The sequence below is a fragment of the Apis mellifera genome, linkage group LG11 (assembly GCF_003254395.2).
Source record: "Apis mellifera strain DH4 linkage group LG11, Amel_HAv3.1, whole genome shotgun sequence".
Lineage (NCBI taxonomy): Eukaryota > Metazoa > Arthropoda > Insecta > Hymenoptera > Apidae > Apis > Apis mellifera.
In genome coordinates this window covers 14907964-15471329 of record NC_037648.1, presented here as the reverse complement: position 1 = coordinate 15471329, position 563366 = coordinate 14907964, and the positions used below count along the sequence as shown (strand labels likewise).

Sequence of the window (563366 nt, the reverse complement as noted above, 5' to 3'; positions counted from 1 at the left end):
TCATTTTTCGTAGCATACGGTCCAACCAAATTCTTCGGATCTTTAATAGCCGTCCAATTTTTATTTTTCACATTGTCGCATATCTATGAAAATGTAAACGTAAAAGGAAGAACATTCAGTTTAAACTTCGAACGTAAAAATAACATCGCAATTTACATAAAAGAATTTACGATAGTAATTTGCATTAAATACTTACTAAGTGTGTTATATAATCATTTATGTATAGTACATACTATATATAAAGTGATTTACTTATCAATCGATGAATTCATACCTCGTAATAAGCAAGCATGCCAGGTGATTTGGTAAAATCGCCTGTATATCCAGGTCCAGAAACTTTCACGTTAAAGCCTGGCTTTTCATTTCTCTGCGATTTCCTCAATAATGTGAAACTCTGTCCGTATGTTGGTACACCCATTACGAGCTTATTCGATGGCACACCTTGTTCTAGCCAATAAGTTATAGAAAAGTTCACGTTTGAGTATTTGGTTTGTTCATTTGGGTTATGATAAAGCGGCGCAACGTGGCCAGTTTTACTCTCTAAATTAGAATGATAATCGTAACTCATAACGTTCATCCAATCAACGTATTTGATTAATGCTGGAACATCATAAGCTATATCGATAACTTCTTTGCTAGCAGAAACTGCAGTAGAGAGGAGCAATCCTTTAGATTTCAAGGCTATGTTCAGTTCCTTAAGCAAAGCTGCAAAAGCTTCTCTGTCGCTCAATGGACCACGAGTACAATCAACCTGTAAAATTGAAAATTAAAACATTATATATAACATTATAAAAGTAAAATAACCGTAATTTTTAACAACAATAACAATTAAGTTAGAAACGATAAATGATAAATTTACTTATTATTAAAATATTTTATTTGTTACATTTTTGCATAATTATTTTTACCTCCCAACATACTGGATACTCCCAAAGAAGATCGAGGCCATCGAAACCATGATACAGAATGTAAAGAGAAACATAACGTGCAAATTTCAGTCGATCCACCGGATTGTGCGCCAATCTACTATATTTGTTGTTCTTCGATTCTTCCCAGCCTCCTAAACTAAGTAAAATCTTTATCCCGTTTCTATTTTTAATATCTACCATTTTATCAAAGAATTCCTTTTGGCTGGTACTCTGAGGAGTTTGTATGATTAGTCGTTCCGGATCCAACTTGATGGGGCCAAAAACGATATGGGTACATAAATTCGGGTCGATATCTTCGGGTAGAAATTGCCCTGCTCCGGATCGCTTTCTTCCCCACTTTGTTACGTAACAAATTACTTTCTTCTTGTCCGTTTCTGGAGCGAAGATTAATTGATTGGACTGGAAATTTAATTTAGATTTATAAAAAAGAAAGGAAGAGAAAGATTCGTAAAGATTAGAATAATTTCAACTGTTCACCTGACGTTGGGAATTTTTACACTTTGTGTTCTCAGGCCAGTCGCAACGGTTCTCGTTCCAGTAAAGACCAGGAGGACAAGAGTGTTCAGTGAGCTTTCCAAAATTGCACAGGAAGTATTTGGAACAATCCTTTTTGTGGGGGACGAATACACGACCACCGCAATCTTCTGGCGAAGTGCCTATTAATGGTGGTTCAGCTTCTATTTCGATAGTATCATCAGTGTCGTCGGTGCACGGATCTGAGGTCGTTGGTGGTAAATACGTTGGTCTTTGGGAAGTGGTAGCTTCCCAACTTGGTTGTTCACTAGTCGTTGATTCCATGCTGGTTTCACCGATATCGATTGTCATAAATTCTATTTTCAAGATTTATCTTCATTTTACTTTAATTTCTCTCATTTTTATTTAATAAATGAAATTTCAATTTTAAAAACCATTTACCATTCGTCACTGGACATAATGGGCCTTTGGGATAATTTCTTAGAACTCTGTTCATGGTTCTCAAAAGTGGACTAGGTTCACAGTTGCATCTATTTTTGAAATCGTCTAAATCAAGGGCCCATACCATGCCACCACCCAGATCAAGATCCTTTATAAACTCTGCCTTCAGTTTAATTTGTCTGGCATCGTCAAAACTAACCCATTGATCACCTTTAAACGCATACGGGCCTATACGACGTTTCTTGTCTTGGACGACGGTCCAACCTTTCTTCAAGGTTCTTTCGCAAATCTGTAATTGTCCAGAGATAAAAGATATGTCTATAAAAAAATCTACGACGGAAAGTTAGAAAAGAGAAAATGGAAAATACTTACTTCGTAATAGGAAAGGAAGCCTCTCGCTTTTGTTGCTTCTCCGGCTTCACCACCGCCATAAGTTGGCGCATTTAATCCCCTCTGTGTTCTCTCAGCTAAAGAAAAAGATTGACCGTACAAGGGTGCTCCCATAACAAGTTTTTTCGCCGGTGCACCTTTCTCAATCCAATAATGAATAGAGAAGTTCTGTAAAGTAAAAAAAAAAAAAATTATGTAAGAGTTACTCGTATCACATTCATTTATCATCGATAATTATAACATAAAGTACAACATACAGCGTTAAATGTCGGCTCCCAATCATTGGGTAAGTAATACAAAGGCGCTACATGACCGGTTTTTTTGTCCCATTGACCATGATAATCGTAAGTCATTACAGATATCCAATCCAAGTATTTTGCCAAGGTTGGCACGTCATAACCCGTGTCGATAACTCGTTTGCTGGGAGAAACGGCAGCAGATAATAACAATCCTTTTGGTTTAAATTTCTCACTCAACTCTCTCACTAAACTGGCAAACCCTTCCTTGTCCGATGCTGGACCCTTGTTGCAATCAACCTAAAATTTGTTCACTCGTCTTTAATTATCTTAGAAATGAGAAATTATAATAAATATATCATGTTATTTCACCTGCCAACAGACTGGATATTCCCAATCTAAATCCAACCCTTCGAATTGGTATTTTTCGATAAATTGGATCACGTTCTCTATGAATCTTTGTCTAGCCGATGGCGAATTCACCAGACGGCTGTACTTGTCACCTGCTGAATCATTCCATCCTCCGATAGCCATCAACACCTTTATACCCTTCGATTTTAACGCTGCTATTCTTTCGTAGAATTCTGAAAAAATTCTGAAGATATAGCGATCCATATAGATGAAAGGGAAACAAATCTTTAATAGTTACTGTTGTCTATGTCGGCCCATGGATCGTGCGATTTTATCCTTAACCGAGATCCATCGAGTACCGCGAAACCGTAGAGAACATGAGTACACAAATCAGTATCCACGTCTTCCGGTAAGAACTTCCCTCCTTCTTGACGATACCAGGCCCAATTCGTAAAATAACAAATTACTTTAAAACTACTTTCAAATTGCACCGGATCCGTCGAGGTCGACGATGGTATAGGCGTTTCAACAGTAGTGGGAGCTACCGTGAGTGTCATTGCATCTTGCTCTAAATCCTCCACTGTGATCGACGGTTTCTCAGCTGCAAAACAAGATATTTAATCGATAAAAAGTGAAAAATTACAAAACGAAGAAAAAAATATGAAAGGAAAGATTACGTTTCTCATCTTTATCCGGTGGATTAGCCAATACTTTTTGAATTGTATGCATTAAAGGATGCGGCCCCTCGCCGCAACGATCCCGGAAATCATCGAGATCCAACGCCCATACCATTCCACCACCAAGACCCATATTCCTGATATACTCGGCCTTCCTTCGAATCATCTCTGCGTCATCGAAACTGACCCATTGATTGCTTTTGTACGCATAAGGGCCCATTCTATGTTGCGAATCTTGAACGACGTTCCATCCACGATTCCGTATCCTATCGCAAATCTCGTAATAGGACAAGAATCCAGAGGCTCGAGTAAATTCTCCTGCCTGACCACCGCTGGCTGGTACGTTCAATCCTGTACCCGCGCTTGGATCGTTTATGGAGAACGATTGTCCGTACAGTGGCATTCCTGTTATCCAAATAAATCAATTAGATAACTGATTTGTGTTTTCAATAGAAAGAATATGTATATATGTATACCCATAACGATTTTTCTACGAGGAGCTCCTTTGGCGATCCAATAATTAATAGAATAGTTTGCATTGAAGTAATAATAATCATCGTTGGGATGGTAGTAGAGAGGCGCAACGTGGCCAGTTTTTTTATCCCATTGACCGTGGTAATCGTAAGTCATCACTGCGATCCAGTCCAAGTATTTGGCGAGGGCAGGAACGTTGTAACCTTTGTTAATCACTTGTTTGCTCGGTGAAACCGCGGAGCTTAGTAACAAGCCTCTGGGCCTTAGCTCGTTACTGAGCTCTTTCAGTAAATCCGCGAAACCTTCTTTGTCTGAAGATGGCCCTTTCCTGCAATCAACCTACGACAAGGGTACAATATATTATAATTGGTGCAATATTCTAGAGAAGAGAACTCAATGAGAGATTAATTTTTAGAATCTGAACATACTTGCCAGCAAACTGGGTATTCCCAATCTAAATCAAGTCCGTCGAAATCGTATTTCTCTATAAATTGGACTGCTTGCTCGATAAATTTCTTCCTGGCCGTGGGATTGTTCACCAAACGGCTATACTTATCTCCAGCTGAATCGTTCCAACCACCGAGAGCGAGGGATACCTTCAATCCTCGTTTCTTGTACGCGACTACACGCTCGTAAAATCCTGCTCGAGAAAAATATAAAATATTTATACTCTTTTAGAAATATTCTTTTAGGAAAAGAATCGTTTCTTACGGTTGTCGTAATCGGCCCAAGAATCGTGAGCTTTAATGATTAGATCCGAGTAGTCCAAAACTGCAAATCCATAGACGATATGAGTGCACAGAGTGTGATCAATGTTTTCAGGAACATAACGACCGACGCCTCTTCTGTACCAAGCCCAATTCGTGAAGTAACACACGATCTGAGTGAGAGATTATCATTAAAGAGATTTGGATTAATTCATTGAATGACGACAGTGATTACTTACTTTGTAATACCCGGACAACGGAGAAACTTTTTCAGGATGTATCACGGCCGATGACAAGGTGGTTGTTGCTTGCGTGGTCGTTGTCGCTTCCCAAGGTTTCTCAGTGCTCGATGGACGAATTGGTTTATTGCCTGAATCTTGCTCGTCTGTCGGCACAGAGTTGTCCTGACAATTGGCTCTGGACGGCCAGTCGCATATACGAGTCCTCTGATTAAAGTGGAGTCCAGGAGCGCAACGGAACACCTCATACCGACCCCATAAACATGCCTTGAAACTTTCGCAATCGCCTGGAACGCTGGAGTAGCTTTCAGGAGTGCATGGCTAAAAGAAAAAAGGAAAAAATGTAATCCTTTATAATTTCAACACGTGATGACAAAGTGATATGTTACCATGGACTTGATATCCGTTGCAGTCAACGGAGCTGTCTTCTTAGGTTTCTCGATGCAAGGATTCTTGAACGCCCAATCGCACATATTTTTTTCTTTATTCCAATTCAATCCTGGCCCGCATTGCTGAGAGATTAAATTACCATTCACGCAAATACTGAAGCTCGTGCAGGAATTTGGATAGGAGTAATACTGGCCGTGCACGCAATTTTTTTGAGGTCTCTCGTTCATCAAGATCGGTTTCTGAGTGGTAGAGGACGACCATACCGCCAACGTGGATGGTTTCTTTGCGGTGGTGGTGGTGGTTTTAACGGTGGTCGTCGTGGTCCACGATCCAGGTCTCTGGGTAACAGAACCTACTTTAAAGAACAAAATGTTGCGTTTAGGTTTATCATATCAAGTTTTACAATTACTTCTGTTTCTTCGTGTCTATATACCTATGCCAAACAATTGGGATGTCTTATGCACTTGCATCGAGGCAGAATCTATCAAGATTAAAATTAAAATTACGCGAATGACATGGAATGGTGTCATTCTCTTTTTTTTTTTCCTCAGCAAGGAAATAAACACGTAGAAATAGTGATACTGAGTGTCGCAGAGAATCGAATGATTTATAAAGGGGAGATGTTTGTCTGGAGGCGGTTGGTGGAAAAATATGCGCAGGAGTGAAGATGATTACTGCCACGCGCGAATAAACAGGTTTACGTTATTGCCAATGAACCGATACGTCTGTTAACGACAACTCCTGAAGAAATTACTATAGAATCGTTATTGAAAGCAGGAATTCAATTTTCCTGTGTAATATAATTACTCATTATTTGTACATTTCAGCATAAAAATTCAAAGTATTTGATGAACGTTATTTTTAAAAATGAAAATCAATTAATAATGAAGGAAGAATTTAGCATAATGTGTGTAATAAAAAAGATACTATTACATAATTATTATTACATAAAAAAAAAAATCCAACATCTACGTTTTTTTGTTCTTTAAATTAAAAAAATGTTTCTTCGATGAACAAATATACATGTATATATATATATATATATATATGTATATATAGATAAAGCAGTCTTACCAGTTTCCACTTGACATTTCGCTGCAGCTGGCCAATCGCAAATGCTTCGTCTTGCATCCCAATGCAATCCGGGCGCGCATTGTTCGCGTTGCAATTCGCCAAGCACGCATCTAAAGTAGTTTTTACAACTTTCAGGGTCTGGTACATATTCTCCTATCATACACGATGTTCCTGGCTTTGAAGAATCCGTTGGTTTTTCCACATTTTCCGTTACTTCCGTTAATTCCACTGTTGATGGCTGTCTTTAATTTTATGATAAAAGATATAAATTTAAATGAAAAACTTACAAGTTTTATTATAATGAATAACATATTTATTTAGATGAAATTAGAGATTTAATACTTGGTTGAAGTCCACGTGTTGGTGGATTGGGTCCAAGAGATTGTAGTGCTGCTAATAGTCGTTGTGTCTGGCTTTTTGCTTGGTTTCCAAGTCCAAGTGGGCCAGGTTGTGCTCGTATGCTGAGTGCTTGTGCTTGGCTTTTCAGTCCACGTTGGCCACATGGTTGGTTTAGTCATGGGTATGGTTGGCCGTGGAGTCTCTTCCACGGCATCACTATGAGTTGTCAACGTTGGAGGTTGAGGTGTAATTGGTTCTTCTGGTCGTTGGCATCCTTCAGAAAATTCCTTGTTTTTTAAACGGCCTATAATTGTAAATATAATTACACAGACGTATTACAACAGGTAATAATTGTTTAAATTTAAAGAAAATATATCTAATGATTCATTTACCTAGTGCACGATTTATACTCTTTAATAATGGGAACGATTCCGAACAGCAACGATTTAAGAAATCGTCCAAGTCTACAGTCCACAGTGTTGCACCTCCATAACCACTTTGTAAAATGTATTCACCCTTCGCGTAGACACTTTCCCGATCATCGTAGCCCACCCATTGGTCTCTGAGATAAGCACTTGGTCCTGAAAAATTTTTAAGATCAGTTTAAAATCATTTCATGGAAGAATAGAAGAGTGATTTTTCTTTTTTTATATTAGATTCATTCATTCATTTCACCTAAACCAGTTTTCCAACCCTTGTATTTGATTCTATCACAAATTTCATAATAAGCCAGCATCCCAGGTTGCTTTGTAAATTCTCCAGCAGTTCCAGGACCAGTTGTTGGATCACCAAGATTTGCCAGATTTTCACTGGACAATCGATAAGCCTGTCCATACAAAGGTATCCCTACCAGAAGCTTTGATTTTTCTGCTCCAAGATTGACTAAGTACTCCATTGTAGAATTCTAAAAAAAGAAAAAATTTTCAATAATTGTTTTATAAAATGTAATGTATTATTGAACTCACAATGTTGTAGTACGGATTAATATCGGCAGCGTTTCCAAACAAAGGTGACAAATGCCCCGTTTTTGACTCCCAAGCACCATGATAATCGTACGTCATTACAGATATAAAATCCGCTATTCTCGAGATTTCTCGCACTTCGTAGGCCCTATCGATCACCTCTTTGTAGCCAGAAAAGGCTACAGCAAGTGTTAACTTTGGCTCTTGTTGGTCGAACGCATTTTTCAATTCCTGGATCAATTTGGTGAAATTGGGTTTGTCGGTGTCCGGCCCTTTTTTACAATTGCTTTGCCAGCATTTCGGATAATTCCATTCAAAGGAGAGACCATCGAAGTTATGCTTTTTTAAGAAGTTTATCGTAGCTGAAACGAACTTGCGACGAATAACACCGCTACTAACTAGACGAGAATATTTATCACCAGTGCTATCCGTCCATCCTCCTATAGCTAATAATACTCTTGATCCTTTCAAATTTGTCACCCGTTCATACAAATCTGAAAATATTTATTTATTTTAATAAATAAGGTTTAATCCTAATAAAACAAGCAGAATAACATGTAATTTTATTTTGAGAATCTATTTTGATAATTTAGTAAAATTATTTACTGTATTCTATGTCAGCCCAGGGATCCAACGGTTGAATAAGCAACGTATCAGGATTCAATCCAGCAAACGCATAAATTATATCGGTACATAGACGAGAATTTAGACGTTCTGGAACAAATAATCCATCTCCTTTGCGATATAACGACCATGAAGTCACGTAGCAAACTACCCGGGGACTCTTTTCCGACGTGATCTCTAAATGTTGCAATTTTTGTGACTCTCTTATCTCAGTCTGATAACGATCCCCTTGAATTCGATTAAATTGATCAGATTTACAAACATTCGAATTCGCTTTTATGCAACGACCATTGTTCGAATTAAAATATTTTCCAGGTCCGCATTGGCCCCGATATCGTACTCCTGTACACACAATGATAATCAGTGTAAAAAATATTGTCCATTAAATTTTCTTTTTTTTTTTTTTTATAGAAAAATTTACAATCAGATTATTTACCATTGTGACAAGAATAAAATCCTGAACAATTCTGGGGATCGATAGAGAGTCCATCTCTGGAACATTTTCCCAGTTGTGTCTCGTCGTAAAAGCCAATCGATTCCGTTGCAGCGTTTAACATGGGCCACGAGTTTCCGCAAATACCCTAACAGCAACATTTATTATTATTAATTTTATGTTAAGAGCGAATGCGAGAAATTAGAGAAGAGAAAATAATTTATTAACTTGAAAATCATCCAAGTCGAGAGACCACAAAGAAACTCCACCAAGCTTCATCGACCTAATGTATGCTATTTTGATTTTCATCGTCAACGGATCCTCATAACCAATCCATTGATCTCCACGTTTTATGTACGGTCCTTCTTCGTCTCTACCGGCAGTCCACAATCCATCTTCCAGTTTCTCACATATCTGGATGCAATGAGAAATATAAATGAAAAGAAACAATCTATTTTCAGGTTAAAAATAAATAATATCGAACAATATTACCTCGTAATAAGACATCCTTCCGTTTTTCTGCTTGTCATATGTATTCTCGATTCCTGGTCCAATGATAGGCGCGCCAGCATCCGTATAGTTCTCGAATTTCAATGTATACCCTTGCCCAAACACAGATAAACCAAGAACGATCTTTGATCTGTGTTCTCTCGGCACACGATCGATCCATTTGTTGGTCACTCTAGCTACGTATTTCAGAGGAGCCGGATGAAGTGCCAACTTTTCCCTTCTGAAAGTTGGATTGTCCCTCCACGCTCTCAGAAGAAGCAGATCGGCCACAGAACTAATTTCTTGATCCACCGGATCTTCTGGTCTTTGAACCACCGCAAGTACGTATTCTTGATCAACGAAAAACTTTCTAATCGTCCTCAACAACAGTTTCAAATCGTTCGAATGATTCGCCGATCCTTCCCAATCGATTTCCACTCCGTCGAAGTCGTGCGTTTGGAGAAAGTTCACGATGGATTTGGCAAATTTTTCACAATAACTTTTGGTTAGGTCAGAGAACAATTTTCCCCGACTTGAAACCGAGATCGAGATCGAAACGAGCACTTGCAACGCTGGATCCCTCGATCGATGTCCCGTTACTGTTTTGTATCCACCTATATTTGAATTGAACGGAATAAATTAACGGGACTCGGATTTTTAACGTATCTTTCCCGCGAAATAATTAATGATTTACAACTTTACCCTTGATCTCGTCATATTCGCGATCTTTCGAGACGATAACCATCTTCTCTGGATCTAAGAAAATTTTATTCGTCATTTATATGTATTTATTAATACGAGCATATCGATTCGATTTAATAATCGAAAAACTAAATTACCTAAAGTGGCTGCGATGTATATCAAATGGCTGCATCGGTGGTGTGGTATGGATTGAGGAAACAAAGAAAATGGTTCTGCTCTGTGTACCGCACTAGAGTCGAAATGGCAAACCACTTTTGGATTAATGATTTGTTCCATTCTTGTTAACGTTGGTGGAGCTAATGGCTCGATCCAAATCGACTCGTGATCGACGTTCCCAAAGAAGGGAGCTTCACGATGTTCAACGGCATCTCTTAAAGGCACTCGATCGCTAAAGCAACATAAATCATCCTTCATTGATTATCCAACGAACAAAAAGACAATGAAGAAAACACCGAGTAGCTCCATGTACACTTTCGATTCGCAATCTCGACACGCAATCGTTGATAAATTAATCATGAAAGATGATTATCGATCACTTACGAATGAAATAATTCGATATCGAAGATTATGTTTATGAAATAAGATATGTATTATTTACGTCTGATAAATACTGACTCTCTGAAATTCTGCAAGAGTAGATCATCGACTTGAGAATCGATCTTATTTGAGGGCAACGCTTCGACCGAATCGCGCAAAGGAAACCTTCGAGACCCGTAATACTTGTGAGTAATGGCGGGATTTAACGACGGCGAATCGATCATTGGTGGACCTTCGACAGCATCGCGTTGAAACAATGGCACGTTGATGATTTCTACGTCTGTTTCTTCTACAGAATCCCATGGAGGTGGTTGTAATATATCGGGTATTGTCTTTCGATAAGGTGGTCCTGCAGCTACCGAAGTCACGAAGATTAAGGTTAGCCAGAGAATCATCGCTAGAAGAAGAAGAACATTTTTCGAAATTACATTGTGAAAACGTTGAATAGAAATAACATAAAATTTTTATAGATCTTTTAAAAGCTAGGAACATCGGTAAATCTAAAGATTATTGGCAATAAAACAAAAATAATAATAAGTGAATCTAATCCATCATAATTGAATGATAATGATTAACATCGTTAAGTGTGTCTGTGTGTCGTTTAATTTTATTTCTTCTCAATATTAATATAATAGTTAAGAAAAGTGATTTTTGCTTTTTCTCTGTGAAAAAATTATAAAAATATTCACGTATGAAGGAATACAAAGTTATTGATCGAATCGGACGTAATTAGCAAATAACGTACAATAATAGATTAAATACCGAGACAGTGTTTGACAATTAATCTGACAATTACAAATTATCGTAATTAAAAGTAGATATACGTTACACACGTGCATCTGAAAACCAGAATTGCTGGATGCATCATTTGTGTGATGTGCGTGCAAACCTGTCCTGCACTTAAGACACGCGTGTACGGATACCGGAAAAGAAAAATATACGAAGAATGAGATATGCTTCGCATTATAACGATTCTGACTGTTGCGAACTTTTTTCGAGTTCAATTGCACTGATGATTGATCATATATCTTGAAAAACAATCGTTAATCACTCACAACTAACGAACGCTTAATATTTTTGTTTTGTTTTTTATCTCTTTACCGGATTTTTAACAAGCTCGAGACAGAATGTTTTCTACGGATGCATAGAATGTATAGTATGGTACTCGTAAATACATAATATCTCGAGAGACCTTGAAAGTGTTGAACATTTAAAGTTAATAATAAGGTAGAATTATTGTCCAATTAAGTTTCTTATTAATATTGGTATTTGCATATTTTTAGTCGAAGCAGCTTGTTTGATCGTTGTGCGAATCTTTAATCATCATATAACGCGAAAACGAAATTGGACGCGAGCATTGCTTGCTGATTCACTCGAGGACAAAGACACGCGCCGCTACTTGAATCCTCATGATAACGTTTAGCCATTAAAAATGCTACTCTCGTAGCTGGAAGTGACCGCAAAGAGGACAATGTTTGCCAGTCAAGCCGTCAGGTACTGATCTTCCAAAACAACGTTAATGACAATCTGATATTGTATTTTTTTTTTTTTTTCATAGATTCCATACTTGTTAAATGTACATACGAAATTTTAAAGAAGTTTTCATCGAGTTTTATCTTGCAATCTTATTTAAACAAGATAAAGATTATAAAATATCGAGTGATTTTTCAAGTGGATCAATAATGAAAGAGATTAAAGAGTATCGAAACGTTTAACGATCATTTAATAAATTGTTGAACATTATTCATTGTTTTTATCTTATCATCGGAAAATATGTTTCGATAAATTTTTGTTACATGCATAAGATCTTGTTGAAAATCTAAGAATTTTTTTGAATTAAAATTAAAAAAAAAAATCTGTCATTCATTTTATGGTAGAAAAATATATATAAAATAAACAAATGGATAAAATGTGATATTCCACAAACAGTTGCAAATGATTATTAAAATTTAAGATTAAGGTAAAATAATAATACATTTTTACTTTTTTACTATCTATTGTATTCAATGAAAACTTGTTGTTCCATTCTCTCTTTTCGAATTATATTATAATTCTCGTTAAACACAATCATCTCCAGAACTAAAATAAACAACATTGAAGAAAATTCGTAACTTTCGTATCGCACGTATTCTTTCTCTCGTTAAACAAAGACAAAACTCTGTTGATGATTATCTATTAAATTTCTTTCAGCAACAAGAGAAAGAAAGGAATAAAAATTTGATGGAAGAATAAGTGAAAGAATGGCACGAACCTTGCGAAGAGGGAATACGTTCTCCAAAAAAAATGAGCCGATCGTTGTGTGGCGATCGAGGTGTGAATGGTGGTCGATTCCAGCGTACTGGCAGCGATTGATGATTGAAAAGCCGCGAGAGCCAGGCCCCTCGACTCTCCACCGCGCTAGGTCGTCCGCGATGAATTTTTCAAAGCATACCACCCGCCTCGTGGGGAGGGCTAACTTGCATGAATCTGGTATTCTGAACGCGGCTGGACGCCCATATATACCTACTCCATCGTCGCTCCAGGGACCCCTCGGCTCCCGCACCCTACGGGAGGAGGCCCTGTCTCCGACGTCCTTGACCACGAAGAAAACCATCATGTACGTACACCAATTCTCGACCTTACACGCCACGGCAACGACACACCGTTGTCGTGATTTTGCTTGTGTGCGTGTTGCTGCATCTCTGCTTGTATCTCTCTCCAACAGTTGTTCGCGCCTTCTAATCTCTCCGCATGCGTAAGTGAGTAAATAAATGCGAATTTATCTTTTCCCCGGTTAACGATTTCTTCTCCTCGTTTTAATCCTGATTCCATTAATAATTAGGGAACAATCTGGAAACGGCTGCTTTCATGGAACGCAATTCATTAAAATTGTTTATAACTTGAAAGATTGTTTATACCATTGGATTGGAAAGGAAGAAAATTGATCAACTTTGTGATCAATGAGAGTATATAACTTGATCCTCCAAGTTTTCTGGAAGCAAAAAGCGGTTTGAAAGGAATTTTAAAAAAAAGTTTGTCCCATCAAATTCAAATTTGAATATACATATATATATCTGTGCTTTTGTTATTTTACAATACTCGAACCGGTTGTCCAAAAATTCAAATCGTATAAATTTACGATTTACAACCGGTTCTGGTTTAATGTATGGACGAGATTTTTTTTAATTATGTCCATTATTACGACACATTATAACCATTTTAAAAACTATTCCAAATGATTGATGGACATCTCTCACGAAATCGTTCGAGGTATGAAAATATATTCTATCATCCTCAAATTGGCACGATTGATTACATTATCAATTTCAAGGGTAAGCGGAGACGATATCGTATCGTATTCGTCAAATATATATCCAATGCGAAAAGATGTTTAAGATGTACATATTTCATTTTGCTTCTAGGATAATACGTATGCCATTCTCGTCCCTCTCTTTGACATACCTTGGCTTCAATGATGCTGGAAACCTGTTGGTATAAATATTTCCGCTGAATGAAATCCGCAAATTTATTATACAATAGAGATCAAGAATATGAAGAGATGAAATTACCATGTGTCACGAAAAAAACATCTTTTTTTTTTTTTTACAATAAACATCGGTTCAAAAATGTACAATGCACCTCTCATCGAGGTTTTCTATTGTATCCTCGGAGTAAAGACAGGAGAACGACTTTTATCGTATTCCAGAGAGAAATCGAACAAAAAAAGATAAAACGAGAAAAGGAAAAAATAGAATTCGAAAATAAAGAATTTTTAAATTCTATTATATTTTTATCGTGGAACGAAACTGGAAGATAACTAATTAGGATTTCTTCTCGAAGAACTTGAATTCGAGAATTGATTGCAGCCCGAGGATCTCTGTAGCATCCTATAAAAAAATAAGGCAATTTAGTGTAAAAATGCCGATGATTCGCCTTGAACTTGCGACCGGTTATTTTATCGACCTGTTTTCTAACAGAGAGAGAGAGAGAGAGAGAGAAAGAGAGGAAAAAAAGAAAAAAGAAAGAAAGATTGGAGAAGAAGCCCAAACTAAAAAAAACTTTTACAAGTAACAAATTTTTAATACTGGAATCGCGATTAGAAGAAGGGAAAGAAAGATAAAAAAAGAAGAAGAAGAAGAAGAAAGACGGGATGGGACTGGTATTCAAATTTAGAAAAATGTCAATAGGTGTTTAATTGTTTCTCATTCCTCCGAATGAATCCAGCGTGAAAGATCCAGTTTGTGCTCGAGGGCCAACACAGATTATTGGCGTGGTAGTCTTTGAGGTTCATTGGCATCGGGAAGTCAAATGTGTTTCGATACAGGTTGTATGAGTTTTTCGTACCGTAGAACCTGTTAAAGCGTTTTAAACGGCTAAACGGAATGCATAATTAAATCATATAGCTATAACTCGTATATGACAGACTACTATACACAAATAGATTTATATGTGGAAAGGATATGTAACATCATTACCTGCGACATAATCGTGGAAAGAATGAATGAAACGAGTGGAAATGGAGAAGAGGAAAGTCTGGAGGATAAGCCAACGATAAATTTTACTTAATTTTATCACGAGCCTTGATCTAATAGAATGATATATCGTGTCGTCCACCAGAAAGAAAAAAAAAACTCATTAATGCATTTTTTTCTTTCCAAAATTAATATTTAAGCGACCGTTCAAAATTTTCCCATGGATGTGTATGACACGAGAAAGCTATTAACAGAAAGGTAATAGATAATTCGACAGGCATAAACGTTGATTCGTTTCGTTCGTGCCATGTTTCTATCAATCTCCTGTGATTTATACAATGTACCTTGAAAAGTCGGAGAATCCTTGGTAAATTTATGGGAATCGTGTCGGTTAAAAAATTACTGTAGATACTTACAAAAAGAAGAAATGTCAAACTGCTTTTAATTTTTAATGTCATCTATAGTGTTAGATATTACTATGATTTCGTTTCGACGAAAATAAATAGGAAAGAAAAAGATAAATTTTACAAATATAATGAAAAAAATTATTCGACTTAGTTTGAAAGAATCGTGAAGCGCGAAGATATATACATTCGATGTCAAAGAAACTAAACTGTAACATGATCGACACATGGCTTCGAAGGATCTTAAGAATCAAGGCCACGACACCAGTCTCGAGTCAGCTTTCTGGTTACTGGTTAGTGACCCACACCTATCCCAGAGTGCGAAGATTTCGATTATCGTGCATGGACTATTGGAACTCCCTTCCTCTCCTTCCTCTTTTCTTCTCTTTCACTTCTTTTTGCCCTCTCATACCTCTATTTCTATTTCTTCGCAACTACTCAATGCGAAGGATATCGAACCTATCTTTATCATCTTTACGTAGGTGTCTCATGAATAAATACAATCCCTTAATTATTAAAACTAATATAATAGGATTGCATTAATTTTGCGATTACGATAAATATATATACTTTTCTTGTTTAGGTTTTTTTTTCTTGTTTTCTATTTCATATATTAAAATATCATTGACTTACTTATTTTTAAACGTTCAAAGAGAATATCTTTCTTGAGATTTTTATTCTTCAGAGATTAGTGAAATTTTCTTTGTACTTTTCAATATTTCTTTATAAGAATTGAAAAAGAACACGTGAACGTCAATCAAGAGCAGAAAGCATTGCAAATAAAATTGAACAACTAAAAAACTTCAATATTTTTTTTGCAGCATAAATATATACATATGTTCCCTTATCGCATCATTAACTTGAAAGCACTTGGATCGTAAATGTAGATAATGACGTTTGATCATTCACTACGTACATTCGTGTTATAGTAAGCTCGAATGTATAAACAGTGATTATTAATTTCCTTTAGCCAAATCCTTACTTGATTTTAATAACTATTTTTAATTTTTTTGATATGTAAGACAATTTAAGAGAAGAATCAATACTATAATTGGATCATATTGATATTTTTGTTACTTCTATTATTTTATTTATAATTCTATAATTCTTATTTTCATCATCTGTATATATTTAATTTATTATATATTAAAAATAAAATCGATAAAAAAAATTAAATTATTTATATTCCATGAAATTTGAAAATAAATAATTGTTAAAAGAAAAAAAAGAAAAAGAACAAGGTTTCTAATTCGTAATCAACGTCTTTGAATTTGAAAAATAATAATTTTTAAAAATCTTCGATTCGTTGTTATATAAAGAAATGTCACGATAAAATAACATGTAGTTATTTTTAAAAAAAGAAAAGAATTTTCAAAAGTAATAAAAAATTCTCACTAGTAAAGTTTATATAATAATTTTAAAAGAACGAAAGAATTTCTTCGATATTTTCTCAAGGATATAACTGTCATTCACAGATTCATCTGTCACAATCACATTTCAACCCCCTACGAACATCATTCGTATAAAAGTTCGTAGCTTGAAACTCTCGGGGCACTTTCACAGAATACGGCTAACAGAAACAATACTTGTATTTGCAATTATAATACAGATAAAAACAGGTAACCGTATAAAATTATTTAAATTGAAAATTAAACTAAAAAAATTTAAAAAAAACACGTTTTTATTCATTCTTGTGCATGTTGATAATTTATTTTTGGAAATAAAGTATGATATCGAGAAAGTGTGTGATAATCTTAATTATGATGCTGGGGATCGCATACCAAACATTTGGAACAACTGAAGATTCTTACAGAAATCTGTTGGCGTTAAATTTTCCATACGACAGAGGAGTGGTAAGAAGATATGATGCACTTAATTTTGTTTTATTTTAATAAATAATCTTAATAATAATTTAATAAACTGTGTAAAATATATTTTTAGAATAACGATCTACAAAGGATTGCAAAACTATTGTTATTGCCACCATGTCTTTGTCATTCTAAACGTAATTCTGAACTCATAAACTCGCTTCTAGGTCTACCGAAAAATATGAACAATGCTGGAAAATAGAATTGTTAAAATTCTAAAAAATTGACAATGGAGAAATACGCTTTTATTATTTAATATATACATTTCAAAGAATCTTTAAGGCTTGTAATGTACCAAATTCAATAAACTAAATTATAAAGAATTATATTTTTTTTATATCTATGATCTTCTAATCACTCATTTTTTCTTAATTGTAATAAATATCGCAACTATTATATATAAAACAAGATAAAATATAAACTTTCAAAAAGAGTATTTCAGTCAACAGCTGTTTGAAAGGATAAAATTATTCAAAATTATTGTATATGTAATATTTTTTCCATGTGAAATTTATAGCGTTCTTTAATTGCATATACAATTATTTTCATTGGATAATTATGTACAAAGATAATTTTTTAGAAAAGCATTATTTTTCGTTTGATATAAAATTTGTCATGTATATTTAAAATTTTAAATGAAAACCACCACCGACAGGTGGTTGTCTACCGCCTTCCGTGAGACCCATGTGAAAACCAGAATTACTTAAATCAGCGTCGTCTCCATCTCTTAATTGTTTATATTCTTTTCCACCACTTGGTGGTTTTGGTGAAGCATTTGCTGTTTTTACACCAAGTTCCGACTTAGCAGGCCATGTAGGGAACATTTGCGGATCTATTGGTAACGGTGCTTCTGTAAAATATCCATGTTTTAAAGCATCTTCGGCTGAAATTCGTTGTTGAGGATCATACGTAAGAAACCTGGAAAAACATTTGTTTAAAATAAAAGAAGGAAAAAAGATAACAATAAGTAATAAAATGATTGTTATTTGAAGAAACATACTTATTTAATAGTTCAATGCCTAAATCTGATAATGATAAGCTAAAACGTTGTCTTAAATTGTTTACAGGATAATGAGCGAAAGGAATTTTTTGCACCATCGGCAATTTACTATATCCTGGCCATATCCGATCATTTGGTGTACCTAATTCTTTAAATATCCTGTTTAATTGATCAATTTCAGATTTACCCGGAAACAATGCTTCCATTCTTAATAATTCTGCGAAAATGCATCTAAAAAACATATAGTTTCAATAATAATTTTAACATATTAAAAAATAAAGATATAACTAATTTTGTAATCTCTTTTTTCTTACCCTACTGACCACATATCAATAGGAGTACTATATTCTTTTCCATTTAATAACAATTCAGGAGCTCTATACCAACGCGTTACAACAACCGGAGTATATTGTCTCAAAGGAGAACCGTATTCTCGTGCTAAACCAAAGTCACCAACCTTTAAAATACCTCGATGACTCAATAATAAATTAGATGTTTTCAAATCTCGATGAAGAATCCAGTTATCGTGCAAATGTGCTACTGCTCGTAATAATTGTTGCATAAGACATTTGACTTCTCCTATAAAAGAAACGTTTTTACTTCATATTTGTTGTTATTATAATTACTTTATTTACTAATATATTTTACCTGGTATAAAAACTTGTTTCTTTTGATTCATTGTTTCCATTAATGATTTCAAATCATGTTCCACATAATCCATCACAATAAATATTTTATCCATATTACTACCAACAACTATTTCTCGAACAGTAACAATATTTGGATGCTGAGCTTTTAATAAAGTATTTATTTCTCTAAGACTAGTAATTGGAAAACCTTCTTTTTCTTGCTCCATTTTCAATCGTTTTAAAGCAACGATTTCATCTGTACGCTTATCACGTGCTCTATATACTACACCGTATGTACCTTCTTCGATACGATTTAAACATTGAAATTCTTCCACACTTCTACATCCTATAACATTAAAAAATTTATTGTATAATAAAATTTCCATGTAGAATAAAAACTTCCAAAACAAAAATCAGTTATGTACCTTGAATTGCTGGTAAATATGGAGGTAATTCAGGCTCTTCTTCTTCTTTTTTTTCTTCTTCTTCTTCTGCATTCTTAGATGCACTATTTGAATCTACATGTCCAGGTGATTCTCCATCAGAATGATCAGATTTAGCCAATCGATCTACAGATAATGGACTTGGATTATTGTAATCTGAACCATCATTTGAATCAGCATTAGACCCTTTATTTGAATCATTTGATTCATCGTCATCATCGCTACTAGATTCAGATGAATCAGAAGAATGTCTATCAGAAGATCTCTCACGTATACTTCTTTGGCCATCAGATGAATGTCTAGATCTGTAAATGAATAATCATGAAATTTTAAGAGTGAAGAATCATGATATGAATTATAATTACATTAATATCAGAATATATAATCCTTACTCAATAGATTTAGAACGAACTTCATCCGAATGACCAGGACTTGGACTTTCATCTGATAATTCTACAATAGATGGATCTTGATTATTGTCTGGACTTAAAGGTCGTTTTTCACCTCTTTTCATTCGTCGAGCTTCTAATTCTAATCTAGAAACTTCTTTTCTTCTAGCCATCTCTCTATCAGCTTCTAGTAATCTTTCTTTTCTAAGTTCCTGTTCAGTCATTTCTTTTGGATCTTTTGGCGGTATTTGTATTTCATTGATTTCCATGTCATCTGGTTCTTCTGTAACAATTTCCATTGCTTCACGTAATTGTTTTTCTCTATGTTCCTTCTCACGTTCTGCTTTTTCTCTGTCTCTTTCACGAAGACGATCATGTTTATGTGATCTCTTATGACGTTTTTCACTTCTTTCGGGCCTTTCCATAAGCTCCGTTTCAGAATATTGCTCTTCCAAGACTCTTATATGTCTATGTTCCTCCATTCGAATTTCACGACGTTCTCTAATATCTTCAATAGTCCGAATATCGCGACGTTCTCGCATATCTTCCAAACGCATTTCTCTACGTTCACGTGAATCGCGTAATTCGCGAGAATCATCCAAACGCATCTCACGACGTGCTTCCACTTTGTAATCCCGAATATCTCGCGAATCTTCTCGTCTTTCCCTTCTTTTATCTAATAATCTATAAATTAAAAATTTGAACATAAAAAATAGCTTTATTTAACACAATTTTTGAAAATAAAAATATAAAATTTTTATATACCTTTCTCTTAGATCTTCCAAAACACGATCTCCTGTACTTCTTTCTTTTCTATCATGTCTAGACTCTCTATCTCTATGACTTTCCATTCTTTCTAATCTTTCAAGTCTCTCTCTTTCTCGTTTAGAACCCTCAGAACGTTCTGATCTTTCCAAAATATCCATGCCATGTCTACGATGTCTATGTTTATCTCTGTGTCTATCTTCTCCACGATCATGATGTCTAGATTTTCTTTCCTTTTCTTCTCTACGATCTCTTCTATCACTGTGTTTGTCTCTTCTTCTTGATGAATTAGATTTATGATGACGGACAACAGCTTGTGGTGGTTTTATATCTAAAGAATCTGCTGTATCTCCTCCATCTTCTTCTGAAAAACTTTAAGTATACTTTTTTCAAAACAACTAATCAAAATTATTTTCAAATAAAATCAAATTAAATCATAAATATATAAATTTTTCTTAATTTCATTAACATATAAAAAAAGTGTATTATAATATAACTTAAAAAAGAATCAATAATCGAAAATGTTATTATTATAACTAAATGATAATATATAAAATTATTATTATAATAATATATAAAATATTATTAAATATATATAAAATTTGATTTTTATTAACTTTAAATAAAAAATAAAAAGAAAAAGTAGTATATAAATATATATTGAAACAAAGTTATATTTTAATAGTTCGATAAATTGAGGTTAAAATTAACCATAATATTATTACATTACCTAAAATCATCCATGTCCTTCGAAGGGCTTTTCTTTATTTCTCCATCTTCACTCTGATTATCAATATCCATATCAAGTCTATTTTCTGACATATTATAAGTAAATGTATTCACTTTTCACCGATTGATTATCATTTATACAGTTAATCACAAAAGTATCAATCACATTTGACATTTATATTCTATAAAGAATACATATCGTTAAAAAAGAAAATAACTATCTTTGATAAATATTTATTATTATTTTTTTATTTTATATTGATTTAATATGTAATTTAAAAACAAAGAAAATACAAATATATATATATTTATATAATATATAATATATATATATATATATATATATATATATATATATACACATATATAGTGAAAAATTATATATGAAAATCCAGTGATATATTCAAACGATCGGATACTTTATATTTGATTGGAATTACGAATATAAAAGATTAAAACGTAAACATTTATTACGTTTACAAAAATAAATTTTAATAAGCAACATATTATTTTAATATTTACATCATTATGTAATTCTTTTTTAAATTTAAAAAAAATTTTTTTTAATTTTAATTTTTGTAAATTTCTTTTAATTCATAATCATATATTTTTCGATTTTAAATAAACAAATATTTCAATAATAAATTTATTACATCGCTTCGATTTTTAATTTTTTTCCATGAATATAAATCGTTAATAAATTTTAATATATTTAATAAGATGTATTCTTATTTTTTAAGATGTATTCTTATTTAGCCAATATACAGAAAATAATTTCCCTAAACGTATATCTTTTTAATTAATATATTATTATATTTTAAATTTCTTATTGAAATAAATTTTTTGTTATAGTTAGTAAAAAAAAGTCAAAAATTTTTTTTAAAATAATATTTAAATTTTAGAAAAATAATTTATATCATATAGTTGAAAATATTTTTGTACTTGAATATCTGCCCAAAAACGGCAATTATTCGTCATAAGTACGTGACAGAAAAAGTATGTTCTGTGAACAAATCCATTTTCTACAAGTTTGACAGATGATTAACTGTCAGTTTTCAGAAATATTTTAATAATTATTCTACAATGGAAGCAGTACCAAGGTTGCCGATGATATCTTTTCAATTAAAAGTTAGTCCAGAGCCTACTACATTTGGTCCAAAGTTAAAGCAGGTATAAATAATTATATTATAAATTATAATATATATTTTGATAATTACAAAATTAATATTTAATTTTTAATTTTATTATTTATTAATCTAAATTATTATTCTATATTTTCTTTATATAAACAAATGATTATTTATTAACTTATTTCAATTTGTCAATAAATCTAATTAAAATTATAAATATTTTTGTTTTAGTATATACGTGACTTTTACAATAAAGATCCAGCAACATTTACACATGAAATACATCAATTAGAAAGTTTACGTGCAGTGGCCATACGACCACCTATTGATGTAGCTGGTTGTTCATTATTGAAAAGATATTATTGCCAATTGCATTTTCTTCAAAGTAGATTTCCTATGGGAAAAGATGGTGCAGCAGCAATTACATTTACATGGTAAATTGCAATTAAATAATAATAATAATCATTAATGCTAATAATTTGAATATATTTAAATAGGAGGGATACATATGCAAACATGGTGTGTTCATTGGCTAATATTCGTTTTGAAATAATTTCAATTTTATACAATATTGGTGCAATGCATACACAACTGGGAGCACTTACAGAAAGAACATCAGCTGATGGGATGAAAATGGCTTGTGCTCATTTTCAATGTGCAGCTTGGGCCTTTGAGCATTTAAAAAATAGTTATCCACAGCCATCTGGAGTAGATTTAGCTCCAGAACTTATGACATTTATGCATCAGCTTTGCTTAGCTCAAGCTCAAGAATGTATATTAGAAAAAAGTATGCTTGATAATCGTAAACCCACAATTGTAGGTATGTATAAAAGAGATAAAAATTTCATAAATATATTACACATTTGTGGCTTTAATTGTCTACTCTTGTGTATCATTGTACAAGATATATCTATCATGCAGCAAAAGTCGCAAGACAAATAGTGGACTATTTTAATTTGGCATTAACTACACTTGAACAAGGCGGAAGTGAAGATGGTACTATATCAGATACAGTTGGTACTAAAATCTATAAGGTAAAATTTTAAATGATTTCTTATATTATAGAATATTATGAAAACATAAGTTTTCTTTTTTAGAGCTGGAAACATTATCTGAAATTTAAGAAAGCTTATCATTTAGCAGTTACATATTTATATCAAGGTTTAGCTGCTGAAGAGCAAAGAAAAATGGGAGAAAGAGTAGCATTTTATAATGCTGCATTAGCTTCTCTAAACGAAGCACAATTGATTTATTCAAATATTCCTGGAGAAAAAGTAACTATAGAAGAAGCATTAACATTTACTAATGATGTAATAGAAGGAAAACGTAAAGCAGCTAAAAATGAGAATGAATATATATATCATGAAGAAGTACCAGAAAAGGAAACACTACCTAGTGTAAAAGGAGCTCCTTTAGTTAAAGGAATATCTTTCAGCATTAATGATCCTGAAGTTTCAGGTCCTGATATATTTGCCAGGTAAATATATTTAGATTAATCAAACATAGATTATGAAAACTATTTTTTTGATTTTATTATTCATTAATATTTATTTCAGATTAATACCAATGAAAGTACATGAAGCAAGCTCCTTGTATTCTGAAGAAAAAGCAAAGATATTACGTTCTGTCGGTAGTAAAATTGAAGAGAAAGATCAGCAACTTAATACCTATCTAACATCTTTAAAATTAGAGCATATAAGTTTATGGGATCCCGATGCTCAGATGACAGAATGGGAACGTTTACCTCTTCCTGATGAATTGGTCGAAAGATGTGCAGCATTAAATGCAAAACAACATATTATTCAAGATTTAATTGATATAGTGGGAAAATTATCAAATACTAGTCAAGATGTTGAAAAAATATTGAAAGAAATTAAAAAACTTCTCCTCGATGAAGAACAAAAAGAAAAAGAATATCAAGATACAGTTGGAAAAAGACCTCCATCAATAGTGGCTACTGATTTAACCAGAGAAGCTAAGAAATATGAAGAAGCTCATAACAAAGCTTTAGAAAGCAATCATGCTCTTCATAAAGCAATAACGATGCATGTAAAAAATTTAAAAGTGCTTTCTCAACCACTTACCGATCTTATTGCCCATATTCCTTCACCAAGTGCATATCTTTCAGAACAAAATACTGAAAAATCACATAGCGCGATCGAATTAGAACGAATGCATACTAAAGAATTGAAACGCATTTTGAATAAAGTTGACGAAATGCGTAGACAAAGAAACGAATTGCATACAAAATTACGAGATTCAATTGCACAAGATGATTTAACACGCTTACTAGTTACTGCCACATCCGATTCTGGACCCTTGGATCGTTTATTTGCAGATCAACTTAGTAAACATCAAACTTTAGTAACTTTAATAGAACAAAATCTAACTGCACAAGATAATATTTTAGCAGCTTTAACGGATGCATATGCCCAAACTGCTAATATACGAAAAGGAGTTGAAGAAATATTAAAACGAAGAGAACATACTATTTCTTCTTTGATTACATCTTACGATGCTTACGAAGATTTATTAGCAAAATCTAGCAAAGGTCTTGAATTTTACAGGAAACTAGAAATAAATGTTTCAAAATTACTTCAAAGAGTGAAAAGCACTTGTAAAGTGCAAGAAGAAGAACGTGAACACATACTTGCACAAGATAATAATAAAAATTCTCAAGAAAAGATCGACACAATAACATCTACTATTTATGATCAAAGTCGAAATCGAACTGGCAGTGGACTTAAATTAAAGGATTACTTAAACAGCAGACCAGAAAATATTCAAAATCAATATTATGTATATAAAGAACAAAGTAAACCAGTTCAAATAGATACAACAAAATCATATTTGAATGATACATCAAATTTGAATAAAAATGCAATGCATTCTAGTGGAATGTCTGCATTGGATGCAATATCATCTATAAAATCTACGCAGCAATATTATTCTGCACCATATACAGATTATAAAAATTTATCTTATTCACATGAAACTTCAACATATAACGAAAATGCTACTTTAAATCAAAATTATGTGCAAATTAATAGTTCTGATATTGCAAGTACTTATCCACAAGTAATTGGAACAACAACAGATACTACAATGCAATATCCAATAAATTCTTTCGTATCAAATGGACAATTCTCTACAACTTTGGATAGTCATCATAAATATTCTGCAAATGCTCAATCACTTTATAATTTTTCTAATAATACATTGCAATATGAAAATTATCAGCCATACAATACTGTACAACAATATTCTTCTAATCTTGATAAAACTGGTAATGTTACTAAAACTGAAATACCATCCCAAACATCAACAACAACACAAATTTCTGTACCTTCATCTGTATCTCTACCGAATACAGTTAATAAAACAACTGATATACAAATGCAACTTTATACTACTATAGCTCAACAAGGACAACAATATATATCTGAGCCACAACAAAATGTTGTTTCTCAAGAATCTCTTTCTATAAAGGATCAGCATGTATTACCACCAGATAATACTCAAATACAAAATTATCTTCTTCCTTCAATTAATCAAAATGAAATTCCATGTACTCAAAGTTATACTGGTGCAATGTATTATAATTCATCTGAGTTGCATAATCAACAAGTCACAAGTCAACAAGTCACATCGAATCAAAATTTATCCGAAACGACCAATATTCCTCCTTCTAGCCATTATATGCCAACACAATATATAAACAAAAATATTCCTCAATCTATTCATTCTACTACTTCTTTCAATGCTCCAATAAATGATGTAGGTACTTTATATTCATCAACCTTACAAAATTCCAATATTGTCCAATATCCACAGCAGAGTGGTACAGAACAAAGTAAACAAATCTATATAGATCAAGGATATCAATATGGATCACAAACATCTACTACTGACACCAGTAATGCAACTTACCCCAATACTTATCATAATTTACAACATACTACATGTGTTTCGTATCCACAAACTATATTATCTACAGATATTTCTAATACATATACATACACGAATTGTTCTACTAATACAGAAATGATTCAAAGTCATACAAAATCTTCAACAAATATGCAAAATTACTCTCAAGCATATCAATATCCACAACAATCACATTACTCTGGATATGGTAGCTATTCTCATATTTATAATCAAGGATATAATTATATGCAAGGAAATCAAATGGCTGTTGCATTGACAGAATCTTATAAAGGTCAAATGGGATATACTTATAATTCCACTAGTCAATGTTATGAATACAATCCTAATAATATTCAAATTTCGCAATCTTCTGAATCAACATCACAAATGAGCACCGGCATTAACCTTTATCAACAACAAGAAAGTAATGCAAGATATACCAATGCTAGTAATAATTCCATGGTTAGTCAAACTCCATCTTCTCAATATTCAGAACAGAACTATCAATCTCAATGTTCAACTGATATTTATTATACCACACCATATGGTCTTCAAATGCAAAATCAAAGTAAATATGAAAAAATTATTTTTTTATACATCAATTTTATATATGTTTATTTAAATTTCATTTAATTTTTTTTAGCATCAACTAACAGAAATGAAAATTATACTAATTATAATCAAACATATATGCAAGCTGTTAACAATGGAACTAATACAACAACAAGTGCAAATCCTACTAAACCTGCTACAAAATCAGAACAATCTAATGTAGATTTACTTGCTGATCTTGATATTACTATAAATCATGCACCTTTAGTGCCAGAAGTACGTTCTGTTCAACCACAAAACGAAACTGAAATAAAAAATACTAATGATGATGATAAAGAAAAGATAAGTAATGATAATAAAGAAAAGATAAATGACGATGATAAAGATAAAATAAATGATAAAACAGAAAGCGAGAATTTACAAATTGTATGGGATACATGGTACAATGATGTGCAACCTAAAAAAGATCCTTTAGGGGATCCATTAGCATTACAAAAATTTATTAATGAAGTTGAAAAATATGAGAAATTTATAGATAGTTTACTTGTTAAAACATTAAGTGGAGCAACTAATCTTGATATAAAATGGAAAGAAGTCCAAGAATTCGAAGTAGGATTTAAATTATAAAATTTATGTAAATTCTTAATTAATAACGTAAAATAATATATTTGAATTTCAGGAAAGAGAAAGTGGAAAACAATCGTGCACAGTAGCATTAGCCCATTCTTCAGAAAATAGAATAATAGAATGTATCCCATATGATACAACAAGGGTACAAATATCATCAACAGATATTTCAAATTATATTAATGCTTCTCATATAATAGAAATTACACAATGGATACCAACTGCATTTATTATTACTCAATCGCCATTACCGGACAAATTAGAAATATTTTGGATGATGATATGGGAACAAGAAAGTGAAATAATTGCATGTTTAGTATCTGATACACAATTAAATGGAGAAATATATTGGCCTATAAACGAAGAAGATATTCTGAATTGTGGTAGCTTTACAATATCGTTAAAAAAGAGAGTAAATCATATATCCTATATTCAAAGAGTTATTTCTGTGCATAATATTAAGAAAAATTTAGAAAAAACTATCGTACACATGCAATTTCTCTCATGGCCTTCCAAGTAAATTTATATAATATTAAATTATATTAAAAAAATATATATACATAAATTTTTTTAACTTTTAGTGGTTTTCCTAGTAGTCCAGGTGCACTGCTTACTTTCTCAACGGATGTAATGACGGAACAAGCACTAAGACGTTGTACAAAACCAGTAGTGGTACATTGTTTAGATGGTGGTGCATTAAGTAGTTTATTCTTAGTAGCAGCAGCAACAGTATGTCATATACGCGCAGGTTGCGGAATAGTCAATGTACCTCTTGTATTCAAAGGTCTTCTAAAATGTCGTAAACAAATTGTAAATAAGGAATCCTTATTATTTGCATACCAATTAGTATTATACCATGCTCAAGATATTTTAATGAAACGTAAAGATTATTTTATTTAGATTAATTTAGATTAATACAATTTAAAATTAGTTGAAAATGAATTTTGTTTATTAAATATTAGGTGGTATTTTATCATCTACACGTTCAACATTTGAAAATTTCGAAGGTTTAAAAGGAAGTAAAGATAAAGCATCAAGAAAGATGCATCCTTCTGATGATTTTCTTCAAAGTCTTGGTATCACTCAACGATCAGATATTGAAGGTATAGAGCAATATTTTTTAAAAAAAATATAATGACACAGATTAATTTTTAGGTCGAGGTTCTACTGTTACTAGTACAATACATTCAAGTACATCATCAATTCAGGAAAAACCTAAAGAAGGAATAATCGATCCTTTAAGTCAGTTAGATCCTTTATGGTCTATTAGAAGATAAATAAATTTGCAACTGAAGTTTTATTATGCACCGGTCAATAAATTTATTATTTAAATGAATGTTTGCATTCCTATATTTCTTAAATTAAAAATATTGCTAAGAGTAAGATAATTATAATAATTGTATAAACATTATTGCAATTCATATTAGTTTATATTTCTGAAATAACTTCATATTTCATAATCTTTAAGTTTTAAAGGTTTTACAATCTGTAAAATATATTGAATAAAATGTATGTATAAAAAACGATTTTTATCTGTTTATATTTATTTTCATTTTCACCAAGAAATCACACATTTCATACACATCCACAAAATAAAGATTAATATTTTAGTTACAATTTTTAAGCAACACACGATACAAAACATGCGTTTCTAAAATATACTGATGGTAAATATTTTTAATATACATATATATGTATGTGTATATATATATATATATATATATATATACATATATACATATACATATATATGCATCATGTACCACAATCCGAATTCATAATCAATTTTAAATTATATAATACTTCAAATTTTATATCATTTTATTTCATTCAAATAAATTTCTTTTAATGCAAATTTGTTTTCTATCTAGATAATTAATATTGTATAAAATAAAATCTTTACTATTAATTCGAAATAATTAACAATTTATTTTTATATATGTAAGAAATAATTACGATTTTAATTTAAGAAAAAATTATCTTTGAACACAGGAATCATTTAATAATTTAATATTAAAAGTAAATTAGAAAAAAGGTTTTCTAAGAATATTCAAAAAACTATACTCTGAATATTCTTAAGTTATAAATATGAGTATATTTTTATAAATGTTATTGAAATAAATATGCTGTTTATGTTTTTTTAATTTGAGAGAGAGAGAGAGAGAGAGAGAGAGAGAGAGAGAGAGAGAGAGAGAGAATATAAAGATTATTCCCAAAATAAATTATTTTATAAATTGATATATCTATATTTACTAAAATAACATATAGTGAGGCCTGAGTATGTCTTTTATAAAAATTTTAATTATACTGATGATTAATGGAAATATGTAATTCTGTATTTAGTACCATGTTGATATCTTATAGACAATTATAAAAATTTATAAGCAAATAAAATTATGGAACTGTTTAGAGAAATGCAATATTATTTTTTTATTATTAATCTATATTTTTATTTTTAATATTTTTTTTTAGATTCCCCTGTTTCTCAAGTCTTTTACTTTATAAATCCGAACAAGCCAATGTTCTGTAGTGTAGGCTTCTTCTAACATGTTTAATTCAAAATCTTTATTACCAATTTCCATATTTCTAACTCTATCATAACCAGAAGGTTTTCCTGTTTAAATCATAAAATCATTGAAATTATATAAATGCTATACATTATATTTATATCAATAAATGCTTACCTCCTTCTGTATAAATTTGACCAAATCTGTAGTAACACATTTTATACATAAGACAATTGAGCAAAATTGGAGAACCTTCTTTATCAACACGAAACTCTCCTGCAGAGTTATAATAATCCCATTCTGTTATAGATTTTCCTTTTTCAGTGCTTCCGCCAATACGCACCATCCATAGGAACTTGTTAATATCTAAAATTATAATCTAACAGGTTCTTAAACAACTTTAAGTTATAGTTTTATTTACTTTATATATTAATTTTAATACCATCTGACGAATAGCCTGTAAGTCCTCCAAAAATAACAAGAACATAATTAACGTCTAACTCTCTCATTATTTCGTAAGCTTTTTCTTCAGAACTTGCCATTGCTTGACCAACTCTTGATATGTGAGTATTGTTCCATGTATTATTGTCTACTAAAATTGTACGATTTGCCATTGCTGTAATCTGATATCCATAATCCCACCAAGACATTACTTTAGCATTCTAAAATTTTAAAAAATATGGTTTTAAATATTGGAAATTATAAAAAAATTATTCAGAAAGCATTTTAAAAATTACTTCTGGCGTATTCATGCGTAACCAATAATATGCTTCTCTAAAATCATCAAAAATCATGCGACCACCATCTGGAGAACGTGCCGATAACACAATACTAGGCGAGCTATAGGCTTCTGCTGTAACCCATGTACAATGAATGGTATACGAAAAAAAGAGAATGCACATTACTGTTATGAAGAGTGTAGCAATCTGTTGATATAAAATGCGTTGATATAAAATTTCACAAAAAAAGATTAATGTTAAATAAAAATAATTAAAACAGTTACCTCACTTCTAAGTATGTAATTACTTTCAAATTTTTTTAACTTCTTATCACTAATTTTTCCTCTTTCTACTTGTTTCATATAAGTAACAAGTAAAGAAGATGCTCCAATTCCACTCAAAATACACATTACAGGAGCAAGTACTAACATTAGACGAACCATTACACCCTGCATTGTTCAAAATTGTTTTAATTATTTGAATTTATTTATAATATAAATTTCAAATGTAACATAAAAAAATTTTCACTTACAGCAAAGTATAGACTTGTGACTCCATATAAAATGAGAAAAATATTCGAATCTGTTAACTTTGAGAAACAGAAATATAATCCTAAAGGAAATAGAAATACTAAAATCTGGAGATCAAAATAAAAAGAACTCCATGATGTTGGCTGATGTTCAGAAACAGAAGCAATTATTGGTATGTGGTTTTTTGCATAGGATGGATCCAAAAGAGAATAAAAACGACCAGTCCATGGTGATATTTTTCCTTAAATAAAATTAAAAAATTAAAACATAATTATCGCAACATTAATATTAATATTTTTTTGATAGATAAAAAAAATGTATTAATATTATATGTACCTGTAATAGTTAAAATAACACCTAATAGAAACGATATGGTAACTACAGAAATAACAAGACCACGGAATAAAATTTCAAAATCATCTTGTGACATTTTACTACGTAAATAATCAACTAGAGCATGAATCTGACAAAGTCCAAATACTCCCAATGCCTACAAAATAATTAGTTTTAAATAAATTAGTTTTATTCATAAGATTTTATTTTTGATTAAAATTTTTATTTTTGTTTAAATTAAGTATATATATATACTTAATTAAGTATATTAAAATAGTATAGTAAAATTAAGTATATATACTTATATATACTATAAGTATATTACTAAATATATTATTATATATATACATATGTTTTTTACTTACAAGCATGTGTTCAGAACTCTGAACAGGTTGAAAACCAACAAAGGATATTTGCATAGATAAAATTGTTCCTAAACAATATAGAATGCTATATGCAATGTATATTCTATGAGAAAATCTGCCAGTCACCATTAAGGTTAATACATGTAAAGGAATTAAATTAATTAGGAATACATAGCCACCCCAAGAAGACACCATATAAAAATATGCAAGAGCAGCACAGGTTGCCCAACAAATTGCTCCAGTTTTAACTGCTTTGATCCACATATAATATGTAAATAACATACAAAAAATAGCTATGCCTTCATTATCATAAGATCCTGCCACTGATCGTGATATATAACCAGGAACAATTGCTATCATAGCTGCAGCAAACAATCCCGATGCAGAATCCTTAAAATCATATATATAAAATAATATTTATTCATTAAAAATACTAGAAATATATTTAATATATTTTTACCTTCAATTCTTTGGTAAGTAAATAAGTAATAATTGTGGTCAAGCTAGAAAATAATGGAGCAAGGAAGACACAAATAGTACGTATATCTAAGGTAATATTTAATAACCATGAAAGATGATATAATGCTGCTGATGTTATCATTAATCCTGGATATATTGTTCCTATCAAATAAATAATCAAGATTCAAATTAACAATATTGTCATCAAAAGAGATAATTAAAAATTAATATATATATATATATATATATATATACCTCCAATTATCCTTCCAAGAGGATACCAAACACGATCATCAAACCAATTATGAAAACTATAAAATCCATTTTCTGCTAAATACTTTGTTGTGCGATAATTAAAATATGGATCAAATTCATGAATAACACTCTCAAATCTTAAGACAGAGAATAATCTTGTTGCAAAAGCTATAAAAAAAAATTATATATTAATAAAATAGAATTATTTTAATTACAATAGAGAAAACTTACATAAAATTGCTGCAAGAGATAACACAGTTAACTTTAAAAGTGTTTCCTGCTTCTGTGCAGACATACGTAAACCTCTTGTTTTTATTAATGTGACCATTGTATTGATGAAATTATAGAATATTAATTTTTAAATAATGTATCACTTTTATTTCCCTTATCTATAGAAAAAAAATAAAAAACATTTATATTAATTTTAAATTTATTTTAATTAAAATGTAAATTATAATCATCTGATATGCGGAAAACAATTAAATACTTAAAAAAAAATTCATATCAAAACTCTCAATATATCACAAAATCGTATCAATAAAAGCTAACAAACTAACAAAAGACACATGGCGTTTGTAATTAAATAATAGGTTATAATATTGTAAAAATGAAAACAAAAAATGTCGTGTATTTAATTAAAAAACTAATTAACAAAATTATATAAATATTATATCAACGTAACATAACAATTACATGCTAAACAAATATAATACAAATTTAAATCATAGTTTTCCTAAGAACTGACCACGTACACAAAATTACCGGCCGGCGACATATGTATATTTTGTACTACATATTTAGTCATTCCGCATTATACATTTTTGTATTTTTATATATATTATGTAGACTGTGATATAAACTTACAAACTTACAAATTTTATAATATAAGAAAATTGATAAAATAATAATGTCATTTAAATGACTAACTCAGAAACATTGCAACTTGAAAGAAAAAAGCATAGATTAAATTTGATTACTAGTTATGCTATCTCCATTTACGATAAGAGAAAACAAAATATTTAGTTCATGTAAATACATTCATTCATCAAAAAAAAAAAGAATTAAAAAGATATTTTATTCAAATATAAAATATAATTAAATATAAAAGAATAGATAAATATTAAATATAAATTAATCTTTTCAATTAAAATACTAACTTAAATGCGCCCTCTTAAGTAACTATTTATATGCAGTAACAAATGCATGTACTTACTACATGCACTATCTTATATAGTTATTCAATGGTTTATAATTATCAATCCGTTGTTTCCGCCAAAAAGACTTATATTTGTATTATGTTGCACGATATTTCTTTCTTTTCATTATATTTATATAAGTATAATATTTTGTTTTGCCAAATTTTCAATTTTATAACGTCTTATTTATCATAAAAAAATGTCTGAAGGTAATTCTTAATTTATATGAATATGTATATTTACAATTTTTGTATTTTATAAATCCTAATATATTTCATATTTTATTCATTATTACATGTGCAATAATTTATATCATAATATCATATAATTATATAAAAATCATTCATTTTAATCAATAATTATATATTTTTTATTAATATATTTTTTATATCATTTATATATTATATATTTAAATAATTACATTAATCATTAATAAAAAAATTTATTTTGTATATTTTATAGAAAAAGGAACCACACAGGATATGTGGACATCTTATAAAGAATTACAGAATCTTGTAGAACGATACATTACTTCTTCTTCAACAACTCATGATCTTCATGAATTTACAGAAACTTTACGTAATCATAGACAAAATTTTTTAACACTTTTAGAAAATCCTGTAAGTAATTACATAAAACCAAATATTTATAATATTAAATATGAAATAATAAAAATAAAAATATTATATAAATTATTATATTATATGATTTAAGATATATTTTATTATAGCCTCCAAATAAGAACAGCAGAGAAGAAATAATAAAGGGAGCTACAGATGGTATTACACTTCCTGATTTAGGACATCAGTTATTATCAAAAGAATTGGTTGATGAAACTCTTATTATATCAGATATGTATAAACTTAATGAATTTATGGCATTAGATCTTTTATGCACTGCTCAGTTGCAAATGCCTTATCATCCTAGTTTACCCAGAGGATTAACAGCTATTTTATTATATTATGATGGGAAAAAAGCACTTACATCAACTTTAAGAATGCTTGTACAAGCAAGAATGGGACATAGTTGGAAAATTGATGCTTCACTTGCTCTTTTGAGACATATTACAGAATATATGAATAAATTACAAGATGATTTATTAGATAGAATTTTATCATTGTTAGAAAAAATGGATCCTATAAAGGAACAAGAACTATTGGAAAAAAATCGAGCCTTAGGTGGACCAAAACATCGATATATGGTTATGAAACTTTATAATGATTCTAGACAAGATTTGGCAGACATTTTATATTTGTGGTCTGCACAATCTTCATTACCAAATTCAATTTTATTTCGTTTATTATCTCTATTACAAACAAAACAAATTGGACCAGAAGCCTATGAAGAAGGTCCAGATAAGGTCACACTTGCTATTATAATGAGTGTGTTAAATGCAATCAATTTTAGTTCATTTTCTACTCGTGAGAATGGTGAAGGTATATTTTTTTATCAATTATAAATATAATTTTTATATTACAATTTCTGATTTAATATTTTTTTTTCAGAATTGATTAATTCTATGCCATTAATTTTGGAAAGAGGAGCACATGAAGAACTATATCAAAAATTAATAACACCTAATATCAATTGGGAGTGTGCTGGATTACGTGGGATTATACAATTTGCTTTTGCAGTTGCTCTTACAACAATAAAAACTGCAGCTAACATACAAATCTTGAATATTACTACAGAAGATGAGAGATTGTTGGAAGCAGCTTTAACAAATAAATGTTTTCATTTCATGGCGGAAATATTATTTAAAAACAAAAGCATATATTATGAAGAATTTTATCTTCGTTATTTTCATTCTCTTATTTCTGATTTTATATTGCTAATGCCTTTAAAAGTTAAAGATTTACGAAGTCGAGCGGATGAATCTATGCGTTTGATTCAGGCGTATCAACAAGAGGGTATTGAACCGCCTTTAAATTTAGATAATCATTTTGAATATTTGATGTTAACAATAGCAGAATTATATAAAGAAGATCCTTTAAAACTGAAGTTAGTTAATGACTATTGGTGTTATACCGATTCCACGCATACATCCGATTCTGCACATATTAAGCGTTCACTTTCTAGAGAAGTTGCTCTTTTTAAATTCGTACGTCTCGCAGGTGAAATATTACCAGCAGGATTATTTGTGCCATATCTTAAAATGATTGCATCTCTTGCATGTTCTCCAGAAGCAGCAAAGCAAGCATTTAGTTTTTTAAAGCCAAATGGTAAATATTAATTTTTTTCTATATTATTTGTTGTTTTTTTAATTAAAATAAAAAATATTAAAAACAAAAAAATATTTATAGGATCTTCTGGATCAACAACAATTTCTTGGGATCACTTTTTCAAATCTTTAAGCCTGTACTATGATAATCTTAGAACTGAATTGCCTCCCAGTCAAGATACTGTTTACCGTCAAAGAAGCCATCCCAAAGGCATTACACCTGAAGAAGTTAAAGGTCTTGAAGCAGTATTATTGGTTGTTCGAGTGATTGCGAAAAATGATATAGAAGATAGATTAAGAAGAGATATATATTATCATCCAGGATGGAAAGTAATACCATCTTTGATAGGTTTAGTCAGTTGTGGAATATCTATTCCATTGAAGAGTGTTTTAATAAGAACACTTGCTGCATTAGTAATGTCATCTGAAACTTCATTCACTGTATGGCAAAGTTTAGAAGCTGCACAAATAGTTCCAAATATACCAACAATAAGCAGCTATCAACCAAGAGGAGTTCAAACTGAATTAGAAGAAATTGAATCAAAAAAAGATGAATATCCATTAACGCGAGCAATGCTTGAACTTTTAGATGTTCTCACTAACTTTCCTATATTACGATTATCGGGAATGGGGCAACGTAATCCTGGTTTTGATCAATATTTGCGTTTTATAATTAATACTGTTTTTCTAAAATTTCATACACGATCATATAAAAATCCAGGAGAAAAATGGGAAGTTTCAGAAGCTTGTTTAAAAATATTTTTAAAGCTTATTAAACAATATGAGCCTGCTGTAGAAGACTTTACTGGATGTAAAGTAGAACTTCAAAGTGGAGAAGTTACAATGGTCAATTCTGGTTATTACATTATGACTCAATTACATTCCAAATCTGAATTACTTCATGTTATATTATATATTCTTGATAAAGGTTGTACTAATTTCGATACTTATGAACTCTTTCCTGGTAAAAAGAATCTTGAAAATAGCACTTTGTATTGTTTGGAAATATTAGAAAGAGGATTAAATACGCAACATAATTATATGGCTCAATCAGCTGCTGCAAAATCTATACATACAATTTTGACTGGATTATCAAGATTACTTTTAGAAGTGGATCCACAATCAAAAAGACCTGATTATATGATAAATATTGCTAAATATGTTTCGTACAGTTCTTGGCTTCCGCAACATGCATTTCACGCTGTCGGTATTATTTATGAAGTGACTAATGAACCAGGAGCAGATTCTGAGTTACTTTCTATGTTTACAGCTACTCCTGCTTTAACTACGAATATTCGACATGGTTTTGTGGAATGCTTGGATGCAGATGAAGATACTGAAAATGAAAAACAGTATACTGGTAGTTGCAAAAATCGGATTTTACTTTTAATGATGCAAAGCCTTAGAAGACCTACTCCAAATCTTTCTCACTATCTATTAGGTTTTGAAATCACTAAAGATATCAAAAAAACTGTTTTACAACAACCCGGTATTTTAGGATTTCCTCGTACATGTTTACATTCAATATTAGGAATTTTAGAGCAATCTCTTGAACGTGGTCGTGACAAAATAACAGAGGCTTGTTATTGTCTTCTTTATATGTTAGCTGAAAACAGCAAAACATTTGTTTCAGTTTTAAGATTTTTACGAACTAGTGCAAATCAAGACTTTATACAGAGACATCTTTCAAAATTACCATTTGAAGGATGGAACACAATAATAGAACTTGGTTGCATGTCATGGTTATTGAAAATAGCCGCAATTGAATTACGAGTTGCTGGTGGAAGTTCACAGAATTCTTTAATTCAACGATTGGTTGGAAACTTTGGTCAAGAAAAAGGACAAATTGTACCATCACAGAAACTTCTGATGGATCTTTTGCATTATATTGAATTTCAGTTTCAATTGGAGTCATCTTTATGTTTAGATTTCTTTGATCCATCACAAGTTGAAATGGTTTTTGCACGATGTAGTGTTCCCGTTACGTTAGTAGGAGGTCCTCGACTTATAGAAATTAAAAAATTATATTCCATTATCACTGAGGAATTAGCTGTTACTCAAAGTAGTGCAATTGCTACTCAACGTAATCCTATGCAAGATGAAGTACAGAAAATTTTAAAATACGCTTTAGAAAGAAACCAAACAAAATTATTATCTTATGCTACAGTAAAATTTCTAGAAGGTTGGTGCCAAACAACAGAAATATTATTTTGTGTTGCAACAAATCAACAACTTCCTACACCTCAAAAACAGAATTTATTGTTGAATCTATCCCATGATTTATTACAAAAGATGACATCTTGTGAAGCTTTAAGCGAGATTAAAACTTTAGTATCCGGAACAGTGCTGATGTTATTAGTACATTTGCGAAACAGTTTCATCACTCAAACAGATAGTGAATCATTTCCTTCATCGCCTTCAAATGCAACAATGATGAAAATTATTTTGAGTCATATTTTGCAATGGATTATAAACGCAGGAGCGTCTTCACAAAAAGTAATTACCCATTTATATGCGGTATTATTGAATTTTCTTTGCGTAGTCGGTTTAGAAAAATCAGAAAACACGAATATTATTGATTTAATGTACGTTAATCAATTAGATAGTTCAATGAATAGAGTAATGCCTATTCAGGAACGTTCTCATCGATATGCAACGATACAAGTGATAAACAGTTTTGGAAATAAATTGATGGATATTTTATGTCATAATTGCTCAGGTGGTCACGATGTATCTAAAATGTTGGCATTATCTTGCTTGGATAAGATATTAGAATTGGATTATGATAATGCTTGGATAATGTATTTAACCAGTAGAGGATATTTGAAACACATGATAGAAAGTCTTTTAGAATCTGATAAAATGTTACAAAATATGTTACATCCAGAACCTCAAACATTAAGACCATTATATTTATATGAAGCAAAGATGGCAACATTTTGCAGAATGGCCTCTACAAGATTAGGTGCTGAAAGTCTTTTGGAGAATAAAATTCTATCGTGTATGTCAAGTATGACAGCTTTCAATTACCATCCTGATGTTCCATTAGGTTTTTCAGTAAGAAATCCTCATTCCTTTACACCTTCTCCTGGTCAACGTTATCAGCAAATCCTTTTACCTGCTTTGTATCTTTGTGATGCTTTGCTTACCACTCTTGGAACAGAGAATCAATCATGTGCTATACAAGTTTGTGGTTTTCTACAGAGCCATCGAGGCATTATTGAAATGGTACTACGAGATGCTTATCAGGAACCGAATGCACTTATTTTGAAAGAAATGGCTTGTCTTACAGGAGTAATATCCCGATCTGCGAATATTGATATGTATAAATTAGTAGATGAAGAATTGGATAAAGCTGATTTTGAATTAGAAGACGTTAGTGGTATAAGAGAACTTCGTGCTCATCTATATCGATTACAAAGATTAATGTTGGCTCTATTGTATAAATTCCAATTACAGCCAGCTCCTAGCTGTTTAAATCACAAGAATGTAGAGGAAAACGAAAAACATATTTCTCGTGTACAAATAGTTGCAAATATTATGTTATATACACGAAATCAAATGCAGCATAATAGAATGGATCAAAAAATAAGAAACGTACTTTTTGAGCCTCATTTAACTCTAAAACCAAGAGGAAGAGAAGATAGAATAAAAGACACATCTGGAGGAGTACATTTAGGAACGATTGTCGATCAACTTGTGTCTGTCACGAATTTATTAGATACTGAATTACTTCAAATTGACACTCTTAAAAAACAATCGGAAAGCGTTGGAGAAATGATTATAGACAAATTAAAAGATTACATGTCCGAAGAAGAAGCGGAACTCGATGTTCAAAAGCAACGAGTTATAGTGAAACAACGATTGAATCATTGGGTAAAAGAAAAACATCAAATCATAAAATATTGTTTTCTAATAATAGAACATGCATTGTATATTCTTTGGAGTCACTTGGATTTTTATATGATACAAGTGATATCACGGCACAGTCGAATGCAAGGTAAATTTATATATTTATTATTTATTTATAATATAAATTTATTATTTATTTAATATATAATATATTATAATTAATAAATGATATGAAATATTAAAATTATCTTCTTTTTATTTTAGTATCTTCAGGAAGTATAGATGAAGATACAGTGACATGGAAAATATCTTCAGAAACTTTAATGGAATTAAAGCAAGGTCTTGTTTCTACATTTACAGATAGCTTTATTACACAATTAGTAAATATACATAATAAATATGCATTGATGGAACACAAAGATAAAGATTCCATTGAAAGCCCAGGTCTTCAATTTGTTGAAGCTCTTGTCAGAAGAATAAAAAGATTATTACAGTTCACATTTGTAGAATAATATTGTGTCTATGATTCAAATGTACAACATATTTTTTTACATACCAGTGTATTAACAAATAATTATCCAAACTCTCATAAACAGTATTTATTATAAAAAAAGTCTTCAATAAATAATTTCTGTATAGATACAATTTATTGAAAAAATATATTTCATCCTTTCATCAAATAATATTTTTCATTAAATAATATTTGAATATTTAAAATAATGTTAATGCATATCATTTTCATATATTTTGTTTTGTCTAACAATATGTATAATATAATTTTACATTATTACTGTTATTTTATTATGTTACATTTTATTACTATTTTATATAATTGCATTGTATATTAATAATAAATTAAATATCCAAATATTTATGATATATCTATTTTCTTTAAATTACAATTTTATATATTATAATGAATGAATAGAAATAGATTAAATATTTTTTAAGAAGTAATAACAGCTTCATCCCATGGTCCGTAAATGTTATCTTTATATTTTTGACATTTTACATACCAATAAGGACAAATAAAATGTAAAAATATTACAATTGCAATAAATACATAAGAAAGAATTTGTGTTACTATTAACAGAAAATATAATGTATTCAACGTTAAAAAAATTGAAATTATTATTTTATTATTTAATATATGTGTCAAAAATGGTAATAAAACAAAACATTGAACAGAAACAGTAAGAAGAGAAAAAGCATGTAATGGAGATGCCAATCTAGACGCTAACATTAAAGAACCAAAAATTGAAGATGTTATGGACAAAGAATCAGATAAAGAAATTTGTAAAGAACCATACTTACTAAATATTAAATGTACTATAAACATTAATATTGTCATAGCATAAATTGTATCTGTACTAATGGTTTCAGTTAAAGTTTTTAATACAGGCGATAAAATATATCCAAATGTAAGAAAAATCAATACAGTTCTAATATATTTTGTTAATTCAATCAAAATATTTGGTCTTTTGAAACAATATACAAAATAACCGAATATTGTAAATATTACACTAAATACAAATATGATATCAGGACTAGTCCACTGATTGTTTAACCAAATAAATATGATAACAAAAAGAATTACAATATTTAACTGTATACATACGCTGGCACCGAAAGTTATTGCTTCCAATAATGTCACATTATTTGGTTTTACATTTTTACGTAATTGTTTCAAAAACGAACTATCTGTATAATTATCTGCCAAACCATAATTTTCATACAAATTCTTGTGCCACTGTAATTGTATTGTCATAATGTAGTTGAATCTTTTTTTTTATCAAAATTTATCAAAATTTCAATTATATTTGTATTGATTGTTAAATATCAAATATAATATCAATCCGTGAATTGAGTATTATCAGTAAATAATAGTTAACATTTTTATGCATTCTCCTTACGTACGTATTTCGTATTATTGGATTTTTGCTTTTTATACAATATACTACAAAAGAAGCAATACAATTTCAATTAATTTTGAACTAATCATAATTTTGTAATTTGTTGAATGTCAAACCATACATCTTGATTAGAAGAGATTATTGAAAAGCACTACTAAAAAATTTTTTTGGAATCGTTAAATTGTAAAGCATATTTCTTCAAATATAGATTTATTTATTTGAATTAACCAATAAAAAAATAAAATTCATGATATAAAAGATATAAAATCATAATTATTAATTAGTTCTCTTTTCTATTATTATTTTTGACGAAATAACCAATAAATGTGTCGTTGTGAACTTTAATTTTCTAATAAAGAAATACGTGGTAAAAGTATGGTCAAAATTTAGAATAATTTGAATATATTCTAATGAAAATATTTCATTTGTTTTTTAAATCTATTCACACAAATTGAAACACATATTACATATTAAATATATCTTCTCACTTAATATATATATGTGTATATATATATATATATATATATATGTATATATATTTAAATAAATATATATTATCACTTATTTATTTATCTGTATATATATATATATATATATATATATATATATATATATATATATACAATAAGTAAATAAATTATTATTTTATATTATTATTTGTTTGCTACAATTTTTAATTTTTTTTATATAATACGTATTTTTATTATGTAATATTAATGTAATATTATGTATATTAATGAAAAATTATAAATAATTTTATCATTTTTAATCCTTATAGAGCTATGACTAATTTATGTTTTATTATTACAGAAAAAAATTTTTAAATTTTCATAGCTAAGACAATAAATAAAAATGCAAAAATTTAGACGAGCTCAAGCAGAAAATAAAATAGCAATTAACAAACATTTAGAAGCAAATGCCTACTTAGAATCATCTAGTGAGGATGAAAATGATAGAAATGAAGAAGATATGCAAAATGTAGTTGAAAAAGTTTTAGCTTCTTATCAAGGAAAAGAAGCAGATGCAGAAAAAATGTTATCATATTTAATTAATGTTTTCCAATCTGGTAATGCTGTTTGCTTAATATGTATTTCAACCGTAAAAAAAGCAGACCCGGTATGTTTCTTTATATGTATTAAATTATAATGTATATATAATATAAAATTCTTTAAATAACTTTCATGTCTTTTAATATATATTTTATTTAATTAATTTTAATGTTTTAGATTTGGAATTGTAACAAATGTTTTGCTTTTTTACATCTGTCTTGCATTTTGCATTGGATACAGGATAGTTTAAATGTTAAACGTGAGAAAGGCATTACATTGATATGGGCATGGTAAGAAATATCCTAAAAGATTTTATACATATGTATATATATGTATAAATAATAATATATTTATTTAATTATTGTTTACAATATATTTTAGTCCAAAGTGTCGTATGGAATATAAGCAAGATGATGTACCTCGTAATTATAAATGCTTTTGTGGGAAATCTATTGATCCACCATATCATCCATGGAATATTCCACATTCATGTGGAGAAACTTGTGGTAAATCCTTAAAACCAGAATGTGGTCACAAATGTGTTTTACTTTGTCATCCTGGACCATGTCCTCCATGTGCAAAAACAGTATCTATCAAATGCTATTGTGGTAAACAAATACCTCAACAACGACGATGTAATGCTAAAGAATGGAGCTGTGGCACTATATGCAATAAAAAATATAAATTATGTTCACATACTTGCAAGGAAATATGCCATTCAGGAGAATGCCCTCCTTGTTCAGAAGTATTATTATTGGAATGTCACTGTAAGATTAACAAAGAATTAAAACAATGTTATGAAAGTTCATGGATTTGTGATAAACCTTGTGGCAGACTTCTTTCTTGTAATGTTCATACATGCTTAGGTAAATGTCATTTAGTTAATGATTGTGGATCTTGTTTATTGGAGCAAAATAGAACATGTCCATGTGGAAAAAAACGTTATGCCATTTCATGTAAACAAGAACAATTACCTACATGTGGAGATACATGTGGAAAATTATTGAATTGTGGTTCACACTACTGTAATATGAGATGTCATACAGATCGATGTGGACAATGTTTAGAGGTAGTCACAAAATCATGTAGATGTGGCAATTATCAAAAAGAAATTGCATGTGGTAAAGAGTTTCATTGCAATAAGAAATGCATGCAAATGCGTTTGTGCGGTAGACATTTATGTAACAAAAAATGTTGCGATTGCTTGATTAAAAATACATATAATATTTGTGAAAAAATATGTGACAATACTTTAAACTGTCGCAAACATAAATGTGCCGCTCCTTGTCATAGCGGTCCTTGTTATCCGTGTGCACGAACTGATATTATTCAGTGTAAATGCGGATACAATAAAATAATAGTACCATGTGGTACAGTAAAAAAAATCAAACCTCCAGTTTGCAATAAATCATGTAAAATACCGCCAATTTGCCATCATCCAAAACGAGAAACTCATAAATGTCATCAAGGTCCTTGTCCACCTTGCAAAAAAATTTGCAATTTAGTATATAAACGATGTGGTCATCTTTGTGTTGCTATTTGTCATACAAAAGTATGGGTAAAAGTATATAAAAATGATACAAAGACACAACCAATTGGACCTTGGGACATACAAAAAGAAACTATGCAGCTAAAAACATTACCTTGTCCACCATGTGAAGTTTCAGTACCAATTACATGTTTAGGAGAACACGAGACACGTCCGTGGCCTTGTCATATGGCTAAGTCTACTTCTTGCGGAAGATTATGTGGAAAAATATTATTATGTATGAATCATACATGTGAATTAATTTGTCATAAAATATCATTTTCTAAAGAAGATATAAGTGGTACTCCATGCATGGAATGTGAAAAACCGTGTCTATTTCCACGACCACAAGGGTGCACGCATTTATGCCCAAAACCTTGTCATCCTGCACCATGTAGTCCCTGCAAGCAATTAGTTAAAATTTTATGTCATTGTGGTATAAGTACTTTATACCGCAGATGTTCAGAACTTACATCAGCTAAAGCAGAACAACGTAATGAATTGCTTAAATGTGGAAATCAATGTCCAAAAAATGTAATTAAATTAATTAAACTTATTAAAATTAATTAAATTAATAATTAAATTATTAATCTAAATAAGTTTTATGTTATTATTTTCTGCAATTAAATAATTATATTCTTTTTCAGTATTCTTGTGGACATCGATGTATAAATGATTGTCATCCAGGTCCATGTAAAAATGAAAAAAAATGTAATAAGAAAGTGAAATTATTTTGTGAATGCAAACGTATTAAGAAAGATTTTATTTGCTCATTGATACAAAAAGATGAAATTTGCATAAAATGTGACGATGTTTGTAACAAATTAAAAATAGAAAAACGTCAAGCTGAGGCTGCTTTATTAGAACAAAAACGACAAGCAGAAGAAATACGTAATCAACAAGAAATCGAAAAGTTTGAACGAAAATTTAAACCTCGTCGTAAAGGAAAGGATAAATTCGATAAAAGACAATTATTGAATGAAAATTGTAATAATTATAGAAAATATTGGATTTTAGCCATTTTAATATGTTTTATAAGTATTGCAATATTTTATGCAAGCATTCAAAAATTTTGAACAAAAATATTTATTAAATCTTATGTACAATATTTGTTATTTTAAAAAGAAAAAATCTAAAATTTTTGTTATATAATTATATTTTTATTTTTAATTTAATAAATTATTTGAATCTTTAATAATTTGTTATGAATATAATTTAATGTTAATATTTTATATATAAATGTACATCAACATATTATATATTTTTATGATTTTGTGCCATACAATTATAAAAATTTAAGAATTTTTACACGAATTCTATAAATTTTTATTTTAGTTATATAACAAAAGATATCTATTATAAAATAATAATAAATATTGAAAGTACTCCAATTTTATTTCACAGTTTTGAACACAAAATAAATTATTTTAAGTCATATATTATATTTATTATATTATATTTATATTATATTATATTATATTTTTATTTAATAAAAATTATCAAGATATTTAAATTTATTTATATTTACGATTTATATGATGATTTTTTTTTTCTTTCTTCATTGATGGCTAAATTTTATTCATAAAATATTTCAAAGAGTAGCTAAAAAGTGCCATCTATTAGAAAATTATTTCTTAATCAAACGTTTGAATCGCTTAACATTAGAGGTTATATTGAATGGATAAGTACTATAAAGTAATTTTATTTGTGTTTACATCAGTCAATTGATAAAAATATAATGGCAGTTCCATCAGTTTCATTATCAACGAGAAATAAAAAGCATTTTTTAGGTGTTCCAGCACCTTTAGGATATGTAGCTGGTGTTGGAAGAGGGTAATTTACAAAAACAATACTTTTTAGTTAACCTCCTTTAATAAAATAAACATTAATATATAATTATTGACACATTTTCTTTTAGAGCTACTGGATTTACAACTAGATCTGACATTGGTCCAGCTCGAGATGCTAACGATGTTTCGTAAGCATATTTTATTATATCTGATTTTTTATCAACACGAAAATGTCTTATATTAATTTTTATATTTCATTTATAGAGATGATAGACATGCTCCACCTACAAAAAGAACAAAAAAAAAGGAAGAAGAAGAAGAAGATGAAGAAGATTTAAATGATTCTAATTATGATGAATTTTCTGGATATGGAGGATCATTATTTAGTAAGGTAGAATATTCAACAAAAATTCTTTTGATCATATAACTTATTTTATTAAATAATTAAACATTTTGTAGGATCCATATGATAAAGATGATGAAGAAGCTGATGCTATTTATGAGGCAATTGATAAACGAATGGATGAAAAGCGTAAAGAGTACAGAGAAAAAAGACTCAGAGAAGAATTAGAAAGGTATCGTCAAGAACGTCCTAAAATTCAACAACAGTTTTCAGATTTAAAAAGAGAATTGGTAAATGTAAGCGAAGAAGAATGGAAAAATGTTCCAGAAGTTGGCGATGCTAGAAATCGAAAGCAACGAAATCCACGAGCAGAAAAATTTACACCATTACCGGATTCTGTTCTTGCACGAAATTTAGGTGGTGAAACGTCCACTAGTATAGATCCATCAAGTGGTTTAGCATCTATGATGCCTGGCGTAGCAACACCTGGAATGTTAACACCTACAGGAGATTTAGATTTAAGGAAAATTGGACAAGCAAGAAATACTTTAATGAATGTTAAATTGAACCAAGTTTCTGATTCTGTAGAAGGACAAACTGTTGTGGATCCTAAGGGTTATCTTACAGATTTGCAAAGTATGATACCAACATATGGTGGTGATATCAAGTAAATAAAATATAAAAATATTAAATATATCTTACTGCTAATTATAATTTAATGATAATTTAATTAACTTTATATTTATTCTTATTGAATTTCAGTGATATTAAAAAAGCCAGATTATTGCTGAAATCTGTAAGAGAAACGAATCCTAATCATCCTCCAGCATGGATTGCTTCTGCACGTTTAGAAGAAGTTACAGGAAAAGTGCAAGCTGCACGAAATTTGATAATGAAAGGCTGTGAAGTAAATCCTACATCAGAAGACTTATGGTTAGAAGCAGCAAGACTTCAACCACCAGATACAGCTAAAGCAGTAATTGCTCAATCTGTTCGACATATACCAACATCTGTTAGAATTTGGATAAAAGCAGCAGATTTAGAAACTGAAACAAAAGCAAAAAGAAGAGTATATCGTAAAGCATTAGAACATATTCCAAATTCAGTAAGATTATGGAAAGCTGCAGTAGAATTAGAAGAGCCAGAAGATGCGCGAATTTTACTTAGTCGAGCGGTCGAATGTTGTCCAACTAGTGTAGATTTATGGCTTGCGCTTGCTCGATTAGAAACCTATGATAATGCCAGAAAAGTACTTAATAAAGCAAGAGAAAATATTCCAACTGACAGACAAATTTGGACAACTGCTGCTAAATTGGAAGAAGCAAATGGGAATAAACATATGGTTGAAAAAATTATTGATCGTGCAATATCTTCTTTAAGTGCAAATGGTGTGGAAATTAATAGAGAACATTGGTTTAAAGAAGCTATGGAAGCTGAAAAGGCTGGAGCAGTACATACATGTCAAGTAATAGTTAAGGCAATTATTGGTTTTGGAGTAGAAGAAGAGGACAGAAAACATACTTGGATGGAAGATGCAGAAACTGTAAGACTATATTCCATTTATATTTAATGTTATACAATCAAAATATATATATTATTTACGTTCATTTTAGTGTGCTCAACAAGGTGCATTGGAATGTGCTAGAGCAGTGTATGCTTATGCATTGTCGACATTTCCAAGTAAAAAATCGATTTGGTTACGTGCTGCTTATTTTGAAAAAACATATGGAACACGAGAATCTTTAGAATCTTTGCTTCAAAGAGCAGTTGCTCATTGTCCAAAGAGTGAAGTACTTTGGCTTATGGGTGCAAAATCAAAATGGTTAGCTGTAAGTAATTCTCAAAAAAAAAAATTTTACGAAATTTTTTTTATAATTAATATAAAATTTTTTTTTAAGGGAGATGTTCCAGCAGCAAGAGGTATATTGTCACTTGCATTTCAAGCAAATCCAAATTCGGAGGAAATTTGGTTAGCAGCTGTAAAACTAGAATCAGAAAATTCTGAATATGAAAGAGCTCGACGATTGCTCGCAAAAGCACGAGCATCTGCACCAACTCCTAGAGTGATGATGAAAAGTGCAAAATTAGAATGGGCTCTGAATAATCTTGATGCAGCTCTATTACTTCTAAAAGAAGCATTAGAAGCATTTGATGATTTTCCAAAATTATGGCTAATGAAAGGACAAATCGAAGAACAACAAGGAAACTTGGATAAAGCTTTAGAAACATATAATCAAGCTGTAAATGTTCATCTCATGATTTTTATTAATTAATCTTTATTATTTTGATTATTTATTTTTATTTATTTATTTTATTTTTATAGATAAAAAAATGTCCGAATTCTATTCCATTGTGGCGTTTATTAGCACAATTAGAACATAGAAAAGGTCAAGTTACTAAAGCTAGATCAGTTTTGGAGAAGGCTCGCTTAAAAAATTCAAAGAATCCAGAACTTTGGTTAGAAGCTATCAGAAATGAATTAAAAATTGGTGGTGTTAGAGATATGGCAAATACGCTTATGGCAAAAGCACTTCAAGAATGTCCAACATCTGGTTTACTTTGGGCAGAAGCAATTTTTATGGAACCTCGTCCACAAAGAAAAACAAAAAGTGTAGATGCTTTGAAAAAATGCGAGCATGATCCTCATGTGCTTCTTGCAGTATCTAAGTAAGTAATTAACATAGAATATTTTTTTTATTTTATATATTAATAATTTTATTAATAATTATTTTAATAATTATTTGGTAGATTATTTTGGTGTGAACATAAAATTTCGAAATGTCGAGATTGGTTTAATCGAACAGTTAAAATAGATCCAGATTTAGGAGATGCTTGGGCATATTTCTATAAGTTTGAACTTTTAAATGGAACAGAAGAACAACAAGAAGATGTAAAAAAGAGATGTATTGCTGCAGAACCTCATCATGGTGAAAATTGGTGTAAAGTTTCCAAAAATATAGTAAATTGGTGTTTAAGTACTGATCAAATTTTAGTATTAGTTGCAAAAGATTTACCAATTCCAATATAATATTTTATTAATAATTTAAATTAATATTACATATAGATATTTTTTAAAAATTAGCTATAACTGAATAAATAATTTAAATATAACATTTTTTAAAATTAATTTTTAAAATTCACTTTTAATTTCTATTTTTATTTTATTTAAATATTTTGGCTTATAATTTTTTATAATATTATACATGCATATTTTTATAATAATTTAAGATATTTCAATTTCAAAGCCATTTCTTAAGCACATAAATTTTACGAAATAAGGAGAGTAAATAGTAGGAAAAGGATAAAGATGAAATAAAAATGTTAAAATCAACTTTATGTTCAGAGTATCGTAAATTGAACAAAGAAAGAATAAAAAATAGTGAGAGAAGAACAGAGATAAGATAAGAATTGATCATCAGTGTCATCTTTTAAGTACCAAAAACATCTGTTTAAAAAAAATGTAAGATAATATAATTAAGATAATTAAGAATCATCGCCATCTCTTGAGTATTTTTGGTATTTAATCTTAAGATATTTTTGATATTTAATCTTATTCAAGAGATAGCACTGATCATCAATTCTTAGCTTATTTCTGTTCTGCTTTTTCTATCCTTTCTCTTTATGTTTCATTTTTAGCACTCTAAAGATGGCGTTGATTTCAATATTTTTATTATATCCTTCTCCCTATTTGCATTCTTTGTGCATTTTTTTCTATAAATTCTAGATTTTTATATTATATTATGTCTTTATCATAATAATTATATATATATATATATACACATTTTAATTTCATTGTGCCACTATTAATATTACAATCTTATTCCGTGCCGAATCGATAATATTATAAATGATATTAAAATGGTATGTGATATATGGATTTAAGTATATTTTAGAAAAACAAAAAATACATTAAATAATATGATATGTTTATGTATCTTGTTTATGATTTTAGCATGTTTAGTGATTGATATTAGAAAATTAGTATTAGAAAATTTTTTAGCCGTAAACAAAATATGAAATTTTGTATTGCATCTCATTTATTGTAGATAATCAAATAATATGAATAATTAATAAGGAATATTTTTTTCCTGTTGATAGTATTAATATATTTAAATATCTATTGATTTATTAAATTTTTATTTACCAAATATTTCTATGAAAGTTAAGATTTTAAAATGTTCTTATTCCAATGAACATAACCTATGAAATTTATTATTTGTTTGTTTAGAAAATACATTTTATTATTGCAAATAATATATGAAATATAGTTGTTATATTAAATATAATAAAAGTTATATTTATTCTTAATTTAAATAAATAATTATTTTTTTATAAATTAAATAAATTTTAAATTATTTTTTTAATTCATTTCTTAAGAATTTATTGAAAAAATCGTAGATTATTATTTTAAATAAATATTCTAAATACATAATGAAATTTCAAGTTTCCAAATATATTTCACAGAAACAGTGAACGGGACTGCCATATGACGTGCAGCTGGAATAATTGTAAGATGAGTCATTCCAGCTCTTGTCAACCCCTAAAAGCCCTTCAATCTTGCTCCCTTTCAATTATATCAGATGTAGCATTTTTACAATACTTTTGCTGTAATAATAATTTTCATTTATTCAGCAATAAGTATCGATTGAAAAAAAATCTAATCTAATAACGGAATAAAAATACTGAAAGCAAATTTACGCTTGAAAAACATGAAACTTTTTCGTGCATCGAATGCGAAATCATACTCGTCGCCAAGGGTGAGTCAGCCACCCTCCCAATGACGGTCAAGGAGACCATTGGAGGAAGTGTTCGAAGGATGGAAGGAGGAATTTAACAGAAGGGGGAAGGGAAATGATGCTGTGCGATTGGCCAACATTCAGGGCCGGAATTTGTGGTGGGAGTTAAACAGTGTGAGCGTAGGATCGACAGAAGTAAGAGTGAAAGAGTAGTTCGCCGGTGTTACTTGGTGTTACGTGCTACGAAATCACTAACCGGTCAGTCAGTGTACTGCTTCCATCCTGCCCTTGAACACTTGGCTGGACGGTGTTAGCGTTTGCCTACCTTTCTAAGTGACAACTGACAGGTCAGTGCTCTTTACTGTCGATGCATTTTATTTATAGTCAGTTAAATTGCATGCGCTTTTAAATAAATAAAAATATACGGTGATATTTTAATAAGAAATCAAAGTAAACCGGCTTTCATTACCTCTCCAAGAAAGATATATTATTGTGTGTGTATACATGTTTTTTAATAAGATAAAAACTATTTGAAAACGACCGGTATTCACAAATTGCTTGTTATTTTTATTATTTTCGAAAGAAAAAAATTAGCAATATACATATATATATATACCTTCAAGAATATCGATCGTCTTCATTATTCTCCGATCAAAATGGAGGGGTGTGGTCAAATCTCTACGTGTTTTGTGTATATACAAATTTTGATATGAATTAATTTTTTAATATTTTTTTTTCTAATATATTTAATATATATATATATATATATATATATATATATATATATATATATATATATATTTTATATATTGTGACATTTTATATAAAATAATTATTACTTAAATACCTAATATCATTATTACTACCCTTTATATATCATTATATATTCTGTAGAATTATATTTTCGTATAATAATTATATTTTTATATATTTAGAATGATGATTAAGTTTCAGATAAATGAGTCATATTTAATTGTATATTTCAGAAACATAGTCTTATATTTATTGCTAAGTTTCTGTGAATCCTTATATTAAGATGATAGGATGGAGCAAGGGCGTGGTTTTGACAGATGCACTCCGCTGCGCATCAGGCACGCAAATGCGTTTCTGGTTGCCGATTGATGAGCACGCTACTGTCTCTTGTAATTACATTTATTGCATTTCATTAATTTTTATTTCGAAAATAGTTTTAACGAACAAATTATCAAAAAATTTAATTCAATTTTTCAAAATTTAATTGAAATAATTTAATATCACATATTTTAGTTTAATGAAATCTGAGTGATTGCCTTAATGGACTTATTAAAGTGCAATATGAACTCACATTCTGTTTTAATTAACATTTTTTTATGCGTGGTATCTTCATAAGAGAGAATCCAGTGGATATTTGCATCTTATCATGTCTCGGACAAGTTGACTCGTTTCAAGGCAAGCGAGCAGATATTTCGAATAAGTATTCCAGAAATTTTATTTATCGATTTGTCCCGCTAACGTTTTCATTCGTTGACATATTTCGTACATGCGATACTGGCTTATTCTTGAATATAGCGATCATAATAGTAGAAGATAACTTCTATCTTACTTGCAATTTATTATATTTAAAATAAATAAAAAAAATAAAGAATATAATAATGATAAATTATGTGATGTGATATGATATGATCTATATCTATATCATATATGATATGATATAAATCAATAATATAATAATAAAATATTTTCTTTGAATACAATTAACCATATAAAAATATATATTTTTGTTTTATTTTAATCATATATATTATTTTCAATTAATATTTTTCAAATTTTAATCCGAATATATATATATATATATATATCATATATATATATATTAACAAATGTTTAGGAATCAAAGGAAAAAGAACGAGGATCAAGGTGAATCCCACGCGATATATTAAAAAATTATCTTTTTACCATTGACCATGAAAACTGAGATCGTCGATACATTATATAGATAGTTGTGAAGAGTTCAGATACCCCACTCGTCGACCCCCGCATTGCCAATCGATGAAACCGTCTGCTTCCAGTCGACCGCTCCCCCGATGCAACCCTGCATGTCCAAACCGACATATACGCGTATCACAGACACGAGGGGGCGTGCGCACACCGCTATTTCATTCACGTTCCGGAAGAGAAATATCTTAAAATTTCTTTCAGCATTTTCAAGGTCTGCATTAAGACATAATCTTATATGTAATCTTATATATATAATTACTAAGAGAAATATTAAGACAATGCGAAAATAAATTTAATTTATAATTTTTTTTTCTTTTTTAATTATTTTGCTTTAATTATTTGTTTATTAGATAAAGATTTATCATTTACATAAAATTTCTGATAAATTTTTTAATATAATTATATTTATTCTTTATTTAGCAAATATGATATCCAAGATGTTACTGGACATGTATGTCACAATTTATAATCAATGAGATTAAATTAGAATTTTATAATATTTATTGATGATATATAGTTTCATATTTTTTTATGAAATCTTTAAGACTTACTATTGCAAAATCACCGTAATATTATATATATTTAATAATAGTAAAATATATAATTAAATTTATAAGAGTAAAATTTGTATGTACATATTCAATATTATTATATTGTAATATACAAAATTTATTTCGTACAACGAAAAAAAAAAAATTCTAACAAAACGAATTCTAAGTTGCGAATATAAAACGGGCCGCTTGGTAACACGCCCCTGAACATACGCGCCACCGCTCGATACGACACGCGCGCGTCCAGGGTTCGTTAGCCGTCACGGTTGCACGAAAGAAAGACGAGAAAGAGAAAGAGAGAAAAAGAGGGCGTTTATATCGCATTTGCTCGTAGCGCAGTCGCGACACGGAATCATTGTAACAAACGTATTTTTTAGCTACACTGCATGCTTTTACGTAGGTATAATATGGTATACGTAGGCAACTTAACGTGTATGCAGTTCATCATCACCGTTAACCAGTCGATGGAATAAGCACACTAGTTTGTTCAGAAGCGAACCGCTGCATACGCCATTGAGAGTCCTCCATTAAACGTGATTACCCAAGTTAATTGACAAGCCGCGCGAACTTGTTAGTTGTCAACCATAAGATCTTTACCAGGAACAGATGACAATGTCCGGCCAGAAACCCTTGGACGATCGACTGATCTTATCGATTCCACCGGATATGTTTACAGTCAATTGATTTCAAACACATAGGCGTTCGTTCAATAGATTTATGTGGAAGTTCTAAATTATATATTCGTTTCCTTTACAATTATTTGTAGCGCTCTTAATTGAAAATATATAAACGATCATTATAAATAGAATGAATAAATAATAATTAAAATTCAAATAATTAATATAAAAAAATTAAGCATTTTTTTTCGATATATAATTTTACAATTATATATTCAATCTCGTGATGAGCATGAATTGTCGAAGCGTGATGTACAAATATGTTCTGTAAACCGGCTAGCGCGTCGATGCGAACAACCTAGTTTCCTTATTAACTTGCAGACCTCTTTTCTCTTCGCGAGATCAAGTAGGATTTATCGTGATTTCTCTTCGAACACTTACGTATTGAGACCGTTTTTAGTTCTCCTTGTTATATTGTAATCCAATGAAATACATCATTGAGAACCATCATTGCTTTTCTGACTTTTGTGAAATCGACCGACTTTACGCTGTAATATGAAATTAATAAAATTATTCGCTTTGAAAATATATAAAGAGAAAGTATTAATTTTGATATTTCTATGAAATTTTGTCTTACTATAAATTTCTATTATATTATAAAATAATATTAAATATTTCTATTAGTCTTCAAATTTACAAATTGTACAATTGCATGTACAAATTAATTCGTATTTTTTTATACTTTTATTCCTGAATTTGTTAATTATAATCAACTGAAGCAATCTCTTGGTTTTGTTACCGTTATGGCTAACGCTTACTATTAATTTAGTGTGGGTATACTTGACAAGAATAGTGAGAGAAGAAATATTCAACAAGCGAATACGTAAAGGACACAAATGTGCTTCGCAGTTATGGATTCAGCCTCTTTCGAGCTTTCTCTATATACAGCCATGCGACTGGCTACCATATAAGGACCTATACACAGCCTTGTCGATGCTGACCCACCGTTGGAACGTATCTCTTGAAACGCTCTCTGAAACCATTGATATACGCTTATCTTTGCCTTCTTGAATCTTTCCTAATTTTTTTAATATTATTCCTTTTATTTTGTTATAATAATCATTGATATTCCCTAATTCTCTCTAAATTGTATAAGATTAAATATTTTTGAATAATTTTATTTGTAATATAATCAAAAAAATTTTAAAAAGAAATAATTTTTAAAAAAAAAGCAAATATTATTACTTATTTATCGAAATGTAGAAAATAAATTAATGTTAAATTTCGGAGACTAAAATTTCTTGGAAAAAATATGATAGTTTCAGATTTCAGTCATTTAAAAAAGTCTATCAATTGTGAATAATATTAATTTTTTTATCCTAATTTTAATAAAATAATTTTTTATCCTAATTTTAATAAAATAATATTAATATTTTTAAAAAATTATATAATAATATTAATATTTTTAAAAAATATTCTTTCTTACTTATACTATAATATTTATCTTTTAAAACTATTATTTATTATTTAAAAATAATAAATATAAATAATATAAATAGAAAATAAAATAAAATAAGAAAAAAAATGGAAACAAACATTCAATGAATCATTCAATTTCAGTATTCAGTTAGATCAATATTTTTTTATAACATTCCATATATTGAACAGTATAAATTTAGTAAATTGTGTAATTTTTCATATTCTAAATTTATTCAGGTAACGAGAATTTGAAGTGTCGATTATCAGTGCCTTAACTGGAAAACATAAAAGTACCGTGTGAGTGCTGGATTCAATATAATGAATCTTTCGAATTCCTTTCGAATGATCACTGACGAATTATTTTTCAACATGTATCAAAATATTTTATTAATATTATAAATTTGTTAAACTTAATGCTTCCAAAGATATATATATATGTATATATAATGCGAATATTTGATAAAATATTTTTACAAATTTTTGATATTTTTTTATATTTTACAAATTTTTGTATATCTAAAAATTTGATAAAATAAATATAACATGATAAAAAAATTTGATAAATTTTTATATCATAAAAAATATAATTTGTGAATATTTACAAGATTACAAGATAAAGATCCTGGTTCATAAAAATACCGCTATTTTAATAGAAAAATATACAGAAGCATGTGATCAGAAAGGAAATGAAAAGAAACGCCAACCGGAAATAACAAGCTTCTTCTTCCGCTTTATAATACATTAATTACTGTGGAGTGTAATATAAAATTATATAAATTAATATAAATTAAATAACAAATATATTACTTTTATCTATATTTTTTTTTGCTTTTATTTAATAATATTTTTATATTTAAATTGAGCATATTTAAATAAATACGACAAACTTGATCAATTAATTACGAATAATATTGAATTGTATTTTAAGATATTCAGCATAATTATAATCCAATCGTTTTTTTATTTATAAAAAAAGAAAATAAAAAAATACCTAAAATATTAGACGAACATTTGCATATCCTTATATATTCGCCAGAAATGATGCCGATGTTATTCATTCGCAATTTATTATATTTGCATCTATATTTTGTATTAAATAGATCTTTCGTTTTTCATCTTTTAAAATCTTTGATTTTATAATTTTTATGCTTTTTTTATGCAAAGAGTACATATTACAAAATAATTTTTAACATTTAAAATGAACAAGTCAAACAAGTTACACGTTTCATTTATCGATATATTCCGGCGTTTCTGTCAATATGCATTGAAAGCGTCTCTAAAAGCATTCGATATCGATATGTATACATGTCGATAGACATGTATACAAGTACATGTGTCACATTTGTGTACGAACTTCCTTCGTCTCGATGACAATTAACCAATGCATTCAACGACATTGGCAGATTTATGCTTTTTGTTATTTCTGATATGCATATCATCCGGTGTTCGATCATCATTGTTCAATTGAGAATAAAGAAAATAGGTTAAAAATCTGAGTACCGCGATTCGCAGCAATACCATTGTGAAATTGCATCTTTTTTGAATTCTTGTAAGTTGTATGAGTTTTAATTCGTTTCTGTCTTTTTTTTTTTTTTAATTTATAAGTTAAATATTTGATTAAAAAAGTATATATATAATATTTAAAAAATTCATAATTTTTAAATATCAAAAGTATTAGGAATAACTTGATTCTGTTTTGTTATGAATATAAATATTAGAGAAACTTTTTTCATTTGGACATAATAAACAAAGACATATCATTTCTACGGACAAAACTCGACAGTTCGTTTCAGATTGCGGTTCAAGTTGTTGATGTCAGTTTTATAATTGGAAATTCTTTTGGATATCGATAATCAAACGGAACTCTGCGGAAAGATAGCAAAGTATACATAAGAGATTATTATTTTTAAAAATAAATTGAGAATAAATAATGCTATTACAATTTTATAATTCCTTAAATATAATAGATTCATTTAAAATATTTTTAATAATTAATAATTAATCTATTAAGGTTATATTATGAATTGTATTCATTATATGTCATTTAATTAATTAGTGATATACAACGATTAATATTATTATTGTAAACATCAAAAATTGATTGTTTGTTTCAGATTGAAGAGTACAACAAATCATCATGTCGAGTCCGTCGTTGAAAGACCTGCCAAAAGTAGCCTTAGATTTGAAAAGCGAATTGGAAGGTTTCAATCATGGCTGTATGAAAAAAGCCTCAACTGCTGAAAAGAATGTTCTACCTTCTGCTGAAGGTATAATATAAATTTCATTACCTTTTCACTAAAATTTTTGTTGCATTATTATTTTAATGTTTTTATGATTTAATACCTATAATATTATAGACATACAGAGTTCTAATTTCTTGTAATTTGTTTCGACCGATTATAATGCATGTAATATTGTAACATATAGACGTACGACAAGAACGACAGCATTCTGAATTAATCCACGATGTGGAAACATTTAAACCAGATCAATTGAAACACGCCGATACGAAAGAGAAGATCATATTACCCAATGCCAAAGGTATCACTGTTTATTTGATTCCTAGGGGAATATTTCATTCTCAGGTTCTCTACTTCTTCCTTGGCCGGTAACAAAAGGAGGGTATTTTGTTGCTTTTGGTGCTTCGAGGTGACCGAAACATACGTGACCAAACCAAGCCTATTCACTTTCGCTTTCAGCTTAAAAGAAATTGTTTTGCATGTTCAATTATTTTGTCAGCAATTTCGTATTCTGTATTACGATAACACACAATGTTATTGTCTACTTAGTAATAAAAGTTTTTTTAGATATAATAATAACAACGCTTTATTGTTCCTTGCTAAGGAAACAATAAAAACGTGTTCTATTAGCATTAATAATTTGATTCTTCATAAGATTTCATATTGATTTATAATTTTAAATAAAATTAAATATTTATACTGTTTTTAAAATTATTATATACTATATCGTTGTGGTGAGATCGTTTAATGCACACTTGCTATAATTTCATTGGCTTCCATAATGACCTTAACTTTCATAGTTCTCTTATGTGTGTTTTATTTTCCGTTCTTTGACCTCCATTTACTTCTTGCAGATGTAGCTGCGGAGAAAACTCAACAAACGCTGATGTCAGGCATCGAGACATTCGACCCGAGTAGTTTGAAGCACACTGAAACTCAAGAAAAGAATTTGCTACCTGACATGGATGGTATAGTATCGTATTTCACAATTTTTTCTTATCTTTTATAATTTTTGAAAAATCGAATAAAGAAAAAATTTTAATATTAAAATAATAATCGTAAATTAAATTTATTTTTAAAGCAATCCAGCAGGAAAAAGGAAAGCAACAGCTGATCTCTGGTATTGAAAATTTCGATCCCGCGAAATTAAAACATGCAGAAACACTTGAGAAAAATCCCTTGCCTACCAAAGAAGGTAAGCTAAAATTTTAAACATATATTTTTTATATAATATATATATATATGTATGTATATAGTACATGTATATATATAGTGTATATACATATATAAATATATATATATACATGTATAAATATATAAATTTAAAATTATTAAAATAAAAAATAAATTTTATATCAAAATAATATTTTTTGTTATAGCAATTGATGCAGAAAAAATAGCTGCTTAAAGCAAGCATTTAAAATAAAATGAACGGAAAAGAAAGGGAGCGGCGACTCGTCATTTCTTCCATTTTCGATATTGTGACATTTTATAACAATTATTCATACATTGTCAACAAGAAATAAGGAGAATGCGAAATACTGTGTTAATGTAATCTTATGATTATACTTATACTACCGCCATGAGCGTCCCTTTCGGCGAGATGCACAAGTCGATTTTTACATAAAACTATTAACAGCAGAACGACGATGAAGATCCAAATCCAAATTTAAAAAAAAAAATTTGATAAACTTTTACAAGCTATCAATTTGATTCCTAACGTTACCAGCAATAAATAACTTTGGATTTGTATCAACATCTGTCTTTAATACTAACTCGCCAAAGGATGTACTTTTTATACTAAGAAAACTGCACGCAAGCAAACATTATTTTCGATAGCAACAAAATTGGTAGCATTGCATGCGTTACAGAATATCGCAATGGTACAGCGGTTGACTTTATATTTGTGTAAAAATCATATTTTATATAACAGGCTATTGTACTTTTTTAATATTTCGTACACATCGCATTGTCATTCCGATGAAAATTATGATGAATAAAAAAAAATAATTTGTAAGAAAGTCTATTGCTTAAACCTATTTTATTATATTTTATTATATGCATATTATATTGATTAAATTTATATATAAAAGAATATTTTGATGATACATATTTACTATACTTTATCCTACAAAATACGACTTTCGAACACTCGCGCGAAAATGTAAACAAAGGAAATGTCTATAATTGAAACTCTTAGTTGTGGTAGTCTTCTTGGGAGTCCTTTTCTGACGAAACTAATCCCAAAAGTACCAAATAACGGATCATGATTGGTTGATTAGTTCTTTTCGTCCAATAGTTTTGAAGAAATCGATTCTATTAGTAACTAATGAAGGAGGACCTGTTGCTAGTCCTTGGTAGCCATGCTAAAACTTTAACTGTAGAGTAACAGTTAAAAATTTTCTTGTAACTGATAACTTTCGATTGAAAGAATTCCATCACGCATTAATCATTTGTCTTCAAACAGGTACAATTATATTTACAATCAATTTTTTTTCTTTTATTTTCGAAGTAGGGATTTACGATTAACAATAAGGACAGAATATGTCCTTTTATGTTTTTCAAATATATGAAATTATTATTTTAAATCAATGAAAATTTTGAAAAATCTCGAATTATATTAATATATTACATTTATAATTAATGTATTGATATATTGATATATTTATCAAAAATACAAATGATTCGAATTTTTGACAAAAAAAAGAAAGATAGTTTCATTGTTCTCTTTAGTGGCAAAAAATGGAAATATCACCTAGAAAACCATCAAAACGTGCACAAGAACCTATTGACGAATGGTTACAGAATGAAGGATATTTTAGAAAACATGCACCTAGAGATCCAACTTGCTTATTCAGAGCAGTTAGTGAACAAGTTTATATGACACAATATTATCACATTAAAGTTAGAAAAGAATGTGTGGAATTTATGAGAAAAATGAAACATTTATTTATAGAGGTGAATATATTATATTTGATTAATCTTTAATTAATATTAATATAAAAGTTTTAAATTTTATATATATTTTTACAGAGTATAACAATTCCATTTGATGATTATCTGGAACAAATGACATGTTTTACTGAATGGGGAGGTATGATTGAGATTCAAGCTATGTCATTACTTTATAAGAGAGAATTTATTATATTTAATGGTCAAAAACAAATTAGTCGTACTGTTACTAATAATGGTTTCAAAGATGTGATATATTTATGCCATACTCCACAAAAACAATATGAAAGTATTTACACAAGAAACTTTGTTGCAAATGCTGCTTATTGTCAATGTAGGTGTTTTATAATATTATTAATATTTTTGTAAATAATATAAATAATATTCCAATAATATTTTAATAATTATTTATAGCTATTGTTTATCAAATATTATATAAAGATGTCTTTCAAATGGCTAATATAGAAGCTACTGTACATAAAATGTTACATGATAGAACAGCTTCATTTAGACATGATAAATTTTTTCTTAAAGGCAATCTGGAAATTAGAGAGTAAGTCAAATAATAATTATATTAATATTATTAATATATGATTCATAATGATACATAAGTGTAATTTTATCATGTTTAGTCAATTAACTGCAGAGATATATAACAAAGTTGGAAATGAAAATGCTAATGATGAAGTTGATGATGTACATGGTATAATAAAAAATATACCACCTTTTCCTTATAGAATTGCCAAAGCTCTTGATCCCAATATTTATCGTAATACAGATTTTGATATATGGCATGAAATTAGAAGGGGTAATAAAAATTTTTTATTAAAAATGAGAGATTAAAAATATTACATGATTAAGAAAAAATATATATTTTTCTATATACTCTAGAAGTGAAAAATGCAGGATGGACTAGGCACAATAGTCATGAACTTCAAATTGGTGGCAAATGTTTGGTACAAATAGACATTAATGAAGAAGATTTTGACAAAACCAATAATAATAACGTCTATGTGTCTTCTCTTGAAAAAGATTCTAATGATAATAATACAAATGTACTGGAAAAAAAAAGCAATAATCTAATATTTTATTATGGACACATTCAAGAAATGAGTAAAAATCAGGGACCTGTATTAGTTTTTATTGAAGAATTAGGAGAAAAAAGGATTGTACCTTATTCTGCTCTTAAACCATTACCACCTAAAAAAAATAAAATGGCTAATTGGTTACCAGTTTGTAAAAAGAATCTAGTTTTAGATTCAAGTTAGTTAAACTTAATAAAATTTATATATAATATTTTTTTCAAAATTTCATATTTTCTTGTTAAATATTTATTTTTTATTTTAATAGATCAAAAATGGAAAAAAACATGCAGTACAACGCCACGAAAAAGTAAAGAATCTAATATAAATATTTTATCAAATAATATTGATAAAAATGAAAGCAGTGATAATATTATTAATAATATTAATAAAAATAATTTTGATTGGGAAGAAGGATCATTGTAAGTATTTATTACTTAATTTTTTTAACTTTAATTTCTATACATTCTATAAATTTATATTTTGTTACAGAAAAATAGATCATCAAGAATATCAAGAATATGAAAATTATCCAATAGAAAAATGTCCTAATTATTCAATTAATGTAAGTTAATAAAATAATAACAAAATACACATTTAATTATTATATACATATATTATATATGTAAATCATTGCAAAATGTTTCCTTTCATAGAATTCTGTTGATGTGTTTTCTGCAAGAATGATTCATGATGATACTCAATCTTCTACAGTAGATAATAGAGGGCAAGAAAATAATAAAGAACATAAAGAAAAAAATTCATTTTCATATAAAAATTCTGAAAATACATTTTTAAGAAATTCAAAATCAAACAATGTAACAAATGATAATAATACAGGTTTTAACTCATATTCCAAACAAAGAATGCAAAAGGAAGTATATTATTCACCATATGCTGGTATGTAATTAATTAGTAGATAAAGTATCACTTCTATATTATAAATTATTTATATTTTTTCATTTTATATTAATAGATTCTACTCAAATGGATCATATGTTACGTTCTATTAATTGCTCTGTGGAAAAAAGTATAGACATAAATGGTAGTGATTTGCCATTATCAGGTAATAATTATTTTTTTTATCATATAACTTGATATGAAATTTATAAATAATATTATTTTTTGTATTCTTATAGATCCATTTACTTTGAGATTTTTTTATAATTTAGGATTAGAGGTAGGATTTTATACATTATTGTATATTAATTTTTGTTTATATTATATATTATTTATTTATTTTAAATTATTTGATAGTATTTCCGTGGTGGTGCTAATTGGAATTATTTAACAAATGGACAATCACCAGGTTTTGGTCAGTGGTATCAAGGTATATTATCACTTATATTATTAATTATGTTAATTTATAATTATACGTATATAATGTGTATTTATTATTATTTATTTATTTAAAAGAAATACCTCCGAATGAGGAAGAAATTACAAATATTACAAATGATATGATGCAAGCTTGTGCATTGACACAACAAAAAAAAGAGCATACCAATGATCGAAAAGAAATTAGTTTACAATCATTATGCCAAGAAAATGGAGATCAATATGTGAACGGTATAAAAAATATGCAGATTCAAAAAACTGAGACTACACCATGTCTATCTCGTGATAAAGTAAAAGAACAAGAATCTATGAATAAAGAATCTTCTCGTTTAAGTAGAAATGGAGGTCCACGATTTAAAAAAAATTCGGAGAGTAAGTAAACAAAATTTATGAATAATTTTTTTTTCTGCATAATTTTAATAAATACTCATTCTTTATATAGATCGACATCGATCTACTTCACATTTTTCCAATCAATATACAAACAATGGACCAAATTCTAAAATGCTTAAATCAGAAAGGGATATAAAAGAAGATAATATCAATATTCAACATTCACACTCTATACATCATCAAGTACACAATTCTGCAAATGCGTTAAATACTTATCAAGCATCTTATATGCAACAAAGCATGTATTCCGGATTACCGTACTATGCAAATGAGACAGAAGCATTTGCGAATCCTTATTATTCTTTGAATCCAGGTTTTGTCTCAATCCCGTGTTTACCACATTCCGATATACATGATAATAGTAATGCACAAACTTTTCCGCCGCATCTATGTCCTGGAATAGATTATTCTCAAGCTTATTCCGGTCTGTGCCCACCATACATATGTCCCTCTCCAAATCCATTTAATTTACCGCTGCAAAATTTACCGGAACACTGGTATGCAGTTGCTGGACAACCGCATTATATGCCATATGCACCTGTATTATCCGTAACTGCAGAAACAACTTGCAATGGAGTACAAAATATTAATCAGAATGCTTCATCTTAAAAATTATTTTGCAGTTAATATATATTAAACAATCAAATTTTCATCTAATAATATTCTTTCATATAGAATAATTCATCAAATTCTATGGAGATATACATGTAAGAATGTTCCTATTATTTCTGTATAACTTACTGTTAAATAGTTATACATTAACATAGAATTAAAAATGAAAATAACTCCTTAGTACAAAATCTAAAAAGATTATTATTAACTATGTTATCTATTCTTGTAATATCAAAAACCAACTCATAATTATATAGAGATATATTATATAAAAAAAACTTTACAGTAAACTTAACTTTATCTATTAAAAAATACCACATATATAATATTACAAATTAAAGTACAAAAATATTTGATTTAGGTTTTGTAATAATTAATACAATAAATGATAATAGTATAAATTATTTATCTTAAATATAAATACCTGTATAATTATATTCAATAGATTTTTCATTTGATATAGCTTTGTTACTATACATTGATTAAACAAATTACAAATAACAAATACTTTTTTAAAATTTTATATGGGTAATGTTTTCCATTACAGATTTAGTCGTTCATATTTCTGTACTTCGTTTGTTATAATATATATTTTTTTTTTTTTTTTGCTAATAAATAACTATGTTTAAATAAAAGGCAACATTTATTCTATATATTTTTATTCATATAAAATAAAGTAAGTATATTTTCACTTTTTCACTATTCAATTCGAATTAAATGCTTCTTTTTTACATTAGTGCCAATAGATAGATAGATAATGAACAAATGTCACTAGATAAAACTTTATATAATTGAAATACTTACTTTTATATTTAATATAAAAGAAATTTAATAAATATGTGTAATCGAATTAATATAAAAGATTTAGAATCTTTAATTTGTTTGAATATTGTTAATATTATTATTTATTTAAAATAATTATGTTTGGATCAGTCTTAAATATCCGCCATTGAACGGGCACAGTTCTAAACCGGTGAAGAAGGTGCGCGCTCGAGATCTTTCAATATACAAACACCGTGGTTCTGTTCGCTGTATTCCACGCCATGACTAAAATTTGTTGGAAGAGTAGGAGTGCAGGAGCTGTGACAGGTCAAACGGTGAATAGCGAAATTACTTAATGTTTACTCGATAAAAGGATTTCTTGTATCGAACAACATTGACAGATTTATCTTCGGTTCTTTATTTCTGTTTCGTGAATTATTGTTAGCGGCGAAGATTTGCTATTTTCGTAGGAACTGCAGAACTTAGAAGACAAGAGGAGAGCAAGCGCAGAAACTAAAAAGAATGGAGGTTGGTTATGATTAATTATTTCGAAATTAATACCCATATGATCGATAACACTGTATATTCTGGAAACGCGATATACATACCCTGTGTCATCTTACTCTTGAAAAAGGAAACATCTATTGTTGTTTCTAATATATTTGTTATTTTCATTTTAATTGGATAATAAATTGGATAATTAATTATAGAATACATGCATATTTCCCTCGCGTTTTATTTAGCATTATGCGTAACTATTTTTATTATCTTTAATTATATAAAATCCGTATAATTTAATTATATATTTATATTTGTTATAATATATAATATAGCACAATAAATAATTAGTATTAATTATATTAAAAGATTATTTAATCTCATGAAAATTAATAATATTTTATAATATTATATATATAATATACATATATATTTATATATATAATATTTTAACAATAAAATGAATAGTGTTTATTGTGCATATAATAAATATTATTCATATTTTGTTTCATATATAACATATTTTTATACTTTATATTTGTTTATAGGTGGATGAATGTTCAGCTGGTGGTGACAGTGGAGCTGAAGAAGATGAAGATGATGCATCTTCTCACGGATCCAGAAGCAATAGTAGTACTAGCAGTATCAGTGGAAGTAGTACTTCAACTGATAGTGGAGATGATAGTGGAGATGAGCATGGTACAAGTGGCACTGAAAGTCATAGTTCTGGTGAAGAAGATGAAGAAGAAAATGAAAATACAGAATATTCTGTTAAAGCAGAAAGTCCAGATACTCTGGTACTGTTTAAAATTTATTATATAAATTATTATTTTTTTATTAATAATATTTTTATTAACAAAGATTTCATTTTTAGAAATGGGAAACATGTATTGCTGCAAACACTAAGATAAAATTACCACAAGATCTTTGTGAGCATGCAGCTATTTTTAAAGAATTTCTGGATTATCCTTATATTTGGAGTGAATGCCTTAATGAAAGTCAAAAAGATACTTTATGCAACTTTTTACCAATTTTTCCAAAGGATTGTGATGTAGAAGCAGAAACCAAGAAAACTTTACGCATGTTATTCGAACATGAAAATCACAGGTTAAAAAATAAATAATTTTTAATAAATTTTCAGAAATTAAAAATTATTTTAATTCAATTTTTATATTTATTTAATTTAGATTTGGTGTGGCACCTCTAGATGCATTTCAAATTCATTTGTCTGCTGGTCATTATCGACCAGATATTAGAAGAATGTGTAGCTTAGTACATAAGGCACAGCAAAGAAGATTGTTATTTGAAGAACGTAAACGATCTTATGAATTGGCCAGTCAATTATTAAAATCCAGAGAAAGCTTGTTGTCTAACGCTTACAAGCAAGGTTTCTGTCAGCCGACGCAACGAACGATGTCAAAAATACAATGGAGGAAACCAAAACCTGCTATGGGTAAGTTAGGCTACTGCTGTGATTAATTGTAAAAAATTTTCTGGCTGTTTATACTTCCCCCACACTCCAGCCGTTTGGCAGAGAAGTATGTAGTAACTTCCGAGGGACAATACTAACAAGCAATGAACCGACAGTTGAAGAGAAAACGCAACTGCGCTATTTGGAGGAACTGAATGCACTGAGGACAGAGCTTGGAGCAAGCACAAAGTTAGCGACCGACACAACATCTGAGAACGAGGAGAACTATCCCCACTATCAAATGTCTGGAGCTAAGCAGAAGAAGAAGAAACGTTCTCTCATGGGAGCCCAAGGACTGTCCATTCGGGGTTTGCAAATAAATCACGAGGATGAAACTATTCGACCTGTTTTCTCTACGCTGCAACGAGCAGAATATCCTACGAATAGATCATTATTTATTCGTGAACAGACGGAGGAGATGTATCGCGAAATGCTACTTGAACATAAAAAGAGAAGAGCTCGGCGAGATGTATGTGAAGTAATTTTTGAATATGTGCGAATAAGAATTTGGATGTTATTAAAATGCTAATATTTATTATGTTTTTCTAGATACATCCAGAATTAAATACACAAGGTATTGCCCTTGCCGATTTAACTCAAAGAGCACAAATTGGACAGAAGCACAAATTATTAATTGGTCCTTCCATACGTATCACTCCAGCAAAGAAACGAATAAAATTGGAACAATCACCACTTTGTCCACCAGCACCAAGATTAACGAATTCTAATTCAATAAAACATGAAAGCGATAATAGTGATTATTCTCACACAACAGATGAAAACAGACATTCCAGTACGTTGGATATCGATCATAAGATGTTAACACCAATTAAATCAGAACCTATAGATGCATACGAGATGCATCAAATATCCAAGAAGAAATTAAGTCCTGCTACGCCAAAAGGTAGCAAATGTTCTATGATAACTACTCCAGAAATAAAAAAAGAAGTGGAAGATATGGAATATGATGACATAAAAACAGAACTTAGTACAGGAATGAATGATGATATTCCTCCAGAAACAGAAGAAGAAGAAGAAAATGATAAAAAGCTTGATTTAGATAGCATTGATATGATGCAACTTCCTATACAACTCGATGATGGAATTGATATATTGGACGATGTAAAATGCGAAGATGAAAGAGTTATATCAATACCAGATAAAGAAATCACGGTTCCGAGTAATGAAGAAACTATTGATATCAACAATGGAGCAGAATTGATGCAAGAAACACATGTTTGTTTTTTTTCACTATTAAGAGATGCATTCACCTCAAAAGGTGAATATAGAATGAGTACAGGAGAAATGAAGGAAGCTATTACACAGTGGCAAGGAAATCCTATTTCGCCATTAAACGATTGGTATTCTTTAGCATCCTCTTGGCCAGCACTAGTTCCATTAGCTTTGGGATTTCTAGCTGGTGAACTCACATATTCTCAAGAAATAGGTGATCGACAAGAAAGAGAGTCAGAACTTGTTCCTTACTTAGAAAATAAAGGAAATGGAGTCTATGCATGGATTGGTGCTGGACGAGACTCGGACTCTCGTCTATTGGACTTGTGTACGAAATTTTTAATGCATAAAGATTCATTAGGCCTATCAACTGCAACTAGCACTTGCTCTCTAGCAGTTGCAAAACAACAAAATCAAGTGCCTCTAACTAGTAGCAGCAATGTTAACAATAATTCTGGAAATGGAAATACAAATTCGAGCGCCAGAGATTCTAGTCCAGCGATAGAATCGATCAGTGTCGACAGTGGATCCATTAATACTGTTGCAGAATGGGAACCACCTCGTGCGCTATGGCCCACAGAATGGAAAGTTCGTCCATCTACGGTGGAAGAACGAGAAGAATTTAGGAGACAAGAGCGTATGCGTTACGCTGCACCTCATAAAGCATTTACGTACAGAATGCATGGTTACGCTTCTGTTGTAGGTCCAGTAAAAGGCATTTATCAACATAATGTTGGTATGTTCGATTATACAATTTTTTATTAAAATATATATCATGTATAAGAAATCACCATATATATATATATATATATCTATATATGTATATATTATTGAATTCTTGTAATAGCTTCTGGTTTAACCAAGGCTCGCGGACACTCATTATTAGTAGCAGACAGACCAAATTTTGTGACGATCTTAGCCTTAGTCAGAGATGCTACTGCAAGGCTTCCCAATGGTGAAGGAACTCGAGCTGATATTTGTCAGTTACTGAAAGATTCCCAATATATTCGAGAACAAACAGAGAGCGATGATAAAGAAGGATATTTACATTCTGTGGTATCTGGAGCTTTAGACAGATTGCATTATGAAACAGATCCCTGTGTACGGTATTATCCACGACGTAAAGAATGGCTATATCTTCATCGAGCACGTTCAGAATCAGAATTTGGTTTGTATTTATTAAAAAGATTGCTTATTTTTATATTTTATAATATATGTATTTTCTTTTTACAGAAATGTATCATCAACAATTGCAAGGCGTTGCAAAGAATAAGAAAAATGTTGGTAGCATGTCTCGAAATAAAGCTCTTCTACCAGTCATAAAACCTGCTAATGTTAACAAAGAACAATCTCCTAATAGTACTAAAGAAACGACACCTAAAAAAGAAAGAAAAACTGCAACTACTACCCAACCTGTTATTTCGAGGTAAATTTTAAATTTTGTTTTTTGAGAAAATCTTTAAATGATATTTCTATTTATTTTTTTTCTCTAGCAGGAAAGAACAAAAGAAAAGTGAAGAGAAAAATATCAATGATCATTGCGTTACTACGGAACAATCTGTTGTAGTGACGAATGTAACAACAACAATCAACACGCCTACAACTTCAGTAATTTCCATGTCAGGGACCACTGTTCCAATTACGTCTCTTCCAGCTTCTTCAACTTCTATTAATAGCATTACTGTAGAAAAAGATGTAATTAATGATGTGAAAGCTCAAATTACTACAAATACCCCAGCAAAAAAAGCAACCAATATTGGTGGAAAACCAGTCGCTGTTGTAAAAAGTAGTGCTCAGAGTTTGTTACAATCAAATCAACAACATTTTCCACATCATCAAATTCAAGTATCAACATCTGCTGGTCTACAGACTATTAGATTATCTGGACATTCTGTCTTACATTCTGCTCAATCTGTGGTAGCTAGCAGTGCTTCTAATGTGACGAATGTAACGACAAATTTAACTACCATATTACCTCCTGTTAAAGTTCAAAGTCAACAGCAATCACAACAATCACAACAACAACAACAACAACAAACAATAGTAACTAATCAAGCAGGAAAAAGCATTTTGCAAACTGCTAATATAAAACAACAATCTCCACAACAACATGTACTACCTGGAAAAACTTTGTTAGCTTCTCAAATAAAATTGGTTAGTCCAGGACAAATTAAGTCCCTTCTCACAGGTCATGGACTCCAAGGCCAAACAATATTTATTAAACAATCGCCATCTAGTAATCAGTCACAACAAATACAACAACAACAATTAAAGGTACAATTCGTTTGAATAATTCATCAACTTGTATTTTATTTTCATTTTCTTTTAATAGCAACAACAACAACAAATTCAACAGAGAGTTGTTACTAATCAGCAACAATCGATACAAACATCTGGTATGCAGCGCATAATTGCGCAGATAGGAGGAAAACCAATTGCAGTGCAAATTCAACAATCACCGCATCAACAGCAACAACAACAACAACAAAAGATATTAGCAAAGGTTTTAACTAGTTCTAATAGTGGTCAACTTATTTCAGTAGAAAATCTTCTTGCTCAGAAAGGATTGAAATTGGCGACTACAGCTAGTCATGCTAATCAACTTAATAGACAAGGAAAACAAGTCATACAAACTCAATATCAAGTATGTATTTTAAATCAAATTTTTATAATGTTCAATTCAAAAATGAAGTTTTATTCAAAATTTTCAATATGATTTTTGTAGGTAGTGTCACAAGCACAGACTTCTTCGGGTCAATCAAAAATCATAGCTAGTACACAACAACAACAACAATCACAACAAGCACAAACTGTACGAATGGTAACGGCTCAATTAGCTGGAAAGCCAATAGTTTTAGCAAGTGGCAACAAAAACGTAGGAGTTGGAGTTAGCAATAGCGGAAGTGTAGTTCTCGGAAAACAACAACCATCCCAACAACAGACACAGCAACAACCTATAATTTTACCGAGCCAATTACTCAATATTAAAACATTGCACGGTTTAAAAGTGATACCGACTCCAGCCGGATTAAAGACCACAGGCGCAGCGGTATATGCACGAGTTATTGCTCCAACCACTATAACTTCATCTCAATCACCAGGAAATCAACAGCAAACTATCCAAACACAACCTTCAAGAAATAATACTTACAGTACACCTTGACAGAATTAATGTCATTTTCTTTTTCATTTATCCTCATTCACAACTTATTTTAATCTCCTGTAGTTTAAAATTTTAAGGGAGGAACATACTATTTATGTGCATAGAAAAAAGGAAATGAAATGTAATAAAAGTTAGTGAAGCTCGTACATAGGATTACGTTTATGTTACATATTATATTATTTAGATTCGGCGAAATTAAAAAAAAAAAAAAAAAAAAAAAAAAAAAAAAATCGTCCAATTTATTCGACACGCTGACAGGGATCAAGGCACGGAGTTTACATCGAGATACTTAAAATGAGAACAGATGAAATTTTTTTATAAGTGTCGAATTATTTACAAATGCATGGTACGATTTTAAATACAAAAAAACACGTTTCTTCGTTCTCTTGTATCAAGAAGATTCTTGGCAGCGTTGCATGTAACGCATTAAATAAAACTTATTACATAATAGTATGTTATTTAAATTATTTTTTACAGATTCTCTTTGTGCATTATTTCTACATTGTAGGAAACTGTATACTTATGAAATACTTAGGTAGCAACAGCTACCACGTCTTTGGTCCGTTTTTTTATGAAAGGATATCGTTTTGAAGACATTGTGACAATGTATCAATTTATGTACAAAATTTTACGAAATACGTAGTAGTCATAGAAATACAATACAAATAAGGATGCAATTTACATTTATAAAATTAAGAATATACAATGTCTATTAATCCGATATCCTTTTTTGTTATAGCATTAACCTATGCTTCCCAAAAAGAAATTCATGGAACTATGTTTCTTCCGAATTTCGTATATCTTGAAATATGTCTATTAGATTGTTTACACCTATCAAGTATCCATCTTCGTGGTTTCCTACTTTCCATTCGGCATCATGATGAATTCTTGGTAAATGTTGAGGCAGAGGTAACGTTTTTGCAAAATCAATCATCCATATGCCGGCATTTTTGGTGTCATGAACAAACAACAAACTAGATCCGACGACCTCGTGTGAAGCAAAAAACGGCGATGCTTTCAGCGTGGCCCTAATCGCTTTTAAGCGTTGAATATATTTGGGTACTGCATGCGGATAGCCTTCGACAAAACGCCTTAACGCCTCCGTAACCTAATACGATTTTAAAATAAGGTTATATTCGATTTATATCCAATTTGATTTATTATGATGCTTAACGAACCTGTTCTCGAGTTCTCGTCGTTTTAAAATCTTTTGACGAGCCTCCGTGTGCAAGTTTAATACCCTCAACGCGGAAACCTAACGTTGCTGTGCTAGAGATCGTTTCACGCCAAACCATATATCTTGGTTTTGTTACTCCTTGCACACGACGTTCCTCAGCATTCGGTGCGGTTGGATCTACTTGTACCATTTTTTCATACATATCTTTTCGTAACTGCAACAACAACAAATCAAATGTTTAAAATAAAAATTAGATAATAATTGAAACATTATTTTATTTTATCAATTGAATTTTAATGACACATAATATCATTGATATTAAATATTTATTAGATAATAATTAGATAATAATTGAAACAATTTTATTTTCTCAATTGAATTTTAATGACACATAATATCATTGATATTAAATATTACCTTAGGTCTTTCCTTCGCTTTTGCAAGCTCTGATTCTAGATATGTCCTAACTCCAACTTTACAGTCCATTACACAAGGATGTTCAAAATCTCCAAGAAGATCCTGCAGTTGCAAGTAAGAGGATACTACGGTCCTTTTGATTACAGAATCGCTAGAACCATCTTTCTGATGAGTTTCTTCTGAATTTGTTTCTTCGACATTACCTTCTTCTACATCTTTCACATCTAAAACACCTTTAAATTCTGGAACGTACGGCCTTAATATATCGTTCATTAACAAACGAAAACAAGCTTCTTCCTGAGGGCAAAGTTTTTTTAAAATTGTCCCTGGAGTAGGTCCTGCTCTGAAATTTCCCTGATGACCTGCTAATTGCACCTAAAATTATATATCATTATATCAAATTATAAATGTTCTTTTATTTATATAGTTTGTTTAAAATTAATTGTTATATTATTATTTAAGATATAGTTATATTATATTACGTTATATTAAATTATAAAATATTATTTAAAAATTTTGAGAAATTTTTAATTGATTTTAAATAGTTTAAAATAAAAAATTATTAAAATTATATACCCATGGATATCGTTGTTTCTTATAGGTTTGGAAAAAGGGTGTCCAATGGACAATGTTTCTAAGTTTTCTCCATCCTGATGACTGAAAAAAATTTAAGAAAAAATTATCATTAAAATAAATTCTATTATCTTTTTCGTTATTGATATTATTATTAATAATTATTTACGGGAAATAATAATTTTAAGAAACTTTATTGCTTTATAAAAAAATATATTTAATTTATTTTCAAAGATCATTCTTTCCCGTTGTTACCTTCGGGATCTTTTTTTCGTTCGATTTATCCGTGTAATCCGAATCCCATTCAGAACTTAAATCATCACCACTACTGCCTTCTCCCCATTCCAAATTAATTTGAGGAACTTCCAACAACCTTAAATATTGTTGATATCCCGAACAATTTTCCAAACAAACTTCCTCTCCATTACTCTGATATTTAGAACATTTATCACACTTGAGGTTACTTTTATAACTGTCAATTCTATCGTTTCTTAATATCTTTACATCATCTAAACTCTTCTTTCTTCTCTTCTTTTCTTCAAACTTCAAGCAAACATTACTTTTCTCTTTATTCTCACATTCAAATAAATCATTCCGCAGTCTATCAACAATAAAATTCTCTTCTTTCTTATCATTTACTTCTTTAGAGTTATCAGATTCAATTTCTAATTGATTTAATTTTTCAGTATCCTGATTACAATGATGATTATTCTTGGATTTTTCTTTGTTGTGATCCTGGTGAGGTTGTGAAGTTAGTAACGATGGTGACGGGCTTCTAGAGGAAGATGGCGAGCGACGATCGACTATACTCGAGGAAAATCGCTTCGAATACCTTCTACTTCTCGACCTAATGATCTTCCTTTGACTCAACGATTTTCTGTCGCATTCATCCTTGTCCACACAATCTTCCAACGATTTTGTGCAAATCACTATTTTCGGTATCGTTATTCTGTCATAAGTCTTCTGCATCTTCGATTAATAATTAACATAAACTGAAAATCAATTATTTAATCCAAGATCTGGCGCGAGAAAGATAATTTTGAAAAAAATAAATTGAATGATTTTTACTCATTATTATTATTATAATGTTGAATGTAAGCAACATGTCCTCGTATCCCAAATTAAATGCTAATGAACCACGCATGAATAAAAATTCTCAGAAGCTTTCATTTTGAAGAAATAAAATTATTATCTTTCCTTTCTTTTCGAATTACTTCCAAATATTTATTATTAGAATTCTCTTTCAAAAATTCTCCAATTTGTAAAAATAAAATATTTTCAGAAGAATTCTTTTCCAGAAATTCTCTCAGGAAAAATATATGTATTGTTCTTTTTGAAAAATTTTCTTTCTTTCTTCTCAAGATTTCACTGACAAAAAATATAGCGTGCCTCCCGGTGATTATTACCAATAATCGTCGAAACACTTTCCCTCCTTTATTCCAACGAATGCGGCCACTATCATTATTCAAGAAGAAGAAGGAGTCGGCTCTCGTGTAATTGGTAAGCGGTTCGACACCGGTTAATTATCTTAATGACGAGCTGCGGCCGAATCGAGACACCTGGATCGACTGGTAGCCGTCCACCCACGTCGAGGCCTCTTCCTCGGGCCGAAGGAAGGCAAGCTTGGAAAGCGAACCGACGCGTGTGCCACTTCTTTTATTCCCTCGTCACGTGCTCCACCATTGTTACGAATAATTTCTCTCTAATATACTTGTTATATGTTGATCATCTTAAATCACTTTGACTTTTATTTGATATTTCTTACTTTTCTTTCTATATCGCAAATATATTTTTTATACCGATGAGAAAATAAAAGATCGATCTTTAAAACGATGGAAGAGTATTTTTTTTAATATTTCTTTCGTCACTTAATTTAATTAAATCACTATCTTTTGATTTTAAAAAATATATACACAGTTTTAAAATTTTCAAACCGCACTAGAGAAGGTCCACTTTCAATTTCATCGATTTAATCGAACGATCAACGAGGCAGAATTTTATAATGGAATAATAATTGTATCGCGGTATTCAAATCGTTGCAGAGATGAATCATCGCACAGTTACATTTTTTGGATTTCGATGCGTCTTCCGTGTAATCGTCGCCGTTGTTTACGTTCCACGATCGCTCGGATTACGTAATATCGCTTAAAAGCAAACGTGACGTTTTCCAGTCGCGATACATGCACACGTCCACTCGAGCGTTCCGCTTCGGATTCTTCGCGTAGTTTGCGTGCTTCTTGCGACCTCTGTCTTTGAAAAAATTATACATACAATTGCACGAATGGATCGATCAATTGAATATCTGAGAAAAATCAAATTTAATCTCTTTCCTCGAATTTAATTGGATATGTTAAATTTGTTCAAATTCAAATTTCTAAAATTTATATATTTTTCTTACTTTCGATCAAAAATCGAATCAGCTATTCGTGCTTTTAATTTTTTTTAAAGATAAATCGAAATAAGATAAATAATATTCGTCGTTCATTGGTTTTCTTGGTTAATTGCTCGAGGAACGTACATGGAATACACGTGCTTCACTTCTATCGGTCGTTCTTACGTAAGGGGAAACTTGAAAAATATTTCTCTAGATTATCCCAACGATAATTGTTTTATGCGGTGAATGTTATCGCGTGTTTACTTTAAGGGACTTCCGTTTGTGGTTTGTGGCACCGATAATTGTTACTATTTTCTCACGAATACATGACGCAACAATTCTTCGATAATTTCTTCTTGTTTTAAACATTTGAACAAATTCAATTTATTTCTTGCGATTTTTTTCATCCACAAATTTGCAGAGTAAGTATTTTAAAGTCGATTCTGAGCACGGAAGATGATTGTCGTTAGAAACTTTTTTCGGAAGAGTTTCACCACTTTTTCATAATTCAAACACTTCTTTCGACACGATAAATCACAATTATCTCAAATTTCCTTTTCCAACTCGTTTTCAGATCTCTTTCCACTTCCAACACGTACACAACCGACCAATTGTTATTTTACACTTGATCACTGAACGGAAGAAGATCGTCGTATGATATTATAGCCAAGACTGAATATTTAATGAAATCACGATCGAAATGACAAATTTCACTTCACTGACGTTTATAAATCCGTTACTTAGGCGGGTTAAGTAACTTTTTCCAAGGCACAAATTAAGGCACGGCGACGATTCGAGGATAACGCAGTCGACTCGACGACGATCGAAATGCGTCATCAACTAACCGACGCTTGCTAGCGTCATTAGCATAATTATCAGGAGTGGACAAAACGTTGGGGCGATTCAGAGGTCGGCGGGCCTCCACGGTTGACCGGAAGTCGATGTTCCTCGCGGTGTTTTGCATTTTAATGATATTTTTAATTTAAAATAACATGTGTATTCATAAATCATTGTAATATATATATATTCAAATTTATATAAATCATACGTGAAAAAGCTCGACTTGTGATAATTCTTATTTCATCATCCAGACTATAGAATTAATAATCCTTTTTGATTTTCTTTCAAAAAGTATCTTGTTATATTAGAGTTATAACAAATGAAAATATATGATTCTTATATCTTGCAGGAATTAAAATTTTCCAAGCATATAGAAAAAGGAAAAAAGAAAAAAAGAATAGGAAAAGATTATGTCGCGATAAAATTAATTGTTATTTCTCATCGGATTTTTCACGGATGCATTCTCCTCCTTCCGCCATTCCTCTCAATTCCTTTTCGTTTCTTCTTCGCTCTTTATCCTCGTACATCCACGTGCGTTACACGTATCACAATCGAGCGCAAATAATTTTGAAGAATGTTTCATTCAATTATTCAATTTCACGCGTTTAAAGATAAATTCGTGTATTTTTCGCGCATGTCTCTCGCACGATTGCACAACGATCGCGTAGAAATTGGGTCTCCGTGTTCGCGTGACATTTATGGAAATTTTTACGATATTCATATACGCGCTTTAATATGAAAGTTATGTGCGCCTCCACCTTCTTGTCTTCGATGTCCTCCGTTTCGTTTGAAACGCTTCGGTTCTCTCTTTTTTTTTTCCCCCAAGTCAAACGTCCAATAACAATATTTATCTTATTTAGAATCATGGCTTGACCGACGAAAGATATCTTGGACGAGATCTGGAATTTTTTGTACAAAAGTTAGTAAAGGAAACGAGAGGATAAAAGAAAGAGAAGTATTAGAATTTTAGAGAGAGAAATTAGGCGAGAAATTATGAAAATATTCTATATAGGGGAATATATAGTGTCTTACCTTTCTAGGGTATTTTTAGGTTATATTACTTAGGGTATTTTATCGTTAAAATTTTCAGGTGGAATGACTTGGAAAGGATCGGAGAGCAATAAAATTCAGGAAAAACTGGATCGAAGAAGAAATAAAGAAGCGAAGAAACGAAAGCGAGAAATCCTTGACCCAGATACTATCCGTTGAAAAAATATTCGATAACAGGGTCCAAGGCTTGTGCGTCGTGAAAATCACTTGGATTGGTAAAAAATGGACAATTAAATGGCAACGTGGCAATGTCTGGATAATAAATTTCATTTGCACGCTAAAAACGAAATTAAGATAACTTCGACCTGAATAAGAGACGTTATGAGAACCAGTTGCATACGAAAAAGTGAGTTAAGAAAAAAAAAAAAGTGGAAAAAAGAATTTCCGCTATTGACAAAAAAAAAAAAGAAAAAGAAAAAGAAAAAGAAAAAGATTGTAACATACCTATCCACGCCTTAAAAGTACTTTTGCGTCAGTAGCCGCCTGATTTACGTCACGAATACTATTCAACTCTCAAATTTTGCATTCGAAAGGTGAAGTATATCTTGAATTATAATACACCGAATGAGTTTTTATCGTACTTTGAACGAGGCAATATCGTTTTTCTAAATTTCTCGGTTTTACGGTTCGATATATATCGAAACTACGCTCGATATTTAAATATTAACACTCGTAAAATTATTCGTACTCGATTCGATCCTTTTTGCTCGGAGATGATACGATGTTCGGTTGAAACTTGAAAAAATTTTCCAATTTAATTCAATTCAGACGCGTGAAAACTCAAGAGTCGGCATTCCTCTTTTGAAGAAAACTAGAACGCAATCGAGAGGCGATCGAAGGTGGCCGATTAGGTAACGTATGAGATCGAAAAGGGAACGGCCGTTAATTGAGGCTGCACTACTATCTCGTTGGGACCATGCTCTGATGGAATTGCAAAAACTCGATGAACTTCGAAGAAAAAATAGCCGACTGACAGGGCTCCATAGGAGGGAGTTGGAAGAATTTAGATCTGTGCGTATATCGAGACGAACGAATCGATTGGCCAATCGATTCTCTAATCGATCATTCGACTGTCGACGGGACGAGTATTTAATTACCCGGTCGAATATTCCTAGGCATACGAAATGAAAAGTGAAAACGATATCGATCGATTTCGAAAGTGAACTTCTCGAAACTCGTGAATCGAAAAACCTACCTCGAGGCTTTTCGATACATTAAAATGGAAGACATATTAACGAATGATAAACGATCGAATAAATTTAAAATAATTAATACAGAATACAGATAGAATACAGATAGAATAATATAGATGGAAGTTTCTTTTTTTATCGATTTTGATCCATTGTCGATTAAATTCTCTCCGACATGATTAATAATTGTTAGATAACTTGTGCCTTCTGGTTAAGGTTATGATTGACAGGCTCCGACATGTTTCCACAGCAAAGAATAGACGATAATTAAAAAAAAACGTGCGGAATGGAGGCAAGCCTCGAGGAAAGAATTAATTGTGAGAAGATAAGTTGCGAGCAGAAATTGTGTTAACAGAAAGATATCTCGGTATTTTATTATTACAACACTCGATCAGAAATTGTTTCGCTGGAAAGTGTTTTCGATGAAAACCAACCCACACTTTTTTTCTTTTTTTTTTTTATTCTAAATTGTTCCTCAAGAAGAACTCGAGAAGGAATATTTCTTAGAAATGTAAAGCTAATTACCTTTTTTCTACCAACCACCGATGGATTCCGTTGATAGTCATCAACGATTCCCAGCAAACAGTCGTCGCATTTGCAATAAACATTTCCACTAGACGCCGAATCACTGGACAAAAACGAATTATAAGTACTCGCACTATTTTGACTGTCCATTGAATCCGTTCTTCTTAACAAAATGTTCCTTCTCTTCCCCCCAACTCGGCCATCCGATTCGTGAAGATCGTCGCTTTCATGAAGATTTTGCTTTTCAATTTTCGCCAGAAGGATCTGTTCCATCAAGTTTAACGTTGGCGGCGTCGATAACGTAGGCGACGCAGGCGTCGTCGAGCCGCCGCTTTTTAAATTCTCCACGTTGTTTTTCTTCTCTTGATCCATGTTGATCGAACGACTCATGCTCCTCGAACATAAGTTTTCCACGCTCTGATCTATTATTATTATTATTATTATTATTACTCAAGTTTATTCGAGATTCCAGAATAAAATTTTTTTAGATTTTTCTTTTCTTTTTCGCTGAATTATATAATTATATATATTTCTAAAAATCAGGAAAGGAAAATTGTCATGGATTATATGTTCCTTGATTCCTCTGGTTTAGACGTAAAAATTTCTTATTTTGATTTAATTGGATTAAAAAAATTCCTTAGATAATTTTCAATTTGGATTCGAATTTGGATTTTGAAATTCAAAGGCTCTCCAGATTCTTGAGAGCGCCTTCTTCTTCATCCTTCTCCGCCCGATTTGTAATCTTTTCTCATGAATTACCACTTCATTGTTAATTGAAGAAATAGACAAACTTTACACTAGAACACCAAGATAGTCACTCAGCCTCCAGACTATTAATCCACAGTATCCATTTAGTAAGATTTGTCCTTTCAAACAACGTTTTTCCCCATCACTTTTTATATTGATCGTCGATCCATGCCTCAACTTCTTTCTCCTTCTCCGTCATCTCGCTCTTTCGTTTCTTCCTTCGACCCACTTGCGGACTATTTTGTCAACTATTTTTCTTTCTATAAAAAAAAAAGTCCCCATGCCCTCTTCGAGTGCAAAGCCTTGGCGAATCTTCTTGATCCAGGCTTAGGGGAACGATTAGGGGAAAAAAAAATCACTAGACCGAGGATCAATTTCTGAACCCCTATTTCACGCTGTGCCACCACACCATGCACTGCCAAGAGTAAATTCTGCCATTCGAGGAGACGCGACCCAACCGATAATTCGATCCATCTTTTACATAACACCAATTAAAGGTAATTAAAATGAAACGGATAGATAGACGTTCTCGCTCCTCTCTAGGGGAAGGACGGATAATAACTTGGAGACTTTTTTTTCCTTTCGAACGACACTGACTCTAAAAAGATTCTGCACAAACTATATATCCTGAAAACGAACCAATTAGCAAACTCCATGAAATAATTACAGTTTTCGTTAATTGATTAATAATAATAATAATAAAAAGGAAAAAAAAAATAAATTTCATTCCTTTAATCATCCTCGTCCTGAATTGACTTTTCTAAATAATTCGAAATTTATTTTCTCGAAAGGAAAAGGAAAAGGAAGGTGGCGCGAGCGATCGTTCGGAGGCAGGCCCCGTTGCACAGTTTTCCTCCGAACTGACCTGAATTAACCGCTTCCTGTTACACCGTAGCCTCCACGATATAGTTAAGTTCTAAATTAAAGCATGAAACACCGACATTTAAATTGATGTAGCATCATCCAGGGCCGTTCATATTATTTCTTTCTTCTTTTAATAAATAAATACTTTATCGAACTTCATCGAAAAAATCGTTCGTCGAAACACAATATATTCTTCGATGGACAAAGTTGGAAGAAGAAGTGCATACTGGAAGGATTGTAAAATACATATATATATAATTTCTATTTAGATTTATGGTAAAGAGAGTATTTGAAATCTTTCTTCGATTTTGAAACGAATCTGTCTGACCGGAGACAAAGGGTGTTCAATTACGTTCTCGTAAGATATCGTTTTCTTGCATAATGAATCTATATTCGATTCACTGATTGACGTAATATATTTGCTTAGCTCCCTGACCGCAACTACCTTCTCTTGACTCGCTTCGAATGGCAACAATTCGATATTTCAACCAGCCTCGGAAGTTGTTATTGTTGTAAATTGTTTCGAATCACTTAAGAAACTGCTGTTCAAGAATTTTGATGGAGCGATACGTGCAAAATTAGAATTCGTGAAATCGATAAAGATCCTTGAACATAAAAAGAAAAAAAAATAAATATTAAATCTAAATTTTGATATTTAGAAATATACTTACGACGTAATGAGAAAAACTATTACAACAATATTGCTATCGAAGTAGCAATCAAGGCTGAAGTTAGTCTCGGTTAACTTCAATCGTTCTCTTTTCTTTTTTCTTCTTTTTATGTATTATAAATTATAACTGCATAATCTTAAATTATTATTACTCGATTAGTTTTCTATTACTCGATAAATTAAATTTTGAAGTTAAAATGATCTTCAACCGGTATCCATTAAATAAAAGAAATATCGTTAATCAATCCGATAAAAAGTATTATTTAGCATTTCGATGTGGAAACATCGATTTCCCGATCAAATTAATCGATAACTCGACGAAATGAATAATCGAAATGGCGATACGTGAAGATAGATGGGGAACAGCGTAGTGCGACTCCTTAATATTCTTCTCGAGTCGATATAAACTATCGAAGAGGAAACTAATCGAAATCGTGAACTGTCATCAAAGGAAGCTCGACGAACATTGCTTCGTGTATGCAAAATGATATTTCGTTCGAATATTCAAATGAAAATTTTCTATTATTCCACTTGTGATTGCGAGTTCCTTTTTTAATCTTGCGATAAAATCGATCAATCGCATTTATCGTTCTCTGGAAAAAATATCTGAAGTTTGTTCAACAAAAAAAGGAAAGATTGCATAATTATGCATTTCAATTTCTCAAAACGAAATATAACGTAGTAATAATAATAGATATGTTTAAAATCAAGTTTTAATAAAAATAGAAATATTATTCTTAGTTTAATCTCGTTAATAAAATTTTTAATACTTTTTAAATAAACAATTAAAAATTGCAAAGAGAAATCGCATATTTTTTTTATTATCTATTAATGATAAACAGAAAGTATAATAATTATAATATAATTTATTGAATCTATTAAAACAAAAGATACGAAATAAAATAAAAAAAAAAAGAAAAATAAGGAGAGAGGGGGGAGAAGGATCAAGATATCCAAATTTCAAATATAATTTTACTTTCCCTGATAAAAAGATCAGAGTAATCATTAGTAATCGATGTACAATTCCACGATCGAAGGTAAGGCGAAGTATCGCCTTTTTCGGGTCAGTCTCTGCGAGAAGCAGGCGAACATTTCGAAAGCGAGAGGCCGCAACAGAATTTTCAAGCGCCCGCGATATTATTTTCAGTCACGGCTGTCGATGTATTATTCATAATGCGTTTGACACAGTCTCTACAATACGCGGTTCCATCGAACGAATGTCCTGCGACCTTTTTCGCTATTTTTCGATACCTTTGTACGTATATACAATGTTAATAATAAAAAAAAAATATCAGAAGAATTTCACAATAATAATATATCATTTTTCTTCTGATAATAAAGTTTTTGAGATTTCAAAAAAAATTGATCAAAAATATTCGATTAATCATCGGGACATTTATCAATACGATAAGAATTAAACACGTTTGAAGAAAAAAATTGAAGAAGAATTCTTAAGAATTTTTAATTTCTTTAAAAATCGATCTTAATTACTTGTTATTTGAAAGAAAAAGTTCGATCGAATAATGATCTAAAAAAATTTAGAAAATATTGAATTGTTAATATTGAAATCACAAATGTTTGTTTTTTTTCTATCGTAAAGAATAATTAAAATGAAAACGAAAGTTGAAGTAAACACCTGTCTTTATCTATTTATCGATTTATCGATTTATGAATCTATATATATCCGTCTGGTGATTCTTAAATATCACTAAATTCTTCGAATTGTTTTTCCGAGTTACTTCAAAGAAAGTATATATATATATAAAAAAAAAAAGTAGTATTAGAATTGAATCAAGTATTTAATAACAATGAAGCAACTTTATCTTATCTTTTAGAATATTTAACAAAATTTAAGATATACGTTTATTTTAAAAATATTATTTTATCTCTTGTATACGATCACTCGAACTATTAAATATCATAAATCACTAAAAATGACAAAAAAATTTACAAATACCTTACGATAATTCTTACGAAATATCTCCTTAAGATTACAATCTCCTTCAAGATCAATTTTTAACAAGTTCACCAAATGTTTTTTGCACTTTACGTATCGGCGAAATCGATGATGTTTCCTCCTCACGTGTATCAACACGCGGGTATAATTATTACTGCACAAAATCTTCATTGCAAGCAAAGAAGAACACGTTGGGTCGCATAACTGCTTTTGCAGCGTAAATAAACGAGAAACTGACTGTTCACCGTTATGACTATCAAGATATCGCTGAATGTTTTATCACATAACAGTTTTCTGATAAATTTTTGTCTCATAAAATAAGAGTTTTGATTTTTATCCGATGACAACCTGATGAATCAAGTTTAGTATAAATAAGGTTAAGATTCACTAGGCGACATCTACGTGAAAAATCTACACAAATACACACGTTTTACCTCTTTTGCTTTCTCCCCCCTGAAAATTAATTGTTTCAGATTGTTATATAGTCCAGAATAAAAGATAACATCGCGAGAAATAATATAATTTTCGTTCGACGATTTTAAAAGAAAAACTTTTTGTTATATACAAAGAAGGAACAATTTGCTGTTCGCTTTGCTAGAAATTTCAAGTTTTATAGGGATTCTTTCTTGTAACAAAAAAGTCTTGCAGAAAAGAAAAATCTCTAGATTTTCTTCGATCTCATCGAAGACATCGAAAATAACGAATGCATTGGCAGAAAATGATCCTCCTTTCTTTTTCCTACTGGAATATATATTGAACCATGTAACACGTTAAAAATATCCAAAATATCTTCACTTGATTCCAATTATCTCATATGCACATACAATATACAAAGTTTATTTAAATCACAATTCACTTCCATCGAGTCGAACAACTGCTTCTCCACTTTCACTGGAATTATATTTTTTTTCTTCCGTAAATACACAGATATCTTCTTTTATCGATCACTTTCTGGATAAAATTGAATGATTCCCCCTATAATAATTAAAAATGAACGAGGCCACGACAATATCTCCGATTCATAGCAATTCAGCTTTGAATCCTGAAATCGTGCACCTCACATTTTGACAATGGCAATGAGCCATTTAATGTTCTATCCACCGTTGCTGACACTGGCCGACAGATCCCTTGGAAAGCAGTGCCACCGACTGACTAACCGCTATCACTGATTCCAACTGACTGATCCCTATTACCACGGCCAGTCGAATTACCACAGCTGACTGAAGAGATGTATTGGCTTACATTTTTACAAGTGAATACGACGACGAGAATAGAATATGATATTTATGAAAGTAAAAATTTCGTTTCGCTTTATCTTTTAAATTGGATTATTTCTCTATGCTTGTCGATGATCTGAGCAAGAAAAATTGAAATTGCATCAATGGAGGAGGATGAAAACTACTTAAAACTGTAAGTGTAAAATAAAAATTTAGAAAAAAAGTATATATTTGTAAAGAATTATAAAACAGTGTATAAAATTTATAAACGGTAATATTTGAATTGTTTTTTCCTTTCTACACAAGATAATGAATTATATCACTGATAGTATTTTTAAAATATTGATTTTTTTTAAAACATTAACTGAAGTGTTAATGAAAGGATTCTTGATAGAAAATTCATGAGATTATGATTGATTCAAACCAATCAAAAATTTAATTCAAAATAATCTTCAAGATATGAAGATAAATTTAATGAAATATTTAATTATTATAAATACAGGATTACTTTTTTTTAAAAGTCATTCAAAAATATATATTTAAAATTTTATAAACAAAAAAAACAATACCTATAAATGTTGCATTCCATTCTATGTTATATAGACATCGGCGGAATCCATACAATGAATTGATATACACAAAGTGAACGTATATACACGTGTATAACGAGTTTGTAAACAGGTTGATCCGTATGTTAAATGCCTGGGTTAATAAAGATAAGTATGCATGTTTGTATGTACACACAAAAGAAAAGATATGCATAACAGATTCCAATAGTTATATAAAAAATATTCCTCCGATTGTTACAGTCTTACGTGAATCAATCAATTCAATTAGAATTTGCAATCAAAAGATCGCTATAATGTAAGATTTTTAACAGTTATGTATATTTTCCCAAAAATAATAATTCGAAATCTTTATCTTCTTTTATATTAAAACAATTATTACTTTCTTAAGATAAATTTCAAAGCTACAAAAAGAAATAATTAAAAATAGAAAAATGAAACACTGTTCAAGAAACATAAAAGATAAATATAATAGATAAAACAAGTTTTTTTTCAGTTCATTAATATTTTATAAATAGGACACATTATTGAGATGAATTCTGTACCTTCTTGACGAATGAACAGTCTATTTGTTCGCAAAGTGGAGCGCAAGAAATATGACATTGCGCAAGATAAATTACGCGCTTGTTTGAGAGAAAACAATGTAACTTAACAGCGATATGACAAATTAAATATAGACTTTTTCTTTTGCTTTAACGTTGAAATATTAATATTTTTCAAATGGAAATACGTCAGAAAACATTCCTTTTGTATAAATTTTACTCATCGAATTTTCTCTCTTGCAATTTCTTTCTTAAAATAATAATTAAAATAGTCTTAGACTATCGACATTTAATTTAATAAATAAGTTTTTTTCAAAATAAATTATTGCGTAAAATAAAGAATTTGAATATAAATTTGTTTCTCGAAAATGATTGTTATGATCGTTCGTTTCTTAATTTTTTTATAAAAAGTTTACAACGAATAATAATATTTTTTTAATTCTAACACTTACTTTGGAAGATTTGACTGGTTGTAGTTCAACAACATCTGACTCATCTCCGCTAAGACTAGATGTAGTGGAACAATCTGAAATTTTTCGTATAGGTGGAATTTCCAAAAGATCAATTTTCGTCTTTTCTTGTAAATTTGAAGAACTTTCTGGTATATATTGTGTAAATTGTTGTGTATTGTGCTTGGAATAATAAGTTTCAGTGGAACCCAGGCAAGAATTTCTTCTATTTTCAGATTCATTGAAGTTTCTAAATAATATTTATGTTAATAAATTGTTAAACTCTAACACAAAAGGATAAAGGAATATAAAAATAAATACCTTATAACAGCATTCATAGAATCAAGGCACAAACAACAGGAGTCTGAATGTCTTCTACTACGACAGACTTGTAGGAACTGTGTATCCAAAGATTCACGGATTTCATCACAATCTAAGCAAGAGCAACTGCTTGCTTGGCTAGGAGTACTACTGATCCCTTCATATTTTTCAAGATCAAGATCATTTCTTTCTAGTTTTTCATCTAAATATGAATAATCAGAATAATCACTGACAACTACACTTGGTGTTCTCCAATATCTAAGTCTTCCATCATTATGATCTGATTCGTTTCCTTCTACCATATTTGAACCATCCCATCCTGGAAAAAGTTTTTCATAAATTTCAACTTATAATATATTCAATTTTTAAAAAATAATCTTTCTTCAATTTATAAATATAAAAATATATTTTGTATGAAAATTTTAGAAAATTCTCTTTAAAAATTCTTAGAATTTTAAATTTCATCTATAGAGATATTAGAAGTATATTAGTATTAAAAGAATTTATATATAGCAAAAAAAAAAAAATTTACATGTATTTCTATATTTTTGATAAAAGAATTTTAATTATATCCTTATTAAACAGGTCAATAAAACAAAAGATACGTAAGGCAAAAAAAAAAAGAAAAAGGACAATGATGTTGACATAGCATGCGTAATCAGGATTGTGTTTTCAACGAATTCTCCCCTCCTCTTTTAATGTACTAAAAAGAGCAACTAGTGGCATATCATCCTCCTCACCTTTTATTTGATCCTCGTCGCTCAACACAGCACTATCGGAACTATAGCATCTAGTAACACGTAGTTTGTGTCGTTTCTGTTGGTGCGTGGTCAGCGATATATCTTCGTCACTGGCCGCCGTCGAATCGAGACTCCAGCAACGGGCTATCGATCCTTTTCTTCGATCCGAATCCGTCTCAATACCTTCATCATTCGGCGGACTCTTACTTAAGGACCGCACTATCGGTATCCTAATTGTGTCAAATTCGTCGTACGTTTCGTTTTCCTCGACAGGATCAACGATATCCTCCTCAGCATTTTGTTCTTTCTTTGACTTCATCGTAATTTTGTTATTTCCAGCGTTTTTCTCATCGAATAATCGTTCTAAACCTTGCACTAAATCGCATAGTGATGAACCGGTGTTATTCTCAACCGCGTACTGATTCTCCACAATGCCGACGCGTCGTTTTCGTGTAATTTGCGTGTTCGAGGACAATGGGTCAATGGTTTGCTTCCGAGATGAGTCTTCTGTGATGATCGATACTTCTTTTCGCTTTTCACACAACTGTCTTTTTAACAGCTGTCTTAATTGTATCGCTCCAAATGCCAAGGAATGAACGTTATGTCGACCGTTTCGTCGAGAGGATATGCATTGTCCTCTCAACAACACTCGGTTGCGCGATATTCGATTTGAAATACGAGAGACACATCCCGCACTGATTCTGAACCAATCGCGGCTGCGGCGTTGATGATAGTAGAGGCCGCCATGTTCGATTCCACGAACCACGTGAGAGCTAGATGGAAGATGTAACTTGATCAACTGATCCGATTTGAATAATAGACCGCAATTCGACTTAAAAAAATTAATCTTCTGAACTAGTATCATTTTTTTCTTTGTTTCTTCTTTCATTTATAAACAAATTTTGAATATATAGAATCTCATTTTTATCATTATAGAATATATATACTAAATTCATAAACTTTGGAATATTTAGTTTTTCATTTAGCAAATTTTTCATTATATTCAATGTTGGTTTACAATCGATTTACGCTGATGACATCGTTTAATATAAATATTTGACTAAAATAAAAAAAAAATATAATTCGAAATTAAAAAATGTATAAATAATACGACTTGTTACAATTTTTTCATTTTTATAATAATTGCCTTTATAATATGTTTATGATTATAATATATTATAATCAATATGCTAATTGATTTGCACATATAAAAAATATTATTTGAATTATTATTATTATTAATTATATATTTATTATATTTTATATATTATATATTTATTTAATGACCTCATTTCATACATTGGAGACTATACATAAAAGTACAACAAACTACTTTTATACCTGTATTTTTCAAGCAATATAAATTTGTTTAATGTCATACCATCATAAACTCTTATCTAATCTCATAATTATACATTATATTTTTTTTATAAAATGATTTTATTTTGATATCTGTTGTTTATTTAGTTTTTCATTAATTTACAACAATAATAAACATAATAATTTAATATCTTTGATAATATAATATCAGATTATTAAATATTAATAATCTGATTATAATGAAATATTTTGTCAATAACATTTTTACAATGATATATTTATTTATGCACAAAAGTTATTTTTTAAAAAAAATAGATATCGCAGGAAGAATCAAAGAACAAATTAGGAAACAAAACAAAGGAACGTATATCCGGGTCGAAGAAATGTGAAGAGAAAGATGCACAGAAGACATGCCAGGGTTGCTTCTTGCTCTTTCGATTGACGTCACAAGTGCGTCATTGGAAGTAAAGAAACAAGAAAGTGCGATAATGATCACGATTGCATTGCAACAACCATCACGCATAGTGCTCGGTATCGTTTGATTCTTTCTCTTTCTCGACAATCGGTCCATTATCTCGTCAGTTCAAGTGCCCCTTGGCCACTTGAGCCTATCTGTGCTGCTACTGTGTTTCGTTCGACTCTGTGTTCATTCTACGAAGTAACCATGTACAGAATAATGAGCAGTGAATTTTTTTCTATCATTGTCTTCTTTTATCACCCACGTATTATTTTTTATAGATCAAGAATGACTGTTATTTACATATAATGATAAACGTTTACAAAAAAATAAGATTAAAATATAAAATCTGTAATATTTTTTTATTATTAAAAAAAATAAGATTTAACATGTGAGTAAAATTTTGAAGTCTGAAAAAGAATAGTAAAAAACAAAGAATAATTTCAATGTGTATTTTATATTTTTTTAATATAATTTATTATTATTGTAAAATAATATAAAATTATTATTGTAAAATAATAATCACCATTTAATCATAAATATTCATATTTTATATTTAATGAATGGCAATAATAGAATATTTATAAAAAGAAATGATAATAATAAAAAAAATATTTTTGATTTTTTATTTGCTTTTTTTAAAATAAAAAAACAATTTGTTAAAAAAATTCAGTGAAGAATATAGGATAATATTTTATTATTTTTATAAATCAAAGAAATCTAAAATATATTTTTGACAATTTTTTGCAAATTTGCAGAATTAATCCAAGGCTAACAATTCGTACCAATAAATAAACATATTATCATAATTTGTTCATATTAATTTTTCACAAATAATAGGATACAATTTGATAAATTTACAATCAAATTAAAAATGATTTTATAAGTACAGAATATCAAAAATTACTACATTCATTCATGCATAATCCATATTATTACATAGCATGCATACAATTTAAAATAAAAGATATATGTCATTATAAGTTTTTAATGTTATTATACAATTCTTACCTGTCCATTTTGATGTTATACTCTGCATTTTATTTGCGACTGATAACATAAAAATAATTAACAATTTTAATAAAAATTAGCGTAAAATTAATATAAAAATGCAACAGAAAATTTTTATGTATGAAAATCATTTTTCATAATTAATTTTGAACACATTTAGACCACAGAACAATCTAGCTTTTAAATTAAAATTTAAGTAAATCGATTGGATGTTATGAATGTTCATTGTTTTTGCTTCACGAATATTAATTTTTAATTGTAATAATTGAGAAAAGCTATATATGAAATAACTGTACGTCAATCGTAGCTGATGGCCGACTGAACTCAAGATTTGAACTTGACCACTCCGCGGTAACTACCTATATTTCAGTTCCTGTATAAAGAGAGGGGGATTTTATTGCATTAAAATCGGTCTCTAAAAGGGAAGCTTTTCACCTACAATTGACGCAAGAACCATTTTAACTATATTTTTTTTCTTTTTAATCTCTTTATTATGTCATTATATTTTTTCGAAATTGTTTTTATATTATTTCAGAGAAACCGAATTTCGGATTTTAATGACCATCATTAGAGAAAGATTTCTTTAACAAAATAATTTTTTAATTAGATGAGTTTATCATTAATTTCGTATAATAGGATATAATGGATATTAAAGATAAAAAAAATATAAGAAATAAATATGTAACATATAGATAATTATTTTTAATATCAATCATATAATATATGTATATATAATTTGTGGAATTTTTTAATCAGTTCACTTTATTTTTTTGTTCTATAAAATAATGGTTTTCTAAATAAATTTAAATAATATATTGTATTATATGATATTTATATATTTACAATTTTTTGTATTTTTATAATACTTCATAAAATTTAATATCTGGATTTTCAGTTGATTTTATAAATATTTGAGATTCTTTTTTATATTTTTTTGATTTGTAAGATTTTACCCATTTATCTAGTATTATTTCAGTTTTTAAATATTTGAAAGTAATTTCAATAGATGGCTTAGTAATTAGAATTGTTCCACTTTGAATGTTAGTTTTCAAAAACTTCCAAATTTTTGTATGTTCTAATTCTGAAACATAAAACTCAAATGGATTGTTCATAATGATTATATCACTCTTCTGTATTATATCAGGACACATCTCAATTCTTTTATTCACAATTTCAATACGATCATTCATATTATATTTATTTACTATATCACATTGTAATGAACAAAGTTCTTTATTCATTTCAACTCCAATGATTTTTTTGGCAGATGTAAATATGTGTGCCTATATAAAAAATAAGAATTTAAATAATTATAATATACTTACTTAATATATTTGTTTAATAACTAATTACTTATAATATACTTGTTTAATAAATATTTATTTCAACAAAAAAAAGAAAAAGAAATAATTACTCCATATAAAACAGCACCCAATCGAGATCCTATATCGAGTATAATTTTTTCTTTCAAACATGGTAAAATATGAAATATATACAACATATCAGATACTGACATGGAATGTGATATAATATCTAAAATCAAAATCATTTGATTTTAATCAAACAATAATTAAAAAAATATATATATGTATAATTAAAAAAAATAATTGATTTTTTCTTACTATATTGTTTTACATTAGTAGATCCACAGTCGGAACAATATAAATTATTCAATTCTCCCTTTTCTATAAGTTCATCTACTTCTTCATCATCATAAAGAAAAGCATCAATATGTTTTGTTGATTTATTATCACAGTCTGAATTCTGCAGAGTTATGGAACTTATGACATCTTTTGAAATATATAAAAAAATAAAAATATAAGTTTTATCTATTTTTAAAATAGCAGACCTCTCCAATTATTGGTGGTACAATGTGTTCTGATGGAAATATACCATCAAATGGTATTCTATTTTTGATATCAATAATAATTTTTTTTATTTCATTTAATTTTTTTTCCTGCAAACTACATTCTTTATGACAATTATCTAGAAAAAAATTTGGTTTGTATTCTCGTGTTTGTTATTCACTAATACCATGACTTATCATTGTATATATTGCATTAGTATGTTATATATACCATTTGAAACAGATTGAATCTTTATTTCTTGAGGTTTCCAATTATCAGCAATAAATGATAAAAATACTTGTTTATCGACCGTATTTAAGGAACGCATAATAGTTGTGAATATTTCTATAGCATTTTGAACAGACATGCTAGCATTCTTATCCATACAATACGTAAGTTGGTAAGTTGGATCTTAAAACAGTATAAAGATAAGAAAACTAATAACGTATTTACAGAATACTAATATATTCGTAGTATTTCCTTGGATTTTAGAGATTACACAAACACAAATTGATATAATAAAAATGTTGGTTATAAATAAGTTTGGTTATAAGTAATTGAAGTTTGTATTAAACGAAGTATTAAACAGAGCAATTGAATTTAGCGTTAGATGGAGATAAAGTGAGATAGATTTATACCATCATATAGATATCTCATTTTATGTCCATTTTCATCCGACGCAAACTTCACTAAATAAATCTTGATACTGATATTTTTTTTATTAACTTTTATTATTGTGATCTCTGAAATCAATCCCTCAAAGGTACTTTGTATAAATGAGTATTAATATATGTGGAATATCTTTGAATTGATTCTAAACAAATAAAAAAATCAATATACAAAAATATTGGTTGAATTTTATTAAGTAACAAAAATATATTTAATTTACATTAGATAAAGAGAATTTTAAATAAATACATGACGATATAATGAAGATAGAATGGAGACAGTCTCTTTTTCATCTCGCTTCATTTAATGCAAATTTGCTTATAATTTAAATAAATAAATCTTAATCGACAACTTTGTGTTTGTTTTTATCTTTACAATTAATCCGCCAAAGATATCTCACGAATATATTAATATTTTTTATATTTCGTTTTTTCATTTGTTTATTATCATGTGAAATTACTTGATAGATGTAAAATCTTGGTTAATACACACCTTTATTTTTATAATTATATATATCAGAATAACCAATCAGATTAATATTTTTTCCAATTGCCAAGTATATATAGTAATTTAATTGATTTTAATATCTTAATTAAAATAAATAAATTTTATAATGTTCTTGTATATTTGAATTTTACACTAGAAATAACTTACTAGAAATATCACTAAAATTCAAATTAAAATTAATTAATTCATGAATAATAAATGAAGTTTCTTTGACTTGAAATATGTAAAATAAATTCTATTTTTTATATTACAGAATATTTATTTAAAAAAAAAAAAGAAAAAAGAAAAAATTAAGTACAGAAAATGTTGATATGCATACATATATATGTATATATATATATAAATAATTAATCTTAATAGTAATTTCTAAAGGCAAGATGTAAGGCACAATATGCTTTTTTATAAAATTCGATTCTAGTATATACAAAAATTTGCTCTTATTTCCGCTTACAAAATCTTTTAACTTCACGAATTATTATGATTGTTCTTTTTAAAATAAAAAATTTAAATAAGTAACATTATACTAAAAAATATGTTATATAAAGTGTAAAAAATATTATATAAATATCTATTTACAAACTTTTACGATTCTCTTTTTTGATATCGAAATTTTTACTAATAGAAATTAATTTTTTTTTTTCATATAATTCTTAAACTTTTTGATTCATCGTAAAGCTTTATTACCGTCAGAAAATTAATATTGATTGCTAGAGAACTTACGATATCTAATTCGATGCTAGGAAAATACTGTTATTACAAGTTAAATCCTTGATATTATATAACAAAATACTGTTAGCAACGTATTATTTCTATTATTTTTAGCAGCAATTCATACGAGATTCGTTCTAACATAGAGAATGAATCTATTAAAATTATTATTTTATCAATTTCAACATCATGATGTAATGAATAAGTATAATACATATAATGCAATGTAACGATAATTTAAAAAAAAAAAAATTTGAATAAAATTTCATTCTATCGCAATTTAGCAAATCTAAAAATTTCAATAATATCAAATAATATTCTAAAGCATAATAAAATATAAAATATATAGCACAGCTGTCTTTTTTATCAGGCACAATCATTCGTCCTAAATTCAACGTAACTACTAATGGTATTTACAACATAAAATAATAAATGCTAATTAATTTAAATCAGGAAACAAACATAACTTATAAAAGCTGCCTGGATTAAAATTAATATAAAAATATGATAAATATCACGAAAATGAATATAATTCAATATAATTACGAAATTATGAATTTCCGGTGTACGTCTAATTAATTCCAAACTCACTAATTATCAGACTGTCAAATGGGTATATATATATATATATATATATATATATATATATATATATATATATATATATATATATAATAAGAAAGCGATAAAAATATAGAAATAAAAAAAAAAAACAAATCGAAAAAGATATTAGACAGGTACTTTGCAAATTTTAACCATTTCATGATCGATCACGAATTCCTTATTCTATCTTGAGCTTTAAAAAATCGCAATTTACCGTGCAATGGGAAAAATTGGATTCGTAGTGTACGATCGTTAGGCAAATACGTGTCTAACAATTTCGATCGAAATATTTGAGCATACCTATTATGACACCCTGTAAATGTCTTGAAATGGATTATTCATTGTAAATCTAACTGATGACTAAAGTTTCTTTAAAGTCTCACTAAAAAAAAATATCATTGCAGTATTAATGTTTGTACATCTTTGTCTTGATTCTTGTCACAACGGAAATATTGGTGTTCTTTATAAAAGTTTGATATATAACTTCTATATCCGAAAATATATATGGCCTGAGTATGAGGATTTTTCGAAACACATATAAAATGGTTGTTTGCAGAGAAGCTGTTCAGCAGTGATCCTCAGCAGCAAAGAGAGATCTCAGTCTATTGATCTTCACTGGTCAGTTCCAACAGTATCATTGTTATGGTTGTTGTTGCTGTTGTTTTGTCCGTTAAGAAACGAAGCCATTTCCATCTGCGACTGTTGTCCGGTCTGTTTAGAAACATTTCGCTTCTTTCAAATTTCACTCACAAAGAAGCATGGACATGTAGATAATATATAACGTACGTATGTGGTGTTCGGAAAATACAAAAGAAAAGCGGCTTCCAGAGAGAGTGCAGAGAATGTGCAAGTAGAATTTAAAGAACACGCGACCAATGGCTAAAGCTAGAAAAAACTAATCTTCTTAATATCGAGTAGTCTGAAAGCAGAAACACGTTAGTTGAATGTAGATATAGTCGCGTGCAAAAGGTAGGAAGAAAGAAAAAGACAAAAAATGCAAAAACTAACAAAGAAAATTTAAAAAAAGAAGAAAGAAAAAATTTATAGGAAGAATACAATGAAGCATAAAACAAAAAAAGATGCCATTTTTAAATAAAATGGCATATGTTTGTAGATCCATTACTCGATTCATTTCGAGTTTAATCATCTAAATAGCACTTAATCAGGCTTGATGATAATAATTGTCAAACAAATGCGCTATTCTCGATAATAACCTTGGGGAATATATAGATAGATATTGCGATTTAACATTTATGTCAATTTAACCATTATGTGGAAAAAATAGAAGCATGAACGAAAAGTTAAATATAAAATTTTTGATGAAAATAAAGCGTTTATATACATAGCCACTATATGAAGATATAAATTTCTATCGAAATTACCTCGTAAAAATATAAGTGTAAATTAAGAATTAAGTTTAGAAAAAATTATTATTTTTTTTAATTCTTAATCATTCTAGAATTTCATTTCAATTATTTTTTCAAAAATACTAAAAGCTAATAGAACACACATACGATGGTATAATCAACAATATAAATATTAATGAGATAAGAGTGGCTATATACGCTAAAATTGCAAAATTTTTATGCGTCTAATGTACTATTTTATTTGAATATAGAAACTGAATGACTGTAGACAAATCAGAAACTAGATTTAAAATGAGAAAGATATTTGATAAGAAATTTTCATTTCTTTTTTTAAATCTAGTTCCAAGTCATTCTTTTTCTTTGATAAAGCGGCAGTATTAATATTGCTACTTACAAATACCAACCTTAGGCTGTATTATATCTTCAGACGTATCAAGACCAGCAAGTGGATTTGAAGTTATATTTATTTTTGAATCGGTTACTCCACCATTCATTATTCTTCCATTTGTTATTGGTTTCCCTAAAATAAAAAATGAATATTCAATCTTTTATGTAGTTTATACTGTTTTTTGAGATATAATAATATTAAAATGTACCTTCACTTTGTGATGATTCTCGACTCTGTTTGTATTTTGTCCTTTTATATATTACTGCAACTGCAGTTAAACTACCTAGCAAGGTCGATCCTCCGAGAACTCCGCCAATTATGGCATACATATTCACATTTTTATCGTCTGCAGGTCTTACTCGACTATCTAATGTTAAATTACTACTATGATCATTTCGATTATTGTAATCATTATGTTCATTAACATTCAAAGATTTTTTTGTTTTTTGTCGAAGAATTTGAGAAAATTCTGAAGCAGCATCCACAGAAAAACTTTGCACTTTAAACTCGTATGTTGTATCTGGTTGCAAGTGAGAAATAGTTATATTGAAAGAATCTTTGCCCTCAACTGTAGTTTTTATGTAATCTCCAGCTGTAGTAGAGGCTCGATGATATACGTAAAAACCATCGATATTTGCCGATTTATCTGAATTTTGCCAAATGAGTAATACTTCATGCGGACCTAAAGCCTCAGTGTTCGTTAATAAAGGTATAGGCATTTTATTACTTTCGATTCCACCATCTTTGTTAAGATGAAAACGTACGGAATTTGGACTAAGTTTATTATCGTTATTTGAATAAACTGCAGCAATTCTAAATCGATAAGTATGATCAGGTTGTAAATCGGTTACTTCAAAAGCTCGTACATTATTCGGTATTTCTGAATTTGCAGTCATCCACTTGGCTTGTTTACCATTCATCTTTTGTCCAAGTTCCCGATATTGAACTTTAAAAAATTGAATCGGCAATCCTGTATTTTCAGGTACAGACCATCTAACCATTACGGATACATCTGAAAGTCTTGTGACATTTGGCTGATTCGGTGGTACTAATACCGCTAGAAATATATAAGACATGACATAAAAATGAAATAAATAATAATAATATATAGATAATAATGCATAAATGTATGTAACCAATTACCAGTGCCTTTATGTTTTCCTTCCTTACTTCTTCGTCTACCTCCTCCTCTAGTGTGTTTATGTTTTGAATTAGAAATTCCATAATCCTGTCTGATTTCTGTTGTTCCAATATGTTGTTTAGGATTTACTCTTAGCAAATTGCAACCAGAATGAGATCCATATTCGTTACTTGCGACACACTGGACAATACCAGCATGTTTTTTCTCAACTTCAGATATAAGAAGTGTGGAACCTTTGATTTCCACATTATCACTAGGTATCAAAGATTCTCCATTAATTAACCATTCAACTTTTGGTTGTGGTTCGCCAATCACTGCACAAGAAAGTTCTAATTCTCCACCTTCAGAGAATGTGGATGCTTTTGGCGGTTTAATTACTTTTGGAGCTTCCATGACTTTTAATATAATTACAGATTTAATAATATGTGCATTATTGCTACTCCACATACAATCATACTCTCCTCTATCTGATGGCTGAACATTAATTATCATTAAGCCTATCAAATTTTTTATAGAATTTGATGGTAATGGACTGCCTAATCTACTCCATGTAACAGAAGGTACTGGATAGCCAGCACCAAAACACTCTAATGTTATATTTTTGCCTCGTAAAACTTTGTATTCTGTTTGTGGTTGCTTAACAAAATATGGTGCTAAAAAACTAATGTTTTTATGTACATTTAAAATTGTTTTATAGTTACTTGAATATATTTGTGTAGTTATATAATTGCTAGCAGTGCAGTGATAAGATCCGCTATCTGATATTTTAGCATTCTCAATAATCATAGTTTTGCTACCAATTATATTAACATTTTGTATAAGATTATTGTTTTTATAAAACTGAACTATTGCTTCTGGTGCAGAATAAGGTACAGGACAAGTGATAGGTACAACATTTCCTGCTGGAACATTTATAATAACATCACTTTTATCAGAAAACTTGTGTAGTGTAGCTAATGTTAATCTTGCTGGATCAGAAGCTAAACCACTTGAACCTAGAAACATTAAATGTAGTTAGTTTATATATACTTTTAACTTATTGAAAATAAGATCTTAAGATAGAATATATAAAAATAAGATAGAAATAATCTTAAGAGATTAGATAAAATATAAAATATTACCATAAAAAGCTATACAACGATAATCTCCGGCTTTCGATTCATTATCAAATTTTACCACATGCCTAGATGTTTTGCCACCATTACTAATTGTGTGAAAAATTGGCAACCACTTATCCGAATTCAATGGTCTATGGCGCCAAGAAAAACGTTCTGCGCCAAGATTCAAATTACATTCAAAATTCACGTCATCGCCTATTGGTGCATCCAATGGTTGTGGATGTCTGATAAAAGACATGCCTAACTCCTGTCTTTGCCCTGTAAATGTTAATTGTAACATATTAATATATCTTTAATGTATTTATATGTAATATATTCAAAATAAGGAAAAAAACTTACCATATACAAGACTGGCTAAGACGTAAAATAAAATCGTAACAATGCCACATAGAAAGGGCACAGATCGCATCTTGACACATTCTATAAGCAAGAAAAACAGAAATTCATTGTATTAGTTATCGAATTCTTTTTCAATTCAGTTTTTTTTCTCTTTTAAAAAGAAAAAAAGAGAATTTTTAAAAATTCAAGGCAACAAGAAAGAAAGAGAAAGAGAGAACACTAAAATTAATGCCACTCAACTACGTTTAAGTTTAGAACGTGGCGAGTTCACGTGGAAATAGAACGCATTCATTCTAGTTTTGATCATGGCTCGTCATTTCGGCACAAATGCGCGCCTTCTATCCTCACTCTATCAAATGGGTCGCGCATTCCACTCTCAATAAAACACGATATAATATAATTTGCATTAGTTTTTAAAATATAATATAAAAACTTTTGTTAATAGTTTTATTAAATTTCCAAAGATTAATGAAAATTATTGATTATGAATTATGAAACCTGTAATTTTTTAAAAAATTCAAAGTAAAAGAAACAATTTTTCGATTTTTGTTTATTTATTAGTAATTATATTTAATATATAATTATATTTTCGATATTACACATAAATGATAATATTTGTATAATTATAGATATAATTGTATCTTGTGTATGCATAAAATAAATTTTCTTTTATATCTTCAAATTGAATGTGAAAAGAATTTTAAAAATGTGTAATGATGCATGATGACAAGTAAAGCGAACAAAGGTGTCACAATGACAATATGAAATTGACCATATACGGTGCTGAAAATCATCGTGCACCGTTTTCCACCCACGTGCGAACGGCTGCCGTCATAAATGACGATCAGAAAACCGTGCTAACACGTCGAAAGAACGGAAATTATTTGTTGGCTAACATATACACATTAAGTGTAGGTAGATCCATTCATGAATTACACCCTACCATACGCCTACATGACAGTTTAATGCATTGGTATTAATAGAGATTTTTTTTTTTGTTTCACAGATTTCTTAATGTTTGTTTAATAAGAAAATATTATCTAGTAAATATGACATGAGGATACAATAAAATCTCAAAAGTATTTTTAAAAAATTTAATTTCTGTGATATTTTTGTGAATTAGATCAATACTATTTTTAAAGCATTTTAAACATATTATAAAATAAATTAATTTTATGAATTTTAATTTTACAAATTTCATTTTACAAAAGTTTCCATTAGCTTTCATTATGAAGAAACGAATTTATTCGAGAAATCGTTCATAGGATTCGCGGTTAGAGAAGAAGGCATTATTTTTCATTGGGAGTCCAAATTGCAGAGACAAAAAAATATGCGTTCAATCCATTGACAAGATAGTTGAACATGTTTTATACACGGTAGAACTCTTAACTTCTGGTTAAATGGTAGCATAAATGCCGGTGGTATGTAACAGGTGAGAAGGGTTCCAAAGAGGCTGGTTTCCGACGTTGCCTCTCATAAAAATAAAGAACTCGAATTCCAAAGCAGTGGTTGTCAAGTTCTTATGCCCCACGCGCGCCACACGATTCTTCATATACCTAACCTTATAGACAAGTAAATGCTACCCAAATTACGCACACACAACACATATATAAATATACCATTATATAGTTAAAAAAGAATTACTTTTTTATTTCTACAACTTGATGTTGATCCAGAGAACCTCAATTCCTGAAATTCTTTTTTCTATCTTTGATTCTCCGACTGACTGAAACTTCCTATATAATTGGAAGAATTATAAGAAATATAAGAATTGAATTTCATTTTCATAATCTTACGTTTTCACTACTATTAATCAAAATACAAAAAATTTTAAATAATTAAATTCTTTTGCGCTTTAAAAAAATAAAGTGTTTTGTTTGCAGCGCATTTTTTGAAATTATAATTTACTTAAAATAAAAGATATGTTTTTCACTTTTCTTTTTCCCTTTCAATATTTTTTACATAAAATTATCGTAAAAAAATTTAAAAATTAAATGAAAATGATACAAATGATACAAATTTTATAAAAAATATATTTTAAAATAAAATAATTAATATAATAAAATAACATTTAAAAAAAGTTTATGTATATTTTTTAAGTTTTTTTTATCATTCATTTACTATATAAACTTACTATATAAACTAGTACAGATATATAATTTAATATTTTTAATATATAATAGTTTTGAAATTATATTATAAGATAGGGTTGAAATTCTAATTATTCTTTATACAAACTATGGTATCCTATTACACATAATAAACAGGAACGACAAGATAAAGTTCCATTTGATTAAATACATTTGACAAGTGTCCTTATATGCCGATGATCATCCTTTTCGTTGATTGTCGATTAATCACGTGAACTTTTATTCTTCACACATCATCATGTTTCATCTCGATACAAGATATATGACTAACTTTACTTTCCTGCTCAGCATAACGATAGCTTAGTAAAACGAGCAACGAATATTTAGCCGTATATGTGTCATACGCTATTTTAATCTACTTCCCATAACTAGTACTTATCCAAATATTAACACTTTATTTTTATACTTATATTATTCTCATTTTATATTTATTAATTAAATAATAATATTTGTAAAATATTTGTAAGTTTTCTCTCAATAACATTATTATTATACTGATGTACCCGGTTCACTTTAATGAGCTTCATCGGGAAGTTGACAATTCGACCGCATTACTACGCGTATCAAAATGCGTATAAGACTTTAATCAAAAAGTACGTAATGTGTATACTTTATTAGAACGCAGGCGCAATAAGTAGCGCGGTATTATCCGAACGAGTATTTTTTCAAGTGTCAATAATTCAAATAATTAGAATTATAACATAATCATTGTTATTATACATTTTAACAATTTATTATCCATCATATTCAAATTTCACCAAAAATATTGATGGCTCACCCCTTCCGGCAGATGATCTTTTACAACGATATTTCAAGAAAAGTTTTCAATGATAATTTTCATTGGATTTATATTTTTACTAAAAATCACGAAAATATGAAAAAAATATCGTGAGAAACAGAGAAATAAGAAAAAGACAAAGATCAATGACATGAAAGAAGAAAACAATATAATCATGCTTGGTATACTCACCCTTTTTCCTTCGATCCAGCCGTACGATCTATTTGTTCCAGATCTTTGACTTTCCCGTGAATCGATCACAATCTTTCTTATAGGATAGAAATAATAAATCTGTTAATAATTTTTAGCAAATTGTTTCATTTTTTCACAAGAATTGTTGTAAGTTTCAATAGGATCAATCTCTCATAGAACACGACGCTTGGCGTCCACCAGCACACTGGAATGCAGACCGACAGGTTTTGAACCGCGATAAAGTATAGTAACGACGTGTCTCAATCTAGGTACTCGTGAGCAGGTTGGCATCGCTATATTATCACGTGATTGAATTCTATTTAAAATGTTATAAACTATAAATTTAATTTAAAAAATTATATTTTGTAAAATTCTCAAATATTTAGTAAAACATAAAATTTTAATTTTACATCCATTTAAATCAATTTCACATTTATTCTAAAAGAAATGTTTCACTCTAGATTCAGATATCTTATGCGAAACATCATGCACCATATCAGCGCCATCTTTAAAATTTTAAACGCGCCAATTATGATTACATAAATAAATATTACACTTTTTTATCATCAAAAAAAGTATTGTTAAGTTAGACATAAATAATTTAAGAGTTTAAATATAGAAATATATATTAATATATTGTATTCAAAGTAACATTAATTAACAACAATTGATCTTTATGATATACTTTTTTTACACTTTTATGATCAATAATTTTGTATCTATATATATATATATATATATATATATATGTATATATCTATATATATATATATATAGATAGTACATATCATAATATATCTCGAAAAGGATGCACATTTAAATAATGAAATCTTTTCACATTTAATTTTTTCACATTTTTTTTTTCATTAATAAAGTTCTATTTCAGTTACAATCTAAAATATTAAATACTTTTCTCAATGTAATCTAAAATATTAAATATTTTACTCAATTATGTAAGCAAGGTCAAAAACTTAACAAACATTTTACAATGTATTCCATTTAAAATGAGTAATAATTATATTAATAATAATAATCATAATATAATTAATAATAGTAATAATAATAATATTACATATAATAATAATATTACATATTACGCCAACAAAAATTCATACAATATACAACTTGTAGATATACATATAAATAAACATCTATTCCTCAAAATAAATGATTTCTGCGTTTGGCACGATGTCATGTAATGGAGATAAATTAAACACCATATTAGAATTTGATTGTCCGTGGATAGTTGTAACGCAATGAAATATAATTTGCTTTTTATACTTAATATTTTTTTTCTTTTCTTTCTGGTGTTCAAGTTCTTAATGATATTTTTTTATTTATGCCAGCCGGTCTCATATAATAGGAAATAGGATTTAATGTTGTGTTAAATAATAATTTATATGCATTTAAAAATTACACAGACAAAATAATAGTTTCATTACAATATATGTTACAATAATACTTCATTAAAAAAATACTCTGTATGTTAACTATCTTGTACAATTAGTGTTAATTTATAATTTTTATACTTATTTCTCTCTATACAAACACGCGATATAACATTGATTTGTAGATGAATATTTTTTGTATGGACCAGCTGACTAACGAGTATTTTGTCCGATGTCAGGATTTACTGGTATATATTGCTTTATGTTGCACTTGCTAATCGATCACTCTAATTTGTAATGCATTGATTAGCTACTATTATTATAAATGGCATCCCACCCCCTAATTGATTAGAATAAACTACATGGAAGAACAGATCTTCAGTCATAGCAAACAAAAGCTAGACTAAAAATTTCAACAAATAGAGTGAAAACTGTGATATTACTTTCAATATATATATAATATTTATCATATATTGCTAATTTAAAGATGCCAGTTTTTCTATCTAAATCAGAATGTTTAGGTGTCAGCAAGAATGCCAATTAATAATATCAGAAAAGTGTTGCAAACACTTTCTCTTTCTTTCTCTTTCTCTCTCCCTCTAAACAATAAAACTTATAAAGCTCTAAAACTTCTGTTTCACCAAAATATAATTAACAACAATAACAACAACAAGGTGTGTTCACTTTTGCAATAATATCACAGACAATAGAAAACATAAAGTCTACAAAAAACTGGTCTTGCTCGTGCGTATACAAATTTCGAAAAAAAATGCCCGATACCGAACACAGGCATGTTTATTTCTCTAAAACATATTTAATATAATATATATGTATATTATAAATACGTATATGCTAAATATATAGAATAGTTTTACATTTACGTGAAATGTATATATTTCTCTCAAAAATTGAAATTTCTTAAATCGTGTATAAATATGGCATTCTTCCTTGCACCCTTTATTTTAAATTTTTTTCCTTTATAGCTATAATCATACGAAATATTTTGGCAGCGCGCCTTACTGATTTTTTTTTTTTTTTAAATTTATTGTATCTATTTTCTTTTTTTTGTTTTCTCTATTTTTTTCTTTACATTAATAATATCTCACAGTTTCATATGATTAGCATAAATTTTTCAAGTGCAGTAACTTTAACTGACTGAAATTATTAACATTATCACGTTAACTTCGAAAATAACTAAAGAATAAACAACATATAATAAGTTAAACTAAATTGCACCTTCATGAAAAGCGATAATAATAATAATTTTCACATTTGAGATATATCTGAGCCAGCAGCAATAACATATATTACAAATAACAATTTATCTTTAATCGCAATTGTGACGCTTAAATATTATTATAAACCTAATAACTGATATTATTTAATTTTTACATAATTGTATAACTAAAAATGTCTCTGATTTAAAAATTTTGTTATTTTTAATTCATTAAGTAAGTTTTTTCTGCAAGTATTTGATATACTCGAAACTTATTCGAAACTAAAATCATGCATTTTTCTTTTTTCTTTTTTAATGAAAGTTTTCTTATATGGCATGTAAATATGGAATTATTTAGGCTGCGCTACCATATTTTGTTTGTAGTGTCACGCAAAATACAATTAATAAATGGTTTAAGCTAATGAACTGTTTTTTTTCCTTTTTCTTCTTCTCCTTTTTTCTTTTTTAGCAATTATTAGGAAGAGCTTTTATCACGCGGGCTGTGCCCTGTAAAAATATACCTTCTCTCTATATAGAACTACGATATCAATGTACACAAGACCAGTTTATCAATATTTAATATCTTTCATCGCCATATACATTCATTACTTATCAGGTATTCACAATATTTCTTAATTATAATATAGTTATATTTTTTTATTTTTATTTTTTTATAAAAATAGGATGATACTCTTGCCATATACCTTTATACATTTCTTCCAATCAATATTTATCAATTTGACACGATATATATTGATGTTCTAACAAAATTTTTTGAACTGGTCTGTGCATACATTACAGGGACTATGTATATACAGCACTGTTTAAAATCATCTCAAAAGCAATAAAGAGAGTAGAAAAAGGCATGAAATGATAATATTTTTCAGTTCAAATCCATATTCACTATACCTCAATTTTTTTTAAGTTCTTTTTGTTTTAGTTTTTCGCAGCACATTTTTTGCACATATACAGCTGCGTATGACCAGATGTATTTTAAGTATGAATAAATGAGAATATGAACATGAACATATGTATGTGTATATGTATGTGCTTGAAAATGAATGAATGTTTTGTATAGATGCGCGACGCATATGTGTATATGTATATGTATGTGTATATATATATATATACATATATATATATTATATATATATGTATATATATATATACACACATATGTATATATGTATATATATAATTTTTTTTTAAATATATTATTAATTTCTCTATTGTAAGATATCAATTATATTTCTATACATATCTACAAGAAACCTAATATAGAACTCTATTATTATTAATTAAACTCTCTATGAATTAATATGTATAATTGTCACAACAGGTCTAAAAAATTTATCGTTATTATTTTAGTTTTAGTACGCAATAATATTTTTTTTCATTGACATTTCATGAACTACTTATAGTTAAATTCATGTCTTAATAACATGTAAAAGTAATTCTTTTTTTTCTTTAACACTATTTTTCTATTATTGCTTGTTACTTAGTGCTATTTATTTTGGCATACAGCAAGTTCTAAACCCTGAGCGACCGCCAATTTTTTATTTTCTTTTGCCATCCTTTTGTTACCAGCTTTATTGTTTTAAATAGAAATGCACCCGATAAAATTTTTTTTTTAAAATAATAAGATATTATTTTTTATCTTATATTTATAGATTTTTTTCTCAATAGAAGATTTAAGTCTCAAAAATCATATTAAACATTAGAATTTTGAAAGGTTCATGTTTCAAAAGAAAAGTAGGAAGTTTGCAATGCTACATATATATGACCAAAATATTTTTATATAATTTGCTTTAAATACCGTTTTCCTTCACTCCATTTTGGCCAATGCTTACGTCTTTTCTCAGACATATTCGAATAATCGTTCGAAGCTGAACGTTTTTTTAGTTTTGATGAACTCTCGGATTTTGATGTCGAATTAATACTTTGTATATGATGTGCCCTACTGTGGTTAAGTGGTGTAGTAACACCTGCTAAATTTAAAAGTGCATCTGCACCTTCTGCTATTTTCCGTTGTTCATCAAAATCGGTATTTGTTTCTTTCCTTGGATATTTACTTGAAAAATAAATATGTATCTTAATATTAAACGAGAAATATATTATAAATATATTATCTTAATATTAAATTAGCATTACCTATTAAAATTACCATAATATTCTTACCTTTCTTGTCTTACTGAGGTAATACAACTGTAAGTGTGATCTTCACTAGAACTCCTAGTAATTACAGGAACCAACATTTCTGATTCTGGTACTTTTCGCTTACGATCTGCCAAAAAATTTTAAATTATGAAATGTTAATTAAATATTTATTTAATGTTTATTTTTATTTTTCTATAATATTTTTCTATAAGATACTTTGCCTTTATTATGATTTAAAATAATAGGTCCATGTTTAAAAGAAAGCATAGCAGCTGCAGCTGCATCTACATCGCTATCTACTTCAGTATCTGTGTTGTCAATAATGTTGCTCGATGCCAGTCTTTTGGAAAGATATGGAAAAAGTGTAGGATCAGGTAGACGTGTACTGATATTCTTTTTTTGTGGTTTTTCGGGTGAAGACAAAGTTTGAACAGTTGGAGGAGGAAAAGGAGCACGAGATAACGCTTGTATCAGGTTTGGACGATATTGGGCATCTACCATCCACAGTGAACCTTTGCCCAAATTCTAAAAGGAAGGACGTTTTACTAAATTTTTATTTCTAGAAGGGAAAATGATTTTTTTATTAATATTATAATATACTTACTGGTGCTTTCTCTACTTTACGAAAGCACTTATTTAGGCTTAGATTATGTCTAACAGAATTTTTCCACCCAGTTGGAGCATTCCTAAAATATGGAAAGTGATCCAAAATCCAAGCATACACTTCCTTGACTGGTAGAGCTTTTACAGGGCTATCTTCAATAGCCATGAAAATTAAACAAGAAAATGAATATGGAGGTTTACTGTTTCTATGTAAATGAGGATCATATGGTATATGAGTTGGGTGTTTGTTGCGATTTGAGACTGGCAAATTATTGTTGTTTAAAGAAATCTTCGTCTGATTATTTTGTGAAATACTATAATGATTTTTTACTGATTCCTGAAATATTTGCATTGATTTTTGACCATTTTTACTTGAGACTTGATAGTTTTGATTATTACCATGTGATGTTGTATTATTTATCTTGCTATTGTTATCTCCTATAATAAAAAAAATTAAATTGACATTATAATGATCAAATTAAAATTAAAATATATATAATATATTTAATAATCACCTGGACAATAACCATCATCTAAACTTGATATAGAATTAGTATTTTCAGAATAGTCTGCCATATCATCACAAACATTATTATTTAAAACATTTTCATTTTTCATTTCTTTAGTAGGATTTGAAATATCTAAACCCTTTAATAGATTCTGTTGATGAAGCCAACTTAAAGAAGTCAGATCATCATCTGACTGGCTATTCTTTTCAATAGATTTTTCAGACATAGAAAGTTCATCAGTTGAATTTGTTTCAACAAAAACACTTGCATTTTCTTTTTCTTTCATTGTATATACTGTATCTCCAAAGTTGAAAACTTGTGTACTTAGTCCTATACCAGTTTCCACATCAGATGCATCTGGTCTATCTGGTGGCATATTGTGTGAAGTATCTTCTTTGTCACTGTAAAAAGAAATTAAGTTATATTTATATTTTAATTATTTTAATTAAATTTATTTTCAATTAATTAAATTATTTTATCATTTATATATCCTTGAATGATTTCTATAAATGGCATATACATATATAGGATGTTTCAGAACAAATGAAAAAAGAATGATTATATATAAAAATTATAATTAAATATTTTTCAATTCATTTTTATATATGAAATTAGTATCTATTCGTCTTTTATGACCTATTCTTGATATCTTGTATATTATATATAAATAATATAAATTTATAATATATATTTATATACTTATAATATAATTATATGAATTTTTTTATTTTTCGAAAATTTTTCACTTATAAAAAAATTCGAAAAGATATGAAAAAGAAAAGAAGTTTTATGAAGTAAGAAGAAATTAATAAGCTTCAATAATTTGAATGGCAAAATAGAAATAGTTTTCTCGTAATTTCAACAATATGTTCATATATATATATATATATATATATATATATATATATAAATAGTTTTCTGAATGCTTCAATTCGAATGCAAATCAAATTTCTTCAATATATTATTATATATCATTAATAGATAAAAAGAAAAGATAACATAATTTTTTTTATAGAGATTTATAGAATTTTTATTATAAAAATACACATTATTATAAAATTTAATGAATATATATTTATGAAAATATTAATCATATATAATTGTTTAAAGTAAATATAATTTTCGAAAAATAAAAACGAAAGGTATGTTATGTTTTTAAATAATCATGATATTATGAGTAAAAATATTAATAAAAATTGAGATATATGTAGAAATATAGACTTATTTTTAAAATGTAAAAAAGATTTATTTTAAATTTGTATTCTAATTTGTATTCTATTTCAGAAATCATATAGAAATACTATAATTACGGAAAGGATGCGTAGGTAGTAAAATTGAATTTTCGCGCATGTGACGCGCCTGTAGCCTCGAACCCAAAGTACCAACATCGTCATTTGTTTATCCACTAATAAGCGACAAAATGGCCGTACTATTAAGAACACATTGTAATCGAAAATAAACTTTGAAAGAATCAACAAATTCTACAACACTTCTCACACTATCATTCATATTAATTAATAGTTCTTTAATTATTTCATGCATATATCATTTTACAAAATTATTTATAAAAGAATATACATTTAAATCATTTTCAAAAAAATGGCGTCTACATAGCACACTTAATTCTGAACATGTTTTGCTCTTATTAATATAAGACTGAAAATGAAAATACTTTGAGAACATTTTGTAAAATTTGTATTTCTATTTCGCATATATTGCTATGAATATGACATTATCTATAGAAAATTTCTATCGATAAGTGCAATACAATAAACAGATTTTTCGTAGACGAATCGTTTTGAGAAATTATGCTCACATAATTTTTATATGACATACTTAAAAAGATTAAAGCAAATCCTAAATGCTTTGTCAATGAAACGATGAAGTGTGAAGTACTAGAAAAATTTAAGAACAAGCAAAACATGTCACTGCGTTACTTGTTGAATTCAAATATGGAGTTGATAATGATTACGAAACTGGAGCAAACATGAAAATGGCTACGGCATCGCTTGCACACGGTATCAACATTGCATTTCAGAAAAGATACAATATTCATGCGTTCAGAAATATGATAGTAAAATCATTATATCTATTACAACAACAAAATTTAAACGCACTGAGAAAGTTTTTCTACCAACCATATTTTATGTATTTTTACATACGCATCATCTTTTGAAATATTAAATTTTAACAAGATTGAGCTTTTTACACGCAATTTCATGAATTAATAATCACTTTGTTTAATATTCCTAAATATTTTTTCAATTTTCTAAAAATTCCACACAAAACTGAATTGGAATATTTAAGAAATGAAACAGCGTTTTGCGTCTTTCTGCTTTGTAACCTGGTGTTTGCTTATTGATGCGCGTTAAAATCTTATTGTTCGCGAGTGAATGCAAGAATTTAAATAATGTGAGATTTTTTAAAAACTCACGTATTGGCGTAGACAGACGGCAGTCTTCGTAGATTTTCTAAAGACGGGCATCTCAAGCACACTCTACACAACACCCAGCTGATTGAAACGCCATATTTTGACGTCATCACGTGGTTACCGAAACATCTTATCGCATCTCGAATATCGATTAATCGTATTAAATTAATCGCCCGGGAAAATATAATTTTTATTTTATTTAATTTTTAAAGCATTTGATATTTTAAATAGTATTTGTTTGATATTTCAAAATTAGGAATAGTAACGAAATAATCATTTCATTTAAATCTAGACAATTTATTCTTTTTTATTACAGTGCCTAATAGACAGCAATGTCTTTTTAAAATTATAAAAAACCGTAACGGATACTGGACACTATAATAAAAGGATAAATGCTTTCTGGAATTTAAAAGCAGTCACAGCCTAGTAAACCGCAATATTGACAACAATTCGATTCATTTTGTTCATGAAGACATATATATTGCTACAATATACTGTACCATATACTCTATTAGCATAATATTATAATTTTAGCAATGGCTTATTTCATAAAACATACATGATTTTCTTTTTAATATTAAATTACCGCCATATTCTACGATAACATATTTTATAAAAGACAGGTACACTCATGGCACAATTCATAGGAAAAAGTTTTTACAATACTGTATTAAAATATTCATTTTTTTCTTCTTTTTCTTATTCATTTGATGGCAAAGAATTTCAATCTTTTGAAGAAAAGTAAAAATTACACAAATGTTGTAATGTTCAAACAACAGGTACAAAATTTGAGAAAAAATATTTCTTAATTCGAGGTATCTAATTCTTCAATATATATTGTGCAAATGGATTAATATTGTAAGTAAATCAATACTCTAACTTTTTATCTAACATTTCTAAACAATTTTTATGCACGAGTCACAAACGCGAACTGGCTTATCCCATCCTCTATGTGGTACAGGTTTACGATGACGTGAACAATCTTGACATACTCCGCGTCCACAATCTCTACAATGATGTAAAGTAAGTGATGTAGAAAATTTTTGATAGCATATGCAACAATTAACAATCTCCGAGTCAGGAATCCAATAAGATGGTCGAACTGTATCCTTAATAAGCGCTAAATAAATTAAAAATATTAATATTAATATTAATATTTTGATATTATATTTTTTTGAAAAATCTATTTTCTTACATTTTGAATAATTTAAAACAGAACCAACTGCACTCAGAGTAGATACTACTTGTTCCGATACTTTTCTAGCGCTAACGTCTTCTGAAGATTCGGTAGATTCATCTTTATTATAACAAATATCACAAACTCGTACTGGAGTATGCCAATTTCTAGATGGAACGCATTTTGTTTTGGATGAGCACTGTTCACAAAAACCTTCACCACATGCTCGACAATGATGTTTTGTATCAGTTAGTCCAAAAAGCATTTTACACTTATGGCAGTGCTTTATTTCATTATTCGGTCTCCAATAAGATGGAGCTACTTGATCTGCAACCCATGCTGAAAGGACTTTAGTTGGTTGTAATGAAACATTGGTTACAGCTTCGGTAATATACGATACACCATCTATTACTCTTTGTGCTGCATTTTGAGTTGTCACTGTATGATTTCCCTAAAAGAAATTTTTATAATAATTTGTTTTTAATGAATAATTCGCTCCAAAGTAATTTACAAATATTTGTTACATACCATATTCCATACATGCGTAATTTCTGTACGAACAGCAAAATCTTCTGGATTTTTATTATTATACCAATAATGACGGCTTTTGTATATTTCTCCACAATGTGGACATTCTATCACATCACCTGACCATGCATATTTAACTAATCCATACCAACTATTATCATTCTGAGTTTGAACTCGTTTCATAACTTGTACTTCATTTCCATTACTATGACATTTTTTACATATATATATTACATTTTCATATTGATGCTGATATCGACACCTAATAAAATATATATCAATAATATTTCTATTTTTATATTAAATTAAATAAATACATTAAATAAATTAAATAAATTAAATTAAACAAATAATCCAATATAAAACTAACTTGGTATTGCTACTATGAGGTTTACCCTCTAAAAGATGTCCCATACTATTGCTGCATCTAGATCCACAACTGAGACATTTAACAGAACAAGTGAAATATTGATCAGGAAACAAAGTATTAGAAAAATTCTCCATCTCTCCAGAAAATTTTTCATTTAAAATTTTCAATGTATTATAAACTAAATATGGTTTTCTGGCAGATCGTATATTAGTATTATATAATTCTTTTTTAATAGCAGTCTGCAAAAGTTCATAATCAGTCGTGGAATTTGTTGTTTGTATACCGACGTATTTTATGGAACTAAATGCTTCCGTTTCGAGCTTCATTTGAGCGAATCGTGTTCTAAGAATATCTTCTGCATTTTCTATACCATCTACAACAAAAGAAAAATAATATATTCATTATAAAATAAACATATCAATTTGTGAATAAACTCTTATTTTGAAATTACTGTTAATCTGAGAATGTAGCAATATGTACTGTTGGTCAAAGGTTTGGTGTATCTAGTCTCATGTAATACTATAATGCTTGGTCCCAAGGCACTTATGGAGCCTAGATCTCCTTTCCTCTGTCCTACTGCTTGCAAGGCAGCTTGAAAATGATGACTATATGCTCTTGAAGCAGTACCAATAAATGTAAATAAATCTCTATTCAACTTTTCAGACTGTGTTCTATACACAACAATATCAGATACAGCAAGAACTTTAAGTAATAATCTTGTTCGTTCATTCTCATAAGAAGTAATACCTAAATATAGATTAAAAAAATTGATTATATATAAAATAAATTTTTATTATGTACTATATAAATGTAAATATTATATTACCTAATAAACCTTCTGTATCTAAACATATTACATTAAGAACTGGATCAAGTGCAGCCCAAACACCTAATGTGCATGAATTTTGATCATTTGAAGTCTCAAAAACTTCTTCTCCTTTAAAAAATGTTTGATTCAAGGTGTGACTTTTGCCATCACCGGTATTTCCAAAAATTGATACCACCTTTACTTCGAGATCTTTATCACTGCAATTTAATTTTTCCATGAACTGTTCTGCATTGCAAACTCTGAGGTATTCTTGTCCATCTATCAACAAGAAACTTTTAGGTTGACTGCACTGACATTTCACGTGCATTTCACTTTCATGTATTTCATTTCCATTTACGGAATCATGACTGGAATGATATATATCCTTGTTGCAGATACACATTGTGTCGAGACTCTTCATGATAGCTGGTCCAGTTGCCTCTAATTTACATTCTTTCCAAAATGCGCTCATGATGCAATGCAATGGTATTATTCTTAAAATATTAAAAATATTTTTTTATTTGTTATTCGTAAATATAAAATTGCTTAAAATTATTTATTATTTATTGATATTTAACGATATGTATAATAAATAAAATAACAAATTATACAATAACTGTTACAATATTACAAATGCAACATTAATAATTCAATATAGTTATATTTACTATATAATATCTCCTTAATAAAAAGAAAAAAGAATGTGTTCAATATCATTCAATATAATTGTATGGATAGTTAACTACGCAAATTGAAACCGATATGGCGACCTTACCTTTAAAAAATTCAATGGCCTACATTTAAATAATGTAACGGTATAATGATCATACTTTGAAGATATTCACTACTGATGAAAAATTTTGAATAATTCCGAACGTTAAAAATTGATCATCAATAACACCTCCATTACGAGCAACTGAATGCGTTGCGACTCAATACACGAATTGTAATAGACACCTTTTCGAAAAATCACTTGAACTGCAATTGAAAGTAACTTCAAGGCTAATGTTCTACGTTCTCTTTTCTACTCATAAATATATTTTAGTTTTTTCATTACTAGATTGTATAAATTGTGAAATATTAAATTATTTCATAACGTTATTAATTACTTTAAAATGATTCTTATGCAAACTTGCAACTATTCATAATTCATAATAAAAAATATTATTTTTATTTATTTTTCATTTTATATTTCTTTTATTAAATTCATAAAATTTACTGATAAGAATTATCAGATCTATGCAAAGCAAACGTAATTGAACTGTTACTTTTATAAAAGAGTGGGGATAGTTAATAATGGGAGACATTTTATAATTCTTGGTTACGAATTATGATCAAATATTCATTCTTGAAATTAACGTAATAAAATAAAATTCTTTAATTCATTTTATTGAATGTAAAAAAAATATACTTGCAATCTTATTAATAAATAATACATTATTTAATTTAATACATTTTTATTTTTTTATAAAAAAATATATATATTTTTTTTTTTCTATTGAAAAGACATAAAAATTAACAATGAATCTTAAATTAAAAAAAAATACATTTTATTATAATATTACTTCTTCATTTTTATTGAAATAAAAAAAATTGTTATTGAATTTTATATAATATATGAATTTTAAAAAAACACATATTAGATAATAATACAGCCGTTTAAGAAAGTATAAAGAAAATTACTTTAAAGAAAATTAATATAAAAATAAGAAATTTATATTTATTAAATAATTCATTATTGGATTGTATTTTATTGAAAATGAAACATTTGTTATATAATTTAAATAAATTTATATAAACTCATATTGACATCATATTACGTCAATGTGTACTGAAAATATTATTGATTTATATTAAATTACAATATATTCATTATAGTATTGTAAATATTGATATTGACTTTTAAAAAACTCATTATCAATACTGAACGAGATTTTGATATAATCGATTCCGAGCTCTCGATTATCGAATATGTACTGTTCAAAATATCGATACTGATTGATGAGGAAGTGCTGATAATACACCGCTAGCATACCGCTAAATCGTTGAGGTTGATTTTTCTGTTTTGGCGAATGAAATATTATTTTGTGTAATTAATGCGTCATTGCGATTTTGATCTCCTTGATAGAATGAATGTCAGTGAAACCTAAAGACTGCTATTGGCACATGTGCCATAATGTCATCGAAACATTTACCCGAGGAGTGTTTCAGGATACAATTTTCTATCTTATACGAAAGACAGTGACCCACCCTAAACAAAATTCAATTTCGTCACGCAAAATCAACAAATGATGGAAAATCATACGCAAAATAATGCAATCAACATGAATGGAAGTGGTATGTTCGACATAATAACATTTTGACAATTATTTTTATTTTTTTCCAATAACATTTTTACTTTTGATTAATTTTGAAAAATTTAAAAATATAAAACATATCTCTATTTTTTCAAATAATTTTAATTTTTTTATTGTTATTGCAATTATAATTTTGTTCTTTATGTAAAAATTTTATCAACAAAATGTTCGTTACAATTTAGAGGATCTACAAGAAAAAATAAATAGATTGGAGTTAGAAAATGTTAAAATGCGAGAAGAATTCAATGTTCAGAGAGCCAAGATGAAGGAATTATTTCTTCAAAAAGAAGGTAAAACTATTATTCATATTAGTAAGTATAACAGAAATAAATTATATAAGTATGGTATTTGTAGAAGAATTAAAAAGAAGATTACAAGATAATACAGGTTTACAAAAAGAAAATGCCAAATTAAAAAATGAATTAGATGAAGCAAAGAGTCAACTAGTTGTTGCAGATTTAAAAATTCAGAATGATATACTTATTGAAAAAAGAAAGGCACAAGAAGAAATAGCATCTTTGCAAAGGGTTATACATGAAACAATGGAGGAATCTTCTTGTTCTCGTAAGCAATTGGATACAGAACTGACTAAATTAAAAATGACTCTTTCCAAGTTACAAGAGGAAAATGCATTGTTAAAATCACAATTACCTCGAGATCCACCTTTAGATGGTCCACAAATATCACTCTCTACAGTAACAAAAACAATAGCTCGAAAAGTAGTTTCTCAATTAGGTGCAGATGCTTTATCTTTAGGTCCTGATAATCTTGAGGAAAGCATGAGGAAGGTAAAAAGATATGTACGTAAGCATAAAAATGTATGGTTTTTGAACTTTTCTGCAATGATTTTATAGAATAGCACTGCATTTCAGAAAAAGTTCATAAATCACTTGATATATTATTATAACAATATTTAAATTATTGTTTAATATTTTCATTTTCTCTTTCTCTTCTCTTTATATATATAGAGTTATATATAAAATTATATATAATGTTAAAAAATATTATTTTATAGGCACAGGAAGATGCTGAAGTTTTACGTTCGCTGGTAGTGCCACTTGAGGAAGAAATTAAAGCTTTAAAAGAGAAATTAAGAGCAACAGATGATGAATTACAAAAATGTAAAGAAACACAATTGCAAAAAAAACAACAAGAATCTGGTTCTTCTGAATCAACATGTGATATGTGTGCAAATTACGAAGCACAGTTAGTTAAGATGCAAGCAACTGCTAAAGATTTAGAAAAGCAACAGTTAGATTCTGAGCGGATGTTGCAAATGCAGAAAGAAGATTTAGCAAAAGAAGTGGAATTTCGAAAAGAAATGGAAGAAAAATGGAATGAAAAGAAAGAGGAGCTTAAAATCAAAGTAGCAGAGCTTACTGTTGCTTCTCAAACTTTGCAACAGACTCTAACTGAACTGAAAAGATCTTTTGAACAAGTTCAAAGAAATATGAAAGATGAACTTGTGGAATTAACATATGGTCGAGAAGAAGTACAAAAACATCTTATCGCGTAAGAAAATTTAAAATAATATTCTCACTCTTATTTCGTTGTTCTTTCCAATTTTCGACATAGATAAAATAATATTTTTTATCGTGACATTCCTGACAAAATTTTATTGAAAATCTAGTTGAATCTTTGCAGACTACAAAAGGAAAATGAAAATCTTGTTGGTAAACATAGCAAGCATTCCCAGCAACTGCAGAGTGAGAGTATCAATATGCCGAATAATGTTGAGGAACTGCATGTTAGTCTTTTGAAAATGCGAGAAGATTTGATTACTGCTAAGGTTGCTCAAGAAGTTGCACAAGAAAAAGAAGAAACATTGCGATATGAAGTGACTTTGCTCCATGAACAAATGGAACAGGAAAGTAGAGTTAAGGAACAAGAAATATTGGTATTAAAAAATGAAATTAGTGGATTAAGGTATTATTCATTTTATATATGTATTAGATTTTTATAATTATAATTTTTTAGTAATAATATTTTATAGAACGCAATTAGATAAATATGTACGAGATTATCGATCTCTAGCTGAAAGGGAAGAGAAATTGGAACGATTAGAAAAAGAATTAGATATTGTTTTAAAAGAAAATAAACAAGCTGAATTAAAAGTGGCTGAATTACGACAAAGAGTTACCAGTCTTCAACAAGAGCTAGATACTAGTGAAGCAGTTCAAAAAGATTTTGTTAGATTATCGCAGTCGTTACAGGTATAATAAATACTGAAAATATATAATATCAATTAATAAAACAAAATTTATTTATTCGTTAATTGTAGGTACAATTAGAAAGAATTAGACAAGCTGGTAGTGAAGTACGATGGCAGCATGAAGAAGATATAGAAGAATGTCCTACTTGTCATACTGCTTTTACAGTTACAAAGAAAAAGGTAATATCAATAAATAATATTAATAAATTTGTTAATATAAATGATTTATATCTATATATAATTTTTTCATTGATATTTGAAAAATTCTTTATATAGGTACATTGCCGTCATTGTGGCCATATATTTTGTCAATCTTGCCTTTCACATGTTGTGAAAAGTGGACCGAAACAAAGACCATCCAGAGTCTGTGATGTTTGCCATACATTATTGGTACAAGATACAGCACCATATTTTAGCCAAGAACCACCACATACACCTGATTAAATATTCTAAAAAAAATCAGTCCAACAAAATGTGCAATATCAATTTGGTAATATAATAAAAACTAATTAATAATAATAACGAATTATAATATCATGGATTATACTTAACATTATTTAACAATTAATTAAAAATTTAATGATTTTTAGAAAAAAATAGAGATGCTGTTAGTATGAGAGGAGAATAGATATGATTCCTATTACCTGACAACTGGAGTGATAAAGTAAATATTCTGTAAATAAATTATATACCACTTAATGTTTCTGTAATTTAAAAGATTAAAGCTTTTAAATGTATATATGAGTTTTATATATATATATATATGTATATATATATGTATATATATATATATATATATATACATACATATACGCATACACACATAAATTTGTAAATTTATCTATTATCTTGTTATTGATATAATTAAAATAAGTCTCGTATTGAATTCATTTCTTGAATGTTGCAAATCATTAATTTTATTTCTTTATATTAAAAAAGAAAAAAAATAGTATATATAACTAAAGATAGTAAATATATAATATTTCTATATTTATTTTAAAAGCATAAGTCTGTACATATTCCTGTCATATTATTTTTTAATTTATTATTCTGAAATCCAAAAATTTATCTAGATTTCTTATTTATTATAATATTTGTATAGGAACAAAATATTTAATAAAAAGTAACAGTACATCACATATCACATTTGATTTCACAAGATTTGTGAATAAAAAATACAATTAAAATTTATAAAAATAATTAGAATTTTTTTAATATTTTATAGATCAACTGAAATATATATAAATCTTACAATGATAAACATGTTTTAAATGCTGCTGATATTTGATCACGGTGCAAAAAATATTCAGCTCTAAACATTCTTGATTTTCCGCTAAAACTAGTTGTAAAAATAATTAATACATACAAAATGATGAGGTACAAAGAAGAAACATGAAGTTCATGTGACTATGTTTGAAAAATCTTAATGATACTGTCAAAAATATATGATTTACGATATCCTAGATCATATAATGTAACTCGTGATTTTATTTATACTTTGGCCCGAGTTACTCCAACAAAATTGGAATTAACTATGTCAATCGCCGAGACAATGATGATTAAAATATTAATATACAATTATATTACATAGAAAAAAATTTTTCGATTATTTCTTCGATTGGTTGTGGCCGTCTTTTAGGATCAATTGTTGGTTCTTTTGATTCCAAGTGTTTATCTCTTAACATTTTCCAATTATTTAATATTGTTGCATATTCTATAATTTTGTCATATTCATTCAATTTTGTATAAACATTTAAAAGTCCGTGATAATCATATTCTAGACCACTATAACTTTTACCGAATAATTTCAAACCTAGTACGAAAATTTAATTAAAACAATGACATATAAGTTTAAAAAAAATATTATATACATACTAATTCCAATACTCCTGTAATAAAGCCTTTCAGCATCTCTATATCGGTTCATGTGATAATTATACAACGAAGCTAAGTGTCCTATACTCAAACCAACTTCATGATCATCTGGTCCTAATAATTCCTCTTTAATATGTATAGCTTTTAGATGCATTGCTTCAGCTTCCTAAAATTATTGATGAAATATAATAATCATGTCCTAAATTTTTAACCAATATATTTACACGAAATATGTACCTTACATTTCCTCATGCTCTGATACACACGTCCTAAATTTCCATAATGTTTTGCTGTTTGTACATTTCTTTCACCAAATGCTTCTTTTGCTGATTGCAAAGCAGATAAATGAAGGCATTCAGCTTTAAATAGTAAATTTTGTTTCGATAATGGCGATGATGTACTATCTAACGCTATTTCTTCGAGAATTAATGCATTTATTCTTTTTGCACTTGCTAACAATAAATGATCTCCATGTAAAAGGTTTAGCATTATGTCTATTGCTTTCTCAATATGAACACTGTTCATTTAAAATGAAATAAAATTATATGATTTTAATAAATTTATAAAAATAATAAATTATAGAATAATTTACCTTGCTTCTGGAAATTCACCAGACCTATATTCATATACATAAAGAGCATAAGCTAAATCCTCATGTGCTAATGCAACGTGTAAATTCATTTTACCAAATATTTCCATTCTAATTGCTAATGCATTCTACAACAAATAAGAAATATAATAAGATTAATAATACATATAATTATAATACAACAAGTAATAATAAACAAACAAATAAATTAATTATTGTGAAAATTATAATAAAATAATAATCTTATTGATTTATATTACGAATGTACGAACCTTATAGAGATTTACACTGTTAATTATGTTATCAAAGTTTAACCAATAAAATCCATAATCTATAAGGACATTACTGTACACTGGATGATCAATACCAAATACTTCTTTAGCAAGATATACAGCTTGTCTGATTAATAGACCAGCTCTCTGAAATTCGCGTTTTAATACACAAGATTTTGCTGCCTGCCTTAAAACATCAACAGTAATGCGTGCAGACAACGTAGGTTTCAGCTGTTTTAATGCTTCTATACTCCATCTAAACAATTGTGAAATTAGTGAAATTGAAAAAAATGGCAAATTTTGTAGAAATAAGATATGGTGCATACCTATAAGCTTCGTCATATTCGCTTTTCATATAAAAAAGTATACTAAATTCAGTATAAATAGCAGCATAATTATAATCATTATACCCTGCCTTTTTCAATCTTTCTATTAATTCTACAGCAAGTTGATGAGTTTTTGCTGCTTGTAAAAATTCACAATATGCAGCTTGTACATGTAAAAGTCTAAATTTTTAAATGCTTATTATAAAATATAAATCTAAATATAAATCTTGAAAAACACACTAAATATAAATAAAATATATCTTACTTTCTGCAACATTCTAATGTTCTACACCAATTCTGAGGTATAGAATTATTTGCAAAACATAATTGTTTGCATGCTAATAACACCTGTTCACTTTTTGCGTACCAACCAGCATCACTGAAAAATCCACCAATTCTTAGACCTAAATTTATTAAATTTTCTTCAGCAGCTAGATTTTCACTAACATCAAGATAGCATAATGTATAAGTGATGCTTAATTCTTCTTCTACTCGTACTCCATGATCTATGAGACTCTGAAAAATCAAAAAAAAAAAAAAGTAAATGTATACAAAAAAATTTTATATATTTCTTATTTAAATTTTTAACAAATATGAATAATTACTTGAAAACTCTGTAACAAATGTACACGGCGGCTAGTAACTGTTAACATCTTAGAAAAAATCTCTAGATTGCTGAAGTCAATTCCCAATAAACATAATCTTTTTTCTTTATACAACTGTAAAAATGAAATATTATTTTATTTGTATTGCATTAGTATTATTGTATTGATTTATAATGTAAATTATATAATGATCACATTTTAAAAAATTTATTATATATTTAATTAGAAAGTATTATCTATCAAATTATAAATATTTAATTACATAAATTATAAAAATGTTGTTTCTTTAAGGTAATTAATAAAATTTAAAAAATAAAAAAACAAATAAATTGATTTTTACGCACTTGTCAAAATATAATTTCGGATAACTCATATACGAGATCATGTTCATCACGAAATAAATATACAAAATTTATAAAAAAAAATTGATTTTTTATTGTGAAAATTTATGCATAAGCAAAGTATTTTTTAAATTTAGCAAATCGTGTCACTATTTTATGAATCATTATGTTGCATTATAAATATATGCAAAATAAAAAAGTAAAATATAACAAATATAGGTTAAACATATGATATATATCATTTTATAATCCCGTTTTGTTGAATCATTTAAATTTATTTACTGTTATTTCATAAATTAAATCTAATTCTATATAATCTTATCAATGTACATAATGTCAAAATACATTTTTGGCAAATAAGTATAACTGTCACAATACAGTGTTATGATACTTTGAATGTTTTGATTGAACATGCGATATTATTCTATAAATATGCGAGATAAAAAATTAAATTCATAAAAATAAATCGTTCATTTTGCAATAATCTTGATAATAGAAAAAATTTTGATCAAATTAGAAAAAAAATACATTTATTACTGTGTAAAAAAACGTTCTAATCGACAACATAATTTGACATTTACCTGATAGTAAACATCGAACAATACATCATTCGGTAAATCGGGAAGATACTTCCTCAAATTTAGAAACTTGTTTGCTATCGCTAATACACTCAATTGGTAAAGAGTTTTTGGGGAAAACACCGGTGGATTACGTGTTTCGGCCATTTTCCTAGAGGCCTTCGATAATCACGAACGCGCACACAGCCGTAATAATTGCTGTCACGTCTTTGTGCGCATATGCTGCCGCGATGCTCCGCCATCCAACCACCAGCGACAACCCCCACTTAGAACGATGGTAAAATAATATATGTGTCTAGCGCAGCAGATATAAGCAAAATACTTTTTTCTTTTACATTTGTTGTTATAACAATTATACAAACAATAATTATACAAATGAGCTTGTTTGACAAAAATTATATTTTTGCAATAATTGTTATTGAATAATAAAATATTGAATTTAAAAACTAATGTATTTTCAAAATATATTAGCTCATACGAATTATAAGATCATATATCAAATCAATATTATAAGTCGATTTTTTATAATACTAAATATATATAGGATGATACCTGTTAATAGAAAAGGAACACGATGAATTTCAAAATTGAATTTTGAAAAACTGATTAAAGACATGGATTAAACATCTATATCGAAAAAGCGACAGTAGATATACATAGTTCAGAAAAAAGAGAGTCGATATTGTTGTGATCGTGAAAGAGGCTGATTAATGGCGCCAGCATTGGGCCATGTCTTCTTTGGCCCAGAATTCCTTTTCCGAAAATACGACCAGCGGAAAAAACGTCTAAGGTGATTTAATGTTATCGACATTTTTTACACGATATAAAGTGATTAAAAACAATAATCTGTGTACATAAGTGAAAGGAAATTGGTACGCATACTGCTACCAATTGTGAAAGTTTGAATGTCAAATTGTATGCTTTTGATCGCATTATAAATCGGATGTCCCGCATTGAACGATTGTGTCAATGTGGTGAACAAACGAATCTGAGTATCAATTGAATTTTTTACTTTGTTTTCTACAACTTTGTATATTTAGATCATATTTGCATACTGGGAAATATGTAATTATAACCTTGCATTATCAAACACTTATATGCCTATCTCATTATCGATAATTAGAGTTTTATTGCATTGATAACAATTACCTGCCAATAAAGTTGCTTTATGCACGTGTTATCACATATTTAAACATATTATTTCCAATACATGTCACTTATATATATATATATGTATATAATTTATATATATGTAATTTATTTTAAAAGTACATATATTTGTTATTTATTAAAGCATTACTTCCAAAATGTATATTTTTAAAGAGATATTATATTTCAAAAGAAAAAATATCGAAACTTTTGACATAGATAAAATGTGATATCAAATTTGAAACAATCTAATAATTCTAAAGAAAAATTCTAATTATTCGATATTATTGAAAAAAATCTTTATGAATTTTATATTATTTTACGTTTTTACTTTAGGGGTACGTTCGATGGTGCACAAAGTGCACAGGATGGAGGAGGAATGCTCTCAAGAGAATAAAAAAGTTGAGACAACGATGCAGACTACGGTCGCGGTAGCGAATACCTCATCAGATGACGTTTGTAACGCACGGGCACGTGTATCTTGCCAAGAAGAGTTTACATGTTCTTTGTATATCTCGCGTGCTGTCGGGCCGCAAGGTCAAGTGCAAGGAATACAAAGTGGCAAGTTGCTACTTATTTAATGAATTTTCCACTTTTATATGTGATTTCATATTATATATAATGTATATATATATATATATATATATATATACATTTGTAAAATGATTTTTTAATTGTTTCTTTTTTTTTCTTTTTTGAAGCGATAACTTTCTTTAATTAACACAATCGGTATTTGTTATTATATTGATAGGAAAATTTCTTCGTTGTTATATATATGAGAAATGCTTTTTTTCTCAACATAAGTTGTTTAAAACAATAGTTTCCCTACTTTTCCTTGATATTTTGAACTTGTTAGACTTGACGAATAAGTTATGCCAGGTGGCGAGCTGCTACGTTCTAATCTAGAAGAGGTAATCCGCGCATCCGACCCCTTAGCAGCCTGGCACGTGTCTGAAACACCTTGTGGTTTGATTGCGGCATTTACTTGCGAAGCTGATGCAGAAAAATTGTTGCAACGTGGCGATTTGGCACGTGTTTTCGAAGGACCTGTACAAGTATTTATTATCCTATCCATTCCAATTCCTTATTTGTAATTTATACATATATATATATTTTATATATATATATGTCGTAAAATATGTATAATAATTTAAATTTAAAACGTATAAAATAAATACGTGTTAAATACCATTTAATTTTATTAATAATTTACCTTGAAATTTTATTTGTTATTTAATTTTGTTATTATATTCTTTGTAAAATAAAAAACTCTCGAATTCAAAAGTAAATCAAATATTATCATTGCCCACATAATCGCTGCTTCACAACCGTAATCGCCGTTTCCCTTTCGCTTTCTCTTATGCAAGAAAATGAGATAACAAAACTTGCACAACACGAATCATTATGAATCTTAAACAAATCTTTAAAGAATTTGCTCATGAAGATTTTATTTATAAATATAAGATTATATTTATATTATTTTCTATTTTTATAATTGAATGAAATTTAATTTTTTTTTTAAATTAAATATTTAAATTTTCTTATTTCCTTCGAATTAGGTGGCTCGATTTTCAGCGAAAGATTCTCGTTATAGACAAGCGGTTCTTCTTCGCGATGTACCCTGGGCTATTCCTTTACAGGATATCAATTCTGCATTAATGAAACAGGGAATTGCAACAGGAAGCGTTGAACGTTGGCGACAATATATACGCGTTGAGGTAATAGTTCAAAATTAACAAAACAATGATAAGGAGGATGATATGAGAAAAAAAATTGTTGCTAAAAAAAAAAAAATTCATAATTTTAATCTCAGATATCGTATGATTTTATATTATACTGTTATAATTATCTACGAAATAATTATATCGATTTCGATATAATTTTCTTATATTCATATTTAATTTTACGATCTCAATAATTTTTCGTTATAAATATTTTTAACAAAGAGTTAAATTATTATTGAGATCGATGGTAATTATTACGTAAAATATTCTCTCATTCAGGTGTTAGATGCTGGACATTACGAACTCTTATTGCGTCAAGGACTGGACTTTTTCGGTGCAGCCCGATTCAGTGCCATCCCAGAGCGTTGGTGGCGCGGAGGAACCGGAAGTACTGGTGGACCGCTGCAGGCAGGGCCAGGAATAGTCAGCAACTTTCTCGAAACATCTAATTTTCAAACAGGGGACGGTGTTCTCCAGTGTTATCGTTGCCAGGGATTCTGGCATATGGCTGCCAACTGTAGACACTTGCCACGTTGCGTTCGATGTGGAGAACCACATAGTGTTGAGTTTTGTCCCAGACCTCGAAACAACCCTATTTGCTGTCATTGTTCCGGTCCTCATCATGCTGGTAAACATTTCTTTATATTTCTTAAATTGTATCTTCACGCGATCATTTTATTAGAAAAATATTTGAAATTATTTAATTATGCAAAACGTAGGATCATAAATAATTCGTAATATAATTCAATTTTACGAAGAAAATTTATTTGAAATTATTTTTAAAGTTAAAATTAATATTGAAAAGTACATAGATTAAGTTTGACAGATATTTATTTATTTTTTTTTCCTTATCGAGTCTTTTATTTTAATTTTTGACAATTTGTAGAGTAGATATTACGATATTTGTCATTAATAATTGTCTTTGGTAATATTTAAAAAAAACTACTCTACGATACACAAATTATTATTATTAAATTGATATAAGTTCGTTAATGTAATTATTTCGATTTTAAATATATTTGTATATTGCCATATTCCAGGCTACCGACAATGTCCGGTTCGACAACAACTTTCGAACGCTACGCCTATTAGTATCACACTAAGCACTACTCGGATTGGAAACCAATATCCCATGAATGCAGCCTCCAAGACGAACGCGTCCGCTCACGAGCAACAGCCCTTGAAGTCAAGCCAATCTTAACGAAATATTACTGAATGTCGACGTATCGACTGTCCATATATATATATATATATATATATATATATATATATATTGACTTCAAGATCTTGTAAATTGCTCGCGTTTACGATTGCTTATTGGTATATTTACGATCAGTTATACGGTCAGTTATATAAATTTTAAAAAACAAAGAAATTAATGGAGAAACGATGGAAAACAAAAACTATTTCTTTATTTTTTATATGTAATTTAAACGAGTTTTTATAAATTTTAATCGTTATATTATTATACTCGTTAAATAACTGAAATTAAAGATAATACATGTATATAAAAATAACAATTTAATTATTTTTAATATTCCGCAAAATCATGTAAATTTTTTAGATTATCAGAAACATAATGTAAAAATTAACCATATATGTACACACTAACCAGACGATTTTCTACTTTTCGTCCTACTTTCTTCGTCCTAGTCTTTCTGAATCTGGGTTCCCCCTCCTCCAAGTAAATTCGTGCATATTGTTGGACGATACTTTGTAACTGATAAAAGAATGAAAATGGAGGGGTCTGAGCAGGTATACTTGCGAATTCTCTAGATCGATAGATCACGGTAGAGAGACAACAGTCAATTCCCGCCAGATACTTGATGTTCCATCGGCGCAGTTTAAAGTTGTTTCTTCGAGGGAGAAATTCAGAAATTTGTCGAGTATTGTACGAATTTTGAATCGATCGAGACAATTGGCATTAACGTTCAATTTCTTAATGTTATTGTGTGCATTATAAATGTTTCGTTTGCAATCAACTGTTCGCAGCTAAATATTAAATCTTTATAGGTGAAAAATTCTAATAATAACGTATAAGAGTGTTGTTACTTTTTGTCAAGAGTATAATCAATATGTGAATCGAAGCACAAGAATGAAGAGAAAAGAAAAAACTCAGGTATCACTTTTTACATATATTGTATAAAATAATATAGCCAAACGAGTGTATAATATGTTATATGCTGTATTAATGTAAATACGAGTGATTATACATATTTAATTTTTTAATATTAGGAGTTTTGTTAAGATTTAATTAAATTGTATCAGAAGATATTTAATTTACAAAAAATTAAATTAAATTTTTGCTTTTATGTAAGAATTTACATAAAACGCTATATTTTGTTTGAATGTTATGTAACCTATATTTAAATATTCCATTATATTTATTCCTTTTTCTTGTAGTTTTTCTTCTTCAGTAAATATAATTTAACAATAAAATATTTCTATGAAATGATAAAAAATAATTATATAATATTGTATCTTTATATTTTATAAAAATTTTCAACTATTTTTACATTGGCTACGATTGAAAAAAATTGAAAAAAAATTCTTAAAAACGAATGTTTAAGTAAACGATTAAATTAAAATCTTAGAAACTTATTTTTTATTCAGAATTCAAAACGACAAGAATTGATTCCATTCGTAACAAAGGCTGTGATCAAATCGTCAATGCGATGCATGTTTCACTTGCATTAATTTAATTTCTGTTTCTTTAATCTATGAGTGATTTAATGATTTTCAGTATGATAAGCCCGAGAATGTGATTAATATGATCATATAAGCAAGATAATCGTAGTGCAGATTTAAATCATGAGTTCCACAGAATGGATATTATTCTTGATCGCGGTAATTATCTCTAACAGTATTCAGCAACCGCTCTTCTTCAAAAACACTTTCAAAGGATTGAATGGTATTTCGAAGGCCAATACGTTCGACAGAAACGAGATCAGAGCTGTTTATTATCATGATCAGACCGTGGCAATAGTTGATCTCGGCATTAATAACGAATTGCACAATTGCAACTTGATCGAAGTATAGTAAGTATTTTGGATTAGATTGAAATTAATATTTGTGCACAAATAAAAAAAATTCATCGGTATTTATAGCGAGCAAGACGAAGCCAATGAAGTTTTGAGGAATTTGTCATCCACAGTAATTCCTCAGCTGGTATCTTTCTCACAAATGACGAAACTTATACAACAATGCGAATTATTGGACAAGATGCAGCACGAAAGGTTGTCTACAACGACATCAAACAATGTAAATAAAGATAATCATGGAATGAGTAATGTCCTGTCTCTTCTATCAGGTATCTTACCAGGTTCGTGATTATTGCAGACATTCTTGTTATATTTGTAATTTATTTATATTTTGATGATAAATTTTGATGATATCATAGGTACAAAATGGTGTGGTGCCGGAGATATAGCCGAGAATTACCATGATTTGGGCCAAGAAGTTCAAATTGATAGGTCAATATATGTCAAAATAGATTTAAAATTACTAGAAAATTATGTTTAATTAAAGTACGGTTTTCAATATGTTTAATTTTTTCAGATGTTGTCGCAGTCATGATCTTTGTCCTGTAAAAATTCGAGCTCAACAAACACGATATAATCTTACAAATTATTCCGTATATACCAAGTATGAAAATATTATAAAAATATTACTTATCTTATTCTTAGAGAAATTGTTTGTGATTAATGGTAATGGAAATAAACTTTTTACCTTTCTAGGTCACACTGTGTATGTGATGAAGCGCTGTATCGTTGTTTAAAAGCCACGACACATCCGACAGCGCATATTATGGGTCGCATATACTTTAATATAATAAAAATACCTTGTATTGAGGATGTACCAGAGAAAAATACTTCTATAGAGTTAGAACGACAATTTATTCCTGTTAAGATGAATTATTGAAACAAATGCAAGATTGCTAAATATTATTAATAATTTAATATTTTTATACAATATGAAGTATAAAATCGGGAAGAAAGACTTATTATTTATAATTATTATCAATATTATATATATATGTAAATATTTATATTTTTATATCTTACACATAATCATTTAACTAATAGAGTTTGCATTTATTGATACTGTTGAATTGTATATAAGACTGTTTGCTTCAAAACTGGTTCAGAAATAACTTCTTGTATAATCTTTTTTATATCAACAGAATTATGATTATAAAGATTACCTAAAAATTGTTTTTACAAAATATTTAATTTTTTATTTAAATTTGTTATACCAAATAATTATTTTTATAACATTTTTATTATTATTACCTATTAGCCATAATGTTTCTTTCCTAATATGTACATACTGACATAAAAGCAATTTATTTAATAATGTTTTTAAATTTGACAATGAATATTTTGAATTTTCCAATAGAAACTTTGCCAATCGTCCAGATGTTTCTTGTACAATATTAGCTAATATTCTTATACATGCTGTGATCTATAATAAAAAAAGAATTTTAGTATTTTATATATAATATATAATAAGTTTAATATAAACATATTGAGATAAATACATACCTCTATTATTGATGTGATATTGTTTATGCTATTTTCATATAAATAATCAATTATCAAAGGGATTGCAGAATATAAATATATATGACACGATATTTCTGAAGATAATAATGCAAGCAACCAAATAAAATATGAATCTTCAAATGAAAAGTTTCTCTTTATAGTAGCATTCATAAGTTCAATAATATCTTCTTTTCTAAAAATATTCATACAATTAATGGAATATTTTAAAGTATATTTTAAAAATTAAATGAAAAAAATAAGAAAGTAGTCATTACAAGATGTATTGAAAACCAATATGTACATAATGCATAGCAGTATAAGCTACTGAAGATATAATTACATTATCACAATTGTACATCAAGGATATAATATATTTCAAACAATCTTGGGCATGAAGAATTTCAAATGCTTTATTACTTCCTGAAATTAAATTTCCTATTGTCCATATACATATTTCCTAATGAGAAAAAATATATTATTTCAACTTTATTCGTAACTATAATATAATCTTTAACTTTTTAACTTACCAATAAAGAATAATTTAAAGTATCTAATTTTGTAATAAGATATGGTCCAATGCTTTTCGTTAATGAAGTACATGCTTTAGCATTTCCAAGTGCTATATTACAAGAACAACTAATAGCACATAATTGTAAAACAGGATCATTACCAGAGAAATCACGTACCAGTGCAAATAAGATATTATCCACTTTTAAAAACGAATTAACATTTTCTTCACTCTAATGAAAAATAAAAAAAAATATTATAGCATTAATATAATATTTATTATTTAAAATGCATTTGAATTATTACCTGAATAAGGGCATTTTGAAGCTCTTTATACTCTTCAATAGATAATGCTTTTTTTTTAAGAGCTTTTGCTTTTTCAATTACAAACTCTGTTGTAAAAGATGAATTTGTTATAATATTTCCTAAAGCCACACGACTTTTATTCACTGTTTTCATACGATTTTCCTTTCTTTCTATATGAATCAATTCTCTCAATCCTTCCCTAATAACCTCTACAGCATTTTCTTTTATTGGTTCTTCTATTTCCATTTTTATTATTAAAATAATTATAAAAAATTATACAAAATTAAATTATATAAATTATTTTGTAAAAAAAAAATTTCAATGATATAGTTTTTGCACGATATTTACAAAACATTGGTAAACATTGCATTTAAATGGAACCAATCAGGAGATATTAATCAGCTGATTAAAACTGAAATAGATAAAAAATTAACAAAATATATGAATTAAATATATACATTTATTATTTTTTTCTTTATTGTTTAATATTATAATAGGAAAATATAATTTTTAGTTTTTTGAAATGTCTATAAATAAAAAAAAATAAAATTATAAATAAATAATATATATATATTATTATTATATTTTGATATATTATAATTATAATTATAATTAATTGGAAAATAATAACTTATCAAAGAATTTAATAATCATTCGAGACAAAATCATCATTGATCAGTTGATTATCTTCCTCTATTTCTTCATTTTCTTGAATTCGACAAATCGATAGGATATTATATACAGCATTTGGAAAAGTGGATGTTGGACCGAGAACGTGCAATCGTATATCACATTTTTCTAATGTATATTTCCATTTTAATTCAGTGCGTTGAGGAAGTATCATCTCCTAATAAAATTTATTAAAAAATAATTATGAATTAAAATTATTATAATTTAGAAAAAATTTTATACTTTAAAAAAAAAAAACATTAATAAACCTGAAATTCATTAACTGTGCAACCAAGAACACGTTCAGCTGCATCTCCGAATAATCGACAACCAATAAGATATCCTGTGCTGTCTCTTAAATTGACTTTTAGATTAAGGCTCATTATATTTAAAGGCACGCGAGTACCGTTGCCTGAAGGACATTCGAGATTCATACACGAGTCTCGATTATCAGGAATCATTTTCTTACATAAAGCACTAAAAAACACGAACTATAAACTAAAAAATATTGAGGGAAAAAAGGAAATGCACTAACCATCTTATAGATATTATTCCAGGATTTAAATTTTCCACGTTTATATCCATTACGTAAGCCTTTAAAATCGTGGCAAATTGAATTCTTTCTCCTTGTTTTGATTTTCTGTTCAACTTTTCCGAAATTTCTTGAATAGTCATAACACTCGTAATCGTATCCGCTAGAAAAATAAAAGATCAAATTATTATAATTTTTGAAATCAAAATATTGTTTCAAAGCGAATATAAAATTAAAAATATCTAAAGCAATATAAATCTCAATAAAAAAATGATTCTTTTTATATATTCTTACGATTCGGTGTCACAAAGTTTCCGGACATAATATCGTGTTCGTAAAATTGTACCGCGTTTCTTATAGTCGTGGTTTGCGATATATTTGGATTTTCGGTAATCATCGTTTTTCTAGCTAGAAATTCATAAACGAAGTTATAAAAAAAATTAAAATTACACGAAAACCTTTTCTTCAAATTTTTGAATTACAACCTGTAGATAAAACAGTTTTTTTTTTAAAATTGTCGTATGCGATACGAACATCCACAAGAAGAAGTACAGTGCGTTTAGGTTCCCATAAAGCTGCCTTTTCGATCCATTCATCTTCCCAAAGTATTAAAGACACTACTTCATCCGTGGATCCGTCCACTGCTTCAAAATTACGGAACTTTATGTCTCTGCCATCACGTGTTATCACATTTCGAATATCACTGATCTATTCAATACGAATTTTACATAAGTTTTGAGATAAAAAATGATATGAAAAGAAAAATTTCGAAATATCTAAAATATTTCAATTGAAAATATTTTTCGTAGTAAAGTTACGCGGATAGATTTTTAAAAAATATTTTTTTTATATTTATAAGACAATATTAATAAAAATAAATTCAAAACAAAATTTTTATCAATATCCTTAGGTGATTTTCGAATATAAAACATACAAAGGTAACAACCACCAAGATGTCGACATATTGATCGCGTAGCGCTTCTAAGTTCTCAAAAATGCTTTTCAAAGTTCGTAGTCCGTTCAGATTCTTAATCGGGAGCATCAGTAAAGGTTCATATTTTGCGCGTGTTGGTGCATCATGAATTTGTACTAACGCGTTGCCCTCGTTTACGGTCAAGCTGCATGCGCTGGACACCCACGGCATGAAAAGTTCATTCCTGTCTTCTGGACGACGCGCGATTACTTTTGGATTAATTACCTCCACTGTAAGTCAATTTAATTTAAATTTATATGTAATTTAATTTAATATGTGTACAAAGAGTGTATAAAAAAAATCAAAAAGTAAAAGAATAATTAGAAGTCATTAAATTAAAAGAAGGAAAAAGAAAATATGCAGCGCAAAGTAATTCAAGTTTAACGTAAATTTATATTCAAATTCAAATATTTTACACTCGAATTAAATTCAAACATTTAAATTCAAATTTTTGAATTTAAATTTTATTTGATAATTTAATTACATGTATTGTTATTTTTAATTTATTACAAACCTACGCTACCAATATGAAAATTGGAAAACAATTTTGTAACAAATTGTATGCTGCCCCATATAGTTACATTTATAGAATCCTCTATAGAATCACGTAACGTGAATGTCCATACACTTCGATCGCCATTGTTAACTGTAATTATTATAATATTTATATTATTATAATAGATATTTCATAAAAAACTTTGTCATTTTCATACAAAATTTTAATTCAAAGAAAAGAAAAAATAAAATTCATACATCTCGTTCGTGTAGCATCAATCGTTTTCATATTGAAACTATTTACAATTATACCAATTACAAGTGCATTTTGTGTACCAGGTTGTAAAGATTTTAATGCTTGTTTATACACTCCTGACATTTTCAATTCTATTTTAATTTAAACTATATCTATTTATAAACTATATTTATTTATAACTATATATATTTATCTATAATCTTTAAATTTATATTTTAATAAATTGAAATTCCACTTTGTTCTTAATACTTTGTTTCTGGAATAAATACAAAATAATTTTTACCGCCGTTGTTGCCAATATTTTAAAATTTAAAGTATTAATTTTTTGTATATTTAATTTTTTCAAATTATTTTCAATATAATTTTTATTTTGACTATTTTTTTTAATTATTAATATCAATAAAATATTTTATTATATTTTTTGATAAAATTATTATTAAATATAAAAATATAAGTAATTGTGATAGCAAATATTAAAACATTATTATGAATCAGGCTTAAATGTTTCTGTTCAAATGTTGGTAATTCTGTCACTGATGACACTTGATTCATTTTCATTGACTAGTGACGTCGGTTTATGGGAGGTGAATATTCGTGCGAAGTGTATAATTTAAGACATTTTTAAAAATATTACAAGTGTCAAGATTTCATATAACCATGGCTGATAACGAACAGAAGGCGATGCAATTGTTAGTGGAGGCTGAAAAAAAGTTAACATCTTCAAAGGGCTTCTTTGGTTCGCTATTTGGGTACGTTATGACATCGATTTACTTGAACTCGTCCACTACTAAATCAGCAATTTCAATATGTATTATTCATTTACTTTGATTTATAGTTAAAAAAAATGTAATATTTTTTTTCTTTGTTAAAATAATTCATTTTTTTATATCTTTTTTCTTATCGTTCAATAAATCATTCATTTCTACGCATTTTTACGTATATATCTGTATATGTAACAGTTTCTAGTAACGATATAGCATATCAAAAACTAAATTAAATCGAAAAACATAAAAATATATACTATCTTTTGACTAACTATTTTAATCATTTGACGTATTAATATTTTATATTTATTTTTTATTATATTTCTACTTTTAGATACAATAATTGTTACTTGATAATTTCTGTTTTTTTTCATATATCATTTATACATATATATATATATATATATATATATAATATAAGTTATTAATATAAATTTTAATTATTTATATATTTTTATTATTTATATTACTATTATATTTGCTTATAGAGGATCATCAAAGTTTGAAGAAGCTGTAGAATGTTATCAACGTGCTGCAAATATGTTCAAGATGGCAAAGAATTGGAGTTCTGCAGGAAGTGCATTTTATGAAGCAGCAGAGTTACATGCTAAAGCAGGCAATCGTCATGATGCAGCTACTAATTATGTAGATGCTGCTAATTGTTTTAAAAAATCTAATATAAATGGTATAGTGATAATGATATATATTTCTAAAAAGATAAAAAATATAAATAAAAATATAAATTTATCATTTTATATCTTTTCTAGAGGCAATCAGTTGTCTATTAAAGGCAATTGAAATTTACACTGATATGGGTCGATTCACAATGGCAGCCAAACATCATCAAAGTATAGCTGAGATGTATGAAAGTGAAGCTGTAGATCTTGAGAGAGCAGTTCATCATTATGAGCAAGCTGCTGATTATTTTCGTGGAGAAGAGAGCAATTCCTCTGCAAATAAATGTCTTTTGAAAGTTGCACAGTATGCTGCACAACTTGAAAATTATGAAAAAGCTATTCAAATTTACGAACAGGTAAGTTAAAGATTTCTAATATTATTTTAAATTGTTACTGAAAAAGAAAGGATTATGAAGTTCTGTTTTTTATAGGTTGCATCTGCATCTTTAGAAAGTTCTTTATTGAAATATAGTGCAAAGGAATATTTTTTCCGAGCGGCGCTATGCCATTTGTGTGTTGATGTATTAAATGCTCAACATGCAATTGAACGTTATCAAGAACAATATCCTGCATTCCAAGATTCTAGAGAATACAAATTGATAAAGGTATAAAATATAGATTGAAAAATAATAAATTTTTTTATTTAAATGTTATGAAATTTTTGTATATTTGAAAAAAATTCGAAATTATTTTTCGATTTGATTTCAATTAGAGATATTTCAATTTCAATTTCAGACATTAATAGAACATATCGAGGAACAACAACTCGAAGGTTTTACAGAAGCAGTAAAGGAATATGATTCAATTTCACGATTGGATCAGTGGTACACAACAGTATTATTACGTATTAAAAAGCAAGTTGATGATAATCCAGATCTGCGCTGATCGGTTGTTCCTATTTTGTGCTATTTCTTATCGATGATATTATTAATCCAATTCTATATGTATTCTTTTTTAAGTCATATCCTGCTTTCAGTGGAACTTGTAAAGTAGTTTCGTTTTTGTACCCAAATATATTTTTCATAACATCTCCTTGCTCTCTTGGCAACTATTACATTCATCATTTAAGTTATCATGGGTTTATAGAATATTGTCATTAAAAAATATAAAGAAAAAAGAGAGAAATGAACTTCAAATATTCTACGATCATTAGTAGTTAATTTAAAATGCCCATATACAAGGCATAAAATTAAATATAGAGATAAATAATATTTAAACTTTGTTGATATTCTCACATTTATAAATATATAAATAGCTTGCCAGAAGCTACAGCTTGTGCAGTTTCATTTTGCAGCATGCAATTGCAATTAATTATTCAATCAGAAATAATTTGTTTATTCATTAGTCAGTAGATGTATAATTTTATATATAATATTTTTAAAATTTGTTAATATTTATTAATAACTTGAAGTAATTATTAATAATAACAATATATATATATATGCAATATATAAGATTTTATAGTTACCGAAAAATAATTACAAATTATGTTATTATATAGATTAATACTTTTAATAACAGTATCATTCGATTCTATATCTATGTTTCACTTGGAATTGTTATAACAGAATAGATCGTCAGTTATCTTTACACTGCCAGAGTATCAGAATAACGAATATGGTATGCATATTATAATCTTCGGAAAATGATGTATTTTGTATATTATATTGAATTTTCTTGCTTTTCTTAAATTTTAATTTCTGTAAAATTGTATCTAAATTACAATTTAAAATTTTAATTATATTTTCTATATTTTATATTCATATTGTTGGAAACTGAAAATGACGGTGCATTTAATTGCAAATATCATAACATCTTATTTTTGTTTTATTAAAATTAATATTTATTTATATTCTTCCATTGTTGAAAATTAATTTTGTCATTGTATATTTGTACTTAGGCATAGAATTGAAATAATATGTATTAGTGATTAAAAATGCGATAAATATTGTAAAAAAAAAAACTTTATTTTAATTAATTTATTGTTATTTAACAAATTGGATATTGTGAATTTATTATAACATTTTATATTTAAAACAAATTGTATTGTTTGAATATACATTTACGAAATATATACATATATAAATATTCCATTGTTAAGTAGGGATAAGTAATAAAAATTTTTGCATGCACAGAAAAAATAATAAAGCGTGCATTTCATAAATATTTCATATATTCGAAAAAAAAAAAAAAATTTTTTTTGATGCACATAATTAACATTGCGTTATTTCCATTATGGAATAGTTTCGAATTGTAAAAAAAATTCAATAAAAAAGAGTTGCAGGTAGCGAAAAGTAATGTCTAGATTATATATTCTTCTATATCTTCTTTGAATATATATTACGAAACATATTAATATATGTACATATATGTTAATATATTATTTAATAATAATTATTTAATAAATGATCAATTTATTCATCAACGTACGCTCAGTACTTTTTTTTTTTTTAGGATTTGAGGATAAACAACATTTAGTTTCAAAATTGTATTTTACTTAATTGTAATTATTATTATACTGCGTATGATTTTTTCGAAATCCTGAAAACAAATATAACTTAAGTAATTTAAACATCGTCATTTAATAGGATTGAAAAAAAATGACTTTTAATGATGCGACTTTTAATGAATTTGACGTTGTGATGTGAAAGTGCGTATCATCAATCATTTTTAATATTATTTTTTTTTTTTTTTTATAAGAAATCACTTAAAATTTATTTTTTTATTTTATTTAATTTATTCAAGTAATGTAATGGAAAAAGTTAGTATGTATGTATGATATGGATACTCTGGATTTGTATTTCTTTATTAGAAAACGCAGAAATTTGTTTTTGTCATTTATACAAAGATTTATTTATATATACATTTACGTATCTTCGTATTTGCTTTCTGATGATGAAAATGAAACTATATTACGATAATAGAAACTCATATATTACTAATTTATTTTGTTTTTATATTATATGTAAAACAATGATTGCAGTGTCAATATTTAAGCAACAGCACTACGCAATAGATTTCTTAGTATATAGCAATTAATGTGCTTAAAAAAACTACACGCTTGTAATAAATGATAAGTCTATCATACCACGCAAAAGATATTTAAATCATTTTATAAAGTGCCGTAGTCGATATTTAAATATTATATCGAAACTCTCTAAATTATGGAATGTTAATAAAATAGATGATATAATAATGTTCTAGTTTATTTAAAAATTTCATAGGATTAATTGTATAAAACATGTATAACTTTCTTTCAATATAATATTTAAACAATACATAAAATGATACATAAAATATATATCCACATATTATATAATGGATAAATATTATAGTGTTTTCCTCGCATTGTACACATATATGATTGCATATTATGATAGAATTACTTTGTAAATAAAAATAATTGAATACAAAGTTTAGTGTCTATATCATGAATCATTGTATTTTTAGTTTATAAATTAAAATAAAATTGAAATTATTAATGTTTCTAAAAAAAATAAAATAAAATATTTTTCACAGTATTATAAAATCAATTTTAAATATAACAACCGCTAAAGTTTAATGTGTAATATGATTGGTTCATATAAAACTCATATTTTTAACAAATTGTGCACATTGTATTACTTAAAATATTAATTATTAATATAATAAAATTAAAATGCAATATAATATAAATCATATTGAAATAAAAATTAAAAAATCATGATTACTTTCCAAAGTTGTATTGAAAATTTCAACCAATACGTAACAAGCGCTATAGGAAAGTGGTCTTTCTCATTGGAAGAAAGTATTTTGATATGCACACACACACATACTTCTTGTCAAGAATGCGGTCAGTGAACTGCTGGTCTTAATATTTGAATATCGATTAAAAACAATTACATCCTCAAAATATCTAAAGTGAATGGATAAAAAATTAAATAAAGAAAACTATATAAATATCGTATCGTAATTATACTAACTTTTACATATTCCATTTCAATTATATTTTTTTCATTTTATACACAATTCTTATTTGAAAGGCAGTACTTCACGTACGGATGCTCGAAGATTGCTCGTTCTAATAGATGTGCTGTGAGCACTGCTTTCGATTACTCCGTTTTCTTTGCAAATCATTTTCTTAATTAATTTCAACTATACAACAAAGTACAGAAACAAAATTTTTTTGTTTCTGTTGTGAATAATTAAGCCCCGGATCATCGAAATAGCAAGAGAATCTTGCTTTTAAATACGTTTATCTTGGGACAGGTGAGCGACCTATTTTTTGCAAACTACTTTGTCTAAAAAAATAATTTTTTGCTCTCGCTTATTGTAAATTTCTTCGAAAATTTAATTTGACTATTTTGTATTGCTGTTTTTTGCTTACACACGCTTGATAATATAAATTAAACCAATAATATCGCGGGCAATCTTTGGCACCTCAGTCACCTATTTTATAGGTTGGGTTTATAATCTCGGCGAAGTGAAAGTACGTAATAATAGTCTATTAAAGAGAAAGGATTGAAGATTATACAGTCGAATGAAGATGCACGTTGTCAACGTTTTTTTACGGCGAACATAGCAACCAGAAATTTGTATGAACTTTATTTTCCATTACATTGGTACCATCTGTATTCACTTTAATTAAACGTATCTTGAAAAATTTATGACGAAACACCTTTAATTTTAGTATTTATATTTTTTCACAATTTACGAAATATTTTAACAAATGATTATTTCAATATAATCTTTCATATAATTTTTGTATATATATAAAATTTTTATATACATAAAAGTGCACAGATTTGTAATAATATAAATGTTATTACAGAATGGCACGTGGACAACAGAAAATTCAATCACAAGCCAAAGCAGCTGAGAAAGCTGCAAAAGTAAAAAAACAACAAGGACATAGTGCTAATGAGCAAAAAAAGGCTGCACAGAAAGCTTTAGTTCATGTGTGCATAGTTTGTAAGGTTAGTATGTTATTTATTTTTTATTGTAAATTTTAGAATTTCTAAAATTTAAAAAATAATGATCTGTTTATAGGCACAAATGCCAGATCCAAAGACGTATAAACAACATTTTGAGAATAAACATCCTAAGAATGATTTACCAGAAGATTTAAAAAATATATGAGAGTAACATGTTGCACAAGCATGCAGGTTGGGATGGAGAGAGCAACAAAAAAATTATTACAAATGACAAAGTGATATAGTTCAACATTCAACTATTAAATAGTCACAAACAAGAAAAATAAATTAAATCTTGTTAGTGTTTAAAATGAACTATCGCACAGTTAACAATTGAATTTTTGTGCACAGCTCCAAATTGTAATATTATTGATAATTCATTTGTAAAACAAAATTGTTCATTTTTTTCCAAAGATACTCAATAATGTTCATCTAATACATGATCACTAAATTTTCATTTGATTGAAACATGTATATTGTTAAAAAAATAAAGTTAATCAATTTAGCAGAATAATTTACAAATGTTCATGCATATTTTAATGTTATAGGCAGTAAAAAATATTTATTGTATTTTTCATGAGTAAAAAAAAAAAAGTGAAAGAAAAAATATATGCTTATACTATATCTTTTATTCAAAATTAGAATTAAAGAATTAAATGTAATAGAAAAGATTATTTGCAAGAAATAAGAAACTGCCATTTTTTTATAGTATTCTGCCAATTATTCTACTAATAAGAGTATTAAATGTGTAATATTATAACATATATGTAATTTTCTATATGAGTATTTGATCATTAAGTTTTCATTTATTTGTGCTTAATTAATATTAATTTTTAAGCAGATAATAACAATAATGATAAAATGAAAATTCACAAAATTAAATTTTACTATTTTTTATTAATATTAATATTTAATGCCATTCTCTGCAATATTTTTGCATATTTTTTGCTTTTTCATAGAGTGAATAATGATTATAATATGAATATTATGCAATGATTTTTTTTCATCTTGATTTATGTCCGATTTATATTATTATATATTATATATTTATATATTTTTATTATTATATATTATAAATGAAAAAAAAACATGTAGCAAAGTTCTACACAAACATCATATTTATCGTATTTAGAAGAAAATCTGTCTTGGTAATTTTCAAATATAATATACTTTTCTTAAAGTATCTTTTAAAAATTTTTATCAAAATCTTTATTGAAATTTTTTTATTGTTGTTTGATTAACTATTTTTAAATATTTTAACATATATGTTTGACATAGAAATAGCCTGTATGTGAATTATGTAATTTATTTTGAAAAAATAATTATAAAATTTTATACTATAAATTGTTATTTTGTTCAAATGATCTACAATTTTCCGTATTTATCAAAAGATTTTTAAACAATATTAGATTTCGTATCATTATTTTAAAAAATAATGAGTAATAAATATTCTAAAACATTCAATATTTTTCTTTTCTTAAAGAAGATCTCGCATTTTTATTTTTCTCGTATCTTTATTTTTAGTGATAGTATTTTTTGATAGAATGTTATAAAATTCATTTCTACTTTCTTTATTGTCGAATCAGACTTTTATCTTATTATTTAAATCTCTTTACTTTTGCTGAGCGAATTATGTACATATTAGGTTGCGAGATCATCATCTTAGAAATTAATGTAAAATAAATCCGAGAATGTAATAGCTATATTTTTTATATTAAATATTAAGATAACATTGTCATTTTGAAAGAAACAATGAAAGTGTCTTCAATTAACATGCCGTACTTGGTTTATAATTATTAGCTAAAACAAGTTATCAGTATAAACAAGAAAAACAATAGTAATAGTAATAGTAATAGGAAAAAGACAAAAATAAAATAAAAATTCGGGAATCTGCGCCATCTTTAGAGCCGTAGATTCAACTTAAATTTAAACAAAAAAAATAAGAAAAGGATAAACATAAAGTAAGAATTGATTAATAGCGCTATCTTGAATATTTTTCCTAAATCATTTAAGAGATGGTACTAATTTCTAATTTTTACTCTACTTTATCTTGCTTTTAAAGAAATGTCTCTAGCATTCGAGTGATGGCGTTAACAGTCAATTTTTATATTATATATTATATTATATTATATTATATTATATTATATTTATATTATATATCTCTGTTTTTCTCCCATTATTTTCTGTCCTTTCTTTTTGTGTTTCATTTGCGGCATTCTGAAGATGGCGCTGATTTTAATATTTTTATCCTATCTCTATCCTTCTTCTATTATTTGCTTTAAAGTAATATCTATATTTAAGTTTCATCTGACATCTATAACATTGATTTTCGAATTTTTATCATTTTTTTTTACTTTATTATATTTTTGATTATATTTATCTTGCAAAATTTATATGTTAAAAAAACTTCGATTTGATTTTAATTTTGTTTTTTTTTTGTTTAGTATATTAATTAAAAATTTTAATAAAATATATTTTATCTAATCATCTTATATCTCATCGTATCTGTGATAGTTTGAAGAATATTTTTTTTATTTATCGATAACTGAAAACATCAACAAAAATTTTATTTTTTCCTATTGTATAGCATTTTTTATCACATTTTGCTGTTTATGAATCTTTATCAATAATTTCAAGCAGAATTTCTAGTTGAGAAAGAAATTACATCATACTAAGTTCATGGAACTTGAAAATCTTATATATTGTATGGATCCATATTCATTTCTCAGTGTCATTCTGTTACAGTGTACGATCACATTGTCAATTATAAATTTCAATAGTTTCAATAGTTTCACGAGAATCAAAATTATTAAATAATTTTTTTATACTTAAAATTCTTTCGACAAGTATAATTTTTTTGTTTTTTACTTTCATCATCAAGAAACAACAGATTATAATTCAGAATATTCAAAAGGTAATATTTTATATCTATTAAAAATAGAATTATTTCTTTATATTTCATATTTTAAATATTTAAGTATATGTATATCATGGATTTTTTTTATTAGATCAAAGTAGAAGGTAAAGAAAATATTTAATAGTTATAATTATTAATATAAAAATATGATGAAAATAGTAATGGAAAATTTATTTTTGTATAAAATTTAATAAAAAATTAATTGACCAAAATTCTGTAAATATTTGGAATGAATAAAATTAAAAAAGAAGATTATAAAGAGTATAAATATTTTAATTATAATAAATAATAAATCTATATTAAAAAATATAATATACCTAACGTAATATCTTCAAATTATTTTATATTAAATTTAAATTGCGTTATAGTATATACTGACGCAATAGTTTTCCGATAATTTGTCACATTGTCGTAATAAATTGGTATGATGATATATCATAAATAATAGGAGACTATATAGTAATTCTATATTATATTATCTATATATATATATATATTAATTCTAAGTAAGAAGATATACATTAATTAGTTTATGTTATTTTTGTCATATCATTTTATAAATATATTTTTTTTTTTAATTAAAAACTTAATTGCTTATCATATATCGTCAAATCATCGTAATGTAATAAAATTTCGTATCATTATTATTTATCGTAATGTAATAAAACTTCGTATCATTATTAATTTTTTAGAAATTAATAAATAATTAATAGTTTAATAGATTACAACTAACATAAATATTAAACCGAAAATAATCTAAATAGATTTCATCATTTTTTGCTTTTTACAAAAACGAAAATAAAAAGAAAATTATAAACGTAAAAATAATGTTTCACGTTCGTTACAGAAACTAACAGGATAATGGATTCGATATTTCGTACGAGATCGCTCGGTACGGCAGCCGAGGGCGTTCGAGATCAGTATGCAGATGGTAGAGCTGCTAAGGTGTGGGAAGTGTTCATTGGCGACAAAAAGCAGAGAACTCAAAATTACAGAGACTTCTTAGTTGGTCTATTGAGAAATAAAGGATGCAAAAGGATTTTAGATGTGGCATGCGGGACTGGAGTAGACTCGGTGATGCTTCTTGAAGAAGGTTTCGAGGTAGTCAGTGTTGACGCTTCGGATAAAATGCTGAAATATGCTTTGAAAGCTAGATGGGAACGTCGAAAAGAGCAAGCGTTCGATAACTGGGGTAAATATTAAAACATATTGATGTTGATTTTGTTATGATTTTTACTATCATATTCATTTTATTTATCTGTGATAAATTATCAATTTTGTTAAAAATAAGTATTACGATAAAAGTAAATTAACCAAATCGTAATTATTTTCGATCGGCAATTTTTATCGACGATTAATAAGAAGATACAAAATTTTTATGATTAATTATTGTAATGTATTTTAGATAGATGTATTAATAGATAGATCATGATATATGTATAACTGAATATTTCATCATTATTGAAAAAAGTATATTTATATAAAAGAGATATAAATGAAAATGTTAATTTTTCTAAAATTTTTTCTTTTTATTTGTAGAAAATAATAATTATCACAATCAAAATCACGCAGTTAAATTCTAATGCATATTTTGTTTTATTTTCTTTTAATTTTTTCAGCGAGGATTATACTGAATTCTTTCTAACCTAACTTTTTTTCATTACTTCATTATTCAATACTTGGGAAGTGATAATAACATTTTTTTTTCATCGATTTCTTTTTTATTTTTTTATATTCTATAGTAATCGAAGAAGCAAATTGGTTGACTCTACCAAAAGACATTCATTATTTGTTAAGAGATGGATTTGACGCGGTAATCTGCTTGGGAAACAGTTTTGCTCACATGCCTGATACGTTTGGCGATCAACGAGAGCAGAGGTGATGACGATACTTTTATTTTATTTTGTTATTAATTAAAAAAGAATTGAATTTAATATGTTTTTATTAAATGATAAAACAGGCAAGCGTTGTTAAATTTTGAACGTTGTGTGAAACCTGGTGGTTTATTATTAATCGATCACAGAAATTATGATTTCATTATCGAGACTGGTAATATACCTTCAAAGTGTATATATTATAACGTGAGTATATTTTTCGAAAAGAATTCGTTGAAATGTTAAAATTTTCTTATTAAAGAAATAATATTATTTTTTATTTCAGAGTCAACATATGATAGATATTAAGGCGTCGGTATTATTCGTTTCTGGAAAACCTGCAATTGTGACTTTAGATTACATCATTACGATGAACGAAGGAGAAGAGGAAGATGAACAAAAGCAAATCAGTGAATTCAGATTGTCTTATTATCCTCATAAACTTAGCGTATTCACGGAGATATTGGACGAAGCATTTCATTATAGAGCCAAGCATACTATATACGGGGATTTTAAAAATTTGGAAGAAATAAAAAATGCTGGTTTCTATATACATGTGATGGAAAAGCCGATATAAGTTCATTTGAGAGAATCGTTTTAAAATTTGAAAACTTTGTAAAACTTTAATGCATCTTGATATAAATATTATATCTTCTTATTTATCTTTATATTTACTTTTATATCAATCTTAAATATCTTAATTCGATCTAGACTGATTTTCAAGATGTTTTTTTAATTTTTTTATTTTATACACTTTATTTTATTTTATCTTTCTCTTTTTTTTCTTCATTGTATACAATGTACATCGTAATAGTTGTAATAAAAAAAGATAATAAAAGGAAAAGTCAAAGGAAAAAATTATAATTGATTGACAAAAAAAACTCGTTCAAGTTTTAATCTTTTTTTTATTATAAGTTCGAAAGCAGCTTTCTTTTGAGTATTCTAGCCAGGCTTCGTTCGATGCTACAATTTGATCTCTCGACGATACAATTTTTCATCTTTTATTTTATATTTTTTTTCTTTTTTTTTTTATTTTTTGCTTCGGTGGTTTTTTTTTTTTTTTGAGCGGTCGTTGACGCCGATTCGTGAACCTCGACTCCTTGATCTATCGCTGTTTTACAATCCATTCGAACGTTCCATGCTTCGCAAAATAAAATTGGGAAGACTAGTGAACGTAAGATCGTGGGAGATTCGAAGTTTCAATTAGTCTTTATGGTTAATACTTAATTCTATTCGTTCGCGAAACAAAAAAATCCTTAGATATATTTAAATATAACCTCAAAGTTGACGTTTCGATTCGATCATTATTCATTGGACATCGTTCGAATATCATTCAATCATAAAATTTACCGTTTCTTTCTTTAAAAGTTATCGTTATCTACTACATGTATATATATATGAGAATCTATATATGAATTTTATGTTATTTACATATTTTATAGGGAAGAACCATATAGGATAATGTTATAGTTTGGAAAATGTTTCGAAGGTCGATAGAAAGTATCCTTTAAATAAGAATCTTGATCGAGAATCAATTATCGATTCAAGAAAATCGATATTTACACAATTTATTGGATTCGTCAATAGAAGATTTCGAGATTATTCCAGCGAGATACGATCGAATCGAAGAATCATTACAATCATAAGCCATTTTTTTCGAATGTTATTAGTTTTCAATTTTCATTCGATGTCTTCTCGAGGTTTTATCGATCGAAATTCAAGGAAATGTATCTCGTCGCGTGTTCGAGCGTCGACGATCGCTCGAATTGAAAACAACAACAAGAACGTGAACGCGGCGAGGAGCGTTCGTGTAGGACCATTCGTTTCGTCGCTCATTTCGTTTCTGGCTCGCGTCGAGATCGCACGATCGGATTTTCACGAGAGTTGGCAAACAGCTCGACTGCCATCGATTCTCTATCACCACGAAGATCGATCGTATCATATCGTATTTTTTTAACGATTATAAATTTAATAAATTAATCAACTGATATTTTAGTATTGTTTTAATAAGTAAAAAAATGGAATAAAAGAAAAATATAAAAATAAAATTTTTAACATTTTAATTGCGACGATCTGTCATTGTTTCTTACAAGACAATGGTAAACAAATTCGATATAAAAGAAACGAAGTTTTATTCCACAATGGTCAAGAAAGGTTATGTTCGTTATTTTAATTCGTGTTATTTAAAATTAAGATAAAATATAGAAATTCATTAATAAATTTTTTTTCAAAATGTAAGAACAAGTTTGATCGATTCTTTGTGGCGTTCGATCATCAAAGAGTAATTTCCGGAAATAACAAGGACAGAATTTACAAGGCCGAGGACTTGATTACAGTGCAACGAATTGCCCATATAGAAAAATGGACGAAGTGTTATAGCAAAAATGTTTTTTTACCCCCCTCATCTTTCTTTCTTTGTTTTAATAATAATCATTAATAATGATCATATTAATAATCATAATATATATATATATATATATATATATATATATATTTCTTTATTTCTTTGTTTTTCGCCGGATAGCTATTATTATTATATAGATACTCTCTTAATCATTTTCACAAAAAATTTCGATCACGGCTTCTTCGATCGTCGCTACGATCATAGTCGTCGTCGTAATTTTTCTTTCCTTTTCTCTTTTTCAACAAAAAGGATTTATATTCTCGTTTTCTTTCTTTTTAAATTTTAATGTTAGAAAAAAAGATTAAGAGATTAATTTCAGAGCAAAAATAGTTTCCGCTCGTTTCGTTTCTTTCGAAAAATCTATTTTACTCGTTTTTTCACGAAACGGAGGAGCGAAAGTTTCAACAAAGAAATAAAGACGCGGTAAACGTTACGAGTGCGTAAACGCGTCGTTGAAAGTCGACGACGACGACGACAACGACCCGTGTCGCGACGCCCTCTACTCGAGCACGGCGATAATCCGTTATTGCAAAGTAGCTGATATATAAAAAATCGTAATATCACATGTTTATCATATCTTCTTTTATCGCGTTGTCCGTTCTCGCAGCATCACATCCGACAATGACCCGCTTTGTCGGCTTTGTTTTGACACGACAAAATTTTTCTTTATCTTCGCCATTTTTTTTCGACTCTCCGTCGGTAAATCGATCAAGACGCTCGTGCATGCATTGAGGAGGCAAACACAGTTGTCGGAGAAAAGCGTTGTTAGAGACGCGGATCGATCCACGCTGATCCACCAACGACTTCAATACAGGCAAACCAATAAGTCGATTCGTCGTCCATCTCGATGATCATTATCGCAATTTCAACTTGATTTGGAATGTTTCTCTTACGGAAATAATACCGTTTTGGAAAATGGAATGTAAATCGGGGAATGTTAAATGAAATGGTTTTTCGAGAAGGTTGAATGTCGTCAGTCTTCGATATTTTCGATGCAACGGTTTATCGGATCTTTAGGCGATCGACTTATAGCCACCGATGAAGTCGTTCCACGAGGGACACGTGCGCGAGAAAAACAAGCCTCCGGTTGAACAGTTGAACGAGAGCAAGCAAATCTTTCCACGATTCCAATATTCGAATATTAACCGTTTTAGTGCCATATCTAATTAAAAATGCCAAAGAAATTTTTGTCGTGTTGATGCCATTTACCTTTGTCTCTAAAAAAAACTTATTTTCGTATTCCGATATTATTATGGATTCAAAAAGTATAATGATTATAATTTGAACTTTATTTAACACGAAGACAAATAAAAAATTAGTGTGATGTGTGCGAGCGACCTCCCCTACAGCGAGCTAAACAGCAACTGATTTCACGAGCGCTATGGCGCTCGTGGCACTTTTAGTATCAATGCGCGCGTGCGCGATGGCGCTCGTCGGCACTTAAACGGTTAAAATTTGAATTTCTGATTTTTTTTTTCTTTTTTTCTTTTTTTTTTTCTAGGAAAACAAAAAAATAAGATTCTCTTTTTCCAAGATCAATTGTCGCGAATACAACAATAAATATTATAACGAGTTATGGCTCGGAATCGCGGGTCGATCGACCGGACAAACAACGTTAAAAAGAAGCGAAAACGCATCGTACCCGACGATAATCTTTCGATCGACGCGCGTCACCTGTCGCAAACGTTTCAACAGCATGTTAAACTTTCACATTCGTTTTAAAGTGTATAGAAACTACGATAGAGCCAGCTATATCGTCACCGCCGCTAAAAATCTAATTAACAATGTCCTCTCTGTAACTGTTCGATAATTTTTTTTTTTTTGTTTTTTTTTTCTCTCACATATCTTTCTGCTCTCTTCTCGATAGCATCGTGAAATTAGAACTATTTCTGTATCTTTCTTGCACTCCTCTCTTCTCGTCTTCCCACTTTTTCACGTATACACAAATAATACACAGACACGCTCTTGCATTACGCTCTCTCTTTCATTTTTTTTCTTTTTTTCTTTTTTTTTTTTAGTCAGCCCTATTTAATATGTATAATATTTACACGCGATAGATATCCCTGTCAGCGCGTTTGCCCGTGTTCCCTTCGTTTTTTTTTTTTTTTTCTTCATTTATTTTCATCTCGAATCGTCGCATTTCGATCAATCGGTCTCGACGATCCGTAATTCCGTTTAATCCATATTCATCCCTCTATTCTAATCCATCGAATTTAAAGCGTGAGTGTGGATCGAATATTATTTATTTATTTATTTATTTAATAATAACGATTTTAAAAAGCGATTTTTTTTTTATTTGATTTAATCTGCAAAATTTATTTATTTATTTTTTTTTTTTTAGAAGTAAAGAAAAGAACGCGTTTCGCCTAAAAATCAGCCGTGTTTGCTTTGGATCGTCGAGATTCCGTTTCATGTTTAATGTACATGAGGGGAATCGCGGCTTGGATAAATAATATTATTAATAATATTAAAAGCTCTTCTCGCATCAGTTCTAGATATGTCGGCTTAAGCTAACGAAATATATATATATATATTTTTAATCAGAGGCTTATTCGATTAATCGCGATCTTTTTCTATTCATGAGATCAGTACTTTCCATCTTTGATTGTCCTTCATAAATTGTGTATTTTATTCGTAGTTCTTTCTCGAGGCGACAGAAATATAACATATATATTTATATATTTTATATCTGTGATCAAACTGCAAAATTTGATATCTATTATATATATATATATATATATATATATATATATATATATATATATTTTTAAATTTTGCAGTACGATTATGAAACGTTTTTTTACGTTTAAAAAAAAATATGCAATCTGTCCTTTTTGTCCTTCTATTTTTTTAAACCGCAGATAATAAAGAGATCATATATATTTTTGCGAAATAATAACACGTGAAAAAGCATATATCTCAATTTCAATGTGAAAAAAGTATCAGGTTTTGCCATGACCACGGATATAAACAGTTTTTTGTCGATCCGTTCGTCGATCTGTTGTGTACGCGTGTACGTGAAGGTGAATGTTTTGTTTACTCGACGTGGAACGCTGCGCCGAAAACCGAGAAAGAATTATACCGTCACGAAAAGAAACATAAATAGCATGCTAATTCTTTTTTTGTTTTTATTTTTTTTATTTTTATTTATTTTTTTTTTCTCTCTTTTTCTCGTTGCAAACGCGTTGACACGAATCACGCGTCATTGTTTTCTCATCCTTGCTTCTATATATATATTTTATATATATATATATATATATATATATATGTATGTACGAATATATATACACGTCGCGTAGTTACAAGATATATATATATACACCTAATATTGCTGTTTGGCTTTCGTGAATGCCATGTGAACGCGGGATTAGGTCATGTTCTGCAATGTAACAAATTGTACGGAATCTTTTTAAGTTTTCACAATGGTTTCAGACGCATCTTCACCGTCACAAAAAGCTGCATACTTCGAATTCGGTCAAAATGCGAGCAGAATTTTTTCTTTTAATATTTAATTATCGTGTATGTTTGTCGCACAAGAATGCAGCCATTCGAAGCGTGGCCGAATTGACTTTTAACAATTTATAATTGTTTATATCATCATCGCGTCTCGGAATTATTTCGAGAACCATTATCAAATGAAACGTCTTTGTTCTTTTGGATTTTATATTATTTATTTATTTCTTCTTTTTCCTTTTTTTTTTTTTTTAACGCGTCGAATGATAAAGCTGAGGCAACGAGGAGGAACAATAACGTTCAATAGGCTTAAAAAAATAAGGATGACTTTTTTTTTGTCTGGTAGCTTCTAGGCACCTACGAGAACTTTTTCCTTTTCTCTTTTTTTTTTTTTTTTTTTTTTCAATATACTTTGAATCCTTCCTCATTACATAGCTTTATCTTTGAATAACACGATATTTATATTTTCTTCAAGACGTTTAAGAGGATGATGGTCCACGAATCGTTTTACAAACGAGATACTCTTCTCAAAAGAGTAATGAGAATACTTTCTGACGGGAAACTTACAAAATGTGAGAGTGTGGACCATAGGAGTACTTTTAATATCAGTTTTTAAATAAATCTACTCAAAAAAAAAAAAAAAAAAAGAAAAATAAAATAAATCAATCTTTATATCTCTTATCGATTTTATTATTATTATATATTTATTATTTATATTTATATTTTATATTAATAATATAAAAAAGAAAAAAGTCAATGAAGTCAAGTATAAAAATAAAAATAATTTAATTTAAAATTTAATCAAGTTAAACTTAAGCAAGCACAGCCAGTATAAAATTAATAATAATTAATAAAAGTTCTCCCAAGGTTCACTGCAACGAATTTTCTCAAAAATTTACATACTCGTAACCGATTTTGGTCACGTATGCACACTCACATACATACATACACACGCGTTCATAAATACACACAAGCACACATACAGTTTACAATAAGACTGAACTATTGAAAAAAACTATCGATCAACGTTTACGCGCTCGCCAATTCCTTTTTTGCGAAGTTATCGAATGAAATAGACAAAAAAAAAAATAAAAAAAATTACGAAAAAAGGAAGAACATGATGTAGCGAAGCAATGATAAAACATATATTTTCATTTCGAGTCACGGTGTTGGACTATCTAAAAATTAAAAAATTAAAACGCGATAATTGCCTTGCGATTCCCTTTCCTCGATCGATTTTTCAAAATTTTTTTACATTTACTGCTTAACCGACAAAAAATTCAAAACGCTGAAATCGTTGTTCGTTAGAGAATTAGAACGTTTATCAAAAAATTATTTTTTTCAATAGAACGAATCGAAATCTGATCGAGAATTAATTTTTAGTTTTTACTTAACCTCATTTTCACTTTCTCCGTCGCCTCTCTGACGATGACACCTGTTATTTCCTTTCCAAATTATTTTTCCTTTATTTATCTATCTTCACACACTTTTTTCCTTTCGTTTGTTTTTTTTTAAATTTTATTTCTTGTTTTCTTTTGTTGTTGTTGTTGTTGTTGTTGTTGGTTGTTGTTAATGTTACTTAAAATCTATCGCGTTCAATCACGAATCTAGCTGAGATCCCCTAAAAGATGCGTGTAAACCTACGATTACAGTGTGTGTTAACGTTACATGTTACAACGTGAGTATTTTGAATGTTAGTTTTTCATCCTCTCGTTTATAACGTTTCGATGTCTCGAAGAAGCCGTCGCAAGCAGTATATAGTTCGATATACTTTTTTATGTTTTTCTTTTTTCTTTGATACTTTTTTTATTTTTTAATCGCTTGTTTTTGGCCATGCAAAAATATGCCAAGTTCTGTTATAGTTTAGCGGGACCGTTTCATCGGCACGAACGACTTTTTTTCCTACATTACCTTCTTCTTTACTCTCTTTTTTTTTCTTCTTATTTTTTCTCTTTTCTATTTCGATTAAACTTTCACTTTCTTCTCTCAGAGTCAGGCTCATTTTTCGCGTGTACCGACGAATGCTCGTTAAAGACCAGACGCGAAGCGAGTAGCGATAATGCAGCATGTTTTTAAAATGTACACGGTGAAATTTTACAGATAAATTATAACTTTACCGGTACACTCGTCTCATTTTGTTAAAAAGAGTTCGCTAAAATAGTCATTCTCCTTGTCTAATCACTTGTCTAAACTTTTCTCATTTTTTTTGAACAATCACAAATCCTCGATACTTATTTACTTCCCGATAACTCGCATTCTCTTTTCACATAAATAAACGCACGACTATCCCCTTCAAAATACATAACCTTCAAAATACGTATTCTTTACTTATTTCTCCATCGTTGCTCAAATCGGACAATCTCGATCCGTAACAAAACCCTGTCAAATTCGCACCTATTATAATTCCGTATAATTCTAATCTTTAAAATGAAAATATTCCATAAAACGGCAATTCCTTCCTGCGATTCTCGCTAGAAGAAGATCAGTCTCGAGACGACCACCGCCCGGAGCCTTAAGAACTTTCACAAGTACTCTCTGGGCCTGGGCGGAGGCCTTTTTCTGTCGGACCTTTCGCTTCTGTCTGTCGTCGCGGCGCTCTGTTCCCTATCGTCGGTGCACTCGAGCATCTGCGTCGTCTCTGTCGCTTCCGACGGACTGATCGGTTGACTGGCTAACGGCGCCAACGGTGCGGCCCCTTTGTTTCTCGACTTGCTTCTTCGTTTTCTCAATATCAAAGGTCCAAGAGGTGTGCCGTCGTCCCCTCTTGAAGTAGTCGCCTGAGCAAGTCTCTCCAACAATTCTTTGCTCACTTCCCTCGAGGAAGTCTTGTAATCACTGTCCTTCAACCTGTCCGACTGCGATTGATGATGATGATGATGATGATGATGGTGCTCCTGGGACTTGGACGACATTCTTTCGGTGGTTGTCCCCTGCTCCCTGTAAACTTCACCTCCGCTCGTCGAGGTGGACGTAGATACCTTCTGCTCCCCGATCACACTCCCACCCGACGTTTGAGTAGCTTGAGAGCCTTGTTGACAGCTGGAGCCACCTTGTGGCTGGCCGCCGGACTGATTCTGCGAGGAGCCACCGTTACCACCCGTCGAAAAATTGTTCGTGCTCTTTTGCTGCTGTGGGCTGGCCGCGGGCAACCTGCTCATCAACGTTTGCAGCATGTCCTCGATTTTTGCCAGCCTCTGGTTCACCCGTTGCACTTCCAGCTTCAGATCCACTTTCACCTCGAGAACAGCGGCTAGAATTTCGCGATCGTGGCTCGGCTGGGTGGTGATCAATCCATCGTCGTAACTTTCCAGTCGACGAAGCTGAAGCTGCTTCGAGTCCGCGACATTTTGTTGCTGTTGTTGTTGCAGCTGTTGGCTCTCTTTCCCCGCGCTTTCCCCGTCCCCCGTTTCCTCGATGGTGCCGCTCAACTTGCCGAACTTTGGAAACACTTTATTGCTACCTGCACTCGAGCTGGGACGGGCGTCTCTCGCGCTTAAAGAACGTTTGAACGTATCCACGCCAGTTCCCGTCTCGCTTCCAGAGTCCAGGCTGGAGCTTCCTGCAAAAATGGGTGGGTCGAGGCTCATTTTGTTCGTTGAATTCGATAAATTTATCTTTCGTTGGATAAAAAAATAGAAAAGAAACTTGATTTCGTTACCTAAAAGTCGTCCCCACTTTCCAGCCCGCCCCCCCTTCACCACAGTGTTGTCGTCCGCGATGGACACCTTTCTGCTATGCGAGGACTCGCCTTCTTTCCCCTCCTTTCCATCTTTTCCATCACCCTTCTCCACGTCGGCAGTGTGTCTCTCCCTGCGGAACCTGAATAGAAAAAAGTAGAGAGCGAGAACGCCCGTGTTTAGTCTCCTTCGACATGACACGTTTCCGTCTATTTACATTACTGGGGTTAAAAGGCCAGTTTCACTAGGCAATTAATTAAATAAAGGGAGGAATAATAAGAATACATGGTGTATACAAAAATTATATATGAGGTGGGAGAATAATAATATTGTACAAATATTCTTTTTTTTTTTTTTTTTTTTTAAAGTTTGGGATACCATAAAACTTTTGTGACCCACAATCATATTTGATGAGGCGAACGTGATCGTTATTTATTTTTATTTTCATTTCTTTTTTTTTTTTTTTTTGGAAGAGTATACAAAATATATATAAATTTATATGTACAAGTATTTATATATATTTTATACAAAGACATACACATGGTTTGTTGTTTTAGGGTCAAGCAATTATTAAGTTTTTTTTTTTCTTTGTTTTAACATAATGTTTTCAGTGAGTCAAATTCGTTCTACAGAGGCCAGAAATAGGGAGACAGCTCCAGCGGTGTTCACGAGCAACCTACTTTGATGTGCCTACGGGATTCGAAAAAAAATATTCTTAATGGTGATAAGATGCCGGTAAAACATACAGGAAAACCTGGCGACGTCGATGAACCAATTGTGGCCTGCAATTTTACAAAAAAAAAGAAAAAAGAAGAATATCGAAAAAAGAAAGAAAAATGAAAAGAGAGAAAAAATAGAATAGATAGAAAGAAAAACAGATAGAAGATAGAAAGAGAGTAGCAGAAAAGAAAAAGGAAAAGATATGCGCGAATCGTAACGAAGATACAGAAGACAAACGTGATCTCGTAATGATAACGGGAACAAAGTTTGTCGTGTTCGTTGACAAAAGTTTGACTTCTTACCGTGTAAGATATGACTGCCATTTTTATTCGAGGTACAAGGCTTTTGGGTAGTTTCTTCGATGAAAAGTCAGAGCACGTTATCGCGGTACTTTTCAAGTTGAACTGGCCGACTTAGAAACTCTGTTCGAATCATAATTACACTGTCTGTCCATTGGGAGCATCAAAGTTTAAATTATCGGTTATGCACTGTCGCATCCCGATGGGATACAACTTGAGAATAACAAATCAAAGTAAATAGGTAAGCAGTATCCGGCGTATATCCCTTTCATTGTTATATATATTGTTCCTGGTGAAATAAGATTGTTTCGGAATAATCGCGAATTAGAATAAGAAAAAATTTTGAATATCAAAATTTTGAAACACTTTCTCTATCGATGCACTCTCAGTTGAGAATCATTCGAGACTTCGGAACGAATCGGAAAAGTTCGGATCGGAAGATCGGAAGAATTCGGGTCGATCGGAAAAATTCGGGTAAGATCGGATCCGAACAATATCAAAGATGGCGAATGTATGGTGAAACGTAATTTGTGTCTTTTTAATTGTAAAATATTTTTGTAACGTTATCCCCAAATTTTAGACAGTTTCTTGAATGATCGTAATAATAAATTGTTAAATCAAAATTATCAATCATCTTTATTAATGAATATCAAGAAGGATAAGTATCAAATAACGCGTAATTCTGGTCGGCCCCAATCGTGGTTCATCGACGCAATTATTCGATGATACAGTTGTAATGATAACGAGCTGCCTGATCAACTGTGGGAATGCCATCCACTGATCGACTCGACTCGACTCGACCCGATTGAGTCGATAACGAAAGAGAAGGAACGGAAAAAATAAAAGAAACGGAACAATGTGGACCGCCTCGTATGTTCTAATCACTTCGTAAGTCTAAAATCGTATCAATCATTATTATATTAAAGTACTCTATGAGTCTATCATGCACGCAACATGCCGCGGCCGAGGCTTCTAAAAGAGGTTGATTAAAAAATAATGAATTCGAATTGTTAGAAATCGTTGGCAGTCTGGTAGTTTTTCAAGCAGCTACTTGGCATCGTTGTATATACGTATATATATACATATATGTAAATATATGTAGATATATACATATAAGAGTATAGGTGACAAAGAGAAATTTGAATCCTAGAGTGTGTACGTCACATGCATTCGGCGTTGCATAAAATCGTAAAAGAATCAGATGCTCGACGCACGATTGAGGACTTTCGTATTCCTTTCATCATATTTGTTTTTTTTAGACATAATTAATATATAATATTATAATAAATTCACTTATAAATATTTCTCTATATTATTTTTGTAAGCTTTAGGGAAACGTGTTATTTTATACAAGAGAAAATAAAACAACACGTTTGTTGTTCTCGAGTGAAGGGAACGGTTAAAAGATTGACAAAAGAAATACAGAGTCCTCGAGTTCGCTCTATACAAATCTTGGTTCCACTAAGAATATATTCGTACATATGTATATAGTATATATATATATTATATATATATATACATATTTATGGTGGGAGAAAGATGCGCATAACCCTCTAAAGCCGTATATCTTACAGCACTCTAGCATTCGTCAGAACTGCAGTGATCGTCAAAAATGACAAAGATTGTATATAATGGCACCGGGTGATGTGTACGTATCTGGAAACGATGCGACGTCCCTGGGCAAATCTGATTTTGAATTTTAATTTTTCATTACAGAAAATTAACGGACGATTAAATGTGATTATAAAAATATCGAAAGATTAAAGATTTCTTCTTCTCAATTTTTTTTAAAAATTTATTTTAACATTAAAAAAATTAATTAATAAAAGTATCTTAAAAACTAGTATTATATTTGAAGTAGAATAAAATAAAATAAAATATAACGAACAAATCAATTTATAAATTCGAATCGGTTTCCATTTTTTAATTACTAAAAATAAAATATTTGAGAATAAATGCCGAAAGGCAAACAGTCAAAATTCTAGAAAATCGAGATTAAATGGAAACATCGAAGAAAAATGGGAAAAAAGTGTATCTCGCGCGTGAATTCGATTTACCCAGGTTATTTCGTAGACGTGCTGAGTGAGAATACATATTAGTTTCTCTTTCAAGCGTGTGTACAGCGATTGCGCATCCGTAATACCCTTCGAAATCTTTTTCTCGAGAAATGCGTAACGGTTGCTCCCGGAGGAGACGCGCGAGTTGCAAGATCGGATATATACGACACGACTAGAAGAAGAACAAGAAATAGTAGTAGTAGTAGAGTAGTAGTAGTAATAGTAGAGTAATAATAGTAGTAGAGGAGGAAGAAGAAAAAAAAGAAGTAGAAGTAGAAGAATAAGAAGAAAAAAACTCGCGGGTCGCATTTTTTTCGTTCAATTCGATTTTATCCGAGATGCTTTTTGATTTTTGACACGGATACATTGAGAGTGGAATAAAAATTCAGCCACGGTCCATCGTTGTCTCCGAGCCACTCGTCTCGAAGTCGATCTAAAAAAAAACTACTATTCTCCTCGAGTCACGATAAAATCTCTCGGCAAAAAATATTCACGCTACCTCAACAATTACTCGTCCGTGTTATTATAAGCAATTTTAGGCCTGGTATACCTGGTATACAAAATCGACCCGTGTATATAATAAATATATACGTATATACGTAAATATACACATACTCTCTATACCACGGTATAGAATATACCATAATATCGATTCTAGTAATCGTAAATGAAAACGACATTTTCTACACAAATGTATATACAATGTATATACAAATATGATATATGTATATATTTATATACCTATCCAAGAGAAAAAAATCACAATTGAGAAAACAGTAATAAAAAATATAGTATATAACGGTATAATTATCAACGAATGGATTAATATAATCATAATGAGAGAAGAATAATTAATCGAATTAATTATAAATATATAGAGTAATAATATAATGAATAATAATAATAATAATAATATAAGAGTGTTGTATACGCGTAGAAAGTAGCAAAGATGGCAATAAAAAAGAATGAAGAAAGATAAATAAATACGTAAGAAATGAAATTGCCTAAAACTGGGCCAGGGCGGCAGGACGTTCACGGTGAGCTCCTCGTCAGAATCCTGGGACCGGCCATTCGCGGCCCTGCTCACGCCAACGATCTGGGCATCCCCGTCAGTCTTGAACCTTTACGGACAACAGGCCAGCCAAGCAACGATCAACAATCAACAACAATTTACCAGAGAACATACGATACGAAAATTTCTAATTTTACTTTTTTTTTTTTTTTCCTTATTTTCTTTCTTTCTTTTTTTTTTTTTTTCCTACGTGTCGTAAATAATTTCTCTCCTTCCTTTCTCTCCCCCTCTCTCTCGCACACTTTCACACACTTGTAACGTTACTCGTGAATTTAGTAACTTATAAATTAGTGCATGAATATTTGTTGTTGTTATATCGTTGTACGTATGTATTTCATTTATTTTTTTCCTTCTTTTTGTTTCATATATTTTTATTTATTTATTATTTTATTCTTTGTTCAATTCTTGTCGGTGAAAAAAAAAAATGCACACGTACAAAATTTATTTTACTCATTCGAGATCGTTCATACGAGCTCATTCTCACTCCTCTCGTTCGACATTCTTAGCGAAATTGTGATAAAAAATATATATATATATTCGCCTATTGAATTTGCGAATACAGACCAGATGTCCACTCTGCGCGGCTTTCCACGTGGTCACAAGTGGAAGAATCGAGACTATACGATTCGTTATTTATCATATTGCAGGATACATATTCGCTCGTAAATAAGTGTTTTTAAAATTTGCGCTTCATCTTGGTTTAAAAATTCAGTATAAGTTATATAAATAATAATCAAAGTTATTTTGATTTATTTACAACCGAATACGCATCCATATTATAATTAATTCTAAATTTTTTATCTCTCTCAATGTATCTTCATTCAATGAAAAAAGTCACGATATATTTTCATTATATATATATATATATGTAATAAAATTCGATATTTCTTTATAGGAAGAATAAAAAAATCATTGAGAGAGACGTTTCAAAGATATTTATTCCAGTTGGACGGGTAACAAATCTGTCCCTACCTCGAAAAAATTTTTCGCACCAGGTGATCCTGAGCTTGATCCAACTGTGGCTCGTTCTTTCTTCTCTCGGCAAGTTCCTTTTCCCGACGGACATCGGCCACTTTCCGAAAAATTAGCTGCACAAAACGATTCGATTCGATTTTACACGCCTTTTTACACATATTAATTATATTAATTATTTCATGCATTCTTTTGCATTTTCTTCGATATTTGTCAAATATGGAATTTCGTTGCGAAGTATAGTGCGCTTCGAATAATTAAGGCACGTCGCAGATTGAACGACAAAAAATTATTTGTGCTTTTGAGTCGTTCTTTTGTTATTAATAATCGTATTTAAATATCGTTGGAGCTTTTTTACATCCTTTATTATGAGGTGATTTATTCGATTGATCGTCAACTTAATAATCATCCTTATGCGTTTACATCATAGGTAAAACCATTAAGATAATTCTCAAATATATTTTCCAATACCATTAACGAAATATCCGGAAATAGAAGAAAACCTTCATTTGTTAATTCTATTAAGAAACGAAATGATTAGTAATTTCAACGTGTAACATAACTCTATGTTTTAATATTCTTTTAGTAGAATGTAGATAACTCGGGTAATTTAATCTTTTTGATAATTTAGTTTTCGATGCCGGAAAAGCATCGCTTCTCCACTATATTTCCTTTTTTCTGGATACAGAGTTGTAGGTTAAGGGTGGGAGATGGTTTTTGTTCGATGAGGTACGCATGCGCTTCCAGAGTAGTCGATAGGCGCTCTAGGAAACAGGAGGTTACTTGTATTCACGATTAACCTCAAAATATTTTATTTATCGTGTCGTATTTGAAAGTCGTGAATCATTTTTTGATTACTTCTGTTTCGATATTTCGTTTCAGATGGTTGATGAAGAATTCTAAAAAAAGTACGCAATATCGCGTACTTATACCAATGTGATTCGTGTCGAATCCAAATTTTCGTTGAGAAAATAGAGGTATATGGATTGCTGTGGAAAATATTTCTCACGTTTGAAAGGTGGATAATTTTTTTTTTTATTTCTTACAAATTAACAAATTATTCGATATAAGTTTATTGTAAAATCAATCGTCAAGTAGATCGATTTGTTAGTCATATGTTTATATAAAAATGCCTTTTAATAATTGATTTGTGATAATTTTATGAAACGAATTCGATAAAGATCTATCTATTTCAGATGGGTCATGGTTCAAGCCGTTCCGCTTCATCCGCAAATATTCTATCAGCGGACGAACTAACCTTGGTGGAGAATCTTTTCAAGTCTATGTCTAGAAGTTCAGGTTCCATAAAACGTGAAGATATATTTAAACATTGGTCCACCCATTTGGATGATACATTATTGCAATTTGTAGTAAAGTTTCTCTGTCATGAACCAGGGAAAAGAGTTTCTGCTATTAATGGAGAGAATTTTGGTAGACTCTATGTATTTGCTGTTCGTGGAAGTCCAGAAGAGAGAACTAACTTAATTTTTAATGGTTTCTCGGAAGAGGAACAGAAACATGAAATACCCACTATTACATTCCTTCAATATGTTCAAGCTACTATAAATTCCTACTTGAGATTACAAAAAAATTCTGGCAACTCACACTATTTAACATGGAGTAGCATTGGGTGTACAGTGAACACTAGAAGGATAGGAATGAGATCTAGAAGTTTATGTGAAGATCTAGTCAAATATGGAGATACTTTATCTATCGAACAAGTGGAGAATTGGTTTTCCACAGCAGCCACTTTCAAAACCATTCAATCGCATGTTTTTCAATGCCTTTTCCTCGTTTCTCAGAAGAAAGGAGACAAGAATACCAGTGGTAAAATAAACGATTTGAATCTTTTGCCAGGTTGCAAAGGTTTGGAAAATATACCACACTTTCCCAGTATTCTAGGATTGGGTGATGTTTTGTTTTTGAATCTGAGTTTGCCTCATGAACTTCGCAACGAATGGAGATTCCTATTTTCCAGTCAAGTACACGGGGAATCATTTTCTACTATGCTCGGAAGAATAACCATGCAAGGTTCCACCATTATAATACTTCAAGACATGGATGATCATGTATTTGGTGGTTTTGCTTCGAATAGTTGGACAACTGGGCCAAATTTTATAGGAAACGAATCTTCCTTTCTATTTAAACTTGAACCAGATATACTTACATTTTCTTCCACTGGTTACAATAATCATTATCAATATTTAAATCTTCATCAACAAACTATGCCTAATGGTTTGCTTATGGGAGGCCAATTGAATTATCCAGGCTTGTGGTTAGATTGCGAATACGGAACTGGAAAATCGAGCGTATCCTGTACAACTTTTCAGAATTATATTCAATTGAGTGGCAAGGAGGATTTTAAAATCAAGCATTGTGAAGTGTGGGGCGTAGGTCCTATTCCGGAAATAGAAGAAGAAGGACGCGAGTCGAAATCGATTTTGGACCAAGATTCTTCTTCGAAGGTCATATTGGAAATGTCTGGCCGCAAAATGTACAGCGAGGGATTAAGGGAGGAAAAAGAATAATTGTGATACCAGAGATTTATTTGAGACTTTACACACAGAATGAAAAAAAGAAAAAAAAAAGCATATCAGGCTATTTAAATTTCTATTAGCTTTTTAGAAACAAAAGGAAATCATTGTAACACAATATTTGTAACTCAATGATAAAATAGAAAAAAGAAAAAAAGATATCATAGCTTTCGTGAACGTTTTAACAGAGTAATAATAAAAAAAAAGCTTATTTTTTTTTCTGTTCGCTAACTAATTTTTTTCGAAGAATAAAATTCTAGATCTTTGTAACGGCCTGATTTCTAGTACTATTGTTATTTTTAATCGACTCTACGATACAGTGATATAATACCTAAAAAAGAGAAAAAAAAAAAAAAAATAAAAAAAGAAAAAGAGAAAAAAATATATCGAGTTGCTGTTTTTCGAATGCCTATTATCTAGTGCCTGGTGAATCATCAATCATTTTTAATTGGACCTCTTACAATACATTAAAGAAAGTTTATCAATGAGAAGAAATTTGTACAATACATATTTATTATATATACATAAGACTGTATATGTGTTATTCATATATGACTGATGGTGGTCACTGTTCACTCTATTGTCGGGAAAAAGAAACCAAAGAATTTACATTGCACTGTTCAGTATAATATTACAGAATAATTTCAATAAAGAATTGAAATCTTGAGATTTTTTGAATCTTATTAATTAATATTTTGTTATATGTCTATCATATTTTTTCCAATTATATTTTATCGAATTTTTTTAACATATTTCCTGCAATCCTACCTCGAGAAAGATCAAAAATAATAAAATAATGATATACGTAGTAATCCCTTTCCATATTCCTTAATTAAGTTTGACGATAATAATCTGTAGGAAACAAAGGAGAAATAAAAAAAGTAAGTACTTACCCGATGACTAAGATTGTAAGTGAGAACGAGATTCCTAGCGAACGAGTTGGCGAAGGCCTGGTAAAAATCCAACACCTCCAACAGTCGATCTCTCTTGATTGTGTGAAGATCGCAATAGGTCAGAGCTCGAACATTGGCAGCGCTCTGTCCCACGATCGAGTTTGTCCAGAAGCTGTCCCCGAACACGTCGCCCTTGCCGAGAATGGCGACCACTTCGTCGTCTTGGATTACCTCGAGGCTTCCAGTCACGATGAAACACAATGAATCGATCGACTCGCCTGTATGATACAATAGATCACCCGGTGCGCTATGGGACATCGTGAAATGCATCGCCAGGGCCCGAAGGCAACCGTCGGAGGCCAATCTAGAAATAATTAAGAAATTACGTACGATTATTTATAACGTAAAGATATTCAACTTTTCACTTTTAATTACGCTCATTAATTTAATGAAACAAACTAGGCTTGCCTGAACGCAGGATGCTCGTTGAACACCTTCCTGTTCAGGTGAACGCAAATGTCCGCCTTCATGTCTTTAGGGCAGTAGTTGAGTACCTTGTCAGTGTCTAGGCCCTTGGTCATCGCCCAAGTGCTCACCACATAATCCATCACGCGTTCGCTAAGAGCTTTCGGCACCTCGTGCAACTTCATGAATTCCCTCACGTTGTTCAACATATCGTGATATTTGGCCGTGGCGGATGTCATCTGTTGGATTATCGTAGTCACGTGACCAAAGATGGTGGCGTATAACAGAGCTGTGGACAGAGGTTCAAATCTGTTATAATTCACTAGAAAAAATTTATTGCGGATTCATTTTTTTTTTTTTTAATATTGAAGAGAGAAAAAAAAATGAAAAATTCACTAGAAAAAATTTATTGCGGATTCATTTTTTTTTTTTTTTTAATATTGAGGAGAGAAGAAAAAAATGAAAAATTCACTAGAAAAAATTTATTGTGGATCCATTTTTTTTTTTTTTTTTTAATATTGAGTAGAGAAAAAAAAAGAAAAAATACCATACCGGCAATGATCATCATGCAGATGGTAAAAATCTTCTCGTTGTCGGTTTCGGCGGCGACGTTACCGAATCCCACCGAAGTCATGCAAGTCATCGTGAAGTATAATGCGGTGACGTACATGGTTCTCCTGGACGGTCCCGCAACTAATTCAGGCGCGGTGCTGGTATTGGTCCACAGGTAACTGTACGGGGACTGGGTGACGTTCGCCAGCTTCCACAGCCAGGAATACTGGACTCCGTTATCGGCGTCTGACCTTCCTATCGAGTACCTTTAACGCAACGACGCTTCTTACATTCCTTGTGACATTCGACCTTTAGCCTCTACCAAGGTGATATTTGTGATACATTATTTGTGATTTTATAATTTTTCTTTTTCGTTTTTTATCGATACTATTATCAAGAATATTTTCTATCTATAATATAATCTAAGAATTATATTAAACATAATTGTGAATAACTTTTTCAATTTAATTTTTAACAAAGTTTTTTTACTCCACCTTGGTATGCTAACGGTAAATTGTTTACAATTTCTAAGACATACTATATAAATTCGACAAATGAAAGGCGGATCAAGGATTAATTCGGAGATGCGTGAGAGAAGCACGCATGCTTTTTCTATTCGCTAACTGTATAATATAACTGTGTTCACAAGCAGTTTCTTCATTTTCCATTCTCGTTTCGACCGTTGCCCCTTTTTCCAAATTGATTGTACTCTTTGTACTCTTGCTTTATATAATTTTTTTTTTTTTGATTGGCTACTTGAAACGAAAGCACAACTGGAAAGAAAGAAGGGCTACGCTCGAAGCTTCTCCTTTGGAGAAACGGTTTGCCAACAGAAGGTAATAGCGTTCGAGCAAAAGGCTCGCGTTACGTTTTCCAACATCGTCGATTCGATGAAGGGATCATTCGTTCAAGAGACATGGTTTCCCCTTTGCCGAGGAAACGAGCGGAATCATCATCATCATCATCATCGTTAAAAGATTTTTTTTTAACTCTTTTCTTCTTTTTTCTTCTTTTATCTTTCTCTTGCATTCGCTCCCTCTTTTTCTTTTTCTCTTTTAAAGACCAGGTAACATTAATTTGAAGCGCTACTTCGTTTATGCCGCTTCGAGCCGAAAAGAAGCGAAAATAATTAAGAAGCAAGGGTGAAGGAACTAGACAGCGGACTTGCGGCCTTCTCATCCTGTACTTTTCTCTCTCTCTCTCTTTCTTTTTTCAAGTACGTGAAACTGGTAGATCTTCTCCATATAACCTGAATAACGCGGAAGAAACAAAACAATAAAAAAAAAAAATTGGATTATCTCGAAGATTCGATGGTAAATTAAAATTTAAATTTGAATATATGTTTTTGAAAAAATTTCTAGAACCTACCTCTACCCATCACATTTTGTTGTGGAACAATTAAGAGAGAAATTTCAAAGAAGGAAAGTTATATTTCTTTTAATGTTAAAATTTATAGGAAACGATCCAACAACAGGCTATCCTAGAACTATTCTAGAAGCCATGGCAAACCAGTTCCTTTTGGGAATTTTCCTTTCAATACAATACATTTTCCTCTTCATCCAAGTTGGGATCATTCGACGAGCCGATCAAATTCGAAAATTCCCATTGGAACGAGAGTGCAATGCTATTTTGTGAAAGCGGCACGGCATATGTATCGTTTCTTGCACGTGTGTAACATGTTATGTCCTGTATGTGTTTTCTGGCTAAGACTGTGTTTTTACTGCTCGTGATCGGGTAACCAAGAAAGTTCTGTCGCTTTCTTTTATTATAGCTAGAAAAGAAACATATTAAATTTATTAAATATACATTATGATTTTCCAAAGAATAAAATCAAGAAACAATTGCATCAATATTGTGCAAATAATTATTTAGAATTAAGAAGATTTATGTTTTAATTAAAAAAGAAAAAAAAATGAAAATCTTATTGTTATAACTATTTCTTCATGTCTTTAAGGCTTTCTTCAAGGCTTTATTCAATCCTATTTTAAGAAAGCGACAAAATATTGTTAGTTACGTGAAAAATGTTGAAAATCAGGAAGGGGAAACGATAGTGAATGACGCCTAGGTAGATTTAGCCGTCAATCCTGCCGCAGCCGTGTTACCTTTTTGTGTGTGGGCAGGGTAAAATCACCTTAAAGTGACGTACCAGACACAGGCCAGCCAGTGAGCAACCAACATGTAGAAACAGAGCAGTAGAATGAGCATCGCGGCTCCATACTCCAGATACCGGTCTAGTTTTCGAACGACCCGACCAAGACGGAGCAGACGGACCACTTTCAACGCTGAAAACAGGCTTCCAATCCCGTCCTCGTCATGATCGAACGCGTTGAACACGTCGTACGGTAGGCAGCTCAACAGGTCGATGATGAACCATGATTTCAGGTAGTTCATTCTGATCACCTACGAATAATGATAACATTAGATACAAGAAAGTGTACATATCTAAGTTTTAAGTATTCTTAATCTATGATTAAATAATTTTCATTCTAATACATCTAATAAATATCTAACCATGATTTCAGGTAGTTCATTCTGATCACCTACGAATAATGATAACATTAGATACAAGAAAGTGTACATATCTAAGTTTTAAGTATTCTTAATCCATGATTAAATAATTTTCACTCTAATACATCATTAATAAATATCTGGATCATAATCAATCTGTGGATTGCAAAGCAATTTTTAAATTATTTGCCACAGAATTATTATTTGCATGGAAAATTTTCAAAGTATCTAAAATTTGTTGTCACCTGAGTGAATGAATAAATAATATCAAGTAATAAAGTATATATGTATATATCTGACTGATAAATATCTGGATCATAATCAATCTGTGGACTGCAAAGCAATTTTTAAATTATTTGCCACAGAATTATTATTTGCATGGAAAATTTTCAAAGTACTTAAAATTTTTTGTCACCTGAATGAAAGAATAAATAATATCAAGTAATAAAGTATATATCTGAGTAATAATTAACTTGTTAGGGATTCTCATCACCACAGAAATATTTATATGCAATTATTCATGTATAGAACATTTTCAAAACGAGATCAAAATTTATTTCTATATATATATATATATATATAATCACATGGGATAAAGTGGAAGTGACTTATGCTGGCCCTGAAAACACACTAGGTGAAAGTATGGGTAATTTTTAGGATGTTGGAGGTAATTGTAAGATGTACCTTAGGGTCAGACACCACCTCGCCACCAGGGCCAACGAACGTGGTGTGAAAGTTGAGGACAATGTCGATGAAGAATATGACGTCAACGATGCTGTCGACAACCAGCAGGGACACGTCCTCGCTGGTTTTATTTTTGAACGCGACGTTGTAGGGCACCATGATGGCCGTGTAAAAAGTCAAACATAAAATGATCCAGTCCCAAATCGCCTTGAACGCGCAGTAATGTAACAAAATGTGCGGCGGGGTCTTTGGCGCCTCTTGTCTGTACTGCGGCATCACGTCGCCGCTTAAGGACATCATCTGAAAGAGAATCAATTTTATCAATCTTATCCTTTTCCTACTTTCTTTTTTTTTTATTTATTTTATTTTATTTTATTTTATTTTACACGAATCTTACCCTTTTCCTACTTTTTTTTTTTTTCATTTATTTTATTTTATTTTACACGAATATTTTATTTTTTTTTTCTCTCTCTCCAGTGATTTGACCCCCATTTATTTTGATAAATATCTCAAATAGAGTCGAAATCGAATGATAAACGCAATACACGATGCGCATTTAAATATCAACGATTACAATAATCCAGCAATAGATTCGAACACGTGCAAATCCTCCGCGGATCTGTTAACATTTCGATGCAAATCTCCTCGGAACGAGGATGAATACCTCCACCTCCGCGTATAAATGCAAATGATCTTTGATTAAATATCAAAATCAAAAAATTTTTTTTCCAATTTGAACTGTATAATTAAAAAAAGAAAAATTTTTTAAATTTTGAATTAAAATCAACAAAGAAAGATTATTTATAGGTTATAAAAGAATATAAATATGTAATATCTTACATGAGCTAAGTGTGATTGCTTCGCGGTGGTTGGCAACGCTGAATCCTTGAGGGCGGGCAGATGGGAGCTGAATTGTGAGACAAGAACAGATCTCGACCTGGTGACCGATCTGGCGAGCTTGGCGAATTTGGAGAGGCCACCCTTGCTGTCGTCTGCCTCGATTGGCTGCTTCAGGGCAGTGATGTCCCGGAAGGTCAACAGGAACAGGACCACTAGGTCCCGTTCGTTCTTTATTGGCGCTATTTGTAGAAGCAGCCATAGTGGTGTTTCTGTATACCCGGAACAACAACAGAATGAAGAAAACTGTCATTGATCGGAGGAAATTACGATTCGATTGTTGTTTGATTCTAGATTCTATATATCGTTTCATCGACTAATCGATACATAGTCGATAAACTAAATAGCTATTTACACAGTAGATATTACGTTGTACACCTGCAGAAAGAATATAGAATTTATATCTGTTAAAACTAAATTTGAAAATAATTTTGTTTACGTTCTTTTTAAAATCTTTGAAATTTGTTTAGATTACATTTGACAAATTATAAAAAAATTATATAAATATTCTTACTGCAAGATAAGATGATTATTCACTCACCGTCATGCTATCAGCACTCAAAAGCAATTACTTAATTACTAACGAACAATATACACGATGCGAATGGATACGATTCACAAGCATATAATGATTTCTATACTACGTTTTTGGATATATCTTGGATATTCAAATAATTCTAACAATAAGTGATTGAAAATTGCACATGTATTTGACTTTGAAGTAATTTAAACGAAGCTTTAATGATTAAAATGCGTGTAAAAATATTATTTTTAATAAATTTATAAACTCATGCCACCATTCGAAGTGTAGGTGTGTCGAGTGCTGACATCTGATGTATTGTATTTGAAGCAGTGCTCGATTAGAGTGTACGTGAAATTTGATCGTGATGCAGTTCAAAGAATGAAATAAATAATAGAAAGAAAAGAAGAAAGATCAGTTGCATATAAATTCTGATAAATTCTGCTAATTCGTGCCTATTTTAATTATAAGTATATTAATGATAAAAAAATCTTATTTAATGATAAAAAGAAAAAGTATCGTTCATTCTAATGATAGGATACGAAAAGAGGATATTCGAAATCGGAAATTATCTTTATATTAAAGTGACACCTGATAATGAATAGTTTTAAAAGGACAAAGTGTGTACCTTGTTACAATTATGTTTTATCAACGATTGTATACCATCCAACTTTGAGTATGTCGTGTCCTGGTGGTTGAGTATTAACAATACACACGTAACGAGTCATCGAGGACGAGGAATACGTTCATTTATATTTTTTTCACCTGTAAATTAATTTTTGCGTAAAAATCATATAAATACGCGACTTCTCGTCTTCGATGCCCAAATTGTTTGTTTCGACTGCTACTTGGCATTTTCTGGCGATACTGTATACCGGCTAGAGCTAATTGGGCGTGAATTTAGTATGAATAGGTCGCCATCTGACGCGAAGAGTTTGTAAACCAACTTTAAACTCGATTTACTTCACGACGTTGCTCTATGGAATATGTAGAAAGGTACTTTGACCAAGAAGGTGGACAAAGAAGTGACGGAATAAAGAGGAATTTATTATGTTCGGGGATTAAATTGCACGTCAACGCATGTTTTTATCATTGGAAGGACGTCCAATGATAAATGTCCTTCGATCTACCGTACATTTTTATCAATTTTATCCCTCTTTCTGCTTCGTCATCTCTGCCGTCCCCGTTTTCTGCGTCCCTTAATCTTTCCTACTACATAAACTTTCTCACTTCTGATTTTTCGATATTTTCACATTTGTTCTATCCACTTTAAAATTTTCTAAAAATTTTTTTCTAACCTTTCGAAATATACGAATTCGTTTTTTTAACGAAACTGTAGATGGATTTTTTCATTTTAAAATTTATTTAATTACAATTTTCAGTTTTAAAATGTTGAATTAATTGGAAATGGACTACAAACCCTGAACGAGAGATGCGACCTTTGGTGTAAGAGAATAAAGATAAACGTGTAATTTGCCTACGGAAAAGTGTACGTACGACTGTGATTACGAGTGTCATCAATCGTGAGAAAGTATGTATATACTCGCGACCTTTTACATCGTCACCGTTAATTCACAACGTCCTCGCAATAAATTAGGACGAAACTCACGGTCAGCTTACTATGTACTTGCCTACGTGCCCGGTGAACATGGCTAGATCTATCGATGGAAAATAAACGGTATACCCATTATGATGTTATTTTATGATGTAATTTCACGACGATTTCGCTACGATCAAAACTGGAACGACCATAATAATTTTTTTTTTTTAACAAATATAATAAAAAAATTTTATTGCACAATCATTCTTTAGACCAGTGTCTCTCGACTCTTTTTCGAGTTTCAATCTTTTTTTCTGATATAATATTTCAAATAATTTTTTATATTATTTCTTTTCAATATATAAACTTTTTTCTCAAATTAGAGGTGAGAAAAAAAATCAACGTTGTTTTAGAATTAAAATTAATAATTCGAACTCGCCACCAACAAGTTGAGAAGCACTGGTCTATACCGAAATTTATCAAAATCTCTTCTTCTCGTAGGGAAACAAAAAGAAAGCGAAGATATGTAAATCTTCTCCAATATCCTTCAGAAGATTCTGGATGAGAAATAGTCGACGTGTGGTAGGAGACTGGTATTACTGGAAGACAGAGAAGCTAAGGAAAGAGGAATAGTAGTGGAAGATATATAGGATTCGCAGCCAAATCGTCGATGCTGTTACGTACGAAGCGCATCGTTCACCGAGCTGGCAAATGGACAACATCTGCAATGGACAGATACGTGTTGTGATACGTGTTGAATACGTGTTGTGTTTTTAGTACTTAGGAGTGAAATAGAGATAGAGAGAAAGATTTCAGGAAGGAATTAACTGAAATCAAGAGTAGGTGGGAGGTCGAATAGCGTCCTCTCATTATGGCCGCCCCTTGGTCCCGGGATCGTTCGACGATCCTTGTACGTGTGTCGTCTCTTGTTCACGCTAAAGATGGGTGTATAACAATCGTATACAGTATACCTCCAAATGTACATTAATATTTATAGATTTATATGAAGGGTATCGTGTTAGTTGTAGTACAAGAACGGGCAAGAATTTCTTGGTGATTTCTTTTTTCGTGAAAAAAGTAAGTCGAGAGGAAAGAATTAAATTTTTTTCATTTAAAGATTCGATTTCAAATATGAATTGAGTTTGAAAAATTTTCGAAATATATATGAAAAATATGGATAATTAGATACGAATAAATTATCGATATGATAAAAATTATTGAATATAATTTATCGATAAAAGCATAAACAAAAAATATAAAGATAAATTATTTTTGTTTAAAAATTTTTTAAACAAAAAAAAATTGAATTTGAATATTCGATCGATTATACAAACGATATCTAATTCGATTTTATTAAAAGCAAGAGCTTAAAATTTTATTCTACATTTTTTGCTTATTTTCACATATAGATGTATAATCTCTTATCGATAGTTCATTCGTATCTAGTCAATTTCACATATATTTTCAAACTAAATTCTCTTAAAAACGAAGCTTCAAATAAAAGAATTTTATTCTTTCTTTTTTCTACCCACTCTTTCATGAGGAATCACTCTTTCTCTTTGCCTGAATTGTGCTACAAATAACAAGATAACCTCTATATAAATATATGTACGTATATATATATATATATATACATATACATATATAATTATATATAATTATATATAAATGGTGTTTTGTATAGTTAGATTCGAGGGTGACTTACTGGTGGGTTTTTCGAGCACTCTTTTGCGAACCTGTGCTAGACATACCTCGTGGGGCACCTTTAAACAAAACGATCATTCGTTATTGGGCTCGGTTCGAGTCGATCAGATTCACTAGGATCGATATAGGGTCGCTAAGATCATCGCTTATGACGAAGGAAGGCGGACGAATCTTTTTGAGGTTATCGAATTTCGTTGCTCGTTACTGGTCGCTGTTGAGTCGGTTATTTATAACCGTCTGTTGATAAATATCGATCGGTAATTCTTATCGACTTAAATATTTAAGATTTTCGAAATTTTTTGAGATTATAGATACAGTAGTCTAGAATTTTGTTTGAAAAAATAAAAAATGGAAAAATAAAGTACTGTATATGAAGAAATTAGAAGCATCGTGACGATGAGGTGTCGAGCTGGCGCATGTGGAAACATCGTTTCGATTTCACGGGGTAACGACGTTCCATAAATTTTCTTATCGAGCACGTTAAAACGAATATACGTACACCTGGAATATGCAAATTATATGATATTTGATTTTCCTTGATAAAAATTTCATTTTTCTGCTGACACGCGTCGCATACAGATTCGAACGTTTTAAGCAATTTTCAAATTAAAACTTTTTAAAATTATTCGAGAGATAAACAATACGAACACGAATGCAATTAAATAATTTATTTAACATTTCGAGAAATAAGCTATTTAATTTCGATGAAAATATCTAGTTTTTTAATAGTTACTAGATACTTAGTTATTTAGTTACTTAATATTAAATTACTATAAAATAACTAGTTTTTATTCTGCTTTTGATTAATACTTACCTGCTTATATCTAAAGAAGAAATTTAACAAGTTTGACAATCTTTTATCTTAAAAGAAAAGAAAAAGCGAAAAAACGACTTTATACACGCGCCAACTCAACGCATAGAGAATAGACCTTGGTGAAATGAGCAAAAGACGCAAAAAGACTCACTGTTTCTGATTACTTGTATCAGTGATAGGCACTCGTGTACTAATAATAAGTACTCGTACTGACACACGAGGCGAGTCTGCGTGAATCAGGCGACACCAACAACACGTGAAAACACACGATAAAAACTCTGGAACCCGAGACGGTCCGCGTCTACACAACGACGAATGCGGACGGTTCGGTATCCGGTGGTCGACCAGCGTCGAGCATGCACAATGATACGTCATTTTCGTGCCTCGAGGCGTTTTGTCAGAGTCATCTCGCCGGCAATCGACGACTTCCGCCCGTCTACAACCGCTTTCATCCGCCATTGGAAAAATGGCATCGATGTTTCTTCGTCCATTTTTCTTTTGCATATACTATATGCAATATACGTATATGTGAATCGTGAATTTCTTAACCTTCAAATTGTATTTTGCGACATCAAAGGTATGTATTATAATATTTTCAAAATTGTCGAGTAAATAAAATATCATTAATGCTTTGAATTTTTATTTATTAAAACTTTTTTTTCTAGTGAAATTATTGAATAAATTTTAATTAAAAAAAAAATTAAACTGATGCATATATATGTCAGTGTACTTGAAGAGGTTAATATTGGGATGACAGTAAGGATTGAGAAAATTTTGAAAAAAATGTTTGTATTTAAACGTTGTATCACACTTATTGACAAATTAATCATTCGAAATTTCTTTATATTCCTTTTATCTTTCTACTTCTTGATACAAGTATGTACAGGTTATGTTGTTATTTTTAGTTCCAATCTATTCACCTGGGAGAACGAGAAATGTTAAGATCAATGATAAACGTGAAAAGAAAAATGTGAAAACGGAAAGATGGATTTCATTGGCATCGATTTTCGAGGTGGAAGTCGTCGATTCCAGGATGGAAAGAAGCCACCAACACCACACTTAAGCTTCTCCCATGCGACGGTAGGGGTAATCGGTACTTACTGTTCTTCTTGTACAGCAGGATCTCGAATTGATCGTGAATCTGGCCCTCGAGGCATTCCTCGATCCTGGCGATCGTCTCTTTGTCCGTCAACTCCCCGTACATGAATCCGCAGCGGCAGGACTTTTGCATAACCTAACGGCAAATTCGACACTTTTCATCCTGCGAATTCTCCGTTCCCCTCTTTCAGATTTTTATGAAATAATTCAGAGATCTAAAGGTACTTGGTACTAGCAACTTCTCGAAGATTTTGGATAAATTTTTGTGACAAGATATTATCCTCGGATCTCAATTAATTTTTTAACGTGTTATCGAGAATATCACAGTAAGTTAGGTTAGGTGAAGTCACATTAGTAATAAAAGTACTTGGTACTAGCAACTTCTCGAAGATTTTGGATAAATTTTTGTGACAAGATATTATCCTCAGATCTCAATTAATTTTTTAACGTGTTATCGAGAATATCACAATAAGTTAGGTTAGGTGAAGTCACATTAGTTGTAATATAAAATGAAACTTAGAAATCAGATAAATTTTTGTTTGAGCAATTAATTTAGGTTAATTATTACATTTTTAATTTCACTTTACATCAATCAAAATAAAATAAATTCAATTGGTATTTTAATCTGATCAATAATCTAACTTAAACTGTCTCGAAAAAACATTGGTAACTTTTTAACGAATATTAATAATCGAGTAAAAAATTTCAACAATCGACATTAAAAAAATCATCGAGATCAGGAAATGATATAAATAATTATCTTTTTTTTTTAAAAAAAAAGAAAAATAAAAATGAATCGATTTATAGAATAAAAAAAAAAACCTATCTATCCGGATAACATTTCGCTTCACATTTACCGATCTTTCTCTCGTGTTCTCGAATAATACAAACACGCGGGGAAAAAGAAATAGAAAAAGAAATTCAATTTCATCCGTGAATTAGCACCGTCATATCCATATGGGGAAAACAACATTGAAAAGCGTGTTATTGTTCGGTTGGTAAAACAGGAGTCGTACACGATAGTCCGTATTGGTTCGAAACGTAACCAAGTGGATTTAATTGCGGATAAAGAGGAACAAAAGGGTAGGAAAAAAAAATAATGGAAAATGGTTGAATTAGGGAAATCGACGACGAGTCTTTGCTAGATTCCAGACGTGCTGTGCTCCTCTATTTTTTTTCTTTTTTTTTTTTTCCTTTTTTCGTATGAAATTATAATTATATTATACATAGATTGAAATTGTGCAGATGGTGATTCACACCTGTGTGAATCGTTGGTTGGAAGTAAAACGATAAAGATTGAAAAGGTAAATGGTGGAGGGAGGAGAGCGTGGTCGTGGAGCGAAAAGAAGCTTAGGGGAGGGTGGAGCAGGGTATTTACCTCGGCACGATTATAGCCAGAGATTTTGCAAAAGCTTTCGTTGCAATAGACAATAGGGAAGTCGACGATCTGAGCGTTCGCCAGGAGAAAACTGCTGTCAGCTGTGAACAGATGAAAAAAATGAACGTTAATTTTCTAATATTAATATATTCAATCTAATATTGATATATTAAATACTCGATATCAATTTTTAAATTTTTGACATACAAATTGAAGAAAAATTCTCTCTTATCGTCAAATGATATAAAATATCTTTTGCACAATTTGAAATCGAATAAACTCAAAATTGATGCTCTCAAAAATTTATTTTAAAGAGTTATAAAAATATTTAAAAAAATAAATAAATTTGCATGCTGCATTTTAGAACTGATCAAAAAATGATCAAAAAATTCCAATTAATGCGGTAAATTCTTTGTAAAATAATATTCATTTATACTCGGTCGGTAATAAAGTCGCAATAACAACGATGATTTTCCGCATAACCGGTTTCCATATTCCGTGGAAATTCCAACCACTTCAGCCCTCTCGCACGGTCAGGTTTTCTCATCCACTTATTCGTTCGCGGCACACGTAACGCATTAACGAGCTTTATACCCTTATTCGTCGAGCCGAGGAAAAAAAAAAAAAGAAAGAAAAAAAATATCGTCATTGATCGAGTATCCCCGTATTGCTCGATCGACCTTCCATTTCGAATTCCTTCGGGATTTCTACGTATATTCTTCAATTTCGAGATTCGAATCTAAATCTCGAGCGACGTTTGGAAAGAAAAAAATTGGAAATTTTCATTTTTCCCCTAGACAATTTTTCGAAAGTGGAAGTATAGAGAATTTTCGCCTTTTCCCCTAGAACGAAAAGGATAAATTTCCGAGAATTTTTAAAGAAATTTCACTTTCTTTCTGGAGAATTTTTCAAAAATGGAATCTTTCCAAATTCCAATTCTCGATAACGAGATTTTCTCCTAGAAATTTGGATAAAAAATTTCCAATAGTGGAAAACATCATTCTGTTATTGAAATCTCGAGGATAATTTCATTTTTTTACAGGGACAGGAAAGAATTTTCCAAGAATCATTGAAATCATCGATTCTCGACAATATAGATTTTTTTTAGGGAAATTTTACTTTTCTCTAGAAACTCTGGCTAAATTTCCAAATAATGGAATATTCGTTCCATCGTCGAAACTAAATATTACAAAAAACTGTTCTTATCTAGGGAAATTCTCCTAGATAATTTTGACGAATCGACTTTGAAAAATCGTCAAAGCCAATAATTTTTCTAGGGAAATTTCTGAATATATTTCCAATACTGGAATATCGTTTTATATCGTCGAAGCTCAAGAGCGACAATTGGAAGGAAAGAAGAATAGGAAATTTTTATTTTTTCCCCGAAAAAGCTGGATAAATTTCCGAAAATAGAATATCGTTTGATCGTCCAGCTGTTTCTTTATTAAAACGGAACGGCTGGTGTTTTTCCATCTGTTTGTCGGTGTACACTCGCGAGCCAGGCCGACTGTGTTTTCCGTTACGTTTTCCTTTATTCTTCGCGTCATTGAACGCTCCACCCACGATTCGATTAAAAAAAAAAAAAAAATCGCTCTCTTTCGTGAACCGTGACCCGCATTTTCGATAATAATCCATCTTTAATACTCTTAATATCGATTTTTCTCTGTTATGACGATCCTTTCAAATTTCCGAACGTTCTCTTTCATCTTTTTTTTTTTTTCATCAATTTGAATTTTCTAAAAAAAAAAAAAGATGACAAATTTGACGATAAAAATACGATAAAATAGAATAAAAATTCATAAAACTGTTGTAGAAACGTCGATGCTTTAATTAAAGGAGAATACAGATGAAGATAAAAATCTAACCTAACCTGACTCAAGTGCGAGAAGAAAATTAAGAAAAATCTTCGTCGAAAATGAAGAAAGGTGAAAAAAGAATATTTATAAAAAAAAAACGACGAATATCTTTTCGAAAGAACATATGTATGAAGAAATTCGTTATTTAATTAAATATATAAAATTTATATAACGTACAAATATATATAAAGAATAAATATATACGAAGAATCTAACATAACCTAATCTAATTGAGAGAAAAACTCTTCTCTTTCCCTCGAATCTGGAAAAAAAAATAGAAACAAAGAGGAAACGATACGTGAAATCAAGTCAAATAAATAAAACGAGCAACGATCTTCACCAAGCCTAACTTAACCTAATTGAAAAAAAATCGAAAATTAAGAAATGAGGAGAAAGAAAGAAACGAGAGATTTCTTCAAACCGATATATAATCGAAGTCAAAAGAATAAAACAAAGCGAAACAATAATGAAAAAGAAGAAAATATCGTTGAGCAGGAATATATTCAAAAATTGTTGATCTGGATTTTTGCTAATGGACACGAACGAGAAGATAAGGAAAAGGTCGGTAATTTTGCCTCGTTTCGTGTAATCCCACGAGCCAAACCAACCGAATGGACAAGGGAATTATGAAATTTCCAACGTTCCTTTTTCATGCACGCGCATGCGCGTTGGGAATTCCCGAATTCCTATTTAACACCGGACCGCTCTTTTCACCGACTCCTCCTTAATTAAATTCGATAGTTTTTTTTTCGTCCGTCCTTCTCTTACCATACTCCTCGCAATTCCATTCCTATATTTCAAGGATATTTCAAATTATCACTTTTTTTTTTTATTACCACTTTTGTTGTTTATCGAATTGACGAGTCGACACCAAGATAAAAGGTAATTTTTTTTTTCAGGCGGAGATTTTTCTGCTGTCTTCCAATTATCCTTCGATTCTCGCCAATTCCAACTCTTGGAGTTCACCACTTGGATATTTCAAATTTTATTTATTATATTCGGGGATGTTTGTCGGATTAAGGAGAACGAAGATGAGGATGAGAAGGGAATTTCCGATTTTCTAATTATTATCCATGATTTTTGCGTGGAACGTTGGAATGTTTATTATTAATTCATAATAATAAACATGCTCGGATTCGCCATTGCTGGATTTTTTTAATATCAATAAAAATGAAAAGTGGACGTAATTTTCTGTATACGCAGAGATCAGGATTTTTTCTCATTACCTTGGCGGAGTGCAAAGTTTATTTTATTGCTGTCCGCGGAGGAATTCGCAATTTCGCTCGTGCATTCGTGGATTTTGAAACTACCATTTTTGGAGGATTTATTTATCGAATCATATAAGAAGGTGAAAAAAAGATGGACGATCTCCAATTTTGCCTTCGAAAATTTTAATTATCTTCAATTCTTGAAAATTTTCTTTCGAAGGCAAGAGAATGGAATTGCAATTCCAAAAAAACAAAAATCGAATAATTATCCCAATTATTTTCAATTTTTAAACAATTCCATCTTGACAAAATAGAAATTTTTCTTTCAAAGGCAAGAGAATGGAATTGCAATTCCAAGAAATAAAAATCGAATAATTATCCCAATTATTTTTAATTCTTCAACAATTTCATCTTGACAAAATAGAAAATTTTCTTTCGAAAGCAAGAAAATGGAATTGCAATTCCAAAAAACAAAAATCGAATAATTATCTCAATTATTTTCAATTCTTAAACAATTCCACCTTAACAAAATATAAAACTTTATTTCGAAGGCAAGAGAATGGAATTGCAATTCCAAAAAACAAAAATCGAATAATTTTTAATTCTTAAACAATTCCATCTTAACAAAATAGAAAACTTTATTTCGAAAGCAAGGGAATGAAATTCCAGGCAAATCCAAGGCAATTCCAAAAAACAAAATTGTCTTTAATTCTTAAACAACTCCATTTTAACAAAATTTTTTTTCGAAGCTAAGAGAATGGAATTGCAATTCCAAAAAACAAAAATCGAATAATTATCTCAATTATTTTTAATTTTTAAACAACTGTATCTTGATAAAATAGAAAATTTTCTTTCAGAGGCAAGAGAATGGAATTGCAATTCCAAAAAACAAAAATCGAATAATTATCCCAATTATTTTTAATTTTTAAACAACTGTATCTTAATAAAATAGAAAATTTTCTTTCAAAGGCAAGAGAATGGAATTGCAATTCCAAAAAACAAAAATCGAATAATTACAATTCCATTTCCCAACAGAGTGGGAAAAGATTGATTTTCAAACGGGAGTCGCAATTGCAATTGCGACAAGGAAAAACGATAAAAAATAAACTTAATCACTTACCGACTTATTACGCATTAAACGTCGAGCAGGAAATCTTGCACGGCCTTGGGATTTGTCTTTATTATTCCCCTAGAGCGAATCACGGATAATAACGATAACAGGTTCCTGTGCACGCAACGCGAACGAAACGAGCGTTCTGTGCCGCGTCCGTACCGACGCACTCCCCTGACCTGCCCCCTGAATACGGGTCAAGGCTACGTGCACCGACCCTATGCAACTTTCTAACCCGCCCGCCCGCCCACCGCCCTCCCGCCTTATCCTTTCGATCGTCCGGTTGAAAGTGCTCGTTCATCCACCGGCTGTTTCGTCGCGAAGATTCGAAGACTGGAGAAGAATGTCTCGTGAAATTTGAATCCTAACCTAGAAACGGAGGATTCGAACGAATTCGAGCGCGTATGTGGAGTATAATAAGGTTAGTTGAGGAGTGTAATTTGTCGATTGGAAAATTTCTTTGAAATCGATGTAATTTGTAAAGGATCAAATGAAACGATAGAGCGTAATATATTACGTAAAACAATTTGTTTTCGTCGTTGGAAAGTTTTCCAAGTTAACTTGAAAAAATTCGAATTTAAACGAATGGAACGAAGTATATTGTATCGTTGAGTATTTTATTAATGCAAAATTTCTTTGAGAGGATGAAATCGTCCAAATCGATTTCTAATTTAATCTGAAAATTCGAAATACATCGAAGAAAATGTTATACACGGAGCAATTTGCTTTCGTCGATGGAAAGTTTGTTTGAAATCCAAAGTTTCCTAACCTAACCTAATTTGAAAATTCGGATTCGAACGAAGTGTGTAGAGCATAATAACATTGACGATTCGCGAAATTTTAATTCGAACGAATTAGATGCAACGATTTTTCAGAATATTTAGAAAAAAAAAAACTAAAAGTTATTAGAAATTACTAATCAAGTTTTTACCTTTTCACCGTTCTCCTTTTCACGAGGCCAAAGTTTAATTAAATTTACTTCCATCTAACAACCCATCATACATTTAATATTCATAACCTATTAAATCTCTACAGATCAACATCCACTCGTTACTTCTACGACATTTTATACTCGACCAAAAATTTTGAACCGTTGCAAATGCACGCGATCTCAACGAAAAATATATAAAATAATTTTCTCAAAGAACTGATCGAGAAAGGATCACAACCACTTTTTTCTCTATCCTGTTTTACCATCTTTCCTCCGTCGATTTACCATACCGACCTTTCACAACAATTATACAATCTCTCTCTTTCTCTAATCCAATTCTGCCAAGACTATCCATCCAAAGAAACAAAATTATTCGAACAATTCCTCCTTTTTCTTCTCCTCCTTCTCCTCTCCATTTCTCTATCATTCATCATTCGACTATATGGAAACATATAGTCAGGTCTTATCTCTTTCCATCCAATCGGTGAAAGATTCACGATTGGAATGGGGGAAGGGAGGGGGGGAGAAGAGAAGGAGGAGGGTTTGGCAAATGGAACTCGTGGAAAATGGTGGTGGAGGAGGCTCGAGTTCCTGTTGCATAGGCTTGGTCAAGGGCGAGAACAAGCATAGAAACATTGGAGGATGCATCGTTTAGAGGCTTTTCGAGACGAAGAGGCCGCGATTCGAGAGGACACTCGATCGAAAGTGGCTGTTCGTCGTCTGCGCCCATCTCTTCCCTCATCCTACCACTCGTCAACCCTTCTCAGTGTCAGGTGTTTCGAAGAAGCTTGACTCTTGATCGACGTCTCGACGGAGGAAGATGAACGTGATGATTTATCCCCTCTCTTTCTCTCTCTCTCTCTCGAGATCAATGTCCATCAACCCTTTCGAGTTTACGTTAAAATTTTTGATAAATTTATCACAGGAACGAATTAGATTAAATTAATTGAAATTTTCTTTTACGTGTTAGATTCATAATTAAATAAAAGATCGATTTATTAAATTTATAAAATTTACCACGGATAACGAAAAATAAAGACGTTTGGACGGAATCTACATCGAAGAAACATTTCTTTTCGAATTTACATATCGTTCAATTTATGATCGACGCGCGAAGATAAATTTAAACATTTTTTTCCCCTCGCTTCTTTCATCATCCTACTTTTCATCGTCAATCGTATCCACGCCAAAAAACGATTGGATTGGATTACAGCTTTGAAAATGGATACAGATAGAATTACGTTGTTTACGTTAGGGAGAAGTAATGCTCGAGGTAATCTCCTCCGCTTAATTCGAGCAAAGCCGGTTATTTATCCAGTTTAAAAGGAATAGTAGTGGGGCCTCGTGGTTTGAAAAAGGGACTATAGGATATTTGGAATGGGCAAATTGGATCGGTGGATGGAAAAATTCCTCGAGGCATTATTTTCACGGCCCCTCGCTCGTCTCGTGATCCGACTCGAGTGTTTTTTAACGCGTTTATTAACCGAGGCAACCTATGGCAGCAAACCGGATTCGGCAAAGGTCGGTAACGGTCTCTTGAATATGGATGGACGAACCGACCGATGTAAGAGAACCGTTTCCATCTCTCCCCGTTCCGCGGGCGGGATTCCGCCGCTTCTAGCCTGGCAACGTCAACTTTTAAGTATTCTATTCCCGCCCCCCTCCTCCCTTCCTTTATCCATTATCTACGTTTCGAAAGGTAGCGGTTTATCGGTTGGTTGCGTCGTTCGTTGCGTGCGCGGAAAGTTAGCCGATCGAAAGAAGATTTTGTAAGCGGATTTTGCGTAATGGAATTTTCAGATTTTTGCGAAAGCAATTCTGTAAACAATTCCTCTTTAAGTGGATTATAATGGAATATTTTTTTTTTTTTTTAATATTTTTTTCGAAAAAGCGAAAATTGTCAAGTGGATAATTTTTCAATGGAATGGAATTTTTATAGCAAAATCAATTCCATACAATTCTTCTTAAATGAATCAAAATTTGATACTTTTACTAACAGCAATTCCACGTAATTCTTTTTAATCTTCTTAATTTCGCAATTTTGCATTTTTGAAAAGGCAATTCCATACGATTCTTCTCGATCGAATTTCGACGGAATCGAATTTTTACATTTGTGTAAAAGCAACTCCACACGATTATTCTTAAATGAATAAAAATTTGACATTTTTGCGAAACCAATTCCACACAATTTTTCTTGAATGGAATTTTCCATTGAATCTAATCTTGATTAATTTTTGTAAAGGCAATTCCACACAATTTCAATGGAATCGAATTTTCACATTTTTGTAAAAGCAATTCCACACAATTTTTCTTAAATGGAATTTTCCATTGTATCTAATCTTGATTAATTTTTAAAGGCAATTTCACACAATTTCAATGAAATCGAATTTTGCATTTTGCAAAAGCAATTTCACAAGTTTTCACAATTTTTTTTGAATGGAATTTTCCATTGAATCTAATCTTGATTAATTCTTGTAAATGCAATTACACGCAATTCCAATGAAATCGAATTTTTATATTTTCGTAAAAGCAATTCCACACAATTTTTCTTGAATGGAATTTTCCATTGAATTTAATCTTGACATTTTTGTAAAGGCAATTCCACACAATTTTTCTTGAATGGAATTTTCCATTGAATCTAATCTTGATTAATTCTTGTAAATGCAATTCCACGCAATTCCAATGAAATCGAATTTTTACATTTTCGTAAAAGCAATTCCGCACAATTTTTCTTGAATGGAATTTTCCATTGAATTTAATCTTGACATTTTTGTAAATGCAATTCCACACAATTTTTCTTGAATGGAATTTTCCATTGAATCTAATCTTGATTAATTTTTGTAAAGACAATTCCACACAATTTCAACGGAATCTAATTTTAACATTTTTGTAAAGGCAATTCCACACAATTTTTCTTAAATGGAATTTCCATTGAATCTAATCTTGATTAATTTTTGTAAACACAATTCCACGCAATTTCAATGAAATCGAGATTTTACATTTTCGTAAAAGCAATTCCATTCCACAATTCCACAATTTTTCTCGAATGGAATTTTCCATTGAATCTAATTTTGACATTTTTGTAAGTGCAATTCCACATAATTTCAATGGAATCGAATTTTTAAATTTTTATAAAAAGCAATTCCACATAATTCTTTTTAATTAAATTTCAATAGACTTGAATTTTGACACGTTTGTAAAAGCAATTCCACACAATTCTTCTTAAGTAAATTTCAATGGACTCGAATTTTTATATTTCTTCGAAAAAACAATTGTTAATTAGATTTGAAAAACACAAGGAAATATAGGTAATCAAAGGACAAGTAATTGAACAAAGATTTATTTAAAGAAAAAAAAAAATTCGTTTCATCACAGACGTTGTCTCATTCGAAAGGCGAAAGGAATTTCGCTGCTTGCGTAATTTCCCTTGAAAACTCTGCTCGATAACACATCTGTTGGTGGTGGAAAATCCTTGTCTCGCGGGCTATGTTTCACCATCATCGATCGCCGTGTTTCCACCACTTCGTTCTGTTATTCCCCGATAGGGCGACTCCGCCAAGATTTATCCGCTTCTTCGGGGGAATTTCCTCCTCGTGCAAGAGGATTACAACATGTTTCATAAGGGAAAAATATAATACCTCGGTCACGTCCTTGGATCAGTTCGAAAAGGATTTTTTTTCAGCAAGAGGAATCAAATAGCAATAATTATATAATTTTTCGAATACCATGTTGTTGGATTTTATTTTTTATTTCAAAAATTTATTCGATTTCTCGAGTTAAAAGAGTTTACTCTGAACGCGGTAACTGTTATGGAGAAATAAAAATGTTGAATGGGATTCTCTAAAAATTTAGTACTTTCGAGATAACTCAGAAAAAATTACAATTTTAAAAAATTTATCATTTATCAAATAAGAATTAACATAGTATCGAATATCGAAGAATATTTGTCAAGAGCGATTCCACGAACTTTTATACTTAAACTTTTATCCTTCGAGTTAAACGAGGGATCAGTAGAATAGCTGGCGAATCAACCGCACGCCAGTGGAAAGGGTCAACCTTTCATCAGCCATGCCGCACAGTAACGTAACCAGCTGAATTTTCTCCCCTCTATCGCGCGACATTCTTTCTTTATCGCTCGTGCCATCTTTCTGCGTTCCCTCGATAGCTTGGAATAATTTTTCGACAAAATTGAAAGTGTCTTACGTTTACTCGTTCGAATTAAAAGGGAAGAAATGTAAGAATTAATGCAAATATATAAATCGAGACGAATTTTCTGTTCTCGAACGACGATGGATAATGATCTGGCTCTTTTTGAGTTTCGTGGTAAAAAAAAAAAAGAAAAGAAAAAAATTGAACGAAGCGATAAAATGCGATAACATTATCGTATTTGATATATTTTCCACACAGACATCGTTGAGATATTAAGAGTACTTTAAAGGATGTTTAAAAATGGTATCACGATATTCGTGCACAATACGTATTGTACATTATTTCACGATATTTATCATGAAATATTTTATATTATACATCGTGTCGTAATTCATCCACAGAATAAATTACCCTCGTAAATTATTACTTTGCAAAGAGATTCTAGAATATTAAAGTTTTCACTTAAAATTATACATCGATCGATGGAACGTATCATAGGTTTATTAAAAACGTCACTTTCAACGATAAATGTTTATGCATTTACGGGAAAAAAATCTTTGGAATGTAAATTTTAATTGCAATTAAAATAGCCTATTGATAAATTTTCACCAAGGTGTGTGAACAAATTTTTCACAATTTTCCCAGCAAAGGAAAATTTAGTGTCGAACAAGGGCGAGAGGTGGGGAATAAGTTTTACTAGTGAACCAACTTGGTAATTGGTAATTAAGGGTGTTCGTTAGGGTTTCAACTTTGCCGCTCGAGGGAAATTAATATTTTTCGGCTTATTTCGTTTCGAAACTCTAGGTAATGTTTCCAAATGACTGGATGCGAGACAGGATACAAACTGTCGATTATAAATCATGGGGTATTAGGTATATTAGAATTTATTGCTTGTGGACTTTATTCAACTTTATTTATACTGGAGCAACATTTGGAATGTTGTATTTAAAAGTAAAATATCGTCGAGAATATTTTTTGCCTAATAGATTTTGCATTCAGAATAAAAATTACTAATTGAATTGATTAATTTTCAAAAATTTTCTTATAAGATAGAAAATACGCTTGATAATGAAGATTTTGGGGAATTATTCTTAAAAATTATTTTTCACAAGTAGATAGTGAAATTGAAAGTGAATATAACTTTCACTTGTCAAAAATACTTTCAAGACTCTCGAGAGTTTCTGAAATATATACTTAGATATTGCATTTAAGAAACTTAGTATCGCTTTCAACGTATCCACTTGCAAAAAATCTCGAAAGCAATTCTCAATTTTACCCTCAAACGTAAAGATGCAAAATAAAACATTTGATAATAAAACTCTTTGATTATTGTTCAAAATTATTTCTCGTGAAAATTATCAATCTGGACAATCTCAACGTGGCTTCCATTTGCCAAAAATATTCTCAAAAGCGATTTTCGAGAATTTTTCTCTCAAACGCACTTTTATCTTTAAATATGAAAACTTTATTATCTTCCAACACAGTATACAGCTTGCGAAAAATATTCTCAAAAATAACTGTCGAAAATTTCAAATTGTGAAATATATTCGCATTCCTAGACATTGCATTGCAAAATAAAATTATTTAATCACTTGTGAAAAAAAATACTATCACTTTATATTCGCATCCTTAATTAATTAAATTTCGTTTCTAATCTATTTTTCGTTGTCCTTCTCCTCGATTTACAAAACCATGAAGTAAAGTATAAGCGAGAACAAATTTTAACAATTGAGGTTAAGAATGAAATTACTTCAATAATTTATTCTCAAAGTATCGAAAAACCGCAAATTACAATGCGAAACAGCCAAATTATGCGAAAAGAAAATCAATTATAATAACTACGAATAAACGTTATTCCATTTTATGAGTACTTTATTTAATGACTAATTACTTAAAGTAAGTTTATTCGAAATTTTTAACTAGTTACTTTTTCAACTGCCAACTCTGGGCGAGAGATTGCGCGTGAAAGAGGAAAGATGTTCGGGACGGTTGGTAGCACTTGATTGGCCTCTAAGTAGAAAAGTCCATTAAACATAGAATCGTGCGTGCGTGTGCACGCGCCGATATTCACGAGATCGTGGAGCAAGCCTTTCGATCAACGAGGGATTCCAATCTTGAAACCAGGTAAAGTGAAACCTCTATCAACAAAATTTTCTAATCCTTTTACTTTAATTTGATTAAACGTTTATTCGTTCCTTCAATTTTCTCGTTTGTATCTTTCGAATTTTCCATAAATGCAATCTAGCAATCCAGCGATAATATAATATAGCGATACGATATAATAAAATTTTATCAAATATACTCGATATATATTGTTCAATGATTTGAATTTTACATTTGTAATAAATAAAATAAAACATTTTCTACAAATAAAGTGCGAAAGTCTCTTGTATAATAAACGTTTATTGACAATCTAACCTAACCTCTTTTTAGTATTTCGTTCTTTTTACTTTATAATAAATATATATTTTATTATTCGCCAAATTTTCGTAACAAATAAATATAACGACGTTTCAAAATTATTGCTTTCCAAATTTTTAAACGACGATTCATAAACTTAATTTTGTTTGATGAAAAATAAAACAAGAAGAAATTAAATCAAGTATATGTTAAAAAGATTATAGAAATAATTGTAATAAATGATCGTGATGAATTTTTGCAATTACAATCAAATCAATAAATGTAAATCGTGTAGAAATCGTTGTTTGTACCGATGACGCGCGAAACGGGTCTTAATCGCGTTTAGAATTGTGTGGAAAGTGGTTCAAGTACGGGGCCAATGCGGCGACATACTCTTCTCCCCGAAATAACGATTGCTCCTACACTGTTTACCTGAGAGACGAACTATCGATTACAAGCGGCGATAAATATAACGCGAACTAAAACCGGCCGACCTTCTTCCGTGGGCATAGTCAATGCTCGTTTTCAAGGTGCCGACTTTCCTCTACGTGGTCTATGTAATTGTTGGCGCGAGGAATGGCGAAAAGAGTCTTTTTCTGATCGAATTATTGTATTCTATTGATTCGAATGTAAAAATAGAAAATCTTTTAACTTTTCAAAACTTGGGAACCAGAAGTTTTAAAAAAAAAGAAATGAAACGCCTTCCTTTGATTGTCATTCGTGAAGTAATCGCATTCCATTGGTTTATCTATAAAAATAGAAAATTTTTAAATTTTACAATTATGAAAAATTTTCAAAGAAATTTAATTTCGAAAAAAAATGACATCATTTTGATCACCATTTGTGAAATAATCACTATCTATTAATATAGCTAGTGGCATAACGATAGATATTTTTAAAATTTTGCAAATTTAAATTTTCGACGAAATAAAAGACGAGACGTCTTTCTTTGATCGTTGTTCATAGAATAATGATCAATTGATTAAACATCAACAAAGAAAGAATATTCGAATAAAGAATTCTAGATGTAAACAAGAAGATTCAAAGCAGCCAATTCTGTTTACCCAATTTCCCTTGTTAAAACGAAGATGCAGATATGAATTATATAGAGTTGATCGAAGTTGATCGAAGCGAGCATAAACCGAGTTTCAGTCATCATCAGAAGCCCCCAGTATGATCCTCGAAAGAGGTTTAACCAACGCATAAATCAGCCTGTTGGAAAGACATGGATGCACGGTAGGTGCACGATCGTAAACCGATGTCCAATCTTATCGACCTTGTTTCTCGTTTATTAATCTGCAAGGAAATATTTGTCTTTCAATGTATATAACGAGCCTCAGAAGAATTAATAACCGACTTTATATAGAGAACAAGTAGACAAGCAGAAATTAAAATATACTCGGTAATAACAAGCTAGAGAGAAACACGATCGTTTTTACTCTCCGCAAAAATGAGAGAAAAAAAAATAGAATAACGGGATTAATTTTACACATACCTGAATATTTTTTGAAACTTTATATAGTTTTAACCGTTTTTTATTATCGAGCATTATCATCTTATTCTCCTAAAAAAAAAAAAATAAAAGAAAATGAAAAAGTGAGAAATACGTAACTTAACCTAACTTAACCTAAATATTCTTTTAACGTTTGAAACTTTATATTCTTTATTTATTTTAACTTGTAACCTTTTACTATTGAATTCTCAGAAGTGAAATTTATCGAATAAACATTCTATGATATTGTTCACATTAAATAAATATCTTTTATTGAACACTTATTGTAGTTGAAACGTTAAGAAATGTTTTCTTAAACGATCAGTGTACCGTAGGTAAAGAGACACGGCGTATTACGCACTAAAGGTTAGCTGGGCCAGCTGGATACTTAATCTTGATTGGCACGCAAATTCTAACCGCGATCAAAGCCAGGTCTGCTGGGTCAAGGTGCACTCTATGCAATTGCACGCATTGCTAGATGATCGTTAAATTATACTCGTATTTAAACAAGCTTAACTTCGACAAAAAACGTTTACAAATCGTATAACTCTCAAATTGTACAGAATCGAAAAATAGTATCTGCGATTAATCGAACAGAGTTTTATCTTTCGATTAATCGAAAAAGAGTAGATAAATTCACTTCTGTTAATTTTGTGTTTGTTCAATTATCACCTTATAAGTAAATGTTGAAAAAAGATACAAGAAAAATTTTTATCGAATTATTTTTAATTAATAATATCTATATAACTTACGTTTCTCTTTTTGCTTTGATAACGATATTTCCTCTTAGCTTCGGTTTAATTTACACCGGAATTATAGTAAGATCGATCAAAGTAATTGACACATTTATAGCTCCCAGAAGATATCTTTGCAATAATTAACGATCGACGAGAATTAACTGCTTCGAACGTAGATAGTGATAAATGAATTATTAGATATCTAATAATAAATTAATCGACAGAAGACAAATCTATCCGTGATAATAAATTAATTACTTAGAGTTAGAGAATTCGGTAACTATTTTACCGACAATTAGCCATTTATATATTTTGATTTTTCTTTCGTATCACCTTTTTTCACGGATTATCACAATTAATTGACAATCTGACCTTTGCCTTCGTGTAAGTAGTTGAAACGTGTAAGAGTTCCGTGGCTATCTCGATCGTTCGTTGGATAATCTTGATGGACAAAGGCTAGTTTTGCCAGACGATGCAGCTAAACACGACCACAGCAAGTTACATAACCTCTTTCACCTGTGTTCCTTCGTAATTCAAATTTCTAGGTAAGAAAAAAAATCGTATCGCGTAATTTCTGGGTCGAACGATGTTTCACGATATCCATATCAATCGGACAACAAAAAAATCCTCGCTTTGTTTCTCTCTAATCCGAGAATCCTCACTAGTGAAACAGTGATGACAGTTTCAACTGCCATTCTCAATTCGATGCTATATCGAGCATCTTTACCTCCGTCGATAACAACTTTTTAAAACTTCTCGCGTTTTCTCGTGTTCTTTCTCAATTTAATTTCTCAATTAATTTTCAATTTAATTAATCTTTTATTGCTTTTTCGATTTTAATTCTTTCGCTTTTTTTGAAACGAATACTATTTCGTTTTACTTAACATATTTTATGCATTTTTTGGAAGAACAAAAAAAGAAAAAAAAAATATAATTTCGATCTGTAGTTCGATCTGTAGTTCGATCTATAGTTATTAAGATTGTCACGAAAGCCAAACGAATTTCCAAAGGTGTCGTGAATTTGCAAAGATTGATACCGACTATTTATTAAACGACACGCAACATGATGAAAAAAAAAAACTTTTTTTTTTATTGTTATTTAAGACTGTTTAAGAAGAAGGATTTTATCGGTCAAAGCACGCACTATTGCGAAATATTCCGCGAACAAAAAGCGAAACTGCAACGATTACCGGCACGATTGGCCCCGGATATCGCGTGTCCTCGTGCCGCGACTCGTTTCGTTCAGGAACCTGGCCCAAGGCTGGTCTCTAGTTCCACCCTCGTACCACCCATCGCATATACTTTTATTTGGCTTATTTATTCAATAGAAACATAACGAAGCGTGAACGTGATGGAATAATAAACGTCGAAAGCATTTGAATAAATCTCTTATTTCTCTTTGATTGATTGATAGCATGCATGTGATGTAATCGATCTTATGAGTGAAAAATGATCTTTTGGAGATGGAAAGAATATTTTGATAATTTATTTTTCATATTCTTAAAAATTGCTCCGCTATGTTTCATATACATATAAATTTTCTTCAAAATCAATTTATATTTTTAGGTTAAGTGTAGGATCGACTTTTAATCAATTTGATATAATTGATCTACAAAAAAGATAAATAAAAGAGAAATGAAAATAGAATAAACGCAATATAAAAATCTTTATTATAAAGTTGGAATGAAAATATGTAGATATTTCATCATGAAAATTTTCGAAAGATGAAGTGTAATAAATTTTAATGGGAAACGATCAATTCGACTTTCAATTCGGACGAAACAAATTGTGTTTTTTTGTCTTTATCAAAAATTCCACTCTTTTGAAAATATTTTGAAATTTTTATTTAACGAAAATAAAAGAAAAAAAATATTCGTACAAAATCAATTATCGAACTAAAGAAATAAATACGATAAAAGAATACTGGAAAAAACACTATACTTTTCGTTATCAATCGAACAAACATATCAGAAAAGAAAAGAAAAACGACAACCGCGTCTCCGACATTCATTTCGATAACATTTCCGGCGTTTTCTGGTTCTACTTCGCCACTTCTTTCCTCTCTCGAGAATATAACCAAACCTAACCTATACATTTCGATTTTCCAATAAGATTTCGATGGAAGAATCAAATCGCTACCTTCTCTTTTTGTTTTTCTTTTGTTACTTTTGAAATTCAATTATTTTTACATATATTTACTTACTCTTTGTACAAGCATATTCGAAAAATCATTAATATAATGTTATAGCCTGCTATATTTTCTGTTATTTTATTTCCAACTTAACCTCATCAGAGGCACTATAAGACATCAAATACATACACTTTCAAAGCAATAAAATAAAATATTACTTCGAGTTTTTTATTTTTAGCATTAAAAAATTCTTTTACTTGGAAAAACTTTAATCTAAAAAAAATGTATATATATACACATATGTATCTACTGAGGAACTTCTGTCGATAAATATATATATATCTTATTATTATTTTTTAACAAAGTAATAAAATATTAATGAAAAATTCGAAAAGAAAAGGATGAAAAATTAGAAATTGTAAAAAAATTCTGCTCGATTCATACGACGTTCGCATTTTCCACGAAAACGCATCCAGTATGTACAGGCACGTAGCAGAGGCGGGGCCATTATTCGAGAGAATCGTCGGCCTCCTAATAACGGAGATACCGTCGTTGATTCGGTTATCTCGTTGTCATTCAACTGGATCGTTCCGTATTCCACCCTCGTCGTGGAATATCGGCAATTTTCAATGATCGCACCCGGCAAACGCACAATGCACGAAGAAACTCTATTAAATTTCACTGGGAAATGAGGCGTCACACCACTGTCTCGATTATCGGTTCCGTTTTTCGCCGATTACCTATTCCATTTCCAAATGTTTGCTTTAATTACCCGGAATCAGATCAATATTTTGATAGATATTTTTTTTCATTTTTTCCAAAAAGGGAGAGGTTAGAAACTGAAAAAAAGAAAAAAAATGAAAAATTTTTAATTTACTTTTTTATATAGACGTAAAATTTTGATTTTTATACAGTTTTATATTTTTGTAAAGATTATAAGGTATTGATTTAATAAGATAAATAAATTTGTGTTTATAAAAAATATACAGTCACATAGCAAGTTAAATATTCAAGTATTGTATTTTGAAAATGCATATTTGAACGTTTAATTATTTTTAAACGATAACGATTATATTCGACAGATTGAAAGTAAATTATAAATAATAAATTTTTCTTTCAAATTATCTTTTTAAAAAATTTATATTTTTATTGATGGAATAACACTCTGTATATTATTTTATTCCATGTATACATCAAACTAATATGAATTATCTTTTGCAAACAAACACTACTATTACAGCAATCAAAGTTATAGTTAAGTAAAATTAAATTAAGTTAAATTAAATTCTAGTAATTATAATTAAAGTTTGTTACCTAATTTTTGAAATATCCAATACATTTTTCACAAACACAAATTTGTTATATTACAAATTTTATTTTAAATAATATTATTTAATATTATATTATTATATTATGTATATTTTCATAAAACAATACATACATCTTCTTTATCTTTCATATTTTAATAATATTTTATACAATATTCTCAATTTATAATCTCATTTTATAGAAAATACCTTCAATATGTTGAGAATCAAAATCGAGAGAGTACTCATCCCTAAATAGTTAATATAATAAAAAATAATAAAGTTTAATCCAACAATATATGCAATATCATTGATAATATCAATAAAAAAATTCTTACTATAACCTCTTCAACCATGAAGATATTTACACTTTAAAGGTTAATTATTTAACAAAATTGAAAGATAACTTTTTCTGTTAATCAAATATTTTTTGGAAACACAACGAATAAAAAAAGAACACTGAAAAAATAATCGAAAGATTTATCCATAAAGCTATCGAAGAAAGCAGAAACGAAAGAAAAAGATGGAGGGGAATCGTGACGAAATTTAATTAGTCACCGATAGAGTGTGCGCGGAAGAATGCGCAGAAGTTTTCCTTCAGGTCGATTTTCAGATTTCATTCAATCACGAAAGAAAAAAAGAAATCCGTGTCACGACTTTCTGTTTTCTTTTTATTTTTCTTTTTTTTTCTTTTTCTTTTAAATCACTCACTTTTTATTCTCTCTCTCTCTCTCTCTCTCTCTCTCTCTCTCTCTCTCTCTCTCTCTTTCTCTCTCTCTCTGTCTTTCTCTTTCTTTGCCTCAGTCATTGCTTCGAGAAAGGAACAAGCGACAAGAAGGCTGTGGAAAACAATTGTGAAGAAATTAATTAGGAAACGTGAACGCGTGGCGACAATTAGTGCACACGATTTCTCTGTTAACGGACCGATTTTTCTGTATTGTTTCGTTCACTCTGTCCTGGTAACCTTATCGCGCTCAAAGAAATCACCGTGCTCAAAGGCCAATCGCCCACCACATATATAACGATTATATATATATATGTGTGTGTGTGTGTGTGTGTGTGTGAGTGTATAAATATATATCTGAATAAATGTGTTTTAGAAGTTAATTAATAAAACTTAATTGGAAATTTCTGAGATGATTTTTCCTTTGCAAAAATTTTAGAGCGGATAAAGATTAACTAATTAACAAATGTAATGTAACTTGACCTAACCTAACTTAATCTAAAACAATTAATTCGATGTTATTGATTGAAATTATAATTCAACATGGATAAAAAATTTTAAATATTTAATTATTTTTCGTGATAAGATAATCAGAAGATTTATGTAATATTTAACAATGTTACATAAAATTGATTAAGAATAATAATAACGAGAGACGAATATTCATTCACTTGTCGACCACCTACAAGTTTCATTCGATTTATATTGATTAGAAAATTGAAATTCTTACTTCTTACTGCTCAAAATAGACAAAAAAAAGTGTAACTACTAAAATAATCGTGATTATATTATCGCGATTTTCTGCACGAAAATCTAGACTCTTAAGATATCCAAGGATTTTCGGTGGCGCTAAATTTGAACACTTTTGGCTTTAAACGAAGAAAGATTACACGACTAAAACACTATTATTAAGTTACTTGCAATGGTAAGATTAAACGATATGAAAATTCACTTGCTTGTAATTGTATACATATATTATTTTTTCTATTTTTACTACTTTATCTTTATTATTATTATAGCGAAACCAATTCAAAATATTTTCATCTTCAACATTTTTATTCGACGTTTGCTGCATCTACAAATAAACCTCGAAGCCAAGAAGCTATGAAATCATCGTTTCTCCAAGTATCGGATAAAAAATCGAACGAGACAAATGGAACTCGCGTTTAGGTGATCAAGTGACAGAGGCGAACAGACGGCAAACATCCACTTCCGTTCTTCTTTCTCCTTTCATCCTCGCCACGATTCCCCGGGGCCAGAAATAGCGGCTTTGGGGAAAATTCGTGTCAAGCCGAGGGATGATCGCGTCCGCACCCCGACCACAAGCAATCATTTTCCACCCCCTCTTCCTTTTCAACCCCTGTTTTTTGTTAAGCCATCTCTTTTAAGGATCAAAAATAAAGTAGCGAAATTTTTTTTTTTTTTTTTTTAATTTTTTTGTACAATGTCAAAGAAACGTTATCCATTGTATCTACAGTACTATCTATAATATTTAAAGTGTTAATATTAATTTTATTAGAGTTTAAATTATTTGGAAATTAATATACTTTCTACGTTGTAAAGGAAAATTGAATTTCTTTTACCAATTTATATAATAAATACAATCATTCAATTATTTTGAGATAAAGATAGTCCCAATAATAGTCTTAATCTCTTGACAACATTTATAATACTATATAATATTTAATAATATAATACATTTTATTATATTATAGTAATATTTTATACTAATTATATTATTTAATATCAAGTGGATATTATTAAAATATTGAACAAGATTAATACAATTATTTATAAATTTATATTACTTTCTATAATGTAAAGGAAAATTGAATTTCATTAACCAATTTGATTTATACAAAATCATTTGATTTTTTTGAGATAATTATAAGCCCACTTAATATATATCAATACATGTATAATAAGATTAACATAATAATGCATATATAATAATGTTTGAGCATGATGGTAATAATAAAGACTAGAAATTTATGTTTAAGTTTTCAATTTCAAATGAAAAATTATCATTATCATCCATTACAGATTTTTATAAGATAAAATTAACATCAATACATTGATCTAATCGTCTTTATCTCATAACATTTTGTTTTTTAAGCGGTTTCCAATCCTTGTTACGGTGGATAAAAGTAATTTCGCGGGCATGAACGTTCCCTTTCGACTTTTAAATAACGTGACAAGCATTGGCGCCGCTTTGCATCGCGGACCACGATGAAATTGGAAAAGTTTCCTTCCGATTCTTCCCCTTCAAGTGAAGTTTTATCGAGAGCTCAAGTTGGGGGCAATTTTTTTTTTTTTTTATTTTTCGATAAAGAATTTAAAGAAGAAAGGCATTTATAAATAAGGAATATACTTTAAAATTGGAAGAAATTATTATTATATATATTGGACCCCTTTTCAGATTAATTTTAATCAAATTTATTTATTGAAAATATTAAAAAGAATAAAAGTGGAGATATAAATAATATCATTATAAAAGAATTTAGGGAGAATTAGAAGAATAAATAATGTAAGTAAAGAAGTTGAAGATAAAAATTGAAATGAACATGAATTTCAAACTGAACAATTCTGTTCAAAATGTTAAAAGAAATATAATAAATATAAATTCTATACATAAAAAAAGACACCACTCAAAATAGAAAATAAAAGGATTGAAATATTGAATTTTCAATTAAGATGAAGATGTAGCCAAAGGAATGAATGAACAATTCTCTCTCCACTTATGGAAGGAAACTTCACAAAAATTTTATCATCAATAGATTTCAATGCAAAATCCAATTCTTAAATTGAAACTTCTCATATCCCTCTCTCTCTCTCTCTCCTCCTCCTCCTCCTCTTCCTCTCCAAGCTCTCAATAATTCTATAAATGGGAAACGGTTGACCAACAACAAAAGCACTCTTAACTTAAATAATTACACGATCGATCTTGTCTTGTGGATTCTTGTTGTAGTGTGTGAGTAATGTAAGGTCGTGGAAAGAGGTAAAATACACAGATGATTTGAAGGGAAACAAAGGGAATGGGCTCTGGCAAGGGGGGTAGAGGGGATCAAGACTGTCGAAAAAAAATTGAATACAAAGTAATTAACCGTACTGAAAATAGGGATATATGTGTTCCAAGAAAGTGAGAAAGGGGGGGTGGGGCAGATTGGGAAGTGGGACGTTCTAAAAATGGAATGTCTAAAAATAGACAATACTTAAAAGTGGAATAATAAAAGTCGCTCGAGGGAGGGAGGGGTCCTCCTCTCCTCCTCTTCTTCCTTCTACTCCTCCTCCTTCCACGGTAACTGGAAGGAAATTGAGGACGGGTATATACAAGAGAGGAAGAGAAAAGAGTGAAAATTATCGCCCCTTCTTTCTCTTAAGATGGAGGAAGAAAGTGAGGTTATCTTAGAAATGGTCAACATATTGGTATGTGTGTTGTCAATTAGACAATAGTGAAAATTGGATGAAATTTTATGGATAATTTCTGTCAAGTAAAAGATAAAAATATATTTTTGCAATTCCCTAAAAAATATTTTAAAAAATATTTTGCATCCATTTAAAAGGCATTTTGCAACTTGCTGTAAAATCATGATTTAACAATATCTTGAAAATTAATTTGTAACTCTTTAAAAGATAGTTTAATCCTTTTAACAATACTCTTAAGAAATCATGCTCTTTGCAATCTTTTAAAAAATACTTTGCAAACTATTAAAAAATATTTTGCAATTTTCTAACAGATATTTTACAATTTTTTTAAAACACAGAACAAGAATTATTGAAATTACAAGAGAAGTTACAAAGACAGGACAAATTATTCGAGTAAATTTACAAAATTGTGCAATATATATTGGCAAGAGTAAAATTTAATTTAGTAGTATATATTTGATGGTACGTTTCGTTCCTCTTAATATGGTTGAATTTATTCAAAAGTGCCAGCTATCCATCGTTTAACCTATCTTAAATTTCGAGCCAGATTCTATTTTGCCGGAAACACACTAGCTTTATTGCCTCGAAAAGTTACCAAACATTGAGCAAAAGTTTCTAGATAGACCACTGTGTTATTTGTATAGAAAAAACTTTCGTGTAACTTGGCTAAAACCTTTTCCAGTTCTCATTATGCAATTAGTAATGAATATCCATGGATTATTCTTATTATTCTATTTTATTATTCTATTTTTTTTTCTTTTAATATTTTATAAAATATGCACTTGATTATAATCGTAATCGTAGCGTGGAAAACATGTATTATATTACCGATCGATGATAAAGTTGACATTCATTTTCAATCGGTAATATGAAAAAAGCTTTTATGCGATATTCTGCGTACAGTAAAAATTTTATAATGCTTTCACGTAACCAAGCTACTCATGTAATAGTATGATCCATCTAACTAGGATTTTTTGTTCGATTAATAAAACTATAAAAAGATTTTACGAAAAATTATCTCTAAAATGCACAATATCGAATATTAAAAATAATTTTGCAAACATAAATATAGTAATATTCTTTTTAGTAGTTAATTATTTATTTCAATGTACATTTTCAATCACATCATATAGTAAAAATATTCACATAAGTTATCATCCGAGCATCGTGTAAAATTTTATTTTCATATAAATAGACAGTTCCATTGTACATAGAGAATAGAGAAAGAGATATATAGAAATCGAAACAATTGTTCTCTCTTGTCGAGCATCAACGTCCAGTAATATTTTTTCCCCCCTTCCTTTTTAACTTTATAATTACAATTAGAAAGATACGAGGCTCGAGAATCGAAAATACAAAGAGGAAGCTTGGATTGAAACGAAGCTATCGACCTCTTCCACGTGCTCTAAATTAATTTACGTAAGGTGAAGGGAAAATATTACTTAACCTTGAAACGTCCTTGACACTCTCGCCCTCCAAATAAATAATTTTCTGGCACGCAATGCTCGCATTGGAGTATTCTCTCTCTCTCTCTCTTTCTCTCTCATTTTCTTACATCCATCTTAACAACGACTTTACCGGTTTTAAACGATATTTTTCGTTTTATTATTTGTAAATTTATCTTGTTACAAGTTTTACCAACGAAAAAAGGATCGTGGATTAAAAATTATCGATTTATACGTACGTTTACGATTGGACAAGGCTCCTATCTATTGCAATTTTACTATTTTAAGCTGCAAATTGAGGAAGGAAAGCGTCAGACACCTACACGCTAACCTTTACGCTTTCGAATCAGTGCCACATGAATTTCCAAGAAGATTTAGTCTATTGTTAATTTTTTTTAAAGCCTGACAAATTATTCTTATCGTTATTTTCCTTGGAGGGGAATATTTCGTGGAAAATGTCATTTCAAGTTTAAATACTAATTATAATTAATATAATATTCCTTATTGAATTATGACAAGAATTAATCGATGATTCCCGAGAGTGATTTCGAGTGAAAACGGAGAGAAACATTGGCCAATCACAGCGCGTGTAACGCGTCGCGTCGCGGCATTGGATAGGACGTAGGAGACAAGTCACCGTGCGCCGTGATTGGCCAGTGTTTTTCTTTAATAACTCGTCAACGAAAGCGAAACGAAAATTTTTCGCAAAGGAAAAAAAATCGCTTGAAATCACTTCAGGAATCATCGATTAATTATTGATCGATTTATATTATATTCAATCGTTTACAAGATAACGACAAGAATATATCGTAATAAGGAAATCAACGATATAGTATAGACCAATCACGTGACTCCCGGCGCGCTGCGATTGGCCAGTGTGTTTCCTTCAATAACTCGCTAACGAAGGCGAAACGAAAATTTTCGCAGAGAAAAAGTTTGCATGAAATCACGTCGGGAACAACCTTCTCAAGCCTTGTCTACTTCGCATGAAACACCTTGTACATAAAATCATCGAGGAGCAGGAGGAGGAGAAGAGAATAAGTACATGAAGGTAGTCGTTTGTCGGAGGAAGAATAATGTGTTCCATTCTCTCTGCACGGATAGCAGTTTGTCAGTGTCGTCCCGGCGCCTCGTTGCAAATAACATCCGGTCACGTTCCGCCTTTAAAAAAAAAAAAAAAGAGAGAGAAAATCTGTCGATGCAGCAAATCATCGCGGATCTCATCCATATATATATGAATATGTACAAATTCAAATTCTTCGAGAAAAAAAAATTAATTTATTTACCTCAGATCTTTGTATTATTCGACGATGATTATTATCATGGACTAAATTATAACTACTTTGCATCGGAAGGATAGAAGCGGCACGTTCTCCAGGGACACGTGGACGTTGGGGTTGTTACACGAATCAGACATCGTTTGTTAATTGATCTATTATGTAACGGCATTTCGCAACGCGTTTAATTGGAGAAATTGGTGGCGCAGAGGGCAAATCCGACCGGGGACCGGGCGTTAATTGGAAATTCGAGCGTGCTCGTAAATAATGTTAATAAATCGTTAATATACAACCAACCAAGACGATATCCAAGAGGGACAAACCCTTCCGTCCCAATTTCAATCTTCCAATTTTTTTTTTCAATTCCTCTTCTTATATCAACTCGAATAACTTGATAATTTTCAATTTTCGATTCCATTTTCTTTTTTCGAATCTTATCGCGAAGCAAAATTTTCAGTGAATTTTCATCAACCGATGTTGTTTAATTCGATCGAAAAATCTTGTTCAGGTTACTTGGCATGCTTTCACAATGGCCGACAAATAATTCGTTCCGTCCTAATATATAGGTTAATGATTTATCTTCCTCCTTTTCTTCTCCCCTTTTTACCTCGCTTCTTTTTTTCCTCCTTTCTTTCCCTTTTTCTAGTTTTTCTTTCTTTTTTTTCAATCTGGATCCCTTTCTCGCTTCTGTAAATTTCCTCCTTTTTTAAAAGACCTCTCAGTAGTTTGCATCGAAACTACTTGAGATACAGAGACATCTTCAGGATTCTTTCTCGACATGGCAACATTATCCCCTCTTTTCTTCGTGATCATCTCTGCTTTTAACTCTTTCTGCCTGTAAAATATTTTACCATTTGTTATCATTTGATCGTGTTTTTATTTATTTATTTTTTTTTTCTTAATATTTTGTCTTCTCTCTCTCTCTTTTTTTTAAATTAATACACAAGAAGAGAAGAATAATTTAATAATCGCGTTCCGATCGGAATATTAATTGTAATTTTCACTCTGCTACAGATTAACATCAATAATTTTCTCACCAGTTGTCCGACAGGCCGATAAACATTTGCCCTCGATCAGATTTCGGTATCGAGGCGACATCCAGTTGAGCGGCTGGCATCGACATCCACGTCCAGAGGTTAACAACCCACGAGTACTACGGATATCTACGTGGAATCGTGGATGGAAATTCGGTACACTCTTCGAAAATCGATGAAACCGAAACAGACTACATCGACGATATCATATTTCAATCTTTAATTTTGTCTCTTTAACGAATAAAGAAAGATTTGTGTAAGAGAATTTCACGAATGGACATTAAAAACACTGACTGACGCGACACTAGCGCCACGCTACGACGATTAAACTATTAGCAGTTAATATACTAAATTTATCTAGTTATATATTCTATTTCTCGAATATTGAATTACGGCAGAATTTTTATATTCGTTGCATCATTTATTACGATGAGAAAATACTTCGACATTTATCAAAAAAATTTAATATTTCTTGCCGATACTTTCGTACTTGTCTTCAACTTTCTTTTCTGGCGTTACAGTTTTCCAATAAAAATTAAATTTCCACTTGGAATTTTTATCGATTTAATACGAAGCTGAAAATCTTCCATTGATTATTCATTTCTTCCCTTTATTATTATTCTTTTATTTATTGAGAAAATTAATTCATCTCGAATCAAAGATATGGTATTATTCCATTGTATTATATTTTTTTTAAAAATACAAAGAAACTTTTTTAAAGAAACTTTTTCTCCTGAAAATCATTAATATACAAAAACCACATACGCAAAGATACAACAACTTTGATTAAAATATAGCGCGACGCGTAGGAACGCGGTAGAAAAAGTGAAGAAACTCGAGAAAACACGGGGAGAGATTCACGGGACACCGTGTGTCTCGGTTATTCATATTTTATTCGGTCTCGACCCGGTCGGGTCGTGGGCCGCTCTGGGTTCTCGGCACTCGGGGCGGTCGGTATATTTCTAAAAATAGTGGTGCATCGAATAACGAGCCGGCCGCGCGCCGCGAACAGTTGAAGTTTGCATTGTGAACGCGTACAGTCTTGTATACTGTACTGCTCTACTCCCATGTAACCGAAGATTTGACCCAATGACCCAACGGACGGAGCCGAAACTAGGCGGAAACGGCCGATCTCCTGTTTCGCCTGCCTCTCACTCTGTCTCTTGCGCATCCACTGGTGATCGCGCTTTCTCTCTCTCTCTCTCTCTCTTTTTCTCGCTTCTTTGCACTGTTTTACTCGCATCTTTCTTCCGTTCACCTTAGTAAGTACTTCGACCGTGTTCATTTTTCCGACAAACTGGTCAATAACCACCGTATAAATTTTGCTTAGTTCGCACGAAGCCTTGAACATCGATTATCAGGGTCGTATGTGATTGTTATAAAAGTTGGACAACTGCATAGAGGTTTATAGTAATCGTATGTGTCTGCTGTTCTCGTTTCGATAAAGTATGGTATAAAAAAAATTCTCGATATTGAAACGAAGAATCAATTCCGCTATTTATTGCAGGAAATGTTACGTGTTTAATTTATTGTTCCAATATCGAAATATTTCTTGACGCATTATGAAAAGGATAACGTTCTATTTACCGTTAAATTCTTTTCGAGTTCTATTGGGATTATGATTCAGTCATATTGGGATTAAAAATCTATTTCCCTATTCTCCAAGTTTCCAATTTATATCCCGATTTTCCGAGCAATTATACAGGGTTTATATATTCGTGGAATTCTCTAATCTTTAGAATTGGAATGTTCCACGAATATATTAACATATTTTGTATATTAAATATTTGTACGGTTAGATCCACTTTGATGCATATCGAGGTAACAAGGCTGGCTAAGCTTCGCCACTGTTGCCATTAATGTTACTATTGTTACCACTGCGTGCACCGTCTATTCAATCGACTGGTCTGTCCTTGCCTATAGATGTCATCGATTAAACCGTTAACAATTGCGACCGCGAAAAAAATACTCGTCTACCTACTTTGTATGGGATATTTCCGGTAATGAACGACGTTTCAAGGTTATTGACGAAGATCCTTCCGCCAGTGCCGTTCTTAAAGGGTGCAATAACTGCCCCCAAATTCGTATTATTCTTTTTCGTTCAAAATTGAATTTTGAATATAATCAAAAATGATAAAAATTTATTACTTTGTTTTTTAAATTTAATATTAAAAAAAAAAAGAATTCAATCTAATTCTGCATTCAATCACGAAACAAATTTTTCTTTTGTCTTTACAGTCAAATGAATTTTTAAACGATTTTTAAACGAGATACGAAAATATTTGTATTTTTCTATTTTTCTATATTGTTATAAAAATATCTTTGGAAAAAATAAACCAAGAATTGTGAAGATAGAAATTTCGTTCTTTAAAATCAGATTGATTATTTTTTTTACAATATTAAATTTAAAATTTTTGAAATCAATTTTTTTATTTATATAACGTTTATTAAAATGAAAGTTGGCCTTATCTTTAAAGCGAAAACGGCGAAATATCGTTAAACTATTTTTCAATCGAAAAATGGTTCGATCCGAGTCGATGGAATACGATCTTCACCACGCCTAGAAGAACTGGGAGGAACGAAAATTTACATTGATCGACGTGCGAACCGTGTATATATTGCGATCGATATCACGTGCCAGTATTATAAGAATGGTGAGTGGGTGTGTTGTGGAAGGTGCATTAAGAGAGCAGCATCAACTGACATTGATACTAACGTGATTGACAAGATATTATTAACGAGAAACGAAATGAAAAATAATCTATAATATGATCTTCTTAAATTATTGAAATACCGAATATTCAATTATCCTATTATTATTATTCCAAGATTATTAATTTCTTGTATTTTGAAAATTATTTAAAAATTAAGAAATTAAAAAACTATTGGAACAGTTCTATTTACGAATAGTTTAATTGTTCTACGTTGAGAATTTAATTTTTTTAAAAATTTATAAAAACAAGAAATTAGAAAATTACTAGGTTAAGTTAGGTTAGATTGTCGATGTTTAACAATGTCATTCTATTTGCAAAAATAATCCAATTCTTTTATATACAAGAATTCCTTATATTTTGAAAATTATTTAAAATAATGTTAAAAAGTTATTAGCTTTTATTATTATTTAGAATATCAAAATAAAAACAAAAATTATGGAGATGGAAGAAAAACTTTCGAACGATACTTTCAACAATTCTCAAAATATTAAGCTGGATCTATTTATCTTCATAATTAAATCGAAAAAAGGATGAAAAACTTTGAAACAATATTTCCTAGAATGCTAACCGCACGAACTTTCTGTTTCTCAAAAAAACAATCGAACAAAGAAGTGAATACACATCGTTCAGCGCGAAAATTTCTTTAATAAACAAAAGAAAGAAAAAAAGATAGGGAGAAAAAAGAACCTTGTGTTTTTATCGGCATGAAATTCGACGGGGGAAAACGAATAGTTTTTATCGAAAATCGACATTCTAACAAATAACCGTTGCGAGGAAACAGGACTCCGTTGCCCTTTACCGTTCTAACGAATTCAGTTTCTCCATCCGAGTTGAAAATGTAAATTCTCGACGGTTCTTCAATTTTTTCGTAACACGTATAAAGTATTCCTACGATTTCCACGAGCCCCAAAGGCCCAATATTATTGCCCCAATGTTCCAATCAATTTTTCACATAGCCGCGTATTCCTTTCTCTCTTTCTTCCGTCTTCTCGAATTATTAAGCGTTCCGTGATGCCAACAACTGTGCAAACACTCGCGCATGGACGGTGGCGCCTTGCAAGAGAAGGAGGAGGAAAAGATAAGTTACAGCGAGGTTTCAAGATACGGACGCATTCGTACTCGTGGTAATTTTCCGCTATTTTTGCACGAGCCTCTCCTCTTCTTTCACTTTCTTTTCCACTCTCTTTATTTCCGGTTTCACGCGTTTTAAATCATACGGATCTGGTGCAAGAATAAAAATGAGGGAAAAAATCTAGAATGTTTATGTGGATTGATTCTAGAGTTCAAAAAAGAAGAATTTTTTGGTTGAGATTTATTTATTGAGTTGCAACAAGCAATTTAAGTTTCAAATATTATAATGCCATAATATTTTTGTATAAATATTTGTATATATAGTTATAATTTAATATATATATATATAGAACATAACCGGTTAAGAGGTTAATCGTCAATTGGAAAAGAAATTGTCGACAGATTCCAAAAATACCTGCAAGTTTATCGAGCCGATAAAGCATTATATACCTCTATTGAAAATTTCCTGTATCCCTCACAAAGGGATGAAAAGACTGAATACGCGCGGCATCCGCCTTCGCGAAAGGTCACCGATGCTGCGTTTCGATCGTATCCCTGAAAAATTACTAACCGTCCTCCGCGCAAATTCTATATAACATCGTATAACGATCGTATCGTCAATTTCTGCGTTGCGTTCTTCGTAAGTACGATAATAAAGATAACACAATATCGTCACAATATTGAGTGTGCTAGAGAGAAAAATCACGATTCTTCTTATATTTTGATACAAGAATAATGTTATTGGAAATTTATAATGTCCGTGAGCCCGTTGCTCTTTTAAACCAGAGGAGACAAAAGAATTTCGAAAATCTCGCGTTCATACGAATTCTTTTGATAACGAATATACTTTATGCATTCTGTTTCGATTGATCATTGTAGAATAATCCTCGCACTAAAAAAATACACTTATAAACACTAATAAATAAAGATCCTGAAGTAAAGCTTTGAAAAAGAGAAAAGTGTTATCGAATAACTGTTTAATTTAAAAACATACGTTGGCGTGTGCGAGATATTCGGAATGAGTCGGAGAAATTCGGGTGAGGTCGGAAAAGATCGTACGAAGACGAACGAAATCGACCGAAACTGAACGAAGTGTATCTCGCATAAAAATGAATTTGATTTCATTTCGACAATAATCGAATATAATTGATTTTAATAGTTAGATTGTGAATTCTTGAATCAATCGCGTCTTACGTTTCGCATGATACGTGTATCTTACGTATCTTTCGTTTATTTAGAAGGAGAGTATTCGATAGTATTAATAAAGGAAGGAGAAATTAATATGTCTGATCGCTAGGGTGTCTTTACAATCGTTTAACGCAACTATGAAAGTTTGTTGGAGATTCTTGTCCTCCTCGACAGCTTATTAATTCATTCTCACTTTAACAAGCTCTCGCCACTTATTCGCTCCATTCTACACGTTAATCACGCCTCGATGATAATTAACACGAGCATCGAACGATCAATCTTTCAGGCATCTCTTCGTACGATGTATTCTTTTCTTGATAATCGAATCTTTTCAATAAGTGATTCGCAAATTTATACCATTTTTGCGAGAAAAAGTCACTTTTTATCAAAAATATCATAGAAATTAATTCGAATAAAAATTTATCGTTCAAAGGTATTGTTAAAAAATGAATTTTTTCCTAGGTTTCCTAACCAAACTTTTCTACAGCATAAAAGAAAACTATGCTCGCAAGTTTTCAAACAACAAATATCAATTTCAATTTATTTGGAGAAAATCTTTTAATCCCTTATTTTTCACCAAAATTGAACATCAATTAATTATCCCAAGTTTCTTTGGATCTTAAATTCTCACTTTTAGCAATTTTTTCATCGCGCAAATTTCAGGTTGAAACTAATAAAAAAGTTTTACGAGAGAATTCCAATGATCCGTAACGATAAATAACAAAGTTCCAACCATTTTATAAATATCGAATATTGGATCAAATTTAAAGTATAATTTCTGCGTGTCTAAAATTAAAAAAAAAAAGAGAGATAAATATATCCAGATCAAACACCTTTGCTAGTTGAATTCAGAAAATTTAGAAAATTGATAAAATGATTATAAAATTATACTTAAGATATAATTAGTTACGATATGAAAAGGAAAAATCGAAAAGATCGAAAAGATAGAAAGATTTCGAGAAAGAAAAGAGAATCTCAATCGCGTTTAATTCTGGTGTTGATAATTAACGTCGTACGAGAAATTTCCTTTCAACGATCGAACCGGATCGTTCTTCGATGAAATATCCGGGCAATTAATTGCTCTCGACTCATTCAGTAACCCTGATTCTCCTTCGATGCGGATTAACCCAGCCTACAATTTTTTTTTTTTTTTTTTATTAAATCTAATGATTCAAAAAAAACGAAGAAAGAAATCATATCACGAATCAATTATTTTTATTAATATTTAGCGAAGGAATTGATTTATTTGAAACAATCCAATTAACACTAATTAAAAGAACATATTCTTTATCGCTGTTTATAAATTAAATCAAAACGGATAAGTATTAAAAAAAAAAGTGCAAAATCTCCTCGTTTAAAGAATATAATTATAAAATCGTTTGTTCCAAGAAAAGTAAGAAGGAGAAATTAAAAAACGGAAAAGAGGGGGGGGAGAGGAACGGAAGAAACAAACGAAGAGTTGATATATAACTCGGTTTCTTTCTTAGTGCCCTCTTCTCTACCGTTTCTCGTCCGTTTAGCGACATTGTTGAAAGGTTAATGGCCAATTGCCTGAAGAAGTCGAGCATACCTGCCCCCCCCCCCTCCCCTTCCTTCCCTTATGAGAGTCGCACAACCGTTTTTCCACGAGGACGAAAAACACCGCGAGAGCAGGCTACGTGACTGTTGTGACTCTTGACGAACTCTCTCTCTCGCTCTTTCGCTCTCTCTCCCCTCCCTCCCTCCCTCCCTCTCTCTCTCTCTCTCTCGCTCTCGTCGCTAGTTAATTTATTCTCGGCACGTTTGAATTGGAGGACGTAACAACCTGTGTATAAGGACCGCGGAAAGAAGTGCGAACGAGAGGGAAAGTGGTTTACGCTCTTGCGCGAGATAAAGTACGCCGATACTCCCGATATACTCTACGGACGAAAAACATTCGTCCGTGTTGGATTTTTTAGATTTTTTCAGATTTCGGATTTTTTTTACGAGAAAATTTAAATTTTTATTTGAAGGATTTTTTTTCAAACTAAAAAATATTTATTTTTTAAAAGCATTGATTCGCGATGCTGGAAAGCGTATCGTAGATAGATAGTGGATTTTTACGAAAAGAAAAATTATCATAATTTTTATCGGATTTTTTTAAAAAATATTATCGAGAAGAAATTTATTATTATTGATCCAAAATATCTCTCGCGATCAGATTTTTCAAATCTGCTTTCAAAACATTTTTTAAAACTTTGAATTATGTAGGGGAAAAATAATGGAATTTCTTCTCGATTCTTTCTAATCTTTTCCTTCAAATGTAAATAAAATCGAACAAAATTGCATTATTATTATTGCACATGTTATTTTAACAAGTAAAATTAAAGATAAAAAATTACTTAAATTTATTTCATTTCAACCATTAAAAAATTATTTCTTACATGTATAAGATTTTTGATGAGAAATTTTTATGAACACGTGACCAAAAAAATAAATAAATATTTATGTTGCATTTAAATTTTTAATTTATACAATTTTAAATAATTTTTAGATGTATAAATAAATAATTCCACCTCGATTATACATGTCAACACCTCACCTAGAACAATCGAAAATTGAACGTGTTGATCTCAGAACGGATCGAATGCGTTGACAACATGATTTCGAGTTTCGACCCAGTCCCAGTGGAAAAACTGTGGAGAATAGGTCGAAAGTCGGGCTTATGCCCCCAGCTCTGAGGAATGTTCGAAACCCTGTCTTTCCAGAAGTTGAATCGGCCAAGATTTTCGTTAAAAGAAATTTTCCAAGCCTTGTTTGAAAATTTAATAATAATTGATTATAATATAATTTAATAATAATAATTTAATAATAATAATGATATATAATAATAATTTAATAATAAACATGTGCAATATAATAATAATGCAATTTTGTTTAATTTTATTTACATTTGAAGGAAAAGATTAGGAAGCGAATGGATAATATTTCGAAATTTAAATGAAATTTATATATAAAGAGAATTATAAGAAAAAAAAAGTTGTAATTAAAATAGAAATCGCGAAAGAATTCGCGAGTGAAAGGGTCGAGACAAATTTGGAACAAAATTGGAGGATCGAAGAATTCTATTGGATTAAGAAAACTAAGACTAAACTTTTATTTGGAGGAACGAGGTGTCACGTGTATCGACCTAATAAAGGTAACGAAATACCGAAAGTTCAAAGTTACATAGCGGTGGGGCCAGCTGGCAAAAATTCTCAGAGATATCGATACCATTACCATTTCCGTAAGCCAAAGTCGTATCGAAATGGGACACTCTTTGATACGAGCCTCTGGAGGTACGTGGCACGGCCCTTACGGCCGCCCGATATTCTCTATCTTTGTCCCAAGGTGGAACGTTTGTCACCGATTGCGAAGAAATATCGAGAAACGATAGTAAAAAATCCCGAGAATCCAAGCTTTTAAAAATGGTGGTGATCGAGTGATTTCCGGTTTCATATGCGGGAACGAAAACGCCCCCAGAGATTAATTATACGAAAACTTGACGGGTATTCTACATTTCGAGTGGATAGAATTCCGACGGGTTCTTGATGAGCAGAGACGAGAACGTTTCAAATCGATTTGAAAGTAAAAAATTCTAATATGTCAAAGTTCTTAAATTACTTAAGTTTAAAAAGTCGGTTCTACGTATCGAAATTAAAAGTAAATGTTTAAACGTATAAAAAAATATTACAAGTTAGTGCAAGTTGACATCAGAGCCTGTACGCAGGCAACCAGTTTAACCGAAGATACTTTCTTGATACGAAGACAAAGAGATTCCAAATAATTTGAAAATAAAAATTTTGATACATCGAAATTTTTATATTACATCAGCTACGACAATTTTTAAAAGTTAATTCTATCGAAATTAATTGAAATTAATGTGAAAATTAGATTATAAAAATATCGGGTGCGATTTATTGTAAATTGATGCTAGAAACGCCTGCACGTAGGCAACCTGGCCGGCTAGTTACCAACGAGTAGTTACGCCTGAAATAAAGTCGACGCCGCATCGAATTTTGAATGATTTCTATATTCGCGCTCATTTATGTGAAACCACGCGATTATTTCATCGAGACTTGTTCTTATGCGTATGTTGCTATAATTTAATTCAGGTTCCAGACACAGTGTTCATATCCATGGATCTTGAGAATCTGAGATATGCTATTGGTTAATGGGTCAATGCCGTGGGCATTTACACTTGGTTTAACCCTTTTGCAACGGCTTATTCATCCTCGGTGACCTTTGACCACCGCCGATGAACCGTGGTCCGACAATTTTTTCCTCGCTGTCGAGGAAACTCTCGATCCTTCGAAGAAAATACTTTCCGAATATATTTCATAGAAATGAAATTGCACGTCGATTATTTCATTAAAAATATGAAAGATTCGATTCCGATAGAATCTTTTTATTCTATTCCATTAATTTTTTCGCTTAGACTCGACGCATATGACTTTTCGATCGTATTGTTCGCTGTTGTGAAAAGAATCATATCGAGATTATATACAAAAGACTTAATTTAATTCTGAGTTTCACTCTGTCATTCTACATTTTTTGACACGTATCGTGATTATTAACTCAAGATAGTGATAAAAGTTCATAGATAAAGTGAAATAAATAACTTTACAACATTAATCTTCCAATCAAAAAAATTCTGCTTGTTTATAATTGACAATCGTTTGAGCAGTGTTGTCCGATTATTCTATTTCACTCTGTCTCGATGTGTCCATCGTCGATCTTTGTCACTTTCTTCGACCAATAACAACAGTACGTGACGGCAGGAGAGGGGGAATAGAACGCACAGTTTGCCTAGCCATCTTGCTACGAACGGACGGTACACGTTACATTTTCAATTCGAGGAAAAATATATGATCGCAAAAAAAAGTCGGTCGTGTGCACTTTAAGTTTGAAGGAAGGCCAATTAACGCTCGGTTACTTCACACGTGTACCGTGAATCCAAACAAACGCGATAAAAGGCACAGAAACAGATATCGTAAAATACACGTTTCTCATCCAATTATATTAATTAAATATCCCTCGACGAGATAGAAAAGCGAACAACAACGATACAACAATCGTTCCGTGAACGATATTTGCGAATAATTTGGAAAAATCGTTCCTCCTTATTTATTATCCATTTCATTAACGAGTATAATTATAATTATATTTATTCTCGTTGCGTATATTGATATTTATCGCGTTTGGAATTAAATAGAGTATCATCGTTGTAATAATTTGAAACTCCCAAATGTAAACGACGTTGTTTTCTTGTTTATTAAAATTCATCGTACTAGCCGCGCGTGACTGCTCGATTCCTATCATCATCGAATAAACATCGAATAATCGTTGTTTCATCAATTGTATAAATAAGGATGCAAAAGTCAATAGACAAGATGTAAGTAATCATTTTACACAGGCTTATAGTATGTCCACTTTTCGACTACGGCCTCCGCGTGTATCAAAAGGGTTAAACCGTGTAACGAAGCGGAATCTACCATGGTCATCGCGAGTAATCTCGTTATACGGAGGTAACTTTTATCTCTCCACACTTGCCGCAGTTACGTAAAGTTATTAGCTTGACCTATTTCCGCAACGAGGAGAAACAGAGAGAGAGAGAGAGAGAGAGGAAGGAGAGAAGTACGAAAGAGCACGCACTCTTCACGAGAAAATCCCATAAATTCTTATGCAAAACCTCGAATGAGAATCGATTCGTCTCCATTTTCCTCTTCTCTTTCGCTTTTCTCCCCGCTCTCTGTTTCCTCCCTCCTATCCGTGTTCGATGAATCGACGAAGAAGAAAAAGACTCGGTTATGACTCGGTGGAATGATCGATCGATCGGAAAAAGAAACCAAGCAAAAGTCTCGTGTAGCAGTTACTCACGTTGACTGCTGCTCCGTCGTATGATGTTCTCGAGGAATGTGTTTTGCGGGGCGACCAGGCCCCTGCGCCCCCCTGGCATCCTTTCTTCCTTGAATGATCCCGGATCCTGGTCGCTGCGGCTATCAGGATCTCGTCCAGCCTCTGGCTACGACGAACACGTGCTGTTTTCCTCGCCTCATGTCCAACAACGACAACCTTCTTTCATCGATCACTCCCCCCTCCCCCCTCCCCCTCCCTTCTATCCTTCTTTTTTTATCCGCACAAATGCACACGCGCGACAACGTGGGGATGCACACGATCACTAACTGAATGTCATGATCCGAGGATAGTTCACCATTGTGGTATCGGCCGTAATATCACTTGTCGGCAGCGGTTTCACATCCGCCTGGAACTGGTCCAAACGAGAACAACCACTGTGGCGTTCTGCCGTCTTCCCTTACCAAACACACTGTACGATATATATCAAACGTCAACCAATTGTCCCGCGCACATTCGCGTTAATCCTTGCCGAGTTAGTTCGCACGATCTATATGGCGCGTGAACCGGGACCTTCGAACTCGTCACTCCACAGTCCTTCCACGATACTCTCTAGCGCGATGTCCAGTGTTTTCTCTCTTTCTCTCTCTCTCTCTCTCTATATATATATATATATATACACACATATAATACACGAATTATCAGATCGGATATCGCGGAAAGAAGATACGAGAAGGGAAAAGGAAAGAAAGGAAGGAAGGAAGAAAGAGAAAAATAGAAGAAAGAAGAAATACAACGGGTGGTAGAACGCGAATTATCCAGGAACGAATCTCGGACGATTTGAGGATCCGCCTGGTTTTAACCTAGACGTCTCTATCGTCACCTGAACACGAACGGTCCTCCGTTGGTCCAACGACCAGCGTTCACACACCTCCCCCAGCTTGTCGCGTGCTCCAGCTCCGCGTCCTTCGTGGATGTGGCCAGTGATGAAGGATGGGAAGCTGGCGTTGGGCCTCGGTGAAAGATCTTCCTCGCGGGCGAAGAGGGGGGTACGGGTGGGGAGGTGGGGGAGGGCGATGATCCGGATTTATCGAGGCACCGACCACGACAACGATGGGCTCGCGGAAGTGTCCTCGGCTGGCGGACGCACGATCGATGACCCATCTAACCGCAGTCCTTCCAGGTGATCGCGCGCGCTATCACGGATACCCGACGGCAAGTAATTGGACGACTGCGCGCTACCTGCCACCTCGTTCTCCACATCCTCGGCGTCCTCCTCGGCGTCGGTGCAGCTCGTGCCCGCGGAGGAGGACATCCCTTAAACAGGGGAACGTAGTCGGATAAAAATTCTCGATCACATCTTCATCGTCCGATTTCACGATCGACGCGATCTTCCTTCGAGGGTAGCGGTGTCAACTTCGAGGATGATTCAAATTCGGAAAATTCGAATATCCAATGCGTGAAAATTTTTCTTCTGGGTAAAGATAATCTGCAATCAAAGAAAATAGACGATATTGTTATTTTGTTTAAAAAATATATATTATTGTTATTGGAAAAAGGTTAGAATTGCACTATTAAAAGAATTTTTTTTATCAATTGAAGGTATCGAATTATGAATTTGTAAAGTCGCGTTTACATGAAACGATATTGTTATTATATTTAAAAAAAATATATATGATTGTTATTGGAAAAAGGTTATAATTGCACTATTAAAAGAATTTTTCTTATTAATTGAAGATATCGTATTATGAATTTGTAAAGGCGCGTTTACACGAAACGATATTGTTATAAATAATAATATTGTTATTTTGTTTAAAAAAGAAATATTGTTATTTTGTTATTGGAAAAAGGTTATAATTGCACTATTAAAAAAATTTTTCTTACTAATTGAAGATATCGTATTATGAATTTGTAAAGTCGCATTTACACGAAACGATATTATTATAAATAATAATATTATTATTTTGTTTAAAAAAAAATACGATTGTTATTGAAAGAAGGTTAGAATTGCACTATTAAAAGAATTTTTCTTACTGATTGAAAATATTGTACTTTGAATTTGTAAAGTCGCGTTTACACGAAACGATATTGTTATATATAATAATATTGTTATTTTGTTTAAAAAAAAAATATTGTTATTTTATTATTGGAAAAAGGTTATAATTGCATTATTAAAAGATTAAACAATTTTTCTTGGAGATATCGTACTATAAATTTGTAAAGTCACGTTTACACGAAACGATATTGTTATAAATAATAATATTGTTATTTTGTTTAAAAAAAATACGATTGTTATTGAAAGAAGGTTAGAATTGCATTATTAAAAGATTAAACAATTTTTCTTGGAGATATTGTATTATGAATTTGTAAAGTCGCGTTTATACGAAATAATATTGTTATATAATAGATATTATATTTAAAAAAAAATACAATTGTTAATGGAAAAAGGTTAGAATTGCACTATTATACTATTAAAAGATTAAAGAATTTTTCTTGGAGATATCGTATAATATAAATTTGTAAAGTCACGTTTACACGAAACGATATTGTTATATATAATAGATATTACGTTTAAAAAAAAAATACGATTATTATTGGAAAAAGGTTAGAATTGCATTATTAAAAGATTAAACAATTTTTCTTGGAGATATTGTATTATGAATTTGTAAAGTCACGTTTACACGAAATGATATTGTTATATATAATAGATATTGTTACTATGTTTAAAAAAAAATACGATTGTTATTGGAAGAAGGTTAGAATTTTTCTTACCGATTGAAAATATCGTATTATGAATTTGTAAAGTCTTATTTACACGATATTGTTATTATGTTTGAAAAAAAATATAAGATTGTTAATGGAAGAAGGTTAGAATTGCACTATTAATTAAAACAATTTTTCTTACTGATTGAAGATATCGTATTATAAATTTGTAAAGTCGCGTTCACACGAAACAGCGATTTACGGGAAGGAGCAATGTAAAAATGCATCATGGTTGTTGTTTCTCAAGCTTTCAGAAAGACGAGAATAATTGGGTCGGAAGTATTTGATCGACGATAAAATTCTGTCCAGATACTGCACCATCGTGAAACGGTTTTAATGGTTGTCACACTCGAAACGAACGTAATAGGAAGGTTCTGTTTCCCTACTTTTTTTTTTATTCGATAATAAAATCCAACACGAAGAAAATGACACGTAACAAAGTGAATAAAAACTGTATAAAGTTTCAAATAACGAATTAATTTTATAAGTATCGATAATATTCAATGTGACGCCTTTGTTGAAAAAATCTCAAATTCCTAACCTATTTCTTTTCTATGACGATACGCAACATTTGGTAACAAAATGCAAGAAAAATATACATTTCCGATTGAAAAGACAAATAATAGGAATCGTATAATTCGATACTCTGGAAATTACACTCGAAAGCTCAACAAAAGATTGAAAACAATCATATTACAAATTTCTTTCAATCAACGTCTTTTTAATGATGTAACGTTTATTCACCGATCATTCTCGAAGCTAAAACGTTTTTCTAGTGCTCTCGAATCGATCGTACCTCTGAAATATTGAGGGTTTGTGGCCCACCATTTTCAGGTTAAAATGTTGAATCAGTTGAATTATTGAAAATTTTTGTTACGATACCTTCGAATTATCGAATTTTGTGCAGTGATGTGGCTTTCGTAAACGGTAATTACGTCGAATTGTTTCATGGCAATTGCTTTCCTTTATTTTCATACGTAAACAAATTTGCACAGCACGAACGTCACCTCGTCTTGCCCGCCATAATTAGTAATATTTGACAGACAGTGTGGCGCCACCGTCCGATTATCGATCAAGTATCGATAATTTAAACCATTGCCGACCGATATCGACTCTAGTAAGTTTGTTCTAACCTTAATGTGTAACACGCATAAAAAATTATTACAAAAAATTGTGTGATGTTAAAAGAAATGTGTATATAATTAAATTAGTACAATTACATTTAACGTTCTTTCGTTCTTTTCTTTTATTATTATTATATTAAAACGTTATCTCGAAATTTTTAACGATATTATATTTCAACTTGACAAACACCAAGGTTCGAGATTGAAATAAACGACAATAGTCTTACTACTTGTTATTGAAACGAGTGTTTCAAAGTGTTTCTTTTCTATCAAATGTCAATACAATCAAAGATTGAAAATAGAAAAGCAGGAGCAAGTGATTTTTCTCGAAAACGAACGTTTCTTTAATATTTCACGAACAATTGCAAGATATATCGAATGCAACTTGGCAAATTCGAGAGGAAGGATTTTTCAATCGTATCTCACGGAATGAAATTCGAACAGGCTCTCGCTCTCGGTCCACTCGAGGGAAAGATTACTTTTCCTCTTTTCGCGTCGCTGTCGCCATGCTAGATCCTTGCTCGGGTATCCTTTGTTCTTTCAATCCTGCTGTCATTCGGGATATCGATAGGACTCGTTTCGAAAATTGTTCCTATTAATATCTTTTCATACATTTCTCTTTCTATCCCTTTCGTTTCCAAAAATGATATATAACCTAACGTTAAAAAATCTTTTTTCTTCCAGTACTCGAGTCGAAATTAAGCTAATCCGCCATTAAATAAATAAATTGAGAACAGAGGGCATTCTATTCTCCATCGAATGACGAAAAAAAAAAGCAATAAAGGAGAAGACAAAGTGTCTCTAAGGTGACTCGACCGCCTAAAAGCAATTATTCTACACGTTTTTCAAGAATAGGTAGCCGTCCCCATGGGTTTTATCCGCGAGCAAAGAAAGCATCGAAGTAAAGAGAATCGATGATACCCTACCACAGAAGCAAGAAGTTGTGCGATCAGCCTGCAAGTAACCCGAGATAAGAATAAGGATCGTCCAGAGAATTGGTGAAACTATACGATTTTTCTCTCTCTCCCTACGATATACGGATTTCAAAGGAACGTTAATCCCCCTCCGTAAATTCATTCCTCCAAGATTCGGTCTCCTAATCTTTTTCTTAATTTTTATTCCATTTTTAGATCTTTTGAAGACGATCAATCTGATTCCTCGCCATGGATCTAAATTATCTGAAATCCAAATTATTCAAAGTGAAGGGAACGTTGAATGAACGAGGTATAATGTTAATTTTCGTATTTTTTTTAAAATTCTGAACGAAATTCTATCGTAAAAAGAATCTTTCGAAATTTTTCCCCTTCGAATAAACTTCTCTTGTTTGAATAATAATCAGTATTTAATTTACAGAAGATCAGAGGTATTTTCCGTCTGAGGGAATTATCAGAAATGAGACAATGGTTTCCCAATTTCCAGCAACAATTTTTTTAAAATTCTGGAGGAAATTCTATCTTAAGAAGGTAAAAAGAATCTTTCGAAATTTTTCTCCTTCGAATTTTTTCCCAATATGGATAATAATCGGTATTTAATTTACAGAAGATTAGAGCTATTTATTTTTTTAAAATTCTAAATGAAATTCTCTCATAAGAAGGTAAAAAGAATCTTTCAAAATTTTCTCTCTTCGAATAAACTTCCTTTGTATATAATAATAATCAGTATTTAATTTACAGAGATCAGAAGTATTTATTTTTTTAAAATTCTGGATGAAATTCTCTCATAAGAAGGTAAAAAGAATCTATCAAAATTTTTCCTCTTCAAATAAACTGTATAGATAATAATCGGTATTTAATTTACAGAAGATCAGACATATTTATTTTCTTAAAATTCTGGATGAAATTCTCTCATAAGAAGGTAAAAAGAATCAGAGGTATTTATTTTTCTAAAATTCTGGATGAAATTCTCTCATAAGAAGGTAAAAAGAATCTTTCAAAATTTTCCCCCTTCGAATAAACTTCTCTTGTTTGGATAATAATCAGTGTTTAATTTAGAAGATCAGAGGTATTTTTTGTCTGAGCGAACTATCAGAAGTGAGACAATAGTTTCCCATTTTCCAACAACGATTTTTTTAAAATTCTGGATGAAATTCTCTCATAAGAAGGTAAAAAGTATCTTTCAAAATTTTCTCCCTTCAAATAAACTTCCCTTATACATGATAATAATTAGTATTTAATTTACAGAAGATCAGAAGTATTTATTTTTTTAAAATTCTGAATGAAATTCTCTTATAAGAAGGTAAAAAGAATCTATCAAAATTTTTCCTCTTCAAATAAACTGTATAGATAATAATCGGTATTTAATTTGCAGAGATTGGAGGTATTTATTTTTTTAAAATTCTGGATGAAATTCTCTCATAAGAAGATAAAAAAAATCAGAGGTATTTATTTTTTTAAAATCCTGGACGAAATTCTCTCATAAGAAGGTAAAAAGAATCTTTCAAAATTTTCCCCCTTTGAATAAATTTCCCTTGTTTGGATAATAATCAGTGTTTAATTTACAGAAAATCAGAGGTATTTTTCATCTGAGCGAACTATCAGAAGTGCGACAATGATTTCCCATTTTCCAACAACAATTTTTTTAAAATTCTGGTTGAAATTTTCTCATAAGAAGGTAAAAAAAATCTTTCAAAATTTTTTTCCTTCGAATAAACTTCCCTTGTACATGATAATAATTGGTATTTAATTTACAGAAATCAGAAGTATTTATTTTTTTTAAATTCTGGACGAAATTCTATCATAAAAAGATAAAAAGAATTCCCCTGTATATGATAATAATTGGTATTTAATTTGCAGAAGATCAGAGGTATTTATTTTTTTAAAATTCTAAGAAGGTAAAAAGTATCTATCAAAATTTTTCCCCTTCGAATAAATTCTATGGATAATAATCGGTATTTTATTTACAGAAGATGGGAGGTATTTTTCGTCTGAGCGAACTATCAGAAGTGGAGACAACGATTTTCCATTTTGCAACAACGATCGGTGTTCTTCCTCGTATGTCGTCGCCGACACGGGGAGAACCGTACCGGAGGCGACACTTCCGGGAGATCAGCTCGTCGCTGGGAGGAATGGCTGTTCGAGGAGAAGGAAAAAAAGGGCAAAGACCGTGGCGGAGGAAAGAGGTGACCCGGATTTCTTTGCCTCTTTGCACCAGAGAGAAAACCGTATCTCAAGGTGGCCCATCATTTTCCGCGAGGGGAGCATTTTGGCACCGCGGTTGCCACCCTCCCCTCCCCTCCCCTCCTTTGTCCATTGCGAATGATCGATCGATCAGAAGTTTTATCACGATAAGAATGGTGGAAAGACGAAGGAGAATATTACTCTTATATACGCGATAATCGCACTTGGGATCACTTTCCGTCGCCCTACTTGTCGTCCATCACTTTGCAATGCAATATGGAAAAAACGGGGCTACCTATTCAGCTTAATTGAATTCACGCCCTACGAGTGTAACGAGGAGGAGCAATTAAAAGATGGATAAAGTGGCCCTTTGGCAGTGGCAAGCACTCTGAAAAAAATGTTCATTTTCCTCGAAGAGAAAATCATCCTCGTTACCCTTCGAGAGATGGACGAAAGAGTGGCCGTATTCTTCTAATAAAACGAATAGAAATCTCTTCCGACATCGATTTAAATATCTCCGCGTACGGAGGACCGTTTTCGAAACTTTCGATGGCCGACGGAGTTGGAAGAAGAAGAAGAAGATGAAGAAGAAGTCGGTGTTCCGTTTCAAAGGCGATCGATTGACCTTCCCACTTTCCTCCACGTTGGACTGCGTTTTCGGCTTTACCTTGCACCTGCGGGAAGGCAAAGGGCAAACGAGATTGACAGATTGATAAATAGCTCGGAGAAACAAGAGTGATATTAATGATTATATTAATACGTTCGGGAAGGAATAAAAACATATTTGAAATTTTAACTATGCTTAGAAATTAATAATATATATACATAGATCTTTTGAATAATCTACATCGATTTAAAGGGAAAAAGGGTTATTTGAATATTACTCGACACGAATCCACCATTTCATCGAAAACCATTTTTCAAAATTTCGTCCGTGTTGATTACATTTCATCTCGCTCGTGCGAGAAGACACGTTGCGTATGTTCGCTTGCGATTGAAAAGTTCGCATTACTCCATCGGTAAATTCGTAACGCAGGATGACGTGATTGACAGATTGATAAATAGCTCGGAGAAACAAGAGTGATATTAATGATTACATTAATACGTTCGGGAAGGAATAAAATTAACATATTTGAAATTTTAACTATGCCTAGAAATTAATAATATATATATATACATAGATCTTTTGAATAATCCACGTCGATTTAAAAGAAAAAAGGGTTATTTGAATATTACTCGACACGAATCCACCATTTCATCGAAAACCATTTTTCAAAATTTCGTCCGTGTTGATTACATTTCATCTCGCTCGTGCGAGAAGACACGTTGCGTATGTTCGATTGAAAAGTTCGCATTACTCCATCGGTAAATTCGTAACGCGGGATGACGTCATTGGTGAGCGCGCGCAAATGCCCCTGTTTCGCGATACGCAAACGTCCGTTTTCCGCGATCCGTGCCACGGGGGCACCGCCATCGTAAAGCCATTTCGGGGATCCCGCGACATAAATTATAAAATCGACCGACGCCAGATCGTCTGTGCAATGGCCGGCATGTAGGACGCCGCGGAAGAATATCCCCCTTCGTTTATTCTGACCGTTGCTTTTATATCTTTCAGCTCTCGATCATCGACTCGATCTCCGGACTCCATGGAATAATCGTCGAAAAAAATTTGTCGAAATGACTTGTTCCACGCATCTTTCTTTCCAAGATGGACGTCGAAAGTAGTAAGTAACAATATAATGTAAGTTTAAGAGAAATTTTTTGACTTTGTTTCGTTGCATTTTTTTTTTACATCGTGCAGGGAGTTAAAAAGCGTGTGAAAAATTGCAGGAAGAAGAGGATTGTGGAGGTTGAAAGAGAAGGATAAAGGAATGAATGAGGGAGGGTAGAGGTGCAACAGATCGGTGTTGTGTGAAATTCGGGCCACGAGGTTTATACAATGTGTACAGTGTGTGTACAATTTTCGATTTCCCACGGGAGGCCAGGCAAATTCATAACCCAATCTATCGGTAAGGAAGGGAGAGACGCCGATAAATTCGGTGACGCAATGCGATCTCCGCCTTTTATTTTTCTAATCCATACATTTATTAATATTCCATCCCATGATATCTAGTATATATAATTTATAGTATATATAAGTATATATCTATATATAAGTATATAGAGTATATATAATTTGCATTATATCTGAGTCTAATAATTAAAAACTCATTTCAGATACAACATTGGATGCAATGTACCTTGTAACTCGGATATCCACGATCAAACGAGGAGGAATATAAAACGACCACTGAAAAGGATATACACGAGGTGATATGTGTTCGCTTATGGTAGATGGAACTGTACATAGATGAAAAAAAAAGTCTATGGTATTGAAAATGCACGTATCACCAATCCGGCGAATTTGGCAGAAATCCAGAACTACCGAAAAGAAAGAAAGCCCGCGACACGGCCGATAATCATCGTAAACGTTGTCGAAATCGTTCCCTTTTGTTGACAAAACTTTGGACGAATCTCGAGTCCCGAAGTCAAGAATTGAATTAAATATTTTTTTTAACTGCTTTATTGTTGGAATAATTTGCAAAAAAGATTTTTTCCAAGATCAATTAATGGTAATTAATTTTCAGGTTTATGCAAATTTTTGATGGAAAGAAAAGGATCTATTTCGTATCGATCGAGTCAATGAGGAAACATAATGGAAATTGATGTGATTGTTCAAAGAGTTTTGGATAAATTTGGAAGATAGTAAGATGGGAAAAAATTTTGAAAATTCTAAGCTTGAAACGATATTTTGGAAATGACCTCGATGACTTGGAATGGAAAAGGAATTCTTGAAATTGACAAGAATTTCGGGCCTCCCTAATCTTCGATGACCCAAATATTTTCCCTTCTCAATGATGCAGAATTGCAGTGAGCGAGTCAGTCATCAGTGCTCTTTCATCTACGCTTGTTTCAAAAAAATTATGATAAAATAATGATTATCGAGGAACTAAAAAAATCTACAAGAAAAAGAACAAACTAGATAGAAGAGAGAGCAAAGTTTAAAGGAGAAACCTTTGTGAAATTTTCTTTGTCAAGTTTCTCAGAGAACTGTATGTAAAAGTCAGTGGGAAAAATTGTCACTATAATGTCTGATTTCTGTTTGGTTCTGTCCCGACCTGTCTACCTAACGTACGCTTTTTAACGTTGCCTCTCGAGGTTAGTCTCCACCGATTGATCCACGTTCTACTTCCACTTCTCTCTGTTTCAACTTTACTCGGTTGAATTGGAGTATTTGATCGAAAATGATGCTCTACGATTCTTACACATATCGATTGCGATTCTAGCACACCACATCTTCCCTGACCTTGTCCCCCAAGTTTCCACATCGTCGTTTTGTCGTTTGGCACAATCCACGTCTCTCTGTTCATCAATCAGTCGAACGTACTGGGGCGGTCCACTTCGCAGAATTCGAAACATACATACGTATGTAAATATTTTTCCATAAACTGTTCCATCTATCTAGCCATATCGTCCAATTCTCTGTTATTGTTATTATTCCAAATAACTGATATCGAGTGTTGTAAATCGTGTAAGAAAAATGAAGAAAATTGGACGGATCGCGAAAACGAAAGGGGAGAGAAAGAGAAAAAAAAGGAGAAAAGCAGAGTTCGATGGCGCACCACGCGACCGCAATGATGATCATTCCAAGAATAGGCATCACCGATATCGTACGTATCGAAGAATGAATGATATGATTGCGTATTCTGAATCGTTACCGATAAAGATTTAATATCCTATGAAACGTGGCCGATCTTCGTTATCTGTGATGGTTAAGCAGGGTGGTTCCGTCCATCGCGTTTCTGGATCGTATCGCCCCGAGGATCGATCGTGGTCGGGTGCACACGCGCTGACCGGTTGCGGTACGCGTTCGGGCAACGCGTCCCGGACACGTTTCGCCAACTCCGAACAGAGAGAATCGCGATTAACGAGACGGGCGATATCGAGGCGAATCTTCCATCGAGGATCGATTCTTGTTCCCAGGTTCTTGCAAAATTTTCCAAATTTTTACTTTTACTAGTCCCCGTTTCCAAGCTTGATCCTTCAAAGTAGCAAACGTCTACGTTCTAGTCTACACATGCCTGGATCGTCCTTATCTAATCGTGCGTACGTATGCGACGAGACTCGCGCGCGCGCCGATCAGCATATATACCCGCGCGCATAGGGTTTTCGAAACCCAGCCGTATAGTAGGCTGTCCGAATGGCAACTGAGACTCACCCTTTGTGGAGGCGCTGACTACCCCAACCCCGATACCGCTATCCCCTCCACACGTACTTTCTCCCACCACTCGCAGTATCCTTCTAATCCCCGTGGCGCGGCGCTCGCGCTCTTACATGATTTCGACTCGCGATTCCTTCAGATTTCCCTCTCTTCGCAGGGTTAGAAACGACAAGTTTTCTTTCTTCTTTCAGCTTCCCTTTATCGAAATGTCAATGTTTCAATCGGTTCAAGTTTTCTGTTTTTTAACAAGTAACAAGTAAAAAAAGTTGCACGAAGAAAATTTAATTTGCAAACAACGTGTAATAACCTTTTTGCACACCGAGATGTTTTTCGAAGAGTAAAAACATCTGATTGGGATAGCTTTAATCGATTAACAAGACAGAATTTTTCTTAGTTTCAATTATAGTGCGTCACTATCAAGAGTTTAAATGTTATTTCATCACGAGGATTTCATATTACAATGTAAAGGGGAAACTGATTTAAAACGTAAATTCTTAATCACGATGTTATAAATGTTTAAAGTTTGTCAAGGAAAATTAAACGAATTCAATAAAAAACATTTCATACGGAAAGGATTAAAAAAATACGTTAAGGATATACGTGACGAAGAAAATTGTCGTCGTATCACGTTTCGTGCCACGTGGATCACCGTTGACCCACATTTCTGTTCTACGTCGCGAAGAACATTTACTTCCATCAAACAAACAACGGAATGAAAACAATACGAAATTATACGATTGAATGTAAATCATAATATTACGATATTTTTGCACAAAATAAATTTCAAGATTATTAAATACTTGTTATTCTGTTACAGAATAGAGAATAGAGAATTCGAGTGAGAATTTCCAACATTTCTGAGTAAATTTGGATTCATTGGGTTTATTGGATTAATGGAGATACAATGCATGTACGTGCGTGTACGCGCGGCAAGAATTCGCGAGCGGAAAGGAGACAGGTTAGAGCCACAGGCGTCTCGTTATCCGCGAATTTCCGGCCGAGCTGTTTACAGCTTACAACCAACGATCCTATAATTACTTAAACAATGTACAATCACAAAGTTACTTGATTCAAAGTGTTAATTCCTCCAAACGTATTAACGAAGTTTCCTTTTATATTCTATCTTAAAAGCGCGAGAATTTTTTTAATTGAAATTTTTTTCTTTTTATTTTCTATTAAAATGACGAATAATTAATGAAGAAAATATTTATCATATAATATAGGAAGATGTGAATTAGAAATTTCAAGAAATTAATTAATTCTTCGAATCCTGGCTACCTGTGTTGCTTAAATTTCGAAGAGACTCTTTATAAAATACTTAAATTTAGTAAAATGAAATAGGAAGATAACTTCTGTATTAACTATATTATATAAATATTTTTTTTTTGAATTAGAGATTATAATACTGTGATTAATCAAAGAATATTTTTCATAGGAATAAAAATTACAAAAAATGAGCATGTTTCAATTACAAAAAAAAAAGAAAGAAAGAAACTTGAAAAGTGCAAAAAAATGAAAAAAGAATAAAGAGAAAAGAAGAGAGATAGAAGTTCGATCGAAGTTGTTGAAAAGAGGGCGCCACCTTACTGATCGCTTTATTTTCATTGGTTCTTGCGAAATATGCACTTGCTCTATCGCAATAGTGATCTACATTTATAAAACCTAGAATTAAAATAAAAAAATAAAACTAGATTAAAGAATAATTCGTGACAATTATTCGATTAATATATATACCATTTATTTGAAAGTTAATCTATTTGAAAGTGAAATAACAATTACTTTAAGGTAATCATACTTAATGCGATACATACTAGTGAGAAATAATTTCTAGAATCAAATCTGGAGAATTCTATTTTTAAACGAATTTATATTTTAATATTTTTCAGAATGATGAGATGATTTGATGATATTATATGAAAAAGAGTGTGATAGCTTCTGGATTCATATTCGCCTATAGAATATTTACACAAGCGCATGTGTACACTCTTTGATTCTCTAAGACACTAATTGCGAGCCACGTCTGGCTGGCTCTCGAGGCACTAAATTAATTAATGGCATACCAAATGACGAGTCGTGCGAAGATTCGCCCGGCGAGCCCTCATTGCCTGAAAAAAGCAAAATAATACGGCATACGATCGTGCCACGAATATCAATGCTTCTTTCGTTGTCATCAAGAAGCAGAGTCTCATGCTCGTTAACTATGTGTATCATCCTATCGTTTTTTAACTTCCCTCCCTCTTTTCCTTTTACTTTGCCTACTTTTTTCAATCTTTTTCAATTCTCTCTTTTACCATCATCAGAATAAATTATATGCGTTGCAATGTCGTAGCTCACAGGATGTATTTAATATATGTCTTTAATACTGTCATAATTGTATAAATAGTTTTAATAATACATGTCGTCTCCAAGAAATCTCTCCTATATTGAATCATAACTCGAAATAAGATACCACCATTATTCCTCTACATCATAAAAATATTCAAGAATAGTAACAATGAAATCAGCCAGCCAAGATATTTCGCTTAATCCCATATTTTCTTTCTCGTAAAAATTTTATGAAATAGCACCATTGTGATCCATAGTCCGCTCGAGGTAATCGAAAAAAAAACATTAACTTGCATTTATCCTTCTTTGTCAACAATTCAATTCACGTTTGATCGAGTGAATTCGCGAAGAAGTAAAAAAAAAACAGTTGTATGAAATTAATTACGCAATTTTTTGCCACTTATGTATGGATAAAATACTCTCGAAGATTCGATTGGCCGATGGCCAAATGTACTTTTATATACGCTTTACTACGCATCAGTAAAGTTAACGAAAAAGTTCACGATTGATTTATTATCGTTTAACATCGATACACGAAAACATTGATTTGTTCTAGTATTTTATTATAGCATTTTATCTTAGTTGATATATTGAAGAGAATATATTAAATAATAATGTTAAAATTAAATTAAAGTATATGTATTTAGGAACAATGAAAATTATAATAAAGTTGCAGCTTTGTGTATTTAAGAAAAAATATAGATAAATAAAAATTTGATAAAATTGTAATTAGATTATACATAAAGAGAAATTATATGTATTGAAATTAAAATTGTATATAAAAAGAACTTAGGATACAGATAAAAGATGTTGAAACAATAGTTTTTGATAAAAATTTTGTAAAAATGTTTTATATTAAAGATTTTTTAGATTTTACATACATTAATACGAAACGCAATGCGGAAGAATAAATAGTCACGCATGCATATGCACGCAAAACGGAAGCTCCTGCGCTGCGATATACGAGTAACCTTGATCCACTTTTTACTTCTAAATATGTATATTGCTGTTTCTTTCGATACGAAGAAGGCATGTAAGAACCTAATAGCAACTTTTATAACACATTCAGATATCATAATTTGAAATTGATAAATAATCTTTAGGCATAACTTCTGCCATATTTTCTTGAAATAATAATAAATTTTCAATATGAATGTATATAAATCAACAAAATTTTTATTATAACAAAATTTAATAATTATCCTTGAATAAACGATATTTTATTTACAAATTACATAAACACACTAAATTATCAAGCATTCTCAATCTTTGGTTTTCTTCTCTGGAGATTCATCTTCTTCTAAAAGTGCACTTGTTATACCTGCTTTCTTTAATTCAGCTATTAGCTCACCATTTCTGTGCATTTCTAAAAGTATGTCACATCCACCTACGAATTCTCCATTTATAAATACTTGAGGTATTGTGGGCCAGTTGGAAAAATCCTTAATACCTAAATAAAAATATAATAAATAGTCATTTATTAGAGAAATTTAATTAAATTATATTCAAAGTTTAGTTCTAAAAAATATAGTAACTTGCACTTTAAAGATTATTAACCTTGTCTGAGTTGTTCATCTTCAAGAACGTTATGAGCATCATACTTAACATTATGCATTCTCAATATTTGTACAACAGCATTGCTAAAGCCACATTTAGGGCTGTCTGGAACACCTTTCATGAACACAACAACTTTGTTTTTCTGTAAATCATAGTTGACATTCATTTATAATCATTCAACACTTTGTGGAATCACCAACATCATATGTGTTTCTGATAACAGCACTTTCGATATACCATTTCTAAGAATATTTATATTGTATAATTTAACACAGATAAATTAGAAAGATAATAAACGAATAAAAGATAAATAAATGATAAAGTTATAATGAATTTCATTTATTTAAAAGAAAAGTTATCAAAATATACATATATATGTACCTTAACGAGGTTAGCGATTTTATTAGAAGTCGTTGAAAAACTTCTAACAATAAAACTCCTGAAAGGAATCATTTCTTGCCTATAATTATTTAAAATTTAATAGTCAAAATTTTTAATTTTTTGAATTTTTTTATAAAAAAACACAACAGGTTACCCGGTCAACAGATTAATGGATTACGCCATATTAGTTTTCCCTTTCTCCTTATAAGAACTAGTATCACCCTCTATAGACAAATCGAAAAAACATATTAAAAAATAAGATAATTTTAATTAATAGAGATATTTATAATATTTAGCACCAATTATATAATTATCAATTTCATGTAATTGTAGAGTAATTTATAATATTGTTTTAAAGATAAGTTAGGTTGCTTTGTGATCAATGCGATTATTGCGTTCTTCTTAATAACTGTTCACATCCGCTAGATGTCATCATATCCTTAATTTTTTTCCCAGTTTTAATATTATATAAATTAAATTCTTATAAAAAAATTCGCATGCACATATGTATGTATATATAATTACCTTATTATGTAAATTGACAATATATTAAATTATATAAATCCTTAATCCTTTAAATAGAACATCAAAAATTATTTTATATTCGTAATAAATAATATTATAATTTAATTTAAACTAATTCTATAGTATTGATTAAATTTATTTAATATATTATTTTATTACAAAGTAAAATTAATTTTTTTTTCCTTAATATTTATGAAAGACGAAAAAAATCCAATGATAATTTTTGAAAATATTAACGTTTCAACGGTTTCATAAAAAAAAATATCATATAACCCCGTTTCACCATAGCCACTTCAAATTCGATCTACGTTCATGGCCTACTTCCGAGTCCACGCTTATAACACAAGGAATTCTGACTACGATACTTTTCAGATCATTAAATATTCTTCTCTCGGTAAATATTAAACGTCATCTCAATGAATCACGTACGGCTGAGTGACATTCAGAGCGATAACAAAGGAAAATGTTCATCGTATTAACTTCGAAGAATAAATTTCGTATATTATTTTCGAATATTTACGGTGAAAAGAATTGTGATGGTCAAACAAAATGATGATTTTATTCCATTTTATTGTAAAAAAATTTTTCATCAATTTTATTTTTCGATTTTTTCACATGATGCAATTACGTGAATATCCATAAATATTGAAAATTATCTTATCTCGTCGATATGTTATCGATACAATTGAAATTGCACCGAATAAATCTTTAAAAAAATATATATATAAATCTTTAGAAAACTATCGTCAAAAAAATTTGCGACGAAATTTAAAATTGTTTCTTTTCAAAACGGTCAAAGTGTCGTCATCTATTGCGACATAATAATGTCACAACGCAATATTCGTTCGTCGAGTCGTCAACCTTCAAACTTTCTCTTAGAATGACTTATTCATGTAAAAAATATCAATATTTTCAAAAATAATTTCCACAAAACATATGTTTTTTCAAATGAAGCAATGAAATTGAAAATTAAAAATAGTTCAATATTTTAATTCGCATTCTACGTTATTTCAAATCATAATGCATTATTTTTTTAAATCTATTTATAATATATATTTAATAAAATCAACGGTACTATTCAAATGCCTATTTATTTTTTATTTATCTTTATTAAATTCATATCATTTTTCATATTATTTATATTAATATCGTTCTATTTTTTATGTTGCACAATTGTTATTAAAAAATTATATGAAGCAATTTTTTCATTTGAATAACGTCATTTGTGTAACGTATGCAACTATATTTTTCCCGTGACGTAACGGTGAAAAATCGTTACAGGAAAAACTCGTTAACCGATAGCACGTCTGCAGCACGTGGTTGTCCTTTACAACAATGACGTCAGATCGAAATCATGGTCACCGTGGCTGATCGCCATGGAAACTGTGCCCTGAGCATACACCAACGTGAGAACGCCTACGAGGATTTTAAAGTTCGACGGGATAACGTATATACAGCTTCACGGATGAAGTCCTTGCGATAGGTCGGGGATGAAAGCGCAAAAATAGCAACAGGTAAAAATGTTAAAAAATATTCGTTTTCGAGTGAATCTCACGAAATCGCACGAAATTGTTTTCACCGTTAGTCGTGGGATTGAGTCACCGGGATTTAAACGTTTTGAAATACTTAACGGTTAATTTTGTTTATTTCATAAAAATTAAGAAAATTAAAGAAATACAATGAGTTTTCACAATTATCATCAAATATTAACACTGATTTAATCTTTTATGTGATTACATTATTTTGAAACATTACACATAATTATTTACAAATTAAATAAACAAAATTAAAAAAAAAAAAAGTAGAATTCTCATATTCATTTAATCTACAGAAACATAATTTTTCACTTAATATAATAGATATTTTTTTTTTTGCCATAACGCAAGACATAATAAATCTATTTATTGTTCATTTTCCAACAACTACTCGTTTATGTTTAAATCATATGAAATGAAATTCAAATAATTTTTATTTCCTTTTCCATTCAAAGCTCTTTTATTCTTGACACGATGTTCTTAACGAAGTGAGATAAAACCGGACTAAATGCGACATAATTGTGGAATTCAAAGCATACATGAATATATATTAAGAATAGCATATGTATAAACTGAATACGAATAGAAGGCTAAGCTTGATACACAAATTCATATACGTGTTCTACTCATCGGGTAAAGTAGAGTTATACAAAGAATATTACCGATTGCGCAATAATAATTATACGTACGATCGTATAACTTATTCTTTATTCATTACTTTTTTCTATGTAAGTATGTTTTAAAAAAAAAAGCAAAAGAAAATAAACAACATTTTGTTTAATAATAATATGATTATGAAATTCATATAAAAAAAGATTTATAAAAGTATAAGCGACAAAATAAAAAAGAACTATAGCTAAATTTTTGCATATATTCGAACTATATATACATATATATATATATATATATATGTATTCAGGGCCAGCAATTGTTATACTATTTCAACTTAGCTCGCTTTAAGGTAGCTATACCGTGACGAGGGGTTTCACTTTGCCGCAATGTTGGCAGCTACTACCAGTTAATGCATTTTCACTGGTAGAACGGTGACGCTAAATGATACGGTTTGCTGTTCACGAGAAACTCGAAACTATCCGTGACTCAAAGTAATATATCAAAACTATACATTATATCAAAACTGTAATTTCATTGGATTATTGAAAATAAGCTACGAACAAAGATTACATTTTTCTTCTATACATTTCGCAAAATAAGCAAAATGATTATTTTATTAATAAAAAACTTTTAAAAGTCATATAATTGCGATAAAAATTAGTAATCAGGGTCAACGATAAAGAAATGATTTCGGTAAACAAGCGAAACTCAGTGTTCATCAGCTTGACTCGATTATCCTCGCGTGGCGACTGGGATGGGGGAGGTTGTCGGCACTGGCGAGCATCTGCGACGGAGAACAAAACGCCAGAGCGAAAAGAAACGCGTTAGCCAGAACAACGAGGAGAAACGATTGGTGAACAAAGAACACGAATGTATTACGGCACGTGTGACGAAGAGAAAGAAACCTTACGCCGATTCCTCTCGAGGTCGGACATGGGAATGAAACAGAAAAAGATAGAGACTGGTCCGCCGACTATTCTGGTACATATGCAACAAATGCGATGCACGTCAACTAGAAATGAAAAAAATTATCATTCTCATGTATATGTGCAGTTTATATCGAATTTTCTATAAATGATAAAAACATTTGAGAGTATAGTAACAATTTATTTACAATATAAATATAATTATTCATATTATTTTTTTATACAAAATATATATATATATACATACATATATACATTTTTTTATTAATTTTTAATATAAACAATTTTTAAAGTCATACGATATTTGTACGAATCGAATGTTACGATTACAATGAAATCAATTTTATATCCATGTAAAACAATAAAAAATGAATAATAAAGCAATTGGAAAAAAGCAGAAATAATTACAAATAGAATTAGAGAAAACAATGCAGAATGGAAAAATAGAGCAACGACTCTTTCGGCTAAAAGAGAAAGAAACGTAATGGAATAATACGCAGAAAAAGGACGCACGAATCGCTTTGTAAAAGGAAAGAGATAAAGATATAGCACGAGTACGAGTAGTGAAGAGGGAAGTGAGAGTGGAAGGGAGAGAGTGCCACGCGACGTGCTAGGCGGTGAAAGAGAGAGAGGTGGTTGACGCAAAAGGAGTAGGGATAGTAATCGAGTGGCTTGGTGAGCGGTGGATGGTATCCTGCTTGAGGGGACGGTCGGTGAGGGAGGCGAGGACAAATGACGAGGCGCGCGAGCCATCAGGGCCGTATGCTAGAGAACACGCGACACGCGTTCCGGGAGCCATGGCTCGCGCGCGACCTTAACCCTTAAGTAGTATGATTAATAAAAATGAACGAATAGAAAAATGATTCTGAATTTAACAAATACATATATATAAATTTTAATATTTTTATTATAACTTTATGAGAATTTTTCTAAAAAGTTATTACAAATATCATTATAATTTTATGAGAGTTTACTTATATGTTATAATTTATATGAAATGATTTTAACATTTTAATGTTAGTTTAAATTGCTCATTGTATCCAATTGAAATTGCTTTTACACTCTACTGTGGCATAAAGCGGTTCACGAGGTATTCGTAATGAGATTTCATATCGTTCATAAGTCTACAGGTTATTCGCGTTGATTCATCACAAAACATTATAATTCAACTAAAATGTTTTTATCGAAGATATTGCTTTTCGTATGATTATTAATAGCCAAATTTTTATATCGTGATTTTTAGATTTTTAGATCTGTACGCGTTTGCACGGACATTATCGAATATATGTTACAAATATTCATTACAAATATTCACGCTACAAATATTCGAATATTGATAAATATTCGCTTTAAAAATAATTTAAACAATACAATAAATTCAAGCTGCAAATTGATAACTGCATTTAAAACATTAATGAAAAACGGTATCAACTGCTTAAATATTTATATCTCATTTCCTAAAAACCATAATATAAAAAGTAGCGGGTTAAAATCTGGAGACGTATAACTTTGCGTTTACTGGCCAGTTACCGGTAACCCGGGCTACCTAGAGAGTGGCGATGGAGCCTTCGTGAAAGACGAAGTGCAAGAATCGTAACGTTGAAGTGAGATAAAAGATCGGACTTGCTAATAGAGGGAGAGGATATAGGCAGAGAGCGAGACAAACGTTGAAATAAAACAGGAAAGAAGTTAGCGGCCAAGGGAGGAACTGAAATAGAGAGTAGAGGAGGATTCACAAGTGCCTCGTGGACTTCTCTTCTGTATTAACGGTCTGAGACTACAAAGTATGAGAGAGAAAGAAGAAACAGAAAAATGTATACGCTTACCGATCAGATCTATACACTTAAACCTGAAATAGTCCTTCGTTGTACTAACCTGTGCATCATTATTAATCCGAAACAAACGCGTTATTACATATTTTTGATTAATACATATTTATTTTATTTCTGATGTTTTAGATTTAATTTTAGATCTAAGATAGAAAAGTCGATTTATTATTGATTAAAATATAGTATATAAACCAATTTATACAATGTAATTTAACTAACGTAACTTTGATGAAATACGAATAGTAATTTTCTCGAAATTAAATCATGGCAGTAGTCATTTTTTTCGAAATTAAATAATTGCATAGAAGAATACGTTTTTTTTCAACTCATCTTTACTACTAGAATCACTTCGTTCCAGAATTTATATTACGATCTTTACCGCACTCCATATATGTATTCGGAGGAAAAAAGAGCGAAAGAGGGAGCGTACAAAGTGCGGCAAAGCGAGATAAGGACGGAGAAAGCAGAAATAGAGAGAAAGGGGTGCAGATAGTTGGCACGGGTCGGTGAGAGGAAGAGTGGGAGGGACAGACGTTCTACCGTTGCTTGGAACGAGCAAGCTTGGTTCGAAAACGTAGGGCGAGAGGGAGCCGAAGAGTGGGGAGATGGGGGTTTAACCGATGGGTAGTGGGGGGCCGACTAGTGGGTGGCAGCAGAGGACGGAGTGATAGGGGAAATCAGTCGCGGTTCGAGTACCGCCACGTATGCACGTGAGTGGGTGTGCTCGTCTCTTCGGTGAGCTTTTCTCTCTCACTACCCGCTTACAACGCACTATAATCATCCTTTCTATTCTTTTCTCCATTTCTTTATATACATTTCCGTGGAATAAATACAATAGCGTGTTTTCCGGAATTTTAAAGACTAAAAAACTCCCGGCTTGTTATCCACATTATTAAATCTTTCGAAAGCGCGAGGATTGAGAGACGCTTGCGCGTCGTTTCCTCCTCTATCGAAAACAGGAGATCACCGACACCAAGCCAATCAGAAACATCGATGTAAACAGAAAGTAGAGTTTTAAATAGAGTTCGTAACTTGCGAGATATTCACGATTAAGAAATACTATCTTATTCTTTTCTTCATTTCTCTCTCTCTCTCTCTCTCTCTCTCTCTCTCTCTCTCTCTCTCTCTCTCCGTCTATCTTTTTCTTTCGTCAAGTCTCTTTCCAACTTTTTTCCTCCCACTTCCAATCTCCTGTTTCTCTATCCATCTCTATTGCTCTTAGTTCCATGACGAAAGAACGTTCGAGATAATCTGAGCGAGCGTTTCTTCGAGGGGAAAGTCTTTGATATACCAGTTTTCTATTGTCGCTCGACAGAGTATTCCGTGTGGTCTCGACGTTTTCGATAATACAGACAATATTATTGTTGCTGCTTCCGTGACTGATCGGTACAATATTCGAATTCAATATTTCAAACTTTGGTAACGCAATTGGTTACCGTGAAGGGAAGTGAAGTGAAATACAGGATACTTTATCGGTGTTAACGAAGAGACTGGAAAAACTTAAAGGCTGAACGGAGGCAAAGGCAGGAGTTGGAACAGAAGGTTTTAGGATGCTCGACTTCGAACAACAGGCGAATCAGGCACAGGCCCTGGCTTCTCTCGACGAGGACTGGCACCTGCTCGAGGGTGAGCGCACGACCTTCGCAATTTTTCTTCTCGTCTCTCTGTCCTTTGCGTTTATATACATATGGATAGTATCGTCAATGCTAAACGTATACCTGGTAAAAACTTGTATTGAGATAGACATTTCGTCAACACTGGAGCGCGTTATTTGAGTATACATATACATTGCATATATATATTATTATTGAATCCGATGTTCAAAAATTAATCGAATTTAAAAAACGCAAGATAACGATTGGATCGATGATTTATCGATTCTACGGCGATGTTTATACTTTTTCCTAATTATTTTTGTCGCGAACAGTTGTTTCTAGGTCAAGTTTGATTTCTAAAACGCTCTTTGATACACATGTATGTATTTGTGTTAGTGTCACGTAACACATAATATTGTTTGTATTAATAATCGTATCGTATCGTATATAATAGAAAATGATTAAATTTTCAAACGATAATATTAAAGTAAATAATAATTTTGAATTTATCTCTCAAGAGATCACGTATCGGATCCAAATAATCTCGAATAACAGAGGATATTTTGTTAAAGAATGCATCGACCGAGTAAGGATAAAGCTTGACCTGTAACATGTCGTGACCACGCGTTACCGACGTTTGTTTTCTTGCGCCTGGTTTCACGTGTTTTTATGATCATTTGATCGCATCACCACTTTACCATCCGAGTCGAATGTATAAGAGTATTCGAGACCAGTTTCGTTAGTGTAGTTTTTATCGCATATACCACTTCTATCCTCGCATAACCTTTATTCGTAGCTCATGATAGAATGGCGTAGCGATCGTTAATATTATAGTCACATTTTTATCGGTCGACGTTGTTGATAACGAACATCTTGTAAATTGTCAGCCATTCGACAAACGCAATGTATTTACGTCATTGTAATTTTTCTACGTTTATAATTGTGACGAACACAAGAGACTTTGTTTCGAGTGATAGAATTTTTTTCGAAACTAAGGTTATAAAAAATTAAATGATTAAATACGGTCGTGTAGGGCGCAAGCCATGTGATATTTCGTCCTATAGAATTTGAACATCCTTTTTATCGAACAGCTGCTTTCCGGACCGGCCTCTCGACTTTCTTGTTCCTTTTACTGGCCGCACGAACGTCTGGCATCGCGTTCACGGGTTTCATTGTGATTTCTTAATACCCACCGAGGAAAAGTAACGGCGCAGACGTGAATTTCGTGTTACATCGACAAATATACCAGGTAACCAACTCGATATATATAAACTGTCCAATTTAACTCGTATTTTAACTTTTATATATATATAATATGCTTTGAACGATATTCCTGCAAGTGCATGTATATAAGTTTAAACGTATTAGACACGATATACATAATTAATACAGTGGAAGAAAGTTGAAAGGAAAGAAAAGTGAAAGGAGGGAGCGTGAGCGTATTACACGACACGATTTAATGTAATCTATTCGAAAATTATATCGTTCAGTGATAAACGAAAAACAATTATACAAATTGTTAAGAAAGAAGCGTTCGGATAAATAAATATGGACGAAAAACGAGGTATCGATTATCAAGCGAAATACGATCGAAATTCAAAGGTTTATCGCGTTTATCCCTATAAGAAATTAATCGCGTATTGCGCCGGGAAACTAGTTACAAATATTCCTGGTGCGCTTTGAACACATCGTACAGGATAGTCCGGTTAATTGACTTTTAAATTTGTTCCGGAAAATTGAGATTCGCAGTTACGTCGGCCTACGAAAACACACAGTGCGAAACTTTATTTAATATACATACGATACTTTTGTCTATTATTTTCGAAAACTTTTAATCTTTATTTTTAAAATTTTTTGAAAAAAGTATTATCGATTATAATTTAAATAACTAAAAATTTTATTATCGACGGATGATACAGATTTAAGCGAAAAAATTTTCAAAGTATAATTTTTTATTTCTTGTAAGTAAATCATCAATGCAAGGACGATCGAAGAATAAATTTGAACGGGGCAATTATTTATTTAGAATTCGTTTGTCGGTGTTGTCTCGCTGGTAATATTTTCAAAGCACTTGTCTATTATCCGGCGTACGGCACATCGACCGGCACGTATCGTTGTGCCACGAGAGAACCACGACTCGCACCTGTTTCACAGCGCATAAATGTTTGCGGGAGCAATATCGTGTTTGGCAATGCCAGCCTCACCTGGCCATTCTATTAGACGCGTATTTTTGCAACCAACGCTGCAAATCGTTGTCGACAAATTGTCACTGCTTTAAACTTTTAACATGCAATTTCAACGTATCGTGATGATTGCGTCCATTTATTTCGTATTTATTCCCGCGCAATATATATATATATATGACTATGTAGAATGAGTTACGGTAAAACGATATCTGTCTATGACGCTCATTGTTTTTAAACATTGAATACAATGACAGCGATTGAACGGTCGGTAAGAAAATGATTCTGGAACGTTTCTCGATCGAAATTTTTATTTCACACTTGTTCAACGTATAATTTCTTATAATTAAACGACAATTGCTTCGTTTTGAAAACGAAGTACAATCGACTTGTTCTTTCATTTTCTTCGAAATTAATTAATTTGTATATTTCGACCCAAATAATTTTTGTAATTTATTTATTTTTTACCAAGTTAAACGATTCGGTGGGGAAAATTTTAAGAATGGATAGATTCGTTGCGGTAATTTCGCGAGAGTGGAGGGGCAGCAACCTGTCGCCTGAATTTTCACGGTTGTATCTCGCCGGCGCGCGAGAGGAAACTCCATTTTCATGAATATCTAAAGGGGTCCCCTACAGCTAAAGCTTCTCATCAAGCAAAGGGATCGAGAAATTCGTCCCTACCATACACGCCTCTCCCCAACTATGCGAAACTTTTCTCCTGGATAATGCGCATGAATTCGGCACTTTTCTTTCCAAATTCATATTTCATATATTCAAATTTTTTTTTTTTGCAATATTTTTTGTAATTTTTACAATATTTGAATACTCGTCGAAAAATTAAATTTAACATAACGAATTTTTATTCGAACTATTTAAATTTGCAAATCGTTTAATTTTTTAGAATTTTTTGATAAACATTAACAAATGTGGCCAATTGTAAATAAATAAGAATGATTGGACGGGTCATCGATTCGCAAAGGCATTGGCCTAATTACCGGCTCAGGGACACGTTGCCATGTTCATCAAAGACCTTCGAGGGGGGGGGGGGAGTTCGTTCACTTTTCTTTCTTCTATTCGTGCATTGTTCACTTGAATCAAAAATATTTGGAACGAAAGTAAACAAATTAGGATCATTATAAAAGAGAAATTTAATTTAATTTTCTTTTTTCAATTTTAATCTTTTGAAAAAAACAATATTTCTTAATTTATAAAATTCTTGCTCAATTATATTTATCGTTCACTTTTCTTTCTTCTATTCGTGCATTGTTCACTTGAATCAAAAATATTTGGAACGAAAGTAAACAGTAAATTAGGATCGTTATAAAAGAGAAATTTAATTTAATTTTCTTTTTTCAATTTTAATCTTTTGAAAAAAACAATATTTCTTCAATATTCGCGAAAAGAAATGTTTCGATTAACGAGTTAATAATTTTTTCGAACATCGCGCTTCCAATAACAAAGGGACGAATCTTTCGGTCAGTTACTGTTTATACCATTGGCGGCGTTGAATTTTCATCGTGCGGCAAGATTTAAAATGCATCCGTTTCATCGATGAAACTACACTCGTCTGTCGACCAAAACGTTTTGATGAAAAAAATGCAAACGCATAGGGGAAGAGATGCAGAGAGAGCGAGAGCGAGAGCGAGAGCGAGAGAGAGCGAGAGAGAGAGAGAGAGCGCGCGCACGAGAAAGAGTTGCGAAGCAAGAGAAGCTGGAAAGTATAGTGGAAAGAGCGGATGGAGGAGAATAACGGATAGAAGAGGCGTCGAGAGAGAGAGAGAGAGAGAGAGAAAGCAGAGCCAGCTTCGACACGGCAGCACTGCGGCAGAAAACTGGTCCAGGTGCAAGCTCGATACTCCCGGAAGCGTGATTCGCGTTGAATATTCGCCAGCATAGAATTCCTTATCCTGCTGTAAAACCGCGCCATTCTGCTCCCCACGCAACGGTACTTTTCACATTTCGTCGCCTCTCCTTTACCACGCTTCTTTTCCTTCCTTAAACTTCACTTTTTATCGTTTTCAATATCGCCGTTTCGACTGCTATAATTTTACTTATTATTCCTAAGTTAATGTTATTTTATGATTATCAATCGAAAATATATAATAATATAAAGTTAAAATAAAATATCAAATGTGAAATCGAATCGTAAAAAGTTGTTTAGTTTAGTGTACGTGTACGCGTATATGGATAATAGTCGTTTGGAGATACGTACGGTGTTTTACCGAGGTCTGCCGAAGTTTCCCGAGGCCCTCCGAACGCTGACCTTTCCCAAGGCTCCGAATTCGGCGCGTTCGAATCTTTCGCCCGAGTCTTTCTCCTATGAGAATACGAAATGGACGCGTCCATATTAAGAATGTCGATGACATTGAAATCGATTTGCGTAAAAGCAAGCTCGCGCTCGTGTACCAATGGCCTTCGAGTTTGGACGTTTCTCTTTCTTAGAAAGATGTTCTTCTCTTGTGTTTGTTAAAAAATTACTTTCAAGAAAATTATTACACATTCGTATTATTATGTATTCACTGTGTATTCTATTTTTATCGCTCGACGTTATATCTTTCCATACAACGATTTAATTTCGCGTGAAAATCGTTTCATCGGTCGGGAATAAAACGGAGAATTTCCGATTTTAACGATTCAAGGTTGGATCCTTGACGATAGAGACGTCAATGAGAAAATATTTTTCAATTCGGATTCCTTGAAATTTTTTTGACGTCGATTATCGTTATTTCACGTTTTTAGTTCGCGCAGGTAGTTTCATTTTTATATCTCTTTCCTTCTTTTTTTCCATGAAATAGATAAGTCGAACGTTCGAGTTATCGGTCTTATTCGAAGCGAGCACGGTTTCAAATTGACGAGTGTTTACGTGTTGAACTCTCGCGAGACGCGTATCGATTGCGGCACGACGATCGTGAACGACCTCGCAATTTATTATTCGTAATTAATGGTAATCACGACCGATCGCGTTCGATTACGGACCGACTTGAATTACATCTTCTCATTCTCAAGTCATGTTTTATTTATCCTCTTATCGGTTAATATGCAACAAAATTTATATCGTGTAAGTTCAAATATATCGATATAGAATTAATCCAATTAATACAATAATTTGTAAATAATTTTATTATCGTTTCTTTAACAAACAGTCTCGTGTAATGGAATTAGATATTGTTGATGTAAAAAAAAAACAGAATTGGAAATGTCGCAAGGCACGGTGAAGGTCTCATCCTTCCATGACGCAATGGAAAGTGGAGACACAAGGCTGTTTCCATCGCGAGGAACACGCGCAATACACTTCTTCGAGCTTTATCATTATTCTATCGCCTTCGTAATTGTGAAACCATGGTAAATTATCAAACAAAGACCGTTTCAAATTCTTCCTGCCGAACATTCGTATTCATTCCTTTAACAAAGTACACGTAATTGGTTTTTCTTTTTTATATATATATATAATCTGGAAATTCAACATTTATTCGAAAGATGTGTAACGATGAAAATTTCGAATTATTATACAGAATAGAATTATAAAGATATCCCTTTTTTCCAAATTTCTATTTTAAAATCCGACTTGCACGTTTTTATATTACAATCTTGGAACAGGTTTTGTGTGCGTCGAGCATGCTACATAATCGATATCCTCGGCATGGCCAAATACCTTATAACACGGGTTATTGATTTCCAACTCCGCCTCACTGTGTACACGCGCATAACACCCGCATAATAAACGCTGTCCATCCTCTCGACGCGTTCTCGACTCGTTCTCCGCTCGTTCCCGACGTGTCGATCTAAGAAAGATAACCCGTCGCGCGCACCGACAGTTATCGCCTCGTTGACCTTGGGATCGCCGATCTACCGGAACCACGACTCTGCTTGCTTTGCCTAATCGTTACAACGATACGAACAATTTTTTAAAACGATTTTTTAATTTCAATTATTAATTTAATATTAATTATTAAATTTAATTTAATCGTGTAATAATTAAATAAAAATTTAATTATTCGGATATATTTTTTTAATTAAAATTTATTTATAATTTTTCAACGTCTTTAATAAAATTATTCGAATTGTTAAATTCATTTACTTTTTCGAAATATTTGAATTTCAAAATTTTCGAGTATAAAAAAAAAATTTATCCGAATTATCGATTTAAAAATTATAAATAAGAGACGATAATTTATATGAATTATGGCAGATATGTTTTGAATGGAGATGTGTTGAAAGTCGAATTTAACAATGTTATAATATCTTTTTATTTTTATACGGATAAATTAATCGATAAATAGAAATAGGATTATTTATCGAGTTAACAGTTTTATTTAAATCATGTGAAAAATCAATTAATCAATCAGAGATATAATTTTGAGAAAAAGCAAGAGAGGGAATATTGAGGTTATTGTATAATTTTTGTAATTATTATTTTACATATTTAACGATAAAAAAAATTTTTAATAGATATAAAATTTATTTATAATTTTTCAACGTCTTTAATAAAATTATTCGAATTGTAAAATTCATTTACTTTTTCGAAATATTTGAATTTCAAAATTTTCGAGTATAAAAAAAAAAATTTATCCGAATTATCGATTTAAAAATTATAAATAAGAGACGATAATTTATTTGAATTATGGCAGATATGTTTTGAATGGAGATGTGTTGAAAGTCGAATTTAACAATGTTATAATATCTTTTTATTTTTATACGGATAAATTAATCGATAAATAGAAATAGGATTATTTATCGAGTTAACAGTTTTATTTAAATCATATGAAAAATCAGTTAATCAATCAGAGATATAATTTTGAGAAAAAGCAAGAGAGGGAATATTGAGGTTATTGTATAATTTTTGTAATTATTGCATATTTACATATTTAACGATAAAAAAAATTTTTAATAGATATAAAATTTATTTATAATTTTTCAACGTCTTTAATAAAATTATTCGAATTGTTAAATTCATTTACTTTTTCGAAATATTTGAATTTCAAAATTTTCGAGTATAAAAAAAAAATTTATCCGAATTATCGATTTAAAAATTATAAATAAGAGACGATAATTTATTTGAATTATGGCAAATATGTTTTGAATGGAGATGTGTTGAAAGTCGAATTTTAACAATGTTATAATATCTTTTGCCTTTTTTATTTTTATACGGATAAATTAATCGATAAATAGAAATAGGATTATTTATCGAGTTAACAGTTTTATTTAAATCATATGAAAAATCAGTTAATCAATCAGAGATATAATTTTGAGAAAAAGCAAGAGAGAGAATATTGAGGTTATTGTATAATTTTTGCAATTATTATTTTACATATTTAACGATAAAAAAAATTTTCAATAGATATTTAAAGTTGTGAAATATAAAAATTTTTTCAATATTTATAATAGAAAAGAATAAACGAAAGGAAAGGAGACAGTTTCGTTATTTCGTGTCCTTCTCTCGGCTATGATCGATATAGGAAGCCATCTTAGAACGTAGCATAAACTTGTATATTAAATGTATTAACTGGGTATGGAGCTAATAAGACACGTAATTTTATCGACAGCGAGCGTTTTACGACATCAAAGCGAATCCATAATTACATTTACATTGGCAGGGCGTTTACATGCGTTCACGTGCGTGCTGTGCAACGTTTGTGTGCATCCCGCTTCTCCTGGCTAATCAATCGCAACGACCGATTGCCTACGCGAATCGCTTTGCTTTCATATATACGTATTCCAATTCTGGTTGAAATTTCTTAACTTTCTCTTTTTATTATATTTTTCAAGCAACAGTCGAATTTAGAAAAGAAAATTCGAGAATAGAAAAATTCTATCGATTTTTTCCTCGAAAATTTTGAAATTAATTTCGATCCGAAAACGTTAAAAGAACGATGTTTTTGTTTTCTTAGTGGTTGGGCGAGTCGATAAATCAGAAGGAAGGGAATAAGGAAAAAGTGCGATGGCCGATAATTCGCCAATGCCGCTGCATTAATTGGGCGTCAGGTACACGTAACGCTGCTAGCTCGGCCGCGTAATTATGTCGACGGTCGATCAACATCGTAAAACACCGAATTATTATTGGACCTAGGAAGAGCGCGTGTAATATCGATCGCTCAACATCATTCCACCACAATGACGATACGATATATCGCTCAGACCGCAACTTTCATTTGATTCTATTACACTTGGTAATACACCTTCTTTATATTTATATAATTGAAGAAAACAATATTGTATTTATAAATTCTCAAATTATCGAATAGATAAATTTATGCGTGTTGAATTTCTAGAAATCTTTTAAATAAAATTGATCAATTTTCTTTATAAAGATGTAGGTTTTATAAATTATTCTTTTGAATCGATATGAGGTAGAAAGTTTAACAGAAAGTTAGAGATATCCGACTGACGTGTAATGGACGAAATGCAATGGGTTAGCCCGTTTTCGAGAAGAAGGTTAATATGTAACGTAGTTACGCCACGATCTACCGATAAAGTCGATTGCGTAAAATACTTTGTCATCCCCATCCGCTAGAGGGTTCTCTTAGCAAATGTTCGCTTTAGGTATATTATCTACTTTCGATACGATGATTGAAATATTCGAATCGCGTATACAAATCTTTCATTGTTTGTCTGAAATTTTAAAATTTAACGAATAATAATATAACGTATATCGGTCTAATATTTGTAAAAGTTGTAGTTGGAACGCAATTGAAACGAAATTGGATGAAATCGAGTAACGATGCTTTCTATACGCGTGTACGAGTATATATGCTCACATATTATATTACCGTTCTAACCTTCTTTTACTCTTTCCTTCGCTTGATCCGTTTTCTTGCTTCCTACTCGTCCATCTTTTTCCATTTGTATCTCTGGAAAATTTCACTCGAAATGAGCCCATTTTTAGTGCCTTATTACTCATACGGAAAGAATCCATTTCGATCGGAATTTTTTTTATCGATCAAACGTTAAATTTAATGCAAATTTTTATAAATTTAAATATATAATTAGATTATCGTTATATCGAAAATGTCAACATTTTACGAAAGTTCGAAATATTCATTTCTTTTCAACTTTTACTTTTTGAAGTCGTTTAAAAGAGTCGAGAATGCTGGTTATCGCGAACTATGATCAGTTGAATCCATCAGTGAACAGTGTCGAGGAGATTTCAGCGTTGTTGGAGACTAAACAGAGCGGACTGATCGATCGGATTTACTACTGGCAGGAGGCGTCTTGAAATTCCGTCCTTTGCCTTGTAGTCCTTGCGAATGCCACAAATTGCTTTCAACGGTGTCACATAACATCTCGAATCATTTCGACCGTTGTTCCAAAACCGTCCAAAATATTAAAACCATTCCAATAATCGTACAATTAAGAAAAGCAAAAATTTTTTCGGAAATAGATATAAAAATAAATTAATTTTTCATTTGCTGATCATTTCACATTCGATGAAATGTATCGAGATTTTGAAATAAAATTTTATTACGGAAAATTTCCTCTTACGTTAGAAAAAATAAATAAATAAATAAATAAAATTACAGTAAAGTTACTTTGCGTGGTTCAGCTTCAAGTTTCGCGGATTAAAAATATTAAAAGCAGTACGAGCTTGCGGCCAGATAATTGCCAGACGTAACGAACGATGCGCACAATGCGAGGTGAAAAACAAACCAGCATCAACTCTGTATGTATGTATGTGTACGCGCGCGCACGCGCGCGCGCAAGCCGCCAGTAAAATTCTTTGACTCTCTCCCCTATGATGCTGTGTTTCGTTCTCCTTTTTGTCCTCGTCTTCTCTCCCCCTTTTGATCATCGCGGCAGCACCGCGGTCTTTTTAAGCAAAAGGAAACTACCTTGTTGAGAAATTAGAGAAAAGAACGCAGCTGTATTACGTTATCTCGAATTTTTTTTTTTATTTTATTTTTACATACATATTTTATTAACATTCGATTAAGAGTAGAAATCAAAATTGATAATAAATTCAGATACAGAATATAAGTGACGATGAGAACGAATTTAAAAGAATAAATACACTTTCTTAATTATATAATTAATTATCAGTCTCTTAAGAATATATACCAAACATTATATTTGACTAAGAATTATTCTTTTATTTGTGAACGTCAATTCCGTTATGAAAAAATAAAATTGGTTTTTCGAACAATCTTTGAAATTCTTCTAAAATTAGATACTTACAATATTTAAGAAGAATTCTTGTATTCTTGTTACGGGCAACATCTTTTTGTGCACGTAACACAAACGGATCTTTAATTTTCGTGGCGGAGTACGACAGATACCGTAACTGTGCGGCGAGACGGATCCCCCTCCGCGGTATCGATTGCGCCCTCGTGTGTCGTCGTAAAACTTCGGAGATGATCGCAGTCTCCATCGGTTGTGGGCCACCGGCAGGTGCGTAGGATGAGGTCAGGAGCCCGGTTTCGTTCGGATTCACGGACAAGGTCCGTGAAATGATGTCATTCTTATCTTCGAAACTGTATCATCTTTCGTTAATTATATCTTGTTTATTTATTTTATTTTGTTTTGCACATAATGCGAAGGTAAACTTTGAACGCAAAGAGATAAGAAAAAGATATTTTTATTTTTTTATTTTCTTGTCTTTCCACTTATCAAAATTGTTATCGTTGATTTGTTTTTATTACGAAAGATGTGTGAAAAAATACAGATAATCCATAAATAATTCGAGAATTTAAAATTTTAATAATTCATTGAATTTAATTTTTTTTTAAATAAAAATTACTATTTGAATCAATGATGTCTAAATGTGATCAAATAATCAAAGGATTTTTATAGAATTACGAAAACATGTTTATATGTTACTAGCAATTAATGTAATATATATATATCCAATTAAAAAATTGACTTTGAACCAATTGGTATTTATATGTGAAAAAAAATTTTTTAATTACTATTATTTATGTTTTTTTACAAGTTATAAACAAAGAATACATTATTATAAATTAAAAAGAAGAAAAAAAAAAGAAAAAGTTATTATAAATTTTAAATGTGTAAAAAAAACTATTATTTTCTAAATTAATTAAAAGAAAATTTAAAATTTCGGTTTATCCGATTGAAAAGTTGGAAATCGAGAGTGTTGTTACGATTTTCGGATATATAGATCAGACATATTGGTTATCGATCAGAAGACTCGGTTAAAAAAGATCTGTTCGCTATTATACAAAGGATACAAGAATTGACGCAAAGAGGATTTCCCGGAGCAAGGATTATTTAAATCCGGCCTGAAAGCTATTTCAATGGAGACACCGATATGCCGTGTTACCGCCACCCTTCACGTATTCTCATACCCTCGTTGACAACCACCGCGCCCACGCTCCTCTTAGAACAACAATCGAAAGAAGTCAAGGTCATCACCATTATTTCCCTTTTTTAACATTTTCTTGCCTTTATTCTAATCGATTCAAGTATTAGCAGAAATATTTTTCTATTTTGACTAATTATTACGTAAATTTTTTATTATCCGATTAAAAAAATTAAATTCAAAATTTGAAAAAATTATTTCGCAATGAAATGATTTTTTTACGTTTCTAAAATATTATTTACAAAATACAAAAATTATCATCCAAATCTAAAGATTTAATCGATACGATAGGTGGACGATAAAAAATTAAAACGTTGCTATGACGCGTACAAGTGTAAGCTCGGAAATGAGTGTGCTTAGTAGATCGGGGCCGCGTACTTCCGCTCTTCTCTGTGCGTGTCTACTATTTAACCTCGTTTGTTCCATATCTTCTGCCTTCTCCGTTCTCGTATTCCCTTCTTATTATTATTCGATCATCTACGTTTCAAATATCGAATTATCAAAAACACGAAAAAAGAAAACAAACTTTCGATTTTGCGCGCGTCGCATCGAGCCGCTTAGTTGAAAATGTCATGAGGTTAAGAAAGCTGCGCGCACGCAGTATTATGTTTATTATCTTCTTACTGGTCCCTTCCCATCTTAATCATACATAACCTACTTGTTTTATCGTATATTTTTTCCTCTTCTTTAATTTTAATTATCTAAATATAATAATAATAATAATAATAATAATAATCGTTTAAATTTTTCTATAATTTCTTCAACAAATTTCCTATAGTTAAGTATCGAGTATATATTTATTAAAGAGGTAGAAAAATGTTAGGATAGAAACGAGGCTGCTCGTAAAGAAGAAACGGCATGATTGGTTGCAGAGAAAAAGAAGTTTATTTTCCAGTTGGTTATGGCAGGTATCTATGTATTTGACCGTCGGTATCTAGCCGAATCTACAGTACATTCGATGTCGCTTTTAATTCGGTAAGAAAGTGGGTTTCTAGGTCAGAGAACCGCGATATACACAGCTGACGGGCACAGACAAACGGTTTCACACGACTCTTGGGGAAACGACTTTCTTTGGGCCAGTGCCGTATCGCGTCAACTTTGTCTCTAGATATTCATAACCGACCGATCTTTTCACACTAATATTTTTGCATTCGTGTATTTCAATTATAATTATCTATTTATTATTGAGATTGCAAGTACTCGTTATGATTTATTTTTTAATTAATCTCAAATTTATTTACAAATTGTAAATAATTATAATTATTTATATATATATATATATATATAAAATTATCGTTGTTCGAATTCGAGGAAGTTGATCGAGATATAATTAAGAAAGGTGTCGGATTCGATTGCGTTATAAAAGTCAACCAAGTCGAAGATGATCGGAATTTAATGGGATTGTATTACGTTACGGCTGTTTCGGAGAAACACACCAAGCAGTAGGGATATTTTTGCTGAGAGTGAAAGTCTGTAGGTTCGATGGGGCAACGTTAACTTTTACATTTTCTGTCATGGAATGTAAGTACACATTGATTGGTCGTCCTAACCTCTCTCGAGTTTGTTTAATTTTACATAAATTCAATGCAGGACTATATTCGGTTAAAGTTTATTAACTGTGAATCGTATATAATAAATAATATATAAAAAAGCTTGATGAGAAATGCAATTACAAATCTTTCCCTCATAAGTATTCTTTTTTTTTTTATCAACGATATAAAAATTTGTTTATTTGTTTATCAATGGATTTATACCCAATTGTTAATTTTGTTGAATCTTGATTGTCGATTGTGTATTTTTAATGTATATATGTACATATCGATACATTCATAATTTTCGATATATCGATTTTTAATACGCGACGTAATACGCGTCTTACATTAGATCCGTCACGCGCCGTTTTGTCGAACTCTTACGATCTGTCACGAAAATTGCCGAGTCACGAGACCTTGCGCCAAGCGATCAACTCGCTACTTCTAACCGATTAGTGTTTGAATATCTGTGAATTACGTAATACGAAATTAATTCTGGCGATTACGTTGTTCGGAATCGTTTTAAACAACTACCAAAATAAACTAACAAACATTTATTATAATAATTCTTAAATCGTTATTTTAAATCGAATCAATCCATAATTGTTTATCCGAAAATATATAGTAAAACGAGGTGCGCGATCAAAAAATATGAAGGAATCGGAAATGAGCGAGGTTGGAAAAGCAGTGGAGAAGTCTAACTGTACACATGCTGCAGCGTGAACGTAGAGGACAAAGTGGGGATTGTCAGGTAGGATAAGAATGTCGGGCAGTACACCGGTTGGGAAATGAATTGTGACGTGGCTTGGCATTGAGAAAGACACGCGTGTATACTTATACACGGACACCAGTGAGTCGAACTCGTCTATTGCGATCGCGTTGTCTAATTCCTCGTGCGACCTGATTTCTCAAATATAAGCAAAGTCGTTGAAAACGCGGTGTTCGTTCTCCCTTAAAGTGCTTCCGTTTCTTTTTATTATTTACATCATTGTATATTTTATTATATAAATTTATTAATATTTATAGGCTAGACTATCGACCTATCGTCATAATATCGTCGTATTAAAAACATCATAGATGTAAATATTAGAAGAATTGAAATACAAACGATATTAATTCAACAAGTTTTATCACAAATTATGATAAATTATTTGAATAATTCATAAAGCAATTAATTCAAGATAGGGAATTTTGAAAAGAGATAAAAGAAATATCATGGTCGAAAAGTTGGGAAAAAATTCATACGGACGATTTAAGAAAATAGAAAATAACGGAGAGGATTTTATCGATATTCCGCGGAAACATGGACGGTAATCGAGTTTTAATTACCGATTAGCCTTCGAGAGAGCAAGCTGCCGCATTGATGCCGCATTTTATTGTCTATCAACAACGTAAGTGGGTCGTGCGGCCTCCCTCGCCTCCCTCGAGAATTTTCCTGCTCTTATTTCTGCCGGTCACGGGATTCAGCATGTTTCTGTCGCGTAACTTCCATTCGTTTCTACGTTTAGGTCGCCCGGTGCGACATATTATATTTCGAATTCATCAATTTTCTTTTTAAAATGTATTTTAAACTTCATTTTTGAAACGTTATTTTCTTTTTTTTATTTTATTTTATTTTATACAGGCGAAATATATATATTAAATTAGGTTAGGTTAAGAGTGTTATTTCAAAATTTTTGTTTTTTCTTGTAGCAATAGATATTATAATAAAGATTATTGATTCATACACGAGGAATAAGAAGATTGTTTTCGACGTGATTCGAGAAATTTCTTCATGGAAAAGAATTAAACGGGACGATAATTTTCCATCAGAAATTAACCTAATCTCGAGTGTCATAAATCAAGATGGAAATTTTATCACGACATCCTCGTCTTAAATACTTTCACAAATTTTCTTACTTGTAAATAACAAATACCTCGCATTTATAATACATTTAAGGATTTATTTTTCTTGACACTTTAATAATAACGGAATACGTTTGATGATTAAATTTTATCATTATAATTTTTATTCGTTGTAGATTAAAAGTTCCTTCGGATGATTAAAAACCTTATCCAATCCACTCTTTGTTGTTGAAATGAAACGTCTTTAACGGAAATATTCAGCGTGGATATGATGGATGCTTTAATTTACGGTCTAAATTGGGCGCATTGACAAACTTCTCGTTTCTCTGTAAACGAACATCTCGTCGGTTTCCAGTTTCCTCTCGGTCCCGTCTAATCTTTCCAGAAATAAGTAGCCAGCTATTTTCGGTATTTGGAAAATTCGTAAAATATATTTTTCGATCATCCACGTGTACGTGTATATATATATACACTTTTTCGATATTGTTACTCGAGATTAAGCCTCTCTTTCGTTAATTTCGCTTTTAGACGAGCCACTGTTCGCATTAAATCGAGCATATTCATTTTCACTGCGAAGGGGCTCGTGGGTTTCGAGGGTCGTCGAAAGGGGCGTCTACTTATAATAGAAACCGAATGGACAATGATATTCCACTATTTTCGTCTCTTTATTTATTTACAAAAATTCCTCTCTCTCTCCTTCTTTTTTTTTCCACGTTCGTTTTATTTAAAAAAAAAAATTTCATCTTCCAAAATATAAATTCACGGATGATGGATTAAACGCACACACGCGTGGAATAGAAGGATTTAAGTCGGTTAAATTAGTCAGAGTTTTGACCAAGCACGTGTGAAGGAATTTTTGTATACAAACCTCTTTCTACAAAAAAAAAAAAAATCAATAAATTCATGATGCTATAATGGTCTTAACGTTTGTTCGCTATTTTTTTAAATTTTATTTCGTATTATTTATATGTATAAATTTTATAAATTATTTGTGAGAGAAGAAAAAAAAATTTGACGTATCAGCATTAAAAATTAATAAAAAAATTAAAATAAAAAAATTAAAAATTAATAATAAATTAAAATAAAAATAATTTGTAATAATAATAATAATAGGGTTGAGAAATAAAACGTATTCGCGTGATCAATCCTAAAGGGAGCCATTATCGAACGTAAGTAATTCTGCACCCTTCTATTGTAGGCCGACATTGAGATCGGCACACCCCGACTAGAGAAAAATCCGTACGCCGCTTAAAAGGGGTTGTCTTTGTGTCCCGACTGCGTAAGATCAAAAAGAGCCACTCTGAACGCACGATTTCGAATGGTCGCCATTGCCCCCACCCCGATAGAAACTCTGGACAAACAAATATTCATCTACTTTCCAATTTCAATTACGCTTCAATCGGTTGAATCGTCAAAAAGCGCTCAGTTATTCATATTCCGATCGATTATCTTTATTGAGTTAATAAAAAAATTTGACCTTTCGTTCGGACATATTCGTACATATTTTATTTTATTAAAATAATAAATAAAATTTTCTCGTAAGAATTGTTGTTGGAAAAATGGACGAAAATGGATTTAGAAACCGTTTAATAATTTTATTCAATTAATCTGACAGTTTGGCGTATGTAGATTGCAAGAATGTATCGTGTCTCGGCTGCGTTTTGCGACACGGGTGAGGCCCATCTGACTGCGTCACAACTTGCTTTACGTATGTCTTTCTGGCACGCGAACTGACAAACCAATCTCCCCACTCCGACTCGGATTTCATTTCAGTCGACTTTAGCGCTACAACGTACTCGTTACTAGTCGCACGTATTATGAATTTCTTTCTTATATAATGGTCTTGATAAAGATATTAAAAACATTTGATCAATTTTAATATTTAGAATTTTACGTTGAGAGAGTATAAGATAAATAATCTTCGTTCGTTTAAGCATTATTCTCGACTTCTTCTTCGATTTAACCGTACGGTTTTTATCTACACCAATAATTCTGCAAGTTAACGAATATGCGCATGCGCGAATAAATATGCCTGTGTGCGTGCGGCGCGACGAAGTTAGTCGAACAACTCCCGGGACGTGATTTGGTTAAAACAGATAGTAGAAAATTGAAGTGATCGCAATTGCAAGTCGACCTTAAAATGGAATTTGTACGAATACAGATGCAAATTGATGTTTTGTAATCTGTTCTGAAGAGAAAAATATTTTATTACGCTTACAGTATATATCTCTTATTCTGATTATTGTAGTAACAGTATTGTTTAATTATTTTCTGGAAATTATTCGATAAACGTTACTTCTCAGTTCGGATCAAATAAAAAAAATATAACTTAACTATTATTGTGTTCTTTAACTATTATTATAATTAATTACATATTTACACGTTTCGAGTAAACATGTAATATTTTTGTTTTTCGATGAAAAACAAAAATTTGAGAATCACTGTATCACGAATTAAAAATCACTTAGGCAGCAATAATCTTTTATAAAAAGAGAATCATCATGTACGTTTATGTTATACAGACAATGTTCGACAGAGCCATATGCCTATCGGGAGAATTAACTGTAGTTTTAACGTGGTTGTGGTTCGAAAGAAACGAGATGGTTGCATTCTCGATGAGGACGTCAACGACGACGTGGATTCGATGCAAAAGGGTATAAGTGTGTACGTGCACACACGCGTCTTTCTTTTACTCGGTGTACAAGAGGCGCCTGGGAAATAGGGAGTTCCAAAGATAGCAATTGTTTTCAAACCTTTCAAATATCCTTTCTATTTTTTATTTTTAACAAATCGATCGTAAAATTCATTTTTTTTTTTTTCATATGCATTCGAAATTAAATTATTATTAACGATAAGTATGCTTTATGAATGTAGTGAAAAATTTTATATATATATATATACATATTATAATATTATATATTTATTTTTTTGTTTATAAAATTTTTTTTTCAAATTCTTTACTTGTAAATAATTATAAAATTGAAACGAAAAGAAAATTTTTCATCGGTAAACTAAAAACGTATTAATAACTAAAAACGTAATTAAATTATTAACGATAAATATGCTTTATAAATGTAGTGAAAAATTTTATATATATATATATACATATTATAATATTATATATTTATCTTTTTGTTTATAAAATTTTTTTTTCAAATTCTTTATTTGTAAATAATTATAAAATTGAAACGAAAAGAAAATTTTTCATAAACTAGAAACATATAAATTTCATTTTCTACGAGGAAAATGATAGAAAGATTTCAAGGGCGAGAGACATTTTTGAGACACCCCGTGTGCAATAGTCGGAGGGGAGAAACCTCGGGTATGCACGTGGGAAAGAGAGACGGTCGGGAGAATGGAGAAGGAGATGCTATGGGTCGAATGGTACAGGAAGGAGGAATGGGTTCCGCACGAGCGAGACAAAAATGAAGCTAGGATTCTCCTTTCCTCTTCTATCCACAGTATCTTTCTCTATTACCGTCAGCGCGATTCTCTTTATTTATCTAACACGAGAAGCTAGCAGGAGAACATCGAGCAGAACAGTGACACGAAAGTTGAACGAAGATGGAAGACGCCACGAATAATATGTGGCACATTTTCGAGTTAAACGACCAGCATCATAGTTTTTACACTTCGAATTTTAATGATTGTTTTCTGCCTAAGAAAAAGTTTAGATAGAGAGATTTGTTTCACCATTTTCGAAAGAAATATATATATATATACATTCTATTATGATTAAAAAGTAATTTTCATGGAAAATTATAAACGGTAGAATTAAAATTTCACAAAGACTAGAAAAGATATTCGCAATTTAATACGAACTTTTTTTAACGATATATGCTGATAATGAGTTTCTTTATCAGTTCTACGAAGCAGTTTTCTACCGATTAACTTATTGCGAAGACATCGAAATACAATAATCAATATCAATAATTATTAACAATAAGATTAACAATTTATCAAATCAATATTATAAAGAATTAAAAATCACGCGATACAATTTCTTGATAATAATCACAAAAAAAATGTGTTTCATATACATTTTTCTTTCTAGAAACTTTTTTTACTATTGAGATTATCGATTGATATTTTAGTTTCAAGGCCAGCCAAGATAAAGCATTTTGAAGGGTCTCGTGGAAGCCTGAAAAGACTAACCTACCTACCTAATATATTTTCAAGCAAAGAATGCTATTATCTAGATCGGAAAGGAGAAAAGAAGAGCATTCTGAATAGTTCGAATTGTATTCGAAGTAGCGGAGGATAAGGAAACATACCTCGATTAGAAAAGCATTACGTTTTCTGAAAATATCATGTATTCTAAATTGTAACACTCATAAAAAATACGAAACAGAAACGCAAAAATATGACGCAAAATCCATTGAGAAAGCATATACCACTTTCATGTCTGTTCTGAAATCCTGTTCGGTACGTTTCTCAACGCACACTCTCTCGATGTCGTTTGTAGCGGTTATACGCGCGCGCATCAGTTTTAAACATGGCTACCTAAGTATGCACTAAGTGGCGGGATAAGGCAGACATACAACAGACGCGTATCGGGCCGATCGACTTTCAAGGTTTTCGAATAATCAAGTAAATGGAACAACTAATTTGGAAAAAATACATTTCAAAAAAATTAAATATGATAAAATTTAATCTTTTAAATATCAAAGATGTATATATAATCATAATTGTATTAAAGGCAATATTTTAATAATTTAATATCATAGAAAAAAAATAAAATTGATTCAGAAAAGATGAATAAATTTTCAACTCGAAAGAAATATCTTTGTTGCCTAGTTAAATGTTAAACTGATCACTTTCTTTAGAAAGTATGCTCGATGTATTTAAATTTTTATGTAACAATAAATTCTATATGTAAAAAAGAAAATAATTTCTAATGCAGTAATAATAATGACAATAATTTTTATTTTTATTTCAAGATGTTTAATAAATATATAATAACTGTCAATATATTACGATAATCGTATATCTCTGATTAACGTAAACGAATTTTTTCAATATATATGAATTTGATCACGGTAAGAAAGGACATGAGGCAAAGCAGAGACATCTTTGTCATAAATCAGTGAGAGGCCAAATACGTATAAATATATGGAAAGATGAACTAGACGAATGAGCGGGAAGTCTAAGTAAGTGAGAGATCCTTGAAATCGATGAGCGAGCAAGACGAGTAAATGAGTGAACAAATGAAAAAGTCTCAAGATCAAACAAGTGCGAGTAAGAAGGCGAGTGAAAGGAATCCCTATTGCTCAAGAGAGAGTAAGATGACGTTCAAGAAGAAGAAGAGAGACATTCGACTGAGTTAGCATAGCATAAAGAAAGAAGAGAGACGAGATATTCGAGCAAGAAACGAAAGAAAGAGCGAAAATAAGAGAGAGAGAAAAGGAATATAATAAGAGAGAAAGAAAAAAAGAGATAGAAGAAGAAGGAGATATACGTGTATAGGAAAGGAACGACCAGCTGTTTCCTCGTGTGACGTCACGCAGGCGCCTTGTGGCCGAGCAGGGAATGGAGACGGACAGGTGGACAATGCTTCTAACCCCTCTAGTCGTATCTGGATTCTGTTTTCCAATCTACTTGAATATTTTTTTCTTTTTTCGATGCTTTTGTTATCCATAATATCCGCAGAAAGAAACGCAGTCAATCGTTTAAACTTTCACGAGCTCGAACAAACATTATACGAAAGATTAAAATTCAAACCACAATTCATTCAACGTTCAACCTCATTTGCTTTCAAAATGTCGATCTCTTTATGTTTTAATATAAATACCAATTTTGTTAAAACCAATTGATTACATCGTGTTTTATCTTCGTTTTAACGATACGTTACATCAGATGCTCTGTAATATATCTATATAATGTACTGTGTAATATAAGTAAAGATACTACAAAATAGCGTGAAGAAAAGAAGTTTGAGGTAAATAATTAATCTTGCAAAAAAAAATCCTAATCGACCGAGGAAACATAAAATCATGATTCCAAGTTCTGAAGAGAAAACGTGTCGCAAGACCTAGTGTATTCGTCGTCCAATGACATCACACGATGTGCGCATGCGTATTCCTTCCAGCCGTGCACTCGCGCACGTGTCACGAGCACACTGACCACAATAATCGAGGAGGGAGAAAACAATCCTATTGTATATACATTTATATTTTTGTCGAGAAAGAATCGACCAAACTATTTTCAAATTAATCTCTCAACTGATATTTACACAATAATTACACAAATTCTATAATCTATAAACATGATAATTCTAATTATAATGATATAATCGTTATATAATTTTTGCTATATTAAATGCTACAAAATCTAAAAATTATTTTAATTTTAATTTTTATTTTTTAAGTATACAATTTCAACAATCATAAAATATCTCCATTTGAATATATTTCGTTCATATATTTCAATAGGCAACTATGTTTGATCATCATGCAGTTCGCAGATTGTCAAGCTCGAATGACTCTACAGATTGGATTTGAGGCGATTAATCACGAACATTATCTTATCGCGAGTTGAATGCTCCTATCAACGACGTGTTGCGAGCAATCTTTTGCTATGACAAGATTGTACAACATCGTACATAACTACAAACTTTTATTAATAATGCAGAAATATGTTACATTTTTACGTTAGATTCAACGTAAAATTGCAACAATGAATAAATATGATTAATAATAAAGATATTCCAAGTTGAAAATTTCCATTGATTTTTTTAAGATTTTTTATTTGTATAATTAATTTTTTTAGATTCTGAAAATTAATCATAATACGCTTAATATTTCGAAAATAAATAATTATAACAAATGATCATTGCGATAAAAAAAAAACGCTGCAAAATTATCAATTTGGATAATGCAAGGTCTCGCCATACTTGGTTTCGAATTCTCTAAGTAGACAGGTATGCGTATGATTAACAATGTCTCGGCAAACGATTGCGCGATTCGTGTCGTCCCATCCTTGTTTAACGCTTGCGCCGTGCTATAGAATTCTATCTTCGTCGCACTTCACTTCTCCCTTACAATTAGACGCCTAGAGGAGTACGAAGGAGGATTATTCACCCAACCACATTGTTTTCATTGTCCCGCGAGTTATGATGTCAGTCGATAAGATCGAAAACAGAAACAAGGAAAAGACGCGTCGATAAATGGACAAGCTTTTGAAATCGAGATTTAATGTATTTATAATTATTTAAGCGATTCTTTGTTCAATATCAATTGTTTATGTTAAATTCCACTTTATCTAAATTATACCTTCGATCATTGAAACGGATTGATTAAAAAATTTTTTTTTTATTATCATTATAAATAATTCTTGTAATTTTTATCAATTTTAACGATACTTTGTACTTTGATGAAAATGATGGATAGATTATGTTTTCATCAAGTACGAAATTTTGAAAAAAGTGTTGCCCGACGTCAAATATGTAGCTATTTAAACAACCGCTCTGCGGAATCTCGCGTTTAACCTATAATTAAATGCGCTATTTTTCGCCACACGCCGATTTCACTCCAGATGCGTTGTCGAGTGTTCACGTTTCTTCGAAAATTGCGCATTGAAAAGATGGTCGACGGTGGCGCTTGTGAATTTCTCTCGTAGCGTTTTCTAGATTCCGATTTGAATTTCATCGGAAAGCATTACATTCGAAAATAAACGAACGTTCCTCCGTAAATTGGATATGGCGAAACTAGAGTCGATGTTTGTTGGATGGATAGTATTCTTGTAGATTACAACGTGAAATATATATATATATTTGTAGAAATGGACAATTGTGAAGAAAAATACGATATTGTACTTGACAAAGTTATTATCATTTCGTTTAAAAATGAAATAGTTTATTTGTTAAAACGAATAGAATGTCGAAGAATAGCTAATGATGTACCGATAGATGGTAAGGACATTGCCAAGAAAGACGAAAATAATTCGTTCGTTGATGATACGAAATAATTTAATGGAATAGAATTCTTTTTTTTAATTCTTCTTTGAATTTTTATTGAATTTTATTCTTCGAAAAAGGAAAAAAAAATAAGAAACGCGAAAACACATTTATCGCAAACATTTGGAAAGCTCGACGAATGGATGTGGTCGTAATGGCGCTTATTGGTCGTAAAGGTTAAAATAGAAGTAGAAAATCTTGCTAATCCGCGTCGAGCAACATAAACAGAAGGTTAACAAATTTTGCGTGTAAATTAATGAAAGAAACACGGACGTTGCGGAAGCTTGCGAAGATAAGAAGATTCTGTAAATACTGTTATCATCGCCGTCGATCGTACCACCAACTACATTGTAGTCACGGGAAAAGGATACGAAAGTCATATTCGTGTACTCTAACTAATAGTTACGCTTGCCGCCGCCACGAGTGCTCGCTAATAAAAGAACAGGTTCATTTCTTTGACATACGCTGGGAAAATTGACTTTTGTCTCGATAATTTCCTTCGAATTGTACGTAGAAGTATAAATGAAATAATAGGATACGAGTTTACAACAAATCATGAGAAATTGAAAATTACATTCTTTTGTTATATTAATAATAAATATTAATAATAAATAGATTTATTAAAAATATAGATTAACACAGTTTAAAGTTTGAACAATCGTATAAAGTACGAAGTAAGGTTAGAATATCAATATGTCGAATATACATAGTGTTCGATGAGAGAGAACGCTTTCGAAGGTGACCAAACCTATCTAAAAATAACCAGCGCTGCTACTGAAAATAAAGACGAGAGTATACCACTCATTCGACAAACGATTGCTCTGCTTTGATGCATTGAACCGTATACCGTCATTTTTCGAACTACTGCAACACTTTGTATCTAATAGAAAATGTCGATTTATAATATAACACCACCGTGATGAAATATTTGTAACTTACGTTTCAATGCTTTCATAATATTAATCGATAATATTCGTGGAATCGAGGAAATCCGGCTCGTAATATTTATAACCATGCAAAGAAAAAACATATTTTAATATTTTAATGTTTAACGTTATAAACGATAAAATATATGAAAATATAATTTTTCTTAAATAATTGGAAAAAAATCTCTAATAATTATGATCCGTATAAATGATAAATGCGTTCCAATGAAGAAGTTAATCTCGATAGAATATGCATAAATGGTAGTGGTTGACCGATAATAAATCATGATCGTTGGCACACGTTCTTCGATATGTATTAATAACGCGCGATCAGTGGTAGCACACACATATATATATATATATATATACAGGTTTATTCGCAAGAAAGATGCAAACCGTTTCGATACTCAATATTATTCGCTTACATAATCGCAACTTTAATGATAGTTTGATGGCATCTATCATTTCGTTCAAAACAATGATCGCCTGATTGGCTAACTATGCAATTATGCTTTTGTAACAGCCTGTTTAAAAATTAACTTTCACTTCTTTCCGTCCATGCCGGACGAAACTAACCTCTCATCACAGAATCGAATATCTTATTGTTTTATTCTTAATCGATATATATATATTTTTTTTTAATCTTAATAAAGACCGAATGATATTTTATTTCTCACAATTGTTTTTTTTTCTCGTAAAATTGTTTTTATAATTTTTTAACAATTATATATTGCATATTCCATATTCGTAATTATAATCTCATTACATCTCGTTTCCATTTATAAATATCTTTGTCGAGAAAGAAAATGAAAAAAAAAAAATGTAAATGTTTCACACAATCACTGGAAATAAAGTTATCGTTTGTTAAAACTTACGAGTCTGCGCGAGAAGTGTATAGGTTAGCTTGTATAGTTTAGGAATGAAAGTTATACATTATCCGTTAGATCCCTAGAAAAGTTGATGGAGTTAGGAGATTGAGGGGAAATGCCGAGTGACGAAGAGAAGGGAGGGAGTAAGGAGAGAGAAGAGAAAAGAAAAGAAAAGAAAAGAAAAGTCGGAGTGGCGACACGAAGAACGGCTTTTTACTTGTGTACGACCATTTTCATTAGAGGACAACTGTGATATTTATATATCGTGTTATAAAATAAATAATCGCTTGTTATATATTTATATATTATTTATAATTAATAAAACTCTTTTGAAAAGTCACTTTGATGAATGTGTAAATAATACATTTTATATAAAATTTTTAACAAAGGAAAAAAATTATCATTTTTATTATCTCTTGAATTGAATCTAATCTTAAATTGAAACAAAGAAACGAAAAAAAAAAAATTAAATGAACATATGTACGTATCGCGATTCGTAAGATATTTTAAGACCTAATCTATCAAAAAATTTCGAGTTATCAGAATCGAATTTTTTTTTCACAAGTTATTTTCGATTATATGTATTTTTCAATCTTTACAACAATGCTTATTTATATAATTTTAAAAGTGAAATGATTAATTTCATGAATAACATCATGATAGAATATATTAAATTTAAAATAATATAATCTATCCATAATGAATAAAATCTCTAGAGATCCTCTATAATTTCAATTTCTAAAATCTTCAAAAGTTAATTCATGATAGATTTTCTATAAATTAAACACGTTCGCAGAAAATAAAACGATGCAATTCCGTTATCGTGATTCATAAATAATACGAACTCAATAGCATATCAAGCATGAGACCATCCATACTGATCGATCTTCTGGCATGGCGCGACTAACTGTGAAAAGCTGGCGGTGCCGACAGCGCCGCCTATCGTCGACGGCGGCGGCGTCGTTCTCGTTCTATCTTCGTTGGTTGTGTAGGTACTTACTTACATACTGCCTAGTAGTAGGTAGTGTCGTTTCCCGCGTGTAAACACACTGCGGTGTGTAGTCGTATCGTGTCCCCCTTCACAACCTCTTCCGATAACGAACGTGTTTTACGCGCCACACCAAAATAATCCGATTACCGGGGCCAAACTAGCCTTTAAAAGTCGCCTTCGAAACGAGAAAAGAGCGGGAAAAAGGGAGGTCCTTAACCTCTTTTGATTCGCTAGCTGTTTTACGCTCGATTCCGCGTCAAGTTTTAATGAACTCGTCCCAGTTGATTTCGCCCAATCAAATTTCGTCAATTTAGAAAAATAACCAATTTGATTTTAATTTTTTTCCTTTATTCATTTATTATTCTAATTCATATTTTGTCCTCTATCGAAAAATTAATGTGGAATGTTAAACATACAATTTTTACGTTTTTTTATATTTATGTTTCAATACGATTTTTGGGCTTGTTTAAACACAACAAGCGTAGAATCTGTGTTTTAATCGATACTTCCGCGGAATTCACGGTGACGCGATAGAGTTAATAAAATGTTTCAATTACTTATCGATTGTGTTCGCTGAAATTAACGAGTCACCGCTCGATATCGAATATTCGAAATTATTATCATTATGCTTTAAAAACCACGTTCTTTCTGATCCTTCGAATCTTTAATAGCTATAACATTAGTGAAAGTCAAACTAGAAAGGTAAGGGTCGCTTAACACAATTCGTTTTAAGATCGAACGTCTCCGATGGAAAGTAAAATTTTTTTCTTTTTTTTCCATTATATATATATATATATATATATTATATAATATATTAATTATTTAATGAATTGCTTTGTGAATGATCTTTAATTCTCTAAATTTCTTTGTTCTCTCGAAAATTCATTTACGTTAAAAATAAATTATTTATTCAATTATTATACATTTATTAATTTAAAAGAAATTCATAGAAACAAATGATTAATTTTTTAAAAAATCATCTGAATGTTTATAAGAGTGATAAATGTACGTGAAAAAACGACTAATATTTTCAAAATGTCAGTTTATCGATTTGGAAGAAGACGTACAATATATATATATATATACAGTCTCTCTTACTATGCTATGTACACTTCCACAAATCTTGTGTTCCTACGGAGTATAGCGAGATCAGATTTCGAATCCTCAGGATACGATACCTACAAGGTCTTTACTTGAAAGCTATAGTATAGTATGTGCATAGGTTCTACGAAATAAGTATTGATCACTTGTCATTTTTTTCAATTGATTCTTAATACTTAAATATTATTAAATTTATAATACTAAAAAAAAATATTAATTATTTAAAGGAAAAATCAGGTTTTTAGAAAAAGAAGGAATTTAAATGAATCGAAAATTTATGATTAGTAGTAAAATAAACTAGAGAGCTTGGAAAGTTCTCGAAAGGTCCGAACTTTGCATCAATAAAAGAGATTAATAACTGAGATAGAAAATAGGGATTAATATATAGAGAGGAATCGAGATTCTATTGAAAATCATTAATGCAATAATCTTTGATAGAAAATGCATTTAATTATTTTATATTTATACATTATTGTAAATAGTAATTTACCATGTATTATTAATATATTATATATTTCATTCATCAGCAAAAATTTTAAAATAATTTTAACTCTTTATATCCATTAAGCAAAACCATAAGTCAAGTTTCAATATGAACTCGAGAAAATTATTAATCTTATTTCAATAAAGGCTCCATAGAGAAATCACTCAATGTTAATCAGATTAGTTAAAAGGTTAATGATTTTTCAAAGATTCGATGAAAATTTGAAGGATTTATTGTTCAGAGAATAGATGATCTCTCTCTGCATTAATTTTTTTTCATTATTATTTAACTTTTGACCAATATAGAAATAATAATTCTCATTATAAAATATAAAATATATAATATATATATATATATATAACCTTAAAATCCATGGAGATCAATAAAAATATATAAGATCAAATAAATATGAAGGTGAATAAAAAGGTCATATCGACAAGTCAACATAAACGGTTAAGTTTCCGAGAAGAAACTAGGCATAGAGAATTTTGAAACACCATAAAAATCGATCGGTCGTCTCGTCCTCGGTTGAGCCGGCTGTTCACTGGTCTACAATGACGCGCTGAGAATGTGTAGGTGCTTATAACTACATGTCCATGTATTCGTCTCTGGCAACAGTGAAGAAAAAGACGGACGAATAAAAGCGGGACAAAGACGAAAGTAGAGAATCTATAAGCGAAGAATGGATGTGAACTGTAAAGAGAGCGAGAAAGATGGTACAGTCGGTGTTCAGAAACTGAATCGATGAATAAGAGAAAGGAAGAGATAGAAAAACAGAACGAGAAGAATGTCTGACGATGAAGTGAGCGAGACAAAAGAGTAAATATATTAATAATAATAATAAGAAAGAGAAGAAAATAAAGTAAACAAAAAAGTGAAATAATCTGATCATTTGATAAAAGAAAAATATTATTGTATATATAATATTATATTTGTATTACTAATTAAAATAACAAAAATATGTACTGTAGAAAAGAAGTATAGCAAGAAAGAAAATTAAATCTAATGAGAAAAATAAAAATTCCTTTAAGAGAAAAATCATAATTGGTGACAAAAGGACACTTATAGAAAAAGTACATAAAGTTAGAATGAAAATGAGGTAAAAAAATTACTATGTGACAATCCAACAAAGAAAAATGATAAATGAATTCAGAAGAAAAGATTTTTTTTTTCTGTTTGAAAAATAAGAGCAAAGAAAGAGAAAAATGACAAAGTTCGAGAGATGAAGTGGAGCAACGTGAACCACACGAACTCATCTTTCTTTCATTCTCCCTCAAATATCTATTTTAAAAACGAGCATTTAAAATATATTCGAATTTCATTTGAATCATTTGATCATTTTAACGATATATACATCACATTTGTTACAATTATCACAAATATTCGATTCTATAATAATTTCTATTTTAATATAATTTTTTGATAATAAGATATGATAAATTTAGAATTTTTTGGTTACATATTTTACGTTTTGATTTTTTATTAAATTTCAATTCTTTAACAAATTAAAATATAAGAAAAATGAATTTCAATTGTTTATTTATTTTTCTATTTTAATATAATTTTTTGATAATAAGATATGATAAATTTAGAATTTTTTGTTTATATATTTTACGTTTTGATTTTTTATTAAATTTCAATTCTTTAACAAATTAAAATATGAGAAAAATGAATTTCAATTGTTTGTTTATTTATTTATTAATTAACTAAATCCACGAAGAAATAATTCCGGTAGGAGTTCTTCAACTCATCTATCTGATTTCACACAAATTATTTGCCTTGAAGTGTCATCGATATTCCATATTTCCGGCGCGTCTTTCGAGCGAGAACGATATTCATGGACGAAGGTAGTTCACAAGAGAGCTGGTCGATCGGCAAGAATTAAAATATCGAGCGTCTCGAATAGAGAGAAGTGCTCGGCAGCAACGAGAGAGGAACGAAGATGAATAAACTAACAACGAGGATAGAAGAGTTGAGTAGTCCCTCGTCCCTCTTTAAAATATACCGAATCTTCTTTCTTTCGTTCGAGAAAAAAATTCCTATTTTTATTTTCGGATTTCAATAATTTGTGTTCAAACCATTTCGGTTAATTCTCTTGCGTAATATTATTGAATATCAATTTATCGACGATTTTTTTTTATATAATCCATTGTTTTGAATTATCTGTTATTCGATGTTTGCGATTATAACAATGAAAATTTAATGTATTGTAATTTAATGTATTAATTGTAATATAATATTTCAATAGATAGATAATTCAAAATATAGATTGGAAATTTAACTTTTATCATTTATTTCGTTCCATGAATTTTAATTTTTTTAACCGATCAACCTGTAATTCTAATTTAAACTTTTTACATTTACCGTTGCGTTTAATATTCGAAAGTTATTTAAGAAAGTTATTTTCAAAATTCTTATTCGTTATTCATATTATTCGATCTATTTCATTTGAAAAATTGAAGTTTGTTTTTCTAGGCATTATTTATTATTAAATATCTTCATAGATAATATAATGTAATATATCAAGTAGAAAAATTTTTCGTGGGATTCGAAAAACATTTATAAAAACATATGGTTAAAAAAGTTGCGTGAAATGAGTACGATCGCGCTATAGTGTGGTTTGTACACGTGCGCAAAAGGGAGGGGCGAATATGTGTGCATCGGGAGGAGTGGAAAAACGCGAATCAGGACTCGTTCGTAGCGAGGAGCTGTTGGGAGCGTTGTACTCCGGCTGTCTTATAATTGAACAAACACGAGCCATCAAAGATTTCCGAGATTGTTCTAGCTAAAAGGAGAAAAAGATCTCTATTTTTCAACTTTAGAACCGATTGTCTCCATTGGTGTATTAATAGTCGATTAATAATTTGTTTCTTTTCACTGCAAAATCCTCTGATTTTTGACAAATTTCTTTTTCACGAATAATCATAATATTCTCTTAAAAAAAAAATAAAACATATGATAACGCGTAACAATAAAATTGATTATTATTTCATTCTATTCGAAAATTTGAAGAAAAAAAAATAAGTGGAAACAAGAATTTCCATGAAGTTTGATTTTTATGTTTAGCTATACTTGGCCGTTAACCAATAAAAATTGCAGTGTACGAAAGATGACCGAGGAGTAAAGAAGGTCTATAGTAATGGCAGAACAACACTAATGGTCGAAAGAGAGAAAGAGCAATGGTGATAGAAAAGGATAGAAAGCATCGATGGGGCGGAGTAGGGGACAGGTGTCGAAGTGGAAGGGAGGAAACCGCATGAAGGGGAAAACGACTCGACTCGGAACTCATGTCGTAGCGGTACTCGTTTTCTCTTCGGCACCGCATATCTCGTTGCCACGAAATTGAATAACCGCATGACCAATGCACGAAGTTGCACTTGCTCAAGCTCGAATTTCTTGATCTCGAATTAAACACAATTTCAAAGAAGATGACTTGTTTTTTGAAAAATTCGAAAATCTGTATAGTTATCTACATCTGCATAGTTTTTTAAATTTGATCTATTTTCAAATTTTATTTCGTCGGAATTTGACAAATGCAATAAAATTTTGGTAATTTTAAAAAGTATATTTGTCAATATATTTTTTTTTGAATATTTTCTTTTTCTTTTTATTAAAAAAAGACTCTTTAATAAATTCGCATCACGTTACAATTATACACCTTCTTCAATACTCTTATCTGTCATTATTTCGTATACGAAACTCAAGGAAAAAGGCTTTCCCACTCAACCGGCTAGGCTGACTGGTTCGGTGCTTAGTCACGTGTTGCGCGATACGAATGCGCACTAGTCAAAACGTCGTTGACCGTTCAATGTAGCAGATCGAATCTATCCTCTTGACATGTAGATATTTCTTTGTATTATCATTATATTTTTATATTATCCGTGATCTTTTTACACTGTAATAAGGCAGAATTACAAATATTACTACGCAATAGATGATGACTACATCGTACAATAAATGAAATATCAAGGTTAGATTCAATGTATCGATATTTTAACTTATTATCAATAATATTCAGTATGATATGTATTTTATCAATATACTTTTGCATTCAAATAAAACAAATAATAATAGTGATTAATATAAATGATACTTAATAGAAATTTTCAAATGATTATTAGATGATTTATATAATGATAATTAAACTAACCTAAAAACACCATACTTCTTATGTCGTAAAAGTACAAAATCTATTCATAGATTTTAATTTGAATATCGATTAATAATTGTAGAATAATTCGACATGTTCTGCTCGTTGTTCCGTAATAATTGTTTCTGTACAGTAGTGCGTGTTGCATATCGTCTATAATCGTGTACAATTTGCATATGAGTGGGCGAGAGCGTACAACCAGAAACAGAAAATTGTAAACTCCGTAAATAACGAGTTTGTAAAACGTTTCGTCTTCGTCAGTCCATTACGTAATTAACAATCGATAATCTCCTTAGTTGCATATCACCTATTTCTACACGTGTGCTTTTTTTCACTTGAATTATGTAAGATGTTCGAATCAATGATACGATGTATACGATGCCGATAATATTAAATTTTTTTTTTCTTAATTCCTTTTCGTCTAATTTCCCAATGAGAAAAGTTTCACGAAAGAATTTTTTGAAAAATAAAAAAAACCAAAAGTAAACTCGAAACGATCAATTTTTCAGTGAAAGTAAGGGGCGTCTTATTTTCTCGAATGAAAAAAAGAAAAATAAGAGAAAAAGACATCCTACAGGAGTCGTCTTTTCTTCGTTGCTTTTACGTAACGGCCTCTTTAAAACCTGGCAAGAAAACACACACGGGGCATCTCCGACTCGCCGCAAAAGTGCTCTTAACCCTCTCGTTCTTTCCCCCTCCCCTCGCGCTGTTCTCTATCACCCCTCCTTTGCTGTTCTGTAGATGGTACCGGTTGATGGCAGTCGCCAAGTTCTTGCTGGATACTCTCATTAGATTACATCAAAGCCGAGAAAAGCGGGAAGATCTGAGTTCCATTATATTCGAATGTGCGCGTATATACATATATACATATATATATATATAGTGTAACCGAAAAAATAAATAAATAAATAAATAAAACACGGATTATTAAAATTGTTTACTTTTACCTGGTGAAAGGAAAGGAACGGTTAATGTGTGACAGAAAATAGAAAATAAATTCGAAACACTCGTCGTTACATTTTTCACTTTCAAAAATTAAATATAATAATATGCTTAATTTTATTATATCAAATTTTATCAATTACATTTTTGTAAATAAAAAATAAAATAATTTTTCAATATATTTATTTACTATTTTAATATTGTTTAAAAAAAATGTAATATCGTATGTAAACGTGTCGAAAATCGGACAATGAATGAACAAATCGAATTAATCGAAAATTCGCTGTTAAAAACTGATATAAGTATGGGTTAAACTTGGGCGAAACGACGTTGCCAAACAAAAGAGTAAAGGACAGGTTTAACATTTTGATACGTGAATAGAAAATTTTTTCCTGTTTGTATACGATACTACGATGGATGGCTGTGTGCACGCGCGCGCGCCACAATATTTCACGTGGACGTTCGTACAAAAGCGCACGGCGCATTATCATATCGCATTACGGTACTTACACGCGCATACATCTACTAAATTCCTCGTATGCCATCGGTATAATGTACTCTTCCTATCTACCATTAAATCAAACGCAAAGCACCTAACCAGTCGGACGGTTCATTTGGTTCAGCCCGCGTGCTCGTATTCAACGTGGAAATCACTTGCTTTCTTTCCGAATATTTCGACGAAAGGATAACTTTTCGATCGCAAGTAATTTCGAGAAATTCTTGAATTCTTGCGATTTAAATATAGATTCATCCCGTGCGATGTGAAAATTTGTTGATTCGAGATACACGTGTATATGAAAAATCATAAATTGAAACGTGAATCATTTCAAAATTCCCCTCTCGTTTATTTAACCAAACCTATACTCCACACCTTTTCAATAATCATCAAACGCGATAAATCTTCCATGAGAAAAAAAAATAGTATTTATTCCAGCATAGGTGTTCGGTGGCATCGAAGTTCATCGTAGGACAAATATTGCGATGTATATGTGCATATATAACTTGTATACCGAAGGATGTGTACGAGTTTAAGCAGAAGATACAAAGGGGACCAGAACGGCGAGGAGACGAGAAATCGTGGATGGGCGAGTGGTCGAGAGGGCAGAGGGGTGACGATGAGAGTGAGTAAGTTTGGTGGGGGAAAAAGGACTCGGAACTCGTGTCGTAGCGGTACGACGTTCGGTCGGGTATCTCCGCATCGCGAGCCACACGCTCGGCCGGTGTCGGCTCGCATACGCGCTCAGTCGTGCACTGGCCTCGCTTGCGAACTAACGTCGGGCGAGAGCTATTCGATACGTACAACACGAAATACGTTCACAGTGTTTTCTTCTTCTTTCATGCATACGTATGTGCGTAAGTGTGTGTACACAACCGGCAAAAGATATACATGTACATTTATATACGTGTATCGTATATAACACACGCAACTTTCCTTCCTATTTCGTCCGTCAATCGTCTCACGTAGAAAGGGTTAATGTGTCGTGTACGAGTATACCGAGTGCAATCATCAGTAGTGATCTATCGAAACGTTATGTTATGACTGACTATCTATATATACATATATACATATACATATATACTAATAGTGTAGTGACAGCAATGACGAAGGGACGCCAAGTCTAACGTGCTCCGATTAACTTCGTTCCGTTAGTCAGCCGAGTGTGTGGTAAAGTTGAGAGTGCCTGCGAGAGTAGGAAGGAAGAACAAAGAAGCGAGTCCTTTGCCAGTCGGTGGAAGTGAGTGAGGTTTGCGAAGACTGTCTCCTCTTGAAGTCTCTCTTCTCTGTCTCTTCACTCCTTTCTTTGTGGATCTCAGTGTTCCCTTCAGCTCTTTCTCTCGCTTTCTTCATCTCTACCATCGACATCGTGTGAACAGCAACGACAAGTTGGTTTCGTCTCGAGGTAAAGTGATTTTATATGACGTCACGAAAGCGATGTCAAGTTGAGCAACCTCCATCTACGCACGTCACCTATTTGTTCACGTACTCTCTATCCCCACCCTCGCTCCTTACCCCTCTACGAGACTTGTTTTTTTCCTCCCTTGTCGCGTCGAATATAGCGCGTGACGATCTTGTGATGAATAAGTACCGATATTATGCGCTTATGCTTATGACACAGCATCTATTATCAATGGCTAACGTAATCCGGGGATAAACGTTGGCACCTTGAATTTTTTTGTGTGGGTGTTACTCTTGAGGATTAATGAACTTTTTTCTTTCCATCTTTTAGTCGAGGAATAAAATTTGAAAATGGAACGATATATATATATATTTTGTTTGTAGTATTACGATATTAGTGGAACAAAATAACGAGAACGATGCAGGCTTAAGATTAAAATTGTATAATAAAAATATTTTTTTCATAAATATATATCGATACGAAAAATCTACAATATATCAATTATTTTATTAAAACAGATGTTTTTGATAAATTATTTATACACTATATATAAAAATATTAAGTAGATTGTATATATATAAATAGTAATTCGTTTTGTGAGTGAGATCAAGATATTATCCGATGTTTAATCTGTCTTCTATCTAGTATTGTAGCAACGGTTCAATATATTGTTACGGCATATCTAAATAGTCCATAGCCTTCGATTTATCACGTTCAGCGGCTGCTTAGGGAATGCCATTAAGTGGATTGCTTAGCCACTATCGATTTTGTATACTTTAGAGTCGTAACGTATGATGGAGCCAATCTGTGTATCTTATCCATTTTTTAACATACATTTATTTCCAACTAAAGTATTTATTAAATTAAATTATAATGGAAATTATTAATTCTAGAAAGAACTTTATTCCAAATTCTTTTAATAATATTTAATTTGAATGATGATAATATACTTGAACAAATAATAAAAAAAAAAAAAAAAAAATAAAAGAAAATAAAGAAATAAATAATTTCTTTTATTTAATGAAAATAAACTATACGAAGAAATGAACAATGACTCAATGATATTTTTTTAAATTTTTTTCACATATTCATGCAAGATTAAACATTTAATTTGGAAAGTATTAATAAAATTAAAAAAAATAGATTAAAATTGCTTTTATGCGATTCTTCTCACGTTACTGTGGTTTCAGTCTGACTTCGTTCCTTCTCTTTCTTTTAAACAACGTAACATATGCGCACAAATTTATGAACAGAAAACATATCGAGTTATTATCGCGAGAACCGCATTAACCTTCGATCGGTAACAGACTAACAGTATCATTTGAACTGTACAAATCTATTTCAGATTATAAAATTTTGTTATGTATAAATAAATTATACATTATCAATTCTATAAATAATAAAACGAAAGAATAAACGATAAAAATAATTTTATTTAAATATTTGTATTCTAATTTATCAATAATTGAATTTTATCTTATTTTTAATATCATTGGCCAATTATTACTAGCTTTTCTCACGAAAGCATATCAAAATCCTTAAGATCCCTTTATATCATATTCTTCTTACTGGTTCGCGCCTTGTCCTCTTACTTATACATGTATATTCAAGGACGATTCGGATATAACTGCCCACACGCTCTCTTTTAAAGAAAAAAAAAAATTATGCGATCAAAGAAACATAAAGTAATGTAATAAAAAATAGAGTTTTTGTAACAAATAAAATGTTATAAATGTTACATGTAGGTATTCTTTATACAATTTTTTTTTTGTTTCAATTAAATACATCAATTAATTAAAATTATCAATTAAATACAAAATTATAAATAAATAATTTCTTCCTTAATAGCAAATAATTGTTAAGAAAAATATTGAAAAATAGTAGAAAAATTAAAGTTTTGTAGCCTCTTGCCGCTGCTAATCTACATTATTCTACGTGTTATGTATCATCTGGTCGGTCATGCGTGTTCCCCCCCGACTTAAAATTCAACGACAGCATCGACGTAACTATTTACGACTCTACCAAGACGGTCCCTTGCGACATCCAATACTAACCTCAACACACATATCCTACCGTTTAGATAATGTATCGAACATTTACTGCATAGCCAAAGCATCATAATCACGGTGCCATAATATCTCTAAGATTCGATACCGCATATTATAAATATTTTCCAACGTCTAAAATTGAACTGTAGTCGAAATATTCGATCGAAAGTTGACCCGTACTACACGAGAATTCTTTCCTCGCTTTAAAAGCGCTTTTCGCAGAGGGCGCGAAAATCGCCCGTCGTAAGCCAATCATCGATTCAAAGACTCGTCGTGTATTCAATCGCGACGTATGATTGGTTAAGAAGAATTGAAGCACAAATTGTGACCAATAGGGGGATCCGTATATAAAAATCAGTTCTGTAACTTGCTAAATGCGTTGGTTATTGGATGAAATGTATCGCGGAGCGAGGCAGACGTTAACTCCGGTTTAAAATTCTACGGCAAGAGGCTCGTAACTATTTACGTCCTGGTCGAGAGCATATAGTTACTTTCATAGGGCTATGCGACGCATCTGTTTGACTAGGGAACACATGCAAACCTCGTTTCTCTTTCTGCGTGCGCATAGAAACGACGATCTAAACTCTAAAACAAAGGTATTATCGCGCATATCAGATCTGTGTTGAATTACAAAGTGACTTATGAAAGGGCATCTACTCGTGTAAGTAATAACTTGCAAAAGAACAATAACCGGATAATTAACGATACGAAAAATCTCATTTCGACATCGGTTTATTATATCTTAATAATTCCTTCATTCAGTGGTATATTTTTTTCCATAAATCGATGAAAATATTTTTCAAGATTGATGATGAAATATTATCTATTATAATTGTATATTTTTTTTTTTAATATTCGCTCGCGAATAGAAATAATGGGAAACAGATCGTATTTCTTTTGATCTGTTCTAACCAAAGATATTTTGCATCGAATCGAGGATGTTCAATAACGATTGCTTTACATTTATTTCGCGTATGATTAACGAGCAGCACCATTATAATAGTTTTTTCAACCAAGTCTCGAGCGCAACTCCTTTCATCTGCGTACCAATACTCTTCTCGAGTAAATAGTTATCGATTCCTTCCTCGATCGAAACTTACGCGCTTTATCAACGTAAGAGGGTGGCGTAGTTATATCATAGATCGTAGCGTTGATAAGAGAGTTATGTATAATGGCACAAAAATGCTCGCGATTTGAAGGCATTTTATCGCCTTGCGAAACAATAATAAGGTTAAATTTATCGAAATCGATAAAAGAATTTGCACGTTTATCAGATATTTGATTTTTTTCCCCGCGTTATCTCTCAATTTATCACAGTGGAGGAAAATTATCGAATTTAATTTAATTTAAAAAAAAAAGATTGCGTTATAAACATTTGTGTTATCGAAGGAGTAAAAATTGCCTGGAAAAAATCCATTGCGGCGTATTCTTTTGACTGTGAGATGCGAAGGAACGAAAACCCGTTAGAAATTGTTCGATGCTACTCTTGCATGTCGCGAACGGTCATACATGCCTGCCGTGACAGCTCTATGCGGCGGTGGTGGTGGTTGTTGGTGCGAGCACGCGCATGTGTGCGCGCGCAACGCGTGTGCACGAACGGCAAGCGTGCACGTCCGCCATAGGCCGTTTCTCGTCGTCGAGTTACAAAGGCTGAGTAGAGTAAGCGCGTCGAAAGAAGAACGGCGGCAGTGTGAAAGTAAAGAAAGTGGGCCGCTCCAAGTAGTGTTCAACCTAGTACTTACTTACCTACCTTCCTTTTTCTGCTGTCATGATTCTTTCTTCTGATCCAAGGATCGGTTAATCATTCAACGAATTATTAAAAATTATGAATTACAAATTTCTTATAAATACCGCTGTAATTAACTGGAAGGATTATTTTGTTTCGAAGTTACAACTTGATTTTAATCGAATTAATAAATTAATTTCGAGTTAAAACGGTATTTAACGGTAATATTTTTTTTTTTTTTTTATAAGAGGTTAGTTAGATGTTTCAACGGTCCAGTCGATAAGGTAAATTCATTTATTTTAAAGTGAAAGATTGGGAAAAAAAAATGATTCCGATGAAAAATTTAACGATAGAAGCTGATAAGCGTGACTCTCGATTTGTTTATCGTATTAAATTTAATCCAAAGTTCAGCAATGTGGACAAAATAAAACCCGTATTAATTTCTTAAGAGATTATCGATTGCCGATTGGGAGACTTGGTGCGGCGTGAGTCCGCGCATGATTCCATCGTGACGTTTGCTCACTTTTACTAATTCCTCGGTATTTGTAACATGGTGAAATACAAATTAATTATGTCATGTCAGAGATTCTAGAAAGTTGTCGCCAAGATGATTGTTATGATTCTGGACTGAATCCAATATCAACGTAGCTCAATTAATGTCACGCTAAAAATCTCATATACGAGATTGTGTTTGTGTTATTGATTTAATATAATAATAAACTTGAATAGAAATAATACGTGTTGTCAAAAAAATTATATCTGGTTAGAATCGTTTTAAAGAGTTATATATATGTATATCTTTAAATTTATTTCCGATAATTTTATGAATCGCTGTTTCTTTCATACGTCCGACTTATCGATAGAGTAAAATTTAAACGAAGTTTTCACGAGATCAGAAGTTCATTGGTCCGTCAAACGTTGAAGAGGTTAGAAAAAATTTTTTTACCGACAAGATAGTACGAAATGAAGAAATAGTTTCTTTTTTCTTCGAATAAATCGTTTTTCACGTTTTTATTCGTTTCTAAAAGGCAGTTTACGAATCGAGTAAAGAATTATCCGAAAAATAATAGAAATCATCACAATTGTGTCACGAAGTGAAATATATATATACGATTCCACGACTTTCACGAAAGATATTGATTTTGAAATAACATCTATAAATAATTATTAAAAATATTATTTATAAAATTTATAGTTATTTATCGATAAATTTCGAGCGATTATTTAAATAATAATTGTAATCGAGCGAAATAAGGAGAAAACAATGACCTGAAAAATATACCGCGCCTATTTGAAACGTTTTATTATCATTGTTTCCGACATTGTTATTCTTTCGAATAAAATCGTCAAGAAATGGATTAGTTGGCATAGTTCCATCATCGAACGGCTTCTCAGTAATAGTTGCGAAGAACATTTCATTCTTTGAATTTATGCTCTAAGATATACATACATGTATCTTTTTGACATTACTTTCAAAATTAAAAAAAAAAATTATAAATAGTTTAATAATTAACATAATTTATCAAAATAGAGAAAATATTTACTTCAAATAATATTTTAAATATAAAGTAAAATTATAATTAAAAGGAAAGGGTAAAATTCGGTGTTTTGAAAACATTTTTAACGATTAATCGATTTCTCGAATTTTCATCCGCGACTGTAAGTTCGAAAAGCAATATCGGTTAATTCGCAATCGAATTCACAGGAAATTACATTCGACGAAGGTATATATACGCGACAGGCCCTCGAAATGCAACAGATCAACCGTAACGATCATTTCAAGCTAACCGAGTTTTATCGAGTTTTAAATAATTTTGTTGAAATATTATTTCGAAGGCCTTTTCAAAATTTTTTTATTTCCTATTTATTTATTTATTCTTCTTACAAAGAATCCATGTATCCATATCAATTCGTTATATATTATCGAAAAAAAATATTTTATATTTTTGACGATCATTTTCCTTCTAATTGTGAAAATGTTCCTCGTATTCCATTTCCTTCTTATTTAAACACAATGCGTAATATAATACAATCCGTTCACTTACCATACATGTACAATCAAACAGCAACGAAATAGTGATAGATCGATACACACGATACGCGAGTTGATACAAAAGTAACGTGCTAAGAAAAAAAAAAGGCTTCTTTTGTTCCTTTTTTACCGACCGATTCGATTACTAAAGGCACGTTTCTATATATATATATATATATACACTGTATATACGCGTGATATTCTCTTTGAATTTTTATCGATTACGCATCGCGTTTTCTCATACCGTTCAACGATTTTTTACGTAAACAGTTGGCGATTCAGTCATGTTCACTTAAACACCAGTCGGTAATATAAATTCCCTTCTTGAATATATAACTGATAGTTCTGTTGGGAGAAATAAAAAAGAAACGTAAAGACGCTGTGTGTCTCTTCTCGTATCTTGATGGAACGTGCCGTAAACCCTGTTTTGTTTTCGTAAGCGCAGTTACCGAGCCTTATCCATGCAAACGGTCTGGCGATACACACTTAACCGCACGCATACTGAATTCGTTAGACTCGCACGTGCGCGTATTTAACACCCTATACTCAAGCATCTTTTTCAGACAACCAGACACACACACACACACGCATACACATACAAAACTTTTTCCCCCGAGAAAGTGCCTTTCGTTTTTAGACTCATTTAAAAATATCTATATTTTTCGACGGTTAAATATTTATGCATGCTCGATCAAATGAAATATTTTTTGACGATTTTAATAATTAAATAAATGTATAATATTTTAATACGATAAGTTTTAATAAAAATTTGTTGTTTAATTTTTAGTATCCACGAGAAATTTTTTTTTTTCTGAAAAATTATTATGAAAAAATTTATTATATATTTATTTGATATTTATCGATACATATTTAAAATGATTTATTTTAACGCGACAAAGATCAATGCAAATGTGAAATCGATATTGATTTATTATATTGTCAAAATGTCACTATGCGATCCGTTAATAAATACGTTGTTGGCAAACCAACGTGTTTTCCCATGATTCCGTCGTGTGCAATATAATACACGATGAGCTAACTGTTTTAAGAATATATATGTTTGCAAACACTATGCTAAAATTACAATTATTTTCAAGAACAAAACAAAACAATAATAAACAATGCAATATATATTGTAACAAACAATGCAAATTTTTTTTTATTAGTTTTTTTATTATATATTTTCGTAATAAGGATAAATACAACCTTGACAAGTCGATTTCCAAATGAGAACATTTAAACGCGATTTAAAACGGATCTATTTAACGATGAAAGCCATGCAACATCCAATGTGCATAGCGTACATGCGAAGAGAAACAAAGAGAGGATAACATTCCAGCGCGTAAAGAGAGGGATCCGTAGTAAATTTAGCGCACTGATCTCATTCTATGGTGAATACGTAGACGAAAATAGTGGAGCGGTGAATGTATTCTTAAGGTGCGTTTAGATTGGGCCGCATGTGCGCGTAATCAGTGGTCAATAGTCACGCATTGCGCAGTTCGATTCAATAAGATGTTGAATGTCATTTATATCATTTATCGATATAGCATCAAATTGAGTCACTTTCTTTTTTATAAATCATCTTTAATCTATACAATATATGTACAATGTATACAGATGAATATTAATTTAAATTGACAAAAAAATTTATCGATGAAAATACATCTGACTGAAATTCTTTTTTTTTTTTCGAAATGGATTTTTTATTTGTAATTGCGTTGATTTATGAAAAATGGTTAATAACCAATATAAACGCACCTGTAACGTACGTACAGACGAATAATAGAGGAATATACGTGTATATGCGCATCCGTTCGTTCACTTCTGGAATGAGTTTCGAGCCAAGAGAAGTACCGGATTTGCACACAAGTGGCGCTGCAAACGCAACGTTAATCGAAATTTCAGGAGAACGATGACTGCGTTTCACTCGTAGAATCTTGATTCTCAATTTTTTGTTGCTAACTTTCCGCAAGTTTCTCATAAAAATAGTTATTGTTACAAGTAATTTTTATATTAATTATAAAATATACTTTTATATTTCATTTATATATATATATATATATATTTTTTTTTTCCGACAACATGACATATAAATGCTATTATTATTAGTGACGTATCATTTACACGTATCAATTATTATATCACGTAATTACTTACGTCACGTTTATATAAATTTCGATACATTTCTTCAAAAAAATTATGTACATATATATTTATATCGTTAATATATTTTTGAAATATTTATTACTAGAATGAATTCTTTTTCCTGATCGTTTTAACATTCTGCATTTTCCTATTATTATAAAATTTGATTCGAAATATAATTTTTTTTCTTTTTCATCCCTAATTTATAATAACTTCGATTATGTTTGTTAATCATTTATTAATTTTTATTTTGATATTTCTTTTATTACGTATTGAATATTTTCAAAGAAAAATTAGAAAATATTATTTTTACGAAAACTGAATCGATTCATGACTGAAACGACATTCGTCGAGATCGAATATCTGTTAAGTGTTATTTATTTCTTCATGTTACAAGAATTATTGGAATATTTTAGAATGTCATTATATAAAATCCTGACAAAACGTATTAGATGAATTGTTAACGACGATGAACATGTAATGCTCAGAAAGCTCGATTCTTGAAATTAGAATAATCACGATTGAGTATATACCAGATGTGTATAGATATGTCTGACGCATACGCGAGTATAGGTTAGAAATAGAGAATGATCAAGAATAATCTTACAATGACAAATACTTTCTTCCTTTACAGTTTGATATTCTTTTATCAATGAATATAACATTGTGAAAAGTAAATATTATCGATATACGTAAAAAATTAATATTAATTAATTGTAAAACAGTCATTTTAATCAGCTTGAATATTTAATTATAATATAATATTCATTCAAAAATGTTTGAATAAAATTTTTTGGATTGACGCGATGTTCCAAAATACACTTGCACCTTTGAATGACACTGATTTAACACAGATTCCGAAAGTTTATAGATCCCACAAATGCACACAAGCTTTTCCTCCGGTGTTATCGCAACAAAAACACGGGCATGGCAACAAGGAGAGTGCTGCGTCTTCCACCAGCTGGTGGAACGCATGACGTCACGCGTCTACCTACACTGACGATGCTGTTGTCCTCACTCTCTATCGATACACACTAGACTCCATCCCCACCACCAGCAGTATCACGTCCCCCTCCATCGAGAGACTACCGGAATACTCACACATGCTACGATCAGTTGGCATATACGTATTCAGTGACGTATGTACGTGGCACGAAACACGTGTCAGGGCCGTAGTTCCTATTAGTATACCTCCTATGGGAGATTCATTGAATCTTCTTGCTACATTTATTGGCAATCACGATGTACGGAAAAAATAGTTACTTATTCATACTTACATGTGAACATAATATGAACATAAATTAATTCTAAATGACGACGTAATTATTTACATCTTTGGAAATATCTTATTTTTATAATTCAAAGCAAATGATGAAATTGTATATTCTATTTTTAGATCGGATAGAAGATTTGAAAGAAAATATCTTTTCTATATACTTGTATACTTTTGTATACTGTATATTTTGTATACTTTGGTACGAAGTATCGAAATATGAAATAAAAAAATTTGTATAAATACACGCTATTAACGAGATAGCCGAATATCGGCGACACGAGCCGATCCATCCCCACCACGACCGATCTCCGACTCGAGTCTACAAAAGTGGCAGCAATGGTAGGGATAACATCTGCTCTTAGCGTGATTGCCGTGTATTGATGTGGCTTTATGGCGCGCAGCAAGCTGTGGGCAACAAAGTAAGCTTACGGTCGTTAATGTTCCCTACTACGTGAAATTCGAGGCCGCTGGAATATTGCGCCGCGTACAACTCGGCGTGCTTCATCGCGTTCCAAGCAAAATTTATAAAGTTATGGTACAAGCCAGTTTCTACTGGCTTGAGAAATTCGAAAATTGTTCGGTCAAACTTAAAAACTGAATCGATGAAATATTAACGTATTACGCTATAACTTATTTATCCATTGCTGAAAAAATATATATATTTTTATTCTTTTACTCTCAACACTTTAAAACCAATATGAATGCTTAATTTTCTAATTGTTTCAAACCTATCAGAAGCAATCAGGCTCGTATCATGTTTGTAAGTTTTTTTTGAACAACATATGATATTTATATGCATGTAATACTTATTTATATAAGTGAAACAGAATTAACCTATGAGCTTAACGAGTTATGCCCACAGAACGATGATCCGTACTTGTGTTGTAATAGACACGTGTAATAATCATTATAATACTCTTTTATACATTACATAAGAGAAAATCTTTTATTGTACAAATCTCGGTAATCAATATTGTACAATCATTTGATGTTAATGAAAAAAAATTGTTATATAATTATTTCTTTCTTGATGTATTATTAATTTTCCATTCCAGTTGATTTTATTTAATTTAATTAATAACTAGGTATTATATTATTTGGAAAAAAAAAAGTATAAAATTGAAAAACGATAAATGACTCAATTATGCAAAATAATTAATAATCTACTGTTTATAATACTGTCTTGTTGTGATAATAATAAAAAAATTAGAATGATCAGAGTGAATTTAAGATATGACGTATTTTTACTCGTCAATTTATTTCCGTTCTCGGGTTCATCATCAAGTCTAGGGTGTGTTGTGTGAAATCAGTGAATCGGAGAAAGTGAAGGATGACATTCTTTTCGTATATATATTTTCTCGTTTTCGTGAAACACTGAGATCTTCGTGTTTCGTTCAATTCGTACGTAGATAAAAAATTCGGCAAAATTTTTCGTCGGATTTTTTGCCTATTGAATTTTTCAACCTGTTGCATCTGTGTATTCTTCCGTTTTGTTTTTTTAAACACCATTCAAATAATATTGCGCAACATGTTCTTGTAATATCGAAAGTGAAAGTAATTTCTTGTTGTGAATGTTATTTTTATAAAAATATAGTTAAAAAAAAATTATATATAATGTTTATTTAAAAATAAATTATTGAAAATTTTTTTTCTTTCTTGTATTAAATTAATATATATATTTCTTGAAATTTATAAGATCAGTATCGATAATTTAAAAAAAAAAAAATCAGAATAATTATTTAACTCAATAAACGTATCACTGGATACGGATTGGTTTTTTTGCTTAAGACTCGCATGTTTTATCTCGTGTCTCGTACAATACGTAATACTATAATGATATATTTCAACTCGTATTTGTTTTTCACATTTATTACTTGGATATAATTCTACCGTCATCGTGTGCATTATTTAACAGAGAGAATTTACGATAATTGAAAAAATTTTCCGAAATGTGAAAAATCAATTCGTAAAACATAACCTCAAATGAGTTTTTGATTAATTTATCATGTTACAAATTAAATTAATTAAGATTTTATAAAATTTTAAAGTAACGTTATTACGAGAAAAAAAATAGAAAAAAATAACTAGAAAAAAAATAACTAGAAAAAAGAACGGAAAACTTATGTATACTATACATGTATAACGGCTCGAGGGAACGGTACTATGTCCTTCATGGAAACGAGCCTTCCACGAGTCCGAGGCTCTATCAATGTAGATCTTAAAGAATCTTTTGTTCCTCGAGCGCATTATCTCAATATCATATCTTTGTTCCCAAAGAATATCATGACATTCATTTCCTTCCAGTATCCAATTACTTTCAGAATCAATAAAACAATTTAAAAAAAAATATTATTTCTATCTAATTGAATAATGAAATCAATGATATTTTTATTTCTGGTATTATCGGATCATAAGATTGTTTCTAACTTAGACGTGAAATCTAAAAGTTATGTTTTTTCTATCGCGTTATTTTACACTCAGATACGCACCAAAATGAAATATAACACTCAATTTAAATAAAGTATATTAATTCGGATGAAATTTAAAGCGACACTGTGTGTGGAAGATGTGTGTGTATGTGTGTGTATGATGATACTGCTGGATTCTTCGAAGAAAGAAACTCGTCTGTTTCATTATTCGAGTTGAGTAAAAGTACTTGCGTTGGCACAATTAACGAGCTCCATCAAGAATCCTTACTAGAGATTCGTGTGCGTGGGTATAAAGTACGTGTGTGTTTGTATATGCTCGCTACCTGTTCGCTATCTCCGATTACATGCTCACCGATGCATTCGAATAAAGACAAAACGAACAGTATTGAACAATATTTTTAATAATTTCGTATTAATATATATATAAAAAAAAATAATATTTAATTTTTAATATATATATAATATAAATATATTTTTTAATATTTCTAAATAAATAAAAATATTTTGTTTATAATTTTATGAAAAGAAAAAAAATGATAACTCGTTATCGAATGTTTTTGATTGCAAATAACATTGTATAGAGATATATAATATATGTAACATCTATACATAATGTTCGTCGATCGACGTATACGCATGCGTACATTATATGTAGTCACACGGCCAATCGTGACGTCACGCGACACCCGATAACACTTTTGTTGTCGTCGCTCTGTCGTCGTCGTCGTACATATGCTGCGTGACACTCAGTTCAGTTTCGGACACCGACTGAATCTCGTGTGAAATTTATATTCTATGTTGTCAATTATATTCTAATATTTTACAACGAAAATTTTATACGAAATAAAATTTTTTCGTAATATTCAAGTGATTGCAAATATTCTTGATATTTCGGTGTTGTTTTTTTTTTTTTTTAAATCATGTCACACGAAGGAATGTGGAAAGTGTACTAAGTTTAATACGCCTGACATTACAGTTTTGCATAGTTCGAAAGTGAGTTCCAACTATAGAGTTACAATATTATTAAACTGTATTGCTTTTCTTTTTGATACATTGAAAATATCGCTATTATGATTTAAAAGAAATTTTATGTGGAATTATTAGTTACTTGTTTATCAGTTTTATTATGAATATTCAAAATAATATGTAACTTATATAGCAATAAAATGAAATTTTGCATATGAAAATGATAAAAACTATCTATAACGAAATTTTGTTCCAATTTTAAATCTTTATTAGTATTATTCAATAGTATTTTACGTGTTAGCAATCCATAAATGTAAAAAAGCGTAAAATACGTATAAAATATATTTTTCTCTCGAATAAATTAATTAATTAAAGTTTAGAAGATTATTAAATGATTACAAACTAATTCTTACTTGATGTAATAAAATTACATCATATCTCGTAGGAGTGGAAAAATACTCGTCAAAGAAAATATATTTTGTAATTATTTTATTTACGGAAAAAAACAGATACACGTGTGCTCGTTTAAACTATGGTGACCCATTGCGAGGAAAAAAAATAAAGTGAACGATGATAATCTTAACAATTCACGCAAACGAGCCGTATCGTGTACACATCAATGATATTTATAATGATTAAATGATGAAGCATATGATATACACTCTCTGGTATTAGTATTCGCGTTTATTTATAAGCGTGTAAAAGTGTTGGGTGATTTCTTTTTAACCGCATTCCTTTCAAGGCCTCTGCAGGGAATAGATATATAGGCAGCAATAGTGTCTGACCCGACCGTCCCTATACACCGCTTTCTACTTTGAACGGTTCAATATGGAGGTTCCCTTCATACCTCTGCACTGTTTATATATACGTTGTATTTTTGTCCTTTATCTTTAAAACTTTATCTTCATCTTTAAAAACTTTGATAACAATAGGAAAAATTCTGTTACTAGAATCATCGGTTTCGATAATTCTTTTAAAGTTGTTATTGCTTCTATGAAAGAAGATAAAATAAAAGCAAATTGAATAGAATAAAAGATAGAGTCGAAGAAGTAATATATTGAGAGGGAGCAGTGATTCTCAAAACTCTTATAGTATATCAGTGTTTTAAAATGATGCGTTTAAATAGATCTAATTCCGGTCGAGGTCAAAGCTCCGTTTAATTGCCAAACACTAGTATCAGTGTGATACTAGTGAAAATTAAAGCATTAAAAATAGGTTACTTTTTAAAATGATTTTTATTATAATTGGAAATTAGAAATTAATCCTTAAAATTAATTTTTGAATATTTAATATGATTGAAATTTGTGAAACATTAGAAATTAATGAATTGAATTTTAATTGCATATATAGATTTTTACAAATTCATATTATATTTTGAAATAAACATATGTTAATTTAATCAACTTAATAATTAAGTCGTAATTAGAAAATTTTATCATTTCAATTTAATTTATCGATACTTGGATTGTTTTAAAAAAATTATATCGAAAAAAATACGATGCGCGAGAAAATGGAGAAGAATGTATACATACATGCAAGTAAATTTACAGGTAAGAGAAGGGAGAGGATGAGGCACACGAGTCAGCAACTTTATAACAGACTTTACAGGTTAGGTAACGTGTATCCATGGTGGTTTTTTTTCTTTACAGAGAAAGTTAGCTTAGGTGCACTTAGAGCGTAAAATCGTGTTTCTGTATACCATTAGTCTTCTTCATTTTCTATAAATACTTAATTAAATAATTTTGAAATAATTATTAAGTATTATTTATATTTGATTCTCTATTCATATTAGATATTATTAGAAATCGTCAAGCAATTCTTTTTACGATGAGGAATCGTGGAAAATATTTTTTTTAATTTTATAAAGCAATAAAAAAATTCAATCGATTTTTTTTATAAATGTTACTTTAATTATCGTTTAGTAACGAAATAATAAAATCATTATTGATTAATGTCACACGCAATACAAAATGTACACAATTTTTGAACGTGACGGAAATTCCTCTATCGACGATATAACGGTCATCTTATTAATCTTCACGAAAGTGTCAGAGGAGCCATCTATTGGTTGGTTGAACAAGTAATTTTCGGAATTATTTCTGTGAACGCGTATGATTCAAGTAGTCAGTCACGGAAGTTTCTTGAAAACGGATTCATCATTCTATTAAAAAGATTATTAAGTGGAAAATCACAAATATTTGTGAAAAAATACAGTATCGAGTAATTAATGAAATAAATACATCAGTATTAATTATTAAGTACATCTGTTTAAAAGTAAATTTTAATTATAAATTTCTTTTACATACAATATCTTTATGTATTATTTCAATGAATAAGGAAATTAAAATTAAAATTAAAATTATGTGTTTTTCATTAATGCAAAATTGATTTACAATTTTTTTTATATTTTGTTTTGATTATTTCAATTTTTAAAATAGAAAAGAATATTTACAAAATATTTTCTAAAAATATAAAAATACTTAAGTCATTATATTGAAATTTTTTTGAATCTTTATATTTTTACTCAAATGTTGAAAATTCATTCATATTGGAAATTTCAATTATTTGTGTTTAAAGAAATTCGTTATTTTGATATAAATAAAAAATAATATAACTCTATAAATAGTATATTACGCACTTTTAATCGCTTACGTATGCTTCAAGTTTATACGATCATTGACATCTTGTGAACTTTAATACAAATTCAATTTAAATTTAGATATAAAAAATAATTAAACAAATAGTTATTTCTGATATTCTTTTTATCAATAAAATATCATCAGAACACTCGATAACTAAGCTACGCTCTAAAGAAAACATGTGTTTATAAATCTACTAAATCTTTTTTTGCAATTATATATTGCATAAATATTAATTAGATAGAATCGAAGTTTCTTGTTTTTTTTTTTTTTTTTTTACAAATATTACAAAATATAACAATGATCACGAATAGTTTATTTGCTTTTAACTATTGAATGTAGTATATTAGTAATTTAAGTATAGTATATTAAAATATCATCGATGAGAAATTTGCAAAGCAAATTACATATTCGTGTCAAATAATTTTGCGATCGATATCATGATCCAATGACTACTTTTATTTCTTACTATAAATGTCGCTTCAATTACAAGTAATAGAATTACAAGGATATTGGTCTTGTTCTTTGTTGGATACATTATCACTTAGTGAACGCATTCTTATTCTCGTCAATTCCTATAGATTCGTGATTAATTATATTTCAAAGTCATCAAATAAAATTTTCATAATTTTTTTCAAATGAAAATATTTATTTCCAAACGTGAATCGAATTTGAATTAAAGTTCGCGTTATATAGTAAGAGAAAGAATTTTTAACCTTTCTTTTTATTTCATTCGTAACGGTTTTCACTTTCGATGCATTCAAAATACAAATGAGTTGAAAAAAATAACCAACAATTTAGAATGATACGTTCCTCGATAACACTTAATAAATTCGTTTAAATAAAACGAACAAAGTAAATCATAACCTCACAAATATGAAACTGTTTCTCTCCTTGAACTTTGTTTCTTGCTTAAGGATTTCTTGAATAGAAATTCGTTGTTGTGTTTCCTTCGTGATAAAAATAGATATATGTATACTCGATGGAATCAGATTACTACGTAAAAAGAGAAAAGAACACTAAAAGAATTTGGCCAATTATTGGTATGGAATATGCATTGTAAACATGTAAATACATATACATACTTGCGTACCGCTAGACCGCTTCTATGGTTTTCTTTTTTACCGTCACTCGGTAAACCGTTATGTCTGCATTTCCTTTCCTTGTCTATAGAACATTTAACATGATCTTTTTTCTAGATTTAAAAAAAAATTTATTTGCTATTTTTTGAATGTTTATTCGCATGCTTATTTCTTTAAAACGAAATATTTCATTTAATTTAATTTATTAAATATTTAATAATGAAAAATTTCAAAAATTAATAATTTTTTTCCTCTTCCCTTTGTTTCAGACGCTAAAATGAGATTGGAAGAAGATCTTGTGATTCGTAGGAGCAGACCAACGATGATTTCCGCGAAATACCGTGCGAGAGAAGAACGCCGTCGTCTGTTAAAGATTTCAGCCGGCAAGTTGAGGAGAATCGAAGACCCGGAGGCCAGCCTATGCAGATCGGTTCTTATAAATAATGCTGTCAGGCGACTGCAACGTGAGAACCGAGACGAAAAGACAAGAAATTACGGACTTCCGGTTGTCACATATCTAAATGACTCCACCAAAGAGAATAATGTTTCTAGCAATCTTATCGTCGGAATAACGGACGACGAAACGTCTTCAAGAAAAAGGTAAGGAAAAATATTTAAGAGAAAGTGTCATAATTTTTTAATCATCAGATTTAATTTTAACACGATCTTTGCTAAAATTGATTTAAATTACATATATTTTTTCGTACACAATCACATTTTTCGAGAATTGAATATTTATGAAAGGGTCGAAAAATGTCGACTCGTAATCAAACATCTGCGTTTTAGCAGAAGAAGAATGGCAGATCTCGTTCACTTCGTCTAGAGATTCGTTTTACATAATATAGGTTACGCAACTAGTGGCAAGTCGCATGTAAATTGCGTAATGTCTTCGAGAATAAAGTTGTCTATCCCGCATAATTTATTCATAATTTAATAAAATAATCCAAATAACGTCAACTTCATCAAAAATAAATATACACACACACACACACATATATATATATATATATATTATTTTCGTAGATTAAGCGATGATACGAGGAATGATGGAATCAGTCCTAAACGTCAAAGGCACGACGATCTCGATCTACAGGACGACGTATTTAGCGACTTCTATATTCTGCCTCCCACTCCTCGATTACTCTCTCACATTGACGAGATTCAGGAGCCTGAATCCCCCCATCACCATCACTTGGTGTATCCTGAGGATCGTTTAGGCTCCGTGGACGTCCGATCAGCAACGACGATTATTAGCACCAGCACCGCGAACACAACCACAAACAGTAACAGCACAAGCACGTCCACGAACAATTGTTGTAACTCCATCATGTTTTCTACCGAGTTAGATGGCGCCACCAGTCAGTTAACCAGCGTTATTAGATCCAGTGACGTAGGCATGATGGAGGCCTCGGACGTAGTCGATCCCGACAGAATCTGCGATTTTGCGAGATTCGCGGACTCCACAAAGACATTGGAGGAACGTTTAGTGGAATTACAATCGTTGGACGAACATTTTGATCTGGCAAAATTTGAAAGGAATAACAATCAGAGTTGCGGCAGGGCATTCCACGATATTCAAACTTTTCACAGTCTAGTACCTGGATTGGAAACCTAGAAGGGAGCCTTGTGCCTGGAGCACCCTCCTCTCGTCACGTCTGGTTCGATGAAGAAACAAAACCATGACCACAACGACAACGACGATGCGGATAAACGGCTTCGCGGCACACACGAGGAACCACGGCAAGGATGAACCTGGACTTGGAAGATGGACACTTTGTCTGGAATACAGCGCGTCCTATGTCACTTTGGCTTGATGGAATATAAGCATCGTCGACTCGATTGGACGACTTGTTCAGATGGATCTATTTAATATATATATAAATATATATATATATATATAGAAGAGATAAAAAGAACTTTCAACGCATGATCCATTAACTTTTTATCATTTATTTTCGTGATTGAATATTTTTGGTCGTTCAACCGTTTCAACGAATTCTTGATTCAGAACAGAATGAAGGGAGGAGGACGAGGATAAATAAGAGTTTTTTGAAATTATATATGATGCGTTTTCATCAACGATGCAGAAATCGATGAATGGTTATTTGACTAGATTTACAGAGTATTTTCCATGTGTACGTAACTAATAGATTGGTATCACAAAACCGTGTTCATATGAATATCGATACCAAAATGTTCTGATACGCATTATACATATACATATATATATATATATATAATTTGTATATACTCGAATATGTTTTTAAAAGCACATTAAGGATTATAATATAAGAGAATTTGTAGTAAACGTTTTTGGGGAAAAACAAAAAAAAAAAAACATTGCCAAACAATGAAAAGATGCTAAAAAATGAGACGCGTATGTCTTTTGTATATATAAAGAAAAAAAAAATGCCTTTAGAATAGTTGTAAATTGAAATCGAATGAATTTCACTTCATCGCACGATTTTTGCTACGATGGGCCTTCGATTTTTATTAGCAATATTATTTTTTTTTTTTTTGTAAATCTTTTTCGTGGTTTCCCTCGATAATTCCAGAGAAACAAGGGAAAAAACAGATTTTGGAATTTCGAAAATTGTGATTTTTTTTTTTTTTTTTTATAAATCACAAACAAATCACTGAATGTAATATGGTGGAAAATTGCAAAACGATTGATTATAAAAAAAAAAATGTATGTATCTATTTAAACTATTTCTTTCATCCATTTTGTGATCTTCTGTTCCGTGTGGTAAAATTAATTGTAAGTTTGTACGTTTGGCATCTTTTTATTATAATTTTTTTTTTTTAAATTAACATTTTTTTTTATTACTAATGAAAAAAAAATTCATTAGTTTACGTTGATTTGTAAAGATTCTAATTTTATTATGTTGAACACACGCGAGTGTACGATTTTTACATGTACATGATGCTCCTTTATGTATATAAATTTTATTTGACTTTTTTGTTTTCTTGGTAGGAAAATATTAAAAAAAAAAAAAAAAAAAAAAAAAAAAAAAAGAAATCGCAAATCAATCTCGAATATTAAACGTATTAATATTGTAGATAATGAAATTTATAACGGATGTTATAAGATACGTGAATGCTCTTGAGATTAATTTGCTGAATTTACCCATTTTTTTTTTTTTTTCGTTAATTATTTAAGGAATAATGCAGCTATTTTTTTTTTTTATATATATATATATATACATAAATCAATACAGTCCATGATATTTAAATTTTTTTGAATAAAAGTACTATATTTGTAAGTTGTTGATTTAAAAAATGAATAGCGTTAACTGTATCACAAAAGTGCTAAAAAAAAAAAAGAAATTGGACGATTAATATCACGCGCGTAATCATTTTTCTAAGTTTTTTATTTAAATCGACCACTTTTATACTTGTATACTTGGATATAAATTTAACGAATCATTCATAGAATCATCCATGTGGTTTTTTGTACGCAACAGACACATTTCGATCTCCTTTTAGAACGCTGCATAACGATTGGCGTTGTAATCTGGAGGGTGACCGCGAAATTACCTACTGTGTATATTACGTAATCAATGATCGAAGCATTGTAAATTTGTACCGATTTATAAACGCAAGCAAAAGAAAGGAAAAAAAAAATAGGACAAACGTGGAAATGGATACACAAAGAGAAATTAAATTGTACGTCTAAACGTCCGAGGATAACCTCTAGACGTATCGTAATTATCAAAACAAAGTTGAACTTGTTGATTCGTCGGTCAGCGCATCCATACATACACTGTATATAGCCACATATTAGTATCCTTAAATAAAAGCTATGTATAAAATTTCATACGTTGTTTAGGTTTTTAGTAATAGTTATTCAAAAATCAGTTACATTAATTATATAAATAAATTGCAAATAATATAATTTCTTGTATTCTTGGATTCTTTCCTTTCGCCTTCTCCTTTCTCAAACTCCGTCCACGGCGGTGATCGTGTAATAATAATTTGAAGGTTAGGTTAGTTTTTCGTAATATGAGGAAATTAATCACAATGACAGAGATAATGCGTTTCTTTTCTTTTTTCATATTTTTTTTTTTATTGAGAGTTGCGAATATATATACAAAGGATGGCGAACTAATAATAACTATTACATTAGAACCAAATAAACGAAGAGGTTATCATGATAGTATTAACGTGTGTTAATATTCGTTTAGATAACATAATGCTCGTAATGGTATGTGTATATTTCGAATTTTTAAAAGATGTCATATGCCAAAGCGTTATTTATTTATTCTTATCTTTCTTCTTTTCATATATATATATATATGCATATGTATATATATATATATATATATGTATATGTATAATTGCTTTACGCCACATCGACACGAGTTCGAGACTTTCAATTCTCGATAAAAAAAAAGAAGTTTCGAGATCGAAGATCGAATATAATATTATCGAAAATAAAAGATTTATCGATATCTATCACTTCAGAATTTTCTTCCAATTTTTCTTTCGTAAATGAATAATTAACGCATTACCGAGCAACAAACGAATCCTAATTATAGTTTCACAAATTACGAATCGAGAGTTATTTATCGTTTTTTCACGATAAATCGTAAGTATGAAAAGTATGAAAAATTTCTATTTCTCTACCGTCTTTTAAGAATCGCATCCGCATTTTCGTTATCTTGTAAATTTGTGCGTTTAAATTCGCGCCAAATCCGAGTCTATTCGGAATATAGGGCTAACATTTGAATTGGATGCGACGATTCGAGGCAGATATAAAATTGCGTAAAAATATTGTGAACACGTTTTACCACCCGTCGGTCATTACTTTCTTCGACGAGATAGATTCGCAATCGTGAAACACATCGTTTTCGTTCGAAATGATTTTGAAACGATCCAAATTTCTAAATTTTTTTTCTTTCTTTCTTTCTTCGTTTTCATTTTTCATCAATTATTATAATATTAATGGAATTATCAAATACATGTTTGAAAAGGAAAAGAAATAAAAATTTAATCGAACAGATCGAGTCGCATATTATAAAGATCGATATTGCGGATAACGACATTGTACGAAAGCGCAAGAGAACGACACACCGCATTAATAATAATAATAATAATTGGCGCTTTGAAAAAAAATCATTGAAATTCGATCTTTTAATTCGCAAGAAACATTTGCGAATGAAATCTAACGTATTTTTTCTTCTTCTTCTCGCTTTTCTTTTTTTTTTTCTTTTTTCTTTTTATTGCTTTTCTTCCCACTTTCATCGTTATATAATATATAACATCCACGATTTTTCATCTCATATAACAAAATATCTTTTCCCTAAATATAATTCGATCCAATCGATCGGCACATTTCATCTCGCTTCACAATCTCTACTCGCTTGCTATTCTCGTTTCGAAAAATATCTCATCACTGAGGAAACACGTCGAATGATTTTTTTTTTTCTTTCGTCGTAATTAATAATTTTTAAAGAGAATATAATAATATATTAACGATTAAATCGAATAATAAAGGATAATTATCATATTTACAAATTTGCCCATTTTTACGACGGTACCTCCTTTATTGCATCTCCCTTATACACAACATGCCAGAGACATGCGCAACCGCATCTACTGTCAGTAGAAATACTATTATATCTCGCCCGACATTAATCCTTGGGCATCGACATGCTTCGTATAAATGTTTCCTATCGTAAGAAATTCATTACTGGCTCTTCCGTGAAAATTTTAACGTTAGAATTGCGATTTATTTTTATACATATACATATATCTATATATATATATATATATAAAAATCTAAAATACTAAAAAAAAAAATCAGTTCGATCGTATTTTCTTTAACCTAAAAAAAAAAATCATTCGACATGATTTCGCACGATCCGATTCATCCCCTCCTACGACTACTCTGATAATTACACGATCTCATTTCATCATAAAAATAGAATTCTTAAAACTTAAACTCTCAGTTTACAACTCTCTCGCTTGCATTCTCTCCTTTTTCCTCTCTTACTCTCCCCCCCACTACCACTCTTTCGCGTATCCCACTTTCTCGCATTCCCTATTGCGTATCATCGTCGTGCTCTGTACATACCAAGTAGTAGTAGTAGTAGTAATAATATTAATATTAATAATAATAATAATAATCATTTGCTGAGAAGTATGCAGTTAGTGTTTGACAAATTTAAATTAATACAATATTCCGTCCGTCGATATATCGATCTTTTTTTTTTCCAATTTGGTCGGGTTCTTTTGGAGAGAGAAAAAAAAAAAAAAAAAATTATATGTATATATATATATATATATATATTACATTCGCTTAAATAATTCGTCATTTTCGCTAAAAACAACGTTGCAATGCGTCAACCAAGGTCGTTGCTATACGATAAATAATTTTTACAATTTAACAATTCGTATGTCGTTCAATATAATAATTATAGGGCGTACAAACGTGGACGATATAATAATAATAATAATAAATTGAAAAGGAATTGAAATATAATAATTTAAATGATCATGATACATCGCTTCGATAATACATTCATCGTATTGTAACAATCATTAAATCGGTAAAAATGGCGTAGCTGTGATATATATATAAAATTAAACATTCACGAAAACTCACTGAAAAAAAGAAAAGGGATATATATATTTCAAATCGGAGAGTGTAAATTGGATGTACACAGACTCTTACGATAAACCTTAATAATCCGTTAAGTATAATTATTATGTTTAAGAAAAGAGAGGGGGAAAAAAGTAATTGGATAAACGCAATTAAAAAAAAAGAAAAAAAAAATTGATGCATTCGAACGAAGGAAAGCTCTCTCTTGTCAAATTATCAAGTAAATATTCGCGTGCATAAAACATACGTAACAAAGAAGAGATGTAACAATTATTTTACATGTACAACAATTGTGCTCCTTCACCTCAATTGCATCAACGAGTAAATGAAATCAAAAAAAAGAAATTCATTAATGACAGACACAACTGTCCTATGAAAGACAATAAATAAAGGGACATTAGATTACATTAGATTATCGAATAAAATCACTATTCTATGAATTACAAGATTATCAACGTATCTGTTCCGCTTCTTAATAATTATTTTTCTTCTTCTTCTTCTTCGCTTTCGACACCATAAAATTACTTAACTTACGTAAGAACGAAAAGATAGAAAGAGAGAGAGAGAAAAGAAGAAAGAAAAGAAAAGTCTCTACCAATAGTCTCGTCCTGTAATAATCGGTTATATAAGATTTGAAAAATATAATTGTGACACGCACTGCACACAGCTCAGTAAATATTACTTATCTCGCAAATTTCTAAACGCCATCGTCCGTCGATAACAATAATTACATTTGATCATCGATATTTATCGATCGGTGATTTTTACCTCTTTAGTTCGATATACATATATTTATATTTATATTCATATTTATAATATATATATATAGATATATCAAAAATATCCTTAATAAAATAGAGCATTTTAATATGTATAACGTACCGTCAAGTACTTTTTTTTTTATATCATAATATATGTATATATATATAGCATACAGCGTATATATATATATATTTATTTATTTATTTATTTATTCGCATAACGTTTAGTATTATACGTATTTAACGTACATATAATACCCGACGCTACATATTCTTTCCTATCGCACGCGCCGTGCAACGTACGAACAACGCTGTATTCGTACGTGTGCAGAGTGCGCGTGCGCGCGTGTTTGTGTACATTTTTTGTTTTACGTGTCGCCACGTGAATTTTCTTCGAGATTAGATTACGCATACCTTGAGTTCTGGCCTCCTTCGTTATTTCGTGTAACGGTCAACGTCGCTTCAACCGTTTTCTCCCCCCCCCCCCATTTTTTCTCAGTAGATTGCTTTTATTATTTCCATGCCAATTGTACAATTATTCAATTATACATATTTAAAAGTATTTTTTTTTTTAAAAACAATTATATAAAATCATGTTGCAATTGCTACTTGTTGTTGTATCAAAATCTATTGAGGAATTAAGCTATAATATAATATATACTTTATTATTAGGAAATTATTATATATATATATTAAACTGTACGTCTAAAGATATATTATAATATATTACAAAGATTTTTTTTTTTTTTGTAAAATTAAGCAATTGTAATATACTATAATATATAATTTAAAAAGTGTTTCTAGATTCTTGATATCGTTCAATACTGACTTTTTATATCATAATTAATTATTAATAATAATAATAATATTATAAAATTTTTTGTCGGTTAACAATGATTCGATACACTGAAACGAATGAAGCCGACGACGACGACGACGACAGAACGCTCGAAAGACATTCGCTCATTCGCGTAATATATAGAAAAAGACTATCGATCCGTCGTTCACTCTCGATCTACAGTTAATTGTCCTCTAGTTCGACACAGCCAAAATTCGACAAATTTCACGTTATAAAATGGTTGTACATATTTTTGAACCGATTTCCATTTCTTCCATGCATGAACAATTTTGGTGAATGAATTAACTAGTGCACGAGTTATGCGATAATTAAAAAATATATAAAATAATAATATGAAATGAAATTATTTAAATAAGACACGAAAAAAATTTTAAGTATTTTATTGATCAGCAAACGATAATGGATAATGGAGAGAGAAAAAAAAAAAAAAATATTTTCTTCTAATTTTATATAGATATATTTAAAATTTAATAGAAATATTTGTCTTTCTTGTCGATATTAATCGATCGTAAAATGAGCTTCTGTTCAGTTGAAACTGCGTAATTTTTTAATCTTTTTCATCAAGGCAGAACGTTACTGTTCAAAAAAATAAATATTACTCTCTTCTTACTCTCAGTTCAATCTAAATTCGAATTTAATTTTTTTTTTTTTTTTTTCATAATTTTTTCCAATATTATCTTTTCAAGATATAACCTTGAAAAAAAAAAAAAAAAAAAAGAACGAGATGAATTGAACGCACGCGATTTGTACATTTGAAGGATGAAGATCTCCTCTTCCGTTTCGAATAATCGAACGAAATTTTAATCTTTTTTCACGTGGCGACTTTGCACAAAAAAAAAAAAAAAAAAAAAGGAAAAAAAAAAAAGAAGAGAAAAGAGAGAAAAAAGAAAAAAAAAAATGATGAAAAAAAAGAAAACGGATTCATTTTCTTTATTTCTCTCACTCTTTCAGACTTGCACTCGTTACATTCATATCAGCCTTTCCCTCTTCCTTTGTTTTTCATCAAAATAATTTCATCAAAACCTTAAACCATTTTCAAATAATCGTACTACACGATTAGTAAAGGAATTCACCACGACGAATAAATTCATCACATCAGATATATAATAGCAAATGAATAATCAATAAAGTAATAATTAATGATGATGATGATATAATAATAATTAATAATAATAATAATAATAATAATAATAATAATAATTAATAAAAATAATAATTGATTATGAACTAGAAATTATCAATTATGTACAATGCAATATAATAATATTATATTAAACATAATAAATAAGCTCAAGGCGTATAAGTTTACACTTACTTTATAGAAGTGTATATCTTTACCAATACACACAATAATGCTTAGTTTTATTTCACTTCACGATCGCCCCTGGTTAGTAAAAATTAATTACACGTCATCATTATACTTCTCTTCAGTGAGCAGACCAAAATATATATCTGTATATAAATATATATATATATATATTTATATATATATTTTTCTCTTTCCAAATATACAATTAAATCCCGTAGAGCGTATATTCTTTCTCGTTATTACTTACGGTAAAAAAAAAAAAAAAAAAAAAAAAAGAATCATGCTCCTATTTTTCTACCTCTCTTTTCCAATAAAATTCCACGGTATTTTATTTTTTGTAAGGTAAACAAAAATATATTCGATGCATGGGATAAATTGTAATGAAATCTAAACCAATATATATATAGCGCCACTTTGTCCGACATAAGCATATACACAATGACATCTCTCGACACGATTCGAACTGCTGTTTACTTCGGGATGTGCGGAAAAAGGAACGAACTACCGATTTAAAAATTATTCTTCGAAGAATTACTGGATCTTAAATTGCAGATCTCGAAGAACGTGAATGATAGATATGTCTCTAACGGTGAATTGTTTTTAATCTAAACAACAGCAAGGCAAACCGACAGTTTTTTGTTTTTTTTTTTTTTTTTTTTTCGTTTTATTTGTCGGGAATATATATTTTCGAACGCATCCCGTAAAAAAATTCGAGGAAGAATAGTGTATTCCTCCATCGAATAAATTTTTTTTTTTTCCGTTTTTGAATTAAAATATATAAACAAAGAGAAAAAAAAGGGGGTAAAATTGAAGCTAATTGATGTATAAATTTTCAATATACACACATGTATATATATATACATATACATATATATATATATATAAATATATACATATATATATGTATGTATACCCCCTTCTTTTTTTTTAACGCCCCTTTTTCATACGAATCCATTACTTATTTATCTTTTTTTTTATTTATTTTTGTTCATGTATGTATACCTATATATATGTATATATTTAACCGTATGTATAGTATCTGTTTCAAGTCCATCCATACTATATTTTGTCATTTTAAAAATCAATGACTTTGTCTGTATCATTTTTTCTTTCTTTCTTTCTTTCTTTCTTTCTTTCTTTTTTTTTTTTTTAGGCACTTTTCCTTGGAAACAGATTTTTACCATGTTTTGTCACATTTTTTTTTTTTATCGATACTTTGGTTGTTAGTGTACAACATAATTAATGATTGTTATTCAGTTCTTCATATTTTTGTTCCTGTTGTAACGTTTTTTAACAAAACATTCCCGTAATACACTATCACAACGTGTACGCATGCGCGCATGTGATTATCACGATACGTACGTTTATTTACCATACCATCGTAAAATCATTTTTTTTTTTTTTCTTTTGAGCAGTGCAAAAACATTCCGTTTGCACTTGTTTTTTTTTTTTTATATAAGGCAGATATTGTCGCTACTCAAAACGAGCGTTAATTAATTCTTCACATATCAAACATTTTCGATATGTTTCTCTATCCACCATGATTGGTATTAAAATATAAGTTCGATCAATAATTCTCTCCGGTTATTCGTTACGACATAACCTTATTGATAATTCTTTTTCTTTCACAAAACACCTTTTCCTTTTATCCATTTGGATTGGATAATGAATTTCACCCTTTTATACACTTTCGTAAGAAAGAATTAATCTATATATTGTTTACTTACTGTTCATCCTCTTATTTGTCCTTCTTGTCGTTTCATTTTTCGGCTGGTCTGGTGACCGTTTGCGGTATCACTGTCAATGACTTCGGAATTTTTGGCAATATTGGAATCTGATTGGACGTTTTAGTTGTCACCTGTATCGATTTCGGCAGATTTAGGTTATGCAACAGATTTTGCGTCGGACTATTCTCGTTTGCCAATGCACGCACGTCGCAAATCAACGGCTCGAAGTCGCTCCTGCTTTGTCTATTTAGCATCTCCTGTTGCATTCTTAGATGTTTTTGAAACTGCGTTTGCGCGGCGATTTGCGCTTTTTGGTACTGCGTGACTGATTTTAAATTTTGCGAGGAATTCGAGTTATTCATGCCTCCGTTTGAGTTGGTCAATTGTTTCTCCGTAATCATTTGCTGCTTTTGTTTTTTCAGATTTTGCAGTCGTTTAAAATCAGGTTCGCTTAATTGGAATACTTTACCACCGACGGTTGGTAATTTTTGACCGTCCTTTCGTTTCATATTACCGTTCGCGGTGGTGCTAGTAGAGGGAAGATTTAACCGTTGGAGGTTAGGCGGTGGTTTTTTAATTATAGACACTCCAGGATTTAATTTCAGTATCCGTGGAGGACTACTCTTTATTGATTGTGCAGTATTGCTGGACGATAATTGTTTGGGAGTGTTTATGGTTGGTAAAGGAGGTTTATCTCTTTCGAGCACGTAACCACCGCTCAATCGACGAGAATTGTGATACTCCGAGGCGATTGGCTCCATTATTGGTTCATCCATCTTTTCTGGACCTTCGTACGATATCAATCGATTCTGTACGGAAGTCGAGTAATTAATTGCATTCCGTGATGCATTTGGAGCTAAAATTAAATCACCGGATCTATAATATTTTTCTAAAAGTATCAAATGCCTGAGAAATGAGCTTTGATTTCCGTATGGTCTTTGCAATTCTTGCCAAAGGAGTTTCGTATCTCTATCGTATTGTATCATAGTAGCACATTTCTCCCAACCCTGGGGTGTTATTTCTCGCACATTTGTGAACTCTATATTGGCATGAAGATTCATTTCTTCTTCGCCGGGGAAAAGGGTGCGCACGCTAATGGAGGGGTTAGCACCAAGTCTCTGTACAACTGGAGTGATATCGTTATTCGTCCTTGGTCTCTTTGGCAATCTGGTTAACGTCACTTCTTTGTCCATCGCGAGAATTTCAACAACTTCGTTTGGATTATCACAAGATATCGTTGTATCTGACGTTGTATAGGGATTCGTGTCGAGTAGCTTACGCTTTTTCAATTTCTCCACGGTGTTCTCGATACCTAGGAACTGCACATCTGTCACGACATTTTCATCGCTCAAGTTCCCTTTCACGGTACGATTTTCGTTGTCCATCTCAGAATTAATTCCCTCGTTTTTACTCGATTCTGGGATAGACTTTTCAAAAGTGGAATTTATCGTACCATCTGGAGATTTAAACGTTGCAGTCTTGGTTTGAGTACTGCACTTGGCTTTCTTCCTTTTATCTTTGTCTTTGTCTTTCGACTGATTATTCTGAGACGAATCTTCGTCTTCATTTTCCAGAACTTCAATATCGTGATAATGTAGAATTCTAAATATATATGAAAAGAATAATAAATAAAGATATTAATATAAAAAAATATAAGCCTTGTAGCCTAAAGAAATTATACCTTTTTCGATAATTCTTGAAGAATGATTTATGATTCGTGTTCATGTTTTCCACGTCCTTGTATTTCAATTGCAATTGTGTAAAGTAACGGCATAATTTACAAACAAAAGTGCCGGCCGACAATAAAACAGGGATCCCCTGTTGTCCAAGCAATTGATTCAATTCGTCAGTTTCCGTATTTGCCAATTGATGAGTGTGATTTCTAGCTAATCGGCGTTTACACAATGCACAAGTCAAGAATCTTTCGATTTTCGAATAATGACTGACACAGAACGACATGGATGTATGTTGACTCGATTCCCAATCAATGTCCACCTAAAAATATTTTTATCGTTACATCAACTATTCAGGGAAAAATATTAAAAATACCATAATACAAGATCTTATGGTACAATATTGAAAAAAGTATTGAATTTTTAAATTCTTTTCTTTTCATTCTATATAATATGGTAAACTTACCTGTTTTTGTAAGCCAGCTTTTATCTTGAGCAACCATCGACGTTTGACATGATGTCGTGCAGCATCTCTGCAATCACGGGCTGAACACTTGGATACCATGAGTTGTCGGTGTTGTTTTTGCGGCTTCGTTTGCATATTTGTTGGACTTGTGTTCGCCTAATATATTAGGGAAATTTTAATAGCAATAAATAAAGAATTAATAAAATATTTATTATTCTAAGATAAGTATATAGTACTAAAAGTTTTTTCCAACCTTTCTGTCCACATGGCGGTAACAAGCATCGCATAAACAAGAATCCTTAGTTAAATGTCTTTCTATGTTTAAAATCTTTTTGCGCCTTTCATCAGATTTCATTTGAGCAAGATGCATTGGTGTATCTAAAGAACCGAATTTCCCAAAGCAATAACAACATACGTCCGCACACAAGCGTCCTGGATGAATGGAAAAAGAAGAGGATTTTTCTGGAATAACAAGAGACTGACGATCCTTTGGTGCTGCATCTTCATTATCTTCGTCTGTTGTAAGAAAACAATAAATTATCTGTAATTATTACAAAGTCTAAAAAAAAAAAAATAAGTAGATTTGATGTTTTAATAAATTTTAATGCTAACTCGATAAAATGAAGTAAAATTGAATTAAAAAATAAATTAGGAAGGTTAGAGGGTAAATGTAATTGATGTTCAAAGCAGTAGCATAAAATAACATGCTTGTTATGGAAAATTGTATAGTTATTACGAGTACAATTTGCGGGATTTTTTTAGGAAATTCAAAAATTAAATTACTGAATATTAAATGATACATTAGTGTCGCACTTTATCTTTGTAATTATTTTGATGCAATAATAATATAGAAAAATCGTTATTATTTAGCAATGAATATATATATATTTTTTAATTTATAAATATACTATAAGAGTTGCTATAATTAAATTATTACCTTTTTAAAACAAGAATTGAAAAATCATACATAAAAATAATTTGTACATAATTAGTAAAAATAATATTTAATATAATAAAGAAACTTTTCCCCTATTTTACATACTCAATACTTTTGATGATATTTGTCTCAAGAGAAATAAAAAAATAAATTATATTTGGAAAAGACAACAATTCTTAAAAGTACTATCCAAAATATATCTAGAAAAATTTTGCAAATCTGGCAATTAGTAAAGTACTACTATAATAGAATTGCAATTGATAGAAATTATAATATCACAGTAAATAAAGACCAATCCATTAAAAATAAATATCAAGCAATTCTTTTTATAATAATTTCTAAAATGATAGAATTTGTGTATGAACCAAATATATTTCAACAAAGCAGAAGGACAAGGAATGATTAAGAATGTAGTTATTCCCGCAACCAGGATTACCGCAAGAGTGTCTGTGGTTAGTAGAGAACTTTCGGTTCGCACCAGAGCTGCTATCTCCCCAACCACTGGTTCCTAACTGGAAAAAACAAAGAATGAAACGATAAATAAGTAATAGAATTTCACTATATCTAACGTACAGTTACAAATTATATCAATATATTCCATTTAAACTCACCTCCTTTTGAATAGTGTAGAAATTTTCTGGCGAGTCTCCTTCACCATCTCCGCGACCCTGTTTCAGTACCATTTTTAGCGGTGATCTCGATCGCCTTTTGTCCTTCTCCCTCTCTTTCTGGACACGAATCACGGTTTTTAAGGTTCCTGTGGACTGCCCTTTCTTCGCCTTTTGATGATTCAATCTCTCGGCAGCTTTTTCCAGGGATTCCAAACCAAGTAGTCTCAAAATTGACTCTTTCTTCGCCTTGTCCTCAGGCGTCTCCAAAATCTTTGGAGTAATATTGACACTGCTCGACGATTCCCCAGAAGTGGACGTCTCGTCAGAGTCTTTCTGCGACGTTTCCGGCGTTTTTATAGGCTTGCAATCGACGTCCAGCATGTCCATATTTTCCACCTCTTTAGTCACGTGGTTCTCAGACAAATTCCTCGACAATCTGTTCTCGCACGTTTTCCTACCATTTTCTTTCCCTATGATCAGATCATTCTCCGACTTACTTCTCACGTTATCCGCGGCTTTTTCGTGCTTCTCCAAGCTGTCTCTTCCACCCTCGGAGAAACCTCTGAAATTTGTCGCGCATTCCACCCCGTTTTCATATTTGTTTAAGAAAGACCGATTGTTCTCGTTAATCTTCGCTACCTCGTTGTCCAAAAGGGTCTCCTCCTTGTTCTGCTGATCGCATCTCCTTATCTCGCGTTTCGCTCGCTTGTTCTTCAACATATTCAACTGATCCTCTTTACGTTTCTTCGCCTCTCTGCTACGTTTGGTACGTGCCTGGGGCTCCACCAGATCACTTGGATCCATCTCACCGCTATTTTGAGCGTCATCCGTGTCCTCCGTCATCGATTCTTGAACTTTCTCCTCCGAATCCTCCTCCTCTTTGGAGTTTTGCGGTTTTTCCTCTTCTTCCGTCCTCGCTTTCGAAACGGTCTCCTTTTCCTTGCACGAACCCTGCCCCTTTTCAAACTTCCCCCTCGTTTTGTCACGCGTCCTTAATACTCGCTTCTTGGTATCTTGGTCTTTGACAGATTTTTGCTCTTCCACGGTATCCACGGACGTTTTCTTATCCTCTTTCGTTGTATCGCTTTCCAAATTGTTATAAATCTCGTTATCACATAATTGCATGGAGTCGTTATTGGCGTCATTCTCCTCGTTGAATTTATCTTCCTTTTCATTTTCGTTCGAGTCTTTTTTCAATTCTTCTTGAAGAGGATTGCAACCACTGTTGGGAACTGTAAGATTACATTTAGAATTAGAATCGAGATTGATTAATATTTCGCAATCATTTTTATCTTTTTTAACGATTTCCGACACGCTCTCTTCTCTTCTCTCAACTTCTTTGGCATTTTCCACCGTCTTCTCGCCCTCGTCCTTATTTTCCAACTCATCGCCTGCACTCGTCCCTCGATTCTCAGCACCATCCATCGCTAACTCAACGGACGACGATGAAGAAGTTTCTGCCGCAGTTTTGATCGTTGCAGATTCCTGATCGTTTTGCGACTCGTCTGCGCCGATTCGCAACTGGTGCGCAGACTCGTCCTCCGCCACCATCCTCTCCACCTCTTTCGAGATTCTCTCTAAAGTTTCCACGTCCTCGTTCGTCGTGGAAACCTTGGCCCCATCCTCGTTCGTCGCATCCACCTTTGCTGCGCCTTCCTCCGTCTCCTCCTGCTTCGACTCGGTTATCGCACCGTCAACTGGAAATTCAGAGGCAATTTTATTCTCCGTGGATTCGTTTTTAAACGACTCTTTGCTCTTTGACCCGGTCTCCTTGGATTTCTCACACCCCTGCGACGATTCCTCGCAATTCTCAGGCTTGTGAGCAGCCACCTGTTTGCCCGCCGCCTTCCCCAATTTTTTATTGTCATTGCTCTCGGGAGAAGAGACTTTATCCACCATCCTCGAGGATTTCCTAACAACTTTCTTCCCGTCGTCTAAGATTTTTATCTGATCTTCATCCGCGTCATCGACGTCGTTCATCCCCTCCTTCATCAGATTGGACGTCTCGTTCGATTCACCCTCCTCCTGTACGACAATTTTGCAATCCTCGTTTTCGATAATATTCACCACCTCTGAAACGTTGCTGTGAGTGTTGCTGTTCGCATCAGAGGTGTCAGATGGCTCGTTCTCCTGCACGTTTTGAGAATGAGTTTCGGCTAATTCAATATCACCCATGACTAGTTTCTCAATTTCTTTGGCAGTATCGGCCACTTTTGGTATTGAATTATCCGAATTGTCCGGCTTCATCTCATTCTTCGCGCCCGGGGCGGATTTGTTGTTGTCCTCGTCCCCCGTGTTTTCCTCCAGCCCTAATTTTTGAGACTCGGCGCTCAACGGTGCGATTATCTCTTCGATTTTCGGTATCTCGAAGTTGTTTTTCCCCAATCCAAGCCCCCCCTTCTCCGGGCCGAAGATCTTACTCTCGATGGATTTGGCGATCGTAAGCTTGATGTTTTCTATCATTTGATCTATCTGAGATTTCGGATTACCGTCCGATTTATCGGTAGCGTTGTAGAACGAGTTCACCGTCTTCTTCATGTCTATGTTTAAACTACTCCTTCTACCCTTGGACTTGTCGGACAGTTTTGCCAATATATTGTCCTTTCTAACTTGATCCAAATTGCTCATCTTTTTCAACTCTTCCTGCACCTCCATATTTTTAGGTATTATTCTGCTGTACTCGATTTTTATATTGTCATTTTTCACCTCCACCTCGCCACTCTTCGCCTTGGTCTTCGAGCGAAGCGTGGGCCCTAACTCGCTACCCTTGTCGCCGTTGTTGTTATTCTCCACTTCTGGACCAATTTGGGAACTGTCCTCGAAACTTTTCAACGTCTCTTTGCTCGTGCACATTTCATCTTTGATCGGTGTCACGATCGTTTGGGAATCATTGCCGCTGGATTCGGAGAAACTGGATTCGGAATCGATATTGTTATCAGCGATATTGTTGTCAGCGGACGAAACTTCCGAACCGATTGGATCGTCCGAATTCAATCGTCGACGCTTTTTAAGCTCTAAGTCACAGGAGATCACAGAATCGGATTGCCTCAGCTTGCCATTCCTCAAACTTCTTTGATTGATGATGTTTACGTTGGATCTTTTTCTCAAATGAATTGAGACACTCTGAATGGATTCCGTCTCAAAATTCTCCCCATCAGAAGTAATTTTAATCTCTTCGCTGTCTGGCTCTTTCTTAATCTCAATATCCGAAACTATATTCTCTTCCACCAACATCTTCTTGCTCCTTGTTAATTTCCCCTCTATTTTTTCTGCTATTCCCTGTTGATTGTCTATCTCTGTGTCGCTCAACATTGAAGCTATCACTTCGTCAATGGTAAGATCTATAGAACTTTTACTATCCAAAAGGGACTTGGAAACTCTTGTGTTACTACTACTCGTGTAATCCAAGTCTCTGGTGGCCTTCCTCCCTTTTGTATATTTGATGTCAACTTCTGTCTTTATCAAAGTATCTTTCTCTTTGATACTGTTTCTTTTGAATCCTGAAAATTTCGATTTCACACCTCTGGGCAAAGAAACTTCTAAACTCTCCAAACTTCTACCCTTCCTATTGAGTTTTGGACTGCTCTTCGTACTGCAACCTGCAACCGAATCTGAATCTCTATCTAAAATGTCCTCACTTTCCACTTCTCCGATATTTTTTAATATAAACTTGGTCTTTTTAGTCCTGAGATTGTTCTTGGCACTTCTATTACCTTCTGCTCCTATATTTTCACCTTCTGCTTCGTTTATCTGATGTTCCAAGCTTTTGTTGGACGATGCCTTGGTACTATTTTCTTCGGATAATTTGATTCTTTTAGTCCTCACACTTTTCTTGATGTCAGAAGGTATTCTACACAAATTTCTATTGGCCACTTTCCTCGTAACCTTCGATTTAATTAGATTTGCTTTTGCTACTTTCAACTTTTGCTTATGTTTCAGATTCCTAAGAACCTTTTTACGCGGTAGGCTTGCCTCTAATTTTGGAGGAAGTTGACTACCAGTTGCTACAGCCTCCAATATATCTCGTGCAAGTTGTTGCTGTTTCAGATTTGACAAGGACTTGCCCTTTCTACTTTTAATTTCATTTGATGGCAAGCTACAATCATTATTCGCCTTCTGTTTTGCTTTTGAAGGCACTAAGGGTTTCTTTTCCCTGGATGCCATCTCACTTCCACCCACATTGGGCTCCTGCAATTTCATTTATAACGTGAAATTGCAAGCTGTTTATTAAATTAAATGGTAATAATTATATTATTACCATTGTGGTAATATTCAAATTAATTTGTCAATTTTTAAATATAATTAATAAAATAATGTATTTTTTTTTAAAAAGTGAAATAAATTAAATTTATTCATTACGTATTATTTTCTGAAAGATTATAATATATTTATTTTTATATATATATATGTGTGTGTGTAGAAAAATATTAAAAAAACGTTTTAAATATCACATTAAGAGATAACTGACGTTTTTTCGAAAAATTTATATATATTGCGTAAAACCATTAAATTATAAATGAAGAAAATATACCTTTCCTCTTTTAAACGAGACAGGAACAAATTGACTGTATACCAAATGGAAAAACTACATAATTCGTCTTAGGTGTGAGTAGGTGAGCGGCCGGCCGGATAGTGGGGTTGATAGATGCGGCCCTGGCGGTCAGAAAAATTACGTGACAAACTTTGCATTTACACGGATACACGGAGCGCCTCTTTTCGGTCAAGGAATCACTTTGAAATATTTATTGCGATATCTCGGCAATCACATCTTCAATCGCGTAAAATTTAATCTCGAAGGAAAGATAGTGTCACACATTAACTTCCTAGGATGAAAATCAGGGCTTAAGCAAGCAAGAACCATCGAAAATCACGCAAGAAATCATCGCGAAAAAATCGCCACGAATAAACAAAAGGTCGGACTCGATTCGAGATTTTCAAAGTTTTCTATATACTTAGCTTAGGGTTATCGAAACAATTTATGATTTCAATACTCGATTCATCGATTGTACTTACCTCTGAGACAAAAAATCACCGCCAGAGAACGTAATTTTTGCGGGAAAACGCGGAAAACAATTCTGTGAAAAACACAGTCCCGTTGCAGGGTGTCTGTACGATGTCCCACTGTTTTGAGGCTACCGCCACCTGACGGTAGAACACACGACCTCTCCCAGGTCCATAGTCCGTTCGCACTAATTCATCGCGTTATTTTAACTAATTCAACCCCTGTCGCTTTACATAAACCGTTATCTATGATATGTTTACTTCAGGAGAAACTCCTACTTACTGACGAGACAGAAAATAGCTTGGGAAAGCCCGATTTTATTCCGATTATCTTCTAGCGAAATTTGGAACAACGCGGCACTTCGAAATCTCTCTATACAATATTTGCACTAACTAACCCCGCGTTATTTGTCGAATTTTACGTTATCAGCGTCACTTAATGACACGTTCGTCGATTGGGATCGTAAACGAGTGTAGTGAAGTTTCTTCTCAAAACGAAAAACGTTACAAATAGAGGCGCGTCACAAGGAAAAACTCGATCTGGCACGAGAACGAAAAGGAAGACGCGCCCGTGCGCACCAATGGCGGCCACCGACCCTTATTTACTGAAGTCAAAATGGCTGCCCTTCGGCGTTTCACACGTTCGGAACTTTCAAATATTATTCTTCGTTCTTGTGGCGAATATATTTCATTGAATAGAGATTTACCGATTATTACGCAGGTAATTTACATCGATATACTTTATTTTTCATAATCTTATAATGAGCGACAAAAAGTTCTCATATATTTCTATAATGATTAATTTTAAGATAAAGTAACGAAGGGCCATGCTAGGCGAGATCATTCCAAGTATTCGTGTTTTTAGTTTTTATTTAATTTTGGTTTTCCAAAAATTTATTTATGTTTTTTCATGTTAAATATTCGTGTATAAATGAACATATTTTTTGAATATATCAAATTTTTCATCAATTATTTCATCAATCGCTAGAAATACGTTAGATTAATAGATATACCAAAAAAAATTTTTAAATAATCGTTAAAATTGAAAGAATAGAAGTAAAATTAATATTCGTCGTAATATTCTAATGATAATTATGGGAAAAAATATAAATATATTTATTATAATTTTATATTTAAATTTTTTTGAAAAAAGAAAATATGGTAAAATTTATATTTATATTAATTTTATACGATAACCTACAAATATTTATATAACCCAAATAACAATAAATAAATAATTATAAATTATTAAAAAAATAATTTGACTTTCTTTAATAAATATTAGATATATATATTATATTTTAATTTTAATTCAAATTTTATTTTAAAAATTTGTATATTTTTAATATATTTTTATCTTATGTATAGAAAAGATGGGGAAAATACAAAGCTTCACCTCAATATACAGAATCTTCTAAATATACGGATTATGAAGTAACAAAAGATCCTCAAGAATGGGAATGTGTAGAACGTTTACTTAAACCGAAATCTATACCTATACCTTGCTTAGAAAATAAAGAATATCCATCTGGATGGAAACCACCAGTTTGTAAGTTATTTTATTCATCACGTTTATTCATCTATTATAATTTTAACATGTTGTGATTAATAAAATTTGTAATTTATTCAATATTATTTAATAGCCAAACCGCAAAAATATCCTTATTATATACAACGTACAAAAAACTATATGCAACCTGTCTATCTTGAAATTTTTCATCGAGGATTACGAAGAATAACTACTGTTCGTAAAATTCATGGAAATATCTGGATACTTGAAACTGAATTAAAGGAATATTTAGAAAAAAATGTAAAAAAACCAATTGGTGTTCGTACTAATGAACTATCTGGTCAAATTCAATTCAGAGGAGATTATGTAAATCTCATTAAAACATGGATGAATGAAAAAGGATTTTAGATAATGTAAAATCTTATAATGTAATGCTTTTTGTAAATATAAAGAGAATATTTTATTATTATAATTATTTATAATTAAAACTTGAAAATAAATAATGAAAATAATTATATTTTTGGATTTAAAATATTTGTTGTTTAATATACTCGTATAAAGTGTGTGAAATGTAGAAATTTATTACTAGTAATTGAAAAATTAACAACTTCATTTTTGTAAAAATATGCATTATATTTAAAACTATAGTTCACACAAATTAGTATATGGAAGATGAATTATAGTACGTGTAGCAGCATACTTAAGTGCTAAATGTATTTATAATTTTCTGTTTCTATCAAAAATCATGCTATATGCTTTTTTATTAAACAATAACAAATGAATAAGGTAACTTCTTAATTCTAATAAATTATTTTTGTTTGATATACATATTAAAACAATTTATAAATTAAATAATTTAACGCAACTATATCAAAGAAAAATTTCTATGAATATATATGCTAAAGTAAATATTATGTCATTCATATTTCATTAAAAATTAGCAATGTTCGTATGATGCTAAAATAAATCCAAATACTGGAAAACGTGCATTAAAACTAATTTTAGAATAATATTTTAAACGCGACATAAACTTAAACAATAAAAGCATCAAGTTAGACAGTAGAAACCTATGGGAAGGAACATTGTTCTTTTTTGAAAATCACCCTATTTCAGTACAGGATTCTAAGGGTTTGCATGTAAAATTTGATAATATTTTATCAGTTTTTTACGTTTATTTCATGTAAACGAAGTGTTCTGTTTAATAATAAGCATATGGCAAATTTTTACTTGAAAATTTTTCCCTGATTAAATTTACGTCCTTCTTTATCGGTCCCGGTCCAGCTAAAGTACTGTTGAACCAATTGTTTTGTTTCTTCTTTAGTTGGATCTAATTTAGTCCAACTGTACGATTCATAATCTACCTGCCAGTCTGGACATAACTGTTTAAAAAAAAAAAATACTATTGTTATATTAAATTATTAAAGTATAATAAATATTTAAAAAAAAAATATATATATATATATAAAACATAATAGACATTAAAAAGATTAAAAGCACTAACCGTGAAAGCAAGCTCTTGTCCTCGCCAAACCCAAATACCACTGATGCTACTGTCATTATCTGTACCAAACAGACAAGCACTGGCAAATGCACCTTTTCGCATCTTATCTAATCGTTGATACATTCCACTTATAAGATTGCAAGACATAAAAACCTATGAAAAATACATAAAAGATATGTAAATAACAAGAATTTATTATATTTGCATTCGAATATGATAGATATATAATGTTATATTATTCTTATTTAAAAACATTTTTATTTTACCTTTGTTAGTTCATTGTTATATTTATATTCTCCAAGCCAAATACTATAATGTTCCGGATCGAATTTTTGCCAAAAATAAGGTATGGACTTCACCTCATCTTCATTAGAATAAAATCTTTTAAAATCATCAAGATCGAAATTACCTTTAGGTAATGTATCAAAAGGATTTGTAGTTTTAGGTTCAGCAGCTAAAGCAGCATCTGCTGGATCTAAATCTTCAATGGTTTCCTTTTTAGATTCCTTTATTTCTTTTGATTCTTTTTTAGATTCCTTTTCTTTTTTCTCTTTCTTTGAAGACTATAAATGTTACACTTTATTATAATATCAAATAATGCTATTTTTATAAAATGAAAAATATAATACTCACTTTTCCTTGAGTTTCTGCAAATTTTTTTGGATCATATTCAAGAGTTTTCTCAGCCAATTTAAAGGCACCAATTACAGCCATTGACTCAGGTTGATAAATGACTGTTTGAAACCATCGATTTACATTTTGATATGGTTTACGTAAATTTGGTTCCAGAATATATTGATATAAATGAAGTAATGTCATGGCTACACTAATATCTGCTAATGTTAATCGTTCTCCAACCAAGTAAGTACGTGTAAGTAAATGAGAATTGAGGGCAGTCAATGCTTTTTTTACATCATCTTTAGCATGTTCTACATTCTATAATTTTAAATTATAAAATGACTTATTTTCGATTTCATAAACTATATGAAAACTTAAGAATTTACATTTGTATGCATATTATTTAATACATATGTAAAAATCATATGTAAAAATCATATGTATTCTAATAAATGTGCCAATATTTATATATCTCCTTGAGTTACAAAAATAATTAGAATGTTAAATTATTTTTGCCTTTTAAAGGAGAATTTATGAAAATAATTTTATTTGTACCTGTTTATTATATGGCATAATTCCAAGCAATGGGAATACCCATGCACAACTAGCTGGAAGAATTTCAGAATCTGCAAAACCAAACCATTGAATGATTTCTGCGCGTTCAAGATCAGTTTTGCCTTTTAATTGATCATTAGCCACTATAAAAAATATAAATTTTTGTTATACATTATATAATTTCAATTATTTAAATGTCATATAATTATGATTCTTACCATAATAAGCAATTGCATTGCTTTCTGTGATATATTTTCCATCACATGTTTCAAATGCTGGAACCTAAACATAAAAAACAATATATTATTTTAAACTTTTAAAAGATAATTAAAAGCAAAAAAAAAAAAAAAAAAAATAGAGAAAATAATACAATTATTTAAATGACATATAAAAAAAGAATATGAAAATTTATACTCTATTCTTTTCTCAATTTAATACAAATTATTTGTTTTCTCCATAAAAAATATACCAGCTGGTTCTTTGAAAAAGACGTATAAATGAAGAACGAAAATAAAAAAAATTAGAAATAATTTTACCTTGCCTAATGGAAATTTCTTTAAAAATGCTTCGGTTTTATTTGTCTCGCCGAAAACGAAATCATCTGCAATCTTAATTTGAGCACCGGAATACTGAGCTGCAATAAGCACTTTGTAAGCTCTGAAGTTTTCCGGATACGTGTAAAGTGTCTGAAATAAATCGAGACTCCATTAGTTGATTTCTACATTAAATTTCATTTCTGCTAATATTTATGTTTTTATTTATTTATCATAATGACGATGTTTAATAGTTCAAATTGAAAGAGAAAAACTTACTCCAGACGCCATTATATCCAGCTACGGGAAGAGGAAGTTGAAGGCCGGTAAAGATCGTTTTTCTCAAGTACATGAAATCCCTACACGTAATAGATATGTCCTTAAGACGTAGCCACAATGCATGCATTTTTTACTTTCATGAAATATCTTAAAATTTTTTAATAAAGTTCAAATTTTAACGATAGAATAAAAATATTAATAGTTTGATTTGATAATTATTAGAAATTTTTTTACAATAACTCTACAGTATAAAATATAAAATTAATGATCATAATCAAATGCAATAGATAAATATATTATTTCGATTGGCTAATCAATAAAAATTTATACTTTACATTAACAATTTTATATATATCGGATATTGCTTATTAAAATTTGCTTATTAAATATTTTCTCAAATGTTCTAACATTTTTATAAATATTAATAATTTATTACTGAATTTTTAATTATATAAAATAGCAATATATTATACATAAATTTATTATGTACATTTAATTTATAAAATTGGATTTTTGCTATTATATTTTATTTATAATTAAAAATTGTATGTAATTTGTTTTCATGTAATAATTATATTTTATGTTTCTTATAACTTTTATTTTTTCAAGATATTGTATATCTAATATACCTATATTATATGATCATAATTTAAAAATGGCAGCGTTGAAAGATGTTGTTCCAGTTTACAAAAATTTAAAAGAAGAATGGGCAGCGACACCATGCAATTTAAAAAAATGTGGTGAATTGCTCAATCAATTGAAGGTGATCTAGAAAATAAATTTTCATTTTTCTATTATTTAAAACATTTTTGACATTGTGAACGATTTATAACCTTATTTTTATAGTCTGTCAAAAATGGATTGTCATTGTATCAACTATATAATATATTAATTAATTAAACAATTACTTTTCGCAGGTTGGTCTTACACATTTGATGTTTCTTCCTACATCTAATAGCACAGCAAGTCAAAATGAATTGCTTATAGCTCGTAAATATTAATATATAATTTTTAAAGGAAAATTTTCTAAAACTTTATTATTATTATTATATATATAAACTTATAATTGCAGGTGATATTTTAGAAATTGGTGCACAATGGAGTATAGTAACTGAAGATATACCTTCTTTTGAACGTTATATGGCACAATTAAAATGTTATTATTTTGATTATAAATCAGGATTAATGGAATCTGCATATAAATATCATCTTCTTGGATTAAATCTTTTATTCTTATTATCTCAAAATCGTGTGGCTGAATTTCATACAGAATTAGAACTATTACCTTCTGATCAAATACAATCCAATGTTTATATTAGACATCCTCTAAGCTTAGAGCAATATTTAATGGAAGGTTCATACAATAAAATATTTTTGGCAAAAGGTAATGTACCAGCAGCGTCATATAATTTTTTCATTGATATTTTATTGAACACTGTTCGAGATGAAATTGGAGCATGTATGGAGAGTGCATATGATAAGATTTCTATTCAAGATGCTTCAAGAATGCTGAATTTAAATTCAGAGGAAGATATGAAAGTATTTGCAGTAAAAAAGAACTGGAATTTAGCAAAAGATGGTTATTTTTACTTTAATACAACAAGTGAAAAGAAAACTGAAGAACCAATTCCCAGTGCAGACTTGGCTACATTAGCAATTGATTATGCAAGAGAACTTGAAATGATTGTTTAACTATATGTATTTTTCTGTATTTTATAGATAAATAAAGTTTGTCATAAAATTATTATAAATATTTTATATCTTTCTTAAATTTTATATAAAATTTTCTTTCTTAAAACATAATATTATAAAAATAATATTATTTTCTTGATACAATTATATAATAATACTTATATTAATAGAAATAATGATCTTTCATTGAAATTAATATATATAAATTTTTCCTGAATATAATTGATATTCAAAAGTCTCAATAAAACATCATACAAATTCAAACCATAAAAATCTCAAAAAGAGTATAATTGAAACAATATTAAATGCAATACAATTACAATTATATAATAATTATTATACTTTCTACCCATTCAACTGTCATGAAGTTATTAATTTTTAAAAACTAGAGATAACAAGAACTGAAAAATTTCTAGTTTTTGAGATGTGTATGTCTTTAGAAACTTCAGATATATACTATAAAATATAAAATATAACATGAACACTTTTTTTTATTTCATAAAAAATAAAAAATTTCCTGAATAAAACGAACAAAATCGAGAAAAAACCACTAACAACTCTCAGAATATCTCTCTCATGCATTTCTGTATCATTTAAGCAAGTATCTGCTACACCTACTTTTATATTTTTAGGTTATATTCTTTGTAGTGTCAGAAAAAAAGAATCTGTTAAAATGCTACGAAACTATGAGGGTGTTCGATTTCTTTCGAATAAGCAAATGGTGATATTTGATATTGGTAGCGCATACACAAAGTATGTGTATTTATTTTTATAAAAAATTCTACTATCTTAATATATTGACATGTAATTTGAAAATAGATTTGGTTATGCGGGCGAGCCTACTCCACGTGGTATAATAAGAACAGAAATTAAATGTCCAGAAACTAAAGAACTTCGAAGAATTTATGATTACAAAAACACAGAAGATTTATATCAATTACTAGTCGAATTTCTTCATGCTTTATTTTTCAGGTACAAATCATATATTTTAGCATATATTTTATTTTATTTTGTATTAATATTATATCTTTTGATGCAGACATGTTGTGTTAAGTCCAAAGGATGCGAGAATTGTCGTTTTGGAATCTTTATTATCTCCTACACAATTTAGAAATACATTAGCTAAGGTATTATTTAGGCACTTTGAAATCGGATCCTTAATGTTATTACCTACGCATTTAGCAACTATTAGCACTTTGGGTATCAATTCAGCTTTAGTTTTGGATGTTGGTTATAAAGAAGCTACATTAATTCCAATTTTTGAGGGTGAACCAATTCTAAAAGCATGGCAAGCTCTTCCTTTAGGTGGTCAAGTTGTACATGAGTTAGTTAATTAATTTATAATACATATTTTATTAATTTCTATTAATATGATTTGTTTAGTAATTTTTACATTTTTATAATAGATATTTGATGAAATCTCTAAAAGAGTTGTATCCTAATGTAGATGTAACAGAAAAAATGGTAGAAGATATAAAAGTAAGAACATGTTTTGTTACCACATTGGAAAGATCTGTTAAATTAGGAACAAAAGAAGCTCCCAATCCTCCTCCATTTGTTAAATATCCTGGAGTTAAAAGTATTGATATTCCTGGTGAAGTTAGAGAAAAAGCATTTGAAGTATTATGGGAAAGAGATAATGATAATCTTAGTCTACCTACAATGATTTTAAATGCTATTATGCAGGTATATTTCTGATATATTTTTTAATGAAAAAAATTAGTTTTAAAAAATGTATTTTTATTACAGTGTCCAATAGATGTTAGACGAGTTTTGGCAGAAAATATACTCTTAATTGGTGGCACAACAATGACAAAAGGATTTGCAAGTCGTCTTAAATCTGAGCTTTTAAGTCTTGTAAGGAGTGATCTTTATTCTGAAAAATTAAAAATTCAAAAATTTATGTTTCACACTGCACCTAGCAAACCTAATTATACTGCATGGTTAGGTGGTGCTATCTTTGGAACTGTAGATTTACCATTAAGATGTTTGACAAAAGAAAATTATTTGAAATCTGATAGAGTTCCAGATTGGGTCAATTTGATAGATAATCAAAGGGATGAATTAATCATTTTGGAAACTTAAAATTGCCTAATAAATAAAACGAATTTTTTTTTTATAACAAAAAGAACATATATATATGATATATATAAAATGCAATTTTATTTATTTTCTATTTTTTATTTTTCATATTAATGTCTTAAAAATCTACGAATATTATTGTAATTTATAATATCAAATAAATAAGAATTTTAAAATTTAAAATGTTTATTATTCGTACAAATTGTATTACAGAATTTATGAAATTATGTCATACTATTTATAGAGTTGTGAGTAATGTTAGTTTTTCGTTAAGTTGAAGTTGCGTTTTTATTAATTGTGATAGTGCGACGACCATTAATAAATCTTTCACATTACTATTAAACATTTCATCAAACTGATCGCTTGACATTTTAGGCACTGAATGTACCATATCCAAAAGTGCACGACCAACCTAAAATAATATAATTCATAACAATTATATAAGAAAGAATTCTTTACTAATTTAAAATTAATTAAATACTTGATTGTCTGGTGGTTGTTTTCCAGTTAACACATCATCAACATATGCAAGTACTTGTTCCAACATAGAAGAAAGTTTAGCACTAGCTTCTGCTATTTGAGAAAGATCCATCATTGGTTCTATGCCTCCTCCTGTTTTTACACCAGTTATTTGAGCATGTGCTGGTAATTGAGTTTTGGAACAAAGTTGCAATCCAACAATTTCTGGTTCATAACATGTAATCTATAAAAAAAAAAAAATACTTACTCTACTTTTTATTAATAAATTTTATACTTTAAAGATATTTATATTATATTTATAATATATTATAAAATATTTATAAAATATAATATAATACGTACTTGTACTTTCACTGGTGTGAACATAGAACCTTGTTTTCCATTAGGTACTCCTAATGGAACACATACATAAGCTTTAATTCCCATTCTAGTAGTATTTGCTAATGTTGTATCAACAGTTAAATGAACCGGATTATTACATTCACGAACATAATATTCATGAATAACGGAAGAATGAGTAGTAACCTAGAATTATTTCAACATTTTTATTAAAAAATAAACTTAATAAAATTAAATTTTTTAAAATGTTAATTACTTCATTTCCGGTTGCCCACCATCCGACAATATTTTCTTGTGCGTTAACTCTATGATTCAATTCATATAAGTCAATTCCATATGTTAAATCAGCTTCTACCTGACTTTCAGATTCTTTGTGTGGAACACAAAAACAGTTTGTAACTTCAACCATTCCTTTTTCAGCAGTACCTATATATATTAATTTATAATAAACTTTCTTGTAAAGCAAAAAATCTTAAATACTGTCAAATTTTGTAATTTAATAACTTTACATTACAATAAATATCATACTTTTATATGCATGATAAACTTTAAATTACCTAATAATGTACCGATAACACGATGAGATTCCGCTTTTCGACGCTCATATGCATCGACAATTTGAAATAAAACTACGGGATGAACTTTTACAGTCAGGTTAAGCGCCATATCTTTTTCACTTTTAAGTATCGTACATGATAAAAGGAAGTTTTAATGTATATTGACCACGTTATTTTTTTAACTTAGAATAATATTCATATAGAGAGGAATACAATTGTTATTTTCTTATCCATTCAACTAATGATTTGGAGAATTATCTAGATAATAAATTACTATTTACTAAATCTATAGTAGATTTATATAATTAAAAAAGAAAATGAAGTTATATATATATAATTATATATTTTTAATTAAAATAAAATTTACTTTAAAATTAAAATAAAATATTTAAAATTTTTATTTTTATATTTTATAAATTATGAGAAATTATTTACAGAACACTAGTTAAAAAAAAATTATATATGATATGACATAAATAAGAACATACTTATAAATCAGTAAACGACATATTCATGATTGTGAAAATTATATGTATTAATTTGATAGGCGTAATTTCAATATAAGATGTTCTTGCTCTTATTCTTACTAGTCAAAGATAATAGGTGGTACAGTACTTCGTACTACATATAAGTGGAAGTCATTGCTTAGTGAAAAAAAAAAGGAAAAAAAGCACGTTACTCATAAAAATAATGTAAAATGTAATAATGAAGTACACAATGTGATTAAAATTTACGTAAATGGAATGCATTACTGTTATGTAGTACATACAATGACGTATAGACGTCAAAAGAATATAAAGTACTTATTTTTTTTTCATTGTTATCATGGGTTCCAGATTGAGGTAAATAAATTTTTTATCTTCAACTTTTTCTAATGAAAACCATTTTATGGATATTTTACCTGTGTTATTTTATTTTTTTTATATTTTCACTATATTTACTACACTATTCATTTCATGTAATACATAAATAAGTGAAAGTAACATCTGTCTAAAAGATATTTTTAAAATGTTTTTCAATTAAAATTCAATATATTTCAATTAAAAAATTGAATTAATATATTTTGTATTATAATTACAATTATAGCATATTGATATTTTTAGGGACAATGTACAACATCTTTTTGAATGTTTCTGTGAGATAGCTGCACCATTAGGAGAAAAACCACCTTGGATATTACAAAAATATCCAACTTCTTTTTTAGATGAAGAAATACTTAAATCTGTCCCTAAATTTGCATATCCATGTGAAATTGAAAAGTAAGTTTTGAAAATTATTTATTGATGTTAATATAATTAATTACAAAATTAAATATATTTATAATATAATGCAATATTATTATATTATTATATTTATTATAGTGTAATGGTGCAGCATTTTTCATTTGTGCTCACCAGTATAGATTCTAAATGGACCTTTGGATTTTGTAGACATGATCCTAAGACAGATACAGCTTTAGTAATTTTAAGTGCACTTCCATGGCATGAAATATTTTACAAGTTAGTTTATTCTATTCTATAATGTAACAAATTTAAAAAAATTTATATAAAAATGTATATATAAATTTATTTTTTACAAACAGATTTTTAAATAATATTGCAACTTTAATGAGTAATGGTACTGGAGAAGAACTATGGAAATTTCTTGAAACTGTATATAAAAGTCCAGTTCCCATTCCTGGTAGTTCTATCTCTATTCCTGTACCAAATTCTAAAGTGGTAAATAATTTAATAGATTTATTTTTTTTTATATGTTACATTTATTTTCTATTATTGTGTCATTATATCTTTTTTATTTTTATTAATATTTTACAGAATTTTGTTTGCCAAAGTCCAAAACAATTTCAATTACCAAGTATACCTGAAAATGTAAGTTGTAAAAAATTAATTTGAAAAAATAATTTGAATAAGAAACTGCATGTATAAAAATTTTATGATTTTAGAGAAATTTGACTGAATATTATAGTGCAGTTGATGCTCACAATATGATGATTATATTTGCTTCTATGTTGTACGAACGTCGAATTATTTTCACTTCAAAACGTCTTTCAAGATTGAGTGCTTGTGTTCAAGCATGCAATGCTTTAATTTATCCTATGATTTGGCAACATATATATATCCCAGTTTTACCATTATCTCTAATTGATTATTTATTGGCACCGATGCCGTTTTTAATTGGAGTACCTACTCCAACACTTCAGGTATTTAAATAATAATAAAAGAAATTAAATAATTTATAAAGAGAATTATTTTTCTTAATTTTTTTAATGTTCTTTATTATATTTTGTAGAGAGTACATAAAAGTGACTTAGGAGAAGTAGTTATATTAGATGCGGATGTTAATATTATAGACTCTCCATTTCAAGATTTGGAATCTTTACCTCAGGATGTAGTTCGTATTAAATTATGATTTTATTTGTGGAATAACAATGTTATTCTTGAGAATCAAAATATATCTTAAATAATAAAATAAAAAGTTTTTTCGTCCCAGGTGACAAACTTGAAAAAGGCATTACGTAATAGATCCGCTTTACTCGGAGACGGTGTATCAAGGGCATTTTTACGAGCGTTAGTGCAATTAACAGCTGGCTATAGAGATGCATTAACATTAGAACAAGGACAAAGCATTACTTTTAATCAGAATGCATTTGTAGAAAGTAGACCATCGTCGATGCAACCTTTTTTGCGAAAAATGTTGGAATTACAAATATTTCAACAAGTAAAAATGATTTTTTTTTAAATTATTAAAAATATTTTGATTAAAATTTTATAATATAAATTTATAGTAATTATAATAATTTCAGTTTATAGAAGAAAGACTGAATATGCTTAATTCAGGACTTGGTTTTTCTGATGAATTTGAAATGGAGGCTTGCAGTTATTCTGCTAAATCTGGTAGCAAATTTATGCAGCAATATCGAGAATGGACTTATACTATGCGAAAAGAAAGCTCTGCATTTTTCCGCAGTGTAAAAGACAAGGTATATTAATTTAATAATAAATTTTTCTTTTTAAATATTTCGGAAGTCGGTCAAATTAAAACACGTGAAATCAAATTATTTTTTGTGTTTTTGATTGCTTTCGATTCTAGGCCAATCCAGCTGTCAAATATGCAGTTAAATCAGTAAGTTTAGTATATAAATTAAATTAATTTTTCTAATTATATGTTATTAATTATACTAATCATAAATTTCTGTTTTTTCTTATATATATATATATATATATATATATATATTTATCTTATATGTTGCGTGTACATACATAAAAATAGCTGTTAATAAAATATATTAACAAAAGCAATGGAATGAGAATAATAATAATAACATTATTATATTATTTATCTATTAAATTAATTTTATTATTAAAATTATATAATTATTTCTTTTAAAAATCTAAATTTTTCATCTTTAATTTATAATTTTTATTATAAACTATATAAAAATTATATTTGCAGGTAAAAGATAAAGGAAAAGATATGAAAACGGTATATAAAGGATTAAAATGGAAAGGTATAATAAGCTTTTATAAACTTTTAAAAAATATATTAAATAAAAATTTAGTAAAATTCTTTCCTATTTTTAGGACGATCAAATAGAAGCGATACAAGTTTGAGATTCCATCAACCAAGATCAGCACCTAGTTCACCTACATCGGATCGAAGGCCTATCGATTTTTCATCACCTCCAAAATCTCCAAATGGTTTTACTGCTACTACTAGTTATAGAAAAGATCTTCGAATACGTAATAGTAATTTCACCGATTCAAGGTTTGTTTTCGTATCGATTTTTTTTGTAAAATTATTTTTTATTACTTATTATAAAATTTAGTTTATATTAATATAATTTTAAAATTGTAGCAGAAAACAATATTCACCATTAAGTCCTAGTTCACCAGAAGAATCTGATTTTCCACCAGAAAGAGTAAATATTGATTTGATGCAAGAACTCCGTCATGTAATATTTCCGAACACACCTCCTGTTGATAGAACAGTAAGTATATCTCTTATTTTCATTTGTTATATAACTTTATTTTTAATAAAGAGCTTATATAAATTTTAATAAAAAGATATTTTATGTCAAATATATCTAGCATCAGCAAAAAATATTTAATTAAAAAAAAATATTTGTTTAATTTAAATGTATTAAGAAGTATCGCTTATTGTGTATTAATGTGTATGTTTATATATATTCTGCATGATAATGATTTTGGATAAATGTATATTAAAATATGCATGTATTTATCTCTAGATATTTTAACACATATTTAAAATATAAAATAATATAATATATAGATATTATATATGTTAAAATGTTACATAAATACAAAAATTATTTGTCATAATTTAAAAATAATAATGTTGAAATATTATTTAAATATGCATGCAAAATAAAGAATATAATGTTAATTTCAAGTATATATATTTATGAAGAATTGTATTAAGCACTTTTTTATTCAACAAAGAATGTTTCATGCGTCACTTTCAGTTGAAACCAGTACGCAGTTTAGACAGCTTGAGACCTGCATGGAGTGGGCATATACGGCACGGCCCTCCACCTAGTACAATTATTACAAATCCAACTGTTTCTTCCATAAAAACTACGTCCTGTAGTTCATATTCCACTGTTGTTATTACTTCAGTTGATCAGTCAAATTCTTTGCTAAATATCAATGATATATCAAACTCTCAAATTAATGAGAATAATAAAATGTTTTCATTCAATACTTTGGTCTCGAAACCAAATAAATCAAAAGAAGAAAGTGAAGAATCATCGCTTTTATCTGTTTCGCAAAAATGCATTGATAACATTCAATCAAATAACTTTTCATCTGAAATTCTTAAAACTGAATTTACAAAATATGATGCTTCATTATATTCCCGAAAAATAAATATGAATCAATGTAAAAATAATTTTGAAAGATCAACTAAAAATTCTACATTTTATACTGATAATATTTTTCCAAATTATAATTCTGACTTCTATTTAAAAGAAAATGATCCTTTTGATACCAGTAAAGTGTTTATGCCTTCCTATTTGCAACCGGTCTTTCAAACTACAAATGCATCGTTATCTGTTAATTGTCACGTTCCATCCCATGCATACAATAATACATCTTGTTCTACATATTCAAAGGTAAACATCATCATTCATTATTTATTTTATGTATCTATATTTGCTTTTTCATGATCATCACAATCATTTTAACATATATTATTCATTTATTCTTTCTTGATTTAATATTTATGATTTATGATTTTTTCTTTTTTAATCTATTTTGAAATTTTTTTTAAGAAAAATATTTAATATTTATTTTTAACATATAATTTTTTTTATTTATAGGTTTCTCCTGAAGTGCCAGATTTAATTAGATTAGATTCGACAACAAGTACTGAAGATTTCGATCCACTACTTTCTAAATCATCTGAATTCACGAATTCCAAACAAATGACTCAATCATTGCATATACCTGAGATGGGAGAAGGACTTAGTAATCCGTTATATCCTTATTTTCAACCATTGCACAAAAATAATGATGAACAACAAAAATCTTCCGATAATGCCGGCGATATGGATTTATTGCAAGCGTATGGTTTGGATTTTAATAAATTTAGTATAAGTAACGGTGATTCACCGTCGAAAAATTCTACAGTATGCAACACATCCGAAAGCAGTATTAATATCGATAGTACATTCAGTTTAACACTGAATACACCTGCCATTAAATCACAAAATAATTGGACAAAATTTGAATAGGTAATAAATTCAATTATTATTCACATATCATAATTATATATGTATATAATGTTAATACTATTTTTTTTTGTTATTCATACATAAATGTATTATCGAATGCCTACAGGAACATAGTTATGAATAGAAGTTTACAGTAAAATGGTAAATGAATTGTAATATCGTAGCCATTAATAAAATGAAATAGAATGACTTGGCTTTGTAGCACAAATATAGTTAAAATATATCTTATACATTTGTATCGAGAATTGACAGAATAAGATTTGTAATATTTTCCAACTTAATTTTGTGTAATTTCTAAATTATTATTTCTTTAATTATAATTATAAATTTAATAATAAATGAAATGAAGTTTGTTTCAATCGATACATTTAATTAAAATGCAAAATATAGATATATATATATATATAAGAAAATATGCAAAATATATAAGAAAATTAATTATAAAAATATTATTACGTTTAGTATTATTACAATGAATTCTTAAAACATATACATATACATTATATACATTATATATGTATATTATAGAAAATATATTATTATATTACATATTACATGTAGTAATAGACAAAGTTATATAATTTATATTCTTAAATTAAATTTTTTTTGACATAATTATTTTCATCAGTAACTTGCATTTTTTCAGAATTAATTATTATCAATATATAAAAGAAATAATCGATCGAAACAAATTTAGTACGAAATTATTAATTCATTATTAGATTTTAAATATATTAAAATTAATAGTTGCGCATATTGGCAATGCTTTATAATAAATCAATATAAAAGATAATTCTTTCTTTTCTTTTGTAAAGTTATGTTTATCTATGTTTTCTATCTCATATATTTTATTTTATAAAATATTTATTTAAAAAATTGCTAATCGATCTTTTAAATCTGATCATCTAAATTTGCTTTCTATTTTTTTAAAATGAATCCTACCTATAATAGAAATTATTTTCCTGTAGAAATATTTATCAAAGGATAGAAATAATAAATAATAATGTCATGTGATAAAGTATAATTTAATAAATAAGAAATTAATATGGAAATGAAATTCTAAAATCTAAAAGAATTCAGTATTATATTGCTCGTAATACCGACAATGCATCAATGATTCGTTGCAATTCTCCTTCATTGTTTGTTAGCTTCTCCATGTTACTATTTTGTACATCCAAAGGTACTTTAACATTATAATCAGGAATTTCCATTGCTTGCTTAATTTTATGAATAACATCTATTAATTGCTCCTGTTTTTTGCTAAGTTTCTCTATCTCCTTCTTTGAGTCGATCAAACCCTTATGAATACATATCAAATTTTATAATTAAAAATAATAAAATTATTTTCCTAATTTATGTTAATAATAATTATTACTTTTAGCAATAGATGAACTTGAATTTTATCCGTCATAGTAATGATAGCACATCCTGTTGGTGGTTGCGTAGTTTTGAGCGTGGAGTAAGATAAAGTTTCTATCAATAATTGGTATTCTAAAAGCTTTTCTTTTAAGCTATTAGAATTACATACAAGGAACGCTTCAGTCTTGATTTTATTTGGTAAATTATATGTTGCACGCGTTGATCGAATATTTTTTATTACTTTATTGACGAAATCAACATCTTTTTCTATTTCTTCATTCCTCCAAGAATACTATAAAATGATCATATTAAATTTTGTTATATTATTTTTTATATTCTAGAAAGAAAATAGAAAGAAAATAATTAAAAAAAAATTTTTTTTAATACCTCTGTAACTTCTGGATATGGACTAACGCAAATACTAGGATAAAATTGTTTTTTATGAGGCAAACGTTGATAAAGTTCTTCTGTTATAAATGGCATAAAAGGACTCAACAATCTTAATCCTATATCTAGTGTTTTAAATAAAGTTTTCTTTGCTGCATATTTTCTTTCAACATCATCGCTTTGAAATACTGGTTTCAAATACTCCTAAATAAAAATATGATTAATCAATAATCGTATATGATGAATTATTTTATAAATAAATTATATATACAAACCAAATAAATATCGCATAAATCATATAGCCAAAGATTATAGCAAGCAGTAGTGGCGGTTGGAAAATCATATTGCGTCATTGCTTCATTACATGTCTTTATTGCATAACTTACGCGAGAAAGCATCCAAGAGTCTATATTCGACTCATAATGCAACTGATGATAGAAAAATCAACTAAATTATTTTTATTTTATATATTGATTTTTAAGATTAATTTATTAATAAATTATTAATAATTATTAGTAAATCAATATAATTTACCTGTTTTTTTCTATTATTGTGATCATGTATTTTACAACCACATTGAGATAATATTTTACCTTTCTCTGCATGAAACATAGATCTTTCTTGATTATTATAAGATGTCATATGTTTATACCAACGATGTAAATGAGGATAATTAGTAAAATCATTATCAAGTTTGATAAAGGCTTGATAAACTTTTGTATCAATTTGTGAAGGTTTATATCCATCTAAATAAGAATAATCTGCCAAATAATTATTTAATGCTTCTTGCACACATTTTTCTTTTAAAGTATTTTGATACCAATCATTATCACCTACTACAATATCATTTGCCTGAAAAAAAAAAAAAAAAAAAAAAAAATACAAATATTATAATAAAAAATTTCATAAAAATTTTAAATTTCTCTTTAGTTATTAATATTAAAAGGTTTTACCGATTGAATATCTTCATTATCAAAATTAGAATCTAAATACGTAAGAGCGAATTTCGTCGCATTCCATATTTTATTACAGAAAAATCGATATCCCTGTACGCGAAGAATGTCAAGATTAATATCGCGGCCTTGCATCGTATAAGCGCAAAGTGCAAATCTTAAAGCATCAGTTCCACATTCGGGAATCCCTTGTGGAAAATCACGTTTTTGTCCCTCAATAGCATATTTATATTCTTTTGGATCCAAATTTGAATTCATCAATTGTTTATGAAGATCCTAAATAAAAGTGATATATAAAATGACAACAAATGTTTTATTAAAATTTAAAAAATTATAGATAAAATACATACTTCTAATGATATTCCATTAATTACATCCATAGGATCTATAACATTTCCTAATGATTTACTCATTTTTCTTCCATGAGCATCTCGTACCATAGCATGTAAATAAACTTCTCTGTTTTAAAAGTTTAAAAGTTAAAGTTTAAAAGAATAAAAAAGTATATATATATTATAAATAATATATATATAAATAGGATATATATAGAATATATGAAAACATTTATGTATATAAATACATTAAATTTCAAAAAATCAAATATAAGAATAAAAATTTACATACTTAAATGGTAATTTTCCTATTAACTTTTGACCTAAAAAGACCATTCTTGCTACCCAGAAAAATAAAATATCATGTCCAGTTTCTAATAATGTACCAGGATAAAATGCTTCAAATTCCTCTGTCTAAAATATAATTATTTTATTTTAATATCAAATTATGTAAAATAATTAACATTATATAAAGTAAATTATTCGTATACATACTTTATCTGGCCATCCGAATATCGAAAATGGAAATAGACCCGAAGAAAACCATGTATCTAATACATCAGGATCTTGTTCAACAATAATATTATCTGCAGATATACCTAATTGTTTTGCAGCCTTTTTCTTAGCTTCATTTTCTGAATGTGCACTTACCCAATAATCATCATCTAGCTAACATGAATTTGTATAATAAAATACAAAAAAATTGTAATTTAATATTCTTTAAAATTACCTTAACTTTTATAGTTGGATTAATTATTTTAACATAATAAGCAGGAATACGATGACCCCACCATAATTGTCGAGATATACACCAATCTGTGATATTTTCCATCCAATGATACCAAATTTTCTTATATCGAGATGGAATAATTTTTAATTCACCGGATTTTACTGCATCCTTTGCTTTTGAGGCCATTTCGCTACATTTTATATACCTAAAAAAAAAATTTATTTTGTTATTAAATGCCAATAAAAATAAATATTATTACATGTATAAATATCAAATTACCATTGAGGTTTCATTAATGGTTCAACAACATCTTTAGATCGACTACATATCGGCACGACCATAGGATTTTCTTTAATTTCAATGAATAAATTTTTTGCAATTAATTCTTTTATTATAGCTGCTCGAACATGGAATCGTTTCATACCCTGAATAGATTATATTGAAAAAAATATCAATTTTTATTAAAACAAAACGTATGATTTTTATATGAAACTATATGTACCGTAAATTGTCCATAATCTCCAATAACATTTCCAGTGTCATCAAAAATAGTTATAAATGATAAATTATGTCTCTTTCCAACTTCGTAATCATTAGGATCATGAGCTGGTGTAATTTTTACAGCACCTAGATTGATTTTATGCCATATTACTATTTATATATATTATATTACTATTTTAAAAAATTTGTTATAAAAATATTAACCTGTTCCGAATTCCATTTCTACAAATTCATCAGCTATAATTGGTAACTTTCTATCACAAAATGGATGTTGTACATATCTTCCAATAAAATCAATATATCTACTATCTTTTGGGTGAACAGCAATAGCTGTATCTCCAAGCATTGTTTCAATGCGAGTAGTAGCAACTATTATTTTTTTTTCAAAATCTATCACTTCGTAAGCAAATAATACTAAAATTCCAAATTCTATTTTTTCTTGATATCCAGGAATTGAAAGCAATGTTCGACCAGTTAATTCAAGTTTATCAACCTGCATAAAACAGATAATTTGAAAAATAAATAATTAAGGTATTAATACTTAAAATTACTAACTTCTATATCAGAAATGGCACTTTTTAATGTGCAGGACCAATTGACTAATCTATTACTTCTATATATTATATTCTCATCATGCAATCTTATAAATGCTTCTGAAACAGCACGGCACAATTTTGGATCCATTGTAAAACAAGCTCGATCCCAATCAAATGATCCACCTAATTTTCTTAATTGCAGGTAAATTCTGTCTCCTTTTCTAAAATTAATAAATTATACACAAATGTGTATATTCAAATTATGCAAATCCATATTTAGACTTACTCTTCTTTCCATTTCCAAACTTTTTCTATAAAATTTTCTCTTCCTATATCATGGCGTGTCTTTTGTTCTTCTTTCCAAAGTTTTTTTTCAACTACTACTTGAGTAGCAATACCTGCATGATCACAACCTGGATTCCATAATGTTGTAAGTCCTTTCATTCGATTCCTAAAAAATTATAAAAATTTGTTGCATAAATTATTATATGTAAATTGTTAAATTGCAATTCAAAAACTAAACAAACTATATTACTTTTATGAATCATGTGCTTCTAAAATATATATTCAAGCATTGCTTTACCATCTTGTAATAGCATCTTCTACAGCATTAGTTAAAGCATGTCCAAGATGAAGAAATCCAGTTATATTAGGTGGTGGAATCACCATAATAAATTTTCCTTTAGGATTTGGCTCTAAAATATTCTTTTTCTATAATTAATAATAATTAAATATACATTTAATATATATTTAATATAAAAATTACAAAATAAGAAAATAAATATTTAAACTAATTTTTTTATGAAAGTATCTTTTAATTACATACTTTATATTCAGGTTTAAAAAAACCTTGTTTTTCCCACCATGCATACCATGCAGCTTCAACATATTTTGGACTATATGCATCAGGCATTGGACATGTAACATCTTTCTTATCTCCTTCAAGTGTATTTATTGTATATATAGCTAATTCTTTAGATTCTTTTTTCTTTTCTATTTTCTAATAGTAAAAATATTTAGTTTAAATGAAAGTTTTATTTGTAATAAATATGAATTGTTTAATTAATTAAAAAAATAAAAATATATGAAAAAAATTAGCAATAGAAAATAAAGAAAATCAAAGCATTCTAACGATCTTACCTCATTTTTTTCTTTAATTTTTGGAATTTTATCACTTTCTTTCTTTTCCTGTTTCTGTTTAAACTTTTCCAATTTTGCTTGTTTTTTTGCTTCTTTTTGTAACTGCTTTGCACTTTTCACTGGAACTTCTGTTTCTTTTTTAATTTCCTCAGCTTTCATATCAATCATTTTGTCAATATGTTATATTCTTTTTAAATATTCAATTAAATACATCAACATGACACACTTTCAAAAAGTATGATATTAACTACACGTTTTCCACATCATCTACTTATTATTATTGCATGATGCAATAAATATAAAGAAGAGATTTCTCTTATAGAAATTTATTGTATTTCTTTCAATAAACGTAAGATGGCATGAAAATAAAAATTAAATAGTAGTTTTAGATCTATATTCAGATACCCAATGGAATAAAAAAATTAAAATCCCTAAAATAATTATAGCATTCATTTTCTTATATCAGGTAGCCGTGGAAGTATTTAAAAATTTAAAATTCGTTTTCTAGATTTTAAATGCTATATATGTTTTGAATAATTTTAAATATAATTTGAAAATTTGTATGACAGTAGAAAAATAATTAGTGTAAATAAAATACCAATATTCATGCATGTTTGAATTCATTATTATAGAATCAAAAATATTAATTTAATTTCAAAAATTTTTTAAATATTATCTTATGAAATAGGTTAGAAATATTTGATTTATAATTGCTGTTTTTTGGTTCTAAATATAAATTTAACATTAGTCGTAAAATTGTTATATATAAAATTATTGCATTAAGAAATTATTTCATTTATAAAACTATTAATTTATATTTATTTAATTATATATTATATGTCATATATTGATAAAAATTTTGAAGTTTTTTGATCAAACTATCAGTATCTGTATTTAATTTTGGCTTTTATTGTTATGTTAAAATGTAATCATTTTACCGCTTTATATATAAAACATGTTATGATATTGTATATGTAAAAAAAAAACGATTTTTTATATAATTTAAAATATTATATATAAATCAATTTTTCATTCTTTTGATACAAAGTTTTAAATAAAAAAGAAATTACGATGGATCGAACGAATATAGGAAATACATTGGGAAGAAATTTAACATCTCCGCGGAAGCGTATGTCAATTATTCAATCTTTAAGAAAAAATAATTCGTAAGTTTCTTACAAATATTTCTAGTTTGGATTAAAATTATTTATAATGAATTTTTTATTTTTTATTTTTTTATTTTTAGAACAATAAGTGTATCTGGACGATCAAATCAGTCCGTACAAATAATATGTAAATCACCGAACCATGTAGTTGAGAGCTTTGGATCATCTTTACCTGTACTTGTTACAGAAGCTTTAACATTTGTAGATAGAAACATTGCAGTCAGTGTTAATATTTCAATAGATGGTTGGGCTTGGCTTGTATGTGGTCGAAGATTACTTGTATGGCAGTGTAAGACTACTATTCATGATTCAAAACAAAAAAGAACTTTTAAAAGTCAGTGTCGTGAATTATTATTACCCCAAAGTGATTTAGCTCATAAAGCAGAATGTGTAGCTGTATGGTTGCCTTCAGGCTATCAGGTATTAAAAACATTATTTATTTTTAAATTGAGCTTTAATTAAAATTTTTTAAATAATTAGGTACCTAGTTGTATGGCTGTTTCTCCTGAAGGTATTGTACGTTTTTGGGTTAGTGTTGCACATGAAGGATCTTCCGTAGAAACAAGTGCAGAACTTGCTGGACAAGAAGTTGATTGTCTTACTTACATTCCTGGTCATGGTTGTATTTTAGCTACAACCACATGTACAGTAGCATTGTTACAATCACAGTTTATTGGTGGTAAAAATAGTGTTACTTGTCAGGTTCTTAGAACAAGTCAAGGATGGCTAGGAGGTATAGGAAGAAGAATGACTTCTCTTATCTTTGGTGCTATACCTCAATCCCCAGTTACAGAAACAGTAAATTTCATGTGCAATATTTTTATTATAATTTTAATAATATAATGCAAAAATATGAAAGATTTAATTTTATTTCATAGAAATTAGTAAAAGTTACTTGCACAACTTTAGGAGATAGAGGATCAAGAGTTCTGATTTTAGCTGGTTCATCTTTGCAATATTGGTCTTTTCCTTATAATGAACAAGAGAAAATAGAGTTTGATGAAGATATTGGACATATTATTTCACAAACTTTCCAAAGAAAAATTTGGGTATGTAAAATATTATGTATATAAGAAATAAATGTTTTATTTATTTATTTATTTATTTTAATTAGGAATCAAGTGCATGTAATCCACAAAACATGGAAACCTGGCTGATTGATATGCAACCATGTAATGAAGGAATAGTCTTTTTAATGGCAGCTTATTGTGCTGATGCATCATCTTTTATTGAATTTGCATTAGGTAATGATTGAAAAAATAAAATTATTAAAAATAAAATTATTATATTTTTTATTATATATTATATATTATACAATAATTAAATATTGTAGGTTTGATACAATTATCTGGTACAACATTAGCAAATACATTTAAATGGTTTATACCAATTAAAATCGATCCTATTTCATATCATAATGATGCTGAATCAACTTTAGTTTCTTATCGCTTTATATTATGTGGTTGGGAAGCTATTATATATAATCAATATAAAGTACTTGTTGTGAATTGTAAGTTAGAGATTATTTGCTTTTAGTTATAATATTTTATAACTAAAATTCAATTATTCAAATTTTTAAATGAAAATATTTTAGGTACATCTGAAAATGAACAGGACAAAATAGATTTAGTGAGAGGTGGAGATGATAGCATTCTTGGTGGTGCATTGTGTTCAGGAACTCCAGTTTTATTTACTAAAAACTTTGGATTAGTTTCTATTATGCCATCAGATTTTATATCACAAGATTTTAATATGTTCGTTTTTATTTTATTTATTTATTCTTTTAAGAATAAATAATTTTATTAAAACTAAAATAAATTTTTTTAGGAGTTACACAGATAATACAAATGCTGATTATAATTATCGATCTAATTCGACACAAAATTTTACTAGTCTTATTAGTAATGAAGAAGTTCAAGATATGTTTTATAGTTCTGATAACTGTACGCAATTACGTGCTGCATTTCTTCTTAGTTTACGACAAAATAGAGTAAATCTGCTTTAAATTATATTATTTTATAAAATTATAATTGAAAAATATAATCATTAAAACAGTCTTTCTGTTATAGGCACAATGTGAAGAAATTTTATCACAACTTTTTCCTTTGCAAGAAGAACCAATAATGGATATAGATGCTAATCTTGATACGCTGATTTTAAAAGTTGCTAAAGATTTGATAGATGATTATCCAGCAAATGATCCACGTTGGTCAAATCATAGAGATTTATGTAATTAAATTTTTTATGTATATTAAATATAATGTATGTTATATAAATTTTAATAATCACATATTATTTCCAGCCATGACAATAAATGCAGTTACTTCAATGCAAATACTTAATCAATTAGAAGGAAAACAGAAAGCTATAGATTTATTTATAATATTTTTGAAAGAACATGATTTATGGAATAGAGTAAGTTATTTTATTATGAAATTATGATTGAATATATAAGTCAATGGTACTATTATATTATATTTTTCATTTAGTTTTGTGCTGTTACATATAGGGGAATAATTATATCTACACCATATGTTCTTGAAGAATATGCAGAAAAAATAATTGCAGCATTAACCATATATAATCTTCAAAATAAGTAAGTTTCTTTAAGTTATATTTTTATGAATTTTCTTTATGTTGAAAATTAATATAAATTATTTAAAGATATGCAGATATTATAGATACAATAATAGAACAAACTTTAAGTCCTGAATCATATGTATCTGATGAATTAACAGCTCGTGATATATTTTATCGCGAAGTTAGTACTGTGCATCGTTTTCTTCCTACTTTAGTGAATAATGCATCAGAGGTAACTCAATCTGAAAGACCTATTCAACAGGTAGCACATTATATCATGCAAGTAAATGCTATATTATTAGTAAGTACATAAATCCAATGCGATATTAATAATAAAATAAAAATATGAAATTATTAAATACACATTAATAATAGGGTGTACTACACGAAGTGATGAAATACCGACAACATAATGCTGAACGATTTCTTCCTACAAGATGTTCGTATGGTATAACTGAATATCTTCCTTGGACAGCAGCAATTGGAAGACATGGATTAAGAAATTGTCTTACTACAATGGTTAATATTTAGACATGTATTTATTATTATAATATTAGACATGTAATTATCTCTTTATTGCAAAAATTCTTAAAAAAAATCTTTGTCAATATAATTTATTATTTTAGTATAATTTAACTCTTAAGCATGGCATAACTGGAACCAATGATTCAACTGTAAGAAACGAATTGTACGAACAGTTAGTGAGTTATATAGATTTAATATTGGATGGTCGAAAATGTCATTTAGAAAGTGTTAAGGGTACAGAAAAATTTGAAATACTTTTGAAGCAATATGAAACAGATCGAATGAATTTAATTCAACCATTGAGTATGTATTCTTATTTAAATTAAACAAATATTTGAAAAAAAATATTTATAGCAAATAATTTTTATAGTAAAAGAAGAACAGTATGATAATGCTGCAATGTTAGCTGAAAAATATTGTGATTTTGCATCTCTCATACAAATATGTGAATTAACTAACAATAAAAGTCGATTGGATGGATATATAAAAAAATTTGCAGCTCAAGATTTTGTGGGATTTTTATTTTCATGGTAAATTTGTTTAGAAATTTGTTAATGATTTAGAAATGAAATATTCTTATTTTTATTCTTAATATAATAATCTTTGAATACAGGTATGTAAAAGATGGTCGACAGGGTCAATTAGTAGAAAAGTGTAGACGCGATGGTACAATTGAATTATCAGAAAAATTGGCTGAACATCCAACTTTATCATGGGTACAATCTGCTCTTATGGACGATTTACGTTTTGCTGCTAATACTCTTCATTCTTTAGCAATTCAAGAAAATGAATTAGTGACACGTAAAAAGGTACAAATACATATTTTATTTTTTAAGTTATTTAAATATTTTTATTTATGAATTCATTTTATTTACAGTCCATGCTTTCTTTAGCAAAATTGGCTCTTCTTGCTTCGGATGATTTAGAAGAAGAAATAAGAGATTGTGTGAAAAGAATTGATAATGAATTGGCATTGATAGCCCATCAGGAAGACTTACCAACTCAGTTACTTACGACGTATGGTTACGATGTAGAAAAATTACGAGTATTTACACCAACAGAATTAATTACGGTATTTTTTTTAATTAAAATTTATTTTTTTTTTTTATATTATATTTAACATCAAATATATAATTGATATAGTTATATACATCTGATGATAATATTGAGGCAAATGAATATGATTTTAAAAAAGCTCTTGATTTGCTAAAATATATGGAACAAGAAGATGAAAAAGTGTCTTTAAAATTACAAATTTGGGCACGAGCCGCTAAACGAGATCAATGGGATACTATAGGAAAAAATCCTGAACAACAAGTACAAGAAACTATATTTTTTAAATTAATGGATCTCGCACACTTTATGGGTAAATTATTAATCATTAAAAAAAATAATTTTTATTTTTTTTTTTAAAATATTGTTATTATTTTTTCTGTTTTATTTTTAATATAGGAGGTGAAGTAAATGAATTTCTTCCTCCAGTTGATATGCTTTTGGTAGAACCTGAATTAGGAAATCTTGCTGCATCAAGTAATTTTCAGTTCCTGATAAAATTCGTATATGAATATGCATATAGCAATTATTAATCTATTTGAATAATTGTAGGTAAGAATAAAATTTGTATTTTTTAAAATAATAAATAAGTTTATATATAATAGAAATTATATTTTTTTTAGTAAATTATGATATTAAATAATAAAAAATTTCATAAATAATTAGTAAAAGAAGTGAAAAATTAATTTTTTTATTTTATATAATAAAATTTACATAAGTATCTGAAATATAAATAAAATAAAAATATATAATGAGATCAATATTACATTCTGATCTGCAGAATTATTATAATCAATATTTTGTTGATTTATTCTTATGATGAATCTTATTTGATCCGGTGTTTTACAATCTATTTCTGAAATTTTTATTATTTGTATATTTATATTCATCATATTTAATATATTTTTTATATAATTAATATTTACCTGCACATTTATATAAAGAAGTTACATTTTGGATATGAAGATACAAATTAGGACATGCTGAAATACTGGTACATTTAAAGTGATCAGTTAATGTAATTTCTTTATAACCAGCTAATTCTATACATTGCAAATTTTTTTTGTCATTGGATTCAAATTTTATCCACATACAGACTTTCATTGTACCATAATTAAAAGTATGAATCTACAAAATTATAAAATTATTAGAGTATATATATATATATATATATATATATATAAACAAAAGCCATTGAATAATATATTTTTTAAATACAAACTTTAATTAAGATTTTTTTCATATTTTGTTTCCAATGTGAATGTATTCTATAAGTAATTGATTTCGAAGGACTTATATAATCTTCTATTTGGGGAATTTTTGAATTATTCAAACCTAAAGTTGTTGCAGGTCTTAGTGCTCGTGGAACTAAAAATTTACATATTTTATATAAATGTATGAATATATATTTATGATATTATATTAACTAGTTTAATAATAAAACATACTTTTTAACACATATTGAACAATAGCATCGATATTGGAATTTTTTATCATATAATCTTCATTTGATAAAATAAATGATTCAAATAAATTTTCATTATATCTCGATACATAATATACAAAATGAACATCTGTAAATTATGTTATAAAGAAAAAATTATCAAAATTTATTATTTTTAACATTTTTTATTTTAACATTTTATTTTAACAAATTTAATTATATAAAGTTCATATATTTACCTGGATGATTGTATTTTAATTGATGTAATAACGTTATTATAGATTCTTTTTCGTTATTAGATATATGTGCTAATGGAACCAATAATATAACTACTTGTCCAAGATTTCCAATTATATGATGCTTATGATTGTATTCCCAAGTATTATTTAGATAGGAAAATACTGTTTTTAAAACTTGCATATAATTAAATTGTGTAGACCCTAGAAGATATCATGTATGATTATGATCAGTTATATATAAATATTTTTATAAAATATTAAAACTTACACATAGCATTTGTAAAATTATTTAATGTTTGAAATGCAATTGATGGACTGTTTGTAACATTTAATAACCATTCTCCTGAAGTACCGTGTATTATTCCCATTTTTGATCCATACATTGATATATCTAAATCTTGTATTAAAATTCTAAACACAAAAAACTTTGAAAATAAAAATATAAAATATAAAATTATATTAATATACTTACGCAAGGAAATCTATTGTATATTGTATTGTCCATCCACCGTCAAATATGATTATCGCTTCTATTTGTGGTTGATTTATTTGATGACAAGATAATTCAGGAAATAAATGATTTTCTGCATAAGTATAAAATTTTTCAGTTGCAAAATCAACCATTTGTTGTAATGTTTCAGGAGAAATATACGCGATGCTTTTACGATAAGCTAATGTCTGAGCTATAGCATAAGTCTATTACAAATAATATTTATACATTAAAGTATTATATTTTTTCTCTAATTTCATTAATAATCGTGACAAACCTGCTCATTTAAAATAGTCTTTGGTACTGCATATTGGAAGGTTTGTATTCGATCGCAAGCTTTTACGTTTGTATTGAATACAACACCTTCATATGAATAATACATTTCTAAAATTTGACTGAGTCGAAGACTGTAAAAATCTTGAATCCAACTTTGTAAATAACTTGAAATTATCATTCCTGAAATAAATTATAAATAAGTGTTTTATTTAGAAAATAAAATAAAATATTATTAATTTACCATCAATGCCTCCTATTAATTCAGCTCGAGTTACATAAAAATTTTTATATGAATTTGTGAGATAATAAATAGTTGGACGTATGATATTTTGCCAGAATCCTGTTGCACCAAAAGTTATATTATTTCCTAAAGGTCCTTGATACACAATCATTTCTGCTAATTCGCCTAGATAAAAATTCTCTGTATATTATATTATTTGTACGTTAAATCTAATAAATTTACAATTATTAGTACAATAATATATCTTGCCTGCAATTGTTGTTAACCATATATTATCAATTTTCATAGATGATGACTTTAAAGCATTATACCACATAGAAGGTTTATGAATTATTTGACTTCTTGGAAGAATAAATTCAACTTCTTCTTTATTGTATTTTAAATTATATATATTTGTAGAATTCATTTTTAATAAATGAAAAGTATTATTAAATAATATTTTGTTGGGAGAATCATAATTATGTGCTGTATTTGAAGGTGCTTCCAAATTTGTAACCAATTGATTTACAGCAATGTTTTGATGTTGAAGAGATGCAGCAATTGCTCCTATAATTATTCCAGGGGCAATAGTACCACATGGTGTCAGAATCACTCCTTGTTGTCTTGGATAATTCCATGTATCAGTAAGCATTCTATCTATATAATAATTTTTTATTTTAATTGCTATAAATATCTGTTTTTTTTAATAATTACCTCTTAATTTTTTAGTTTGAGGAATTTGTTCATATAATTTATATTTATTTTCATTATCAAATAACAAAATTGAGCTTGAAATAGCCTGGTGAAGTATACAACGTTCTTCCTGTGAAAGTATATGAACTGGTAAAATTTCTGGTTTGCCTGGAATTAATTCTTCTATCAATTTGTGTTTAATACGTTGTATTCCAGTTCCACTGAATGGCAATATATTTTCCGTAGTTTGAATATTTTTATGATATTCAATACCATCAAATCTAAATCTATAAATTTTGTTTATTATGTTTCAGTCAAAATATTAGATATATCAATAATTATATATATATATATATATATATATATATATATATTGTATATACCTGTGTAATATTGATGAAGACATTATTCTCATATCTATTGTTGAATATGAATATTTTTCCATCTTCTGTATGATATCAATCAATATACGTAAATTTAATGGAATAGGAGGATTCAATGTGACATTATTTTTATAACATTCTCTAAGTGACTTGGGTATAGTTGTTTGTGTCCATATTAATTGTAATTCTATTACAAACAAAATGCTTAAAATAATATTATAATTTATAACTTATATTATATTAATATTATAGTTTATAATTTAATTTATCTTTTTATTAATTATATTTTATTAATTTTATTTTATTTTATTTATATCTGTTAAAATATTTTATAATTTGTAGGGACTTACCAAAATAAATTATTAATAATACAATTTTATTAAATATCATAATTATGTTAGAGATTTATTCTATATTATTGAAAATCTAACATTTACACCTTGTTATTCATATCTACTTAAAACTTTATGATTCATTGTCATATACAAATAAAAAAATGATTGTACTCTATTTAAACTTGATAAGATAATATCAATAAAAATATATAATTTTTTAAAAATAAAATTGCAAAGTTTATACATTTTTTAATTATCAAACTAATTATTATCAAATTAATTAACAACTACACAAATACTATCTTATAAATATTAATTTAATTTAGAAAAAAATAAGAATTTAGTTTTCTCTAATACAGATTTATTGACTTGTATAATAAAATGTATTGATATTTAATTTAAAAAAAGAGATTTTTATGATAAAAATAATGGGTAAATTTATTTAATGTATGTTTAATTAATTGTTTGATTTTTTTTATATTTTTGGAATTTTTAAAAAGATACTGTAATAAAATAAGGAGTTATTACTCATAACATATTATCTTATCTGTATGATAGGTTTTATTCTATCAAGATAGGTGTGGTGTTATACTTTACTAAACGAATTTGAAGGGATATCATATATACTGCATTAAAAAAAAGTAAAAAATTATTTGTGGTATGTATTTTTTTAAACATAATTTAGTTCTATTATAATTATTTTTTTAATTAAATATATATAACAGTTTGATGTAATATATTTTATATTATTTCATGTTAGTTACTATTAATTTTTTTTTATAATTAAATTATTAAAATTATTAAAAGTATTATAAAAAATTTATTAATTTTATATATTACATCTTTTTTAGTTGCAGTAAAATGGCAAAGTTTTTGTATCTTTTTATTTTTTTTACATTAAGTAAGTATTTTTTATGGCTGAATTATATTATAAAATTTAAATTAATTTAATATTTTAAATTTTTATTATTATTTGTTTCTAGCTGTATACGCACAAGAAAATGCACTTAGAAATCTTCCATCATCTCTTCGAGAGTGTTATGAAAATAAATATCTTTTGGAAAGAGATAATAGATTGCCACATACTTTAAATACATTTATTGCAATACTTCGTAAAATTGAAAATACAAAGGGTCTTAATATGGATCTAAGAACTCTGTCAATAGCAATTCTACATCGGTAATTTCATATTTTAAACAAATTATAATATTAAAAAAATAATTTCATTAATATTTCATTTATAGTTTTCGACAAGATGGTATTGCTCCAAATCCTTCGATTCCTATTCAAGATGGAATATCACCCTATGCACCGAATGCCCATCAATTTTTTCGTTTTGCTCAAACTCTACGTCTCATACCTGGAAATGCTATCAACTTTCCTAATAACAGTATTACAGATGTTGAAAGAGTATGTATACGATTTAGAATATTTTTCATATCTGCATATATATATATATTTCTATAACTAATATCATAATAATAAAATACTTAATACTATATAATAATACTATTTATATTGTAGTGTACACTGCATTTTATGTTATCAAGTAGCGTTGAAATCTATGAACGAGGAGACGAAACAAAAGTTTGTAGATTTGCAGATACTTATAGATATCCAAGAAATGTTAAAGACAAGCATAAGACGAAAACTGAAAATATTGTTAATGATGTAGAAACTTTATCATTTGATGAAATGTAAGTAAAAAAAAATTATATAATGTAATTGATATCAGAAATAATATAATTTTTATACAGAAAAAGTATGAAGCATAAAAATAAAGATGAACACACTATGGTTGATCCAAATTCAATTTATCAAGATCCACCACCCAATCATCCAGATAGTGCTCGATTATCAGCATCAGTTCTTAGTAAATGTCCTGTGGAAAATGGTGTTGTAAAAACTCTGTAAGTCTATGATTTCTTGAAGAATTATAAAATTAAATAATGAAAAAAAAAAAAATAATTAAAGGAAATAAATGAATTTTACTGTTTCATTAAAATAACTCTAATAATCTTCTTAGATGGGGTGCAACTTCTTTTGGATTAGTACTTGCTGGAATAGCTTCAGCTACAGAACCAGGATCAGTAAATCTTTATGATTTGGAATCAGATATTTTGCAAAAAAACAATTCATTTTCATTAAAACAATTGACTATAGAAAATAAATGGTTTGCGACGTTTGCTGGTAATATTAATTTTTTATAAGATATAAATCATTAATAAATTATTTTTTAAAATAATTATATGATATTTATTATTAAAATTGTAGGAGATTTAGCAGAAGTAGCTTTAAGACAAGGCCCTCTAAATGACAAAACAGTTAGTGTTGGAGTAACTGGCAATTGGAATTCTACTGCTTTGCCACGATGGTATTTTTTAAATTCTAATGATAAATATGAGATGACAACGGCAGAAATCAGAGGAGATTTAGATGGCTTAATTTTGGCCAATGAAATTTATAAATGGTACAATACAATACCTAATTTAAAACTTTCACAAATTTTTGATATGTATTATAGTTCATTGGGAGTTTTTGACTCTTCCATTAGAGCATGTAATAGAAGAAAACTATTTACATCTGTTGCACCACAAGAAAAATTGATTGCAGAGGTAAATTATTTTAACATTTAACATTTAACATTTATGATTATTTTTTTTTTTCAAAAGTATACCAATAGTGAAACTTAATAGATATTATAAAGATTTAAAGAAATTTAAAAATTATTTAATGAAATAAAAATTTTTTTAAATTATTGTTATTAATTTTTTCAGACATATAGTGCTGCTTTATTACTACAACCTGATTTAGCAAAAGCAACGCTCGACAATCTAATAATACAAAAGTTTTCAGAAAATGCGGTAAATGAATTAGAAAAATATGTGCGTAAGTATTGATAAAATTTTATATAAATGATTTAGAATTATTTATTGAATTAAATATCAAAAATTTATTTCATTTAATACTTTTATAGCTTTACAAATGAATAAGGATCTTTCATGCGTTGAAACAGATAAATTATATAAATTTAATCAAATATCCATTGATTTGACAATCATTTTGGATACAAATTGGGAATTTTCTGCAATAAAAGTTATTCTTGCATATTTATTAGAAAATGTAGACATAAATCAATTTAATTCAAACTTTACATTAATAAATGGTCATAATGGAATACCAATGATTAATAGCACTTATAACATTTTGGATTTTTATGCTTATAATTCATCGCATTATGAAAATAGTATGTGAATCTGAAATTAAGAATGAATTAATTATAATATATTTTTTTATAACTTACTTTTTATAAGTTATAAATAATTTTTTTTTTTAGTTACTCATGGTTTTGATCTACCTAAATCACTCATGAAATTAGAAATGTATCTGATGAATAAACTTAATACCGAACGTAGTCGTGGAGTTGGTGGTGCACGTTCTGATATTGTTTTAATTATTCCACGTACTTCTGATATATCTAAAACTGATAAAGAATATTGTTTGCAAATTATATCGCGAATGCGAGAACAAATTCCAGGTAAAAATTGTTTATAATTATACATAAATGTAATAGATACGTAATATTTTTAAACTAGATAAATTTATTTTTATAATTCATTATTAATATTTTCAGATACAATGATTTTTATTATGGCGTATGGATCCAAAGATCCATGGTTCGATTTAACTCTCAATCGTATGACAGATTTATTTTCTATTGGTATCGGAGATACAGAAGAAACTTTGAAACCAATAGTTGATATGGTTATTCCAAGAATAAATCAAGGTAAAATAAAATAAATTTTAATTTTATAATTTTTTTTAATATTTTTATTACTCGTAAAATATGTTATAGTTCCCAAACGCTTGATTAATACACAGTGTGGATCAGATTATATTTCATCTGGATTTTCAAATTCATATGATGATTATGTTAAACCAAATGGTATTAATTTTTATAAATTACATCCTAATTATTTTTATAACAGTAATAATATGACAAAAATAAAGGTAAATATTTTCATAAATATTATATATATATTATATATAATATTATATATTAATTATTATAATTATATGAAATATTATAATATTAATATATATTATTTTTAGATTAAAGGCATTGAATCAGATAGTTTAATTATATGTTCGTCACGAGAACCATTAGATATCAATACAACAAATGCATCACAATCATGTGTATCAATATTAAATGAAGAACATAGCATTACTGTTTCTTGTAGTGATGCTAATTTTATTCATGAATGTCCACCACTTTATATATCGATAGCTTCAAATGCTTCCAGTATTTCTTATAAATGTACTGGTAAGTAAAAATTATATTTTAATGTTTTATGAAATTCCATCATGATATTAATTCATTTCCAATGTATTAATAAATCATATTATATTTTTTATCAACATATTAATTAATAAAAATTATATAATTACTTAAAGTTATAATTATATAATTATAATAATTTATGAAATTGAAATTTTTTTCAGATTTTCAAGTTTGCAGAGTTCCCAATTTAATAAAATACACTATATCTTACGAAAACATGGTATGTATTAGTGGAGCAACTAAAATTGTATTTAATTCTTTTATTCTAATAATAATGTTATATTTTTTAAATATATGATTTAATTAACAAATTTTATAAATAAATTTAAAAATAAAATAATTATAATAGACAAAAAAAAATAAGCTTTAAGTCTCAATAAAAAGTTTTGTATCAAGTATTATATTTTTGAATAATGACTTTCTGTTTAATATGTATTTAAATATATATTCATTATTAATCAATTTAATTTTGTGTAATTTTGTGTATATTATAAAATTAAAAATAATTAACTATGTATACAATATTTTTATATAACAGAAATAATAATGAAATAACAATTTGTACATAACTTTTATAAATAATATATTATCAATTTATAATGCAGAGAATATACTATGCTTTAAATAAAAGGTTTACAAAGAATAACTGTATGATCTATTCCACAAGCAACTTTTTTTACTTGTGCTCCTACATTGACCTATAATAGAAATTATCATATTTTAATTATTATTTATTACTTTTTATTGGCAATATAATAATAAATTTACCTTCAAGGGGAAATATTGATCTTTACAATCTCCTAATCCTAAAGATCCAAATTTGTTACAACCCCACATATATAAATCACCAGTATTTGTTAAAGCTGCAAGATGGTTCATACCACAAAATATTTTTATCACCTAAAAAAAATATTATTTACACTCTATCTTTTTTAGTTATAAAATGGACTTACTTTTGTATTTTTTTGATATGCATTATTTCCAAAAAGTGTAGCTGGAATTAAAGTTGGTTGCACAATTTTTGTAATTTTAGGACCAAAACCAAGAATACCAAAACCCCACACATAAACATCACCTGTGTCTATTAAATACGTTATATTATACATATGTTAAATTATTGTAAACCATAATTATAAACACATAATTTTATAAATACTACTTACTGTTTAAAACCATACAAAAGCAACCACCACAAGCAATATCTACAATATGACCTAAATGTTTCAATTTATCTATTTCTGTGGCTATATTCACTTGTTGATTTCCATCTTCCACAAACAACTGTGCATATTCAGAATTACCCCAACCAAATACTTTTCCTTTATCTGTAATTATCACATATGATATCTATTTATTATATTATTTTTATATAAAATAAAGTTATGTAATTTATTATAGTATTAATACATGAATATTGCAGATACCGCTGAGTGCTAATACACAATCTGCAACACATGCAACTTTTATAATATGTTGTCCAGCCAAATCTCCTTTTACTAAACTTGGCCTATATTCGTTTCGATAATGTGCTAATCCAGTTTGTCCATCTGCACCCCAGCCAAAGGTATAAACTTCACCAGATTCTGTCAAGAGTATGCTATCATATAGCAATAAGGGAGAATTCTCAAATATTGTAATGAACTATATATCTAGTATTAAGAATTTCTATACCTGTGATCTTGGCCAGCTGTTATACTTTTAATCTTTTTTCCCTTAATGCTAGGTATGTGATGAATAACTGTACTTTTCTCGTAATTTTCATTCAATATTATAGGACGACCACATTGTCCATATGCATTATTTCCTAATGTAAATAAACCTTCATTTGTTAATACAAGTAAATGTGCTCTTCCAGCTGCTATATCTAGGACTTTAGTAGAAGAATCTTTAATTGGTAAATTAATAGGTCTTGGTTCAGTTATTAAACCATTGGGAAATTTTTTATCTTTTTCGTCAAAACCTAATAGCATATTAAGAATATTAAAATATATGTATTAAAAATATAAATAATTTATGAAAAATTAAATTTTAATATAACAAATTAATAATAAATTATTTCTAATTTAAAAATAATTTTTAATATAGTTCTTACCAAGTTGTGAATCTGTATTTATTCCACTTCCAAATAAAATATTTTTATCATTGGATCTCACAGCAAAAGCAGTAAAACCATAACCACAAGCAATATTTGTTACATCATGCCTTTCTCCAAAAGACAATCTTTTAGGTTTTGGAATATAAGAAATACCCTTTTCGTACACTGTTGATTTTAATGTACCAAGAGCACCATGATCGGCCATACCCCAAACATATACTCTATGATCTCTTTCATTACTTATTGGATACTGAAAAACTATATTAATATTATAAAAAAACTAAACAACATTTGTTCAATAATAAATATTTATTCAATATTTTAAAAAATTTAAACTCAATATGGATGAATTTTTTATATTTTTTCTTATAATTATTTTTTTACCTGGTAAAGTTTTTGAAATTGGTTTTTTGTTCTCGATTTTATTAAGTTTTATAATTTTACTCGATTTTTGTACTTTATTTTTCAAATTTATTTTTATTGTATTTAACATGATTATTATGATTTTGCATAAAAAATTCTACAGATTTGTTATAAACGTAAAAAATTTATGCTTTAAATAAATTTTATTGATTAATCAAATTATTAATTGTTTGATAAATTTTATAAGTTAGGAAGAAACGTAATTTCAATCATCTTTAGAATACAGATATACTATGAAACTCGTTAATAGCAGGCTCGATTTTCTCGTTTCTTTTAAACTTTCTTTTCGAGAAACTAAAGCTTTTATTTCATGTATAACGACTATATATCGATACTTAAACGCGGATAATATGAATAATGAGATTATGTCACATTTTGTTAAAATCGACATATTGTTACATTATAATTGCATATATTAATTTTATATCATAAAAAAAATAAAAAATTAAATAATATGAATAAAACTTAAATTTTCATTATGTTACATTTAAACTTCCTTTTTATGAAAATAATAAAATATTTGATAAATAAGAAAATATGTTTTAGATTTCGATAAAATTTTATTTTTTAATTTTTATAAATATATAAATTTTATTTTTTTAATTTTTATTAATAATATAATAATTATTTTAAAATATAAGAATGGACAAATAATACAGAATTATTTTTTAATTAACAAAAACTTTGTTCAATGTTTAAAGAATAAATTATAATAAGTATAGAAATATAGAAGTAATATATCCAATATAGAAATAAATAAGATTAGAACATTTCTACTGGCGTATTTACATGATAAGGGTCAAAGAAGAGTACTATGCTTATTTCTCGTGATGCACTTACATCGCGGATGAAAATAGATTTTTAGTAATGTAAAGTCACACAGATGTTCTAGATATAATTCGTGGTAATTCTACGAGTGAATTGGCAGCCATTTTTAAACTGCTTATTTAGTATAATAAAATAGAAAGGATATGAATAATGAAAAATTGGATCACAAGATAGTAATATGTAAACGCGTGAGATTAAATGTAACGTGATCGACTGTGAAGAAAGAAAAAGACAATTCCGCATTTGTCGAAGAGTGAATATTCGTTTCGAGTGGACGGTACTCGAGCGAATGCACTTCTTCCCCGTGAAATTGATGAAATGGTGAACTGTCAACACCTCTATAAGATGAGAATATGAATATAATTTGAATTACCATAAAGAATAAAAATCGGTCTGTTTGAAAGTTAATTGTGACAATTGTAATAGGGAGAAATAGTTCGAAGCCGAAAGGCCCCGGCTAAGAGCGATGTCGGTTTTAACATGCAAGAAAACAACGAATGCAAAGATCGTGGGTCTCGAATGCTAAGTTCCTATAATAATGGCAGATAATGTACACAGAAAATCCCATAAGCTATCGGATGGTAGTAGAAAAATATCGAATCCAGTGCATCGTACAACTACTGAGACGATTCGGTTAGGAGAGCCAGAGAAACTGTATCAGCCGGTTAGTTTGACTACTTCGAGCAACGTGACGGCCACTAACCAGTGTCGGAAAAAGACATCGTCTTTCCAGATTACAAGCGTTACTGTTGGTTCTCGTATGAGCAATGATGCCGGTGAAGATTCAAATGATGATCTTGATGAATCGCATACGGAGGACAATTCGGTCGAACATTCGCGTATCACCGACATTGACATTGAAACGCCTAGCTATTCAGAAGATACTTTCTCCAAAGAGGATGTATTTTTTAATACCAGTAATGCTGCCCTCAGCACTGCTCCGGTGATTCCTACAAGTTCTCAGTATGGTTTGGCAATTGTTCCCTCTGAAGGAAATAATGTCAGTAATTCGGTAAATGATAGCAATATCAATACCTTGGATATTACATCTGTTACCGACAACAACATTATCAATTTACTTTCAAGTAATGTTAAACAAGATGCAGATTTACGTGAAGTACATTCACATGGTAGAAATGAGAGATTTAAAGTTGTTAAGATTGAAAGTACTGAACCATTTAAAAGGGGCAGATGGACTTGCATGGATTATTTGGATCATACATCAGTCAATCAACCAACAGCAATCAGTACACCAAAAGTATCAGATCCAAATGAGGTATGCATATCATATGGAGTAACAGATAGTGGAATTGTTATACCTGATGCACCTAAACAATCAATTGTATCAGAAGATAAAGGTATGGGCATTGATACTAATGGACAAGTATCTGCACATGCAGATGTGCATACATCAATTGGTGTACCAAATAATTCTACATCAGTTTCAAGTGCTAATTATGCAGTAAGCAATTCAATTCCTCCCAATGCACAGCATAATCCAACGCAAGTTCAAACACAAACTAATGTTCAGGCACCTTCGCAAATTCCTCAATATTTTCAATCTTCAGCTCAACAATTGGCATCTCAACAACAACAGCAAAGTGGCCAGGGTTCCACATTACCTTCTAATCTACAACCAACTCATCCCAATAATTTGACTCAACCTCAAAGTATGCCCCAAGGTTCTATTCCTATTATAACACAAACTGGTAGTAGCAATGTAACATCTCAACAAAATATACCTCATTCAAAAGAAGATACATATGTGACAGTGAGCACACAAAATCAATCATTACCAGTCCAAAATGTTTGTCAACCTTCTGTGCAGCAAACACCTGTACCAACATCACAGGCACCTAATATTCTAGTTTCGCAACAACAACAACATGCTCCTCAACAACAGCAACAACAACATCCTCAAAATCAACAGCAACAACAACCACAGCAGCAGCAACAACCTCAACAATCAATACCTAATCCAAAAACAATGACTCAAATATCTGAGCCATTGACTGCCATACAAGGAATGCAGAGCATCCAAAATATTCATAAAGTTCCTCAAACAGGTGCACAACAAACATCATCAACTATTCATGCTCCTGGTGCACCAGTACAATCTCAAGTGATACCATCATCTCAAATACAACCAACAACTTCTGGTAGTAATACTCAAGTACAAATGGCACAAGTATCAGCTAGCTGCCAAAATGTTGTAGGTGGTATACAACAGGGAAATATAACATTTCATCAACCAGATCCGGAGCAGGATTCTATTTCAGGGATTGTAGCTGGATCCACTACCCAATCTGCTGATACTACTCTTTTAGAATCATTAACCGAAGTGACTCAAGGCAGTGATGAACATCATACCCTCGAAGATAATGAAAGGTACACTTTATTTAATATGTCTTAAATTATTGAAATCATACATATTCACAGATAGTTTTCATATATACCATCTTTAGTATTATTAACTAAAAGAGTATTTAATAGAAATTTCTCCTTTTAGAAACAGAAAACTAATTTTTAACAAGATTGTGAATTTAATTGCTACAGCATCTACATGTTTCAGCATCTTCATAAATAAATTTTCGCATGTAATTTTTATTGCAGTATGTCGGGGACTAGCGCTGTAGCAATTGATAATAAGATTGAGCAAGCCATGGTAAGCTATATATATTTTACTATAGGAATAATTATTCAATAATAGAAAATAATATTGAAATTAATAGAATATTTTCTTGTAGGATCTTGTTAAGAGTCATTTGATGTTTGCTGTACGAGAAGAAGTTGAAGTACTCAAGGAAAAAATAGCTGAGCTTATGGATCGTATAAATCAATTGGAAGCTGAAAATTCAATTCTGAAAGCACACGCGACTCCAGAAACATTGGCTCAATTGAACCAATCAACAGCAAAATTACCCCAAAACAATTCAGGAAGTGGTCAATAGGTAACCATTGTACATAAGTTTCTATTAATACTTTGTCAAGTACATAACGGATAATATAATTATTGTATATACCTTTACGATTTTTAGAAATTTATAAACAATGAGATTTATTATATTATACATATTAGCATTAGTAATCTTTTTTTTAAGTAAATTAAAGATAATAGATTATTTTTTACTATTTCAGTTTACTGTTTAGGAAATATATATATAAATAATAATTTAAATCTGTAAATTCAATTTTCTTTCAAAATGATAATCATTTTGGATATATATATATATTGTTACGATCTTAGACAGAAACAAGGACATATATTGAGTGCATGCCAAGATTAAGCAGCATAAGTAATGGAGTTGATATTGTTTTATGATAGATTCAAGATTTTGAACATGTTAAAAAAAAAGAAAGTATATAACAATATGAAATAGGCAGCTAGACATTCCTAGATTATTTTTCCTATTACCTTTGCATTTGGCCAATTTCATCCACCATAAATTTGATTTAAAAAAAGAAAATTCAATTTAAGAATTTAATGCTTGAAAGATATTTGTACTATTTTAAATTACTTGTGATTTTATGTTGATATTTTGTTATCATTTTCATTCATAAAAATAGTTTTTACATTCGCAAAACTATGTAATTTTCATTATTATTAAATATCAAATCTCTCATATTTTGTAATTTGTCGTGTTGTAGTCTGATTTTTAAAACGATATGTATTATATATAATCAACGACATGCTGAAATCCAGGGAAACAATTATTACTGGTATGCATTAAAAAAAAATCTACAACTTCCTGTCAACATTTTATGTTACATCTTAACATGCCTAATAAAAAATTTTTAATTGTATAATAATTTGTTAAAATTCCTAACAAAAAATGTATTGGTATGATACAATATATACAAACAAGTGGCAGAAATTTTAAAAACAATTATTTCTGATGATACGGGATTGCTATTAATCGATTTTCTTTTGTAATTTTTAAGAATGTTTTTATTCGATTACTATAATGACTAAAGATGACACTTTAATATAAAATCTTATTATGATGGAAACCACGTCTTTTTGTTCAATAAAAGAAATCAGAATTCATAATTACACCTTACAAATTTATAAATGTTATAAATTTTTTTAGGAAGGAAAAAAATAACAACATACAACTTCTTTTTCGTTTCTTATATCATTATCGATAATGTGACTTCTTTTTAGAGCTATTACGCACAAACATGGTCACATAGTATATATAATATACATAATGTATATATAATATCCATTATATTATATATATCTTATGTATACATATAATTATATATATATATATATTTATATATATAGAATCTATATATTCATACAAATCCGAAATTTTTTGTTTGAATAGCAAGTAGTAGTTTATGTCTTAATATGTGACGAGAACTGTACAATGGAAGATATAGTCGGGAAATACATGTATTTGCAGTTGGTAAATGATCATCTGCTGGTCGTAATGTCACACTCGGCATTGGTTGAAAACCATCTTCACTTGCCGGTAGTGCTGGAGATCCTGTCCAGAAATATACCTAAAAAAGAAATAAAGAATGCATCATTTCTAAAAAGTATAGCAATTTGTTTAAGAGAAAAATTTTTTTATTATTATAGACATCTAATTGTAACCTCTTACCAAGTCTTGTCGTTCTGAATGAGACATTTTTTCAACAATAGACCATAACCATCGTTTAAATTTAGCTAATCTATCGGCAGGTTCTCCTGATTCATCATTGAAGGAAGTATATGATATCAAAACAGAAACATTAATGTCACCGACTCCATTTAAGAGGAGTCTCAAATCTTCAGATGTTAAACCATCGAGTGCTCCTTCGGGTAGTACATCGAACACTCCCTCTCTCATGGCATGCAAAGCTTTGTCTTGTACCTTAATCATACGTACTTCCGCATATTTTCGAACATAATCATAGACATTATTTGCAGTTACTTCTATATCACGCCCATTAGAAATAAGTTCAATCGATCCGCCTCCTTCTTCGGGACATAAATCAATACTAAAATAATGAAATGCATATTATATATCATAGAAATCAAATATAAAATATTAAAGAGAATAAAGGATTTAAAGCAAAAACATGAATTTACCTGAATGTAAGATCAAGAGCAGAAAATAAACTGTTACTATCCTTAGTTTCGGAATCAATAACAAGTTGTCTTAGGCTTTCATAAATTACAGAATCAAAAAATGCAAGATCATGAAAACGAATTGGTCTTCCTAAAATATATTTGATCACGTGACGATTTAAAAATATTGGACATAACTCGTTTTGTAAAAGACATAATCCTATAAGTCTGAAAAATTTATTTAATTTCATTAATTAATGGTTTATAATTATTTTTATTATTAATATGATAACTTGATTAATTATTTCTGTACCAACCTGCCTACATTTCTGAATGCGTTCAATCGTTCATAACTGGCCTTTCCTTGTCGCGGAGTATAAAAACCTCTTTTTCCCGGAGAATAAAAAAGAGGAGCATTATCTTCAGTATCATCCAAGATACTATTCTCAATTTTTTTCTTATTAGCTCCGCAACGTGCAATCAAACTGAATACATCGAGATCCAACAACGCTTCTTTTGCCGATTCCTGACTATGACTACGTATTATTTCAAATGCTTCCTCTACTTTTTGCTGCAGAGCATCTTCTGAAGCTAGTAACATCAACAGCTGTGCAGGGGGCAGCTCTAACAGCATACCAGTTATTTTAGCAGCTAATGCGGGTTGCAATGCATAAACCTGTAAAAGGTAACAATAGTCTGGTAATATGTGGTAATTATTACTATTATTATTGTTGTTATTACTATTATTATTATTATTAAATACTTTTGAATATAGTCTGTCTCCAAATTGTAGTTGATGCATAGTCAAGTGATCATTATTTGGATGACTAACAGGTAATGGATGAGAATTGGAGGAGGAACTACCAGCTCCAGAATTACTGGTTCCTTCAACAGAACTGGATGGATGAAAAACACGAGCTTCAAATGATAATGTTCTACGTGTCTCTCGACATTTTCCAGAAGATCGAGGATTCTGTAATGAGATAGCTCCCATAAACAAAAAAAAAAACATTTTTTAATTTTTTTTCTTTTTTTATATGTATTATTATATTTACTTGTCGTCTTAAATCATGGTCACGATCTCTACTTTTTAGCTTTCGAAGAACATTATATTGTGTATATTTTGATCCCACTTGTGCAGCTTCCAGGTTAGGCAGTTTTTCATTTGCAAGCAATGCCTTTAAAAAAAAAAAATATATATATATATATATTTATATTTTTAAAATAAAAAACCAAAGTAATTTCTATTATGATACAACAAACCTCTGCAATTGCAGTATAAAAACTTCTAGTTACTCCAGTGCCTTCTCCAGGTTCATCCTTGAAAGTCACTTTAACACGATGCACTGCTAATGGCGGCGCATTAGTAGCACGCCTATTATATAAATTGTAATGTGTATTTAATTCTTTCATTGTTTGCACTAATAACTGTGTTCTGTCTCGTTCGACCTTGAACAAAAAATTTGTTTATATTATATATATATATATATATTGCAATATATTTCGTGTATTTAAAATATCAATTAATTACTTTTAACAAATTAATATCTCTTTGTTGTGCATTCCGAAGTTTTTCCATATCTCTTCGGAATTTCGCTTCTTTTACTTGAAAACCTCCTAATTCGGATACAACTGAACCAGCTTCTAATCCAACATCCTCCATGAAAACTCGTCCAAATAGATCAAGAGATAAACTCCAACGACCCAATAAAATATTATGAGATATATTGGTTCCAATAGATGAAACTGGGTTTGTTTCAACTGTTTCATGGGATATAGATGTTTCCTGATTCGAACCAGAAGTGTCCATCTCTTCTGTTGTATTTTCAATTGTTTCATTTGATGTAGACATCATTTCTGATGCACTAGTTTTATTTGAATTTGGTTCCTTTAAAATTAAAATAAAATATTATATTTTAATACATTAGTAAAGCTTATATATTTTTTTATAAGTTTGTAATAATTTATAATTCTTTTTTTATTGCAAATTATATATTAAAATTACATATATTTACCGAAACGGTTCCAGCTCTAACAATAACACTTCTATTTATTTTACATATATCCTTATTAGATTTGGTATTTCCTGCTTGATCGCTTTGATTATTGGTAGAAACTATAATTGGAGCTCGATCAATTTGCTCCGCGACAAGTGTGTGATTAAATGATTTTGCCTTTTCCTATAATATGGAAAATAAATCCACATATTTCATTTTTTTAACATAAATAATTGTATCTCATAAAAGATTTAGTGAACATGTAAAAATTATCATCATGAAAATAATAATATAAAAATAAAATTCTTTAAAACAATATAATAAAATTTAAATTAAAATAAAATTTGCTATTTCTTATGCGAAAATTTCAATACAAAAAAAAGGGAAAAAATGAATAAATTTAATTAATTTAATAAATAAATAAATTTAATTTAATTTTATATATATTACAATTTCCTAGGAAATATATATTATATATTATGTAAAGGAAATATTACCGTATGCTTAGCAGATGTTGAATCTCCAATTGTTACAGAATTACGTCTTGCATCTGATGACGCAAAAGCAGATCTTTGAATAATTTGGCTAAATGTTGGTGTAGGAGTGTTCTGATTATCAGCACCACGTGCAGATAGACTAAGTCTTGTTGGTAATCCTTCTAAAGGATTCTGATTAGGACCTGCGTTTGCTGTTGGTTGTCTTGGTATGCCGAAAAGATCTTCTCGCTTTGAATGGGGTTGCAATAAATGTGGTTGGTCAGCTAATGGTAAAGCTTCACTCATGACAGTGTCAAAAGGATCAAGAGGAGGGCAGCCAAGACATAAAGTAGAATCTGATCGTTGCAAAAAAGGATGCTTTCTTCCTTTTGGTGTACTGCTACTATTACTTCCTGGTCCGCAAATAGGAACTTGAAGTAAATCAGGATAATCGACAGAATCTGTCTCTAGAGCAGTAGGAACTGGAGAACTATATTCTTCTCCTTCATCATTATCATTTTCATCCTGTGATATATGATTATATTTTTGTAACTCGTATTAAATATATATTTTTAAGGAAAATATATTATTATGTAATACACACCTGATCGTTCCAACTTGAATAATTTGATGGTTCTTTTTGGCTTTCTCCTCGTGATGATATTGGTTCCGATAGTGAACGCATATAATATACTAATGCATCGAAAACATATGCTACATGGCGTAAAGCAGAAACATCTAATACCGGCAAACTGTCCCTATGTTCGGCATTGTGAGCACGCATTAAGGATAGGCAATAGGACAAAAATTCACGCCTCGCCAAATATACATCCCCACCTAAAGATATTAATGTTTAATCATTATTCTTATTCTTATTTATATAATATAAAAATATAATCGGAATGCATCCAAATGATTGCTGAAATATATAAATATATATTTATATAAATATAAAAATACTAGATGATACCTTCGCGTTCTCTACTGTTTCTTGAAGGTTCGCCAACGCCTGCAAAACCAACGGTGAGTCTTGTAGAAGCTTGTGGTGTGGAGATATTGGAGCTCGTAGCGATACCACTGCGTTGATTCCGACCTGTATTAGATTGTAATGTTAACGATAAAGCTGCTGTATTTAACAGTCCAGAAAAATTTCCTCCTGACAATGATGAAGCATTGTTCAATGGATGTTCTGGATGTGTAGGATCTGCACTACGTGTTAAAGATACTCCAAATCTCAATTGTGCTTCTGTGGCATCCATTACCGTGAGTAACCAATCCCATGTGGGTTTTAAATGTCCTTCAAGATACATCTACAATCATTTAAATCATTTTTATTCTATTCTATAAATTTATTTAATCTCAATTATTTTATTAAAATATTATAAAATGCGTGTCATACCTGTAAGTTGAGTGCATCTTGATAAGTTATTTCCATTAATCGTGGCAAAGAAGGTGCTAGCGTTTTATAATCTTGCATCATAACTAAAAGATCTGCTATCTGTCGAATAACAATTCCAAATGCACGTGCCAAACAAGTCGTACTAGTACCCATAATTATAGGTTCTTGTGCAGCTGCAACTGCAGATGTTGCAGTAGTACGTCTTAAAGATGCAGAATCAATAAAAACCAGATTACTGCCACCTGTTACCCGCAGTCCAGCTGTACGCATACTTGAATCGCGATTACGTATTGCCCATTGCATAGAAACAGGAGCAAGATTATTACGATGTAAATGACCAGATGAACCACTGTAATAAGATATAATGACTTTCATAAATATAGTTGAAAAAATTATTATATAAATAAAATTCTCTTAATATATGCTGCATATATACATATACATCTCGGTGATTAAAAAAAAGGAAAAAATTTTGGAAAAGAAAAAAATACCTTCGTCGTTCCAACTGATCATCTCCAATTTGAAAATCTTCGTTATCTTGTTCATCAGTTTCTCCTGCTTCACTTTCATCATCCTCTTGCTGACTTGACTCTCCAGATTCATCCTCCGGAAACAATAAAATGGATCCCATTCCACCATCAGATCCTGCTGTAGCACCAGTTTGTACACTGCGTTGAGCGGATGCTGCATCTTGATTGCTGTGATTATCATCAGAGTCTGATTCTGTTTCCGCTTCCGCCAACAGATCAAGTTCTGTATCGGATTCACCATCTCCCGCCTGTTCTTCACCTACACCTCCGCCATTACTATCAATCTCACCTAGTGGCTGACCAGCAACAGTTCCAGAAACTCCAGATTCTTCATGTTCGCTAATATCGCCATCCACATCCATAGGAACTTCTATTTACACATGAGTATTATTACATAATAAAAAATAATGAAAAAATATTTTTATAATAAAATAAAAATAAAATAAAAATAAAATTAAATTCAAAATTTGATTTTTTATAATCAAGATTTGATGAAATAATTTTAATTCAAAATAATGTCTTGAAAAAAATATTTACTTTATAATGAATATAATAAATCCTTCTGAACAAAAAATTATTTTCTAAATATTAAATGTTAATAGAAATTTTATAATAATTTTTTATATATTAAAAGCTCGATTTGTATTTTTCGTTTATGTTAGTTTATAGAACATACCTTCACCAGCTTCTGTCTCATCCATGGCAGAAACATCTCTGGCGATGGTTATATTATTGTTTCCCTGTTGTGTTTGTAAAGTTGCATCCAGAGTTTGAGAGCTGACACCACTATGAGGTATCAATGGTTCTATAGAAAATAATTCTTCAGAACCATTGATCACTTCCATTGCTGAACTAGTTAATGTAAATGGTGCCGTCGGACGAGCAACACCTAATCTTACAGGTGCTATTAGTGAATCGGCAGTCTCGCATAGTTCTTCGACAGCTAATTTAATTAATGCTTGGAAAACTTTACGACATTTCATTAGAGGTTGCAATGCTTGACTTGTACTAAAATATGTTTAAAAATATATAAAGTATATAAAAAATAAAAATTCTTTAATTTGAAATATTTATTTCATACCTTCTTCGTTTTGTTGTATTTGGAGCCATTTCTATTGTAAAAATCACAAATATTCGAGCTACAGATCGAACAAATCGACGTGCAACATTATTTGCTTCTTCTTGTCGTCCGGGTATTGTATCATTTTGTAATTCTCGTATTAAAGTCGTAAGAAGAGTATCGAGCATCTAAAAATAAGTTTTTGTTATATTATAAATTTTTTGTAATATATTTACTTGCAATGATGAGAGTATAAAATCTATATCTTTTTATACCTCTGCACTACATTTAAATAACAATGAATGAGTAAATTTATCAAGAAGAGCAGTGCCACTTTGACGACATAATTGTCCTTGATCTCCAAATAATTGTTCATTTCCATTCACAGAAACTCCTGACATAATCATGCATTGTACTGCTGGCCAATCATTCAATAATCTTTCTAAAGCTTTTCGATTAAAGCGAGGAGGTTCTAAATCATGATCTGGCATATCTGGTACATAAGTATCCAATCCTTTTTATGATTAAAACGTGATTATTTTCTTCTTTTTATGTAATTATTCTTCATATATTTAAATGATTAAAAAAATTAAATACCATCAGATGAAGGTCCTTTACGACTCGCAGATGTAGAACGTTGTCGTAATGCAGAACGATACTGTCGTTGCTCTATCAGTTGTCTTCCTACGGTCTGAACCAAGAATAATAAAATACTTTCTCCTCTACAAAAAGATTAAAGAGATAATTGATTAATTTCGATCTTTTATAATAATTCTATCGATTTATTACACATTTATGTACCGTGAATTTATTTTTGTAACTAGATCAGTATTCACTACGAGCCGACAAAGAAGTTCATAACGAGCACCTTGGTGACCCGCGATGAGTGCACGACATTTACATTTTTCCCAACAATCGCAATAAGCCGTAGGAGAAGTTATTTTTATTCTACAATCATGTCCCCTATGACAGACACGAGCACATTCTGTGCAACAACACAGAGATCCGATCAAACCACAAGTTTTACATTCAAAAATATCTTGATTGATGTGTTGAGTTCCAGTCCATGTAAAACTACAAGTATCATTGCAGCAAGTAACAAATAATGGTGATAAATCTGGATTAGCATCCGCAGGAAGTATCATAGCTGAACATTCCTTCTGATCTCTTCCAACTTTTTGAATAATGTCTAATAAAATGAGTGCTGCGTGATATGCTCGAACTGATACAGCAAGCATTAATGGCGTTTGGCCTTGGATATCTCTGTTAACACAAATATTTGAATATTTTTCTCGAAATTGCAAAAGTATATTATTTATTAATATTTTATGTGATTACTTTGCTGTGAGTAGCTCCTTCAGATGTGGTGCTAAAACACTACTTTCGCACATATATTTTAATATAAGTAATGCATTATTTCTTCTTTCAACAGAATCTATTATATAAGTATTATTTGATGTTACTCCAACACCTAAAATATATAAATATTTATTTAATATTAATGTTGTAAAAATTAAAAATAAGAAAAAATAAAAAGGTATTCAATACACTTTTACCTGATTTATTCATCATAGATATACTAGCAGTACCAATACTAAGCAAACTATCTTCTTCTCCTGATGTATTATCAAATGCTTCTGGTGGCCAACTTAAAGTTGGAATTGGTTCTTCAATAGGTGCAGATGGACCATCAACAGTGTTTGAAACTAATTCACGTTCTATACCTTATAAATAAATTAATAAATAAAGAATAAATAATCTATAATTTATGTAAATTACATATGTAAAAAATGTATTTAATACCTTGATCATTTTCTTTGTTTGAAGTTGGTGAACACATACTAATGCAAGCATGTAAAATATTACGATTACCATCACAACGTTCCATTAATATTGATTGAATTTGTGTTGTATTATTTTCTAAAAGATAATATATATATATATACATATATATTATATATATAATAATATATATCATATATTTTATACATATACCATATTTTTATAAAATCAAAGAATAACTATACTTATACTTACTGTGATCTTGTTCTAAATTGCAAAAAACCTGTTTAATACTTTCATAGTCGCACCTTAATATACGTGGCATTAACAGGAGATTATCAAACGCTAATGCAATAACTGCAACTTGATTTTTCATATTAGTTGAATTGGAACAAGTTGGTATAGGAATAGTCGAAGCACCAATACATTGAACTGGAACTAAATCCAACCAATTTGGATCACGGATAGCATCAGCGCAATCTTTTGCTAATGGATAGATTGTATTATTTCCATCTCTAAGTATCATAGAACACTCGATGTTCTAGTATAAAATTATATATAAATTATATTCTTATTATATTAAAAATAAGATATATTTTTATTTAATGAAAATTACATACTTCTCCTGAGCTTGTCAAGCTAATATTTTGTGGTTGTAAACCCAAGAATGACGATACATCCGATGGAATATAACAATCTTGTACATATCTCCCTGTACTTAAATTATATACAACATAACTTAATTTGTTTCCACTTTTCACTATTGCATGAATTCCTATAATTAATCGATTATTAATGATATTAATTATTCATTAACTATGATTTTTTTAAATTTTACCTTGCCCATCAGTAGCAATGCTTAAAATACTATCATGTGATCCTTCAACGATATTCACCCTTCTAGGAGTTCGTTGAAAACAATCTGGAGCTCTTGGATTCATAGATGATTTTATTACCTAAATTTATAATCATAATAAATTTTATACATAACTGTTCTTATCATGATTCGCTTTGATAAAATTTAATTTCAATATTTAATTTACCTGTATTTCATCTTTCCTTAACAATCTACAATCAGCTAACAATTTAATTAATTCTTCAGTTGTTAAATCTTTAAAATCTGATGTACTGAAATCTTTTTCTTTAATTTCTTTTTCTTTTGAATCTTTTGAAAAGAATTTTACAGCAACATAACAACCATCCACTTTTATAACTTTGCCTGCATATATAAAAGATATTAATTAATATAATATATAATATAAATTATATAACATTTTATTCATTTTTTAATGATTAAAATATACCAATAGGAACTGTTTTTACATCTTCTACAAAAACAACATCTTTTAACTGCCATTCTTCTTCATCTTTTCGTTCTGATTCTCCTTCATTTCGAGGTGCAACGCGTTTTTGTCTTTCTATAAAATTAATGAATATGTAAATTAATATATGTATATTATAAATTAAAGTAAATAATTTAAGTAATAAATTAAAATAAATAAAGAAGTGATATTACTATGACTTGTTGTGATACTACCAGTATCACTACATGTACTTGAAGCTGGTGAAGGTGGTGGAGGCATGTCAAGTCGATCAGCAGTTTCTTTATGATTTGTCTTATTAATATTACCATTGTTTCCATTTGTTTCCCGTTTTTCTGTATTAACACTAGATAAATGAGTTCCAGCCGGTAATATTTTAAATCTGTAAGTGCTATCCAAATTCCAAGCTGCTCCTAATAATTGTCCTACTTTTGGAATTCCATTAGCAATGGTAAATCCTTGAAAATACATCAATTTATAGAAAAATATATATATAAAGTATCATCTTTAATACTATATTTTTTTTAATTTTTAAAATTTTTTTTAATTATATTTTTAATTATATTAAAATTTAAATACAATATTGGATTTAAGATTTTTTTTAAATACAATATAATATTTAATAAATTACCTATTGCTCCAGGATGATATATAGGACTATTTTTCATACAAACATGTGCACCATAACTAATATCGTTTGATGATACTGTGGATGATCTATGTTTTCGTGATTTAGCCTTATATTTTTCCCATAATTTTTTACGTTGTGCAAAAGGTAATACACCCCTATATAATAAGATTACATTTAACAATTTTTTGAAATAAAAATAATTAAAAAGAATAATTTTTCATCTTACCACCAATATAATGCACCACTTTCGAGTTTAGCAACAGTATATAGAGCACATGTATGAAGAGATACAATTTTATCCAATGTAAATTCTGTGAAAGTTTGAGCAGGATGTTCAAGACGAGAAGCGACATGCCCTACAAGTTCATCAAGCCAAGTAGCTACTTTGCCAGATTCAGTACTAATGGAACATCGAATAGCTGTTGCAGATATATTAACTATTTTTTCAGTTGTTACCGCTAACCATGGAGCTTTTGGATGATGTATATTTGGATTCTATAATAAATGTTAATTTTATTTTTTATAATCATTGTTGATATAAAATATATCAAAATAAAATATTGAAATAAAATTTTTTTAATATATTATTTTAATAATCACCTCTGGATGTTTATATGGTTCAGATTCTGACCATTTCCACTGATACAATTGTCCTCCAGCAGAAACAGCAATTAATTCACTATAAAGTGAAGCAATTTGTATAAAACGAGGAGCAAGATCGCTACTGCGTTCATGCCACCATTCTAATTCTTCTGATATCCATAATGGACTCTGAGAAGCCAGTTCTTTCTTTTTATTATCTAAATAATTTTTTGAATATAAATTAAAATATTAACAATTAAAATACAAACTTATTGAAAAAAGAAAAAATTTTAATTTTACCAGAATCTTTATCCCAAGAATCCTTAAGTGCTGATTCCAGCCAACGTCTTGGACCACAATATTGACGATCTCTCCATTTACTAAAATTATCTCGATCTCGATCTCGTTCAGAAGTACGTTCACCTTCTCTATCATTACCTATTCTACGGGAAGAACTACCCCGACTAGAAAAATATAAAAATTAAAAATATTTTTTTCTTCTAAATAAAGCAATTAAAAAATCATTACTTTCTCATTCCTGTATATCCAAACATATCTTCAGGAAACATAGAATCTGCATCAATTATTACAGAATGTTCATTGCTAAATCCACCATCTAATAACGAAATTAGATCTTCTGGAACATAAGTATCTGCTGCATCTTCGGCATCGTCACCTTCTTCATCATCCCGTGACAGTAAATTATTTACTGCTAAATTTACATCTAAATTTGTACGCTATAAAAAATATATTAATAAAATTCCAATTAAATTTAAATTTTAATAATATAACGAAAAATACATCAATCAAACAAACCTGTAATTCTCTAATAATAAGATTACGACTTTTTCCTTGCAGTACCACTTGAGCCTGAGTAATAAGATCTTCCGGTACAAATGGAGCAGGTACAGATGCAATAGGACGCGAACTGCTACCACTTCCTCCGCCCATAATTACACCTGGAGGACCTATTCTGCCTCCACTGCTATTTCCTCCACTACTACTACCTCCACGAATTGCAGAACTACCACGCATAATTCTGGCACGTGATCTAGACATTCCTGCTCTATTTCCACTTCCACTACTTCCAGTACCGCCATTTGGTGCTGAATTAGAGTTATCAACATGGTTTTTATTTGTGCTAGAACAATAAAAAAATAAAGTATGAAATTGCATAATATAATAAATATTATTTGTAATAAATTAAAAATGACTCACTTTCTATTTGGCTCATTTTTGCTCAAATCCAATCTATCTGACAATACTGTAAATGCAATTCTGCAAATTTTATGATCTTCTGTAAGAAGGGCAATATGTGTTGGACCAACCACAATATGTTTTACTGGAACCTTCAATCCACTAAATGCTGGTAGTGTTACAAATCCATATCTGTTGATTTTTTCTGCCACTTCCTTCAATCTGAAAAAATTTAAAATACATAAAAAAATATTATTGAATTAATTATATATATATAATATATATATACATAGTTTAAAACATATATTTTGAATAAAATTAAATTTCAAATAGAATATCTTTCTTATTTTTTGCTTGAAAATTTTTTAATATACACATATATAAATAAGATAAAGAACATATTCATATAAATAATTTTTATATTGTAACATATGTATATTAAATATTATAACAAATATTTAAAAAATAAATTTTCTTCATTGGATTATATACATATATATATATATATATAATATATAGACATATATATACATTATATATATATATCTAAAATACTTATATAACAACATAAATAGAAATATATATATATATATATATATATATAAAATAAAATTTTTATAAATTTAGGTAAATGTTATCATTACTTAGATATAATTATATATCATTTAATTTCAGATATAAACATATCAAAGAAGATTGAAATATTTTATAATGAAAAATTAAAAATATTATATAAATAACAAATGAAAGGAATAAGAAAAGAAAAAAGGTATAAAATAAAATTACATAAAAATGATTCTTCAAATAATATATATATATATATATATATATCATACAATAAAAAAAAGATACAATATTAAAAATAGAATAAAATGATTTTTTAGAATCTGTACATATATATGTATATATATGTATATATATGATATATATGTAAATATATATATATGATATGTATATGTGTATATAATATATTTTCATGTACATTACTTTAGCATCTATACAGATATATACATATATATGTATATCGCGCGTGCACATACATCCATATATATATATATATATATATATCTATCTATATTATATATATATAGATAGATATACATACATACATGTATCATACATATTTCTTATACATACTATACATATGAATATATATAATCTTTTAGATTGAATACTGAAAAAGATGGTTAAATTAATATTTCCAATTTTTTGTATTTTTTATTTACAATGATTGGTACATATGTATCATTTAATAGAAATATAATGATGTGACAACAAAACTTTAACTTTTAAATGTTATATGTTATACCGCTAAATTATTAGTCATTGCAAAGGCTAGAAAGTTTTAGAATTTAGATTCGAAGAAAGAGCATAGAAAATATATGCTAATTGATATGAGCAAGCATATTTAGAAATGAACAATGAACGGATCTTTTCAATACGGAGAGAAGCAGACATACTAGAGATATATTAATGAAAAACCGATAACAGATATGTTTCCTTACCTATCATTTAACTGATCATCTGTTCCAGGTAACGGATGTACGACAAAGTGTATCGATGTCATTTTATTATAATACGTGAACGTATTTAAGACCAAAATGTCGTTTTAATAATTCTGTACACACAATTTCACCACACCATCGAAATGATATTCAGCCATGTTTCTGAAGAAACAACCAGTTACGTGTTCTTGAAGGCAAGCGAACCGAACTATATTATTACGTATTCATAAATGCATTAAAAAATCTCACTAATACAGATTCGGCAATACGCATAAATGATTAAAAAGTACGAATAAATCAAAATATTTCAAAAATGTGCATCCGTCTTTATGGAATTGCTACCGATAGTCCAGATGCTTCTATTACGTTACTGCATTGGTGATACAAAAGGCAGACATATACATATCATGGCGGCTCTCAATTAATAGCAACTAAATTATTGTATTATCATTATTAGATTTTTTAATATAAATAATTCGAAGAATTTTTCTCAATATTAAATATATTTATATTCATTTTCAATTAATGTAACATAAAAATATTTTAGTTTATATATTTATATATTTAGCGTTAATAATTAATATTTAGCTATATCTTTATATGCACTCGTAGTTTCATATTTTTTTCAGTTACATACAATATTTAATTAAATTGTATTTTAATAATTATATTTTTTTAATAATTATAAAATTATAAATATATTGCATATATATATATATATATATAAGTTCAATATCTTTAATATTTAAAAAAAAATGTTTATGTTAATACATATGTATAATATAAGGGAATAATATAAAGGAAAAAAGAAACTATAGAAAAGGAAATATAGAAAAATATACTTGTTACATAAATATATTTTAATTTTCTAATTTTTAATAAAAATATAAGTGAACTGTTGATATTATAAAGAAATTATATTAAAAAAATATTTTGTTAAACCGCACAAAAAAAATTTGAAATATTTTTAAATAATTTCATTAATATTCAATTAGACTCAATAAAATTTTATAATAAAATTTTTAAAAAATTTAATTATATATATTAAATGAATCAATTATGAATAAAGATATATTTTTGATTTAACATTTTTTGTGCAATTTCCATTTGATTACAAATATGAAAAGAAGACCAAATGAAAAAATTTTAATTTCTTTTTCAAAATCTTTTTTTTTAATTTTACACATTGAATTTATTTGTACAATATACTTATAATCATAATCTTATTGGTATTTGGAAAAAAAAACAAATATATTACATATTTTAAAAAATAATAAATGTACTAATAAATTATGCATTTTTATGCAATATGAACATGAAAATATATACAATCTTTGTTGATTTATAAAATGTTTACATTATTTTTTATATTATATAATCCGTGCAAAATAAATATTTGGTATTCGATATATATTTTGTTAGGCTCTATTCTTTAGCATTTTAATGTCAATGTCAATATTTTAAATATGTACAGAAATTAATTACTAAAATTTGCTTATTTTTTCGTACATTAATTCAAATGATATACTTATATATGATTATAAAATATGATTGTACAGTAATTTATATTGATAATTATCTTTTGATATATAAGGATAATTTTATAATCCTAAAAATAACAAATTTTTAATTTATATTTTAATTATATAAATAATATAATTGTATTATTTGAACATATTAGAAAAATATAATAATAAACTATCGTGTTTTAATAAGTATATCTACAATATAATTTACTTTTATATTTATATAATATTTATACTTATATAAATTTATATATAAATCAAAATTCAACATAAAATTTATAACATTTCCATAGCTTAAGCTACAGAACTAAATTTGTATATTTGAAAGTAATCATTTAAATCATAAGAATTAATATCCATCATTCAGGCTTCTCTTTCAATACATACTGCATTAGAAACCATAAAAAAAGAAAAGAAAGTGACAGTTCTTACTTATTTTTCAATCACATATTCACATCTATTTCTTTAAAATTTTCAATCAAATTCATACCTAAACTGTACACTATACAAACTGTTCAGTACTGGTTACACTAAGATCAAGTAAACGCCATGCAGCTTTTGGATTAAGTTCTGTAGGATCACGACACAATACCCAAATATAATTAACACGCATTACTTTTTCAGGATCTCCTTCAATAACATTCTTTTTAGCATCTCTCACACACATAATTTGTTGGCACTGAAAACTAATTATTAAAACTGGTCCTTGTTCCATTACTTTGCCCATTATTAAATCTACGTTGTTAATATCTGAAATTAAATGTTTTATTTACGTGAAATAATTATATGAAGTAAAATATTGATATAAAATATAAAATATACCTAAAATTTTATTATCTAACTGATATCCCAATTTTTCTACTTGTATTAATGGTTGTGCTATTAATTTATATGGAGCTTCATGACACCAATCTTTTAAAATTTCAAGATTTCCTCTAACCATAGCTTCTAGAATATTTGGAATAATATCCGTTTCACAATATTTTAAAAATTGTATTCTATCAAAGTTAGGATCTAGTTTACAAATTTCTGTTAGTGTTTCTGATAAATCTGTTTTTTGAAATAGTCCACCGACTATATCTGTAACTTTTTCTGTCAATAATCTGGAAGCACGAATTACAGGATTATCCGATTCTTCGTATTTGATTTTCCATTCTAATACTTTATTCACATATGGATTTTTATCCTTGAAAAAATATAATTATTATAAACATCAACAATTCTATAAATGTAATTTAAATTAAATGACATACCTTAAAATTCTGCCATGACTGATAAAATTTAGAATCTTTATGTAATTCAACACCTGTGGCCTCTGCATTTGGTTGAACAACTTTGCTATCTACTGATTCTATTACATCTTTTCTTTTTCTTAATTTTTTAGGTGGAACATATACTTTTCCTACAATATTGATTCAAATAAAAAATATATTACTGTATATTTATATATATACGTAAATTCTCTAATTATAATTACCATGCATTCCTTGATGATCTAATTCTTCTCGCACAGCTTCTACAGTTTGTGATATTGTTTGAAATGCACTTGTTTTGCCTAAAGCCTGACTTTTTTCAGATATTGTCTCTGCTGCTCCTTTTGCAGATTTTGATATTTCCTCACTTAACTGACCAGCTTTTTTACCTAATTCAGTTTTACTTGCTTCTTCAAGAACTTCTTGTACCTATACATCATTTTTTAATTAATATGTACAATATTTTTAAATTTTATTATTATAATAAAATACTTTTTTTCATTTGCACCTTTTCCTTTAAGGATTCTAATTTCTCTTTCAAAGCCTCTGATCCTTTAGTAGCTTCAGATTCAACTGCTTGAAATTTTTGTCTGGCAGATCTCAATGCTTCTGATTGTTCTAATTTCTCTGCTTCTTCTCTAAACTTTTTCAAAGATTCTTTCATCTCTTTATTTTTTTGCATTTCTTGTTTGATATTCTCAAGAAATTGAGAAAAAAAACTGGGTCTCCTTGCTGGATTTGAATAGAATCTGATCTAAAAAGATAGAATATAATTAATCAAATTAATAATTTTTTTTTAAAAACATTTTGAAAAGAAACTCACTGATAAACCTTGTATATTTGTGATTTGAGATAATTGTGATCGTAACAAAACATTGTAAATACATATTGTTGAGCCATCTCTGGGAAGTTTTTTTTTAGATCGAGTAGATCTTGATATACCTATAAGGCTGGCTCTACAGATAGAAAAGTTCTGAAACTAAAAACAAACAAATATTTTAATATTTTAAATATATGTAAGAAATAAATTTTTACATAAAAAAAAAAATATATTTTGTATGATAATTTTAAATATTTTAAATATTTTAAAAATATTCATTCAAAATAACAATATAAAAAAAAAATAACAAAATTGCATAATTATTATCATATAATAATTATCATTTTATATAAATTCTATTTTTTCATATGTAATTAATTAATTCATTATTATTTTTTTTACGAAGTTCGAAACATTGATCGTGATAGGTTAATTTTGAGAAATTGAAATTTTATGATGCAATTAGATGAAAAGTATGAAAGTTAGAAGTCGAAAGAACATAACCTATATGCGATAAAAAAATGCAATCAATTTATAAATAAAATATTTATGAACTCATATTAATATAGAAGAAAAAGAACATATAAATTTATTTCATGATTTCGTATAAATAAAATATAAAGGTTCAGTTAGCAATTATAATTATTTACCATTTTACGAACGATTTATCTGCAACATCAAAAATCTTCATAAAATATGTTGCGGCTAATAGGAAGGACATCTATCAACAAAAATTAAAACAAATCATAAACATATCTGTGATCTCTTCTTACTTGATAATCTTGGCAAGGTTGAGCGCCATTTCGTTTTATTATTATACATGAAATAAAAAATGATAGAAACACAAAATTTAATGGATCTATAATAAAGATTTTTGATTATACAATATTTGATGGAACTTTGTATTTCATATTTTGAAATATTGATTGCAAATAATCAAAGTGCTTGGTTTGCATTCTGTTGATTTTGAATTCGAGAATTACAAAAATTTCAATTTAATTACAAAAAAATAATAAAATCAATTTTATTGATTATATTTATTATTAAAACCAATAATTTTTTTGATACATTCTTTTATAAATATTGTAGTCTATGTATTAGATCATATTTATAGATATTAAAATTATCATTTGAAAGCATAAATAAATATACTGAACAATTATAGAAAAGCACAAGAAAAAAAATAGTAGCACAGATAGAGTAAAAATAGAGTTAAAATCAACATTATCTTCAAAAAACCGCAAATGAAATACAAAAAGGATAAAGATAAAATAAGAATTAACCATTAACGGTATCTTTCGAATACAAGACATTTCTTCAAAGATAATTAAATTAAAATAAGAAATCAGGATTAGCGCCATCTCTCCAATATTATTGAAAAAAATATGTTATATTTATATAAGATCTGGCGTTGCCGGTTAATTTTTACTTTATTTTTATTTTACTTTTTATTTTTATTATTATTTCATTCATTTTTATTATTATATATTAAATATTATATTTATTTCTATTTCATAGTATTGATAATGACATAAATATTTCAATGATATCTATTTGTACATTCCAAATAAAAATATATTAATTTATAATTTATGAAATAATATTATTTATTAGATTCAATAGATCTTTAAGATTTTTTAAGATTTACATTAATATTTTAATAATTAAAAATGTGTAATAATATAAATAAAGAATAAACATATTAAGTCCTTTTTTTTTATTAATTCAATTATAATTACAATATATATTTAAAATATTTATACATATTTTTATACATCCTTATTTACAAATGTATTTAAAATAAAAATATTAAATATACAAAATTCTTTAATAATTCATTAATTAACTTTTAATCCTGGTATTCTATATAAAAATTCTCCATCATCGTCATAATAACAATCTTTTATTCTATATGTCATACCTTGTTTATAAACATTTTGAGGAATTTTTATACGTTTAAAATATTCAACATTTGTTTCCATAAATGAATTTCGTTCTTTTATATATGTATCTAAACTTATGTCATTATTTAGTTTAGTTGCTACTTTAAATTCATCTGTCTTAATATTTAGAATACTATTTTTATCAGATAGAGTCTTTGTTGTACTAATATCTTTTTTTTCAATAATAGCATCTTTTTTAATATTGTTCATTACATTAAAACTTACATCTTCTGAATTTTTAGATTCTACATATTTTTTATAAATATTCATAAGTGCTATTTTTTCTTCATGAGATATTTCACTTGGATTATTTAATTTGTTTTTTATGAATTCTTCAAATAATAATGTTTTCTCTTTTGTATTATACTTTCTTGTCTCACATATATTCATAGAATCATTTGTTTCCTTGAATTTTATATCTTTTTTCTCTGTTACATTAAAATTCTTTTTATCTTTATTTATATTATTCTGTGATGAAATCAATAATTTATTTTCTATAATTGATTCTTTATCAGTAGAGTTTTTTATAATATTAGAAAAAAATGAACTTTTGGGTTTTGGAAGTTCTATTTTTGGAGGTATAAAATTCATTAAAGTTTCCTTATCACATAAGTGAATTTTTCTGTCTTTAAATTTCATTAAATGTTGTTTTAAGGTATCGTTTACTACTAATTTTCCAGTTTTTAATTGTTTCCAATTTTCTATAACCTTATTATCATATTGTAGAATTCTTTCTACTGATTTTGGTATCCATTTTATTTTTAAGATTTTTTTTATAGTTTCAGGTAAAGCTGGAAAACTTTCACTAAGTTTCTCAGGTGTCCATTCTTTAGGATTATTCTCATGTAGTTTTTTTATTTGATCCTTTTCGACATACGTAAGAAAATTTGGTTCTATTTCTTTAAAAACTTTACTTTTAACAATACGCCGTTTTAGTTGTTCTTGAATTCTCTTATCTTCTCTAAAAATTATATTAAAAATTTAAAAAATTGATAATTATAAAATAAAATTCAATGTTACTTTATATATACCTGATTTTATTTTTATAAGATGTATCTATTGTCATAAAATCAGAATCGTATATTTCACTGTCTTCTTGATCCATTTCTTCAAAATTATCGTCAAATTCCTTGTTCATTTTCGATATTTTTAATTTTTTATGTATACCAACAGATTCACATTTAGATTTAGTGACATACGTTCTTAATAGTTTAAATATCATTACTTTAATATTATTCATTTTAAATCTTAGCCTTTTTTTAATAATTTATTTAATTTAATAATTTAATTATTTATACAATAAATATATTTTTTAATTTAAGCCTAAATAACATTAACAATAAATTTATCCATGTTATGATAATTCAATATTGAAAAAAACTTTTTAAAGGAATATAAATCTGATTGGTTATTTCTAACAGAGCTACTATAATCATAAAATAGGAATGCTCGTTGGCTAAAATTAGAGCTAAAAAGCTTTAATTTATCAAATATATAATGTTGCATGATAATGAATTAATGAAATAATTAATTTTGTTGTCTTTGTATTGTCTTGCTTCTATTAATTTCCTTTCCAGTACCATTTTATATTTATATTTAAATTTATAGATAAAAAGATATATAAATAGATAAAAATATTAGTTATTCTAAATACAATTTGTATTTAGAAGAGTAAGATTTATAATTATATATAATATAAAATTTAAATAATCAAATATATTATTATATCTTTAAATCTTAAATATAAAAAAAATATTTCTTTATTTATTTTTTATAATTATAATGTAATTATAAATAATTATTATAAAATAATTGAATTTTATTGTAATATATAATATGTATATTTAGTAAAATGTAATTAAACTAAATATTTAAGTATTTGAAATATAATATTAATAATAATTTTAATTCCAATATAAGATTTTAGATAGCGCTGTGACTTATTATAAATCATGTTAGTTTCCGTTCCGCTTATATCATATATTATGGTAGAAACGAATCTGAAATGAGACAAAGTTGGTCGTTGATTATGGTTGTTGATCTGAGACGAACTAAATTATCTGAAAGCATCGTATATAAAGTTGAAAAATATTTTCAACTACAAGGTAAAATAATATTTTTTAAATTATCCTATATTTAAAATTTTTAATATTTTTTTATTTCATATTTAATTTTAAAACTTACTTATATGTATATAAAATTTACTCATGTTCATTTTTACATTTAAATAACACATGTAATAAATAATTTTTATTATTATTTTTGAATATTTTTATTGAAAGTTATTAAATTATTTAATTTATTTAGAAAAAATTTAAAACATTTTATTTAATAAGACTAAAGAAAAGATCGGAATATATATATTTTTTTTTATGTGAAATTATTATTTATAAATATATTTGATTATATTATTCATATTTTTGTATTAATAAATATTGATTTAAAAAAATTGTTTATTTAATACATAAAATCTTATAAATCAATTAAATTATTTTATTTCTAATATTAATTACAGAATGGATGTAGAACTTTTGTACTAATGAAAAGTAATAAATTTTTCCATCTTGTGATTAATTGAAAAAAAATATACATAAAAAAATGTATCTATACAACTTGACTCTTCAGCGTGCTACAGGTATTACCCATGCAGTGCATGGAAATTTTTCTGGTAGTAAAATGCAAGAGATTTTAGTTTCACGTGGCAAATCTTTAGAATTATTAAGACCAGATCCAAATACTGGTAAAGTTCATACTCTTTTAACTGTTGAAGTATTTGGAATCATAAGGTCTTTAATGGCCTTTAGATTAACTGGTGGTACAAAAGATTACATTGTTGTTGGATCAGATTCTGGACGCATTGTAATTTTAGAATATATTCCTGCTAAAAATGTTTTTGAGAAAGTACATCAAGAAACATTTGGAAAAAGTGGATGTAGACGCATTGTACCTGGGCAATATTTAGCTATAGATCCTAAAGGAAGAGCTGTAATGATAGGTATTTATGTGAAATGATTGAAATGATAAATTATACAAATAATTGTTTTTTATATCAAATGATTAGTATTGTCCGTGTTTCAACTGATTAACATTGATTATAATCATTTTTAATGATGATACATTTTATTTGTGAAAATATTTTTAATAATGTAATTCAGTTGTTATCTATAAAAAACTTTTTTAGGTGCCATTGAGAAACAAAAACTTGTTTATATTTTAAATAGAGATCCAGAAGCTCGTCTTACAATTTCTTCACCTTTGGAAGCACATAAAAGTAATACATTAGTTTATCATACTGTGGGAGTGGATGTAGGTTTTGAAAATCCTATGTTTGCTTGTTTAGAAATTGATTATGAGGTAATATATTAATTTTTTTAAAAGATATAGTAATATAAAATAATTTTTTAATAAGTTTAATAAACATAATTATTAAATATTAATTATCAATTAAATATTATCTTGATTGAAATATTTAATTCATATAACATTTTAGGAAGCTGATAGTGACCCTACAGGAGATGCAGCAGTAAAGACGCAACAAACTTTAACTTTATATGAACTTGATCTTGGTTTAAATCATGTTGTACGCAAATATAGTGAACCTTTGGAAGAACATGCAAATTTCCTTGTATCTGTCCCAGGAGGAAATGATGGACCAAGTGGTGTTCTTATTTGTTCTGAAAATTATCTAACATATAAAAATTTAGGAGATCAACATGATATTCGTTGCCCAATTCCAAGGAGACGTAATGATTTAGATGATCCTGAAAGGGGCATGATATTCGTATGTTCTGCTACTCATAAAACTAAAAGCATGTTTTTCTTTTTGGCTCAAACAGAACAAGGAGACATTTTTAAGATTACACTTGAAACAGATGAAGATATGGTGACTGAAATTAAATTAAAATATTTTGATACTGTACCTGTAGCAGCAAGCATGTGCGTTTTAAAAACAGGTTTTTTATTCGTAGCTTCGGAATTTGGTAATCAGTAAGTGTATTATTTGAAGAATTATATTTTCTAATTCAAACATACTTGTATATTTTTTTATATCTTTTTTTAGTTATCTCTATCAAATTGCACATTTAGGAGATGATGATGATGAACCAGAATTTAGTTCTGCCATGCCTCTTGAAGAAGGCGATACGTTCTTTTTTGCACCAAGACCGCTTAGAAATTTAGTACTAGTTGACGAAATGGATAGTTTATCACCTATAATGGCGTGTCAGGTGATTTTATACAAATAATAATATTACTTATATTAAATTAATGCACCTTCAAGTAAAAAATTAATACTTTATGTGTTTTTTTTTGTGAAAGGTGCAACAATAAAATATTCTTAGTCGCCTTTAATTTGTTTTTGCAAATTAAAGTTGAACCTAAGAATGACATATACAAAAGAAAAAAAAGTATAATATCTAGATACAAAATAAATATTATAAAAAAATAAATATATTCATTGTTGCATTTTATTATACTTTCAAGAACGCGAGATTTGAATGATAAAATTAATAATAGAAAATACAAAAATTTGGGAATATGTTACACATTTATTTGAAAATTTTTGTAATAAATAATACTTATATATATGAAGTTTGTTATTTTTATATAGGTAGCTGATTTAGCAAATGAAGATACTCCACAATTATATATAACTTGTGGTAGAGGACCACGATCTACTTTGCGAGTATTACGACATGGTTTAGAAGTATCTGAGATGGCTGTTAGTGAACTACCTGGTAATCCAAATGCAGTGTGGACTGTTAAAAGAAGAGTCGATGGTTAGTTTAGAAATATCTTCTGCAATAGTTGTTTGCATGTTTTTTTTTTTTCATTATATGCTTAAACAATAATGCAAATATGATATTTCTGGCTTAGTTTTATTTTTTGCAATGAAAATATCTATTCTTATTGTAATATTTATACTTTGCTTATTTTATCATCTACAACAAAATCAGTTCTTCGTAATTGTTATTTAAATTTAATTAAAATAAGTTGAGATATTAATTAAATAAAAATTGAATATTTTTAAATATAGATTAATATTAATACTTAAATATAGATTAATAACTTTTTAAATATTTTTCAATTAGAAATTAATAAAGTAAAGTAAAAATCTTGAATTCCACTTTGTGATTAGAAATGATTCAAAAAAATTAAATAAAAAATCTTTTAATTTCTATTACTTACGAGAAAGAAAATTATCCGAAGTTAATAATATTAATAATAAAATATATTGCCTATATCATTCATTTTACTTCATCTCATCATACATGCAATGTATTATAATTATAAATATTTATGTATCATTATCTCTTCTATTTTTATTATTAGTTATGAAATTATTGTATTTTATTTATAAATTTATTATTTTTGTTAATAATTTGTTAAATTGTGCTTAATTATATTATAAAATTAAATAGAGTTAAATTTTATCATAGATATTTATAATATATAGCATTTGCTACTATTTACAATTTCAGGTATCCGCAGAGAATTTTAAAATAGAATTTATCTATTCTTTGCGGATATAGATATTTCACTATGGTAATCTAAAATGAATGACATTAAAAAATTGTGGAGATATTTAGAATATGAAATAATTTTTGAATAATAAAAAAAATAAATAAATAAAAATTTAATAATAAAAATAATGACATGAATCTTTTTGTCTATTGTCCAAAAGAGGAAATTATTTTATTACTTATTCTATTTTAACTCTACAATTTTTCAATAAAAAAATAAAATGCAAAAGAGAATGAAGAAGTTGATTTTGTAAATGATACTAATAAATCTGGTGGCTTGATACACTCTTATCAAACACCAGTTCTCTCTTTCAGGCTACCAGCATGGTATTGGTTGAACTTCAGAACACAGAAAATGACAGAAAGGTAAGGACTGTCAAAATTGCCGGAGATTAAAGAAATTGAATTTACATCCAAAAACCATCTACTCTTTGCATGTAGGATGAGAAAAACAGCGTGTTCAACCGTTTATGAAGAGATGATTTCTATTATTTTATCGAATTTCGTTTTCAAATCTTTATTTTTCTTAGATATTCAGAGTGAGCTTTGTAATTTTGATTGCAGAGGAGTATGATGCTTACATCATAGTGTCCTTCGTGAATGCTACTCTTGTACTTAGTATTGGAGAAACTGTAGAAGAAGTGACTGATTCGGGATTTCTTGGTACTACGCCAACTCTAAGCTGTTCTGCTTTAGGTGAAGATGCTTTGGTACAGGTATGTAAAGATTATATAATCCTATTTTCGCACTACGGTATCTCCGATTCCTGGTCTACCACGAATCGGTCGCAATAAATAGTGCTAGATTATAGAGTTTCTTGCATCGTTGAATATTTAGATAATTTCTCTAAATATTTCTGGTAAATTGAACTCAACATATTCCTATTGTTAAAATATTTTTGTTCTTAATAAATTATTATTTATTAGTTTATTATTATAATTTTATTATATTTTATTCAGGTATATCCTGACGGAATACGTCATATTCGAGCAGATAAACGTGTAAATGAATGGAAAGCACCTGGTAAAAAGACTATAGTGAAATGTGCAGTGAATCAACGTCAAGTTGTAATTGCACTCACCGGGGGAGAATTGGTATACTTTGAAATGGATCCCGTATGTGTATTAATTTTTTAATTCATGTTTATTAATATTTTATTATTTTTGAATTATATTTTTTTTTTACAATGTTAGTTATTCTCAGAAAACGTAATACATAGAAATAATAAATCATTTTTCATTTTTTAATTAATGAAGTATTAATTGTTTGAACTAGATAAAAAGTGGAAAATTTCTAAATCCATTTAAATTTAATAATCTTTACTATTTTATATTTCTTAGACTGGGCAATTAAATGAATATACGGAACGAAAAAAAATGCCATCAGAAGTAATGTGTATGGCTCTTGGTAATGTAGCAATTGGTGAACAAAGATCATGGTTCTTAGCAGTTGGTCTTCAAGACAATACAGTAAGGATCATTTCTTTAGATCCTTCAGATTGTTTAGCACCTAGGAGTATGCAAGCTTTACCTGCAGCTGCGGAAAGTTTATGTATTGTTGAAATGGGTGCTAAAGATGCAAATAATTCCGAAGAATTATCACTTCAGCAATCCAGTCTTTATTTAAATATAGGTAAATAAAATTAAAAATAATATAATTTTTATTTTTATAATATTCTTCATGTCTTAAATGTGTTATTAGGTTTACAAAACGGTGTCTTATTAAGAACAGTACTAGATCCAATTTCGGGTGATCTCGCTGATACACGGACGCGATACTTGGGTTCCCGAGCAGTGAAATTATTTAGGATAAAAATGCAGGGAAATCAAGCTGTACTTGCAATGAGCAGCAGATCATGGTTGAGTTATTATTATCAGAATCGTTTTCATTTAACACCACTATCCTATGAAAGTTTAGAATTCGCATCAGGCTTTAGTTCTGAACAATGCCCCGAAGGAATTGTTGCTATTTCGACAAATACACTTAGAATTCTTGCCCTCGAAAAGTTAGGTGCGGTGTTCAATCAAATTAGTTTTCCATTGGAATATACTCCGAGAAAATTCGCAATTCACTCGGACTCTGCACACCTGATAATTATTGAAACGGAACACAATGCATATACAGAAGAAACAAAACAACAGAGAAGATTGCAAATGGCAGAAGAAATGCAAGAAGCTGCGGGAGCAGAAGAGGCTGTAGTAGCAAGAGAATTAGCGGAGGCTTTTTTATCCGAGGAACCTAATGAAGCTGTGTTTGGTGCACCAAGAGCTGGACCAGGCTTATGGGCATCGTTAATAAGGATAATCGCTCCCTCAACAGGACAAACATTTGAAGTTCATCGACTCGAGCAAAATTTAGCTGCTTTATGGTAAAAATATAAATAAACATTCAAGTTATATAAGTTATAAGATGATTATATTATTATTTTAGAAAAAAATTATTATTATTATTATTTTAAATGAATTTGTATTACAGTTTAAGTCTGGTAAAATTTGCCAATCAGGGTGATCAACTATTTCTGATAGTTGGTATTGCGAAAGAATTTCAATTGAATCCGAGAGTTAGCAGTGGTGGTTTTCTGTATACGTACAAGTAAGTATAATCTATAATTATGAACATGTTTTAATTAATATATTATAATAAATATGTTAAAATAAATTAATTAATATGTATAAAATATAAAAATAATTAATACAATAATTAAAATATAAAGATATAAAAAAAAATGAAAAAAATATTACAAAATTTTTATGATGAAAAAGAACACAATTACTGTAATACAATTTGATGAAAAAGTCCTGCAGTTCTGAAATATAAATTCAATGTAAAATATATATTTAAAAAGAAAAACAAATATTATAGTAAATATTTTTTTCAGAGTTAATAGCGAATGCACTAATCTCGAATTAGTGCACAAAACCACTTTGGACGAAGTACCTTTGGCTATATGTCCATATCAAGGAAGAGTATTAGTTGGTGTTGGTAGAATGTTGCGTTTATATGATATGGGCAAGAAAAAGTTGTTAAGAAAATGTGAAAATAAACATATTCCTAATGCTGTTGTATCTATCAATGCAATTGGACAAAGAATTTACGTGAGTGATGTACAAGAATCTGTGTATGCTGTCAGATATAAACGTCAAGAAAATCAACTTATAGTTTTCGCCGACGATACACACCCGAGATGGATAACTACAACGTGCGTGTTAGATTATGATACTGTAGCTACTGCTGATAAGTTTGGAAACATTGCTGTTGTAAGTAATATAATAATATTTACTTCAATAATTAATTAGATGAAATAAGAAATAAGATGATTTGAATAAATATTTAAAGTTTGTATTTAAATATTAATAATAAGTATTTAAATATTCTTTAATAGATACGTTTAGCAAGTGGAATTAATGATGACGTGGATGAAGATCCAACTGGAAATAAAGCATTATGGGATAGAGGTTTATTAAATGGTGCCAGTCAAAAAGCGGATACAGTTGCTTGTTTTCATGTTGGCGAAACAGTTATGTCTCTACAAAAGGCAACCCTTATTCCTGGTGGTTCTGAAAGTTTAGTGTATACGACGTTAAGTGGAACAGTTGGTGTTCTTGTTCCTTTTACAAGTCATGAAGATCATGATTTTTTCCAACATTTGGAAATGCATATGCGTTCGGAACATCCCCCACTTTGTGGAAGAGATCATTTATCATTTAGGTCATATTATTATCCTATAAAGAATGTTATAGATGGAGATCTTTGTGAACAATTTAATTCTATTGAACCTGCAAAACAAAAAAGTATATCGAGTGATCTGGAACGAACAGCTTCTGAAGTATCGAAAAAACTCGAGGATATTCGTACACGATATGCTTTCTAATTTTTTTCTTTTTATTATAATTTATTACCGAATTAGTAAGTGTTATATTTAACAAATTTCGCATTCCGTTTTTACGAATCCAACATGTTTTTCATAATGAAAATACGCGCACTGTTTAATCATTTGTAAAAGAAATTATATATACATTATTTTTAATAGGTAGAAAAAAAATTAATAAAAATTTTTATGCATAATGTGTAATAAATACGAATAATGTTTTATGTAACAGGTATGATAGAAAAATTTTAAAAAAAGCTTTACTTAAATTTAAAAAAAAAGTTTACTTATAGTAAACGAATAGATTTTTAAATTAAATTGAGTATGTAAATTTTTACTTTATATATTTTTTTGTTTCATTATAAAACAGTACAGTTGAAAGTTTTAATCTTTTTGATAGGATAAAATTATATATTCAACTATCTCTACAATTCGATATGTATATCAGATATGTGTGCTACAAGTTTTGACGAAACTATAAAATAATGATTGCAATGTTGAAAAATACATGTTTTTGCCAACAATATTTTATATTCTGAAAATATTATTCCTAAAAATTTTTTACATTCTTAACTTTTTCTTTTTTTTTTTTTTTTTTTTTTAATCTTAGTGAGTTTTAAATTTAGTGAGCAAAAAGACTAAACTGGATACTGATGTGTAACGAAGAAAAAAACGTAGAAAACATTTCACTGACCTACTTCAGTATTATATATAGCATTTACATAAATTTAAATATACTGTCTAAACTTAAATTATTCACGTTAGACTATCATTTTCTTATACATTTAAATTATTTAAATATAATTAAATATTTAGATTAAAATTAAATATTTTATGTAAATATGTGAAATTTTTTTTTTATTTACTTTAAAAATAAATTCAATATAAATCGTGTATTTATTTATAAATTTCAAAAAATAGAACAAAGTTCTTTCATTATTTTCAATTCCAAGGTTAAATGTATCTATGTATACTTTCTATGTATCACTATTTTTTTACGAGAAAACTGGGAGCTCATTTCTTTTTTCCACTATTATTTTTTCTTGCATACATTCCTTTTTTGACCTATAATTCGTCATCAATAGCGTTCAATGTTGTAGTTCGCATTTTTCTCGATAAGCTTTGAAGTGCGAAGTTAATCCGTGTGCCGAAGCGTATCGAGGGTAACGCAACGATATTATCCCCATTTAACCTTCAAACTAATAAGTAGGCTATAGGATATGAAGTTTCGTTTAAAAACATACCGTTTAAAAAAAGAGAAAATATATGCAAAATAAAAAAATTATGATATTTTCATGTATCATATTGATTCGATAAATAAAGAAAATTCAAATATTAAGATATAAGTTTTTTATTATATATATTTATTAATATATTGATCATTTATCATTTTTTATTTATATCCTTTTTTTTAAATTTTCAGATTTTCAAAATTTCCACATATCTCAAATATATAGTCAATGAAGTAGTAATATTTAAAACAATGGTTTTTATATCTTAGCTATTTTAGAAAAAATTTTCTAAAATAGATTCGAGATCATCATTAAACAAATATTTTTGCCATATATCCAGGTGCCAATATTAATAATTACGTCACTGCAGTATGTAGCGAGTTTTAGGGCGTCGAAACGGAGAGGAAAGGACCGAACGACGATCGATGCATTGAGGCGCCAGGCCCATGAGCTCAGCCCCGTTTCGTTTCATCACCCTCACCCCGGTATAGCTTGCAGCGAGGCTGCCCTCCGGGCTTTCCTCTACTGTGCAGTTGCGCATCAACCTTTTCACAGTGTAGATCTGCATTCGGTCACTGGACTTTTCGTTTGGTACAAACGTTGTTTCTTTTTTGCTCATTTTTTGTTTGTGACATATTATACAATTGTATATATTTTGAAAAAAGAATCATGTTACCGATTTTATTTTTTTATATGGAATTCTCGATTTCGTATATTATTTGTAGTGATATCAATTAATAGTGTCATAAATATGTCGGTTATCATTATCGTCGAGATTTGCAATTTCGACGTGCTTGAACCATTTTTCGAGCACACGATCCGTTAAGTATAAAACGATTCGGTGTCATCGATTCAGACTTACTATTGTGATGTTCGTTTCACTGACAGACGATTATGGTAAATAATTCACATATTATTACAAAGATTAGAAAAAAAGATTTTGAAAAGTACATCCTTTTTATATGTTGAAAAATTTAGCACTGATTCGAAATAAATCTATATTTTCTTTTTTTTTTTTTATTTAATAATTATAATTTTTTTACACGAATAAATTATTATTATAAGTGATTAATAGATTTTTATATTATTTTTATATCGTTTATATTAAATTTCTTTTATTTTTGCTTTATTAATTTTGCCGTAGATTTATTTAATTTTTGCAATGTGAAATGATTAGATATATTTTATTAAGTTACATCTTGTAGAATGATTGCTGCAGATAAATACGGAAACCAAATGAATATCAAAGATTTGAAATCTCTGAAACGTGAGATTTAGTACGATATATTTCAATGAATTTTTATACGATATATATATTTATCGTACAAGAAAAGAACAAAGAATTTATCTTCATTTGTTTAATATATATGTATTACAATTAATAAATATTTAAATTGAGATTATATAAAATCATAAAATTATAAAAATGACTATGCTAGAAATGAAAAACTTTCACCGCGCGCGTGCGTATGAAGTGTTTTTTATTGTGTAAATATACAAAGGATAAGAGGGATAACCAAGTACTATCTCGAGAATTGAAACGCATTGTTTGCCGGTACACTTTGGGCCTTTATGCAATGTGGTCCAAGTATTTGATTTAGCTTGTTCACCTACTTCGGTAAATGGCTCTTTTCCCCTTTTTACAAGACACTATCACGTGATAGAATTTCTCGTTAACATTTTACAAAGTAGGTTAAACGTTGATACGAAAAAATAGAAAATTAATAATTCATATAACTAATATTTAAAAAAAATAATAAAAAAACAATATATTTTAATTGTTTATTTCATACGTTCGTATTTGATTGATTGTAAAATAAATAATTTTAACAGAATGGGGAGGAGAAAAATTTCTTAAAATAGAAAGAAAAAAATTGCAAAAAATTAAAGTGCATTACAAATAAAAAAATAATTTCTTTTATATCATAAAAACCTATCAATCTTTGTTTACAGGAGATAGCTGATGCTGGTGGTGGTTATAAACGATTTCGTATAACTGCTCTAGTTCTGTATATATTTCTATTTGGATGGACAGACCGCGTGGCAGCTGGCGATTGCGGTCTGGCCGAATTAACTTGCCGGGATGGGCATTGTGTACCGATTGACGCGTATTGCAATGGACGAGATGATTGTGGAGATAATAGTGACGAGCCGGCAATGTGTACACCTTGTAACCGTACGTATCACGGACATGAAGGACGTACGTACAAATTGGATCTTCCGAGACCTGCCGAGGAACGTCTGCCATTCCTTTGTCATTTAACATTTACTGCTGCTGGTCAGGGATACGGTGAATTGGTACAACTTTTGTGGGATGCTTTCAGCGTAGGCCGAATAGATCCGAACACTGACAGTTTTATCACAAATTGCCCAGAAGGATCGTTGCAATTGGCAGAATTGGGTAGACATTTTACTGGCGGTTCTTGGTGCGGAGTGGGAGAAGGAAAAGCTTCTTACTATAGCGAAACCAGTACCGTCACGGCATCCATACGACTGTTTCATGCACCTTCTACTGTACCATTTGAGTTTCGTTTAAGATATAGATTTGTGTCACGAAATGAAGCTGTTGCTAGATTAGGCAAGCCCGAACTTCCAATCGAAAGAGGTTCTCCGGTGCCTGGTACTTACTGCTCTAGGAACTTTTATGAATGCCACTTGAAACAGTGTAGACTGCAAAGTCCAAATTATCCTGGGGAATATCCAAGAAATGCAAGCTGCTTGATAACCATAAGACAGAAAGAGGTGCCTACTTGTAAGCATGCTATGATTTCAGTGAGATCGACACCGACTGGCCCAGTCGGAATAACCACAGCTAATAATACTTTAAGCGTATGGCAAGATTGCCCTTTGGAAAAAGATCATCTTATCTTTCGTGATGGTGTCAGACCGGAAGATGCGATTTTATTAGTTTATTGCGGGGGACCTTTACCAAGGATCACTGCCAGAGGTCCAACAATGCAAGTGGAATTTCGAAGTTCCCCAATAGCCATCCCTCTTGGTGCTTCTGCTTTGAGACTTGAGCTAGAAATTCAAGTGATTTATGTTGACTCTGATGGGCTCGATTATGCGAAAGGCCCACAGGGTTGCCATTTTTTTGTAAATGGTACTAACAAAAGAAGCGGTATATTAAGAGCGCCACTTCATGCACTGCCACCAAATTCCAGTTGTACATGGAATATTAAAGGATCTGTCGGAGACAGAGTATGGATTTATTTTTCTTCATACTCGCAACGAGACTTAACAGGTAGTGTCGAGAACAATGCCAGTTCTCAATCTGATGTATCTTGTGCGATAAAATTAATATTCTGGGATGGTACTTCAACTACTGGACTTCCAATGGCTACTCTTTGCGACGATACGCCTAAGCTGTGTGCACACGCAGCTTTGAGAAATGTCACTAGAAGTACGAGACCGTGCACACAAGATGAAAGTTATATCACAGTTGCACCATCTTTAACGTTACGTATGGAAACATTGTTGGGTACTGCACTTCATACGGTTAACTTTAATGTAAGCTAATAATATTATAATCTTATTTTTTATCGAAATATTATTATTATTAAAATATTAAAATATCATGATATTGCACAGGCACAATACGAATTTATCTCTACCATTCAAGTTGGTGAACCGTGGGGAGATGGAGTTTGCAGTAGAGTTTGGAGAAAAGTTCGAAGCGGTGATGTGATATCCCCCCGTGACGTTCGTCTCTTTGGAAGAGGAGGATCTTCAAAATTGGATTGCAGATATCGTATAGAAGCTGGTGCCGATGAAAGGGTGCGATTGACTTTGCACAACGTCAGTTTAGGCGAATCCACCACATGTACAAGTGAACCAGATCCTCATACTGGCCGACCACGTTGTGTTCAGGAAATGGGTTCTAGAGAAGCTCGTTTAGTTTTATACGAAGCCCCGTGGCGAGATGTAAAGCTTCCAAGAGCTTGTTTATGTGATAATACATCGCATCTTCCGTTGACGCACATTTCTTCGAGCAGAGCTTTGGAGATCACGTTTTTGATTGATCAGCAAGCTCCGCATGAAGACTTCGAAACCCTCTTTTTTTACGCCAGCTTCGAACTTGTCCGATCACCCGAATGTCCGAGAAAGCAAAGGGTACGCGGAGAAGGTGATTATTATTACTATTATTAAATTTTTAATATTCTCACGAATCCTTACTATATAAGAAATCATTTTTACAGGCGGTGAATTACGATTCGTGACTCCACCATTATCGAGGCCAGATATTTATTGCGACGGATTACCATGGTTGGTAGAAGCGCGCGAGAATAGATCCCTTTTCGTTTTAACTTGGGGCTGGTTCCTTCCTCTGGAACCATCACCAGTATCTGAAATGAGCGAACAAACCAAATGCCCGACCACCAATAGAATTCTTCTTTATTCTGGTTGGCCACCGAAACTTTTAAAAGTAGTGTGCCCTGCAGAACCAGGCGCAAGAGAGTTTACAGTTCATGTTTTCTCCGAGGAATGGTTGGGAGGTACTGGGGAGGGTAAATGGCCAGGTCCGCCACGACCTCCTGCTTTTTTGCTCGACTTTGTTGCAAGAGAATCTGGTCAGGCTGCAGCCTCCTGGCTCGAGATTTCAAAAAGTAGAGCTGCACTGCGTAGGCAGTTACGATTACCTGAAAGAGGAATAGAGAATGAGACGATAACTCATGGTGACTGCCCTCATAAATGTCCTGAATTAAGCGCTTGCATCGCGGCAAGCCTTTGGTGCGATGGAAGAGCTCATTGTCCATCTGGACACGACGAGGCTAATTGTGGTAATGGTGCGAAATTGCTTGGACTACTCCCTTCAGAAATGTGGCTCGTATTAGCCGGTGTCGCTGGAATTATCGCTGCCTTTGCGTGCTTCTTTATTATACTGATTAGCAGGTATGATCATCATAAAAGATATTGTGTGTTACAAATTGATTATTATTGTTTTTTCTTTGTATAATATTTGTATATTTAATTTTACTGCAGGTCAAGAGCACGTACAAAAAGACTTCATTATAAGGGTACAAAAAAAAGCAATAGACCGAGACGAGCCCCAACAGAGGAAACATTACTTGGAGCAGCATCCTGACAACAACAACCCGGCTTCGTGGAATATATCCACGTGGACCGGGAAACAACCGTTTAGCAATATTTCTCTGCGCTTTACCGTCCAGTAACTTAACACTATCCCCAAGCATTAAATTCAAGTTCAAATATTTTTCTTTCAAGCATTTATCTTTATGCGTGTACATTGCGTTGTTTAATTTTTTTTATATATTTTAAAATCTTCCAGTTGTTTTTAATTATTACGATTGTTATACACTTGTTGATTTATTCGTTTTATATATGATTATACATATGTGACTGTGTATATTTTATCAGGATATAAATAATGCAATAGAGAGGGACACAAAACATAATCATACACTGTTTTTTTCAAAAACTTTTGAATAATATTACAAACATCATTTTGTTGTACAGGCAGTTAGAGTGATAGCAATATCAATGTTTTTATTCATGCAATATGAGTGTATGATAGAAAAAAGTGAATAATAATATTCATTATTGCAGAAACTGCATTATAAAAAAAACTCGATTTCCGAAGTATATGAAAAAGTATATCAAAGTATACTTACATATAACTCGTTACGTTATGACTATGTAAGTTTATTTAGTAACACGATGTTTTATAAACACAAGAGATAGTAAATGCAATTAATATAATATACAAGAATAAATCGATAATTTAAAAGATATCACACATATTGCTCAAAAGATATTGTAACTGCCAAAAAAAAAAAAATATTAAGTTAATTTTGATTAGCTGATATAATACATTTTAGTAGCAATAGAAAAAAAAAATAATAGAAGAAATATTCTGAATGCAGAAAAATAACTTTTTTATATTTTAATGTAGGAAAACAAGTGAAATTTTTAAAAAATACAAAATTGAAATTGATCATATATTTACTCATCTAACAATAATGCCAAAAATTGATTTTAACACGTTCAGTATCTATATTTCTCTTGAGATTTTTAAAGATATTTTTATGACTTTTGCTCTCAGATATTTAATTATATATTTTAAATAAATTATATTGGAAATAAAAAAAGAGTTGTAAAAGATAAAAATTGTTATTTAACTCGAAAGCTTATTAAATTTGCTGGAAAAGCTATCGATGTTAATAATATTAATATATTATTCATACTATTTTTCATTTGCTAAATACAAAAATACTACAAAAATACTATACTTAAGGGAACAATTGTAGATAAAGTTCCAGCGCACAAGAAATTGTGAAAAAAAGAAAGAAGATAAGAAGAAAAAAAAATTAGCTGAGATTTATAGTACAATATTATATAACAGTGTTATTCTAATTTGCTTATGTGATTAATTTTCAATTTTAATACGAGACTTAAAAATTAGTATTTATCTTTTCATTGTCTTATCTTTTATTTTGTATTTATATATATTTATAATTTATATATAATATTAATTAACTTATAATGATAGAAAAAACTAATAGAATATATTCTTATTAACCAAAAAAAAAAAAACAGATAACGAAGTAGGTAAAGTATAGAAGATACAAAAAAATTAGAAGATATTTCTGCAAATATATTCTAAAAAGATCATTCATAAAATCGCTGTTATACAATATTTAGTACTATAGTTTATAGATGCACTTACAAAAACATAGCTGTGACACAAAATGTTGGAAGATATTGATAATATAAGTTACGATTATAAAGCACTTGATAATGTTAAAATGTTGTTATTAAAATATAGTTGCTGTTATAATGAACAACTGATACATATTATTTGTACGAAGGAGAAAGAAACTTTCGCCTATAAGATTATTTCTAATTAGACGATTCGTATTCAAATATTGGATCATCGTATTGAATATTTTAAACGAAAATTTAATCTGATTTGCGAACAACAATTCAAAAAATAAATCAAACATAGTTTTTAATTTAATTAAGTATGAGATAGGTTATGATAAATGAATATTGAAAGAGTGAGAGTGAGTGAGTGTGAGAGAGAGAGAGAGAGAGAGAGAGAGAAAGAGAAAGAGTAAAATATAATTAAGTTTCACTGTAAGGACTGAAAGTAAGATATACGCTAGATACAGTCATTAAAAATAATGAAAAAGGAAAGAAAATAAAGTGTATGATAAGTGCTATTCGGAAATGAATATTAATGTATTATGTATTTAGCCTTTTAGAGGACGTACATACAAATTAGAAATGAAGTATCTAATATTTGAGATCTATCACATTTATCACATAATGAATTTCTTTCAAAATTAATTTTTTTCATTATTTAACAAATCAGGACATTTTTAAAGATAAAGTTCTTATAAATAGTTCACAATACTTCACAATAAAAAAAATATTTTTATTGTAAATCATACTTCCTATAAATCTAAGAAAGTATGATCTTAACAGATGAGGAATTTCGAAATTATGAAATAGATTCAGTATAAAAGATAAACTTCCGTGCTTATAATAATATTTGTATAAGAATGTATATACCATGGTCTGTTTAAAATATTTCCAATTCTAATATCTGATAATATTTCATTTTATTAAAATAAAGAAAAATAATAGAAAATAAAGAAATAATAGACTGTTTTCAAATATTTTCTTGTTTAATTAAAAAAAATAAATTATTCGATGATATATAATTACACGTTTCATATTTATATTGAAAATGTGTTATTGTATATGTATGTAAATTATAAACATAATTTATTAACATAACATATTTATTTTGTAAATTCTGTTTTTATTATTTCATATAAATAACTTCGATGAATTTTAATTTTATATAGGTTATGTTAATTTTATATTTGGATATTTGAATTGGATAAATTGATTTATACAGACCATGTAGCTCAATATAAGTAGCGAGTATTAGAAAAAACTTTTTTGGGAATTCGATAATAAATTGTTTTCCCTTTAAGCTATTCTAATCTAAATAAACAATTTAGAGTTTTGAGAGAAATACGTTTTATGAAGAGAGAAAGAAACTACTTGTTCTAGATTCTACTTTAGTAACGAATTTACTTAAAAAGAAAAAAAATTCAAATTAAATAAGACTTATATGCAGAATTAAATTTAAGACTTATATCCAGATTGTGTACGTATTCGTTTAAAACATATTTATAGAATAAAAAAAAAAAACACAAGTTGATCTATTATTAAGAGATCTACTCTTGAAAATAGAGTATAGAACTTACAATGCCTTTTACAATGTAAGAGTGACATGAGATCGTTCATAATCTCATTTAGAAATAAAAAGAGACATTATCAATATTACACTTTAATCACAGGAATAGATGCCAAAATATAACGTAGAAAAAATGATAACTTTATCAATCAATATATTCTAAAATTTTTTTTGTTTTTTTTTTTATTTTTCTCATTATTTTATTTATAGATTTTTTTTTTTTAGGAAAAACGTGTACAATTTCTTGCTACAAGTTTTATCATTTTTTCGAGAAATACATTAAAATAGAAGGAGATATAAAATAGCATTAAAATTTTTCTTCTTTATAAATTTATTTTATCATATTCATAAATTTATATTTTACGCAACCGAATTTTTCTTATTTTAAATTTTTTTGAATCATTAATTCTTTGATAATATAACAATTTATAAATAATTATATATATGACAAAATTAATGTGTTGACAAACAAATATTAGAAATATAGATTTGAAGGGGAAGATAGAATTTTTAATTTTTTTTCAAATACTCGTTTGTATTGATACTTTCAATTTTAATAAATGCAAAAAATTTATAACCGTTTTTTAAATTTTACTACTAATTTACCCTTAGATTATTAATCATAAAAATGTTAAACATAAAATTAATATTCTGTTTATTAGATTTTTGTAATTTTAAACCTAGTATTAAAGAGAGCTCTGCGCGATTATGTCATTTGTGACATTATCTTCTGCAGGGCATGTTTGTATAATGTCTAAACTTGTTCTTTTAGTTTTTTTCAGATACGCATTTTCTGCTTGATCACGAAGAGATTGCGCCATAAATACACCTGTATTGTTGACCATTTGCGAGAAAATTCCATTTGGATTATCTTGTAATAATTCGTATGGTGTACCGAATTCCTATTTCAATACAAAAAATTTATATAATATATATATATGTATACATTCATATTTTAGAAATGAATTTCTATTATAATATGCAATTTTAATTTTAATGCACTTTAAATTCTTATATATCGATGATTTAATCTCAATGATTTGATTAATTTCTCTAGTATTTTTAAAATATTTATAATGAATATAAAATTAAATCATACCGCTATTTTACCAGAATCCATTACTATAATTCTGTCACTGTCAATAATAGTATTTATCCGGTGAGCAATCGTAATAACAGTACAATTTACAAATTTCACTCTTATAGTTTTTTGAATTAGTTCATCCGTACTAAAAAAAAATCGTTTTTAAATATATATATTTTTAATAAATATGAAAATTAGAAAAAGTAATTCAAATTACTAATTGTCAATATTAGCTGTAGCTTCATCCAAAACTAATAATCGATTGTTCTTTAAAATTGCTCGAGCCAAGCATATCAATTGTTTTTGTCCAATACTCAAGTTATTCCCTCCGTGCATTAATGTTTGATCCAAATTAAGATCATTTAATTCAACTTCTCGAAGAGTATTCCATAACAGCACGTCATCAAAATTTTTAAACGGGTCCAAATTATAGCGCAATGTTTCAGAAAACAAAAATGGTTCCTGGGGAATAATAGATATTCGTGAGCGTAATTCGTGCAAGCCCAACGTTCTGGTATCTCTTCCATCAATTTTAATCTCTCCTTGTAAACATTCGTCGAATAATCGAAAAAGTGCTGATATTATGGATGATTTTCCTGCACCAGTTCTGCCTACGATGCCAACTTTCCAGCCTGCCTCTATTGTCACGTTTAGATTCTATGTAAAAAACGATAAAAATATTCTATAACGATAACTTTCTACAAAATAAACTTTTGCACAATTATTATTTTTGTTTCATTACTTTTAATACAGGAGCCTCGTTCTTGTCATATTTCATGTAAACATTTTTCAAAATCAATTGACCATTTTCCGGCCAATTTTTTGCAGGAGGATCGTTACTTGTCCACGAGGCTTCTTTTGGCAAATTGGTATATTGTACAATTCTTTCTACAGACGTCAATTGAGATATCGTTTCGCTCAACTGTTTCAATCCGTATTGCAAACAACCGATTATAATTAATGATTGAGATATGGCTATACCAACATTACCTCCAAGAGTATTATCTAGTATTATCAGAAACTACTATTTTAGATTGAAAAAAATGTGTATATGCATCAAGTATTATGTTTAAAAATAAAGGATACCTGTTTCTATTGAAACAAAGGAAAAACAGACACACGCGATAAATATACACGTGACGAAATCTATAAATAGGCCGAAAGCTACGGGAACAACTAATATGATGTACCATACACCGGTGTGCACATCTTGCAAATGATCGAATTGTTTTTGTAATAATTCTATAACGTTTGATCCACTGCTTCTAATAGTGGACAATCCATTTAATGTAGCATTCACGTGAGAAAATACTGGACTTTTTGCTGTAAGTTTAACCTTCTTAAAATTAATTTTTATCAATTATAAAAAAAAAAAAAAATCATTTCTTTTAAATCTTTTTCTTGCCACGGCATACTTGCCTACACCTTCAAGACGTTTAACACCATTGGCAGTTCGAAGATACGAGATCCTTACAAAATAAAAGAGAATAACAAGTATTGCTATTGGAATAACCATCCAATAATTCATTATCATTACGATAATAAGGATACCTATTATCACTAAAAATATTTGTATGCTTTCCAACATCACTCTTGGTAATACTTCATCCACGACACCCAAATCCTTGGAAAATCTATTTACAATTCTACCTATTTCGGAAATCGAATAAAGAAATCATTAATGATCAAGTATATAAAACTTGTGCGATGTAAAAAGATATTTTAAAAGAATGATATTTACCAGAAGCGTTATAATGAAAGAAATTCATCGTTGTTTGCAATATGTTGTGAAACATGGAATTGTGAAGATTTTTACTAGCGTTCGCGCAAACTTTGATGAAAAACATATTCCTTACAAATACTGTTACAATGCACATAATGATGCAAAATGTATATACATATATTGCGTCAATAGTAGTTATAAGTCCGTGTTTGTCCAAAGAGAATACATTCGATAAAAAGGTATCGTTCAATATATAAGAAGAATATTGATTTTTCGATAAACGACTATTATTCGCCAAAGCCATTCTTATAGATTCGATATTTGTCCAGTAGGAGACCCAATAATCATTTCCATTGACTGTTACTTGAGCTATGAGAGTGATAAATATTAAAGCGGCTATTGTACAATAAGAGCCACCATATCGAAAGTATTTTCTCAAAATTTTACTAGAAGAATGATCAGTTGTCATTATTTCATCATTATCTGGTGCTAATTCTTCATTTTCATAATTGTACGAATTCTAAAAAAATTAATTTAAGTTAAAAAAATTAATCTTCAATGTTGCGAAAATATAGGTTATGATTACCATGCTACTGGTGGTAGACTTCACAGAAGATAATCTACGGATAGTTGTCTTGCTAGATTTCCGTCTTGTAGAGGTATTTTTAAAAGATTCGACATTTTCATTTTGTATTTTAATCTCTGCAGACATTTTAATTACGTTTATCATATCTATGAAATTTTCATTCGATTTGAATAAATCCTCGTAAGTTCCGTACATTGCTAAAGAGCCCTTGGAGAATACGAAAGAGTATTAGCTTCTTTAAAAAAAAAGTTTCTTTTAGAAGAATTTAAAAGATCTTTTTGAAATAGAAAATTATATTATTTATTCTCAATTTAATAATTAAATTCAATTTACTTTATCCAATACCGCAATTTTGTCTGTCTCTTTGATAAACTGTAATTGATGAGTGCATAAAATTCTTGTCTTTCCTTGAAGATAGTTTTTAATGCATCTATAAAAAAGATGTTTAGCTACACGTGAATCCACTGCGCTCAAAGGATCGTCGAATAAATATATATCAGCTTTTTTGTAAACAGCCCGTGCTAAATTTACTCGTGCTTTTTGTCCTCCGGATAAAGAAGATCCACCTTCTCCTACATTGCTCATATCACCATAAGGAAGTTGTTGAAAATCTTTCATCAAAGCACAAACTTTCGTTACCTGCATCCAATAGTGTAATTTTTTTTTTACTTACATTCAAAATTAACTTTATTAACAATGTTTAAAAAAACTATCTGAAATATGTGTATAAAATAATCTATATATACATGTGTTCCAATAGGAATACATACAAACGTTTGGAATTACCACTTGATTGCCCAATCATCTAATACATTATTAGAAATTTTTCAATAAAACTTACAGCAATGTATCTATCTTTATCATAAGGTTGTCCGAAAAGGATATTATCTCTAACAGTTCCAGAAAATAGCCAAGCTTCTTGACTTGCATAAGAGATCTTCAATGGAATATTCTTGTCTTGTCCATTATACTTTTCAAACGGCTTACAATGTAATGCCAATTTTCCAGCTCCAAGAGGGAGTTCTTTCAAAAGAAGGTGCAAAATCGAAGATTTACCTGAGCCCACTGAACCCACTATACAACATAGTTCTCCACCTTGAATCTTCATAGATATGTTGCACAATGTTGGTGGCAGTTGGTTAGGAATCCAATTCGCTGACACGCGTTCCATTACTATAGTGACTGGCGATTGTTCCTCCTCTTCGACATTGTTCAAATTTATATTTTGGCCTCTATTTGTAATTTTAATGATTTCCACGTTCTCTTTCAATAAATTGCTCTTTTTGTTGAATTTTAACACTTCGTTTCGATGGGGATGCGATCCCTTTTCGCTTGGGTATTCGTCGAGCAATAAAAATGTCTAAAGAAGAAAAAAAAATACAAAACAAGTTTTTCTTTTTGGTTCAACGAAAATGCGCGATTACGATTAAAGTAAATATGGATTGCAATTAAATTTGAACAACCTCTAATCTTTTAATGGACACCAAAGTTTCTCCGATTAACAAAAGAGCTTGTGGAAACAATAATGTGGTAGTTAATTGAAGCATCTCGAAATAACAGGCCAACATAAATGTCAATTCTACCCTTACTTGATTTCCCATTAGAACAAACGATGTGAGAGTTGAAAACAGAACTACACGATTTGAAAAGACAACAAGAGCCAGATATACTGCACGAATGCACGTTGAATTTTGTATATTTAGGATTTCGGTGGAACGTATAGCTTTCACGATTTTTTCAAACGGTTTTTCCCAAGCGTACATCTTGATCACCTAATAGCAAACAAATATATTATCATTCCTACAAGTATATGCAAGTATATATAAGAGATTAATACAAAAGTAATTAATATATTTCTATGAATTTTATTTATTATCCATGCATGTACTTCATTACCTGTATACCATTTATAAATTCGTTCATAAGTTGCATCCTTTTGTCAATTAATTTAGCAGTGATCTTTCTGTATTGATGAGTCAATGGGGAGAATACGGTATACGTTGGAACAGTTAATAACAAAAGGATTGAGATACCGATTATACTTGGAATTCCCACCGCGTGCCACAGTATTACAAAAATTATGATAAACTAAAAACCAAGATGAGATAAGAAGAAAATGTAATAATAATTTAAAATTTTATAATTATAGCGATATAAAAAAAAAATTACTTGGATAGGGGTGATCCAAATATAATTTAAATAATAGCATATCTCATCGAATCGTCTGACATCGTTGCTGAGGAGATTCACCACTTGGCCCGAACTAATATGAGTCAAGGCTCCTTTACTAAGTCTCAATATCTACAACAACGTGAATGAATAATAATTTGTCAAGAGAATAAATTTAAAAAAAAAAAAAAAAAACATTATCTTAAAATACAACTTAAAGAATGAGATAACGATAATTACAAACTATGACTCTTTTATGGAAATTAGACGCATTAGTTGACGAACTAATAGTTATTATTGCAACTGTATACATATAAATATATATATGTGTTATCATGTTAAATGTTGAAGGACTTTTATAATTACCGAATATATCATTCTTACTTGAAATTTGCTTATATATACTTTTAAACGAATATTTTATTCGTTGGAAAAAAATATTCTAGAAAAATAATAAAATATGAATTTTTGAAACCAATAAAACTGTTAATTGAATTCATACTTTTCTATAGATTAACGAGGAACAAGCAATTCGTATTCTCATGCCAATTTGCTGCGTTAATAAATCCACGTGATGCGAGATACACACGATCATTATTATAGACAATAATAAATAACAGATATAAGTTACAACTTCCAATTTCTCCATCCTCTTGGCATTTTCATCGATTTTAAAATAACTGATGATCCACGATACCAATATAGGATTAATCACCATCAAGATCAAATATTGAACAGACAGTAATAAACCTGTATACAAGTATTTTTTCCAAAACACACGAAATATAACGTTCACTAAACGGGGAGAATCGTTACTTTTCTTTGAGTATTCGTCATGATGCATTTCTTTTTGCTTTTGTTTCCATTTCTCAACTTCTTGATTCCAGCATCTATAACAAATGGGAATGCTTTTTTTTCTTGTTGTAAGAGTAAAAAAATGAAAGAAAATAAAATTAATAGACTAGAGTTATACGTATTTTTTACTACAAGTTATTATTATCTGAAGTATATCAATGTTTTTAAAATGGATTTTGAAATTTTTGAAACTCATCCTAATGGAAAATGCTAATTTAAAGATACATTTTAAATATTGTTGTTAATACTTACTCTTGTAATCGATCCGTGATTGTTTTAGATTCATCTTGTCTCAAAGGATGATACAAGTCTGATAATGTGAGTCCTCTCTTAGTGCCATATATGAATATATCTTTTATCCATCTGAAATATTATGTGTATAAAATAAATATTGTAATTGTAGTGTCATTTAAAATAATTTTGCATGGAAAAATTAAACAATGAATAAAATAAAAAAAAAATCTAAAAATTAAATTCAATTCAAATTTAAATTTTTTTTATTTCTATTTTCGATCGAGATGCATTTAAAATTATTATATATATAACAGTTAAAGAAAGTATTTCATATACATCAAAAGGTAATAGATCGATTGTTCTTTTTCATTTTATTTCAAAATCACTAAATTAATATTTCCTTCAAATATCTTTAAGTAATTTTAATTATTTAATTATCTCTTAAAAATAAAATAAAATTTTTAATAAACTGAAATTAAATAGTAAATAAAAAAAAAAGAATATTAAACTACGGAATTATATTATTTATAGAATGATATAAAATATTAATACCCAAAAAATAATCGACTAATGGGACTTGCAGTTTCTTGCGGACATCGTTTAGTGTACGAAAATTTAGTCTCCATTTTTCTCTTTCAAGCACCGAGCGAATTCTTAGCCAACTAACGTTTATACTATTTTCACTTATATACTTATAATAACTGATAAATTGTGAATAATGAATATTTCAAAAATAAAGAACCTTGAAAAACCATGAACTTGCATATTCTACAAATAAAAATTGTTTTGAATTTGCAATAAACAAAATTATATAATAATTTTATAATATATCTCAATATTTTCATGATAAGAATATAAAATTTATTCTAAATTTAATATTTTTATGCTATGAAATTTGTAATATAGTTTTATAAATTGATTTGTATACTTGCGCGTATTTCGACCAATCAGCAACATTTTTTTTTCAATACGCAGGCGCGCACAATATGTTATTAACTTCTAACTGAAAAATTCGATAGGAAAAGAAGAAATAAATAGAAAGTACATTTTTTATCTATCATACTTTGCCCACATTTTGTAAAGCTTATTAATATTCGTGCCGAATAGATATAATTAGATAGAATATAATAGTAGAATTAAATAAAAATTATTATATAATATAATATAAAAATTAAGTGGACAAACGTTCATATGCTCGTGCGCATATCCATCTAGTGACAATTATAAAGAAAGGAAGAGGAGAGGAAGGAAATATTAGTGATACATACATATTACCTTATTTATTTTCTTGTCGCGCATGATTTATGTAACAAGTAGATCTTTGTTTTATTAAATTACATTGAATTGCAAATTGATATTGGTATTGCATTCTTTAATGAAATATTTCTCATTAAAATATTTTTTTTTTCATTATCTTCAAGTTTGTAAAACTGTCATTCGATACATTTAAATCAAATATTAAAATTATAGTGTATATTATGAGTATTATATATTTTTATTAGTAGGGAATTTATATATATTACTTTTATATTTATATATAAAAGTAGGGAATTTTATTTACAATTCGGTATAGTACAATAAAGATTATAAACACGTGTATCTACGTGTACAAAATATAAAAATATAAATTTCGAAAATAACAAATTATAATGAACACTGTATTATTATTCTTGTATTATACTCATATATATTCTTAATACGATTGTACTGATTTGTTGATTATTTATCGAATGTTGTATATGTAATACATTAATGTAATACATTCGATATTCGAACTATATTATACAACTTATTAATGTATAATGTAATGTTATAATTATATATTTTTCATTTGTACTACATAATAAGATTATAATATATGTATAATATTAATCTTCTTTATAAAAATGTTATAAATGTAGCTTAATTTTTTATTTTTATCACTTAACACTTATATTTAAGATTTTATTTTCTTTTGCGTTTTCTTTAAAACGCAAAAACGCGTACACATAATATTCCCTACGATGTAAACATATAAAATTCGAAATAAAGAAAATATAAGTACTTTGGTACTCGTTATAAGTGCCAGTACGCCGCACAGCAGCATTCTATTTATGTATTACAATAGAGTTCTTGAAATACATTTCAATAATTTGCATATATAGAAATACAAAAATATATATGTATATACTATCTTGAATATTTTTTATGTTTGGTATTCTTATGTTTGAAAATATATTATAAAAAAATATAATTTTTTAATTGCACAATATTATCACTAAATAATTTCTATTGTTTTTCTTTTTTTTATCCAAAAATCATCGTTCTCCATATTTGGCAATATAAGATTGTTTTGCAACTTTAACTAATTGATCGTACATAGCACGGTCAGTTTCTTTTACTAATGATTTGAATTGACTGTAGCTATTTTGAAGTAATATGTATGGATGATCGAATTCCTGCAAATTAAAATACAATTATTTAGTATTTGGTTAATTTTTATATATAAAAATTTAATTATTAAATTACAATATTTAAAATTAAATTTAAATATTAAGAAATAAATACAAAATTCTACCTACCGCCATACGACCTTTATCCATAACTAAAACCTTATCACTATCCATAATTGTATTTAATCGATGGGCAATAGTAAGTACGGTACATTTGGCAAATTTTTTTCGTATCGTATGTTGAATTAAGGCATCTGTTTGCGGATCTACATTAGCTGTCGCCTCGTCAAGCATCAGAATTTTATTGTTTCTTAAAATAGCTCTTGCCAAGCAAACTAACTGTTTTTGACCAACGCTATAATTACTACCTCTATCCAAAACACGGCTTTCCAAACCTGTTCCAGTAGTAACTACAGCATCTTTTAATTCTACCTATAACATATATATAATTAAAAATTTCATTTTATTCATACAAAAAAAAAAAAAAGAAAATAAAATTAATATCTATGTTTCAACTTACTTCTTCAAGTACTTCCCATATAGCTTTATCTGTAAATTCGTTAAAAGGATCTAAATTGCGTCTCAAAGTACCAGAAAACAAAACTGGATCTTGAGGAATAATAGATATATTACGTCGTAAATCCTCTAAACAAATAGACCCAGTGTCTATACCATCGATTTCTAAAACTCCTTCGATTTTAGCTAATCTAAATAAAGCTGCTATTAAAGAGGATTTTCCTGCTCCTGTCCTTCCCACTATACCTATCTGCAAAATATTATAAATATATATTCTATTTTTGCCTATATTTTTCTAGAAATTAATGTATAAAAAAATATACTTTTTCTCCAGGATTAATGATAAGATTCAATCCTTTTAATATCGGAGGATCTTCCTCTACGTATTTCAAATATACGCTTCTAAATCTGATCATTCCATCTGTAGGCCAATTTTTTGGTGCATTAGCAGGAAGTGCAATTTGTTTTTCTGTTTTTTTGGCAAATTTTCCTCTATCGCGTAAATTCGGTTCAGGTATGACTTGCGTGTATTCTAACACACGCTCCACGGACATTAATTGATTCGCGACTTCAGCATTCTGCCTCATACCCCACTGAATCATTCCAGTCATAGCCATTACTTGAGTGATAGCTAAGCCTACTTCTCCACCGGAAAATGCTATAAGATAAAAAAAATCATATTCTATTATTATTATTTATTAAAGATTATTTTGTAGAAAAATATTAATTAAATAAAAAAAATATCAATTTGAATCTTACATTGTTCCAATAACAAAAAACTGAAGGTAACTACAGATATAAAGATGAAACAAAAGACATCCAACGAAAATCCAAAAGCAGTACTCGCTGTTACGTACATATAAACAGTGGAAGTATGGACGTCTTGCAGTTTATCAAATTCTTTTTTTAATATATCTTGTGCACAATAAGCTCTTATGGTAGACAATCCATTTAAAGTAGCATTTAAATGAGTAAATACAGGTGATCGAGCTGTAAAAATAAAAATTGTAAAAATCTTTTTAATATAAAAATATTTTTTAACTTCATCAATTATTTAAATATATATTTTATAATAATTTTTAATTCTAAAAAAATTTCTGAATATGAATTAATATTTAATTAATATTTTTAATGACGATACTTACTTATTCCTTCCATTCTCTTAATATTTTTACTAGTCTTCAAAAATACTTTTCTTATCCAATAAAATACTGTGCCCAAAAATACTATAGGGATTAAGAAAAGAGGATTAATGATACACGATACTGTTAACGATCCAACCATCATCATACATATTTGACCAGCATCGAGTATAGCCTTTGGTAATAGTTCATCAATAGCTCCCATATCTTTAGAAAATCTATTAAGTATTCGACCACTGGGATTGATATCGAAAAATCTCATACCCGTTCTAATTAAAGCGCTAAAGGCCATATCATGTAATTTTTGACTGCATAATATGCATACTTTGTAAAAAGACAATGATCTGGTAATTCCAATACAAAAAATTCCCACAACTATAATTGTATAAATATATAGATATTTATACATGGATGAAATATCCAAGTTTTCAATCAAAGTATCATTGGTAATATTAGACTTAGCTTGTATAAGATAATAATGTCGCGTTTCTTCTGCACTTACTCTGAAAATGTTTTTAATTTATAAAATATAGTATTTTAAAATATTTTAAATTTTAAAATAATATTTTATAATACTTACAAAATAGGAACAAAATAATCATTGAGACTGGCTATAAACTGTGTACTTATAAATAATAGGAGTAGTGTAAATGCTAAACATAAATTAGCACCAGTTTGGAAGTACTTAATGAATAGTGAACCTTTAACTGCTCCACGAGAAGTTCCTTCTAGACCATCATTTAATCCTTGAGGATCTTCATCTTCTTCCTCATCATCTGTTCCTCCACTACTTGCTTCTGGAGTTCGACTCTATTAAAATAAAATAATATATTTTCTATCTAAACATTATATAGATTTAAAAAATATAATATTCTTACTCTAGTACTTGATGATGAAAATTGTCTTCTCATAGTACTCTTTTCTAAAGAACTATCTTCATTCGATTCTGATTCTGCTGCAAGTAATTCAGCATACTCTGGTCGTTGCTTCAATAAATCTTGAAAATTAGAGAATACTGTAATTTTTCCTTGATCCATAAGTATAATAGCATCTACATTCTTCACATATTGTAACTGATGAGTAGCTAAAATTCTCGTTTTACCAGCTAAATATCTTTGCATACATTCCTCAAACAAATGTTTACTAACATGAGTATCAACCTGAAAATTATAAATTTTTTACTCCAAATTATTTTAAAATTTAAATTATTATTTCCAAAATGCTTACAGCACTCAATGGATCATCTAACAAATAAATATCTGCTTGTCTATATAAAGATCTAGCTAAATTGATTCTAGCTTTCTGTCCTCCTGACAAGGAACTGCCTCTTTCTCCAACAACTGTTTGATCACCTTGTGGAAATTGTTTGAAATCTCTTGAAAGAGAACAAGCTTTAACAACTTTCTGATATCGATGACGATCATAAGATTGTCCAAAAAGAATATTTTGTCTAATAGTTGAACCAAAAACCCAAGCTTCTTGTCCAGCATAGCTCAGACTTCCATTTACTTTCACGTGACCTCCCGTTATATCTATTTCTCCAAGAATAGCAGAGAGAAAAGAACTTTTTCCAGCTCCAACCATACCTATTACGGCATATATCTTTCCTTTTTGCATTTCTAAATTTATATTTTCAAGAGTATTCTCAGATTGACTTGGTTCCCATTTGGCTGTTAAATTGGTCATTTTTATTGCATATATCTCTTCAATTGACATTGAAGAATGTTTTTTTTCTAGAAAGAAAAAAAATATTTTAAAAAAATATTTTACATTTTTATTTAATGCTATATATCAAATGTTTACCTCCCATAAGATTTGCTGTATTTTCCAACAAATCACTAGCAACAACTATTAAACCATTATGTCTCCTTTTTTCTAAAGAATCGTCCAGATTCTCATAACTATCTATTTCATCATCAATATATGGTATATCATTTTTGGAAGTTTTATTGGAAACTTGTTTGGATACGCTATTAATACTACCATTAAGACTAGCAGTGAAATTATTTGAAGTATAATTATTATCTTGAAATTCTTCATACATTAGAAAATGCTGTAATCTTCTTACAGCCACTATACATTCGGCAATCTCCGCAAAACCTCGCACGAACATTCCAGACATAGTATGCGCCAAAATATTAAAATAAGAAGAAAAAACAAACACTTTATCGGCAGATAATTCATTGCCAAATAAGAGGATACTAATTAGAGTAGCATAAAGAGCCATTCTTGTGGTAAACAAGTTGAAGGTCATATAGATACCTCTAATATAGGCACTTTTAGTGACCACTTGTAATTCTAATTTACGTGCAGTTTCGATCAAAGCGCAGAATGGTTTTTCCCAGGCATACATTTTAATTACTTGAACACCTGATATAATTTCGTCCATTAAACGAACTCTTTCGTCGGTTTTTATAGCAGTTTGTAGCCGAAATTTGGAAGACAATTTTCCTGTATATGCTAAAATACATAAATTACAAATTGAAAATTTCTAATAATAATTCACAACTTTTAAAGTTTATATTCTTAAATATTAATTTTAAGACTTTGAATTATGTGTATTTTTATTTTCGATTATTTATCATTATATCATTATATTTATATTATTATGGAGAATAAAAAATATTTTCCATATCATTCGAATCTTTTTTTAATTTATTATTACGAAAAACTCACACTGAATTGGCACAACGACGGAAACTGCAGCAATACCAATTAAACCAGAATATCCAGCTTCAGTATAAAGAAAGTATGCTATGATTAACATCGAAATTGGAGCAGACCACATATGATGTATAAAGATGGAAACAAGATCAAATCTATTTACATCATTAGCTACTAAATTAACCACTTTCCCTGGAGCTGTTTCACCAAGTGCTGTTTTGCTAAGTCGTAACGCCTATTATATAAAAAGAAAAAAAAATTATTGTTTATATTATGCATGGAAATATTATTAAAATTTCAAATTAAAGTGCAATTTTATAAAGCTATGTTATATATTATATTTTATATATAAAATTTAAATTAAAATAATTTTTTCCAGGATTATTTGAACTTTTGATAAACAATTTAAATAATAAAACGATTATCATTTTTTAAATTACCTTTCGATACACTACAGAACACGTGGCAACCCTGATTTTTGCACCAATATGAAATGCACCGAAAATTGCTTGATTGAGAGTGATTACGTTTATAGCTGTTGCTATACAAATTCCAGCCGCGTATAATAATGCAGTTTCGTAAGTTTCATTCATACTCTTTTTGAAATAACGTAAAAGTCCACCCAGAAGTATTGGTGTTCCTAATCTTTAAATGAATATTTGTTATATATAGTCATATAAAAATAAAAAAACTAACATTTTGCACGAGATATTTTATGAATAATATAAAACATTAATATATTTTTAATTCTTTTTTTAAAATTATCTTTCTAGTAAAATTATCAAATGCAAATAATTCTCTAAATTATAATTGTATATGAATTATAAAAATATTGAATGCAAAGAAAATTGAATTAAAAACCAAAAATATACCGTATAATAAATTCGTTTAATATTTGCATTAAACCAAGCACGGTATATTCCCACCAAAAGGTACGAAAAATTGCTCTCAACAAACTGGCTTTTCTTTTATATTTTTTCGAATTTTCCATCTCAATTTTCCATCGCCTAAAATAGTATGTTTCATAAGTAGTTTGTAAGTTTTTTTCTTGTAAATTTATAAATATAATTATCTAAAATATTGAATTGAACGTCGATACAAACTTTTCCAATCGATCTCCAAGCACATTCGATCGATCCGTCTTCAAAGGAGTATATAAATCATCGGTTTGCAGAATCTTTCTGTAGCCTATCTTGAATAAATCTATTGTCCACCTGTCATATCAATATATCATTGTAACAGATAATTTAATAATTTAACAAGTGTAATATGGAAACAAACAATTAAATTAATGAATTTTTAATTGAATATTTATTCAATAATATTTTAAATAATTAATCTTTTTATAATTATTTTGAAACAATTATATAGATAATTATATAGAACTACTTCAGAAAAAATAATTTTAGTTACAAATAATATTTATATGTGTTTAGTAAATCATTTTTTAATAATATTATCATCGATCTTTTTGCTTATAAATTGCGAAAACAAAACAAATTTGAATATTTAGAACAATTTAATTATATGCATTTATAAATTTGAATTTAAATATTTTAATATTAAAATATTTAAATATTTAATGATAAATTTACTAATAAATATAGTCTGAATTTTTTTTTCATAATTTCAAATTTATATATCACTTTCTTCTTTAAAACTCACTATTTTTAAACAAATTTTAAAATGATTCTATGTTCATATATTCAAAATAAGTTACGAATTCATTGAATTAACCTAGTTTTGAACCATGATACAAATATGAAAGGATAACAACAATAATAATAATATAATAATAAAAATTGTTGCAAATTGTTTCATATTCAACAAGTGAACAAAATTTAAAAAAACTTACCACCAAAGTAACACTGATAGTAAATTTGCTTTTTCTCGTGGATTTGGTTTCGATTTCAAATTGGTTGTGTCCATCTTCTTCTGTATGCTGCATTAACCCACTGTTATTAATTCTTTAATTGCTAGTGAAAAAAGTATTCAAGTATAATTCGTTTTAAGGGAGTGAAAAAAATAAGAAAATCGTGAACACTTGATATTGATTTCTTAAACAAAGACGATTTTATCATTCAAGGGGCTTACATATCTACTTGAGAGTCCTCTTAACGAACGAATCTGATTGCTGACTAATTGAGCAATCACTTGAAAATTGACACGACACAGACACAATAAGGAATCTTGAGAGCAATCACTAAATTCACGTTGTCGATATTCCAGATAGATAAATCCCGTTCGATGATAGTTCAACCAAATCCACTATCCGGAATCGTTCTTTGTCTTCGCATGGAACTGTATCGTGGAGGAAAATAAAAGGTACACCTGTTGAACACCTATATTTAAGACAAAAAGACATCATGTATCAGATCTAAATTTTTTGTGTGTATCGTGTATTCTTTCCCTTTATCTTATTATTCGCTTAGTCACTGTTCAAATAACGACAGGAAACTTTTAGAATTTTGACACGATTTGAGACGTATAGATATAAAGGAATATATTATTTATCGATAATAATTTTATTTTATAATTATTAAATATCATAATTATTATTACATGAAATCCTAACACAATAAAATTATAAAATTATAAAGCTAATAAAACGAATAAAACCAAAAAAAAAAAATGTAGAAATAAATAAATTTGACTAAAAATCACTGATAAAGAAACTGTGTGACTCAATAATATTTTTTTCATAAATTATGAATCTATACATTAGTAAATTACCGAAAGCAGTATTAGTTAATATATTTAATTATAAATTTAAATATATAAAATAATTAATATTTATTCGTCTCTTTGATAGGAATATATATTGAAATTATTATCATTTTTATTTTTATTATTGACATTATTGCATCACATGACCTTGAATTCTCTATTTGTAAAATACATTGGAATTAAATTTTATAAAAGCGTAGCGATGTACTTAAAATTCATCGATCGTGTTAGAATGTAATGAGTTGAGTAATTTGTAGCAACCATTGTCACGATTTTAATTCACAATTACCTGCTGAAACATAATGTCGTTTAATCAAAGAAATAAAATCTAACATACATTATAACATAAATATGTAATATGAATATATTGCAAAAAGTTAGTGATAATATTAGAATAACAATAAAGATAACGAGTCAACATTGCTATCATTCAATTGTAAACATTATTGTTCCAATATCGTAAAAATAAAAGTAGAAGAAATAAAAAAACATATTTAAAAAATAAGTACATATGTATTTTAAATTATTTAGAAAACATTTACAAATATTTTTTCAAATTATCAATTGTATGTATATAGACAAATAAAAAAGATAAAAATAACGCTAGTCATCTGTCATTCATGATTAAAACTATTTATTTATATTATCACGAAATGAGATAAAATTAAAAAATTTTCAGAAATTTAAACTAAAATTAAAATATTAAACGAAATTAAATTAAAAGTAAAAAAGATATATATAAAAAATAATAAAATAATTTTTTTTAATATCTTACATATAGTATGATAAATCTTATATACATTAAGATAGAAGTTACGTATTTGCTTAAATAAAGCTATCAAACAAATACAAATGAAAATGAGTTCGTCATGATTATTCAGCAAAAAGTTTTATAAAATTTCTGTATTACCAAATTTCTGTATTAAAGATTATTGTTTATATAATTTTATATAATTTTATTAAAATATAAGTAATATTTTATTCAAAAAAGATTATATGTAAAAAAATATATTTATTACATAAATTGATAAAAGAAGAATATCGTTTATCTTTACGCAATTATATGCATATAAATGTATATAATTATTAGTCGCGGAAAGCTTTTTCCAGGAAATACCATGAACTTGCAATAAATTAAGGCAATAATTATATCATGACATTTATTGTACTGTTATCAATTCCAAACTCAGATTTTACGTGATATCAACATAGATTACGATTTTACATTTTTATTTTTCATAATTTTTACTTCTACAAAGAAAAAAGAAATTATAAATGGTGCTGAATCAGTAAACTTAACATTATAGTTTTAAATTCCATTCGATACATGCGGATGTGTATACACTGTCATAAAACAAGCTATTGCGAAGGTAAACGAACCGTCGTATTCTACCACATTGAAAGTTTTAACAAATTTATCTATGATCCAAATGAGAAGATTCGCATTGCATAGATCATATGCATTATATAAAAATATATTCAAATTACAACTTTAAAAAGTTTAATGAATATTTTTACTTCATAATTAATAATCTTTAATTATTATCATACAATTGTTTCAATGTACATTTTTAAACATATTATACTTTTAAAAAACATTATTACATTATAAATAACATATATAAATAATGTTTATAAGTAAATAATATAAATAATATTTATAAATAATGATAATAAAAATATTAATATTAAAAAAATTAAATATGAAGCTTTACAAAGAATAATTGAGTCACAATTGTTATGCAATAAAAAAATCTTTTTAAATTATTATCAGGAATTATATTTATGTAAAAATATATAAAAAAATTACAAGAGAATTTTTTCATAATAATAATTTTTCAGTCACCATTGTTTAAAAGTAATAAATTTTTATATTATTAATTATACATCGTTCTTCAATGGATGTGAGTGAGTTCCTTCTAGTTGTGTAACGTAGTCAGGCTAATGGTCGCATTAAACGATGCCACGCGAAATTGTTATTAAGACAGAGAAGCTGAGAACGGGTCAATTGTATACGGCACGTGATGTGTACTGTTCAGTATAATATATCACGATTCTTTTCAATTTGACTTAATGCATATTGCCATGAGTAACTCGTAACATTTTATTTTTGTGGAAAGTAATTTCCAATTTTCATTACACAATTTTACATAAGTCGTATAATTTTTATCAAATGGTAACTTATCCAATTTATTAAAATTTTTTCCAATTATTAAAATCATTTTCTTATGTTTCTTCAAAGCATTGTAATTGTACTATTCTGTAAATAGTCTAACAGGGATATTTTCAGCCTAAGGGACAAGAATGTCTCAATCTGGCATGCAAAGTGGTCTTAATGTTAACACAGCAATATTTCATATATATGCTTATTATGATTTGAAAAAGAATTTTGAATAAAGCTAATCGAATGAAATATACATACATACAACATTTGATAAATATATATTTTTACTTACTTTCTGTATTTGTATCATTCGTTTTCTACTTAACAAAAGAATATTATCGATGAATGTTACATTCTACAAATTGGATTTGTTTTCTTACGAATAATGTCGTTAAATGCTTCGATAAATCGAAACGATAAGTACGCCTGCCTCCTTAGTACAAAGCCTGAAACGCTACTGAATACAGATCTTGTCTCTTTCCTTTTCCTTTGGTTGCTTCTTCGTTCTGTGACGTATACTCAATATGTAGCTACTATTGAACTATCAATATAACTGATTTCTATGTATTTTTAATAATACATACGATTTTCTATATTATTTTCCAATAATTTTTATATAATTCTATATATATTCAATATAGAAATTCAATAAATAAGAAATTATATTTTTTTTCTAAATAATTGTTTACAAGCTTGAATACTAGTTTTCTATACTTTTTAATCTTGTTCAAAAAGTTTTTAACATTTTTTATTTGGATATTAACATACATTAAAAAATTAATTCACAATTACATTTTTTATAATTTGTTGTTAAAAATTTATAGTAAAAAAAATATAAATAGTTAAAATAAAAATTACAAAAATATATACATGTATAAAAATGATACCTAACCTAATCAAAATCTATATATAAATCATATATATCTTCATATAATAAAGTCTATATATATTTAATAATTATAAAAATTAATTCAATAAATTTAAGAATGAAATCAGTTTATTTTATTTTCAAAACAATGTCATAGGCTACTTACAAAAATAATGCTATGATTACAATTTCTTAATATTTAATGCAATAAATGCTGATACGATATGTATTATCTTAATGCCATGAAATGTTTGTATCTATGTACACATTTGTATATATTTATTTTTTTTTTAAATATTTTGTAGAGTAAGAATTTAGGCCTTATATAAATATTGTCATTTGTTAGGTTTTCACTTATTCTATTTAGCATTTCATTTCACGACTTTTTAGATGTCGTACAATAATTTTACAATTACGAAACAATTCTGATCTCCTCTTGTAAAATCAAGAGAATTAGAAATTTTACTATGTTTTAATGGTGCATAATACGCACACGCATACTTTACACACATTAGCAGACCTAACATTGGTCAAATGAAAATCAGATGAGAAAAATTTTTTCTTGGAATGCATTCATCTTAGAATAATATTAAAGATTAGTCCCCTTATTTTTTCTTGTATATTAGATATATAAATAGACAAGTGTTCAATTGCACTACTCCATTAAAGCAATGTTAATCAATTACTGTTCATATTTTATAATTATTTTTGATATTTATATGGAGTAACGAATATCATGGCAAAATACTCAAATTTAAATGCGTTCAGTCATAAAATTGTCAAAATACGAATTATTACAAAAAGGACTAAAACCATAATTTGTCTATACTGATAAAAAAATTACGAAGGGTCCCTTTGAGAACGTGAAAATACCTCCGAAATAATTAAACTGTTTGCATGATTTGTAAGATGTTTCATTTGGATGTTGCAATATAAACATCTAGCAAAAATTCGATATATTTCTATAAAATAAAATAAAAATAAAATAACTAATTAGTTGTATTTGTTATTTGCCAAATATAAAGGCATTATTTTTACTAAAAAAAAAAAAAAAAAAAAAAAAAAAAAAAAAAAGAAAAAAAAAAAGAAAAAAAAGGCATAATACTTCTAAAATATACTGGTATCAGAATTGTTCTCTTCTTAAAACATTTGATCTCAGGCCATAATTATCGAGTTTGAGGGTTCGATAACATTAATACAAGTTTTTCGTGAGCGTATGCCAAATTTTTAGCTAAACCTTTACAACATCCATTCTCTTGTATGGTTTGGAATCTATAAGTTCGGAAATTCTTCTCTGTGTCTATATATGTAACAGCCGCCATGAGCGGACACATAATAATTTTTGTATGATCAAGGAAATTTATCTAAAAAAAAAAAAAAAAGAAAAGGAAAAAGATATGGATTAATGATTATATTTAATGTGAAACTTAAAATATGTTTAAAATATTTAATTACTCACTTGTACTGTTCCATTAGTCAATTGCATAACTACAGCACTTTGTGTTCTAAACCATTGATGCATGTATGGTATCCTAGACATAGCATCACATGGTTTTACAGCAAAAGAACATCCGGCCTTCATTAAATGTTCTTTCATATATTTTAGGAAAAAATTCATCAACCTCATTTTTTTTTCTAATTCAGATGGATATTCTTTGACTGTGTAATATAATTCGTTTCCTTCTCGATTTATATAATGAATATTAAAACAGTTGGCTAGCATTATTAAACGGGTACCATCATTGAACATTACACCCACACCATCGTCAGAAAGTTGATATCCGAATCCATATTTATCCGAGTAGTCAACCCATTTACTTATCCATACAACAGGTTGTGCAGCTGGATCAGTCATTTCATCTGAATAGTTAAAATAAAATATATTTATATTTAAATTTTTCAATTATTCGTTTGATTATATTAAATTAAAAATTTATATTATATAAGTTAATATTAAAATAATATAAAATTATCATTATTTAAAAAAAATGTTAGTTTTAATAATATGGGGAAATAGAATAGGACATGAGATTCGTGCCTGAGGTTTCCGCAAAAATCTGATAAGGTCTTGAATATTCTGCATCAGGAAATAATTTCCGTAAGTATAAACGAAAATTTCCATGCAAAACGCAATAATAAAATTTAATCCTTGGATGATTGTACCTGCTGATGAAGTTGTTTCTCTACTTGGTTTAGCCTTTAATACAGCACTCAGCTGTTCTCTCAATGTTTGAAGCATTTTTCTAATATCAAGATTCAATTTTTGAACTTCACTAATTGCATCGGCGGGTTTTGTCTTACGCACCGGACTATTAGGTACGCGGAATACAAAATCTTGTCCTTCTCCTCCTACATTAGTATTCATTTCAGATAATGGTTTACGTTGATTATGCATTTCTAACATGTCTAGGCGGGGTGCCATTGTTAAACATGATAATGGTAAGCTAAGTGGCATAAATCCTATTATAAAATTTAAAAAACAATCAATAAAAATATTTTATAATATTAATATTATTCTATAATATTTTAACAAAACTTGACGATATGTACCACAAGTAAAAAATGGATCTTTCATTAGTTTTGTTATGGAAGGACGTTTAGATGGATTTCCTTGTAACATATTAGATATCATATTCATTGCAATTGTATTGATATGTGTAGGAATTTTATATTGGACTTGTTTTATTCTAGCATAGGTTTCTTTTAAGCTTGATGTTTCAAATGGAGGTTTTCCTACAAGCAAAGTGTACATAATGCATCCAATACTCCATATATCAACTTCATAAGAATGTCCAGCTTTAGTTAAAATTTCTGGTGCAATATAATTAGGTGTACCACACACAGTTCTATTAATAAAATAAAATGTAAATTCATTTTTTTCATATTAATTTCATATTAAATATTGAAATATATATAAAAATAAATAGATTAATTACTTTTTACGTTCTCCTTCATGTTCTAATCTGGTGGCTAAACCAAAATCACCAATTTTAACCTGTAGATCATCACTCAAAAATAAGTTACCTAATTTAAGATCCCTATGAATTATTTTATTTTGGTGTAAATAATTGACACCATCTAAAATTTGCTTCATATAATATCTGGTTTCGCATTCTGTTAGTGCTTTTCTACGTTTATGTAATTCCATCATTGACTAAAAAATATAATTTCCACTTTAATAATACATATATAACTTTAATAATATTTCGTTTCGGATCATTAAATATCATTATTAACATTCAATAATATTCGATCGTTGGAATTCAAAAATATCAATTTTAAATTTAGAATGCCAATTTAAAAATTATGCGTACATGAAAGTTAATATTTATACGCATTTTGACGCCATATTGGCTTCGTCCATATAAACTCATTATACAGGCGGGTCAATCAAATTCGATTGTACCGATAAATAGTACATATATTTCGTTTATTGCATTTATATTTAAATTTAAATTATGATTAAATTTGAACTTTATTTAGATTATGATTAAATATGATTTTGATTTAGGTTATAATTATATTTGAGTGTAATTTATAATTAAATTGATTATATCATTATTAATTTCATTAAATAATAAATTAATAATAATTAAATTATAAATTTTAATCTAATTTAAATTATAATTTGAGTTTCTATTTTAATTAAATTTAAATTAGATTTTAGTTAGGTACGTAAATCAAAAGTAAACTAGTAGTTTTATAGCCTGTATAGGTTACAAATAATAATAGCATGAAAATAATCATATTAAAACTAATTTTTTTTTATATACACATAACTTTTAGAGCAATGGATATCTAAATTTAAAATTGGTATTTTTAAATACTATTTTAATGTTAACAAAAGACAAAAATAAATAAATTTATTTTATTTGTATGTTGAAAACAAAAATTAATTATATTTATACTTTTGAAAAAATTTTTTAATTAAAAAATCATAAGAAAATGTTTACCCTTTTTCTGCATAGCTCTAAAATTATATATACATTTTGTGGATCATCAAAAAAACCATAAAAACCTACAATATTTTTATGATTCAAAGTTTGATGAATGGAAATCTCTTGTGTCATTTTCTCTCTTTGATTGCTCTTTGTAATCTGTGACTTTGGCACAATTTTTCCAGCAAATACACGATGTGACTTTGATTCTCTAATTTCATAACATTTTGCAAAACCACCCTAAATAAGACGTATAAAGAATAAATAAAATATAAAGTAAAATATAAAATAATATACAAATAAAGATCAAAAATGAAAACTACAAATGTAAAAGATATTAAAATATATAATACGATAATTTTTTGCAACATATAATTCTTTATATTAAATAATATTCAATGCAATGAATTTGAGTTATGTTTTCTTAAAAATTTATATTTTATGTATTTAATAAAATTGATTTAATTAAGATTTAAATAAAAATAAATAAATAAATAAATAAGTCGATTATGTTTATTATATATTTATCAAAATTTTCATAAAATTTATAAAAAAAAGCAACAAGTATTAAAAATTGTTACATAATGAACAAAAAATTATTTGATATATAATTTTTATCGGACTGAAATTAATTCAAAAAGATAGAAATATAAAATTGTTAATAAATTTTTAACATAAAAAATATAAAATATAAGAAAAAATTATACTTACTTTTCCAAAAAATCGTCCCTTGATATAACTTTTTCCCGAGTTTACATCGTATATCACGTCAGGAATAACGCATTCTTTCTCGTCTTTTGACATCTTGTATTATTTTTTGGCTGGATTGTGCACTATATGATGTAAAACGTCGCGTTCTGGTTAATATTACTCACGTTACTTGTATGTTCCACGAAAAGAAATATATTCAATGCTAACTTTCTTCTCAAATACAAATTTTGCTGTTTTTGTCATGCGGAAGACAAGCAACGGATTTCAATATTTAAATCTCAATTTCTTAACCAATCCCGCGCTTCCCCATATATCTAACCATAGGTTGAATCCATAGGTATACTTATTCACCATACTTTGACAATTTAAAGATAAATTCTCATGAATCTGATTATATTATTACGTAAAAATAATTTTAAATGTTTAATATTTTATTTAAATTCAAAAATATTTTGAATAATTGCAAATATATATATGAACAAAATATTTAAAAAATTACATCTAGAAATCTTATTATAGTACATTCAATAATGTAATTTAAGTTAAATTTCTTTTATATATTTAAAGTAATCAAATTTATATATTGCTATTCGAATTAAATATTTTCTTTCGGTTATGTTGTTTAAAAATGTTGCTATAGTACATGAAAACGCTTCAAAATAAATAGGATATCCGGTAATACATCAGTATAGTAATTTGAGTGGTGTGGTCGATGCTTCTTTTTCCGGCAACCGGCGTCCATTTTCGTTGTTGGATTGTCTAAGATTGGCGCGTTTGGTATTTATGAAAAGATTATTTAGAAATAAGTGAAATGTAAGTACGTTTAAGTAGACATATAATGTGCATTTTATTGAAATTTTTTTTTATGAATCATTTAGTGTATGCGAAAAATAATTGTGATTGAAAAAAACTTCGTATATTTCATTAAAAATTTTAGCGTCTATATTGTAATCAATATTCCTTATTCCTTATTGAGAAATTTTATTTTAAATATTAGATATATCTATAAATGGAAGGTGCACCAACTAGTAGAGGTGGATTCCGCGGTGGTCGTGGTGGTCCCGGTGGTCCTATGAGAGGACGCGGAGGTTTCGGAGACAGGGGAAGGTATATCTATATATATTTACCATTAACTTGTATATATATATATGTAATGTATATAACTTGCAATATATATGAAAAAATATAAGATAGCTACTTAATTAACTTCATTTTTTTAAAAAGTTTATATAAATAGTGGTACAAAATATAAAATTGTTTTTATAGAGGTGGACCTCCAAGAGGAGGAGGAGGTATGATGAGAGGTGGTAGAGGTAGTGGACCTGGAGGTGGTATGAGAGGTGGGCCACCTGGAATGAGAGGCAGAGGTGGTCCTCCTGGTAGAGGTGGTCGTGGTGGTGGACATTTTCCTCCTGGGTATTAAATATAATTATATTTTATTTAATTTATTTTGTTCTTTTTATTTATCTATATCATTATATCAGAGGACCACCAGATCCAGGAATGTCTAGTGGTCCAGGAGGTGGTGGACCACCATTGCCAGGAATGGGAGGTCCACCACGTGGTGGCAGTAGAGGAGGTGGAAGTAGTGGTTTTCGAGGTAGAGGAAGAGGTGATTTTGGTAGAGGAGACAATCGTGGAGGTAGTAGTAATTTTCGAGGTAGAGGAGGAATGGATAGAGGCAGCAGAGGGGGATCTAGGTAAAATTTATAATCTCTCTCTCTTTATTAAATTTAAAATTATATAAAGAAAAAAGTTACATTATTTTAGGGGAGGATCTGGGAGAGGTGGTCCAGGAGGCAGAGGTTTTGGAGATCGTGGGAGCAGAGGTAGTGGACGTGGTGGTGGTGGTCCATCAAAAAGAGGTGGTGGACCTCCAGGTTCAAGTGGACCTTCAAAAAGACCAAGATTTGATCAGCCATCTTCTCAACCTGCAAATGGTTATGCGACACAACCACCAAGGTATTTAATAGTTTTAATTAATAGTATTTAATAGTTTTAATTAATAATTGGATAGATTTAATGTAATAAAAATAAAAAATTTTATTACCAAAAAAATTATAATATAGTCAAGGTGGATATGGAGGAAGTACTAGCAATGCTTATGGTGGAGGACAACAACAACCACAACAGCAACAGCCTGTGGGATATGGTGGCGGTTATGGATCACAAAATTATACTCAATCGTCATATCAAAGTTATGAAAGTTATCAGCAACCTCCAGATTATGGTCAAACAGCTGTAAGCTAGTTTATGCTATTAATTCAAAAATAAAAAGGATGGAATCTCTAAACAAATTATATAATTTTATTTAGGGATATCCACCATCAGCAGCTACTGATAGTAGGTATGGTGGAGCACCTACTGTACCAGCTACAGGAGCTTTCAGTGCTGGTGATCCTTACAGTTATGGCAAAGCACCACCATCAGGTTAGTTTATAGTTATAATAATATGAACTCATCATATTTTAGAGTTAAAATTCTGTCGCCGAAATTAAAAAGAACAATTAAGAAATCCCTTTTCGGAAATAATATAAAGGGCAACATTATTGTTAACTTCGTGGTGTAATTAATATAATATACTGCGTGCACAGCCAATTACCAGCAGGAGGCAGTGGTAGCAGTAGCAGGGGGTGGGGGTGCAGGTTATGCCCCCATTAACTCTTACGATGACCGATCTTCTAATGCCACTTCTATGACCAACAGGGGTGGTTACTCGACACAACTTTATGGTTAGTTTTTTCCGTTCGACACCACGTTTTACATCACGTATTTATTTTTTCCTCGGTTTCATTTCAAAAAAGGGACAAAGAAGAAAAATGAAGAAAATAAAAAATTATATATTTTTTCTTTATACTTTTGAATTAAAAGCACTTGTTATTTTCAAATATGAATCGATTCAGACGAGAAACGCTTAATTGTCAAAAATTGAAAATTTACTTTCTTTTTAAGATGAATTTTAAATAATAGATTCTATTTCACTTTTATCTTTGAATCTATTAATTTGAATAAAGTTGGATATCACAATTATTTCCATTTAAAAAAAAGAAATATTAGTACAAAAATTGGTAAGATAAAGAAAAAAATGTGGCTATTTTCGTCTGGATACCAACACTGCAGCACTGCCTCCTGCCATTCTTCATTCCAGAATAATACTGTATCATCAGTATTTTCACACCCAAGCAAAAAAAAAAAAACATTAATGTTTCAAAAAATTCACTTTTACATAGGTAAATAAAATACAATTGAAGTTTTAAATCTAGTGAGTTACAGATTTTTCTCGTCTGAGTCATATTTACATTAATTGAAATAGTTAATTGATAACTTCTAATTCTTATTTGTTATATTTACAGATTACTCGAGTCAAGATGGTGTATATGGAAAACAAGATTATGGTAAGTACTATTTACAATCCAAAAAAATTTTTTAACTTCTGAAAGGCAATATTTTACCGTGAATAAAATACTTAGGATCGGGTTTAAACATACCACCAAGAAAACGATCACATTTGCTAGTTTAATGAAATGAAGATATTTGAAAGAAAATAAAAACAAAATCCTATCGTGAATTTTTCAATTTATGATGAAGAAATAGAAACATTTAATGTTAACTGCAAGAAGTAAAAACATAGCATAGGACTTTTTATTATATTTTTACAAACAGTAATAAATATAACAATTCATAGCTTCGATAATAAATTATAACTATTAAATGAAGTGGCAAGTATAGATATTGTAAGATTTGTTTTAGTACTAGTAAAAAAAAAAATTTAATATATAATAAATAGTAATAATTATAATAATAATAATAAAAGAAAAAGAAGACAAATGTACCCCAAAAAGTAGGCAAATACATAGTATATACCTATTATTCAGTTTTATATGAAGATTAATATATAGTATAATGTTAAATACACAGAATCATATTAAAAAAAATTTATACTTAAAAGATGATTGAACGGAGAAGCTATGGTTGTTTACAGGTGGCAGTGCTGGTTACCAAAACGCCCAGTCTCAGCGACGTTATTAAATTACACATGCAACTATTTAATTCTAAATATTTAGATAACATTTCTTTTTTCCAAATTTAAAAAATAAAAGTATATCGTTCCTAGCGCGTGAAAAAGTTGGACAAATATTATTTGTCGTGAACACTAAGTGTTTTATAATTAATAATTTATTTGTCACTATGACAGATTTTTATATTCAAATGAGAAAAGTGAGCTGAAAAAAAGAATAATGCTTTCTAATGAAATTTGTGATTTTCTATCTTTGTCGCGCGCATGGAAGACGCGGTAAGACCAAACGATTGTTTAATTATTATAAAAAATTATAAAAAAAAAAAAAAAGTATAAATGACATGAACATTTTATACTTGACTTAGCAGTATAGCATTCTATTCTTTTTGTCATGTTTGGCTAACGATATTACTTTAGAATTAAGTTGAGTTGATGTACAGTTTATCTTTTTTTTTCTGTATCTTAAAAAGCAATCTGCGATTGTGAAACATTAAATCGTAATTATCTTCATTGTAATTATTAAGGATAAAGATATTTACGCTATTTGTAAAGTCATTAATCGGTTAATCATTGTGAACATACACATACATAGCTCAATGATATTAAAAAATTTTAGATATAAAAAAAATGAATATTTTATATTCTGTATAAAAAAAAAAAAAAAAAGAAAAAGCAATTGTATTTTGTGGTGTATTTTGTTTTACATTTAACCGAATTGAAAAAAAGAATCGTGTATCAGAATATGGTGCCCCCCCTTATTATGCGTTTAATAATGCGATATTTTGATTCTGAAAAAAAAAATATATTAATACAAAAAACAAACTTATAATATAATAGATCAGTCTTACTGTTGCGACATTTCATTTCATACATATACATATATATATATATATGAATCAACTTATATATAGTTTTAACATATAGAGCTCAATTTTTGCGTGAATTATATATAAAATGCTCTGCTTAGTGGTGACAAAAAAGTTTTTTGTTTTTGAGACATCAAATGAAAAAAATATTAGAAAACTTATTAATAATGTTAGGAATTTATTTTAATTATAATTTAAATACTAATCGCAGATTGAAATGTCACATCGGCAGAGACAATCAAAATTCAATATTAGCGATTAAAAAAAATAGATATTTATGTGAAATCGAAAAGCGATGTAATTATTCAAGGTTCAACATGCATGAATACGAAACAATGTTCCAATCAATTGTGTACGTTAAAGTACATAAAAATTATATAAGACTAATTAAATAATGTGGTCTTATATTTTGTTTATTATTATAAGTTATTATGAAATTGTCTAAAACTGTATTAAAAGTCAGCGTCGCATGTCATTGGTATAGTGATAGTGAATCAATTTAATTGTTGTAAGTATTAGAGTAATAACAAGCGAAATGAAAAGAAACTTTGAAAAAAAGAACCATGAAAAAAAACAGTAATATTTTTTTTATGTTTATTATTTCCTCACCTTTAATATGAGAACTATATGGATTAAATTACAAAAAAATATTTAGAAAGCAGGAAAACCAGCAACTGCCTTAGAAAACGATATTCATATTAAAAAATAATTCAATTTAAAAAAAAATACAGTGCATTTTATAACTAACGTAGGTATAAAATTTTTATTAAAAACAATAATCTTATGGAAAACAAATTTTTTGTAATATTCTATATGAAAAAGAGTAAGAAAAGATTATTATTCTTTTTTATTCTATTATATATATATATAAAATGTTCAAAGAATATTTTGTGTCCAGAATGAAGTACGATATTATTGATATATATATGTATATATATATATTGTGTATATATAACGGCATTCATGGGTAATTCTGGACAATTCTATATATAAAAATTGACAAAAACTAAGTTTATTTCACAGGCGTAACAACAACCTGAGATACTTAGGGAACAGAATGAAAGAAAGAGAGAGTACCTTCCCTCTGTTACCAGCAAGGAGAATACCAATTCACACAAATAACTAACAAATTTATATGAATAAATGACGACTGTATCATAAATGTTATTAATGTCCAATGGTATCAGGTATCACATAAATGAAGCCTAGAAAGTATTGTTTTTTCTGTTAGAGTATATTATGATATCTTTCATTAATTAGAATGTCTTTATTTAATTTTTCTAAGCGATCTATACTATAAAGAAATATTTGATTTTTGTGATGCATCTTTTTTCATTCAAGCAATTCTTTTTTCAATATAAATAATCAGAATCACTCAATATATATTATTTTTCAATTTATCTTATGCAAAAATTTAATTGCATCTTGTACATATATATACATATATAGATAGACAACGAAAGCATATTTAAAATGAAAAAGAAAAAGATAAACATTATGTAGAAAAAAAAGCAATGGAAAAGCAAGCAACAAGAATATCGAATTAAATCTATGCTAACATGTATTACGCTCATATATATTAAAAGACAAATGCTCGAGTAAACCTCAACCCGAATTCAGGTGAGTAAAATAAATCTATCCGTTTTTTATAAAAAAAAAAAAAAAAAAAAAAATATATATATATATATACAAATTTATTATAACGCAAATGTTAGCAAGGATAATATCTAGATCTGCATCTATCGAGTGTAAAGTGGAACAATGCAAAAAAATATGTAGGATAATTTTATTCTATTCTAAGATAAAAATATATATATTTTAGGTATAAAATATTATATATGCAATAATTTTAAATTCTATTCCCGCTTTATACATACGATACCTGCAGCATATTTTTAAATTATAATAATGACAATAAGGTAACAATCGAAAGGTACACATTAAAAATTCTTTTAAAAAACACATTTGTTTATAAACACACACTATGATTTATAGTGACGTTAAAATAAAAAACAAAATGAAAAAGCAGGGAAGGAATTTACAAAATAATTATGAAAAAAAATTTAAGAGCATAATATATTTTTATAATTTAATTGATAATGGACAACATTCAAATATACTACATATAAATGCGTTAATGATAGGTATTTATAAGATACTTCGTCTCTATTATTTATCTATCAATTTCTAATTTTTTATTATTAATTTCTTTAGGTTGATAATGACTATGCTGTCACAGATGGTACTACCAATTCATGAGCCAAGAAACATCTGCCACATGACTGGCATCGACGTTGTTCCTAAGAAGATTCAAGTGTATTTTTATTTTTCAATGGCGAGTATTGTAAAAAGATATAAAATATCGTATTTTCCTCACATGTTATCTGAAAGACTGACCTTTTAAAATTTATATAAATTTAATAATTGATTGTGATATATTTATGATAAAAGAATATATTTTTCTTTTACAAATAAAAACTTATAATTTGTATGAATGTAATAAATAAGTTTTAATTTTTTATATACATTATATTCTTAAATAAATTATTTATTTATTTATATTTTATTTGTCAAAAAAAAAACAAAATATAAAAAAAACTCATCAATTATCAATGAAATCTTTATTCTTAAAATTTCTAAAAATCATTATTTAATAATATTGCGTATTATTAAAATTATCTTAATAATATTTTTTAACAATAAAGATATTTTTCAACATAAAGTTTTTAATTATATAATGTTAATCTTAAAATGTAACATCACATTTTTAATTTTTTTCATTTCTAATGAATAAGTAAGTAAATATTCAAAAATATTGTTAATATATATATATTTGATTAATTCTTTTTTAAGAAAATAAACTATTATTATGAAAAATAAATTCTAACATTATTTTTTCACATAATTCTTATTATGTATTTTTTAAATACAACTTTATATAAAATCTTAATTATAAAAAGATATAAAACAAATTATTTAAAAAAAAAATATAGAAAAAATATTCGTGAATTATATATAATTGGAAAATTTAATTGTATAAAAGCTAATAAATTTCTTAATTTTTATCGTTTTATTTAAGAATATCGTGTTAGAATTTTGCTTTAGAAATGCATTTTTAAATCACATTTAAAGAAATAAATTTCATCTTTCATTATTCATGGCACAATTTTCGATATTTGTGTGTAATTTACATCTTCACCATAAGCGTTTTTTACAAATAGTATTGGATAAAAGTACCAATTGTATATAACTGTGTCCTTCGCGCATATTTATTAATCTAAAAAAATGTTTAAATATTTTATGAAAATAACTTTATGATTTATAAATTTTTAAATTTATCACTTACCTGTCTCTTTCCTGTTGTTGAATATGGACTCTATCACCTCTTTGTAACGGAGTTATTACACTTGTGTAACAAGATACTTCTGTAGCTGATGTAGAAGATGCTGTAGAACATTTCACAAGTTTTTGCGTAGTGGATTTACCTTCGGAATTTAATAATATCCAATACGAATAGTTTGTTGGCTCGCCAAAATAAAAAATCTAAATAAGAAAGGGAAGAGATTGATGAAAATATTTATGTAACTTTAAACATCAAATAATAACAACAACATATGATTTTTTTTTTCACCTGAGCGGAAATCATGTATAAACCAGTCGCTGTAACTTCAATAGATTTTTTATCTTCCACTAAATGGAATTTATTTAAATTATATTGAGTATTGTTTTTACTACTTTTAATCCATGGGCCAATATAAACTAATATAAGAATATTTATAAAAATATATATAATTTATTATAATTTAATTAAATATCGCATTTTACTAATATTATTAATTTAACTTTCTTTTTTTTTTTTTTACATACCTGTATCTGTAATATGTTGTTCAGGTATTGCTCCAACAAATGTTGCCACCAAAGGTCCTAAATGATATATCGAAATATCTTTTATATTAAATAAAAAGCAATATTGGATAAGCAAAATTGATAAGTTAACACATACGTCATTTGATTTAAATTATATTTTTTTCTTTTTCTAATTTTCATAATTCCTATTTTACTTGTGACATTGAAATTTTGTTAAAGAAAACAAATAAAAATTGAAATTCTCAAGATAGATCACTTTCAATTATAAAAAACGCATGCTAACTAAATAATAGTAAATACCCAATCGCCTGTGACTGCGCTTGGGCCGCCTTTTGTTCTTTCCCCGTTTTTTACCTCTTCTCTCCTCTCTCCTCGATCTTCCCGAACGAGATTCTTTCCACACATTTAATCTTTCATCATCACCGTCATTTATATTATCGCGATTCCTTTTCACACGATTCGATATCTTTTTCATCAAATTCTGTTCTTCTGTTGTTAATGTTGCTCTTTCAATACGTAAATTGGTATCACTCGCGTTATTTCCATTATTTTCCAGCTTCATAAATAATTTAAAAATTGTGGTATTATTCGTATCATAAATCTTATTGTACAACATATGCTGCCTTTTGAAATTTTTCAATGAATTTAAATATGGAATTATTGTGTTGTAAGTGTATAAATTTCTGTTAACGGTATTACGAGTTCCATCGAAAATTTCGGTTTTAGATATCGAGGATCCTCCTTCTAATAGACTTTTTACATCATTCAACTTTTTACTTTCAAGGAATCTTTCAGATCTTTGAATCCAAACTCGATTCAAACTTCGATTTAACCTATCATACTTGGATGTTAATAATAATAAATTTATGTTTAAAGATTGCACCTAAAAGTAATTAAAAAGATATGTTTATTTTTAATTTTAAATATTAACTGTTTAAAAAAAAAAAAAAATTTTTCTTATTAGTATTACTTGTATTTGCAAGGCACGCACTTCCTTCCTCAAATGGGACAACGTAATAGCGAAAATAATCGCTAATAAGAAAAGAACGATACTGCAAAATCTTTGGAACATCTTTGACTTCTTTACCTTAGATACGGTTACTTTCATGTCAACATTCCATTCAATTAAGTTTGCCGCGTTTTTCGATGGATTATCGATTTGTAGATCGATGTCACCTTGAATGTGGTCCATTTTGATTTTCGTTGCCATCGATTTTTAAGATTATGTACATCGATCAATCGCAGATGAACGTATTATCGACTAGTTTAAATATATTACATATTATATCACAAATGTCCTAAAATATACATTATTTAATTCTAACACTTTCAAAATTAATCAATATTGGTTTATAATTTTCTTCCACTAAGTGAACGATAATAAATTTCGATAAAGATAAACATAATTATCACTCTTTGATAATTGCAGATAAATCACATTTTTATTCAATAATCACTTTGTTCACATTGAAGTATCATGAGCGATTATAATACGATTGAGTGCAAAAACTAGAAGATAATAACAAAAACAGAGGACAGCACGTGGATTTATTCACGCGATTTATATTATCAAAAGACTTTAATATTGCTTAAACAATTTCCAAATAGAGCAATGTATAAGTTTTCAATTCGTCATCCTATTCAACTTTGCTGACTACTGGTCATGTCATGTACACGTACACGTATCAGTGATAGAAACAAAGAAAAATAATCATTTCTCCATATTCTTTTCACACATTTGCAATTTTAATTTTAGGATTTCTAATTTCAATTTTGGGATAGTATTTTTTATTATTTTCTGAATAAAATAATCCTTGTTTGTCTTAATAAACGAATAAAAATAGATTCTAAAAAAATTCCAATATTAAACTTGATATAATCATCATAAAAATACACTATTTATAGAAATTCTGATAATTAAACAAAACTATAAGAAAAAGGAACTAGAACGTGTGAATGTATCATAAATAAATAATTTTTGCTTACCTGAGTAACATGTTTTTTGTCGATTCTCCAACGATTGCGAGAATCACAGATGAGATCAATCGATTTTCTAATCGATACACTTGCGTAGCGTCGTCGCTAAAAGGATCACCCTTTGCGAACCTGATCGTGGACGGCGCTGTTTCGTGGCATCTTTTGTTTACCTAGTCAACCCGCACTCGAAAGGGTCTCCGAACGTTACGACGACTCCACTCGACCGGTTTGGCGGCTGTTCGCCCGAGTGTTGCCAACATTTGCCTGGCAAGACACTATAGATATCTTCTTTACTTACTTTCTCTTTTTCTGTTTGACAAAAATAAGTAAAATCATATACTAATTTCACTTAATTTTTTAGAATATATCGTAACACGGATTGTTCATTATGGATTTTTTAATAGATTCAAAGATTACATATATTACAAGTGAACAAGAATAATTTATATCATTTAATCGTTGATGATAAATTTTTATCCTTATGTTACGATTTTATTTTTCTTTCTTATCTGTGTAAGTCATCAGTATTATAATATTCAGATCAGGTTAATATTCATAAAAAATTATTTAATTTACATTATTTGTAGAGTTCAAAAATATTTGAAGAACGAAATACGTTATACTGAATTTTAAACTGTTGCCGGAACTCGTTTTCAAGGACTATGAATCCTGCTTTCACATAACAGTGACTTGAATACTTAATTTGAAAGTGGACTCTCGATCGCCCTGTTGAATCTCGATCATCGACTAAATTCTTTTTACATTATTAATTTTTTCATACAATATCTTTTTTCTTAAATTTTGGTTCTTTACATTTTACTTTACTAAGATTTTTTATTTTTAATATAATATATCTGAATCATAATGATTCGATAATAAATATATACATGTTATTTACAGCAATATACGCAGAAAATATAAACAAATGCAAAAATTATATACAATTTAATTAATTAATTTAATCAATAATTTTATTAAATATCATTGATTTTCTTAATATTTTGTTCATTTTTCAGAAAGATTTGAAAAAATATGATCCCAATTTCACGATCTAATTTATGCTTCACGACTAATTCCAAGGCATGAAAAATATAATAATACCTGATATTCTAAATGATATATAATAATTCGACGAGTAAAAACTATATTATGAAATTGAAGAAGAGAAAAAAAAAAATAAGGAAAAAATATATGCACAATATACAAATGGTAACAAAATCAAACATTTCTTTTTCTTTCATTATAACATTTCGAGAATATATCATATAGAAAATTTGGTGATTGATACAATAACGAATAAAATTTAAAAATTTCATATTATTTTCGTTGCATCCGATTCGAATATGTAGGGAATTTAAAGAGCAGCTCGCTAACAACAATCTCGTTACACATGTGAGAAAACAGTTGACGTCATTATTACTTGTAATATATATCGCGTATATGATATACCTCGTTAATACCGGAAGTAGAGGTCATTGATTCTTTAACAGTGAGTATAAAATATAAATTACCTCCTGTACTACGATAAAATAAAATAACGACGTGAGTAAATTTTTTCCTTCTTTATTTTCCTTTCGTCCGTCGCGTTTTTAAAATACAATTCTCCACAATTGAATTTTTCTTCTTTCTAAAGTTTTAGATCTTGTGATCAGTAACGACAAGTAAGAAAGTCATGGAAACTCATGGAGCGAGTAGGCAGCTATTAAACGGGAAGAAAGGATAAATTAAATAATAGGCAGGCCACGAACGTGTACGTTTCGACTCATCAGCCGTAAATTGATCCAGATACCTCAAATTTTGTCATCTTCCTACACGGATCGACTCAATTGCACATTAGGAACACATGTGCATTCCGCGATGATTAATTAGGATCGCCGCTGGTGGAATTTCTGATAACATTATTATCAATAACGTAACATGAAACTGTCCCACTTTTTTTCTTTCTCTCAAATCATCATGAAACGTAACGAGATAGTTCTTCTTCTTCTTTTTTTTTTTTTTTTTTAAGAAAAATATTCGGTATCATTTTAAAAATTTGATTTATGAAACATGAAACACTGGTGGAATTTCTAATAACGTTCTTATCAAGCGACATAAAATGAAACTGTAACGAGAGATAATTTTTTTTTTAAAGAGAAACAGAAAATATATATATATATTGTAATAATGTATTCGTTAATAAGCTTGATTTAATAGATCTTTTTATATCCATTATTTATTGCTATATATTGGAACACTGCTTGAATTGTTGATTTACTCTTCTCTTTAAATTGAGATCTGTCACTTCTTGAATGAATTCTTTCATTTCATTCTCACGGCATTGTTTCGCAGGATAAAGCGATTCTTAGAGCTAGCGAGTATCGAATTCGATATTCCTAGGGCGACGAAAGAGGTCGGAATCGGAGATGCCGATGGGTTGGAAGAATAACGTCCGAGCACGTTGACACATTGACGACGATAAAATTCCACACCGAAGACTTTTTTCGTAGAACATGTGCGCCGCATAAAAAAGTAACGTTGCAAGTTCAAGAGAAACATATCGCAGAAAATACTGATGACACATTGTGATATATATATATATATCTAACAATATTATAAATTCTTGTAACAAGATTTCATCAAATATCGTTATCCTTGACAAGGATTTTAAATAAACAATGGTTATTGTTAATTAGAATTAAATTTGATACTTGAGAATTGTAATTAAATAATGTTTAATAATTATATTCTTGATTTATTATTTGAAAGAAACAACGATAATGCATGTATATATATATATATATATATATATATATATATATATAGAATATTTTAATATGAAAAATGAGATTAGAGATGAAAGCTACGTCTCCATATTACTGATCTACGCCACTGAGATCTAGAGGTAATGCTGCAATAAACTCAAATGCTTTCCGCTCCTTTTACCCAGTACGGTCGAGTCTGTCAAACACGATGGTCGTTCCTTCTTTATCTGTGTCTACTCTTCACTGAGTAAACGTTAAATTTTTCCATTCCGGTGATGAACAAATTAGATTTATTAGAAAATCAATAGCGATAGAGCAAATTATCATTTACTCTAAATTATTCCAATTATTGTTTTACATCGTTTTATATTTTATCGTTATAAAAGATATTAAGCATAAGAAAAGGAAGGAAAGAAGAATGAGCCAAGGAATCGAAAAGTGGAAAAGTTAAGGAACAAGAAATGATATTGTGCGGATCAATTAAATAGAAAAATAACAAATTGTCGAAAACAGTTATCTGTTGTGGAGAAGAAAAGGATAAAGAAAGACAAGGAACGAAAAGGAGGAGACGAAAAGCTAGTGGGCGGAGATAAAGGACCAAAGGGACGAATCTTGATCATTTTCGCCCGTGGTTTTGTTCGCTGTTCTAATCGGAAGGGGAAAAAACCCGTTGGACAGGTTTTAAAGAGGGCTAGAAACTGAAATATTCGAGCCACTTAACATCGTAGATTATTATAAATTTCTAGAAACGTGAAATCGGATGGTTCATCGATTGTTCGATTTAAAAATAAAAGTTAAAAAAAAGGAAGAAGAGGAAGAAATATTGGAATTATTGTCTCGACGGATAAACGCTTGGTTCATGTTTGGGATTCAATCAATTTTGTGATTTTCGTTTGTTTCAATTAAAGTGAACACAACAAGTTGAAACGGGAGAAAATATGAAAGTGTTATTTTAAAAAAATAATGCAACGAAATGTGAGTTTAACGTATATCAAAGATTCACGTGCAATGTGAATCGAGAAAAAATTGTATATATCGAAGAAAAATGGATGCTATCTCTCTCTTTGGATGAATATTTTAATATTTTTTGAATTAAAAAAAGGAAAGAAAAACACAAATATTGATAGTGTTTTACAAAGTGCAGTGTAATTCAAACATTTCTAAATATTTATTATTTAAGTATCGTTAGTTTTCTTTTTGCCACAATGACTTCTGTTTTCTCTGAAGAAGAGTCAAAAGTTGCAAGAATAAAGCAAAAATTAATGAACGATGTACACGTGAAGGAGGAAACACGATCGTTTCTTAGCTTCTCCAGAGAGAACTTGAGTATCTCTCAATCTGACCTCGAACAAGGCTATAATAAACAACGTTTTCGACCGAACAGAAATACGATTCTAAGCGTGACGGCACTGTTAATTGCATTTCTTTGCTTGGCTCTCGAATGTTGGGAGTTTCGCTATTCTCTGATCAATGCGCGAGAGATCGAAGATTTGAAACGTAGCGTGGACAGTTTGAAACATCGTATTTTGGAAGAAGATCTACTCGACGAAGTGAAAGCTTTCGAAGAACAGGTGATGCTTTTTTATTCGCTAGTGAGTACGTAAAATCGATCAAAATCGTGTCAAAATGTCTTTTCTTATTCTTTTAAACTGAGAAATAAAAACATGATAATTTATGAATAATACAAGATTAAAATTTCAAAGAACAATATACTATTTCTTTTTTTTTTCTTTCTTTCTTTTCTTTTCGTTTCTTAACGATTCTTCTTAAAAACAAACGAAGATATTTTTAACGTTTGTTAAATTTCCAATACTAATATTGACTTTCTTCTGTTATAAAAAAAGAAAAAAAAAAAAGGTTAGGTTATCTGTCTTGAATGAAAGCTAAAGTCATGGACAAAACAAACAGGCCACGTGTTTACATGTGTATACGCGCGAGCATAAAATAGTTGGACGATATGCATTAATGTTTAATTGTAAGAATAATTTTAATAAAAAAATTTAATAACACAAATATATAATTCAATACTACTTACAATTCGATTCTCGCGCAATTACTTACGTAACGCATCGCGTAATCACCATTTATAAAATTTGATGCATACAAATTGACTATGTGTATTCCGTGATGATTAAACAATCTAATTATAAACTATAATTTCCAAGACGTTTCTATTATGTTAAGGATTATCGATTATCTTTTTTTCTTTATTCTTCAAGAAATTTATCTTTTTTTTCCTTTTGTAAACATGTGTAGCATGTTCGCAAATAAAAATTGGAATAAAAAGAAATAACAACACGTGGATGCTGACAATAATTTTTTTTTTTTTTTTTTTTTTTTGTTTATAGTTATATACCGAAGAATTCACCGATGATGATGATGATGATAACGATGAAGACGATGACGACGACGACGAGAATGCAGAGGAAGTAAATATCGATAAGGCAGATTACAATTCCAACTATGACGAGGATACGTTTTCTTTGCAAGATTATACTCCGATATTTGGCGCCAGACCATCCGATTTCCCCGATTCCTCGTCGACAATCGCCCCAGTACCTTCTCCGCCGGATCCCCCTGTTGCAGATAAAGCGTTAATGAAATCAATACCAACAGCGCGTAAGATCGGGGTCAAACAAAGCAAAGAATCGAAGAAAAATCATGATAACTCGAACCGAGACCCTAGTCGGGATAAGAATAACTTGGAAGGGGAAATGGAGGATAATAAGAATGAAACTAAGCGAAAACGAGATGTATTAAATACGAAAGACTTTTCGTTGGACTGGAAGATAACCTTAAAACGCAAACGATCGATCGATCAAAAGAATTATAGCTCCAAGAGATTACTCGTTAACAGACATTTGTTTAAAAATCATATCAAAAGAACAATTGCTTCTGATTCCACTTCTCGAGAGGTGTCAAAGGAAAAATCTGCCCAGGACGAGCAAAATATGTTAGTTGTTAATATTTTGTATCATATATTATATTGACATTGAAAAAAAAAAAAAATACCAGGATCTTTTAAATACACTTGAGAGAACGTAAGAAAAACTTGAGCATTTCCATTTCATTGTTTCTCGCAGGTCTGTTGGCATATCCAGTAGGCATCCTCCAAAGAAATATTATATTCACTCGTCTTTGAATACCACCGAGGCATCTTCTTCCATGCCTCACGACGAGTCCAACACACAAGTTGCGACGAACCGCATTAAAAAAATTCCACGCAAATTTCGGAAGAATACGAGCCATTCTCGAAAAGTAATCGCGGTCCATTACGATGGAAATAAGAATGGATATTCAGAGAAAGATATTTATGCTGGAAATGGTAGAATTCGTCATGGGAATAGCATGTTTAAAGCATGGAAACCAAGCGATTGGGTGAATAATCTTGGCATGAACGAGTATTTCAAAATGTCCAACGATGGGAGTGTTACCATTTATGAACCAGGATTGTATTTAGTTTATGCACAGATTCATTACAATGACGATCACGATGAAATTGGATTTCATCTTCAAGTGAACAATCAACCTATTCTTCAATGCATGGTAAGATAATAATTATGTTAATGTTTGAAAAATAAATGGTTTGATATCAAAATCAGAAGAGCAAAAAAAGAAATTTGATAAATATATATATATATATATATATATATATATATATATATATATATATATATATATATACAATAGAACGTTATCACGTTTCTTAACTTTATTTCGTTTAATGATATAAGTAACTAACCTAACTAACCTAAAAAAAAATTGAGATAACAGTAATTTTTCTGAGACTAGATAAAGGAATACTATTCATTGGCCAAGCTTGTTTTCATTTTTTTTATTATACAAAAAATGAATGAAATGGAAACTTTCATATTACAAATAAAACGAAACGATTATTATTGATTTTAGATCGACAATTCGGGCCATGCGCGCAACATTAGCCAAACTTGTTTCTCAGCTCAAGTGACACTTCTTAGAAAGGAAGACGTTTTAGTTTTCAAGGAGGCTAGCTCACCGAGATTCGCTATTTTCGATAAGGAGAACAGTTTCTTTGGATTAGTGAAACTTGGAGAACTGGGAAAGCATTTGAATTAATCAATTTCAATACGTATTTATCTGGAACTAATTAAAAGAAGAAACAAAGTGCTCCTCTTTTGCTATCGTAAAAAGTAATTTATTAAACATTCAATGATGTAAACAATAACATTAAAGTCGTCACTTTAATCGTTGTTGACTCGATAAAGATAGACGTTGGTCAATTTCATTAATTAAAAGACCAATCGATTCTATTCTTATCCATATAAATGCATATTGCCATTGTAAATAAAATTCCTGTAGTTTATTAATATAAACATTTTTTTAAGCCGCAGATTTTTAACAGAATCCAAAGAAAGTGAGAGTGCAAATGGAAGTAAAGTTACACCAAAAATATCGATGAAATAAATTTTGAGATTTAACATGTGATATCGCAGATTAATTTTTTTTCGCGGTATTTTCTTGCTCGTTGACTGTCAATTGGAATCAAGTCTCCAGGGCAATCCATCAGATCGACAATGAAGTTCGGTTTCAGCAGCTTTGTTGGAAAAATTGATGAAGCGCGATCCTCGAAGATTAGATTCGAATCAATGTATTTATGTTGATATTGTTGCAGAGGTTGATAAATCGTAACAATTTCTGGACAGGTCGTATCTCTGTCTATATAAGCATGGAATTTACTTTCTTCCACTGGAACTCTCACCTAATTAAAAATTATTCTAAACTAAGAAATTTAATTTATAAGAATTGAAATATTAATATTCATAATAAAAATCTAATATCTAAAATTGATGAAGAAAAATTAGAAAAATCCCAATATATCCTCTACCTGCGGTACAGCAATTTCGATCCAAGCTTTACCATACTCTCCTCGCACCAAGGCAGCAGGTAAATGTATTCTATCGGCGATCACTTTGAAAAGCAATGCTCTTTCGAAATAAGAACCGACTCGTAACATTCCCAATGGTATCACGCTGGTTTCTATGGTATCTTTGATCTCTTTCAAATGAATCTCTAATTGGTGATCCACGCATGTGATAAGAGGATCTGGTCCTGACATTTGTTGAGAAACAAATTTAGCTAACATTTGAGCACGGGACACTACATAATTGATATTTATGAATCCTTTTGTCGTTTTTGACACTCTATATTAATAAAACAGTATGACGATTATAGTTAAGTTGCATAAATGAAAAAAATTTGAATAATTTTCTTACACGTTTCTCGATTCATTAGCGATTAATTTGCATTTAAATAATTCTACATAATTATAGAGACAAGTATCACGTTGAAGAGTACCAAACTTGGTATCCAATGTTAACTTTTCTATTTCGGTCGACAAGAAAACGCCACGATTAATCATTTCTTTCGATTCTGCAAAAGAACGATTTTATACATTTTTGATTAAAAGAAAAAAAAAAATACACGTAAGTGAATAATATCTTTCACCTTCAAAATTCAATTGATTACAATCTTCTGGTTCACTGCAATTAACTACATAGATAGGTTCCAGAGGACAGAATTTGAATCGAAGGATATCATCCAATATAGGAAATCTGATAAAAATTAAAAGAAATTAAATTAAAAAAAAAAAAAAATTAAAAAACGAAAATATCTATAAATTCTAAGAATATCGTACGTGCAAACGTTTCTTCGAAGCACGTAAAAACCATCTTGAGTGATATCGTGCAATGAAAGTCGTCCAGTAAAAGCGAACTTGATCGGCAGATGTGAATCAAATAAGGCTTCTATGCAAGTGTCCCAAGAAGGAACGATTCGCGCGGTACTTCGGTTATTCAACATGCTACATCGTTTATTATTATTTTCGTAAATAATACTATTGCGTGTATTATTCGTCATAAGATAATTTTTTTTTTTTTTAAGCCTCACTAATTCAAGAATCTGGCCGAAACAAAAGCATTTGCCAGAACCGGATCCGCGCATAACAATTGAATCAATTGAGCAGCTGCGTTTCTTATTGGAATCGATTTGATGTCACATAATAGATTATATAATCTTTTGGGCCCTTCGATCTTTAGAAATTCTTGTCTTCCCTTCTCCTCTAGACACATCATGGATAGAGCTTTACAGCAGGCGATTTTGAAATCGTCCATCGATGTACAGGTTAACTATCAAATTAATCGAAGTAGTAAGTTCGTTTTTCATTTGAAAATTTGTATTGATTTTAATAAAAATTTAGAAGATTAAAATTAAAAAAGAAAATATACTTCGAAAGATGCACACATAGCCTCAATGATATCCGTGTTAATAATAATATCTCTCAATTCTTGATTCCTTGCTATTGAAATAAGGCAATCTACAGTATCGACTAAAATTTCAACTGGAACTTTTCCTATTGTTTGTTTCATCAGCCACAACAAATAATTCTAAAGGTAATATTTTTAAGATATCCTTTGTTAAAGAATAATTGCTCTAATGGATAATTAGAAAAAATCCTTGTTACCTGTCCTTGAATAGTTAAGAACTCTTCACAATTCTTTATATCACATTTCATTAATTGATTTAAAGCAAATAAAGCTGCTTGTCTAGCAGACCAGTTTAAATTGTCATTTTTCAGCACATCTGAAATGACATCGCAAATCATTACATGATTTTAAGTAAGTCCATCGAATCTACCTAGAATGTTTCTCATGCAATTGCTTGTAGTTAAATCTTTAGCTGCTTGACTGTATAGAGTCATCATACCGATACCGTGACAACTGGTTTCGTACATTTCTTGCACGTTACCAAATAACGTGTGTAACAAATAATCAATGATACCGTACATGTGCAGCATCTATCAAATAAGAAAAAAAATCTATAATTTGTATTAAGTTAAATATATAATTTTTTATGGAAAAAAGTTACAATAAAAATTGTATAAAGAAATATTAGAATTAATAATAGAAATATAAATAATTATTAAAATTCAATTAGATCTAATAAATTCATTAGGTTATGTGTATTACTTTTCTACCCCTAGATGTATGCGATAAACAAACAGCTATATCCAGAACTTGTTTAAAAAATTTCGAATGTAACGTATCTTCTATATACTTTAATATTTGTTTGATACCGCCAATATCATTGAATTGTTCGACCGTAGTGGGATTGTCACAGGCGAATCGTAGAATCAAAAGCGCATTCGCATGAAGATCTAACCACTCAATATTCTAAATTAATATATATAAATATCTCTATAAATAATATTAATAGGAAAATTCTCTTCTCTGTTGTAAGAATATTTTTTTTATCCAAAATTTTTACATCCAAAAATTTCAATAAAGCCTCAAGACCCTTAGTACGTCGAAAGTGTTCTTGCAACTGCTCATCCTGATTTCTCCGTACTAGATCGGTTACTACGTCAAGTGCGAGCGTTTGGATTTCACTGTAAGGCGAGTTAAAAAGCTCATAGACTTGTTCCAAATTAAAATCCTGAAAATTGCACATTATCTCAAATAGCAATCACAAATGCGGAAAAAATTTAACAAAATATATCGTTTAACTTTTCATCCTAATGAACCTTAGTCTCAATGATTTTCTCTGCGCCTAAAGGGTCTTGCAAAAGATTATATATAATTTGCAATGTGTTCTTCTTCACGTCAGGATCCGGTGAGTAAAGTTTTTCGAACAGGAAGTCTACATCTGAACTTTGTTTTAACAATTGTGCTACTCCAAATATATCTTTAGTTATTTCTGCTAGAATTAACAATGAAAATTCGTGCAGGAAGATATCGTTTTCATGAATCACAACCTTGATAAAATATGGAATATAATATTCTGATGATTCCAAGATGAAGTTACGAACATTAGGAATAGATATCATTTCAGCTAACAATTTTGCAGCAAATCTATATTTTATTATATAATTTTATATCGTGTATATATATATATATATATATATACAAATAATTTTTATTAAAATATTAAAATAAACCTTCGAGTAAATAAATCCTCGTGTTTAATCAATGGAATTATATTATTCACAATTTCGAGATCGAATAAAACTTCTAAATTTTCCTGAGATTTGCTGCCAAATTTTGACAAAGCTGCCGCAGCAGCCAACAAAACAGGTTTCTCTTCACATTGTAATAATAATATCGCTGTTTCAAGATTTTTGACTTCTAAATAAAGAGGATCAAATTGATTTTTCGTTTGTTGTTCACGATCCACTCGTTCTTTGCCCTTGGACACATATTTCTATACACACAAATTTTCAATACTTATAAATATTTATAAAAAATTTATTTTAATTTACATTACAGAAAAAGGAATACAAATATTTTTTATTCTTTAAATCTTACTTTTGGTTCGTTTACACGTTTTGGTCCCATGTTTTTTTATCTTTCATTAAACATTAGAATATTATTTATGGTTATCATGATTTGTAGAATTATATAATAGACATTTTTAATATCTGGAGAATTAAAATGTATGACATGAACGTTGCTGCATTTTAACTTTAATTATTAAAAATTCGAACATTGTTTGTATTTACGCTTGTTTGTAACTATACGCTTTGATATTTTTGAAAAATAATATGCAATTAAATACTTTTTAATTTAAATGCAATCATAATTGTACATATTAGTAACATTTCTCATAGAAAATAAAAATCTTATAGATTTAAATATATATAAATATATCTTCATATATATATTTATATAAATATGTATATATATCAATATATATCTCTATAATTGGATATAGTAGAATATTAAGAATATCTTAAAAGTTTTATAATATCGAAATTTGACGGCGGTAATAATGAGATCGATTTAAAAAGTTACATATGACTTCTAGTAATACTATAAACATGTAGTACGAGATGTACATATAAATATATATATATTATTAATATGTATTATATTTATCACTTTTTTTTTGTAATAAAAAGAACAAAATACTTTACTTTTTAAACTTATACAATTATTAAATTTGTCTTGATCTAATTATATTAATATTTATTATTACATAATACATATTACTATATTGTGTGGCATAGCATTCTATAATTTCATATCTATTATAGATATATAGATATATTCTTTTGAATTAAATTATCTTTCAACAACAATAAGGCCTAACAAGAAGTAATATTATTTTATAATGATAAAAATGAACATAAAAAAGTACAAAACATGTCTATCAATATATACAGTGTTATATTAATATATTAATATTATTATGGACGGATGAAATGTTTAGTAAAATCTTATAATATTACCTTAAATCATTAATATGACAATCTTTCAAGTTTCCTATGTACAAAGTGTTTTTTAATATTTCATAAATGGTAATACTAAAAAACATTTTGTATATACATGAACACATATTGTTTTTAATTTTTATCTGAATATAGTTCTTTTTAGAGAAATAAATAAGACAGCTGTAATAAAAAATATTTTAAAAATATATTATACAGCTGTTTGCGGGATACCTTGAACTAAATGTGTCTTGCTTTTACTTTTAGGTAACGAAGACTGACTCATAGCTTTGCTTAATTTAGGTTGTCCATTCGGTGAACTGGTAACAAATCCTTCCGAACGCATATCTTTCAATGAAGTATTAGAGTTACTTCTTAGCGATGGAGTCGAACTGAATTTTCGATTATGTGCTAATCGTTCTTGAAGCTTTATTTCGTTTTGTCGCGGTATTCTAGATTTGATTGGTGGCATATCACGATATTCATGAATATTTTCCTTTGAAGTACGAGTTATATTCTCGATTCCCTCCGAGGGTTCATCATCTCGTACCATCAGGATGTCTCCGCTATAGTAGTGGTCAGATTGTCTAAGCATACAAGAATACAAAAAAAATATAATAAAAAAATATAATATGATTATTTACTAATTCCAATATAAATAAAATATAAAAAATAAATTAAATTTTGATAATAAAATCAAAATGAAAAATTCTTTAATTCACAATCTATAATTAATTAATCTATCTTATTTAATACCTTTAAGACCTTTCAATATTTAAAACTGTGTAATGAAATATAAAAAGTTTATGCATTACCTGCATATAATCTAGCAGCCTTTGTCTTGCTGCATGAATTACAAGCAAAAATAGAATTAATGTATATATGTTATATTAATTTTTAATTTTCAATATTATTTTTTATAATAAATATTTATTTTTTTATTAAATCAGAACCATCACCCATCATGCATTATTAAAATAAAAATACTATCACGGGGTTGGTTCTGTTTACCTTTTCTTACCTTTTGGCATTGCGCCAAAGCATACAACATACTACAGAAAGCACAATTAATAACAGGCAGGCAGTGGAAACTGACCAAAAGGCAATTTGCAGTGGTTGTTTAGGTTCCCACCAATACTGTAATAATAAGAATAATAAGAGAAAAAATAAACAAAAGAATTTCCTAAATTTATATATAAAAAAAAATATATATAATATTCTTACTTCAGTAACTGGAGGATATGTAGGTACTAAACGACCGATAACAGTTGGTAAATATACAGACCAGAAGGCACTTTCAGTTTGTCTATAGTTCAATAAAATTGAACTATTAAAAGTAGTATTGATATTTAAATATCGTAATTGACCAGGCTTAGCAACATCAAAGTGTAATCCTAAAATTTGCGATGGTGTTGGATTTCTAAAATGAAGTAAAAGAAATATTCATTTAAGAATATTTATATATATTTAAGAATATACGTAATTAATTAAAATTAAAAATATTTTAACTTTATGTTATTTAAAAACTTACCCATACTTTGCAAAATTTGAGTATGTTTGCATAAAAAAATGACTCATATTACGATCATTGTCTGTCCACATATCTCTCTTTAAATTCCACTTCTGAGGGAAAAATTCTAAATAATATAATAATTTGGTTATTATATTATTTTTAACGAGAAGTTTTCAATTATCGTAAACTTACCAACATCCATAAACGGCGCTCCTGTTAACCAAAGAAGTTCAGTATCGTGAGAAACACTTCGCCACTGTGGTAATCTTAATGCTTCCACTGTTGTATTTAATACATATAAATATGTGGGTACATGTTTTTCTATCAACAATTTTGCCATTTTATCAAATGGAGCAACATAATGAAAGTCAGATAAAAGCTGAAAATGATAAAAAACATTATATAAATATATAATTATAAAAGTCAAAATATATATGTATATATTTTGAATAATTTACATTAATATATTGATCACGAATATGTGTAATATTTTTTGGATCTGGCCAATATGTATACATATATTTTATAGCTTCATAAACTCCTTGAGAATTTAGAGTATAATTATATTGAAGAACAAATTCCCAGATTTTTTGTTCGAACAATTCTATATCTATAATATATTGATTTCTAGCCAATGTGACATTGTTGTCTGCAATAAATTAAATATTTTTTAATTTATAAATATTTATAAATAATAAAATATTTATAAATAATAAAAATTTTAAAAAACATACATATAAGATATGCTGCTTCCTGAGTAGTTACACCAGCCATATATGCTAAATTATTTCTAAACCTACGATTCTTTATACTTTCTTCAGGTGTTTCCATAAAAAAACGCCAATCTGATGCTCTCCAATCTTCATACCAATTATCAGGTATTGTGAAATTGGTATCCAATACTGGTGCCCATGGAAACATTCCAATATGTGGCTTCAATTCAGAATTACCCAATTCAAAAAAGGATCTACCATTTTTCAAGCATTGCACCAATTTCCAACTGCTTTCTATGCTACAGCCTAACATTTCTGCATATACTCTGGATGTATTTTGTGCTCTATATTTATCTATTATAACTCCCCAGTCTGCTAATGCAGAACCTGATTGAGCTATTACTTTTGATACCATTTCTCTAGTTTTGGGTGCAACCATTAATAATCCTGCACTTACAGCTCCAGCACCAGGTCCAAAAAGAGTTATTGCATCAGGGTTACCATTAAAGGCTTTGATATTATCATATACCCATCTTAATGCCATAGCTTGATCCAAAATTCCATAATTTCCAGGACTATTTTCATCTCCTGTACTTAAAAATCCTAAAACTCCCAATCGATAGTTAATAGAAACAACTACTACATTATAAAATGCAGCTAATATATGAGCTGGAAATAAATTGCTAGCTCCATGAGAAAATTCTCCACCATGAATATAGAACATAACTGCGTATGGCTGAGCTAAACCAGAATCAATTGATGGAGTAAAAATATTCAAATACAAACAATCTTCATCTACATCTCGGATTCCTTTAGTAGCACCAGTGTATGCACTAGGCTGAGGACAGGCTGGTCCCCAATCCACAGCTTGTAATAGTTGCCAACCTTTATGAGGTCTAGGTGGTTTAAAACGTCCTTCCTTTGTAGGTGGCATAGCATAAGGAATACCAAGGAATACATTAACATGCTTTGTAACTCTTTCAACTGGTAAATTCCAAGGCCTATGTCTTGCTTGAGGACTATCATATAAATAAACTTTAAATCCTTGCACTTGTCCATAATTTGTGCTCACAGTTACATCTCTGTGTAGATTTTTAGAGTCAGGTCTTTCTCTTCCTTGAAGATCTTCTCGCCAACCACTTAACACTCCAGGTAAAGGAAATCTTGAAGTTGTGTCCTTTAAAATAACATTTTTAATTATAATCTTACTTATTAAAAATAAATAAATATATTAACATATTATATTTATTATAATACATAATTACCATTTATTCTATCTTACCTCATAAAGATATCGATTCTCCGGTGCTTTGGCATGTTCTTTGTAAACAACGTCCAAATAACTAGGACGATATCCATACCTTCTGTCTTTGTAAACATAAGTCTCGGTTCGATGATCCGGCCCATTTAGAGGCACATATACACCATCACGACTGTAATACCGACTACCCGGGGATATTTGTTCGTGACAGATTACTGTAATTGCGAAGAGACAAAGACAAAAACAGATGCGTCCAATCGATGAGTATGGAGTACCTGCAGCCATCTTGCCCGCGTGCGAGTTAGTTTTTCACACAAACAAACAAATGTATGTATACGATGTATATACATGCATAATACTTCTTTAGACAAATAGTAAACGAGAAACTCGGTCTTCCAAGAAACTCTCAATGAAGTAAGAAAAAGCGAAAGCTATTATGAAAGTAAAATCTTACTAGTACTTATATTCTTATTAAAAATATATACAGAAAAAAGAAGTCATTATAGAAATAATTGAAACACATTTCTTTTCTTTTTAAAAAAAAAAAAGGTTAAACGTTCGATTTTTGTACACGTGCGCTTACGAAATCAATGGATTGACACACGCGTAGGCCAACACCCTATAACTGTCACGTTTTAAAACTATTATTTTTTAATTAAAATTAGCAAATATTTAAATTTAATTTATATGTATATGTTATAATGCATTATAATTCACATTTAAAATATTATTTTTTTATAAATTTATCTTATATTATAAATATTTTTGTTTTTGAATATTATGTATCATCGAATGATAACTATTTGATATTACTACGAAAAAAAAGTTATGAAACAGCCAAATTATTCAAAATTAAATTCACTTATAAAACTGATTCACAATTACATCATAACAAACATAAAGTTTCGAAAATTATTTACGATAGATACTGGAATTACTGGGACTAACGTTCAAAGCGTACTGAATGATAATATTACTCTTGCGTGCAAATACACGCTGCGAAGACCATCCATGCACTAATAAATACTTGTCATATACTAAAGCGATACAGCCAGAGTAGTGATCCACAAATTTCTATAATCACCTAAGTATGCCATCGCGTGAATGGATGATTTATACTTTTATATATGATCTGTTCACTTAAGTCTTATCTAGCGATTTTATCTGAAATAGATTACATCAGTGATACTCATTATGAACAATGAGTATCTTTCAACAAATATAAATCGTTCAATGAAGTTATCGAAAAATTTTTTTTAATATTTAAATCAAATATTTTATTTTTTTGTAAATTTTAATGATTTTTAAAAATAAAAAATCAGATTATCATTGTATCATTGAAACTGACGATACATCATGAATAATGCGATAATCAATGATTTCACTGTTGTTTTTATCAATAAAAAATTCTTCCATTATGATAATCTTATACCATTTTTTATTTTCTTTCAAAAAACCGACCGATGATAATAATATGAAGATTTAGAAATATATGTTATTCGAAGCTTTTTCTACCATCAAAATTATAACAAAGTAAAAGTCTTTTCTGTTGCTTTCTATGCTTCCCCTTCAAGCGAATTCTCCAATTTACAGCAATTGCTGGATTTATTATCCATTCCCCAGTCAACTTTACTCACACGCTTGTACAGTCCCAGTAAAAAACTGGACTGGCTTAATCACTTTTATCCGTTCTCAGCTATCTTCTTGCAATCGTCACGCTTGACACGACGGGGTTGACTTCTGAAAACAAAAGTGAATATAAATTAGCAGTCAGTTATTGTACGATAAGAAATTTTTTAAATATAATATATTATTTTTTAAAAATAATTGCTTATATTATTATTATTTATAACAATAAATTATTTCTTGATTATAAAAAAAATCTGTTTTTAAAATTGATAATTTTGATTAGAGATTACGCATATGATATTTAATTTTAATAAGAAGATATAAATATGATTTGAAGACGATTAATCTCTTATATATTGTAAAATGTTCAAATTTAAATAGTTTATAATGAATATACATTTATTATTCATAATATTCAGACTATCCTGATTCATCATTTAAATAGACTTTATTATAATTGTTGTTTGCATCCTGTTATGCGTATATTTTCTTTTTGTGAGAAGTTTGATATTAAAATGAAGTCATGGGAATAGGACATTTCTTGATGAATATAATTATTTTTTCCAATTTAAAAAAAAATCAAAAAAATCTTGGAAAAAATTTTGGAATGCTTATTAACATATCCGCTTTATTACATGATTATTGTTAAGTGAAATATTTCAAATTTATTTCAATAAACTTCCTTTCTAAAGAATGATACAATTTTGTGCGAATTAAAATTGCAAAATTATAAATTTAATTTCAAAAATGTATTTTTCGCAAAAAAAAAAAAAAGAATATCAAAAGAAAAGACAAAATAATTCAAAATTATCAAGTAACATATTCTAATATTAAATATTAATTCTCAATAGAATGTAATCCACATAAGATACTATAATATTAATCATTTTCTTTCTTAACACTTCATTTTTGTCTAGGATATTCTTCACAGAAAATTCTACTTTTTTTAGGATATACAATTTGCCCGTAGTGACCAGCAGATTTCCTTGAGTTTTAAGAACAGATGCACCGGTGGTGGTCGAAGGGTGGGGGCGGTGCGATGGTGGAGGCACTCGCACAGTCCAGGGCCCACTTGTTCGACGATCGTCTTGTCACTCGAAAGTGCGTTACCATTCTGGCAACATCAGTTTCATGTGTCTATTTCTCGTCCAATCTTGTGCTCTTTCATTGTGTCAATATTTTACAATTCATCTATGAACTACTCAAATCTCATTCTATCTCTTATTATTGTGTGGAAGTGTGAACTAAGTGACTTTGGACATTTAGAAGTGCATTCTGAATATGATACAATAAAAAGAATGCTTTAAAAAAATTATAAAAAATAGAATAGATTATTTCTTCTTTTATCAATTTATTATATATTAAGAAAAAAAAAAATGCCCACGGAAACATTTTCAAGAGAGCTAGATGCTCATATTGTGACCTTACTTACGAGGATCTCTTCGTTGAAGGAAAATAATACAGAACTCTTGGAGAAGAAAGTGCCTATGTCTATAGAAGCTCGCAGCTTAGAACTTTGGAGAGCAGTGGCTGTCGAGTGTTTCGCTACTTTTCTTTTCAGTCTTATCGTATCTGGCGCAGCTGCGTCTTCCGCGGTTTCTGGAAGCGGACTCTCCGTCTTAGCCACTGCTGTAGCATCCGGCTTTGCAATTTCGGCAATCTGCTTCATTTTTGGTCATATCAGTGGTAAGTTTCACAATTTGAATAATAATTTTCAAAGTAATCCTAGTAATATTTTTAATAACATACATTTTTATTGTGATGTTATGTTATAAAGTATTTCATACTTTTTATTAATTTGTTATTAATTGCATTTTAAACATAATTAAAAATTATGTTTTTATAAATATAAATAATTTCTTGATATATAGAAGTATTTTACATTAATTGTGGAAATTTTTTGTTATGCACTATCGTATCGTTTATATTCGGTCCTTACGATTCCTCCTCTCTCGATTGACTCATTAACCAATTATAACCAATGGAAACACACTATGCATATAGTAGAGCATGTGCGAGAGCGTGTCCTAGATGGCACATGTATATATATTTCACGTATCATCTTATATAGACCATGTTTCTTTGTTATTTAAATAAAAATCAGATAAATATATCTTTATAAAAATATAATATTGTTTGTTTGTATAATTTAGTAAAAATTTCAATTTTGCAAAGAGAGTTTAGTTTTGTTAATTGTATTATTCTAAATGTCTATTTGATTTTATCTATTTGAATAGAGAATATCTTTCTTTTTTAATGCTTCAATAACAATTGATATGCAAATAGTTAAGTGTTAATTTGCATTGAATGCAAATAAAATTGATTCCAAAATTGATTTTTTATAAAATCGTTATTTTCTATAAAATATACTTCTGGATTTCACTCTTTAAAATTTTTATATATCCATATTTGAGGATTTCATATTTCTAATTCATAAACATCTGCAATTTTTAACACTTATTTGAAATAGCAAAATATATAATTCTAATTTTTATAAATATAAATATAGAAAATATATAAAATAAATAATAACATAAAGCGATATTCAATTTTTTTTTGTATATTATAAGATTGTAATAAAATGGTACAGGTAGTCATGTGAATCCAGCTGTCTCAGTGTCTTTCGCTTTGTGTCGACGAATCTCTTTCCTACGAGCTGCTCTCTACATTGCTGCACAGTGTGGAGGTGGTATAGCCGGTGCTGCAATGTTGTATGGGTGAGTGATCACTTAAACATTAGATAATTATTATCATTTAATGTATATTATAATAATTAGATAATTATTATTATAAAATCCATGAATCATCCATATCAAATTAAATTCTTTTATTTTTATATAATATAAAAGTATAATTTTAACATTTCGAATGTAAAGGATTTAACACGATAAATTTTCAAATCAAAAAAACTCCATTAAGTGTTCATACACATGGAAAAACACGATATAGAAAAAAGACGAGATACGAAGAGCAGCTGTTAGATAGCTGGAATCCGAGAAGGCTGCATGATCTAATCCCTAAAGTTTTTCTGTTCCTTTGAAGTGTTTTAACCATTTTAAAAAGTTCTGAAATCAATAACATTATCGTCATTAAATTCTTATACGAAAATGAACGCATCCATTTTTATAATTATTACTAAAATTTAAACTAACTGAAGTACAAAGGATATGTTATAAAGTGTTTTCGAAAATCCATTTTAAATAATGCAAATTTTTGTAAAGATGAATTTAAAATAATGAAAATTTATAATAAAGCACATAACGAAAAGTTGACATATAAAAAAAATGGTTTTTTAAAAATGCACTATTTATATAAGATAATTTTTTTCTCTTAAGAGTTAAATTTGGTTATGTTTCGTGTCACGTTATAAAGTGTTTCAACTTATCTTAGATACCCTCTAGCTACGATTGTAAGAACTATTGTTCGATACTTTAAAGTACATATACTTACAGGTCGATATTACATATTCATCGATATTTTTTATTTTTATTATTATTATTATTATCATTATTATTATTAAAAGATATCTATTATTAATTCTATAGATAATCTATAATAATTCGTTGGGGCAGTGAATTTCTGTAGCCAGACGATGATCGGGAGCGCGTGAGCATGCTGTTTTTTTTCTCTTTGGTCGAAAAGAGAGATCGCCCGCGTGCAACTCGGTGCACGTGCCTCAATTTTGTCCGTCGTTAAAGAATCTGGCTGGAGGGCAAAAAAAAAAAAAAAATTAAAGGAAGAAAGACAAATTTTTTTATCCTTTATGTTTTATTCTTATATCCTTTATATTTTTGTATCTTGTATATATTAGTGGAAAAAAAACGAAGGATATCAAGCTCATATTTGATCCCTGAATTATCATCCTTACAAGAGAAATAACACAAAACATGTTTCTTTATAAGATAAATCAAATTATTTATCGAATCGTTAATACTCGATTCTTACAAGATTATTATAAGAAACTTGTTTATTTTTACCGTAATATTTATTTATGATCCATGATTCGGTGGAAAAAGATTTGAAAACGGGAAAATGAAGAGTAACGAGGAAAGTGAGAGAGGCAGAAAGAGGCACGCGTAATTGGCAGAGTTAGGGGGAGAAACTTCTTCGAAGGTGAGCACCTGCCTCGTTCCGTGTATGCTGCGGCAGGCCACCGTCTTGCAGCTGCCGCAGATGTTCCATGGACCGAAAAAGATCGCGCGGAAAAAGGATCGAGCAGGCACCAGAGACGAAGATAATGAATACCTATGCGTGGTGAGGTGGGACAAGTTTCACGACGCGATCGCCTCTTATTGAAGGAGGACATGCTACGATCTGGGCCCACAGAGCAGATGTTCTCTCCGTTTCTGAGGATCATTGTCCTCCATTTTTCCTTCTATCTTCTTCTTTACTTTCTTTTTTCTTCTTCCCTCTTCTTCTTCCTGTCATTTCTTATTTCTTCTTGCATGCTTGGAATTATTTTCGAAATGTATATATATATATATATATATATAAAAAAGGAATTCTAAAAAAAGAAATACTAAACAAGTGTAGATATAATCGTAATGTTACAATATATAGGGGATTGTTCAACCTGTAACACAGCGTTACAGGTTAGTACTTACATATGGAAGTATAGTGTACTTGCTTTTATGCTAATGATAATTGTAAAATATACAAACTTACAAGAACATTCATTATCCATCTATTGATGTTTATATATATATATTAAAAATATTTCAATGTTTTCTCTTCAAATATTCTTAAATACCTGTAAAAGATAATTAATCATTAATTATCAAATCTTGAAAATTAAAACGATACAAAGTTAAATCTTGTTTTTTAAAATTAATTTCTTCCTATTAAATTATATATTTCTTAAATGAATAATATGGAATTATATTATGGGTGACCATAGTCATCCCTAACAGTTCGATGCAACGACAGATCCGTCATCGACGGCACCATCACCCTTGGACCACCATATGACCGCACAAAGAGATAACAAGTGCACGATATGTACCGAAATAATAATCGAACAATACTCTAGTTAACCGATCGGGTTCGTCATCCCTTCCAGAAATATCTCCAGGGAGTGCATACACCCCAATGGGAAAAAAGGGAAAAAGACATGGCCAAGGGAGAGATGAGGAAAGAAATAACACATATTCTTGCATCTGTTGCGACTGGGTCACTCCATGGTGTGTGTGTGTGTGTGTGTGTGTCTGGCGTTTGTAAAACACATATCCTTACGTTTTGTCGAGGGGTGGTCGTAGCTCCCACTGCGATACTTCCCTGGAATATAAATAAAAAAAAGAAATGGAGAGACAGCCAAACAGATAGATCGTAAACTGAACTGACATAGCCAAGAGATTATTAAGAGAATCGCGAGATCTAACTATCCGGAAAGGATTTAGTATCGACACGTTACAAGAGTTTTCCATTATCTTTTCATAATAATTTCATAATAATTTTTCAATAGCAGGGATACAATGTTATTATAACATATTGCCATAGAAAAAAGTAACTACTATTCCTTTTTTTTTCACATTTTCCAATACAAATCTCAAATAGTTGCCAATTTAATTAATTATTTAAATTGTATATATGCAATTGTTATAACAAATCTATGTTTCTTATTCATGTAACAAAAGTTGTGTCGATACAGAGATTTTTTTGAACAAGGAAAATAGTTTGAGAAAGAGATATTAAAAATGGTGATATAAAACTATTTGTCAAGGGTGTTTACCACCACGGATTGGAGAACAGCTGTGAGGAAGCAGGTGTGTGTTGTGACGTCAAATAAGACACACGCAGTGCGCGTGGTGAACCGGATGTCCAGCGGAGAAACAGTCTCATCGTGCATTTCCTGCCCTTCAAAATTATCTATGATACAATATGTATCTACGATAGTCACGTTTCTTTTCCAGAATCTGGAAGAATTGATTTCTTATGCGATTGCATGCAAAACTATTATTTTTGAATTTTGAATCTCTCTCTCTCTCTCTCTCTCAAAGTGTAATTGATTTCATTAATATTAATCTAATCTAGAAATATGATATGCAGTGAAACAAATGGACTAAATGTTTACTTCAAAAAAAAAAAAAAAACTAAGAGGAATATCGCTTGTCGGAAGAAGATATTTTAGAAAGAGCACTTTATAGTGATATGTAATATCCAAGCCTCTTCTCGAAAAGCCGTCGATATTAGGTTCTTAAGCTGCAATTTTGACGACTTTCTTCAATACTCTCGGTCAACTTAAGATCCTCCTCGGATTTTCTTTCGAAGATAATCAATCAAATATGTACGAATGTGTTGTTCTTCTTAAGAATCTAGAAGAATTAATCTTCAGATTAATATATTGCAAATGATGACATTCATATACTTTAAATCTTATCTTTAGACAGAAATTTAATTATTTCATGATAAAAATTAAACTTTCAGAATACTTTAGATACGTACGTACATAGAAGGGAACTGTGGTCGAAAATGTAGTGTGAAAGCCAGGTGGATCAGGTAGAATCGTTTCAGTAGGAATGTTTTACCTGCTTGAAACACTTTTTATCGCGGGACACAAAGCGGTCCGCTCAAACGGATCCTCCAGCTTTTACTACACTTTGAAATCGTGCCGGTTACTTCTTCTTGAAAACATATCCGTTCTATCGTATCCTGTTGCACGAAAAATGACGCAAAAAAAAAAAAAAACATCTCTCTCGGTTAGTAAAAATAAATTCTAAAAAACGAAAGGAAAAAGAAGCGGAGAACATATGGCAGTCTTTCACGTACCTCTTAAAAATTCGTTGCTCATTATTGAGAGCATAAGTCGTTCTTTAAGATAAATATTTGAACGTGTTACTGGGAAAGTTTACACCTCGTCTTCTTTGTGGTAATTTCACGATAAAGATGATAGAAAGTTGAATTTCTTAATAATAAATTTCTAAAGGGTTTCTTTCGTCTCATTTTCCTATCATATCTGTTCCATTTTCTTTTATTTTTGTATTCTCGTCTAATCGATACTTTATTTCCTTCATTAAAATTTCCTTTATAAATAGTTAGTTGAGTAAATAATTTTTAAAAATTTAAACTATCTTTATAAATTTTTTTTTTCTTTCTTTCTTTAAAAGACGTACCTTGCAGTTTAATAAATATATATTTTATAAATAAAATAAAATTTCAAAAAGATTGATGCTGGTTAATGTTGATGGATGCAGGAGAAAAGAACTTGCGAGGTTTCTAAGGATAAGATGGTTGAAGCAGTATGCCAACAGATGGTCACAGCAACCACGTGTTCTCGACAATCGTCCCGTTCCTTGATCGTAACTTGTTAGATTATATGTGCCTGTCAAAAATTATTTCTTCAATAATTTACAATACGATATATCGACATAATAAAATAATAAAGTATATATATATGTGTGTATGTGTATAGAATAAAATAATACGTACATGTATTATAATTGTATTTGAAATACAGTAAAATTCAAATTAAAAATTATAAAGATATTAATTATTACTGAAAAGAATAATCAATTAATTGGTTAAATAATATGTAAGTAATCGTAAGAAATATTTAAAAAAAGATTAGAATAAAAAACATTGAAAATTTTCTGAAATGACTAAAAAGATTAGGTTATTTTAGGTTAGATTGATTGAAATTATCGATATTTTACAATATTCCATACATATTCCTTTTGAAACGTTCGTATATAGGAAATTCAACATCTTTGAAGAGATTCGGAAAACATCTGTCGATGTTTCATATCCTTCGTCCGAAAGAGAATCATTTATGGGCTTCTAAAACTCCTTTGTAACTGCGACTTTACGCTTCGGATATTCGAAAGGATCACTGAAGGATTCGTTTTGTGCAACATGTGGCTGGCACGTGTTCCTCCATAGAAAGCCACAGCCCACGATTTATATAGGATTCTATAGAGACGGAAGGATCCACAACTTCTTCGAGGCCAACTGCCATATAGTCTCTTCTCTCCTTGCATTCTAATAGGTCAATAAGATTCTTTTACAACTTATATAATTTGTGAAGGTACGATTCGATACGGTATACTCAATTGTATATAAGACAAATTTCTTCCATTGTTAACCTCTTTCGTTCTATATGTTCTTTGTGTGCATCTTTATACATATGTATACTTATTATGCATATATACGTACATTTACATATTTAATTTTAGTTTTATTGTAAAAATAAGAAAGAAGAAGAAAACAAAAAAATAAAAAAAACAAGAACAATTGGCATGGTTGTTTCACAACAGAACCGGATCCTTGTGGGTGTACACACTTCCTGGCCCCTTTTTTCATACGTTTCTTATTCACTGCAAGGGGGATAAAACTTCGAGCTCCAACCTTGCGCATTGGTCTTTCAAAGAATTCCTGTGCTTTGTCCTCTTGAATTTGTATTGTCGAAGGAAACTGAACTGTTCCCGAGGAAAATGCTTGAAATTAATTCAAAAAAGAACGTAGAAAGGACGAACAAGTTTATCCATCTACTGTTTAAATTTTAAAACTCTGTATAATTCTATCAAGCTGATACAACGTTCGATATATCCCACAAGGAGGAACGAGGAAAGAATGGTCATCTTGTAAAACTTCCCACAACTCGCCCTCGATGATCAGTGATTCGTCATGAACCTAATTTTCTGGTTTAACCGCAATTATCCGAGCATCTGAACTTTCCCATAGGGCAAAACTTTAGAATGGAGTATCGCTATATAGGTTTCACCGCGCCTTTAACACACGCATCGCATACATATGGTGATTTCCTTGGTTGAAAAAGGGAGCTCTGGAAAAGGGGATAGTAACGATTACCGTGGCAAGCTCGTACACGTATACGCCCATACCAATCTACTTATACAGTGGTACTGCCCAATGAGTGGAAGATATCAATAGCTCGTTAAACACGACAGAGGTCTAATGAAAGTGATACACACACACGTACACACACTCCCCTTTCTGGCTTCGAATTGAAATTTATTTTAAACGTTGTGCCGAATGCCCTGGACCCTTGGGGGTGTTTTTGGAGTTCGGTTACCCCTGTATATAGGCACAGGTTGCACATGATCTCTCGAATCAAGTGCACCCCGGATTAAACTATGAGGTGGGTCTCGGCTGAGTGATCGTAACTTTTCGAGCGGAAAACGTGAGAAAACGGACGCCAGTCGATTCGCTTGTGAAACTTTTTTCTCAGAAAAGTATAGAATAACGTTGAGTAGCGATATAATGGCGCCAAGTTCGTTTCACTTTTTACAGTGGATCTCTGGAAACAGAAGAAATTTTAGATTCGACAATTGTAAGGAACGATGATAGAAATGATAAGAGAGATATTTATTAAGGGAGAAAAGATTTTTTCGAGCTGCAAAGTATATATATATAAGTAAGGTTCGAGTAAAATTACTTGGTCTATATTTTTAAACTATATCTATATTTCTATATTTATGTTGCCTTTTTATGTTGCAAAAAAGTTTTTAACCTGGAGAAAATGCAGGCTAGTCCATAAACAGTGAAGAATGGGTAAGTAAAGAGTGTTCTCTTTCTGGCTGGTAGAAAAAAATGGGTCCCTTTTAAAAGACTGAAACCCTTTTTCACCCTCTTTAGACGCATTTTAACCATTGATGTATCTTTTAAAAAATATGCATAATATAGATATTATAAAACATGTAAAATTTAATACATAAATAATATTTATCAGATATAAAAAAAAGGAAAATGATAACAATCTTTATATATATATAATATAAAAAATTATCATGACAATCATCTGATTATTACTCATATAGAAAAGAAGAAAAAATTTAGAAAATTTCATAGAAGAAATGCACAAATGTGTTTTTTCTTGTTTCCATCCTATATTTGTACACGTACACGATTAATCTCAATTGTGCAGTCATGATCTGCATTTCTGATTTCATCAATTCGCTTTCTCCTCATGACACGATTATAAGGCCTCTCGAGATAGAGAAGGCGAATAAGAGGGGAGCTTTCATTTGCATTACTCTTCAGATAGATGGGGGAAAATTTTTTTCCCCGATGCACGTGGCAAAAAGTTTCGAAGGAGATGGGCATCGAAATCATTTTTCACCTGATGATATACATACATATACATATGCATCTCGTGTTAATTCTTTATTAATTTCGATTCAATGTTTCAATTAATCTGCAAAAATTAAGTGACGATGAAAGATAAAATTGATCTTTATTATTCCAAAATAATGGGATTGAAAAATTTTTAAAGAAGTTAATATATAGAATTAATTATTTAAAAAAATTTATGGTCATTACAAACCTATAAAATTATTAATCTTCATGAAAAAAAAAAAGAAAAAACATTATGAAACGATGGATGAATTGAACGATGCATCAGCTAATATAAACATTACACTACAGAGACCGACTTTGCTGCCAGAGGGCTTTATGCTTGTACTGCTATTATAGTAACTTTCAATAAGAAAATCAAAATCGTATATTATACCATGACGAGCCATACTGTGTAAATTATTTTGCAATATTTACAATTTTTTTTTATTTTTATCGAAAAATCATTCCTCTCTCGTATGATATTTTTAAAGATACGAATATTTATCGAATAATTAAACAATAAGTAATAACGATTGATTGTATTATTACAGAGTGACCACACCTTCGAACACGCAGACCTTAACTTCCCTAGGTCGTCTCGGGGGACCTATTGAGAGGCTTCTCGTAGAATTAACGCTTTCGGTATTGATAGTCTTGGCCCATTTCACATCGGAATCCTCAAAAACGTTACCAATGTTAATCTCTTCAAAACCAGCCGGTGTATTAGCCGCGGCTTACACGGCGGCTACTTTAGTTTCAGTAAGTACATATATATACATGTATATTTTATAAAATAACAAGTTTCTTAACGTTGAAAAAAAAATAATCGGATTAATGTGAAAAACCGTGTGTATATATTCTCCTCTCTCTCTCTCTTTCTCTCTCTCTTTCTCTCTCTCACTGTTGTTTGTATTCCCTTTTGCAATCGGTCTATTCAAAGCGAATCTCGATTTCTTTCGAATCAGATCCATCCGTCCGCGTCTTTAAACAGCACCTGCGGGTTAACGGGAGGAGGGGAGGGGAGGGGGAGTGTTGAGTAGGAAGGAATGAGAGAAGGATGGAGTGAGGAGAGAGAGAGAGGGGGGGAAAAAAGAAGAAGAAGAAGAAGAATTCGATCCTTCGGTCCCACCTGCTTTGTAAACGTACAAATGTACAATGCTTTCCAAAGAAAACAATTCTCGCGCATAAAAGCAAGAATTAAGCGAGTTTCGTTTTTTTCTTAATTTTCGATTATTTTATAATATCATCTGTGTATATACAATCTGAAAAATAATACAGAAATGAAAAATGAAAAATAATGATAAGCTTGAACGAATTTTTTAACTTTATCTAATTTCAGAGCCCGTTTTTAAATCCCGCCCGAGCACTCGGTCCAGCGTTCGTCAGCAACCGTTGGGACAACCATTGGGTTTACTGGGTGGGCCCATTGTCCGGGAGCGCGGTAGCGGCTCTCCTGCACGAATACGTTCTGAATTCGAAACGGTCCAGGGATCCACGGGATATAGACGACGGCGACAATTCATCGATGAGATCTGACGAGGATACTTACGACGATTTGGACAAACCGTCCGGTCCCAAATTCTCTAGCGCGTATGCAACCTATCGGCCAGTTGCCGGAGCATCCTCATCGATCTACAGTGCACCTCCCACTGCCCTGGAACGCGTCGAATCCATTTACGGTGGGACGAAATCGCTGTATTGTAAATCACCTCCCTTGACCAGAGCGAATCTGAATCGTTCGCAAAGCGTGTACGCAAAATCGAGCAGTTCCGGGACACGGGACGGCCTGATGATCCCTAAACCGGGCCCCTTGGTCCCCGCCCAGAGCCTGTATCCGATCAGGATAGGTCAAACGACAGGTTCGAGCTCGGGCAGGGAGGGTCAACAGCAAAATGGTCAAAATCAAAATTCTCAAAATCACAATAGCACGAATCAGAACATGCAAAATCAGTTGCAACAATGCACGCAAAGTATTTATGGGATAAGAGGGATTTCTACAACTCTGAGTACAAGGGAGAATGGTATATATGGTGTATCCACTGGGTCTAGTATATACGGGAGGGCCCCGGCTCCTCCGCCAAATAGTCAAAATTCTCAACAATCGGGATCAAACGTCCAATCTTCTTCTCAAAATCACCATCAGCAGCAACAACAGCAACAGCAGCAGCAACAACAACAGCAGCAACATCAGAATGGAACATTATCCACCAACTCGGATAACGCCGTGAACTCCAGAAGACCGGAGAGTATGTACGGGCATGTTTCCAGGCGTAGTGATGATTCTGCGTATGGCAGTTATCAAGGCTCGACGCGGGGGAATTATGGCAAGATACCTGGCCCTCCTGGATCAACAGGACCTTCCAACGGATCAACCGGTCCACCTCAGTATCGCGACCAAGGAAGACCTAGTCCAGCTGGGCCATTACAACAAAATCAGCAAAATAGTTTCCAAAGAAATTCGCCAAATCCTCAATACTGAACGTAAATTTCATAAATTTGGTGATAAATAGATCTTCGTTTAAGGTATGAAAGTTGGTTAGATTAGACAGTTTAAAGAGGACACGTCTCCTCCTGTACTGACATTTATGAAGTTGATTGAAAGTTAAGAGCAGTCATTGGATAAAAATGGATATGATAAATTTTTGTAACAACAAAAGTTAGAGTTATATTGCAGTGCCATTTTATAATTGTTATTAAAGAATGTAGACGACAATTCCAGAGAATGCTTAAATATTGAAATTGTCATGTTTCATGGGGATCTTAGAATAATATTGTAATTATGTTCATCGTTTCCTCAAAGTGAGAGTGCAGGATTTAGTTGAGATTCTTTTTAGCAACAATTTTTAATATATTATATATTTAATATACTAATAATAATGAATCGAATAAGAAAAAATAATTGTTATCCTGCATTTTAATATAAATTTTGTACATTGCCCTTGGGCATTAATAGATAGATTTTTAAATTAAACTATCGATTATTAATTTGATTATCAAAAAAATATTCGAAAGCAATCAATTTTTATATTTTAATGATTGATTATTAAATAGTTTTTTTTTTTTTTTAATTGGTAAAATAAACTGATCAAAGTTATAATCAGTATACCGCCACACAAGACTGATTTCAGACAAATATTTTATATATGACGTTAAAGAACAAAAAATATTTCTTATTCATCGAAGATCAAACTTGAAAATTTATGCAACATCTGTTTTGTATATTTTATTGTCATCGATTTTCGATCTAAAGAAATTCGATAAAAGAAGAACAATTTTATACTACTTTTATATGCGGTTCGATATTTATTTAATATAATATATTGTGCGCGTGTGAATGTATTGTATGTGTACGCGTAAGCATATTGTGTGTGAATAAATGTGTATGAGTTAAGATACTATATTTTAAAAAACTTATTATAAAGTCAGTACATATTTACAAATATTATGTAAAGTAATTTAATGTAATAGAAAAATGTAACGAATATTCACCGAAGAATGTAGAAATCGATAGGATTCAATACAAGTATTTTGTATATATTAAATTTTATATTTATTATTTTTATTATAGATTATAGATTATAGAAATGTAGAATTATTGTTATATTCATTTTGTGCATGGAAGTAGGAAAAAACTTGACAATAAACGACTTAAAAAAATAATATTTTCTCTCTGTTGAATATTGCTTTTTATTTTTAAATATCTTATAAAGTTATTTAAAAAAAACGAACATAGTATAATTACGATAAAAATTTAAAATATGAAAGAACGAAACTTGTATTAGCTTAATTTTATTCTTGTACCTTTTAATTATTTAAAAGAAATATTATCAATTACGAAATAAAATCTATAAAATAATTTAATACTTTTTTAATTTAATATTTTAGTCACTTTTTGATATTAATACAATTTTTTTTTTAATAATAATAATTTTTTAATATTAATAATATATTCGATAAATCAATATTTAAATACATGAACGACATCTATTAACTTAAATTATAATTAATAATGAAATTAAAGAAAAAATAAAGGTAAATAATATTTAATGTACTTTTTCCCGCCACAATCACGTACTGAACTGAGTTGTGTCGTCATCTACCGGGATGCGACGAAATCTGCCGCTTATCATACGTTTAACCGATAAAAATTTCGAGAGAAATCGGCACGAAAAATCAAATCGCGAGAAAGGCAATCATCGTTAGTGACTACGAAATCGCTGAAATTCCCAACTTTCAGTCTCGATCTCTCGGGACATACATAAAAATCAGCTGATGACGTAACATATAACGAGCGTAAGAAGAAAAGTTAGTCGCATACTCGTGTCGGTGTTGGTGGGCGCGAGACTTGCGCGAGACGAAGTATGGCGTAGGATTCCCTCTGGCCTCTTTCGTTGAGCAGTGTTAAGAGTTCACTCTACTTGGTAGTTTTGTTTGTCTATTATTTCGCTAACGGTAATTACACAAGCGTTTCGTGTGTGTGTCGCGGTATTCTATTCCGAAAAAGTGGTCGTCATCGCTTTTGGAGTCGAAGGTAGATTTATCTTCTTGCAGGGCACGAAAAGGACATCGAGTATCTGTACAGGATGAGCGTCGATGCATATGGACCTAGCAGTCAGACCCTTACATTCCTCGACACAGAGGAAGCTGATTTAATCGGTGCAGACACGCAGGGTAGCGAATTTGATTTCACCGATTTTACATTACCCTCACCGAGTCAAACTCAAGCTTCGCAACACGATGCTGCCCAAAGTCAACCTAACCAGCCTGTACAGGTTGGTTTTTTAACTCGTCATATGTTCTCCTGAATTTGACCTCTAACCTATATTTTTGTTAATTGACTTTATTGTGTTCCAAGTTTTTATTTAAATTTGGCTGGTACCTAACCTCATTCAATTTTATTTTCACTAATTTTTGATATATATTATTTCTATGTCCACGCCTTATCTTGATTTCATGACCTATACATTTTTTTCGTTTTTATGCTATACATAAGAAATAATTTCTTTATAAATAAAGTTTTTATAATGTATAAAATATTGTAAACATAATCTTCTCATATTTAAATTATTTTTTCTAAACATAATTAATATTTTTTCGATGATTAGAGGTTAGGTGATTTTTGCGATAATTAACGTTTCGTATTGTTATGCAAGATAAGTAATTTGTATCATTTCCGATTTATAATTTTATGAATATGAAAAGAAAAGTAATAATATAATATAATATCATTATAAATGAAAAGAAATACATTTTAAATGAGATTTAAAAAAATATATATATATATATATAATGCACTATAAACAAAATTCTTAAATGTTAAAAAATAAGATATAATATTTAAGATAAATATGTATTAATATGTTTTTTTTAATTTATACATTGTTATGATTTTTTTCTAGGTTAATGGAACAAGTGGCAGTTCATCTTTAGAGTTGAAAATTTCTGGAGCAGCACAAAGTCTTGCAGAATTACAATTTGAAGAAGAAGAAGAAGAAGCATACTACAATCGTGATTTACCAGAACATGCATGTAAATATTGTGGTATTCATGAAGCATCTTGTGTTGTTATGTGTAATGTCTGCCGCAAATGGTTTTGTAATGGACGTGGAAATACATCTGGTTCTCATATTATTAACCATCTTGTTCGAGCCAAACATAAGGAAGTTACTTTACACAGGTATTATATTTTATTTAATTTCATAATAATTACATATATAATAATTTTTAATTTTACATTATAATTTATTTATATTACAGAGATGGCCCTTTGGGAGAAACTGTTTTGGAATGTTATTCATGTGCTGTTAGGAATGTTTTTGTTCTTGGTTTTATTCCTGCTAAAGCAGATTCTGTTGTTGTATTACTATGCCGCCAACCATGTGCAGCTCAAAGTTCCTTAAAGGATATGAATTGGTAAATTTATTTTTGAGAAAAATTACGAATGTAATGATTTATTATAATTTTTAATATTTTTTTTAAATTTTGTAGGGATCAAGAACAATGGAAACCATTGATTGAAGATCGTTCTTTTTTAGCTTGGTTAGTAAAAATCCCATCAGAACAGGAACAATTACGTGCCAGACAAATTTCTGCTCAACAAATCAATAAGTTGGAAGAATTATGGCGAGATAATGTCGATGCGACTTTCCAAGATCTTGAAAAACCTGGAGTAGATGAAGAACCGCAACAAGTACTTCTGCGATATGAAGATGGATATCAATATCAAAATATTTTTGGTCCACTCGTAAAATTAGAAGCCGATTATGATAAACGTTTAAAAGAATCTCAAACTCAAGAAAATATCGAAGTACGTTGGGATGTTGGACTAAATAAAAAGACAATCGCCTATTTCATGTTAGCCAAAACAGACGGTGATATGAAGTTAATGCATGGAGATGAACTGAGACTTCGCTATTTGGGTGAACTTCATAAACCTTGGTCTGGAATTGGACACGTGATTAAAATTCCTGATAATTATGGAGAAGAAGTCGGTATCGAATTAAAAAATAATTCTGGCGCTCCGACGGAATGTGTTAGTAATTTCGTCGTTGATTTTATTTGGAAAAGTACAAGTTTTGATCGGTAAGTTATTACATACTTTATTTTATAATATTTAAACATTTTTTTTTTTAATATATTCTTTTTTTCCAATAGCATGCAATTAGCATTGCGAAAATTTGCTGTGGATGATACTTCTGTATCCGGTTACATATATCACAGATTATTAGGACATGAAGTGGAAGAAGTTCTATTTCGCTGCCATCTTCCTAAACATTTTAGTGCTCCAAATTTGCCAGATTTAAATCGTTCTCAAGTATATGCTGTAAAACATGCTGTACAGAGACCTTTATCTTTGATTCAAGGACCACCTGGAACAGGAAAAACTGTAACTAGCGCTACGATAGTTTATCAACTTGTAAAACAAAACGGTGGTCCTGTTTTGGTATGTGCCCCTTCAAATACAGCTGTGGATCAACTCACAGAAAAAATACATAAATCTAATTTAAAAGTTGTACGACTCTGTGCAAAATCACGAGAAGCAATCGATTCGCCAGTCAGCTTTCTTGCTCTTCATAATCAAATCAAAAATATGGAGACAAATACCGAATTGCAAAAATTGCAGCAATTAAAAGATGAAACCGGAGAATTATCTAGCGTTGATGAAAAACGTTACAGATTATTAAAAAAAGCAGCAGAAAAAGAATTATTGGAAGCAGCTGATGTAATTTGCTGTACCTGTGTTGGAGCTGGTGATCCTAGGTTACACAGGCTCAAGTTTCATTCGATTCTTATTGATGAGAGTATGCAAGCAACTGAACCTGAATGTATGGTGCCAGTTGTTCTTGGAGCAAAACAATTAATTCTCGTTGGTGATCATTGTCAATTAGGACCAGTAGTTATGTGCAAAAAAGCTGCAAGAGCAGGTTTATCACAATCTCTTTTCGAAAGACTAGTTGTACTTGGAATTAGACCTTTCAGATTGGAAGTACAATATCGTATGCATCCAGATCTTTCTCGATTTCCATCAAATTTTTTCTATGAAGGTTCTTTGCAAAATGGTGTATGTGCAGATGAGAGAAAATTGTTGAAAATTGATTTTCCTTGGCCTGCACCTGACAAACCTATGTTTTTTTATGTTACTCAAGGTCAAGAAGAAATAGCTGGAAGTGGTACATCGTATTTGAATCGAACGGAAGCATCTAATGTTGAAAAAATAGCAACTAGATTTTTACGTTGTGGTGTAAAGCCTGAACAAATTGGAGTAATAACTCCATATGAAGGTCAACGAGCCTATTTAGTTCAATACATGCAATATCAAGGATCCTTGCACTCGAAACTTTATCAGGAGATCGAGGTTGCCAGTGTAGATGCATTTCAGGGTAGAGAAAAAGATATAATAATTATGTCTTGTGTCCGATCGAATGAACATCAAGGTATTGGATTTCTGAATGACCCACGAAGGTTAAACGTAGCTTTAACCCGAGCGAAGTATGGAATCATAATTGTAGGAAATCCAAAAGTATTATCAAAGCAACCATTATGGAATCATTTATTGAGTTTTTATAAAGAACAAAAAGTTCTAGTAGAAGGACCTTTAAATAATCTTAAAGAATCTATGATTCAATTTGCTAAACCAAAGAAACTTGTTAATGCTGCTAATCCAGGTTCTCATTTCATGTCTACGTCAATGTATGACGCAAGAGAAGCTCTTATTCCAGGTTCCGTGTACGATCGATCAGGTACTCAGGTTAATGGAACGCAAAATCATAATCCTTATTATCAAAGAAACGTACCTTTAGATATATTCAGTAGGACCCATGACACCATAAGCTATATTAGTCCAGAGAGGGCTCAAGCAGCGATGAATAATGTACCAGTTCCAGTGGGAATGTTTATGAATATGGCACATGTACCTCCGCGATTTTATAATCAACATCAACAGGCATTACAGGCTAGACAAAATCAACGTAATCGTCGAGGAACATCTTTATCGAAAAATAAACAGGGTCCACGAATGGGCAAACTAAGTCAAACGGAACAAAATACTCAACCATATAGTCAGCCAGGTTTACCATTAACTCAAGGTACGACACAGGGAATGTCACAACCAGGTTTCAGTCTTTCTCAGCCCGGCCTTAGTCAAGCAGAGCTTTCTCAGGATTCATTTGCTGTCGGAGAATTTCAATCGCAAATGGATGGTTTATTATCTCAAGACTCAACTTATCAAGGTGATCGAAGTGGTTTTTATCAATCTGGACAGTCACAAGCTGGGGGACAATTCTCCCAGCCATATTGAGCCGAGATCGTACGGCTGAGCAACGCAATTGCTATGCAGCGTCGCGGGAGCGACTGAAGGCTCGTTCGACCAATTCTTCTTCGACCAACAACCACAAATCACTAACTGCGCAAAACGGTAAAACGGCTCGGCGATCGAGTACGGTATATGCACACGCAGTCGTCGGCGTTTTAAAAGAGGGTTTTAAAACAAACAAGCAAACCAAAAAAAAAAAAAAAAAAAAAAAAAAACAAAAAAAAATACTACAAACGGGAGAGTTCGTCGCCATTTACCGTCGAAATGCTGAATTGTTCTAGACGGGGAAAGGAAATGGTTAAAGAGTAAAACCACCGGGCATAACAAGTGCGACAAGCCAAAAAAAAAATTTCTTAAAAATACAAAAAAAAGAAAGAGACTGGGAGACGACATTATCACACTAAATTACCAACTATCACTGTGACACGCGTTTACCGTGAACGTACCGTTTTATCGCGGGGATCAAGTGACGTTAAAATTACACACAGCAATATAAAAAAAAAAAATAAAAAATAAAAAAAAAAATAAAAAAAAAACATCAAAATACTGAAAAACAAAAAAATGTAATGATAATAAAGATAAAAGAGAAAAATGGAAGATATGGAACGTGTAACGCTTCATGACTTGATCAAATTTGAGAAATGTGCCAATATATTAGTTGAAACGACTGAACGAATCTCTAAATGGCAAAACAGAAAAAAAAGGAAATATTTACAATGTTATGGATATTTGATATATCCACGATGTAAACAAAAGAAAAAAAGAATTAAGACGCATTATATTATTGAGTCTAATAACGCGTTACATTTTTTTTTATTTTTCTTTAAAAAGATATGAAATAAACAGCTATTGCTGAGAAAAATCTAAAAGGATTAAATCCTGGAATTTCACAGTGAAATTGTTTTTTCTTTTTTTTCTTTTTTCTTTTTTTGGTGATCCGTATGCCGTTTAATTATTATTTTGTAAACTGCGAAAAAAATTATAATAAAAAGTACGATTCTTGCAACGCGTGGACACTCAACAATATTGATAACAAAAGAAAATAGCACGATTATTATCGTCATTGACTTATTCCTGAATTGATAAAACATCATCAGGTTGATCAGAAATTTCTGACCAAATTGTCGTCAAACAGCATAAGGCCGACACTTGAGTATCGTCATGAAGGAGGAATCCTTTCTCATAAGTATAGCGTAATATTAACATTACGCTAATCAATAAGGAATCTTATTAATTTTGATCATGTTAATTACTTTCTATCTTTTCTGGTTAGATCGATATATATATACACATACATACACATATATATATATTGTATATATTTTATTTACCGCAGGGGCCGACAGAGCGCGCAAGAATGAGAAAAATGATTTTCATTCAGTACTTGTTTTTTCTTTTATAGGATTTGCATATAAATGACAAAAAAAAAAAAGAAAAAAAAGAAAAAGAAACAAATTACAAATGTATGTTCAAGTAATTAAAACAATTTCCTTCAAAAAAGAAGGAAAAGAAATTAAAGAAAAGAAATAAAAATGTTAATTTTGATTAACATTGCAATTTTATAATAATATTGTTTAAATGAAAATTGACACAGTTTTGAAAAAAAAAAAGAAACGAAATTATCTGGATTTTGAATATTATTCTTATCTATAAAGATATGAGTAGTTCATTTAGTGTTCATAATATTTTATGCGTTCTAATATACTGACCAAAGTATATGATTCTATCTGCTAATTCTTTATAATTTAGATTCTTTCTTTTGTTTTCTCTCCTTTTTTTTCTTTTTTTTTTTTTTTTATACTCTTGCAAACCCTCTGCAATTTTTTTCTGTATTTTTTATCTGTACTGGCTTCTCGCGGTAAAAAATTTGGATAACAAACTCACGAAACAAATTAAGAATGAGAAAAAGAAAGAAAACAACATTACATAATACAAAATTGTTTTCTTTTCTCCTTTCCGACCAACAGCGCACCGCTAACTGCAGAATATAATATGAAAATTCATTGTGAACTTTAAAAAATGAATAAATTTAATTTGGAAAAACAATTTTCGTTCGTTTCTAACCTGCAAAATCTAATGTGATTTAAGAATATTAATTCTACGACAAAATTTAATGATAATATAATATTCAAATGTTATGTATATAAATAGTTTTTATTTAACAACAAAATCGAAATTACAAAAATTTGATGATATCGCCTTAAAATTTAGCGTATAATTAGCATATAACATGTGCGTATAATTGACAAAATCAGAAAGATCATGAATTTTTTAGTTTAGCGAAGGAAGACAATATTTAATTTCTTTATATCTGTTACAAAAATAAGTAAATAATTATTTATAAAAATATATTAGGCCTGTCAAAATACGATGTACATAGTTAACATTTACCTGGAAATTTGTTTAAATTATTTATACTTACAAAAAAAAAAAAATACTTGATGAAAAAAATTGTTTTTTCTTAAAGAAATTATTAATTTTACGTTTGATTTATAAATAATATGTACTTTAATTATCTGCACAGGCGCAAAAATTGTAGTTTACACGTTTTATACTGTTAACACAGCCTTATGTTTTTACTATACGATATTTTAAATACCTCATATATATTATTTCACGCATTTTTCATACGAAAGACTAATCAAAAGAAGACTAGAACCGGAAGTAAGGATTTTTAATTCTTTTAATGAAAATAGGAACTTTAATGACAGAATATGTCCATTTTAAGAAAAAGAAAACTATTGAAAATTTGATAAAATGATTAATTAAATTGTTCAGTCTACTTGCAAGATTTTTTAATATATAATTATGTGGTATGCTGGATGAATTGATTTTTACATCTTTTCGTTGATAGTTTAGTGTAAATATTATTATCTTTTTTCAATTTCTAATTTTTGTTTTTTTTCGAACAACAATTTTTTATCTTTTTTACTTTTTAATTTTTTTTCATTATCTCAAAGAGATATATTTTTTTTTAGGCTTTTCTAAAGTGTAAATTTATTCGCTACATTTTTTAAATTAATAATAAGTACTTTTCTTATTTCATATTTGAATATTTTAAATACTAAAGAAAATTTTCGATGATTCGACATGTCATTTTTATAATTTTAAATATATAATTTTTTTAGCTAATTGTCAAAAAAAACATGAAATTTTTTACGATAATTTTTAGATTAATGAGAAACTACTTATCGAATAAATTACAATAGCCGATAAGTGTAAGGCACTGTATTTTCGTATTCGAAAATTTTGAAAAACTTTATAAAGTTATATATCAAAATGAACTTAAAAAAAATTCTAAATAGGATAGGAATATTTTTATATAAAAGTATCTCATTCATGTATAATTGTTATCATCGAATGTTAGATTTGATTTAGCACCATTTTCAAGTCACAAATGCTATTGCACTTTCATGTTATAATTATTTCTTTTTTTTTCATATAAGTATAAATTCTTGCAGCGAGTTGTTTTATATGTTTATAAAAAGGAAATAAAACTGAAACAAAACGAGACGAGAGAAAAACTCGAGTTTCTAAACGCAACGAATGAGCCATTGCACGAAAGTGCAGGCTATTATCACAAGATACGAGCATATTAGCTCAAGATAAGCGTAGAAAATTACCTCATTGTACTATTTTATCTCATACCGTAAGTAATATCAGTCGAATTGCCTCGAATTACATTGGAAGAGGCCAATTGCAAAAATAAACCGTTTTTCGAATATAAAATTATACTAGATAATGTGAATATTTCTGTACCAGCCTGTATGAATGTGATTACGTCATAGTATAGGGTGAAGTAGAATCCACCTTGACGAATATCCTGGCTAGGTCATGATGTTCTTTCAATTTCTGGTATGTACAATCAAATACGTATTTAATCCTTGCAAAAACATCTGGATCGTAAACTGATCTAGCAGTGTTAGTTAGATCAAAAGGTTCTGCAAATATATAAATATTTAATGAATATAAAACATTATTTTTTCTTTAATGATTCCTAACTTATCTCATTAACTTATCTCATTAATCACCTTCAATACATAAATATTTCCACTGATGAGGATCATTTTTATAAGATCGTGCTCTTCGACATTCTTCTATTGGTATTTTATTAGCCAAACGGACTGATATCGCATACTGATTGAAACTAATTAATTTTTATTTAGTATAATATTATTTATTGAAATATATCTTAATATTTTTTTTTCTACTCACTCGAACATGACATAATACCGAAAAAATTCGATGAACAATTCTCCTAACGACTGACGATTCTTAGGCCGAAGTACGGAAACTGGAATATCCAGTTCTTCTTGGATATCTATGCAATGGATGTCTGTATGTGGTGTGAATTTACCCTCATAAAGGGAATGTAAACAAGGTAAAACCGGTGGATTGACACCATCTAAGAAAAATAATATATTTAAATAAATAAACAATACATATCTATTATGAAGTAAAAAATAAATTGGATAAATACACTGCAAAAAATGAATGACCATAAGAACTAAGGAATAACTGGATATTGTCATGTTCTTGGCGTCATTAATATCCTGAGATTGAGCCCAAAGTTTAACCACAAGTACCAATGGTCTCACTCTCCAATCAACTGTAAAATATTTGAAAAAATAATTGAATGTAAAGTAAATTATCATAATTTAAATATTTTTTTTATTAATTAAAATCATTTTACTTCGAGAATAACAATAAAGAAGATGAGTATTTCGAATTCCAACAGCATTGTTACAATTTAAATCAACTTCTAAATTTTGTATCGAATCATGGAATTTTAGAATTGGTACTTTTGCTTGTATAAGTTCTAATTGTTCTATAAAATCTGTTAACATAAAAATCTTACTTTATTAATTTGAAATTTTATAATTAATTAATAAGTGTAAAACTAATATTTAAATTGTACCACATCTTTTAAGGCATTTCAATATTTGCTCTAAATGTCCAATAGCTTCATTCCTTTGATCCATTTCTGTATGTCTTACTAAGAGGCACATGTCAACATCACTATTATCTGATCCAAAACCATTCATTGTAGAACCAACTAAAAATAACCCATATTTTGGAAATGCTGTCTGAAAATAAATATTACAATTTAAATATTCATTCATATATACAAAATGTTTAAATTATATATTACCTTGATGTAAACATAAAGATATCTCCAAAGCATCATCTTGTTCCTATAAACAGTCTCAGTCTGTTGATTTAACATAAATTTCGACCAAATATCTTTCGAAAGTTTATCCCAAATTGATCCATTAAGTAAATCATCTGGTGTACGAGTTACCTCAACTAAATGTGATCTAGCTAGAAATCGATCTGGAGCAATTCCATATCTGGGAAACATATGATAATTAGGCGATAATAATCCCATATATCTTTTATTTCTAGGTAATCTTTGAGGAGGTGGACTATTCCTTCCTAAAATTAAAATTTGTTTCTAAAGTAAATGATAGATGAATTAGCATGCAATCATTATTCTAAACATACCTGAATGATACCTTCTTTTATTCTGATAAGTTTGCATTTGAGTTCTAGATGTTGACATGGTAGTAGGATAACAATTAATAGATCGTTGATTCTGATAATATTGATGTGTAGAACTATTTGAAATTATACCATATTGCATTATTCTATTGTTTGTAACATTATTTGGATGTATTTTGTGTGACTTTCTGGAACACAATAATCTTTTGATTTTATAATGTATTAAAAAATTATATTATTAAAATCCTTTTTAATCATCCTTATTTATTTACATAAATAACACTTACTTCATACTTTGTTCGACTGAAGAAATTACAGAATCTCGTTCATCCGAGCTTTCTGTTTGACTACTATCAATATGATGTTTATTTGGTGTTGGAGATCGTGAACTAAAGCCACTATCACTGCTATATTTTTCGTTATTTACGTAAGAATCTCGAAAAGAAGTTCTTTTACTTAATTTATTATACCAGTTTGACTTTTTGCTTGTCAAGTTATTATCATTGGGTCTAAAAGCAAGATGTGGAGAAGGTATAATAGGTGTATTGTTTGAAATATTTATACGTCTTTGCCAGTGTCCTGTTTGTGTGCTGTTATTTGATTGCATATACTCTACATGTCGTAGAGATGGTATTTCAACCCCCATCAATTGCAATAGCTCCAATGGATAAGATCCTGTCTGCAAGAATACTGCTTGTACTCAAAGACATTTTTTTAACAAAATATAAAATATATTAATATTTTTGAACTTTTTAAACTTATGATATAAATGATAATATACCTGTATCATTTGATGTCTGTTCTGAGAACAAGCATCTGAGCGATATTTTGCATATTCTGCCTGATGGAATGCACTTGCACCATGAATGTGCATTGTGTGTGATTGAACTGGTGGACACTGTCCATTTGCCTGTTGGCCACCCATTATCTGCACCATTATTTGTGGTGGATACATAGTATGATACATAGTCAAAAATAAATGTATAAAATGCTACAAAATACTTAAATCTAGAGGAAATATTCTTTAATAGAACACATATATATGATCTTTATATTCTTTTTTTAACAAAATAAGAATTATGATGTACTAAATAAAATGAATATTATTATATATTAATTTGCAATAAATTTAAATTAAAAAATAAAATTCATTAACAAATAATCATGTACAACTATTATATACTAATATTCAAATATTTTCTCCTATTATTTTTTCATTGCATATATAATATATTTTTAAACATTTGCAAATAACAATGTAATATAATCTATGAATATGAAATAGATAAATATAATTAAGTTAATCCAAAATAATTTAGAATATAAACAGTATTCTGAATAATTATAAAACAAATAATAATTTCAGAAAAACCATGTATCTTATATTTTAATATATATCATTCCTCTATGACTTCAAATTAATTTTTTTTAAATTATTTGCATATGAATTATTTGTTTTTTTTTATTGTATCTCGTTTATTGTCATGTAATTCCAAAAGTAAATAGTACTTTTGTTCAGCCGTTGTGACGTTTAATCGCACACTTCTATTTTTCAAATTCTAGCGGACGTACAGGTTTACGACTAGCAAAGTGCGTTCCTGAAAACATATAAAAATCTTAAAAATTCAATATCGATTTAATGAACATTGTTAATGAACAATAGTTTTATTAGAAATTTTAAAGTATAATAATGCAGTATAATAATTCTGCTATATAAAAATTTTCTACATTATAGGTTAAATACCGACATTATAATACTATATAATTAAAAAATAATTTCTAATACGTAGCACACACGATATAATACAATCGTGACTATAGATATACATAGAAAGTATTTATCAGTTATATTCAAAATGTATCATATAAAGAAAAAAACTACCTGTGCTATAAATAACAGTGAAAATGATTAGTTGAAAAGAGTACAAAAATTAGAAAGATTGGTTAACCGACGAAGATGATGGATAATAGAAAGCAAAACATAATTATAGACTATTATTCTAATCAGCATCTTTATAATTATATTGTTAGAAATAATTATATACCTATTTTGTGTCGCCATGTTCTAAAGATTTGTGTTGATCTAACACGATATTTCTCAAAGAAAAAATCCACAATCTGTTTCTTGGTCCCTCCCAAACGATTACCAAAGAACAAAGATATTCAAAAGTGTCTCAATGCAATTGTATCTCCCGCCGGAATCCAGTGACTAATTCGTGATCTTTAATAACGAAATTATCTTTTTTTACGACAAATGTCTTTAGGATTTACACCGAACTCTTGTCACTTTTAACACATTCCGACTAACTAAACTTGTCCGTTTAAATTTTCGAATTCTCCCATGTAATAAACGTTTTTCGGCTTGACACTAAATATTTACAAAATGTGACGTTAGATGGCGAGGCTCGAAAGAAATTGCAACTTACCAAAGGAGTTATGAGAAAAGTTGCCGATCGCTTCAACTTTTCATATTTTATTTATAATAGAAGAAAAAATACTAGTAAATTTATTTAGTTTAATGTGTATTTCAATGTAATTTGTTTTTTTTATAAATACTAATGCATAGAACAAATCATTATACTATAACAATATGTAAGATGAAATTTACCTACTGTATGTTAAAATGCATGCAATTTGGAATTTTATTACATTCTTTCATAATTTTTTTATAACTGTAATATAAAATGGCAGCCATATTTTATTCTTATTGTAAATATTTTATTAAGAGAGTAGATGAAGTAGATATCTAATTACTTTTTATATTTTTTTCTTAATTATATATGTAAAAGTTGTAAATAGTTTCACTTATCTATCTTTTTATTTGCCAGTTATCATAAAAATTTCATGCAAAAGTGAAATATCTCGTATAAAACCACTAAACGAAAAATATATGAAGAAAAAAAAAAATTCTATAACAAATAAAAATTTAATTTTAATTGAAGTGCGTTATACCCTGCAATAACATCCTAATCTCATAGCACTTTGCATCTATTCATATTGTTATATCACTCTCAATGCTTTCTTAATTTTAATTTATAAAATGCTATGAGTCAATATAGTTTAGGCAGATAAAGAATATTGTTTCCTGAGTCTTTGGAATTCTATTTCTTTTTGTAAATATTCTTTAACAAATGGATGTTCCAAATGTGAATCCTTCAATTGACTTAAATAACGATTAGCAACTTCAGGTGGTTTTCCCATATGCTGAGAAAGTACAATCATATTGATTAAAGTATCTGGATTATTACTATCTTTATCCAAAGATTCTTGTAAAGCTGTTTCAGCTTCTTCATATTTAGCTTGTCCAATAAAACAAGTAGCTTGACCATTTAATAACATACTTGTACTGGAATGTTTATCTATCATATCCTAAAATTATATAATATATTATAATAGACTATCTTTAAACTAAACATATATAATAAATATAATTTTACTTGAAATATATAATAAGCATCTTGTAACTTATCTCCACCACTGCTTATATTTAACCATGCTTGTGCCAACTGAGTTAGAGTAGCATCATCATCTTTCTCCTGCATAGTAACTAATTCTTTCTTTGCAAGATCCAATCGATCCATTTTTAAATAAATTTGCAGAGTTAAGGCTAAACATTCTAGATGATCTACATTACGAAGTATCCTAAGTGCTGCTTCTAAGTTTTTTTCATGATAATAGATAGTTGCAGCAACAATCAGAAAATTGTGATTATCATAATTAGTGCGATTAGTCGCTTGTTGCAATTCTGCGACAATCGCTTCTCTGCGACATGGATTTGCAAAATAGTCTGCCAACATCTTCAATGGTTGTAAGTCAGGAGGAGAAGAATTATTAATTTCATCTAGCACAACACGGAATTTTCTTTGTGCTATATATGCACGATAGAGAAATACATCTCGTTCCATTATCACTTCTGGTGAAGATGACTACAGTAATATAAATTAATATTAATATTTTAATTTAAATAATTAAGAAATTATTTTTAACATTAATATAGATAAAAATTAAATTAATACATCGTAACAATAAAATAATTTGTTTTGATACAGAAAAAAATATTTTTTGTATAAAAGAAAAGCGTAACATTTAGAAAAAACATATTCTATGATTACAAACCTTGATTTTTTGTGCTTCGTTGATACATTGTTGATAATTGCCAATATAGAAATGATTTTTTACATCGAAAAGTTCGTCAACGTCTGCTTGCTGCTGACGTGCCATCTTGTCATTTCGGTAGTAGTATTTCATTCAACTATATGTTCCGGTTTTCAAAAATCGTACATTGCGATATCAATTATTTGATTGCATAAAAATAATTTAATTTGTATATTTTTTCAATTTATATTTTATTATATTTTAAAATTCTAAAATTAATTCTTTTTTCATTTATTCGACTTCATATAAATATACATTTTTTGATTCTAGATATATTTTAAATTTCATATACTATAGCAAGATTTTATATTTTATTATATATATATGTATATATATGTATATATATGTATATACATATATATATATATATATATTATTTGAAATGTGTATTGTCAAAAATAATAAAAATGTATAAAATATAAATGTAATATATACAATCTTATATTCCATATAAGATTTTATAAATGATAAAAATTTTTATTTTAAAAGTGATAGTTAGATTTTGACAATTTTTTTGGATATTGAAATTAATAAATAATATAGTTATAACAAAAATTATTACAATTTTATATATACATATTAATTTATTTACCATGGTATATTTTTTCAATTATTAAAATAATTTAACATATAATAACTTTTTGTATTTTCTTATTTTTAGGTTAAGAATTGTGATAGTTTGTAATACTATATGATGAACATCTTAAAGTTCGATAAAAAATTTATTTGAAATGACGAATTTTTCTTATATGTATTTCATGAAATATTATACATACCCATTCTTTATAATTGTAAGTTTTATTTTAAATTTTGGCTTTTTAATTTATTGAATATAATAAGTTGCTAAGTAAATATAAAATAAGGTGCCTTCTTTTTTATTAAAAATTGTGCAAAAAAAATTAATTTTAACGGCAAATAAAAATGGATGTCAGTACATTATTTAAAGCAAGTGTAAAAACTATTAGTCTTCGTAATAAAGCTTTAGGAATTATTGATAATACACAAAATATAAAAAAGGCAAAAAATAAAAGTGCCTTTTTTATAAAAGTTCAAGGTGTTGTTGCACAAATTTCAAAATTACGCGAATTTTTGTTGGAAAATCGAAAAGCATATTTAAATTTTTCTAACTACATGTCAAATATACCAAGTATGACGGATGCTGATCGTGATAAAATTGATGTTGGTGCGCAAAAAATAATGACTACTTGTTCCCAGTTAATCAAGGAATTAAAAAGAGAGATAGCAAGTTCTGAAGTTTCTCCACAAAATTTGGAACATAGAGAAATCATGTTATTGTTAATTGAAGATTATCTGAAGAATGTTTGTAAAATTTATTCAGAACAAAAAGCAATACGAGTAAAAAGAGCAATGGAAATAAGAAAAATTGCTAAATTAGAATTAGAGAAAAAACCAATTAAAGAATTAGAGCACAAAATAAAATTAAGTTCAAACACAAATGAAAAAACTGAAGACAAAGAAAATAAAATTAATTCTGATGACTCAAGTCCTATGAAAATACAAGAAATAAATGGGGATGTAAATACATTAATATATGAAGAAGAAATATCACCTGAAGATATACAAGTATTTGAGGCAGAAAATGAACAATTATATAATGAACTTAATACATTAACAGAAGAAGTAAGACATATAGAAAGTAAAGTTGTACACATAGCCGAACTTCAAGAAATATTCACAGAAAAAGTATTAGATCAAGATAAAGATTTAGATCGTTTAATGACAACAGTTGTTGGATCAACAGAAAACGTGAAAGAAGCTAATGAGCAAATTAGACAAGCAATTCAGAGAAATGCAGGACTCAGAGTGTGGATTCTTTTTTTTCTTTTAGTTATGTCTTTTTCTCTATTGTTTCTCGATTGGTATAATCCATAAAATAAAGAGATATATTATTTTATTACATTTTCTTTGTACAAACATCTGAAGAATGTTGTATTATATGTAAAATATTGATATAATACTTGTACACTCTGTTACTCTGTAAATGATAATGAACAAAACATTTGCCAAAATATGTCATTGTATTTTATCCCCAAACATTTTACATAACAGCTACATCTTATATAATAAAATTTATAGTATATGTATATATTTATTTATATATACATATTTGCACATATACCATGTACAATTTTTGTTGTCTTGTTAATATTTGGTTTAACAGAAAATTATTCTGTAAATTAATGAAACTGTCATAAATGTGTATAAGATACATTCTCTTATATCTTTCATTGCTTAAAAATTATTAATGCTATCTTAATATGAAGTATTTAGAGGCAACTCGCTTGATATTTCTTCTTTTTTTAAACTTATATCTATCATGAATAAATGATTAAAGTTTCTTATATGGTATATATATCCAGTACATAAAAAGTGTAATGTAAATAGATTTGATTTGTCACTTATAATTTTATGTAAAAAAATATTTACAGGATGTATCATCCATTATTACCTTTGATTTACAGAGTAATTTTAATATTAGCTGTATATAATAATAATTTGGATAAGCAACAGCTAAATCAAACATAAATAGCCAAACACAAATTAGAATTATAATTTTAATAAAAAAAAGATTCTCATAGCAAATTGCCTATTTTTTGATAGCATAAATTTTTTCTTTCTTTTTATAAACGAATAACAATTATTTAATTATTAAATGTAAAAAGAAATTTACTTTCGAAATATAATAATAATTCTTATAAATATAATTAAATGTATTATTGTAAATATGCTAATATGAAAAAAGCAATGCACCAAGTTATTTACAATATTATTGTAAATATGAATTATTATTAGATTTCTAATTGTTTATATTTTTTTTCAATCTTTTGTAAAAACGATATTTAAAACAATATGATAAAATTATATTTTCTTATTTGGTCTGTATTAAAAAACTTATTCAATAATAATAACATAAATGAAATAATATTGAATCGCATAAATTGCGATTAAGAATCATGAAATGTCTTTAAAATTTACTTTTTTATAATTCATTTGTTTTTTTTGTTTCTCCTTTTTTTTTTACAAAAGTGATTTTTGATTTAGAATTTGATTTATACAAAATATTACAAAATTCTACTGCTACGTTTTTTTTTTAATAGTAAACAATATGGTGTGTAATAAGCATATGTAAGTTATGCATAATGAATAATCACAAAAAAAATCTTTACACCAGATATTCTTACAGTCAATATTACTACGTAAAACACGTTTTAACGTTTTTAATATAAATTAATTTGCTTTGCATCTTGGTCATAATTTTGTTTTATGAGTTGATCGTTTTTACTTCCTCTTTTTTAAGAGATCTTTTTGCGAGCAGAGTTCTTATGTTATATTTTCATATAAACAAATGTAAACATCATTATTGTTTTGTATTTACTTTTCTATTCATTTCACATCAAGACAATTTTTTAAATAGATGTTTTTTTATAAGTTGACAAGATTTTTTGTACGACCATGATACAAAAGGCATCAGATAATCATAATCATAATTGCAACATAATTCTTTCATCAGATACTTATCAAAAATAGATTTTGATATTGTAGACAAACTATTAAAATAATAATTTTAAAGTACTAGTACTTTAACATTTTATGAGTGCATAAACAAATAGATGTGCTTTATGGTTGTCCAAAGACAAAAATGTTCTCAATTTATCAAATATATCTAGAATGATACAATAAAAGATTTTTATAATTTACAAAGACAGGATCTCACCTGCTTTCGAAATTATAATTATAATTTCTCAATCATTGAATATTTTTAATTTTGTTTATAATTATATTTATAACGAGGACTTGCATCATAGGAGCATAATTTTCCTTCTATTAAACATTGAACGATCCATGTTGTGGAAAGTAATGGAATTTGTAATTTATTAGCTTTCTCTATTGCCCAAAATGGGCATAAACTGTTTGTAAGAACTATAGTTCCCTGTACAAAACTTTCCATTGCATCTAAAAATTGTCAAAAACTTTTATTCAATATTAATGTTAATTTTTTAAATTATCAAATATTTATTACATAAAATTTTTCATACCTGGTTTTTCTGCTAATAAAACAACAGCACCTGTATTTTCACAAACTTGACGCCAAAATGTAGCAAATTGTTTTTGAGACTCTAAAAATGGAATTATTATCACAACTTGAGCCAATGGTTTATTACTGGATCTTTGAAACATTTCAATATATGAATTTTTTTCCAAACTCCATCCTGAAGGTAATTCATCTTCAGCTAGATTTACTAGTTTTCCCTATAGAAATAACATTATAACATATAAGATATAAAATTATAAAATTACAAATTTGTGTGTATAAATATATATTATAATATTTACCTCTTGACAACATCTTATTATCCAATTATGATTATAAGCGGGTATACCAACTGAAAGACACAAAAGAGTCTTTGCAGTTGTATTTGGCACATTTGTTATCAGTTTTGTATTTTTGTACTCATCCTGAGGAATTTCATTAAATTCTGTATAAACTTTTCCGCCACCCGCCACTATTTGTTTGATTAATCTATCTCTTATGAAAGGTTTTTTTGCCCATTCTTCTTCATTTTCAGTTCCAGAACCCAATTCTGCATCCGAACCATAGTCTTTGTTATTATCTTGAAATCGATCAATAATTTCTAAGGATGCGCAAGTAAGAATGAAAGACATGCCTTTGAAGAGATTTAAATCTTCATGTGGAATTGGACCAAATATCGCAATAGTTTCTTCATCATCCACTTTCTTTTTACTCCTTGATTTACTTTTGATTCGACTTTGTGGTCCTTTTACAATTTGTTCATATGGAGTTCCAATTATTTCAGATTGGACGCCAATAGAAAAAACTTCATCCTTTATAGAAATATTCGAATCACTGGAAACATAATCACTTTCAGAGGATACTTTCTTTTCCTTTTTGCTTATAGAAGTTATACCAGAAACAGATGGTTCTATTTCAGATTTATTTGTAGGGGTATGGATTAATTTAGATTTAGGAGTAGAAAAAATGGGAGTGGCAATCCGTTTAGAACGTCTTTTTCCATCAACCATGTTATCTAATGTTATTTGACCTAAATATTTTGGCGTAGATGGAAGACTCTTGTTCTCCAAATTAATTTCTTCTTTCAATACTTGAGCTTGATCAGCAGAAAAAGAAATATCTTTGATTTGAACTCGTAATTTTTCTCCTTCATCTGTTTCTACTGTATAATATACTTCATTATTTACAGTTACAATATCAGTTATTATACCACATGATCCGTAATCATAATTTTTAGTAGCAGCATAAACAGATAAACCTTCTTTCAGAACTTTTGGTATTGGTATAACAAAATCCTCTATAAGTACTTTACTTTTTCCATCAAAAAAGTTTACCTTATATTTTGTTTTTATTTTATCAATAACTATACCTGGATAATAATTATTATCAGACCATTTAGCAAATACATTTTTACCGATTAATTCATCTGTTATTATATGTGGTTGAGATTTTGTTGAAACGTCTACAGTACTCGTCAAATTCTCCGTATGTTCCGTTTTATTCTTTTTTCTATTTGGTGTATTGTTGTTCTCTGTAGGACTTAATACTTTTGAAATCTTGTTTATTCCATTTGAATGATTATCTGATTTGGTACTTTTACTTCTTGATCTCTTTACTGCTTTACTTTTTTTTGTGCTTTTAGGAGTTTGTATCGATATTACTTCTTGTGAAACTTCTGGAGTAGATGATCGAATTTTTTGTAATTGATCATCTATCCTCTCATTGCTAACATTATATGCATCAGTTCCACTAAGTTCAGTATTTGCAAAATTTAAAACAGTTGTTGTAAGAAGATGACTATTTTGCCATTCTTTATTAAGACGTTCATATGCCTCTTCTATTGCTTGTTTATCATTTAGTGAATGCATATCTTGAACATGCCTTTTTACATGCTTTATTGGTGCTCTTGGTAAAGAAAAATGTGTGCTATCTCTTATTGCTAGTTTGGCTGCCAGTGAAGCAGCACTAGATGCAGAACTTAAAGAACTAATTGTTGATGCAAATGAAAGTCTGGAAGGATTCAATTGATATAATTGCGGATTACTATTTACTGATCCTGGAGATGTATCTTTATTATCATTTCCAGAAATATCTGCTAATGAAGTAGATGTATCATTGGTTTTTTGTCTTGTTATAGTGGGTTCTCCAACAATAGTTTCACATTGCACACTAGTGATTTCTTTACTTAGGAATTCTTTTGTACCTTCGTCAATATGTAATAAACATTTCATTCTAACATATATACCAATTTCTTTTTCTATTTGCAAAGCTTTTGTAATAGAACTACTGTGAGTCGAATTTGACTTACTTTTATCATCTACTATAAAAACGTCAGGTTCATTGTCACTTACACTTAATAAATCAGCGTGATAACTGTCTTTAGATATGGTGATTGGTTTGATTTGTTTATTTATATTATGCACGGATATAGGAATATTGTTATCTACTTTATCAAGAACCGGCATATCGCTAAACGTGTCTGATTGTAAACTAGCCGTGCTATCAGTATCACACTTTTTTGATTCACTACTTCCATTTACTAATTTACTATCAGATTTAGCTGAATCAAGGGATGGTTCTTTGGTATTTTCTATTGATTTATAACTAAATTCGCTACTACTTTTGCTGTCATAACAACTTTTGTATACCGTATCAGACTTTGTGTTATCTAAAATATTTTTATTTTCAACTTTTGCATCAGAATCTTCTTGAGATGAATCTAGCACAATCTTTTCACCATCTTCATCGATTTCTACTAGTTCTTTAGATTTTAACTTGATTTCATGAATTGCAGTTTGATCATAAATAAGTTCTATGCTTTTTCTTGATTTGCATGTATTTGAAGAACATGTATTAGTATGTGATTCGCTAATTTCTTTAGAAACTGATATTTCTTGAATATCACTATTGTTTTGTTCCAAACTAGTATGTTGTATAGGTTCAATACCATTTTCCTTATCTTCAGTTTTTTCGTTATACAACATTTTATTATCTTTTATTTCAATTGATCTAGTATTATCTGTACTTTTATTATCCAAATCCGATTTTATCTTTTCAACTGCAATAACTTTAAGTAAAGATGGAGCATCTTTTTCTTTTGTTTGAATCTGTGTTAATCTATTTTCATTAGAATTAATTATATTTTTTAAATCAGATATTTCATCATTAAACTCTTTTTTCCCAATAGGTTGATGTAGTTTTGATGTATCGCTAAAATTTTTGTTCTTATCTATTTCATAATTTTTCATTTCTAATTCAAGATATTTTTCATTTTTAGTTTTTTCCTTATATTTTGTTGGCATTTCTAGCAAAGAAATGCTTTCCGTATCTTCATCTTCTCCAATATCTTGGGTTTCTGCAATTATAATATTTGTACCAGAACAATTTTTATGAAATTCTTGTTGAGAATTATCAGATTTAAATGAATGACAACTTTCTTCTTCCTCCTGCTCTCTTTTTTCAGGTACTAATATATCTTCCTTGGATGCTGTTCTCAAAATTTTTGCAGGAGGTTCATCAAATAATTCTGCTTTTCGTTTTAAACTTGTAATTATATTATCACTGCATTGTTTTTTAGATGGTGAAGTAGAAGTAGGTGGTGTGCACTGTATTATTTCTTCATCTTCTTCACAATATTTATCTTTATTTTCTAAAATGCTACTTTCTATAATTTTCTTTTCTTGCTCCATCTTTTTAGATGATTCTATGTTCTGTATATCTTTTTCTTTTATAAGTTCAATATTTTGTGCATTTTCTATTGTTATAGATTCATTATTCTGTACATCATTTATTGTATGTTCTGTTATTTTTATTTCATTCAGAATTGTCTCTGTATTAACATTAGAAATAGGAGATAATGCTTCTTCATTCTTTATTTTTTCTAAATTTTGATGCGATTTTTCCAACGATTCATCTTCACTTGTATCTACTAAATGAAAATCCTGACTCTCATTTAAACTATTGATTTCGCTACATGCCAAACTTGATTTGCTTCTTTCTAAATTTTCAGGACATGTATCCTGATTTTCCATTACATAGTCTTCTTTTTTTTCTGTTTCCGACATCTTTTAATCTTTTTTATCAAAATACTGAAATTATAAACATATTAATTAAGAAATATTAAATTTTTTCATATAATTTTTATATATTTTTAAAACATAAATTAATTTACATTAATAATTTATAAAAATTAGGATAAAATATACAAAAAGAAACGAAATTCAAGGACACCCTATATATCGATACGGTGTTTACAACAAGTATGGAAGGTTACGGCGGGAACGTCATGTGATCGCAAAAATTGATCAAAAATCTCATGTTATAGAAAATGAAACGTACCACAATTGACCGTACACAATGAGGTGTATTTTCTGAATTGAACTATTTGTATCTCTTTGTCAAAATATTACATTTATCGCCGGAGATAAATATGTTCGCCGGCCCTTGAAAGCGGGAGTTCATGTATTTGTTCTGCTCACCACTTTTACACGTTTCCTTTCTAATTTCGTATCTCTTATTCGTCTTCGTCGTGCGTCTTTGTTTATTACTAATATTGAAAATTACATTAATAAATCGGTCTCCCATAGAAAATATTACGAAAACTCCACTTTTTAATCACAAAGCAATACAGGCCATAAAACGCCATCGCCACTTTTAGTAATCATAGATTATGTAATTGTAGATATACACATTTCAGTAAGGTAACAAACGACGTTTATTAATCCTCCAATCACATCGTTTCGTACAAGCAACATAATATAGCGTTATTATTTGTGGACAAGTTTTTCTTCAACCAATCAAAATGTATAACATATATCACATAATTTTATATTAAATAGCAGAATTTCATAATATAGTTTGTTGAACAAAAAATTTTTGCTAAACGGTAACATTAGTATATTTGTAACATCTCTTTGATTCACTACTTTAACATTTTTAGCAAATATTTCTTCAAATTCCTCTTCATATATTTAACAAATTTTTGTTTATTTTCTATATAGCTGCGTCCTCTAACGGGAATTATTTTGCGCATTCTCATCGCGCATTGGATGTAGAATGCGCTGGCATCGAATTTTATGGCATTCTTTCCTATAGTTCTCATTACAATATTAAAATAACGGAAAAGATACAAATTTTTCTTAAATATATTATTTTTGAGAATTCAGAACATAAAATTAAATAAAGATAGAAAACTAATTAAAAATTTTCATTTTTGAAAATGTCAGATTGTAATCTAAATATTATTCTTGATATCAATAAATTAAATTTGGAATTAAAAAAGAAATTAGAAATAGTTTCAAAATGGAGAGGTATATTCTAATACAATCATTTTATATAATAAAAAGTTATTTTTAATATTCTATTATTTGTAGCTGAATGTGCTCAATTGCAACTAGAATTTTTAAAGTTATATACTCCAGAATGTCTTGAAATTCTTGAATCGCTCAAACAAATAACAGATACGAATATTAATTTAGATAAATCATAATTTATCATTTAAAATATTGTCATATAAATGTATCGTCGTATTAATTTTCAATAAACAATATAAAATGCAATTATGTTGAAATATATTTATTATATTCGAATATAGGATTGACACATAGAATGTATTCATGATTTATATAACATAAAGACAGACAATAGAGATATTTTTTATCAGATGCAATATAAATTTACATTGTAATAAAATTATATTTTTTTTGTTTAAATTTCATTAAATATCTCACTTTAATATCGATTATATTTTATGACGGAAAATATTCTATAATAGAAAAAAAATCATGTCATTATGTTGCAACATTTGGAAGAATTAAAATGTAAATGTAATATTTAAATAAAATAAAATAAGAAAAATGAATTTTTTTATTTTGCAAATACGAGAATATTGTTAGAAATTATCTATTATAATAGTCGTGTGTTATGCTTTTCGATATTTAATGACAGTTTTGATATATTTTATTACACATTAATTCTTTTTTTCTTTTTTTTTTTTTTTGCGAGGCATTCATTCATTCGAATTTTTTATTTTTTTTATGAGTTTAAAATATGATTTTTTGATCTCTATATTCATCAATAAAGTAATTTTTCTAATGATCATACTCATGACTTTATTCAAATTTTTCTTTTTTAAAAGAAACACAAATAAATAATTTTATGTTTAAAAAGTAGTAAAATTTCTGTCGAAAGTTATTGTCTTTTATCGTTTGTTGTTACATTTATTATCAAAATAAAAAACACCTCGCAAAGAGAACATTCTTTCAATTTAAAATTTAACCTTCTCTTTTTTCTTTTTCTTATTAAATGATATCGGAATATATAATTATACACACAAACACTATAATCATTTTTATCGTCGTGTTCTCGAATCGACTTGAAAATATTATTCGATTTCTTGTTCTTTTTTATCTGAAGTCAAAATATTCTTTCAACAACAATTAACATAACTTGTATCCTATTATTAAATAATATATTATTTTGAGTATCCTAATCTTATTATCTAGATCTTACTATACTATATTTTTAATTGCAAACAAAATGAACGAAATATTGAAAGTTGATAAAAAAAAATGAAGCTCGATTCGAGGTCACTGATCTGTTGGAGAACCAAACATATTTCTCAATAAAGCATTCTCGATGTATTATAGATGCTGTATCACTTAAACTTTATCATTCCGTTATTTATCAATCCGATTGTTGAGAGCTAATTGTGTCATAACCTGTATGCAATCGTCGTGCACTATAAGGATAATTAAGATAACGATGCCAATAACGATAATGATATCTTCGTAAACAAGAATTGTTTCCATTGAGACGACATTGATCGGAAATTGCTGTTGGTGTTTGTAATTGTGATAATACGAGAGCTGTACTGGCACAAGCTTCTCTGCTCTTTGGCCCTTCTCTTATTTCTTGAGCATCACAAATTTTTCCTGCTTCCATTGCATAGTTACCTAAACATTCCTCTTCTAGATCATTTTGTACCTAAAAATTATTGGTTTTTTATTACCTAAAGATATTGGTTTATCACATGCTACTAATATTTAAAATATTTTATCATTATTTGTAAATTAATCCACAAACTTTTCAAACAATTAGCGATAATTAAAGATATACAATTTATGATGTTTTTTTCCAGTTATGATAAAAGTATAGAGACTTGATATTTATATATAAGTACATGTATACTTACACAGGCCTTGCAGATTTGAAGCATAACGCAAGGAAGATAGAGTATTTGCAATTCATCCCCACCTAAAGTATCTACAACTCTGCATCGTTTTTCGATCATTTTTAGCTCGGGACAAGCTCTATTTTCTTCCATACCTTTCACAGAAATTTTAATACACACAGTTTGAAATTTTTTTAAGATTAAGAAATAGATACGTAAACGATGATATTTTTAATCGAATTTATACCTTCAGTTTCGATTAAATTGTTGATGCGTTTGTCTTTGGATTTAGGAATATTACTATTTTCTCGAAAGTTCGAGGATTGATTATTCTGTGCATAGATCGCCTTTTGAGCCTCTATTCTAGCCGCAACATTGTTTCTGAGATCGTTTAGAGCTTTTCTCATTTTCTCAAAAGAATACGCAGCAGCCATACGAGCCATTACCTTGTCTTTTACCTATTTTTTTTAATTTAAATAAAAACATTATAAAAATGATGAAACATTGTAATGTTAATTATTATGAACATTGATTAATTTCTTTGAATATATTACACCTTTTGCATATCTATATCATCCTCAGAATTTCCATATCTCATAGCTTCCTCGAGAATCAAATCTTTAATGTTTTTTTGTCTCGAATCCAATTGATGCAATTTATCTTTCCCTTCGTTACTTTCCTTTTCGTAATCTCGTTCATTCGGTCTCAGATTTTCCACCATATTCTGACAAATGCATAATTAATTCAACTATTAGTAGATTGTACTTATAAATAGAAAAAGATTTTTTTTAAAGACACTTAATCAACGCGTAAGATGTATGTATGTAAACACGACTCATTATCGAGAAAAATAAATAATTACATAATAATTACACTTACTCTGATTTATCATATTATAAAAAAAAAACACACTTAGAAGAAAAAACATTGAAAAAAAATGAGATAATTACTTCATAATATCGCTGTAACATCCATTCATCATCTTGAGTCTGAGTTCCTTGCCCAGCCATTAATGCAGCCTTTTTCCTTCTCTTATCAATACCAAAATATTGAGACCAATCGACGCTCTTCTTCCTGACCTCAATAGACTTCGATTTATTTAACTTTGTCGCATTCTCTTTTTGCCCTTTCGACGGCAACATCACTTTTGGCGCCTCTGAAGTATTCTCGTGTTTATGCTGATCCCCATGATCGTGCTCGTGATCGTGCTCGTGATCGTGCTCGTGATCGTGATCGTGATCGTGATCATGATCGAGATCGTGATTGTGCTCGTGATCGTGATTCTTGTAGTTATGCGTATGATTTTGATTATTCACAGATTGGGCGCCAAATAATGCTCCTAAGTCTTGAGCAACCTTGAAAAATAAATTTATTCTTATTATATATTAAAAAATAATTAATTTCTAGAAATCGATTAATCACCTTAGGATCGGTAATTTCTTTCTTGGCAGGCATAGCTTTCGGGCTTCTTTTAGCCACGAAATAACGTTTAGCCGTGTTCCTATACGTTCTCATAGATCGTTCTGCAGGATATCCACCATTCACGTTTCTTTGCTCGTCCATAGATAGATACAAGAGATTCGGATCTTGCTCCCGATCGTTGAATTCATTTTCCTCGGATATTCTACCTTGGCCTCGAATCGCCGATTCTTTATTTAACAATGCTCCCCAGGACATTGGACCTGAATTCCTACTACAAATCACAAATTTGGCATATTTCATTATTATTGTTGAAATAACGATATGTTTACGATAATTCATATTGAATTGAATTTTTTAAAAAAATTTTTTACAAAATATAAATTTTCTTTGTAAAAAAAATATTATTAACAGATCGCTAACTCGTATAATATCTTGTTGCCTCGATCGCCTCTATATCGATCATAAAGCATCTGACGAACGTCCACGTATCCTTCATCATCCAAGTCTCCAAGATTATAGGGAGATGATCCATCCTGCAACTCCTCGAGGAGCAATTTCGTCAGCTCTTTATTATCGACGTTTAATCGATCAGGGTTAAAGTCTCTCTTACGACTGGAGCTTCGTTCGCGTTCTCGGAACAGAGATGGGACTTGCTCCTCCTGAACATTGTGAAACGCATGGTGTATAAATATTTACCATCCTAGAGAAGAGGAAAAAACGAATACCTGTTGCGGAATGCTTTCCAAATAATCGATCAACGCTCTTTCGAGCAGTTTATTGTTCAATTGGAAACCGTTCCCTACCGTCTCTAATTGTCCAGTTTCTGGGGAAAAAAAAATTAAATTATAAAATAATTTCAAAATTATTACTCTTTTTAAAATTATCATATTACGTACCGCTAGGCAAGAATTCTATTTCCTCGTCCTCCTCTCCTATTTCCCTTTCTCCTTGGTATTCCCTATCGAGCTTTCTCTCCCCCTCTCCTCCGTGATATTTGAACGAACGAAGGTCATTGTAGTATTGAGGATTCGTATCCAGAGATCGTTGTTTCCTAATAACAGTATCTGGGCCGTTTCTCAACAACTCGTCTGCCATATGATGGACGGGCACGGGCACCATTGCTGTTACTGACCCCGTAATCAAAAAAATCACCAATATCCATTCTTGCGATAACATTTCCCCTTTAAAAATACAATAATTTCTATCTAAATTATATATATATATATGTGTGTGTAATTATATGTAAATGTATACACATATTTTTTTCATCTCTATAATTATCGAATTAATTAATACGATTACACGACATCGTACATTTTTATTATCTCGTTAATATAATATACGAGTAGAAGAATCTCGAGAGAATATATTTGACGATGAAGAAAATTAATATCGAGATTAAGGGCATTGGCAAGAATAATCAAGACGAGAAAACAGATTAGAGTTTCATTTAATCAGCTTTAAATCGATTCCTTGAAAAAGGTCAGCGAAATCCGTTAACTGAAGACGTAGTAGCGAAAGCTGATGATGCAACAGGGATCGTTCTATCCGATCGATCATAGCTGCGAGGAATCGAGATATTCGATAATTATCGCGTCCTCTCCGATAATTCACATTACTATGCGATATACGTATAAAATATACGATAGGTCGAGAAATAACTCGACCCGAAAATTTATATATTGTAACGAAGAATATACGTGATTTGTGGATATACGTATTCATGGATAAAACGATATATATCGTCATTGAAGTTATTTTCCGTTATTATTGTGAACAAATTTTTCATTCTTCTAATAACATAATTTCAAGGATGACAATGATGTTCGAAAAATGGAAAGATTAAAATTTTAATTTTAACGAAAGCCTGTTTTTCTTTGTTGTATGTTCGTCGCCATTAGATCGATAAACTTTCCACGCATATAATTAATTTTAGTCGCGAAAATTTGATTAATATCTCTCTAATAGTTTTACGCATTTCTTAATTTTTGCGTATTTACGCATTTCAATATTTTATTGTTGTTACGCTAATAATAATTTAATTTATGTAAAATTTAAAAAAAAAAAACAGAATAATAAATTAAACATTGTGCATCGATTATGATTGAAAAATAAAAATACATAAATACACATTTGAATATACTTGAAACGAGATAATGTTGAATATTTAAAAATTGATAATTTCTTATCGAAAATTTGTCCCGTCCGTTTCATTTATCACTGTTTTAAAAATAAAATAGTGATTTAAAAAATGAATTTTATTCAATAATGATAATTTTTTTCTTTCCATTCTTTTTCCACGGTATAGATATTCATTCATCTTCAATGCAAAAACTTCTCGTCACGGTCAATGGTTATCTGCTGATCATTTATATACGTCACGGCTGTACATAACAGATGGTGAGAGTTGTCGATATTAATTTCTCACGAGAGAACGCAAAAGCGATATATAAATTATCGCGTTTTTATTATTAAAAAGAAAAAAAGAGAGAATACGAGAAACAATTCATTAAATTAATTAACGAGTCAATTAAAAAAAAAAAAAAAAAATTGAAAAACTCACCCATCTAATTTTTTTTACTTTACTTAATTAAATTGCTCAATTGTTAAATAACTGAAGTCGAGAAATTGAAGAGGAGAGCAATTTGTCTTTGCCTGTCAAGCTAATTAATTTAAAAAAGAACTAAGATTAAAAGAAAAAAAAAAAAAGGAAGGATATCGCGGCGTTTCTTCCTTTTTCTTTCAATGACTTACTTGCTTCCTTAATTATTCACATTCGAACACGGGCCAATCTTGTATCCTATTTATTTTACGTTATTTCAACCTTCGTCCACAGCTTTCCCACCACGTTGACGTGATTCCTCCACGGGTTGCATGGATATCTGCCGATCTCTTCCTTTCATGATGATTACGACGATGACGCGGCCTTTTATACAAGGGTGGCCGGGATCGATAGAAACGCGCATGGAATTAGCATGGAGCAGCAACAAGTAAAGGCGTGTGGGGTGTGACTGAGGGAGGGAGGGGGGAGAGCACGGCGAGGTGGAAAATTGTAGGCGCGCGTGCCTTGTCAACTCGATCGGTGTTTCGTTAAACAGCCATCCCCCAAAACTTGTTTCCATCTCGATGCCCGTCCGTATGTGACTTAAGGATTCGTCACTAACCTCTTTGTTGATATTTCGTTCCAGGCTTCTCCCTTCCTCCCTTCGGGGGAAGGAAGAATGATAGGTCCAAGAATTCTTGGATTGCTCGGAGGACAACTCATCCGGGAATTTAATTCAATTTCCAGATTCTTGCGATGGTTGAAAATCCATGGTTGAAGCTCGAAAAAAAAGAACAAAAAAAAAAAATTACGAAAATTAAATTACGAATATTGGAATATTTATTGGAATTCAGACGAGAATTCCCTGATCCTTTTATTTGTTCGAAAAATGAAAAAAAAAAAGAAGGAAAGTAGAACGGATAGAATATTTTAAATTATAATTGCCTTTTACTTATTTTTTCACTATTTTTTGGAACTTTTTTTAAATTTCTTTCTTTTTTCTTATTCCTCCATTATACAGGATTGTAGTTGAAGAAAATTGAAACATCTTCGAGAAAATGTTGTCGCTACTTTATTCGAGTTAATTACGAATAAAATTTATCGATTGAGAGTTAAATATACCACGAAGTGTAAAATTTAAAATTTTTAATTTTTCGCGTTATTGTTTCGAGCAATCATCAAATTGACGTTGTTAATTTTCATGAGAGAGAGAGAGAGAGAGAGAGAGAGAGAGAGAGAGAGAGAGAGAGAGAGAGAGAGAAATTGAGAGAAAAGACACAGCGGGGAGAAAATAAGAAGAAATAAGAATTATACACGATTATGACTAGAACAATAATATTATCCACGATATACAACGATAAGCGATTGGTTATCAATGATAAGATTTATCAAACGTTGGAACGAGCAGTGCTCGCGATAGAATTATCCACGGATGGCTATAAGACGAAAAAACGAGTTATTCCATCATCGACTCGATTAAAATTAAGGAGGAAGAAAAATTTCCTCGAATATATTATATTTCTTCTCCACGCGAAAAGACATTTCAACTCTGATAATAATTACAATCACCGATCGATCTTGTATATATAATCCCTCTCGAATATTAAAATTGATTAAAGTTAATTCGATAAGGTTTTGTTGATTACAAAAAAAAAATATTTTTGAGAAGCACGATGAATTCTCGTCACTATCTCGCGAGGCGAAATGAAAGGGAATGAGCTTAATTCCTTCACATCCAAGGCATTAACTGGTAACTTATTTCGATATGTAACTATATTCGATTGATTATTATTATTGATTGTCATTGTAATAAAAAAAACGATAATAAATAATAATTGTATTTAATTACACTAAGGTACACCTAACAAAGAAGAAGAGGATTTCGAGTATATAGAAATGCAAGAAAACACATTGTCCCCGTCACCCTCAGTTCTCTCGAAGACTATCGCGATCACTGTGCAGCCACAAGGTAGGCTGATGTTAACGTGGAACGCATTCGATAAAGTAAGAAACGAACAAAGCAAAACTGTGATATACAAAGCATATCCAAATATACAAAGCAAATCCAATGTGATATATTTTAAAGTTCGCCAAATTTTGCGAAAAAAATGAAATAATTAATTATCACGCGAATTATAGAATATAAAATGTCAAATGTCTTTTATCTAAGCTAAAAAAAAAAAAAAAAAAAAAAAAATTACAATTTCTTCAACTATAGTTAAATTAAATCTGATTTTTGATATCTGGAAAGCATAAAGATCAACCATCTTAGAGATAAATATAACTTGGAATAATATCCAATTCTATTTTGATTTAGGACAAATTGAAGAGTTAAGAAGACCGATACCTGTGAACACATTGGATTGGATATCGACTCCGAGATCTCAACTGACGGTACTCTCGGGAAGTCATTTCTTGGCCAATGTGGAGCAACTGGAAGTACAACAGATTGTTGATTTAAACACATGTTCGTAATTTACTTAACTTAAACAGGAGAACAAGTTACGAAACAGTAATAATTTTGAGTTAAATTGAAAAAAAAAATATATATATATATATATTTTATATTTTATATTTTATATTTTATATTTTATATATATATATATTTTTTATATTTTATATATATATATATATTTTACATTTTATATATATATATATATATATATATATATATATATATATTTTATATTTTATATATATATATATATATATTTTATATTTAGTTTATTAAAAATCTGTTTTCTATATTAAATTGAATATATGTACAGGATGTTCCAAGAAACATCTGTTAATTAAGAGATTCCCGAGATAATTTCAAACAATATTTTCCTTTGGAAAAAATTTTCATTCAAACGACCTTATTAAATTAATCATTAACAAAAAAGTCACTGGCCAATCATAATTCACTGTTAAATATTATATTTATTCATTATATAATTTAATATACATAATATAATATAATTCTTTATATAATTTTTTACCGTTAAAAAAGTATTTGATGTATTCAACGCGCTTTCTTCGATGTATGTTGCTTGAAATTTTTTCGTGCTCGACCGTCGGCACTGTCAACAGCTCGACAGCGAAACGTTACTGTCGATTAAGTTACGTAATTGGCCAATCATGGCTTTTTATTACTCGGCAACAAAGCCGTTGAACGAATGTTCGCTCGCAAAGGAAAATTATTACTTAAAATCATCTCACTTTTGGGACAACAGTACAGTACAGTAACAAAGAAAAAGTGACAAATCGAAGGATGATAATTTGTATTTATTCATTTCACTTTTATTGCCAGTACTTGGTAAATCGGAAAAAAGATTCCAATATAGGGTGAAAATACCGAAAGCTGAAACGTTATTTTTGGCAATGGAAGAAAAAACTGAGAGCAGATCGAGTGGATGGAATTGTTCCAACTTGATACACGATCATCTTGTGTTAAATGTTGTGGACCGATCCGGCGAAACTACATTCGTTATGAATATGGATACCAACCTGACGTATATTTTCAATAAACTACACGTGAGTTAAATTTAAATGTAAATGAGATGGCTCGACTTTGAGACTTTGAGTCAAGAAAGAAAAATGAAAATTTCGTTACAGAGGATGACGGTGAAAAGCAGAAATTTAATTGGCACGGTGGAAGAAAATTTTAACATGATAGGTTCGAGTTTCACGGTATACGATGCGATACGGAACAAGCTTTGTAACATATATGGTCCAAATGTGTGCAGTTGCTGTATGTATCAGGAAGCGCAGTTTCAGGTCCGATTTAATCTTAATTCGCATTTATTGTACATTTATTTAATTTATTATTTATGATAAAGAGGAATGGAATATGTATTGATTCTACCGGGTGTTCCCACAAATCGATAATTAAGATTTAATTAATTGACAATACTTGAGATAAAATAATTTTTCTCTTTACGAAAATATTATCATTATGATCTGCGAATTCTGCAATTGTATTTTTCGTTAATAAAACTGGAACGAAAATTTTTTGCGAAGAAAAAAATTTGCAGATATTTCAAGAATCATCAATTAAGCTTTATCACAATCGACACTCTAAAAATGACAAAATTAATGAAGAGAAAAAGATCAAAGACGAGTCTATATTTACATATCGTTTATATATTATAATGTATTGTTTTTAGGTCATTTCGATTGATGGCACTCATCAAATGGCATCTCTTATGCATCAGTGGGACAATAATCTTCATGATTATGTATTATTAATTACATTTCCTACGGAAATGAGCACAAAACTTAAAAGTTTACTTCTCGCTGCAGCATTTCTTTTGGTATATTTTTTTTAATAAGGAAACTTATATTTTATTATATTTATTATATTTTATTTATTATATTTATTTTATTTTATTATATTTATATGATACGTGATATTATAATAGTTAAATTTAATTTATTTATTATATTTTTTATTTTATACTATTTTTTAATTTTTGATTTAAAATATTATATATAATTATATATAATTTAAAATATCTTTCCCCATACACAGATTTTTATAAAATTTCATTTTGTATTATTAGTTATATTTTGTATGTTTTAGGAATATATGTATTTTAAACAAGTAAAAAGATCATCTCGAAGTTAATCATCAAACAATTATGATATCGATCTTAAATAATTTTACTCTGTTCCGAAAAAATTGAAATGATTATAAATAATATATTTTATAATTAAAATGATCCGTTTTTTCATAATGAATGTAATTTTTATAACAAAAACAGTAATAGTTTTATAACAGCGGAAGAATTCTTATAATTTAAAAAATAAACCTTTATGTAATTTCTTCACTTTATTATTTATTAGATATAAATTTTTGAATATAAAAGAGCTCAGATATTAGATGTTATTTTTTTTTTTAAAGATTAAATAAAAGAAATGAAAAATCTGAATTCAGTCAAATCTGTTATCTATACAAATAATAAAAATAAAAAATTATGAAAGACTTATGTACAATACAATCAGTACATATATGCAGATCATTTTTAAAATATATAATACTTTGTATTAATTCCAAAACATTATAAATTTATAATTCAGTATGATTACATCAATATTTAATTACTTTATATAATCAGTATTTTTTTGTTTGTATTATTTTTTTTTCTTTATTGTTTATGTTTTCCTTATTTTTTATACAATGAATTTTACAAAATTCGAAAATAAAATATTTTTTGTACTAATATTATATAACCATGTATAAAATTTTTCATGAAAAATTATTAATAAAATCGATTTAAAAAATTATATAGTTCCATTTAAAAAAACATATTTAATGTTCTATGTACTCAATTACGAAAAAAAATAATATATATCAAATAATATCTTCTTCGAAATTCTTTAATTTTTATCTGAAATATTTTTCAAAATATTTGAGAATGAATTTCATTAAAATCATTATTTGAGAAATAATCAAAATAATTCTATTTATATACTTTATGGTATATTTGTATTTAATTATTAATGGTTAGAAAAAAAGAGTATTGAGATGTTCTATATAATATCGATATAAAATATCAAATTTTAACTTTAATTATTTTATGGTTCTTTGAAATATATTTATTTTCAAACATAATATAATAATTTTATAATTATTATAAAGATTTAATTAAATAAAATTTTACTTATAAAGATATAAAATTTTGAAGATATTTTTATAAAATTTGTTAAAAAAATTTCAATAATTTTAAAATTCATAATTAAGTGTGAATATTTAATATAATTCAATATTGATCTAAATCTTTTTGCAATTTTTATTAAATTATATAAAAATATCGTAATATATTGGAAGAATTAAAATTTATTCTTTAATTTGTTAATGAAAATATTAAAATGAATATAATGTTATATTTTATTTTTTCATAATATAAATATATAATTTAAAAAACAATTATTTGCAATTTCAATTATTTAAATTAGCAAATACAAATTGCATCATCTTTTCATGTCTATAGATAATAACCAATCAGTAACCGATTTTGATGTATAAATTATATATAACTTCTATATATTTTACGATATGTACATTATAATACACATTTTAATTTGCAGCAGTGGCACTATTACATTCAATTAATAATTTTACTGTAATTTTTATAATTATATAAAATTAAAATAAATACATTTATATTTTATCATACAAATATCATACATTTCAATTTTCCGAATTATTTTCAAATAATTGCCGTTCCATTGTATTTCTAATTAATCAATTATTATTAAATATTAAATAATATATTAAATAATATAAAATCTTGTAAAATCTCTAAAACTTTTAATACATACTGTGTAAGTATTAATAAACATATATTTATTTCTTATATATTATTAAAAAATATATCTTTTTTTATTTTAATTTTATTTCAGATTAATTTATTTAATATTAATTAATAAAATGGATCTTTTAACTATAATTGGAATGTTAATTACAATTTATTTTCTTATTTATATTATATTGCCTTGGTTTTTGGATTGTGATTTCTGCCTTGCCTTTTATGAAAAATTTGGCAAACCTATAAGTATTGATATATATTATATATTATATATTATATATTATATATTATATATTATAATAAAAGACAATGATTCTTGTACATATAATATTATTGAAACATTTTTATTCTTAAATATTTAATATTTTTCTGATAGATTCTTTAGAAGGAAAAGTAGTATGGATAACAGGAGCATCGAGTGGAATTGGAGAAAATCTTGCATATGTATTAGCAAAGGCTGGATGTAAATTAATTTTATCATCACGAACAGAAACAAAATTGGAAAAAGTAAAAACTAATTGTTTACAAAGTAAAATATTTATATAATATTTATATATAAAATATTTTTATTAATTATTATCATATTTTTACTTAAGTTTTTATCATTTTATTATTTATTTATTTTTAGAGAATAAAAATTTGAAAAGTTCAGACATTGAAGTGCTAGTTTTGGATATTCTTGACATAAATAAACATGAATTAGTTTTCAATAGTATTATTGCTAAGTTTGGCAAAGTAAATATATACATATATATATATATATATATATATATATATAAATTAAGTATTTTTCAAAATGAAAATTTATTATTAAATTTTAATTATGTTTTAATTTAATTTTAGTTGGATATACTTGTAAATAATGCAGGACGATCTCAAAGAGCAAAATGGGAGAATATTGAATTATCTGTTGATAAAGAATTGTTTGATTTAAATGTGTTTTCAACAATAGCTTTAAGTAGATTAGTAGCAAAATATTTTTTTCAAATGAATGAAGGTCATTTTGTAATTAATTCAAGTATTGCTGGTGTTACAGCAGTACCATTTTCTGCTACATATTGTGCATCAAAATCTTCTTTACATGTAAATATTTTAATTTCAAACGATATAAATATTAATTCTTTAATTGTCAAAAATATATATTATTTTTATATATTTTGAAGGCATATTTTGAATCTTTATCTATAGAGAAAATAAATAAAAATATATCTATTACCATAGTATGTCCAGGACCAGTAGAAACTAACTTTTTAGCAGAATCATTTACAGAAAAATCTGGTGAAGTATGTTTAATTTGAATTTTATCTTTATGTATATCTTATATATTTGTATTCATAATTTTTTATATGTTTCACACAAATATATTATTTTAATAATATTATAGAAATATATAGTAAATCAAGAAGAAAAACCAACACATAGAATGACTGCTGAACGTTGTGCTACATTGATAGGAATCGCAATAGCAAATAAGTTGTCTGTAGTGTGGATTTGCAAGTCAATTATACTTCAAATGGTGTATTTACGAATATATTATCCAAATGTAGGAACATGGTACGTTGGTAAAGATTTATCAAAATTTTAATTAAAATATTTTATAAAATTATTTTATATTTTAGGATAATTAAACAATTGGGAAAAAATTTTTTGCATTATTTACGTGATAACAAAAGCAATATTGAAAACAAAAAATAAATATTTTTTTATAATATCTATTAATATTTTATAATAAAAATTATAATAAAATGATTATATAAATTCAAAATTATTATACATATTATATAGATATTCAGTATATTATGAAATAAAATTATTATATAAATTAAAATCAAAGTAAAATTATACTCAATATTTTTTTATTTTATTAATATGATTATATTTGATTTATTTTATAATAATAAATATGATAAATTTATTTATCGTATTCTTATATTTATACATTATTCTTTCATTATATTTATATTCTTTACATTATTCTAATAAAGATTATATTATGCTTCATTTCTTCTAAGCATTTCGTTTCTATATTTCTTACCTTTTATTATTGCATTCTTAAATAACTTACAGTAAAGTTCTATAGCACAAGGTGTATCATCATTTCCAGGAACAGGATATGTTATAAGTTTAGGATCACAGTTTGTATCTACTATACCAACTGATGGAATACACATTTTGGCAGCATGTACCACTGCTGTATGTTGTTTAACAACAGATTCCATAGTATTTAAAAATATACATAAATCTGGCAACCTAGTAACTATTCCAAATTCTTGTACAGCATTAGTAAATGTTCCAAGATTCCATTTTCTAGTATGAGCATATTCTTGACATTCCTTTGCAGTATTTTCTACAAGATAAGAAATTTGAGGATTTTTTGCTATGAATAAAATTATTCCATTTTTGAAAGCTATATGAGCTGTGAAATTTAATGCCTGTCGTAATAATTCAGCACTTTTATCTAAATCAATTATTAAATGACCTAATCTAGATCCAAATATAAAAGGTCTCATATGATCATTTAAAGATCCTTCTTTATGACCAAAATGTACTTTTGCATCAAATAAATCTTTAATAGTAAACATATTATAAACATGAAAAAAATCTGGATGATTTAATGGATCTATTTTTTCTAAATCATCTGAAATTAAAATATTACAGATTTATATTTTATTTATAAAAAATAAAATATCAATAAAATAATAAAAATAAATATTAAAATATTTTTACCATTTGAAATTTCTTGTTTTGGTTCAGCTGATGTTGATAATTTATATTTCGGAAGATATACGAAAAATGATCGCAAAATACTCGATTCTCCGTATACTACAAAAAATGTATTTCATATTTAAATATATTTAAGAAAATATTAAAAAAGAAAAATGTGAATAAATAAAAATATTTACATTTAGATGAGAATGTTCGTGTAATATTAGAAATCATCTTGATTTTCTTAATTAAAAAAATAATTGTATTATTCGAATTCTCCTATGTAATAGGTTAGGATTGCTTTTTAATAATGTTATTTTATTGTGTTAAAGAATGTTAAATATTAAATTTATTTTTTTTAAAATGTAAAATAAATATTAACACTGCAATATCATATATTTCAGTATACGTTTTTTCATTATAATTTCGGTACATATATAAATATATTTATATGATATGAGTAGTTATAGTATATAACAATAATATCTCTGAAAATAAAGTATTGCATAATTTAAATAGTTAATGATTTTTTTTTTACATGTTTAAATATAAAAATATAATAAAATATATATTTTATTTAATTTTTTCATAAAAAATTGAAATAAATTAAATAGATTTAATAAATTAATAATAAAATAAAATAAATAAATAAAGAATAAGAAAAATATTATAATAATGTATATATTATAATAATGTATTAATACATTTTATTTTAACTTTAAAATTATTTATAGCTTAAAATGAAAAGAATATAATACCATAATATATTAATTTAATTTCTTTTAATAAAATATCTTTTTAATAAATAAAAAATAATATAGATTTTTAAAATGCAGAAAAAATATTTAATAAAAGAAAAGAAGAATAGAATAGATTAAAATTATATAAATTTTTTAATTTTTTATTTTTACATAATGTTTTCTAAAAAGAGAACTATTTATAAAGTAAAATAGATTCAAATAATTTTAATATTTATTATTTATTAAAAAGTTACATAACTTAAATAAATCAATATATATTATTAAGTTTTATTTTATATTAAACGAATATAAATAAAACATACTTATAAAAAATATAAAAAAAATCTTTTTCGTTTTATAAAATTGTTGTTTCGATATAACATAAAATTCTATAAGATGGTAAATCTATACTGTATTTCATCCATGCTATTGTTGTGTAAAACATTTAATAATATTAATATATAATATATCAATGATGAAATTTTTGAAAGAATTTTATATAACATAAATTTCATATAAATAGACAAAAATACAAATATTTATTTAAATAAGTGTTTTAAATATTTTCAGTAAGATATCGATAATATTAATATATTTCTGTGTTTCTTTTGATTGAGTGAAAAGTTATATATAATTTTCGATAAATATTCTATAAATTATATTATATTCAATATATTTTTATCTATAAATTTATATTTATATATTTGTCATATAAATTGCATAATTTTGCGATGAAAATGAGTGACGAGGAAGATTGGGATGTAGAACAACATAAGACAGAACATGAATGTGATGAACATTGGGAACTTAAACGCAAATTTCTTTTAGCACATAAAAATAAATTTCCAGAAGACGAACTTGTTTGTTTAGCTCAAGTATTTACGAACGTCGAATTACTTGGCTGCAGGTAATTTAATATTTATAATCTTTTTATATTTAATACATTTAGTTTGTTTTACAATATGTTTATATATATTTATTTTTAATATTTAATTTAGATATCCTAAAGAGACAATGCAGTTAGTTGCAGAATTAGCTCAAGATATTGTTAGTGAATACAGAGAAAAACAAAAGACTAAGTTACAAAGAACATTTGTAAAAGCTTCCGATGCTGCTAGTTCAAAGGTTAAAGGTATATCTAAGAACTGTGAGTTCTATTATATGTTAAATAATTATAAAAAGGAAAAATTGTAAGAAAAGAAATATTTCAATTTTAAATACATACTTTTAAAGAATATATTTTTAGGAAGTATTGCCCCAACATCAAATAATATAGTTGAATCATCAATGCAATCACAATCTATAAAATCATTTTATGACACATCTCACAAAGTACTTGCAAAACGAAGAAAATTAGAAAAATCAATATTACCATTTGGTAATATTGTTATAATAGAAAGACCTGGAGATATACCACAAAATATACTTGTTCATGCAATTAATGCATCAGGAGGAAATTTAGAATGGAAATTTGATAAAATTGGAGATTCTTGGTATACATAATATTTTTTTTTTTTATTTTTCTTTTTTCTCAGAATTATTTATTTTTATCTTTCTTTTACAGTAAATGCAATATTTTTGTTAATTCGAAGTTATTAGCAGAAGCTTGTAGTTCTAATCAAAAATTAGCAAAGAAAGAAGCATCTGTTATCGGATTACATGAACTACAAAAATATTATTATACAATTAAGGTTTGCAATAAAGTTTTTTCCTCATTTTCATATATATATTAAATTTTTAACTTAAAGTTTTATTTTAATAAATTTGATTAGATTAAGCATAATATAAATAGGAATGCCAATGTAATTGCAACAACAATGATAAAAAATATATCAAAAGATAATTATATTTCTGATGACAATATTGGAAGAAAGTTAATGAGATTAATGGGTTGGAGTGGTGGTGGTCTTGGTAAATCACAACAAGGAATAATAGAACCCATCATGTAAGCATAACTTATTTTACTTTGTGAAATGAATAATTATTTATTTATATATTAATTATATATTTAGGATTAAGCATCAAATTAGTAAAGAAGGTTTAGGATTAAAGTCAAATTTTTGCTCTACGAATGACTTAAAATTTAAATGTAATGACATTATGAGGAAGTATCTCACAGGTGATATGAGAAATGATTTAATATTTTCTACTGATTTTACAAATGATGAAAGAGCAATAATCCATCAGTAGGTATTTTGTTAATAAAAATTTTCAAAAAATAAATAATTCATTGAATTAAAATATAAAAAAAGATATTCAATATATCTTTCAATATATCTTTTAATTTTTTTTAGGGTGGCAAGACAACTGGGTTTAAAATCACATAGTTATGGTCCTAAAAATCAGCGAACATTAGTAGTTTCTCGAAAAATAGATGTTCAAGATTTAGTTGAAGAATTAAAAAGTCTTGGAGGAGTTACTAATAAATACGAATTAATCGAACCAACTGAACAGTAAAAAGAATAATACAATTATTTTTGTATGCATAAAAATTGTAAATTTTTTGCCAAGATATAATAGCAATTGCAATGTGCACAAATTTTATGAAAATTAAATTAAGATATATAATATAAATAATAATTTAAAATATACATTATCTCAATTTTACTGTTATATTTGATTTTTATTATGTAAGTTATTTTATATTCTCTATTAGAATATAAAATAAAATAAATTAAATTTAAAATATTAAAGCATTATTCTTTTTATAATTTTCTTTTAGTTTTAAAACAAAATTTTTCGCTATTATGTAATTCTATGAAATTCTAATTTTCTTTTTGAAAAAAAGTTGCAGTGTATCTTTTTTTTGAAAAAAAGTTCCTTGCGCTAATTTTTATTTTCATCGAGTAGAAAGAAAAAGAAATTTTTAAAACAAATGTAGAACATTTAATGATTACAATAATTACGAAAAATGTGTATGTATATATATTATATATATATATACATATATATATTATATATATATATACACACACCATATATATGGTCAGGTAATTTCAATTTCGTAAAATAAAACTGAAGAAACATTTATTTAATGATATTCGCGCGTTGAACTTATTTCCAAGAACATTGTATTTTGTTTTAGTTGATAGAAGTACAAAATTTTAAGAAGCAAGATTGCTTACAAATGTACGGGTACGTCGCAGTTGCCGTATAATAAGAATGCTTTGGCAGTAGAACAATCAGAAGTTGAAAGTAATATAGATACAATGGTGTGTTATTTTTTTATTACATTACCACACTATTTAAATCTTGATAACTAAGATAATTAAAAGTGCTTATACGTAATATATATACGCTGTACACCTCATCAATTGACAGAAATATCTGATAATGCTCGTACACGCTGTAATAGATTTTATATAATAAAAAAAAAAATTATTTTTTAAATATTTAATACAAATTGAAAATTGAATTTTTTTTTATTTTATTTCAAATAATAATCCTTTTAGTTGAATGCTATGGACGGATTATATAGATGTTCTATTACAATTGTTATAATTTTTATAATGCTTTATTAAATAAAATAAATTACACATTCAACTAAAATTATTGTTTTTTACTTTAATTTCTGTCTTTATGATATATATCTTGTACAGTGTATTAATTAATTAAAAATATCATAGATGCTAAGATAACAAATATATCTTATAATTCTTATAATATATAATTAATATTATATTATAATTCTTATAATATATAATTAATAAAAGAAATGATAAATTGATTTTAATTTAAATGGAATTAAAAAAAAGGACGATTATTTATAATAAAGATTAAAAAAAAAAAAAAACATGCGGCGTATACAAGCATCTTAGAATCTGTCGTTTGAAAACAATGAAAATGTACTGCGCCGCACATTTTACGCGTCTAGATTCATTTTAATTGCCACCAGAGATGAATGATATATTATCTTAAATATAACACATCAAAATTGGGGATAAAGGAGAAAAGTGGAAGAAGATGAGGAGTAGATTAAAAAGAATCAAGACGTTTTCGAGGCGGAGATTCGGTTCGTCTTAATCCTTTAAAAAGAAAAAGCTTTTCTTAAAGCTTACACGAATTTCCCTCGGGATTCTGTCTTCGGTCCAGGCCCTACATTGAACCGTAATTGACATCTAGAGGGAACATTACATCTCTTTCTTTTTGCCATTTTTTCTTCACTTTTGTTTTATATATCAAAATAATATATTTTCTATCTGATAAAAGTGACTCCTCTGTTGATATGTAATTATATATGTATAGACTTATTTATTATTAATTAGAAGATATATCATTGATTGACTAGAAGATATTACGCTTAATAAATAGAGATACACTTCATCATATATTGAAGTCTCTCTAAAGCAGAGTTGATTGTTTGTTCTCCATTTTGCATTTGATATAATTAATATAGTTTATTATAGTTTCCAAATTTGTAAACTTTGTGAAAACTATGAACATTCTCTAACTTTTAAAGATTAAAATGGAGAACCAACTGCTAGAGAGAGTATTCGACACTCATCTCCAAATTAGATTAAATTATTGATATGTATTTATATTGATATGTTATGTTGCATTATCATAATGAAAATATTAATACATTATAGCATTATATACTTGCTTTTTCATTGTCATTATCATTGTTACCATCGTCTTCTTAAGTAAAGAACATATACCCTGAAGGAACGCGATACTATGCTCGATTTGTACCTGCTTCACTTCTCATGTTTAAAATAGACATATGTATATATGTTTTTTATATACATATACGTATATAAGTATGTACGTATACGTAAATGTATATTTGCATTTATATATATATATATATATATATATATATATATATATATATATATAAATGATTCGTATATTTATATTGGACTAAAGTTAATCAGTTGCATAGCAAGGAATTTAAACTATATAAATAATCTTGCTACAATGTGTTTCAAATTTAAATTAACAAAAAAGTAAACAAAAAATTATATAAATTAATTGAAATATTCTTTTTATCCTCTTGCGTATCGTATTTTTTTCTTACTTAAATAAAAATTTGTACGTTCCAATAATATTTTAGTGAAAACAATTATATTGTAGAATGATCGATCCAAAGATTTTCCGATTATTGAAGACTTGCATTGATCTTTTTATGTTAAAGAATATAATGAATAACGAAAGAATATATCAAGGTAAGTCTTTTACAAAATATTACAATTAAATTATAACGAGCAGTTTGACGAGAAGGAACTACATGAATCTGGTTTATCTACGTATTTCTGTTTGATGTGTATCGAGGAATATGAGTATTTCGTTCAAAAAAACAAAAAAAAACAAAAATAGCTGCAATCTATACAACAATGGATATTTATAGATTCTAAATATTCTTTGATCATTTTATCTTGTGTTTTAAATATTAAAATAATTTTTTTTTAAACATATAGTGGAAGAAGACTTATCTGATTGTCTTTCACTTATTTAATTGTAGATAATTGTATATTTTTATGATATTTCATGAAATATGTTTAATCTAAATTAAATATTAGTCAACGAAATATTGATGTAAAATCTAGAAACAATTCAACTTCGATACGACGAGAAACTGAAATTCGTAGAAGGACCTTTACATACGGTACTGTACCAGCAGTAATTATTTAGTTTTACAAGCATGTAAAAGTGCAATAGATGATGTATAAGTGTATATATGTATATATACTTATATATACTATATACGTATATATATGTATATTGTATACAATAATTCTGTAATGAGAAACACATGCAGTATTCAATGTTTGAACTGCAAGATAGATTCTTACTTACACATAAATTTACATATGCACGTGTTTTCGAATATTACGAATATTAAAAATTATAGAAAAACCAAAGCACAGCTTCGGTAATATAATAAAATACGAGTAGAATGGGAGTCCGATCATAATAAAATTTAATTCAACATCAAATATTGATATATTTACGCTTTTTATACGCTGCATCAAGCACTAATTTAAAAAAACGAAAAGAGATCAATAAATAATGAATGACTTAAATAACTTTGATTTATGAATTAAAATTACTAAAATTAAATCAATGAATTCAATCTAAATATAATATTTCTTTCAATTTTTATCTAAAATTATTAATTAAAATATATAAATATTAAAATGAGAAGAACATATGTATTAATAAAAATAATTTATTCAATAAAAGATTCTTTCTTTTCGTATGTGTTTCTAATGATTGCATGTTACTGTGATTATACGTTAGTGTTAATCACAGAAAAACTTAACTTAACAGTGTTAATTAATATATTGATCATAAATTATATTATAATTAATATATATATTCGTAGTTTGATTTCAGTTGAATATTCCAGTAAAATATAATTAATCAATTAAATAATTATAACTACATATAATTGTTCATCTTTATCAAAAAATTTTCATCAATTATGTTTTCTATTTTTACAAAATTCCGATTTTCAAAATGTCTAATATCACAAAATATAATTTTTTATTGAAGTAAATGACATGCCTATTGCAGCGCGAAAGTGAATGATGATGTAAAGACAGAGCATGTATACAAGCATTAACCTTGACATTTAGAAAAAGTTTAAACATCCAGTACTCCCATACCTCTCGATAGCAATAGATATATCTCTCAATTTATCTCGGTACTCGCTCGATGTGTTTTTTTTTTAAAAGCAAACAGTGATAAGAAAACATCGAAGGGAGCGAAAAGGAAAGTAGAAATGAGGAAAAAGAAAGAGTAATAAAATGAAGAAAAGAGAGGCGGTGATCATTTTGCAAAAATTAGTGAAAGAATCTTCCAACAATCTTTCTAGAAATATGTTAGTGCGATTATAACACGATACAGTCAACGTATATACGTTATAGCCCCTACGTTTAAAAAAAAGCTTGTTCAGTCGAGAAAACCAGTTTTCACGAGCTTTTCAAGGAAAAATTTCACATCTCCCAATTCAGAATCTTTAATACCTATTGATTTCAACATGCCTAGATCGCCATTTTCCACTGCCATAAATACGGAGCGCAAATGTTCCAAATCTGTGCGTAACAAATGCAAGGCTGCACCAAAATCCTCGATCGTCTGAGATTCTGGAGGAATTACAATTAATTCTTTTAAGATTTAATGTTATTTATTATATATATATATATATATATATATATATATATATATATACATATATTTATTACGTCTATTATTCAAATAAATATATATAATAATTTACTTATAAAAATTTTTATCTATTTATTATGAATGTTTTCAAAGATTGATCTATCTTTAAAGAAAATTGTAATAATTACCGGAAAGCGCTATAGCAACTGTATTCACTCCACCAAGAGGCTTTAAAGTATCCCGCGCTTTAGTCCCGAACAATTTTTCAAGATAGTTTGGACCATGACTTGCTAACAATGACTGCAGAAAACTAGCAGTTTCCTCTACTGGTGGTCGTTTTGCTAAAATAAATAATAAAACATTTTAATCAAATTAAATACTCATATAAAAATATCTTATAATTATTTAATTTAATATCAATATTATTTTATATACCATTTTTGATATATTATAAGAATAAAAATTATTGTTATTTATATTTATTAAAATAATCAATTTCTACTTATACATGTTATAAATAAAGAATGGGGAATCAATGTTACAATATATAAATAAATATATCAATCTAGTGATTTTAATCAGTTAAAACAACTAAACAGTAGTTATTGATAAGCATAAATCAGATATGCCTAAAACTCGATATATTTATTGCGTAATGTAAAAACTTTCTCGAAATCTATTCCAATTCAACTTATTTCAATTTTCAATTTCAATTTTGATATATTTCATTGAATTAATTTTTTATTTATATAATCAAAGAATTAATTTTATGAATTTATAAGAATTATTTTGTATTATTTTATATTTAATAAGAATAAGAGTATATTATTATTATAAAAAAAAAGAGTCTAGAAATAAATCCAAAAACTAAGTTTTATTATAAAGAATAATAATAATTAATAAATAAAGAAGAAATAATAAAATTAATTAAAGGAAATTAGAAAATTTTACCAGCTGTGCATAATCGCGAATCTTCATCATATCCATCTTGACAATCGGGAGCTCCGTCACACAGATATTGAATCGAAATGCATGTATCGTCTCCTGGACATTTGAATGGCTCATATGGACGACAAGCATCTCCTATAATAATAATATTGATGATAATGATGATGATGATGATAAAAAATGATGATAAAATAACAAATTTTATTAACTTTCATCATTATTTTATATAATTAATTTATTTTAAATAATAAATATAAATAATAAATAATAAATAAAAATTTTTTGATAATATATAATACTGTGTGCACAAAATGTATACATAGATATATGTACCATATACATCTCCATTTCATGTGCGTATTGAATATATATATCATATATCATAGCGTATATAAAAGGTATAGCACGCGTATATAAAAGGTATATATATATATATATTCAATGAAACTTATTTATTAAGTTATAAGCAATTTAAATTTGATGAAGCAAAATGGGAATAAAATGTGACAACAATGTAAGCAAAAATGTTTTATTCTATTTTTATTTTATTTTCAATTATTTCAATTATTTATAACTTAATAAATAAACTTCAAATAATATTTTTATATAAAATTTTATATTTATTTTGGCTTCTCGAATCGATTCTCCAAAGATAAGATTCTATATTATGAACTTTATCATCTTATATGATTATGAATATGTGCATTAACTTCGTAAATGATAATGCTCAAATTAGCATACGTAGCAATTAATTATTAATAGTTACATATGAAATTGATTGATGAATATTCTTAATTAAGCGTATCATCAATCATTTTCTCAATTAATTAATACGTATTTTAAAAACATTTAAATTCGCGGAATTATATAATTCGAGTCCTCTACAATTCGTAACTACGAGAAATTTCATGTTGTTTATTACTCAAAGGATTTACCATTGATAAAATAACATCTATTGCTGGCATAAATTATCACGTTGCATTGAATAAACTACAACGTCTGTATCACGAAGATAAATCGTGATATGTTTAATATACCACGTGGATTCAAATTGCCACTTCAATGATGTTATCTACCAACACAATGGATCATTATATCAAGATTAAAATTTACATGATGTATCATAAACTTTGGATAAAAATGATTTATCAACGAATATAAATAAAAAAAAAATATAAAAAAACATATTTTAAGAAAAATACTCTTGGATAAATGATATTTATTATGTGCATGTATACATCCATAAATTATTCCATATAATACTTTATCTATGCAAAATATAATTATATTATATTATTTAAAATATAATTATATTATTACTATCAAATGCAATTTTATAATCTAAATAATTTACAATTTAACAATAAGATGTATTAATTAAACTAATTGAGATTATATTCGTTTCCCATTGATTAAGTTTAAAACATGAATAAATACTTACCTGAACGTTTCGTGTTGAAATGACCATAAAATCGACTTAAGTCGATCGCCATGACAGCACGCGGAAAAAAAACGCAAGCACTTAGGGCGAGGCTAAGCGCAGCTACACTAGTGCAAAGTCTCTGAACCATTCTTAGTCAATAGATAATTAAATTAATCTTTCAAGAAGGCAAGTTTCACGCGCACTTCGCGATTTTCTTTAATTACAATATAAGAACATAGAACTATCTTCTATCAATAATATCAAAGAATATAATTTCGAGCTCTTTGAGTATTATATTATAGTGATAATTGCTGACACACTGTTTCTTTAAACAAATATACACTTATGGTTTCCTTGCTTCTACTTTTTCACTTTTATAATTTTTTTTTTCGTTTTCACAGCCACTTATCGTCTCCGTTTGACACAAAGTGGCTGACGCGTGACGCGAGTATACAAGCACTGTGAACACACCTGCGTACTTATCACATACTACATGTCAAATACGTAAAGACCCCACTCCTTTCAACCGAATGAGCTCAATAGTGGGAGATACGTAAAATGTATTTGACCAATCAGTCAGCAGGTCTTGTTGGCTACGGCCAATTAAAATTGGCGATATCAAACGTTCTACCCTGAAACACCCACGCGACCCTTTTCTACTACATCGCATCGATTTCAACCTCCTCATATTCGTACGTAAAGTTTGTTTATCATTATAACTCAAGCAGAATAGCATAAATACTTTTGGGAATTAAAATATATAAATTTCATGAAATTTTGAAGAATATTCTATTTAATCTATTTCTAAAAATTTAATCACGAACAAATTTTTCTTTCTTCATCCTTCATATCTCGAATTATTTCTTTATATATGAGTAGGGACAGATATTTTTATAAATTTTTTAAATCATATATAAATCAAATTTTTTAAAAATTTAAGAAAATAAAAAATAAAAATTTTAAAAGAGTGATTTGAATTATTTAATATTAAAATTGTAATAAATAATATATAAAATAATGACAAATAATAATAATAAAATAGGGAATCATTATTTAACTCTTTATTTATTTTTATAAATTTTATATATATATATACATATGTATATTATTCATATTATTGATAAAAAACTTATTAATATTAAAAATTTTAAGATAATGTTAATATTAAAAGACTATGTTTTTCGTTTAAATATATATTTGATTGTAAATGTAAATGTTTAAATATATATTTGATTGTAAAATTCTAAAAAATATATGTATAATATAATAAAATACAATATATTATTTTTATATCTCGCAATTATTTAATTTATAATTAAATCATAATTATTTTTGTAAGAAAAATTTAATAATTTTTCAGTTTAAAAGAAATTTTAAATAAAAAAATATTATAATTTTATATTAAAATTATCATAAATTAATATTCATTAAAATAAATATTATAATTTATAATAATTTATAAATTTTATGAAAATTATAAATTTGAATATAAATAGAAAATGTTAAATAAATAATTCTTAACATATATTATAAGATTATTGATTTTTCCTAGGAAAATCATATTAATTTATTTATCTAGCAATTTAATAGATTTTTTATATTTAACTATTATTTTTTTGTTTAATAAGATTATAATTAAATAATATATACATATTTTATTTTTAAAAAATATAATAATAATATATATAAATAATTTAAAATTTTATTAAACATTTCTTCTATTTTAACATTTTTTTTATATAATAACAATATTAATTATTATATTTTTTATGAATATGTTAGAAATAAAAAAATATAATGAATCAAAAAATTAGCATTATTTGAAAATAATAGTAATATATATATATTATTTATTTATAAATCTTATCATTAATATTATAAATGATATAAAGCTATAACTCCCGCGGAAATTTCATATCGTACATAACCTGAAAAAAATATTGATACATATGTGATCTAAGCATCTATATAATGTTTCAGTAACAGATTTTATGTACTTACGAAATGGGGTTAATTAAATAATTACAAAGAAATGCAAATGTTAATTGATATATCAGTTGGATGGCTAGAAATAACAAGATATCGAGTTAATAGATGAAAATGTGTTGCGCCAAATTTTAAAGAAATTTACAGTATGGAAGATTTAAAATGTAAATTTTTCGGTCTTATTAATAAACAGGTAAATAAATATATAATAAATAATGTAATAATAAATGTAATTTTTTTTTTTTTTTATTATGCTTTAGGTTATGTTGTGATATTATTTTTATAATTTAGTTAATGTATTATAATAAATTTTAAATTGAACTTATAATTTAACTTAAATTTCATAAATTTTCTTTCAAATAACAATTCTTAAAATAATTTTCTTTTAAATAATATTTAAAGAAAAATTATTTTAAACAAAAATTAATATGATATATTATATTTTCTATTATTATTTAGAATGCAATCAAAATACCACTTATGGGTTTGCATCCAGATCTATTAAATCCATCAGAATCACAAAAATCAGATGAAATACAATCAGAAGCTGATCAATCAACAGAAAGTGAACCTATTCCTGATCAAGATATATTAGAATCTATAGAAGGAATTTATTTTAATACAGATCGTAATTTTGATCCTTGTAGACATGAATTGGAAAAACTACCAAAGGTATTGCAATCTAAAGATATTGAAAAATGCTACAAAAAACTGAAACAACAACATCAAGTTGTTTCAAAAAAAGTTTTACAACTTATTTTGCAAAAACAAAGTGCTTGTAACAAAGAATTTGCAAAAATTTTATTAATACAAGAACAGTTACAAGATGTATTAGAAATTTGTAGAATGGGAAGAGCAGATTTAAAATTAGCTGAAAGACAATTTACTACAGCTAGTTTAGGAATTTTAGCAAATTATCAAAAACGACAGATTGTAGAAGAATTGTTAAATAATTTAAATACCATAAAAACATTGGTAAATATTTTTTATTTTAATTTATATTTATTTTATAATTTATTAAAATAATAATAATTATTGTGATTTTTTCTAGCAACGTACAGGAGATAGATTGCAAGAATTACTAAATGAAAAGAATTATCCTAGAGCAATTTCATTGCTTTTAGAATGTCAAAGTGCAGCACAAACATATAAACATTTCCATTGCATTGCTGCTTTAAATGGAAAATTGCAGGATATTTTAGAACAAGCAGAAGAAGCATTGGATATTACATTGTCAAAGATGTGTACACAATTTGATGTAACAATATATACATCCATCCAAGAAGCTTATACTTTGTTAGGAAAAACTCAATCTGCAATGGATCAATTGCATATGCATTTCACTGCTGCAATTCACAATACTGCTTTTGCAGTTGTTCATTCATATGCAGGTGGAGATACAAAAAAACAATATAAACAACTTTGTCAATCAGTACCCCGTGAAAGTTGCATTATTTGTTTAACAGAATTATGTAAATCACTCTGGACAATATTAAGTTCTTATTATTTGATAGTAAATTGGCACAACACACAAAAAAATAAAATTGAACATAAAAGTGATATAAAAAATCTAGAAGAAAGTTTCAGCAAACAATATGTAAAACATAAATTAGAAAATAGTATGATTCGAGTATGGCACGACGTCGAAATGAAAATATCAATATTTTTAATGAATGCTGATTTGACTTATATTAAATTTGAACAATTTGTTCAAATTTTAGGAATAGTTAATAGGTAAATGTTTTATGTTTTTATATAAATTTAATTTAATTTAAATTATTATATTAATAAAAAATAATTACAGATTAATGGAAATTGGAGAAGAATTATGTGGTTTCAAATCAGAAAATTTGCAAGAATCTATAAGAAAACAATCATTATCATATTTTTCTCATTATCATGCATCAAGATTGGATGAACTTAGAATATTTTTAGAAAATGATGGTTGGGAACTGTGTCCTGTCAAATCGAATTTCGTAGCAACGCAACTACAAGAATTTAAAAGTTTAAAACCATCTTTAACTAGTTGTAAAGTATGGAATAATTTTGATAGTTCGAATGTTGGTGAAAATGATAGTACTATAAGTACAGAATGGATTCAAAAGTATTTGGAAGGAGGTGCATCTCCATTTTCTATAGGTTTAGATGATACAATGGATGAAGATATTTTAATAAGTAACGAAGTATGATATTTGGAATTTATGATATTTATAATTTATTCTTTTTATAATAATTGACAACAATATATATAATAATTTGTATTATATAGGATAATCCTCCAGCATATTTTTCTGATGAATCGGATGATGATATTCCAGATGAATTGAAACATGAATATGTCGATGATTCAGATAATATCAAAACAAATAAAAAAAAGTGTAAACTAAAACAATCAGGACCTATGGTTACAAATACGACACTAAGTATATTGCGAATTTGTGGAAAGTATTTACAAATGTCTAGATTATTACGATCAATTGCAGTCACTGTTATACAGAGTATGATACAGTTTTACGAATTATGTTTTTATACTGTACATTTATTTTTTACTTCAGACTTAGTAAGTTTTAGTAACTTATTTTATTAAGCAATTAATTATTTTCTATCGAGAAATTAATTTAAATATAAATAATATTAATAAATAATATTTCTTTTAACAGCAAATAAATAGTGATTCTTTGTATAGTCCAAAATTAAAGTTATCTTTAGCAAGAATTAAAGAAAATTTAATTATTTGTGAAAATGATACGGAAGATAATATTAAATTAAACTCTGATAAAGTGCGTCAGCCACAACTATCTTCCATTGTAAATTTATCACAACCAGAAAAACTTCATGGTTTGACGGAACGTATTGTAGGAGTGGAATCTTTAATATTTTTAGGCCAACAATATGAAAGTTTGAAAGCATATCTAGAACATCTTATTGGTGCTAGTCCACAACGCGGTTTTCTTCATCAATTTTATATGCAAACAATAGCATCAACTATAGATTTAAGGAAACCAGTATATATGGCTGTAGCATCCCAAACATTTGATGTTGCAAATATTTTAAATTTGATGAACAAAGTTAATTGGGAAGTGACTGATGTCATGTCCCAACATAGTAGATATATTGATGCATTACTTCAGGTATTTATTGTAACTATATAAGTAAATATTTTACTTTATTGAAAATTATCTTCTTATATTATTTTTTTTATCTTTATTTTTTTTTTTTTTTTTTTTTTTTTTTTAGGAAATATCTGTTTTAAATGAAAGATTAAAAAACATCGGGAGTTGTCTTCCTTTAGCAGATGATGTATATAATTCTATTTGGGAAAATGTAGCACATTTAATAACTCATACATTAGTAGAGGGGTATGTCATTTTATTATTTAGATCGCATTTATTCTTTTTTTATATTTATATTTTATCACAGATTTTCTAATGCTAAAAAATGTTCAAATGGTGGTAGAGCACTAATGCAACTTGACTTTACGCAATTAAAATCGAAATTTGAAATAACGACTTCTTTAAGACCAATGCCTCATAGAGAATATGTTGAATTATATATTAAAGCATATTATCTTCCAGAAAATAGTTTGGAGGAATGGATAAGAGATCACAAAGTATTTAAAATTATATTTACATAACACTTACATAATAATTATACTTTTACTTATTATTAATATTTTACAGGAATATTCTGTTAAACACTTAATTGGTTTAGTTTCTTCAGCTTGTCAAAACAATAAAAAAACTCGACAACGTTTAACTGCATTCATAGAAGAACAACGTCCTGCTAGATAGCATATCTATTATAATACGTCTCAAGATTATATCGAAATAGAAATTACATAAAGAATAAATTTTTAAAAAAAAATTTTAAAGAAAGAAAAAATATATTGTCTTCGTGTATGTATGTGTATATATATATACATACATACATGAAAATTTCTATTATTTATCACTAAAATAAGCAAATTCACTTGATAACACTTTAATTTTTGACTCTCTTATTTTTATATTTTATTTTCGTTTATTTAGTATATGAATTAGATTTATAGTTTTATAAAAACGTGTTGTAACATTAAAATATGTGATAAAATATGGAATTTTTCATTCTAGCAGTGATTTGTAATAGATGTTAATAAAATATGAATATATGTTAAAAGAATCTCATATTGAAGTTATAATTTTAATTGGATTTATAAAATATTATTAATTAATAATTATAGATTTGTCATACTTTTAAAATATTTAGAAAATTCATATTATCTATCTAAATTTATTACAATAACGAAATTATGAATAAAAATTATCTGCATTTTTAATTTCAAAAAAAATTTAAATGTTATTGAATCTGTTAATAAAAAGGATTATATTTCAAACAAATCTTTTTTTATTTTAACCATTATAAAAAAATAAAATATAAATAATTTGATTTCATATATATTTTATTTTCATAGTTCTTTTTATATTAGATATATAATAAAATATTTAAATATATATTGTTCCATATAAAAATTATAATTTTCATAAATTTATATTTTAATATCTTTGGGAGTGGAAAACTCATAGAATAAATAAAAATATAATCCATAATTAATAATAATAATAAATATTTGTATAATTATTTTTTGAAATTAGATGCAGTTATAAATATTCTTTTTAAAAATATAATTTATATTTTAAAAAACTTTTTTCAAAATAAATACTGTTGTAATTTAAAGGTATCTTTATTATACAAATAATAATAATAATAATAATAATAATAATAATAATAATAATAATAATAATAATAATAATAATAATAATAATAATAATAATAATAGTAATATACAAATACATATTTTTTCTGGATTTATCAGTTTCTAATTTTGTAAAAATTATTATTATTTATCTATATAATATACACTATAGCATTACACTTATCATATATTTATAATTTTTATTTGTACTAAAAACCAAATATTCTATTGCACCTCTAATTATTACTTATAAGGATATTTTTTGATGTTCAATGTTATCTTGTGATATATATTATTTTATTAATATTAATATTTAAATAATTAAAAAATTTATATATAAAATAATTTATTAATGTATGAATATCATCAATTTCATATTTTTTAAAATAGAAAAAAATGGAAATCAAAGTATATTTTATTTCCTTGCAATATTATAATAACTTCTTTTTCGATGTGTAACTGGTGCATTGAGAATTCTTTGGCTAATAGTACAAGTCAACATTCCTTAATTTTTAAATTTTATGGACCATATTTATTAAGTAAAATCTATTATTAATAAAAAAACATTCGTTTTTTCTAATTTTTTTTTCTAAATTTAATCTTTTCAGTTTTTATTTAAAAAACTAAATTATGTATGTAATATAACTTTCATATTTTTTATTAATTTTTATAAAATAAAGAATACGATCCATGAAGCATAAATGTTAAGAAATGCCGACAGTTTTATTGATGTAATCAATTTCTTCCTTACTCCAAAGCGTTTTATATCGAGCCCTGCGTTCTGAATGGCCCCTGTTAAAACAAATTGTTGGAAAATGTAGATGATACAGATACGTGAAATAATTGAAATATATTAAATGCTTATTTTGACGAGTCTATTTGACAATGTTATTTATTAATAATGCGTTACAAAACATTTGCTGTAACTAATAAAATAGACATACGCCTTCTGTTCTTTCTTTTTTCTTTCACTTTTAAATATAAAATCAATATCTGAAATATGCATATTTTTGTTATTTCATACTGAATAAAAATAAAGAAATATATTACTATGGGTAGGTAAAATTCGATTTATTATTAAAAAATTATAAAAGATATTTACTTCAATATTATCTACCTGTAGAAATTATTTCATTTCAAGTTTTAAATTATTTAATTAAATATATATATTTTAAAATTAATAAAATTTCAATTTAATTATAAATGTAATTCATTTAAATAAAGTTTATTGCCAAGATATACTTATTTCTTCGTAATATTAAAATACGCGTGGTTTTTGAAGAATAATTAATTTCTAATAAAATTATATCAGTTACAACTGTTATGTTTTATCTATAATTACAAATAAGAAAAAAATGATTAATTATAAATTTTTTTTTATATAATGAAATTAATAAGTATAAATATAAATATAGAATATTGTTCAATAATACGCTTACACTTTGACTGAAAGAACAATCTATTACTTTCTTTCCAAAATTTATATATAATTTTTAAATATGAATTAATTTATTCTGGACATAATTCTCGTAAAAATAAAATACTTAAAATTAATGATATAGATGTCAAGAAAGAGAATCTAACAAACTTATATTTGTATTAATTATGACTGATAAAGTAATACAATTTTAAAATCCTAATATCTTAATATAATCCTGGAATGTAGATAAAATGTTGATATGAAAATACATCGATAGAATAATATGTATTTTTGTTATTTTACTTTTAACGCTATGTAAATATGAAGCTTGTACAAAAGAAAAAATCGAATGACGATGAATTTTTTTTGTTCAGTTAACAGCAAATATCGATAAATATGTTTATTATTCTTATTCTACACCTTATCATCGAAAGAAATGAAATAAGACGCAGGTAAAAACATTGTCTGACTCTTTTCTCTAACCTAATTCTAATTTTGCGTAATTAGATCGCTTAAATGTAAAAAATTGGCAGATTTAATGCTGTTACATTATCAGTAACATTGTTCTTATTTCTTTTCTTTTTCATTTCTGATTTATGGTTTTTGAGCTTGTGTTACTAATTCAATGGCTTGCCATTTGTGCATACAGAACAACCTCATTTGTATGTATATGTATACGTTTGTACATTGAATGCGTTTTCATTAAAGTCAAGCACAAAGAAAATTTACAATATCATTTGAAATATTCTTTTTTTCTTTCTTTTTTTATATAATAATAATAATAATAATAATAATAATAATAATAATAAAAAAAGAGATTGAATGATATTTATAAAAAATTTCATTCAAAAACTGGAAGACAATTATTAAAAATATAAAAATAAAATGACACCATGAATGTTTTTGAATGAAAAATAAGATTAATGGCAAAAACTTATCAATGAATATTTTCATATTGAATGTATGAAGTTATTAAGTGCTTTAAATCACATATATTTGTGAGACTATATATTAATATTATATGTAATACATATTATGTAGTATTAATGCAATTAGTAAAAAATGAATTTTTATGTTTAATTTTTCTGAATATTTTTTTAAATTAATAGTTTTTATAACTTTTTATATACTTTTGAAATTAGCATCCATAATGTAATATATAAACTGTAAATCTATAAATTATAGCAAAATGTTTAACATAATAATCTAATTAAAAAAATATTGATGTATTCATTTTTACGAATTTTAGAAGACAGTTGGTAACAAAATCTATATCTTTTGGTACTTTAATAATTTTCTATCTATATAATATTAATATGCTGAAACACATCATCTGATCAATAGTTGCTCTACATTTGCTGCAGTACATTTGAAATTATTTTTTCTCCCTTTCTTTCTCTTTTATAGATCATTGTTGTTGTAATGATTGTTATTGTGTTATAAAGCCTCTATATGATGAATAAAAATGAAAATACAAAGCAAACGTACATTCTTGGTATGTGGCTAATTGATGAAAAATAAATATTTGCTCATAATTTATGATTACTGGTCAACCATGTAAGGCCTTCATAAAGCCCATCTCCAGTTGTGGCACATGATGGCTGAACATACCAATTTCTATCTCGTATCCTAGTTAAACCCAATTTTTCTTGTATTTCATGTGGTTTCATTGCTAAGAAAGATAATAATTTATTTATTTATATATTTGTATAATAATTATCAAATCATTATAAAATATTTAGATTTATACCATCTGGAAGATCTTGTTTATTTGCAAAGATTAATATAATAGCATCTCGCATTTCTCTATCATTTATAATTCGATGAAGCTCTTGACGTGCTTCATCTATTCGATCTCTGTCAGCACAATCTACTACAAAAATAAGTCCTTGAGTTCCAGTATAATAATGACGCCAAAGTGGACGTATTTTGTCCTGACCTCCAACATCCTGCAACAATATTATAATTATTATAAACATTTTACATATAAATTAATGTTATTATTACTTACCCAAACATTGAACTTAACATTTTTATAGGTAACTGTTTCTACATTGAATCCTACAGTTGGTATAGTTGTTACAGACTGTCCTAGTTTAAGTTTATATAGTATTGCTGATATGTAATTAAGGAAATGTTGATGAATAAACTATTTTAAAAAAACATAACATAATTTTAGAGATTTTTTTTATAAAATTTCAAAATAAAATTTACAAAATAAAAAAATTTTTTTAAAATATATATCAAGGATACTAGTTTTCCCAGCAGCATCCAATCCTAGCATCAAAATTCGCATCTCCTTGTTGCCAAAAATCTTTGACAACAATTTGCCCATCTTGCCAGCTGCTTTCTAGGCACCTGGCTTCTAAAGTTTAAAAATTTTAGGTTTTAAAAATATTGTTTTACTATAAAAAAATCTTATTTTTTAAAAATGTTTAAAAATATAATGGTCCATAAATTATTTAAATAAAATCTTTTAAAAATTTGTATAGAAATTATAATAAAATGAATAAAAAATTCTATGAATTTAGCTTAAAACTAATTATCTTAAAAGAAATATAATATTTCTATAAATAATATAATTTAAATATTGTCGAAATAAAAGAATTCAAGGACATTCTTCCTAACCTATCATTCCATAAAATAAAATTAAGACAATTAGAAAAATAGTAGTGTATAAATAAATTCATAATATATTTAAGATTTAATAGAATTTGTAATTACAATTTGTTTATTTATATAAAAAATAATATTCATGTAATAATACCCTATAGTTGTCACTATAAATATACTAATTGGTTTTGTAGCTTGCATGACAATTGATGACGAATTTTTTAAAGAAATCCTTCGAATCAGCAATATGAAAAGACTATAACTTGAAGCAAGCATAAATGTAACTTACCGAAATACATTTACAAAGGGCGAGTACTTTATCATGAACGCATAGACATATCACATCACTACACATTACAACTTATTATATTACATATGTAATATTGCAGCAGCATTATCGAAAATGTTATTTAGGCAGGTACAACATGATGTCTCTTCATAAGTCACAAGCAAACATGCATGTAACTTAAATGAAATATTGAGATCACTTCGGTATACATTGAATACTGACAGAGAATTAAAAGCGCCATCATGTGTTACTATCTATTACTAATATCTAATTGGCAATACATTTAAAAATTTTATATTGCATAAACATGGTCACATACCTTATATTATCGAAGATAGTTTCGAGTTTTATTAATACATATTTCAAAATATAATCAATAATAAAATTGAAACAATATAATAATATTATATAGAAATTATTATTATTTAAATTTATAAATAATTCGATTTAAATATCATTTACTAATTTTTTTTCTTATTTTTATCAAGGATAGTTGTCAATTCTAAATAATATAATATATTTTATAAATATTTTTTAAAGGTAAATTTTTTTTGTATTATATAAAAAAATTAGTATGCATAGTAATGTAAATTGAAAATCTTTTATTAATATTGTTTTAATATATCTTCATATAAAAATGTGTTTTTAAATACTTTTAATTCTTCTTCTGTATACACGCATGCGCATGCCGGTAATCACTAATTACTTAAATAATAAAAATATATTGTTATAAATTTTTTTGTTTTTTTAAATTATCATAAAATTTGTATATATGATTAAATTAAATTTTAAAAAGTTCTTTAAATTTCACTTTATAAAAACCAAAATTGTATACCAAATAAATGAAATAATAATTAAATCATAAAAGATACGTATAATATAAATAAAATTAAGTATTGTTAGTATTTAAAATATTTAAATATTTAAATATTTAGAAGCAAAAAAAAAATAAATAAATAAATAATATATATGGATATTTTTTTTAAATAAATCTTAATATCATTATTATAGATATTTTTAAATATATATACATATTTTAATTTTGATTAAATATAAGTTTGCAAGTTTTTTTTCGTTTTTCATCTTTATTAACATAGTAATACTTAATCAGAAGTAATTTTTTCATAAAAAATTAATTACTCTTCATCAATAACATAGAAATAAATGTTAATATTGACTTATGTATGAAAAGGTTACGGTTCGGATATTTAATCAAGTTTTGATAAGAAAATAATATGATCTTTTAAAACATATTAGTGGATGCAAAATATGTTGAAAAGGGAAAGGAGAATAGTTAGAGAAGTTGGAAGGGTAGGAGGGGCTGATAAGAGAAATCGAGTTAAATGTGCTACGTGGAATCGTGAAAGTAAAGGCGTGTTTCATTTTATCCATGAATTGGGATAGGTTACAAATTTCAGTCAAATGACTGCTGTTTTTTATATTTATTTTTTTCATTTATTTAAATAAAAATATAACACAAACATCTATCAGTTATCGTGTTAAAGATAATAATATTGAAATAACGTGATATATAGTTTAATTATTTATGTACACGGCTGTCAAACGAAGTATTAAACTCTGTGAATATGGAATCTCTCAAAAAAAAATTGATAGAGTGCGGTCAGGAACATTTATTAAAGTTCTATGATGAATTATCAGATAAAGAAAAAGAGGAGCTTTGTCAAGAAATATCTGAATTGAATTTTATGGATGTAATATCATATTTTGATAGTGCAATATATGGTTCTTTGAATATGAATACATTAGATGACAAGGTATCTCCTATTCCTAAAGAAAATATTGCATCTGTTAAAACCACTGATAAGGAACAATTAAAAATGTATGAAGAATTAGGATTGCAAGAAATAGCAAATGGGCAAGTAGCTGTATTATTAATGGCTGGTGGTCAAGGTACTAGATTAGGTGTAACTTATCCCAAAGGTATGTATAATGTTGGTTTACCTTCTGGAAAGACACTTTTTCAACTACAGGCAGAAAGAATACTTCGTTTGGAAAATATGGCAAAAGAAAAGTATGGGAAAGATGGAGAAATTACATGGTACATACTTTTATTTTACTTCAGATTAGATTAAATAATTTAATATATAAAAGTTTATATTTATATAAACTATTTATTATTATAAATTATTTAATTATTAAATTATTTAAATTATTTATTATTTTAATATTATTTAAATTAGATTATTTAAATTATTTATTATTTATATTTATATAAACAAAATAATAATTAATTTTTTTCTTAGGTATATATTAACCAGTGAAGCTACTCATGATATAACAGTATCGTTTCTACATCAACATAATTATTTTAATTTAAAAGAAAAAAATTGTAAAGCCTTTAAACAAGATATGTTACCATGTTTTACATTAGATGGAAAAATTATTTTGGATAAAAAATATAAAATTTCGAAAGCTCCAGATGGAAATGGAGGAGTATATCGAGCTTTAATAACACAAGGAATATTGGATGATATGACACAACGTGGAATTCATAGTGTTCATGTTCATTCAGTTGATAATATCTTAATAAAAGTAGCAGATCCTATTTTTATTGGGTACTGCTTATCTTTACAAACTGATTGTGGAGTTAAAGTTATACAAAAATGTTCCCCAAATGAACCAGTGGGAATTGTATGTAAAGTGCGTAAAATATTAATTATTCTTTATTTATTATTTCTTATTTTATTTTATTATTATTATTATATTGTATTATATTGTATATATTATTATTATTATAGGTTAATGATATATTCAAAGTTGTAGAGTATAGTGAAATTTCAAAAGAAACGGCTGAATTATATTCTAATGATGGACAATTAATGTATAATGCAGCAAATATATGCAATCATTATTTCACTGTAGATTTTCTATATAGCATTGCTAAATATCATGAAAAAGAAATAGAACTTCATGCTGCTAAAAAAAAAATACCATATATTGATGAAGATGGAAACCGAAATGAACCCAAAATTCCTAATGGTATTAAAATTGAGAAATTCATATTTGATGTATTTAAATTTGCAAAACATTTAACAGTTTGGGAAGGAATTCGTGAAGAAGATTTCAGTCCTTTAAAAAATGCAGATTCTGTTGGTCAAGATTGTCCAAGCACTGCACGAAATGATGTACTTAAACTTCATAAAAAGTGGTTGTTAAATGCAGGAGCTATATCTGTATCAGGTGATATAGAAATATCTCCTTTATTATCTTATGCTGGAGAAAATTTAAATCATATAAAAGGACAATTATTGGAAGGACCTTGTGTATTGGAATAATGAAATCTATTATTTTCATAATTTTTTATGATAATGCTTTTAAAAATCTTTTAATTCTTCAAAAAGTCTTCATAAAAATATATTTTTTAATATTCTGTAATTTAATAATAAAATTTAATGTATTTAATGTATAATGCAGCATAATTAAGTTATAATAATTCTTCAATAGTCAACATTCTTATATAAATTTTATAACAATGATGCAGAAATGCTATTTATTAAAAATTGTAAGATATGAATTTTATATATATAAATAATTTTCATATGATTTTATATGAAAAATTATAATATTTACAAAAATGTTTCAGCAAACTCATTATTAAATTATTAAAATTATCATAATATCTTGTTTAAAAATATGTAATTATAAAATTTTAAAAATTATAAAATATGAAAATATATAAAATTCATATATTTTAACATAATGTATTAAATAAATCATTTTTGTACAATTGGTGTAGTATGTATAATAATAAAAATTAATAAGAAAATAATATCGATAAATTTTATATATTTATATTTAAATCTTAAATAAAATTTATTATATCAATTATGACTTATATTACTGTAATTTATATTAAGTACTATTTAATATTTAAATACCATGTTTTCATATTTTGATTTTCTTTGATATTTATATTTTAAAAAATATATTTTTAAACATATAAAATGAAAGATGAAAGTTTATTTTGAAATTAATAATTATATAAAAAAATATAGATTTATAAATTAATATTTTATTTTTTCATTACTATAAATTTTTTTCTCTAACCTTATATACATAGGTTGGTATTAGCTACATTTGAATTTAAGCAACAGTTACAATTGATATTATAAAACGCAAAAGAGTATACAGTAGTTATTACAAAAGTTATATTAAGAGTGAATTATATTTATTAATATGGACGAAATTTTTGAAATTTTAGACAATTGTCATTTAAATAATGATAAATGTGAAAAAACGTCAACAAATATAATAGAAATTAATTGCATACAAAATTTAAAGAAAGAGATTGATAAATTATTTGCGAATATACGATGCAATTTAGGAAGTGTTGAATATACAAATCTTAATAAAATGTTAGCAAATTGTTATTTAAAGGTATCAATAATATATTAATTTTATATTATATTATGAATTAAAAATATTTCCAAGTAATGTGAAATAAAATAATTTGTTTATATAATTATGAATATTATTTTTAGACTGGTAATGAACTTGAAGCTATATTTCATTTGATTGAATCACATGCTGTAATTCTTCGACAACAAATATTACATAGATGTATAAAAACAGAAATGCGAAAATCAATTTTAAATGTACAACAAGCTTATGGGCTTAAATCTTCTTATGTTGGATTCAATATAAATAACAAAAATAAAATTGAAAATATAAAAACCATACTTTTTGATTTGCCCAAAGGTTAAAAATAATAAATATATTTTTTTATTTAAACTTTATTGAATATATTATATTATATTATATATATATATTAATTATTACAAATCTTTTTTTATATATTTTTATATATAGAATGGTATATGATCCAAATTACTGGACAATATAAATCTCCAGATATTTTTACATATACTAGAAATAAATCGGATACAATGCATGAAATATATATTACTGTATTACCAACAGGAATTAAAGAAGTAGAACCCTTGTGTCTAGTATTACCAAAACCCAACTTACATTCTTCATATGATATTTGTTATGAAATTCAAAAATTACTTTCAAATAATAGATCAGAATTAGAAACTACATATGCAAATAATGAATTGTATTGGAAAATGAGAGAGAGACAAAATGCAAATATGAAGGTATTTAAATAAATAATATTAATAAATTTAACAATATTTTATATATATATATACATATATATATATATATATATATATATATATATATATATGTATATATATATATGTATATATACATATTTGCATATATGTATGTATATTTAAGACTGCTATGCATGCATTAGAACATATATGGTTACGAGAATGGAGAATCTTATTTATGGCAGATCCAATAAACAAACAAAATTTAGTAACAGATATTGTACAAATGATAGATAAACTTATATCTGATCACAAAACTTCGTAAGTAAAGCATATTTTCATTTTTCTAATTTATCTTTTTTACATATATTACAGAAATCATATTATTGCAATATATTACAGAAAAGTGATATCAAAAAGATCCAAGTGGTTATTAAAAAAAATAGCATTAGCAGCATGTTTTCTTACAAAAGAAGAAATAGCACGTGCTGTAAAATATGTACTTTCTGATTATGATAAACTTGCAGACAGTGTTATACTATCTATATTTGGAAAATTACCTTGTATGCAAGAGTTAAAAAATGCAACTAGGAAAACATTAGTTTTAATAATTGATGAAGTAAGCTTAATAACATAAATGTAATATGTTATATATATATATATATATATATATATATATATATATATATATATATATAATGTTGGTCTTTTTGCAATATAAAATTTACAATTTCTTATATGTTCTTTAATATTTTATAGCATATGGATTATATACCTTTTGAATCTATGGAAATTTTAAAATTCCATCCAATTACACGCTTTCCATCATTGCACATTGCATATGCTTTATTTAAAGAACATGAAAATACAATGGAAAATGGCTGTAAAATAATTCGAGTAAAAGATGATATAGGTACATGTATAGTTAATCCTTCAGGTAACTTATCAAAAATGGAAAAACGTATGAGATTATTTATTGAATATTGGTTACCAAATTGGAGAAGTTGGTACAATATTGAACCACAGGAAGAAGTTTTTGAAGATTCATTAATTAATCGAGATATATTAATGTATATATAATTTTATTTTTTTTGTATATTATATTTTATTTGACATATAATATATTTATGATATATTATTTTCATAGGTATAATGGTCATGGAAATGGAATACAATACTTACCAGGAGAACAAATAGAAAGACTTAGAGTAAAATCAATTGTTTTATTATTTGGCTGTAGCAGTGTAAAATTACTTAATGTAGGAGGACGTTATCCACCATATGGAATTTCAAATCAATATTTAATAGCAAGCAGGTAAAAGTAAAATTACTTTTATTTATTTTATTTACTTTTATATATTATATCAATTTTATATTTCATATATTAATTTTAATTTATTTTATTTTATTTTTAGTCCTTGTGTACTTGGTATGTTATGGGAAGTTACAGATGCTGATACCGATAAAATGACAACAAATTTCATCAGTAATTGGATTCCATCACCATTAAATAGACCATGGACTGATGTTGATATTAATATGTGGTGTTTAGGTATTCTAAGTTAGTATGAAAAATTATAAATTATCTTTTTAATTATTTTTATTGTTTGAATTCACTCTTATAAATTTGTTTTTTTTTTTTTTTAATTTGATAATTAGAATTTTTAAAGAATTCACATAAAAGCTCTCAGAACTTATCTATAGAACCTGAGATGTTGAGAGCAATTGCAAAATCTAAAGATGTTTGTTCTCATTATATGACTGCAGCTGCAATAATAGTACGAGGACTGCCAATAAAGCTTATTTGAATTGTAAATGTAAAAAAAAATATAAACGAATATATAATGAACATCAATTTACATATGATTAAAAAAGCTGATAAAAAGTTTATTTATAAAATGTTTCATAATTTGGTCATTTATCATGTTCGATGTGTACTTTAAGATATTATTTTTGGTCACATGATTATTTGTGGTTCTGGTACAGAACTGGAAATATTCTTGTGAGGTAAAACTTGACCACCATTAATATATAATTCATCCTTAACAATTACATCTTCACCAAGTACTGTAGTACCTTCCATTCGTACCCAACGTCCTACAACACTTTTCCAGCCCACAATGCACCTATAGTAATATTAACATTGCATTATAAATATATTAAAAAATGAATCAAGATCTCTTTAAGATCTTTAAATCCGCGATTTCATTATTTTTGATATTCACTTTTTATGTATATATATGTAATAAATTTATAGATTTATTTATTTCTGATCAATGAAAATAATTATTTGTTTTTATTTAGAATTAATATTAAATATTAAAGTTAATATCAAGTTAATTAAGTTATTTAAGTTAATATTAATATGTTATCACATAAAAAATTCATAAATTATTTTAACATTTACCCATCCAGCCATGCGTGTTCTTTTATTATAGCTGCCTTAAGAATAGTACTTCTTTTAATGCAACAACCATCGGATAAAATAACACCAGGACCAATTGTAACATTTGGTCCTATTCTACAATCTTTGCCAATCTTTGCTGTTTCATCTATTAAGACATTTCCTACTACTCCTGGACCAGAATATAATTTTGCTGGAGACTTTTGTCTTAGAGATGTCAGGTACATGCTCATTCCTTTAAGAAAATCTTTTGGTTGTCCAACATCCATCCAGAATCCTGTTAGTTCCATTGCATATAATTCTCCATCACGAGCCATATTCGGAAAAATTTCTTTTTCTATACTTGTTGGCTTCAATTCTATTCTTTTTAAGACACTTGGATTCAAAATATACATGCCTATAAAATTATATTTTAAAATGTTAAAATTAATATGCTATAATTCAAAATAAACAAATACTTGCCTGCATTAATTTTATTTGAAATAAATTCTTGTGGCTTTTCTATAAAATTTTCTATTTTTCCATCATCTCTATATACTACTACACCATACTTTGATGGTTCTTCTACTTTAGTTACAATTATAGTACCTTCTTTACCATGACTTTTATGAAATTCTAAAAGTTGCATAAATGGAAAATCACAAATAATATCAGAATTTAAAACAAAAAATGGTTCATCTCCTGAACACAATAGATCATGTACAAGTGCAAGTGGTCCTGCAGTGCCAAGTGGTTCTGGTTCGTGTGAAAAAATCAAATGAACTCCTAATTTTTTAACTTCTTCGCTCAAATCTCTTTCCATTTCTTCTGCCCGATAAGATACAGCTAATATTACTTCTGTCACATTTGTCTCTACCTAAATGAAGTATTATAATATTAATTTATAAAAAATAAAGATAACACAAAGATATTACAATATACCAGAGCTTCTATTTGATGTAAAAGCATTGGTTTATTAGCAAATTCTACTAATGGTTTTGGTCGACTTAATGTTAAGGGTCTTAATCTAGTTCCATATCCACCAACAAGAATTACAGCTCTCATTGTTTCTAATTTTTTTCTTTTCCTTTGCATTACTCTTCAATTATCTTGGTTAAAATATATTCATAGTAGAACATTCATATATAATTTTATTCTAAAAAAAGATAAAAGATTAAAAATAAGATTTAAAAATAAAAGAAATATAAAAAAGTAAATAAAAATATATGCTTATTATTGTATATATATTATATATATTATTGTGTAAATACAATGTACATCTTAATTATACATTCTATATATATTTAATTATACATTTAATTATAATAATTATACATTCTATATATACTTTATACATATATATAAAGTATATATATACATATATATATAAAGAAAAATATTTTTATTAACAAAAAAAAAAGATTTTATCTATAAAATCTCCAATTAACAATTATTTGAAAAAATATAACAAAATCTGCAAAAATGTAATTGAAAATAAAATACACTATAAATTTAATTACATATTTGTTTTACAAATGTATTTTTTATTTTAAATATTTAAACTACACAAGTATCGATAAAATACATACCTGATGTCTACGTATCACTATAAGTAAAGGTAGAAAACAATCATATTAATGAATATTGCCACGTAGGATTGAAATATAATGTACACGTATGTACATGACACACGTATGCGATAAGGGTACACGCATAATTATAAATACTAACACAATTAAATAGTATTAATCGTTTTAACAATATTATTCTTATCAGAATTATTATTCATTTGCTTGTTTTTTTACAATTAATATTACGATATATAAATGCTTGTTATTAGTAATAAATTGCAATAAGTGCCATTATGTCACTTGTATATTGTGAAGTACATAATATAAATATGTTTGTTTTTATAAACTTATTTTGTAAATATTTATTTGAATATATTGAATAAAAAATTTATATAATTATCATATTTTAAAAATAATTTAAATAATAATAAAATTTAAAATTGCTGTAATTTTTATAAAGATTACAAACATTTTTTTCTTATTTTATGATAATTCATACATTATTTACATTACTGAAAATAATATTTAATAAAAATTCATAATAAAAATTAATATTTTTTTGTTGTGGATACTTATTTCTAAAATTAATTTGAAAGAAATTATATTTATAAATATAAATTAAAGAAATTTTAATATAAAGATAAATACAAATTAAATAAATTTTTATTTTATTTTTTTTTTTAATATACGAAATTAAAAATAATATAATTCACTATAATAGATTATTTATAAAGTTTTTATGTTTGTGCGAAAAAAATGTTATCTTATGCGTAGAAATAGAAAAAATAAAAATAAAAATAAAAATTAGAAAATTATATTATAAATATTTTCTTTCACTTATTATCACTTTCACTTATTATCAAAAAAATTATTATAAATATATAATATATTACGCGAGAATATTAATAATATTATTATAACTTTTTAATTTTTTTTAAAATCATTTATTTTTTTAAAAGTTTATATATTTTTATAATATATTTTTTGTTATTTTTAATTCTTTACAATATAAATATGCATTATAATTTAACTTTTTTATGCTAAAATATATAAATATAAAAATTATTTTATTAGATAAGATGAATGATCTTTATATGAAAATAATTAAATAAGGATTTCATTTCATATTCTCGATTTTAGAAATAGAGGTGAATCTTCATCAGAGACAAAAATATACATTACTTAAAAGGAAATCCTGATGAAACTACTAAATAGTTTGGAAAAGTCGCAAATTGTAAATGAGAGTTAAATATTAGTAATTTGTAGTATAACCACAAGATGGCGTAGTACATGCGACGCTGCTTTTGACGTTCGTGTATGAGTTTTTTTTTTGGTTCCTTCTACTTTGAAAACGGCAGGAAGCAAAAATTGTTAGTTCGGTGCTTAGCCTTCACTAGTCTGATTGAGGATGTGGTGGAAAGACTTGAGTACGATAAAAGAGATTCAACAGAAAAGGATTTCGATTTCGAGTACATAGTACGCGAGACACACGAGGTCCCGCGATTGGCCAGTTTATGAGACGACGATGGCTCCGTGAGGAGAGAACATGGCTGCGACGCAAGCCGAGAGCCAACAAAACGATGTGAAGCTGAACGAGTCCGTGAAATGTGCACAGAAACGTCCGCAAGTCGGTGGGAATAGTGCAAGTGTTAATACGAAGCAGCAGCTGGATCCAGAGCCGGGTGATAAAGTATCCCGGGGCGCGGCCCAGCTGCTTAAATATGTGAATCGCGGCGGGGACACGGGTTTCGAGATGAGTCAATACCGCGAGGACATTGGTGGACACACTGCCGGTGAAGTAAAATCACCTAGAGAAGCTGGACAGGCTCCTCAAGAATCTATTGGCAAGCAAGAGCCTCTCGATACGCCCGGGCATCCAAACCATCCCGGACATCCGTTTACGTCGAACGTTATACGTGATTACCCTGAGGAGTATACCAACAAATCAAATGAATTTCCCTCCAAATCATTGACTGAATATCCAAGTAAGCAGGTACCAGAATATATAGGAAAGCATGGAGACTTTCCTGGAAAACAATTGGATTATCATGGTAAACACTTAATACATGAAAGTGAAAGAGTTCATCGAGCAGAGATGGAAGAGCATTATGCAGCTTCCAAGATTGAATCACGATTGGCATATGTAGGAGCTACACCAAGCAGTTTTCCAGGACAACCAAGGTTTCTATCAGGACAAAGTATATCACAAGCTACTGGTCCGACACCTACATTAAATCAGTTACTTCAAGCATCTACACCTGTACATCGTTTTCATGGAAATTATCCTGGAATGGGGCCAGAGCCATATCAACAACCATGGCCCATTCAACGACCTCCAGTTGTCCCTCCAGTCTATCCACAACCTGGTCAACGTCCTCCACAGACGGTAGAAATGTTTATACTTATTTAATTATATATAATATTTTAATATTTTAAATTATATATTTTAATTGTAATTTAAAATTATTATTTTATAATAATAATTTACATATATTTTATATTTTATAAAATATATGATTTATTATTTTTTTCATAATTATATAATTGAATATGTTTTATAATATACAGGGATCACCAAGATTACATGCAGGTCCTGGAGGACCTAGTTCTCCAACTCCTATGCCATATCAACAATATACACAACGTTATTCTTCTCCTGCAAGACCTCATGCACCATACAGTCACCATCAGGTATTTAATAATAATTAAATAATAATTGAATATAATACTTATTCATAATAATTAATTATTTATATTTTTTAGCTAAATTCATATACTACGCAAAGTAGCCATCCTTCCAGTCTTTATACAGAACAAAGAGGTTGGAATCAAGGTGGACCACCAAATCCACCACCACCTCCAGCCAATCAAACCAATCCTTCCAGTCAGTCACCACAACGTGCTCTTTCTCAATCTCCAGCACCACCACCTTCTGCATCACCACAACCACAGTCAACTGGCCAATCTCAAGTAAGTTATATAGATAATACAATTTTATCCTAGTCAATTAATATCATGTAATATAAAGAAAAAAATTTCTATTTTCTATAATAATAATTTATATATATAAACAAAAATCTGAAAATCTTCTTTATTTTGGTATATTAATGAAAACAAATTATTATTTGCATTTAAAAAATTTTTTAAAAAATTAAATATATAAAATTTAAAAAATTAATTTTTTTACAATAATTTTGTATTATGTTTACAGAGTTTTCACAATCTACAGCAACGATCAACAACTCCTAATACTCAAGGAATTGATTCAGGGGTAAGTGTTAAAATTTTATATATTCTAAAGAATTTCAAATAATAGCATGTCTCAAAATTATATAAGATTAAAAAAAATTATATATATTAATAATTGAAATGCACTATATAAAATATATAAAATTTTTTTTGACAAATATTTCTATAAAACAAAATAAGTTAAAATTTTTTATGATTTTCTACTAATTGTGATTTATTTTGATTTTAAAAAGCACATGCGCATGAATGCACATGTGCGCGTGTTAGTATTATTTTTTAGTATTAGTGATTCGATTTCGATTTCATCCAAAAACAAATGATATAAGTAAAAGTAACGATAACTTTTATATAGAATGATAATCGGCATTACAAAGCAAATTTTAATTTCACATTGCATAAAAATGCCATTTGATCTTAGATACAGTGGACGGGAGAACTTCGATACTTCTCTCCTGAAAAGAGCAAACATGAGTGAGCGAAAGGGAGATCTCTTGAGTATGAGTTGCCCATCTATAGGAGGGGCACGGTGTAGGAAGTGGGGATGGAGAATAAGCGACTTGTAGAGTTCGATTAGGGCGCGAGTTGCGCGGCCGCTGGAGCCCCAGATATTAGTGACTTCCCCTTTCTGCCTTCTCCCCCCTTCCCCTCTTCTTCCCCACTCCGTTTGTCTACTTGTCTCTTTTCAATACATTCTCGCATGCACGTATGGCAAACATCTCTCTTCCTTTATGTATTCGATCTCTTGCTTCTTTCAATGTAGATGGGCGGGTAGTGCGAGAAGCAAGAGTATTACACAGGTTACCTGAGTATAGAGAAGCAAGCGAGAGCAAGTATGTGATTCGCTCAAATCGGTGGTGGGGAGAAAAGTGAGTATCTGAGGTAGTTTCCCCACTACTTCTGACGTTTTATATCGTTCAGCTATATTCGGTTCGTTAGATCATGCAACTGTCACTTTGCGACATGCTATCGAAGTTCTCGTATGACGCTGCTGAAAAGTGATGAATATTTTAAACAACTAATAATTATTTTAAATAATATTAATTGAATTCTATTTGCATGTAATATTATATCTGTCAATAAATCTAAGTCATTTATTTATTGAAAAATTGATATTATAATAAATTTTATTATTTATTATTAAATATGTTTAACAGATTATATATTATATATATTATATATATATATATAATATATTATATATTAATTTTTCATAAAAATTTTTAATAGAAATCAATTACCCTCGATATAATTAATATCATAATATAAAAAAAAATAACAATACAAAATATTCTTAAAATTTTTTTATTTATGTGAATTTATTTGTTTTATTTTAACTTACTATAATTTATAATATTCAATATATTTATATAATAATTCAATATATTTATATAAAATTAAATATTCAATATATTTATATAATTTATAAAAATAAATTTATCAAAATTAGAAATTTTCAATAATAAGTAATAATAAATAATAGTAAAATAATTAAAAACAATTAATACGCAGTAATTAATATACCAAAAAAAATTTACTATTAATAAAGATTTATAAATAGTATTTAATCAGTTTATGGATTTTCACTAAATTTATTTAAAAAAAATATTTATTTTCTGTAGTTTCTATACTTTAGTGGTTTTCTTTCTCATATATTCTCGGGCTTTTTGGAGCACACGAGTATTCTTCGTTGAAGAGCGACGGAAATAGCCGACAGTTTCCGAACGCTTGCCGCGCCACGAAAGAACGCCCTCCAACGAACAGCTAGACGCGAAATCTGTAAACCGAAGTGACGGAACACTCGATAAAAAGAATCACGTTTTTAGTTATTCCCGGCCACGTACACGTACGTAGACGATCAACTGTCCGATTCTAACCTATTAAATATATGATCTACGCGATCGAATGTAGCTAATTTATAATTGTACTAAAGGGTTGTATCTACGATACGAAACATTGAGACTTATTGACACAACATGCGATGGTCGAACGAAGTACACAGTGAACCAACAGTAGTTCTATAGTAACAAACAAGAATTATATCTGTTTTCATATGGTTTTATTAAACCACTGACTTTTTCTATTACACATGATTAAATATAGTGTGCTATTATTACATGAGATTCCCGTAAAACTTGTGAAAATCGTACGGGAAACACACGAATCTATGGTGGGTTTTGTCGTAGTGCGCGGGGTAACGCCTCTCCTTCGATTCTCGCGTCATGCTGAGAGTCCTTGTGTCCGACACAGTATATATTATATGTTCCGTGATACATCCGAGGAAGTCTCTAATCTTCTGTAAGGATGATTTGTCCACCACTTGGTAGGTGTAATGATGCACTTTTTTCTTTCTTCTTTTCTTCTACGTTTTTCTTTGTCTGTATCGTTATTTCTCTCTTTCGTCCCTCATCTTTATCTATTTATCTATCTATCTATCTTTTACCTTATTTTCTTCTCTTTCTCTTTCAAGCTATCTATCTGTATCTTTTTTCTCTTTCTCTTGACCTCCCTCTTCCCTATCTTCCAATATACCCGCGCGCACTCTCTCAATGTATCATTGTGACGAACTATGTTAGGTGTTACGTACACATACATATTCTCTCTTTCTCCTTCTCGTCCTTCTCTTCTCCCCTTCCATATACGTATGTACATATATGCTAAATATCGTTGAAAACATGCGCGTGTATATGACGTGTTATGTTGCATCGTACGATTAGTGGCGAATGGCCGCGTGTGTAGAGTGCATTTCCAAATTTTTTCGCTTTTCAAATATGAAAAAAATATCCTACATAAAAGGAACATGAATATTTCAAGAAGTGAACTTTTTATGAGACATTTTATTTCGTTTTATTTTTATTTTATTTTTATTCCTATATGTTTATATAAATATTTATTATATTAACTTGCTAATTTTTTTTATGTTAGTAAATGTAAAATTTAATAAATTGATTAAAAAAAATTGTTGATGCTATGCATCAAACAATTATTTAAAAGTAATTTCTATTCTCATAATTGATTCTAATTTTTTTTTATGGCATTATAGGAATTTTAATTATTTTGTATAAATATTAATTATTATATTAATAAATCCTAAATTTTATAATAATATAATAATTAAAAATTAAATATAATTTTAAATGTTATAATTATTTTATTTTGTTTTTTACAGTTATAAAAATATGTTTTGAATGAAAATATTTTTATAATATATTTTTAGTATTTATATTTTATGTTTTACATTATAATTTAGGAATTATCTGGACAAAACAGTAACGATAGTTCGAATGGACCTGCTTGTCCGGGAACACCTAATTCACAGGGGATGAGACCAACCCCTTCTCCTACAGGATCTACAGGTTCTCGCTCAATGTCCCCTGCTGTTGGTTTGTGTATTTTTAATCTTTTTATATTTTTGATAATATAATTGTATTTAATTGAATATATACAAATTAAATTATATTTTTGGTAGGTCAACAAAACGTTCAGATGCCTCCACGTCCGTCAAGTAGCCAGTCAGATGGTAGTGGACCAGCACGAATGAGCCATTCTCCTATGACAACTCAAGGTAAGTAAAAGATATAAAATTTATATTTATTTTTGTATCTATATCTCTTTTTATATAAGAAATATAAAAAATATATTTTTTTAGGAGCATACCAACAACCATTGGGTCCTTCACCACACATGCATAGTTATAAAATGAATAATACTGGTCCTGGTGTTGTTCAACCAGGACCTGGTTCAGCAAGCCTTGGTGGAATGAATCCAATGGGTGGTGGTATGGGATATGCAGCTAGTGGGACGGCTGCAGGCCAGCCTGGAGGTTATCATACGCAAGGTACCTATCCACCTCCACGTCCACATGTACAATTTCCACAAGGATATCCATCACCAGCTAATTCACAACCACCACCTAATAATCAATATCAGGCTTCTAATAGACCTAATAATTTGGTGCAATATCCTCCATACACTGTAAGTAAAATATATTTTAAAAATAAATAAAAATTTAATGTTAATTATATAAAAATTACTTATATAAAAACAATATATAAAAATAATAATATATAATAATAATATATAAAAATTAGTTATATAAAATCAATGTATTATTTTCTTGTAGCATAAAATGGGATTTAATAGTGTACCACCAGGAATGCCACCTAGTCCAGGTCCACCTCAAGTTTATGGAGGTAGTAGTACAACAGGTATGGTACCACCAGGTACTCCTGGAGTTGCTGTGATTGGTAATATGGGCCCACCAGCAAGTTCAATGGGTCCTCCACCACCATCACCTAATCATATTAGTAGTCAGCCACCACCAACTAGCTCAGCTGTACCACATTTGCATACTCCTGCGGCCACACCACCTCTCAATCATGAAGGAAGTCCAATGCCTCCACCAAGTACTACACCTAACTCACATCCTACTTCAACACCAACACCAGCCAGTCATAATTCTGCAGATCTTACTACTGAAACTTCTAATGATAGTGGTATAACTACTACTGCTTCAGGTATATGTCATTTTATCATATATTTTGTTTCATATAATTTTTTAATAGAATAATAATTGAAAATATTTATTTATGTAGGTACTTCAGGTATAAATGTTACCTCTACTTCAAGTGGCACCGTTACATCTGTAATAACAACTGGTCCTGATGGTACATCTTTAGATGAAGGTTCTCAACAATCTACATTATCAAATGCATCAGCTGGTTGGTACAAAATTTTAAAAGATATATTTCACTTTATGAAAATGCATAATTTTATTTTAATATAGCTTCTGGAGAAGATCCAGCATTTACACCAAAGGTACGGAAAGAAATGATAGGAGGATATCATAGTCATCCAACTACACCACAAAGTACAGTTCCATCACCTGGCGCAGCGAGTATTAACTCGATACACGAAGAATATCCTGATATGAACAGTCCTGGTTGGCCACGTACTCCTGCTAGTCCTGTATGTATTTCGTTTCATTACATAATTTTTAAGAATCTGACATAATGATTACTATTTTCGTATGTATATCTGTATCTTTATTTTGCATGTTTAAATGTTTCTACATGAAAATGCTAAAAATAATAAACAATCAGGGATAATGTGTTTTTATACTATAGTTTTTTTCGGCTTTTCAATATTTTATATATTTTACAGGTATTTAACAGTCATGTGCCTCAAGACCCGTACAGATCTAAGGTTACTGTTTATTCACTATAAGTATTTATTATACCGTTGCACAACATACTATTTACACTGAATGCTTCGTGCTTCGTTTTAACTAGATATTCTGATATTTGCTTAGCAAATGTAATTATTTTAACTTTCTCTATTTTAACATTGTACTCTTTACAGAAACATCTATGTATCATTGTTTCATTTGCGTTATTAGACGGAATATTATCGTAATTATTAATCGTGATTATTATCGTGATTATTATCGTGATTATTAAAAATTATACAGTAATTATATTTCGCATATATGCTTATCTATATAACAATCTCTGGTATTAACCAAACAAAGATATAAACTCAGAAACAAAAAAAAATATATTCTATAATATATATAATTGTCCTAAAACCTGCTTATTTTTTACATTTTTTAATCTTTCGCAAAATTTTTATATTATTTTTATATTTTGCTTTGTATAATCGCATGATGTATATATTTATATACATATATATTTTTTGCTTTTATTTATTTTATCATTTAAAAAAACATCACTTTTTGCATGAAACATATAGCTTATGACATTAATTATTTTAAAATATATTCATATGAATATATTTTACTTATTATACTTACAATTTTTACTTATTACAAGCAATTAAATGACATTGTAAATGAAAGTATCCTTAGAAAATAGTACATCAAATGTACAAGAAAAATTAGAACTATATTTAATATAGAGAAAATTAACAAATTTCATAATAATAATTTCAGAAACCAGACAGTTTAGCAAAGCTATACGAAATGGATGATTCAATGGAACGAAGAACATGGCTGGATAAATTAGTTAATTTCATGGAAGAACGAAGAACACCTATTACTAGCTGTCCTACCATCTCCAAGAACCCCCTCGACTTATTTCGGCTATACCTCTACGTGAAAGAGAGGGGGGGCTTCATGGAGGTATGCAAGGTGCAGTGTAGTTCCATCTAGCCCTCGGTGTCTTTATAGTAGTTTTTTTTTTTTATAATTCTCTATGTGTTTCGTGTTTTTGTTCTTTTTGATATTGTGTACACATTTGATACATACCATAAAACCATTAATAACTCGATCAATGAGTTTTTGTTTCTTATTAGCATTTTCAATTATATCAATAGTTATTTATTTCTTTTTATATATTTGATGTATACAATTATAAAATATGCTTTGTTTCTGTGTGCGCTGAATTGTGCATGATTTATATTATATTTTTTGCTATATAGTTTTTTTTTCTCGTATACTGTTTATAAAATTATGAAAAAAAAAAGAAGCTTAACTCGTCTTTTCTTAAAGTAGTCATTCAACACGTATGGAAAACGACCTGATCTACAAACCTTGGTGCTATATGGAATTATTCTAATATTCAGCGAAGAATAAACTTTTAGTATCAATGTATAACGGTAATTCGTTTCGATTGTACTTTTGTCTATTCGTTTCATTTTTCATACTTGCATGATCAGGAATCGAGGTATTTGTATATACAGAAAAAAAATTTTTTTTATCAAACTAATATTTAATTTCTTTTTATATTGATAGCCGCCGTGATATATTTTTTTTTTATATATTCTTTTATTTGTTATTTTGCGTTTTCAAAATACAGATTTTTGTCTGTTTAGATTCTCTGCTAAAAAAAAAATGAACAATTGAACAAATATTAATGAGAAAATTTTTGATGTTAATTTTCTATAGGTGACCAAAAACAAAACATGGAAAGATATAGCTGGTTTATTGGGCATTGGAGCAAGTAGCAGTGCAGCATATACATTACGAAAACACTATACTAAGCACTTGTTGGCATATGAATGCCACTTCGATCGTGGAGGTGTGGATCCTCAGCCTATTATAAATCAAGTTGAAGCTGGTTCAAAAAAGAAACCATCAAAAGCAACTGCTTCTGTACCCTCACCAGGTATATTTTTAAAATGTCTTTTTTTTTTTAAGATTACTTAACTATTTTTAATTAATATATTATGATTTTTAGGATCTTCCAATTCACAAGATTCGTTCCCTGCTGCTGGATCAAGCAATGCTTCCATGGATGGTTATGGAAGTTATCAAAGTAGTTATACTGGAGGCACACCAGGAGGTCCTTCGTCAGAATATACGCCTCCTCCTCCAAGACCTCCAAGTCAAAGTAGTGCACCTTCTCCGCATCAAGGTAAAAAATTTTTTTCTATTATTCATTTTTAGTATTTTTAAATATTTTATAATAAATAAAATACAAAATTTGAATAATTGATTGATTTGGAAAAGTGTTTAATACGAACACTTTATTAATCATGTGAAAGGAATTGCGGTTGAGAGAATATGTTCTGGTAGGTGGTTTGAACCAGGGCGGGCAGAATAGCACGAATCCGTTCGACGACGGCGTGGGACGCCTTTTTCGCAAGTCGAACGCAACGCCCCACCCTGGTCCGCTACGAGCCTCAGGTATTTCTCTCACCCTTGTCTCCTTTCACAATATATAACCAAATTTCCTTTAAGTATTTTCTTTCAATTTATCTTTAATATTTATACAAGTTTTGTTTTATTTATTTTTTTTCTATTATTTAAAATAATTGAATTTTTATTTTGATATTGGAACAATCTTATTCAAGGCATACAACAAGGCAGTTACCAAAATACAGGTTCCTATCAAAATTATCCTCAAGATCAATACATCCGGCCCCAAGCAAATACATTGTCACAACAGGGAGAATTCAATCAACCTTATTCACCCCGATCGCATTATTCACCTTATGTACCAGATGTTGACAGGTTAAAAATTGAAATCATTTTAAGGTTTTATTTAATAATAAAAGAGTAGAATATAATTTCTAAAAATCTTACAGAGGATATCCAGGAGGAAATATGCCACCAAATAATGCTGGTGGACAAGATATATATAATAGATACAGTAGTAGTCAACAACCTGCGAATTACTCAGCAGGAACACCACCTAATGCAAGAAGTAATAGCTATCCATCTGCACCACAAGCACATCCAGCTACTGTACCACAACAAACAGCAACTAGCCAACCTTCTTCACCTTCACAGCCTTCTGCTGCTTCATCTTATTCTTGCCCTCAAGATTACTATCGACAAGAACAGGTAATATTATGTATTTTTTATTTTTGTCTTGTCTTTTTTGTCTTTTCATTATAGTTTTTTATTCTTTTTATTATATCTTTCAATGAAATATTATAATCAATATTATAATTTAAAGGGTGGATATGGAGCTCCTGGAGGAACGCAGATATATTCAAGTGGTGCAAATGCAAATAAAAATATGCCACCACCACCTCCAGGTCCTAACCCTCCTCGACGTCATCCAGATTTTGCCAAAGATCAACAATATCCTCAATATAATCAACAACGACCAGCGTATCCAGGCAAATTTCATTATCATTTTTATAACTAAATTATAGGTACGAATAAAAATATTAAAAAAGATTCATTAATTGTAGGATGGCCAAATACAACAAATCAATACAATAGTACTAGTGGAAATAATAGAGTTCAGTATCCATCTCAACAACCACAATCTCAGACACAACAACAACAACAACAATCGCAACAGCAAACACCACAATCTGCTTCTTCTACACCTTCGTCAGGACTTGCTAATAATCAACAATGGGGTAGTCAACAACCAAATAGAACTACTCCTCAACCAACATTGAATGCTATAGCTCATGCTCCTCCACCGTGGGATCACCGTTATTCGAATCAACCGTCCCCTCTTTATCCTGCACCTGGAAATCATCAGGTAATTATTCTATATTTGCTATTTAAATATAGAATGTTATTTATTTTTAAAAATTTTGTTTAGTTATCTTTTTTAATTTATTTTTATTTTTTTTATTTAATTTTTATTTTCTTTTTTAATGTATTATTATGTATAAATTGACATTGATTTATAGAATCAGCTTGGTATAAATCCGATGATTAACCAGCAACCTACATCAAAAAGAGAAATGACATTCCCTCCGGATAGCGTGGAAGCAATAACTCCACTTCTGTATAAACGCCGGAAACTTACACGTGCTGATGTAGCACCAATAGAAGCTTGGCGTATTATGATGGCTTTAAGATCAGGCTTATTAGCTGAGAGCTGTTGGGCTCTTGATGTATTAAATATTTTATTATTCGATGATTCTTCTGTAAGTTTTATCTTAATATCTTTTTATTTCTTTTATAATGATCAATGAATGAAAATACTAAATTATAATGAAATAAATTCTGCAGGTAAGTTATTTTGGGTTGGCACACTTGCCTGGGCTTTTGGATGTTTTACTGGAACATTTCTCACGTTCTTTGTCTGATATGTTTGAATCACCTGTAAATGAAGACGATCGTAATTGGAATCAATCAGCAGATGGTCCAGAAGTCGATCTTGGTGCCGTGACGCGTCCTATTGATCCTGAAGATCGAACCAAATTGCTTTCATCATCAAATTACACGCTTTTGTCTAGACGAGGTCGTCCGGTAAAAATTATTCCGAGAGACGACGATTTATTTGTTTTAGACACAAGAAGGTCTTGGGATCATCAAGATTGTGAATCAGAAACTGAACCTTGGCAAGTCGATAATAACACGACTAAATATATAGTAACGTGTTTTCAATCTGAAATAGGAACAGTGCCATTTGCACGTCTCCTTCGAGATGAAAAACCACCTTTGCTGCAAAAGGAAGTAGAGTGTACAGATTTGAAAGATGAAACCAAAGCAGATTCTGGTACGCTCGAATCACTAGAATTCTCTCAAAAAATAACTGAATCTGGAGAGAAGCCAAAAGAAACGAATGAAAAGAAGCAATTGGACAAGAAGAAGAAGACAAAGACTTTAAGTGATGTTTTATCAAGGATTAAAAAGGAACCAGTTGAGATGAACGATCTTACGAGAGAATTATTCGAAAAAAAGAATGACGGATTTAAAAAAGAATGTGATACAGAAGCAAAAGTAAATAACAATATGGGTGAACACTTTTCAGATATGCAAAAATCCGAAGAGGAACTTATACTAGCACAAAATGGTTTAAATGATACAACAAATAATATTGAAATGGAAAAAAATGAGATTAAAATAGAAAATGAAGAACAAGAATCAGTAATGAAAAATGATAATAAGGAGGGACCAAGATTAAAAATAAGAGATCCAGCAGGTACATTGAAAAGAAGACGAATAAGCGATTATGAGGACGAAAGTTATTCAAGGGACGAAGCAAGTTTATATCTTGTTACGGAAACACAAGATAATCTGGCTCGACGTTGTGTGTGTTTATCCACAATACTAAGGAATCTCACATTTATCCCGGGTAACGAGGCTGAATTTGCCAAAAATGTGACATTTTTAAGTCTTCTTGGTAAGTTATTGTTATTGCATCATGAGCATCCAGTGAGGACACAGAAGACAAGAAACTATGATCGCGAAGAAGATGCAGATTTCGCGGATTCATGTAGTAGCTTACAAGGAGAGAGTGAATGGTGGTGGGATTTTTTGCATCACATAAGAGAAAATGTACTTGTTATGGCAGCAAATATAGCTGGTCATATGGATTTAAGTCAACATCCAGAAGAAATATCTCGACCGGTATTGGATGGTCTTTTACATTGGGCCGTATGTCCGGCTGCTCATGGACAAGATCCTTTTCCTACAGTTGGTCCGAATTCTTCTTTATCACCGCAACGATTAGCACTGGAGGCTTTATGCAAGCTTTGCGTAACAGAATGCAATGTGGATCTGGTGGTTGCTACACCTCCATACTCGAGACTCCAGAGACTTTGTTCGGTATTGACCAGGTTACTTTGCCGAAGCGAAGAGCAAGTATTGCGCGAATTTGGCGTGAATCTGCTCCATTTTCTATCCGCAGCAGATAGCGGTGTTGCTCGTACAATTGCTTTGCAGACACCTTGTGTAGCATTGTTGGTAGCATTCATCGAGCAAGCAGAATCGAGCGCATTAGGAGTTGCAAATCAGCATGGATTGGCAGCACTGCGTGATAATCCCGAATCAATGGGCACAAGTTTGGATATGCTACGACGTGCAGCCGGCACATTGTTGAACCTTGCTAGGCATCCTGATAACAGAACTCTGCTATTACAACATGAATCACGATTGCTCGCCTTAGTGATGAGTCAAATTTTAGATCAGCAGGTGGCTGCGATTGTTGCTCGTGTATTGTTCCAGTGTTCCAGGGGCACGTAACTTTATTTTATTAATGGATCGTATATTCCTCTTCTTTTTTCGTTCTTGGTTGATCCGCGGGTTTGTTTGTTTAGCCCCCTTGTGCAAAAAGTGATCAATTTTTGTGTCCAAATAAGAGACACGAGAGACAGCTTGTAGAAAAAAGCTGCTGTTGCTGCTATTCATTTTAGGAAATATGAGAGCGAGAAATGTTAGAAAGATAGTTAAAACGAGTGCGAGTGAACAAAAAACAAGATTATATAGAAGGAAAATCGATGAAAAAAAAATAAAATGCGGGATTTAGAGTGTGTAGAAAAGGAACAAAGTGTCGATATAACATAACACCATGTGGTTGTAGTTTTATATCGAATAACAAAAAAGAAAACAACAGAGAAGTAAGAAAGTTAATTATCGGTGTTAGTAAGTTAAGGTATACTACGACGCTGTTTACATGAATCGCATCGAGTATATCTTTCTTACTTCATGAATTGGAATAATATCGATAGTGTAAGATGTTTCATAGTTAATAAAAAAGGAAAAAAATATGCGAGGAAGAACTAAACTGTGAACAAAGAAAAGACGAAAAATGGAAAAATAAGAACTCGTAGAGATATAAACGGGGTGTAGTGATAAAGGGAAGATGGGAAGAGGGTAAAAAAGAAAAACATAACATGTTAAAAAGATGAGAAAAATGAAATAATCGTTAAGCAGCATAATAATATATAAAAAAAAAAAAAGGAATGAGATAAATGACGTTTAAACAACTAAGAAAGAAATCTGTTTTGACGAACCTAAAATGGTGCGATGTGAACGATAAAGAATATTGGGTGACGATTATATATATAAATATTAACGATAATATGATGCAAATTTTTATATTTGCATGTTTTGTGCTGTAATTAGCGAGTAATTAAGATATTTTGTAGATAACACACACTTCCATTGAATCTTATTCGAATTGCGCCGCGTCGTGTAATAAGATAACAAAAAAAAATAAAAGATGATGTAACACGGCTCGTACGCTCACGGTGGTTTCGCTTGCAGACAAAAAGAAAGAAAATAAAGAAAACGTGGGCCACCAAGAGTCTCGACTTTAGAAGCACAGGCAAAACTAGAACTGAAGAAAGACATTGCTAAAAAAAAGAGAGCAAGAAGGAAAACCGATTAATGAATGAATGTAATGAAAGTTGATGTATGAAAGAATGGATGAAAGCAAGAATGATAAGAGATTCAAAAATAGAAAAGGAAATGGAGGAAAAGATTGATAAATAGCGTGATCATTTTGCTGTTAGAAACATGAAGAAAAGATTAAATTTGAATGAGATATAAATGAGAATCAGTATGCATGTGTGTATGTGAATGAATAAAAAGACGAAAAAAATAATAAAAGAAAAAATAAATAAGAAGTCAGAAAAGAATAAGTGAATGACAATTTGAATCGATTCGTCTTTTAAATGCGTGTGTATGTAACAGAGACAGAAAGAATGTTGTGCGCAGTTTCATGCATCTTCTCGTGCTTTTGATTATGCGTGAAGGAAAGTTTGTGTTGTATAATGATAGTGAAAGCAGCGAGTGTCTTGGCTGTATGCATGAAGGATGGGGTGCTGGTAGAAAAAGGGGTGGGGAATAGTGTCTGTCAAATAAATGAAACTATTGTTCACATATTTTATATATATATATATATATATATATATATATATATATATATATATATATATATGTATGTATGCATATGCATATGTATATATATATATATATGTATATATGTATGTACGTATATTTTGTGTGCGAACACATTACGTGCATACATATATGGGCATATATATATATATATATATATATATATAAATCTTACACAAAGAAAAAAAAAGATCGAGAGCAAAATATTAAATGATGGACAAGTGGCAGCTTAATATACTTGCGTACCTTAGATAAATTGCTATCCCATTTCTGTGAAAATTATCGAAATAGTATGTTATTTTTTTTTTTTTTTAATGGGCTTTGTTTTATGTTTCATTCCTAATTATACTTTTTTTTGCAATTTTCTATATAAAAGAAAATTCTTTGAATCAACAATATTTATTTCAGTTTTCAGAATAAATTTACTTACATATAAATATAATTAAATGCCATTGTGATCAAATTTGAACACGTATTAAGTAATAAATATGAGTTCAAAGAAAACAAAACTAGTAGTAACAACTTAAAAAAAAGAAAAATGTGCGAAGTAGAGAAAGACTGAGAGAGTAGGAGAGAAAGAGAGGGAATGAGAGAGAGTGTGAGAGGGAGAGAGGGAAATGGAGAAAGACAGTTTTTAATAATGTATTGAAATTATGTAATGTATTCCAAACAATATGCAGAGAAGTTTAAACATAGAATTTTCGGATCGAAGCTCTCGATCGTGCCATTTAAGTGATTCCAATGGGACATATTTATAATCATGAAACTTATGCTTTTCAAAGCGCATATGTTATTGTAAACGGAAAAAATCTAACAAGTACTATTCCCCCCATTGTCAGCTTTTTGCACATATTTCGACGGTTTTTGCATATACATTTATCTAATGTAATGGAATGAAAGAAAAAAGCGAGAAAAAAACCACTCTCATTTTTAATGTCCGCCGAAACGACAATTTACATTTGATTTCGTCATTGCACACCTATGCCGGTACTTCCTTTTCTCATTTTATAGAAATGGATTTCACAAATAAGATGATCGGTGTTTTGGTTCTCACAAGGGTAGCATAAAATAAAAAAAAAACAAGGAAAAGTGAAAATATTCAGATTCGATTTTATTTGAGAGATAAACAGGTAAGGAGGATAGAGGAAGAATAGAAGAATAATAATGATGAGATAAAAACATTAAAACAGAACACTTTCCCTAATCCCAGCTTCTCCCTGACCCCAAAAAGTATCCTACTCTATAGATATCTAAATACGTGTAGTTCTTAAATTATTTACTTTAGTTCGAGTGGAGATGCCTGTAAGTGTAATTTACTAAGACTTTTTGTAAATAAATTATGAAATAAACTAGACGTACTTTATCCAAATGACTATAATATGTAGATATGTCTGACTCTTTGACACATAAATCCATGATATATAGAAACTAGTTATAAGAGTATGAGAATATGTATGTATATGAATATTTTAAATTTCGTAATATTACAAAAAATTTCTAAACTACATGAAAGTTGAATTATATGAGAAAAACCATTGTATTTGTAGAAGAAATGATAATGTTGCTTTTAGATATAGGTTTTCAATATAAACACAAGGAGGTATTGCGTTTGTTAGAGAATTTATTGTGCCTGATTATTTTAAATATATAATTATCTTTCTCTTTTTATAGCTTGGATTCCAATTATACAACTTGTTTTGAACATATACTGTTCTCCATGTTCAAGATCATCGCTATATTTATTTTCCGGCACAACCATTCCAGAATATCTTTTGCTTCGCTCTCCAAATACCAATCTGCTATGGGTGACAGAGTGTCTTCATTCTGCAGGTAAGATAAATCCATTATATTAAAATCTTTAGATAAAACTAAATGATAAATCTGTATGATATATTAAAGAAATAAGTACCTTGTTTACATGTAAGATAAGTCTATTATTGACTATTGTTGGAGGTGATAATAATTGATGTGTCTCCAAAGTCCATTTTACATTTAAAGATCCCCAGGTACAACCTTTTTCAATAAAATATAATCGCCTGTAAATGAAATATTAATTAAAACATTTATTTCTTTTAAATAGAAAAATTAACTTCCATATATATACTGTATACATACTGTAATGAAACCAGAGCTATATATTTTCCATCATTTGATAAAGTAGTATGTGCCCAATATGTATCTGTTTCAATACCAGGATTCTTATTGATTATACTTAGAAGATGCATTCCTTTTGCTTTATGCATTGAGAATATCTCAACTCCCTAATAAAAAAAAAAGAAAAAAATAAATCCAAGTTATTTATTAATATTTATTTATTAATTAATATTTCTATTCGTAAATAATATTTTAATAAATTTATTACCTTATAAGGATTGATATAGCGTGGTAAACGTATTCGAGATATGAATTTATATCCTATTTCTTGTGCCCTAAAATATATAATTAGAATATAAATTCATTCAACTCATACATAATACATTATTAATACTACCTTTTTATAATATCTGTTATTATTTTTGAATGAGTTTTTAAAGAACTTTCAGTATTAAAAAATATCAATGTTTTTTTTGCTAAAGTTTTAAAGAAATATTTCAATTCTTCTTGGTGAATACCTGCAAATATTATTATGCATAAAATTTATATACATCATGAAGCATTACTATACTCTTACTGTTCATAAAGGCAGTTACTAAGCTATAACTTTCAAATTCAATTTCTGTAGAAAATGAAGTATGCATTGAAGGATTTAAAGGAGGTATATCTTTATTTTGAATGCATGGTTCCTTTATCTAAAATAAAAATAATATTAATTGATTATCTTAATATCAATTTTTTAACATTGTAAAAATGTTTTTTTGTTGCTATTTTAACATACCCTAATTACATTGTTAAAATCAAAAACTATTTGTGTGGTATCTAATGTAGTATAGCCCAATTGACATGCAACTTCATAACTTAATTTTTCTGCTATTTCTTCTCTGCATAGAATCAGCTATAAAATTATAAGAAGTAAATAGAAATAAAAAATAATAAAAAAATTAGTTTTAAAATAATTTTTAACTTACCATATTAGATTCATAAAAATTATCTCTTGACGATTTGAAATTATAACCATATTGATTCCCCAAGACAGTAGTGGAACGAATTAAAACATGAAATTGTTGCATAATTTGAATAATATAAGATCGCGATAAATCTAATAAAAGTTCATCAGTGTCAATTGTGATTAAATTCCTTTGATAACATGAAAGTCTAAAAGTAAAATAAAAAATAATTTTATACATATATACAAGATGTTAATATATTCATAAAATAGCTTTGAAGAATCACTTTTAGAAACTAAAACAAACATAATTAAAAAACATTGTATATAAAAATGTTAAAGCTTATTTATTAAGTTACAAGTAATTTAAATTTTAGATTAATTATTGGATGAAATCAAAAATAAAGCAAAATCATTTTATTTATGTTATATCATTATCTCATTTATTTTTGTTTTGCTTTATTTAATAAATTTTAATTATTGATAATTAATAAATAAATTTTAATTGAAATTTTTTGTATATCAATTTTTTTAATATTTAAAATAGAGAATAGATTAGAATCTTCAGATGCCCCAAAAATATATATAACATCTGTATAAAATTAATAAAAATATAATTAAATTATTTTTATGTTAATATTTTTATAAAATATTTTTATACCTGAATTCAGCATGTTTCTCAGATCCTCCCTTCTCAGAATATTCGAAAATAAATCGAATAATATTCTTATAATCTGCTATATCATTAATGTTATAAATATTAGGATTTTCTGCATCAGCCAGCAATATTAAGCGTATTAAAATTGGAGATATAAATATATGTTCTATTATATTCTTTCTTTTAATTATATTCTGCAATTTTATATTTATATTTATATTTATACTTATATTTATATTCATATTTATATTTATATTTATATTTATATATTATGAAATAGATAATATATTAATGATAAAAAAGAAAAAATATATATAAAAATATATACATTATTATTTTTATTAGAAGGCAAAAAATGGATGCTGGAAACATCTTTTCTTAATTTTGCAGCAATTGAATATTTAGTTTCTGGTCTCTTTGGAATCAAATCAATTAAAGAGAGAAGGAAGCCTTCTTGTAAATTCAGATTAAATTCTCTAATTATAACACAAATACTCCTGCAAAATACAATTGATTATAATTACACAATTATATAATATTAGTAACAATTAGACATACTTATAGATGTTATAATTAATTTTTTTTTGTTTTAAACATGTAAATTCTACACAATGTTTTAATCTATGATAGCCTGCATAATTGATGATATTTTTTTGCAAATTTGAATGTAAAATCACCGGAATCGTAGTATTACGAATTTGATTATCCACCTACAATAACCAATTATTATTTAATAATAATATATTCAAATAACATTAATTAAAGCGAATTTTATAAGTGTACTTGTATTCTATGAATATAGCCTTGTAAATATGTTAATGACATAGATTTTCTGCAATGTAACCAAATTCCAGGAGAATAAGTCCTTCTTAATCTTCCAAAGAATGGTTTAGTCATGTGCATTTTTACCAAATCAACCTGAAATTTATTTCTTGAATTTCAATTCTTTAATTTTAAAATTCGTATAAAAGTACTTAACTTACATCAATAAAATTTTCTAACTTTGCTTTTTTACAAGAATTTATATATTTGCTTTCTATCCAAGCATTCAATTCTAATGATAAATTTTTCCATTTTTTATTGAAATAAAGTTCCCAATGAGCTGCAGAATCAGTTATATTAGCATACATTAATTCTTTTAAAATCTCGTTAGATTTTTTTATCTATAATCATAAAATTAACTTCAAATTATAGAAATATTTTTATATATTCATTATATTCATATATTCATTATAGTATATACTCACAATACTGACTCCAATACCAGCAAAAGAAACAAATATTTCTTTTTTACTAGGTTCAGGATCAATGATACTCTTTGCTTTTAAGAACACTGTTTCTTCTTGAGTGAATAGTAAAATTCGTTGATTTCCTTCCATATAACTTACCCAATAAACTACTGTTTTGTTTGCCTGTGCATACTTTAATATTGATGATTTTGCACAATCATCATTATAATTATTATTTTCATTGTTAAAATCTTCAGATGTAGTTTCCAAACATACTAATTTATTGTTTTGAGATTTAATTGAAGAAGTCGAAGATATTCCGTCATTACAATTGTTAATAATTAAAAGTGGTACAATTTCTTGACCATATCCATCCTAAAAAAATATAATAATATAAATATAATAATAGTATAATTTTTTTCTCTATTCTATTTTTTATTTTTCAATATATTATAAATTATATTTTACTTTTTCAAATTTTGCACTATAACCATTTTTTTTATTATTGTACACATTCCAAATAAGTTCTCTGGTTTTTGTGGGATCGTCCCAAGTATATAGTAGACTTTGAAATGGATTTATTAAAACCACTTGACCCAAATTATATTGACTAATTTTTAGAAACAAATCGTCGCAAAAATTATCTATTCTTACAGGTATATCACCTGCTACATATTTTTGAAATGTAATATAATATGGAGAATTAATCCCACCTTTGATTTCTATGGTAACTGCCGACTATAATTAAATTTTTCATATTAATTAAAATTTTTATATACGTAAAAATGTAATTTTAATTTGTAAAATTATTTAATTACTCCATTATCCATTCTTAAAACTGTTTTTCCCGTATGTGTAATGCTGAAATGTTGTGATACCAATTGACTGTTTCTCCATTTTATTCTCATCTTCATTGATTCCGTAACTGGCCAGAATGGTATATTTTGTCCAGGAAGAAGATCATTCCATAAATCAGCTTGATCATTTTCTTCCATAAATCTTAAGGTTCTTTTCATTTTGTTATTGATATAAAAATAGGGAAGAAATGTGATAATTTTTGTGAAATTAGGAGATAGACGAGAACTTTCAACTTCTGTTAAAATTTTATATTTTCTTCCTCGTTCTATATCTTTGCATACAATTAAAGACATAGAGGTAATTCCTTCTAATCCAAAAGGCAAAGACCATTCAGATTGATGAGCTTTCAATCTAACCATAGATTTTTTATTATTCTTTTGAGAAAATACCATTAATTCTTCTTCCGGTATTTCATTAATTATATGAGAATGGCATTCCTAAGAATATTAAATTATTGATTAAAAATTAAGTTAAAAATGTATATATTATAATTATATTTTAAAATACTTGAATGAATAAAGATAATCCGGATTTATTTATCATCCAATATTGGGATTGAATAATAATATGCCAACTTGTAATTTTACACAATTCCACACACAATAAAAATGGTTTTGTAGATTCTAATTCGCTATCTGTGTTCATTACAACAAATTTTTTTTCCAAATTCGTATTCAATTTTATCATTCCAATCCAATATACAGCCAAATAATTTTGAATCTTTAAAAAATTAAAAATAACTTATATCAATTTAGCATTTTTATATTTTTATATATAAAATTACATACCTTAAAAATTAATTGAATATCGATATTACAATTTAATGAATGTATATTTATTTTTTCTCCTGGTTCAATTTTAACTTCATAATTAATAGCAGGTATATGAACATCTATAACGAATGGTAATCGATTGTTGAAAATAAAAGGAGAACAAATGCTTATTAAATAATTTGGTACTTGACAACTTGGTCTAGTGATTACTGGAATTTCATTGCAGGATACTTTGACATAAAATATAGAATTATTTTCATCTTCCTTCATTTTACAACAAATATCTTTAACTAAGTTTGTTGCACTTAGTTCTTTCCAATAAATTCCCTCTTCACTCACCTGATATTTTCTAGAAAAAGATTTTTCTTTTAATATTAAATTAAATTAAATTTACTGTATTTATTTTCTACTTACTCTAAATAAGCAGGCAATATATGTATAGGAAAATGATAAGCTATATATAAAGGAATGCTATAAGTAGAATCCGGTTCGATAATTGACATCCTGATATTATCATCAAAAGGATTTGTAGGTTTACCAATACATGTGAGTCCTAATTTATCTAGCAATGATTTCTTGTAATAAAGACCCAATGCATAAGAAGTTTCATTTCGAAACTACAATAAAAATTTTTGTAAAAAAAAATTGCAATAAAAAAAATCGCAATATATATATATTTTACCAATAACGGTGATCGCACGGTAATTGTGCGATATAAATAATTGTTAATATTAGCTTCTATAATCAAATGATAGCGAACTTCATGTCTAATAGGTCGGAGTGGAATTAAATTACATCCTTGTTTTTTAGGACAATACACCAAAACATCCTCAAATCCTATAATTATAATAAGAAAAATAATATTTTTTTTTATAATATTTTTTTTATAATTTCTTATATTTAAGAATACCTTTAAAAATAATCCGCAAGACTTCTCCAGTAATTTTTTTATATATATTGATCGAAGAATCTTCTTCAAATATATCTTGTATTGGCATTGAATGATTTTGTAAATTTATATCAGGATCAATAAAATCCATTTCACTATCGACTAATTTTGGACTTACAAGATCCGAATGAGTCTCTAATTCAGGACTACTAGGAATACTTGTAGAAGGACTGATATCATGATAATTTTCACTGGCAATAATTCGTGTAATATTTTTATTATTTTCCTATAATGAAAAAAAAAACATGAAAATCATTCTTTTAAAAAATAATATATTAATTGAGATAATTTTATACTAACTTCTGAGACGAGATATTCTATATAACTTTCATGACCAATAGCATTTTGAAGATTTAATTGCTTCATATTAATAGGTACTAACGGTATTCCACTAGTAGCTTGTTGAAATGCATTCATAATGATATCTATTATAGTAATTAAATTTGGAGTAATTACTATATTAAATTTATCTTCTGCAGATATGATAATATATACTGCCATGTCATTTGATTTTATTGGTTCATGACCAAGTTGTCCAACTATGATTAAAAATTTATTATAATAAGATTTATACAAATCTCTAAATTATAAGAGTCAATATATCAATAAATTTTTTACAGGAATCAATGTTGCATTCAGGTGTCAATTCTAATCCTTCATCTTCATTTGTACTGGAATTATTACTATCGCTATCTTCATCTCCACTACTATTGCTGTTGAATAGATAATTGGAAGTTCTAATTAAATTTTTTTGTCTTTCTTCATCATCCGTATCAGAATCTTCATATGTTGAATACAATTCTGCCTCTAAAATGATTATATTTATTTATTTTAACAATATATTTGCAAATTCTATCAAATCAAATAAAGAATCATGTTTTAAATACCACTTGTTTTTGTTATATTTAAATGATCTGGAGTTATGAAAATCATATCTGTAATATCTTGATCAATATTTCTAAAACTTTTTTTCTTGATTTTTAATGTATTTTGTTTTATATGCTGATATAAATCAGTTGAGTTTGAATTTATCATAAATGCTTCACCATGATACATCTGTATAATATAATGAAAAATATGAAATATAAGAAATTATTATATTCATTATTAGGAAACTTACTTTTATCATTAATTCCCATGATTTATAAGTCATATCATCTTCTGAACATAGATCAATCAAAGGCTCCCAATTTTTGTAATCCATATTATAACAAAATGCATAAATTTTTGCATTTGATTCTAGAGTAAAATCATTAAACCAATCATTAATAGAAATTGTAATTATACTTTCTATTTTTATAACAGGAAACCTTCCCATTGAATATTCTATTTCTAATAATAAATATAGCATTAATGGTTTTAAATTAAAAGTTACTATTCGATCTCTATATTCATATATTAGATGTGAATTATCTGTAAAGCATAAAAATTATGTATTATATATAATATACAATATATATATAAATCTGTATAAGAATTATTTAAATCATCGAAAAATTCGTTCATAATCATAACGAAACTTACTATCATATAATTTTTTGTATGGTACATTTGAAATTTTTTTTGGTGTCCACAAATTAGTATGTATGTTAAAATCTTGATTCACAAATCTATCTTCTAATTTCATATTAATATTATCTATAAAACTTGTAGTTTCATTCAATATCTAAATACGTACATATCTTTTTATTATATGTTGTTATATTTTATTAATTACAAGTAAAAAAATTTTGATCATATTAATACTTACATTGATAAATGTATGTATGATTTCTGCAGATAAATGAATATCAATTTTATTTACTGCAATGGTATAATTAATATTGAAATCGGGTGCTTCTTCTTTTCTACAAATTTCAATATCACAAGGACATAATAACCAGTAAATATGATGTGAATAATTTCCTTGTTTTTTTGATTTAGCACGCACATCAGTAAATGTATAAACAATTGATGTTGAACAACTATGTCTGCTACTTTCGATTGATATTTCTGCTTGTAATAGAATTATATGTGCATTGTTTGCTTTAAAATCTCCAAAAAATAGAATTTCTGGTTTATGTATTCTCACAGATACCGAAGCATCTAGATTATATAAAATATTAATGTTTAAATAAACAATATTTTTTTTACTTTTTATAATTATATATAAAAAATAATAATAATAACATTAAATTGCAATAAGTATGTATAAATACCTGGTTCTTCTGTAAAATATTGTACATGTTTTAATTTCTTTTTTTCTGCAGTAATAATATCCTTGTTCTTGATTTAAAAATAAATGTATTCATTTTAAAAAAATAAGAATTATAAATGCTTTTTTTATACACAAATATTTATGAGTATTATGAAATAACTATTTTTTTTAATAAAGAATAATAATAAACTAATTTTGATTTAATAAAATACTTTACTATTGTAGAATTGTTATTTTCATATCCATGATTAATAATTCCTTCTTCAATTTGATCACCAGGGAAGCAATCCATAATATACCTAGTTAGATGCATTACAAATGGTACAGACAAATTTATTCTGACTTCCTGAATGAGTGCATCAAAACATTTTTCTCCAGCCGGAGCACGAGTGTACATAATATCAACAATAGGAGACATTGAAATGGATATACAAGATTCAGATTGCATTCCTATTTGTCTTGCTGGTGATTGAATTATTCTTCAATTTACAATTAAGATATTACTGTTAGAATATTATCTTAAAACGGATACAAAAAAATTAAAATACTAACTTTCTTAAAGATTCAGATTCTTTTCGAGTATCTTGTAAAAGACAGCTTTGAAGAGATAGTTTCATTTTCAAACTTCTATCACTATAAAATGCACATGTGTTGATTATTTCACCAAAGGTTAATCTACATAAACCGTGATTTAAGTCGCGAACAGGAGAACTTAATACCTGAATTGAAAATTGAAAAAATATAGATTATTAATACTATATATAAAATATAATAATATAATATACAGAATTAAATTGATATTTTACCTCTTCTGAATCTAAAAATAAATTCAATTGTAATCCTTCTAAACTTAAATTTGTATTAATTTCACATATAGAATTTTCATTGTGTGTAAGAAAATCTTCCAATTTTTTTACCATTGCATCTTCATTACTAACTTTTTTTACTTGATCTATTGTTGTAGATTGTGTTTCATTATAGTATGCATCTTTTAAGAGAATAATTTTAGAAACATTGTCTTTCCATACAAGTATACTAGATTTTAAATCTTTTTGACTCAAATTAATATATATAAAATCCATAGAACCTTGAATGTTAAATAAACCATATGTTTGAAATTCCATTGCACTACGATATTCTGTTTTTCTCTTAATATCAAAATGAATATGTACTGGTTCAACAATTGGTTCCTATTAAATAAAAAATTTATTTAATAATATTTATTACAATTTTTTTAATATTTAATTAAATATATTTTTCAAAAAATTAAATCTTACTTGAATTTCCAAATCATGACTAAGTGTCATAATTGCTCTGGATACAGTTATATTATTTAATTTTATTAAAATATTATCAATTATTAATTGATTCGTGTCATTACTGAATACTTTATTTTGAATAGACTGATCGATTTTTTTGAAGAAATTTTCAACTGACAATATTCCTGTATTTAAAACTAGTAGACTTGGAATTTCTTTTCGTTGAGGTAATAGAAATATTGGACCTTGAATATCAATAAATATATGCAATTTGGTTGCACTTCTTTTAAATTCATCAATTCCATTTATGATTTTTTTGACTAAATATTTTTTAAATTGCAAACAATATATAGGAAAAAATGGTGCTAAAAAATACTATAAAAATAAAAAAGTTTTAATATCATATTCTTAAAATAATGATATTAAATATAATAAAAATATATGAATATTAAATCTTTACTTTTAAATCATATAAAATTTTACAAATAAGCACACAATTCATCCTTCCAATAGAAAGTTTAAATATTCCATCTGACATTACATCATCTTGTTTCATATCAATGTCTGAATATGTATATAATCTTGGTATATGTCTCACATATTTGAAATCAAAAACTTTATCTTCTTCTGTAGTTAAAATCTTATAATATAAAATTTTTAAATTAAAAATAAAATTATATTTAACAATTAGTAATACTTATAATTTACTAATATTCTGTAATACTTACTTTCGAATAAAGAGTATCTTCATTCAAATCTTCAATTGATAAATGTCTAAGATATGCACGTAATATCATTCTTTCATTAGCATTGTAAATGCAATCATTTTCCAGGCCTAAAATTTGCATTTTTATTAAATCTAAATCTTTATCACAAAATCTTATAACGAGAGCGCTAAATCGAGCAGAATAATTCAATTTAATAGCACCTAAAAAAAAAAGAGTATTAAAAAAATTGATAATGCAAAAATTAATAATAATGATAAATTTATTATTCTTTACCAGGAGGAATAGGCGGATCGTCTTCTTTTATTATTTTCCATTGTATAATCTTATAACATGTATTCTCTATGAAGTTGAAGAGATTATCGTTTTCAAAAATGCTAAAAAAATGTTACCTATTATGCATATTTTCTTTTATTATATGATAAAAAAAATAATATATAAATATATATTTACTTAATTAAATTATACCAATATTCTCGTATTTTTAATAACGCAGGTCTATGAACATTAATATTTATATTTAATATATTTATAACAAGAGATCGTTCAATACTTTTAAAGTGGGATTTGAAATCAGGACAATTTGATTTGACCTAAAATATATATATCAATATAGAGAGATTAAAAAAATAAAAAAAAAGAAAATTTCATCATAAAGTACCTTACGATATGATACAATAAAAACTTCGTGCGGTTCTTCGGTAGATATTAATTCTAAATATGAACCAGTTATTCCTACATTTGTTTTATCTATCAAAAGAATGGATCCTATTCCAAATTGTATTGCAGGTCCATATTCCATTATTGCAATTTCAAAATATAATGTATGCAATCTCAAATTTAAATAAGGTTCTTCTTTTCTATAATGTATGATTCCCAAGTGAATTGATAACTAAACATTTAAATATATCATTATATTATATTGCAAAATTTAAAATATAAAAGTTAAAATAAAAATTTAATATAAAACATATACAACACCTCTCCAATAGCAAATCTTAATAAGAGATTGATATGATTATATGGAGACACATTATCATCGAATCCAGATAAACTTATAGTTTTTGATAATAATTCCAAATCTTCTTCACTAATTTCGGAAGATACAATACTTCTGTTATATAAAAAAAAAATTTTAAATATAATATATTTATAATAAGATGATTATATTTTATAAGAATATTTAAAAATATTTTTTGTTTATATACATATGTATATTGTTATATACATTGTTTATATATATATATATATATATATTAAAATTTAATTTTATATATATATATAAAACTTAATTTTATATATAATATATAATATATAATATATAATATATATAATATAATGTATATTTATATAATTTTATATTGTTACCTATCTAATTTTTGAACATGATTTGTCAAAAGATCCTTAGTGACGTGCGTAAATTTGTTTTCCATCATTTCAATTGATGATAGACATATATTACGTTGTACATTTTTAAGTTCTTCCGTTGATATAAAAATCTTATTCTTCAAATTTTTTTTGGAAATATATTGTTTTAAATTGATTTTGTATTTTTGTATGTTTTGTTGGTATGCTAACAGTAATACATTTAAGAAATAAATGATCAATTGTATTTTATTTTCCGATAAATTAAACTTTACACTTGAAATAGAAACGTTGATTTTGATTCTAAAAAAATAATGTAAATTATATAAAAATTTAAATAAATATATTTTAATTATAATTATAGTTATATTATTATAATGAATTGATTTATTATATATTTTTTATATTTTTTATAAAATTAATAGTTACCTTGGTAATTGATAATATTCTGGTTTTATACTACATGAAATAGTTGTAGTTGCTTGTATCTTTGGTAGAAAATGATATTCAGAATCTTTTTTTTTTCGAGCTGACCTCCAATCATCTCCTATAATAAAAAATAAACAAATATTTTAAATAAATATATTAAAATTCAGAAAAATTCAGAAGAAGAAGAAGATGTAACAACCTGAATGACAAAATAATATTTGAGCACCAGAAAATTCAATATGTATTCTATCATAAAGTAATTCTTCCAATTCCATAAGTGTTGCATCTTCAAGTTGTAAATTAGTAGCTTGAAGTTCATTAGATAAATTTATGTTACCAAAATCCATAACAAGTATGTTTCCGCCTCTAAAATATCTTTGTGTTATTTCTAGATTTAAATAAATTCAAAAATTTATTAATATCTAATATCATACATACTTCTGTATTGATCCATATTCAGGAAATACAATGTATGGTCCTTTGATATCTATTTTAAATCTAATCCGAAGCGTCTGAGAAACGATATTATCTACCAAAATTAGAAAATTTCTTTTTATGTTGTCATATAATTTATATGCCCACAGAATTGTCATTTGAATATGCGAATCATTAAATTTAAAAAATTGAATAATTTCTATCATAGCATGCTAAAATATAATAAGATATAATTTTTTTGTGAATGAATTATTATTTCTAAATATATTTATCTAATAATGATATTACATGATGATAAGTTATTTCTATAGCTTCTAATTTTATAGAAACATCAAAAGTTGGATCCATAGTTTCTCCATTCTTCTCAAAATCTACTGCCAAAAAATTAGTTGATACATTTCCTGTAAAAATAAATAATAATAAAATCAATATTAATTCTAATCCTTAATAAATTATTCTGATACCTGTTAGAACATTATCAACCATGATTAAAGGCACTAGATCGCCATCTGTAGAAACACCTTCAATTACAAAACTTTCAGCTCGAGCAGATACTTTAAAAGCAGACATCACAGATCGTATTTCAATGCTCGTTAAGAGCTGAGTTATAGATATAACAAGAATTTCTTTATCATGGTTTAAAAGACTCAAACAACAGTTTGCTAAAGTAAAATTGAATTTATAGTCTAAAATAAAATATAAAAAATTATCATTGTCATACATTTATCAGAGTTATATGAATTTGAGATAATTATACCAATTGGTTGAGGTAGTTTTTCCAATTTTATTTGTCTTTCTGAATTATGATGCAATGAATTTTGCATATCATTATTTTGTATTTCTTTAATCATAGATGTATTTTGTACTAATTTTTGTATCGAAATATTGGTATTCACATTTTGATGTTTCTCTTCAATGGTTTTATTTTTCAATTCCTGTTTAGCATGTTCTCTTGCTATTACCATGTTTAAAATAGTTAGATAATCTTCATATTTTTGTAAATCCAATTTCAGTTCTGTATCATTTGGTCGAAGCAAGCTTTGCAAACATATTTCTTTATATTTTCTGTAATTTTTTCTATGTTCAATGATTTTTGTCCAAGTATATGGTCTTATATTGTAATCTAAAATTGAATTATAAGCATATTTCCACCAAGCTGATGGATTTTCCCTTACAATTTCATTCGGACGATATTTTATGTATGGTCTGAAATAATATTCAAAAAATAAATATCAACTTATATATATTTATTTCATAAATCATAAAATAATAATAATATATATATATATATATATACTTATTGATAATGGCACGTAATAACGAATCATAAAGATGACAGAATATAACATATTGCATTTTGGAAATTTGCATTGCTACATCATGAAGTACTATATCAACCAACATGCGAGATGTTTGTGTCTCATTTCCTTTATGTATAATTACTTTTATTTTTGCAGTAAATGGTTTTAATACTATAACATGATATTATCAATTTTTAATTATATTTAATAATATAAAGTTATATCTTCATATAAGTTAACTTACAAAATTGAAATTCTTTGTTTCTCATGCCAAAAGTTTGCAAAGCTCTATGCATTGTATTTTTCCATGCTAGAAAATTAGAAATATTCCAATCATGTTTAATATTTGTAAAAGAAGATTCTGTATCATGATCCATATATATGCTCAAAGATTCTGCTCTTATTAATTGGTAAATTGTACTCAAATTATTAGTACAAACACCAGGTTTCCATTTACTACAATTCAACAATATAAAAGAATACATCATATGTAAGAAAATAGATACATTGTAAGCAAATAATAAGAAAATTAAATATTTACCTATTTGTAGTCATTACTGATATACTTTGAATACAGATACCACAAGCACACAAAGATCCATTTAACTTTTCTTCATATCTAATATGTACATTATTTATAGTAATTTGAAAGTTTTTTGTTACAGATGCCAATAAATGATCAAATAATTCTAAAATCAATTATACATATTAAAAATTATATAAATATTTCATTATATATAAACTTATGAATTACCTGTTTTAAATGTTTCATCTTCTTTTAAATCTTCTAATATTTTTTTTTTCTCTGCTCTTATTAATCTTTTTTGTATTTCAGCATCATATGGACCATATGCAATAGGCACAGTTACAATATAAATATCCTTTAAAAAATTAATATATTATAATGAATTTGATATCATTTAAAAATAATATTAATTAAAGTATTATTATATAATTTCTTACCTCGATACAAAGAATAATTGGTTGAGAAAATAATCCAGACCATGGTATTTTTAAAATAATTTTTCCTATTAAACCAATTTCTACCTTAATAGGCAGACCAAGTTGATACTACAAATTGATTATTAATAATTTTTATATTAAATTTTTTTTTAAATAATATTACAAAAAAAAATATTAAATATAAAAGTGAAATTTACTTACCAAAGCTTCAGGTTTTAACTTAAGATCGGTAAGACAAGTATCGCCAGAAAAAATACCAATGTTAAACTGTTCAATATCTAAATCTTCAATATATTTTCCCAGAAGACGATTCAAGAACGCCGCTATGGCACCTTCAAACATTGTTCCGCATTTAACTGAATCTATTATATTGTTTATTTATTGCATTCAATGCAGCACAATTTTCTATAGTTCATCTTATAACCTTAAGAAATTCGTAAAATAAATTTTGTCATGCGCGAAACCTATAGGATTTTATTGATCCAACTTTCTCACAATTCGAAATTCCGAGACTTAGCTCTGGATGGAATATTTATATATCTATCAGTTATCTCCACCTACGCAAAAGATTTATACTCATTGTTCATAAAACAATTTTTTTATAAAAATTTATTAAAATATTTCTTAATATTCTTTTAAAACTATTAATGTTTGATAAAATGATAAAAATAAAAAAAATATTTTGGTAAATGAAATGATTAAAAACAATTTTTTTAAAAATTGTATAGCAATTATATTTCATAAAATATTTCATATATGTATACAGATTATTAAAATTGAAATTAAAAGAAAAAATTTAAAAATAGAATAATCAAAATATTTAAAAAAAATTAAAAGGTATTGCTAAATATATAAACGTAGTAAATCTACGTAATATTCCTTTATTATTATATCATACAAGATTGATTTTTAATATTATATACAATACATTAATCTATATGAAGAAATATTTAATAAATGAACAATGAGTGAATGAGTGAGTGAGTGAGTGAGTGAGTGAGTGAGTGAATAAGAGAGAGAGAGAGAGAGAGAGAGAGAGAGAGAGAGAGAGAGAGAGAGAGAGAATATATTTTCTACTTATTATATATCAGATATGATGCTAAAAAATATTCATTTCAATGATTATAATTATGATTGTGTTGTTCATTATGATAATAATAGCAATTATAGAATTATATCATTGATTTTTTTGTACATGTAGCAATATTGAGTTTAATGATCATTTTTGCATAGATTTTTTTCTATAATCTATTATTTGAAACATATTTGAATAATAATTTTTTTTATTTTTTTATAGTTTATCAAGAAATCAAAAATCAAGAAATCTAAAAAATATTCATAAATATCTAAGATGCATCATGTATTATATACAAAAAAATATACATTATATAGTTATTTTTTAATTTTAATTTTTTTCAAACAGTTAAATGTTTTGTTTCTCCTGTATTTGGATCCACTATAACTTTTTCTTTGTAATTCATAGCAGAAGAACTACCAAAGGAATTAGTATCGGTAAAAGGAAAGAATCTTCCGTCCGCATATTCTTTAAAAAGTAATTCGGCAGCCTTTTGTTTTTCCTCCTTTCCATTCGAAGTTATTTTTCTCATTGTCAATGTTAATAATTCTATGATAAGATAGGATTCTGGTTTATAAAGTCTTGTAAAATGTAGTCTAATATGTTCACCAACATTTTCATCTTTTCGTGGTATATAATCACAATGAGGACAAGATGGCGTCATTCTTTCAATGCCATGTCGTCGTTTATGAGCATCCATTGTATCTTTATCACATGTAGAAAACGGACAATTTTGGCATCGTAACGTTTCTACTTCATTATTAGAAGACAAAAGTATCCCTTTCTTTTGTAACAACATTAAAGATTGCTTATCTTGATTTGAGGCTTGCGCTCCACCAAAATTTAACACTGATATTCCATTTGTAGGTATAATTGAAGTTGTATTATTTGATGATTTAAGTGTTTTTCCTGAACGTGAAATTGAATTTGTATTATCGGAAACAATATCACTATCAATAGTAATCGTATCGTCTTCAAATTGTCTACGTGAAGCTTGTGCTTCAGCATTTGCCTGATGTTTCTTTAGATGTTGAATATAATTAGCATAATATTTGACAGAATAATCACAAGTATCACATCGATATCTCTGCTTTGCACCATGCAAAGTCAAATGAACTCTATATTGTTCTCGTTTTTCAAAGGCAGATGGACATTTATGGCATTTGTATCGTTTTTCTTTTAATCGACCATTTCTTAAATAACCAGGATACACAAAGTTAGGATTTCCACGCATAAAAAGTCCAAATTGTGGATCAGGGGATGGAGTCAAATTTGAAGTTAAGTCATTTGTTTCATTTTGACGTCGATGAACGACTTGATGTTTCACTAAATTCTGAGCTGTTTTTGATGAATAATCACACTCAGTACATTTGAATCTATTGTTCGATCCATGTAGAGTCATGTGATACTCTAGAGCATCTAATTTAAAGTAACGAGCTGGACATTTGGCGCAAGTAAATACTTGATTTCCAGTTCGTTGATTTATGTTATTCGTGATATTATTAAATCCATTGTTTGAAGTTTCTGTAACTTCAACTACAATCCATGCAACGGTAGATGACGAATTACTTGAGTCTTGATTATTTGTTTCAACACAAGCTGTGGTAGGGGGTGGATATCGTTGTGAATGACCGTACAAAGACAATAAATATTTAGTGCGCTCTTGATATTCTGTAGAATGTGCTTTTTGATGAGCTAAAAGATGAGCCGGCTGTCGAGCGGCATAGGAACACCATTGACAAGAATAAGCTAATTCCGTAGAATGATATCTTAAATGAATTCTTAATTCCTTTTCACAGAGAAATCGTGCCGGACATTTGCTACAACAATGAACAAGTCTTAAATCTCGTAAATCAGGTTCTGAACCTAATATAGGAGAATGAGTAAAACCAAGAAGCGCAGCTAAGTCACTTAATTGCTGTGAATCTGGTCTTGAATCATCTACTAAACAATGAACAGTGCCTAAAGATCCGGAATGCATATCTGTATGCGCAACCATAACTTCTCGTCGTGTACAAGTAAAACTACAATCTGTACAGGCGACTACGGGACCATTACTGGGAGAATCGAGATGCATAGTCTCATGATCTCGGACTTCCGCGCGTCGTGAAGAAACAAAAGGGCAGTGACGACATTTTAACATTTTTGCGAGTGTACCATCTGGTCGGGATACCCATACTAATGGAGCTTCAGGCAGTGCTCGGGTATCAAGGAGCAATGGTGGTGGCGGTGGTGCTCCGGAATTCTTCGAGGCATTAGTGAAACAAGTCACATTATTTTGCGTTGTTATGTGAATCACTTGTTCTATAGGCTTTTCTTGTTTTGTGCGATTAATATCTAAAAAAAATGATTTTGCATAATTTATTTTTAAATAATACTAATTATATTTATAATCAATTATATAAAAAAATTTCAACTTACTACTCTCGTTGCTTAAAGCTCGATGTACTTTAGATTTAGTAGAGAAATTATAATCCATAGTTTGTTGATGTACTACGGCAAGTTCTTCTCCATGAAGTCTGACATGATCTAAAAGCTCCCTATAAGAATAAAATATAAATATATAAATCTTTCCCAAAAATATATTATATTTTATGATATATTTAATGATAATAACGATATATAAATACATACGCTTTTGTGCTAACATAATATGGACATAGGTAGCATTTAAAAATAGCTTCTAAATTTGGACGATGATGAATTCTATGCATCGACAAAGATGCTGCATCAGATGCAGAAAATGGACAGTCTTCACAACCAAATGCATTCTGTAAAGAAAAAACACATATTTATTTACATATCATAAATACATTATTTTTCTGATATATTAAACAATATTGAAAAATAAAAATATTAAAAATATTAAATATGATCATACTTTCTCATCTTCATGACGTTCGAATTCATTATGTGATTTAACATGAATAGAGACAGTTTCTCTATTGGAATGTCGAAAATTACAACGTTTACATTTCCACATTGTGCGTTTATTTTCATCTGTGACTGTGGCTGATCCAGTCTGAGCATGGGGAGAAATCAAATTGTTTTTAAGCAAAGATTGTCCTCGATTTCTCACAGCTGCTTTAAGAGGTGGTGGTGGTCTTAATCCAATATTAATGGTGTTAAGATTATGATTTCCTTCGCTTGCAGATGCAATTGAAATAGAAGTAGAAGAGGGCTCCGATGTTTGTAGATATTCGTTACGATTCATTATCAATAATTTAGTCGGTGGTTCATCAGAATTCATTTCTTCTACACTACGTTCCTCCATGATCTGATCTTCCCATGATTGTTGCTCGACCTAGGAAAAAAGATGAAAAGTTTATATGTAATATAAAATTTTTTATCACACATAAGCGATACACTGCTGCACGACGAAAAAGAACTTATTACTCAGCACAACACAACTAATTGGCACACTGAGAATTTCTTTTGTAGTAATAAAAAATAAAATTTATTATAAAATGATAAATCATTTTTAAAAGATATGAAAAATTTTCTATATTATCGTGTCGGTTTTAATTACTAAGAATATGCTTGTCGAATCGAAATCAGATTAATATCATAACACCAATCAAGTGTCCAAGCGCTTTAAATATTTTGAATATAATATATTATATTTTTCATTTTTTTTTTATATAATTTAATTTCTCTAATTATTTGCAAGGATCATCACACGTGCTTGTCACAGAAAAAAAAATTTACTATAAAGTACCGAGAAAAATCAGTGCGCCTATAAAAATTGACAAGCACCCTTTTTTTGCACTATTAAAAGAATTGTTTAAGTGTAAGTGAAATTTGTGCTTTCACCTGTGCAAGATATTTGTTATATTTGGAATAATTCCGTCGACCTGTTTCATCCGTCATAAGTACTCTGGCAGTCATATGAACTGGATCTTTAGCTGCTTTAAGTTTAATATGTTTTGTGATGTCCCATCGCCAGTTAGAGCGATATGCGCATAGAGAACACTCGAATGGCTTCCGATTTAAATGACCGACAATATGAACATGAAAACGACTTGCGGTAGATGCCCAAAATGGACAATGCGGGCATTTGAATACCCGTCGGCCACTTGGATGCGTCGAGGAGCCTTCAACCTGACAAAAGATTTGACTACCTTTATCAAAATTAAGTATTAACATATTCGAAAACACAACTATCTATGATCTCGACTGCCATAAGTAACACTTAAAGCACATTCTTAATAATAAAAAAAATATATATATAATATATAAATAATAAAGAAAAAAATGTACATTAAGATAATTAAAAATAGCTTATAATAGCGTTGCATATTTCGAAGAACAGAAATTTATAATTTTTAAGCTAATTATAAATATATAATTGTAATAGCCAGTTAGAATGTTTGTATTAATGTATTTTAAAATATGGTTAATGCCAATTAAGAAATATAATCAGATCTGTTGACTCTCGTATTGCAATTTTTGCATGATTATTATTATTTTTGTTATTATTATTCGTTCGTGTGCGTGTATTCATTTATTCATCTGCACGCGTTAAGTAAATATTTTTATGAAACACCATACCGATGATCCAGAAGAATTCAGTCCGCTGAGATTAACGTCCCAATCCATTTGCGCTGGGAATGCATATTCACCGCGATACGAGGTCACACGGAGTTCTGAACAATTTGATAATTTTTCTAAACTATTGTGTATTGATGTATCATTGCTTGTCGAATGACAACACTGCATATGTACTTGTAGATCAGTCGAACTTTTGCAACGTCTTCTGCACTTCGGGCAACGCGTTGTGCCCACAGATACACTGAGAGCAGTGTGATGTATTTGTTTGTGACAAGCCAGTTCTTCCATGCTACTAGCTTTAAAAGTACACCAGCATTTCAAATCGTTCGTAGTACTTACAGCTACCTCCGCTACTCCATTATTAATTGACGCTGTCGTTGTAAGTTTTTCCTTAAGTTTATCAAAGAAGGAAGCATTTTTTTTTTCAAATAAATCAGCCGCGTTATTCGCATCCTTCTTTAAGTTGTTAGCCTGTGAAAATTTTATTAAAATTATTAAATTTTATTTAAATTATTAAAACATTGTAAGAATCAATTAAATATAGATTAAATATATTTAATATAAAAAAAGACTAACTTCTTTATTCCCATATAACTTCGCTAGTTCTGTATCTCTTGCAATTTGTGCGAGTTCCGGTCTTACTCTGACACGTGGAACTTTTAATAATGTTGTTGAAGGTCCACTGCTAATATTATTTAATTTAGCAGGACTTAGTGGAATTAACATTGGCAGTGGTTTTCTAGATTTATTTGGTGTAATTGGAATATGACATTCTGCTAAGTGTCTTTGCATCTCAGAATCCCATGCAGTAATAAATTGACAACCTTTTTCTTCACATTTCAATGCTATACATTCTGCATTGGCTATTGCACTTCTTTTATCTTCTATAGTTTGATCAGAAATGAATGTGTCTCCAGGACTGATTGAGACTGTTGTACTTGCAGATATATGCAATGATTCTCGAAAATCACTTGCACCTACCTAAAATTGATTTATTTTATAAATAATAATTAATAATTAAGAAAATATATTATGTATATTACCTGATTGTAACGTTTAGGGCTATTTCTTGGTTTACGTTCAAAAGGTGTATTAGATTTACGATTTATTTGACCTACTGGAGGTTCATGATGATTAGTTTCATGTACTGTTAAACTTTGTCTAATATCAGCTGTAAAATTACAAGCACGGCATTGAAAAGCTCCACCTCCTCCATGATTTCTAGTATGCCTATCTAAATTCCACTATAAAAAAAAAATATTTATTGATATCTTATGAAAAAAAAATATTAATTTGCTATTTTAGAAAAACTTCAATCAACCTTGTATGGTGTACGAAAATCACAGGCATCGCATTTAATCATTGGCATAGAATGATACTTCACATGCTTTGTATAGCGAGCACGTACATGTGTTACATAAGAGCATTTAGCACAACGGAAAAATCTTCTCTTTAAATGATGTACTCTCTGATGAGTTTCAAGATCTCTTGAATTTAATGCAACATATGAGCACATAGAACATCGATTTCCAGTATCACGTATGAATTTTCCCTAAAAATTATTATGTATTTTTTTATTAAGATTTTAAGTATAAATAAACATTATTTTTAAGTATTTCATATAAAGATAATTTGATTAATTTAATTAATTTTATATTATAAATAAATTATTATTGTATTATATAGCAGACTTTATAAATAATATACTATATATTTTTTATTTTAATATAAATTGTTATTTCTTTAAAATAATATAAATTTTTTTTTTTTAATTATTTTTTTATATAATAAATCTATTAAATTTTTATAAAATAAAAATAAATTAAAATAAAAAAAATAATTATATTTTGTTTCAATATAACAATAATTATTACAATTAAAATAATATACCTTTTGTTTGTGCTCTTTTTTTAGATGATCGAGATATGCTTTAAGACTTGATAGAGATTTTGAAGGTTTACATGTTTTGCACTCGTAATTTTGTGAGGATTCCGAATAATCGAACACCTCATGTTCATGTTTTTTTATAGTATCATCATCTTTGACACTGTAAGAAATGTCTTCGCTTTGTAAATCGTGTTCTTTCATTACAGTTTCCCGTCGATTTTCTTTAAGGTTACTTTCCTTATGTGGTTCCGTTTTAAAATGCTGAGGTCGTGGACGAAGTGCACGCAATCGGGGTAGTCTTCCTGACATCTTGAACAAGATTTGTTTTCTTCCACGTCTGTTTTCTCTTATTCCTATCACGTATCAAAATATTTTTATTTCTACTCAATCTTTTGAACTATATAACAAGATAAAAAAACAACATTCACTTTTCCATTAGCTTGCACCTTTATCTACTTTCCGATGACATTAACATTAACTCACTCATATCATATACATTTCTTATAAATATTAAAAGTGATTCCTTTAACAATTAAAAATTACAAAATTGGAATATATTTTTATTATGTATTTAATTTTTCTTAAAAAGATATTTTTTTTTAATTTTTATTAATCAATTTATCATAGAAAAATATTGGTGCACATTACGGAAGTAAGAATACAGCATACTCGGCGGTTGCGCGATCTAGAAGCTATCGACGCCATTTTTCTTTACTTATAAAACTGCTGACGAAGAAGACGTTCGAACATTTTCATGAAATTTAACTCTTTTAAGTTTATTTCCTGAAGAAAATTCAAAAAATAATACAATTTAATTGACCTCTATTTGTTTTTTATGCATTAATTTGTAGAATAATAAAATAATAGAATAATAATAAAAGATGTGATCTCATAAATACTTTATAAGAACATTGATTTACGGGAAATTTTATATTCTAAATTTACTTTTTTTTAAAATTGTTAATGTATTTACAAAAAATTATATTTTTTTAAAAGATAAATTTTAACAAATATATATATTATATATATATATATTTATTTAAAATAATATATAATTGATAAAATAAAATATAACTTCAAGTTGATTTAAATTTTTATACTTTACGATTACTATTTTCATATTTTAAATGTATTTAATTATATATATATTAAAATAAAAATTGAGTAACTTTTTTTTAATTTTTAATAACTATTTTTTTGAATTTTTATGTATAATTATTCTCAATAAGTTGTATATTATTATTATATAACATTACTTATATTGAGTTAATAAAGATCGATCGCAAAATGAATTAATAATTCGAACATTAGATTTTTTTATATATCTCATCTCTTATTTTTATTTATTTATTCCAAGATAATTTTTATAACTTTTTTTCATAATAAGATATATATCTTCATTATAATTTTAATGAATAGTAAAAAAAACTTTAACGTGAATATAAAGAGACATGGTAAATAAGTAGTAGAGAAGATTGGTTTTCTGACACGCGTGTTTGATTTCCGCTTCTCCAAGAGATTTCCGGTTTACAGACGAGTGATGATTTGACAGGTACCGTTTAAAACATATACATGTGTATGCATATCGTAAGAAAAACAGGGAGGAGATTAAATACTCGATTTTGTTGACTAGAAAACAAACCTCGAGCAGTTATTTCGCTTGAAGCAGGTTATCCTCTGATTGAATGACCGTTGTAAATAGATATGTCAATAAATCCACGATCTCATATCAATCGATTTATGCTGCCAACCAGAAGCACCGAATATAACATCACGATGTTTTATAATTTTCAAGACTCAAAAAAATCGTTGGATCCTTATTTCCTCCCTCCTTTTCCTTCCTTTCTCTTTTTAGACACGATTAGATCGTTTTATCTCGATACTGCAAATTATCTTCAAATACCTCGTCATCGGCGCTAACAGTAGCCGACAAAACGAAGGATGAATTGTAGAAAGACTACAAGTAGAAACAACTAGCCCCTCCCTCCTCTTTCACCAACTCGAACAGAACGATGGCGAGCCGAAGTGACGCAGGTCAGGCGCCATCTGCAATTCCAATTGTGATGCTGGTATCCACATACTCCTCAAACGCCCCCACTTCCTCTAGTTTGTTTCTCCTGCAGCCCTCGATACAACTGCAGGAGAAAAGAATGAGCTGATGATGACAATAGTTAGCTCATTAAATAGGGAAGACAAGTTATCTTATCTTGAAAAATATCTCCATATTAAAAATATTAAACAAATTAATTAAACTAAATTTAAAAAACAATATCATAAATATTTCGATTTGATTTTCCGTTTTTATTCTTTTGCATGCCTATTATTTCGCATATAAATTTTGGTATTAACATTTAGCGATATAATATTATTTCTTTTAATTCTTTTAAATTTTAAGTTTCTAGTTTTCAAAAAGCATAAAAATAAACAATACAATAAAATATAGATAGGAAATCTGCAATTATTATCATTTCGTTAGAAATGATTTTTTATTTTTTATTAAATAATTAATAAATTATATTAATAAATTATTTTTATATATATATATATATATATATATATATATATATATATATATATATATAAATCATTTAAAATCATCATAATACATAATAGTTAAATTTTTTTAATATTAAATTATTTCTTTCGTTTGCATTACTTTATAAATTTATGATACTACTAAAAATTAATAACATTATTCAAAAATTTGTTTTAAATTTTAGATTATTAAAAATAATTTGTTAATTTACATGTATTTAATTTTAATTTTTAATTTCTATTAGTTATTATAAAATAGTATATTTAAGATGTATACTAAATTTTCTAAATCATAATTCCTTTTTTTTTCTAATTAAAAAAAAGTGAATTTATTTTTTACTTTTATTTTTTACTTTTATTTTTTATAAAAAATAAATTATCATTATACATTCTATTAAAAACATAACTTTTAAATAAAAACAAGTATATATAAATATATAATAAATTAAAAATTTTATAATTTTTTTTAATTATATCTTTTTTTTATTATGATTTCCATATATTAATTAATAATATATTAAATTAATAATAATTTAATTAATTAATAATATAATTAAAATAAGATTTTAAATAGGAATACCATTAATTAAATAATTATATTAATTATTTATATGTTATATATAATTTTTTCATATGATATAATATAGTATTAAATAATAATATCTCATACAATATATAATAATATATAATAAAGTATTAAATAATAATATCTTAAATATATATATTTTATATATATTTTTTTATTTAAAAGAATTATTTCTAATTGTTTATTAAAATTTATCATGAAAATACTAAATAATATATAAATATATATTTTAGCTATCACAATATAGATTGTTTTCTTTACAGTTTTATATTATATAATATTATATATATGAAGTATTTTTTAAAACTTGCATCATTATCAATAAATCAATTTTTCAAAATTTA

General features: G+C 28.8%; 79 protein-coding genes, 12 long non-coding RNA genes and 1 other non-coding gene across 211 annotated transcripts in view; 44 read left to right on the top strand and 48 right to left on the bottom strand.

Moving 5' to 3' along the window:
* Positions 1–12850, bottom strand: part of LOC412273 (probable chitinase 10) — a 13247-nt gene extending 397 nt beyond the window's left edge. The window contains exons 1-28 of one of the 3 annotated variants that reach the window (XM_026444020.1): positions 12720–12850; positions 10547–10865; positions 10069–10319; positions 9932–9985; positions 9233–9843; positions 8969–9154; positions 8744–8888; positions 8290–8649; positions 7687–8177; positions 7397–7625; positions 7114–7302; positions 6725–7025; positions 6383–6624; positions 5308–5663; positions 4919–5239; positions 4684–4852; positions 4401–4612; positions 3975–4311; positions 3499–3903; positions 3120–3422; positions 2843–3054; positions 2492–2770; positions 2217–2402; positions 1845–2133; positions 1407–1759; positions 909–1328; positions 275–751; positions 1–83 (exon numbers count right to left, since the gene is read on the bottom strand). The exon at positions 1–83 is cut by the window's left edge and continues 43 nt beyond it. In XM_026444020.1, the coding sequence (XP_026299805.1) occupies positions 1–83; positions 275–751; positions 909–1328; positions 1407–1759; positions 1845–2133; positions 2217–2402; positions 2492–2770; positions 2843–3054; positions 3120–3422; positions 3499–3903; positions 3975–4311; positions 4401–4612; positions 4684–4852; positions 4919–5239; positions 5308–5663; positions 6383–6624; positions 6725–7025; positions 7114–7302; positions 7397–7625; positions 7687–8177; positions 8290–8649; positions 8744–8888; positions 8969–9154; positions 9233–9843; positions 9932–9985; positions 10069–10319; positions 10547–10863 (7778 nt within the window). In that variant the 5' untranslated portion in view covers positions 10864–10865; positions 12720–12850. Of the gene's footprint in view, positions 84–274; positions 752–908; positions 1329–1406; positions 1760–1844; positions 2134–2216; positions 2403–2491; positions 2771–2842; positions 3055–3119; positions 3423–3498; positions 3904–3974; positions 4312–4400; positions 4613–4683; positions 4853–4918; positions 5240–5307; positions 5664–6382; positions 6625–6724; positions 7026–7113; positions 7303–7396; positions 7626–7686; positions 8178–8289; positions 8650–8743; positions 8889–8968; positions 9155–9232; positions 9844–9931; positions 9986–10068; positions 10320–10546; positions 10866–11301; positions 11321–12719 lie in introns of those variants that run through there. The other 2 variants (XM_006570283.3, XM_026444021.1) reach the window with 2 other exon arrangements.
* LOC102656252 lies at positions 11350–15263 on the top strand. 2 transcript variants are annotated; one of them, XR_003305795.1, is made up of 5 exons: positions 11350–11962; positions 12027–12428; positions 12659–13206; positions 13290–13779; positions 13870–15263. It is a non-coding gene; the product is annotated as an uncharacterized LOC102656252 (long non-coding RNA). The 2 variants fall into 2 exon arrangements; XR_003305794.1 differs by lacking the exon at positions 12027–12428 and having other exon boundaries at positions 11409–11962; positions 12659–13210.
* Positions 15264–16726: 1463 nt separating this feature from the next.
* LOC100577073 (pigment-dispersing hormone peptides) lies at positions 16727–17511 on the top strand. The gene is made up of 3 exons (XM_006570281.3): positions 16727–16942; positions 17050–17176; positions 17265–17511. Exons 2-3 carry the CDS (start codon positions 17051–17053, stop codon positions 17391–17393), a joined length of 255 nt encoding a protein of 84 aa, XP_006570344.1. The 5' UTR covers positions 16727–16942; position 17050; the 3' UTR covers positions 17394–17511.
* A 52-nt stretch (positions 17512–17563) lies between these two features.
* Positions 17564–21371, bottom strand: LOC552759 (cyclin-dependent kinase 11A). Its single transcript, XM_026444022.1, has 8 exons — positions 21148–21371; positions 20418–20789; positions 19656–20336; positions 19246–19568; positions 18840–19166; positions 18506–18770; positions 18192–18422; positions 17564–18109 (listed from the first exon to the last, which is right to left on the bottom strand). The coding sequence occupies exons 1-8, from the start codon at positions 21237–21239 to the stop codon at positions 17815–17817; spliced, it is 2586 nt and encodes an 861-aa protein (XP_026299807.1). The 5' UTR covers positions 21240–21371; the 3' UTR covers positions 17564–17814.
* Positions 21372–22104: 733 nt separating this feature from the next.
* On the top strand, positions 22105–28908 carry LOC551449 (tyrosine-protein phosphatase non-receptor type 23). Of its 2 annotated transcripts, none has more exons than XM_026444018.1 (11): positions 22105–22316; positions 22508–22710; positions 22774–23096; positions 23198–23310; positions 23374–23753; positions 23833–26771; positions 26847–27364; positions 27435–27898; positions 27976–28262; positions 28345–28485; positions 28538–28908. In XM_026444018.1, exons 1-11 carry the CDS (start codon positions 22230–22232, stop codon positions 28657–28659), a joined length of 5577 nt encoding a protein of 1858 aa, XP_026299803.1. In that variant the 5' UTR covers positions 22105–22229; the 3' UTR covers positions 28660–28908. The 2 variants fall into 2 exon arrangements, with proteins under 2 accessions (XP_026299803.1, XP_026299802.1); XM_026444017.1 differs by having other exon boundaries at positions 27964–28262.
* A 753-nt stretch (positions 28909–29661) lies between these two features.
* Positions 29662–33509, bottom strand: LOC409265 (dolichyl-diphosphooligosaccharide--protein glycosyltransferase subunit STT3A). 2 transcript variants are annotated; one of them, XM_392786.7, is made up of 12 exons: positions 33423–33509; positions 32782–32939; positions 32551–32718; positions 32297–32457; positions 31837–32226; positions 31475–31628; positions 31141–31379; positions 30893–31057; positions 30627–30815; positions 30332–30551; positions 30067–30255; positions 29662–29996 (listed from the first exon to the last, which is right to left on the bottom strand). In XM_392786.7, the coding sequence occupies exons 2-12, from the start codon at positions 32876–32878 to the stop codon at positions 29851–29853; spliced, it is 2118 nt and encodes a 705-aa protein (XP_392786.2). In that variant the 5' UTR covers positions 32879–32939; positions 33423–33509; the 3' UTR covers positions 29662–29850. The 2 variants fall into 2 exon arrangements, with proteins under 2 accessions (XP_392786.2, XP_006570342.1); XM_006570279.3 differs by lacking the exon at positions 33423–33509 and adding an exon at positions 33296–33312.
* Positions 33510–33798: 289 nt separating this feature from the next.
* On the top strand, positions 33799–40459 carry LOC411918 (nuclear pore complex protein Nup205). Its single transcript, XM_395387.7, has 6 exons — positions 33799–33955; positions 34209–34366; positions 34477–35182; positions 35252–35968; positions 36050–39967; positions 40084–40459. The coding sequence occupies exons 1-6, from the start codon at positions 33946–33948 to the stop codon at positions 40329–40331; spliced, it is 5757 nt and encodes a 1918-aa protein (XP_395387.5). The 5' UTR covers positions 33799–33945; the 3' UTR covers positions 40332–40459.
* Positions 40460–40680: 221 nt separating this feature from the next.
* On the bottom strand, positions 40681–41621 carry LOC102655948 (phosphatidylinositol N-acetylglucosaminyltransferase subunit C). Its single transcript, XM_026444015.1, has one exon. The coding sequence runs from the start codon at positions 41585–41587 to the stop codon at positions 40766–40768; it is 822 nt and encodes a 273-aa protein (XP_026299800.1). The 5' UTR covers positions 41588–41621; the 3' UTR covers positions 40681–40765.
* On the top strand, positions 41613–45386 carry LOC726904 (NF-X1-type zinc finger protein NFXL1). The gene is made up of 5 exons (XM_026444014.1): positions 41613–41732; positions 42543–42848; positions 42959–43071; positions 43163–44843; positions 44957–45386. Exons 2-5 carry the CDS (start codon positions 42585–42587, stop codon positions 45383–45385), a joined length of 2487 nt encoding a protein of 828 aa, XP_026299799.1. The 5' UTR covers positions 41613–41732; positions 42543–42584; the 3' UTR covers position 45386.
* A 560-nt stretch (positions 45387–45946) lies between these two features.
* Positions 45947–49854, top strand: LOC551493 (pre-mRNA-processing factor 6). The gene is made up of 9 exons (XM_623888.6): positions 45947–46142; positions 46228–46287; positions 46364–46490; positions 46559–47109; positions 47205–47985; positions 48056–48271; positions 48341–48682; positions 48766–49109; positions 49191–49854. Exons 1-9 carry the CDS (start codon positions 46048–46050, stop codon positions 49468–49470), a joined length of 2796 nt encoding a protein of 931 aa, XP_623891.2. The 5' UTR covers positions 45947–46047; the 3' UTR covers positions 49471–49854.
* Positions 49855–51355: 1501 nt separating this feature from the next.
* Positions 51356–60059, top strand: LOC551528 (thymosin beta). 3 transcript variants are annotated; one of them, XM_016914876.2, is made up of 6 exons: positions 51356–51525; positions 57917–58069; positions 58230–58343; positions 58897–59010; positions 59124–59237; positions 59422–60059. In XM_016914876.2, exons 2-6 carry the CDS (start codon positions 57940–57942, stop codon positions 59448–59450), a joined length of 501 nt encoding a protein of 166 aa, XP_016770365.1. In that variant the 5' UTR covers positions 51356–51525; positions 57917–57939; the 3' UTR covers positions 59451–60059. The 3 variants fall into 3 exon arrangements, with proteins under 3 accessions (XP_016770365.1, XP_016770368.1, XP_016770366.1); XM_016914877.2 differs by lacking the exon at positions 51356–51525 and adding an exon at positions 57167–57351; XM_016914879.2 differs by lacking the exon at positions 58230–58343 and having other exon boundaries at positions 51366–51525.
* An 88-nt stretch (positions 60060–60147) lies between these two features.
* Positions 60148–64732, top strand: LOC100576989 (uncharacterized protein DDB_G0283357). The gene is made up of 14 exons (XM_016914880.2): positions 60148–60509; positions 60776–61000; positions 61076–61328; positions 61409–61547; positions 61627–61802; positions 61886–62257; positions 62345–62498; positions 62569–62641; positions 62733–62976; positions 63053–63142; positions 63216–63256; positions 63334–63406; positions 63493–63786; positions 63857–64732. The coding sequence occupies exons 2-14, from the start codon at positions 60785–60787 to the stop codon at positions 64414–64416; spliced, it is 2685 nt and encodes an 894-aa protein (XP_016770369.1). The 5' UTR covers positions 60148–60509; positions 60776–60784; the 3' UTR covers positions 64417–64732.
* A 585-nt stretch (positions 64733–65317) lies between these two features.
* On the top strand, positions 65318–71776 carry NFRKB (nuclear factor related to kappaB binding protein). Of its 2 annotated transcripts, none has more exons than XM_026443564.1 (11): positions 65318–65709; positions 66228–66476; positions 66554–66786; positions 66867–67132; positions 67267–67619; positions 67700–69119; positions 69231–69551; positions 69617–69809; positions 69877–70657; positions 70716–71027; positions 71109–71776. In XM_026443564.1, the coding sequence occupies exons 1-11, from the start codon at positions 65704–65706 to the stop codon at positions 71544–71546; spliced, it is 4572 nt and encodes a 1523-aa protein (XP_026299349.1). In that variant the 5' UTR covers positions 65318–65703; the 3' UTR covers positions 71547–71776.
* On the bottom strand, positions 71768–84236 carry Ip3k (inositol 1,4,5-triphosphate kinase). Of its 5 annotated transcripts, none has more exons than XM_026443536.1 (6): positions 83931–84067; positions 79693–80699; positions 73717–73797; positions 73141–73515; positions 72725–72937; positions 71857–72654 (listed from the first exon to the last, which is right to left on the bottom strand). In XM_026443536.1, exons 2-6 carry the CDS (start codon positions 80080–80082, stop codon positions 72322–72324), a joined length of 1392 nt encoding a protein of 463 aa, XP_026299321.1. In that variant the 5' UTR covers positions 80083–80699; positions 83931–84067; the 3' UTR covers positions 71857–72321. The 5 variants fall into 5 exon arrangements, with proteins under 5 accessions (NP_001014992.2, XP_026299321.1, XP_026299320.1 ...); XM_026443535.1 differs by lacking the exons at positions 79693–80699; positions 83931–84067 and adding exons at positions 73969–74705; positions 74782–74913 and having other exon boundaries at positions 72202–72654; NM_001014992.2 differs by lacking the exon at positions 83931–84067 and having other exon boundaries at positions 71768–72654; positions 79693–80634.
* A 518-nt stretch (positions 84237–84754) lies between these two features.
* LOC113219121 lies at positions 84755–91105 on the bottom strand. Of its 3 annotated transcripts, XM_026443931.1 has the most exons (6): positions 90554–91105; positions 87766–88538; positions 87026–87344; positions 86708–86954; positions 85717–85849; positions 84755–85283 (listed from the first exon to the last, which is right to left on the bottom strand). In XM_026443931.1, the coding sequence occupies exons 1-6, from the start codon at positions 90559–90561 to the stop codon at positions 85267–85269; spliced, it is 1497 nt and encodes a 498-aa protein (XP_026299716.1). In that variant the 5' UTR covers positions 90562–91105; the 3' UTR covers positions 84755–85266. The 3 variants fall into 3 exon arrangements, with proteins under 3 accessions (XP_026299716.1, XP_026299718.1, XP_026299717.1); XM_026443933.1 differs by lacking the exons at positions 84755–85283; positions 85717–85849 and adding an exon at positions 85860–86117 and having other exon boundaries at positions 90554–91096; XM_026443932.1 differs by lacking the exons at positions 84755–85283; positions 85717–85849 and adding an exon at positions 86199–86505 and having other exon boundaries at positions 90554–91099.
* Positions 91106–91410: 305 nt separating this feature from the next.
* Positions 91411–94898, bottom strand: LOC726964. Of its 3 annotated transcripts, none has more exons than XM_026443675.1 (6): positions 94297–94898; positions 92632–92811; positions 92403–92539; positions 92176–92317; positions 91968–92086; positions 91411–91836 (listed from the first exon to the last, which is right to left on the bottom strand). In XM_026443675.1, exons 2-6 carry the CDS (start codon positions 92783–92785, stop codon positions 91411–91413), a joined length of 978 nt encoding a protein of 325 aa, XP_026299460.1. In that variant the 5' UTR covers positions 92786–92811; positions 94297–94898. The 3 variants fall into 3 exon arrangements, with proteins under 3 accessions (XP_026299460.1, XP_026299459.1, XP_026299458.1); XM_026443674.1 differs by lacking the exon at positions 94297–94898 and adding an exon at positions 93562–93607; XM_026443673.1 differs by lacking the exon at positions 94297–94898 and adding an exon at positions 93039–93158.
* LOC113219080 lies at positions 92546–95913 on the top strand. The gene is made up of 2 exons (XR_003305610.1): positions 92546–92800; positions 95444–95913. It is a non-coding gene; the product is annotated as an uncharacterized LOC113219080 (long non-coding RNA).
* Positions 95424–102603, bottom strand: LOC409942 (interference hedgehog). Of its 11 annotated transcripts, none has more exons than XM_006566744.3 (9): positions 102361–102602; positions 101542–102247; positions 100885–100976; positions 99241–99321; positions 98905–99159; positions 97786–98778; positions 96851–97699; positions 96649–96774; positions 95603–95772 (listed from the first exon to the last, which is right to left on the bottom strand). In XM_006566744.3, the coding sequence occupies exons 4-9, from the start codon at positions 99308–99310 to the stop codon at positions 95630–95632; spliced, it is 2436 nt and encodes an 811-aa protein (XP_006566807.1). In that variant the 5' UTR covers positions 99311–99321; positions 100885–100976; positions 101542–102247; positions 102361–102602; the 3' UTR covers positions 95603–95629. The 11 variants fall into 11 exon arrangements, 9 of the variants coding, with proteins under 9 accessions (XP_006566810.1, XP_006566811.1, XP_006566812.1 ...); XM_006566745.3 differs by having other exon boundaries at positions 101894–102247; XM_006566747.3 differs by lacking the exons at positions 100885–100976; positions 101542–102247 and adding an exon at positions 95424–95598 and having other exon boundaries at positions 95674–95772; positions 102361–102603.
* Positions 102604–106418: 3815 nt separating this feature from the next.
* On the bottom strand, positions 106419–110794 carry LOC552820 (forkhead box protein N3). The gene is made up of 6 exons (XM_006566742.3): positions 110668–110794; positions 108240–108634; positions 107726–108162; positions 107343–107646; positions 107143–107248; positions 106419–107035 (listed from the first exon to the last, which is right to left on the bottom strand). The coding sequence occupies exons 1-6, from the start codon at positions 110772–110774 to the stop codon at positions 106759–106761; spliced, it is 1626 nt and encodes a 541-aa protein (XP_006566805.1). The 5' UTR covers positions 110775–110794; the 3' UTR covers positions 106419–106758.
* A 151-nt stretch (positions 110795–110945) lies between these two features.
* Positions 110946–114663, bottom strand: LOC409941 (zinc finger FYVE domain-containing protein 1). Its single transcript, XM_003250851.4, has 7 exons — positions 114323–114663; positions 113566–114041; positions 113220–113486; positions 112740–113112; positions 112370–112631; positions 111860–112292; positions 110946–111784 (listed from the first exon to the last, which is right to left on the bottom strand). The coding sequence occupies exons 2-7, from the start codon at positions 114017–114019 to the stop codon at positions 111561–111563; spliced, it is 2013 nt and encodes a 670-aa protein (XP_003250899.1). The 5' UTR covers positions 114020–114041; positions 114323–114663; the 3' UTR covers positions 110946–111560.
* An 869-nt stretch (positions 114664–115532) lies between these two features.
* LOC726432 (rab GTPase-binding effector protein 1) lies at positions 115533–118606 on the top strand. 2 transcript variants are annotated; one of them, XM_006566741.3, is made up of 8 exons: positions 115533–115884; positions 116087–116194; positions 116259–116692; positions 116920–117416; positions 117549–117830; positions 117898–118117; positions 118186–118296; positions 118393–118606. In XM_006566741.3, exons 1-8 carry the CDS (start codon positions 115836–115838, stop codon positions 118558–118560), a joined length of 1869 nt encoding a protein of 622 aa, XP_006566804.2. In that variant the 5' UTR covers positions 115533–115835; the 3' UTR covers positions 118561–118606. The 2 variants fall into 2 exon arrangements, with proteins under 2 accessions (XP_006566804.2, XP_006566803.2); XM_006566740.3 differs by having other exon boundaries at positions 116259–116704.
* A 697-nt stretch (positions 118607–119303) lies between these two features.
* Positions 119304–122923, bottom strand: LOC411998 (amyloid protein-binding protein 2). Its single transcript, XM_395464.7, has 9 exons — positions 122706–122923; positions 121784–121897; positions 121444–121694; positions 121179–121358; positions 120853–121108; positions 120584–120708; positions 120229–120508; positions 119992–120157; positions 119304–119929 (listed from the first exon to the last, which is right to left on the bottom strand). The coding sequence occupies exons 1-9, from the start codon at positions 122847–122849 to the stop codon at positions 119700–119702; spliced, it is 1746 nt and encodes a 581-aa protein (XP_395464.3). The 5' UTR covers positions 122850–122923; the 3' UTR covers positions 119304–119699.
* Positions 122924–123210: 287 nt separating this feature from the next.
* LOC100576985 lies at positions 123211–127468 on the top strand. 3 transcript variants are annotated; one of them, XM_016914919.2, is made up of 5 exons: positions 123211–123767; positions 124188–124412; positions 125411–125569; positions 125855–126203; positions 126616–127468. In XM_016914919.2, exons 2-5 carry the CDS (start codon positions 124302–124304, stop codon positions 126774–126776), a joined length of 780 nt encoding a protein of 259 aa, XP_016770408.1. In that variant the 5' UTR covers positions 123211–123767; positions 124188–124301; the 3' UTR covers positions 126777–127468. The 3 variants fall into 3 exon arrangements, with proteins under 3 accessions (XP_016770408.1, XP_006566801.1, XP_016770407.1); XM_006566738.3 differs by having other exon boundaries at positions 123217–123492; XM_016914918.2 differs by lacking the exon at positions 123211–123767 and adding an exon at positions 124731–124906.
* Positions 127469–127588: 120 nt separating this feature from the next.
* LOC409307 lies at positions 127589–129600 on the top strand. Its single transcript, XM_026443661.1, has 6 exons — positions 127589–127694; positions 128319–128613; positions 128683–128897; positions 128976–129048; positions 129134–129220; positions 129313–129600. Exons 2-6 carry the CDS (start codon positions 128387–128389, stop codon positions 129494–129496), a joined length of 786 nt encoding a protein of 261 aa, XP_026299446.1. The 5' UTR covers positions 127589–127694; positions 128319–128386; the 3' UTR covers positions 129497–129600.
* LOC100576744 lies at positions 128921–131356 on the bottom strand. Of its 2 annotated transcripts, XR_001704795.2 has the most exons (8): positions 130933–131356; positions 130647–130859; positions 130395–130576; positions 130120–130312; positions 129868–130039; positions 129640–129779; positions 129305–129476; positions 128921–129159 (listed from the first exon to the last, which is right to left on the bottom strand). XR_001704795.2 is itself a non-coding variant. In XM_003250847.2 (6 exons), exons 1-6 carry the CDS (start codon positions 131176–131178, stop codon positions 129670–129672), a joined length of 1116 nt encoding a protein of 371 aa, XP_003250895.2. In that variant the 5' UTR covers positions 131179–131356; the 3' UTR covers positions 129639–129669. The 2 variants fall into 2 exon arrangements, 1 of the variants encoding a protein (XP_003250895.2); XM_003250847.2 differs by lacking the exons at positions 128921–129159; positions 129305–129476 and having other exon boundaries at positions 129639–129779.
* Positions 131357–131521: 165 nt separating this feature from the next.
* Positions 131522–133980, bottom strand: LOC100576947 (meiosis-specific with OB domain-containing protein). Its single transcript, XM_006566735.3, has 8 exons — positions 133860–133980; positions 133621–133752; positions 133068–133336; positions 132619–132841; positions 132428–132541; positions 132137–132296; positions 131871–132078; positions 131522–131779 (listed from the first exon to the last, which is right to left on the bottom strand). Exons 1-8 carry the CDS (start codon positions 133978–133980, stop codon positions 131576–131578), a joined length of 1431 nt encoding a protein of 476 aa, XP_006566798.2. The 3' UTR covers positions 131522–131575.
* LOC552830 (alpha-soluble NSF attachment protein) lies at positions 133322–136408 on the top strand. Its single transcript, XM_006566736.3, has 6 exons — positions 133322–133338; positions 134423–134606; positions 135110–135306; positions 135389–135654; positions 135730–135903; positions 136034–136408. Exons 2-6 carry the CDS (start codon positions 134515–134517, stop codon positions 136181–136183), a joined length of 879 nt encoding a protein of 292 aa, XP_006566799.1. The 5' UTR covers positions 133322–133338; positions 134423–134514; the 3' UTR covers positions 136184–136408.
* Positions 136409–139112: 2704 nt separating this feature from the next.
* LOC726408 (zinc finger protein 706) lies at positions 139113–140764 on the top strand. 3 transcript variants are annotated; one of them, XM_003250850.4, is made up of 4 exons: positions 139141–139546; positions 139738–139872; positions 140109–140253; positions 140327–140764. In XM_003250850.4, the coding sequence occupies exons 3-4, from the start codon at positions 140110–140112 to the stop codon at positions 140414–140416; spliced, it is 234 nt and encodes a 77-aa protein (XP_003250898.1). In that variant the 5' UTR covers positions 139141–139546; positions 139738–139872; position 140109; the 3' UTR covers positions 140417–140764. The 3 variants fall into 3 exon arrangements, with proteins under 3 accessions (XP_003250896.1, XP_003250898.1, XP_001120350.1); XM_001120350.5 differs by having other exon boundaries at positions 139738–139899; XM_003250848.4 differs by lacking the exon at positions 139738–139872 and having other exon boundaries at positions 139113–139546.
* A 2173-nt stretch (positions 140765–142937) lies between these two features.
* LOC552832 (glycine N-methyltransferase) lies at positions 142938–145699 on the top strand. The gene is made up of 5 exons (XM_625207.5): positions 142938–143164; positions 144015–144359; positions 144910–145045; positions 145128–145248; positions 145328–145699. Exons 2-5 carry the CDS (start codon positions 144029–144031, stop codon positions 145616–145618), a joined length of 879 nt encoding a protein of 292 aa, XP_625210.1. The 5' UTR covers positions 142938–143164; positions 144015–144028; the 3' UTR covers positions 145619–145699.
* Positions 145700–150610: 4911 nt separating this feature from the next.
* Positions 150611–211519, bottom strand: LOC100820634 (potassium voltage-gated channel protein eag-like). Its single transcript, NM_001252019.1, is given in 12 exon segments — positions 150611–154457; positions 154557–154717; positions 159696–159811; positions 163123–163486; positions 163591–163876; positions 164140–164405; positions 166286–166539; positions 167332–167631; positions 168172–168440; positions 173908–174040; positions 175283–175383; positions 211361–211519. Coding segments are annotated over 12 exon segments (3366 nt in total). The 5' UTR covers positions 211440–211519; the 3' UTR covers positions 150611–153420.
* LOC102653705 lies at positions 154941–155983 on the bottom strand. Its single transcript, XR_410764.3, has 2 exons — positions 155598–155983; positions 154941–155357 (listed from the first exon to the last, which is right to left on the bottom strand). It is a non-coding gene; the product is annotated as an uncharacterized LOC102653705 (long non-coding RNA).
* On the top strand, positions 155911–162898 carry LOC100576519 (TLD domain-containing protein 1). Of its 2 annotated transcripts, XM_003250845.4 has the most exons (3): positions 155911–156482; positions 160578–160713; positions 160892–162898. In XM_003250845.4, exon 3 carries the CDS (start codon positions 160892–160894, stop codon positions 162221–162223), a length of 1332 nt encoding a protein of 443 aa, XP_003250893.1. In that variant the 5' UTR covers positions 155911–156482; positions 160578–160713; the 3' UTR covers positions 162224–162898. The 2 variants fall into 2 exon arrangements, with proteins under 2 accessions (XP_003250893.1, XP_016770402.1); XM_016914913.2 differs by lacking the exon at positions 160578–160713.
* On the bottom strand, positions 164272–164371 carry Mir928 (microRNA 928). The gene has a single exon (NR_034302.1). It is a non-coding gene; the product is annotated as a microRNA 928 (primary transcript).
* Positions 169377–170432, top strand: LOC100576609. 2 transcript variants are annotated; one of them, XR_003305599.1, is made up of 3 exons: positions 169377–169879; positions 170131–170279; positions 170346–170432. It is a non-coding gene; the product is annotated as an uncharacterized LOC100576609 (long non-coding RNA). The 2 variants fall into 2 exon arrangements; XR_003305597.1 differs by having other exon boundaries at positions 170131–170432.
* LOC107964010 lies at positions 171185–178280 on the top strand. 2 transcript variants are annotated; one of them, XR_001704789.2, is made up of 6 exons: positions 171185–171267; positions 171973–173383; positions 173472–173591; positions 173712–173899; positions 177096–177699; positions 178038–178280. It is a non-coding gene; the product is annotated as an uncharacterized LOC107964010 (long non-coding RNA). The 2 variants fall into 2 exon arrangements; XR_001704788.2 differs by having other exon boundaries at positions 171194–171267; positions 173712–173886.
* Positions 187527–189894, bottom strand: LOC100576585. Of its 4 annotated transcripts, none has more exons than XR_120331.4 (4): positions 189182–189894; positions 188433–188501; positions 188002–188233; positions 187527–187685 (listed from the first exon to the last, which is right to left on the bottom strand). It is a non-coding gene; the product is annotated as an uncharacterized LOC100576585 (long non-coding RNA). The 4 variants fall into 4 exon arrangements; XR_003305594.1 differs by lacking the exon at positions 189182–189894 and adding an exon at positions 188622–189000; XR_003305595.1 differs by lacking the exon at positions 189182–189894 and adding an exon at positions 188760–189000.
* LOC113219077 lies at positions 191638–193306 on the bottom strand. The gene is made up of 3 exons (XR_003305605.1): positions 192943–193306; positions 192739–192855; positions 191638–192136 (listed from the first exon to the last, which is right to left on the bottom strand). It is a non-coding gene; the product is annotated as an uncharacterized LOC113219077 (long non-coding RNA).
* Positions 198944–202631, bottom strand: LOC102653896. The gene is made up of 3 exons (XR_410770.3): positions 200514–202631; positions 199486–200311; positions 198944–199360 (listed from the first exon to the last, which is right to left on the bottom strand). It is a non-coding gene; the product is annotated as an uncharacterized LOC102653896 (long non-coding RNA).
* A 6391-nt stretch (positions 211520–217910) lies between the features above and the next one.
* LOC102653972 lies at positions 217911–225012 on the top strand. 5 transcript variants are annotated; one of them, XR_003305603.1, is made up of 6 exons: positions 217911–218025; positions 218126–218341; positions 219955–220063; positions 220170–220348; positions 220557–222049; positions 223418–223559. It is a non-coding gene; the product is annotated as an uncharacterized LOC102653972 (long non-coding RNA). The 5 variants fall into 5 exon arrangements; XR_003305602.1 differs by having other exon boundaries at positions 218126–219891; XR_003305601.1 differs by having other exon boundaries at positions 218126–220063.
* Positions 225013–226085: 1073 nt separating this feature from the next.
* Positions 226086–227157, bottom strand: LOC552835 (glutaredoxin-related protein 5, mitochondrial). Of its 2 annotated transcripts, XM_006566732.3 has the most exons (4): positions 227018–227157; positions 226864–226942; positions 226483–226624; positions 226086–226375 (listed from the first exon to the last, which is right to left on the bottom strand). In XM_006566732.3, the coding sequence occupies exons 2-4, from the start codon at positions 226933–226935 to the stop codon at positions 226188–226190; spliced, it is 402 nt and encodes a 133-aa protein (XP_006566795.1). In that variant the 5' UTR covers positions 226936–226942; positions 227018–227157; the 3' UTR covers positions 226086–226187. The 2 variants fall into 2 exon arrangements, with proteins under 2 accessions (XP_006566795.1, XP_625213.1); XM_625210.6 differs by having other exon boundaries at positions 226864–227068.
* Positions 227158–232932: 5775 nt separating this feature from the next.
* Positions 232933–288300, top strand: LOC100576421. 10 transcript variants are annotated; one of them, XM_026443824.1, is made up of 5 exons: positions 232934–233025; positions 233606–233916; positions 234977–235134; positions 284683–285013; positions 285437–288300. In XM_026443824.1, exons 4-5 carry the CDS (start codon positions 284691–284693, stop codon positions 286026–286028), a joined length of 915 nt encoding a protein of 304 aa, XP_026299609.1. In that variant the 5' UTR covers positions 232934–233025; positions 233606–233916; positions 234977–235134; positions 284683–284690; the 3' UTR covers positions 286029–288300. The 10 variants fall into 10 exon arrangements, with proteins under 10 accessions (XP_006566789.1, XP_026299609.1, XP_016770536.1 ...); XM_006566726.3 differs by lacking the exon at positions 234977–235134 and having other exon boundaries at positions 232933–233025; XM_006566729.3 differs by lacking the exon at positions 232934–233025 and having other exon boundaries at positions 233047–233916.
* On the bottom strand, positions 243448–244859 carry LOC102656667. The gene is made up of 2 exons (XR_003305666.1): positions 244238–244859; positions 243448–243894 (listed from the first exon to the last, which is right to left on the bottom strand). It is a non-coding gene; the product is annotated as an uncharacterized LOC102656667 (long non-coding RNA).
* A 6841-nt stretch (positions 288301–295141) lies between the features above and the next one.
* Positions 295142–304825, bottom strand: LOC102655980 (putative leucine-rich repeat-containing protein DDB_G0290503). 2 transcript variants are annotated; one of them, XM_016914803.2, is made up of 8 exons: positions 304374–304825; positions 303892–304013; positions 299361–303548; positions 299186–299261; positions 298066–298328; positions 297813–297968; positions 297355–297668; positions 295142–297275 (listed from the first exon to the last, which is right to left on the bottom strand). In XM_016914803.2, exons 3-8 carry the CDS (start codon positions 303522–303524, stop codon positions 295706–295708), a joined length of 6543 nt encoding a protein of 2180 aa, XP_016770292.2. In that variant the 5' UTR covers positions 303525–303548; positions 303892–304013; positions 304374–304825; the 3' UTR covers positions 295142–295705. The 2 variants fall into 2 exon arrangements, with proteins under 2 accessions (XP_016770292.2, XP_016770293.2); XM_016914804.2 differs by having other exon boundaries at positions 299228–299261.
* LOC726151 (probable 39S ribosomal protein L49, mitochondrial) lies at positions 304767–306687 on the top strand. Its single transcript, XM_001121911.4, has 3 exons — positions 304767–305082; positions 305730–305910; positions 306005–306687. Exons 1-3 carry the CDS (start codon positions 304978–304980, stop codon positions 306277–306279), a joined length of 561 nt encoding a protein of 186 aa, XP_001121911.1. The 5' UTR covers positions 304767–304977; the 3' UTR covers positions 306280–306687.
* Positions 306484–309494, bottom strand: LOC551211 (elongation factor 1-gamma). The gene is made up of 8 exons (XM_016914805.2): positions 309358–309494; positions 309082–309231; positions 308764–308827; positions 308546–308688; positions 308006–308308; positions 307639–307935; positions 307373–307525; positions 306484–307250 (listed from the first exon to the last, which is right to left on the bottom strand). Exons 1-8 carry the CDS (start codon positions 309367–309369, stop codon positions 307095–307097), a joined length of 1278 nt encoding a protein of 425 aa, XP_016770294.1. The 5' UTR covers positions 309370–309494; the 3' UTR covers positions 306484–307094.
* Positions 309495–309971: 477 nt separating this feature from the next.
* On the top strand, positions 309972–311108 carry LOC552838 (26S proteasome non-ATPase regulatory subunit 8). The gene is made up of 3 exons (XM_006566724.3): positions 309972–310120; positions 310275–310347; positions 310430–311108. The coding sequence occupies exons 1-3, from the start codon at positions 310013–310015 to the stop codon at positions 311047–311049; spliced, it is 801 nt and encodes a 266-aa protein (XP_006566787.1). The 5' UTR covers positions 309972–310012; the 3' UTR covers positions 311050–311108.
* Positions 311109–311460: 352 nt separating this feature from the next.
* On the top strand, positions 311461–313314 carry LOC413144 (actin related protein 11). Of its 2 annotated transcripts, XM_006566722.3 has the most exons (6): positions 311461–311802; positions 311869–312021; positions 312089–312373; positions 312456–312735; positions 312799–312906; positions 312998–313182. In XM_006566722.3, the coding sequence occupies exons 1-6, from the start codon at positions 311723–311725 to the stop codon at positions 313019–313021; spliced, it is 930 nt and encodes a 309-aa protein (XP_006566785.1). In that variant the 5' UTR covers positions 311461–311722; the 3' UTR covers positions 313022–313182. The 2 variants fall into 2 exon arrangements, with proteins under 2 accessions (XP_006566785.1, XP_396595.2); XM_396595.5 differs by having other exon boundaries at positions 312799–313314.
* On the bottom strand, positions 313298–314682 carry LOC413145 (eukaryotic translation initiation factor 3 subunit F). The gene is made up of 5 exons (XM_396596.7): positions 314508–314682; positions 314207–314376; positions 313954–314136; positions 313613–313834; positions 313298–313543 (listed from the first exon to the last, which is right to left on the bottom strand). Exons 1-5 carry the CDS (start codon positions 314614–314616, stop codon positions 313370–313372), a joined length of 858 nt encoding a protein of 285 aa, XP_396596.1. The 5' UTR covers positions 314617–314682; the 3' UTR covers positions 313298–313369.
* A 327-nt stretch (positions 314683–315009) lies between these two features.
* Positions 315010–322149, top strand: LOC409184 (DENN domain-containing protein 1B). Of its 5 annotated transcripts, none has more exons than XM_026443822.1 (16): positions 315333–315349; positions 315611–315766; positions 315869–316006; positions 316090–316225; positions 316322–316375; positions 316450–316707; positions 316797–316898; positions 316998–317225; positions 317311–317487; positions 317598–317630; positions 317961–318015; positions 318089–318272; positions 318363–318495; positions 318991–319638; positions 319846–320259; positions 321960–322149. In XM_026443822.1, the coding sequence occupies exons 1-15, from the start codon at positions 315333–315335 to the stop codon at positions 320257–320259; spliced, it is 2733 nt and encodes a 910-aa protein (XP_026299607.1). In that variant the 3' UTR covers positions 321960–322149. The 5 variants fall into 5 exon arrangements, with proteins under 5 accessions (XP_006566784.1, XP_026299607.1, XP_006566783.1 ...); XM_006566720.2 differs by lacking the exon at positions 321960–322149 and adding an exon at positions 320366–320540; XM_003250842.3 differs by lacking the exon at positions 321960–322149 and having other exon boundaries at positions 319846–320540.
* Positions 321266–326483, bottom strand: LOC411734 (valine--tRNA ligase). 2 transcript variants are annotated; one of them, XM_006566718.3, is made up of 18 exons: positions 326198–326483; positions 325884–326057; positions 325641–325768; positions 325344–325508; positions 325077–325278; positions 324726–325014; positions 324523–324647; positions 324300–324445; positions 324021–324225; positions 323786–323959; positions 323583–323704; positions 323309–323417; positions 322959–323234; positions 322540–322857; positions 322281–322433; positions 322006–322209; positions 321635–321910; positions 321266–321557 (listed from the first exon to the last, which is right to left on the bottom strand). In XM_006566718.3, the coding sequence occupies exons 1-18, from the start codon at positions 326363–326365 to the stop codon at positions 321342–321344; spliced, it is 3450 nt and encodes a 1149-aa protein (XP_006566781.2). In that variant the 5' UTR covers positions 326366–326483; the 3' UTR covers positions 321266–321341. The 2 variants fall into 2 exon arrangements, with proteins under 2 accessions (XP_006566781.2, XP_006566782.2); XM_006566719.3 differs by lacking the exons at positions 325884–326057; positions 326198–326483 and having other exon boundaries at positions 325593–325733.
* A 161-nt stretch (positions 326484–326644) lies between these two features.
* Positions 326645–336242, top strand: LOC411735 (nuclear pore complex protein Nup133). Of its 4 annotated transcripts, none has more exons than XM_016914801.2 (21): positions 326645–326663; positions 327246–327363; positions 327444–327783; positions 327844–328161; positions 328242–328412; positions 328478–328607; positions 328697–328873; positions 328958–329117; positions 329191–329353; positions 329433–329592; positions 329666–329778; positions 329853–329959; positions 330028–330244; positions 330319–330462; positions 330570–330771; positions 330839–330998; positions 331082–331277; positions 331346–331540; positions 331612–331834; positions 331921–332073; positions 334722–334834. In XM_016914801.2, the coding sequence occupies exons 2-20, from the start codon at positions 327269–327271 to the stop codon at positions 332052–332054; spliced, it is 3405 nt and encodes a 1134-aa protein (XP_016770290.2). In that variant the 5' UTR covers positions 326645–326663; positions 327246–327268; the 3' UTR covers positions 332055–332073; positions 334722–334834. The 4 variants fall into 4 exon arrangements, 3 of the variants coding, with proteins under 3 accessions (XP_016770290.2, XP_006566772.2, XP_016770289.2); XM_006566709.3 differs by lacking the exon at positions 326645–326663 and adding an exon at positions 326672–326782; XM_016914800.2 differs by lacking the exon at positions 326645–326663 and adding an exon at positions 326867–326885.
* On the bottom strand, positions 332232–335723 carry LOC725984. The gene is made up of 13 exons (XM_006566711.3): positions 335617–335723; positions 335267–335453; positions 334905–335170; positions 334461–334847; positions 334212–334376; positions 333972–334150; positions 333677–333900; positions 333473–333615; positions 333205–333405; positions 332970–333095; positions 332744–332889; positions 332448–332649; positions 332232–332377 (listed from the first exon to the last, which is right to left on the bottom strand). The coding sequence occupies exons 1-13, from the start codon at positions 335654–335656 to the stop codon at positions 332232–332234; spliced, it is 2412 nt and encodes an 803-aa protein (XP_006566774.2). The 5' UTR covers positions 335657–335723.
* LOC552843 lies at positions 336160–340408 on the top strand. The gene is made up of 15 exons (XM_625219.6): positions 336160–336259; positions 336453–336502; positions 336585–336780; positions 336846–337011; positions 337126–337298; positions 337359–337511; positions 337628–337791; positions 337876–338216; positions 338379–338490; positions 338579–338848; positions 338939–339139; positions 339236–339388; positions 339458–339612; positions 339715–339928; positions 340108–340408. The coding sequence occupies exons 2-15, from the start codon at positions 336463–336465 to the stop codon at positions 340242–340244; spliced, it is 2475 nt and encodes an 824-aa protein (XP_625222.4). The 5' UTR covers positions 336160–336259; positions 336453–336462; the 3' UTR covers positions 340245–340408.
* A 104-nt stretch (positions 340409–340512) lies between these two features.
* LOC411554 (RCC1-like G exchanging factor-like protein) lies at positions 340513–343442 on the bottom strand. 3 transcript variants are annotated; one of them, XM_006566716.3, is made up of 8 exons: positions 343305–343442; positions 342039–342299; positions 341618–341906; positions 341371–341543; positions 341110–341271; positions 340900–341027; positions 340715–340846; positions 340513–340644 (listed from the first exon to the last, which is right to left on the bottom strand). In XM_006566716.3, the coding sequence occupies exons 2-8, from the start codon at positions 342244–342246 to the stop codon at positions 340567–340569; spliced, it is 1170 nt and encodes a 389-aa protein (XP_006566779.1). In that variant the 5' UTR covers positions 342247–342299; positions 343305–343442; the 3' UTR covers positions 340513–340566. The 3 variants fall into 3 exon arrangements, with proteins under 3 accessions (XP_006566779.1, XP_395025.2, XP_006566780.1); XM_395025.6 differs by lacking the exon at positions 343305–343442 and adding an exon at positions 342426–342845; XM_006566717.3 differs by lacking the exon at positions 343305–343442 and adding an exon at positions 342426–342842 and having other exon boundaries at positions 342039–342291.
* A 290-nt stretch (positions 343443–343732) lies between these two features.
* On the top strand, positions 343733–347096 carry LOC411553 (protein bunched, class 2/F/G isoform). 3 transcript variants are annotated; one of them, XM_006566704.3, is made up of 4 exons: positions 343733–345680; positions 345906–345957; positions 346040–346243; positions 346431–347096. In XM_006566704.3, the coding sequence occupies exons 1-3, from the start codon at positions 343831–343833 to the stop codon at positions 346241–346243; spliced, it is 2106 nt and encodes a 701-aa protein (XP_006566767.2). In that variant the 5' UTR covers positions 343733–343830; the 3' UTR covers positions 346431–347096. The 3 variants fall into 3 exon arrangements, with proteins under 3 accessions (XP_006566767.2, XP_395024.4, XP_006566768.2); XM_395024.6 differs by lacking the exon at positions 346431–347096 and having other exon boundaries at positions 346040–346320; XM_006566705.3 differs by lacking the exon at positions 346431–347096 and having other exon boundaries at positions 345802–345957; positions 346040–346164.
* Positions 347097–347223: 127 nt separating this feature from the next.
* LOC409099 (E3 ubiquitin-protein ligase hyd) lies at positions 347224–361277 on the bottom strand. Of its 3 annotated transcripts, XM_026443821.1 has the most exons (37): positions 360836–361275; positions 359352–359552; positions 358950–359274; positions 358662–358870; positions 358434–358597; positions 358152–358351; positions 357778–358046; positions 357552–357706; positions 357115–357378; positions 356903–357016; positions 356642–356817; positions 356437–356554; positions 356219–356373; positions 355854–356139; positions 355620–355736; positions 355367–355540; positions 355155–355287; positions 354618–355079; positions 354414–354538; positions 354092–354330; positions 353838–354004; positions 353433–353764; positions 352718–353126; positions 352227–352575; positions 351921–352137; positions 351798–351836; positions 351432–351664; positions 350849–351352; positions 350370–350534; positions 349886–350242; positions 349618–349803; positions 349410–349532; positions 349118–349327; positions 348672–349030; positions 348376–348582; positions 347906–348284; positions 347224–347804 (listed from the first exon to the last, which is right to left on the bottom strand). In XM_026443821.1, the coding sequence occupies exons 1-37, from the start codon at positions 360895–360897 to the stop codon at positions 347595–347597; spliced, it is 8394 nt and encodes a 2797-aa protein (XP_026299606.1). In that variant the 5' UTR covers positions 360898–361275; the 3' UTR covers positions 347224–347594. The 3 variants fall into 3 exon arrangements, with proteins under 3 accessions (XP_026299606.1, XP_006566769.1, XP_006566770.1); XM_006566706.3 differs by having other exon boundaries at positions 351798–352137; positions 360836–360897; XM_006566707.3 differs by having other exon boundaries at positions 347595–347804; positions 351798–352137; positions 355373–355540; positions 360836–361277.
* A 1356-nt stretch (positions 361278–362633) lies between these two features.
* Positions 362634–365242, bottom strand: LOC412409 (mitochondrial import inner membrane translocase subunit TIM44). The gene is made up of 7 exons (XM_395866.7): positions 365085–365242; positions 364438–364593; positions 364123–364368; positions 363839–364043; positions 363615–363763; positions 363184–363547; positions 362634–363111 (listed from the first exon to the last, which is right to left on the bottom strand). Exons 1-7 carry the CDS (start codon positions 365085–365087, stop codon positions 362864–362866), a joined length of 1371 nt encoding a protein of 456 aa, XP_395866.2. The 5' UTR covers positions 365088–365242; the 3' UTR covers positions 362634–362863.
* Positions 365243–366244: 1002 nt separating this feature from the next.
* Positions 366245–367677, bottom strand: LOC725822 (RING finger protein PFF0165c). The gene is made up of 2 exons (XM_006566703.3): positions 367409–367677; positions 366245–367338 (listed from the first exon to the last, which is right to left on the bottom strand). The coding sequence occupies exons 1-2, from the start codon at positions 367615–367617 to the stop codon at positions 366273–366275; spliced, it is 1275 nt and encodes a 424-aa protein (XP_006566766.1). The 5' UTR covers positions 367618–367677; the 3' UTR covers positions 366245–366272.
* Positions 367678–368338: 661 nt separating this feature from the next.
* Positions 368339–377023, top strand: LOC550935 (splicing factor 3B subunit 3). The gene is made up of 13 exons (XM_026443615.1): positions 368339–368482; positions 368893–369372; positions 369559–369731; positions 369868–370364; positions 370438–370603; positions 370987–371155; positions 372464–372615; positions 372859–373014; positions 373240–373531; positions 373601–374267; positions 374375–374491; positions 374778–375156; positions 375282–377023. The coding sequence occupies exons 2-13, from the start codon at positions 368976–368978 to the stop codon at positions 375768–375770; spliced, it is 3654 nt and encodes a 1217-aa protein (XP_026299400.1). The 5' UTR covers positions 368339–368482; positions 368893–368975; the 3' UTR covers positions 375771–377023.
* Positions 377024–377314: 291 nt separating this feature from the next.
* On the top strand, positions 377315–382799 carry LOC550984. Of its 3 annotated transcripts, none has more exons than XM_016915150.2 (5): positions 377315–377896; positions 378953–380509; positions 380591–381125; positions 381199–381892; positions 381983–382799. In XM_016915150.2, the coding sequence occupies exons 1-5, from the start codon at positions 377894–377896 to the stop codon at positions 382083–382085; spliced, it is 2892 nt and encodes a 963-aa protein (XP_016770639.2). In that variant the 5' UTR covers positions 377315–377893; the 3' UTR covers positions 382086–382799. The 3 variants fall into 3 exon arrangements, with proteins under 3 accessions (XP_016770639.2, XP_026299798.1, XP_026299797.1); XM_026444013.1 differs by having other exon boundaries at positions 377472–377590; XM_026444012.1 differs by lacking the exon at positions 377315–377896 and adding an exon at positions 378425–378617.
* A 3064-nt stretch (positions 382800–385863) lies between these two features.
* LOC725051 (multidrug resistance-associated protein 4) lies at positions 385864–392583 on the bottom strand. Of its 2 annotated transcripts, none has more exons than XM_026444009.1 (16): positions 392436–392583; positions 391902–392012; positions 391297–391684; positions 390795–390926; positions 390522–390713; positions 390089–390397; positions 389467–389985; positions 388959–389264; positions 388626–388832; positions 388058–388559; positions 387736–387966; positions 387403–387639; positions 387059–387321; positions 386534–386973; positions 386332–386461; positions 385864–386134 (listed from the first exon to the last, which is right to left on the bottom strand). In XM_026444009.1, exons 1-16 carry the CDS (start codon positions 392507–392509, stop codon positions 385919–385921), a joined length of 4257 nt encoding a protein of 1418 aa, XP_026299794.1. In that variant the 5' UTR covers positions 392510–392583; the 3' UTR covers positions 385864–385918. The 2 variants fall into 2 exon arrangements, with proteins under 2 accessions (XP_026299794.1, XP_026299795.1); XM_026444010.1 differs by having other exon boundaries at positions 390215–390397.
* A 1206-nt stretch (positions 392584–393789) lies between these two features.
* Positions 393790–404004, bottom strand: LOC551061 (multidrug resistance-associated protein 4). 5 transcript variants are annotated; one of them, XM_006566698.3, is made up of 17 exons: positions 403821–404004; positions 400732–400979; positions 400493–400613; positions 399741–399851; positions 399510–399644; positions 399078–399282; positions 398650–398872; positions 397777–398433; positions 397201–397706; positions 396852–397133; positions 396554–396783; positions 395977–396476; positions 395591–395821; positions 395155–395489; positions 394836–395081; positions 394445–394747; positions 393790–394321 (listed from the first exon to the last, which is right to left on the bottom strand). In XM_006566698.3, the coding sequence occupies exons 3-17, from the start codon at positions 400564–400566 to the stop codon at positions 394181–394183; spliced, it is 4179 nt and encodes a 1392-aa protein (XP_006566761.2). In that variant the 5' UTR covers positions 400567–400613; positions 400732–400979; positions 403821–404004; the 3' UTR covers positions 393790–394180. The 5 variants fall into 5 exon arrangements, with proteins under 5 accessions (XP_006566761.2, XP_006566762.2, XP_006566764.2 ...); XM_006566699.3 differs by having other exon boundaries at positions 400493–400579; XM_006566701.3 differs by having other exon boundaries at positions 403909–404004.
* Positions 404005–404637: 633 nt separating this feature from the next.
* On the bottom strand, positions 404638–409336 carry LOC413261 (serine/threonine-protein kinase polo). 3 transcript variants are annotated; one of them, XR_001705008.2, is made up of 8 exons: positions 409046–409336; positions 408350–408574; positions 407333–407550; positions 406947–407242; positions 406560–406856; positions 405856–406256; positions 405502–405760; positions 404638–405358 (listed from the first exon to the last, which is right to left on the bottom strand). XR_001705008.2 is itself a non-coding variant. In XM_016915194.2 (7 exons), exons 1-7 carry the CDS (start codon positions 409136–409138, stop codon positions 405563–405565), a joined length of 1728 nt encoding a protein of 575 aa, XP_016770683.1. In that variant the 5' UTR covers positions 409139–409336; the 3' UTR covers positions 404638–405562. The 3 variants fall into 3 exon arrangements, 2 of the variants coding, with proteins under 2 accessions (XP_016770683.1, XP_016770684.1); XM_016915194.2 differs by having other exon boundaries at positions 404638–405760; XM_016915195.2 differs by lacking the exons at positions 408350–408574; positions 409046–409336 and adding an exon at positions 407711–407785 and having other exon boundaries at positions 404638–405760.
* Positions 409337–409700: 364 nt separating this feature from the next.
* On the top strand, positions 409701–416307 carry LOC551146 (glycine-rich protein DOT1). 6 transcript variants are annotated; one of them, XM_006566689.3, is made up of 10 exons: positions 409701–409858; positions 410043–410152; positions 410312–410461; positions 410530–410745; positions 410816–411007; positions 411115–411286; positions 411361–411475; positions 411640–411777; positions 412399–412440; positions 412516–412759. In XM_006566689.3, the coding sequence occupies exons 2-10, from the start codon at positions 410055–410057 to the stop codon at positions 412563–412565; spliced, it is 1173 nt and encodes a 390-aa protein (XP_006566752.1). In that variant the 5' UTR covers positions 409701–409858; positions 410043–410054; the 3' UTR covers positions 412566–412759. The 6 variants fall into 6 exon arrangements, with proteins under 6 accessions (XP_006566752.1, XP_006566754.1, XP_625241.3 ...); XM_006566691.2 differs by lacking the exon at positions 412516–412759 and adding an exon at positions 416144–416307 and having other exon boundaries at positions 409789–409858; XM_625238.6 differs by lacking the exon at positions 412516–412759 and adding an exon at positions 413028–414509 and having other exon boundaries at positions 409789–409858.
* A 690-nt stretch (positions 416308–416997) lies between these two features.
* On the bottom strand, positions 416998–420082 carry LOC100578745. 3 transcript variants are annotated; one of them, XM_006566686.3, is made up of 7 exons: positions 419783–420082; positions 418767–419094; positions 418151–418679; positions 417797–417853; positions 417561–417688; positions 417276–417472; positions 416998–417206 (listed from the first exon to the last, which is right to left on the bottom strand). In XM_006566686.3, the coding sequence occupies exons 2-7, from the start codon at positions 419004–419006 to the stop codon at positions 417125–417127; spliced, it is 1233 nt and encodes a 410-aa protein (XP_006566749.1). In that variant the 5' UTR covers positions 419007–419094; positions 419783–420082; the 3' UTR covers positions 416998–417124. The 3 variants fall into 3 exon arrangements, with proteins under 3 accessions (XP_006566749.1, XP_006566748.1, XP_003250889.1); XM_006566685.3 differs by having other exon boundaries at positions 418097–418679; positions 418767–419057; XM_003250841.4 differs by having other exon boundaries at positions 418097–418679; positions 419783–420081.
* Positions 420083–420941: 859 nt separating this feature from the next.
* LOC102654948 lies at positions 420942–422472 on the top strand. 2 transcript variants are annotated; one of them, XR_410761.2, is made up of 3 exons: positions 420942–420982; positions 421123–421262; positions 421407–422472. It is a non-coding gene; the product is annotated as an uncharacterized LOC102654948 (long non-coding RNA). The 2 variants fall into 2 exon arrangements; XR_001704951.2 differs by having other exon boundaries at positions 421123–421315.
* A 215-nt stretch (positions 422473–422687) lies between these two features.
* Positions 422688–427340, top strand: LOC725245 (protein eiger). 2 transcript variants are annotated; one of them, XM_016915131.2, is made up of 4 exons: positions 422688–424109; positions 424866–425470; positions 425601–426063; positions 426427–427340. In XM_016915131.2, exons 1-4 carry the CDS (start codon positions 423723–423725, stop codon positions 426610–426612), a joined length of 1641 nt encoding a protein of 546 aa, XP_016770620.1. In that variant the 5' UTR covers positions 422688–423722; the 3' UTR covers positions 426613–427340. The 2 variants fall into 2 exon arrangements, with proteins under 2 accessions (XP_016770620.1, XP_001121117.1); XM_001121117.5 differs by having other exon boundaries at positions 422689–424088; positions 426427–426869.
* LOC725288 (armadillo repeat-containing protein 3) lies at positions 426892–430886 on the bottom strand. Its single transcript, XM_026443705.1, has 12 exons — positions 430857–430886; positions 430490–430752; positions 430076–430403; positions 429751–429987; positions 429190–429349; positions 429017–429135; positions 428781–428939; positions 428192–428454; positions 428002–428108; positions 427770–427926; positions 427382–427697; positions 426892–427255 (listed from the first exon to the last, which is right to left on the bottom strand). Exons 1-12 carry the CDS (start codon positions 430884–430886, stop codon positions 426971–426973), a joined length of 2424 nt encoding a protein of 807 aa, XP_026299490.1. The 3' UTR covers positions 426892–426970.
* Positions 428574–429757, bottom strand: LOC113219124. Its single transcript, XM_026443956.1, has 5 exons — positions 429522–429757; positions 429190–429349; positions 429017–429135; positions 428797–428939; positions 428574–428681 (listed from the first exon to the last, which is right to left on the bottom strand). Exons 2-5 carry the CDS (start codon positions 429347–429349, stop codon positions 428678–428680), a joined length of 426 nt encoding a protein of 141 aa, XP_026299741.1. The 5' UTR covers positions 429522–429757; the 3' UTR covers positions 428574–428677.
* Positions 430887–431581: 695 nt separating the features above from the next.
* On the bottom strand, positions 431582–435955 carry LOC413260 (neuroligin-4, Y-linked). 3 transcript variants are annotated; one of them, XM_006566684.3, is made up of 9 exons: positions 435267–435955; positions 434006–435161; positions 433730–433920; positions 433464–433650; positions 433290–433395; positions 432983–433178; positions 432780–432895; positions 432574–432602; positions 431999–432345 (listed from the first exon to the last, which is right to left on the bottom strand). In XM_006566684.3, exons 1-9 carry the CDS (start codon positions 435528–435530, stop codon positions 432311–432313), a joined length of 2280 nt encoding a protein of 759 aa, XP_006566747.2. In that variant the 5' UTR covers positions 435531–435955; the 3' UTR covers positions 431999–432310. The 3 variants fall into 3 exon arrangements, with proteins under 3 accessions (XP_396706.4, XP_006566747.2, XP_016770618.2); XM_396706.6 differs by lacking the exon at positions 432574–432602 and having other exon boundaries at positions 431582–432345; positions 435267–435530; XM_016915129.2 differs by lacking the exon at positions 432574–432602 and having other exon boundaries at positions 432007–432345; positions 432770–432895.
* Positions 435956–437861: 1906 nt separating this feature from the next.
* Positions 437862–449864, top strand: LOC413259 (neurogenic protein big brain). Its single transcript, XM_396705.6, has 4 exons — positions 437862–438560; positions 439465–439591; positions 447494–447701; positions 448282–449864. The coding sequence occupies exons 1-4, from the start codon at positions 438251–438253 to the stop codon at positions 449419–449421; spliced, it is 1785 nt and encodes a 594-aa protein (XP_396705.4). The 5' UTR covers positions 437862–438250; the 3' UTR covers positions 449422–449864.
* Positions 439697–447511, bottom strand: LOC100578596. 9 transcript variants are annotated; one of them, XR_003305771.1, is made up of 12 exons: positions 447151–447511; positions 446637–447021; positions 446338–446485; positions 444300–446124; positions 443984–444192; positions 443640–443893; positions 443316–443522; positions 442603–443185; positions 442107–442148; positions 441120–441624; positions 440325–440579; positions 439697–439939 (listed from the first exon to the last, which is right to left on the bottom strand). It is a non-coding gene; the product is annotated as an uncharacterized LOC100578596 (long non-coding RNA). The 9 variants fall into 9 exon arrangements; XR_003305769.1 differs by lacking the exons at positions 439697–439939; positions 440325–440579 and having other exon boundaries at positions 441405–441624; positions 442603–442786; positions 442945–443185; XR_003305770.1 differs by lacking the exons at positions 439697–439939; positions 440325–440579 and having other exon boundaries at positions 441405–441624; positions 442603–442786; positions 443011–443185.
* Positions 449865–451043: 1179 nt separating the features above from the next.
* Positions 451044–457800, top strand: LOC409839 (regulator of nonsense transcripts 1). Of its 3 annotated transcripts, none has more exons than XM_393330.7 (6): positions 451044–451394; positions 451494–451714; positions 452342–452619; positions 452700–452855; positions 452931–453524; positions 453597–457800. In XM_393330.7, the coding sequence occupies exons 2-6, from the start codon at positions 451526–451528 to the stop codon at positions 455737–455739; spliced, it is 3360 nt and encodes a 1119-aa protein (XP_393330.3). In that variant the 5' UTR covers positions 451044–451394; positions 451494–451525; the 3' UTR covers positions 455740–457800. The 3 variants fall into 3 exon arrangements, with proteins under 3 accessions (XP_393330.3, XP_006566742.2, XP_006566741.2); XM_006566679.2 differs by having other exon boundaries at positions 451066–451363; XM_006566678.3 differs by having other exon boundaries at positions 451077–451415.
* Positions 457801–459098: 1298 nt separating this feature from the next.
* Positions 459099–463714, bottom strand: LOC409838 (poly(A) RNA polymerase gld-2 homolog A). 5 transcript variants are annotated; one of them, XM_016914935.2, is made up of 12 exons: positions 463302–463714; positions 462766–462854; positions 462038–462184; positions 461544–461935; positions 461260–461459; positions 460907–461190; positions 460673–460841; positions 460448–460591; positions 460235–460363; positions 459970–460159; positions 459786–459901; positions 459099–459695 (listed from the first exon to the last, which is right to left on the bottom strand). In XM_016914935.2, exons 3-12 carry the CDS (start codon positions 462179–462181, stop codon positions 459532–459534), a joined length of 1932 nt encoding a protein of 643 aa, XP_016770424.1. In that variant the 5' UTR covers positions 462182–462184; positions 462766–462854; positions 463302–463714; the 3' UTR covers positions 459099–459531. The 5 variants fall into 5 exon arrangements, 4 of the variants coding, with proteins under 4 accessions (XP_016770424.1, XP_026299537.1, XP_016770422.1 ...); XM_026443752.1 differs by lacking the exon at positions 463302–463714 and adding an exon at positions 463139–463288; XR_001704809.2 differs by lacking the exons at positions 462766–462854; positions 463302–463714 and having other exon boundaries at positions 459786–459891; positions 462038–462358.
* A 47-nt stretch (positions 463715–463761) lies between these two features.
* Positions 463762–465523, bottom strand: LOC107965192 (coatomer subunit epsilon). Its single transcript, XM_016914937.2, has 3 exons — positions 465373–465523; positions 464694–465182; positions 463762–464625 (listed from the first exon to the last, which is right to left on the bottom strand). Exons 1-3 carry the CDS (start codon positions 465502–465504, stop codon positions 464317–464319), a joined length of 930 nt encoding a protein of 309 aa, XP_016770426.1. The 5' UTR covers positions 465505–465523; the 3' UTR covers positions 463762–464316.
* Positions 465524–465852: 329 nt separating this feature from the next.
* LOC551467 (syntaxin-18) lies at positions 465853–468000 on the top strand. The gene is made up of 2 exons (XM_006566676.3): positions 465853–466007; positions 466073–468000. Exon 2 carries the CDS (start codon positions 466333–466335, stop codon positions 467302–467304), a length of 972 nt encoding a protein of 323 aa, XP_006566739.1. The 5' UTR covers positions 465853–466007; positions 466073–466332; the 3' UTR covers positions 467305–468000.
* Positions 468001–468515: 515 nt separating this feature from the next.
* LOC100576717 (restin homolog) lies at positions 468516–474458 on the bottom strand. The gene is made up of 4 exons (XM_003250880.4): positions 473804–474458; positions 469768–473553; positions 469470–469683; positions 468516–469386 (listed from the first exon to the last, which is right to left on the bottom strand). Exons 2-4 carry the CDS (start codon positions 473527–473529, stop codon positions 469193–469195), a joined length of 4170 nt encoding a protein of 1389 aa, XP_003250928.2. The 5' UTR covers positions 473530–473553; positions 473804–474458; the 3' UTR covers positions 468516–469192.
* A 225-nt stretch (positions 474459–474683) lies between these two features.
* LOC102653856 lies at positions 474684–475114 on the top strand. The gene is made up of 2 exons (XM_016914690.1): positions 474684–474774; positions 474838–475114. Exons 1-2 carry the CDS (start codon positions 474684–474686, stop codon positions 474951–474953), a joined length of 207 nt encoding a protein of 68 aa, XP_016770179.1. The 3' UTR covers positions 474954–475114.
* Positions 475115–475590: 476 nt separating this feature from the next.
* Positions 475591–483891, bottom strand: LOC409634. Of its 3 annotated transcripts, XM_006566672.3 has the most exons (12): positions 483582–483891; positions 482948–483033; positions 480813–481380; positions 478955–479239; positions 478784–478881; positions 478479–478717; positions 478059–478326; positions 477587–477991; positions 477193–477360; positions 476884–477094; positions 476658–476791; positions 475591–476449 (listed from the first exon to the last, which is right to left on the bottom strand). In XM_006566672.3, exons 4-12 carry the CDS (start codon positions 479232–479234, stop codon positions 476150–476152), a joined length of 2103 nt encoding a protein of 700 aa, XP_006566735.2. In that variant the 5' UTR covers positions 479235–479239; positions 480813–481380; positions 482948–483033; positions 483582–483891; the 3' UTR covers positions 475591–476149. The 3 variants fall into 3 exon arrangements, with proteins under 3 accessions (XP_006566735.2, XP_006566733.2, XP_006566734.2); XM_006566670.3 differs by lacking the exon at positions 483582–483891 and having other exon boundaries at positions 478059–478329; XM_006566671.3 differs by lacking the exons at positions 480813–481380; positions 482948–483033; positions 483582–483891 and adding an exon at positions 479373–479582 and having other exon boundaries at positions 478059–478329.
* On the top strand, positions 481880–485669 carry LOC409636. Of its 2 annotated transcripts, none has more exons than XM_006566674.3 (7): positions 481880–482350; positions 482456–482569; positions 482918–483067; positions 483893–484116; positions 484198–484359; positions 484749–484895; positions 485165–485669. In XM_006566674.3, the coding sequence occupies exons 1-7, from the start codon at positions 482305–482307 to the stop codon at positions 485207–485209; spliced, it is 888 nt and encodes a 295-aa protein (XP_006566737.2). In that variant the 5' UTR covers positions 481880–482304; the 3' UTR covers positions 485210–485669. The 2 variants fall into 2 exon arrangements, with proteins under 2 accessions (XP_006566737.2, XP_016770420.1); XM_016914931.2 differs by having other exon boundaries at positions 481881–482367.
* Positions 485670–486662: 993 nt separating this feature from the next.
* Positions 486663–488588, top strand: LOC411863 (dehydrogenase/reductase SDR family member 7). The gene is made up of 8 exons (XM_395330.6): positions 486663–486909; positions 486988–487139; positions 487270–487422; positions 487522–487628; positions 487737–487976; positions 488057–488176; positions 488278–488447; positions 488513–488588. The coding sequence occupies exons 2-8, from the start codon at positions 487016–487018 to the stop codon at positions 488586–488588; spliced, it is 990 nt and encodes a 329-aa protein (XP_395330.3). The 5' UTR covers positions 486663–486909; positions 486988–487015.
* A 144-nt stretch (positions 488589–488732) lies between these two features.
* On the bottom strand, positions 488733–490107 carry LOC411862 (28S ribosomal protein S2, mitochondrial). Its single transcript, XM_395329.4, has 3 exons — positions 489797–490107; positions 489621–489716; positions 488733–489531 (listed from the first exon to the last, which is right to left on the bottom strand). The coding sequence occupies exons 1-3, from the start codon at positions 489831–489833 to the stop codon at positions 488885–488887; spliced, it is 780 nt and encodes a 259-aa protein (XP_395329.2). The 5' UTR covers positions 489834–490107; the 3' UTR covers positions 488733–488884.
* A 758-nt stretch (positions 490108–490865) lies between these two features.
* On the top strand, positions 490866–492935 carry LOC411861 (NF-kappa-B-repressing factor). The gene is made up of 7 exons (XM_395328.7): positions 490866–491246; positions 491338–491471; positions 491586–491832; positions 491904–492030; positions 492112–492284; positions 492352–492525; positions 492634–492935. Exons 1-7 carry the CDS (start codon positions 491071–491073, stop codon positions 492794–492796), a joined length of 1194 nt encoding a protein of 397 aa, XP_395328.3. The 5' UTR covers positions 490866–491070; the 3' UTR covers positions 492797–492935.
* A 3558-nt stretch (positions 492936–496493) lies between these two features.
* LOC409241 (prohormone-4) lies at positions 496494–500309 on the bottom strand. Its single transcript, XM_392764.7, has 4 exons — positions 499842–500309; positions 498404–498535; positions 497641–497793; positions 496494–497430 (listed from the first exon to the last, which is right to left on the bottom strand). The coding sequence occupies exons 1-4, from the start codon at positions 499969–499971 to the stop codon at positions 497237–497239; spliced, it is 609 nt and encodes a 202-aa protein (XP_392764.1). The 5' UTR covers positions 499972–500309; the 3' UTR covers positions 496494–497236.
* Positions 500310–500395: 86 nt separating this feature from the next.
* On the top strand, positions 500396–505652 carry LOC725781 (syndetin). Its single transcript, XM_001121588.5, has 10 exons — positions 500396–500515; positions 501804–502002; positions 502269–502784; positions 502861–503543; positions 503614–503992; positions 504079–504369; positions 504470–504940; positions 505047–505168; positions 505230–505419; positions 505490–505652. The coding sequence occupies exons 2-10, from the start codon at positions 501958–501960 to the stop codon at positions 505598–505600; spliced, it is 2808 nt and encodes a 935-aa protein (XP_001121588.2). The 5' UTR covers positions 500396–500515; positions 501804–501957; the 3' UTR covers positions 505601–505652.
* A 1306-nt stretch (positions 505653–506958) lies between these two features.
* LOC107965281 (ADP-ribosylation factor 6) lies at positions 506959–511123 on the bottom strand. 2 transcript variants are annotated; one of them, XM_026443724.1, is made up of 6 exons: positions 510864–511123; positions 510215–510326; positions 509973–510076; positions 509712–509910; positions 509450–509633; positions 506959–507333 (listed from the first exon to the last, which is right to left on the bottom strand). In XM_026443724.1, the coding sequence occupies exons 2-5, from the start codon at positions 510294–510296 to the stop codon at positions 509491–509493; spliced, it is 528 nt and encodes a 175-aa protein (XP_026299509.1). In that variant the 5' UTR covers positions 510297–510326; positions 510864–511123; the 3' UTR covers positions 506959–507333; positions 509450–509490. The 2 variants fall into 2 exon arrangements, with proteins under 2 accessions (XP_026299509.1, XP_026299510.1); XM_026443725.1 differs by lacking the exon at positions 510864–511123 and adding an exon at positions 510729–510751.
* An 889-nt stretch (positions 511124–512012) lies between these two features.
* Positions 512013–514236, top strand: LOC551964 (UDP-N-acetylhexosamine pyrophosphorylase). Its single transcript, XM_624346.6, has 3 exons — positions 512013–512922; positions 513128–513524; positions 513623–514236. The coding sequence occupies exons 1-3, from the start codon at positions 512450–512452 to the stop codon at positions 514157–514159; spliced, it is 1407 nt and encodes a 468-aa protein (XP_624349.1). The 5' UTR covers positions 512013–512449; the 3' UTR covers positions 514160–514236.
* Positions 514237–514975: 739 nt separating this feature from the next.
* LOC100576647 (separin) lies at positions 514976–517818 on the top strand. Of its 2 annotated transcripts, none has more exons than XM_026443762.1 (9): positions 514976–515261; positions 515366–515582; positions 515805–515983; positions 516129–516265; positions 516347–516563; positions 516704–517014; positions 517092–517259; positions 517360–517505; positions 517604–517818. In XM_026443762.1, exons 1-9 carry the CDS (start codon positions 515061–515063, stop codon positions 517750–517752), a joined length of 1725 nt encoding a protein of 574 aa, XP_026299547.1. In that variant the 5' UTR covers positions 514976–515060; the 3' UTR covers positions 517753–517818. The 2 variants fall into 2 exon arrangements, with proteins under 2 accessions (XP_026299547.1, XP_026299546.1); XM_026443761.1 differs by having other exon boundaries at positions 515694–515983.
* LOC409329 (mannose-1-phosphate guanyltransferase beta) lies at positions 517575–520070 on the bottom strand. Its single transcript, XM_392845.7, has 5 exons — positions 519917–520070; positions 519270–519483; positions 518811–519204; positions 518352–518745; positions 517575–518070 (listed from the first exon to the last, which is right to left on the bottom strand). Exons 2-5 carry the CDS (start codon positions 519420–519422, stop codon positions 517902–517904), a joined length of 1110 nt encoding a protein of 369 aa, XP_392845.4. The 5' UTR covers positions 519423–519483; positions 519917–520070; the 3' UTR covers positions 517575–517901.
* A 1105-nt stretch (positions 520071–521175) lies between these two features.
* LOC412046 (trithorax group protein osa) lies at positions 521176–535696 on the top strand. Of its 6 annotated transcripts, none has more exons than XM_006566663.3 (21): positions 521176–522284; positions 522467–522589; positions 522662–522868; positions 523110–523169; positions 526395–526527; positions 526614–526709; positions 526794–527119; positions 527268–527661; positions 527740–527865; positions 527931–528112; positions 528308–528349; positions 529095–529283; positions 530049–530268; positions 530341–530517; positions 530679–530789; positions 530957–531116; positions 531191–531449; positions 531565–531730; positions 531806–532107; positions 532262–532501; positions 532587–535696. In XM_006566663.3, the coding sequence occupies exons 1-21, from the start codon at positions 521445–521447 to the stop codon at positions 534543–534545; spliced, it is 6312 nt and encodes a 2103-aa protein (XP_006566726.1). In that variant the 5' UTR covers positions 521176–521444; the 3' UTR covers positions 534546–535696. The 6 variants fall into 6 exon arrangements, with proteins under 6 accessions (XP_006566726.1, XP_006566728.1, XP_006566727.1 ...); XM_006566662.3 differs by having other exon boundaries at positions 521445–522284; positions 529095–529292; XM_006566665.3 differs by lacking the exon at positions 528308–528349.
* A 2111-nt stretch (positions 535697–537807) lies between these two features.
* Positions 537808–552730, bottom strand: LOC727221 (vacuolar protein sorting-associated protein 13C). 2 transcript variants are annotated; one of them, XM_006566669.3, is made up of 51 exons: positions 552590–552730; positions 552389–552496; positions 552180–552306; positions 551967–552114; positions 551670–551881; positions 551422–551596; positions 550882–551330; positions 550589–550810; positions 550413–550525; positions 550128–550336; positions 549889–550055; positions 549690–549807; positions 549264–549563; positions 548877–549009; positions 548557–548787; positions 548349–548488; positions 548172–548272; positions 547899–548098; positions 547631–547810; positions 547189–547545; positions 546718–547101; positions 546464–546630; positions 546129–546390; positions 545913–545979; positions 545465–545799; positions 545239–545380; positions 544835–545127; positions 544602–544770; positions 544333–544521; positions 544015–544253; positions 543676–543940; positions 543448–543602; positions 543180–543382; positions 542781–543114; positions 542500–542712; positions 541953–542429; positions 541603–541872; positions 541153–541509; positions 540889–541068; positions 540689–540823; positions 540464–540615; positions 540234–540402; positions 539909–540099; positions 539270–539456; positions 539080–539196; positions 538876–538993; positions 538696–538816; positions 538567–538633; positions 538320–538465; positions 538114–538240; positions 537808–538028 (listed from the first exon to the last, which is right to left on the bottom strand). In XM_006566669.3, exons 1-51 carry the CDS (start codon positions 552728–552730, stop codon positions 537888–537890), a joined length of 10203 nt encoding a protein of 3400 aa, XP_006566732.1. In that variant the 3' UTR covers positions 537808–537887. The 2 variants fall into 2 exon arrangements, with proteins under 2 accessions (XP_006566732.1, XP_026299715.1); XM_026443930.1 differs by lacking the exons at positions 537808–538028; positions 538114–538240; positions 538320–538465; ... (5 more) ...; positions 539909–540099; positions 540464–540615 and having other exon boundaries at positions 540255–540402.
* Positions 552731–553721: 991 nt separating this feature from the next.
* Positions 553722–561949, bottom strand: LOC410108 (zinc finger protein 91). 7 transcript variants are annotated; one of them, XM_016915237.2, is made up of 12 exons: positions 561544–561949; positions 560330–560684; positions 559905–560254; positions 559336–559566; positions 559058–559258; positions 558591–558995; positions 558015–558485; positions 557277–557564; positions 556345–556767; positions 556098–556234; positions 555885–556003; positions 553722–555800 (listed from the first exon to the last, which is right to left on the bottom strand). In XM_016915237.2, the coding sequence occupies exons 3-12, from the start codon at positions 560208–560210 to the stop codon at positions 553804–553806; spliced, it is 4578 nt and encodes a 1525-aa protein (XP_016770726.1). In that variant the 5' UTR covers positions 560211–560254; positions 560330–560684; positions 561544–561949; the 3' UTR covers positions 553722–553803. The 7 variants fall into 7 exon arrangements, with proteins under 7 accessions (XP_016770726.1, XP_016770725.1, XP_006566719.1 ...); XM_016915236.2 differs by having other exon boundaries at positions 559905–560684; XM_006566656.3 differs by lacking the exon at positions 560330–560684.
* Positions 561950–563366: the final 1417 nt, after the last annotated feature.

Coding starts and splice junctions, on each gene's coding strand:
- LOC100577073 (XM_006570281.3), top strand. CDS start 17,051: ATGATATCGAGAAAGTGTGTGATAATCTTAATTATGATGCTGGGGATC. Junction 17,177..17,264: donor TTCCATACGACAGAGGAGTG/GTAAGAAGATAT, acceptor ATATATTTTTAG/AATAACGATCTACAAAGGAT.
- LOC552759 (XM_026444022.1), bottom strand. CDS start 21,239: ATGTCAGAAAATAGACTTGATATGGATATTGATAATCAGAGTGAAGAT. Junction 19,569..19,655: donor GTTCGTTCTAAATCTATTGA/GTAAGGATTATA, acceptor ATTCATTTACAG/ATCTAGACATTCATCTGATG. Junction 18,110..18,191: donor GGCATTGAACTATTAAATAA/GTATGTTTCTTC, acceptor ATGTTTTTCCAG/GTTTCTTACGTATGATCCTC.
- LOC551449 (XM_026444017.1), top strand. CDS start 22,230: ATGGAAGCAGTACCAAGGTTGCCGATGATATCTTTTCAATTAAAAGTT. Junction 28,263..28,344: donor TCAAGATATTTTAATGAAAC/GTAAAGATTATT, acceptor ATTAAATATTAG/GTGGTATTTTATCATCTACA. Junction 28,486..28,537: donor TCAACGATCAGATATTGAAG/GTATAGAGCAAT, acceptor ATTAATTTTTAG/GTCGAGGTTCTACTGTTACT.
- LOC409265 (XM_392786.7), bottom strand. CDS start 32,878: ATGGTCACATTAATAAAAACAAGAGGTTTACGTATGTCTGCACAGAAG. Junction 30,256..30,331: donor TACAGGCTATTCGTCAGATG/GTATTAAAATTA, acceptor TTATAATTTTAG/ATATTAACAAGTTCCTATGG. Junction 29,997..30,066: donor TCAAATTTATACAGAAGGAG/GTAAGCATTTAT, acceptor TGATTTAAACAG/GAAAACCTTCTGGTTATGAT.
- LOC411918 (XM_395387.7), top strand. Junction 35,969..36,049: donor TAGTTTTTTAAAGCCAAATG/GTAAATATTAAT, acceptor AAATATTTATAG/GATCTTCTGGATCAACAACA. Junction 39,968..40,083: donor ACGGCACAGTCGAATGCAAG/GTAAATTTATAT, acceptor TTTTTATTTTAG/TATCTTCAGGAAGTATAGAT.
- LOC102655948 (XM_026444015.1), bottom strand. CDS start 41,587: ATGACAATACAATTACAGTGGCACAAGAATTTGTATGAAAATTATGGT.
- LOC726904 (XM_026444014.1), top strand. CDS start 42,585: ATGCAAAAATTTAGACGAGCTCAAGCAGAAAATAAAATAGCAATTAAC. Junction 42,849..42,958: donor CCGTAAAAAAAGCAGACCCG/GTATGTTTCTTT, acceptor TTAATGTTTTAG/ATTTGGAATTGTAACAAATG. Junction 43,072..43,162: donor ATTACATTGATATGGGCATG/GTAAGAAATATC, acceptor AATATATTTTAG/TCCAAAGTGTCGTATGGAAT.
- LOC551493 (XM_623888.6), top strand. CDS start 46,048: ATGGCAGTTCCATCAGTTTCATTATCAACGAGAAATAAAAAGCATTTT. Junction 46,288..46,363: donor CGAGATGCTAACGATGTTTC/GTAAGCATATTT, acceptor TTTCATTTATAG/AGATGATAGACATGCTCCAC. Junction 47,110..47,204: donor ACATATGGTGGTGATATCAA/GTAAATAAAATA, acceptor ATTGAATTTCAG/TGATATTAAAAAAGCCAGAT.
- LOC551528 (XM_016914876.2), top strand. CDS start 57,940: ATGTCGAGTCCGTCGTTGAAAGACCTGCCAAAAGTAGCCTTAGATTTG. Junction 58,070..58,229: donor TGTTCTACCTTCTGCTGAAG/GTATAATATAAA, acceptor TGTAACATATAG/ACGTACGACAAGAACGACAG. Junction 59,238..59,421: donor TCCCTTGCCTACCAAAGAAG/GTAAGCTAAAAT, acceptor TTTTTGTTATAG/CAATTGATGCAGAAAAAATA.
- LOC100576989 (XM_016914880.2), top strand. CDS start 60,785: ATGGAAATATCACCTAGAAAACCATCAAAACGTGCACAAGAACCTATT. Junction 62,499..62,568: donor GATTGGGAAGAAGGATCATT/GTAAGTATTTAT, acceptor ATTTTGTTACAG/AAAAATAGATCATCAAGAAT. Junction 63,407..63,492: donor TTTTGGTCAGTGGTATCAAG/GTATATTATCAC, acceptor TTTATTTAAAAG/AAATACCTCCGAATGAGGAA.
- NFRKB (XM_026443564.1), top strand. Junction 69,552..69,616: donor ACGTTCAGAATCAGAATTTG/GTTTGTATTTAT, acceptor TTCTTTTTACAG/AAATGTATCATCAACAATTG. Junction 70,658..70,715: donor TACAACAACAACAATTAAAG/GTACAATTCGTT, acceptor TTCTTTTAATAG/CAACAACAACAACAAATTCA.
- Ip3k (XM_026443535.1), bottom strand. CDS start 74,682: ATGCAGAAGACTTATGACAGAATAACGATACCGAAAATAGTGATTTGC. Junction 73,516..73,716: donor AGAAACAACGATATCCATGG/GTATATAATTTT, acceptor ATATAATTTTAG/GTGCAATTAGCAGGTCATCA. Junction 72,655..72,724: donor CGACGAGAACTCGAGAACAG/GTTCGTTAAGCA, acceptor AAATCGTATTAG/GTTACGGAGGCGTTAAGGCG.
- LOC113219121 (XM_026443931.1), bottom strand. Junction 87,345..87,765: donor CGACGAGGATCAAATAAAAG/GTGAGGAGGATG, acceptor AACTTTTTCCAG/GATGGGATGGTTCAAATATG. Junction 85,850..86,707: donor AACCAGTCAAATCTTCCAAA/GTAAGTGTTAGA, acceptor TTATTAACCCAG/GCATTTAACATACGGATCAA.
- LOC726964 (XM_026443673.1), bottom strand. Junction 92,318..92,402: donor TACCACCAATAATTGGAGAG/GTCTGCTATTTT, acceptor ATAACTCTGCAG/AATTCAGACTGTGATAATAA. Junction 92,087..92,175: donor TACTAATGTAAAACAATATA/GTAAGAAAAAAT, acceptor TTTTGATTTTAG/ATATTATATCACATTCCATG.
- LOC409942 (XM_006566743.3), bottom strand. CDS start 99,310: ATGCGATCTGTGCCCTTTCTATGTGGCATTGTTACGATTTTATTTTAC. Junction 99,160..99,240: donor CTTAGCCAGTCTTGTATATG/GTAAGTTTTTTT, acceptor TAACATTTACAG/GGCAAAGACAGGAGTTAGGC. Junction 96,775..96,850: donor AGAATCATCACAAAGTGAAG/GTACATTTTAAT, acceptor TTTTTATTTTAG/GGAAACCAATAACAAATGGA.
- LOC552820 (XM_006566742.3), bottom strand. CDS start 110,774: ATGACGTCAAAATATGGCGTTTCAATCAGCTGGGTGTTGTGTAGAGTG. Junction 107,647..107,725: donor GTAAAGTAGAGAAAGCACCA/GTAAGTATATTA, acceptor CCTTCCTTTTAG/AATTTGGGCAAAGGTTCACT. Junction 107,249..107,342: donor TATTTTAAATCATAATAAAG/GCAAAGTATCTT, acceptor ATTTTTTGGCAG/ATCGTAAGCGAAAAGTACCA.
- LOC409941 (XM_003250851.4), bottom strand. CDS start 114,019: ATGAGCGCATTTTGGAAAGAATGTAAATTAGAGGCAACTGGACCAGCT. Junction 112,632..112,739: donor CCTCATAGTAGCAATACCAA/GTTAGTTTTATA, acceptor ATATTTTATTAG/GTGTCGATATCAGCATCAAT. Junction 112,293..112,369: donor TTACGCATGTATGGAATATG/GTATGTAACAAA, acceptor AATTTCTTTTAG/GGAAATCATACAGTGACAAC.
- LOC726432 (XM_006566740.3), top strand. CDS start 115,836: ATGATGGAAAATCATACGCAAAATAATGCAATCAACATGAATGGAAGT. Junction 117,417..117,548: donor GTACAAAAACATCTTATCGC/GTAAGAAAATTT, acceptor GAATCTTTGCAG/ACTACAAAAGGAAAATGAAA. Junction 118,118..118,185: donor GATTATCGCAGTCGTTACAG/GTATAATAAATA, acceptor CGTTAATTGTAG/GTACAATTAGAAAGAATTAG.
- LOC411998 (XM_395464.7), bottom strand. CDS start 122,849: ATGGCCGAAACACGTAATCCACCGGTGTTTTCCCCAAAAACTCTTTAC. Junction 121,695..121,783: donor ATTTGTTACAGAGTTTTCAA/GTAATTATTCAT, acceptor TTGATTTTTCAG/AGTCTCATAGATCATGGAGT. Junction 119,930..119,991: donor TTACAGGAGTATTGGAATTA/GTATGTATATAA, acceptor TTTTCGTACTAG/GTTTGAAATTATTCGGTAAA.
- LOC100576985 (XM_016914918.2), top strand. CDS start 124,199: ATGGTGCACAAAGTGCACAGGATGGAGGAGGAATGCTCTCAAGAGAAT. Junction 125,570..125,854: donor GACAATATATACGCGTTGAG/GTAATAGTTCAA, acceptor TCTCTCATTCAG/GTGTTAGATGCTGGACATTA. Junction 126,204..126,615: donor TTCCGGTCCTCATCATGCTG/GTAAACATTTCT, acceptor GCCATATTCCAG/GCTACCGACAATGTCCGGTT.
- LOC409307 (XM_026443661.1), top strand. CDS start 128,387: ATGAGTTCCACAGAATGGATATTATTCTTGATCGCGGTAATTATCTCT. Junction 128,614..128,682: donor TGCAACTTGATCGAAGTATA/GTAAGTATTTTG, acceptor CGGTATTTATAG/CGAGCAAGACGAAGCCAATG. Junction 128,898..128,975: donor TCTATCAGGTATCTTACCAG/GTTCGTGATTAT, acceptor ATGATATCATAG/GTACAAAATGGTGTGGTGCC.
- LOC100576744 (XM_003250847.2), bottom strand. CDS start 131,178: ATGGAAATAGAAGAACCAATAAAAGAAAATGCTGTAGAGGTTATTAGG. Junction 130,040..130,119: donor ATATCACATCAATAATAGAG/GTATGTATTTAT, acceptor TTTTTATTATAG/ATCACAGCATGTATAAGAAT. Junction 129,780..129,867: donor AGAAACATTATGGCTAATAG/GTAATAATAATA, acceptor AACAATTTTTAG/GTAATCTTTATAATCATAAT.
- LOC100576947 (XM_006566735.3), bottom strand. CDS start 133,980: ATGTCAGGAGTGTATAAACAAGCATTAAAATCTTTACAACCTGGTACA. Junction 132,297..132,427: donor AAACTTTGTGACACCGAATC/GTAAGAATATAT, acceptor TTATTTTTCTAG/CGGATACGATTACGAGTGTT. Junction 132,079..132,136: donor GGAATAATATCTATAAGATG/GTTAGTGCATTT, acceptor CGTGTTTTTTAG/TGCTTTATGTAAGAAAATGA.
- LOC552830 (XM_006566736.3), top strand. CDS start 134,515: ATGGCTGATAACGAACAGAAGGCGATGCAATTGTTAGTGGAGGCTGAA. Junction 134,607..135,109: donor TTCTTTGGTTCGCTATTTGG/GTACGTTATGAC, acceptor ATTTGCTTATAG/AGGATCATCAAAGTTTGAAG. Junction 135,655..135,729: donor CTATTCAAATTTACGAACAG/GTAAGTTAAAGA, acceptor TGTTTTTTATAG/GTTGCATCTGCATCTTTAGA.
- LOC726408 (XM_003250848.4), top strand. CDS start 140,110: ATGGCACGTGGACAACAGAAAATTCAATCACAAGCCAAAGCAGCTGAG. Junction 140,254..140,326: donor ATGTGTGCATAGTTTGTAAG/GTTAGTATGTTA, acceptor ATCTGTTTATAG/GCACAAATGCCAGATCCAAA.
- LOC552832 (XM_625207.5), top strand. CDS start 144,029: ATGGATTCGATATTTCGTACGAGATCGCTCGGTACGGCAGCCGAGGGC. Junction 144,360..144,909: donor GCAAGCGTTCGATAACTGGG/GTAAATATTAAA, acceptor TATATTCTATAG/TAATCGAAGAAGCAAATTGG. Junction 145,249..145,327: donor CAAAGTGTATATATTATAAC/GTGAGTATATTT, acceptor TTTTTATTTCAG/AGTCAACATATGATAGATAT.
- LOC100576519 (XM_016914913.2), top strand. CDS start 160,892: ATGGGTCATGGTTCAAGCCGTTCCGCTTCATCCGCAAATATTCTATCA.
- LOC552835 (XM_006566732.3), bottom strand. CDS start 226,935: ATGATTCCTTTCAGGAGTTTTATTGTTAGAAGTTTTTCAACGACTTCT. Junction 226,625..226,863: donor AAATCGCTAACCTCGTTAAG/GTACATATATAT, acceptor TATGATTTACAG/AAAAACAAAGTTGTTGTGTT. Junction 226,376..226,482: donor AGATGAACAACTCAGACAAG/GTTAATAATCTT, acceptor ATTTTTATTTAG/GTATTAAGGATTTTTCCAAC.
- LOC100576421 (XM_016915046.2), top strand. CDS start 247,620: ATGCTGCAGCGTGAACGTAGAGGACAAAGTGGGGATTGTCAG. Junction 247,662..267,106: donor GACAAAGTGGGGATTGTCAG/GTAGGATAAGAA, acceptor TATTTATTCCAG/CATAGGTGTTCGGTGGCATC. Junction 285,014..285,436: donor GAAACGTCTTCAAGAAAAAG/GTAAGGAAAAAT, acceptor TTATTTTCGTAG/ATTAAGCGATGATACGAGGA.
- LOC102655980 (XM_016914803.2), bottom strand. CDS start 303,524: ATGGCATCCAGGGAAAAGAAACCCTTAGTGCCTTCAAAAGCAAAACAG. Junction 299,262..299,360: donor TCTACACTATTCAAAAGGAG/GTGAGTTTAAAT, acceptor TGTTTTTTCCAG/TTAGGAACCAGTGGTTGGGG. Junction 297,669..297,812: donor AAGCTGGCTTACAAAAACAG/GTAAGTTTACCA, acceptor AAATATTTTTAG/GTGGACATTGATTGGGAATC.
- LOC726151 (XM_001121911.4), top strand. CDS start 304,978: ATGGCTGCCCTTCGGCGTTTCACACGTTCGGAACTTTCAAATATTATT. Junction 305,083..305,729: donor ATTTACCGATTATTACGCAG/GTAATTTACATC, acceptor TCTTATGTATAG/AAAAGATGGGGAAAATACAA. Junction 305,911..306,004: donor TGGATGGAAACCACCAGTTT/GTAAGTTATTTT, acceptor ATTATTTAATAG/CCAAACCGCAAAAATATCCT.
- LOC551211 (XM_016914805.2), bottom strand. Junction 307,526..307,638: donor ATAACAATGAACTAACAAAG/GTAAAATAAAAA, acceptor TATTTTTCATAG/GTTTTTATGTCTTGCAATCT. Junction 307,251..307,372: donor GACAAGAGCTTGCTTTCACG/GTTAGTGCTTTT, acceptor TTTTTTAAACAG/TTATGTCCAGACTGGCAGGT.
- LOC552838 (XM_006566724.3), top strand. CDS start 310,013: ATGGCAGCGTTGAAAGATGTTGTTCCAGTTTACAAAAATTTAAAAGAA. Junction 310,121..310,274: donor AATTGCTCAATCAATTGAAG/GTGATCTAGAAA, acceptor TACTTTTCGCAG/GTTGGTCTTACACATTTGAT. Junction 310,348..310,429: donor AAATGAATTGCTTATAGCTC/GTAAATATTAAT, acceptor TTATAATTGCAG/GTGATATTTTAGAAATTGGT.
- LOC413144 (XM_396595.5), top strand. CDS start 311,723: ATGCTACGAAACTATGAGGGTGTTCGATTTCTTTCGAATAAGCAAATG. Junction 311,803..311,868: donor ATTGGTAGCGCATACACAAA/GTATGTGTATTT, acceptor ATTTGAAAATAG/ATTTGGTTATGCGGGCGAGC. Junction 312,736..312,798: donor TTTTAAATGCTATTATGCAG/GTATATTTCTGA, acceptor TTTTTATTACAG/TGTCCAATAGATGTTAGACG.
- LOC413145 (XM_396596.7), bottom strand. CDS start 314,616: ATGGCGCTTAACCTGACTGTAAAAGTTCATCCCGTAGTTTTATTTCAA. Junction 314,137..314,206: donor GGTGGGCAACCGGAAATGAA/GTAATTAACATT, acceptor AAATAATTCTAG/GTTACTACTCATTCTTCCGT. Junction 313,835..313,953: donor TCACACCAGTGAAAGTACAA/GTACGTATTATA, acceptor TTTTTTTTATAG/ATTACATGTTATGAACCAGA.
- LOC409184 (XM_026443822.1), top strand. Junction 316,899..316,997: donor AATCTTTACCTCAGGATGTA/GTTCGTATTAAA, acceptor TTTTCGTCCCAG/GTGACAAACTTGAAAAAGGC. Junction 318,496..318,990: donor CACCTCCTGTTGATAGAACA/GTAAGTATATCT, acceptor CGTCACTTTCAG/TTGAAACCAGTACGCAGTTT.
- LOC411734 (XM_006566718.3), bottom strand. CDS start 326,365: ATGATTGATATGAAAGCTGAGGAAATTAAAAAAGAAACAGAAGTTCCA. Junction 323,960..324,020: donor ATCCAACTATAAAAGTTAAG/GTAATTTTAAAG, acceptor AATTCATGTTAG/CTAGATGATGATTATTGGGT. Junction 323,235..323,308: donor TTAATGGAATATCATTAGAA/GTATGTATTTTA, acceptor ACTTTTATTTAG/GATCTTCATAAACAATTGAT.
- LOC411735 (XM_016914801.2), top strand. CDS start 327,269: ATGGATCGAACGAATATAGGAAATACATTGGGAAGAAATTTAACATCT. Junction 329,354..329,432: donor TTAGTTTACGACAAAATAGA/GTAAATCTGCTT, acceptor TTTCTGTTATAG/GCACAATGTGAAGAAATTTT. Junction 329,779..329,852: donor AACATGATTTATGGAATAGA/GTAAGTTATTTT, acceptor TTTTTCATTTAG/TTTTGTGCTGTTACATATAG.
- LOC725984 (XM_006566711.3), bottom strand. CDS start 335,656: ATGATATTTAATAAAATTGTATTATTAATAATTTATTTTG. Junction 334,377..334,460: donor ATGGTTAACAACAATTGCAG/GCAAGATATATT, acceptor ATTTTTATCTAG/GCGAATTAGCAGAAATGATT. Junction 332,890..332,969: donor TGTTCAATATGTGTTAAAAA/GTATGTTTTATT, acceptor GTAAATTTTTAG/TTCCACGAGCACTAAGACCT.
- LOC552843 (XM_625219.6), top strand. CDS start 336,463: ATGGCAAAGTTTTTGTATCTTTTTATTTTTTTTACATTAA. Junction 337,792..337,875: donor ATGGTTTGCGACGTTTGCTG/GTAATATTAATT, acceptor TTAAAATTGTAG/GAGATTTAGCAGAAGTAGCT. Junction 339,613..339,714: donor ATAATATGACAAAAATAAAG/GTAAATATTTTC, acceptor TATTATTTTTAG/ATTAAAGGCATTGAATCAGA.
- LOC411554 (XM_395025.6), bottom strand. CDS start 342,534: ATGTTAAATACAATAAAAATAAATTTGAAAAATAAAGTACAAAAATCG. Junction 341,272..341,370: donor TTGTGTATTAGCACTCAGCG/GTATCTGCAATA, acceptor TGATAATTACAG/ATAAAGGAAAAGTATTTGGT. Junction 341,028..341,109: donor CTTTTGTATGGTTTTAAACA/GTAAGTAGTATT, acceptor CGTATTTAATAG/ACACAGGTGATGTTTATGTG.
- LOC411553 (XM_006566704.3), top strand. CDS start 343,831: ATGGCAGATAATGTACACAGAAAATCCCATAAGCTATCGGATGGTAGT. Junction 345,681..345,905: donor ACCCTCGAAGATAATGAAAG/GTACACTTTATT, acceptor TTTTTATTGCAG/TATGTCGGGGACTAGCGCTG. Junction 345,958..346,039: donor ATAAGATTGAGCAAGCCATG/GTAAGCTATATA, acceptor ATTTTCTTGTAG/GATCTTGTTAAGAGTCATTT.
- LOC409099 (XM_006566706.3), bottom strand. CDS start 360,897: ATGACATCGATACACTTTGTCGTACATCCGTTACCTGGAACAGATGAT. Junction 358,871..358,949: donor TTATTATTAGAGAATTACAG/GTTTGTTTGATT, acceptor TATTTTTTATAG/CGTACAAATTTAGATGTAAA. Junction 357,707..357,777: donor AGTGGTGCATTATATTGGTG/GTAAGATGAAAA, acceptor CTTATTATATAG/GGGTGTATTACCTTTTGCAC.
- LOC412409 (XM_395866.7), bottom strand. Junction 364,369..364,437: donor CAAATATACAAGGTTTATCA/GTGAGTTTCTTT, acceptor CTATCTTTTTAG/ATCAGATTCTATTCAAATCC. Junction 363,764..363,838: donor AGATCATCAAGGAATGCATG/GTAATTATAATT, acceptor TCAATATTGTAG/GAAAAGTATATGTTCCACCT.
- LOC725822 (XM_006566703.3), bottom strand. CDS start 367,617: ATGAATAATATTAAAGTAATGATATTTAAACTATTAAGAACGTATGTC. Junction 367,339..367,408: donor TCTTATAAAAATAAAATCAG/GTATATATAAAG, acceptor TATAATTTTTAG/AGAAGATAAGAGAATTCAAG.
- LOC550935 (XM_026443615.1), top strand. CDS start 368,976: ATGTATCTATACAACTTGACTCTTCAGCGTGCTACAGGTATTACCCAT. Junction 370,604..370,986: donor CACCTATAATGGCGTGTCAG/GTGATTTTATAC, acceptor ATTTTTATATAG/GTAGCTGATTTAGCAAATGA. Junction 373,015..373,239: donor TATACTTTGAAATGGATCCC/GTATGTGTATTA, acceptor TATATTTCTTAG/ACTGGGCAATTAAATGAATA.
- LOC550984 (XM_016915150.2), top strand. Junction 381,126..381,198: donor GCAAAGGGTACGCGGAGAAG/GTGATTATTATT, acceptor TCATTTTTACAG/GCGGTGAATTACGATTCGTG. Junction 381,893..381,982: donor TTTATTATACTGATTAGCAG/GTATGATCATCA, acceptor ATTTTACTGCAG/GTCAAGAGCACGTACAAAAA.
- LOC725051 (XM_026444009.1), bottom strand. CDS start 392,509: ATGGAGACTAAATTTTCGTACACTAAACGATGTCCGCAAGAAACTGCA. Junction 390,398..390,521: donor AATTTATAAATGGTATACAG/GTAATGAAGTAC, acceptor GTTTGCTATTAG/GTGATCAAGATGTACGCTTG. Junction 387,322..387,402: donor CTTTGTTTCAATAGAAACAG/GTATCCTTTATT, acceptor TGATAATACTAG/ATAATACTCTTGGAGGTAAT.
- LOC551061 (XM_026444011.1), bottom strand. CDS start 400,566: ATGGACACAACCAATTTGAAATCGAAACCAAATCCACGAGAAAAAGCA. Junction 398,434..398,649: donor CGTCGTTGTGCCAATTCAGT/GTGAGTTTTTCG, acceptor TATGTATTTTAG/CATATACAGGAAAATTGTCT. Junction 396,477..396,553: donor GATTATTTTGTTCCTATTTT/GTAAGTATTATA, acceptor AAACATTTTCAG/AGTAAGTGCAGAAGAAACGC.
- LOC413261 (XM_016915194.2), bottom strand. CDS start 409,138: ATGTCAAAAGACGAGAAAGAATGCGTTATTCCTGACGTGATATACGAT. Junction 407,551..408,349: donor TAGAGCTATGCAGAAAAAGG/GTAAACATTTTC, acceptor TATATTTTTTAG/TCAATGATGGAATTACATAA. Junction 405,761..405,855: donor TGACTAATGGAACAGTACAA/GTGAGTAATTAA, acceptor TTTTTTTTTTAG/ATAAATTTCCTTGATCATAC.
- LOC551146 (XM_006566689.3), top strand. CDS start 410,055: ATGGAAGGTGCACCAACTAGTAGAGGTGGATTCCGCGGTGGTCGTGGT. Junction 411,287..411,360: donor CAGATTATGGTCAAACAGCT/GTAAGCTAGTTT, acceptor AATTTTATTTAG/GGATATCCACCATCAGCAGC. Junction 411,476..411,639: donor TGGCAAAGCACCACCATCAG/GTTAGTTTATAG, acceptor CTGCGTGCACAG/CCAATTACCAGCAGGAGGCA.
- LOC100578745 (XM_006566685.3), bottom strand. CDS start 419,006: ATGGCAACGAAAATCAAAATGGACCACATTCAAGGTGACATCGATCTA. Junction 417,854..418,096: donor GCGCAGTCACAGGCGATTGG/GTATTTACTATT, acceptor TATATCATTTAG/GACCTTTGGTGGCAACATTT. Junction 417,473..417,560: donor TATACATGATTTCCGCTCAG/GTGAAAAAAAAA, acceptor TTTCTTATTTAG/ATTTTTTATTTTGGCGAGCC.
- LOC725245 (XM_016915131.2), top strand. CDS start 423,723: ATGACTTCTGTTTTCTCTGAAGAAGAGTCAAAAGTTGCAAGAATAAAG. Junction 424,110..424,865: donor TGATGCTTTTTTATTCGCTA/GTGAGTACGTAA, acceptor TTTTGTTTATAG/TTATATACCGAAGAATTCAC. Junction 425,471..425,600: donor GCCCAGGACGAGCAAAATAT/GTTAGTTGTTAA, acceptor TGTTTCTCGCAG/GTCTGTTGGCATATCCAGTA.
- LOC113219124 (XM_026443956.1), bottom strand. CDS start 429,349: ATGCTGCACATGTACGGTATCATTGATTATTTGTTACACACGTTATTT. Junction 429,136..429,189: donor TTGCATGAGAAACATTCTAG/GTAGATTCGATG, acceptor ATGTCATTTCAG/ATGTGCTGAAAAATGACAAT. Junction 428,940..429,016: donor TCTTAACTATTCAAGGACAG/GTAACAAGGATT, acceptor TATTACCTTTAG/AATTATTTGTTGTGGCTGAT.
- LOC725288 (XM_026443705.1), bottom strand. CDS start 430,886: ATGGGACCAAAACGTGTAAACGAACCAAAA. Junction 429,136..429,189: donor TTGCATGAGAAACATTCTAG/GTAGATTCGATG, acceptor ATGTCATTTCAG/ATGTGCTGAAAAATGACAAT. Junction 427,698..427,769: donor GCTAATGAATCGAGAAACGT/GTAAGAAAATTA, acceptor TTATTAATATAG/AGTGTCAAAAACGACAAAAG.
- LOC413260 (XM_396706.6), bottom strand. CDS start 435,530: ATGGCTGCAGGTACTCCATACTCATCGATTGGACGCATCTGTTTTTGT. Junction 433,921..434,005: donor GGAAGCAGCATATCTTATAT/GTATGTTTTTTA, acceptor AATTTATTGCAG/ACAACAATGTCACATTGGCT. Junction 433,396..433,463: donor AGCGCCGTTTATGGATGTTG/GTAAGTTTACGA, acceptor TATATTATTTAG/AATTTTTCCCTCAGAAGTGG.
- LOC413259 (XM_396705.6), top strand. CDS start 438,251: ATGCCCACGGAAACATTTTCAAGAGAGCTAGATGCTCATATTGTGACC. Junction 438,561..439,464: donor CATTTTTGGTCATATCAGTG/GTAAGTTTCACA, acceptor AAAATGGTACAG/GTAGTCATGTGAATCCAGCT. Junction 439,592..447,493: donor GGTGCTGCAATGTTGTATGG/GTGAGTGATCAC, acceptor GTATTATTACAG/AGTGACCACACCTTCGAACA.
- LOC409839 (XM_393330.7), top strand. CDS start 451,526: ATGAGCGTCGATGCATATGGACCTAGCAGTCAGACCCTTACATTCCTC. Junction 452,620..452,699: donor AAGGAAGTTACTTTACACAG/GTATTATATTTT, acceptor TTTATATTACAG/AGATGGCCCTTTGGGAGAAA. Junction 452,856..452,930: donor TCCTTAAAGGATATGAATTG/GTAAATTTATTT, acceptor TAAATTTTGTAG/GGATCAAGAACAATGGAAAC.
- LOC409838 (XM_016914933.2), bottom strand. CDS start 462,223: ATGTATCATACTATGTATCCACCACAAATAATGGTGCAGATAATGGGT. Junction 460,842..460,906: donor ATCTTTATGTTTACATCAAG/GTAATATATAAT, acceptor ATTTATTTTCAG/ACAGCATTTCCAAAATATGG. Junction 460,592..460,672: donor GAAATGCCTTAAAAGATGTG/GTACAATTTAAA, acceptor TTATGTTAACAG/ATTTTATAGAACAATTAGAA.
- LOC107965192 (XM_016914937.2), bottom strand. CDS start 465,504: ATGAAATACTACTACCGAAATGACAAGATGGCACGTCAGCAGCAAGCA. Junction 465,183..465,372: donor ACGAAGCACAAAAAATCAAG/GTTTGTAATCAT, acceptor ATATTACTGTAG/TCATCTTCACCAGAAGTGAT. Junction 464,626..464,693: donor ATGCTTATTATATATTTCAA/GTAAAATTATAT, acceptor ATATAATTTTAG/GATATGATAGATAAACATTC.
- LOC551467 (XM_006566676.3), top strand. CDS start 466,333: ATGGATGTCAGTACATTATTTAAAGCAAGTGTAAAAACTATTAGTCTT.
- LOC100576717 (XM_003250880.4), bottom strand. CDS start 473,529: ATGTCGGAAACAGAAAAAAAAGAAGACTATGTAATGGAAAATCAGGAT. Junction 469,684..469,767: donor TAATAAGATGTTGTCAAGAG/GTAAATATTATA, acceptor TTATTTCTATAG/GGAAAACTAGTAAATCTAGC. Junction 469,387..469,469: donor TTTATTAGCAGAAAAACCAG/GTATGAAAAATT, acceptor GACAATTTTTAG/ATGCAATGGAAAGTTTTGTA.
- LOC102653856 (XM_016914690.1), top strand. CDS start 474,684: ATGTCAGATTGTAATCTAAATATTATTCTTGATATCAATAAATTAAAT. Junction 474,775..474,837: donor AATAGTTTCAAAATGGAGAG/GTATATTCTAAT, acceptor TATTATTTGTAG/CTGAATGTGCTCAATTGCAA.
- LOC409634 (XM_006566670.3), bottom strand. CDS start 479,234: ATGTTATCGCAAGAATGGATATTGGTGATTTTTTTGATTACGGGGTCA. Junction 477,992..478,058: donor AAGAAATTACCGATCCTAAG/GTGATTAATCGA, acceptor TTATTTTTCAAG/GTTGCTCAAGACTTAGGAGC. Junction 477,361..477,586: donor TGTTACAGCGATATTATGAA/GTAATTATCTCA, acceptor TGCATTTGTCAG/AATATGGTGGAAAATCTGAG.
- LOC409636 (XM_006566674.3), top strand. CDS start 482,305: ATGAAAGGGAATGAGCTTAATTCCTTCACATCCAAGGCATTAACTG. Junction 484,360..484,748: donor ATCAGGAAGCGCAGTTTCAG/GTCCGATTTAAT, acceptor TATTGTTTTTAG/GTCATTTCGATTGATGGCAC. Junction 484,896..485,164: donor TCGCTGCAGCATTTCTTTTG/GTATATTTTTTT, acceptor TGTATGTTTTAG/GAATATATGTATTTTAAACA.
- LOC411863 (XM_395330.6), top strand. CDS start 487,016: ATGGATCTTTTAACTATAATTGGAATGTTAATTACAATTTATTTTCTT. Junction 487,140..487,269: donor AAAATTTGGCAAACCTATAA/GTATTGATATAT, acceptor TTTTTCTGATAG/ATTCTTTAGAAGGAAAAGTA. Junction 488,448..488,512: donor TATCCAAATGTAGGAACATG/GTACGTTGGTAA, acceptor TTTATATTTTAG/GATAATTAAACAATTGGGAA.
- LOC411862 (XM_395329.4), bottom strand. CDS start 489,833: ATGATTTCTAATATTACACGAACATTCTCATCTAAAT. Junction 489,717..489,796: donor ACGAACATTCTCATCTAAAT/GTAAATATTTTT, acceptor CATTTTTTGTAG/TATACGGAGAATCGAGTATT. Junction 489,532..489,620: donor AAAACAAGAAATTTCAAATG/GTAAAAATATTT, acceptor TTTTAATTTCAG/ATGATTTAGAAAAAATAGAT.
- LOC411861 (XM_395328.7), top strand. CDS start 491,071: ATGAAAATGAGTGACGAGGAAGATTGGGATGTAGAACAACATAAGACA. Junction 492,031..492,111: donor AATATTATTATACAATTAAG/GTTTGCAATAAA, acceptor AAATTTGATTAG/ATTAAGCATAATATAAATAG. Junction 492,285..492,351: donor GGAATAATAGAACCCATCAT/GTAAGCATAACT, acceptor TTATATATTTAG/GATTAAGCATCAAATTAGTA.
- LOC409241 (XM_392764.7), bottom strand. CDS start 499,971: ATGGTTCAGAGACTTTGCACTAGTGTAGCTGCGCTTAGCCTCGCCCTA. Junction 498,536..499,841: donor TTTCAACACGAAACGTTCAG/GTAAGTATTTAT, acceptor TTATTATTATAG/GAGATGCTTGTCGTCCATAT. Junction 497,794..498,403: donor TTCGCGATTATGCACAGCTG/GTAAAATTTTCT, acceptor TATTTATTTTAG/CAAAACGACCACCAGTAGAG.
- LOC725781 (XM_001121588.5), top strand. CDS start 501,958: ATGGAAGATTTAAAATGTAAATTTTTCGGTCTTATTAATAAACAG. Junction 502,003..502,268: donor TCGGTCTTATTAATAAACAG/GTAAATAAATAT, acceptor ATTATTATTTAG/AATGCAATCAAAATACCACT. Junction 504,370..504,469: donor TATTTTTTACTTCAGACTTA/GTAAGTTTTAGT, acceptor TTCTTTTAACAG/CAAATAAATAGTGATTCTTT.
- LOC107965281 (XM_026443724.1), bottom strand. CDS start 510,296: ATGGGCAAATTGTTGTCAAAGATTTTTGGCAACAAGGAGATGCGAATT. Junction 509,911..509,972: donor ATGTTAAGTTCAATGTTTGG/GTAAGTAATAAT, acceptor ATATTGTTGCAG/GATGTTGGAGGTCAGGACAA. Junction 509,634..509,711: donor TAAACAAGATCTTCCAGATG/GTATAAATCTAA, acceptor TATCTTTCTTAG/CAATGAAACCACATGAAATA.
- LOC551964 (XM_624346.6), top strand. CDS start 512,450: ATGGAATCTCTCAAAAAAAAATTGATAGAGTGCGGTCAGGAACATTTA. Junction 512,923..513,127: donor AAAGATGGAGAAATTACATG/GTACATACTTTT, acceptor TTTTTTTCTTAG/GTATATATTAACCAGTGAAG. Junction 513,525..513,622: donor CAGTGGGAATTGTATGTAAA/GTGCGTAAAATA, acceptor TTATTATTATAG/GTTAATGATATATTCAAAGT.
- LOC100576647 (XM_026443761.1), top strand. CDS start 515,061: ATGGACGAAATTTTTGAAATTTTAGACAATTGTCATTTAAATAATGAT. Junction 515,262..515,365: donor TAGCAAATTGTTATTTAAAG/GTATCAATAATA, acceptor TATTATTTTTAG/ACTGGTAATGAACTTGAAGC. Junction 515,984..516,128: donor GACAAAATGCAAATATGAAG/GTATTTAAATAA, acceptor TGTATATTTAAG/ACTGCTATGCATGCATTAGA.
- LOC409329 (XM_392845.7), bottom strand. CDS start 519,422: ATGCAAAGGAAAAGAAAAAAATTAGAAACAATGAGAGCTGTAATTCTT. Junction 519,205..519,269: donor TACATCAAATAGAAGCTCTG/GTATATTGTAAT, acceptor TACTTCATTTAG/GTAGAGACAAATGTGACAGA. Junction 518,746..518,810: donor TTCAAATAAAATTAATGCAG/GCAAGTATTTGT, acceptor ATAATTTTATAG/GCATGTATATTTTGAATCCA.
- LOC412046 (XM_006566662.3), top strand. CDS start 521,445: ATGGCTGCGACGCAAGCCGAGAGCCAACAAAACGATGTGAAGCTGAAC. Junction 522,285..522,466: donor GTCAACGTCCTCCACAGACG/GTAGAAATGTTT, acceptor TATAATATACAG/GGATCACCAAGATTACATGC. Junction 526,528..526,613: donor CTCAATGTCCCCTGCTGTTG/GTTTGTGTATTT, acceptor TATTTTTGGTAG/GTCAACAAAACGTTCAGATG.
- LOC727221 (XM_006566669.3), bottom strand. CDS start 552,730: ATGTTTGAAGGTGCCATAGCGGCGTTCTTGAATCGTCTTCTGGGAAAA. Junction 543,941..544,014: donor TAGAATATCTCGTCTCAGAA/GTTAGTATAAAA, acceptor TTTTCATTATAG/GAAAATAATAAAAATATTAC. Junction 541,069..541,152: donor CTGGTATTGGAGTCAGTATT/GTGAGTATATAC, acceptor TTATGATTATAG/ATAAAAAAATCTAACGAGAT.
- LOC410108 (XM_016915236.2), bottom strand. CDS start 560,210: ATGTCAGGAAGACTACCCCGATTGCGTGCACTTCGTCCACGACCTCAG. Junction 559,259..559,335: donor ATTTTCGTACACCATACAAG/GTTGATTGAAGT, acceptor TTTTTTTTATAG/TGGAATTTAGATAGGCATAC. Junction 556,004..556,097: donor TATTATGTTAGCACAAAAGC/GTATGTATTTAT, acceptor TTATTCTTATAG/GGAGCTTTTAGATCATGTCA.